This window comes from Rana temporaria, chromosome 1, assembly GCF_905171775.1.
Source record: "Rana temporaria chromosome 1, aRanTem1.1, whole genome shotgun sequence".
Taxonomy (NCBI): Eukaryota; Metazoa; Chordata; class Amphibia; order Anura; family Ranidae; genus Rana; species Rana temporaria.
In genome coordinates this window covers 538017677-538539794 of record NC_053489.1, presented here as the reverse complement: position 1 = coordinate 538539794, position 522118 = coordinate 538017677, and the positions used below count along the sequence as shown (strand labels likewise).

Genomic DNA, 522118 nt, shown 5'->3' with positions numbered 1-522118 from the left:
GTTTTGTGTGTATGTTTGGTGCTCTACTTAAGTACTAACAAACATATCTTTTAAAAAAAATGCTTTTACTTAGTAAACATCGTACCCCTACCCATTCACCTGGAGGAAAAAAAATGTAAAAAAAAACACACTACACAGATTTTTAAAGTAATTTATTAGTCAGCTCCGGGGGTCTTTTTCTGACTTCTCTGCTATTTCGGGGACATTCTGCCGGGCCCCCGCTTTCTTCTTTAAGCTCTTTTACAAGCGGGGGCCCCGGTCTTCTTCACCGTCTTCTCTGTTCTTTTCTGTCGGGGGGGCCCGGTCTTCACAGCTGTCTTCTCTGTTCACTTCTGCCAGGGGGGCGGTCTTCACCGCCGTCTTGTTCTGTTCTGCCGGGGCCCCCGCTTTCTTCTTTAATCTCTTTTACAAGCGGGGGCCCCTGTCTTCTTCGCTGTCTTCTCTGTTCTCCTTTTTCCTTCTGCCGGACTTCTCCGCTGTCCTCTTGCAGCTCTAATGCTGGATTTATATAGGCCTCTTATGACGTCACAGTCCCATCATGCTCCGGGTGGTGACGACATAATGGGGGCGTTTATCACCCAGTGACCCCGCCCCCTTATGTCGTCACCACCCAGAGCATGATGGGACTGTGACGTCTTAAGAGGTCTATATAAATCGGTGTGAGCTGCGCACCCTGCATTACAGCGGGAGGAAGCGACGTGTCAACATCGAAGAAGAGAAGAGGGAAGAAGACGACAGAAGACAGGGCCCCGCTAGTAAAAGAGCTGCAAGAAGACAGCGGAGAAGCCCGTCAGAAGGGAAAAGGAGAAGAGGAGAGAAGACGACAGTAGACCGGAACCCCCCGCTTGTAAAAGAGCTTAAAGAAGAAAGCGGGTCCCCGGCAGAACAGAACAAGATGGCGGAAAAACTGGGCCCCCCCGGCAGAAGCGCACAGAGAAGACGGTGATGAAGACCAGGCCCCCCCACCGGCAGAAGAGAACAGAGAAAATGGCGAAGAAAACCGGGCCCCCACTTGTAAAAGAGCTTAAAGAAGAAAGCGGGGCCCCCCGGCAGAACGCCCCCCCAAAAGAGCGGAGATGTTGGAAGAAGCCCCCCCGGAGCTGACTAATAAATTACTTTAAAAACCTGTGACCTGTGTAATGTGTTTTTTTGAATTTTTATTCCTCAAGGTGAATGGGTAGGGATACTCATTCACCTAGGGTGGGGGGGCCGGGATCTGGGGGCCCCCTTATTAAAGGGGGCTCCCAGATTCTGATAAGCTCCCCACCCGCAGACCCCGACAACCACCGGCTAGGGTTGTCAGGAAGAGAGAACATCAACATGGGGACAGGGTGCCCCCCTGCCCCAAAGCACCTACTCCCCCTATGTTAAAGGCATGCGGCCTAGTTTGGTTAAGGAGGGGGGGCGCTCGCTCATCCCCACCCCCTTTCCTGACCAGGCAGGCTGCATGCTCGGATAAGGGTCTGGTATGGATTTTGGGGGGACCCCATGAAGTTTTTTTGGCGTACATGGTTCCCCTTAAAATTCAAAGCAGACCCAAGGGCCTGGTATGCTCTTGGAGGGGGACCCCATGCCGGTTTTTTATTTGAAATTTGACGTGGGGCTCCCCCTCAAGATTCATACCAAACGCAGCTGACACTGCGATTACCTGCGGTTATGTGCCGATAGCTGTGCCAGATCGCACCTGGACGCATTCAATTCAATTTTTTCTATTCGCACAAAACCGCAGGTAACAAAACCACAGGTACCGCAGTGTGTATAGGGTGTCATAGGAAAGCATTGTGTGCTGCTAGCTGCGGTAAAATCCGCAGCTGAAAGCACCATTCTATCTGTCCATGTGAAAGGGGCCTTACGCTTGTGAAATCTGCAGCTTTATAAGCATATCTCTTTGCTTATTGTGACTTTGACTTATAAACTGACTTCATCTGTCTATTGATTTTGTAATTTGCTGGGGGGCCCCATTACAGAGATTGGACTATTTACTGATTGTACTTCTATCTACAGTTCTACTAATGCTCTCCAATATTTATGCTGCTTACCTTAGCTCCTGATCATGTTCCTGTTGCTTATCTGACACCATATCCTACACTATGACCATTTGAACTATACATTTATAAAACCAAACCAGTAGGTATTCTCAGAGTCATCCCTACATCTGTGCTATATCTATAGCTGGGCTGACCACCCATAGGCCCCACGATACCTCTTGTGATTTGCTAAACCAGGTAGAAAGCTTTCACAGCATTGTAATAGTATTATTGTTTTGTGATGCATAGAAAAAAAAGTTACCAACATTTAAAAGTATGTCTAAAATTAAATCCAAGGTTTATTAACACACTGAAGCCTGAGTTTTAAATCTCACACTAATCTTTCCTCTTCCATAAGAGCGTTTCACTTCTAGGCAGCTCCATTTCCTTGTAAATTAAATTAGGTGTTAATTTTGACTGTGCTGTTCTTTTTTAATTTTTTTGCAAATATAATAAATGTATATATTTATCAAAACTAATTATACAAATATAACAACAAATATATCCAACTACAACAACACAGCAGGAATCTACATATACAAATATAATTAAACAACACCTGTCCTTATTGATTAGTTGAGTATATACAGCGCAGGATATAATAGATAAGGACCAATTCACAAAGTTTTACCCCAATGAAGAAATCTTTTCCCCAGATTTTTCAACAAAATCAATAGGAACGCACGTGTTGCTCTTTCTTGATGTGCTTTGCACTGAACGTCAATGTCCCATGACTTGATGCCGATGCGCATGGCCGCAATGGGGATCTGTCTGTTTACACTGTGGCAGTGTCAGTTATACAGTAATCTGTGGCTATTTATAGCACTGATCGCTGTAAAAATGTCAATAGTCATATAAAGTGTCAAAAGTGTCTGATCTGTCTGCCACAATTTCACAGTCCTGCTAAAAATCACTGATCACCACCATTACTAGTAAAAAAATAAAATAATACTAAAAATTCCATAAATATATCCCCTATTTTGTAGATGCTATAACTTTTAACTTTAAACCAATCATTATACTCTTATTGCAATTTTATTTTTACCAAAAACATGTAGAAGAATACATATTGGCCTAAACTGATGAAGAATTTTTTTTTTCCCCCAGATATATTCCTGTGAAGTAGTTAAAGCAGGAATAGGTTATAAAAAAATATCCCAAGCTTTAAACATCTCACAGAGCACAGTCCAAATTCATCATCCAAAAATGGAAAAAGTATGGCAGAACTGCAAACTTACCAAGACATGGCCGTCCACCTAAACTGACAGGCCAGGCAAGGACAGCATTAATCCGAGAAGCAGCCAAGAGGCACATGGTAACTCTGAAGGAGCTGCAGAGATCGGCAGCTCAGGAGGGAGAATCTGTCCACAGGGAATCTATAAGGCAGCGTACACACGGTCGTTCCAAACCGATGAGAATGGTCCAAAGGGCCATTTCCATCGGTTCACTGCTGAAGTGGCCTGATGGTCTGATGTACGTACACACCATCGTTCCAAAAAACGATCGGGTCAGAACGCGGTGACGTCAAACACACAACGTGCTGAATAAAATGAAGTTCAATGCTTCCAAGCATGCGTCGACTTGATTCTGAGCATGCGCGGGTTTTGAACCGATGCTTTCTGTACTAACCATCGGTTTGGACCGATCGGGCAGCAGTCCATCGGTTCGATTTTGAAGCATATTATAAAATTTTGGACCGAAGGGCTATACACACGGTCGGTTTGGACCGATGAAACTGAACCTCGGTCTATTCTCATCGGTTTTGTCCGACCGTGTGTACGCGGCCTTAGTTGTGCACTCCACAAATCTGGCCTTTATGGAAGAGTGGCAAGAAGAAACTCATTGTTGGAAGACAGCCATAAGAGGTACTATTTGCAGTTTGTGAGAAGCCATGTGGGGGACACAGCAAACATGTGGAAGAATGTGCTTGTAAAGACTCTGCTGATCTTGGAGTTTTGTTTATAAGTTTGGATCTCAGCTGCGGAGGCTTCTCAGCTCTCAACCACCGGTTCACTCTCAATATTACACAGAGAGTTTGGGGTTAGGTCATCACAACCTCCAGTGAGAACAAAATATATAATTGAGATAGCTTATTACTTCATAAGCAAAGGTGCCCAGTAACACATACAGATTCTCTTCAATTTGTAATTGGCTGCTCTGTAAACAAGAGGTATTATAATTGAATAAGCTGTTGTTGTTTTACTACAGGTTCACTCCTCTATATTAGTGTTTGCAACTGACAGGCAGAGTTCATGTCAAGTAACCTAGACTTAGTATGTAAAGCGGTGAGGCAAAGAATCACAGTCCCATCTAGGTGTCAGCAGTGACTATAATCAATACATATTGTTATAGATTTGGTATGGTACTTGCGGTTTAAGTTGTAACAGCAGGTGGTTGGTTTCAGGAGGTTCTTATTTGGAGTGGCCTGGGTAGCAATAGAGCAGGTGGAAGCTGAAGGTCCAGTCTGAGGTCCGGTGTCAGACAGAGGGGTACTTCAGGTACTGGTAGTGGATAAGCATAAAGGTATTAGTCCCAGAAGCAGTGGAGAGACGTGGTCTCCTAAAGTGACAGGGTCCAGGAAGGAGAGGGTCCTCAGCACACGGTTCCAGGTCCCAGGTGGCGGCAGGTGTCCAACAAGAATAACGGAACACCCTGCCGCTGAACCTGGTGGTTTAAATAGGCCGGCTGTGATGAGGAGAGGCCAGGGCACGCCGGGACGCGCTTCCGCGTTCCAGCGTGGAGCGCAAACGTCCGCGCACCGGAAGTGACGCGGACGTCTTACAGAACGGAGCGCAGCTGATTAGGAAAGGTACAGCTGTGCTCGTTCCACTAGCAGTAACGACAGTGGCGTTACAGTGCTCTGGTCAGAACTTTTTGGCCTAAAAGCAAAATACTATGTGTGGCGAAAAATAACACTGCACATCACCCTGAACCCACCATCCCCACTGTGAAACATGGTGGTGGCAGAATTATGTTGTGGGGATGCTTTTCTTCAGCAGGGACAGGGAAGCTGGCCAGAGTTGATGGGAAGATCGATAGAGCCAAATACAGGACAATCTTAGAAGAAAACCTAGTCTGTAAAAGACTTGAGAATGGGGCAGAGGTTCACCATTCAGCAGGACAATGACCCTAAATATACAGCCAGAGCTATAATGGAAGGGTTTAGATAACAGCATATTCATGTGTTAAAGTGTCCCAGTCAAGGTCCAGACATAAATCCAATTGAGACTCTGTGGCAAGACTTTCTGTTCACAGATACTCTCCATCCAATCGGACAGAGCTTGAGCTATTTTGAAAAAAAGAAGAATGGGCAAAAATGTCACTCTAGATGTGCAAAGCTGATAGAGACATATCCAAAAAGACTTGCAGCTGTAATTACATCAAAAGGTGGTTCTACAAAGTATTGATCTAAGGGGGGGGGGGGGGCTGAATAGAAATGCCCATCACACGTTTCAGGTATTTATTTGTAAAACATTTTGAAGACCATTTATCATTTTCCTTCCACTTCACAATTATGTGCCACTTTGTGTCGGTCTATCACATAAAATCCCATTAAAATACATTTACGTTTTTGGTTATAACATGACAAAATTTGGAAAATTTCAAGATGTATGAATATATTTTCAAGTCACTTTATGTGACTTTAGTCTATGGTGTTTGTTTACTAAAACTTGAAAGAAAATGTTTCCCAGAGCTTAGTGAATGAGGTAATGCTCTATCCTCCATCATCCAAATATGTGCAAGAAAAAAATGCATTTTTTTTTCATTATTTTTGCACATGATTGGGTATTTATCTTAGCTCTCACTAACTTTCATACTTTCTATTAAACCATTGTCAGTGACCCCTCCCTCTCCCTCTCTCTCTCTCTCTCTCTCTCTCTCTCTCTCTCTCTCTCTCCTCTCCTCTCCTCTCCTCTCCTCTCTATCTCTCTCCTCTCTATCTCTCTCCCCCTCTCTCTCTCTCTCTCTTCTTTTGGATGTCTCTTAAGCCATATCCTATTAACAAGTGCACAGAATAAACCTCTATTTTTCCTGCATTTTCAATCTGCATATGCAATTTCGCTATTAAAAATGATCTATGATATATGAATATGTTATAGAAAGGAAGATTGTCATATCAGCATTATAAGAAATATAGAGCCGATGTGCCATTGCTACAGGAGACACATTTATCATAAACATGCCCTTGGGTTTTTGAGCATGCATTAAAAGATGATAATATATGATAGCAGAATAAAAGATGTAATGATTTTTATCAAGAGTAATTCCCTTTAAAAATAAAAAAGATTATTTATTTATTTATTTATTTATTTATTTATTTATGTTTTATGCAACTGAGCATTGAGCTTGTTCTTAACTAATAGGAGGTAACTATAAAATGCCATCTGGAAGTCCAACCTTTAATAAAACAGTATGCCAGAGGATAGCTCAAATTAATTTAGCTGATCCTGGAGACAGCCAAAAGTACAAGTCTTGGCTTATAGCTAAATACGTTGAATATATGAACTGTCTTACACACAGGTTTGTAATTCTGGTCAGCCAATAATTTATTTCCATCCCCCTACCAAAATACATAGCTAGGAATTTGATGCACCTGTATCCACTGTTGGTGTCATCGGTTTGCTAATTGGACAGTTGAGCACACCAGTTCAGTTCTGCAGAAAAGCCTGTTATAATTCTTTTGTCACACAATACATTTGTTTTATATCTCCTCACCAATCAAATTCCAGAACATAATAATTTTTACATCAGACCAGATGTTACAAACAAAAACATTTGAACAAATATGCTTACTACTTGGTTAGGACACACATTTGTGTCCCTAGAATTATCTGATTCACTGTAGATATCTTATTCTACTACAGGAGATAAAGCACAATTACATCTAAGTAATAGGAATTCCACACTGACAAAGATTTAAAAGATCACTTTATTTTAACAATACCCTTGATGTTTCCTTGCTTTTAAAGTGGATGGTTAAAAGCCATCAGAGGCGAAATTATCAGCATTTGGTCAGCTGGAAATAGAAACAAACCTTTTTAATCTAAGTCTAAACTTTTTCAATCAATCAAATGCTGTTGCAGCTTGTTCCCTAGATATTTCTAAAATCAGAAAACTCTGAACCTCAGAACAGCTTTCTCATGTTTAAAAAAAAAGCAATGATAGTGTTGCTATTATTAAAGCTAATGTTCTATTCTATTTACAGGAAAAACATATAAGAAACCTAACAAGTAAAACAGAATAAGCCCAAAAAGAAACCATCGTCAGGTCAAAAAATATTATTATCAGACTACAAACATTCATACAATAGTATTGAAAAATTTCAAGCAAAAAATTTTGATGATGTCATATTTGAAGAGGAGATTCCTATTCTATTAATTTGTTAAAATCAGTAGTCACAATTCATGAAATGAGAACATTTCTGGGTTTCCTCTCCATGCATTTATTAATATTTATGTGCCCATTTTAGGTGTCTATCTTCTGTACTATAGTGTTCCACCCTTTCTTTGCTTCATTAATGCCTATGTTATGACATGCTGGTTTATGTCAATGCCTTCCCCCCTTTTTTCAGGGTTGGGTTGTACGTGAGTGAGAAACTTATATACGTGGGGTCCTTCCCTTTAATTCGCCACTCGGCGTACTGATCCGCAACTGCTGGCTTGTTGCCTGTATGGAGCAGCCTATTGCCATGCTGTGGCAGGTGAAGGGTTATTTCACAACCCAGGAATTTCTTGACTCCCCTGCTTGCTTTCCAGTATGGCCCACAGGTGGGCGGGAAAAATGTGTGACATTGTCACTCTGACGGCACACAATGACATTGCATCTCAGCTTGGCCAGGTGGATGATTTGTTGCCCAACATGTTCAGGCCCTCCCCATGTGTGAATTGGTGGCATTTCAATCCAGTTGAGCATATATAAGGAGTCATCAGCATTTTCAGATCCTCTGTCGTCCAAACAGGATGTGTGCACCATTGCATGTCAGGACCAGGTATTTGTGCTTTTCACTGGAGGGAAGCTTTACTTATAGGGTGATACTCTTGAACCTTTTAAACTTCATAAGTGATTCTCTTTTATTTATTTTTTAGAGATCTCTTTCCCACCACATTTCTCACTTCTTTGGAATCAACTTTAAAAATCCGGTTCTGTAATCTTTCTTTACCAACAGGGCATGTAAGTGCTTCTTTCATATGTCTTTTCATATGACTTTTTTGCATTTAAAAATATTTTTGAGACAAGATATTAAAAGAAAATGTTCTTTTTAGCTACTACATGGAGGCCCCAGTGGCAAATGACTTGGAGGTTCCCTGACTTTTTCAAATGCTGCTGTGAATTAATGGGTGAACATTGACATTGTTTTTAAGGATGTTTTTAACCGTGGCTATATACATTTTGTATATGCACATTACGGTTAGTAATGACTCTTGTGTAAAAACCTTATGGACGCCGCACACAGGACTCGGGAGCGTGCCCGCAAGCCAACCCCCTTAGGGAGAGCGCTTCCCAGAGGGGTTTGCTGATGCAGGAAGGAGCCGAGATAGCTGCTGAGGGACCCAAGAAGACAAGGATCGGGGCCACTCTGTGCAAAAGGAGCTGCACAGTGGAGTATGACATGTTTGTTGTTTTTTTAAAGTTAAGCTTTACAACCACTTTAAGTGCATGTCAATGATCTTTATTGGATGTCTGCGTATGGCATCCCCCTGACAAAACGGAACATAACATTTTCATCTTATGGATCCATAACATTTTAGATCTTGATATTTCCCTCACCAGAGAACTACCCCTCCAGTGAGGGGCGATATTTGTCTATTCCCAAAAAAATTGTTCCCGAGGGGTCCCTATCATGAACTACTCAGTAATATTTAGAGACAGAATGTTTCAATTTTTTTTATATCGGTGATGTGTTTGTTTAATCTAACTTGGAGGGGGTGTTTAGACCTGCCCACATACTGGAGCCCACACGGGCACTGGAGCAGGCGCAGAACCCCCTCCATCGAACATGTAATGAAGTGTTTTATCTCAAATTCAGTAGAGGTGCTGGTTGAAGTTAAACGTTGAGTTCTTCTATGTGTGCATCCACTTTGGGAGCACACCCCGCATCGCCTACATTGGTAAAAACCTGTGAGATCTTGAAAAAAAAACGTTTCTAATTGGTGGAGATGTTAGGGGCCACTCTATTTCTAAGGGATGGAGCCCCCCTATAGACAACTTGAGGCTTATCTGGCAGCATGGTATTTAGTATCTGGTCATATGTTGCCCTGAAAAGGTGGTAATGAAGGGGACCATTGAGGTGGACATAATACCCTCTTGCGGGAGTTTCTCTATAAGCAATTCCTTTCTATCAATAAGTGTGACTTCATCAAGAGTGTTTCTTAAGGAGTCACTGGAATAACCCTTCTCTATAAACCTCCTGGTAAGTATATCTAAAATGTATTTAACCTACGTGTAGGTGCATATTTGAGTCCTTTATCTAACATTTTCTGTGTATGACATTACCGTAGTGCTCAAGTTAAATATCCCTGTCCCAACTAAGTATTTTTTCTCTTTTGATCGTATTTGCCATCCCCCTCTGACTCCTCTCTTTGGTCTCATGACCTCTTGACACCCTGATTGGGCTGGTGAAAACCCCAATTTTGTTGGTTAATCCCATATACAGGGGATTATTAACTGTCATATGGTCAGAGGGGGCATTTCTATGATCATACTCTGCATCAGCACTCTCCCTGTCCCGTAAAGGAAAGAAACTGTTCTGTGTGTTAACATTATATTCATACTCATTCTCTCCTCCCACAAAAGGACCCCCTCCTCCACCATTACCTTGTTTTTCCTGAGAACGTCCATGAGGTAAAAGCCCCTGGTCATAACAGGAATGGGGGTGGGGATTACCACGACCCTGTCCCCCTCCTGCATGTTGGCCTGATCTTTGGGGACGATGTACTGGACATAGGGCACAGTTAGATTGAGGACCCCCCTTCCATTATTCCCTGCCCTATAAGGGGACTGGTATGATCCCTGCTGGCCTTCTCTGGAATTATGTGGGGTCATCTGTGACCCCACTATTCCATTCCCACTTCCTGTGTCTATATGTGGCAATACTTCCATTGTGGCATTAACGTCATTGGACTGTTCAGCTAGGATTTTTTCTGCCAATCAAAAACACCCCCTTGGTAGTCTACTAGATCCATATTATACATTTTCTTTTTCTTAACCCTCTGTTCTCTGTCTTCCTTTTGTAGCAATTTCAACAAGGACTGTGACTTCTCCTTGTAATCATTACTATCTTTTGTTGGACAAAGTTTCTCTTTCGCCTTAATTTCCTCATGTAACCATGGACGCTTTTGACTCTTCCTCTCTACTAAAAACCAGGATGACAATGAGCTGTTTGAGATAACCGGACCAAACGGGAGACACCTGGTGTGTTCAAGGCTTTTGAATTGCATCCTTACGGTGAGTGTGAACCCCTAGGGGAGTGTGTTTCACATAAAGTAGAATCCTTCACCTATCAATTGTACTGTCTCATCACCTATCAACATACTACTGATTTTGTTTTGTCATCACGATGATGCTCTCTGTTGAAGTCGTGATGATGAAACGTGTCAAGGCATGACCTTACGGTGACCAGGAAGCTTACGGTGACCAGGAAGTGAAGTGTGTTTGTCACTACCAGGAAGGAACAGCCAAATACAGTGGGGATCGAAAGTTTGGGCACCCCAAGGAAAAATTTGTATTAATGTGCATAACGAAGCCAAGGAAAGATGGAAAAATCTCCAAAATGCATCAAATTACAGTTTAGACATTCTTATAATATGTAAAAAAAGTTAGATTTTATTTCCATCATTTACACTTTCAAAATTACAGAAAACAAAAAAATGGCATCTGCAAAAGTTTGGGCACCCTGCAGAGTTAATATCTTGTACTGCCCCCTTTGGCAAGTATCACAGCTTGTAAACTCTTTTTGTAGCCAGCAAGAGTCTTTCAATTCTTGTTTGAGGTATCTTTGCCCATTCTTCCTTACAAAAGTCTTCCAGTTCTTAGAGATTTTTTAGGCTGTCTGTCACGCACTGCTCTTTTAAGGTCTATCCATAGATTTTCAATTATGTTGAGGTCAGGAGATTGTGAAGGCCATGGCAAAACCTCCAGTTTACGCCTCTTGATGTAATCCCCCGTGGATTTTGAGGTGTGTTTAGGATCATTATCCATTTGTAGAAGCCATCCTCTCTTTAACTTTTTCACAGATGGCATCAAGTTTCCATCCAAAATTTGCTGAAATTTTATTGAATCCATTTTTCCTTCTACTCGTGAAATGTTCCCTGTGCCACTGGCTGCAATACAACCCCAAAACATTATTGATCCACCCCCCATGCTTAACAGTTGGACAGAGGTTCTTTTCATTAAATGATGTGCCCTTTCTTCTCCAAACGTAACTTTGCTCATTCGGCCAAAAAGTTATATTTTAACCTCATCGCTCCACAGAACTTGTTTCCAAAATGCATCAGGCTTGTCTATATGTTAATTTGCAAAGTTCAAACACTGATTTTTGTGGTGAGGATGTAGAAGAGGTTTTCTTCTGATGACTCTTCCATGAAGACTATATTTGTACAAGTATCTCTTTATAGTGGAATAGTGTACCACAACTCCAGTGTCTGCCAGATCTTTCTGGAGGGATCATGCAGTCAAACGTGGGTTTTGAACTGCTGTTCTCACAATCCTGTGAGCTGTTCTGTCTGATATTTTTCTTGGTCTTCCAGATCTTGCTTTAACTTCCACTGTTCCTGATGACTGCCATTTCTTAATTACATTCCGAGCAGAGCATATTGACATCTGAAAATGCTTTGCTATCTTCTTATAGCCTTCTCCAGCTTTGTGAGCGTCAACTATTTTCAGTTTCAGTTTTCTAGACAACTGCTTAGGAGAACCAATGGTGCTGATTGTTGGGGCAAGGTCAGATGAGTCTGGGCATTTAAAACCTTTGAGATTGACATCAACTGGTCTTCCCAGACGATAATTGAGAACAATCCATGACACTGGCAGGTCTCAGCTTTGCAAAGGGGGCAGTGCGTGCTATAAATTCTGCAGGGTGCCCAAACTTTTGCAGATGCCATTTTTTTGTTTTCTGTAATTTTGAAAGTGTAAATGATGGAAATAAAATCTAACTTTTTTTTTACATAAAATGTCTAATCTGTAATTTGATGCCTTTTGGAGATTTTTCCATCTTTCCTTGGCTTCGTTATGCACATTAATACAAATTTTTACCTGGGGTGCCCAAACTTTCAAACCCCACTGTACATTCAGTGCAGTGGATGGCAGATGGCATTTCATACTGATTGGTGATAACACACAGTTTGATTATATAACTAATGCCTGTTACAATTTATGTTGTGTAATGTAAAATGTAATATTTATAAAAATGTTACTACTAAAAATGTAATACTTATATACCATTATATGCGGGGAATCTATAAGTGCATAGAGGCTTATATTAAGTACATAGAAGGCTTATATTATAATTATAATGCAGCTGTCTGCTAATGGTCACCTGTGTTGCATTATGTATTATTTAATAGATAAAACGTGGTGTTTTATGTATAAAATATTAAAATATTAAAAATAAAAAATGGTAGAAAATTCTAAAATATATAAAAATATATATTTTCCAAAAAAATACATATATATATTAAAAAATATATAAAAATATATAAAAAATTCATATTTTTTAAAATATATTTTTTTATATATTTTTTAATTTTCTACCATTTAAATTTTTTAATATTTCAATATTTTTACATAAAACACCACTTTTTATCTATTAAAAAATACATAATGCAACACAGGTGACCATTAGCAGACAGCTGCATTATAATATAAGCCTTCTATGTACTTATAGATTCCCTGCATGTAATCATTTAAGATGCGTTTTATAACCCATAATTAGTGGAGTCCGTTTTCAGAGTTCTCCTTTCTGCGATATAAGTAAATACCAGTTGTAATTTAAATTTTTGGGGATACAGTGTTATGTTTTATATATGTTTTATATGCCCTCGTAAGTTGTAAATGATTCACATTGCGTCCGCACTAAGCACTAAGAGTTAATATATGACGGGGATCATATTGGTCTTCAGTCTGCAAAGTCTCATCAAAAATGACCCTCGTCAATAGGCATCCAAGTGGGAGGACTTCGGTCCTCATAACTACAGGGAAGATGGCGGCCGCAGCTACGACGCAATGTGATAATAAAAAAGTTAGTGTGTGTGACGGTCCGCACGCTCCAGATGACGTCAATCCGACAAAACTGGTAGAGCGGACAGACGCAGTCAACACACACTTCCGTGGATATATATTTTTTACACCGCTTGTTCTATATTGCCAAATTGTGAGTACCTAGTGTTTTGATAATTAAGTTGAATATTTTTGGTAACGGTATCACACTATTGGGATCATTCTTCTCTTTGTATATGAGCCTTAAGCTGGATATTGAAAGAGTCACACAGGAGAATGAGGAATTGCCAGAGTGCAGCACAGGGCACACACTGTGAATGCTTTCCACCCCAGGAGGGGGATATGATCTGGTGAGTGCGGGCCACATCAGAGCACAGAAGAAGGGGGCACAGTGTGGAACACGGCTATAGTGTTTGAAATTGGCACAAAACACTTTGTATGAAATATTAAGCACTTTCTGAATTCAGCACGAAGCACTTCTATGCAACACTCAGCACTTTAAAATTGCACATTGACTATTTATATATATTTTTTATATTTTTTATATTCATTTTATTTTGTGATATATACAGCACCATCACGTGCACTTTCAGTAGTTTTGTTTTTATCCTGTATCACTATTTACTATTGATGGCATTTATGTAGCATTTCCTATGTCACAGGATAGCACAGAATAGCACATATTTATTTCACATATAGTTTGTCAGGCAGGCGCCAGCACCTACTAATTTTTCTATTCCATTCATATCCCACCTAGGTGGGATAAATACGTAGGGGCAGCCACCTAATTCTTCTAATATAATATATTGTCATAAACTAGGCATACTAGGATATTTTTTGCTGCATATATTTATAACATTTTTTCTGTTGCGCAGATTTATTTTTCATCTTCATAACACACAGTTTACCCTCTATTTTCAGGGTAAAAAGGTGAGTGTTATACGCCAATAAATACAGTATTTTTTTAATATTTTAAGGTATACTGTGTGAATGGGAACAATTAGGAAATGTTTTCGAATGTGACTGCAAGTGGAAATTTGGTTTATGATTGGACCATTCTGTTTTTTCCATCACAGAGAAAAACCACTGCACCATGTGGATCTGCTCTCATTTTGTAGTTAAAATGGGTACTTTTATATACAACATTAAAGATTACAGAAATTAATTTGGTTTTGGCTATGCCACCAATAGCTAGACATACTCCAGTAACTGTTTAGGTGGTTCTTTTAGGACTCTAACTGCTGTAAATCAAAGCTTTCAAGGACCAATTGCACGAGTCCTAATTTCACTTGTCCTAGAGATCCCTTATTGGCCTTTTCTGACAAATGTGCAAGTCATCCTATAAAGGTCCATCTTGTTAAATGTGGAATTTGTAATTCATGGAGTGGGGGGAGCAGGTTCTTCCTTTTTTTAACACAATTGGGTATTTAATTCACCTTGTTAGCCAACATCTGTTTTGCAAAATGAACATTAACTTTTTTAAGTAAACAACCTCTACTTCTTTTAAAAAAAAAACAATCTGTATTATGTCTACATCTAAATAGATATTTTTTCTGTAAATTAATTTGAAAGCTTATGATAGTTTTCATTTCACAGATGACTTCTGGCTGGTTTGTTTTGATAAGTCTAAAAGGCAAGATCACGCTAATATTGACATTCTGTTGTGCAATTTTTAGCACGTCCTGATGGATTTCAAGCCAATTATTTTCAGATTTTTAGATGGAATAAATTCATAGGATTATTTATTATTGTCTTATCCATGCCTAGTTTTGACAAGCCCATCTTGTATTTCCTCATTAGGTTATTTGGATGTCTATGCAAACAATGACCCAGAATTTTAAAGCGTGGTATTTCAGAGGACAAGAGGTCTATAACTGGCAAAGGCTGTGAAGTTCTTACCAACTGTTACAATTAGATTTATAAAATAATTATCCTAAAGTGTGGGTAAACCCAAACAATAAACCTCTTGTATTTTCTCTCTTTTGGTGTGTAAACGCTATCATTTAAAGTGTTTTTTTTTTTAAATCTGATATGTGCAATAAATACCAGTTGATCCATACGTAATTCCAGTGAGCTGGTAACTTCCAGTAGACTCTGCCGGTGCTGCACTGCTATCAATTGTTAGTATTATCAGTTCTCAATGTAGATTAAAATAACCTTTCCCACTATGTTTTGTGGATGAGGAGGGGGAGGTGTTCTGTAGTCCACACAAACTTTCTGTCCTAGGCAATGCTGCCATTGCTAGCCAATACACCAGTGATGGGGCTTTTTTTTTTACTCCCACACTACATAAAGTGACAATCACTTTATTGGAATGACTACAAGTGTTCTTTTTGATATCTTTAATTTATCCCTTATAACTAATTTTGATGTTGATAACTAAGATATGGTGTTTAAGCTCCTATACCTCAGGCACATTGATATGTTAAAGGGGTGTTCCAGGCATTTTTTGTGTTTATTAAAAGTCAGCAGCTACAAAAAGTGTAGCTGCTGGCTTTTAATAAACACACACTCACCTGCTCCACGTTCCAGCGACGCGCCGGCCAGGGGTCCGCTCCTCTCCCCCCCTCCCCGGCCGGCGTCTTCATCCTAAGTGACAGCTTTTGGCTTCACGGCCGGGCACCCACTGCGCATGCGCGAGCGACGCTGCGCTCTCTCATTGGACAGGCGATCGCATGGGACCTGTCATGTGTCCCAGACGATCGCCTACAGGGAGGGGCTGCAGTAAGGCGATTAAGCTATTCGCCTTACAGGAACTTCCACTCCTCCTGAAGCCCCCACTGCCCCCCCCAAAAAAATTACATGCCAAATGTGGCATGTAAGGGGGGCGAAGAGTCGGTTAAGCGGAAGTTCCAATTTTGGGTGGAACTCCGATTTAAGTTTAGTATCTATGCATAAAGTTGTAAATGAAAATAGAGGTAGTTGCACGCTAATATGGTATGCAATGTGAAACTTAGAAAAACATATATTATTGATAACTTTTTACTGCAGCTGTCACTAATGTGCTCCCACATAAATAAATAAAAACACTGATATTGCAATAGTATGAAAAAAGTCCAAAAACATAAAATTAATGTATCCACGTTGTGCAAAAAAAACACAAAACAAAAACAAGCTTGTGTGATGTCTTCAGACAACCTCCATGAACAGAGTGCTCCCACCACCTTATGCAATGCTCGCTCACCTCCTTTAAACGACCCTGCAAGGGGTCAAACACGCCTTGCACCCTGTGCAAACATTCCCTCACAGGGATCGTCTGAGAATCTTGGTGGCTCAAAGGATGAAAGTAATCAAAAGCAGGTAGGTACACCTTCCACTGTAAGAAAGGTGAGAAAAATGCACCTACTAAGTGCAGTATGTCAAACAATGATGAATTTATTTAATGGCAACTCACAAAACAGTGGTAAATGTACGCATCTAGAATGAAGTTATAGGGTCACTCTGTAGACATCACACTGTCACCCGAGGGTCTGTGCAGTATTGTACCTCCTCCGGTGTGGAACTGTTCGTGCCGTGATGGGGGGAGCATGGTGGAGCTCGATGGATGTCTGCAGAGCCGGAACTAACCCCACAGCGGAATGCGTTGCAGCCTGGAGCACAAACGGCTATCGGCAACAGGAAGTGACGTCAGACTGGGCTCGGGTTAATGATGCATTTCAATGCTTACACATTTTCTTCTTGGAAGGGGTTAGTTCCGGCTCTGAGGACATCCATCGAGCTCCACCACGCTCCCCCTATCACGTCACGGACAGTTCTACACCGGAGGAGGTACAATACAGCACGGAGCCTCGGCTGACAGTGTGATGTCTACAGAGTGACCCCATAACTTCATTCTACATGCGTACATTTACCACTGTTTTGTGAGTAGCCATTTGGCTGTCTTTTACCAATAAATTCATCTTTGTTTTACATACTGCACTTAGTAGGCACATTTTTCTCACCTTTCTTGCCATTTCAGAGTTTTGCTTCACTCCTAAAGTGCTGCCAACTGTGCCTATGTTATTTTGAACTCCATTACATATATGGACTTTATTCCCTTACAAAATTTGGACATTTACCATCATTGTCAGTATTATTATTATTTTCATTGCTATTTCCATTGTGTGTCAGCCACACATTCTAACTCTATTTAGTTTACAGTACTGTGTTTCTGGCCTTCCTCTCGCTTCAAACTTAAAGAGGATATTCAACTCAGAAAGGAAAAAAAAAATCAACAACTACAAACACTGCCTCCAGCACTGGCATGTTTAGTGTGGGACGCAGGCTGTGACCCCTTGTGGCTTCACAACCGGCTTCATGCTGCACTATTTGAATAGTACCCCAACCTTCTAGGCTAGGCCTAGGCAATTCAGGCAGACGTGGGAGTGGGTACCTGTAAAAGCCAGGTACCCACTGCCCAAAAGAAAGTGCCAAAAGTTGAGGAGAAGGGGGGAAGGAGACAGAAATTTGGAATTTCCCTTTTTTGGTGAAGTTTAGCTTTAATGCTGTGGCTGTCCACCAGATATTTCTTCTCTCACCCTAGTTTGCATAACATTGAAAACATTTTTGATTGTATAGAAGGGTATTAGGTACACCACTGCCAATAAAATAACAACAACAAAAATACTTCAAAGGGGGCTCAGCAGCTAAACTACCGTTGCTGACACACATAAAAAGATAGTCCTAAAAACATCTTTTAGGTCTCTGAATTGTGAACATGGGAAAGGGGTACACAAGAATAAATAGTCCAAAACTCGGCAAACTACACTAATTTAGTACAATATAACACAGTATATAACCATATAGCAGCTAACTCTCTCTACTCAGACTGACATATTTCCTTAAATTACTCTAAGGGCTAGTTTACACTTGCTTCAAAACATGGCTTTGGACATGCTTTGTTAAAGCCCTCTGAACGCAGGTCAAAGCTCCTGTCACTAAATAAAATGGTTAGCTTACAGTCCTGTTTAACCTTCCTGGCGGTGTTCCCGAGACTGACTCGGGGTTAGATTTTCCTGCTACGATCGGTAACCCCGAGTCAGTCTCGGGCTTGCCTCGCTAGATCCACAGGCACTTTTTACTTACCTTGTCCCTGGATCCAGCGATGCCACCGCGCTGTGTGAGCGAGCGGGACCTCGCTCGATTCACATAGTGCCTCCGTGTGACGCCGATCTCCGTTCCCTGCGACGTTACGACGCACGGGGACGGAGAACGGCGCCAAATTCAAAAACGTAAACAAACACCTTACATACAGTATACTGTAATCTTATAGATTACAGTACTGTATGTAAAAAAAACACACCCCCCCTGTCCCTAGTGGTCTGTCCTGTGTCATGCATGTCATTTTATATAATAAAAACGTTTCTTTCTCCCTGCAAACTGTAGATTGTCCATAGCAACCAAAAGTGTCCCTTTATGTCAAAAATAGTTTTAGATCAGCTAAAAAACAGCGATAATAAATTATAATCACTTGCAGAATTGTGCGATAGCGATTTGTGGGGAAATTCGTCATAAAAAAAAAAAATAATGACAGCAACAATTCTGCAACTGAGCAAATTTCAGTGATTTTAATTTGATTACATTATTGAATAATTTTATTATAATTATATTATTATTTGTTATAATTATTTATAATTATTTATTATATTATAATTTATAATTTTGTTTTTAAAAAAATGTCATACCCGGGATGCCTATTAGAATCTTGTTTGGTCAGATTTAAGTGAGTTATTTCTAAAAATTACAGACCTACAATATAAAACGCCAAATTTCCTTGCAAATAATGGTACCGCTTTCAGCATGTTTTTTCTGAAAGAATCATACCGCCAGGGAGGTTAAACCTTGCTTTTGCTTGGTGCTTCAATGAGGCTTCGATGAGAGTTCCATGAGGCTTTGGTGGGGCTTCCATGAGGCTTTGGTGCAGCTTTGATCGGGCTTCAGTGAGGCTTTGGTGATGCTTCGTGGGGCTTCAAGTGAGATTTGCCATAGACTTCTATGGGGGCTTTGAAGATGCTTTGAAGCACCACTAAAGCTACATGGGGTATAATTTTTGAAGCAAAGCCAAAGCAAAGCAAAAGCAGGTGTAAACAAGACTGTAAGCTAACCATTGACAGGGGCTTTGACTAGCATTCAGGGAGCTTTAAAAAAGCCTGCCCGAAGCCATGATTTGAAGCAAGTGTAAACTAGTTGGTAATATGTGTTGAAGCCGAAGCAAGTGTAAATGAGCCCACACACACACACACTGAAAAATGTTTTTTGGAAACCCACCCTTTAATAGTGAGGGGGCTGGCACATAACAAAGACACGATAATTTACTATAGTAAACCCTACTGACCACAGTTCATAGTTCATAGGTTATGAAGTGCATAATGCTTACAAAGAACTTGGACTGATGTATTTCCATATCAACTAATTATTTCAACCCTACTGGATTTACCACAAACCCTTTTGTAGTGGCCAACCTAGTCCTTATTCCTATAGAAGACAGGAATGGCCGGCACAGACAGAGTGCACGTCTCAGTACCAACACATGCACAGGTACTAGTGACAGCAGAGCTGCAGTATAACCACAAACACAACATACAAGGCAAAAGTGTAGTCAAACTGAAAAATTGCTCTGGTGGGTGAAATACACCAGACTTGAGACATCAAAGAGGAAAGCTTAACTAGACTCGAGTTTAATATATTTTCTTTTACATTTTCCTGACTCTCCCTGACCTATTTTCTCAAACACTGTAATAATACTTAGCTTTCTTGAGTTCCATGAAACATTTCTGGTTTAAGAAAGTTTTTAAACCTGATTTTATTTCATATGCAGTAGTACTTCTATTATGATAAATAAGGTATTCTTCTCTAGCTCTGAATTGAATGCATTTTATGTCATGATTAGTGGTTGTATTTTCCTTTAACATAGTGTTTTGTTTTCATGCTCTAAAAATAATGTGACCAGAGTATGTGGTATTGTCATTCTTAATTGTAATAACTTCTTTAGGAAGTAACTGCTAGACAAATAAATAGTCAACTCTTGAATATGAATTATAGACAGTAGAAATAAAGTATAATCTCTTGTATCTAAATGAAACACATTAAATATTAAGCCTATAATTTGTCGCTAATCTTATCTGGGGATGCTTTTAGACAATAGCAATTTATTTAATGAGATTGAACATGTTAGATGCATTAGAGTAAAGACGCTATCCATACAATGGGAGTTCCAAGTGAAAAGTGTTCCTAGCAAGAGTGAGTTTTATTTTTCTAAGCAATATGAACCTAGCCTGGTCATCTTCAAAGACTATCTATAGCCACATGTCCCCCTGCGTTTCTGTGTTTTCTTCTTGTTTCCTTTTTTATAAGAAGATTTATTAGGTTTTCAATAAACATTACAGTAGATAACTCAGCGTGTGTATAATTGATCCATGGTACTGTACTCAAGGAAAGTGAGGATCCGCATGAAAACATGTAAAGGAAAAAAAAAAGGGAGAGGGATGGAGGTGTGTGGGGGAGTGAACCCAGGTCGAGTGTGTATCGTCTGAGCTACCGGGAAGCTCAGATAGTCCAACATAGGGATTTAGAACATGGAATGGGATTTAAAACATGGCAGTTTGAGTGCCGAAAGTAAGACCCAGAGCCTTGGTACTTGTGTCCTTCAGAGAAGTACTGTGTTTTTATGGTTGTTGGATATCCATAGTTCATAAAATTTATTTTATAATTTGAAGGCCTTATTTTCTATGCATAATAATACAAGAAAAAACTGTGCTAACCAGAAAAATTAATAATCAGGTGTAAAAACCAGAAGGCTGCAATTACATGGTACAAACACAAATACAAATAGAGAAAAGAGAAAACTGCGCCAACTAATACATATACTCAGCAAGCAAGGCTGGTATAAATATGACAGTATGAACAAAGTCCAAATGAATGTTGAATATTGAATGGACGCCTCAGATAGTGAAAATCAGGATGAAAAACACCCAGGTGCACTTGACATCTATGGAAACCACCACCACATGGAGAGCAGCTTACCAGATTGCAGATAAAAAACAGCGATGTATGATAATCCAACAGCAAATGAAACCAAGGTATAACAGAGCCACAGTAGAGTTGTCCTCAGAATATGGAGACTCCGATCCGTATCAGGCGACTGATCTCATCGAAGAAAACTTTTGATGTCTGACCCGTAACGGCTTTCAGCGGCTTCTCAGAACTTTTCCAAGTCCTTCCAAAGAAATGGTGGTAAGGAAAATCAAACAGAGACAGTCGGACCTGATACTGAGTGTCTGCATTTCCCTCTGAGGGTCCCTTTGTCGCAAAAAGCCTGTGTCCCCTCGTCGTGTCCCCCGCAGCCGCTGTCATCCAGATGGAGCCAGGTCCAGTGTCTCTGTCTGCCGATTTTCCTTACCACCATTTCTTTGGAATGACTTGGAAAAGTTCGGAGAAGCCGCTGAAAGCCGTTACGGGTCAGACATCAAAAGTTTTCTTCAATGAGATCAGTCGCCTGATACGGATCTGAGTTTTCATATTCTGAGGACAACCCTACTGTGGCTCTGTTATACCTTGGTTTCATTTGCTGTTGGATTATCATACATTATCATACGCTGTTTTTTATCTGCAATCTGGTAAGCTGCTCTCCATGTGGTGGTGGTTTCCACGGATGTCAAGTGCACCTGGGTGTTGTTCGTCCTGATTTTCACTATCTGAGCCGTCCATTCAATATTCAATATTCATTTGGACTTTGTTCATACTGTCATATTTATACCAGCCTTGCTTGCTGAGTATATGTATTAGTTGGCGCAGTTTTCTCTTTTATTTATTTTCTATGCAATTCATACTGTAGAAGTAAAATCAGGGCCACTTTATGGATGTGTTTAAAGCCTTCAATTAATAGCGGAAACAGTTTATTTTAAATTTGTCTTTATTAATATTTTCAACAAGTGTACAAGAAATATATTCGTTACAACACATCAGATGTCCCGACCGGAGCAAAATGAACCTGAGAGTAGAAAATAGGCAGACTAAACACAAACAGTTAGTCAGTTCTAACTAAACAGAAATAAGTCCTGCCTTGCTCACAACCAATATAAGCTCCAGACGGGGGGGGGGGTAGTTAGGGGGGGGGGGCACCAGCTGGGTAGGCATTGCAACTGTGCAGAGGAGTGAGGGAGATTAGAGAGGTCAGCAAGAAAAGGAGAGAGATGAAGAGTCGAAGACTGGAGGGAGAGTATCAGACAGTTACAGTACATTTTGGGTGAGCGAGCCAGGGTGACCACCTATACAGAAACTTATCCATATTAAAGTTTTTTCTAGCGACTAGTCTCTCCATGTCACATTGGAGGTTTAGGTCTGTGATAGTGTTAGAGATGGACGGGCAGTCTGAAGTTTTCCAGAGTTTGGTGATGTTCCGTTTTGCTGCTAGGAGCAGGTGTACTATTACCACTCGCGACCTGGGGGGGAATTTGTCTATCCCAAGATGAAGAATCGCTAATGAAGGATTGGGGGTGGTTGGAATCAGCGATAATGTGGAAATCAAAGCAAATATTAGTTTCCAGAACGAACTTATGGACAAAACCATAGGATGTGTGATATGGTTCCAGTACTTCCGCATGACCTCCAACATGTGGAGGGGTGTCCTGGGAAGAATTTGGATAGGCGGTAGGGAGTGAGGTACCATCTGTGTATGGTCTTCTGGTACGACTCCCAGTGATTGGAGCAGTGGGAGGCCGTACAGGTTAGTCTAAAGGCACGCGTCCACGCATCAGGGGTGGTAGTAATGTTTAGTTCTTCTGTCCATTTAGAGAGAGAAGAGATTTGGGAGTAGGGTCTGTTGTCGCTAATTGCAGAGTACATAGTAGATATACCATGTTTTGGGTAAGGTGTGTTTGTGTAGAAGTTATGTATTGGTTCAGGTATTTTGACTGCAGTGGGGAGTTTAGATTTCCGAATGAAGTGTGAAATCCTCGCATAGGTAAAGGCTTCAGATTGGGGGATGTTGTAGCAAGTTCGGAGTTCTGCAAAGGACTGTAGGGTGTCAGAAGCATACAGGTCAGATATGTAGCTAAGCTGATGTTCTTGCCAGTTCCGCAGCTTAAGGTTTTGCAGATGAACCATTAGCGTACTGAGAGGAATCGGCAGAACGTGGGACGGGTGCGTCGTAGATGGTGTCTGGGTGAATCTCTTCCAGACTGTTAGTGAGGCCGCAATGGAAGGTGGAATATCTGGTGCGACAGGGGGAAATCCAGCTGACGTGCTCAGTAGTACGTCACGCAGTGTATTAGGTTTGAAGTAGGACGATTCCATGATCGACCAGGTCTTGGTGGGAGTCGGGTGCCACCAGTAGTATAGCTGGTCCAGAATGGAAGCGTAATAGTAGTTTTGAACATGGGGAAGACTTACACCCCCTTTGGAGTGATGCCTGGTTAGAATGTAGTGTGCGCATCTCGGTGGTTTGGATTCCCAAACACATCTCGAAATGAGCTTCTGAATGGAGGCAAAGAAGGAATGGGGTATAGGTACAATTACTGTGCGGAATAAATATAGCAGTTTGGGGAGGATTAGCATTTTAAAGGAAGCAATCCTTCCAATTTTAGATAAGCCGGCAGTACGCAGTTGGAGCAATAGTTGGGGGAGTATTTTCTGGAATGCATGGAAATTTAGGTCGTAGAGGTGAGGCAGTGAAGGGGCTAACTTTATCCCAAGGTACGGAATAAAGTGTCTCGCCCAAGAGTAAGGAAGAGAGCCCTCCAGGAGGGACTTCATTTTGTCAGTGAGATTAAACGGGAGGATCAGGGATTTAGAGTAGTTAAGTTTATAGAAAGAGGCTAAGCTAAATTGAGTAAGGTTATCATGAATTGCAGGCAGGGATTGGACCGGATTTGTGACCATAAGAATGACATCATCGGCAAAGAGGCTTATTTTATGTTCTATGCCATTATGTACGATGCCCGATATGCGCTCGTCTCCTCTAATCCTTGCTGCCAGGGGCTCCATAATTAGAGCAAAGATGAGAGGGGAGAGCGGGCACCCCTAGCGAGTGCCATTGGTGATCCCAAAAGGATTAGACAGGGATCCATCAGTTAAAACTCTAGCTGAGGGATTTGAGTAAAGTGACAGTATCGTGGATTGGAACCAACCCGTGATTCCAAACTTCACTAATACAGCTTTCAAAAAGCCCCAATGCACCCTGTCGAATGCCTTCTCTGCATCCAAAGACAGGAGCAGAGAAGGCGTGCAAGATCGGGAGGCCCGGTGAACCAGATTAATGACTCTCCTAGTTGCATCTGGAGCTTGTCTATCCGGCATAAAGCCGACTTGGTCAGAGTGCACCAGTGAGGGAAGACATTTCAGCAGCCTAGCCACTAGGACTTTGGCAAATATTTTTACGTCCGTGTTAAGGAGCGATATAGGCCTGTAGTTGGCCGTGGAGGTAGGATCCTTCTCAGGCTTGGGGATGGTGGTGATAATCGAACGTAGCATGTCAAGTGGCAGAGAACCAGAGGTGGCGGCAGAGTTGAAGAGGGCCGTGAGGTGAGGGGTGACAAGTTTGGCGAATGTCTTGTAAAATTCATTTGTGTAGCCATCTTCTCCCGGGGATTTATGGAGAGGGAGATTACGGATGGCTGCAAGGACTTCAGCATCCGAAAAAGGTTGTGAGAGCTCTGCTGCTTGAACAGGGGTTATAGATGGGAGATCAACTAGCGATAGAAAATTTTGCACAGATTGGTCTGTTGGTTGAGGGATAGACGCGTCGTTTGTTAAGTTATAGAGGGAGGAATAATAGTCACTGAAGGCATTAGCTATATCCTGAGGGTTCGCCAGGAGTTTATCAGTGGTAGGGTGGTGGAGGGAGGCTATTTTAGATTTAACACGTTGAGTTTTGACCTGCCGAGCTAACAAGGCACCAGCCTTATTACCTAGGGCATAGTAGTTGGCCTTTTCAAACAGGACACAGGCAGAAACAAAAATGCTATTTTCGAATTTGTACAATAAAAGCAAGCAGAGCTTTTGTCGTAGGTCCAGAAGTTCGCTGGCTAATTTGTGGGAGGGATTTAGTTTATTTTGGTTCTCTAGTTGGGAAATTTTGGATAGGACCTCATCGAGTTGCCCAGACCTCTGGTTCTTAGCATGACTGTGAAGTTTAATAATGAGTCCACGCATGTAGGCTTTATATGCCGACCAAAGTACAAACCTATTAGTGTCCGGTAGATCGTTGGATTCAAAGTAGGAATGGTGCTCTGCAGTCAGTTTGTGAACAGCGTTCTGGTCCGAGAGGATAGAAGCATCAAGTCTCCATAGGTGAGTGGTTCTGGGTCTACAGTTTCCTACGGTGATGGAGATAGGTGCATGGTCCGACCATGCGATGGTTCCGGTCGTTGATTGTGTCACATCTTGGAGGGTGAGTTTGTCAACCAGGAAGAAGTCTATGCGGGAGTATGATAGTTGAGAAGAGGAGAAATACGAGTAATTTCGCTCATTGCCGTGATGGCACCGCCACGGATCGAAGAGATCATTCGTTTGAAGAAAGGGGTATAGTGCCGGTCGATGTTTATTCGCTGAAGATGTAGTGTCCATTTTCGGGTCAGAAATTATATTGAAGTCGCCTCCCATAATAAGTCTTCCTTGTCGGATTCGGGTAACCTTCTTGTATAGTCGTTTGTGGAATCGCAGTTGTTGCTTATTTGGTCCATACACGTTGACCAGTGTGTAGGTGACCTGATTAATGTCACATATGAGAATTAGGAAACGCCCTTGGGGGTCAGCTACAGATTGGTGTAGCTTAAATTGTAATGAGTTCTTTATGGCCGTGAGGACTCAATTTTTCTTCTTTTGACCTGAGGCCAAAAAAACTAGATCATAGTTCTTTAAAGTGAACTTGGGAGTTTTAGCGGAAGCAAAGTGAGTCTCCTGCGCTAAGAGGATATCAGGTCTTTGACTGGTGGCTTCCTTGAAAAGTGCAGACCTCTTTTGTGGGTAGTTAAGGCCTCTGGCGTTAATGGAAACCAGTTTGAACGCCATCTTGGGAGGATGAGGGTAGGATAGACTGTCCCCAGGTGAGGGTGGTAATGGGTAGGACTAGGAAGGGTCGGTGAGCTGACACTCTGACGTGTGGGCAGAATGAGATAGTGCTCGTCCAATGAAGAAGGGTCAGGGAATAGTTCAGGTGAACGATATGTGGTTGCCGGCTGGTGCCTAGGACAGGTGAAGGGTCCGGGTTAAAAAAGGTGAGCCCTGTAACAATGGGGCTCAATGTGCAGAAACTACTGCAAACAATCGGTGGGGGGTAGTGGTCCTCTGTCAACTACCAGGGACAGGGATCACTAAACAGGCAGGCAGGTATCGGAGGGGAGCACTGCAGTATCACAGCCACATGATGCGCACAGAGAAGGAGATGAGTCACAAAATTCAGCCATCAGAGGTTGCAGCCCCGGTTTCCATGCGCGTTGGAGGTTGGTCAGAAGGGTTCAGCATTTCTTCCGGGAGTATGTGCCAGTCCCGTAACATCTTAAGACCCGAAGAGAGAGTACGCACTGCGTGGGTCTTGTTTTGGTGCGTAATGAGCAGTTTAGTAGGGAAGCCCCACTTATACGGTATTTTGTGATTTTGAAGCGCTTTGGTGATAGTCGCCAGTTGTCTGCGATTTTCCATAGTTGCTTTGGATAAATCAGCATACAGTGCTATGTTAGAAAAAGGCTCAGGGAGTCTCGTAGCACATTTCGCTGCAAACATGACTCTGTCTTTGACTGTAAAAAAGTGAATACGAGCTAAAACATCTCTGGGAGTGGAGGGAGGAAGATGAGATGGTTTGGGAAGCCTGTGTGCCCTGTCAATCTCCAGGTCGCGGGCTGTCAGGTCAGGTATGAGGGTCCGCATCAGGGATTGTAAAAATTGTACCAGTTCCGGTTGTTGGACCGACTCCGGGACGTTGCGGAATTTAATGTTATTGTGCCTGGAGCGGTCCTCCAGGTCTGCGAGTTTCAAATTAATCAATTGGAGTTCATCCTCATGGTCTGCAAACCCATCAACAAGCTCATTGTGAGCAGAGAGTAAGTCTCCCATTTTAGCTTCAATATGGGCGATAGTATGATCATGCTGATATACAGTGGTTGAGAGTGAGGAGACAGCAGTGGATAGATCACTGTATAGAGTTTGCCTCAGAGAGAGCAGCATATTCTTCATAGTGTTTTCTGACAAAGGCTGGTCAGATGCAGGGAAGGCTGGACTTGTGGGAGAGTTGGGAGGAGATGACTCACCCTGTGGGTCTGAAGAGCGGGGGAACCCCTGAGAAATCGATGGGTTCGGACAGGCGTGTGAAGGGGAGATCCACGCCGACATGTCACGGCTGCCGCCGGCGCCATCTTGGCTGCTTGCCAGGTCTGCTGAGGGATAGTAATCCGTGAGCCGCCTGGGGAGAGATGCATTCTTCCGTCGTTTCAGCATGATCAGCCGGCTTCACAGGGCGATGAGGCTGTCGGGTAAGCAGTTTTTTCTTCTCTAGAGCCGCTTAATTCATCGCTCTGGCCGTTATTACTGCGGAGCTGTGGATCTAGTCAGCCATCCGCACGAGCCGTCAAGCCACGCCCCATCCAGCGGAAACAGTTTAATATGTATATAAGCCCAATACTTTTTTCAAGCTTTGGATAGAGCAGAGGATGGTCAAGCACTTAGCAAGCATTTTTGTTTCTGCCTGTGTCCTGTTTGTGATTTGGGTTTCAGTACATGTCCATTGCAGGTGTATGAATGGTTGGTGCCAGACTGGAGCTGGTGACTTGCAAAATATCTTCCCAGAGCGCTCCTCACATTAGATTTTATATCAAATTTCTGTGGATATATATACAGGTATTACCAAAGAATACTCTCTAGGTAGAGAAGCCATTCCTCGTTATTATCCAAAGGCTTTCACCCTTGCAGGAAATGCAAGGTATGCCTTGAGAATATTCATGGGAGAAAGAAAAGCATCTCTTTCCGGTCTAGTGTCACTCAGATGGACTATCCCATGAAGCAATTTTCCACCTGTGCTTCCACATATATAGTTTATCTGATCACCTGCCCTTGTGGAAAACAATATGTGGGCCGTACCATCCGCAGTTTTTCCACAAGGGTAGGTGAACATGTTGCAAAAATCAAGAAAGGCAACGATAAACACACAGTGCCCAGACACTATTTACAGGTTCACAACAAATCATTGACAGGTACCTCCTTTTTGATTATCGACAAATTTGTTCCTCACTGGAGGGGTGAACCGGGTACCAGAGGGGTCTCGAAGTTAGAAGTATATTGGATTTATACCCTCAAGAGTTACGCCCCATTTGGACTCAACGTTGAATGGGACGTGAATGCTTTTATTAATCAGTCCTAATTTTATAATTTAATCGATTCTCAGGATCACTTGCTTTGTCATACCTAATTTTGTTTCTTCTGATTCGGCAATTTTTTGTGGTTCAGAGACAATAAGTTAATAAGTTTTTTTGAGGTTCTAAAGATGATTTTTTTTATATGTGCATGTCTCTTTAATTATTACATTTCTAAGTGGGGCCTTTAGTTCACCTCCTTGATTGCTTGCTTTTATCTGATCCATATATAGTATTTATATACTGACTATATTTGTTCTTTGTAAAGTCCAACTAGATTGGGGTGACTTAGGGTGACCTCGGATAACCCCGGTGGGTTCTTTGCCACCTTTGGGCTGATACATGACGCTGTGTGTCCTGGAGCGTCTGTGTGTTGACACTGACGTCTGCCTGTGACATGCCTGGAGCGCATCGTGGAACGCGGCGTACGGCGCTGACGTCATGACGCTGCGGAAGGGCTGCTGATTAATGCCCATTGGTCGGCTGACTACCACACCTCCTGCCTGTCATGGAGGAGGATGGGGGGAGTGACTGAGTCATCCTGGATGTCCTGACGTTAAGCACGTCTGGACGCTGGCGTTTTGACGCTAAGCCCCGCCCCACTACTTCCGGCTTTTGGAACGCAGACGACGTTTCCGGTTCCTTGCGATGGAACGCACGCCGGTTAGACATGGACGAACAGATGTCAGCAATCAGGGACCTGGATGTAAGGTATTTAATGCAATGGGGGGAGCAGAGGAGGACCAGATACCCCAGTAGAAGTCCGTTAGCGACGAAACCGGTCGGGTGATTACTCCACTGCATCCCCATTGCACTCTCAACTTTGTTGGAACACTCCCCACACCTTTATCCAAGGTGGGAGTTTGCTGCTATATTTTTATTTTTACTTTTGCTATTTTTTCATTTGATTACTAGCTGAGTGATCTATTTTCTCGTGTGGCTATTTAAAGTTTTTCATATTTTTACTGCATTCTTTGCCACGTGTGTGTATTTGCAATGCTTTTTTTATTAAATGTTTTTACACTATGAGGAGCACCTCTATATTTTTCCTTTTTTACCACTTTGGGTGTTTTGAGCTACTATCGATCAACCAACCTTGGCTATCTATCTTGGAAGAACAAGTGCTTCAGTAACCATTTCTGGATTGGACACGCAGAGTGAGGACCACTGGACCCAGACAATCGGTCTATACAAGCCTTGATGACCCTCCCACCGTATGGTGGTTGAGAGGGTCCACCAGTTCTGGTAAGGGTACCCACCCATTTATCTATTTACGTGTCCAGCACTGAAGATTTTTGGTATTGAAGATATTTGCTCCACCCAACATTGGAAATTTATATGCACAATTTTAGACTCCACATTTCCTAGCAGACTTCTTGATATTTGCAGGATTGGGTTTACGCCTTTAATACTAAGGCACACTTGATCAACAGTGGAACGTTGGCCTTGGAGGACTGTCCTTTTCACTGCCTTTTTTCACTTTGTTGTATATAATATTTTTTTACACATGTATGGTGATCACACCATTGTTATTTCACATACGTATTTTTGCCTGTTGATTCTTTATAGCACAGATTTGTATGTAAGTTTGCTATATAGGAGCAGTTTTTCACATCACAGCTCCCAATATCCACCTCACAATTTCACCATTGTGTATTAAGAGGTACCAGACTTAGATATTAAGTCATTTACCTTCAGGGTACACACCATATTCACCCTTTTTTAGGGGTCTATTTATATTTTTGGGCGCTACATTTTCTTTTTCACATTTTTCACCTTACATCCATATGGTATGTTGGCAGCCTGATCTACGTTAAATATTTGGTTTGCGCATCATTATATATACACATTCCTCGTTATTACACATGCTTCTTTGCTTCTTTTTATGTGGGTTTCTACATTTCAGAGAGTGTGATAATACCAGTTTTATTGTATCAATCTTGTTTTTTGTATCAATATTGCTTTACTGCAGTTTGCCTACACACTATATTTTACTGACGATCTCTGGATCTAGAATATTGGGCCAGAGAATAAAAACATATAAATTCATTGTACCTTGTTAGAAAAGTTGTTTCTGATTGGATTGGATTGACATTTGGGCAACTCTAGACCTAGCTTTAATGAAAACCATAAAGATTTCTCTCATGATAGATCTACTATATACAGTGGCGAATGTAGATCTACCTTTGAAGCTTAAAATTGACATAAGTCAAGCTCATAGAGAGTGTTAGATGCACTAGTTCATGGTTCTATGATTTCTGAAAACATTGTCAAGCAATGCCCCCGTGCCTATCACATCTCCACAGCCTGCTGCTCCTTCTGTCAATTTTAATATGTTCTCAGAACAGTGTACAAACCATTAAATCTTACAGCCCTCAATCAAATTGAGCACATACAAAAAGTATTTTTGTCCACAAGCATTGTTAGCCTGGCCCCCCCCACTGCCATTCCGACTTAGGCCAGAATGACATATGCCTGGTCCTGGCTTGCAGGGGGTCCAAAGGGCAGGTTTGGTGTGTCATGGGAGCTAGCTACCTACAACCGGAGAAGGCAGACAGTTTAAGAGGACTAATAGGACCTGCTCTGTGGCACCCTAAAAGTGAATCACAGAAGGATAACGCTAGATTTGCTGTACAAATGAATATGTGCTTTGAAGAGCACTACAGGTAAGTGGTAAAAAAATTGGGAGTGGGGGGGGTGTATTACTGCTTTAGGTGCTGAGCCATTAAAAAGCTGTGAAGCTTAAATAGGGTGGCTCAAGCCATGGTCCATGCTACAGTCAAAGCAGTATTACAAGACTGAGTTGCTAAATATGCTAAAATCTGTCAGCCATGGGTAGATCAATACCGTCCCTCACACTTTAAAGCAGTATTGCTACTTTCAAGCTGATGACATCATATGCTTGACTCTGCGCTATACCTCTGTCTTGAGGGCCACGTACCTGAGGTGAGACCGAAGGAGTGGGGAGGCCTCTCTTGCACCTTGGGTCCTTGAAGACTCTAGAGATGGAGACAGAGACTTGGTGGACACCGAGTGGCACCGTGCAAGCCTTAGTCCGAGATCCGAACCGAGGTCAAGTCCACTCTGGCAAAGAAGTACAGAAGGGTTAATCAGAAGAAGAATGGTCGAGATCCAAGCCGGAGTCGTTTCCAATCTGGCACCTGAGTATAAAAGGGGCAAAGAAGTGGAACGGTCAAGGTGGGCATTTTCCCGCCTTTTTTCCATCAGGTTGAGGTCACTCCTGGGTATTTTCCTGCCTTTTTCTATCAGGTTGAGATCACTTCCTGTGTGCCTCCTGGGCATTTTCTTGCCCTTTTCCATCAGGTCTTTTGCGCAGGTGTGGGTTGGCGCACGTAGGCGTTTTTGGCACATGCTCAGTTGGCACGGATTTCCCCCATTGGTGAATGCGTAGTAAGCCCTGGACTCTTATACCCTCATAACTTTGCCACCCAGCAGACCACCCAAATCCTTTATTTTCCCTCTTTTTCCCCTTATCCCTTTTTCCTTTTCTTCTGTATTTGTTTTCCCCCCTAAATCATGATTTGCCTAAGCCCAGGTGGCCTGGGTTCCCTAATTAGAGGCTTATTTGGTCTCCAACACTTGGATGTCTCTTGTGTTATTACTCACCTCAGCAGGACACATTCTGAGATTATATATGCTCATTGATGTTGATTTGAGTTCCCTTTCTTAATTTGCTGTTTACATACACTCCTCTACTCTGTTGTGCCCTGCCTGGTTGTTATATGCACAGCTTGCTAGCTGGAACTTCTGTTTATTGTTCATATTGTATTCCAAGTGTTTTATCTTTACTGTGCAACAATAAAAATATTGAACAAGAAAAGAGTTGTGAAGTCTTTACAAGAAATTAAAAACCTAACCTAACCTAACCTAGGGTTGGAAAAATAAATAGTTACCAGGAGGTGATAAGAAGCAGCAGAAAGAGCCACCAGAAATTACTACGGCAGAAGGCAGAAGTAGTTAAAGTGAATAACAAACGTATATATGATCCTACTGTAACTATTTTTTTTATATGTCTTAAGCTTAGCACCAGGTTCCATTCCCCTATGACAAACATTCTTTCAGTGATCCCAACACACATTAAACACTAGGGATGGGACAAACCCCCCTGTTCAGAACACTTCAAACAGGCAAAAAGTTCTTGCTAAAATGCAAACCCAACTAAAATCTATGGGACACGAACATGAAAAATCAAAAGTCATAGTTTTAAAGGCTTATTATTAAAGTTATTACCATACAAAGTGTATGGAAACCCGGGTACTGCCCTGGGGGACATGTATCAATGCAAAGAAAAGTTTTGAAAACAATAATTTTTTCAGGAGCAGTGATTTTAATAATGCTTAAAGTGAAACTATAAAAATGTTATATTCCTTTGCATATCATGCCTGGGGGTTCCCTTGGTCTGCCTGTAAAGTGGTGCATCTGTGCAATGTGTAGAACAGTGCAGCAGCAATAATGACATTTCTAAAGGAAAAAAATAAAATTTAAACTTGCTCGTGGCTATAATGTATTTCTGGCTCCCGGCAATAGAGATGAAAAACAGCCTAGGGTTCTCCCATGCAGTCCATACCAGGCCCTTCGGGTCTGGTATGGATAATAAGGGGAACTCCACACCAAAATCAAAGAAAAAGTTGGAGTGTGGTCCCCCCAAAATCTGCACAAGCCCCTTAGAGCACGCACTGAACTGGATGGACTTTTGTCTTTTTTCAACCTGACTAACTATGTAACTATGTAGCCTTGAGGTCAGGATAGGGGCAGGACGAGCGAGTGCCCCCCCTCCTGAACCATACAAGGCCACATGCCCTCAACATGGAGGGGTGGATGCTTTGGGGCAGGGGGCTCTGTGCCCCCCACCCCAAAGCACTCTGTCCCCATGTTGATGGGGATAAGAGCCTCTTCCCGAAAACCCTTGCCATTGGTTGTTGGGGCTGTGGGCGGGGTGCTTATCGGAATATGGAAGCCCCCTTTAACAAGAGTGCCCTCAGATCCCACCCCCCCTATGTGAATGGGTGTCGGGTACATTGTACCCCTACCCATTCACCAAAAAATTTGTCAAAAAGTAAAAACCACAAAAGACAGAAAAAAGTGTCCTGCAATGTACATCCATTGTCAATCACGCTGCCCGACGAACCCGAAAAATAAAGAAAACTTTAAAATTAAAAGCTCTGTTTCTCCAAGGTAGGCCTCCTGGAAACTGCTATCTCTTGGCTTTTACAGCTCTTATATAGGCAAGGGCGGAGCCACCCGCTGACATAACCGGATGACCCCGCTGATGTCACATGACATCTGAAGGGTAGTGGGGTCACTTGGTTATGTCATTGGGTGGCCCCGCCCTTGCCTATATAACAGCTGTCAAAGCCAAGAGATAGCAGTTGCTGGGAGGCCCCCCATGGAGGAATGGAGCTTTATATTTTTTTTCTATTTTTGGGTCCATAGGGCAGCGTGATTCAAGATGGATGAACAGCAGGACACTTGTTTTTTTTTCCCTTTTTTCTTTTTTAACCACTTCATTACTGGACACTTAAACCCCCTTTGTGCCCAGACCAATTTTCAGCTTTCAGCGCTGACGCATTTTGAATGACAATTGCACGGTCATACAACACTGTACCCAAATTATATTTTTATCATTTTTTTTCCCATAAATTGCTTTCTTTTGGTGGTATTTGATCATCTCTGTGATTTTTATTTTTTGTGCTATAAACAAAATAAGACAGAAAATTTTGAAAAAAAAACACAATATTTTTTACTTTTTGTTATAATAATATCCCATTTTTTTTTTTTAAATAAACATTTCCCTCAGATTAGGCCAAAACGTATTCTTCTACACATTTTTGTTAAAAAAATCGCAATAAGCGTATATTGATTGGTTTGCGCAAAAGTTAGAGCGCCTACAAAATAGGGGATAGATTTATGATTTTTTTTTTTGGACTGGCTGTTTATACACAGAGCTCCTCGTCCCTGCTGTCACCGCCGATCGCAGGTACCTAGTGGAAATCGCGGTCACCAGGCACACGCATCGGCTCCCGAGCGATGCGCCGGGCACGTTGTTTCCCCGCTGCGCGCCCCCAGCGGCGCGCACAGGGAATGTAAACAAGCAGGACGTCCAAATACGTCCACTCTGCACTTGGGAGCCGCGCTGTGGACGTCTTTCGTCCATAGCGCAGATCCCAAGTGGTTAATAAAGGAATTGTCAAAAACTGTCTCTTGTGGTTTTTACTTTTTGACACTTTTTTTAGTGAATAAGTAGAGGTACAAAGTACCTGATACCCATTCACATGGGGAGGGGGGATGGGGATCTGGGGCTCCTTCCAGATTCCAATTAACCCCCACCCACAGACCCCAACAACCACTGGCCAGGGTTGTCAGGAAGAGGCCCTTGCCCCCATCAACAGACCCTTGTCCCCTTGTTCCCATCAGCTCAGATATGGGTCTGGTATGGATTTTGGGGGGGACCCTACGCTGTTTTTAAAAAAAAATTGGTATGGAGTTTCTCTTAAAATCTATACCAGACCCAAAGGGCACTATATAAACTGCAGTGTGTTATATATACTACACTATAAATACAAAATTGATCTTGCACTAAAAAGTGATATCACAAAAAAGTAATGTCCTGTAAATGGAAAGAATCGTGCACCGAAAGTCCAAAATTATAATAAATGGTGGGTGAGCAGCAGTCAATATAAATGTCCCATAACTATATGTATAAAAAAGACTCTGCAATAGCTGTATCAGCTATATGGATGGACAAGCGATCCAGGAGTATTAAATCCAATAAATTGTGAGTTTTGGGAGACCACAATGGTCTCCCAAAACTCTCACCTTAAGAAGTCCCCTGAAGAAGTCACAAAGTGTGACGTAACCACGTAGGGAGTGCAAGAGGCTGACGCAGACCAGGAAGTGACGTACGGAAGCGCTGGAAACGCCACGATTTTTAAGATTTTGTTGTTTTTAAAGTGTTTACATGTAAGAGTCCACCCATTAAGCGTTTAATAAAGCTGCCACCTTTTATACATACTACACCATTGGAGGTATTTTCTCTCTCCTTCCCCCTTACTATGCCCCACATTGTGCAGCGGAACAGCGGTTTCTTACAGCTACATTCACTGTGGAGTTGGATAGAATAGAAGGGAGGACTGGGAGACCATTTAACCCGAGGCTGGACCATACTTAATCCATGCACATTTATAACTACACTGAGGTGAGAGTTTTGGGAGACCACTGTGTGGAGCACCCATCTTTAATTTCCTATATAAGGGATATTTTATAAGGGACCAATTTATTGTATTTATTACTCCTGGATCACTTGTCCATCCCTAGCTGATACAGCTATTGCAGAGTCTTTTTTTTATACATATAGTTATGGGACATTGATATTGACTGCTGCTCACCCAACATTTATTATCATTTTGGACTTTCGTTGCACGATTTTTTCCTTTACAGGACGTTACTTTTTTGTGATATCACTTTTTAGCGCAAGATCACTTTTGTATTTATATTTTATTTTGTGTTTGGTGAACACGGTTAGTTTTTGCTGCTTTTGAGTTTTTATAATTTTTCTGTTATTTTCACTTTTACTATTTATTCATAGTAGCGCGAAAAACACATTCATTACTTTATATATATACTACACTGACTGCATTATATATTCTCTCCTGTAATATATATATACTACACTGACTGCACTATATACTCTGCAATGTATTATACCCTGTATATACTACACGGACTGCACTATATACTCTGAACTGTATTATACAGTATATACTACACGGACTGCACTATATACTCTGAACTGTATTATATATGTAGCAGTAAGCTGCTAAGTGTTGTGGCCCACCTTTCACCCTGCCCAGCCCAGCATTCAAGTCCTCATTCACTCCAAGGCAATAAACAGTCCATTAGCTTTGTTCTTTTGTTTTATTGAGGGGATTGAACTTGGATGGGGTATAGCATACCTCCCAACTTTTGAACTTCAGAATGAGGGACACTTGAGGAAGAAAGTGACCTTGGCAAATGTGGGCATGGTCGAACTCTAGACAGTGGGAGGAGCTTAAGGGGTGTCAATAAACACAATTTGGGCTTCCTTTTACCTATAAAAAATGTTGTTTTTACTGTTCCACAAGCAAAAGTCTCATGAATACATACAAACCCCAACACATTAATTTAAAAAAATATATAAAAGGTTGCAGGGTTTTGGAGTGCATTATGTACAGAGTGCAGGGTTCTGGAATGAGCTATATATGGGGTGCAGGGTTCTGAGATGAGCTATATACAGAGTGCAGGGTTCTGGGGTGAGTTATATTTTTGGTTGCAGGGTTATGAAATTAACTATATACATGGTGGAGGGTTCTCGGGTAAGCTACATACTGGGTGCAGGGTTCTGAGATGAGCTGCCTACAGAGTATACTAGGTACAGTGTCCATCCATCCACATGCTATTACTACACCCCTCCTCAGCAATAACCTCTGCACCCCCCAAACACAACTCCTCTGCTCTGCCCTAATCTTTAGCCCACCTACCCTCCCCAAAGCTCCACCATCGTCCCCATGGTTACCTTTCTGGCTCTTCCATCCACTGCAGCAAAATCTTCCTTTTCAGTGCACGAATTGTCAACTCCAGAGCTATCCCGACCAGGTAGAAGAATGGAAATCACGCTGTAGCTCATCAAGCACTTCTCTCCCCCTCTCCTGTCCTTAAACATGCTGCACTCTGCCAGCACTTGTCCCCTGTGCAGAGCAGGCAGGCTGCTGTAGGAGGCACGGGAGAGGTTTTACTTTCACTTCATAACACAGAAGTCGGGCTTCTGTATCTTAACGTGAAAGTGCTCAACTGTGAGCACACAGCTAATGGAGGCTGCAAACAATGATGCGGGAAATACTTCCTACACAGTGGAACCGCGGGACAAAGGTGAAGATGTGGGAATGTCCCGCCCAATCCGGGACTGTTGGGAGGTATGGTATAGGAAGCATGGGATGCCCAGTACATTTTAGAACAATCCATTGGGACAACTTTGAGGACAAAGAATTGGAACAACTTATATACACTCCGGTATTTACAGATCCCTCTTCCTCCAGAACAACTCTTACTGCAGACCATTACTTCTCAGCTCCTTCAGCACTCTACTTGCTTGAGCTCCCTAGCACAGCCTACAACCGCATGGTTAGGCTTGAAACAGGCTAAGCCAGGCCTTAGCAACTTCCTTTTTCAGGCAGGGACCACAGGCCCCTTTTTAGTGTGGTAATGAACTGTATTATATATACTATACGAACTGCACTATATACTCTGAACTGTATTACTGTATATATACTATATGGACTGCCCTATATACTCTGAACTGTATTATATATACTACACTGACTGCAGTATATACTCTGAACTGTATTATATATACTACACTATATACGATGAATTTTATTATATATACTAAACTGACTGCACTATATACTCTGAACTGTATTATATATACTACACGGACTGCACTATATACTTTTCACTGTATTATATATATTATACAGACTGCACTATATACACTGAACTGTATTATTTATACTACACGGACTGCACTATATACTCTGAACTGTATTATATATACTACACGAACTGCACTATATATTCTGAACTGTAATATACAGTATATACTACACTGACTGATTGCACAGTACACTAACTACCTGCCTTATCTCAATTAATTCACTACATACGGCCGTCGTGTAAGCAACAGTCTTATATAGGGTGGGGCGTGGCCTTAGCCCCTGAGCCATGAATGGCCAAAGGCACCCTGCCTTTGGTCAATTATGTCTTTCACAGTACATCGCGCTGTGATTGGGCAAAGCATGCAGGTCATGTTCATGCTTTGGCCAATCAGCAGCCATCATGCGATCTCACAGGGCATTATGGGACGCTCCAGGGCGGACAACTTACCTCAAGCGCACCATTTATTAGTGTGTTCTACAAACAAACAAACATCAAGCCCATCCCTATCCAACACATGCGGATATATGTTTTCACAGGTGCTTGAGATGCAGCTTAAAGGAGAATTATGGGTTTGGCTTCTATCCCATATTCATACTTACCAAGGTGGATGCAGCATCTGTCCAGCGTCTCTGCACTGAGAACCGAGCTATCGGACACCGCCGATGGCTCAGTTCTCTCAGCACCCTGAGAGGAGAGCTGCTGACTGTCAATCAGCAGCTTTCCTGCTCTTCTCCTCCGCACTCACTGGAGCGCTGAGCTGTGAAAGGGCAGGGAGCGTCCGTTTCAGTGGCTCGCTGAGACTGCCATCAGTCCAGGCACCTGGTGGATCCATACTCCCGGGATTACGTGGTGTCTGGACTGATCTTGGTGACATCAGCAGAGAGCCGACTTTAGACTGCTCTCTGCTGAAAACAGATCACAGGAGTGCAAAACGAATTGCACTGCTGTAACACTTAGGAGAAGCCCAGCCAAACAAGCCCACATTTTTAAACGACTTCTTTCTTACCATGATCTGTAACTAAACAGCAGCCAACCCTGATTACCAGTCTGAAACATTAAACATCTCTCTTTCTCTTAAAGGGGTTGTAAAGGTTTGTTTTTTATTTTCTAAATAGGTTCCTTTAACCTAGTGCATTGTTGGTTCACTTTTCCTTCGATTTCCCTTCTAAATGTTTTTTTTTTCTTTGTTTTCTTTGTCTGAATTTCTCACTCCCTGTTCCTCCTCAGTAAGCTGTTCAGTAAGCTGTTCTGGCTGACTACATTTGTAGATAAAAAAACAGCAATTACCCCGAGAAGAAGTGATCTTGTCACGAAACGCGTCGGGTGGAGTGAGTGACGTGTGGACGCCATCCCCTTCATTTCTCCAAACGAGTGGCAGTTGTTCCTGGACACGTCCGGCCGGCGTTACAGGCCAATTGCTGGTTTTTTATCTACAAATGTGAGTTGTATATTCATATTCATTTTATGCTGTTTTAAATAAATCACCCGGATTTTATGCCATGTGGAGCTCTGTCTTGTTGTTTTCTATATCCATCGCTGGATACGGCTGGGTTCTAGTGCAAGTGGAGGATCTACTACTGCCATAAATCTCTGGTTGAGAGATATGTTGATAGTGGTCCGGCAGGACCTTGATTTCTGGTAAGCAGCTGCACGATTGGTGGTGGACTCACATCTGGTGCTTAGTTACAGCATTCCTGGAATTTCACGGGTGTTTTCATTGCCAAATGGACTTCTCATCTATCTAATTTTTCAATTTTGGACTTTATGGACTTTTTCACAAAATATTAATTCTGTGGTTTATCAATTTCTAGCAAATATTGCTATCACGGTTTTAGTATTTGTGTTATATTGTTTAAGTTATTGCACTTTGGGCTCATACCCACCACTGCTTAGGAGGGACGGGCAACCACGGCCCCCTGACTCTGCTATAGCAATTATTGTAGTCACGATTTACACATCCCAGTGTTATTTGATCACTGGGTCTACACATACTAGTGTTCAGTAGGAACAGGTGGCCACGCCCCCCTGATTCCATGGATGAATCTATACCTCCAGTTTAGATTCACCTGTTACACACACACTTGGTCACATGTTTATTTGATACAGGTGCACAATTGAGTTTAGCGCAATTATCCCCCCTTTTTTCACTTGTTCTTAATTTGTTTATACACAATTTAATTGCTGCTTATCAATCTCAACCCATCATCTTAGCGCAGTTGTTCCCAAAAAAAAAAGTTTACTAAGGAGAAACAGGAAGTGAGAAATTCAGACTAAGAAAAAACATTTAGAAGGGAAATCAAAGGATAAGGTAAGTGAACCAACAATGCACTAGCTTAAAGTGGAGTTCCGGCCACAATTTCTCTTTTTAAATATAAATACCCCTGTAATACACAAGCTTAACCACTTCAGATCCGTAGGACGTCCTGGGACGTCATGGACTTTGAGCGGTGATATCTGAATGATGCCTGCAGCTGCAGGCATCATTCAGATATCTCTGTCTTCAGCCGGCGATTCTGTGCACCAGAAGAACGATCAAAGCGGCGGTTCCGCCGCTCAATCGTTCTTCTAGGCAGCGGGAGGGGACGTCCCCCCACTCCTGCCGCCATCCGGTGCTTCTCCGGGCTCTCCCGTGCCATCGGGGGCCCGGAGAGCGAATCGGCCGGCGCGCGTTGCTGAACCATAGAGATGACTGGTGACCAGACGGTCACAGTCATCTCTATGACCGTCAGAGGGCCGGGCGCGACGTTATGATGTCACGCCCGGTACCCGGAAGTAAACAAAGCCGCAATCGCGGCTGTCGGCATGTAATCGGTGAAATGTTTTTCACCGATTTCATGCTTGTAAGCCTGTAGGAGAGATGTGGGGTCTTATTGACCCCACATCTCTCCATAAAGAGGACCTGTCACAGTGATTCCTATTACAAGGGATGTGTACATTCCTTGTAATAGGAATAAAAGTGATCAAAAAAAAAAAAAGTCAAAAAAAGTGTAAAAATAAAAAAATGAAGTAAAAAAATAAAATAAAATAATAAAAAAAATGTTTTAAAACGCCCCTGTCCCGGTCGCTCACGTGCAGAAGCGAACGCGCATGCAAGTCCCGCCCACATATGTAAACACCGTTCAAACCCCACATGTGAGGTATCATTGCGTGCGTTAGAGCGTGTGCAACAATTCTATCACTAGAGCTACTCTGTAACTCAAAAAAAGTAACCTGTAAAAAAATTTAAAGTGTCGCCTATGGAGATTTTTAAGTACCGAAGTTTGGCGCCATTCCATGAGTGTGCGCAATTTTAAAGCGTGACATGTTAGGTATCTATTTACTCGGCGTAACATCGTCTTTCACATTATACAAAAAAATTGGGCTAACTTTACTGTTTTGTTATTTTTTAATTCATGAAACAGTTTTTTTCCCTAAAAAAAGGCGTTTGAAAAATTATTGCGCAAATACCGTGCGAGAAAAAAAGTTGCAATGACCGCCATTTTATTCCCTAGGGTGTCTGCTAAAAAAAATATATAATGTTTGGGGGTTCTGATTAATTTTCTAGCAAAAAAATTGTGATTTTTACATAAAGGAGAACAGTGCCAAAATAGGCCCGGTAACGAAGTGGTTAATGTATTCTAGTAAAGTTAGTCTGTAAACTAAGGTCCGTTTTGTTAGGTTGTTGCAGCATTTAGACACTTTATAAAATAGAAATTGACTGGGGCCATCTTAAGTGTGGGCATCATGAAGCCAGACTGTATGACTTCCTGGATTTCAGCCTTGCAGATCTCGCACATGCTCAGTGCTGCACAAGCAGTGTAATAGGTTTCAGATCAGGTTTCAGCACCTGTACTGTCCAAGTCACATGATTCTTCGAGACTGGGGAGTGCACAGACTCCTGGAAAGTTACACCCACTACATTCCCAGGAGTCTGTGCTGTGTATGTTAGGAAGCTTAAGCACCTAGGTGCAGGAAGAGGGAATATTAACTATTCTGCCTAGCAACAACAATGACATTTTTTTTAAAACTACTGATGTAATGTTATATTTATGGGTGGAACTCCACTTTAAAGGAACCTATATAGAAAATAAAAAACAAACCTTTACAGCCCCTTTAACTAAGGTAAGTTGTCCACACTATGGTGTCCACCCTAAGTTGTCCACCCTCAGTTTTAAAATTTCACTTGGTATATGGGAGTGAGGGATAAATTGTTATAAACAAATCCTACACATACTGTAATTTTGAGTAGAAAATATGAAACATTTACTGTATATGGATAAAAGTAAAAGCATGGGTTGTTTTTGTTGTTTGAATGTTGTGTGATTTCCTTAATGTGAAATAATGACAACATACAACACACAATAAATTATCACAGCATTTTATTCATATTAAGTAACACTAAAACCACAAAGTAAATGTTGTCAGAATGGCAAAGCTCTGCATATGTAGTATGCAAAAATTAAAAGAATCAAAATCATTAAAGGACAACTATTATGCCAGACGTTCTAATGATTCTGCAAGCAATGCACTGTTTGACATAACACTTGCACAATATTATTCTGTTTTAGAAAAAATAATATTAGAAAAAAACTATTTAAAATGGTTGCAAATTCAAAGCTAATATCTCTTTTCTGCAAACACATTTATATTAATCAATAAACACTGACGTAAATGAGTTTCCTGTACAATGTCTTAAAACCTATTAAATAAACCTTTACTTACATGTGATGCATCATTTTATAGTTAATTACATTAATAAATGTAATTCATAGAAAACATAATTTAAATTAAAGCATACATAGTTACCGAGTAAATAAAATGTAAAAGGAACAAAACAAGTATTGTACATACTGAATGTCATTTTTACACTAGTAAAAAGAATAGAAAATGACCTCATGGAGATCATATGCCACACTGTAAACTTGTCTGCAAATATACATTTTATGCTATGATAACATTAGTTGAGTTAGTGGTTAAGTAGTAGATATTTATACTAGCACATGGCTAAGTTTCAATCCAGTTCAACTTGTGTCTAACTCTGTAGATATTTCTTTGCATCTTTGTTTTACAGCAAATAAAATAACAGCTGGATTCCAGCCTATGATATATGGAAACACTGGATGAGAGACATCAAATCTGCCTTTATACCATCATTTAAAAATCCATAGAGTATGGGATTTAGACAACATGAGACCATACCAAGCAAGTGACAGATGCAATAAACTAATTTGAAATGTCGATTGGAAATTAGGTTGGCATTAAAATCAGTTACAAGGTGAAAAAGGTGAAGTGGCATCCAACTGACAGCAAAAGCCAAGATCAATACTGTCAGCCTGCAGAAAACACGCCTAGACCTTTTTTTTATTCGGGTTATGGATTTTGAGACAGAATTCATGTTGCTTAATTCAGAGTTCTCTTCTGGCTTCATTTCAAAACATATGGGTACTCCAGGTAAATAAACACTGGAAGGTAACGTGTGAAGACTAGAGGGCAAAGTATGACTCCTTTCTGTGGTTGATGTTTCTGGGATATCTCCAGTATTACTCTCTTGGTGTCTTCTCAGAATTGCTGGGACAACACTTGCTGATTTTTTGCTGTAGCGCTTTCGGTGTTTGCGTACACAGGAGTAGCTCCACCTACGACTACTACTACAGATTTCCACAACAGACCTGTTAGTTTTAGGATGCTGAAGGGTCAGATTAATCATCTCATTTTCTTCAACCTTAACTTCTCTGTTTGGTAACCTTGAACTTATGCTTCTGCAAACACTTGTATGACTTATGGTTAAACAGGACAGTGGCAATATGTACTGTACCAGCAATAACGATATGGTGAAAGCTATTCGGTATGAATCAGAGGGCCATGACTCAATGCATAGGTAACTATTCATCAGGGGCTCTAAGTTGAATGCTTCCCTCAAATTTATGATTTTATGAAAAACTGGCAAAGGAGAACATATGGTGAAGCCTAGAGTCCAGACAGTAGCGATCAAAAAGTACCCATGGTTGGCAGTTAAATTGGTAGATAGTGGATTTTTAATCATATGGTATCTTACCAAGGCAATTGACATAAGCATTAGTGTGGAAATGAGAACAGAAACACATTGGAGAAAAGGCACAACATGACACATAACTTCACCGAAGATCCATTGGTCAAGTAAGACGCATGTCAATGTAAAGGGAGAACAAAAGAGTACAACAAGAATATCTGAAAAGGCCAGGTTTCCAATGAGGTAGTTGATTATTGTCTTTTGTTTGCGCTTTCTGAAAATAGCCAAGAGAATAAGGAGATTCCCCATAAATCCAAGCAGGCTTACAAAGGTGTACAGCCCAATTAGAAAGTATCGTATGTCGTCCACGCTACTGTTATAATCCTCCCATGCAGGAAAATTGGTGGTTGTTATATCCAATGTGCTGTTTTCTTCTTTTGTGTCTGTTCTGTTATTAAAGTCTTTCAGGTTAAAATCCATTTCACAGCTCTGCTTTGAGATACAAAGAAAAGCAATTAGTAAACCTGTGTAAAAGTAGCAACATTCTAAAAGCTTAGCTTAGCTGCTGATGCCAAAATAACAGTATATTTTTTGCTTAACATACAAAAATATACACTTATGTACACAAAAAAACACTATATTTATTTTAAAGCATCACTGGCATTCTTCCATTCAATAAATAGGGAAGTATTGTGTTGTGTGATATTTTTTTGATGGAAAGAAAATTAATTTAAATAATAACAAGAAAACTAGTATTGCTGTGGCAGATAAAAGAAAGGAAGGTTGAAAAGCAAGAATTCTCAGCATTATTCATAAGAACTGGACCTTTACTGACTCAGTTACATTATGACTTTGTAAAAGATGTTGAACTTGACTGCTCACTGTAAATTAACCATGGATAGGTTTTTACAGGAAGAACAGAGCCAGCACAGGACCCTAAATTAAGATTGCCTATTTGATTACTGGTAATACTTTATGAATAACTACAGTGAATGGTGTGGTTATATGTGTGGGGGGTACCTAGGTCAGAAGTGAACAGACTATACACTCTGAGATTCACATAAAGCTCTGAGATATCCCTGCATGCTGTACTGGATATTGGGGAGGAGATTTACTAATACTGGAGCACTCCAAATCTGGTGCAGCTGTTCATAGTAGCCAATCAGCTTCTAATTTCAACTTGTTCAATTAAGCTTTGACAATGAAACCTGGAAGCTGATCGGTTTCTATGCAGGGCTGAACCAGATTTTGTATGCTCCAGTTTAAGTTAAGTCCAGCCCCCCAAGATGTGTGCAAGTGTCCTAAAGCATAAGTCACTTGTGTTTTTAGAGGCATGGCTGGCTGGACTTCAGTCATAGAGAAATGTTTCTGCATCTTTATTGTGCAGGATTACTATTTATGCCCAAGAATTTGTTAAAATTAATTATTAATCTCAATGGGCCATGATGATCCCATTAGGAGGTTCATTGTTACAAACTGGGTTGGAAAATGTTTCCTTACTTTCTCTGATGTGAATACTATAGATATATGCTGGCAACCATGCTGTACTTACGCAGTCATTTTTAGTGAGGAGAGAACTTCTAATGCCGCGTACACGCGATCATTTTTCGGCATGAAAAAAGACAACGTTTTTCGGCATGTAGAAAAAACAAAGTTTTTCCAACTTCATCATTAAAACGACGTTGCCCACACACCATCGTTATAATAAATAAAAATAAAAAATCGTTTTTAAAAAATGCTCTAGCAAGCGCGGTGACAAACAACACGTACGACAGCACTATAAAGGGGAAGTTCCATGCGGATGACGCCACCCTTGGGGCTGCTTTAGCTGATTACGTGTTAGTAAAAAACGATTTGCGCTTTTCTGTCTGTTACAGCGTGATGAATGTGCTTACTCCATTATGAATGGTAGTTTTACCAGAACAAGCGCTCCCGTCTCATAACTTGCTTCTGAGCATGCGCAGGTTTTTAACGTCCTTTTAGCCCACACACGATCATTTTTTACAACCCAAAAAATGAAATAGTTTAAAACGTCGTTAAAAAATGCAGCATGTTCGAATTTTTTTTGTTTTTGTTTTTCAGAACCTGTACGCGGCATAAGTGTCTGGTTATATTCCCTTTCATATGATTGGTTTAAATCCTTTACATTATTGAACCCTGAAAGTTGTAAACTTGTTTACAATTTTTTCCAATACCATGCCATGTTGTAATTTATTTGTAGGTCTGGTTAAATATACATTGTCCTTTTTATGACAGCAGGCTCATCAGTGCCCATCAGTCCAGACTTATCAGTACCCATCTGTGCTGAAACTGGTGCAATATTTTAAAGGCTAAGTTCCCCTTTTCAGGCAGAACTTCACGTTTTATACTAAATAGAAGCTTTTTCTAATGTCTTTCTAATGTATTTTCAGCCCAATCCTTCCCAATGTGCTTATCTCTCATGTATCTAGTCCATGGCAGCTTTGAATCTGCAGATCTCTGTTAAACATTTCTGAGCCCATCACTTTCTGTAGGATCGTGTGACCTTCCAGGAAATGTTATATCACATCATGCACTACCCTATTGCAACACAGAATAGGGTGTGTTTTACCTTTCTGGACCAAACCTCCCTCATTACTATACTACTTCTTTTTTATATCCACCCACGTTCTTACTTTTTTCTTTAAAGTATACACGGTACAATCTGATTGTACAATATCCTGTAGATCTATCATCAACTATGTGGTGCAAGGGCCTGTCTGATTTGATGCAAATTGAATGCAATGTTCAGGTCGGTCCACCTATTCCATAGTTTTGGAAAATATAACAGAATAGGGCGGAGATACTCAGCTGTCATTGTTCTTGTGTCAACACACCAATTTCACTTTCAGGCTCCATTCCTTAACAGGATTAAGGTACCCCCCCCTCTATTCCCACAGACTTTAGTGGGATTCATGTCCAAGTTGAGGTTAACCTTGGTCAATTGAACTCAAACAGATAAGCCAATTACCCCAAACCCTCTAGTATTTTTCTTACCTATCTAATACTAACTTTAGCCTGCTTGTATGGTTGTAGCCATATTTTCAGACTGGATAATCTGGTGCATAAGAATGTGATACCTGAGCACGTTTTAATGGTATAAAGTTGGCCCAAATGCTTGAGACCAAAAGTGAAGATTTCTGCAGCAGAAATTCAGTCTTGACAATAGGCAGAGCTTTGCAATATCTGAACACTTGAATACTCTTCAAAGTAAAGATTGTTGGGACAGGAATGAAGGGGTTTATTAATTATAGGAACAGTTTAAAGCCTGTGGGCAGACTGCTGGTTAAGGCTCTGTAGTGAAATCCTGCACAGGTACAGTAGTTTTTTGGTGCATAGTTCACATACATTTTTTTTACAGTGCCAATTTTACTTGGTTGCTGCAAAAAATGTATTGGTAGTACAGGACAAGATCAAGCAGCATTTGAAAGGTACTGCCTCACTAAAAGCCCATGATCTGGACCTAAACATCAAAGTATAAATGATAATCAGCACAACAAATCTACAAGAACTTAGGGCCAGATTCACAAAAGAGATACAACGGCGTATCTCCTGATACGCTGTCGTATCTCTGTTTCTATCTATACGACTGATTCATAGAATCAGTTACGCATAGATATCCATAAGATCCGACAGGTGTAATTGTTTTGCACTGTCGGATCTTAGGATGCAGTACCACGGCCGCCGCTGGGGGGAGTTCGCGTCGTAAACCAGCGTGGGGTATGCAAATTAGGAGTTACGGCGATCCACGACAGATTTTCGCGTTCGCTACGTCGCCGCTAGTCTAGTTTCCCGTCGCAAAGTTAGTCGTCGTTTTTGGTGCCTTAACCTTACACAGCAATCGTATTGCTGTATAAAGTATGGCTGTCGTTCCCGCGTCGAAATTTAAAAATGAACGTCATTTGCGTAAGCCGTCCGGGAATACGGAATTACGCTATGCGCGTCGCCGTTCGAAAAAATGACGTCACTGCACGCAAAGCACAACGGGAATTGCGAAACGAGCATGCGCAGTAGGTCCGGCGCGAGAGCGAGCCTAATTTAAATGGCACACGCCCATTTGAATTGGCCCGCCTTGTGCCGGACGTATTTACGATACACCGCCGCAAGTTTCCAGGTAAGTGCTTTGTGGATCGGGCACTAAAACTGGTAACTTGCGGCGGTGTAACGTAAACGGGTTACGTTACACGGCCGCAAATGTATGTGAATCTGGCCCTTAATAAGAAAAAAAAAGATTTGTTCTGCACATTGTTTGGTTTTGAAGCATTCAGCACTTCGGGTAAAAGTTCAATCTCACATAAAAGCAAACCTTTTCTGGTATATAGTGCAGTAGGACTCAGTCTTATTGATCTCATTTTATGAGACGATAGTATGGTACCAGTAAATGTCCAAGGACTTTTTTCTCACTGCATCTTGCTGTGGAGAAATAAGCACAGCGAACCATGGTTTTTATAATGTACTGTATTAATACTCTGTAAATGCCTGGAGAAAAAAATAAAGTACAGAGGAGCAAAACATGAAATTGTTTGTCAAACCACAGTCTGGTTTATGTTCTTCTTCAAAGCAAGCTGAAGAGAGAGACAGAAATCACAACATTCTGTATTTGTTGCTTTGTATTTAGGGCTGTATATTTTTTTAAATGGACACTGTGAAAATAATTGTGTTATAATTCCTCTAATATTTAATTTCATGTTTCTAAGTGTCATTTATTTAAATTCATTTACATTATTTTTATGTTTTTTGTATATTTAAGTAATTTTTTTCCTGATCGTTTTGCAACAGAAGGCAGCTATCAAATGCTGCAATTATCGTCCTTTTAGATAACACTGAGGTACCATGATATGAAGATCAGGAAATTATTTTGAGGGTTCTCTGAGAGGTCAAGTTTCTTTTTAAGGGTTCTTCCAGGGTAAAAAGGTTGAGAAAGGCTGTTCTAGAGCGAGAGACATGAGAGCAAAGGACTGTACACCACGCCAGTGCTTGTATTGTTTTCCATGTTATGGCGTTACTTTAAGGACATATTGGTTGTTCACTTTGCAAGGGATTTTTCACTTAGCTTAGTGAATGTTATGAAAAGTCACTTCGTCAAGTATACCCAATCACATTCATGGAAAATATATATATTTTTTTATTGTACAATTGGATGGTTGGGGTTGGTAGAGTGTCATCTTGTTTCCTAAGGAAAATTTACCTTGAAAAGTGTACAGCCTATTTTCATTTAGTAAATCAACCCCAATGTGTAGCCTTAGCTCAGTGAGATGCCCACCTTTTTAGAAGCTGCTATTTCTGACTTGCCAATGAAAATGTTTAGCTGACTTTAATAATGACCAACCACTGGCCAGGGTTGTGGGGAAGAAGCCCTTGTCCCCATCAACACTAGGGCAAGGTGCTTTGGGGGGGGCAGAGCCACATTCCCTCAACATGGGGGGGTGCTTTGGGGGGGCAGAGCCCCCTTTTCTGGCCTGCTGGGCTGCATGCTTGGATAAGGGTCTGGTATGGATTTTGGGGGGCATGCCATTTTTTTTTATTGTAATTGGGTTTACCTCAAGATTCGAATCAGACTCAAAAGGCCTGGTATGGATTGGGGGGGACCCACGCCATTTTTTTTTTTTACATTCAGCTAACATTCACAAAATGCATGTAAAAATGTATACTTTTTAAAATGACTGCAGTGCGTTTCTGCAAAATGCATAGGTGTGAACCTAGCAGGCTGTTGTTTCAAACCACCATTCCCTCCCTATCATTTTAGTTTTGGGTAGGGCTGTTCTTAGTGGCAGATTAGGAAAAATAAAAAAATATTCAGGTATAATCTGGTCAACTGTAGAGAAATACTCTGTTAAACAGATGATTGATTTTATGCCTGAGTTACAATAGCCAATAGCTATCCTCACTGACCATTATTATTTTATTAACAGACAAATACGGTTCCATTGATGTTTTTTTAGAGCTCACTGTGATTTAAGTTTGGAGATCAGGAACCGAATAGAATGTATTCCCTGTAGACGTTTGTTTTTTTTAATCATCATGCCTAAAAGCTGTAAGAGCAGCTTAAATTGATGGGACTAAAATCTAGACATACAGTGCCTTGAAAATGTATTCATAACCCTTGAAAGTTTCCACATTGTGTCATGTTACAACTAAAAATATAAATGTATTTAATTGGGAATTAATGTGATAGACCAACACAAAGTGGCACATAATTGTGAAGTGGAAAGAAAATGATAAATGGTTTTCAAACTTTTTTACAAATCGATATATGAAAAGTGTGGCGTGCATTTGTATTCAGCCCCTTTGAGTCAATACTTTGTAGAACCACCTTTTGCTGTAATTACAGCTGCAAGTCTTTTTGGGGATGTCTCTACCAGCTTTGCACATCTAGAGAGTGACATTTTTGCCAATTCTTCTTTGCAAAATAGCTCAAGCTCTGTCAGATTGGATTGAGAGTGTCTGTGAACAGCAATTTTCAAGTCTTACCACATATTCTCAATTGGATTTAGGTCTGGACTTTGACTGTACCATTCTAACACATGAATATACTTTGATCTAACCATTCCATTGTAGCTCTGGCTGTATGCCTAGGGTTGTTGTCCTGCTGGAAGGTGAACCTCTGCCCCATTCTCAAGTCTTTTGCATGCGCTAACAGGTTTTCTTCTAAGAGTGCCCTGTATTTGGCTCTATCCATCTTCCCATTAACTCTGACCAGCTTCTCTGTCCCTGTTGAAGAAAAGCATCCCTAAAACACAATGCTGTCACCACCATGTTTCACAGTGAGAATGGTGTGTTCAGGTTAATTTGCAGTGCTTTCACACATATGGTTTTGCTTTTAGGCCAAAAAGTTAAATTGTAGTCCCATTTGACCAGAGCACCTTCTTCCACATGTTTGCTGTGTCCCCCACATGGCTTCTCGCAAACTGTAAACTGGACTTCTTATGTCTTTCTTTCAACAATGACTTTCTTCTTGCCATTCTTCCATAAAAGCCAGATTTGTGGAGTGCGCAACTAATAGTTGTCCTGAGGACAGATTCTCCTACCTGAGCTTTGGATCTCTGCAGCTCCTCCAGAGTTATCATGGGCCTCTTGGCTGCTTCTATGATTAATACTCTCCTTGCCCAGCCTGTCAGTTTAGGTGAATGGTCATGTCTTGGTAGGTTTGTAGTTGTGCCATACTCTTTCCATTATCAGATGATGGATTGAATAATGATCTGTGAGATGTTCAAAGCTTGGGATATTTTTTTATAGTGTAACCCTGATTTAAACTTCTCCACAAGTTGATCCCTGACTTGTCTGGTATGTTCCTTGGCCTTTGTGATGCTGTTTGTTCACTAGAGTTCTCTAACAAACCCCTGAGGGTTTCACAGAACAGCTGTATTTATACTATTGAATTGTACACAGGTGAACTCTATTTACTAATTAGGTAACTTCTGAAGGCGATTTGATCCACTAGATTTTAGTTGGGGGTATCAGAGTAAAGGGGGCTGAATACAAATGCACACCACACTTTTCAGATCTTTATTTGTAAAAAAATTGAAAACCATTTATCATTTTCCTTTCATCTCACAATTATGTGTCACTTTGTGTCTATCACATAAATGTACTTTACTCAATAAAGTACATTTACGCTTTTGGTTATAACATGATCAAATGTGAAAAATTTCAAAGGGTATGAATACTTTTTCAAGGCACTGTACATGGGCTATATGGTCAATGTATTTTACTAGGTAATATAGGCAACATTTGAAATATAGCAAATTAAAAAATATTTAAAGGGAATGTAAAGCCATTTATTTAGTTTTGGATAAAGTGGGTAATGTGAGTTTCTTTTATTTGCTGTTTGTGTCCTGTTGGGGAGATTTCCCTCCACTTTCTGTCCCAAAGACACAAATAAGTATGTCAGTTGTCATAAGAACAGGTGTTGGAAGACTTCCCCTTACTTCCAGTTCTTTGGGAAACTCTAAAATATATTTCTCATCCTTATTTGCACCAAAGCCAATGGTCATCAGGACAAATAGAGAGGGTGAATTTCCACAGTGGAAAGAATTTAACACTACTTCACATTCTTCTTTACATAAAACAAAAAAGGTTTTGGCTTTACTTATACTTTAAAGCCAAATTCCAGCTTTACACAGTTGTACGGGCTCCTCTATTACTACTAAAATTGCTTACTCTGATTTCACTGCACACTGTGAGCTCCTGAAAGTGAACATTAGAAGCTGCAACAAGTTAGATAAAGCCTTCCTCATTTCTGCAATGGAGGGTGTCCATCATTATCTAGCTTCTTTATCCCTAGCCTTTCTGTCCCTGTACTGCCCCTTTCACTCACTAGATTAAAGTTCTGTCAATGGAGGCTCAGCATCATACGCTCTGCCTAGGAATTCCCACTCTTCCAGACTAACACCCATACATTAGGCATGTTAATATTTTCATAACACCTGCCAAGAGCCAACTTACTTCTTGCACCAGGGCTGAGTAAGCTTGAGTTAAGTACTGAGGCAGTGTTCTAAAGATTTCAGGAAGTTGTATAGTACTCTGGTAGCCCCCCACCACCAACCACAATCTTCCGACATTACATACACAAGAGTAAAGACCCAGTAATGATGTCTCTAGGACTAAAAAAAAGGTATTATTAAAAACAGTTTATTTATTTAAAACTTTTATTAGGTTGCTAAAGAGGAAACTTCGCTTGTTTGTCTCCTCCCCCCTCCGCTGCCATATTTGGCACCTTTCGGGGGGATTGGGTACCTGGTTTTGACAGGTACCTGCTCCCACTTCTGGGTGAGCTTGCAGTGGAAAACTCAACTGGAAGTTTGGCCCCCTCCTCCTTCCCCCGCTGCCAGGCCATTCATAAAGTGTAGCACGCTTCACGTATGCGCAGTAGGGAACCGGCTGTGAAGCTACAAGGCTTCACAGCCGGCTTCCCTTACCCAAGATGGTGGCGGCAGCACCCGAGAGTTGATTGAAAAATTGGCTGGGATAAAGACACCGCTGGATTCGTAGACAGGTAAGTGTTCTGATATTAAAAGTCAGCAGCTACAGTAGTTGTAGCTGCTAACTTAATTTTTTTTTAAGGAGTCTGGAGCTCCACTTTTATGAGCAAAAAAGGCAGAATGGGGGGAAGCATCCTAAATGTACAACAGTTTTTTAAGGTTTTGGATGGAGTAGAGGATTATTGACCATCTTGCCATCTGTGTCACATTGGGGAGAAATACCTTCACTTCCTGTCCTGTAGAAAACAACAAGAAGTAAAAGGAAATCTTGCTGAAATAGGGGAAATCCCCTTCTTTTTTTATAATTTATTGAAAGAAGTAATACTACACAGTCATGGTAGAAGTGACAAGGCAGTGTCCCTGTCACCTGGAATAAAGATTTTCACTGAGTACAGCTTACAAGAAAAATATGCATTTATATGAATTTTTCTATCAGAGGGCCAAGAAGTACTCATGGGTATACAGGGTACTTTACGCTGATGAGTGGTTAAGGCATAGGACAATTTGTTGCACCCTGGTCTTCTTTAACTACTTAACCCCCGGACCATATTGCTGCCCAAAGACCAGAGTACTTTTTGCGATTCGGGACAGCGTCGCTTTAACAGACAATTGCGTGGTCGTGCGACGTGGCTCCCAAACAAAATTGGCGTCCTTTTTTCCCCACAAATAGAGCTTTCTTTTGGTGGTATTTGATCACCTCTGCGTTTTTTATTTTTTGCGCTATAAACAAAAATAGAGAGACAATTTTGAAAAAAATGAATATTTTTTACTTTTTGCTATAATAAATATCCCCCAAAAATATATAAAAAAACATTTTTTTTCCTCAGTTTAGGCCGATACGTATTCTTCTACCTATTTTTCGTAAAAAAAAAAATCGCAATAAGCGTTTATTGATTGGTTTGCGCAAAAGTTATAGCGTTTACAAAATAGGGGGTATTTTTATGTCATTTTTATTAATATATTTTTTTTACTAGTAATGGCGGCGATCAGCGATTTTTTTTGGTATTGCGACATTATGGCGGACACTTCGGACACTTTTGACACATTTTTGGGACCATTGGCATTTTTATAGCGATCAGTGCTATAAAAATGCATTGGATTACTATAAAAATGCCACTGGCAGTGAAGGGGTTAACACTAGGGGGCGGGGAAGGGGTTAAGTATGTCCCTTGTGTGTTCTTACTGTGGGGGGGGGTGGCCTCACTAGGGGAAACACTGATCCTCTGTTCATACATTGTATGAACAGAAGATCAGCGTTTCCCCCGCTGACAGGACCGGGAGCTGGGTGTTTACACACACAGCTCCCGGTCCCCACTCTGTAACGAGCGATCGCGTGTGCCCGGCGGCGATCGCGCCCGCCGGGCACACGCACGGGAGTCGGGGGCGAGCGCGCGCCTACGGCGGCGCGCGGGCGCCCCTAGTGGCGGCTGAGAGAGAGGACATTATACTACGTGCTCTCGCCCAGCAGAGCCAACTTGCCGACGTAGAACGGCGGTGCGCGGTCGGCAAGTGGTTAACTGGAGGGGAGTAAAAGAACATATGCAGAGCATAATGAGTAAACTATGGACAGAAAAAGGCTTGATAGATCTACTGTAAGATGATGTTAAACACATCACACTGTTTACTTTTTCTTTCTTTTACATTTTGAGGCATTGCATTGTGACGTGCTGTGGTTCAGTGACACGCAACATCACAACCTACTTCAAGACAGCATTTAGTGGGAACAGAAGAAAACAATTACTTTTTATGTGCTCTTTCTTTGAGCCTGTGTTGATTTATGCTGCTCATACACTGTGACCATGCCCTAGACGTGATTATTTCTCCTATGGCTTCGCACCCTCCCTGCCCAAACAAAATATTGCTCAATTACAGTTCCTTTTATCAAAAGAAACAAACAACCAGTATTCATACGCTTTGACCTAAAGTACAGCCAGTATTGATGGTCGTTATACAGACAAAATCGCAATAGTGCCAAAAAAAGCTCTACTCGTTGGTGCACCTGCTGTGCATGGTAGCCAATCAGCTTCTAACTTCAGCTTGATCAACTAAAGGCCGATACACACGGTCTGACTTTTTGCCAACAAACTTCAAAATGAGCAAGTTTTCCAAAAAATTCGACCGTGTGTACGCTCCATCGGACAAACTTTTTTGTTTTTCATCTGACAAAATTTCACTCTGCAAACGGACAAACTTTTTGGCAACAAAAGTTCGATGGTGCCTAGTCCGACCGTGTGTACAGCAAGCCATCTGACTTTTGTCAGATGGCTTGCTTGTTAGGCTTGTCGAGAATCTTGACAAGCTTTCTTTGCGTACACACTGTCAAGACAAAATCTCGTCGTTCTCAAACGCGGTGACGTAAAACACGTATGACGGCACTATAAAGGGGAACTTTGCTTCCACTGGCGCCACCCTTCTGAACATGTGCGTGTTTCTAAGCATACACACGAACGTGTTTCTCGTCAAAAACCAGCCCGACGAGGAACACGACGAGGAAATTGAGACTCCCGACGAGGAAAAAGAGAACTTGTTCTCTTTTTTCTCATCGAGTTCCACAACAGTTTTCTCAATGAAAATCATACACACGACCGTTTTCTTCGGCAAAAAAGCTCTGCCACCAAGTTTCTTGATAGATTCTTTCGAGGAAAACGGTTGTGTGTATGAGACCTCAGACTATCTTGCAACTTTATTAGAGAAAATATTCAGGGTAAAATAATTCAATTTAATTCCCTTCACTTTCTTGATTTCTGAACAATAAAGTAAGATGATAACAGAATTTGACAAGAGTCTGTGTTGAATATCATGTCAAGTAATGAATCAGTTGATTGGCAGGTGACTCTATCAGTTGCTCGAAATTAACAATGTATCAGAGCTAAACAGTCCTAAAAAAATCTGCATTTAATCCAGATGGGATTTACCCAGGCATTGTGAATTTGCTATGAAAAATAGAAATTCAATTAGGTAATTATTGTGTAAATGGCTCCGGAATAAATTTCTTGCAATAATTACCATATATTATTTGAATTGCTGTTATTGTTTGGGTTTTGGCTTGAAAGCTGCACCATTATCTCACCACCTTGTGTTCATATAATGTTTTCTCAAGCATTGCTTTGATGTTATTCCAGTTTTGGGTATAGTTATTTCAGTATTTGTTATAGTTGGCACTTTGTGCTACGTTCTAAAGGACTTAGAGTCCCTAGACCTTAATGAGATTTAGCATTTTTATCTTAAGAGACTGTCAGTCTCCGGAAAGAGGACAGTTCAAGACCTTGTACATAGGCAGGAAGTTATTCCTGGTTTTTGTTCCTTAAATCAAGTTGGATATCCCTTCACCCCATCCAAGTTGTTACCCCTTATAAAACATTAGGACAAACCCAAGGGACTGACTTCCTGTGTTTGGATGCAAGCAGAGAATGCATGTTGCCTGGCTGTGCAGGAGTAGGGAAACTACCCGCTGCGGGGTAGTGCTACATATGCTTAGGAGTGCCTTAACAGTATAATTAAAGGTATATAAAACAGATTCCAATACACAGACTCTATGGCTACTGTGTTTTTAGAAATCATTAAATATATGTGAACATAAAATAGTAAAAGGACCCATATATGCAACCAATTTATAACAGAGTGTGGACAGCGATGTACTGTTGTCTGTGATTTGCAAACCTATTAAAAAAAACAGTGGTCCTGGTATTGAGCATGCAGCAACCCATGGAGTTCTCTCTGCCTAAAGTGATCCACCAGGTCACTTGTAAAGAAAGCCCAGCCTGTAACAGAAGAGGCAAACTTTTTGGTAGTCTGTCCTGAAATGCTATCACTTTGTTGCTCTTGACCACTGCAGGTATTTAACACTCCTGAGTGTGTTCAATACCTGCTCATCTCAAATTCATGCTATAGTTTTTTTGCAGGCTCAAAGGTTTTTCAGTATGCTTACAGGTGAGGAGAGCAGAGGTATGACCTCTACAGTGTACATCTTCTCTTTTATTAGTCAACAACAGGGTTGTGACCAAGCTGTAATACTTTTTTTTATCATTCAAGGTTTATCAAAGTGCAACGATGTTACAGAGTGTGTTTAATCATGTATAGAAATCAGATACAGAGCAAATGGCATAACAATTAGATACTGAGTTTGGTGGTAGTGGTATCACATATAAGTATCTCAAGTGCGAGAAAAGGGCTGTACAACAACAATAGCAACACAATGGCATGTAAGCTCATATTATACCTATTTAGCCATAGCCAGATTCAGGTAGAGTTACACCGGCGTATCAGTAGATACGCCGTCGTAACTCTGAATCTGCGCCGTCGTATATTTAAGTGTATTCTCAAATTGAGATCCCCTTAAATCTAGCTAAGATACGACCGCCGGCGCGGTCGTATCCTAGCTGTCTATTTCGGCCGGCCGCTAGGGGCGTGTACGCTGATTTACGCCTAGAATGCGTAAATTAGCGAGATACGCCTATTCACAAACGTACGCTTGACCCTCGCAGTAAAGATACGCCTTTTACATAAGGCGTTTTCAGGCCTAAAGATATTCCACCAAAAAGATGGCGCAGACAATGTTAAGTATGGACGTCGGAACCGCGTTGAATTTTGACATTTTTACGTTGTTTGCGTAAGTCGTCCGTGAATGGGGCTGGGGTGTAATTTACGTTCACGTCGAAACCAATAAGTCTTTGCGGGGTACGTTGGAGCATGCGCACTGGGATACGTCCTCGTTCAAAACGTCATTTACGTGGGGTCATGCTTTATTTACATAAAACACGCCCACCTCTTCACAATTTGAATTAGGCGCGCTTACGCCGGCACATTTACGCTACGCCGCCGTAACTTAGGACGCAAGTGCTTTGTGAATACGCTACGCCTGCCTAACGTTAGGCTCGGATATCTGAATCCAGCTAATTATCAGGGTGAGCCAATAGTTAAGTCAACTCTAGACTTTATAGTTTATCTGTTTGCAGAAGTACTCTTTTTATTACTCTTGAGATGTTCTATACAGAATACTAGAAGGAAATGACTAGACAGTGGTAAAAGAATATAGAGATAAAAGGTTAGAATAATGGGAGGGGGAGTTTTAATTGGTTTCAAAGGGTGGATATGGAGTTGCCATTGTGTCCCATCTAATGAAGCTTGGTATTCTTATCCTGGAAGCGGAGAACCCTAGGGCTGGCTGGGGTGCGAATAGGTGTACTCTAGCTTATCTGCTCTATGATTATGTGGTTGAAAGTATAATTTACCTGCCTGCTTTCAGTTCTTGGTAGCCATCAGAGTAGCAGAATTATAAAAAAGGTGACCAAGTTTTGTGGTATCTGTCCACCCTATTGGTGGCTTATGCTAGTGTATCTTCCATTTCACATATCTCAGCTACCCGAGCCAGCCACTCCGATACAGAAGGCACGCATGTAGTTCTACAGAGGGGTGGTATCAACGCCTTAGCTGCATTCAGCAGGTGTTTGGTCAGAGAGTTTTTGTAGTGTTTGAGTCAAAGTTTGTGATGTGTAGAAAATAACCGTCTCTGTAATGTGTTTGATCGGTTCCCTGACCTGATGCCAAAATGAGGCCAGGGGGCAGTGCCACCAAATGTGCACAAGTGTGCCAGTGTCATTCAGACATCTCCAGCATGTGCTTGGGGTCTGAGTGTTCCATACCTGGAGTTTTGCTGGTGTGGCATCCCAGTTAGTCAGTAATTTGTACAATGTTTCCTGTGTCTTAGTGCTAATTGAGAACTTATGTGTGAGTATGCAGGCCTTTCTCCATTGATTGTCTGTTATGGTTATTCCAAGAGCTTTAGACCAGTGATTCCTGAATCTGTCCTTGGCCTTGTGAGTTTGTGTACTGTAGCCATGTGTATGCCGTCAAAGTCACCTCAGCACAGATCAGTTCTAGTTCTGTCAACTGTCTGGTGTAATTGCCTTGTTTAGCTGTTCTGGTCATATAGCTACCTAATTGGAAGTATGTCCATAGTGGTCTATTAGGGCGTCCACTGTCCCTTTTTAGTGCTACATTATCCTTAATCTTTTCTTTGTGGAAACATTCACCTGCTAGTAGGAGCTTGTTAGTTGTCTGTTGGTGGAGTAGGCTGTTCTTGATCCCAGGGGAAAGTCTGGGTTGTCATATGTTGGTGTTAGGGGGCTAAGTAAGGAGGCTACCTTTGGATATTTTGCAGCTTCTCTACAGGCCAACAATGTGGTTTTCATCAGTGGGTGTAGTTGTAATAACTGTGTCTGAGTCCTGGGTTCCATGGTGAGAAAAGCAGTGGGAAGGGGCTCAGACCAGTCTCTAGGGTCACCCAGTCTTTTGTGTCCCTGTGACAGTCCCAATCTACTATTCTTGTTATGTGTGAGGCCAGGCAGTACTTTTTAAATCAGGAAGTCCCATCCCTTCCATTTCCTGGTCATTAGGGCAAACCTGATCCTAGGCCTTTTGTGTGTCCACAAGAATTGCAGGAGGATTTAGTGTAGTTATTTGAAAAATCTTTGAAGGATTTTACCGGTGGAGCGTGTAGTAGGTATAACAGCCTGGATAGAATGACCATTTTCAGGATAGCAGCCCTCCCGAACCAGGAAAAAAGTATTGTTCTATCATCTGGAGTAGCGGTGGGAAGTTTGAGTCGTAGATCAGGGGTTTATATTAGGGGTAAGCCACACTCCTAGATTCTTAAGTGCTGAGCTCTCCCATTTGAAGGGGAAGTTTTTTTTGTATGTTAGCTAGGTTTGCTGCATATAAATTGATGTTCATACTGTAGCCTCAGATTTAGATACATTTATCTTGAGATTGGAGACAAAGCCATAATTGGCAAAGGCTTTCATGAGATTGGGTAGTGTGATGTGTGGTTCTATCACAAAGAATAGAAGGTCATCTGCATAGGCTGAGGTCTTGAACATCTTATTGAGGAGGGAGATGCCATTTACTGAACTGTTGACTGTTCTAATGAAGGGTTCCAATGAGAGGATGAAAAGCAATGGAGACAATGGACAGCCTTGTCTCGTACCATTCAAAATTTCTATTCGGTCTGACAGGGTACCATTAATCTTTATTCTGGCTGTTGGGTCTTCGATAGGGTGCACTGATCCATGCCATCATTTGGGTGTTTAGTCCGATGTGGTTACAGGTTGCGAACATGAAGTCCCATGCTACTCTATCAAAAGCCTTCTCCACATCTGTGAATAGCAGAAGACTTTCGATGTTCTGAGTCCGGAAGGTATGTGTTAAGATAAGGGCTTTAATGATGTCTTTCGCTTCTCGGCCAGGCATTAAGCCGACTTGTTCTGGGCCTATTATGATGTTTAGGAGTGTACGCAGCCTGTTTTCTAAGATTGTAGCTAACAGCTTCAGGTCTATGTTCAATAATGAAATAGGCTGGTAGCTGGAGCAGTTGTTGGAACCTTGTTGGGTTTAGGTAAAACCATGATATGTGCTGTACCGTCAAGCTGTATTACTTAACTAAACAAAAAAGAAACGTCTCCAGCTTAACCATTCTGTCAAGCAGGGGTGTCAAGATCATGAGTCGATAAACAGAATTACAATATTTTGGCAGGTAAACAGTTCACATTAATGTATTCAACCATTTATGTTTTTCAACTGTCTGCCTGGAGTTCAGATTTCAAATAGGGAACAATCTGCTAGTTGAATGCACAATAATGTATTTGCTAAATTTAAAGAACATTTCTCCATTTGCAGTCAGCTCTCAGGTCACTACCACTATATGCTATGGTGCACAGGCTGTAGCCTCCCACTATCAGTCCAAAAGGTTCTCTGTTTACTGGTAGGCGCTGAAATATGGTCTTTCTAGTCTTTGTAGTAGTGATGAAAATTCCAACTTATAATACTACATATGATGTTGGAAGTATCCTAAATTTGTATCTGTTGTTCTATGGGAGGTATGTTCAAATGACATAATATAGAACAAGTGCTGATAAACTGTTTAAAATCACTGTCTGTATGCATAATACATTCAAAATGTTAGCACCCTTTTTAATTCACGCTTTTATTGACTTCATTTATCTGTTGTAAGCTTCTGATCATACCATTTGAATGGGGTTACTTGCCTGGCCCTTTATTTTCATGGTTAGGTAACTGCCCTGGCCATCTTGCTTTATGTGGCCATAGTCTCATAACGGTCGGACAAAACCAATGAGAATGGTCCGACGGACCCTTTTCATCGGTTCACCTCTGAAGTGGGCGTACGGCCTGATGTGTGTACACACCATCAGTTCAAAATCCGATCGGGTCAGAACGCGGTGACGTAAAACACACAACGTGTTGAATAAAACGAAGTTCAATGCTTCCAAGCATGCGTCGACTTGATTCTGAGCATGCGCGGGTTTTGAACCGATGCTTTTCTGTACTAACCATCGGTTTGGTCCGATGGGGCAGCACTCCATCGGTTCGGTTTTGAAGCATGTTTAGAAATTTTGGACCGAAGGAAAACAGACCGATAGCCTATACACGCGGTCGGTTTGGTCCGATGAAAATGAACTTAGGTTCATTCTCATCGGACAAAACCGACCGTGTGTATGGGGCCTTAGGTGTGCACACATGGTGTGCCAGGTGTGCCTAGGCACACCCTAATCACCCTGTGCTAGGCAGATTCCCCCTGCTGCTTGGCTGCAGAGAAAGTGACTGTGGAATCTATGTTCTCAGTCTCTTTCTCTGTCTCAAAAGTAAGAAGTAAGATGTCTGGGGTCTAGACCCCTGATATTTTAACCAAGCCACCCAACGGGGGGTCCTAAAATTGTAAAACAACAATAAAAAAATAATAATACAATTGTATAATACAATTGTATAAAATAATTAAAAACAAAATGAAAAAAAATAATACAATTGTAAAAATAATAATAATAAATAAATATAAAAAAGAAACGACTGACACCAATCTCTGCCCTACTGACATTGTCCACTGCTCTACCGACACTGTCCATTGCCCATTGCCCTACTGGTATATATATATATATATATATATATACATACACACACAGGTTTGAGGTTTGGGATGCACACCCTATTGCAATAGGCTGTGCACAACTAAGCTTGTAACACTACTACTCACTGGCAGATTAAAAGTGTACTTGTGATATTGCCAAAGCAAGCATAAGCTAAAAACTACTCCTATGACACTGAAATACATAGCTGTTAACATTGTGATTTTACTGGTGTAGTGGGAGAAAGTAATTGGGCCTCTCATTGCTTACACATCTTCAATGCAGGTGAAGAGGCCCATCACCTATCTGTCAGAAACAGATTAAGGCAAAAATGGTCTCTAGGCAAGGGACTTTACTAGCATCTACCATTTTCATTGCTAAAAAATGTGCAGGCAAATTTCCCTCATCCCTTCGACTGACATTATTAATGATTACAGTAGGCACAGGGAAGTTGCCTCATTTGCATTGCCTGTACTACTATGGTCTGTACCATCAGGTGGCTTGTAAATACTTGCACCAGTCTCTGAAAAGTGATTTGTGGTGAATTACTTTTCAGAGAGCAGAACAGGAGTGACTGATAGGCATTCAGGAGGTTCATGCTATTTTGTCGGGTTAAGGGAGACAATGGGAGGCAGAAAAACAAATGTCTCAACCCCCAATTTTTACTCCCCTCTGACTGCAAGTGTTATAGAGACCGAAAAATATATTTTCCTCTGTGAAGTGACAGGCAGGTACATAGATTTGAGAGAGTAGCTCTAAGGGCCCTTTCACACGGGGCGGATCAGTAATGATCCACCTCTGTGTGTCCGTAAGCTCAGCGGGGATCACTCTGTAAAATCCCTACTGAGCCGTCGGCTGACAGGGTGGTCCCCGCACACTGTGCAGGGACCACCCTGTATTTTCTCCGCTCTCCCCTATGGGTGGATTGGATGAACACAGACCGTGTGTCCGTGTTCATCCGATCCGCAGACGGAAGAAAAAATAGGATTTTCTTCCGTCCGCAAAATCGGATCTTTGCGGAGGCGGGCGATTTCGGGTGTCAGCGGATCATCCGCTGACACCCGCAATCACATAGAGACCAATGTATGTCCCGTTTTCATCTGCAAACGGATGGATGAAAATGCGGACATACGGTCTGCACATGTGAAAGGGGCCTAAGTTACAGTTTACTAAACAGGAACAATGTTAGAATCAATAATGCAAAACAGGTCCAGAAAAGCAAAGAGCATGTATACAGTGCAAAATAATACAAAACAAATAATGAAAGCTGCACAAACATGGACCCTCTTTGCAATGTCTTGTGGCTCGATCAAGGTAAAAGGGTAATATATGGTTGCATAGCATTGTGTCTTTTAAGATTCTATAGCAAAAAAGGTCCAGATTTCTGTTTTTATTACAGTTATAGAGTAAAACATACTTTCCATAGTAACAGTTATGAAAAAAATATTATTATTTTTTTGAAAGGCTAATTAAAGTGGTTGTAAAGGCAGAAGTTTTTTTTATTTTAATGCATTCTATGCATTAAGATAAAAATCCTTCTGTGTGCATTCAGCGATGTCCACAAGTGCCTCGGCCATCCGGGACTCTCCCTCCTGATTGGCCGAGACACAGCAGCGGTGCCACTGGCAGTTAGCCAATCAGGATAGAGAGGGGGTGTGGCAAAACCGCAGCTCTGTGTCTGAATGAATACACAGAGTAGCAGCTCGGCTCAGGTGCCCCTATAGCAAGCTGCTTGTTGTGTAGGTACTCAACAGGAGGGAGGGGCCAGGAGCTCCAGCCAGGGACATGAGAAGAGGAGGATCTGGGCTGCCCTGTGCAAAACCACTGCACAGGGCAGGTACGTATAACATGTTTGTTATTTTTATAGAAAAAAGTCACTTTAAACTTTGTAAAATGTAGGAGGGGAGACATTTGACAACGTGTCATGTGTTATGTCAGTAGTGTCTTCTCTTCCCAGGCGCTTCGTTTTCAATATTCAAGACTTATGCTGGCCATACACTCCATGAAAAATCGTCCGAATGAACTTTTGAAAAACAAACGTTCGGTCGTGAGTGCAAACGATAGTGCCATCATGTAATGACCGATAAATCGTTCAGTGGACATAAATAAACTTGTCCTTCGTTTTTTCGGCTCAAAAACGTCCCGGCGATTATCGATTTTGTGCCCATTAACTGTTCAAAAAACGAACAAACTGTCTGAACGACTGATTTTCGCCCGATTTTTCGTATAGTGTATGGCCAGCATTAGGCTTCCTTCCAGCAGGGTCGGGTGAGCCCCAAGTTCCTAGCTATCTACTCAAACCACATGGATTCTTATACTGTTCTTAAAGCCAAGATAAGCATTTTTACATTTAGCATCGCTCCAAGGAAGGTGATGATGCTACTGTCACAAACGTAACACCCACTTGTGTATATTAAGTAACATAACTCCACCCATTGTCTTGACGTAGAACTTCAAAAATACATGTAACCTACAACAGATGACCTTTCTCTTGTTCTTAACAACCCTCAAAATTAACATGTTTTCAATAGAGATGTCAGAAACTTGTATCACTTAAAATAGTAATAAATTCAAAATCTAACAATTCCCCTTCAATGCACTATAATTAACAAATAAAATAAGTGCATTCATCTTAAATAATAAATGTTTCTGATCCTCTTTTTTACAATACAAACAATAGAATTTAGCATTTCAGATATTGTACATAAGCTTTTTCCAAAACTCTGGGATATTCCTGTGAAATATTTAACCATTTTATTCCATCAATAAACTATAAATTATTATATTATTTATTAATCTCTATCTAAATTATGTAATATTAAAATTTCTCTTCCTTTGCCTCCATACATTTTTACTTCTTATAACTTCAACCATATCATATAACTATTTTAACAAAGAAGAAATAAATATATTTGATGTATCAAATTATATTACTCTATGATATAAATTATTAATTAATAAATACAATTTCTTTCATTCTTTTGAAATTTCAATAACCAAATAATTTCTACAGTATAAGTTTTTTATACATCATCCTTGAACAATTATAAACATAATCTACTTGTCTGTGGATACATAAAAACATAACTTTCCTATTATTTGATTGTCGTATCTTTATATATTCTATCTTTCTATTTATTTTTCTATCTATTTATCTATTCAATTTATTTATCTATCTGTCCATTTAATGTGTTTATCTATCCATGACCAGCAAGCAACTCTTTCTTTTATTATTTTTTCAACGTTCCATATTATTTAATTCAACAATACGTTTTTTCCATATTTCGAAACTTCCTATATTAATTAGAATTACATCCCAACTCCCCCTCACATAATGATCGACCAATCAATATGTCGCTTTTGATGTAAGTCCATATGAATAAATCATTGAAGTTCATCCAAAAATGATAATCCTTGATAACATAATCAAAAAATAATTTTGAAAAAAACAAGTAGTAGTAGAAAATAGAAGTTTAGTTGTGCTTGTTTTATGGTCATGGAAGAATCCAAAAAATAATAAAATAACCTTCCCAATTGAAATTCCAATTTATATTTTAGTTGGCATTTCTATTGGCATCCCTGGTACCTTCAGATCTATAATACTTAACCATAACTTTAGCTACTGGAATAAATTATGAAACATACTCATAAGAAGTAGAACATTCAAAACATAATATCTATTTAAATTTAGCAAAGGCCTAGCCATGTTTTGTGAACAAACTTCTGAAATTCCTATACCTGTACTTTGTCGTATACAACAGATTGCAAATAACTATGTATGCTAATCTCAAAAGACATAGAATAACAGACATTCTTCATCTTGTCATTAACTAAAAAAATTAACAAACCCTATGTTTAGAAAAGTTTTTAATCTAAAAATATAAAAGGTATATTAATCACCAAATATTTACCTTTTGTTGAATCATCTTACCCTATTTAGACTTTAAAATACTATTGATTCGTTCTACTATATCTGGGCACTAAAGATGATAAGAAACATAAAAACTTTATCAAATAACTAAAATTGCATACATGTCCTTCATCACCTGTCCTATAAAATGAAAAAAAAAATCATTATTTGATTCCATGGTTTGAAATCCAACCCCCAATGGAATATGACAAAGTTCACAACTTAGCTTTCGTTAAAAATATATACATTTTTCTAGAATTACCTCAATTAATTTATAAAAAAAAAATAACTAAAGGAAAAAACATCCTTGTATCCTTCTTTAGCAGGTGAAAAATCTAATATAATCAATCTACATAGATTGCCAAATCTCTCAATACTTTGTAGTATCAGGTAACTCTTTCCATTTTGAATTGCTCTATAAACAAATAAAACAATATTCAGAAGTTTGATGACAAAATACTCTAATAATGAGTAGTTCAGAATTTCTTTCATTAGCTTAACCACTTTAAAACCGCACGCTGTCATATGACGTCCAAAAAGGGGATCTGTTATCCCGGGTGGACGTCATATGACGTGCAGGGATATCTGAATGATGCCTGCACCTAGAGGCATCATTCAGATATCATTTTCTTCCGGTGGCGATCCTGCGCACTGTAAAAATGATCATAGTGGCGGATCCACCGCCTGATTGTTCTTATAGGTGGCGGGAGGGGACATACCCCCCTTCCCGCCGCCATCCGGTGCTTCTCCGGGCTCTCCCGTCCCGTCAGGGGCCCAGAGAGATGATCGCCGTCCGCCGGATGTGCAGCATAGAGATGACTGGTGAACAGATAGTCACCAGTCATCTCTTTGACCGTCGGAGGCCCAGGCGCGATGTGATGATGTCACGTCCGGGTACCCGTAAGTAAACAAACCGCAATTGCGGCTAGTAAGAATGAGATCTGTGAATTTTTTTTCACAATCTCATTCTTTCCAGCCTGGAGGAGAGATGTGGGGTCTTATTGACCCTGCATCTCTCCTTAAAGAGGACCTGTCATACACTATTTATATTACAAGGGATGTTTACATTCCTTGTAATAGGAATAAAAGCGATCGTAAAAAAAATGTAAAAAAAAGTGAAAAAAATAAATAAATACGTAAAATATAGCGCTGCGCAAACTGTTGGCGCTATATAAATCCTGTATAATAATAAAATAAAAAATAAATAAATAAAATTATAATGCCCCTGTCCCCGGTAGCTCGTGCTCAGAAGCGAACGCACACGTAAGTCCTGCCCATGTATGTAAACGTCGTTCAAACCACACATGTGAGGTGTCGCCGCGTGCGTTAGTGCGTGTGCAACAATTCTAGCACTAGACCTCCTCTGTAACTCTAAACTGGTAACCTGTAAACATTTTAAAGCGTCGCCTATGGAGATTTTTAAGTAACAACGTTTGGCGCCATTCCATGAGTGTGCACAATTTTAAAGCATGACATGTTAGGTATCTATTACCTCGGCGTAACATCATCTTTCATATTTTACAAAAAAATTGGGCTAACTTTACTGTTTTTGTTATTTTTTTAATTCATAAAAACATTTTTTTTTTTTTTAAAAAGGCGTTTGAAAAATTATTGCGCAAATTCCGTGCAAGATAAAAAGTTGCAATGACCGCCATTTTATTCCCCAGCATGTCTGCTAAAAAAAACATATCGAATGTTTGGGGGTTCTGAGTAATTTTCTAGCAAAAGAATGATGATTTGTACATGTAGGAGAAAAGTGCCAGAATAGGCATGGTATGGAGGTGGGTTTTAAAGCCATGTATTGAAGTGGTTAAACAAAAAATCAATTAATCAATTTGTCAGTCAATCTGTCAGGTACCTGGATATGCAAAAATAAAAATGTTCATTTAAAAATAATTCTATCCATTATTTTTTTGGATTCAATTATTTTTACAATGAATTTTATCTCCATTATCAGTCTGTACTGATTCTAACTAAGACACATTTTTCATCGTCCCCCTCTTATTCTGTGACTAATTAAATTTTGTAAAAGTAATAATCTTACTAGATTATTGTATTTTTCTTTTACTACACTTTCAATTTTAACTGCTTTAATTTTGCAAAAGAACATTAATTTAGGTTAGGCTTTCCTAAATATTTTGGGCCGGATTCATAAAGAAGATACGACGGCGTATCTCCTGATACGCCGTCGTATCTCTGAGTCCGGCCGGTTGTATCTATGCGCCTGATTCATAGAATCAGGTTACGCATAGATCTCCCTAAGATCCGACAGGTGTAAGTGACTTACACCGTCGGATCTTAGGCTGCAATTCTAGGACGGCCGCTAGGTGGCGATTCCATTGCGGTCGGCGTAGAATATGCAAATGAGTCGTTACGCCGATTCACAAACGTACGCTTGCCCGTCGCAGTAAATTTACACCGTTTCCGTAAGAGATATGCGGCGTAAAGATAAAGCTGCCCCCTAGGTGGTCTAGCCAATGTTAAGTATGGCCGTCGTTCCCGCGTCGAAATTTGAAATTTAACGTCGTTTGCGTAAGTCGTCCATGAATGGCGCTGGACGCCATTTACGTTAACGTCGAAACCAATGACGTCCTTGCGACGTCATTTAGCGCAATGCACGTCGGGAAATTTTAGGGACGGAGCATGCGCAGTACGTTCGGCGCCGGAACGCGCCTAATTTAAATGATCCACGCCCCATTTGAATTAGGCGGGCTTGCGCCGGGCGGATTTACACTACACCGCCGCGACTTTACAGGCAAGTGCTTTGTGAATCAAGCACTTACGCTGAAAACTTGCGGTAAAAAACTTGTGTAATGTAAATGGGATACGTTACACCGCCGCAGCGTAGGGCAATTCTATGTGAATCTGGCCCTGAGATCTTAAAGGAACACTAAAGGTTCGTTTTTTATTAGATCAATTGATTGCTGTAAGCTAGAGCATTTAAATATTACTTACCTCGTTTTTCCTTTTGACCCCCAAAATACAGTAATCCAGGTTTGAAAATGCCATTTCCTGTCTCTCCTCTTCTTGCTTTCCATCAGCATCTGAGCCGTTTTGCATGGTGGAAAGCAGAATGTGCTCACCCCCTCCCTATGACTACAGCCCTGCGTGAAGATGCTCTCTTATCCCTCACAGGCATGGAGGCTAAGCCTAATGGGAACTGTAGTTCCCATTAGGCCGTGATGTAGCAAGAATGAATGCGCACCGCAAACCAGGAAGTCAGTGAGAATAAGGATTCAGGAGTGCTGGAGGTGAATAAAACAGCTCAATTTCAACAGGTATCAAACTAATTATAATGCAAAACATTACTTTTTACTTTATCAGCTACTGTCAGACTTTAATTTAAGAGGAAAATATTGTTGACTTTACAACCCCTTTAACCATCCCATGTTATATACTTATATAAACAAAGATATTTACCCCTTGTTTAGAATGATTGTCCTGTGTACCCATATGGAAGAAAAATATATTTCCAATATATTTATTAAAAAAAATTATATATTTTAAATATATTTACAATATATTGGCCTACGCAAATATATTTTTACATCTATTCCAAAAATGTAAATTAAAATATATTTTCCAAAGGCATATATTTGAAAATATATTTTTTTTAATATATTTGCCAGATATTTTTGAGCATCTAAAAAATGCATTTAAACATATATTTTTAAATATACTTGTAAAGGCATTCCAAAATATAATTTAAATGCATTTTCCAAAGACATATATTGGAAAATATATTTTTAAAATATATTCTTCAGATTTTTTTAAACACATAAAAAAAGTAATGTCAACATATATTTTTACATATATTTGTAAATGTATTCCAAAAATATAATTTTAATATATTTTCCAAAGGCATATATGTAAAAATATATGTTTGTAAATATATGTTTCAGATATTTTTGAACATATAAAAAAAATGCATTTGAACATATATCTTTAAATATACTTGTAAATGCATTCCAAAAATATAATTTAAATGTATTTTCCAAAGATATATATTAGAAAATATATTTTTAAAATATGTTTTTCTGAAAATATTTAGGGGCAGATTCACAAAGCGAGTACGCCGGCGTATCTACTGATACGCCGGCGTACTTTCAAATTTCCTGCGTCGTATCCTCAAAACAAGATACGACGGCATCTGGGTTAGATCCGACAGGAGTACGTCTTCGTACGCCTTCGGATCTAAGATGCAATTCTTCAGCGTCCGCTGGGTGGCGTTCACGTCGTTTTCTGCGGCGAGTATGCAAATTAGCTATTTCCGACAATCCACGAACGTACGAGCGGCCGTCGCATTCTTTTACGTCGTCTCTAGTCGGCTTTTTTCGGCGTATAGTTAAAGCTGCTATTTGGTGGCGTATAGTTAAACCTGCTATGTTAAGTATGGCCGTCGTTCCCGCGTTTGATTTGAATTTTTTTTTTACGTTTGCGCAAGTCGTCCGTGAATCGGGATGGACGTAATTTACGTCCACGTCAAAACAATGACATCCTTGCGACATCATTTAGCGCAATGCACGGCGGGAAATTTAGGAACGGAGCATGCACAGTTCGTTTAGCACGGGGACGCACTTCATTTAAATGAAACACGCCCCCTACTCGCCGCATTTGAATTCAGCGCCGTTACGCCGCTTGAGATACACTACGCCGCCGTAACTTACGGCGCGAAATCTTTAAGGATTCGAACCAAAGCCAGGTAAGGTACGGCGGCGTAGCGTATCTCAGATACGATGCACCGGGGCAGATCCTTGTGGATCTGCCCCTTAATGTCTAATAAAGACATTTCAACATATATTTTTTTCTGACATTTTTGTAACTATGACATAGATAACATTCTGAATACATTTATAAGAGAGCCACTCCCATTTTAAAATGGTTTGTTTTACTCCTTTAAAATAAAAAAATAAAATAAAAACCAAAAGATTCAAATAAAATATTATTTTTTTTTTTTATAAGATTTTAAGCACATAATCCATTTAATACAAAGCAGATAAACCTCTCGCATCCACTTTCCATTCCCAAAGAATGTCATTCTGAATTGAGAACGCTTGTCGGCGGACCAGCAAAACGTCTTAAAATACAGCAAGTCCAGTTAGTTGGATTTATTGATTGACCTGAATGAATGAGAACCTTCACAGACATCCACCTCCACAGTACAAGGATCTTGTCTGCTTACAGGGTACCGAGATAATCTCAATGTTCTGTTTAATCCATGAATCAGTAGTTGCACTATTATTACCAAACTCCCTCATCCATGTCTTTATGGACCTTGCTTTGTGCACTGGTGTGCAGTCATGTTGGAACAGGAAGGGGCTGTCCCCAAACTCTTCCCACAAAGTTGGGGGCATGAAATTATCCAAAATGTCTTGGTATGCTGACGCTTTAAGAGTTCCCTTCACTGGAACTAAGGAGCCAAGCCCAACCCCTGAAAAACATCCCCCACACCATAATCCCCCATCCTCCAAATGATTTGGACCAGTGCACAAAGCAAGGTCCATAAAGACATAGATGAGCGAGTTTGGGGTGGAGGAACTTGACTGGCCTGCACAGAGTCCTGACCTCAACCTGATAGAACACCTTTGGGATGAATGTGCTTCTGGAAGAATGGTCAAACATTCCCATAGGACAGCCTTCCCAGAGGAATTGAATCTGTTATAGACTGGGATGCCATTAAAGTTCATGTGCGTGTAAAGGCAGGTGTCCTAATACTTTTGGTAATATAGTATATATACTGTATATTATTTTTATACTAAGTCCAGTCCATTGTTTGGACTTAGTACCTGCCGAAGGGTAATTCCAGCAGCCAAATAAAAGAATTGGGATATAAAGTTCTCCCCAGCACAAAATTAAACTCAGCAGCTACACAATGGGGTTATTTACTAAAGGCAAATCCACGTTGCACTACAAGTGCAAACTACAAATGCAAAGTGCACTTAAAATTGCAAGGAAAGTGCACTTGGAAGTGCAGTCGCTGTAGATCCGAGGGGAGAGAAGGAAAATAAAAAAAACAGCATTTTAGCTTGCACATGATTGGATGATAAAATCAGCAGAGCTTCCCCTCATTTCAGATCTACCCCTCATTTCAGATCTACCCCTCAGATTTACAGCACCTGCACTTACAAGTGCACTTGTAGTGCAAAGTGGATTTGGCTTTAGTAAATAACCCCCATACTGTACACATACTGCAGCTGCTGACTTAAAGCGGGGGTTCACCCTTAGAGGGCACTTTTCCCCCTTAGATTCCTGCTCGTTATTACTAGGGGAATCGGCTATTTATTTTAAAATATGTGCAGTACTTACCCGTTTACGAGATGCATCCTCTCCGTCGCTTACGGGTATGGGCTTCGGGAATGGGCGTTCCTTCTTGATTGACAGGTTTCCGAGAGGCTTCGACGGTCGCATCCATCGCGTCACGATTTTCCGAAAGAAGCCGAACGTCGGTGCGCAGGCGCAGTATAGAGCCGCACCGACGTTCGGCTTCTTTCGGCTACGAGTGACGCGATGGATGCGACCGTCGGAAGCCTCTCGAAGAATGTCAATCAAGAAGGAACGCCCGCTCCCGAAGACCCATACCCGGAAGCGACGGAAGAAGATGCAGCTCGGAAAACGGGTAAGTACTGCACATATTTTAATATAAATAGCCGATTCCCCTAGACCGAACGAGCAGGAAGCTAAGGGGAGATTTTTTTTTTTTTTTTAAATGGGTGAACTCCCGCTTTAATATTAGGACACTTACCTGTCCTGGAATCCAGCAATGTTGGTACCCCAGCCAATGCTTCCATTGGCTCTCGGGGTGCTGCTGCTGCCATTCCCTATAGGGGCCAATTCACACCACATGCAGTCCAGTGTGTTTTTTTTTTGTCTGCATGGAAAGTAGGTTATATGGTTTTCAATGGCATAATTCACACCAGTGCTTGCAGTTCCAGAAAAAAAGTAGAGCATGCTGCATTTTTCCTGCACTGGACTGTAATGGAACACTGTAAAGCACATCAAAAACGCACTAGAATGCACTGGAACACACATGTCCTTATCTAAGGTTAAGAAAAAAAGGAGGAAAATGCACTGGAATGCTTTAAAAACACACCAAACATGCCCTGGAATGCATCAAAAACACGCATGCAGAAAAGCATCGGAAACGCATCTGCCGCAGCGAGATCTCTCGAAAGTAGGGACAGGTACCTGTCAAAAACAGGAACCTGCTCCCCTCCCCCGAAAGGTGGCAAATGTGGCAAAGTAGGGGGGGGAGGCAAATAAGTGGAGCTTCCACTTTTGGGTGGAACTTCGCTTTAAATGTCATATCCCTGCCCAAGCTGCACTGTTGTCATGTGCCAATACTAGGCTGGGCTGGAAGATATATATGTAAGTGATGAGAGCTGCATTCTTGTGTGTGTATATACACACAGTATATATGTGTATATGTGTGTGTATATAATTATATATATATATATACATACATACATACATACACACACACACACACACACACACACACACACACACACACACACACACACATAGAGTATATCTGATATATATATATATATATATATATTATATATATATATATATATATATATATATATTATATATATACACACACATATAGCAGAATGAAGATACAGTGTTATATATCTAGAATGCCTCTCCCATCAATTACATGTATAAATATTTTTTCTCATTTCTTCTTTTTTCATTCCTTTTATTGGGATGTGGGTCTGTGATTTCTGCGCCTTCAATCTTCTAATATGTAAATCCTGCCCTGGGAAAAACTCTTCAAACAGACAGACTTCTATCATAATACAGGAAGACAGGAAGTGAGCTGGGTGGGAACATGAGAGGTGAACCTTCAACTCTCACTTCCTGTAAGGCCTAGTCTGAAAAGGAAAGCATGGCATGGTGGAGACTCTCTGTATTCTGCTGGATGGATTCTCCTGGATTAAAGGTATGTCTTCTATCAAATAATATTAGAATTGTGACAGTTTGGTGCATGAGTTAAGTTGTATTTGTCTATTTCCTGCTGAATAGTTATCATTCTGTGTGCATTCACCTTCCCAGTTACCATGCAGCATGTGAACAGTAATGTAATATTATAGAGCTCCTGTGTGGCTTCCATGTTATATCCAGTAACTGTGTAGCATACTTTCAGTGCACATTGCTGCATATAATATTATACGGCTTCCATTCTATATCCACTCATCATGCAGCATAGGGGTTGATTTACTGAAGGCAAATCCATTTTGCACTACAAGTGCACTTGGAAATGCAGTCGTTGTAGATCTGAGGGGAAGATCTGAAATGAGGGGAAGCTCTGCTGATTTTATCATCCAATCATGTACAAGCAAAAATGCTTTTTTTTTTTCATATCCCCTTCAGATCTACAGCGACTGCACTTCCAAGTGCACTTGTAGTGCAAAGTGGATTTGCCTTTAGTAAATATACCCCATTATAATGTCAGGGCACAGTGCTACCAATGTTTTATGTCTCCCTCCCCTTTTGCATATTATTATCTGCCCTGCTACTAGGTGCCAACAGATATGGATTTTTCCATACAGATACCAATTATGGGCCACCTTTCAGGCCGATAACAATATGAGGTACTGATATTCTGTTTACATCCAGCTGCCCCAGAAGTAGCCTGATGTCAGTTGACACCTAGGCCTTTTTTTTGTATTCTAACAGCCACTGGCCACTGTCAGAATACAGGAAAAAAGAGCAGATAGCAGGGGAATCAATAGCCAGGTTGCTATTGACTATTTTAAATTGCAGTAGCCAATAGCTAGGGGGCTATTACACCCGCCCACTGCCTGTTGTCAATCAGCAAAGGAGAGGATTTGAAGGAGAACATTCTTCTTCAGGTCTTCCTCTGCTGATTGACAGCAGGCATTGGGAACAGGGCGCAATAGTCAGCCTAATTTTAAAATTGAAACAGCCAATGGCAGTCTGGCTATGGTTCCCCCACTACCTGCTGTTTACATTCAGCTGCCATCAAATAAATTGTGCAGAAAGAGGTTAGCGGTGTCTGTGGTGTGTGTGTGTGTGTGTGGGGGGGGGGGGGGTGTGGAGGTGGAAAGCTAATTTTTTTTTTTTTTTTGGGGGGATTCTGACAGATGGGCCGCTGTCAAAGCACCTGACCAAGACTGACAACTGGTGAATGGAAAACCGGAATAAGCACTTGGAAGAAGAAAACCGACAACTGAGACAACTTGCCTTTGGTAAGCGGACAACTTAATTACGATGGTGGGCACCTTCCGTTTTTTTTTTATATCACCGCACTCAACTGGCACTGTACCTGATCATCATATCTGCATCATCCTTCATTATTCATTTGGTCATCAGTGTTTAAATTTTGTGGTGATATCATTAAGAACTTTTGAGGTTTGGTTTGCCAATTGTGTGCTGTTGGCATACAATTTTGGGATCACCGATTTGGCGTATTAACCTCTCATTGGCCCGGATTCAGTAAGATTTGCGCATAAATTACGGAGGCACAGGGCAACGATTTTGCCCTGTGCCCCCGCAAATTTGCGCCGCTGCCCTCGATTCACGAAGCAGTAGCTCCGTAAATTGCGAGGGCGCGCCGGCAAAATTGCTCGGCGTAAGCGCACGCAATTTAAATGATCCCGCAGGGGGCGGGAATCATTTAAATTAGGCGTGTTCCCGCGCCGATCGTAAAGCGCATGCGCTGTTGGGAAACTTTCCCGACGTGCATTGCGGCAAATGATGTCGCAAGGACGTCATTTGCTTCAAAGTGAACGTGAATGGCGTCCAGCACCATTCACGAATCACTTACGCAAACGACGTGAAATTCAAATTTCACGACGCGGGAACGGCGGGTATACTTTAGCATTGGCTGCCCCTACTATTAGAAGGGGCAGCCTTACGCTAGACGACGTGCGGAAACTCCGTAACTTGCGTACGCAGGGCCCGCGCAACATTGTGAATCGGCGTAAGTATGCAATTTGCATACTATACACTGAGCACAATGGGAGCGCCCCCTAGCGGTCATCGCAAGAATGCAGCCTAAAATCTGTGTGGCATAAGAGCCTTATGCCACGCAGATTTTAGGCTGCAGTCGGCGTTACGATGTTCCTGAATCAGGAGCATTCGTAACGCCGGAGCAAGTAAGCAATTGCGCTGCGTAACTATGGTTACGCAGGCGCAATTGCTCTCTGAATCCGGGCCATTGTTTATATATATATAATTGGACATTCATATTGTGAATTTATATACAAATTTTTCTGTGCACTCTGATTTTTTGTTTTTGTTAATTATTGTGCACCGTTTTTGGCATATCAGCCCCTGGATGCCAATCTTTCAATGTGAATTGGTATTGGTAAAATTGTTTTATTTTAATTAATTTTTTATCTATTTATTGTGTGTTATTCCACCAGTACTGCTGCCTTTTGTTATTTTTATTTTTTTTTATCTTTATTTTCTGTTTGACCAATCATTTTCCCTTTCATTCTACAGTATTTTAAGGCAGAGTTAGGCAACCTTAGAGAGGTGGAAATCTACCTGAACAACATGGGAGAAGTCAAAGATCACAGGGCACAGTGTCTTCCAATGTTGCCTCCTCACACCTGACTAAAACCTATAATTGCCGTACTACCGCGCTGCAATCACTTGCCTTTCACTGCAATTACTGGTGTAAACATTTTGCCTCCTCACCACCTTGCATAATTTCTCAGAGGCGCATTGGAGCATTGCATACCGCACTTGTGAATGAGCCCTTAGTTGCATTTGGCAATAGCACTTTTAAGGCTCATTCACATGTGAATTTGGGGTGGTAAAACCCTGCCCCCAAGCCCTACCCCCTTTAGCTGCTAAGTGGGAGGGGGTCCGGGTGCCATGGGAGATGGGTGCTTGAGAGTTACTATTAGCTCTCAAGCAACCAGAAACAACAGTACCAATGGGGATCGTTGGGTAACTGGGAGTTCACTGTACTACATTCATTATAGTATCAGTGAGTGCACTGAGGTAACTACATACTATATGCACAAGTAGGATTTTTGTTTTGTGGAACATCTTTACTTTTACCTTGGGTGAAACCCTCCTGGAATATTTTTGATCTAGTGGGGGGGGGGGGGGGGTCAGCAGCAGACTGGAGGAAACCCTCTAATCATGTAAAAGTACATTTTTCCACAAGTCATCAATTTCTAACACATGAAATGAATGGCTATAGTGAGGCCATTATGTTACTTAAAAGTTTTTATGCATTTCCATAGATTTGCCTGGCATAATGGATACTTTGAAAACCACAAGAGCGCAGCTAATAGTACTGAAGAATGATGGTGGAAGTTCATCCTGTGTGGGTGTATCGTGTGCATCACCTTCTGTCCCGTCTGAAGAGTTGAACTCATCTCCTTGTCAAGTGTCGTACTCAAGGCCTAAACAGGTAGGTTTTTCTTTTGGTACCGAAAGATTAAAACGTTGTCTTTTTTTTTAAATATCAAACATGTCCTACTCCTATTTACCTGCTCTGTGTAAAGGTTTTTGTACAGAGCAGCTCAGATCCTTCTCTTCTCAGGTCCCATGCCGGTGCTCCTGAACCAGAGCTCTGTGTGTCCAATCACACACTGAGCCTTGCCTTGGCCCCATCTCCTAATTAGCTCACTGGCTGTGATTGACAGCACCGGGAGCCAATAGCTCCCACCGCTACAGAAAGCCAATCAGCAGTGCAAGTCCCTGGAGAGACAAGGCTCTCGTGGACATCGCTGGATCGAGAGGGGACTCATGTAAGTATAGGGGGGCTGCTGCGCACAGAAGTTTTTTTTTTACCTTCATACATAGAATACATGAAGGTAAAAACCCTTGTGTCTTTACAACCACTTCACTAAAAAGTAACTTTAAGGCCGGATTCACACCTATGCGAATTGAGTGCGGCTTAAACCGCATCCAATACGCAGAACATTTCTAAATTCATTGTTTTCAATGAGGCTGGTTCACATATGTGCGATGCATTGCAGAAAAACGTGTGCGTATTTTAGGCATTGCGGTGCGGCTCAGGTGCGAATTCAGGCCCATTATCTTCTATGGGTGCGCAGCTGATTTGCAGATGTGTTAATTTCTCTTCAGGATTTGTCTCATTCAGCTCAATACACCTTCCCCTCTCCCAGGTCTCCTAATCTGCAGCTAAAACGCAATGGATCTGCTGAACACTTCTCTTATCTCTCTGCAGAGATAAGAGAGCTGAAATTTGCACCGCACTAGTGTGAATCCGGCCTTAAGGCGGTGCCTCCAAGCGGCTGACAGATGGAGAGAAGCGGGTACAGTTAGACCCTATGAAAACATCAGCTTTGACTTGTAGACTGTAAGCCAATTTGACTGTTGTGTCAAAATGAGATATCTTGCTCAGTCTGGTAGTAGTCTGAACTAATAAGGCAAGTTGTAGGCAAGATGTTGATTTTTATACTGATTTTTGAAAAGTCTACAATATTTTGATGTTTTTATACATGCTTAATTTTGTTAGTTTTATTTACTCAGCTGCATCTGTTAAACTCCTTTCACACTGAGGCAGTTTTCAGACGTTTTAGCGCTAGAAATAGCCTCTAAAAAGCTCATGAAACTGCATCCCTTTCAGTGCAATGAGAAATTTCACACTGGGGCGATGCGCTTGCGCAACATTAGAAAAAGTACTGCAAGCAGCATCTGGGGCGGGTTGGGAGCGCTCCAAAATCGCACCTGCCTATTGAAATTAATGGGCAGTGCTTCCAAAGCACCCTAAAAGCGCATTAAAACTGGACTTTTTCCCTTTAAAAAAAAAAACGCCTAAAGTGCTACAAAAACACTGCAAAACCGCCGGAGCTTTAGCATCGCTGCAGTGTGAAAAGGGTCTTATATGGCTTTTGATTCACAGGGAAAATCTAATAAGTCTAATATTTTCCATTTACTTTTTAAAGCTGCTACTTTGGCAAAGTTTCCTGGGACTTCATAAGCTGTGATCAGTGACGCTGTTACGAGAAATATTGCTGCGTTGAAATATCACCTGAAGGGAAACATCAGGAACCTCAGCAGAATACCACAAACTTTTATGTCATTAATGCCATTTACCACTTTCTATTCCCTGTGTTGAAGTTTTTGTATATTTACATGATAATAAAGTTGTGTGTATTGTACTGTGTTATTGTTTTTTTTTTTAAATGTTTGCTAGTTTTATAGGCCTACAATATATAAAATACAATATATAAATACACAGCATTTCAAAATGTAATAGGAATGTATTTTTTTAAATTTTGCATTCAGAAGTACATTTACATTTATATTTAAAATATATTTTAAAAAAACATTCTTAATATATTTTTCCGAAATATATTGCCATATATTTGAAATGCTACAATTTTGGCCAGATTCAATATATTTCAAAAATATATTTCAATATATTTCGGAATGCATTGTGAAATATGTTGCAAATATATTCATAAATATATGTTAAATGTACTTCTGAATGCATTTAGCAATATATTTTTGCAGCCATAAATATATTGCAAAGTGCATTTTGGAATGCATTGTGAATATATCCATAAATATATGTGAAATGTACTTCTGAATGCATTTAGCAATATATTTCTGAATATATTCACAATGCATTCCAAAATGCACATTGCAATATATTTATGGTTGCATAAATATATTGCTAAATGCATTCAGAAGTACATTTAACATATATTTATGAATATATTTGCAACATATTTCACAATGCATTCCAAAATATATTCACAAATATATTGAAATATATTTTTGAAATATATTGAATCTGGCCAAAATTGTAGCATTTCAAATATATGGCAATATATTTGAGAAAAATATATTAAGAATGTTTTTTTAAAATATATTTAAAATATATTTTACTTCCACATGGGTACACTTAAAAAAACAAGAGATGAACAATGTCCTTTAACTTTGTTGTTAGTTTCTTTCGTTCGTTAGTTTTGTCTTTGTTCGTTGCTTTTATTTGTTGCTTTTATTCGTTGCTTTTTCTTGGAAGAATATTGTCCTTATCAGTTTTCTTTGAAGAATAGTTTTCTTGTAGCTCTTGCCTTGTTCCTTGACTCGTGTTCATGTTCATGTAATGTTTAGGTAGGCTGTAAATAGGCCTCAAGTAAACAAAATGTAAAGATGCATGCGTAAAAATGTCTTTCTCCTTTTTATGTATGCAAAAGGAATGTATAATGTATAGTGTATTCTTGGACCGTCCAAAACATCAAAATCCGACTTTCATATTAGCTCACCCAAAGAGTACATCTGCCTGGTGTATCTTCAATGGTAGCCTTTATACAGTAGGTGTTTGTGATATTGTGCTTTTAGCACGACAGCGTCGCGCTGATACTCGGCGACGTGGTGCCGAGATCTCGCCGACATCTTGCACTCACTGGAATAGTGACAGCACATCCCAGCAAGCGCGTCATAGAAGCGACGGGAGATCCGACTTGGATTCCCGCCAATTCTACACGTGTGCGGCGTTTGTTATGAATCCTGAGGGGGAAGTCCCCGCCGGATTTTAAATAAAAATCCGGCATGGGTCCCCCCCTCAGGAGCATACCGGGCCCTTAGGTCTGTTATGGGTTGTAAGGAGAGCCCCCCTACGCCGAAAAAACCGGCGTAGGGGGTCCCCCTACGATCCATACCAGACCCGTATCCAAAGCACGCTACCCGGCCAGCCAGGAAGGGAGTGGGGACGAGCGAGCGCCCCCCCCCCCTCCTGAGCCGTACCAGGCTGCATGCCCTCAACATGGGGGGGTTGGGTGCTCTGGGGCAGGGGGGCGCACTGCGGCCCCCCCACCTCAGAGCACCCTGTCCCCATGTTGATGAGGACAGGGCCCCTTCCCGACAACCCTGGCCGTTGGTTGTCGGGGTATGCGGGCGGGAGGCTTATCGGAATCTGGGAGCCCCCTTTAATAAGGGGGCCCCCAGATACCGGCCCCCCACCCTAAGTGAATGAGTATGGGGTACATCGTACCCCTACCCATTCACCTGCAAGAAAAGTGGTAAAAACACAAATAAACCACACAGTGTATTAAAATATTTTATTAGTCTGCTCCGGAGGCCGCCCCCTGTCTTCTTTATTAGCTCTTTTACATCATGCTCTGTACCTACCCATGTGATACCTACCACGTGGTAGGTATCACATGGGTAGGTACAGAGCATGATGGGACTGTGAGGCCTATATAGGTCCGATGCAAGGCGCGCATCCGTCATTTCAGCGAGGAGGACCGGCGAGTCAACATCGGGAGAAGAAGAGAAGTGAAGAACATGACGTCACAGCGCGGAAGAAGACGTACAGCACGGAAGAAGGGACCGGACTGCGAGACGAAGAACCGGGGTGCGACGAGTCAACAGCGGAGAGCGGCGAGACCCCCCGGATAGCGGAGAAGACCCGTCGGGATAGCGGAAGAAGAAGAGCCCCGCCGAAGACGCCGGAGGAAACCCGCCGGGGGGGTGGGGGCTTTTTTAAAAGCCACCCCCCCCGGCGGTGGAAGAGAACCAGACGGCGGCCCCCACCCACCCGAAGACGTCAAAGAAGAAGCCCCCCCTGGTAAAAGAGCTAATAAAGAAGACAGGGGGCGGCCTCCGGAGCAGACTAATAAAATATTTTAATACACTGTATGCTCGCTCGTCCCCACTCCCTTCCTGGCTGGCCGGGTAGCGTGCTTTGGATACGGGTCTGGTATGGATCGTAGGGGGACCCCCTACGCCGGTTTTTTCGGCGTAGGGGGGCTCTCCTTACAACTCATAACAGACCTAAGGGCCCGGTATGCTCCTGAGGGGGGGACCCATGCCGGATTTTTATTTAAAATCCGGCGGGGACTTCCCCCTCAGGATTCATAACAAACGCCGCACACGTGTAGAATTGGCGGGAATCCAAGTCGGATCTCCCGTCGCTTCTATGACGGCTCTGTCTCCATCGCGGCAAGCCAGCTCGGCGCTGGCTCCCGCGATGGGGCTCGTAGGTGCTCAATCTCGCCGAGAAAGAGAGCGAGATTGACACAAAATCGGGTTCACCTACTGTAAATAACGTGAAGCCTTAGTTCCTGTTTCAACACTTCTGTGAGACATTCTCACCTTTTTAAGGAACTTCTCTTGGCATAATCTTCACGTATGTAAATATTTATGCTTTTTCACCACAACCAGAAAGTCCTCGCTGGATTTTCCACGATATCTTGAAGCATTCTGTCCAGATGGCTGGTCAATCGACCTCGTAAGCTTTGTGAGTCTTTGTTTTTTTTTCTTTTCTGCTTGCAAGTTTCACAAGCGATCTACAGGTGAGAAAACAGACTGCGTAAAACTCACCCTTGTGTTTTTGAGCCTTCTGTCGTCTGATGGAACACAAACGCCTCTTTGTTCTAGGTTCTTTGATCGTTTTTTTCCCAAGACTTGATCAATCATGAACGTTTTCATCTCGTCTCTTCATCTCCCCCTGTTGTCAAGGTGTCAGGGGAAAAAAATGACCAATGTGTCTGGCTTTGGCAATGTAAAATGCAGGAGGGGAGACATTTGACAACGTGTCATGTGTTATGTCAGTAGTGTCTTCTCTTCCCAGGCGCTTCGTTCCCAATATTTAAGACTTATGCTTCCTTCAAAAATGTGAAGTTTATTCTTCAAGATAGACAAGCAAATGCTTACATAATGACAGCTGGTAACACATGATAAGATGATTATTTCAGAAGGAGGAATCAGATGGTATGATGGTATGATGGTACATCTTTCTGCTGGGTGGGGTCCCTTCCAGCAGGTTCGGGTGACCCCCAAGTTCCTAGCTAGCTACTCAAACCACATGGATTCTTATACTGTTCTTAAAGCCAAGCTAAGCATTTTAACATTTAGCATCGCTCCAAGGAAGGTGATGATGCTACTGTCACAAACATAACACCCACTTGTGTATATTAAGTAATATAACTCCACCCATTGTCTTGATGTAGAACTTCAAAAATACATGTAACCTACAACAGATGACCTTTCTCTTGTCCTCAACAACCCTCAAAATTAACATGTTTTCAATAGAGATGTCAGAAACTTTTATCACTTAAAATAGTAATAAATTCAAAACCTAACAAACTTGCACGTAGGTAAAAAATTAAAACCTTGAAATATGTATAGCAGATACAGCCTTAAAATCCAATCTAGGTATTTCTATATTTGTCTAATGTATTCTTAATTAGTTCCTCACACAAAATAAAGATTTAAAGCACATAACTGTGACGAAAAGCGCAGTTCTGTAACAACACATCCTTGTCTGCCAGTAATAAAGAAGAAGCAAACCAAAATCACTAACATCTTAAATAATCTTTAACCACTTAACCACCAGCCGCCGTCTACAAACGGCGGCAAGGTGGTTGCTTAACTGGGGGTCGCCGTTCTGAAACGGCGCCCACCAGAAGCAGTAATGCGCGCCGCCTCGGGCGCGCACACAGAAAATTCTGTGCGCGCCGGGTCTATGAGACCCGGCGCTACACAGATCACGGTAACTGACCGGCAACGCCGGTCTTTTACCATGTGATCGCGCCGTCCAATGACGGCGCGACCACAGGTAAACAAACCGGCGTCATCTGATGACGCCGGTTCCTCCCTCCTCTCGCTGTACCGATCGGTACAGTGTGAGAGGAGAGCGCGGATGGCAGCAGCAGTGTGGGATGGATCTGTGACTATTGCAGTCACAGATCCATCCATCCCTGCTCAGCCATCCCTGCATTAACCCCTGCAATACTCTGCCTTCCCTGCGCAATACTCTGCAATGCTCTGCCTTCCCTGCAATACCCCCGCGCAATACTCTGCAAAACACCCGCGCAATACTCTGCAAAACACCCGCGCAATACTCTGCAAAACACCCGCGCAATACTCTGCAAAACACCCGCGCAATACTCTGCAAAACACCCGCGCAATACTCTGCAAAACACCCGCGCAATACTCTGCAATACCCCCGCGCAATACTCTGCAAAACACCCGCGCAATACTCTGCAAAACCCCCGCGCATTACTCTGCAATACCCCCGCGCATTACTCTGCAATACCCCCGCGCAATACTCTGCAAAACACCCGCGCAATACTCTGCAAAACACCCGCGCAATACTCTGCAAAACACCCGCGCAATACTCTGCAATACCCCCGCGCAATACTCTGCAATACCCCCGCGCAATACTCTGCAATACCCCCGCGCAATACTCTGCAATACCCCTTGCGCAATACTCTGCAATACCCCTTGCGCAATACTCTGCAATACCCCCGCACCAATACTCTGCAATACCCCCGCACCAATACTCTGCAATACCCCCGCACCAATACTCTGCAATACCCCCGCACAATACTCTGCAATACCCCCCACACAATACTCTGCAATACCCCCCACACAATACTCTGCAATACCCCACGCACAATACTCTGCAATACCCCCGCACCATACTCTGCAATACCCCCACACAATACTCTGCAATACCCCCGCACCAATACTCTGCAATACCCCCGCACCAATACTCTGCAATACCCCCGCACCATACTCTGCAATACCCCCGCACCATACTCTGCAATACCCCCGCACCAATACTCTGCAATACCCCCGCACCATACTCTGCAATACCCCCGCACCATACTCTGCAATACCCCCACACCAATACTTTGCAATACCCCGGCCAATACTTTGCAATACCCAGAAAATACTCTGGGGAAAAAAATGTGTTTTAACCACTTCCCGCCCACGTCATATGAGGTCCTTGACTTTGTGCAGGGATATCTAAATGATGCCTGCAGCTACAGGCATCATTCAGATATCATTTTTTTCAGCCGGCGATTCTCTACACCATAAGAACGATCATGGCGGCTGTTCCGCCTCTTGATCGTTCTTACGGGAGGCAAAAAGGGACGTCCCCACTCCCTTCGCCCTCCGGTGCTTCTTCTGACTCACCGCTGCGATCGAAGCCAGGATCGTTTTTTTTCTTGTTTTTTTCTTGTTTTTTTCCAAGCTTCCCAGCCTAGAGGTGAGATGTGGGGTCTTATTGACCCCATATCTCACTGTAAAGAGGACCTGTCATGCTATATTCCTATTACAAGGGATGTTTACATTCCTTGTAATTGGAATAAAAGTGATCAAAACATTTATTTTTGGGGAAAAACGTGTCAAACTAAAATAAATTAAGTAAAATGAACAATAAAAATAAAAAATAAATATTTAAAGCGCCCCTGTTCCCGCGTGCTCGTATACAGAAGCGAATGTGTACGTAAGTCCCGCCCACATATGAAAACTGAGTTCAAACCACACATGTGGGGTATCGCTGAGAACGTTAGAGCGAGAGCAATCATTTTGGCCCCAGACCTCCTCTGTAACTAAAAACATGTAACCAGTAAAAACATTTAAAACGTCACCTATGGGGATTTTTAAGTAGCGAAGTTTGGCGCCATTCCACAAGCGTGTGCAATATTGAAGGGTGACATGTTGGGTATCTATTTACTCGGCGTAACTTCGTCTTTCATATTATGCAAAAACATTGGGCTAACTTTAATGTTTTTTTTTTTAAAAAGCACAAAACTGTTTTATTTCCCAAAAAAATGCGTTCGAAAAATTGCTGTGCAAATACCATGCGCGATAAAAAGTTGCAACGACCGCCATTGTATTCTCTAGGGTCTTTGCTAAAAAAGCATATATAATGTTTTGGGGTTCTATGTAATTTTCTAGCAAATAAATGATGATTTTTACATGTAGGAGAGGAATGTCAGAATTGGTCTGGGTGTTCCAGAACGCCTGATGGTGCTCCCTGCATGTCGGGCCTCTGTATGTGGCCACGCTGTGTAAAAGTCTCACACATGTGGTATCGCCATACTCGGGAGGAATAGCAGAATGTGTTTTGGGGTGTAATTTGTGGTATGCATATGCTGTGTGTGAGAAATAACCTGCTAATATGAAACTTTTGTGGAAAAAAAACAAAAAAAAAAAAAACCTTGATTTTGCAAAGAATTGTGGGAAAAAATGACAACTTCAAAAAACTCACCATGCCTCTTTCTAAATACCTTGGAATGTCTTCTTTCCAAAAAGGGGTCATTTAGGGGGTATTTGTACTTTTCTGGCATGTTAGGGTCTCAAGAAATGAGATAGGCCGTCAGTACTTCAGATGTGATCAAATTGATCAATTTTCAGTAATTGGTACCATAGCTTGTAGACCCTATAACTTTCACCCAGACTAAATAATATCCAAATTTTTTTTTTTTTTTTTACCAAAGATATGTAGCAGTATACATTTTAGGCCAAATTTATGAAGAAAAATTCATTTTTTGCAAAATCTTATAATAGAAATGAAGAAAAATTCATTTTTTTACAAAATTTTCGTTCTTTTTTCATTTATAGCGAAAAAAATAAAAACCGCAGAGGTGATCAAATACCACCAAAAGAAAGCTCTATTTGTGGGAAAAAAAGGACAAAAATTTCATTTGGTTACAGTGTTGTATGACTGAGTTATTGTCATTCAAAATGTGAGAGCACCGAAAGCTGAAAATTGGTCTGGTTATTAAGGGTGTTTAAGTGCCCAGTTGTCAAGTGGTTAAGATTTTAAAATAACTCAAACAATATAAAGTAGTTTTGATTCTTTTTTAAATCTGCAGCTTCCAATAAAATAATTAATGAAAATCCTGCCGTGCTCAGGCACCTCATGTTAAGGAGTGACAACACTCCTGTCTCCATATTGCTCACTCCATTGTCACCCTTTGATATGCACAACTCTTATGCCCTGTACACACACTTGGTTTTCCCAGCGGTAAACATTCCACCAAGAAAACCGAAGGGAAAGCTGAGAACCCAGCAGGGAAACTGCCATGAGAGCTTTGGCCAGGAATCCTGGCCATGTGCATGCTCTATCGGCACTGCCTCGCAGTGTTTCCCATAAGAAAGTATTAGTAAATCTGGCGGAAGAAAAAAGCCAGGAATCACAACGGGAAAATAGAAAGTAGGTTCTCTATTTTCCCGCTGGAATTCCCGGCTGTTTTCCTGTCGGGAAAACTGCGAGGAAGCATACACATGTCTGGTTTTCCCGGCCAAAAGCTCTCTTGGCAATTTTCCTGGCTATAGGCTGGGTTCACACAAGTGCAAATTGCATGCAGGTTTCCCTACTTCCAATTCGCGAGTCAGGAGATTGTGACTGGCTCTCTAAGGAGGCATTCACACATCTCTGGAGTGGCTCCGGTGCAAATTGCACAGGAGTCCTGTGCATTTTCTGGTCCATTTCGGGTCTGAATTCAGCTTAAAATTTGGGCTGAAATCAGACTAGAAACGTTGAATGGAGAAGTACTGACCCCCTGCTGTGACTAGCTTTGTTCCCTCAGTGTGAACTCAGCCTAAAGCCGGCCATAGATGGTTTGAATCCAAGTCAGTTCAGCAGGAACTGGCTGAGATTTTAACCACGTATTGGCAGGCTAATTGTACCCAAGTTGATCGATTGACCAACTTGGATACAACCAGCCTGTTAGATTTTTTATTGGATTATTGCCAGCGGTCATAGCTGGTAGCAATAATTACCATGTGTTCCCCCAGCAGGGACTGCTCCATGCGCCTATCTCTCTCTCACCTCACCTCTGTCTCTCTCTGGCAGAACACAATAGCTCTGTGAGAGGGATTGAGCGATTTTCTTTCCTGCAAACCATGTTTGCAGGAAAGAAAGTTGCATCTTCTATGGCCAGCTTAAGAAGACACACAGAAGCTCATTGCTCTGGCATGTTCAACTATTGTTGCTTTAGGAAGCCCGCCCTGAGCAACAATATGTGGCCGCAAAAATTAGTGCAAGTACACAGGAAGTGACTTCAAACAGGATGGTGAAGATCACCAGCACTGAAGTGCCAAGAAAATGTATTCAGTTGGGCATCCATCTATTTTAAGGGCTCGGTTGCACTAGAAGTGTTTGTCATTCTACATTTTCCAGCACACACCATATGCATAGTCAAGAGAAAATTCTTTGGGCCAGATTCACAGAAGAAATACGCCGGAATATCTACTGATACTCCGGCGTATTTTCAAATTTGCCGCGTCGTATCTTAATTTGTGATTCACAAACAAGATACGATGGCTTTTGGCTAAGATCCGACAGGCTTACGGCTTCGTACACCTTCGGATCTTAGGCTGCAATACTTCGGCCGCCGCTGGGTGGAGTTTGCGTCGTTTTCCAGCGTCGGGTATGCAAATTAGCTTTTAGGGCGATCCACAAAGGTTTTCGCGTTCGTTACGTCGTCGCTAGTCGTTTCCCGTCGCAAAGTTACGGCTGCTTTAACATGGCTTAAATTTAGACGAGCCATGTTAAAGTATGGCCGTCGTTCCCACGTCGAATTTCAATTCTTTCTTTTTTGCATTAGATGTCCGGGAATACGAAAGTACGTTACGCACGTCGCCGTTCAAAAAAATGACGTCACTTCGTGCAAAGCACGGCGGGAATTTCAAAACGGAGCATGCGCAGTACGTCCGGCGCAGGAGCGCGCCTAATTTAAATGGTACACGCCCCATTTGAATAAGGCAGGCCTGCGTCGGATGCCTTTACATTACACCATCGTAAGTTTACACGCAAGTGCTTGGTGATTTAGGCACTTGCGCTGAAAACTTGCGGCGGTGTAACGTATAGACGATACGTTACGCCGCCGCAGTTATATGTGAATCTGGCCCTTTGTTCCCAACAGAACCAGTTCACATAAATAAATTATGTTTCAGAGCACTGGAAACAAATCTTGCATTTCGTGTTCCTCAATTTTTCCATTCTGGATGTGCAGATACATGTGGACAGCTGTGGATCCTGCCACTGATTTGCACAGGCTGAGTGGTTGCAGTTCTTCACACATGACACCGGTGATTTCAGCTGCAGGAATCCATTTATTCTTTCCACTAGATTAGAATGTACTGACTGCCCTATTCGCAGGTGTATATTTAGCACTTTCCAGTGTTTGTTAGTATTTGAGTTAAGTTGATTTACTTGTTTCTGGGATTTGTTGAGTATACTTTGCCTAGTAATAAAACTGGCAGACACATGAGAGTATGATGCTAAGGATTTATGGGAAGTGGGTTTAGAAAACATCTGGACTCCTGTGACTTTTCAAACCACAATTCACAAGAGAGCATGTTGAAAATCTAGTAAGAGTAAACATGTGTTTTTTTTTTTATAGCTTTGTCTTCCTTTCTTTTAGTTTTCATTTGTAAAAGATAAAAGCACCATTAACCACTTGAATACCGGCCGCATGTAAAATGACGGCTTCACAGTGGCTCTGGAAACTCAACAGGACGTCAATTGACGTCCTGGATTCCTCCGGCCACTGGGGACGCCAATTTTGTTTGGGAGCCACGTCGCACGACCGCGCAATTGTCAGTTAAAGCGACGCAGTGCCGGAAGCTGAAATTTCACCTGGTCAGGAGGGGGGTATATGTGCCCGGTATGGAAGTGGTTAAAAGGCTCACTGACAGTAAAGACAGGCAAGAGATTCTATCTGACAGACTCAAGAGAGTTTGAAGGTTGCACATTTTTGTATCACCTGAATATTTTTTTCATGCAGATTTGTCTAAAATACTGATGAATAATATATTCAGAAATCCAGCGACAACTAAGATACATAAACTGCATGATTGTACAGTATGCAAATTGGACGGGTCTGCATATTCAGACAAATTTAGGCAAGATTTGCAAATCGCTTTGTTCGTCCACAAACTCTGAACCAACCTCGATGCTGATTGCTCCAGTAACCAAGGCCATTGCAGACACAAGGGGCAGTGTCCCTGTTTGCCCACCTTTACTTACATGTCACATCTGAAGATCATTTCCTCTGATAAAAAAGCAGCTCAGCCCCAGTAGTGTATTTAGGTTTTGTGCTACCCTAGGCCTGACTAAACTCGTGCACCCCCTAATTTAAATATGACCCACCCTTTCCTGTCAAGGCCACAGCCCTTTCTGTAGAAGACCTGCCCTGAAATTTTTGAGTGGGGACACTAGTTCTGAGGGCCTGAGGGGAATTGGATTCCCTTAATTTGCATAGATTTCCTCTCACTTAATGTTTGGCTATGGTGCAGGAAGTGAAGGGAAATCTCTGCAATGGGACAGGGATGGTAACAAATAAACTGGCAGGGGCTATAACCCTCCCTTACTCTATCCAGAATGAAAAAAATAATGTGTTGCCTATAGTTCTACTTTAAGCAAAAACTTCTGATAATTTTATGGCGAGGACTAAGAAGATATAACCATGCCAATGGTGCAGCAGAAAACATATAGCACAGTGAGGAAGGTTTGTGGTCTAGGATGATGGGACAGTCAAAATTAGAAGCAGCTTGTGTTACACTAAAAGTGTAGCGCAAGCCGGCGGGGACTATTTTTCTGGGCTTCCCCCCTGCTGCCCTAGGCCTGGGCCTTGTTGTTCCTAGGCCAGAATACAGCATTGCTCAGTCCACCTGTTAAAATGTCACCTGGTGTCTACCATAACAAGGCCTTTAACTTTACAAATTATGTTCTTTTGGAAAATACCCTCTAGAGAATTGAGAAGAAGTTACGCAAAAGAAGAATATGTTCCTTGTGGTTTATATTTAGCTTATATCTGGTATTCTCAAGAATATTTCTAGCATTGCTAAATAAAACCCTTGTTAAAGTGTTGGCTAAGCTGAATTCTCTAAGTGCTGAATGTGCCAATAGCTCAACAAAAGTCCAGATGAACATCTTTTATATTGCACAGAGTTATTTCATGTGTCTATAATTTCATAGTTACATAGTTGATAAGACTGAATAAAGACACCATTCCAACCAGTTCAACCTATATGTGTGTGTGTAATTTATGTCACTAGCATTTCCCATATCCCTGTATATTGCATTCGCTGAGATGCTGTAAAGTCAAAAGCTTTTTTTAAATTATCCACACTCCCTGCTGACACCACCAACTGTGGAAGGGAGTTCCAAATGCTTACTGCTCCAACAGTAAAGCACCCCCTACTCAGTTTAGGGTTTAACTGCTTTTCATCCAACTATACTGAGTGGTCATGTGTCTTTTTAAGTGATCTTAGGCTAAATAATTTACTACCTATGTTAGAATCACCTTTTAGATACAGTGGGGCAGATCCACAAAGAAATTACGCCAGCGTATCTATTGATATGCCAGCGTAATTTCAAAATTCCTGCGTTGTATCTTTGTTTTTAATCCTCAAAACAAGATACGACGGCATCTCGGCTTGATCCGACAGGCGTACGTCTTCGTACGCCTTCGGATCTTAGATGCAATTTTTCGGCGGCCGCTAGGTGACGTTTCTGTCGAAATCCGCGCCGAGTATGCAAATTAGCTATTTACGGCGATCCACGAACGTACGTTGGCCTGGCGCATTTTTTCCGTCGTTTGCGTTCGCCTTTTTCCGGCGTATAGTTAAAGCTGCTGTTCTGAGGCGTACTCAATGTTAAGTATGGCCGTCCTTCCCGCGTACAATATAGAATTTTTTGCGCCGTTTGTGTAAGTCGTTCGCGAATAGGAATTTGCGTAGAATGACGTTACCTTCGTAAGCATTGGCTGGTTCCGGTTTAATTTCGAGCATGCGCACTGGGATACCCCCGGGGACGGCGCATGCGCAGTTCCAAAAAAACGTTGTTTCAGTCGGGTCACGACGTATTAACATAAAACACGCCCCCATCACTTCCATTTGAATTCCGCGCCCTTACGCCGCAACAGATACACTACACCGTCGTAACTTACGGCACAAATTCGTTGAGGATTCAAACTAGGGTTGTCCAGATACCGATACCAGTATCGGTATCGGGACCGATACCGAGTATTTGCGGGAGTACTCGTACTCGCGCAAATACCCCCGATACCTAAATAGAATACTTTCCCCCCCCTTTCCCCCTCCACCGCTGCCGCCGCATCGAGGGACATGGCTAGAGGGACATTGCTGCATATGTGAGGGACATGGCTAGAGGGACATGGCTGCATATGTGAGGGACATGGCTGCATATGTGAGGGACATGGCTAGAGGGACATTGCTGCATATGTGAGGGACATGGCTAGAGGGACATTGCTGCATATGTGAGGGACATGGCTAGAGGGACATGGCTGCATATGTGAGGGACATGGCTAGAGGGACATGGCTGCATATGTGAGGGACATGGCTGCATATGTGAGGGACATGGCTGCATATGTGAGGGACATGGCTAGAGGGACATGGCTGCATATGTGAGGGACATGGCTGCATATGTGAGGGACATGGCTAGAGGGACATGGCTGCATATGTGAGGGACATGGCTAGAGGGACATGGCTGCATCTGTGGGGGGACATGGCTGCATATGGGGGGGACATGGCTGCATTTGGGGACACATTTAAAAAAAGTATCGGTATTCGGTATCGGCGACTACTTGAAAAAAAGTATCGGTACTTGTACTCGGTCCTAAAAAAGTGGTATCGGGACAACCCTAATTCAAACCAAACAAAAGTAAGTTACAGCGGCGTAGCGTATCTTAGATACGCTGCGCCCGGCGCAGATGTATGTGGATCTGCCCCAGTATGTGTATATTATCATAACTCTGCTCAACCATCTCTTTTCCAAGGAAAATAAGTTTAATGTTTGCAGTCAGGCTTCATAACTGAGGTCTTTCAGCCCGCTTTTTAGTTTTGTTGCTCTTACCTGGACTCTCTCCAGTTTCAACACATCCTTCTTGAGGATTGGTGACCAGAAATGGATGGTATACTTAAAGGGATTGTAAAGTCTCAAGGTATAGAATGCATTAAGGTGAAAAACCTTCTTTGCTGCAGCTCCCCCCCAGACCCCCCTTTTTTTTAACTGAGACCATAGGTTCCAGTGATGTGCACAAGCCCAGCGGCTCCAGATGATGTCTCTCGCCTCATTGGATAGATTGATAGCAGCAGGAGCCATTAGCTCCTGCTGCTGTCAATAAAATCCAGTGACAAGGGAATGGGGGGGGGCGGGGCAGAGTCCCGCTGTCCGTGTCAATGGATGTAGCAGCGGGGCTCAAGAGCACACCTGCATTGGTGACCCCATGGGGGCACCCAATAAAGGGGAGGAGCCAGGAGTGCCGGCAGGGCACCCCAGAAGAGGAGGATCGGGACTGCTCTGTGCAAAACCCTTGCACAGAGCAGGTAAAGTATAACATGTTTGTTATTTTTATAAAACATTTTTTTTACCTTTACAACCCTTTTAAGATGTGGCACAACCAGAATTTTGTAAAGTGGTAGAATCATAATTTTATCTCTTGAGTAAATACTGTTTTGAATACATGCTAATAGCCTGCTAACTTTACTTGCTGCAGCTTGGTATTAAATGCTATTGCTGAAACTGTGATTCACCAGGACCCCCAGATCCTTTTCCAATGTTCTCCTCTAAGTAAATAACTTGCATTCATATTTTAACCCCCAAGTGTAATACTTAAAATTTTTCAATATTAAACCTCATTTGTCATGTAGTAGCCCACCCCTTTAATTTATCGAGGTCTTCATATAGTCCAACGAATACACACGCACTCAACAGGAAGCTGTATTGTAGGGGTATAAAGAAAACAAACAATTACACCCCCCCTTCTTCATGATATGTCTCATGGCATTTGGCCTTAGTTCTACCTCATTACCCACAATGCTACATTTTGAGCCTTATTTTTATAGGCCAGTTCAGCCAATAACTGCTCTTCAGGTTCCATTCTGTAGCTTTCTCTATAACCAGTGTTTCTATGATCTGCTTTATCAAAATTTAATAGCATTACATACTCTTCTTTTCAATTGCAATAAAAAATATCAAATGTTCCATTCCTAAGCATCAGGGATGCTTTCCTCCTGCTGGGAGCCAATTGTTAGACATGAAATAAAGAACATTAAAAGTGAGACACACATTTATAACCAACATCTGATAGGAAGCAAAGTGGCCAGATCCTCACTTTCGAGAGATGATTCTATTATGCAGGAAGAATGATTTGTCCTCAGTAACACAAAACTGCAAACAGGAAAAAGAAGCATATCCATCCATTCTAACGGGAGAGAAATATTTTATTTAGGATGAAAATGTGTGACAGACAATACTGTATTTATTATGGGCCAACAAATGGGGGATTCCATGGGATCACAACTTGATTATACCAATGATTGTGATCCGTGCAGAAACTTGACATTTTATAACGTCTAGCACAGACAAGAAAATATCGGAATAAAGCAATAATAAGCCCTCTGTGTTTTTCATTTGAATTAATTGAATATAACAATTCTGATCCCTGCACGAAAAAGGTGGCTCAATACGATGCTGCAATAGAAATACAGGGAACTTAGGGTACTGATTATGGCATTATAATCAGTGCGATACTAAAAATAACAAACTGAAAAAAAATGGCTTTGCACAGAGCAGCCCCTCGATCCTCCTCTTCTTAGGTCCCCCACTGGTGCTCCTGGCAGCTCCACCCTCTTGCCAAGTGCCCCCACAGCAAACGGCATTCTATGAGGGCACCCAAACAAAGTGCTGCTCTACATGTTCATTTTGACACAAAGCTGTGGCACGGCCCGCCCCCTCTCTCTTCTAATTGTCTCACTGACTGTGATTGACAACATCGGGACCCAATGGCTCCTGTCGTTGTCTCAGCCAATGAGGAGGGAGAGTCCATAGAGAGCTAAGACTTTTGTGAACATTGCTGGATCGCGATGGGGCACATATAAGTATTAGGGGGTGGGGGGCTGGGGGGGCTGCTGCACATAGAATGCACGAGGGTAACAAACCTTGAGCCTTTAGAACCACTTTAAACTGGAACATAGGCAAGGATTAAAAGATAAAGACACTGCATTTTTCAGTAAGTGATTTAATTAGCTGCTGTGCTTAAAAACTGAGGATTTAATAATACATTTCATCATCAGTTATAATAGGAAATCATTTGTTGTTTATTTTCTGCTTTAAGTTAACTGGTAAACAGATAATCTTGAAACCTTTACCAGAGCTACAGTATCTCACAAATGTGAGTACACCCCTCACATTTTTGTATATATTTTATTCTATCTTTTCATGAGACAACACTGATGAAATTACACTTTGCTACAATGTAAAGTAGTGAGTGTACAGCTTGTATAACAGTGTACATTTACTGTCCCCTAAAAATAACTCAACACACAGCCATTAATGTCTTAACTGCAGGCAACAAAAGTAAGTACCCACGCTGTGACTGGGACAGAGCGACTGCAAGGACAGTGCAAGTCGCGGTGTGTCGTCACAGGCAACCAAGAGTGAGTGGACATCTGTTCGGAGGAACCATTGTTGCTGTGTCGCTGGGTCGCTGGGATAGGTGAGAGGCCCTTGCGGCCATTATCTGTGACTGTGACTATTTGCTGCTGTCATCAGAGTCTGAGCCACTGGGATCTACACAGTCAGTCACATATTATCTCTAACACCTTAGAGACTGCTTCAAAGAGCTCTGTCTTAGCCGGCCGAAGAGTCAGGATCAAGGAATGCCCCTAACCCTTTGTCCATATACTTTGTTTTAGGCCTCATGCACACTGGAAGTTAAAATAACATTATAAAAACGCCAGTAGATTTGCAGTGAGTTTTTCAACTTTTTTCAACATTTTTGCAATAGTGTTTTCTAGCGTTTAATAGCGTTTTTAGTGATTTTCAGCGTTAGGGTTTTTTTTGTGTTTTCTTTTTTTAAGAAAGTTATTATTATTTTTTAAAGAAAAGAAGAGGTACAGCGCAAATTCTAGTGTATAGAAATTCTGATGTGATACCAAAAAATTCCTGGCGTGACACAAATAAGTAAGGTGACACAAAATCGTAAGGTCAATTGCTATGCATCACTGAAACTAAACAATCGACTATAAATAAAAATGCACGTGAAAAACAAAAATAACTTGTAAATGAAAACAATATATGAATGTGTATAAAGTCTGTGAATGAATGAGATTGTGCAAGCAAAAAAGACTACAGGTGAGGTATTAGTCCATATGCTCCCAGATATCTTAAAGAAAACTTCTTTAAAAGAGTGAACTTCACAGCGAATGTCTTCAGAGAAAAGGATAGTACAGGGCTGACACAACCTTCCACCAAGGCACACCTGAGTGACAAAACAATGCCCTTACCAGATGTGGAGACCACAACAGTGGTCAGACTGGACCCGGGTATATTTAGAGTCACCCAAATGACTGTATGTAGCACACTGGATCTGCTTCAAGCTATTTCCCATCGGTCAGAACGGATGAATGGCTCAGATGCAAAATGATCAAAGTAAAATATTGCACTTACAGATAGGTGGAGAATCATAAGCCCAATAAGGTGCACAAAGTGCGGTTTCAAAAGCTGGATCTCGGCGTCCTCTATGGCTTCCCCTTCCTGGGTCAGTTCAGGTTAGCGTGAAAAACGTCAGAATGCAGGCCACGCCTATGCATTTTGTCATACGTGACGTCGTCTGGGACTGGCTGCTGCAGCACTTTGTGCACCTTATTGGGCTTATGATTCTCCACCTATCTGTAAGTGCAATATTTTACTTTGATCATTAAATTGTTTTGCAAAGTTGCACTATGGGCCCTTTTCTTTTCTTTTTGCATCTGAGCCATTCATCCGTTCTGACCGATGGGAAATAGCTTGAAGCAGATCCAGTGTGCTACATACAGTCATTTGGGTGACTCTAAATATACCCGGGTCCAGTCTGACCACCGTTGTGGTCTCCACATCTGGTCAGGGCATTGTTTTGTCACTCAGGTGTGCCTTGGTGGAAGGTTGTGTCAGCCCTGTACTATCCTTTTCTCTGGAGACATTCACTGTGAAGTTCACTCTTTTAAAGAAGTTTTCTTTAAGATATCTGGGAGCATATGGACTAATACCTCACCTGTAGTCTTTTTTGCTTGCACAATCTCATTCATTCACAGACTTTATACACATTCATATATTGTTTTCATTTACAAGTTATTTTTGTTTTTCACGTGCATTTTTATTTATAGTCAATTGTTTAGTTTCAGTGATGCATAGCAATTGACCTTACGATTTTGTGTCACCTTCACTTATTTGTGTCACGCCAGGAATTTTTTGGTATCACATCAGAATTTCTATACACTAGAATTTGCGCTGTACCTCTTCTTTTCTTTATTTTGCTTAAATATTTGTATCTATATTTTTGGTACTAGCAGCATTTTCAATTTTTTGTTTAGCGCAGTGTTTTTCCCGTTTTTTTTACTATTATTATTTTTTATTTTCAATGGATCAAAAGCATGAACAACTGGTGAGTGACGTTTTTAAGTGTTTATCGACATTTATCAGCGTTTATCAGCTTACAGCATTTTTACAGCTGAAAAATGTCTCTCAGAACCCACTAGTTGTTTTATTTTATTTTTTTACTGCTCAAAAACGCCACTGCCCAAAACTGCTTATAACAGCCTATATGTGCATGGACACATAGGATAACATGATGGAGAGTTTAATGACTGTAAAAAAAAATGTCTACTGCCAAAAACAGCTGCTGTAAAAACGTCCAAAAATGTCCAGTGTGCATGAGGCCCCCCATTTTATTTAGAGTGCACTCTAAGACAGTGTAGTTATTTATACGTTGTGCTGTTCATAAAGGTTATTCACGTTACTTATTGCCATTTTACTCATATTTAAAATCAGAGAACTGATTACTCTTTACTTGGGTATAGTGAAATTCTGTATAGCTGACTATGTTTAACTTACTTGGGTGAGCCAATGTTATCTCAGACTGTCTTTACTTAAAGTGGTTTCAATAAACCAACCTGCTTATCACTTAACGAGTGTGTGTGTATTTACCATAATAACATACAGCCAGGTGCAAGGTATTTACCAATTGTGTCTATATGTGTGGTTGCAGAGGTCTCTCCATTTAACCAGGCGTGTCAGAGGGGCTGACTTTGTTTTTGGAGTCAAGGAGGAAGACAGGGGACCCAAAATGTAACCAGCAGCTCCTTCGGGGGTAGTGCTACCTATGTCACCATGCTGTGATTGCCCTCACTTAAAGTGGCTGTACAACCACTTTCACCTACAGGTAAGCCTAGATTAAGGATTACCTGTAGGTGCTGGAAATATCTCCTAAACCTACACGGTTTAGGAGATATTTACTATTTCCCTTACGATCATTTCTTCTACGCATGCACCATTGTATTTGGTGCATGCGCACTTTAGAAAGGGCACACTGTGCCATTTCTTGCTGGGGTCATGCCGTGACTTGGGGCTCCCGCGCACATCTGCGGCACTGATGTCAAGCAACTCTGGCCAGTCACAGAGGCGGAGTCCGGGCCCCAGAAGGAAGAGGGCTGAAGATGGACGCTTCCAGCAGGGACATCGGGGACATCGCAGGCTTCGGTTTCAGGTAAGTGACACATAATCGGCTACTATGCGATGCATAGTAGCCCATTATGCTTTACCTTTGCAGGGAAATAAAAATTAAGTAAAACCCATAAGGGTTTACTTCCTCCTTAAACTGCAGAATTAAACTGGTAAAGTATCCATAGCCAGAAGATCTACAAATAATCTATCCATGAAACTGATAATCGGGCTAGACAGCAGCAAAACAAATCTGTCCAGTTCGAGCCATTACTAGAAAAATCATCGGTGAAGCAAATTTAGACAGATCTGACTAAATCAAAAGATCACAATTTGCTCTGCCACTATCCAAAAAACTATACGCTGGGCCCTAAGGAGATTGATATTTTATGAGGAGTGAAGAAAAACTGATCACTTTTGAAATTGCAAGAGTAATTCTCACGTCTCACTGTGTAAAAATTCTGGAGGTATACAGTTCTGGCAAATAGTGTGTTAAAAACAGACACCTGAGCAATAGGAAATAATATTTATAATAGACAAAAAAATAAAGCAATTACACTTGTCAATCTGCCAGAATACTCAAAGTGATATACGAACCTCACAACTACTGTAATAAATAAAGAACACAACAAATTGCTTCTTTACCACTTTATGCCTTTTCAGGTATCTATCTATCTATCTATCTATCTATCTATCTATCTATCTATCTATCTATCTGTCTGTCTGTCTGTCTGTCTGTCTATCTATCTATCTATCTATCTATCTATTTGTCTATCTAACTATCTATCTATTTATATATGTGTGTGTAGCCTGTTAATCTCTTCTGCTAGCAATCAGGCAATAAAACTTGCAGTATGGTGTAAGTGTTAACTAGTGTTCTTGATATCTAATATTTCACAGAAAGCCACAGGAGTGTTTGCCAGAGGGAGCAGGTTAACAAGCATCAGCTTTGTTGCCCAGTAACTGTCATTTTACAATGCTGGTAAGCAGTGAAAAGCAATGGTACTATGAGGACTAGATTGAGTTTTGGTGATTTAAAATGATCTTGGAATGTACATGTATGAACACATTTTAATGACTGACAGTATTTCTAGCAGCAAAGCCGCAGTGTTACACCCTCTTACTACCTCATAATTGATTCTGAACTCCACAAGGATCCTACCTATCGGTAGCCACCACCTTAGAGTAGAACTATAGGCAAAACTTTATTTTTCTGGCTAGAGTAAGGGAGGGTTATATCCCCTGTCAGTTTATTTGTTGCCATCTATGGCCCATTGGATAAGTTTGCCTTCACTTCCTGTGCCACAGACAAAATAAGAAGTGACTGGAAATACCTGCAAATTAAAGCATAAGTTCACCTTTGTTCACTTTTTTTTTCTAAATTCCAGCTCCGCTATGTACCAATATAGCATTCATGCACTTTTTTTAGCAAAAATATCAATGCTTTTCATTAACCACTTTAGTGCTAAAAATACTGTAGAAATGTCACTGGCAGGGAAGGGGTTAAACACTAGGGGGCAATCAAATGGTTAAATGTGTTCCCTCAGCGTACTCTAACTGTAGGGGGGATGGGCTACCACTGACATGACAGAGATCACTGTTCCCGATGACAGGGAACAGAAGATCTCTGTGATGTCACTAGGCAGAACAAGGAAATTCCTTGTTTACATTTCCCTGCTCTGCCTCTCCTCGCCGCGATCGCAGGCCGCCGGCCGCCGGCAGACATCTTGACTGAAATGCAATCAATCAGTGATCACCCTTCTCACTAAATACACAATACATAATCAGATTGCATAGTGTATGGCCATCTTTATACAAGTACATATAAGGGAGTGGACAGAAAACACTCAGCTGTCACGCCCCATTCACATCTCTGCACAGCAGGAACTCTCATTTTCGCATGCTTTTTTTTAAGCGGAGAGGAGGGAGTTTGGAGCATTTTAACTTATTACACATACTGCAGCTCATCCACGTGAATGGCCTGCCCTAAACACAGCAATCCCCCCAAAGAAGCTTCAGAACTTTTTTTAATAGCAGAGCTTGGTGTGTTTTTTACTGCAATTTTTGATGCAGCGCATTTCTGAAATTCAAGGAAACGCACATATGTGAATGGAGCCTCATTGTTCTTGTGTTAACGCAACAATTTCACTTTTAACATTTAACATACAGTATGTGTGAACCTATTGTTGTATTCATTAAATTTATTAAAGCCCAGCAAGATACATACAAATTTTCCCTTGGGACTGTCCTCACACTGCAAGGGTCAACTGTTCATTTAGGCCAAAGGGCCAGGAAGAGTAGACTTTACTTACGGTCCTACACTCCTCTACACTACCAAACTGGCCCCGATAGCTTCTACGCCTCCATGCCCTGGTGGTCTAAGGTCTTGACATCATCATGACTGGTGAGGGACATTCCACCTCTGGAGCATTGGGGTGCACCATTTGCTGGAGGAGTGGATGATCAGGTAAGCAAAAGTGCTTTCACTCTCCCCTAGAATAAACAAGCAGTTTCGTAGGTTTCTTGGACTTGGCCTTTTAAGAAATTATTCTTTGTTTTACAGTACATTCCTTTCTGCGCCTCAAGCTGAACAGTGTCATGCCCATGCCTCTTTTACAGCAATAAACACAATTCCAGTGAGAGATATGTGCTTAAAAAAAACTACTTGTGTCTTGATGAGCTAAAGGGGTTGCTATATTGCTTATTTAAAGAGCCACTTTTACAATGTAAAAAATGTAAACTAACTCACCTATTAAATAATGTTTATATTACTTACTATCTCTAATGTATGTAGCCTGTCACAGCTACCTTGCAGAGCTGGAAGTGGCAGTAAAATTATTCCAGGTGTGTTTGATGTCTGTATCCCCCCGAGTGTACTATAGCTGGCCATTGTGTCACTTGTGTTCCTTCAGAGCTGTAATGACACAATAGTGACACAGTGGCCTAGGCAGGGAGAGTGACAATGCACATCCGAGATGAAGTATCCATCTTGGAAGTATCAGATGATGAAGATGATGAAGATTCTACGGGTGCTTCTAGCTCTGCAAGAGAGTGAAAATCATCTCCCATGAAGTCTGTAGTGGTAAGTTTTATAAATGCATTTTAAAATAAAATGTTAGTTGACTTTTTTTATTTTGCAGAACTGTCTTTTTAAACAATCTGCAGAATGACTATATTACTGTGTGAATGATTTTTTTTTTTTTTTGTAATGATTCTTTCCTGCCAAAATGCTGTGGACTCATTTCCAATTACTTACTGTACAGTCTTTTTATGGCATGTTATCACATTGTTTTTTTTACAGAATTTCATGTCAGAATTTATTGATGAATTAAGTGCTGCAATTCATGTAGTTTTCTGTCAAGTTCATAAAACAATACTAATTGCAAATCCACCCACATTATAATAACGATACACTTAAACCATTTCAACTGAGGCCCCGTACACACGACCAGTTTCCTCGGCAGAATTCAGCTTCCGACCGAGTTTCTGGCTGAATTCTGCCGAGAAACCCAGCCGTGTGTACACTTTCGGCCGAGGAAGCCGACGAGGAGCTCGGCGAGGAAATAGAGAACATGTTCTCTATTTCCTCGTTGTTCTATGGGAGCTCTCGCCCCGCCGAGCTCCTCGGCGGCTTCAGTGCTGAACTGGCCGAGGAACTCGATGTGTTTGGCACGTCGAGTTCCTCGGCCGTGTGTACGAGGCCTTAGTCTATCACATATGAAACAGGAGTGGGGTATTAGAGAGCGGGCTGAGACAATGAAAATTTGATGGTATTTTAAAAGACACCTGTCATGTCAGTCAAAACAATTTCCTACAAATATGTGATTTAAAGGGTGTCCAATAGTGCAGTACATGTACCATACTGTTGAAATTCATAAATTTATTGTAAAATCATTAAAACACACGGCAAGTTTTCTCCAACACTTTTTTTTATGTATACAAACATATAATATGTGGAAATTTTCTTACATACAACCATGCGATACATAAAGATTCTTCACATCTGTTTCATGGCGTATCATTATTTATCCCCTTCCACTTAACATAGCTTGACTCCTAGATAGGGTCTGGTCTGTGGGAGTGATACAATTAATCATAACACATTTAATGGGTTTCCAATCTCACTTCTTCAAGTTCTGTTGAACTATAAATATCAATCAATATACAGTAATTTCAAGATTGGGTGATCAGGACCACCATCTGCACCCTGCCTCCCCTAGCCTCTCTCTCCCTCTGCCTCTCTCTCTCTCTCTCTCTCTCTCTCTCTCTCTCTCTCTCTCTATAAATAAAATAAAAATCTTTATTATTCAAATTAAAATAATCAAGTCATTATAAAGTAAGGATAGGATGGAACTTCCAAGCAACCAGATTACACCTACCAAATACAACCCACAAAACATGTGGTAATTTATCGTATGGCTTCCCCCAACCAGACCCCAGCTTACATCAAAGAGTCAAGCTATGTTAAGTGGAAGGGCATAAATAATGATACGATGTCAAACATACTGTATTTGAAGAATCTTTATGTATTACATGGTTGTATATACTGAATGCAAATTTTCATCATATTATATGTTTGTATATGTAGCGGGGTATCACTCTTTTGATGTGATATAAAAGACTACCATTGCTGATTGTGAATGATCTCAGCTCCCTCTTGTGGCCGAGATGGGTTAGAGCCACCTGTTGTTTACATTTTGTTCTGGTACCACAGAGGACTTTTGGGAATTGAGTTCAGGAGGAGAAAAGACTTCATTTGCTCTGGCCTCTAATAAACTACATTACCCAGAGACCAGCTGGATAACCCCAAGATGCTTTGCCTTCCGCGCCGCCTGCTGGGGGAGGTAATTTAAGGGAGTGGACGTGTTTGGTGCGCTCTCTCGGGACCGCCTCTTCAACCCAGGAGGACACTGCCAGAAGTGTCTCCATGGGGAGGAGGCCTACATACGCCCGGGCAGAGCGCCTTTGTAGAAGAAGAGACGGAACCTCCGTCGGAGTGATCGGATGGGCTTCCAGTATCCCTGCGACCTGTCTGAGAACCGGAGGCTGCCGGCTAACAGGACTGTGACTGAAGATCGGGGGCGGGGTGCCACAGAAGGACAAGGCCTGAACCGGTTGGGTGAGACGGCCACTTGCCTGAGAGTACTGACTGTCTTGCGGGAGGGCAGATTGCTGATATCCATATTTGCAGTTTGACTGTTCAGGGAATTTTCACCAGTTTACTATTTCCCTTTTGGATTATAAATTGCTCTTTGCACGCCAACGCATGCCAACGCACAAGTGCACGAACTGTTAGTATAAAGTTGTATTGAGGTTAGGCCTGGGACGCCAGGCCATATTGATTAGCTATAGCTATAATACTTAAGGACTATCAATTTAGTGTTACATACTGTTAATATTCATTGTATTGCTCGTTGATCGAGTAATTGGTTCTATTACATTGTACAGTATTGTAGAGGGACAGAGAGCTGTGTGAGGCTTGGCAAGGGGGGCATTTCAATGTGTATGTTTTGTTGGAAGAGTTCCCCTTGCTGTGTGCTTACACAGGTCTGTATGACATTGTAGTCTAGCTCACACCTATGCATTATTTTTGTTGCTGATCCTGCAGGGCGCTGCAAATAATTTATCACTGTTTTACTCATGTTCCTTTGTTTCCATTTCAAGTAAAGTAATACTTTGGTTATCTTGAAGTTTGTGTGCAGCCTGGCTTTCATACTGCAGGATCGCTCCCATTTAAGGTACTCCTTTAATTTGCATAATCTGTTGTAGTGTAACAGATATTGTGCTTCCCCACAAGTTACTGGGATCCACAACTCCCATATTACCAGTTGTGTCAAGGGAGGGTTTTGAGCCACTTTAAGGGGTTGATCACAGAGCGTAGACCCAAAACAACCAGCAGCTCCTCCGGGGGTAGTGCTACATATACATAAAACAAAAGTGTCATAGGTTTTAATTAGGGTTTCACTGATACTGATTTTAAACCGGTGAGTATGGGTACCAATACTTTTGGTCAAATCATTGCCAATACTGAGTACCGATACCTCTGCGGTGCAATTTGAGCCCATACAAAATGAAATTTTAACAGGAATTTGGTGTGATTTGTTGTCTATCCAAGCAAACCTGGCAACATATATATGTAAGGTACATGGTACATGTCATGACAGAACCATGTAGGCTGCCATTTTTGCCATTTCTCCTTCCAAAAATTGTAATTGCTTGGCTGTCATACCAATGCTTTTTATTCAAGGTTATCTGCAGCCACATGTATTGGTTTTAGAGTGGGAAAAGGAAAAATTTCTTCCAGGTCTTTATTGCTTACGTTCTGTCTCTGTGATGTTCAGACAAGATGAAGGTGTATGGTTGTCCATGGCACATGAAGACAGAGACAGCAATAAAAATATTGTCAAATGTTCTAACCCTTCCTCACTACACTAAAACAGTTTTTTTTTGGTTGTGACCCCAGTGGAGAGATTTAACATTTCCAAAAGGGAGGGGCACATGCTCTAAAAGACAGAGGTTCCATTCCTTTTATGCTCACGTTTCTGACTTTTGGCAGACGTTAATCTTTCAATACTTTGATTTTCTAAACAAAAAACAGTGCAGCGCTAATCACATAAATAAGAAAATTCATATATGTGCAATAAATGTGACTTTTGAGTGCTCACAAATATTAAAAAACAGTGTAATGATACATATAAAGAAGAAAAATAGTGACATGTGAATTGTAAAACACAAAAGTGGTGGATATCTATAACATAAACAGGATATGTGAGCAGAAAAATTACAGTCCAAAATAAAAGTATAGTGAACAAATCCAATAAAGCGTGTATGTTAAATTGTCAAAATGGTAATACAAGATATGATGAATAAGTCTCAAGGTTAAAGAATCACCACAGTGAAGGGGTCTGCCACCAATGAGATATGAGGGGGCTTACCAGGACATGTGGACCCAATTAGCTTATACCAAATAGGTTTATACAGGCAGTGGTGTTAAACACCTGGTAAGAAATCGCCACTCCACTCGTCTCCGGACGAACTTTGAACAGCTGGGGGGATTATCAACTTTCAACGTAATTGATGCAGCAAAGATGCACACTGCTATGCAGGACCATCAAAGTCAATTTCAGAGGTGGGATCATCAAACCATCACTCATTGATCATATAAATCCAAGGAGGGAAGACAGAAGACTTCACATAGTGTAAAACCATAGGCAGGAGTTTTTTTTTTTTTTTTTAAAACACTCACATTTCAGCAGATATGAAAGCGCATGTTGAAAAATTTCTTGTAGATAGTAGACAAGATGTAATGGCATAGACAGGACTGTAGATCCGACGAGTTTTGCCTTAAACAGACATCATCTGGGGTATCAGACTGTCTCTGCCATTGCGTTTAAATTAGAAATAGGACCACAAAGTAGAAAACCAGCCCGTGACATGACATGCATGAGTTCCTAATTCACTTTCTGGATGCTAGCAAAATGGCGCAGATGCGTGCGGGTCAAGCCTCACTCTGGTACTGAGGCAGGACAACACGCAAAGGCTACATCATGTGTGCCGGTCAAACCTCGTCCTGAGATCGAAGCAAATAACCGGCTCCCAATATGTCATGTATGCGGATCAAGCTTCGCTATGATATTGGGGCAAACAACCCACTACCTCTACGACATTGCCACAATCTTAAAGCTATAACGATTAGAGCGGGTGCAATTGGCAGTTTAAGTTTAAGACTTATTTTAAACCAACTGACTGTGGATTTATCCCTGTCGACGGTTACCATCATAAATCGTGGCTGTGGTCCATTCCTCGCAGTCAATTTTTATGTCTGTGACAATATTATACTAAAACACATGATTTTAGACATCAGGCCTCTGTACTTAGACAGAGATTTTTGTCTACATCTTGTTTAGTATCTACAGGAAATTTTTCAACATGTGCTTTCATCTCATTTCAATCGCCCCAACTGTTCAAAATTCGTCCGGTGACGAGTGGAGTGGATTTCTTATTTTTTTTATTTACTAGCCTGACACAAGTATGCAAGTAAGTTTGTATTGACCTTCCTACTGCATTCTAATGACTTATAAAGCATTAAAGCAACTCAGTAGCATTAAAGTACACAGTAGTGATGTGGAGGTCAGCGGTAGAAAACACTAATCGCTGCAGGCGACACAGGAGAACAACATTACCAGAATTGTGGTTTCTGAGAAAACTTTGTGAGACAATTTTCCCTCATTAAAGCAGCATTCAGCATTGTGGGCAGAAGAAAATGTAACTATTTACAGTCTTCTCTGCAGATAAAACTTTTGTTAGAACTTTAATTCAATAGTCAGAGTCACTTTAAAACTGTTGGGTCAGCATAACAGTTAAAAAAATTGGCAATGTCAGCCCCTTTGATTCCCTTATGTCGATTTTACTGCTGCTACAGTACAGTCAAATTATCAGTAGTGGAATGTCATCTGGATGGGCACCTTTTCCTAAATTCTTTATAGAAAACTGCACAGAATCTACATAGTAGCTGTCCGAGTCAGGCTGTTCTTTCCTTGGAGACTGCAGAATTATTCAACATAGCTTAATAATTCAAAAATACTAGTTCAGATACTGACAGATTTGGGATAAAATATGTGACATTATTTAATTAGTGAGCTACCTAAGCACTCTTTCTTGATGTCATTGTCTCTTTAAATAATTTGACTATATAAATAAATTAACAATCATAGTGGTCAATTAAACAGTTCAAGAGAAGAGTCTATGGAGTTGATTCTACTAAAGACAAATAGGCTGTTTATTTTGCAAGGCTCTTTTTTCTCAGCTTAGTGAATGAAGTGGAGCTTTGATGCCTTCCACCATCAAATCACGTGCATGCAAAAATACTGTTTTATTTATTATCTTTGCATATGATTAGGTATTTTTTGCAAAACAAATTCACATTCAGTAAGCTAAGAGAAAATTTCCTTGCAAAATAAAGTCATTGCAAAGTAAACAGTACATTGCCTTTTACCATATCAACTGCTATTAGTTATAGGTTTCTTCTACTAATAACTTGTTGATCCTGGCAGTTCTCCTGTGTCACTCTAATTTCCTTTTATGTAGTGACAACACTACCACCGGCTCCCAATGCAGTGGTAGCCTTGTCACCCTCTTTTGCACACTCTGCTGCTGATGGACAGCATGCATTTTAGTTTACCAGATGTCAACCTAATGTCCCTAATCCCACACCCCCTGCACCACCCCTCTTTGCCTGACTTACAGGCTGATGAGTGATGCCTTTCTCAATTTTCAATGGCCAAGCCTACAGAGAGTGAGAGTAACTGTGGTCATGTGAATGTTGAACCTCAAATAAAATGTAATAACAAAGATTTGTTCTTAGTGCAACATACACCCTGTGTATAACAGGGACGTGCGTTGAGGTCAGTGACTGGTGAGGCACTGGCTAGTATCAGGGTATCAGATACACACAGGTTACATACGCCACAATCGTTAGAGCGAGAGCAATAATTCTAGCACTAGACCTCTGTAACTCTAAACATGTAACCTGTAAAAATGTTTAAAGCGTCACCTATGGAGATTTATAAGTACCGAAGTTTGGCGCCATTCTACAAGTGTGCGCAATTTTAAAGTGTGACATGTTAGGTATCTATTTACTCAGCGTAACATATTCTTTCACATTATACAAAAAAATTGGGCTAATGTTAGTGTTTTTTTATTCATGAAACCGTTTTTTCCCCTTAATAAAATGCATTTAAAAAAATTGCTGCACAAATACCGTGCGACATAGACGTTGCAAAAACCACCATTGTATTCCCTAGGGTGTCTGCTAAAACAATATATATAATGTTTGGGGGTTCAGAGAAATTCTCTAGCAAGTAGGAGAGAAGTGTCAGAATTGATCAGGGTGACAAAGGGTAAATTATCGTAAGTAATATAATAATAATTATTATATGTTGTTTTTAAGGTAATTTACTATATTTCAAAATCTTTTCTCAAGCAGGTGGCTAAACAGACACATTACTGAATTTTGAAGTTATAACTTTCAACCAGTAATTTCACAGTAAATAGATAAATAATAAATTTTTTGAACAGATTCAGTTTCTTCCTCTCAACTGTGTGATAAAATCATGGGATTGTGGGTAAATATTATACACATAAACACATGGTTTTTCCTTGTAGTTAAGAGGGCTGGGCTGGAAGGGAGCGTTTGTCTTTTAGAAACATGTCCCTTCTATGACACTGCGATGAGAGGCGTGCCTCCACTGCATCATTTTTATTGCACAGCTGGGACCAATGGTGCTCCCCCCTCCCCCCTGAAAGGTGCCAAATGTGACACTGGATGGGGGGGGGGGGGACAGCGGAAGTTACATTTTTTGGTGGAACTCCACTTTAAGACAGGAAGGGTGAGATTAAAAAAACATCCAATTCACAATAGTGTAAACCCAGCCTTAATACTCCAAACAGGGGTTATAACCTCTCAGTCAAAACTAAAAAAAAGCTTTGCATTTAGTTATATTTTAAGGCTGACCATACATTATGCAATTTTCTGGTACAAATTTTCTTTAGATTTACAAAAAAACATATAATATGAGGTCAAACCTAAACACTTTCAATTTGTATGCAATCAAGCAAATCCCTTGCTCTACATAGTTGAAGGTAAATGTAAAGGAAATTGAACAAGAAAGTTGTACATTGTATGACCAGCTTAATTCAGATATATACTATGTATATGTGATATGGTTAAAGCACAAAATTACATAAAAAGAAAAACTATAAAAGACCAATATCTCCTGCATATATGAAAAAGAGGAGCGGTGCATGACTGATTCTCTCCACACACATCAAATAAATGCTAAACCTGCCTATCTCACATTCATATTCAGTGTGCAAAAAGCTGTGAAATGTCTCAACTCGGTTCTCACTAGACATTTAGAGAAAAGGGATAATTTCTTTCAGAATAATGACACTACACATTAAAGTATATAGAGTGTTTCTGTTGTAAACACAGACATAAAATGTCCATAAAAATGTAAAAATGATATGGACACAAACATAAGAAAAGTCAAACTGTAATTTTTCATTGAGCTAAGCTAGCAACAAAAATAACTATAATAATGTAACATGTTAAACCTATAATATGCATAATAGCAGTGCAGAATGTTTCAATACATTTTCACAATGTTAATTTTTGCCACGTTATAATTACTAGCTGTTCTGTAAATTGTATACTTGCTAATGCATACACAGTAATTATTGTATACAGTCTACCGAAACACTTATCAAATGGTCAGTCACATCATTTTAAAAACGTTACTCAGAAGTACCACATACAGTCAAAATCTTACAGGTTTTTAATTTAAACATTATTAAAGCATTTATGCTCCTTATTAATGCAACCCCCCCCCCCCCAAATCTCACTTCTGAACGTGTTTTAACTGATGTCCATGTCTTACAAGATCTCAAATTTAAATCTAAACCTTTGCAAATCTGTGGTTCTCTCCCATCAAAATTACCTCCCCTGCTTGGACATCAGACTAAAGCTGGCCATAGACGGTTCAAACCATGCATGGTCAGGCTGAATGTACCCAAGTTGATCAAACAAATTGGGTGCAGCCAGCCTGTTGGATTTTACATGCGATTATTGACCGGCCACCTGCACCTCCCTGATTCCCCGATCTGACAGCCAGCGGGGATCTTCCCCCCCCCCCCCCGCTAGCTGTCACAATAAAAACAAAACATAGCCAACCTACATACCCCAGTAATTAAAGCAGTATTAAAAATGTAATATATTGCAGCTTACTAAACCTTAGATTTTGTGGCTCCATAAGTTTTATTTTTTTAGCCTTTTAATTCTTTATATAAACTGGTGGATCAAACCAGTAACACACTTCCTGTCTTAAGCCTCGTACACACGCTCGGTTTACTCGGCAAGAACCAGCAAGAAAACTACTGGAAGAGCGCTCTTGCCGAGTATACCGAGCGTGTGTACGAGGCTTTCAGGTTTCTCGACAAGAATCTAGATGAGAAAAATAGAGAACATGTTCTCTATTTTTCTCGTTTTCCTGCTGAGAAACCCGAGAGTGTGTATACTTACCTGTCGCCGTGGAAACCCGTGCATGCTCGAAATGACTTTGACGCATGCACGGTAGCTTCCTAGGCATAGGTAGGGTGCAGCAAGATGGCGGCGACAGCATCGAATGTGACGAGCGCATGCTCATCGTATGCAATGACGTCACTGTCATTGACGATGCAATGACGTCACTGTGTTCTTGCCTTTCACGAGAACCGCGGTTCTTTTGAAAGGAGAGTCTGTACACTCGGACGGCAAGAGATTCTTGCCAAGAATCTCGTCGGGAAAAACAACTTTTTTTCCTGACGAGATTCTTGCCCGTGTGTACAGGGCTTCAGGGTATCTGCATTCTGGATAAAGAAGTAAAGCAGACACCTTTGGACAACAGCATTGTCAGTCTGAGAAGAGAATAGTGTTGGGCTAGCAAATTTAGATGGATGTGACTAATGCCCTGTACACACGATCGGTTCGTCTGATGAAAACGGACCGATGGACCGTTTTCATCGGACGAACCGATCGTGTGTGGGCCCCCTCAGTTTTTTTCCCTTCAGTAAAAAAAAAAAAGGAACCTGTTTTAAAATTTTCGTATGGTTAAAAAACCCGATAGAAAAAAACAATCGTCTGTGGGGAAATCCATCAGTTAAAAATCCACGCATGCTCAGAATCAAGCATTGAACTTCATTTTTCTCTGCACGTCATTGTGTTTTACATCATTGTTTTGGACACGATTGGATTTTTATCCGATGGTGTGTAGGCAAGACTGATGAAAGTCAGCTTCATCGGATATCTAATGAAAAAATCCATTGTTTCCATCAGACGAACCGATCATGTGTACAGGGCATAACAGATTTAAGCTTAACTTCAACTTAATAAGCAGCTACAGCAAAAAAAAAAAAAAAAATCTTTTGAAATAAAGATTTACATAAAAAATAATAAAGTTTGATAATTGTAAGCACCTCTAGCAGCAGTAAAATGGTTTGTCTCAATCGTCTAACTGCTATTTTGTCTGGACAGCATGTTTTTTTAAAGTAAAAAAATAACAGACTAAAGCCTTATGCACATATATTTTGCAAACTCTCCTAGAAGCCTTTCCTTCTGGCAGGAGAGTTTTGGCAGAAAAAAACCTGACACTTGTAAAAGTGTCTAAAGATTTTACAAGCATTTAGGTGCATTTACAGTCATCAAGAGCTAAAGCGTTAATTGATTTCATTGGCCATAATAGTAGCTTATTCTGGGCATGGAAAGCGCTAAACACGCCTACTGTAAACATTTAGACACATCTGGCAGCATTTAGCAGCATCAAGCATTTTTTCTGCCAAAACTGTGCTGCTCCTGTATGCACTGGCAGAGGTTTTTTTTTCCTGCCTCTAAAAGCCCCTGCCACTAAACGCTGCTAAAAGCCTATGGGCTAGATTCAGCAAGAATTTACGCCAGCGTATCTATAGAAACGCCGCGTAAATTCAAAGCTGCACCGGTGTATCTTCTTTCTGTATTCAGAAAGCAAGATACGCCGAAATTAGGCTAAGATCCGACTGGCGTAAGTCTCTTACGCCGTCGTATCTTAGGGTGCATATTTACGATGGCCGCTAGGTGGCGCTTCCGTCGTTTTTGGCGTAGAATATGCAAATGACCTAGATACGCCGATTCACAAACGTATGTGCGCCCGGCGGAATTTTTTACGTCGTTTGCATAAGGCTTTTTCCGGCGTAAGGTTGCTCCTGCTGATATGAGGCGTACGCAATGATAAGTATCGACGTCGTTCCCGCGTCGAATTTTGAAATTTTTACGTCGTTTGCGTAAGTCGTTTGAGAATAGGGCTGTACGTAAGTTACGTTCACGTCTAAAGCATTGACGATTTGCATGCGCCGTTCGTAAAAAACGTAAAATACGTGGGGTCACACAAAATTTATATAAAACACACCCACATCATCCAAATTTGAATTAGGCGGGCTTACGCCGGAGCACATACGTTACGCCGCCGTAACTTGGGGCGCAAGTTCTTTCAGAATATGGAACTTGCGCCCTAATTTACGGTGGCGTAACGTATCGGAGATACGTTACGCCCGCACAAGATTACGCAGGGCTACCTGAATCTAGCCCCATGTGTGCATGGACACGTAGGCTAACGTGCAGGGAGTTTAGAGGCAGGAAAAAAAAAGCCTGTCACCCCTAGAAGCAGCAGTAAAACTGTCTAGTGTGCGTGAGGTCTTACTGGCTGGATCCCCAGGTAAAAATAAAGCAAAAAAGCCTAAAAAATAAATAAAAAATACAGCCACAGATAGCTAATAATTGGTAAGCTTCAATTTAATACAGTTTAATTTGGGGTTTAATACTTTTTAATACCGCATTAAGTTACTACTATTACAGAGTTGAATGTTTCTTTCTTTCTAATCTTCTTAAGTACCAGGAATCTGTGCAGCTGACATAAATGGATTCTATTAATGTTGACAAAACAGAGTCTCTCTGAAATCATACTTGATTTATATGGACCAAAAGCCCTAATATGCAGCACTTTTACATTATTCTCACAATTAAGTCCAATTTCTCTGACAACTCCTTACCCTTTACGCTTATAACACTTCCAATTACATCTGTCAAAACCATACCCTATATCTGATTTTTTTTGTAGACAAAACGGTTACTTTCTTAACCACATCCCACCCGGCCACTGTACATAGTACATGCTGTACATGCTTCCTCCTTCTGAGTGGACATTCAGGAACATCCCTCAGAAGGAAGGGGATTGTGTGCTTGTGTGCCCTTTACAGCGGCACGATTCCGATGCGCTCATGTCACCCGAACATGGCGCATCTCCAATCGGCAGGAGGGCTATATGATTGGGCCTCCTGATCACATGACGGCTGTGTCCAATCACAGCCGTCATGTGACGTAAATAGAGAGCCAGTTGCTAGGTGATCGGCTCTCCTCTCCTCATGCGGAAGTTGTTAGTGAGAAGAGGAGAGCGGATCACTGTAGCCTGCGGTGATCAGTGAGTATGAGCTGTTTTTTACAGCTTTTTACACACTGATCACCAGCCTAATGTAAAACACACAAAGTCCCCAAAATAGTGTCCCCAAAACACATGTCCCCACACAGTAAAAACACCTGTACCTCACATATGTAACAGTAAAATCACATGTCCCAATGATCATCTGCACACATATGTCTGTGATCACCTGCGTACATCTGTACATGATCATCTGCGTACAAATGTCCGTAATTACACAAACTAATTATTATACAGGATTTTTTTTACCAAAGACATGTAGCAGAATACATTTTGGCTTAAATTTATGACAAAAATCGATTTTAATTGGATTTCTTTTAAACAGAAAGAAGAAAAAAATGTTTTTTTCCAAGTTTCCGCTCTTTTTTCGCTTACATTGCAGAAAAAAAAACAGAGCCGTGAATAAATACCACTAAAAGAAAGCTCTATTTGTGTGAATAAAATGATAAAAAATTGTATTTGGGTACTGCGTAGCATGACAGTGCAATTGTCATTGAAAGTGCGAGAGCGCAGAAAGCTGAAAACTGGTCTGGGAAGGAAGGGGGCGAAAGTGCCCAGTGTTGAAGCTTATATTTAATTTTTTGGGCACTTTGCACACTGGTCCAGATCATTTGGTGGAGGGGGATTATGGTGGGGGGTTGTTTTTCCAGGTGTGGGGCTTGGCCCCTTAGTTCCAGTGAAACAAACTCTTAAGACATCAGCACACCACGACATTTTGGACAATTTCATGCCCCCAACTTTATGGCAACAGTTTGAGGATGGCTCCTTCCTGTTCCAACATGTCTGCACACCAGTACACAAAGCAAGGTCCATAAAGACATGGATGAGAGAGATTGGGTGGAGGAACTTGACTGGCCTGCACAGAGTCCTGACCTCAACCCAATAGAACACGTTTGGGATGAATTAAAGCAGAGACTGGGAGCCGGGCCTTCATCAGTGCCTGACCTCACAAATGTGCTTCTGAAGAATGGTCAAACATTCCCATAGGCACACTCCTAAACTTGTGGACAGCCTTCCCAGAAGAGTTGAAGCTGTTATAGCTGCAAAGGGTGGGCCAACTCAATACTGAACCTTATGGACAAAGACTGGGATGCCATTAAAGTTACTGTGTGTGTAAAGGCAGGCATCCCAATACTTTTTGACAATATAGTGTATGCTTTAGTGATTTAACTTCTGAAAAAAGTAGCACAGTCATTACAGTTAAAGGGGTCGTAAAGGTACAATATTTTTTTCCTAAAAAGCTTCCTTTACCTTAGTGCAGTCCTCCTTCACTTACCTCATCCTTTGATTTTGCTTTTAAATGTCCTTATTTCTTCTGAGAAATCCTCACTTCCTGTTCTTCTGTCTGTAACTACACACAGTAATGTATGGCTTTCTCCATGGTGTGGAGTGTCAAGCTCGCCCCCTCCCTTGGACTACAGGAGAGTCAGGACACTCTCTACGTTGCAGATAGAGAAAGGAGCTGTGCGTTAGTGGGCGTCCTGACTCTCCTGTAGTCCAAGGGAGGGGGCGAGCACAACACTCCACACCAGGGAGAAAGCCTTGCATTACTGTGTGGAGTTACAGACAGAAGAACAGGAAGTGAGGATTTCTCAGAAGAAATAAGGACATTTAAAAGCAAAATGGAAGGATGAGGTAAGTGAAGGAGGACTGCACTAAAGTAAAGGAAGCTATTTAGAAAAAAAAATGTGTACCTTTACAACACCTTTAAACATCTAGAGGAATAAGGAAGGGCGAAAGAAGGAAGTAAAACTTCTTTGAAGTTAATTTCAGTAATTGAAAACTAATCTATACCCCTACTAGTGCTTCAGACAGGTATACATGTGAATGTGACCATCTCTGGTGCAGAATAATACTGTAGGTTGAGGATTCAGAACATTCACAATACACACCTGTGGAATATATCCTTCGAAGGATGCTGCTATACTGCAGCTCTTTGTCACCCACTGATTGCAACTAGAATTGTAGAGTGTTTTTAAATAAAAATTACAGCATACAAATATGTAAACTTCCATTACTGGCTTATTTTTGAGGCTCTGACCTTATTCGTCCTTCAGAAAGTGGCAATTTATAAACCATCAATTCACTTTTTCATATAAGGTCAGGACAGCATTCAGAACATCTAATATATATTGTGGCATTTGACGTACCAAGAAGAGGAACATAAATAAGGATGGCAGCCTCAAAACCTGTATCTCCAAAAACAACTCAGTAATAGCAGGTTTCAAATGCTGACAAGTGTGCATGTGGATGTTTTTCTAAATTTGGTGCTTTCTAATTTCTTATTTTCTGAACTAGGATGTTTAGTGCAGTGGGAATGGTTGTCAAGAAATACATTGTGAAGCTGTGATCTGAGCATTACCGTGTTGCTGCCAAGATTTCCTATTTTAGCTTTGAACATAGAAATAAAAAATAGAAAAACAAAAATAAAAAGATCATTACATTTTCTATTGTATTCTAAGATTTTTCTTACAACAGCTCCTCACAAACATTCTTACAGTCTCCTATTTTGGGTAATTTTGATATTATATTAATATATATGAAGCATAGCCTCTTATCTTCTGTTAGTAGCTGGGTTTAGGGCTTCTTTCACCGCTTCTGTATTTTGTTGTAAGACTAAAGTGAGAGAAAATTGGAAGGAAGTATTTTCTACTACTCTGAGGCCCCGTACACACGACCAGTTTCCTCGGCAGAATTCAGCTTCCGACCGAGTTTCTGGCTGAATTCTGCCGAGGAAACTGGTCGTGTGTACACTTTCGGCCGAGGAAGCCGACGAGGAGCTCGACGAGGAAATAGAGAACATGTTCTCTATTTCCTCGTTGTTCTATGGGAGCTCTCGTCCCGCCGAGCTCCTCGGCGGCTTCAGTGCTGAACTGGCCGAGGAACTCGATGTGTTTGGCACGTCGAGTTCCTCGGCCGTGTGTACGAGGCCTTAGAGGGTCAACCGCTGGATTTGCCAAATTGAGATGAAGCCTAAAATCTTTGTAGAGTGCATCTTCCAAATGTGTTGTTTAGAAATAATAACACATTGTAATATTTTAAATTATTCTTTGCTCATACTTATGAGTCCATAGAAATAAAAAGGAGTGGACATTGCGGCCGCCAGGCACGCGCACCGGCATCTCAGTGAAGCGGTGGGCACGCGTGCGCCGCCGTCAGCGGCGCTCGTGCGCCCCCCAGTGGCTGGAGGCCAGAGGCCATATAGAGACGGCCTTCCGGCAATTGGCATCCACACTGCGGCCGTACAAAGTCGTACGGCCGGCAGGAAGTGGTTAAGCTGCATACAAACGGTAGAGTTTGTGTACCTTTTTTCTGTTTATTTAATTGAGCTCTAATGCTAGTGTATAACATAGCTTTCCCACTAGCAGGGTAAAGACAAAGGCCATTGAGCTCTGCTGTATGAACACAGTGGACTATCTCCACTGTAGACAGACTACTGTGCTTACACAGATTGAAGTGGTCTTTTTCTTCAGCCTTTTGCAGCCCTTTGCAGAGGAGATGAAGTAAGGCATTTAATATCTTCTGCTTTTATGCATCTTTCATTTATCCTGTATGGGTAGCCTTGTAAGCGATTGGGCTTTAATGCCAGCACCACCAGCTGCTTATTCTTATTTTTGTTGTAGTAGAAACAATTACTGTCCGTGATACTTTTTTTATGTTTGCACTAACATAACAAATTTCAAGACAAGGTTTTTGTCCCCTTCTTCAAGGTCCGAGAAGTACTACTTTGTTATAGTTATTATTCTCCAACGCCAGGAATGGCGCTAGACTATCAGCGCTCAACCACTCATGGGAAATATAATATAAATATAAAAAATAATCCATTAAATGAACAAAGAAAATTGATACAGACCAAAATGGGGGGGGGGCTTTATGAGCGAGTAGCCCTTATAGCTAGAAAAAAGAAACTGACGACATGGAGGCGCTGCTGTCAAAATGGAGGTGGCACTCCATCTGTAAAACAAAGAGAGAGGAAAGGGGGGGGAGACAGCGCGACCACTCTGGTGTAGTAAGTTTTAAGAAGGTTTAATTACAAAGAAAAGTTAAAAAATTATTTATTATAGTACAACTCATTTAGTACAGCAAAGTTTTCAAAGATAAACCTTTAAATCGTTGCAGCACATCTCAGGAAACAACACAGGTGAGCATAGGGACAGCTGCTTAGATGCAGTAGAGCAAACATCCTCCCATTAGGAAAAACATACTGTAAGATTGGGGTGATCAGACTCCAGAGGTAGGTGCGTTTTTTAGTGAGTACGCCAGTCCAGAACTGAATTTTTAAGGGCTTGGTAGCCCACTTTTATTAAAAAACACAAAAAGTTCACAAATACATCAGTAGCCCTCGCAGGGGGGTTCCACCATTACTGTATCTTGCATACTCAACAGTCAACACTCCTAGCTTTCATTCTTGCCATCCGGCTGTTTCAGGCCTTTAGCCTAGGCCTAAGTTCTGTTCCTCAGAACAAACAGAGTTTCCTAGAGATAAGCTCACTCCTCGCTTACTCCTGGTCAGTGCCTTGCTGCTCAATCACCAATGACATCTGCCTCCTGCAGACATGCATACTCTAGCTGCACCTATGCAGCGTCTCTGACTCCTCTCAGAGGGATGGGAGTCCACCTGACATCCAGCACAGACTTCATGTCTGTGGAGTGGGGCTCTGAGCCATAGTCAGGTCAGAATTAAATAGCTGAACACTAGTGTTGAGCAGAATATGCCATATTCGATTTCGCGATATATCTCGAATATATATTCGAATATTCGAGATATATTCGCTAAATTCGAATATTCGTGATATTTTATCGAAATTAATTGATTGCGATTTTTCGCTATTGCGAATGCGAAAATAATTGCGATTTTTTTAATAACTGCGGTAGGAGCGCTCTGATTGGCTTAGAATATTCGTGATATTTTATCGAAATATCGCAACATGCGAATGCGATATTTATTGCGGAATTTCGAGATATGCTGGAGGAGCGCTCTGATTGGCTCAGAATATTCGTGATATTTTATCGAAATATCGCAACATGCGAATGCGATATTTATTGCGGAATTTCGAGATATGCTGGAGGAGCGCTCTGATTGGCTCAGAATATTCGTGATATTTTATCGAAATATCGCAACATGCGAATGCGATATTTATTGCGCAATTTCGAGATATGCTGGAGGAGCGCTCTGATTGGCTCAGAATATTCCTGATATTTTATCGAAATATCGCAACATGCGAATGCGAAATTGATTGCAGATATTTCGAAAACTGCTGTAGCAGCACTCTGAAATCGAATATGTATGATATTTTAACCAAAATACATATTGCGATTGCGATTTTTCGATCGCGCATGCGCAATTGCGCGAACAACACGCGACCATTTCCTGGAGCCTTGCCAGTTTCCAACTTATGATCGCAGCGCAATCACACAGCAACATGGTTGGAAGCAATTTCACTAAGTCTGAGGAAAAGTTGCTGATTTGTGTAAGTATTTTGACCACTGTTATTTCATCATCTTCAACTGCATTTTAGTCTAGTTTAAAAGTTAGTATATATGATCAGATATTAGTATTTCACAAAAAATGTGTCTCCTGCTTTTACAAAACTACAAGTCCCAGCATGCCTGGACAGCTGCAGACACCCTGGTTGGCAAATGTGTATTTAGGCACTTTTCCTTGTTATTTAGCATAATGAATTTAACATTTTTTTGGACATAGGACGTATGCGAACGTCCTGACTTCAGTGTCCTCAAGGCCCAAGGACGTTCGAATACATATTGCCCTAGATGTTGCAGAACTACAACTTCCAGCATGCCTGGGAATGCTGGCACTTCTAGTATTGTAAGTTCTGCAGGCCCCCGTTTTTCAGGCCTTTATGCACGGGTCTCTAAACTGTGGCACCCTAGATGCAGCAAAAGTAAAATTCTTAGCATGCACTGACAGACCGTGGCTGATGGGAGTAGTAGTTTTGCAACAGCTGGAGGTGGACTGGTCTTGAAACCCAGAGTTAGGTAACAAACCCGTAGTGTTTTGCAACCATCCTGCCTCCAGCTGTTTTTTTCCTGTTGAAAAGCCTGTGGCGTGCAAAACACAACCCAAAAACTCCACCCGGTGCAAGGAAAAATTTGCACACACCTAAAGAGTGACATCACAAAAAACTGTGGCGGTTGCATACGTCAGTGGTCCTCCGAAAAGGTCCCGTCTCTGACCCCCCGGGGCGTTAGGCTCCTGACAGGGAAAAGAGTTACTGTGGTCCATACAGCCGAAGCCATATGGACCCATCTCGGTCCAAGCAGCGCAATCAACACGCGAACAACACGCGACCATTTCCTGGACCCTTGCCAGTTTCCAACTTTTTGATCGCAACGCAATCGCAGAGCAAGATGGTTGGAAGTAATTTCACTGTATCTGAGGAAAATTTGCTGATTTGTGTAAGTATTTCGACCACTGTTATTTCATTATCTTCAACTGCATTTTAGTCTAGTTTAAAAGTTAGTATATATGATCAGATATTAGTATTTCACAAAAAATGTGTCTCCTGCTTTTACAAAACTACAAGTCCCAGCATGCCTGGACAGCTGCAGACACCCTGGTTGGCAAATGTGTATTTAGGCACTTTTCCTTGTTATTTAGCATAATGAATTTAAAATTTTTTTGGACATAGGACGTATGCGAACGTCCTGACTTCAGTGTCCTCAAGGCCCAAGGACGTTCGAATACATATTGCCCTAGATGTTGCAGAACTACAACTTCCAGCATGCCTGGGAATGCTGGCACTTCTAGTATTGTAAGTTCTGCAGGCCCCCGTTTTTCAGGCCTTTATGCACGGGTCTCTAAACTGTGGCACCCTAGATGCAGCAAAAGTAAAATTCTTAGCATGCACTGACAGACCGTGGCTGATGGGAGTAGTAGTTTTGCAACAGCTGGAGGTGGACTGGTCTTGAAACCCAGAGTTAGGTAACAAACCCGTAGTGTTTTGCAACCATCCTGCCTCCAGCTGTTTTTTTCCTGTTGAAAAGCCTGTGGCGTGCAAAACACAACCCAAAAACTCCACCCGGTGCAAGGAAAAATTTGCACACACCTAAAGAGTGACATCACAAAAAACTGCGGCGGTTGCATACGTCAGTGGTCCTCCGAAAAGGTCCCGTCTCTGACCCCCCGGGGCGTTAGGCTCCTGACAGGGAAAAGAGTTACTGTGGTCCATACAGCCGAAGCCATATGGACCCATCTCGGTCCAAGCAGCGCAATCAACACGCGAACAACACGCGACCATTTCCTGGACCCTTGCCAGTTTCCAACTTTTTGATCGCAACGCAATCGCAGAGCAAGATGGTTGGAAGTAATTTCACTGTATCTGAGGAAAATTTGCTGATTTGTGTAAGTATTTCGACCACTGTTATTTCATTATCTTCAACTGCATTTTAGTCTAGTTTAAAAGTTAGTATATATGATCAGATATTAGTATTTCACAAAAAATGTGTCTCCTGCTTTTACAAAACTACAAGTCCCAGCATGCCTGGACAGCTGCAGACACCCTGGTTGGCAAATGTGTATTTAGGCACTTTTCCTTGTTATTTAGCATAATGAATTTAAAAATTTTTTGGACATAGGACGTATGCGAACGTCCTGACTTCAGTGTCCTCAAGGCCCAAGGACGTTCGAATACATATTGCCCTTTAGATGTTGCAGAACTACAACTTCCAGCATGCCTGGGAATGCTGGCACTTCTAGTATTGTAAGTTCTGCAGGCCCCCATTTTTCAGGCCTTTATGCACGGGTCTCTAAACTGTGGCACCCTAGATGCAGCAAAAGTAAAATTCTTAGCATGCACTGACAGACCGTGGCTGATGGGAGTAGTAGTTTTGCAACAGCTGGAGGTGGACTGGTCTTGAAACCCAGAGTTAGGTAACAAACCCGTAGTGTTTTGCAACCATTCTGCCTCCAGCTGTTTTTTTCCTGTTGAAAAGCCTGTGGCGTGCAAAACACAACCCAAAAACTCCACCCGGATGCAGTGAAAAATGTGCACACACCTAAAGAGTGACATCACAAAAAACTGCGACGGGTACATACGTCAGTGGCCCTCCGAAAAGGTCCCGTCTCTGACCCCCGGGGCGTTAGGCTCCTGACAGGGAAAAGAGTTAGCAACGCATATCTCCCCTATACGTGTATCCTGTGTTGTTAATAATATATTCATAATTATGCAAATGATAATGGCTGCTATATTTATGCAAAAAAGGTGGCGACCGAAATGGCAGGATATAAAATCTGTCATGTTACCCCTGTCATTGATTAATAAGGCGAGAATGCTTCCAATTGTTGAATAGCATACATTTACGTCATATATCCATAAGGCTGTCAACAGAAGTATTACAATATACTTTGTTCTTCATCTTGCAGAAGTTCCTGGAAACAGGATACGATAAGCTGCGGAGGCAGCCAGAGAAAAGGGCTGTGGTCAGCGCCCTAATCGCTGACTTTGGCGGCCAACACGACCACAATGCAATTGTGAAGAAGTGGTCTGACCTGAAGAGGCGCCAAATGGATGAGGTCAGACGTCTTCTGGCTAAATATCATCCAGGTAAGTTATTGTTGACAGTTATGTTTTTTTTTTAAAAAGTGTATTTTGTGTGTGAACTCGAAAGAGAGAGGAGCCGGCCTGCAGGAGTTGGGAGGCCTCCCCCAGAGGCAATCTGCCACCTTTCTCCATGCCCCGGTTGGCAATGGCGGGTGTGAGGGGGTCCTCCCAACCCAACCTCGCATAGCACACCCACCAGGGGTGGGGCTGAGACCACCAAACTCAATTCACAGGTAGCCGAGAGCGGGATCCGAACCCCTAGCTGCAGAGGTGAATCACTTGTCAGTGCAGTGGCAATCGCGTGGAGCCACCGCAGCTCCTTTGGTGACAGTTATGTAAGGTCATATGTAATTCATGTAAGGTCAGATGTTGTTAACCAAGATGCCATGTTGTGCTAACATATATCACCACCAGCCAAGGTATTCATAGTACTGTTGAAAAAAGACATGGGACAGCAGACAGGAACACAGAAGTTATGTGGGAACATAATTTTCCCATTGCTTTGCATGGGACTTTAAAGAAAAACCCCGACCATGGCAAGTGGGGGTGGGTAAGGTTTAAACCACCTATCCTATGTTTGTGGCTGACATATAAGTAACCTGTGTGCCAAGTTTCATATAAATATCTTTAGCCGTTTGTACGTGATGCTGGAACATACATACATACATACATACATACATACATTTATGCACACACACACGTTGAGTTTTATATATATAGATTACCACTAAATTCCTGTGTTAGGAGTGGGGTTGTTATAGTAATCCCGTGTGCTCCATCAGGCCCTTTTTTTAACATGAGATGGTCTGAACAAAACAAAGGAGACAAAAACAGCTCATTTTAACATGGTTGCATCCCAGCTCACGCTCAGTCCCCTGTAGTGCCCACAAGACCCTTTAATATAACATTGTCCCATTGGTTAACTGTCTATATAAATCAATTTGTATTCATATACAATACAGCAGAGTACACAGAATTTGCATACGTCATTAGAAAACATTTTTATAATATATGAACATTGTGTTATTATAGGAGCTCCAATGCCAGTTGTCCGCGCCAAGCGCAGAAGGCGCCAGGCCGATGAGGAGGAGGAGGAGGATGCGGCAGAGGAGGATGCGGCAGAGGAGGAGATGCATGAGGAGGAGCAGCCAGGGCCCTCCCACTCCCCAACCCCAGCTCCTGTTGAGGAGCAAGCTGAGGAGCTTCCCCCCCCCACCACCCCAACTTCTCAAGCAGAAGAGCAGGAGGAAGAGAGCGGTCCTGTGAGCCTCATTCAGGAAGGTAAATATGTGCACAATGATTAATAACATTTCAACAACAAAATGTAGATATAAAAATGGACAACATATAAAGCGCACCTGTCAGATTGTAGAACCATAATATGGTATTGATGCTAGAAGTATACAGGTAGTGCATAATTATTAGGCAAGTTGTATTTTTTGCGGATTCATTTTATTATTGAACAACAACCATGTTCTCAATGAACCCCAAAAACTCATTAATATCAAAGCTGAATTTTTTTGGTTTGTTTTTAGTTTGTTTTTAGTGTTAGTTATTTTCGGGGGATATCTGTGTGTGCAGGTGACTACTATTACTGTGCAGAATTATTAGGCAACTTAACCAAAAAATAAATAGATAGCCATTTCAATGATTTATTTTTAACAGTGAAACCAATATAACATCTCAACATTCACAAATACACATTTCTGACATTTAAAAACAAAACAAAAACAAATCAGTGACCAATATAGCCACCTTTCTTTGCAAGGACACTCAAAAGCCTGACATCCATGGATTCTGTCAGTGTTTTGATCTGTTCACCATCAACATTGCGTGCAGCAGTAACCACAGCCTCCCAGACACTGTTCAGAGAGGTGTACTGTTTTCCCTCCTTGTAAATCCCACATTTGATGATGGACCACAGGTTCTCAATGGGGTTCAGATCAGGTGAACAAGGAGGCCATGTCATTACTTTTTTTTATTTAATACCCTTTCTTGCCAGCCACGCTGTGGAGTACTTTGACACGTGTGATGGAGCATTGTCCTGCATGAAAATCATGTTTTTCTTGAAGGATGGTGACTTTTTCCTGTACCACTGCTTGAAGAAGGTCTCTTCCATAATCTGGCAGTAGGACTGGGAGTTGAGCTTGACTCCATCCTCAATCCGAAAAGGCCCCACAAGCTCATCTTTGATGATACCAGCCCAAACCAGTACTCCACCACCACCTTGCTGGCGTCTGAGTTGGACTGGAGCTCCCTGCCCTTTACCAATCCAGCCACGGGCTCTTCCATCTGGCCCATCAAGACTCACTCTCATTTCAGCAGTCCATAAAACCTTAGAAAAATCTTTCTTGAGATATTTATTGGCACAGTCTTGACGTTGCAGCTTGTGTGTCTTGTTCAGTGGTCATCGTCTTTCAGCCTTTCTTACCTTGGCCATGTCTCTGGGTATTGCACACCTTGTGCTTTTGGGCACCCCAGTGATGTTGCAGCTCTGAAATATGGCCAATCTTGTGGCAAGTGGCATCTTGGCAGCTGCACGCTTAACTTTTCTCAGTTCATGGGCAGTTATTTTGCACCTTTGTTTTTCCACACGCTTCTTTTGTTTGATGATCACGCTTCAGAAGCTTTGCAACTTTAAGAGTGCTGCATCCCTCTGCTAGATATCTCTCTATTTTGGACTTTTCAGAGTCTGTCAAATCCTTCTTTTGGCCCATTTTGCCAAAGAAAAGGAAATTGACTAATAATTATGCACACCTGATATAGAGTGTTGATGTCATTAGACCACACACCTTCTCATTACAGAGATGTACATTACCTAATATGCCTAATCTGTAGTAGGCTTTCGAGCCTATACAGCTTGCAGTAAGACAACATGCATAAAGAGGATGATGTGGTCCAAATACTCATTTGCCTAATAATTCTGCACTCCCGGGATGTGTTAGACACATAACAAGTGTATACACATGATAATGATTGATTAATAAGCAAAAAAAATATTTATTTATTTGGTAACGTTATTTGAAATCCAAATGTTTTTTTATTATATCCTAAAAGCATCAAGAGATATGAGGAGGCAGAACAGACTCATCGAAAAGACCCACCAGAGGATCCTGCAAAACCAGCGGAAGATGAGCTACCTCACCCAACAAAATGCTCTGCTAGAGCAGCAGCTATCGGGTCAGATTGCGGAACTGCACCGCATTCAGAAACGCATTGATAGCTATATTTAAATTTATTTTTGTATTAAAAAATCTTATTTTTTGGAAATGTTTCATTTCTTTTTGAGATAGAGTTGTAGGTTTTTCAACACATCTAACTTCACATCAAACAAATCAACATCAACACATTTAACTTCATAATAAGCAAAAACATTTTATACTATTATTTTATTTAACATTAACCTAGGACAAACTAAAGCACACGACACAGACACGACGAACACAAAATAAACTGTTGAAAAATGAACATAACAAAAGCAACAATATATATATATATATACAAAGAGAGAGAGAGGGAGAGCAAGAAAGAGAGAGAATGCAGATGAGCTCTTGCAGACAGCCCAATGGTTGCAGTATAAATGCCGCAAAACAGGGTTTAACATAAGGTTCATTGTTATAGTTACACTTGCTGTTTAGATCCGGTCTGGTAGTCCGGTCTGGTAGCTTGTAGCGGAGGCTGTTGGTGGATCCGCTGTGCCAGAGAGGTCATGAAGCTTTACTCAGCATGGAGGCAGCAGCAGGAGTATTAAAATATGATATAACTAGACAATGCATTTCCTGAGGAAAATGCGAGTGGGAATGCTGAATAGCTTAATTGGTGAGCCCCTTGCCAAAGACATTCACCATAACCACTACACTATCTTTAGGACACACAGCTTCTTTCTCTATCTGCAAAGTATAGAGTATGCTGACTTCCTGGTTGCCCCTCCCCCCTCAATAGGTTTCCCCTCCCCCCCAGGTCAGTGAGGAGGAATATTGCACTGAGGTCAGGAAAGTTATTTATGGAAAGAAATAACATTACAAACGCTTTTAATTCACAGATCTAATACATGATTTAAGCCTCCAAACAAAGCTTAATAAATCCTCAAACGTACATGCAATTGATACAACGACTACACCGTTTGAAATACACGGCCCTTGTAAACGCATCGATATGAAATTTATGTAGATAAACTTAAAAATGTGGCCATGTCTGCGATTTAGAAAAGAGCGTCTTTGTGAGTTCTGCAGCAACATTTTTTAGATAATTTCACATGAGAGTCTATGAGACATAATTTCTGGCAGTTGCTCCAATAACTAAAACTAAAATACGTATCGCAGAATTGGTCACATTGCCATAAACCAGACAAGCATAGCTACGTTTTGATATAAAAATTGTGTATGAAAAGTAGATCTTGTGGGCGTGAGACCAATTTGTTTCCCCTTTTTGTAAAGATATTTTTAATTACAAAGATCTCCAATGTTAAGGTCACATGACAGACTATAAATCCCCTCCATAGGATTACATTATAACCTATTGCATTTTTGTGAAAAATTCGCAAAACGTAAATTGCGTTTTCACCAAAAAATTGTAAACGATAACGATCTGAAAAGTCATAGCCGGATAGCTAAATATTTTGTGACCGCTTTAAAGTTTTTTCAGTGTCTGTAAGTGAAAGTATGAAGTAGCTAAAACTTTTGGCAGGGCATGTGAATTCAAAGGGGAAAAGGATGTTCTCATTGACTTCAATGTTAAAAAAAAGGGTCTAAAAGCTTAAAATTTATAAAAGTGTAAAAAGTAGAAAAAAACTTGAAGAAGTCCCATCATTAGCTGAACGAGACGAACATTTTTACAGTTGAATGGTCTCAATAGCTGAAAGTATGCCGAAGTTACGCAGAACCAAAAAACGTAAGGAATAATAAGATTACTAAATTTACGGATATCAATACTGGAAATGTTTATTAAAGCATTCACACTAATTAAGATTAATACATTTACGGGTATCCATACTGGGAATGCTTATTAAAGCATTCCCACTAAGTATCACACAGGCATGATTTACAAGCAGTAGTGGTAATAGTAATACATAGCATAAAAACACTTGGGGAATACTTTACAGCATCAGTAGTGGTCATAGTAGTCAATAGTGTACCAAAAAATTGGGACACAGGTGTCTTGACTGAGCTGTAATAGTAGTAGTAGACATTGACAATACAGTGTCAAATCACTCGGGCAAGAGGTGCCATGATGAACAGCAGTCTTAATAAGAGTATATAGGGTGTGAAATAACTGCTGACATAGGTGTCTTGACTGGGCAGCAGAAGCAGCAGTAGTAGTATTAACAGTAGTAGTTGATACAGAGTCATATCACATGGGCAGGAGGTGCCATGATGAACAGCAGTAGGAATAGGAGTATATAGAGTGTCAAATAACTGCTGACATAGGTGTCTTGACTGGGCAGCAGCAGCAGCAGAAGCAGCAGTAGTAGTATTAACAGTAGTAGTTGATACAGAGTCATATCACATGGGCAGGAGGTGCCATGATGAACAGCAGTAGGAATAGGAGTATATAGAGTGTCAAATAACTGCTGACATAGGTGTCTTGACTGGGCAGCAGAAGCAGCAGTAGTAGTATTAACAGTAGTAGTTGATACAGAGTCATATCACATGGGCAGGAGGTGCCATGATGAACAGCAGTAGGAATAGGAGTATATAGAGTGTCAAATAACTGCTGACATAGGTGTCTTGACTGGGCAGCAGCAGCAGCAGAAGCAGCAGTAGTAGTATTAACAGTAGTAGTTGATACAGAGTCATATCACATGGGCAGGAGGTGCCATGATGAACAGCAGTAGGAATAGGAGTATATAGAGTGTCAAATAACTGCTGACATAGGTGTCTTGACTGGGCAGCAGCAGCAGCAGAAGCAGCAGTAGTAGTATTAACAGTAGTAGTTGATACAGAGTCATATCACATGGGCAGGAGGTGCCATGATGAACAGCAGTAGGAATAGGAGTATATAGAGTGTCAAATAACTGCTGACATAGGTGTCTTGACTGGGCAGCAGCAGCAGCAGTAGTAGTATTAACAGTAGTAGTTGATACAGAGTCATATCACATGGGCAGGAGGTGCCATGATGAACAGCAGTAGGAATATGAGTATATAGAGTGTCAAATAACTGCTGACATAGGTGTCTTGACTGGGCAGCAGCAGCAGCAGAAGCAGCAGTAGTAGTATTAACAGTAGTAGTTGATACAGAGTCATATCACATGGGCAGGAGGTGCCATGATGAACAGCAGTAGGAATAGGAGTATATAGAGTGTCAAATAACTGCTGACATAGGTGTCTTGACTGGGCAGCAGCAGCAGCAGAAGCAGCAGTAGTAGTATTAACAGTAGTAGTTGATACAGAGTCATATCACATGGGCAGGAGGTGCCATCATGAACAGCAGTAGGAATAGGAGTATATAGAGTGTCAAATAACTGCTGACATAGGTGTCTTGACTGGGCAGCAGCAGCAGCAGCAGAAGCAGCAGTAGTAGTATTAACAGTAGTAGTTGACACAGAGTCATATCACTTGGGCAGGAGGTGCCATGATGTACAGCAGTCTTAATAAGAGTATATAGGGTGTGAAATAACTGCTGACATAGGTGTCTTGACTGGGCAGCAGAAGCAGCAGTAGTAGTATTAACAGTAGTAGTTGATACAGAGTCATATCACATGGGCAGGAGGTGCCATGATGAACAGCAGTAGGAATAAGAGTATATAGAGTGTGAAACAACTGCTGACATAGGTGTATTGACTGGGCGGCAGCAGCAGCAGCAGAAGCAGCAGTAGTAGTATTAACAGTAGTAGTTGATACAGAGTCATATCACATGGGCAGGAGGTGCCATGATGAACAGCAGTAGGAATAAGAGTATATAGAGTGTGAAACAACTGCTGACATAGGTGTATTGACTGGGCGGCAGCAGCAGCAGAAGCAGCAGTAGTAGTATTAACAGTAGTAGTTGATACAGAGTCATATCACATGGGCAGGAGGTGCCATGATGAACAGCAGTAGGAATAGGAGTATATAGAGTGTCAAATAACTGCTGACATAGGTGTATTGACTGGGCGGCAGCAGCAGCAGCAGAAGCAGCAGTAGTAGTATTAACAGTAGTAGTTGATACAGAGTCATATCACATGGGCAGGAGGTGCCATGATGAACAGCAGTAGGAATAGGAGTATATAGAGTGTCAAATAACTGCTGACATAGGTGTATTGACTGGGCGGCAGCAGCAGCAGCAGAAGCAGCAGTAGTAGTATTAACAGTAGTAGTTGATACAGAGTCATATCACATGGGCAGGAGGTGCCATGATGAACAGCAGTATTAATAAGAGTATATAGGGTGTGAAATAACTGCTGACATAATTGTCTTGACTGATCCAGAGGAGTCATGGGAGAAAATCATGTGGTCAGATGAGACTATAATATAACTTTTTGATCATAATTTCACTAACCGTGTTCGGAGGAAGAATAATGATGAGTACCATGCCAAGAACGCCATCCCTAATGTGAAGCATGGGGGTGGTAGCATCATGCTTTGGTGGTGTTTTTCTGCACATGGGACAGGGTGACTGCACTGTATTAAGGAGAGGATGACCGTGGCCATGTATTGCGAGATTTTGGGCAACAACCTCCTTCCCTGAGTTAGAGCTTTGAAGATGGGTCGAGGCTGGGTCTTCCAACATGACAATGACCCAAAGCACACAGCCAGGATAACCAAGGATTGGCTCTGTAAGGAGCATATCAAGGTTCTGGCGTGGCCTAGCCAGTCTCCAGACCTAAACCCAATAGAGAATCTTTGGAGGGAGCTCAAACTCCATGTTTCTCAGCGAGAGCCCAGAAACATGACTGATGTAGAGAAGATCTGTGTGGAGGAGTGGGCCAAAATCCCTCCTCCAGTGTGTGCAAAGCTGGTGTAAAACTACAAGAAAGGTTTGACCGCTGTAATTGCAAAGAAAGCCTACTGTACCAAATATTAACATTGATTTTCTCTGATGTTAAAATAGTTATATTCAGCACTGTAAATACATCAGGTCCGGGGCTTTATCAGGGAATGCATGACAAGGGACCCTTCAGCGCCCTGAACCGACGACGGGTGCCAGAAAGTCACCGCCGATCCAGAACTCATTCATCTTTATGAATGTGAGTCTGTCCACGGAGTCTGTGGACAGACGGGTCCTCTTGTCCGTGACCACCCCACCTGCCGCGCTGAATGTCCGCTCAGATAGTACGCTGGAGGGGGGGCAAGACAATAACTCCAGCGCATACTGAGCGAGCTCGCGGCAGGTGTCCAATCTGGCAACCCAGTACTCCATGGGGTCGTCGGTGCTCATACTGTCAGAAGCACCGACGGACGCCATGTAGTCTGCCACCATGTGGGCCAGCCGCTGGTGGTGACTGCTGCTGCTGCTGGTGCTGGTACTGGGTCGCTCGGTTTGGAAGAACATCCTCATCTCTTCCATTAGGTCCCCTGCTCGGCTGCAGCTGGGTGCAGCCACCTGCTGGGTGAGATGAGGGGGGACAACTGGAGGCCGGGGAGTTGCCTGCTCCAACCGTCTGACAATGCCTGCCTGCAGTTCCTCCATCCGGTGCTGCCTCCGGCTGGCTGGGATGAACTGCTCCAGTTTCCCCTTGCACCTGGGATCCAAAAGGGTGGCCATCCAGAAATCATCCCTCGTCTTGATGGTCTTAACCCGGGGGTCCCTCCTGAGGCATCTCAGCATGTGGGCAGCCATGGGGAAGAGCACAGCCCGCTGTGACTCCTCAATGCTGGCCAGGTGAATGAGGTGCGACTCTTCATCCCTGAGGCGCTGCTGGTCAAACTCAGACATGCCCAACCCCCGGACTATCGGTGCCCCCAACACCGGCTCTCCCTCCTGACCAGGCCCTGACTCCGGGACGACACCAGCAACCACCTCCTCCTCCTCTTCATCATCATCCTCCTCCTCCTCGTCCTGGCCCTGGTCTCGGTGGAGCATTGCTGACTCCTCCTGCTCCACCAAGGCACTCTCCCCAGCCTCGAGCAGGCGATCTAGTGTCCTCTCCAGCATGAACACTATTGGCAGCACGCTATTGAGGCCGATTTGCTCACTGCTGACCATCTTGGTCGCCTGCTCGAAGGAGGACAACACTTGGCAGACCTGGTTTATCTGCCCCCACTCCGCACAGGCGATGAAAGGGAGTTGTGGTGAAGTCCTCTCAGTGCCTAGTTCCATCAGGTACTCCCTCACCGCCCTTTGCTGCTCCCACAACCTCTTCAGCATGTGGAGGGTGGAGTTCCACCGCGTCACACTGTCCACAATCAGCCTGTGAAGGGGCAGATTGTACTCCCGCTGCAACTTGGACAGGGACGCGGTAGCGGTTGGGGAGCGCCTGAAGTGGCTGGCAATCCTACGCGCCTTTGCCACAATGTCACTCAACCCTGGATAAGTGCGCAGGAACTTCTGCACCACCAGGTTGAGGACATGTGCCAGACAGGGCACGTGGGTCAGACTGCCAGCACTAAGGGCGGCGAGTAGGTTGCTGCCGTTATCGCAGACAACCATACCTGCCTGGAGCCTTCGGGGTGTCAGCCACTTCTGGACCTGAGCCTGAAGTGCTTTCAGCACTTCTTCTCCAGTGTGTCTCCGGTCCCCTAAACTAACAAGCTGGAGCACGGCCTGACAGCGCACGTGCCCCACACTTGAGTAGCTACGGGGGCGCTTGCTGGGAGGCTCAGCAGCTGCGGAGACAGTGGCTTGAGGGAGACCAGCAGTTCTCCCCTGGACACCCCGGGGCGGCACCACAAGATCGGTTGCCGCCGATCCCTCACCGACGCCTCGGTGGGAAACCCAATGGGCCGTGAAGCTGATGTAGCGCCCCTGCCCATGCCTGCTGGTCCAGCCATCCATTGTCAGATGAACCCTGTCGCTGACAGCGTGATCCAGCGACAGGGTTACATTCTGCACAATGTGCTGGTGTAGGGCAGGGACACCAGTCCTGGCAAAGAAATGGCGGCTGGGGACACGCCATTGGGGTTGGGCCTGCTCCAACATCTGCCTGAAGGGGTTGCTGTCAACTATGTTGAAGGGCAGCAGATGTTGGGCAATAACCCTTGCCAGGAGCCCATTGAGGGAATGCACACGTCGGTCTCCAGGGGGGAAGGGAGTGGTGCGGTCAAAGGCGTCTGAAATCGACGCCTGGCGCCGGACGGCAGTGCGGGACACAGACGTGGAGGGTGCTGTGGAAGTAGAGGTCTGGCTGCCGGTACCAGTACCTCTACTAGAGGGAGCGGGGGGGCATGACCTGCTGGAAAGAGATGAAGATGTGGCAGGGGCTGCTGTACCCTGCTCACTTGTGGTGGTGGCGCTGCTACCACCACCACGCTTCATCTCGTCATACACCGCCCAGTGGTTTATCCTCAGGTGCTGGTTCAGGGCTGTGGTACCCACCCGAGCCAAACACTTCCCTCTCTTCACCCTCACTTTACAAATCCGGCAGATGGCCACGGTAGGGTTGTCTGCCACCAGGGTAAAGTAATTCCAGACAGGTGACTTCAGCACCGCCCTCCTGTCAGATGGGGTGACGCTTACTTGCACCTGCTGGGACTCGGTGCGCACAGGTGGAGCTGCCTGCTGCTGCTGCTGCTGCTGCTGCTCCTCCTCCTGACACCTCCTGCTGCCATCACCAGTGGAGACCCTGACGATGGTCTCCCTGGTGGTGACCTGGCGCACCGTTTCACCAGGGTGCCTACCTTCCCCGTCGTCACTGACGTAGTGAGCCGACGCGTCAGATGGCAACCATGATGGGTCACCCTCTTCGCCCCCAGAGATGTCAGACCAAGGGCTGAAATGTGTTGGTCTGAGGGAACCACCTGACATGGAGCCTCTAGCCTGGCTCCGCTGTCCCCTCACCCACGCCTGGGTCTGACTAGGTGCTGCTGTTTCCTGCACCAAAACAGCAGCACCAGTTTGAAGGGATGTCTCTGGGATACTGCCAGCAGGTATCCCATCCTCCTCATCCATCCCTTCAAAAAGGTCCTGACCATCAGGACAGAGCTGGAGGTCTGCCTGATGCATGGCCTCCCCCAAGATATCCCTATCACTGTCGCTGTCGAACAGTAAGATGCTGGACTCTTGGGGGCTGGGGGGGGGTAGTACAGGCACCGGAGTAATGGTGGTACTACTGTGAGTCGGGACCGACGACTCAGTGGCACTGCTGTGCCCCATGTAGTCCACCACTACTTCAGCCTGAGATGGCAATATCGGGCGGCTGCCCGATGGGAAGAACTCCCGGATCAGGCGTACTCCCCTTGCACCCGATCCTCTACCACTAGTAGGGGCACGAGAGGTACCCCGTGCTGGCAGCGATCCAGCACTGGGAGTAACTCCCCTACCCCTGCTGCCACGGCCACGGATGCCGCTCATTATTGCTGATATGTGTGTGGGGGGGGGTAAACTTTATTGGGGGGGGGAAATGTGAACAAAATGTGTTTTTGTGTATTTTTTACAAGACAGGCACGCAGACAAAGACGTACACAGACAGCTACTAAACTATAAGAAAAGTAGTACACCAGACAAGGACTACAAAATTAAAGAAAAAAAAAAAGCACTAAACAAACACTAACTTTTATTTTTTTTTTTTTTTAAACACAAAACACAGACACTAAACACACACTAAGCTAAGCTAGATGAAATAAATGTACACTAACAGTGTGTACACTTACTACACAAAATTTAACTAAACTGAACACAAAACTTAGCTTTTATAAAAGCTCTTTAGGAAAAACTAACCAAAATGTGAACTGAGATGCCTAGCAAATATCACTGAACAGCGAACCTGCAAGATCTAACAGTAACACAAGATGAACAAAACTTAGCTTTTAGAAAAGCTCTTTTAGAAAGCTCAGCAAAATGTGTTCTGAAATCTCTAGCAAATATCACTGAACAGCGAGGATTGCAGGATCAAACAGTAACACAAATGAACAAAACAGCACAAAACAGCACAAAACGTAGCTTTGAAAAAAGCTCTTGGGTCTATTGCTTTGAAAAAAGCAGTTGATATACTGGAAAAGATCCACTGGAATCACTAAATAGCAATGCTGGTGATGATCTAAATCAATCAGGAACAAAGACACAGGAAAACAGGAACACAGAAACAGCCTCCACACTCTCTAGCCAGCTTCTGAATCTGCAATGAAATGGTGCTGGGAGTGAGCTTATATAATGTCCATGCAGGCAGGTTCCTATTGGTTGCTAACCTCTGACGAGTGTGGAAGGAGAACTCTGATTGGCTCTGATGCAAAAGGGCGGAGCAAATAATCGCGCAATATTCCTATTGCCGAATATTCGCATTGCGAATATTCGGCAATATAAAATGATCGCTTCAGCTACTCGGCCCAATGGCTCTAATCATACCAGCAATGCTTTTAGACGTCTATGGAGATCACTAGGATGTGATCTGTTTTAAAAATGAAACTGTAAAAATCGCTCTGATGCGGAAGATCGGGGCGAGGAAAGTAATCGCGCGATATTGCGTTTGCCGAATAATCGCATTGCGATCTTTCTGGAAAATTCAATGAACGCTTCAGCTACTCGGCCCAGGGTCTCTAATGATACCAGCAATGCTTTTAGACGTCGATGGAGATATCTAGGATGTGATCTGTTTTAAAAAAAAAATTGTAAAAAATCGAATATTCAGAATTGCGAATATTCACCGCGAATTTCGAAATATAGCGCGATTTCTCGAATATGCTATATTCGAGTCGAATATTCGCAATGCGAATATTCGTGAGCAACACTACTGAACACACAGCTGTGAAATTAGTGCGTCTTTCTCTCCAAAATCTGGCGTAAACCAGCAATCTTTCAGATAGCACAGAGTCCCACCACCACAATACGTTAATAATGTAAGGCTTTGATGGGCAGCAGTGTTCCTGAAAATGCTAACCCCAGAGGAGCCCAACAACACACTGAATAACCAGTGATTGAAAAATCTATATAAATATATTAGTCTACTTACTCCTGAGGTAAGATTGATGAGGTGCAGACACATACTTGCACCAGGCTCCCAAACTTTCTGATAATGGCCTACTTGCAAGTAGTGTTGGAAATTGCTTTTTTGGCATGTTGTTATTATAGGCATCGTCATTGGCAAATAGAAATTTGCAGTAGGTAGAAAAGTACGGAAAAGCTTCTACCTTGTCAGGAAGTGCTGAAGCTTTGCCTGTCAGAATGACATGGCATTAGCTGCAAGAAAATGGTTTCGAAAATTGTTTCAGGTACAGTACCTGCACATAATGTCTGCAGTTTGGTCCCTTTCCTTCCAGCATCCAGAATCTCTTTATATGAGTTTTTTTAATATTTCCCATGTACAACTCTATACAGTATTCCTCTTTGGCAACTTGATTACTGGTCTTGTTAGAGCCCAACTTCGGCTGAAGTCACTCAGCTGGTCCAAACTCTAGACAGATCCTGGCTTTATTGTTAGAATCCACCCAGATGCCTGGCCAGCAGCTGGCTCAGCCTCTCAGTGAGCTGCTGAAAGCCTGAGCTAGCTGCTCCCACCCCATCCACAGCCCAGCACTTAGACGACTTTGATAACTTGGTTCTAGGTCTAAGAATTACAACAAATTGATGCTGCCTCCAAATAGGTGAGTATGTGGGTTTGTTATTTTCAAACCCCATACTTTTCTTTTTCATGTAAGTAGTTAAAGGGGGGGAAGTTAGTGGGGTGTTTTTTTTTTACCTTAAAGGGTAACTCCACTTTTTATGGGGAAATTAAATAGAAAAAAAAATATATAGCATATACAATTGCAACTCAAGTCATATTATAATTAAATGTTATTAAAATTACAGCCACTGTAATTTTCTGAAAATGAAATGCAATATGGCTAGCTGGAGTTGTTCTGTACACAGAATGTGTACTGAACACCCCAAGAAACATAATTACCTGCTTATGTGATTGGCTCACTAATTTTCCCAGGAGTCTACCTAAGATACTAGTCAGATTTCAGGCATCCCCTGCAACAAAATTTTAATTTTTGGTGAGATACTCCCAATATGAAATCACGTCTAAGGCCCTGTACACATGATCAGACATGTCCGATGAAAACGGTCCGTGGACCGTTTTCATCGGACATGTCTGCTGGGAGCTTTTGGCCTGATGTGTGTACACACCATCAGACCAAATTCCCCGCGGACAGAAAACACGGTGACGTGGCGGCGACGTGGCGGCGACGATGACGCGGCGACGTGCGCGAACCAGGAAGTTCAATGCTTCCACGCATGCGTCGAATCACTTCGACGCATGCGGGGGATTTCGGTCCGATGGTTAGGAGTACTAACCATCGGACATGTCCGACGGACAGGTTTCCACCGGACAAGTTTCTTAGCATGCTAAGAAACTTTTGTCCGCTGGAAACCTGTCCGCTAGGCCCTACACACGGTCGGACATGTCCGCGGTCGTGTGTACAAGGCCTAAAGGGATGCAGGCTCAGCAGTTTTCCTCATTAGTGCTCTGCAGGTGCACAGCTGATTGATAATTATGAAACCACTCCCATTAGACCCACTCGACACAGGGGCACAGAGGAACAAACAGTGATTTCTTCAAAAGGTAGGAATCTGCAACAATGTTTGTTAAAAATCCCTGCAATATACATAGATCATCCAAATGGGAAGGTTTTTTTTCTCAACAAAATGCAGGAAAAAAAGGCTTTAAAACCAATTTAATGTACATTCTTATATATTATATTTGAACCGATAGCATTTACCTTCAATGTTTCTTTTACTAGTGAAGCCTGACAAGAATTCTTATATTAAAAGGCTCATATAATAGTTCTCAATTGACTAGCTGTAGACAATGCTTTGAAATTCTTTGTATGACATTTCTGTTAGGCAAATCAAAATCATGAAATGCTGTTCTTGAAAACATTTTTTTTTTCTTTTTTTTAACTGAGTGATACAATTATGCTGGAGAATTAGTATAATTTGTCAATGCATTTTACAGATTGTTAATGGAACAATCTATATTAAGTGAGATTAACAAAAGTTCAGGCAAATGAAACTTTTCTTATAGAAAAGAGAGGCTTCAATAACAGATGTCTGAGATTTGGCCTATTGTATAAGATACGAAATTGCATAGCAATTATTTGGGTGTGTTATATGATTACAGTAATTCTGAATACTACTTGCAAAATGAACACAGAATTATATTTCTCAATAAATCTACAGATATGCCAACTGAAATAAAAAGTAGGTAAAAGAAAAACCATGCCAATAAACAGAAATAACATATGAATAATATGTCTGCTTTGCAAATGACTTTCATGTTTACTAGACAGTAAATTTATTGGAGTCACCTTTTATAAATAATATTGCTTAAGCAAGTACTGTATAGCAATGATATTTGTATATATTTACTGTATGTTTATTGTCTGTGAATTTTCTTATAGATTGCTGACATATTAACTTTAGTTTGACACAAAATCTAGCAATATACAGTATCTGGTAACAGTTCTAAAGCAAGTGTCTGCAAGTCACAAAAAAGTTACTTAAAATATATGTTGTCATGCTGGCCTACACCTTTTTATACACTAATATTAGGTAGCTGTTAAAAATGTTTGTGATTTTTAGAGACTAGCATAGATAGTGCATCATTTTGCATATTGCTTTTTTTGTAGATTGAGTTTATGACTATGTACTGTGTGTGAATAATAATGTATGTGACCATGTATGTATGTATGTATCTATGTGAAGTGTATACTCGATACGGATATATATTTATGTTTTACTTATGTACCCCCAACCTCTTTAACTTTCTTAACAAGTAAGATCTATAGCAATCACATAGAAAGAGTGCAATGTTTTCAGTTTTTGTGTATTTAAGTACTAGAGCTGCAGTATAGCAACACTTATCACTCCCAACCAGGAAAGGTAGGTTTGAGGTCTAAGAACCATCTGGTTTTACTTTCAAGGTCCCCCACAAGGAGATTTTGGTATTGATATTTTGTTACCAAGTCATCAAAGCATCCCAGCAAACAGGAATTTTACATTTGGTATACAGTTAATACTGGTTTAAAGCTCAACTCCAGGTTGCCCTGTGATTCAGGGAGGCACTGCATAGTTAACTGGTTCCTGACCGGTTCACGTGGATATACTGCGGCAGAATGGCTCTCCTGGGTGAAATCCCGTACATATACGGTTTTACCCAGGAGGGCCACCAGAGGATGCACGATCACCACCGGCCACACGCGATCACGTTCACATGCGGCAGCACAGGGGTTTGTGTGTGTAAACACACAAATCGCTGTGCTGTCAGGGGAGAGAAGACAGATTGTGTGTTTCTACAAAGTAACAGCGATCTGTCATCTCTCCTAGTTAATCCCTCCCACCACAGTTAAAACACACACATAGGGAACACAATTAACTCCTTGATCGCCCCCCTAGTGTTAACCCCTTCCCTGCCAGTTACATTTACATAGTAATCAGTACATATTTATAGCACTGATCACTCTGTAAATGTCAATGGTCCCAAAAATGTGTCAAAAGTGTCAGACCTGTCCGCCACAATGTCGCAATACTGCTAAAAATCGCAGATCACCACCATTACTACTAAAAAATAAAAAAATACAGTTCTTATACACTATAACTTTTGCGCAAACCAATCAATATACGCTTATTGCGATTTTTTTTACCAATGTAGAAGAATACATATCGGCCTAAACTAAGGTAAAAATAGTATTTTTATTTTTTTTTAAATTGGATATTTACTAAAAAGTAAAATATTTTGTGTTTTTTTCGAAATTGTCTCTCTTTTTTTGTTTATAGCGCAAAAAATAAAAACCGTAGAGGTGATCAAATACCACCAAAAGAAAGCTCTATTTGTGGGAAAATAAGGACATAAATTGTATTAGGATACAACATCGCACGACCGCGCAATTTTCAGTTAAATCAATGCAATGCCGTATCGTATTTTGGGAAAAAAATAGGTAACACCTACCAACTCTGCTCTAGCCCTATTTAATTTGGGTGGTAACAAGTTACCAATCATGTACCGTGGTATAGTGGCCAACCTCCTATTATCTTCCAAACTATCTATTACCAGGCACTGGAAACAAGACCTGACCCCTAACCTATCCAAAATGATTAATACCACCCACCAACACTTCCTATGGGACAAACATTCTTTGACCTTATATGGAAAGCTTGGTCCCTATGGAACCCCGCATAGGTTCTTAGAACCTTGAACCTAACTGAGGTAACCATATCACTACAACCTATGTCTTAACCTGACACAAACACCCTTCTCTGATATTAGATTTGTTAGTGCTTTGTACTACCTTCTATATCAATGCCTGTATTCTCTATGTATCTGTATTTTCTATATTTGGAATAATTCGTAATATTAGTAAGAATTTACCACTATAATCATTGTTACCACGTTTCCATTCATATTATTACCTATGTTGATATTATTATTATCGAGGCAGCTACCGAATTGTTATTGATGTACTTGTTTACCTTTGAAAACCGAATAAACATATTAAAAAAAAAAAATATGGGATATTTGTATTTATTTTTTGTATTACATTTTTTACTAGTAATGGTGGCATCTAGTGACTTATTGCAGGACTGCGATATTGCAGCTGATAAATCGGACACCTAACTGACACTTTTGACACTTTTTGTGGACCAATGACACTAATACAGGGATCAGTGTTAAATAATATTAAAAAAAATATGCACTGTACTAATGACACTGGCAGGGAAGGGGTTAACACCAGGGGCTATCAACGGGTTAAATGTATGCTTAGATTGTACTTACTCACTGTGGGGGGGGTGCTTTGACTATGGGAAGGCCAAGTGACCCTGATCTATTATTTTGTGCTGCTATCTGTCCATGTCCACATATTACTAAACTGTTACAATAGTAGATGCTTATACATCCCTCACATTCTCTTACAGTTGGTAGGTAACACATTCATGTGCCTGCTAGGGTGTGCAAAATTCGATAGAAAAAAAGAAAAGATATTGGGATTTAGAAAAGCCACTTGAACTAAAAGCTTGACACATGCCATATGAGGTCACTATTTCTTATGACAAAGTTCCAAAATAAACTTTTTGCTTCCAATATATTGTTACTTTTCTTTTCTTTGTAGCAAAGTTTAAATGTGTTTGGATAGTGTGAGGAAGGGTTAAAACAGCTTTCAGGTCATTGTTGCCATCTGCTCCCCTATTGGGAAATATATTAAGTAGCGTGGGAAATTGTTAGTATTTCTGACAATAATTTTACTACTGGGGATACCACCCAAATCATCCTCTTCACTTCCCCAAGACATCTGGCTCTCAAGCTCCCTTGTAATCTCCTCCCAGACTCACCTCCAGTACTTTTGCCAGAACCCCTCCCATCCTCTGGAACTCCTTATCTCAGTATATCAGTATGTCCTGTCTAGTCATCTCCTACCCTGTCCGCCTTTAGGCGATTCCTAAAAACTCACCTGTTGAGGGAAGCCTACCACACATCAACCTAAGAACTGTACTTGAGTTACCTACATCAGATCATCCCCTGCAGCTATTAACTTTTGTATCACCTCCCCCTCCCTTTAGATTGTAAGCTCAATGAGCAGGGCCCTCCTATTTCTTCTGTATTGAAATGTATTGTATTTGTACTTGCAAACACTATGTAAAATGTTGGTGCTATATGAATCCTGTATAGTAATAATTACTGTCAATACCTTAATGTCCCGATGGCAACCACACCCTATGTTTCTTGTTCAGGTATCACAAGGACAGAAAGCGAGAGTTGATCTCTACAATCGGGCTCACAAACCAGTATAAAAACCTGACATGTTTTAAAGCGGATCTCCACCCTAAAGTGAAGTCGCGCTGATCGGCACCCTCCCCCCTCCGGTGTCACATTTGACACCTTTCAGGGGGGAGGGGGGTGCAGATACCTGTCTACAGACAGGTATTTGCACCCACTTCCGGCCACACGACACGGGCAAAAGACAGGTTTTTTCCTGGCATCCCGTCCGTCCCCCGTTGTATGCTGGGAATACTCGGCTCCCAGCACACAGCGGGAGCCAATCGGCGGGCGCAGCACGACTCGCGCATGCGCCGTAGGGAACCGGGCAGTGAAGCCGCAGCGCTATATTTTTTTAGTGGCACATCCGCTTTAAACTCTTCCCTACTCTATCCAAAGCAAACAAACAAAAAAGTTAGGCTGGAACTAAGCTTTGAGCATATACTATTATCCATTATTAATCTATGCCATAGACATACAATGGGCCCTTATCCCGTTGACTATATATAATCTCCTCAATATAATAATGTTTTCCATTAGGCTTTTAAGCCCATACATTTAAGTGTAAAACAAACAGTGATAATGCAGCTTATTAATATGGAAATATTGTCTGCTTAGCTGTGGGGTTTTCTGCCAGGTATTTTTTGAAAAATTCACGTGGATTTTTGACATTCCGTCTCCTTCTTGGTGCTCCCAGATCTGAAGATGATCTGTTAGCCGGCCATACATAAATAAAAATGTGTCCAGTTTAGCAAAAGACTGGCCAAGATTCTATCCATGTATGGGCAGGCTGATTGTACCCAAGTTAATCCATCAGCCTGTCCGACTTTCTACATTTGCTTACTGCTGGCGGCTATAGCTCATAGCAGATAATGATTGTGTTTTTCCTCCCTGGAAGGTTTCCCATGGCTTCGGGAGGCAATCACAGTCAGTGTTGATGAGGGAATTGAGCAATTTTCATGGAGGAAGGAGAGAAACTTGAGTCATCTATGGGCTGCTTTACTGCCCCCCTATTATATTACAACTTCCTAATTTCACACAGAAGACTTTCTGTGTGCTGCACCTTTACCCCACAAAATTCTACCACATTTGATAAAATGGTCAGCTAATTCTAAATAGTCCAAGCTCTCCCTTAAAATAAATCTTCTTGAAAAAGTCACTTAAAGTGGAGTTCCACCCATAAATATAACATTACATCAGTAGTTTTAAAAAAATTTCATTAGTCCTTTACAATTTTTTTTTTTTTTAGATGCCTTCAAAGTGTTGTTGCTAGGCAGAATAGTTAATCTTCCCACGTCCTGCACCTAGGTGCTTAATGCTTCCTAACCTACAGACTCCTGGGAATGTAGTGGGTGTAACTTTCCAGGAGTCTGTGCACTCCCCAGACTCAAAGAATTATGTGACTTGGATAGCACAGGTGCTGAAACCTGATCTGACACTGCTTGTGCAGCACTGAGCATGTGCGAGATTTGCAAGGCTGAAATCCAGGAAGTCATACAGTCTGGCTTCATGATGCACACACTTCAGATGGCCCCAGTCAATTTCTATTTTATAAAGTGTCTAAATGCTGTAACAACCTAACAAAACGGACCTTAGTTTACAGACTAACTTTACTAGAATACATTAAGCTTGTGTATTACAGGGGTATTTATATTTAAAAAGTGAAATTGTGGCCGGAACTCCGCTTTAATATTCAATAGCAAGGGAAAGGATATATTTCCAATTTGAAGAAAATCCCATCTTAGACAGTTGTTATGGGGAACAAGTATTTTACATAGGAAAAATTCCCCTCTATTTATGTCATAAGGAATCAAAGTGAAAGCAAATCTAAAATTTTGGATTTGTTCTCACTTTGATTCCTTATGACATAAATACCCTCATGTTAGACACAGAAAGCAATACAAAAGTTAGAAATACAGAAAGTAGCGCCAGACCAAAATCGTATAAAAAAAGTGCAAGATAAGTTTAACTGAAAGTAATTGTAAAATTAGACGTATCTTTTTTTTATATCTATGGTTTGATCTACTGTTGAGTTCCCATCAAGAAAAGCCTTGCTGTGTGGGCTGCTTTGCCGGAGCTGCTACTTACACATTTCTTCTATGCCCATAACTTTTTATTCAGAATCATTTAGTAATATTTTACATTGCCAGAAGCTTTAACCAGAACTAGACTAAACTCAAATATGGCCATAGGCAAGGTAGCATCTTTGAGCCCCCTTGGGGACATGTCATACAAGTGATCCTATCAATGTTGGCTAGCCAACAGCAGTAGGATCACCAAAATAAATATTCAGGAATATCCCACTGATTAGGATGTATACTGCAATAATAACTTGACTGAGGTTCTAAACCTTCACCCTTCATGCAAAACAAAAAATAATAATTGGCTAGAGTTACACTTTAAAATATTTTGTATAAAGGACACTTAGCTTTACATTAAAAAAGTATTTAAAAAAATACGCCCTTTTAAACAATAGATGAAAATCATTGTTATCCAACAAATGCAGGTTGCCTCTCCTCATTGTTATTTTATTTTAATTTGTTTATTGTGCAGTACAGTCTTTGCTGGATTACGAGCTCAAGAGAAGAAGCATGTCATTGCTGTTTTACTACATTTTGATTTGGTCTCCAGTACTTGGGGTACATTGTTTGAAGAGTAAATTACCACAGATAGTGGTAGAATACAATATTGCTTTTTTGTCTTTTCAGTCCATCATAATAAATCAAATGTATTTCAATGCAACAAACATAAAGGACATACTGTATAATTTCTGCTGGGTGCTCTAATGTTATTATACAGGAAAGCCCATTTACAGTGTTGGTTGAACGCCAAGCACTACACTTGAGTAAAAATGTGTACCAAGGAAAAGGTAAGTTCAGGCGAATGCCTCTATCTACATTTATCTATCTATCTACCCTAATATCTACCTACCAAGAGTAATTTAGTCACATCTCTAAATTTAATAAGGCAGTAAAATGTGCAAGTAATTTGGAATGTGCAGCAATCCAGAGCAACGTACTACTGCTCTGATTACAGTAAACTGAGATCGATCACATTGACAATGGATCTCCAGGGAATAATGCAATTTTAAATATTGTCATTGTACTTTGAATTGCTTTACTGAGTAAGGACACCTCTAGCATATATTGAATGGAAGAACCCTCAAGGGTTTTTTTTTCGCAGCGAGATTATGTTTGAAAGGAGTAACAATTAATTTCCATAATTGTTAAATTAATTGTTACTCCTTTCGAACATAATCGTGCTACTAAAAAACCCTTAAGGGATCTCCCATTAAACTTAACAAATCGGGGTGTGCAGCACCAACAACTCACAATTATTTTTTATTACAAGTTATGTAAAGATAGCAAAGTTTGTGCCTGTTGAATACCACCAAGTTGTTTTAAAGAAAGTGGGGAAAATCCATAGCCCCAGTTGCCCATAAGATCTTATTACATACCAGTTGTAATTTTATGGTGTATGTTGGAAAATTAAATCATTCATGATTTGATTCTGAAATTAACATGTCTGTTTTTGCTACAATTTGTATGCTCTTTCCCAAAAGTGCTTTAATTAAAACGAAAAGCAGTATTCTGTGACCCATAAAAGCCAACATAGAGTAAACTTACAGTAGTAGCACTTTACTGAACTGGTGAAAACTGGTTTCTTTATTTATTTGAACTCAAAATATACTAAAATATATTATATTCTTTGCACTTCTGCTTTTGGTGCTAATTCATTAAATAGGCTATCAAGTCTAATTGCTTATTAATATAAAATTAGCTTTATAGAGTTGATAAATTACTATTTGTTTGACTAATAATTCACCCTATTCATCGCTTTAAAAAAAACAATAATGGCCTGTGTAAATCTAAATCTAAGTAACTACAGTAAGTAATCACATTATCATTATAAACTGCCTGCCTCTAGCATCTTGGACAGTTCAGTTCATTACACAACATGACAAAAGGAAAACTCTAGGCTAGAGAAAAGAGAGGATATGTACCTTCATGACTTAGTTACATAGTTACATACAGTAGTTGGTAAGGTTGAATAAAGACACCAGTCCATCCAATTCAGCCTGTGGATATGTGTGCATGTGTGTGTGTTTATGTCAATATATAATGAATTCACTAATATTCCCATCTAAAAGCCTTTTGATACTATTGGCACTTCCTGCTGACACAACCGTTCATGGAAGAAAGATCCACATCCTTACCGCTCTGACAGTAAAGAACCTCTTATGCAGTTTAAAGTTAAACCACTTCTCCTCCAATTTAATTGAGCAGTCACATCTCTCCTAAGCTTCCTGAAGCAAATAGTTGTTTTCCTCTTCTAGAATCACCCCGTAGGTATTTGTATATCGCTATTATATCACCTCTCAAGCCTCTCTTCTACAAGGAGAATACTTTTAACCACTTAAGGACCGTCTCCTGCACATTTACGTTGGCAGAATGGCACGGCTGGACACATGCACGTACAGGTACGTCCTGTGCTAGTGCCCAGCCGCGGACCCGATCGCCGCTGGAGTCCCGTGATCGGTCCCTGGAGCTGAAGAACGGGGAGAGCTGTGTGTAAACACAGCTTCCCCGTTCTTCACTGTGGCGGCGTCATCGATCGTGTGATCCCTTTTATAGGGATACACAATCGATGACGTCACACCTACAGCCACACCCCCCTACAGTTGTAAACACACATGAGGTCACACATAACCCCATCAGCACCCCCTGTGGTTAACTCCCAAACTGCAACTGTCATTTTCACAGTAAACAATGCATTTTAAATGCATTTTTTGCTGTGAAAATGACAATGGTCCTAAAAATGTGTCAAAATTGTCCGAAGTGTCCGCCATAATGTCGCAGTCACAAAAAAAATCACTGATCGCCGCCATTAGTAGTAAAAAAATTTAAAATATATAAAAATGCAATAAAACTATCCCCTATTTTGTAAACACTATAAATTTTGCGCAAACCAACCGATAAACGCTTATTGTGATTTTTTTTACCAAAAATAGGTAGAAGAATACGTATCGGCCTAAACTGAGGAAAACATTTTTTTTATATATTTTTGGGGGATATTTATTATAGCAAAAAGTAAAAAATATTGAATTTTTTTCAAAATTGTCGCTCTATTTTTGTTTATAGCGCAAAAAATAAAAACCGCAGAGGTGATCAAATACCACCAAAAGAAAGCTCTATTTGTGGGGAAAAAAGGACACTAATTTTGTTTGGGAGCCAAGTCGCACGACTGCGCAATTGTCTGTTAAAGCGGCGCAGCGCCGAATCGCAAAACCTGGCAGGGTCCTTTAGCTGCCTAAAGGTCCGGGTCTTAAGTGGTTAATGCTTTTAATTGTTTCTCATACCTGAGGTCCTTCAGTCCCCTTTTTAGTTTTGTTGCCCTTCTCTGGACTCTCTCCAGTTCCAGCATATTCTTCCTGAGAACTGGTTATTAGAACTGGAAGGCATACTCAAGATGCAGCCACACCAGTGCTAAAATTATAGTTTTGTCTCTTGAGTAAATTCCCATTTTTAGCGTATGCTAATATTCTGCTTGATTGCTTGCTGCATTTTGGCATTGCATGCCATTTCTGAGCCTGTGATATACTAGGACCCCCGAATCTTGTTCCATCTTGGATTCCTCCAGAGGTTCTCCCCCCTTGCTAGTAACTTGCATTTATATTTTTAAGGTCTTCTTGTAAAGTTTCTATATCATGCTATGAAGTTATTGCCCTGCTTAGCTTTATATAATCAGTGAATTCTGTGATTGAGTTATTTATTTCAACCTCTATAACATTTAAGAATAAATTAAACAGAATTGGTCCCAGGACAGATCATTGGGGCACCACACTTACCACTCCAGACCATTCTGAGTGCACACTATCACCACCCTTTGATTGCACCCCCTGTAACCAGGTACATACTCTAAGGTCCATGCCAACAGATCTCAAGTTATAATTTAAGTGTTCATGGGGAACTGTATCAAATGCTTTTGCCAAATCCAGATACACCACATCCACATGCCTTCCTTTGTCCTTTGTCTAGATGGCAGCTTGCTTCATCGTAGAACGTTAACAGATTGGTCTGTCAAAAAGGATCTTTCATAAATCCACCCTGATTACTACTAAAGATACTGTTTTCATAAGTAAATTCTTGGATATATTCCCTTTATCATCCCCTCCAATAGTTTGCATACGTTTGATGTTAGACTGAATGGCCTGTCGTTTCCAGATCTATATCTCTGCCCTTTTTTTAAATATTGGTACCACCCTGGCTTTTAGCCAATCGGCTTCTACCATTCCATTTACTAATCTGCCCATAAAAAGTAGAAATAATAGTCTGGCGAAGTTATTTGAAGATACTTGGGTGTAAGCAAGCCATATGGTCCCGGTGATTTATTTGCGTTAAGTTTTTCAAGTCTATTTCAGACACAGACTTTTGTTAGCCACAAAGGTACATTCAGTGATGTGTACATATATACATTCTTTATTACTATAATCCTCCTCTTCCTGAGAATAATTAATACTGTTCATTTAGTACAGTTGCCTTCCCCCTGTCAGTGGATACCAACTTCCCCTGATCATCCTTTATGCGGCTAATATGCTCTGACTTTGCTTTCTTACTATTAATATATTTAAACATTTTGGGGGGATGATTTTCCTCTCCTACACTATGTGTCTCTCATGGTTTATTTTATCTGCCTTAATTGTACTCCTACATTTATTATTGCATTCCTTGCAGTGTTTGTACATTGTAATATTTTTAAACATAAAAAACAAAAACAAAAATATTACTAGTAAATGCTTCTTTATGGCAGTCTAAATAAATACCAACTCCAGTTACAATATGATACCAAAGTCTCATAAAGTAAACAAAAAAACATTTTACCACCCTGTCTAAGCCAAACACGCCATTTTATGTTTTACTTTCTCCCCCTCCCAGACACTGCAGCTCGCCCTCGGGAGGGTTCCAGCAACAGAGACCGTGCTTTCAATACAGAAAGCCATGGGCAGGGCTATATGTGGCCAACTGCTGAATGACAAGCTGCAGACTTGTGAATCAGTAGTGACAATACTGATAGCCACGTCTCCTGGAACATTTTTTCAACCCACTGTAGTGCAAGCAGGCAAAGTCTACATCAGAGTGACAACTCTGCTCTGAATTCAAGAACAGTGTAGCATCTTTGCCACACCAACACAGAAAACTACATTTGGTGGACTTCACTGGACAAATCAACAGGTGTTTGTGGGAGTTTGCATCTGTACTTACAGCTTTCTCTTATGCTGGCCATACACGGGTCGAATTTCCAAAGAACTTTCTTTTGAAAATCTTATCTAATATTTCACACCATTAGTGGGCTGCAACAACAGCCGATTTTCCTGCGGCCAACTAATTTTAATAATTGGACATGTTGGACATTTTTTAAATAAAACAAATGGTGTTCTAATCAATGATGGGAGAATCGTGCGAGAAATGTATTTTAAAAAGAAATGCGCATGTGCAAGAAAAGAAAATTCCCAGACATGAACATTCTTTTCTGTAGGAACATGAGGTGAAATTGAAGGTTTGGTTGGTCGAATTTCGAAATCAATGGTGGCAGCATCGGATCACAAAACGCAAACATTTTCTGATTTTCAACAGAAAGTTCTTTCGAAATTCGACCCGTGTATGGCCAGCATAAGTCACTCTGCAAATATAATTATGTTTATTTTTTCAGTGGGAGGCCATTGTTCTACTTTAAGTGATATGTGCTCTACTGCACACATGCTAAACATTAAATACCATACCACGAATATTATAGACCCAAGAGGGTATAAGTATAAAGCTAAATTATTTAAAACTTCAGTTCAGCTGGATTGTAATTTTTTTAGTCATTTGTCAAACATTAAAGCAGCATGAAAGAAAAATTCAGAAAACACAGATACAGCAGATAAAAAAGATGAGCTAGCATAACCCCTATGTCTCTACCTGTCAACCTAACAATAAAATACAAATTATTTACATATTAGTGTTATCTTCAGTATAATCCTTTTAAGAATCATGTACCCCCCACCTGCATAGGCTCCTGCTGCTGTCAGTCAAACTCCTATGAGGGGGAAGTGGGGGCATGGCTTACTAGTGCTGTGTGTGTGTGTCTATGGACACAAACAGTCCAGCTCGGGAGCGTGCACACACAAGTGCCCCCTTAGCACCTGGCTGGCCAAGGAGGAACCTGGTACAGGGAGAAGTGGACAGTGCTGGCTGGGGACTGCCAAAAGGGAGTTAAGCAGGCAAGAAACTACTCTGTCTAACATCATTGCATGCAGCAAGTAAAACATTTATTTTATGTGAAGACAAAAATAAAATAGACCAAAGCTGAACTACATATTTAAGATAAACCCAAACTATTGTGGTGTTACAGGGTAGAATTACCAATTTATCTCTTGAATGTATGCCTTTTTTTATTTCATGAGATTTTTCTGCTAGCTTTGTTAGCTATAGCCTGACATTGCATGCTATTGCCAGGTATGAGCTACAATCCCCCCCAGATCCTTTTTCATCACTGATTCTTCCAATGAAGCCCTTCTAATGTATATTTTTGACACCTGCATAAGTGCATAACTTTACATTACTCAATATTGAACCTTATTTGCAAACTCCTTAGTTTATCAACTCCCTACATTAAAAATATTGATAATATTTTGTGTGATGTTAAAGGGGTTGTAAAGGTAAAAAAAAAAAAATCCCAAAATTAAATGTCCTTATTTCTTCTGAGAAATCCTCACTTCCTGTTCTTCTGTCGGTAACTACACACAGTAATGCAAGGCTTTCTCCCTGCTGTAGAGAAAGCCTCTTGATGGGGCGAGCAGGAGTGTCAGGATGCCCACTAACACACAGCTCCTTTCTCTATCTGCAAAGTATAGAGAGCGCCTGACCCTCCTGCTCGCCCCCTCAAGAGGCTTTCTCCACACCAGGGAGAAAGCCTTGCATTACTGTGAGTAGTTACAGACAGAAGAACAGGAAGTGAGTATTTCTCAGAAGAAATAAGGACATTTAAAAGTAAAATCGAAGGATGAGGTAAGTGAAGGAGGACTGCACTAAGGTAAAGGAAGCTATTTAGGGACATTTTTTTTTTACCTTTACAACCCCTTTAATGCTAATGTGGAGTGCAGGACCTTTAATATCACAATACAACAATACAATGTATAATAAAAAAGTGGAGCTTCCCCTGGGGTCTGCATATTCCAGCCTCTGGCCAGTGAGTAATTGGAAAAACATGCCACATGAATGTCATCTAAGTATATTTCTTCTACTTTTGGTGCATGTTAATCATACGTTCCAATGAAAGTGGTATGTTTTGTGGAAATTATTCTTGTAAACCATCTTTCTTGCAAACTGGGCCCAAAATGTTGCTCAATTGACACCCTTGGAGATCCTGAAGGACTATCTTCATTGGCCAGTAAGAGTCACTTAAGCTGCATTTAGAAAACGAGAGACTATCATCATGTAGCAGGAAGGAAATGCCTCTGTTCCCAGGTTCAGTATAGCTAACCTGAGGAGGGATGAATAAAAATACCAGTCTTTCTGCTAAAAGTGCTAAAGTAATATCCCTTTCTATTCTAATGAGAAAGGGTCATAAATAGGGGTTGAATTTTGCTGATAAGTATGGGGTTCCATTCAACTATAGAAGATTTTTTTTTATATAGTTCTCTAGGGCTCATACACTTGGTGGGAGTTTATGGCATCTTAATTGTGTGCCGCCATTGGTCTTCAGAGAAGGTAGATTTCACTACAGGGGCACCTTAAATTACAAGCCAAAATTCAAGCAAATCTATCCACGAAGTGTAAAAAATTATTATACGCTTTTCCAGATGTTTCACAGGTATACGACTCAAATATCTACAGATTATGGATATCACTTCCATAAAACCCTTTTCAGCTTAATTTAGATACATTTTGTTTCCTTAGCAATGTAATTTGAAAAGGCAGTAACTGTGTTATATTATGCAACTAAATAACACAGATTTATAAAGTATGAAATGATGTGATGCAGCTGTACAGATCATTTAGCCAGGTGCTACAGATACAATTTTAAATAGTTCATTTACTTCTAAATAAATTAACTACAACTTTCCCAAATAGATATTCCAGCTTCTTTACCAATAAGCTGAAACTACACCATGATTTATATGAAAAAAATAATTACAAACACTGGCAGATGTATATGTAAAAGCTTTAGGCACTTACTAGAACAAAAACTATTTGCAGTAAGACTGTTAACATGATTAATATCACCATACATTGAATGCATGCAGTAAGCGATAAGCCTCATTTAATCTACAATGCCTAATATTGTAACATAGACTGTAAAGAAAATGACAATAATGTATTTCATATTGCAGTTGATAAGAACTTTGTAGTGCTTATCAACAAATATTTTAGCCTTTACTAAATGAGGGCACATTGGTGGGAATGGTCAATGCCAGCCTTGCCCAACATAAATGCCAAGAATGCCCTTCTGTACCCATCAAAACATCTGAGTTCTGAGTGTTGCTAGCTTTGAAATACGAATGAAATTAAAATGAAATTTTAGTAATGTATTTTAATGTTACTCTACTATGGAATCTGGCATGTTCTGTAAAGGTCTTTCCAGTGTATACGAGCATCACTATTTTCAAATAACAAGTGTGCCATTTCCATTTAGTGACAAGGCTGTCTGGTGTGGGGGTGCAGTAAAAAATGTCAGGGGGGCAGAGTATTGTAGGTCAGCAGGGCAGAAGATTAAGTCAGCAGTTTTTGGGAAGTGTGGAGAGGCCATTAGTTTGTAGGTCAGTGTACAGGGGTTAGCATGGCAGAGGGCAGGGGTCAGCAGGTTAGAGGACAGGGTTCAGAAGGGCAGTGTATGGGGTCAGCAGAGTGCAGGACAGGGGTCAGAAGGGCAGTATACAGGGTCAGCAGAAGGGAAGTGTACAGGGTCAGCAGGGCAAAGGACAGGGGTCAGAAGTATGGTGTACAAGGTCTACGGCGCGAAGACAAGGGTTAGCAGGTTAATGTACAGGGTCTGCAGGGCAGGGGGGAATGGTCAACAGGGTAATAATCAGGGATCAGCAGGGCAGATCACAGTGGTCAGCAGGACAGGGTAGAGGGGTCAGAAGGGCAGTGTACAGGGTCAGCAGAAGTGAGGATAGGAGTCATCAGGGTGGAGGACAGGAGGCAGCAGGGAGGAAAGGGGTCAGAAGGGCGGTGTACAGGGTCTACAGGGTGGAGGAGAGGGGTCAGCAGGGAGGAGGACAGGGGTCACTGCTGAGAGGGAAGAGGACAGGGGTCAGAGGGCAATGTACTGTATGGGGTCTACTGAAAAATAAAGTGTTGTGGCAAATATTGGGTGTTGCTTTTATTGCACTGACTGCAGGGATTCATTGATAAAGGATGCAAAGGTTCAGTAGTTGACAGGAAGGACATGCCAGCAGACAAGATGGCTCTTCTGGATACATGAAGGAAATGTGCAAGTGTTCAAACATGTGAGCATGCACATATTCGCTGCTTGCTTTGGCGCCAAGTGGGTTACTTAAAACAAGCATGTGCTATGCTTCAGTGCCATCTTGTTTACAGCGTTTCTGTGCATATTGTACCTGCAACCTATTACTTTGAATTTGACTACTGTTACTGACCCAGCTTGTCTTGACTACTCCTGAGCCCCACCTGCACTGACCATGGCATGCCTCTGACCTCACTTCTGCCTGTGCTTCTTACTGCAAATCCACAGAACTGTTACCAACTTGGTCTGTATCCTGACTTTGCTCCTGTCTGCCTGTGTATGACCTGGTTCATCTTACTCTGCCTCTGTCTCCATCACTGCAGGACTGCCTCCTTTAAGCCTTTTCCTAAATTCCTCTGGCGCCTGCCTGTCTGCTGTTGCCAGTACCAGCCTACTCCTGCTCACTGGCATCCATTGGGCACTCCTGCTTTGCTGGGGTTTTCTGATGGTCTTCCCCTGCTCGATCCAGAGGGTCCATCTAGCCCTGCTACTAACAAGATCAATAGGCACTTGTGCCACTCTGTACTCCTGCACCGTCTGTCTGTTCTATCAGGGGCACTGAGTCAAAGGTATAAGAGAGGCCTTCTTCTTTATGTCAGGCTCTTCTGCCAGGTACATGACAATAGTAAGTGAGGCAAAGTTCAGGGGTCAGTATTAAATGAGACAAAGTTTAGTGGGTAATTAGTAGGCAAGGCAGAGTTCAGGAGTCAGTCATAGGTGAGGCAGAGTTCAGAGGTTAGTAATAGATGAGGCAGAGTTCAGGGGCCAGTAGTAAGTGAGGCAGAGTTCGGAGGTCAGTAGTAGTTGAGGCATAGTTCAGAGATCAGTCAGAGTTTTGCCTAACAGTAGGAAGGGCTCCCAGCATAAATCCCTCTACCACCCAACACCTGTTTCTAGTCACATCCACTTACACCGCCTCCACTTCCCAAACTCCCCTCCAATCACAGATCCTATCCACTGATACCCAAATTCTGTCCCAACCCCATTTAGCGCAAATGCTGCAAAAAATCCTCCTACTCCCTCCTACAAGCATGGACCCTATCCTCCTTACCCCCTTTATATACTGTACAAATGCTACCATAATTCCTCCTATTCCCCTTCCCCCAAATCTTACGTCTGCATACACTCTCATTTTACTCTTTAACTCTTCTCTTCTTCAATGATCCTTCTCTATAAATGCATACTCTCCACCCTGAACATCCTGTTTTACCTATATCCTTTCCACTCCCTTGTCTTATTCATTCTCCTTCACTTCTATCCACCTCCATTTTCCTCACTTTATAATTATTTTCTATCCAGGCTTACTCTACCGCTTTCTATGATCATTCTTCTCCATGCCTATCCATGCCTTTTCTCCTTTATGGACTGTCTTTTCTCATCAATCCAACTTCACTGTCTTTTCCTCCATACGCTGATCTCAGACTGTATACAGCGCAGCAAAAGATGTTCCTCCTCCCATGCTTCTCCTCGTGTTCTCTCATAAGAGCCAAGGAGGAGCTTAGGGGAAGATTCCCTGGCTTTGTTTGACTAGTGTGACAGGCTGGAAGAGATGATGCAGGTGCCAACAATCACAGCGGGGCAGTACCCAGATGCCCAGTGCTAGCAACGTTACTGGCATCAACCCCTTATAACATTTTCCTGGCCTTGGAAGAAAGATTTAAGAGGCACAGTGTCTGGGATTTAGTCTGGAGGAGGTGTGGTTAACTTATCAGAGCCCACCCCAGCACCCCGATAGATCTGGCCATGTTAAATTGAAGTTCCACCCATAAATGGAACTTCCACTTTTTGGAACCCTCCCGTCCTCCGGTGTCACCTTTGGCACCTTTCAGGGGGAGGGGGGAGCAGATACCTGTCTAATACAGGTATTTGCTCCCACTTCGTGGCATAGATCACCTCAGTGATCTACTCCACCTCCGATGCCTACTCTGTTCCCCCAGCTGTGTTCTGGGAGACACACAGCTCCCAGAACACATCGGGACCACTGAAGACACGCAGAGCAACTCGTGTATACGCAGTAGGGAACCGGGAAGAGAAGCCGCAATGCTTCACTTCCTGATTCCCTTACCGAGTATGTTGGCGGCAGCAGCCGATCCACGAGTGGCAGATCGGCTTCGGCTGCCGACATTGCAGGCGACCTGGACAGGTAAGAGTCCATATATTAAAAGTCAGCAGCTGCTGTATTTGTAGCTGCTGGCTTTTAATATATTTTTTTTGTGGGAACTCCGCTTTAAGTGATGAAAAGTATCATTTTAAAAATTAGACACAAACAAGCTTTTAGACAAACAAGGTTACATCAATATATCTCTATTGAGAGTACTGATGAACAGGCAACACCAGGAATGGCTGTTAATATCATGTATGAAATGGGGGTGTATGGAGGTGGAGTTTACATTTACTTGAGTGTGCAAAAGCTAGGGTATAAGCAACTCAACACATGTACTGGTATGCAACAACTTCAGCTGTACATACAGTATGGTACACATACATTTTTTTAGAATCAGGTTTAATTTTCAGGAGGAAATCTCTACATTAAACTGCTTATTGGTAATGATATTTTAATTTGGATGGGACCTTTAGTATGAAATTCATTTTCATTAAATAATTATGAACATAAAAAAAGTCCCATAAACTGCTATGTATTCTTAAAAGGTCACAACTATTTAAATAGGAAAGATTATCTGGTATCTGTTTATCTTTATGAATGTACCCGGAAGTAGTAAGCTACACTGCCAGATATTGTATTCAGACTGCTGTGCACCCATGAATACCTAAACAGTAATTGCATTTAATAAATTGCAGTCACTGTTTGGTCCAAAATGTTTTACCCAGCAGGGTGATGCTTGTAGGACCAACTATGCTGTGAATTTTAAATGAGTCAGCAGGAATTAGTCTAGTCCTACCTTTTTGACAGATATTAAAGGAAAAGCATAAGTACTGCTTTTATTTGACAGTAAATTGCCATAAATTGAGCAATGAATTTGAGACCAATCTTTCAAATTGTTCTTGTAACCACCAATACAATATCATGGGACAGCAGCAGAAGCTGGATTGCAGCTTATCAACTTAAAGAGTTAGGCCTCGTACACACGACCGAGGAACTCGTCGTAAATGAAACATCGTTTACCTCGACAAGTTCCTTGTTAGGCTTGTCGAGAAACTTGACAAGCTTTCTTTGCGTACACACTGTCAAGACCAAATCTCGTCGTTCTCAAACGCGGTGACGTTCAACACGTACGACAGCAGGGGAAGTTCGATTCCACTGGCACAACCCTTGGGGCTGCTTTTGCTAATCTCATGTTACTGCGTGTTAAGTAAAAGTTTGGTAAGAGATGATTTGCACTTTTCAGTCTGTTACAGCGTGACAAATGTGCTATCTCTATTGCAAACGCTACTTTTACCGAAGGTGCGCTCCCGTCTCATACTTTATTCTGAGCATGCGCAGGTTTCTAAGCATACAATACACACGAACGTGTTTCTCAACGAGGAACACGACGAGGAAATTTAGACTACCGTTGAGGAAAAAGAGAACTTGTTCTCTTTTTTTCTCGTCGAGTTCCTCGACAGTTTTCTCGATGAAAAACATACACACAACTGTTTTCCTCAGCAAAAAAGCTCTGCCACCAAGTTTCTTGATGGATTCTGTTGAGGAAAACGGTTGTGTGTACGAGGCCTAACTCCACTTTTATTGGGAAAAAATATCCCCCTCTGAGTGATCTATGTACATTGCAAGGATTTTAACAAACTCACCAAACTCACAAAATGTTAACATATTGAAGTATTTCACCAAAAATTTAATTTTTGTTTGCAGGGGATGCATGAAATCTGACTTGTATCTTAGTGCAGAATTCTGGGAAAATCAGTAAGCCAATCACACAAGCAGGAACTGATATTTCTGGGGGGCGTTCTGTTCACATTTGGTGTACAGAACACCTCCAGGTAGCCAGAAAATGACAGCGCTGTAGATTAAAAAGGAAAGGTAATTTTTAATAACATTCAATTACAATATGACTTCTTTCCCCCACGAAAGTGGAGTTACCCTTTAAGGCAATAAAGGAGTGGATTTAAAATTGTGCTAATCTTCTCCTAGGGGCCCTTAATTATACATTATGCATGTTTTATCTGTATCATGTAGCAACACCAATTAAAGAGGATTTATGAGTGATACGGATTGCCCTTTGCCTTAGAGCAGATTTATCAAGCTTCCACTGCCCCTTTCCAATGTAAATTTGCTGCTAATGGTGATTTTTTTTCCAAGTTAATTTATTAACATGACTTCACCACGGAAATGTATGTTCTGAATAGACTTGTTGCTTTTTATGACTCCATTATTATCACTGTATTGCACAGATTTCGGTGTTTTTTTTTATACAGCTGAATATGATGGGAACCTTGAAATATAATTCCCCAGAAAAATTCTGTCAGATTTAGTTGTCAGATACTGAGGAGGAAGTCACTTAACTTTTTTAGCAGATTGGGGAAGGGTTAGCACCTTTGTTAGGGGGGAGCTGTGGTGGCACTACGCGATTGGCACTGCGCTGACAAGCCATTCACCTCTGCAGCTACAGTTTCGGATCCCGGTCTCATCTACATGTGAATTGAGTTTGGTGGTCTCAGCCCGGCTCCCGGTGGGTGTGCTATGCGAGGTAAGCTTGCGCTTAGCACGCCCACCCCCCTCCCACAAAAACCACCACACTTACACGCCTTCGAAATTGGGTTAACATGCACGCACTTTGACCACGCGGTCTCTAAAAAGAGAGGTGAAGGACTAACGGGGCTGGTTGAGCAGGCTAGATCCTCTCACTCCCTTATAGGGAGTCCCTCTGCCCCGTTGGGCTTCAAAGCGGAGCAGGTAGGGCGGGCTGTGTGGGAGGACCCCCTCACACACCCACCATTGGGGCATGGAGAAAGGTGGCAAATTGCCTCTGGGGGAGGCCTGCCTACTCCCAACTCCTGCAGTATGGCTCCTCTCTCGAGTACACAAACAAAATACACTTAAAAAAATAAATAAATAAACAACCAAGTAGAACCTTTGTTAGGTTTTATTTTTGCCTGTGCGTCATTTGGGAGATTACTCTTACTTTCTTTTCCAGATCATAGTGAAGACAAGTTCTCCTCATAAGGGCCGCTGCCTACTTCCGGGTTTAGGGTGTGCGCATGCGCCCCCTGGCCGACACCTGCTGTGGTTGTACACAGTGGAAGCCTGACAGCAATTCCCAGCATGATTCATGGCCTGATGATTCACTGTGTACAATCAAAGCCCAGAGCTCTGTGTTGACAGTCACCACAGTGCTCTGTACAGAGCGAATGATCTCTCTACAAAGCAGGGATGAGAAACTTAGTAGTAAAAGCAGCACACTTTACACACATTACATTATAGTTAGGCACACATCTAACCCCTTGATTGACCTAGATGTTTAACCCTTCCCAGCCAGTATCATTAGTACAGTGACAGTCAGTGGTGGCCTCTTCATTAGGAGCACAGGGGCGCGGCCCCCTGTTTTTTTTTTTAAGCACATGATTAGAGCCTGAGGCTCTAATTGGCTTAAAAAAGGGTGGGCTTGGGGTGAAGAGCACTGTGCCTTGAGCCCACACAGTTGTGTGACAATAGTTGGTGGTGGTGGTGGTATGTGCAAGTGAGGGGGGCAGGTTTGTTTGCCACCCCCCCCCCCAAATATTGAGCACCAGCTGCCACTGGTGACAGTGAATGAAATCATCACTGTATTAATGTCACTGGAGATGTCAATGGAAGTTATTCAGTTCCCCCCAGCATCAGCTAGTGTCAGATTTCCCACCGCACTCACAGTCCCACAGTCCCATTATAAGTCGCTGATCACCAACATTAGTTAGTAAAAAAAATCCAGTATATATACACCATAGTTTGTGAAAGTCTATAACGTTCACACAAACCAATCAATTTACACTTATTCTGATTTTTTTTTTTCCCAATAGATTTTTATTGAAAATATTTAATTAACAATACATATTGTCATTGTCACGTTTAGTCATTTGTAACCAACTTAGTTACACTGGTTCATCCAGTTGTTATCAAAATAATACAATATTTGATAGTCTATACCAGCCTACCTCTAATGGGTTCAAACTAGGCATGGGCAGGCCACCAATTGAGTTAACTCGTTGAATAGAGAAAATTAAAAACTAAAACAAAACTTGCTTTGTAGTTTAATAAGATTGGCCCAGGGTGGTTTACTACATCTGTGGTATGTACCTATATGGTTTAAGTGTACTTCAAACTTGTCAAAAGATTACAGCTTACACTCTTTTAAGTATTTGCATACTTTGGGATGGGATAGCCAGGTATCCCATTTCTTTCTGAATGTGATGGTAGAGTAGTTTTTATAAGCAAGCATTAGTTCATACTGAGCTTGTGTACTGATTCTGGTTATAACCGTCGATAAGTTGGGTGCATCCCTGGATTTCCAGAGGCTAGTTATAGTGAGTCTTGCCACTATTAATGTGTGGAATACTATTGTTCCAAATTCTTTACGATATATATATCCAAATTGAGACCTAGTAAAGCTGTGGCTGGGTTGAGTTTATTATTGGAATTTTTTTTATTAAAGACAAGTAGCAGAACACATTTTGGCCAAAATTTATAAAGAAATTATATTTTTAAATTTTTTTATTGGTTGTTTTTTTTTATTAGCAGAAAGTAAAAGAATATATATTTTTTTGTTGTTGGTTTTTTTTTAAAGACCTGATAGACAGCCCAATGGGCAAATGAAGAACTACACACATGGCATGCTGACAATATTGTGTCTGTCTTATGATAATAATCATAAGACAGTGGCTTAGCATTATCGGACTGCAATAGAAAATTCTGTTGCAATTATACATACAACCTTTGTGTAGTGTATACAGTATATGTACTGTATAGTCAGGGCTGAATTTTCCATTGGGCAGGGTCCTGGGGTGGCACTTTGTCTGCCTTATATGTCTCTTGGATCTAGTAGCAAACATTGTCAGTACATCACAGCTTCCAGCTTCATCCACCCCCAGCATTACAATGCTGCTACCAGATTTATGTGGTAGTGAGCCCTTCTAGTAAGTCAACCCCAGGTTCCCCAGGGATTGAATTCTAATCCCCAGTCTGCTTCTTCACTAGGACCCCTGGTGGTGGTGATAGACTTGCAGCAAGCTGGAACCAGGTCACAGCTCACAGGTATGTTTAGCTGAGGATGCAGAGACCACTTGTGTGTGCAAAGTACAGATGGCAGGAGACAAAAGAGAACAAGCTGAGGTCAGGGCAGGTGGCAGACAAGGACAAACAAAAGATGAAGCTGAGATGGGTACATGGGAATTTAGACACTGAATACATGAAAAACTTGGCAAACAGGAGCTCATAGAACTAGGAATTTGCTCAGGCAACCCTGGCCACACAAAGCATGTCTTATATAGGGAAACAATCTAGGAGGCAGGCCAGGAAGTGATAGAAGGAAAGGGAATAAAAACCCACAGCATGGCAGATGATGCCCATAGGTAAGCACAGAAACCAAACAACACACGTGAAAAGAATCATAGGTCCAGTAGAACCACTGCAGCAAGTAGGTAAGAATACACAGGCTAAACTATGACAACTTTTAGTAAATTCAAACTGTTGGCACTTTGTTATGATGCTCCTGCACAATGTTGTCACTTTACTCTCCTGCCAGAGGGTACATCATCTGTTGTTCTTATATTCAGGGGATATCGTTTATATATGGCTAGGTAGGAGAGGTCCAGAAGGTGTATATGGCTAAAAAGATTAATTCGCCTTTTATCCTTTTTTCATAGTGAAAAGCATATATGTTGTAATGTAATATTTTAATACCCCAATCAGTAACTGGCACCACTGTGATCTTGGAACCACTTGTTTTAGGCATGAGGATCAGTTGTTTTCTGTTCTGGCCTTAGCAAAGGTTTGGCTGATATATAGTGACCAGTAGGTGTTTAGTGTCCAATAACATAGCAAACAGCATACCACTGCATATGCAGGCAGGCAACACACAATGATGTGTCACATGCTAAGATTTTTTTTTCCTGGTAAAGCTTTGCAAAAGAGCAAAGATCAGAGGGGTGTTGGGACAGATACAGTGGGGCAAAAAAGTATTTAGTCCCCACCAATTGTGCAAGTTCTCCCACTTAAAAAGATGAGAGAGGCCTGTAATTGCCATCATAGGTATACCTCAACTATGAGAGACAAAATGTTGAAACAAATCCAGACAATCACATTGTCTGATTTAGAAAGAATTTATTTGCAAATTATGGTGGAAAATAAGTATTTGGTCACCAACAAACAAGCAAGATTTCTGGCTCTCACAGACCTGTAACTTCTTCTTTAAGAGGCTCCTCTGTCCTCCACTCATTACCTGTATTAATGGCACCTGTTTGAACTTGTTATCAGTATAAAAGACACCTGTCCACAACCTCAAACAGTCACACTCCAAACTCCACTATGGTGAAGACCAAAGAGCTGTCAAAGGACACCAGAAACAAAATTGTAGACCTGCACCAGGCCGGTAAGACTGAATCTGCAATAGGCAAGCAGCTTGGTGTTAAGAAAACAACTGTGGGAGCAATAATTAGAAAATGGAAGACAAACAAGACCACCGATAATCTCCCTCGATTTGGGGCTCCATGCAAGATCTCACCCCGTGGGGTCAAAATGATCACAAGAACGGTAAGCAAAAATCCCAGAACCACACAGGGGGACCTAGTGAATGACCTGCAGAGAGCTGGGACCAACGTAACAAAAGCTACCATCAGTAACACACTACGCCACCAGGGACTCAGATCCTGCAGTGCCAGATGTGTCCCCCTGCTTAAGCCAGTACATGTCCGGGCCCGTCTGAGGTTTGCTAGAGAGCATTTGGATGATCCAGAAGAGGATTGGGAGAATGTCATATGGTCAGATGAAACAAAAGTAGAACTGGTTGGTAGAAACACAACTCGTCGTGTTTGGAAGAGAGAGAATGCTGAGTTGCAACCAAAGAACACCATACCTACTGTGAAGCATGGCGGTGGCAACATCATGATTTGGGGCTGTTTCTCTGCAAAGGAGACTTATCCGTGTACATGAAAGAATGAATGGGGCCACGTATCGTGAGATTTTGAGTGCAAACCTCCTCCCATCAGCATGGGCATTAAAGATGAAACGTGGCTGGGTCTTTCAGCATGACAATGATCGCAAACACACCACCCGGGCAATGAAGGAGTGGCTTCGTAAGAAGCATTTCAAGGTCCTGGAGTGGCCTAGCCAGTATCCAGATCTCAACCCCATAGAAAACCTTTGGAGGGAGTTGAAAGTCTGTGTTGCCCAGCGACAGCCCCAAAACATCACTGCTCTAGAGGAGATCTGCATGGAGGAATGGGCCAATATAACAGTGTGTGACAACCTTGTGAAGACTTACAGAAAACCTTTGACCTCTGTCATTGCCAACAAACGATATATAACAAAGTATTGAGATGAACTTTTGATATTAACCAAATACTTATTTTCTACCAAAATTTTCAAATACATTCTTTCCAAATCAGACTGTGATTGTCTGGATTTTTTTCCACATTTTGCCTCTCATAGTTGAGGTATACCTATGATGACAATTACAGGCCTCTCTCATCTTTTTAAGTGGGAGAACTTGCACAATTGGTGGCTGACTAAATACTTTTTTGCCCCACTGTAAGTATGTGTTCTCTACTTTTGCAGAATTGCACTTTTTTGCAACAAGGATGTTTTAATTAGTTACTGATACTCCACAGAAGTGAAGCCTTGATGAAACAAACTATAGCTGTGATTTTCATTATGCTTGATAAACGGGGTCCTTGAGAGCTGCCCCTGAAATCAAACACTGACCACGAGTAAGTACATTGGCACTACTAGCTGTAAAAGTCACAAGACAGGCTTCAGGTTTGGCATCACAGGGCTGTAGGGTAATCTTTTTATTATTTATTATACAAATACAAAATAAAATAATAAATCAAAATGAGAAGTTATTTATATTTTACCATATATACTCATCAATGAATTAAATTAAAAATGACATAATTTTAATGCCTAGCTAGATAAAAGAAACTGCTAGTAAACATAGCTGCTGAAACCAAAGTATTAGGCCCCGTACACACGACCAAGTTTCTCGGCAGAATTCAGCCAGAAACTCGATCGGAGCTGTATTCTGCCGAGAAACCCGGCCGTGTGTACACTTTCAGCCGAGGAAACCGACGAGGGTCTTGTCGGGCCAAATAGAGAACATGTTCTCTATTTCCTCGTTAGTCAACGGGAAAACTTGGCTCGCCGAGATCCTTGGCGGCTACACAAGGAACTCGACGAGCAAAACGACGTGTTTTGCTCGTCGAGTTTCTCGGCCGTGTGTATGGGGCCTGAGTCTGTAATAAAAAGTAATTATTTTCTGATAAAAAAAATAAAAAAACATTCACTTCCTCATCATTTCAGTCTCTTGCTCCATATTTCCATATTTCCACATTTCTAAACCAAAGCCAGAGACATCCCCATTGCTTTACCCTGTGAAGTGACAGCAATACTTTGCTTGTAAGCCACACCCACTAGTTATTGCCTGGTGTACCTTTTAGGACATACTTAATTTCACCCCATGTTCATCATACAAATTCTATCATCTTTTTTCAAATTTCAGTCAGATATCGGGGAAACCATGGCTAACCCTATTAATAATGCATCAAACCACAGTCAATCACTTATCAAATGTCACAGCTAGGTTTCTTTACTCAGTCTCCCCCTCCTTTGTTCTGCCCCTCCCCTTTTTCCCATGTCCCCTTAAAATGGCTTATTACAGGTCATCAAACCTCTACAGTTGAATAAATCATAGTGAAAAACACCAACATTCCCAATAAATGTATAAATAACATAGGCGTGTGCAAGGGGTGTGCCAGGTGTGCCTGGGCACACCCTAATCCTGGGATTGGCAACCTATCAATGATGGGCAGGTAACAGGTAAACCCCAATCCTTCCCTACCCACCCTCAGAACCTGGACAGGAGAAGTGGCGGGGGGTGGAATTTAGTGGAACCGATCTGTATCTGTAGCTAAAAGTAAGCTTCTCCTCCTCCTCTCTTTTGTCAACATTCAGCTGCTAAAGGAGGAAAATACAGGGGATCAGTACTAATATATGCCACCCCTCCTTTCCCTGTTACTCTTCCTTCTGTTGCCTGGGTCCCCCATGTGCTCCCTTGCCCCCCCTTCATCCCATTATTTCAGGTTGGAGATCGGTGAAGAGGCCGGTAAATATTTCAAATGCATATGTGTTGGAGCTTTGGGGTGCACACCCTAATGCAATAGGCTGCGCACAAGATATATACCTTGTATTTTTGAACATGCAGCTTCATGCTGCAAAGTCTCCAATTAATGCCATTTAGTTCATCCAAATATTCCAAAATTCCCAAAATTCATGTCCTTCATCCCCTATTTTGGTAAAGATTGATGGACAGTATTGATATTGAGACTTGTGGGCATAATCCAATATATCAAGTAACCAATAGCCACTTTATTTTAAGCCTTGTGTGCCAATATGGCATGATGCTACCCACCACTTGATATCAAGGCTTTTTGAGCTTTAAACAATTTGCCAGGCTTCCACATGCCACTTCAATAAGATCCTAAAGGAGCATTTTATAATCATCATAGACAATATGCTAAGTCCATGAAAAAAAATGTTTACATCTCAATGTACAAATACAGTAGCAAAATGGGGCAAAGCCTAATTTCAGAGATCTGTAAGGACCCTTTCACCTGTGCGGACCGTATTTCAGCTTTTTCAACCATCCGTTTGCGGATGAAAAAGGGACATACATTGGTCCCTATGAGATTGCGGGTGTCAGCGGATGAACCGATCTCGTCCGCCTCCGCAATGATCCGATTCTGCAGACGGAAGAAAACCCTATTTTTCCTTCCGTCTGCGGATCGGATCGGATGAACACGGACATACGGTCCGTGTTCATCCGATCCCCTCATCGGGGAGAGCGGAGAAAAGACAGGGCAGTCCCTGCACAGTGTGCGGGGACCACCCTGTCATCCGCCGGCTCAGCGGGGATCAACGGAGCGATCCCCGCTGAGCATAAGGAGCATACGGAGGCAGACCATTACTGATCCGCCCCGTGTGAAAGGGGCCTTATTGTGAATGATTATATATCCTTAAAGAATCTATCTATTTCTAATCCATGATATGGTTCAGTCTTTTTTTATTTATTATTATTTAAATATAATATAAAAAATACCATACACTGTCAAAACAGCTTTTTTTTTTTTTTTTTTCATAGTGCTGTTACTATTTTATTGCTCTGCAGATCCTAGTCTTGTAAATTCTAAATTCTTTCCTTTAAGTGACTCTTCTAAATAGTTGACATTTTGCAGGCACACTGACAAGCTGAGGTTATCATAAAATGTAGTAGCCTATTGATGTACCACTGTAATGCCAAAGCACAGATCTTGAAGTCTTTCCTTTAGTGGGATACAGTATATGATATGGGTTACTTATCCTTCCTGCTCCTTGCCTGCCTCATTAAATATGCCTGATGGCTGTGATGCATGATGTTTGCAAAGATGCCTATTTTGTTCCCTGGAACCACATCATTCCTCCGAAAAGCTCTTTGCCATGAGTTGTGTGCGCTCTACAAGAATTAATAAGTAGCTGACAGCTCCGGCACTGCTTCAGCTGTATTTTTGCTGCTGTTGAATTTACCATGCAATCAGATCAAATTAGACAAAGAAGGATTGTGGATCTTAATGCCAACTGAAAGGGCTACTGCTAAAGCCACACTGGACATTTCCGGGACTCAGGAGATTGTAGTTCAAGTGGATGATAGCAAGGAACTAGCTTTAAAGTGGTCTTAAACCCCAAAAATGTAATATATTGCAGCTTACCAGTCATTAAAGCGGTTCTCCACCCTAAAGTGAAGTCCCGCTGATCGGAACCCTCCCCCCCTCCGGTGTCACATTTGACACCTTTCAGGGGGGAGGGGGGTGCAGATACCTGTCTAAAGACAAGTATTTGCACCCACTTCCGGCCCGGCGGGCATTGCGTCACATCCCGTCGCCCCCCCCCCCCCTTGTGTGCTGGGAACACTCGGCTCCCAGCACACAGCGGGAGCCAATCGGCGGGCGCGGCGCGGCTCGCGCATGCGCCGTAGGGAACCGGGCAGTGAAGCCGCAGCGCATCACTTCCTGGTTCCCTCAGTGTAGATGGAGGGGGGAGCAGCAGGGTGACGAGCGATCGCTCGTGCTCTGCTGCGGACGGCGCTGGACTCCAGGACAGGTAAGTGTCCTAATATTAAAAGTCAGCAGCTGCAGTATTTGTAGCTGCTGGCTTTTAATATTTTAATATTTTGGGGTGGAACATCCGCTTTAAATGTGATGGCTGCATGCGTTTTATTTTTTAGGTATTTTTCCTTCTGTTTTCACCTGGTGATCTGGGGACACACCTCCTGGATGAAGGAGTAACAGCAGTATTGACAGTTTTTAGGGGAGGGGAGTGTTATGCTTTGTACACACGATCTGAATTTCCGATGAAAAAAGACAGACAGAATTTTTTCAATCGGATATTCCGACCGTGTGTGGGGCCCATCTGACTTTTTTCCATCCGAGTTTAGATATAGAACATGTTTTATTTTTTTCCGATGGAAAATATCCCATCGGAAATTCCGATCGTCTGTGTGGAACTACGACAAAGAAAAAAACATGCATGCTCAGAATCAAGTCGACGCATGCTCGGAAGCATTGAACTTTATTTTTCTCAGCTCGTCGTAGTGTTTTACGTCACCGCATTATGGACGGTCGGAATTTGGTCTGACAGTGTGTATGCAAGACAGCTTGAACATAATTCCGCCGGAAAATTCCATCAGATTTTGACCCATCGGAAATTCCGATCATGTGTGCAGGGCATTAGATGTACTAGCAGATTTGAATGCACTAACAAATTGAAGCCAAACTGCAGGTGGCACTTTATAAAAAGTTACAGCAGTTTTTTCCCCCCTTTTGGGATACAGCTTTCAACCCTCTAACTTTTACATCTGAGGCCTCGTACACACGACAGAGATTCTCGGCAGAATTCGCCGAGAAACTCGGTCAAAACCCGGATTCTGCCGAGAATCTCTGTCGTCTGTACAGTTTTGGCTCGATGGAGCCGCCGAGGAGCTCGACGAGAAAATAGAGAACATGTTCTCTATTTTCTCGTTGGCCGCGTTGTTCTATAGGAGAAGGCGGCCCGCCGAGCTCTTCGGCGGCTTCATCCCAAAACGAGACGAGGAACTCGACGTGCCAAGCACGTCGAGTTTCTCTGTCGTGTGTACGAGGCCTGAGAGACATCTTGCTCTGTTGAAGAACTACCGACTTAATGACTTGATCACCGGGTGAGGAAAAAAAGTAAAAGCAAGCCTAAAAAAAGAAAACAAATTTAACCATTACATCTAAGAATTGGTAAGTTGCAATATAATACATGTTTATTTTTGGATTTAATAACTACTTTCATTTTAATTTAATACACAATTTAAAATCCAAAAGTTTGGAGGAAAAGAAAAAGAAACAATGCAGGGGGGCGTGGCCTGGCTATAACTAGACATGTAAACAAATGTTCTTTTTTAACCACTAGCCACCCGACAGCTGACTATTTACGGCCACAAGGTGGCTCTAATCTGCCGGGAGGCAGTCTTTATATACGGCCTCCGACCGCGCGCCACTGGGGGCCGGTGCAGATACGCGTGCCTGGCGGCCGTGATGTCCGCCAAGCACCAGCGATCGTCAGTCACAGAGCCAGGAACGTGGATCTCTGTGTGTAAACACAGAGATCCACGTCCTGTTAGGGAGAGGAGACAGATGGTGTGTCGCTTGTACATAGGGACAACCATCAGTCACCTCCCCCAGTCAGTCCCCTCCCCCCACAGTAAGAATCACTCCCAGGGTACACATATAACCCCTTCCTCGCCCCCTAGTGTTAACCCCTTTCCTGCCAGTCACATGTATACAGTAATCAGTGCATATTTATAGCACTGTTTGCTGTATAAATGTGAATGGTCCCAAAAATGTGACAAAAGTGTCCGATGTGTCTGCCGTAATATCAAAAATCGCAGATCACCGCCATTACTAGTAAAAAAAAAAAAATTAATAATTATATCCCCTATTTTGTAGGTGTTATAACGTTTGCGCAAACCAATTACTATACGCTTATTGCAATTTTTTTACCAAAAATATGTAGAAGAATACGTTTTGGACTAAACTGAAAAAAAATATGTTTTTTTTTTTTTTTTAAATGGGATATTTATTATAGCAAAAAGTAAAAAACGTGTTTTTTTTTCGAAATTGTCGCTCTATTTTTGTTTATAGTGCAAAATAATAAAAACCGCACAGGTGATCAAATACCACCAAAAGAAAGTTCTATTTGTGGGAAAAAAAGGACGTCACTTTTGTTTGGGAGCCACGTCGCACGACCGCGCAATTGTCATTCAAAGAGTGACAGTGCCGAAAGCTGAAATTTCGCCTGGGCAGGAAGGGGGTATATGTGCCCAGTAAGCAAGTGGTTAAAGGAGAACTCCACTTTCATAAATCAAAAATAATATAATATAGAATATACTGTAAATTTTCTACACAAGTCATTTTGTTATTTAATGCTATTAAAAAGTACCTTTCCATTTTATTTGGTTGCTGCATTTGTCTAGAAGAAATGGTTTTGGGAATTGAGTGTATCAAACTGCCAACATCCTATATATACAAGTTTCTGCAACTTTCTAAAAATTCTCAAAAATGCAATGCAATATGGAAAACTGCAGGTGTTGTGTACACACTGGTATACAGAATATTCATTCCCATAATTGCCATTTTCTGCTTGTGTGATTGGCTCACTTATTTTCTCAAATGTCTGCACTAAGATATAAGTAAAATGTAGGCATACCATGCGATAGGAATTATATTTTTGGTAAGGGTTAGTTTACACAAGTGTTAGACCTCTGAAGAGTGACCCATGGTGTATTACTCTTCAGAGGATGTTAGTCAATGAGGAGGCATTGTGTCGCCCCATTGTGTCTCCCCACCGGTTTTAGTCCCTAAAATTCACTTGAAAGGGTCACGTTTGGCAAGCGATGCTGCCCAAGGAAAGCAACAGAGGACTTAATTCGTGCTGCAGCAGCCATGAGTTGCATGCATACATCCACTTCCACTGCCTTTGCAGCTTAAAGGGGAGAGGGATAAAAATGTGGATCAATCACATGTATTTTTCTACCCCTCTCCAACTGCAAATGTAAATGAGCCCTAGAGGGTAACTACTTCTAAAAGGATGCAGACACTGCAGCTTTCCTCATTAGAACAGTGCACCGGGTAGTTATAATAAACACAGACCCTCCCATTCAGGAATCAGTCTGGAAAGAACATGGTGAACAAAATGACTTTTTCTTCAAAACAGAAAAAGGATACTACTGAGTGTGTCAAAATCCCTGCAGTGGTTAACATAATCATGGCACTTTTAAATACCATCATTTCTGAATCATTTAAATGACATATAATTATCCAGCAAAGTTAGATTGTTAGGTATAATTATGTCATATTTACATCTTTCATTAAACCTCACAAAAGTTCTGTAAAATGCACTAGGTATCCCTGGCTGACCAATCTGTGAGGAAATAGCTATCGGTCCGGGGGGTGTTTGTCTGATAGTTCTGGTTTTACCCAAGACAGAACCAGAGGTGCAAGAGAGCTTGCTTTTGTATAGAAATACAGTAAAACCTTGGTTTGAGAGTAACTTGGTTTAAGAGCGTTTTGCAAGACAAGCAAAATGTTTTAATAAATTTTGCCTTGATATACAAGCGATGTCTTGATATAAGAGTAACATCATGTCACAACTGAGTATAAAAAAGAAGAGAGGAGCCTCAAGTGTAGCAATTTAATGAAGGTACAACATTTAGCAACATATTGCTACACTTAGAGGTGCCTCTCTTCTGTTTTATACCTTGTAAAATGCTTTGATATACAAGTGCTTTGGATTACAAGCATGTTTCTGGGACAAATTATTGTATATTATTGTATCTTTAAAATTAAAAATCTTTTGGAGGTCATATAACACTCCCTCTGAGTTCCATAGCCAGGAGCATGTTAGACCTTAGACTTGGTTTACTTTAGAAACATGACTGTATTTTTAAGGTTCCCTTGAATCTGATTGGCTGGAAGGAGTACTCCTTTATTAAAGTGCATGGGTGCCTGCCGGCCAAACATTGATTGACAAAAGCCAATATTTTCCTCTAAATTATGGTAATCCTGTTTCATTTAACAATCACTACTGTGCTATTATCCACATAATTTATCTGATTTGAATATCACAGATTTGAATGTTGGATTTCTTGGTTATGTTAAATATTTTCAAATCATTGTGATGCTAGAATAAGTATTTGTTTTATCTATCCTATTATTATTCGGAGTAGAGTGTTCAACTTTTCACATATACCCTGTTATATAAGCATGTGTACCTTTATACCAGGATTTTAGTGTATTTACGCTAGGTAATTCACTTTATAGCGCCCTCTTTCACACCATATCCACATTGATTGACAAAAGCCAATATTTTCCTCTAAATGATGGTAATCCTGGTCAGACAAAAGTGCCGATTACAAGATTCTAGATAGAAGTTATATGTACTAGATAAATCTAATACAAGATATTCGATATACTGAGACTGTGACACTACTACTCACATACAGTATAAAAAGTAAACACAACACCCAGTCCCACTACACATCCTAAAGATATATGATTTGGGAGTCAGTACATTGCTGTGTCTTCAGGCACTTATGGACATGACTCTGTCCTGGAGACATCTCATATACCTTCCTACAAGAAGTCAGCAAGGTGCAAACACATGTCATTCCATAAAAGCCAATGAGACAATAAGATAAAAATCAGAAAGGGGAAACAAACATCCATGAAATGTTACTATACCTTGCTTAGATGTCAGTTACAGCTCCTGGTGCAGATAATACTGAGAGATGGACAATACATGTGGGTGAGGAGAAAGAGGATGGGGCAGAAATCCAGTTATTTCTGTCACTGACCCTGAAAAGATTGTGGAAGATGGAGATACTCCCCTTAAAGCTGAACTCCACTTCATATTCCCATCACAGTCTGCTCTGACAACTCATATACAGCAAGGACAGCATGCATCCAGAACCATGGCTTTTACATTACCTGCTGGAGGTGTGTGCTTACCAATGCGGCTGGGAGATGTGAATGCACAGGGACACCCACAGGGACATCCAAAGGGGCATCCACAGGGACCTACACAGGGACCTACACAGGGACCTACACTGGGACATACACAGGGACCTACACTGGGACCTACACTGGGACATACATACGGCTTCAGCTGGCAGCAGCTCTGTAGAGTGAAGTTTAAATTGCCAAGCGCTGTATAAGGTCCCTGTAGTATGTGAGAGGGTCACTGCCACCTGGTGGACACATGCGGTCATCGTTTTCATCTGGAAACTTGCATACAGATACAGCTTGTTTCCTTGTGTGATCCATAACTGCAAATGATCGTGAGCCTGCAGATATCACTTACCAACAGCTATGACCATATAGCACAGCATGTCTGTCTGTCTGTCTATCTATCTATTCATCTATCTATATGTATGTAATGAATTTTATTATACTCCCTTGATATGGGTAGATATGTATATAATTTACCAACAGCATGGTCATATAGCACATCATGTCTGTCTATCTATCTATCTATCTATCTATCTATCTATCTATCCATCCATATATCTATCTATATGTATGTAATGTATTTTACTATACTCCTTTGATATAGGTAGATATGTATATAATTTACCAACAGCATGGTCATATAGCACAGCATGTCTGTCTATCTATCTATCTATCTATCTATCTATCTATCTATCTATCTATCTATCTATATGTATGTAATGTATTTTACTAGACTCCGTTGATATAGGTACATACTGTATGTATATAATTTACCAACAGCATGATCATATAGCATAACATGCCTGTCTATCTATCTATCTATCTATCTATCTATCTATCTATATATCTAATTAATTTTACTAGACTCCCTTGATATAGGTAGATATTTATATAATTTACCAACAGCATGATCATATAGCATGTCTGTCTGTCTGTCTGTCTGTCTGTCTGACTGTCTGTCTGTCTATCTATCTATCTATCTATCTATCTATCTATCTATCTATCTATCTATATCTGTAATACATTTTTCTAGACTCCCTTGATATAGGTAGATATTTATTTACCAAAAGCATGATCATATAGCATGTCTATCTATCTATCTATCTATCTATCTATCTATCTATCTATCTATCTATCTATCTATCTATCTATCTATCTATCTAAAATCTGTGTAATGATTTTCAATGGGGTCCATCGAGTAGCATTATCCCCCAGCAGAAATTATACTCCCACCCTGACTGTGGCATGCCTGGCAGCACAAAGGCAAACATGGCATTTTTATTGTGTGGAAGGTTTAGTGGTGTAGATCAGACAATGAATCTGCTCTCAGATCCTCCCTCACATATTTTTAGAACTAAAAAAATATATAGAGATATATAAAATATGTGTCAAGATTTTCAATGGGCTCCCCTGAGATGCATCATTCCCCAGTAGAAATCATACTGTCACCCTGACTGTAAAAGCCAGCATCAGATTAAGATGTGGCATGCCTGGCAGCACAAAGGCAAGCATGGCATTGTTATTGTGTGGAAGGTTTAGTGGTGTAGATCAGACAATGAATCTGCTCTCAGAATCCTCCCTTACTCGTTATTAGAACTGAATAAATAACGGGCAACCCATCCTTATTCTTCTCTAATGATTCTGACAGCTTCTAATCATTTGATGGATGGGCTCTGCTATGAGACTAGAGAGGGAGGGATAAGGAAAATTGGCAATCATACTTCGAGATTCCTGGAATTCATGTCCAAATATTGTCTTCTATTAAAAAACTAAACACAAAAGAAAAACTCATTCTTGAGGATTTCTGCATACTTGTGGATAATAGGAATGTGTCAGGCGTGGTGCTTTAGAATGAGGAAAGCATTAAACAGAACATACTGAAATAAGTAAGTATAAAAAGAGATCGATTATCATGAAGATCAATACGTTTATTAGATCCAGCAGAATAGTTTGCAGAGATTTAGGGGTGGAATAAGATTTATTTATTTTGTGTTATTTGTGTTCCCCTGCTACATCAGACATCTGTGGTTTAATTGTTGCTTTCATGGAAAGGGGTGATTGAATAGTAATTATGTAGTAGACTATACTGGGAGATCTGTGAACTAGATGATTATGTGACAGTTGATGATGGTCCGTCCGGCAATGACAGCAGAGGCTTGTTATCAGCACATCGTGATATCTACACACTGCAATGGACAGCGCTGTCCAAGGTGCTGAAGGTAGATAACCCGGCTGGGCTGAGATCTTATCGCTGCTCCTCACCAATCCCAGTATAAATGTGTTGCTCCCAACCAATCCCAGTATAAATGTGTTGCTCCTCACCAATCCCAGTATAAATGTGTTGCTCCTCACCAATCCCAGTATAAATGTGTTGCTCCTCACCAATCCTAGTATAAATGTGTTGCTCCTCACCAATCCCAGTATAAATGTGTTGCTCCTCACCAATCCCAGTATAAATGTGTTGCTCCTCACCAATCCCAGCATGAAATGTGTTGCTCCTCACCAATCCCAGTATAAATGTGATGCTCCTCACCAATCCCAGTATCAATGTGTTGCTCCTCACCAATCCCAGCATGAAATGTGTTGCTCCTCACCAATCCCAGTATAAATGTGATGCTCCTCACCAATCCCAGTATCAATGTGTTGCTCCTCACCAATCCCAGTATAAATGTGATGCTCCTCACCAATCCCAGTATCAATGTGTTGCTCCTCACCAATCCCAGTATAAATGTGTTGCTCCTCACCAATCCCAGCATGAAATGTGTTGCTCCTCACCAATCCCAGTATAAATGTGTTGCTCCTCACCAATCCCAGTATAAATGTGTTGCTCCTCACCAATCCCAGTATAAATGTGTTGCTCCTCACCAATCCCAGTATAAATGTGTTGCTCCTCACCAATCCTAGTATAAATGTGTTGCTCCTCACCAATCCCAGTATAAATGTGTTGCTCCTCACCAATCCCAGTATAAATGTGTTGCTCCTCACCAATCCCAGCATGAAATGTGTTGCTCCTCACCAATCCCAGTATAAATGTGATGCTCCTCACCAATCCCAGTATCAATGTGTTGCCCCTCACCAATCTCAGTATAAATGTGTTGCCCCTCACCAATCCCAGAATAAATGTAATGCTCCTCACCAATCCCAGAATAAATATGTTGCCCCTCACCAATCCCAGAATAAATATGTTTCCCCTCACCAATCCCAGAATAAATGTAATGCTCCTCACCAATCCCAGAATAAATATGTTGCCCCTCACCAATCCCAGAATAAATATGTTGCCCCTCACCAATCCCAGTATAAATGTGATGCTCCTCACCAATCCCAGTATAAATGTGTTGCTTCTCACCAATCCCAGTATAAATGTGCTGCTCCTCACCAATCCCAGTATAAATGTGCTGCTCCTCACCAATCCCAGTATAAATGTGCTGCTCCTCACCAATCCCAGTAAAAATGTGTTGCTCCTCACCAATCCCAGTATACATGTGTTGCTCCTCACCAATCCCAGTATAAATGTGTTGCTCCTCACCAATCCCAGTATACATGTGTTGCTCCTCACCAATCCCAGTATAAATGTGTTGCTCCTCACCAATCCCAGTATAAATGTGTTGCTTCTCACCAATCCCAGTATAAATGTGTTGCTTCTCACCAATCCCAGTATAAATGTGCTGCTCCTCACCAATCCCAGTATAAATGTGCTGCTCCTCACCAATCCCATTATAAATGTGTTGCTCCTCACCAATCCCAGTATAAATGTGTTGCCCCTCACCAATCCCAGAATAAATATGTTGCCCCTCACCAATCCCAGTATAAATGTGTTGCTCCTCACCAATCCCAGTATAAATGTGTTGCCCCTCACCAATCCCAGAATAAATATGTTGCCCCTCACCAATCCCAGTATACATGTGTTGCTCCTCACCAATCCCAGTATAAATGTGTTGCTCCTCACCAATCCCAGTATAAATGTGTTGCTTCTCACCAATCCCAGTATAAATGTGTTGCTTCTCACCAATCCCAGTATAAATGTGCTGCTCCTCACCAATCCCAGTATAAATGTGCTGCTCCTCACCAATCCCAGTATAAATGTGTTGCTCCTCACCAATCCCAGTATAAATGTGTTGCCCCTCACCAATCCCAGAATAAATATGTTGCCCCTCACCAATCCCAGAATAAATGTAATGCTCCTCACCAATCCCAGTATAAATGTGATGCTCCTCACCAATCCCAGTATAAATGTGTTGCTCCTCACCAATCCCAGTATAAATGTGTTGTCACACCTATGGACAGCATACTGGTCACAACATTTTGCTTTTTACATCTGAACTCAGATCACTATGGATTTCAAGTCACCTCAATGGATAGCAAATGCTGTAAACTCAGATTAAATGCATGCACATAGAGCCCAGCACATGATAAATATCGCTTGTACAGGATCGCAGACCAGAGCAGCTCCTGACTTTTAAATCGTTGTCATCTGATGTGAAAACAATAATTGCATGTCTCCACCAGGTGGCAGTGACCTGCAAACATATTGTAAGGACCTATATCCAGCTTGGCAATCCAAACTTCCACACACTTCAAAGCTGTTGTCAGCTCAAGCAGCTTTTTTTTTTCTCTGGTTTTCTATCTAATTGCATTTCTCTCAGGATTACTAAGCAACACCCCCCCAGATGGGTAATGTGAAGGTGATGGGGTTTTTGTAGCCAGAATTGCAAGATGTGAAGCTTTGCACATTAGCATGTGATGTGAGAGTAAGGTGGAGCTGACAGCTAAGGGGGCGTCGCTGAATCTTCTACAATCTTTACAGTCTCAAGCAAAGAAAAAAAAAAAAACTGTAGCTATGCCCCATTCCCATTTTCTGTCTCTACGTTCTGTATCCATTTCCATGTGCAGGAAGAAGATGCAGAATCCATAGGAAGGTACAGTACAGTAGTTGTTTTTTTATTGTGATGCATTTGTGGATTTGCAACTCTGGCATGTAGTATGTTAAAGCATTAGGTAAAATGGAAAAGACAGTAGTAATGTGTCAGTAGTGTGTCAGTTAGCTGCTTGCCTTGCTAAACATACACACAGGAAAATCTATAATACAGCCAGCTATGTGTTTTGCTGCTGAATTCTAACATCTGCAAATGTAAGCATATTTCTAGGTGTCTTGGTGATTTACTCTAGCCTTCATATGGCAGCTAGACTTTGCTTGTTTTAGTATAGATATCCTAGCAATAATTATCCTAGTAATTGTCATAGTTATAGTTAGTCTGGCTGAAAAAAAAAAAAAAAAAAGACACAAGTCTATCTAGTTTAACCAATAAAAGTAAAAAAAAAAAGAAAAATGTGTATGTATGTATATATATATATATATATATATATATATATATATATATATATATATATATATATATATATATATATATATATATATATATATATATATATAATTTTTTATATATATATATATATATATATATATATATATATATATATATATATATATATATATATATATATATATATATATATATAAAAATCATTATTATTTTATTTGTATATATATATATATTATTTATATTTGTATATTTTATTATTATTTATATATATATATTTTTTATATATATATATATATATATATATATATATATATATATATATATATATATATATATATATATATATATATATATATATATATATATAATTTAATATATATATAGTGCTTCTCAGTTTCCATATAAGCTGTGAGCTCCACACTCTGATTACTATCTCTTATATAATGACTTACTGAAACCTTCTCACCTGTTCACTCGTAGGGACATTTAGGAGAGCATTCTTGTACACCTATTTGCTATTCATTTTCAAGAATCAGGATGACCTGCCTAACACATTGTTGATCTTTACAGTTTAGGTTGCTGAACTAAGTTCAGATAGAATGGTGACTCGGTAATGTGTACATCAGGCTCACCATACACATTAAACACTGACCATACATTTTCATACAATCAAATTTAGATATAAAAAAAATAGGTAATCTGATGACCTACCTGACATATCAAGTCAATTTGTATCCAACCAAGGAGATCTTTGCACTACATACTTGTTGGTAGATCTAAAGAAGTACAATCAGATTGCATATTGTAAAATGGTGAGCCTAACACTTCAGCCTGGTGGGCTATATAAGATACGATTGTGGTGACAACCAAAAAGGGGTATGGCATTTTTTTTTGTAAACAGTAACATCATTTATACACAGTGTCACTTGTCATTGCTACTCATGATGACCAGCCTTGGCAGGTGGCTGTGTAGTATCAAAGACAGAAGTTCATTTGACAACAGGGTCCATGTATGTGATTATTAATACACATACATTTAAACATAATGACAATATAGCTCCAGACATGGTAATGTGGTTATGTTGACATTAACCAGGTAGCTTTTTATTAGCTATAGATATTTATGACTCAGCCAGTTTATACATGTTTATATAAGCTAACATGCAAACCAACTTTTTAGCAATGCAAATGTAATTTATATGCATATTTTATTGTTCCTTTTCATTACCTTCAACTTGATCATTCCATTCCAGCTCAAGCTTTTTTTTCTAGCATTTGTTCTTTTGCTCTTATCGTCAATGCTGTAATTAAGGACAAGGCTGTTTTAATACTCAGTCCATTGTTTATTAGTTCATTATGGATAAATGATAGGGAGAAGATAGCACTGGATGAAATGGGTCTTAATAGAATTAAACATTTTCTGCTCAGTAGAGTCAAGCATAATTGACTTACATTGCCTCCATTTAATTTGCTATCTATACCTATTTTAGTAGAGAGTTTACATAAAGCTGTAGTTGTTTGCAGTCACCTTATACATTATGTTGGTTTTAACATGTGGATATGTTCTCAACATCTCACTTTGTAAAGGAAAGATATAATTTACCTTAAATAAAAAAATGTAATAGGGAAGATGTAGCCTAGATAAAATCTTGGAATGTTAAGTGATATTTTGTATATTACCATTACCAAATATTTATGCAGACTGGCTATCTCCTGTTCCATTAAAAATAAATATATTGTAAAATGAATTTGTACATTGTCTTGCTTTTATGTATGTCACTTTAAAGGGACACATTTATTTATAGATAGGATATAATTTGTTTAAAATCTGTATAGTTTTACTTATAGCAGGTTATGTAGCTTCTAAACTCTTATGTTTATATTGTTAAAGGGAGCTGCAATAAAATAAAGCATTAATGAAACAGCGCCCCTGGTGGAAAATGTGTTGTTAACATCTGTGGGACAAACTTCTGAATATTTCATTGATCTTGCTTAGGTTAATATGAATGCCTTGAGAAATCTGTTCTAGAGCTAATTAAAGTGTCTTTGATTTATTAGTTTATATTTTAAATGAGTATCCTGTGTGAGAGTATGCACTTTGGGCCAGATTCTCGTACCTGCGGCGCAGCATAACGTAACCCGTTTACGTTACACCGCCGCAAGTTTTCAGTCTAAGTGCCCGATCCACAAAGCACTTACCTGTAAGCTTGCTGCGGTGTATCGTAAACACGTCCGGCGCAAGGCGGCCCAATTCAAATGGGGCGGGTACCATTTAAATGGTACTGCGCATGCTCCGTTCGCAAATTTCCCGACGTGCTTTGCGCGAAATTACGATGTGCCGACGTGTTGAGACTCGTGACGTGCGTAACGTACTTACGCCGGGAAAACAAAAAAATTCAATAGCGACGCGGGAAAGACGGGCATACTTTAACATGGTGGAGTAATTTTACACCATGTTAAAGTACCCCTATCTTTGCGACGGGAATCTAAAACTTGCGACGACGTAACGACGGGAAGAACCTTTGTGGATCGCCGTAACTGCTAATTTGCATACCCGACGCTGGTTTACGACGTGAACTCCCCCCAGCGGCGGCCGAAGTATTGCATCCTAGGATCCGACGGTGTAATTCAATTACACTTGTCGGATCTTAGGGCTAGCTATGCGTAACTGATTCTATGAATTAGTCGCATAGTTAGAACGGCCCTGAAACAGAGATACGACGGTGTATCAGGAGATACGCCGTCGTATCTCTTTTGTGAATCTGGCCCCTTGTTACTAGTTGCTGTTATGTATTCAGAGTTGAATGGTAACCAAGCAAGGTTTTAACTGAATGGTTAATTTGCAAGGTATTTATATATTAACATATAATCCACATACCAGTCATGTATTTTATATTTATTTTTGGTCTGTTTTAGTGTGAAAATAGATTAACCTCCCTGGCGGTATGATTCTGTCTGGAATTACGTACCGAAAGCGGTACAATTATTTGCAAGGAAATTTGGCATTTAATACTGTAGGCCTGTAATTCTTAGGAATAACTCACTTAAATCTGACCAAACAAGAGTCTAGTAGGCATCCCGGGTATGACATTTTTTTAAAAACAAAATTATAAATTATAATATAATAAATAATTATAAATAATTATATCAAATAATAATATAATTCTAATAAAAATTATTCAATAATGTAATCAAATCAAAATCACTGAAATTTTCTCAGTTGCAAAATTGTCGCTGTCATTATTATTTTTTTTTATGACAAATTTCCCCACAAATCACTATCGCACAATTCTGCAAGTGATTATAATTTATTATCGCTGTTTTCTAGCTGCTCTAAAACCATTTTTGACATAAAGGGACACTTTTGGTTGCTATGGACAATCTACAGTTTGCAGAAAGAAAGAACAGTTTTTATTATATAAAAGTGCATGTAGGGCACTGGGCAGACCACTAGGGACAAGGGGTGTGTGTATTTTTTACATACAGTACTGTAATCTATAAGATTACAGTATACTGTATGTATTGTGTTTGTTTACGTTTTTGAATTTGGCGCCGATCTCCGCTCCCGTGCGTCGTAACGTCGCAGGGAACGGAAATCGGCGGCACAGGAGGACGCTGTGTGAATCGAGCGAGGTCCCGCTCGCTCACACAGCGCGGTGGCATCGCTGGATCCAGGACAAGGTAAGCCAGCGCACGCTGCAGGCTCTGCATATCTACCCCGAGCGTGACTCGGGGATACCGATCGCAGCAGAAAAAATCCACCCCGAGTCACGCTCGGGAATACCGCCAGGGGGGTTAAGCAAACCCACATTTTTGTAAAAGGTAGCCTGTTAGTGCTATTGACCCACTTCCCAAAAGTAAGGAATTTAAGGCACAGATAATTGTTGTTAGATTGTATTGTCAATGTTGTGATTGCTTATGAACTTAGTACCTAGCAGTACTGTAGAGTGCTCTATTTTTTACTAACAGAATTTCTACTTCCATTGGGAATCTCCTCTTAGCCATTGTGGGCTTGAAGGCGTGGACAGGGAAGCACCTATCACTATACCTACTCAACACTTACTCAATACATTATAGATACAGCCTGTTGTGTAATTGTGCACTATATGGGAGGACAGATTGTATATGAGATTTTTACCTTCTGTCAAGATATTCTAGGCTAAATGTAGGAAATATTTTTTGCTCAACCCCAGCCACATTATAATCTGCCCAATATACCATAGGTATTCCATAATATGCCGACTATACCTCAACCAAGGCAAAATTCACCCAGCATACTTCAATCATGGTATAACCTGCCTAGTATACCTCAAATATTATATAATCATACCATCATACCAAAATACATTAAAAACAAGCACATCTGCACAGTATACCTCAACTACAGCATAACCTGCCCATTATAGCTCGACCACAGTATAATCTGCCATCATACCTCTAACATAAAATAATCTTTCCATTATACCTCAACTACAATCTCCACTCAACACAGCTCAACAACAGTATAATCTGCCCAGTATACTTCTTCCATGGCATACTCTGTTCAGCATACATGACCTACAGCATCATATGGCCATCATAACCCAGCCACAACATAATCTGTACACCAGACTTCAATCACAACATAATCTGGCCAATAAAACACAACCATGGCATTATGTGCCTGCCATATACAGTATCAGCCATAATATCATCTGTCCAGCAAACATCGACCATGGCATTATTTGACTACAGAAACATGACATTATCTGACCAATATTCCCATAGTTAAAATAGCTATTCTAAAATAGGTTACATTTAAAACAACACTCAAAATTAGAATACAAATGAATAGCCAATGAAAAGATTAACAAAAAAATCTGCTTTTGCTGCAGTATTTTCTTCAGAAGCACCTTTTTTTCCATTAAAAGTCCTCAATCTGATCAGCAACTTCATTGAATCCACTTCTTCATAGCACCCATCTCAGCCTGTGATTGAACAGTGACAAAAGAAGCAGCACAGTAATGAGCTCATCAATTTATCACTTTGCTTACTCTTCCTAGTAGTTTGCTTCCTGTCAACACATGAACCAACTGGTTATTTTTTACAGATTCTGGTCCAGATTCTCAAAGGGCTTACAATGGGGCAGCGCCATGTACGCCGTCGTAAGTCCTAATCTGGGCCGTCGTATCTATGCGACTGATTCTTAGAATCAGTTACGCATAGATATCCATTAGATCCGACAGGCGTAAGTCTCTTACGCTGTCGGATCTTAACTGCAATTTTTTTTTGGCCCGCTAGGTGGCGCTTCCGTCGATTTCCCAGTCGAGTATGCAAATTAGCTAGATACGCAAATTACCGAACTTACGCGCGGCCGACGCAGTAAAGTTACGACATTTACGTTAGGCTTTTCCCGGCGTAAAGTTGCCCCTGGGTCTATGAGGCGCAACCAATGTTAAGTATGGCCATCGTTCCCGCGTCGAAATTTGAAAAGTTACGTCGTTTGCGTAAGTCGTCTGTGAATGGGGCTGGACGCCATTTACGTTCACGTCGAAACCAATGACATCCTTGCGACGTCATTTGGAGCAATGCACCCTGGGATATTTTACGGACGGCGCATGCGCAGTTCGTTCGGCGCGGGAACGCGCTTCATTTAAATGCTACACTCCCCCTACCCGCCGAATTTGAATTCCGCCGGGTGATTTACGTTACACCACCGCAACTTTACACGCAAGTGCTTTGTGAATAAAGCACTTGCCTGAAAAACTTGCGGCGGCGTAACGTAAATCAGATACATTACGCCCATTTTTACGCCGATCTACGAGAATCTGGGCCTCTTTCTCTTACACTTCAGGTCTTCTATATAGGGACTGCAAAAAGCTGATACCAGGTCAAGTGCAGGTATTTACACTACTTGCTTCAAGCTAAATTCATGTAAATATGTTATAAGGGTTACAGAGCTGCATTAATTACCTGGAGATGTTTGCATAATCATATGACTGTGGCTACCATACAGTATTTCTATTTTATTCCAGATAGAAAACCAAAGTTTAAAGATATGTGTGTACACTATTTCACTTCCACTGATTGCATATAGCAAAGTATTAAAATGACACACAATACCGAAACTGAAAATCTCACATTTCTATGCAGAGATGAGAATATTTTAAATGACAAAAATAACAGCTAACTAAAAAGCTTGGCATTGTGTTAAAAACAGAATTCAAATTAAAATTGTTTGGGTAACTGAATCTTTGCTTTTGTTTCAAGAAAATAATACTATTGTCAGAGAATAGGTAAGAATGGGAATAGGAGAATAGGTAAAGGAACTCACCTCCCGCTAAACACCCCTCCCCCCAGGAAGAGCATGCCACATTAAATGGTATGGGTGGCCAAATTGCACAGTGGTCTTATATGGCTGTTAAATATCAGGAGTGCAATACTTACAGAGTTAGGAGTTCACTAGTATGGTATGTACAGACAGCAGAGTTCAGGAGTACACCACATACAGAGTTCAATGTTCAGGAGTGTAGAGTTCAGGAGTGCACTATGTAGACAGTGCAGAGTTCAGGAATGCAGAGTTCAGGAGTGTGCTATGTACAGAGTGCAGGGTTCAGGAGTGCACCACATACATACTGTAGGATTCAGGAGTGCACTACATATAGAGTCCAGGGTTCAGGAGGGGACTACTTACAGAGCACAGGGTTCTCAGAAGTGCACTACATGTAGACAGTGCAGAGCTAAGGAATGCAGAGTTCAGGAGTGTGCTATGTACAGAGTTCGGGGTTCAGGAGTGCATTGCATACATACTTTAGGATTCAGGAGCAGAGCAGAGTGCAGAGCTAAGGAATGCAGAGTTCAGGAGTGCACTACACACAGTGTACAGGGTTTAGAAGTGGACTGCTTACAGAGTACAGGGTTCAGAAGTGCACTACATACAGAGTGCACAGTTCAGGAGTGCACAATTCAGGAGCGTGTTTTGTACAGACAGCAGGGTTCAGGAGTGTACTACATAGAGAGTTCAGGAGATATATAGAGAGCTCAGGATTACACTGTACTGGGTGCAGGGTTCAGGGGGGCACTACCTACAGAGTGCCGGGTTCAGGACGTCGCTGCTTACAGTGTGCAGGGCTAAGGAGTGCACTGCTTACAAAGTACAGGATTCAGAAGTGCACTACGTACAGAGTGCAGAGTTCAAGGTTGCACTACATACAGAGTGAAGAGTTAAAAAGGGAACTAAATACAGAGTGTAGAGTTCAGAGTGTACTGTCTACAGAGTGCAGGGTTCAGGAGTGCCCTGCATACAGAGTACAGGGTTCAGGAGTGCATATCTCACTGGCCACTTTACAACCAAAAATGACTCCCCCACCCCCAAATTCCCTTTCTCTCCCCGTACAGAGCTCTACTCCTACCCCCATATCTCCCCCATGGCAGTACCTGATACGGAACAGCTGCTGCAGAAAAGCAGGATCAGCTTACCTCAGTAGAAGAGTACAGGCTGCTGGGTGGGCACAGGCTTCAGGTGCTGCTACAACTAGAATAGCACAGCTGAGTGCATGGAGGGTTCAGTGGAGCCACCATATTCTGCCTGGAAAAAGTCCTGTGTGTGTGTGTTTGTATAACTATGCAAAAGTTTTAAGCAGGTGTGAAGAAATGCCATAAAGTAAGGTTGTTTCCAAAAATTATATTTTAATTGTTTATTTTTATCAGTTTACAAAATGCAGTGAGTGAACAGAACAAAAATCTAAATCAAATCAATATTTGGTGTGACTAACTCTTGGCTTCAAACCATGATCAGTTCTTACACTTGCACACTTTGTATGCTTGCACAAAGAAAAGGATTTTGTAGGATTAGAGTCAGGCGTATGAATAATCAGTTATAACAAGAAGGAGCTAATGATCATCAATTTTATATATAGGTTAAAACACAGTCAATAACTGAAACAGCTGTGTAGGAGGTTAAAAACTGGGTGAGGAACATTCAAATGCTGCCATTAAGATGGGGTTGTAGAAGACAGTTCATGTCACAAGTCATACACCATGGCACCAGGGCTCAAGTCCTGCGGGAAAGTGCGGGAATGGAGTTCCTGCACTTTTTTCACAGCAGGAACTCAGTTCCCTTTGCAGGACTAGAGCAGCTGAGAGCAGCCGAGCCGCCCGAGCCAATCCTTCACTAAGCGGCGATGCCCAGCTCGAGTCACTGTCAGGGGCAGGTGAACCTTAGTAATACTTTGTTACTGCCCGCTTCCTGTATATGGATTCATTGGGTAGTGTGCGGGTATTCCATCACTTTCTCGATGCCGCAATGTCTCCTGGGAGCTTTTGTCATTGTTCCCAGGAGACATTGCGGAGGTCTCCTGGTAACAATGACAAAAGCTCCCAGGAGACATTGCGGCATCGAGGAAGTGACGGAATACCCGCACACTACCCCATGAATCCATATACAGGAAGTGGCCAGTACCATAAAGGATTACTAAGGTACAGTGGATCGGAAAAAAAACATGCGGCTTAGTAATTATGCATATGAGCGTATCATTTTATTTGTTTTGGTGGGGGAGTGGATCTTGGGTGGGAGTTCCCACATTTTTTTCCCCAGGACTTGACCCCTGCATGGCACCAGTAACAAAACACAAGGTAGTTATACCGTATCAGCGAGGTCTCTCCCAGGCAAAGATTTCAAAGCAGATTGGGATCTCAAGAAGTGCTGTTCAGGCTCTTTTTGAAGAAGCACAAAGAAACGTTGAGGACTGTAGACACAGTGGTCAGCCATGGAAACTTAATGCAGCAGATGAAAGACACATGCTTGCTTTTCATGGACATCAGAAGATGTCCAGCAAGGCCATCAACACAGGACTGATAAAAGTCTTTCCGAAGAAGTCTGTCCAGAAGTGGTCTTAATGGAAGAATTGTGGCCAAAAAGCCATACCTCTGATGTGGAAGCAAGGCTAAGCGACTCAACTACTGTATGGATGTAAACTTAGAATGGCATTCAGAAAAAGGGGAGCAGGCGCTCTGGATTGCTCAGTCAAAATTTGAAAAAACAGCGAAGCATAGTGGAGGTTCTCTGCAAGTTTAAGACTGCATTTCTGCAAATGGAGTATGCAGTTTGGTATGGATCAATGGTGTCCTCAATGCTGACAAATACAGGCAGATATTTATCCATCATGCCATACCATCAGGGAGATGTGTGATTGGCCCCAAATGTATTCTGCGGCAGGACAATGACCCCCAAGTATACAGCCAATGTCATTAGGAGCTATCTTCAGCGTAAAGAAGAACCAGGAGTCCTGGAATTGATGATGTGGCCCCCACAGAGCCCAAATCTCAAAATCATTGAGTTTGTCTAGGATTACATGAAGAGACAGAATGATTTGAGGCAGCCTACATCCACAGAAGATCTATGGTTACCTTTGAGAAAGTCACATGATGAAACGCGTCAGTTGACCAGACAACACAGTCGTCTTACGTCCCATCTGGTTCAGGGCATTGCAGTGGTGGAGAACACGCAGCCATCACCTTGCATCCCCAGTGCGGAAGGATCTATTTTATTTTGTTTTTATCAATACCTTGCATGGTATTCAGTCCATTGAGACCTCTTTTTTATATTAAATACATTTTACTTTTAAACAATAATACACTATATGAGCATTTGTTTTTTTATTTGTGGTCTGCCTAAGTGTAACGCCAGCACCAGGAGCAACAACTATTCAGATCTGAGCGGTGGAGGAGCAGGAGACCAACCGAGAGGATCAACTCACCCATCCCACTCTCTTTATGATCACAACCCCTGCAGGGGGATACAGCTCTGGTGAGTGAGGACCTACAGGGGGAGCACGCAAGTCACCTTACCAGGAATTTTGATGCCCAGTCACATTATAACAATATTGGGTGGAAATATTGACACAGTTTGCGGCTTCTATTTTTTATGGGTTTTTTATTTTGATCACTTATCTATGAGCATGAGGAGTTTAAGGTTCAGGGATCATTGATCAAACACATCTTCAAAACACAGCTGCCCTTTTTCTGTGACACAGCATCATTACCCACTAAAGGCTGTGAAATTTAAGGACTTTTTTCCTTATGTTGTGAGGACTCTATTTTGTATATTATATATTGCACATTTATTGCACAGCAGGCACAGAGGCCTGTAGTTTTTCCATTCTCCCTTTAGGAGACTCAGTTTTCTTGTTTGGTTGTTTCCCCGCAGTTTATTTACTCACATTTACTTCACATACCGGTAATTATCACTTACCCCTAGGAGGAGGGGCACTACAGTATTAGCGCACTTACTCACAGAGTGGCTTACATTAAGAACACACACCACGGGAAGAGTGATCCACCAATGTATATATATATATATATATATATATATATATATATATATATATATATATATATATATATATATATATATATATATATACAGTATATATATGCAGTGGGTACAGAAAGTAGTCAGACCCCCTTACATTTTTCACTCTTTGTTATATTGCAGCCATTTGCTAAAATCATTATTTTTTTTTATTTATTCTTTCTTTTATTTTTATCAAAAGAACACTGATACAAAACATACATTTACGTAGGTAATAGAACAACAATACACCCTTTTTCAACACTTGTATCTGAATTTTCCAGCCAGAGGTCCCCAGCCCTCCCTCCCTCCACCCCTCCGTCCACCCCCCTACCCCCAGTCCGCCCCCCACCACCTCTTAACTTTATACAACTTTTTTTTTATATTTAAATTTACTCTCGCAGTGGGAGGATTTCCTCTATCTATGGACTAAGCACCTCAACATATCTACTTGTCTTTTTAAACGCTTTCCAACTCTCCCATTTGTGAGTGAGTAACTTATATAGCGCTACAAATGCGAATTAAATCGCTTCAAGGCACTATAACCAATGTGGTCGTCCAGCCATGCTTCAGAATAGATGGGTCTTAAGTTTTTTTCTGAAGGCCCGATGATTTTCCTCCATCCGAATGTCTGAGGATAGAGCGTTCCATAACCAAGGTCCTTGGACAGCGAATATTCGTTCTCCTTTCGTTTTGTAGCAAGATTTGGGGATGTGGAGGAGGTTCTAATTAGTTGATCGGAGGACCCGATTTGGGGTGTAGTGTTTTATTTTCTCATATAGGTATTGCGGCGCGTTTCCTTGCATGCATTTGTGGGTGAGGCAGAGGGTGTTGAATGTCACCCGGTTCTTTACGGCTAGCCAGTGGAGGGTCTTAATGGATGGGGAGATTGGTTCCCACGTTTTTTTACCCGCTACCAGTCTATCTGCAGTGTTCTGGACAACTTGTAGAACAGCAATCTGGTATTTCAGTAGTCCCAGATAGAGGGAATTTGCGTAGTCGAGTCTGGAATTGATTAGTGTTCCAACTACTACTGCTGTGTCTTCTTTCAGGATTAAGGTCTACGGAACAATTTGTCTATTAACGCTACATATTCTTCTTCTAGGCTCTGCCTCAGGCATTCCAGCCTATATGTTTCCTCTACTCTATTTAACCACTCTTGAATTGAGGGAGCTTCTACTTCTTGCCACTTTTTAGGAATGAGTCTTTTCGTGGCATTCAACATCTGTAGGATTACTGAATCTTTATATTGTTTTACTGAGCCTTCCACCCCATGTAGCAAGACTATCCACGGGACTTCCGATATTTCCTTTTTAGTGATTTATTTTATTAACTGCAAGATCCCTCTCCAATATTTTTTAATTTTTGGGCAGACCCACCACAAATGGGCCATTGTTCCTACTACCTTACATCCTCGCCAACACTCCGCAGATTTTCCCAGTTGGGACCTACTGATTTTGGTCGTTGCGTACCACATTGATAAACTTTTATAATTCATTTTGACCATTCTGATGTCTACTGCCGAGCTTTGGGTTAGATTCAGGATTTTGCTAATAGTTACTTTATCTATATGTGACCCCAATTCCCTTTCCCATTTAGCCATGAATGGCGGGATCTCCGGCCGCTCCACTGCCAACAATATTTTGTAAATTCGGGATATACTACCTCTTGTGTTTTCTGCGGAACAAAGCCGCTCGAGTAGTGTTAAATCCATCTCTGATCTTATTAGCTGGGGTAAATGCTCAACAAAGTGCTTCAACTGGAGATATCGCTACTCATTTATCGCCCTAAATTCCAGTTTGTGCTCCAACTCTTGAAATTATATAATTTTGCCCTTCTAAGGCCGGGTACACACGAACAAACATGTATGGTGAAAGCGGTCCGTCGGACCGTTTTCACCATACATGTCTGCCAGAGGGCTTCTGTACGATGGTTGTACACACCATCGTACAGAAGTCCGCGCGTAAACAATACGCGGGGCGTGTCCGCGGTGTCGCCGCGTCGATGACGCGGTGTCGCCGCGACAATGACGCAGCGACGTGGGCGGCCCGCCTTTAAAATGCTTCCACGCATGCGTCGAAGTCATTCGACGCATGCGAGGGACGGCGGGCGCCTGGACATGTACGGTAGGTCTGTACTGACGACCGTACATGTCCGAGCGGGCAGGATTCCAGCGGACTGTTTTAAAACAAGTCCAGGAATATTTGTCTGCTGGGAAAAGGCCCGGCGGGCAAATGTTTGCTGGAATTCGGCCCGCTCGCGCCCACACACGACCGAACATGTCTGCTGAAACTGGCCCGCGGACCAGTTTCAGCAGACATGTTTGGTCGTGAGTATGGGGCCTAACTATATCTCTTAATTGTGGATTCTTGATTATTATTCAACTTCCTAAAATCATTTAAGTATTTTTTTTTTCCTCGGTAATGTACACACAGCACCCAATATTGACAGAACAACACAGAATTGTTGACATTTTTGCAGATTTATTAACCACTTCCTTACTGGGCACATATACCCCTTCCTGACCAGGTGAAATTTCAGCTTGTGGCACTGCGTCACTTTAACTGACAATTGCGCGGTCGTGCGACGTGGCTCCCAAACAAAATTGACGTCCTTTTTTCCCCACAAATAGAGCTTTCTTTTGGTGGTATTTGATTGCCTCTGCGGTTTTTATTTTTTGCGCTATAAACAAAAATAGAGCGACAATTTAAAAAAAAAAACAATATTTTTTACTTGTTGCTATAATAAATAGCCCAATTTTAAAAAAAAAAACATTTTTTTTCTCAGTCTAGGCGATACGTATTCTTCTACATATTTTTGGGGAAAAAAAAAAATGGCAAGAAGCGTCTGGTTTGCGCAAAAGTTATTGCGCTTACAAAATAGGGGACAGAATTATTATTATTTTTTATTATTTTTTTTTACTACTAATGGCGGCGATCAGCATTTTTTTCGTGACTGCGACGTTATGGCCGACACATCGGACACTTTTGACACATTTTTGGCGCCATTCACATTTATACAGCGATCAATGCTATAAATATGCACTAATTACTGTATAAATGTGACTGGCATTGAAGGGGTTAACACTAGGGGGTGAGGAAGGGGTTAAATGTGTACCCTAAATTGTGTTCTAACTGTAGGTGGATGGGGGTGACTGGGGGAGGTGACCGATCTATGTCCCTATGTACAAGGGACACAGATCGGTCTCCTCTCTCCCCTGACAGGACATGGATCTCTGTGTTTACACACAGAGCTCCACATCTTGTCCCTGTAGCCGCCGATCGCGAGTCCCTGGCGGACATCACGGCCGCCAGGCACTCGCATCGGCATCTCAGCGATGCGGCGAGCACGCCCGCGCCGCTGTCGGACGCGCGCGCCTGCGCCGCTAGATGCGCGTGCAGGCCGTGTTTTTACGGCCTGGTAGAGATTGAGAACCACCCCGCGGCCGTATAAAGTCGTACGGCCGTCGGGTAGTGGTTAAAAAAGAAAAACTGAACTATCACATGGTCCTAAGTATTCAGACCCTTTGTTGTGACACTCATATATTTAACTCAGGTGCTGTCCATTTCTTCTGATCATCCTTGAGATGGTTCTACACCTTCCATTTGAGTCCATCTGTGTTTGATCATACTGATTGGACTTGATTAGGAAAGCCACACACCTGTCTATATAAGACCTTACAGCTCACAGTGCATGTCAGAGCAAATGAGAATCATGAGGTCAAAGGAACTGCCTGAAGAGCTCAGAGACAGAATTGTGGCAAGACACAGATCTGGCCATGGTTACAAAAAAATTGCTGCTGCACTTAAGGTTCCTACGAGCACAGTGGCTTCCATAATCCTTAAATGGAAGACATTTGGGACGACCATAACCCTTCCTAGAGCCTTGGTGAGAGAGGTAAAGAAGAACCCAAAGATCATTGTGGCTGAGCTCCAGAGATGCAGTCGGGAGATGGGAGAAAGTTGTAGAAAGTCAACCATCACTGCAGCCCTCCACCAGGTCCGATGGAAGCAAATGGCTGCAATATAACAAAGAGTGAAAAATTTAAGGGGTCTGAATATTTTCCGTACCCACTGTATATATATATATATATATATATAGGTCAGGCACTTATGTGGATGAGAAGGCCTGGCTCGTGGTCTCTGTTCTAACTCATCCCAAAGGTGTTCTATCGGATTAAGGTCAGGACTCGGTGCAGGCCAGCTAATTTCCTCCACCCCAAACTCGTTCATCCATGTATTTATGGATCTTGCTTTGTGCACTGGTCCAAGTCATTTGGTGGAGGGGGGATTATGGTGTGGGCTTGTTTTTCAGGGGTAGGGGTTGGGCTTGGTCCCTTAGTTCCAGTGAAGGGACCTTTTAAGGCATCAGCTTACCAAGACATTTTGGACAATTTCATGCTCCCAACTTTGTGGGAACAGTTTGGGAATGGCCCCTTCTTGTTCCAACATGACTGCACACCAGTGCACAAAGCAAGGTCCATAAAGACACGGATGAGCGAGTTTGGGGTGGAGATACTTGACTGGCCTGCACAGAGTCCTAACCTCAACACAATAGAACACCTTTAGGAGGAATTAGAGCGAGACTGCAAGCCAGGCCTTCTTGTCCACATCAGTGTCTGACCTCACAAATGCGTTTCTGGTAGAATGGTCAAACATTCCCATAGACACACTCCTAAACCTTGTGGACAGCCTTCCCAGAAGAGTTGAAGCTGTTATAGCTGTAAAGGGTGGGCCAACTCAATATTTCTGTATATTTGTGTATATACTGTATATCCCAGTGTCAATCGTTCCTTATATTTGTACTACAAATGGGGTGACCTTAAAAATACCTAGCCAATTTGATCTATTAATGCAACAAGTTTGTTTTTCTTATTAAAGGATCACTAAAGGGGCGGGGCTGGACGTGTGACGTCATTTATCGCCTTTTCCAATATCAGGGAACAGACAATCAATGACAGCGCCACAGTGAAGAACAGGGAAGGTGTGTTTACACACACCTCTCCCCATTCTTCAGCTCCAGGAACCGATCGATGCTTAGGTAAGTAAAACTGGGAGCTGGGGGGGCCGTCATTGCCAGTTTTTTTTTCACCTAAGATGCATTAAGGTGAAAAAAAAAACGACCCTTTACAACCCCTTTAACCACTTGCTTACTGGGCACATATACCCCCTTCCTGCCCACCTAAGATGCATTAAGGTGAAAAAAAAAAACAACCCTTTACAACCCCTTTAACCACTTGCTTACTGGGCACATATACCCCCTTCCTGCCCAGATGAAATTTCAGCTTTCAGCACTGTCACGCTTTGAATGACAATTGCGCGGTCGTGCGACGTGGCTCCCCAACAAAATTGACATCCTTTTTTCCCCACAAATAGAGCAATCTTTTGGTGGTATTTGATCACCTCTGCGTTTTTTATTTTTTGAGCTATAAACAAAAATAAAGCGACAATTTTGAAAAAAAAACACAATTTTTTACTTGTTGCTATAATAAATATCCAATAAAAAAAATTACCAATATTTTTGGTAAAAATAAAAATCGCAATAAGCGTATAGTGATTGGTTTGCGCAAACGTTAAAGCATCTATAAAATAGGGGATAGAATTATGAATTTTTTTTTGTATTATATTTTTTTTACTTGTAATGGCGGCGATCTGCGATTTTTGTCAGGACTGCGATATTGCGGCGGACACATCGGACACTTTTGACACATTTTTGGGACCATTCACATTTATACAGCGAACAATGATATAAATATGCACTGATTACTGTATAAATGTGATTGGCAGGGAAAGGGTTAACACTAGGGGGCGAGGAAGGGGTTAGTGTATTCCCTAATTAGTGATTCTTACTGTGGGGGGTGACTGGGGGAGGTGACCGATGGTTGTCCCTATATACAAGGGACACACCATCAGTCTCCTCTCCCTGACAGGACGTGGAGCTCTGTGTTTACACACAGAGCTCCACGTCCCTGTCTCCGTGACCGCCGATCGCGGGTGCCTGGTGGACATCGCGGCCGCCAGGCACACGCATCGGCACCTGACTGACGCGGCGCCCCCCAGTGGCCTGGAGGCCGGAGGCCATATATAGATGGCCTCCCGGCAAATAAGAGCCGCATTGTGGCCGTAAAAACCCGCCGTGCGGGAAGAGGTTAAAGAAGAAGTTTGTGCTGCAACCGCCGGGCGGGAAGAGGTTAAAGAAGAAGTTTGTGCTGCAACCGCCGGGCGGGAAGAGGTTAAAGAAGAAGCTTGTGCTGCAACCGATCTACATTTTTCCTTTAAGCATTGTGGAATTGTTGCACTGTTCTCTATTGTAAGCACTACAATTTTAGGTGTGTTTTCTATCTTCCTTTCTATTAGCAAACGCATATATACAGTATAAATAATTTCTTATACTTGTAGTACAAATGGCGGTCATCTTAAGAATACCTTTTAGGAAGAAACCTGTTAATATTCTGTACTGAGCATATAGCTAAATATATAGCTGTAAAAAAAAAAATACATAAAAGCTAAAACTTTCGCTCAATTCTTATTTCACCATCATTCCCAACACATTGTCGGCCAATGAACAATTAAATGGTGGTGTTCTTTGCATTCCATTTGTCTCTCCCATTAAAGCAGAATGAATCATTCATTAAAAAGCCAGGCTTTTTCACATCCCGGTGGATTGTACTGTACAGACGTTTTGTTTCTCCAAATCAGCAGGAGGCTGGTTAGTATAGATGTTTTGGATTAAACAGTAAAGAGATTATAAAAGCTTCCAGCGGAAGATTCAGATGGAAATGATGGTCACAGTAGACACACACACACACGCACTTGCCAAGTTAGATTGCTAACGTTTGTTCAGCTGACACTAACATAGAGATTCAGAAAAGAACCAAAAGCTCAGGTTATATCATAACCTATATTATATCACTTACTTTTCCGAGCGAGTGCATGTAAAATGTGTTTCCTGCTGAAAGTAACTGACAGCACTTGTACTTGAAAGGGAAAGTCCAATTACATTTTACTTGCTTTGATCACTCTCCATAGGCCTTCTTGGAATAATCATTTCCAATCTTCCAGTCCTCTAGAAAAATTAATTTGCAGTGTTACATAAATTAATTATTTGCATTGTAGTACTATACACACTTGCCTTGCTTGGCAGAGCAAATCAAATGCCTAGCAAATATATTTCATGAATTGTAATCTGTAATAGAAAAATTAAATTAAACATACGAATCTTTCCTAAGTGTGACTAGAAACTGATAAATTAAATTAAAGCACAAAAATGGAACCTCCGCTTTTCGGAACCCTCCCCCCCTCCGGTGTCACATTTGGCACCTTTCAGGGGGGAGAGGGTGCAGATACCTGTATAATACAGGTATTTGCGGGGACCAGTGAGGACGTGCAGCGCGACGCGCGCATGCGCAGTAGGGAACCAGGAAGTGAAGCCGCAACGCTTCACTTCCTGATTCCCTCACCAAAGATGGCGGCCGAGAGCCGAGCGATTGATTGGCTTCGGCTGACGACATCGCGGGCACCCTGGACAGGTAACTGTCCATATATTAAAAGTCAGCAGCTGCAGTATTTGTAGCTGCTGGCTTTTAATATATATATATTTTTAGGGAGACCTTTAATGATTTTGGAACGTTGGCAGTTGACAAAGGGCTTGTAATGTTACTTGGATATTGGCATGGCATTCATTGGGGATCGAAGGAGGTTTGAAAGTGTTGTCAGCTGTTTTTCTCTGTATATCGAGCATAAATAGGCCACTATTCTACTGCTGATCCTGTTGAAGCAATAGATTGCCAATCATGCACAGAATGGGGAGTGTACAAAACAGGTGCAACAGGTAAAACCACTTACAAAAAATATGGGTTTAATTAATGCCCATATTGGTCATTGGCGCAACTATACCCATAGCAGCACATTCAGCTTCTATGGGGGCCTGGGGGTTAGATGGAGGCCCTATTAGGGAGGTTGTTGGTGCATGTTTAACATACAAAATGTATCTCCATCTAAAATTAAAACAGATCTAATTGCTTCTCATTAAGGGTTGAAGAAGCTACTGTTGATGTTGGCACTGACTGCTATGAAATGTCCAGTCTAGAAGAGCTGATATGTGGTGCACAGGAGAAGTTTTCAGGATCATTGCCAGTCACAGGTTCCTCTTTCTTTTAGTGCAGTAATCAGCTATTGTTTAGATGTCTTAGCAGTGTCAATTGTTTTAGTCCTCAGAACTTCTGTTGCAAACCCTGACCCTCTGAAACTGTAGTATGGCTTCTTTGAATGGAGCAGCTGGGTGAAAAGGGTAGGCATAGACATTTCTTGATGAGAGCATGTGACAGCCCCTTAGCTGTATTAACCAAAAGATTACAGCATTGAGGCTGGGAGGCATGGATGTAGGGGAATTTTAACTAAAATAAGAGGCATCAGCACAAGGGACACATCTTAATGCCGCGTACACACCATCGTTTTCTGCGATGGAAAAAAACGTCATTTTCAAAAACGTCAATTTAATTGACCGTGTGTGGGCAAAAACTTCGTTTTCTGTCTTCTAAAAAACGACAGAAAAAAATTGAAGCATGCTTCAATTTTATGTGTCGTTTTTGGCCGACGTCGTTTTCTGTGTTCTAAACATTGACCGTGTGTACGTAAAAACGTCGATTTAAGCCCGCGCATGCTCAGAAGCAAGTTAGGAGACGGCAGCGCTCATTCATGTAAAACGACTGTTCAGAATGGAATCAGCACATTCGTTAAGGTGTTTTTCAGCTTATAGACAAGAAAAGAAAGCGCTTCTTTAACCCCTGCTTTTAACTGCTACCCAGAAATGGACGTTTGTTGCGGCTGATCTTGTTGCATAGTTATGACAAGCTTTTAATTAGTTTCTTTCTTGTTTGATAATGTTTATGTTTGTGTTCTGTTATTTAGTTGTATCTTCCATCTTAAACATTTTAAATATATATATTGGTCCACCTTTTATTTATTTTTAAAATTTTGGTCACCAATTTGATTAGTAATCTCTATTTGGTTTTTATTTAGGAGTGTGTGAAGTGTCTGCAACAACCTAATTTTTTAGTTTACTCACCCACAAGCATGTTTTTTTACCTTGTTAATGTTTGCATAATTTTTTTTTTAATGGGTCTGCCCACTCAATACTGATCTCTCAAATCTACAATAAAGAAACATGTTGAAATTTGGCTGAAAAATTAATTTTTATTTTAGTCTTCATAAAAATTTTGAAAAAAAAAAAGTGGCAACCCAAAAACACAACATAATAAAAACAAAGATGCCAGGGTAGGCAGCACTTTAGAGCATGCTTGTTTTTTTCTGAAAACAAGGGTCCCCGAAGCCACAAATACAGCCTGTGAGTCCACATAAAAATTCCATCAGGGGCACCGTATTATTTCTTCGCCCTTTTCTTCCCAGCAGCCTTCCCTGCAGTCTTCCCTGCAGCCTTCCCGGTAGCCCGAGTCCTTGGGGGCTGGGTTCCTGGAGGAGATGAGGTGGCAGGAGCCATAGCAGCCTCATGAGGTGGAGAAGCAGGAGCAGGTGGAGGAGCAGGAGCAGGTGCAGGAGCAGGAGCAGGAGCAGGAGCAGGAGCAGGAGGAGCAGCAAGGACAGGAGGAGCAATCCGCACAATGTGGGTGTCGTCATCGAGCTGCCCCAGGGATGCCATGGTTATGGCTTCGAACATGAGGAGTTCGCAGCGCACACGCTGGCTCTGCTCCAGATTGTACAGCTTTGCTGCAATGAGCGCTGCGAACCCCTCAACTTCACTGGGTGGCTCTCGGATGGCTGCAGTAGCTTGGCGAAGCAGGCCCTGGGTCTCCTCCTCCATCTGTCGCATACTCCTGAGCCGTTTATTTGGATTGCGGAATGGAGGGATCCGGGAGATGGTATCCCGCCGGCGTGCCTCCTGGGTCCCACTGGGGCCTGCCACCTCCTGGCTCCCAGTGGGCTCTGCCACCTCCTGCCTTGCAGTTGGCCCTGGCTCCTCCTGGCTCCCTGTGGGCCCTGTCTCTTCCTGGCTCCCTGTTGGCCCTGGCTGTTCCTGGCTTGGGTCTGCCTGTGTATGAAAAAAAGGAACATATGTTATTTGTGTTTGTCATTAATCACACACATTTTTACAATCATGAGTGATGCAAATTGAATGTCAATATATATTACACACAGGGTCGCCATCCTTAATTATGTGGCCCCTTAAACACCTTCAGACATGGTCCCCCTGGAATTATGTGGGTTGTTGCATGCCTAATTTAGTAAATAAGTGGCCTTTTCCCCAAAAAGTAATTTAATCAATTTAGTGTCAACTAGATAGTACTAAAAAAGGGTGTCTTCCATCTGGGACCCCTTGCAGGTGTATTGCGTTACTCCCCCCCTACTGGCCTATCTGAAAATGCCACCCACTCCTTCATCAACATTATTAATTTGCCCATTTTGACCCCATCATGTTTTCCCACTACTGACTATTGATCCTATCCCTAAACTTACGAGATTCACATAGAATTTAGAACAATAGTAACATACATTTACCATTATTACTATACTTGTCATATACTAACTAAATTCAAACAAAAAACACATACCATTCTCCACGGCTCACAATTGGGGTCCTCCAGGAACTCTTCCTCTTCCTCCGAGCTTGTCTGCTCTTGTCTGCAGGGAAGACTGGAGGATTGGCTGCTGGGAAGCTGGGAGCTACCTCTTGGGGGAAGGGTAGACATGGATGTCCTGGTCTCAATGTGGTCGTCCAGGAACTGCAGCTGACTATAGTACCACAGGGTTGGTTTGTATATGGAGTCAGCTGCAGCCCCAGACCTCATTGAGGCCAGGACTTGGACCCGTTGGGCCCTGTAGGTGCCCCTGATGGAATTGATTTTATTTTTCACAGTGGCTGTTGTGGCGTTGGGGACCCTTGTTTTCACAAAAACAAGCATGCTCTGTCTAGCTTTCTCCCTGGCATCTTTGTTTTTATTTAGTGTGCTTTTGGTTTGCCACAGAACTGGATGTTCCTTCCATTTTTGGATGAAGTCTGTGAGGAAGTCCGCATCCTTGAAGGCATCCATTCTTTCTGCACATGAAACAGAAGCCAAAACATAATGTAATTAAAGGCACTAGCTTACTTCCCCTAACTAGCCCACAAACTCATTCCCTATTCACTATAATAAAGTCGGAATTAAAAACTTACGTCTCGTCGTTATTAGGAAAGATCGGGAATTACGACTTCTTCCACAGACTATGCAGGCCGTTTCCAAACACGTCCCATCCCTTTTACACTACGCACGCATGACGCTCCGCACGACACCCCGCCCCTGACGTTCGGTATCGTCCTTTCCACGCCCCTTCTCTGTCGTTTGGTGAGGGAGAAAAGATGGACAACATGGAGGTGTATTCCAGCTCAAGCCAGGAGGCAGGCCAGGCCCAACCACGCCGCAGATTCCGCTGCAGAGCCTCCAACATGTCATTTAATGAAATGGTGGAGATGGTCACCATATTGAGGAGGGAGGACTATGATGCCAAGCATGGCCCCTACATGCATCCCAATAAAGTAAAAGCACAAATTATGGAGAAGGTCATCCGTAGGCTCCAGCGGAAGTTTGGGAAAACCAGGAGCAGAGAGCACCTGCGCAAAAGGTGGTCGGATTTGAAAAAAAGGGAACCCCACCAACTTTACCGAATTAATAAGGTGATTCGAAGAAGAAGTAAGTTTTTTCCATGTGTATTTAATTATTTTTGTGTGTTCTTTGTGCCATTTTTTTTTTTGTGCCAGGTTGACCATAAAATGAATATTATGAATGTGGACGCATGATGCAGTCGTCGTAGTCGTCGTTCATTCGGTGACTTTCAATAATCCAATACCATATTAACGAGAAATGGCATCATGCCTAGTTGGCATGTGCAAAGGGGAGTTGAAGCACTGTATCTGAACAAAAATCGTAAATTGAGGAATTGTGGGCGAATGAACGACGACTCCTATGACCAATTAGTCGACACAAATATGAAAGTTGTGACATTTTTGGGGCTTAAAAAAAAGGTGTATTCAATTCTGGAATAGATGGAAATGTGTTTCAGCTTATTTTAGAAGAAACGTAAATACCTTGAGATTCACAAAAAGGAGCGTTTGCTACTCCTTTTTTTATTGAACATGTGTACTCAGTAGCACAATTGTTTGTCACAATCACAACCTATGTTGGGTCACACACAGGGGTGAGCAGATCCAGGGGAGACTTGTTTAGCTTACATATCTAAACGTAAAAATTGTGTTAACTGATTTGAGATTACTTTGTGAATGGATTAAATATTGGTCTATTTTATTGATAATTGTTTAAAAATCAACAATAGTGACCTTTTGTTTAGCATTTATTAATTTTTGGGTGTCATTTCAGGCCGCTCGTAATGGTTGAACCTCATGTTTTCCCTTTCTTCAATCTTGTAGGGCACAATGAAGCACAAAGGCAGGAGGCACAAGCCAATCAAGCCACACCCCCGAGGGATGTAGAGGAAGAGGAACCTGCCTCAACATCCGGTAAAGTAACATCTACCACATTTTCTGTGAATATAGATATAGGCATACAATCTTTTAACACATGTTTTGGTTCCACATTTCAGGAGGAAATCGGGCTGGTCAGGGACTGGACACGTATAGTGCCCAGCTCCTCATCGGCGAGGTTCTCACCTGCAGGGCCCAAGTTGAGGACATACGTCTGGCCTGCCGTGAAATACGTCACAAAGCAAAGACGCTGGAACGGCAGCTTAAAAATTTTATTAATGTTTTGGGGAGGGTTTAATTTTTTGTGTATTTTCTTTTTTCCTTGAATTAAAAAAAAAAAAAAAAAATTATATTTTGTAATAATCAAAAAAGACCAAAAAAATAAATAAAATATATTATATTTTGTAATAATCAAAAAAGACCAAAAAAATAAAAAAAAAATTATATTTTGTAATAATCAAAAAAGACCAAAAAAAGAAAAAATTTTTTTTATATTTTCTAATAATCAAAAAAGACCAAAAAAATAAATAAAATATATTATATTTTGTAATAATCAAAAAAGACCAAAAAAAATAAAAAAAAAATTATATTTTGTAATAATCAAAAAAGACCAAAAAAAGAAAAATTTTTTTTTATATTTTCTAATAATCAAAAAAGACCAAAAAAATAAAAATATTGATTTGTTGTACTAATCAAAAGTAAAAAAGTAACAAATAAATAACATTTTGGACTCCAAACAATTTGTGTGTAGTTATTGGTATCAATGCAGACTCATTCAATTACTCAGGCATATTTGTAGAGTTATTAAGATTTAACACTCATGGGAATTTATTACATCCCAAACACATGGCTGGATGAGAACCTACGAAAAATAAACATTACCCCCCAAAACTTACAAATAACTAAAATCAAACAAATAAACACTGTTTCATCAAACAAAAAGAAAATTTATTTTTTTAATCAAGATCAGGCATTGCAATGGCCCCCCTCCCCATAAAATAGTCCACATAGGATTGACGCACTGCACGTGCGGTTTGGGGGGCCAAGCCTCTATGGCTAGCCTGATGTCCCGGCTCCGGAGCCACAAGATCAGCCTCATCAGGCAATACCGTCAGGTACGTTTGAGAATTTCTTTTCAAAAAATTGTGCAAAATGCAACAAGATAGTATAATATAATTCCACTTGTATTCCGCCATGTTTATTGCTGTTAAAAACAATCTGAATCGGCTGGCCATGATTCCAAAGGCATTCTCTACCACACGTCTTGCTCTGGCCAGCCGATAATTAAAAACCCTCCTCTCATGGGTGAGGGTGCGTACGGGAAATGGCCTCATGAGGTGGGGACCCAAACCAAAAGCCTCATCTGCTACAAACACGAAGGGCAGACCCTCTTCGTTCTCCTCCGCAGGTGGCAATCCTAGGTCCTCCAACCGAAGCCGTTGTGCGAACTCCGTCTCCGCAAAGACACCGCCGTCCGACATCCGGCCATTTTTCCCAACATCCACGTACAAAAACTCATAATTTGCTGAGACCACCGCCATCAAAACAACGCTGTGGAACCCCTTGTAATTGAAGAAATGGGATCCACTATGGGGTGGGGGCACAATGCGGATGTGCTTGCCATCAATGGCTCCTCCACAGTTCGGAAAGTTCCAACGCTGGGAGAAGTCCGCTGCCACAGTCTGCCATTCCTGTGGCGTGGTGGGGAACTGGATAGAAAGAAAAAATAAAAAACATTAGAACAAAGATTTTAAACAGAATATAGCTAAAATTACAAGGGATCCCACCAACAATTCAACAAAAAAGGTTAGTATTAAAAAAAAAATTGTGAACAATTAAGCATATTAATCACCCCCCCTCTGATGTTGAAAAAATATATTTAGGGGGAGTGGGGCTCAAGATGAGATGAGAAACAACCCCCCAAAAAATATCTAAATAAGAAAAATAATTATTAGTATGTATTTCAAAAATCTAGGGGGGGGGGTTTGGACAATGGAGGCCACAAATAAACGGGGATATAGGGACACACAAAATGCAGCACTACAATGGAGGCCACAAATAAACGGGGATATAGGGACACACAAAATGCAGCACTACAATGGAGGCCACAAATAAACGGGAATATAGGGACTATGCTAGGTGGGTTTGCCCACAACATAGAATGATGGACAGGTTGGCTAAATTAAAGAAACATGTAGGGCTTTACTAATTGTGTAGAACAGCATACATAGAGACAAAGTGAGCATTCTGAGCATATTAGAATTTTTTTTTTTTTTTTTTTTTTTTTGGAATTAGTTTGACCATTGAAAGAACACCACTTACCTTAACATAGTCCTCCTGAAGAACCTGAATGATGGCCGAACAGGTCTCAGGGATTATGAGGCCCAGAGCCTGGGGGGAGATGCCCGTCGAGAACTTCAAGTCCTGCAGACTTCTCCCTGTTGCAAGGTAGCGCAACGTAGCAACTAGCCTCTGCTCAGCAGTGATGGCTTCCCGCATAACGGTGTCCTGCCTGGTGATATATGGCGACACCAAAGCCAAAAGCTGCTGAAATACGGGGTCAGACATCCTAAGAAAATTCCTGAAATCATCAGGGTTATTTTCTCGGATCTCCCGCAGCAGAGGCATATGAGAGAACTGGTCCCTGCGTAGCAACCAGTTCTTGGTCCACAACCTCCTCCTCACCCTGTTCATGGACCGTCGCTGGGATGCAGCACACATCCTAACAACAAGCACAGCACGATCTCGGCGACGAGTTCGTACCCGCAACATGGCTAGAAAACGGTCGTCAAATCAGATCAGACTAAAAATTACGCCCTGAAGTAAAGAATGGCCTTTGAAGAACGACCTGCTAAACAGCACCGTGCACACCAAACGTAATGCCTAAACAAATACGTCCTTAGTACAAGCACTGTATCACAGATCCGACAACAAATAGACAAACTGTACGACAGAAAACGAAATTTAAAGCACAGTCACTGAAAATCACGAATCGTATCTCACCAAACTTTTACTAACACGCAGCAACACGATATCAGCAAAAGAGGCCGTCTTCCGCATGGAAACGACCCTTTATAGTGACGTCGTGCGTGATTGACGGAACTGCGCTGTGCTAGAGCGTTGTGAAAAAGCGATGGTGTGTATGCTACGTCGTTGTTCAAATTGAAGTTTGAAAAATGACGTTTTTTTAAAGCACATAAAGCGTCGCATTTTTCCATCGCAGAAAACGATGGTGTGTACGCGGCATTACTGTCTGTAAGTTATAGCCCTTGTGATGATTTTTCTGTTTTTATTTTAGGTTTTAAAAATATGTTAACCATGTTAACTGCTAACATAGTGGGTGGATTGTGAGTTAAAAGGGTCACTAAAGGAAAAACAAATTCCTTTAGTGATCCTTTAATATAATAAAGTTAATATAAAGTCTACCTGGTTTCAACTAATTTAATGGAATTAAAATATTTTTTTTTCTGGCGGTGGGCAAACAGACAAAACTGATAGGATTTGTTTGCTTGCTATGTAATGAGACCGTTTAATTACTCTACTATTATTACAAGTCTAAAGGGTTAATCTGGGTGTTAAGAGCATCCAATTTAAAACATAATGCTTATTCTTAAAAAAAAAAAAAGAAGAAAGAAAAGAAAAAGAAAACGATTTTCACTAGGAACATTATCCTGGTTATTGTCAGGGACATTTTTCCTCCTCCACCATCTGCAGTAGATCATTTGTATTCTACATTTAGCAGTTCATCCTGTAGTCTGGATATCATCGTGAAGTACTTGCTGTTGCTCAAAAGAGTCATTACAGAATACTGATGTTCCCACAGCAGCTTGCTGAGATTTTTACAAAATAAAGTTGTATCTGTAATAACTGTATACCAGGCATGTATATCTATGTTGATGTCCACATCCGCTATTCCATGGAGACATTAGGGACACGTAAGAGGTGAAGTAATGTCTCCTGTTAGGATAACACATAAAATCTAATTTCAAGAGGCTTCTAGAAAAACACTTATTAAACGTACCAATTCTGATTCTATACTGCTTTCATACAAAGAAACTTAATTTTTTGCTAGAAAAACTGTTTGGATCTTCTTGTTAGTCATGAAAAAGACTGGTTTGTAATCTTGGTGGCAATTTGTAATATAACACTACCAGGTTTCACTTATGTAGTTATAAACCTATTATATCTTGCTCTGGACATTCACCTCACTATGAGAAATACATTGTAAAACATCTACACTTGATTGGGAGGGTTGGACCAGGGGCGGACTGACCATTGTGGCACTCGGGCACTGCCCGAGGGCCCCATGCCACTAGGGGGCCCCATCAGGGTTGCCAGCCTCAGTAAAACCAGGGACAGTATGTAAAAATCTGTGTTTAAAAAAAAAAATCCCAAGATTATAGCTGCCCTGCCTCTCCAGAACCTTTTCAGTGTGTGCATACTGTGTGTGTATACTGTGTGTGTATATTGTGTATGTATACTGTATGTGTGTGTGGATACTGTGTGGCCCCATAATCTATTGCCCTGGCTCCGTAATCTCCTATTGCCCGGGGGCCCCATGAGTTGTCAGTCCGCCCCTGGGTTGGACTTACCATCAGTCAGCTGCTTTACCCGTAGCTCAGACTCTATTATCAATTAGACATGTGCATTCGTTTTCGTCCGAATGCATTTTCGTTAGAATTTCAGGTATTTTCGTTATCGTTTTAACAAACGATAACAAAAGCACAGAAAACAAAAACTGAAAGATCCTACATAAACAAATGCTTTATTTTCGTTTTCGTTACGGTCGAATGTGCCTAACCTTAACTCTATTAGTCCAATATTATTCTACATAAAGAGAAAAGATTCGACATAGAGAGAAAAGATTTGAAATTATAGAGACATAAAGAAGATTCGACATTATAGAGACATGAAGAAGATTCAACATTATAGAGACATGAAGAAGATTCAACATAGAGAGAAAAGATTCGACATACAGAGACATGATGATTCGACATAGAGAGACATAAAGATTCGACATAGAGAGACAGTTTCCTTGCTCCGTCAAATCTTATTTTTTTTTTTTTAAGATTCTGTCGAATCTTTTTTTTTTTTTTTTTCTTAGAACATTCGACTGACACCATAAGCCTTCAATGACAGATTCGACCTTAATTCATTTGGATTTTCGGACGAATGCATTTTTTTTACGAAAAACCAAATAAATAAAAACAAATTTCGGGAGTAACTAAATTAATTTATTTTTCGGACGAAAACGAAATTACGAAACAAAATATTTCAGTGTGCACATGTCTATTATCAATTAACAATACTGATCATCTTGCTTTCCACCATGGGTGCTCAACCTGTGGCCCTTCAGCTGTTGAGAAACTACAATTCCCATCATGACTCTGCCTCATGGGGCTTGTAGTTCTGCAACAGCTAGAGGGCCACAGGTTGAGCACCCATGCTTTACAGGTTAGGAAGAGCTGCAGCTTTGGAACTCTATGGAAGCCTACCTACAACTACTCTGCTGATCAGTTCAGCAGAAGTGGGACAAATGATGAGATTTTTTTTTTTTTACCTAAAAGATTAAAAAATCATTAAGCTTTTCAGTTTATACAAGGGATGTAGAATATCTGCCAAATACTTCAGTTTTTAATCTAGGTAAAGCTCTCTGGGACATTGCACTATTCACATTTGAGTTGTAGCCAGTAATCTAGTATTCTAGGAACATCAGAACAGAGTGTTTGAATTGTGGTGATTAGTGTTAAAAAAAAAAAAATTAAATGCATTTAAATGAAAAAAAATACAGCAAAAGAACAAAAAATGAAATGGCTGTTTGTTAACTATGTGGCAGAGAGAGCAGTCTCAATTTTCTTGCCTGGGAATAAGTGTTCACAGGTAATTGCAGTATCTAACATGATCTTCCTATTGCCAAGTTTGATGGGTTTATGAATTATGAATATTGTTTTTTCATAGAGACTCTCACTGTTCCTATTGTGTTAGTTGATGTTAAACCTTGTAGTAATACTAGAACTTTTGCTTTTAATCTTTCATTATACTCAAAACATTAATGATTGATCAGCATTGTCTGTGGATTACCAATTAATGAGTCATAAAATGCATGTACATAAGTAATCTTAATGTATATTTAAACAGTGATCAGAGCTAAAAACTTAGGGGTGGGGCAGGGGAGGTGTTGGTTGGGGCAACTGGTGGCGAGTAACTCTTAAGGCCTGGCTAGTGGCTCAGGACTTGAAATTTTGAGCCCTGCCCTAGGGAATAAAATGGCGGTCATTGCAACTTTTCATCTTGCACGGTATTTGCGCAATCATTTTTCAAACGCCTTTTTTGGAAAAAAAAAAGGTTTTATGAATTAAAAAATAACAAAACAGTAAAGTTAGCCCAATTTTGTTGTATAATGTGAAAGATTATGTTACGCCGAGTAAATAGATACCTAACATGTCATACTTTAAAATTGTGCACACTCATGGAATGGCACCAAACTTTAGCACTTAAAAATCTCCATAGGCGACGCTTACATTTTTTTTACAGGTTACCAGTTTAGAGTCAGGCCTCGTACAGACGACCGAACATGTCTGCTGAAACTGGTCCGCTGACCAGTTTCAGCAGACATGTTCGGTCGTGTGTATAGCCGACCGGACAGGTTTCCAGCGGACATTTGTCCACCCGACCGTTTTCGAGCGGACACATGTTTCTTAGCATGCTAAGAAACATGTCCGCTGGAATCCTGTCCGTCGGACATGTTCGGTCGTCTGTACAGACTCACCGTACATGTCCGAGCGGCCGCCATCCCTCGCATGCGTCGAATCACTTCGACGCATGCGTGGAAGCATTGACCTTCCAGCGTCACGCACGTCGCCGCGTCATCGTCGTGGCGTGGACACGTCACCGCGCTGTCTGTTCGCGCAGATTTCTGTCTGATGGTGTGTACAACCATCAGACAGAAATCTCCAAGGGGACATGTCCGCTGAAAACGGTCCGGCGGACCGTTTTCAGCGGACTGTCCCCTCGTCTGTACGAGGCCTTACAGGTCTAGTGCTAGAATTGTTGCTGGCACTCTAATGTACGCGGCGATACCTCACATGTGTGGTTTAAACAGCGTTTACATATATGTGTGGGACGTGTGTGTTTGCTTCTGAGCGCCAGCGTGAGCTACTGGGGACAGGGGCGTTTAAAAAAAATATTTATGTTATTTTTTTTTTTTTTTACTTAATTTTTTTTTTTTTACACTTTTATTTTACATTTTATTTTATCACTTTTATTCTTATTACAAGGAATGTAAACATACCTTGTAATAGGAATGGTGTGTGACAGGTACTCTTTATGGCGAGACCCCACATCTCTTCTCCAGGCTGGAAAGCATGAGATCGTGAAAAAAATTTTTTCCCAATCTCATGCCCACAGCCGCAATTGTGGCTTTGTTTAACATCGTGCCCGGGCCTCTGACGGTCATAGAGATGACCGGTGACCATCTGGTCACCGGTCATCTCTATGCTTCCCATCCGGCGCCGGCAGATCGTTTCTCTGGGACCCGATGGCACTGGAGAGCCCAGAGAAGCACCGGATGGTGGCAGGAGGGGGGGATGTCCCCTCCCGTTGCCTATAAGAACGATCAAGTGGCATAACTGCCGCTATGATCATTCTTATGGTGCACAGAATCGCTGGCTCAAAAGATGCAGATACAGGCATCATTCAGATATCCCCACTGAAAGTCCAGGACGTCATATGATGTACCTTGTTCGCAAAGTGGTTAAGATTAGAAAAAACAGACCAATATCACCATTACAATTTTAACCAAACAGACCAATATCACCATTAAAATTGTAACCAAACCACCTGCTCAATGTCTTTTAGGCATTGAGCACCAAGTAACTGTACAAACCACCAGGTACCACCATAAACATTGCCCACCCACACTTGCAGGGTGACATTAGCCCACTCAGTCTTTTAGAACTCGAGCACCAAGTATCCGTAGTCATAAACTGTGTTACACAAGGCTAGTTTTTCTATAGTATGGCATGCAGGTACCGCTGCACGATTTAGCCCAATGTGGGTGAAACATGTTCAAGGCATGTAGTTGAAGCCTGTCTTTCATTTACCTTACATTGAAGTTAAATACAGTATGTGGCAGTACCTGCATCCCATATAAAAAAAAAAATTTGAGCGAGATGTGCTCTATTTCTGCCAGCACCTGAATACAAAGTGTTAACCTGGGAGACTGATACTGCAGGCTCGGAGCAGAGCGGATCTGTTATGGTATTTTCTATTTTTCTATGCTTGATATACTCTTTGTCTGTGCTGGGGTAGGCTATCAGCAGACAAAGACAGGTATCAGTCATCAGACGGGCTTCCTCCTGTGGAATTTTTGTTCGGTAAGGCTTTGTGGTGTGTTTGGTGATGAAGCGTGCATGTGTCGGCTTGTTTGTTACACAGAGTGCACAGACACATACTGCAGAGCCAACTACAGATGGACAACTGTTCCACTTGATGCTTTTTTTTTTTTTATAAAACTCTTATGAGATTCCACAGAATTTATGCTACAGCATTATTATTTTAAATGTATTGAACTGTAGCAGAGAGAATAAAGCCATAGTTGGCTCCACTGTAAAATAAAATGGGTCCCTCATTTTACCAGTGCATATTTTGTGGAGCAAAACGATTTTAGAACACTGCTTGACCTGATAAAGACGCCAGGTTACATTTTAAAAAAATCCTGAAAAATGTGCTTGCATAATGCAAAAAATTTTACATTGAGAGTTAACAAATACATTACACAGCTTTTATTTTCTTAATTTAAAAACCATACAAAGTTTATCCAGCTAAAATATTGAACACTGTTAAAATATTCAGATTTTTATACTGAGTTAAATAAAAGAAAAACAATTTAAGAAAAAATGTAAGGCTGAGAGATTGTCTGTGAACTGCTGTTTCTTTCTTTTTTTTTTTGTAATGTCCTAGTTTTCACTCAATTTCTTACTATAATTGAATTTTCACCCTTCTCTTCTGCCTGTGCCGGAAAAATTAGCTCCTTGAAATCTGAGCTTTTAGTTCTGAGAACATCACAAATATTCACAATACAGCCAGATATATAATTGGGTCCAGGAAAAAATTTAATGATTGAATGAATGTTTCTTTGTCTGCACTGGGCTAATAAAAGAAAATGATCCTTTACTTTTATGTCATTCTGGGGAATGTTCTGTTTTACATGACAATTCTGGGATATGAACTGAACTCTAGTTGTCTGTCTTTACCATTCCATCTATTTATATGCCATTATAGTATAACTAAATGATATATTTTTTATTTATTAATATTGGATAGAATGGATCAGGGACGTGCTGTGAGGTCAGTGGCTGATGAGGCACTGGCTAGTATCAGAGCCAGATACACACAAGTTACATGCACCGCAATCATTAGAGCGAGAGCAATAATTCTAGCACTAGACTTCCCTAGTAACTCTAAACATGTAATCTGTAAAAAAATTAAAGCGTCTCCTATGAACATTTTTAAGTACTTAACTTTGGCACCGTTCCACGAGTGGGTTCAATTTTAAAGCGTGACATGTTAGGTATCTACTAACTTGGCGTAACATCATATTTCACATTATACAAAAAAATTGGGTTATCTTTAGGCCCGGATTCACAAAGCACTTACGCCGACGTATTTCGAGATACGCCGCGTAAGTCTATCTATGCGTCGTCGTATCTATGTGCCGTGCCCGAAATCTGAGATACGCCTGAAAATAGGCTGCATATGACCGACGTAACTTTCCTACGCCGGCGTATCGTGGGCGCATATTTACGCTAGCCGCAAGGGGCGCTCCCATTGATTTTCTATGCACATATGCAAATGAGGGAGATACGCTGATTCACAAACTTACTTGCACCCGGCGCATAATATACGCGGTTTGCGTAAGGCGTACATCCGGCGTAAAGTTATTCCACATATAGGAGGCGAAACTCATGCAAAGGTATGGACCAGGGAACAGAGCTGTCATATTTTACATCGTTTACGTAGTACGTGAATAGGGCTGGGCGTAGGTTACGTTCACTTCGTAGGCAGTGATCCAGCGTATCTTAGGGAGTAGTTCCGACGTGATTCTGCGCATGCGCACTGGGTTGCGTCCACCGGGAGACGCATGCACCGTACGTTATTCGTATCTTTATGACTCTCAGTCCATCATTTACATGTGGTCACGCTTTATTACCTTTGCTCAAGCCCACTTCCAGCTATGCTGGCTTACGCTGAGGAAACCCAGCGTAGATTTGGGGGCGAGTGCTTTGTGAATCCAGTGCTTGCATCTGTGCGCTGCGTCGGCGTAGCGTATATTAGATACGCTACGCCCGCATAAATATGCGCCAATGTATGTGAAAAAAAAGTTAAAAAAATTGTTGCACAAATACTGTGTAACATAAAAAGTTGCAATGACCACCATTTTATTCTCTAGGGTGTCTGATAAAAATATATATATATAATGTTTGTGGGTTCTGAGTAATTTTCTAGCAAAAAAATTATGATTATTACATAAACGTGATCCGCCACCACATGGACTGAGGCTTACCAAAAGGTAACCAAATAACAGCGTTATTTTAGGTCACAGCAGGATACTCCAGAGTATGGGGACACAGCTTAAGATAAACCAGGAATGTAAACAGACCACAACTCATAGGAAATCCTCGGCGGGATACAGCAAGATCTATTGTGAAGTACTCCTCCTCGAATCGTCTCATACAGCCCAGTCGATATTAGACATGCAGGGAAGGAGACCGCACATAGGGTAGTAGGTACCAACAATTTTATTAAAAGTTTAAAAAACTACATACAAACGTAGAGCAAATACAAGCGTAAAAACAAATGCCGGCCGGCATATAGCAGAAGCCCTGCATGTCTAATATCGACTGGGCTGTATGAGACGATTCGAGGAGGAGTACTTCACAATAGATCTTGCTGTATCCCGCCGAGGATTTCCTATGAGTTGTGGTCTGTTTACATTCCTGGTTCATCTTAAGCTGTGTCCCCATACTCTGGAGTATCCTGCTGTGACCTAAAATAACGCTGTTATTTGGTTACCTTTTGGTAAGCCTCAGTCAATGTGGTGGCGGATCACGTTTATGTTATTATCTTCACACTGGGTGCTGTTTGTCCTGGATTTCACCGTTTTGGACTCTAATATTGCTTATGTGCATATATTAAGGACCTATTTGCACTTATATTGGTGCGATTTTTTCTTCCTTTTTAATTTGATTATTTATTTGTGGATACACAAAGGACTTTATTGTTTATTACTTGGTTGGCGCAACTTTTTCTTTTTCTTCAGTTTTTTTTGTTAGGTCACGCTATTGCTGCCTCCGTATTTATTCACTTAACTGATTCATTGTTTTGTTAGCGCAATTTTTTCTTTTCCATGATTATTACATGTAGGAGAAAAGTGTCAGACTTGACAGCAAGGGGTTAATTGCCATAAGTAATATACAAATAATTATTATATATTGTTTTTAAGGTAATTTACTATATTTTCAAAAACTGTACTCAAGCAGATGACTTAACAGAAAAATTACTGAAGTTTGAAGTTATAACTCAAACCAGTAATTTCACAGTAAAATAATTATTATGTTATAACATATAGCATAATAATATATGATTTAGCTTGATTATAACAGTACCTTTTCAACAGCAGCAGATTCTCATTCTCCCTCCTAGCTTTTGACAGGTTGCGCAAGGAGACGCATATCTCTGGACCATAGGTTTTATGTTCTGCCTCACCTGCCTTCCCTGACTGCACGTCCCTGGAGTGGATAGGGATTAGAACACCTGTCAGGTATATTTTGCTGTCTGTGCCCCTGCTAGGGAGACTCATCCTCTCTATTAGTCCTGTTTACCAGTGTCAACCAATGTGAATGTAAAAGGAAATCCTGCATTTTGGGTTGTCCCCAAAACAGGAATAGTGGGGTTACCTTCCAATAGGGACACTCTTTCTTGCGACCTGGTGACAACCAGGGATTTCAGTACTCTCACTTTCTGTTTTGACAATGAGACAGGAGGTGAAGGAAAATCTCCCCAGTCGGATACATATTGCAAAAATAAACCTTACAGGGGTGATAACCCTACTATACTCTAATCTAACATGAACAAATAAAACATGTTGCCTTTAGTTCTGTTTTAAGGCTTTTAATATGTGTATTAATAAAATAGTAGAAACCAACTAATGCTTTAAATGCAACATGTAATATGCAATATGTAACCTTTTTGCTGCACCCCACTTAAGACCTCAAGTGGCATGACAATAAACAGTTCTCTTTTTTAAATAGTAAAAGTTTATCAAACATTTTTAAGTACAAAATGCAGAATAGATGCCAATTGGAGTGTACTACAGGACATAATAAAAAGAAAGCACAGTCACTAAAAGAAAAACAGAGGGGTGGGTGAAAAGTTTCCCAAGTCGAATAGCAGTGACTCACAATCCCAACATTAGATACATATAAAACAAGAGCACGTATAAGGGAGAGAAGAGTTCTCTTCCAAATATAGGGATTTTAGGGACACCTCACTCAAAAATCCCTATATTTGGAAGAGAACTCTTCTCTCCCTTATACGTGCTCTTGTTTCACAGTCACTAAAAGGAGACATTATCAATCACGTAAGTCAGGGCAAGGCAAGTATTGCAAGGCGATCAGAAGAGGGGTTAAAGTAAAAAATAGGATAAAGAAAAATAATAAAACAGATAGTTGGCATGCATAAAAAGGTAAAAGAGAGGGGTAAGGGAGGGTAAAAGAGGGCAGAATAGATCCTGGGATGAGTAGCCTCCAAGCTCAGTCCATCGAGTAATACGATTTCAGTGTTCAAACCCAAAAATAAACAAATGTTTTTTTTCCCACCCATACAATTCTAACACTATCCATTGCTGCCTCCATTATTCACACAGTTCCTCACTCCATGCCTACTGATCCCACCCAGTCTGCCTCCATACCTGCTGATTCAATATAATTTGCCTCCATGCCTGCTAATCCAGTCCAATCTGTCTATATGCCTGCTGATCTGGCCCAGTCCACCTCCATGCCTTCCGATCTGGCTCAGTCCACCTCCATACCTTCTGATCTGGTCAAGTCTACCGCCATGCCCTCTGATCCAAACCCAGTCCCCTTCCATGTCTCCTGATCTGGCCCAGTCCCCCTCCATGCCTTGTGAGTCAGTCCATTTCCCCTTCATCTCCTTCAAGCTTGTTGATCCAGTACAATCTGCCTCCATGACTACTAATTCAGCCCATTCTGCCTAGATGACTGCTGATCCAGCCCAGTCCACCCCCATACCTTCAGATTCAGTTCAGTCTGCCTCCATGCCTGCTGATCCAGTACAGTCTGCCTCCACACTAATTGACCGGTCCAGCCTGCATCATTGCCCCTTGCTCCAGTCCAGCCAATGTCAATCATGCCTGCCAAGTCCATGCCAACTACTCTAGTCTTGCCTTCCGCTGCAGCAACTATGGGCCAGCCTACTCCTGACTCTGCCTCAGTGCTGACTTGCCCTTTCATAATAAAGAACTCTAAATGCCGTAGACTTACTCTACCAAAATTACATTTACTCAAGCCTGTCTAAAAACTTTCTCAAAGCCACTATGCATTAAGCCCATATTCCAGTCTCTCAGTGTGACTTATTTTTGACCTGCTACCCAGTTTATCCTTGCTGATATAACTTATTTTATCCAGTCTGATGCCGCTGATTCCCTACTTACTGTACAGTTTGACTTCACAGATCCTCTGCCTGACTTCACTGATCCTCTGTTGGCTGCCAAGCCTGCCTCTGGCAGTTTCATGCCTACTGCCCAGCCTGATGATTCCATGCCTGCTGCACAACCTAATAATCTGGTGCTCACTGCCCAGCCCACCTATAATGGTTTGCTGGCTGATGTCCAGCCTGCCTCTGATGGTCCACTGCCCAATGTTTAGCCTGCCTATGATGGTCTTGTGCCAAATGCCCAGCCAGTCTTTGGTACCAGGGGTAGAATCTCTTCAGCTGGTCTAATACAATGTTATCTTCATGTCTGTTGAATGCCTGACATGGGTTCCTGGTTTGGTCTTATAAGCTTCCTATTGTTGTCTGTCCTGAGTTCCTTTGGAAGCCATTTGCTTCTGTTGCACTAAGGCCTGGTTGTCCAGATACCAACTCTGAATGTGAGAGCTGTACTGACTATTACAGCCCCGGTAGTAGGGGTCTTCTGGGGATAGGTAGAGTTCTATTTTAACCTTGTCCAGGGTAACCAATCCCTTGGTTAGACCTACGTGGCTGTTAAAATACAAAGCAGTTTCTAGCAATCAGGATGTGGAAGATCCAGTTGGGGTGGGACACCCTGGGGTCAGGGTACCTATATAGGCCAAGGACTCTGGTATTAGGCCATTATCGGGGCATTTTTTGCATTAGGGAATTGTAAGCTCCAAGTGTTGACCTGTAGGGAACCCAGCCAGCTTTCGGACCTCAGTGGCAAGGCACCCAGACAAATTTCATATTGGCAGGGCACATAGCCAGTCACCAGACCCAGGAGACATGTCACCCAGCGAGTTGAAGGACTCTGGCCTGAGAAAATCGAGAGAGTTTCCAGACATTGGTAATGGGAAACCTTTTTTGACTTATCTGGTGCTTACACAGACTTTTGGGTTTCATGCCAAGACTTATATTCCCTACTGGAGGCACTCTTGTTCCCAGAGCAGTTCTGGGGCGCCCAGCAGCCAGCTTATTTTAGTAATTAGGCTCCATCTGGTACTGGCTGCTGGGAAGGTATATAATCCCTCTCTTAATTGAGAACTATACCTCAGTGTTCTTCCTGTGAGCTGTGTCCCTGCCTGATCCAGTATCCCCTGCCTTGTATCCTGTGACCTTCTTCCAGTACCCTGTATCCTGCATTTAGTATCATGTATCCTGTGTTTAGTACTCTGTACCCTGCTCTGCTCCCCTTGTTCCCAGTCCTGATCATGCCCAATAATGTGAGCTCCTTCCATTTTTGTACATAGCATGTGTTAGGTTGTTATTCTGGGTTTGCTACACTGTCATGGTTATTTCTCACTTTTACATTGTTTATGGTTTGTTGGAGTTGGAAGGGTTTCATTTATAATAATAAACTTTATTTAATCATACTTGGTCTGGCTCCTGATTCTTTGAGGTGTAGTCCACTGATATTGTCATAGTTGCTGGATTTGTGGGATTTGCCCACATTTGGTATCTTAAACCCTTGAAATGTATCAGGGTAGCTGGCAGGAAATCCTAACTCAGGTGATCAAATGCTTTCTTGGCATCAATAGACAAGAGACACAGAAGGGCTGATTGTGTTTGATGGCATACTCGATGAGAAAGATTGTATGGATTGTGTTATGGTGAGCCTTTAGAAAGGGGGCGAAGCCCACTTGCCCTCTGTGGTTTAAGGAGGGAAAATAAGGCTGAAGTCTATTATCAATGAGTTTAATAAACTCCTTGGGGTCTACATTTATAAAGGATATTGGATGTTATTCAGGGCAGATGATGACATCTTTCCCTTCCTGTGTTGGAGAGCAACAAGTGTCCTATAAATCATTGAAGGTAGTTTCAGGTATATGTGAGAGGATATCCATAGATTATTTGTAGAATTTGTCTGCAAAGTCATTAAGGCTTGTGAGTCACCGATCACAGCTATTCAGGGATTAGGAGACCCTTCTGCCATAACTTCAGGATTTCTGAAGTGATCATGAGCTTATAGCAGAAGAAAATGCAGCGAACGCAAGGCTTATTAAGCTGGCCTATTGAACATGGTCCTATTACAGTGTAAGCCTTACATCCCTGGCAGCATAATGGTTAATATTTGAATAAGGTTGCTGCACTATTGAAAATACCAACCTTTAGATTGTGTGCGAACTTATATCTATATTATGTCTTAAAGTGGAAGTAAACCCACCTATCATTTTCAGCCAAGGAAGCTGCCATCTTGGCCTCTGTTTAATCTTCAACTGCCATGATGCTGCACATGTGATAAGTTATGACACCAGCCATTGGATGGTGTGACAGTTTGGTTGAGAGCACAGCCAATGAGACAGTTAGCATTTCCGGCATGGCGGGAATGTAACTGTCTTTGGAAACTATTAAAATCATTGGGTTTACTTACGCTTTAATCTACTTTATGTTCTCTTTTGTGGTGCTAGAAGGCACACACATGTGTGTGGGGTGAGGTGAGGTGAAATGTTGTATATCTAACTATGTCATGCAAGACTAGACCATTACTGATTTTAATTTAGGACATGAGGGATGGCAAGCAATTTATGCATTATTCTGGAAGTAACATCCATCTAAAATTCTTACATTACTGTCTGTAACATCTAAATAGCTCACGCTACAATTTGGAGTGTTACATAATTCACTATTTGCAGGGAAAGGCTAATTTAACATTTAAAATGTATTGCTGGTGGTTGCTACATAGTAAATAACACAAAGGGCCTAATGGTAAAATCAGTTAAGTTCCAAGCTGTGCTTAATGGCAGCACAAACCATAAGGTTCCAAACAGTTCATAAGCCATATACAGAGAGCAATGCAAGTCAGAGATAACAGAGTCCAGAGGGCAAAGGCAAGATAAGAGGCACGTACGGCATACCTATATGAGGGGTGTCCTAGAGTCCAACATCCCCACTGTGGAATGCAAGTAGTCCCAACATCCACAAGCCCTCAAGCTTCCCTTCTAATGGAAAGATGAACAATTTCATTTTTCGCACCTACATGCTGGCCTGTACTTGACCATCTAAAAGGAAAACCAGTAATCACTCTCTTCATTGCAACCAACTCAGTTAACTCTTAATTTTCCAAATAAAACCTTATCCAAGGTGTCCCTCTGCCAACAGGGGCAAGGCTGACACTTAACCCAAACAGGTTAAAAGATAAATCTCACTCTCCACCTATGAGGCATCTAATAGCCAACTGAAGGATAAGACAGAGGCCACATCCATGCCCTGCTCTACAATGTCCCCCACAAAAAAGAAACCTTCAATATTACAGGCCATACAGCTGCACTTCCAATAATGTGGTGTGTGTTGATCAATGTAGAAAAATTCTCAGGAAAGCAAAACTTTTTAAACTACTGTAGGTGTGACAATTCTTTTTGACACAAGTAATAATTGACTTAAAGAGGAGTTCCACCCCCCATGAAAAATTAGGTCAGCAGCTACAAATACTGCAGCTGCTGATTTTTAATATATCAACACTTTCCTGTCCAGGGAGCCCGCAATGTCACCACCCCAGCGGATCTTTGGATTGGCTGTCATGTGCAGCTGCCACCATTTCTGGTAAGGTGAAGCCTTTCAGTTCCCTACTGCACATGCACGAAGAGCGCTGCACTTTTTAATTGGCACGGTGGTGGAGAAAGGAGGAGGGGACAAAACAGTACCAGTCAAAAAACAGGTACCTGTTCCCCCCTCAACCCTGAAAGGTGCAAAATGTGGCACCAGAGGGGGGGGGGGGGGGACGGATAATCGGAATTTCCTCCCTTGAGCTTTAATGTACCTCAGTTTTCTAAATCATGATCAAACATTTTTATGACGAGTCTCTCCTCTATGACACTTTTCCCTCCCCCACATTCCACAGTACCCTTCTCTACTCCTTATATGTAAGGTTCTTACTTTTGTTACCCTGTGTCTGTGTGTATCTTTTTTCAGAAGATTGCTGAATTTCAGATTTCTTCTTAACATTTTGTGAAACCTATGTGTGTCAGTACTGCTTTAAAGAACTTTAAAGAAGTGGGTAGGCCCCAAATGTTTGTCCTAAAAAAATAACAGTAAGTGCAAATAAAAAAAGATCATAGACTGTACTGAACTGTGTTGTTGTTAAAGGGGAGTTCCACCCACAATTTCACTTTTTAATTATAAATACCCCTGTAATACACAAGCTTAATGTATTCTAGTAAAGTTAGTCTGTAAACTAAGGTCCGTTCTGTTAGGTTGTTACAGCATTTAGATAGTTTATAATCTAGAAATAGACCGTGCCCATCTCAAGTGTGGGCATCATGAAGCCAGACTGTATGACTTCCTGGATTTCAGCTTTGCATATCTCACACATGCTCAGTGCTGCACAAGCAATGTAATAGGTTTCAGTCAGGTTTCAGTCAGGTTTGCAAGGACTACTGGGAAACATGATGCCTATCCCAGAAACCCTTGCAAATAGCCTTGTGACTTAATAGCCTAGGCTAATAAGGAGGAGGAAGTAATGAAGGATTACAAAATAAAGGTATTTACAAGCAACTAATTAAATAAAAATTGTCCATTCTGAACACTATGAGATTAGGGCATGCAGCACAGACAAACATAAAAAAATGGGTGGAACTCCACTTTAACTAATCACTTAAATGAGTTGAATGAAATTTAGTGTAAATACCTGAATCTGAATTGAATTCACCTTTATATCAGCACAGGTAAACTAGAAAGGGTTGGACAGATCTGCCAGCTAATCAGGTATGGTGTGTGCAGATGTGCTGACAAGAAACATGTTGATTGGAGGTGAGTAAGCAAAGTAAGCAGACAGATGATTTCATTAGGCCAATTTAACACTGAGGCACTTTACAGGCGCTATAGCACTAAAAATAGTGCATGCAAAGTGCCTGTAAAGCGCCTCTCCTGTCACTACAGTGTTAAAGCCCGAGGGGATTAACGGGGTTAAAAGCACCCGGCTAGTGGATGAAAAGCGTCACTAAATCAACGGTAAAGCGCCGCTAAAAGTAACTTACTGTAACTTTTCTTCACAGTACTCAGTCTGTCAGTCCCGACTTCAGTGCGACATCGGCATCAAAGTCAGTGCCCTCTGCTCCTGCATTACGCACGCTTTACGCAACGGCGCTACCCAGTACCACCTGCTGTGTGAGTGTGTCTGTATGAGACAACAAGGAGAGGAGGAGGAGGGAGGGGAACAATGTCTGACACTTCGGCGCGACGGCGCCCCCCCTCTGCAGTGACCCAGCCGCCCCTGCCTGTGATGAATGATGATCATTCATCATGTTAAACTGACTGCAAGTCTGTGAGCTGTGACGGCCGCATGGCGCCCCTGTTGCACATGGCGCCCTGTACGGCCGCACAGCCCGCACACCCCAAAGGCCGGCCCTATACCTGACTATGGTTTGGTTTCAACAGAACATCATTTTCCCTTTCCTGTTTTATACAGTTCAACTAACTTTTCCCACAGATTCTGTATACACTGCTCCTCCACCGCCCCTACCCATTGAAATGATTGGGCACCGCTGCCGAAACGTCTGCAAAGCACTTTGGCAGCAGTGCTACACGGCACATTTAACACTTTATTCGGTCGCTAGCGGGGGGTTAAAAGTGCCCGAATAGCGCTGCTAAAACGACGGTAAAGCACCGGTAAAACTAGCAGCGTTTTACCATCAACGCTCACCCTACCGAATGGGAAAGCAGCCACAGTTATTCCTATGTATTGTATACATTAATTTCTGTTTGTGAAATGACACATAAGGACACATCACATATTTCAGGATAAAATTGGGAAAGGCAGATGAACAGGTTTTATGTTTGTTTGTACTGTTCAAGCTATGCTGTAGTTGACAATTTTAAACACAAGATATTGTTCTATGATTTACAAGATTACCTGTTTTTTTTAATGCAAATAGCAGTGCCTAGGTCTGCAACATGCATACAAAATGATGGAGTTGGTAAAAAAATAATTAAGTTAATATTTTTTTTTGCAGGATTTTGGCAACAGGGAATCTTTATTCTTTCCTCAATTGTGTTCCTTATTGAGAAAAAGCATTATGCACAGTGTTTTACATGATAGACCTGATGCTTTGGGGAGCCAGCTAAAAGATATAGAGATGGCAATGCCAACTAAGAGATATAGTGCTAGAGATATATTCTACATACACATATATTAAAAATAAATATTTTGTGAAAATGCACCTATGTCATACCTGAAAAGTACCAGTATATACATATTCAAGAATTTTACATTCACATTCATCATACCTGTCCTGCCGACGTACAGGACAAGTTTACAGCACAGATTTGTACAGTGTGGAAGGTAGAACAATTGTGACTCACAGGAGAATAATGTAGTCTGCCATCCGTCCTGTTATCTTGGCGTGGGGGGAGCTCTGGTGACTGCTTTATGGGTAGCAAGTCAGGTAAAGATCGAGTTTGCCCTTTCTGGACATTCCTCTGAGGTACACACGACCGAGTTTCTCGGCAGAATTCAGCCAGAAACTCGGTCGGAGCTGGATTCTGCAGAGAAACTCTGCAGGTCGTGTGTACACTTTTCAGCGAGGAAGCCGACGAGGAACTCGTCGGGCCGAATAGAGAACATGTTCTCTATTTCCTCGTTGTTCAATGAGGAAAGTTGGCCCGCCGAGATCCTCGGCGGCTTCAACACTGAACTCGACGAGGAACTCGATGTGTTTGGCACGTTGAGTTCCTCGGACGTGTGTACGGGGCCTGAATCTTCAAACCCGCTCCTCCCTTGTTCATGGACCGAGGGGTGTCTTATCTGAGCAGTGACAATGTCGAGGCTCCTGGGGTGCCACGCTGCTCCTCGCTCAGCCCTGTGACAGCTCAGTGTCCAATATGCGCTAGTTGTCAGCTCTGACATTTCCCATCCTTCCTCCAGACAGCTCCTCTCCTGCTCAGGACTTAGAATTGGGGCCAAAAATTCAGCTTCTCTGGAGACAAAGGGAGAGGAGTGGTGTGGATTGAAGGCCGACCCCCCCCCCCCCATCAAAAATTAGCAGATAGCGATATATCTCTTCTATTTACACACAGAAACAGCACCACTGCTGTGGGCTATGGGCCACAGAATTGGGGCTATAGCTCCAGTAGCCACCTCCTAGCGACACCACTGATCCTAAGGTAAGTTTGACATAATGTGCTAGCATCCGACGCATACTAGTACATTAAGGGCTCGTACAGACGGATGGACTGTCCGCTCAAAACGGTCCGCCGGACCGTTTTGAGCGGACATGTCCGCCCGGAGATTTTGTCTGATGGTTGTACACACCATCAGACAGAAATCCCTGCGTACACGATACGCGGGGGCGTGGCCGCGACGATGATGCGGCGACGTGCGCGGCCCTGGAAGTTCAATGCTTCCACGCATGCGTCGAAGTGATTCGACGCATGCGAGGGATGGCGGCCGCTCGGACATGTACGGTGAGTCTGTACAGACGACCGAACATGTCCGACGGACAGGATTCCATCGGACATGTTTCTTAGCATGCTAAGAAACATTTGTCCGCTCGAAAACGGTCGGGTGGACAAATGTCCGCTGGAAACCTGTCCGGTCGGCCGTACACACGACCGAACATGTCTGCTGAAACTGGTCAGCGGACAAGTTTCAGCAGACATGTTCAGTCGTCTGTACGAGGCCTAAGGCTGTACCTTGCAGGTTGCAGGCTTTACGTTATAAAAGCTCACTGGAAGTGTTTTTTTTTTCTGATTGAGGTTCTCATTTAACATATTTAATTCAATGTTGTATTGATTTTAAGCATGCCTTATTTTTGCTTAAAGTGGACTTCAATTCAAAAAAGATTTTTTAAGTTATTGGGAACATTTAGAAATTTTAATTGTGCCTAAACAGTTCCCTGAAAAATATACCCTTTGCTTAGAGTTCTCTTGAAGAATCGCAGAGCACCTCCTCTACTAATGCTAGGGCCACTAATAAGGCAGTACAGACAGCCTTCCTGTCCTGGGCTTGAGCCACGTCAGTTAAAACGGGGGGCCCAGGCACCTGCTCAGCAGACACAGATCCTCTTCTGTTTTCCACTACAGCGCTGACAGTTTCTCCTCCTCTCCCTCCCCTCGACTGCATTGCAAGGGATTGGTTCTAGCACATGAGCCCCTTCTAGCTTATGTCTGGGCCCCTCTGCATCTTCCCCCTCTCCCGCTGACAGCTGCTGCAGGCACATGGGGGATGTCATTTACTGGCCCCTTTCTTTCCTTAAAGAGCACAGTGAGTGTTCAGTACCAATCACTCATGTGTCCATTCATTGCCAAAGCATAGTAAACTGTGTTTATTGTGCTTCAGTTTGTGAATGAGCAGGAAGTCTCAGAGTGTTTTCTATTCATTTATCTGTGCAGCTAAAGGCTGTAGAGAAAGGGACTGATAAATCTATGGCCTCTGTCACTTTCAGCTGGTGGTGCCTGTCAGGCAGGCTGTATGGGGCCCTGTGATTTCTAACAGCAGCCTTTACAAATGCCCTTGTGTGCCTAGAACCTCACAGCTGTGTATCGGCAGTGTGAGATCATGTCTTGCAAGATCTGAAGTGATATTTGATGTTGCTATTGTGCTTCTTACCGTTTTTCTTGTTGGAGAGAAAGCTGCAGTGCAAGTATCTCCCTACTTCTTAATTTATTCTGTGGATATATGATTTATACAATTCTTTTGCTACTTCTTGATCAATACCCCACCAGCAATTAGATCACAACTTTTCAGGGGATAGCATTGACATTAGGATCTACCATCTACTAAGTTGTCCTTCCCAAAACAGGGACATAATGCACAACAAGGCATTGTAAGTCAGTAATGAGGAAAATATCAGATTCAGGGAGATCACAGGCAATACGGTAACTAACCCTTTGCTTGCCCTTTTGGGACACACCTTCCACAGTACAAGTCCTCTTCATTGTGCATAAAGTTCAATCATAATTAATAAAGATTTATAAAACTTTCTTTAATAAAATTAAAATTTTGACTTCTTCAAGATCTAGACAATTGAAATTGTTAATTGGCCTAATTACAACAACATTATTTATAAACAAAGAGAAAACAATACATAGTGGGCTGGATTCAGATAGAATGGTCTATCTGTCCGTCCCGGCGTAACGTATCTCAGATACGTTACGCCGCCGTAATTTAGGGCGCAAGTTCTGTATTCAGAAACAACTTGCGCCCTTAGTTACGGCGGCGTAACGTATGTGTTGCGGCGTAAGCCCGCCTAATTCAAATGGGGATGTTGGGGGCGTGTTTTATTTAAACTTGACTTGACCCTGCGTTTTTTATGTTTTTTGTGAACATGCGCCGTTCGTAAAAAAATCCCAGTGCGCATGCTCGAAATTACGCCGCAAAGTAACTTAAGCAAAGCCCTATTCGCGAACGACTTACGCAAAGGACGTAAAATTTTCAAAATTCGACGCGGGAACGACAGCCATACTTAACATAGGATACGCCGCACATACCCCTCATATAGCAGGGGTAACTTTACGCCGGAAAAAGCCGAACGCAAATGACGTAAAAAAAAAACGCCGGGCGGTCGTTTATTTCTGGATCGGCGTAAATACTAATTTGCATATTCCTCACGTAACAGTACGGAAGCTCCACCTAATGGCCAGCGGGATTATGCAGCCTAAGATACGACGGTGTAAGACACTTACACCAGTCGGATCTTAGGGATATCTATGCGTAACTGATTCTCTGAATCAGGCGCATAGATACGACGGCCGGCACTCAGAGATACGATGGCGTATCAGGAGATACGCCGTCGTATCTCCTATCTGAATCCGGCCCACTGATTGTGCAATTGTGCAACTCCTGTGCAATTGTACTTTCACTATTTAGTAATTAATAAATATCTATAGTTTTAGAAACCCCAAGCACTTTGCTACAGATTTTGAATATTGCTGGAAGGATTTGTACAGATGGAATAATACACTGCTAAGGCTGGCTGCTTGGGTTGAATATTATTTACAGTTACTTCATCCACAGTATAGTCATTAAGGCTCAAGGCTTTTCTTGATACATTTAGGTTCAAGTATTTCTTGTGGGAGTAAATCTTGAAGGAGAGAAAAGACAGAAAACAACTTATTGACGTGTTAACATGTCGCATATAAACATGTCAGCTGTAAACATAAATTTTACAGCATTTAATCATTTATCAACTGGACAATTGATTTAAAGTGGCAGCTCATAACACTCTGAAATTCTGCAAAGAGTAAACATGCACAACAAATAGTCCATGTATAAGGTATTCAGCAAGCCAGTGAAAAGAACCGTGGTGGTCCCGGCACCAGCATATTACTTTATCAGATCTGAGCAGAAAACGTTTACGCATATCCCCTTCCCCGCACATAGACATTAGGTCAAAGTGCTGTAAATAAAATATAACAGAGACGATGAAAGGATTCAGCTGTGCTAGCACAGTGGAAAGGGAATGGATTTGACCTTTGTCAAGCTACTACTTCCCTGTGCTTTATCTTATCAAATTAATAAATTGTAAGCTCTCCAAGGAAACTGCTTTGTGATTTCCTTTCTGCAATGCTAACTAGATTCTAAGAATTAAAAAAAAAACCTTGTCATTTATTATGTAGATATGCTATTCAATTTTAATGAAAACGGAATTGATTCTACTGTGATGCATAATATATAATGGTTGTATATTTTATATTTATCCAATTTTCCACAATGTTGTAATAGCAGCATTTTAATAACTCTGTTATATATTAATTCCTACTCATTTTTTTTGTGATAGTCAATGCTTGGGCAGTTATCACACAGAACAGTGCTGCACAACATCCAGCACTCTACTCACTGGCCACTTTATTAGGTACACCTGTTCAATTGCTTGGTAACACAAGTTGCTAATCAGCCAATCATATGGCAGCAACTCAAGGCATTTAGGCATCTAAACGTGGTCAAGACGACTTGCTGAAGTTCAAACTGAGCATCAGAAAGGGAATTTAAAGCGGGGTTCCAACCACAATTAGCATTTTTTAAATGTATGTCCTTTCATCATGCGTTTTTATAATATAAATCCGCTCACTTACTATTTTACAATCTGCCGCCGCTCCGCATAGATATTCAAAAAAGATAGTTTATAAAACTATGTCCACACCGTTGTCATTTTGCGTGTGGGCATTGCAAAGCCCACAAGCACTTAGGGCCTGATCCACAAAGAGCGGCCGTAACTTACATTTTCCTATTTAAGTTACACCGCCGCAAAATCTCTACCTAAGTGCCCGATCCACAAAGCACTTACCTAGAAATTTTGAGCGGCGTAACTTAAATCCGTCCGGCGCAAGGCGTTCCTAATCTAATGGGGCGAGTTCCATTTAAATTAGGCGCACTCCCACGCCGGACGTACTGCGCATGCCCCCGACACGATTTTCCCGACGTGCATTGCGCGAAATTACGTTACGCCGAGTTTTGTGAATCGCGCCGGGTAAAAAAAGTTGCGTCGGGAAAAAAAAGAGATGCGGCGGGAAAAAAAAAATAAAAAAAAAAAAATTGACAGCGTCGCGGGAAAGAAGGGTCTACTTTTACATGGTGTACTAACTTTACACTTTGTAAAAGCAGCCCTAATTTTGCGACGGCAAACTAATACTTACGGAGAAAAAACGAGGATCTCCGTAAGTGCTAATTTGCATACCCGTGATGAAACACATTTCCCAGGAGCATTAGAGGGAGATGATGTCAGAATCCTAGGTGATTCCAAAGGCAGATTTTGTGGGACCGCATAGCAACAGGCATTTCCAGATGAGTAAAAACATTTTTTTTTTTGTTTTTGTTTATTTTTTTGAGCACAATAATAAAAAAAAAATTGGGGATGGAAACTCCACTTTAAGTGGCTTTGAACGTGCCGTGGTTGTTATGCCGCATACACACCATCACTTTATGTGATGAAAAAAAACGACACTTTCTGTGAAGTAAAGAATGACATTTTTGAAACTTCAATTTTCAAAGACGAAGTTGCCTACACACCATCGTTTTCTCACAATGTTCTTGCAAAGTAAGGTTACGTTCCACCACGTTTTACCATTGAAGCTTGCTTCATAAGTAGCTTCTGGGCATGCGTGGATGAAAAAACGTCTTAGAAAACAACGTTTTTTGCTACACACGGTCAATTTCTGTGAAGTAAAAAGTGCACTTTTGAAAAACGACACATAAAATTGAAGCATGCTTCAATTTTTTTTGGTCGTTTTTTACAAGACATAAAACGACGTTTTCCCCCACACACAGTCAATTAAAGTGACGTTTTTAAAAACGTCATTTTTTTTCATCACATAAAGTGATGGTGTGTACGGGGCATTAGTGCCAGACGGGCTGGTATTTCAAAAACTGCTGATTCACTGGAATTTTTCATGTACAACCATCTCTAGGGTTTACAGAGAATGTCAGAAAAAGAGAAAGGACCAGATCCACGTACCTCGGCGCATATCTAAGCCCGGCGTAGCGTATCTCAGATACACTACGCCGCCGTAACTTACAGCGTATTTTCCGTATCCACAAATAATTTGCGCCGTAAGTTACGGCGGCGTAGTGTAACTGTGTCGGCGTAAGGGCGCGCAATTCAAATAGATAAGATGGGGGCGTGTTTTATGGTAATTCATCTTGAACGTAAATTACATTTTTTTTGAACGGCACATGCGCCGTCCGTGGGGGTATCCCAGTTTGCATGCTCGAAATCACGTTGCAAATAGTCAATGCTTTCGACGTGAACGTAATTTACGCAAAGCCCTATTCGCAACCGTTTTACGCAAACGATGTACACGACGGAAAATTTGACGCTGGCCCGACGTCCATACTTAACATTGCGTACGCCTCATAGAGCAGGGGTAACGTTATGCCGAAAAAAGCCTTACGTAAATGACGTAAAAAAATGCGCCGGGCGGACATACATTTGTGGATCGCCGTATCTAGCTCATTTGCATACTCTACACGGAAATCAACGGAAGCACCACCTAGCGGCCAGCGTAAATATGCACCTAAGATCCGACGGTGTACTAAGACGTACGCCAGTCGGATTGAGCCCACATTCAGTCGTATCTTGATACTTTGGGGGAAAAGACTCTGCTCACTATGCTCTACGGCCATTTTCTGATTTCCTGGCTTTATATTTAAAACATTTTTTCAATCTACAAAAAGAACATTTTAAAACTATAGACTTGATGATGCCACTGGTTAAGTCAATGCCAGGCGCACATCATCTGATCCATTTCATCTGTTTTTAACTATGCATTTTTATTCAAGTTGTTTTATTACTACAGGGTCAGTATAGAAAAACTTACACTGTATTCTTATCTGTGTGATACATTTGGTGTTATCACTCTCACTCTCTCATGCTGATCACTGGAGGCTTAAAATGGCACCTCATGACAAATAATTCTCTGAGGATCTGAAAAAAGTTGAATTGTTGCTCTATATAAAGATGGCTTAGGCTATAAGAAAATTGCCAATACCCTGAAACTGAGCTGCAGCACAGTGGCCAAGACCACACAGCAATTTAACAGGACAGGCTCCACTAAGAACTGGCCTTGGTTGACCAAAGAAGTTGAGTGCACGTGCTCAGCATCATATTCAGAGGTTGTCTTTGGGAAATATGAGTGCTGCCAGCATTGCTGCAATGGTTGAAGGGGTGCAGGGTCAGCCTGTCAGTGCTCAGACCATACACCGCACACTGCATCAAATTGGTCTGTATGGCTGTTGTCCCAGAAGGAAGCCTCTTCTAAAGATGATGCACAAGAAAGCCCGCAAACAGTTTACTGAAGACAAGCAGACTAAGAACATGGATTACTAGAACCATGTCCGGTGGTCTGATGAGACCAAGATAAACGTATTTGGTTCAGATGGTGTGAAGTGCGTGTGGCAGCAACCAGATGAGGAGTACAAAGACAAGTGTGTCTTGCCTACAGTCAATAATGGTGCTGGGAGTGTCATGGTCTGGGGCTGCGAGGACTGGGGAGATACAGTTATTTGGGGGAACCATGAATGCCAACATGTACTGTGACATATTGAAGCAGAGCATTATCCCCTCCCTCCCTAGGTGATTGGGTTGCAGGGCAGTATTCCAACATGACCCCAAACACACCTCCAAGACGACCACTGCCTTGCTGAAGAAGCTGAGCTAAACGCTATTGAGCATCTGTGGGGCATCCTCAAATGAAAGGTGGAGTAGGCTAAAGGCTCTCCTCATTTAATTTAAAGGGGGAGGGGGAGATTTGGAAACATGTATAGTTTAGAAGGATACATGACAACTAGAAATAAGAAGACACATATAAAGATAACACATTTTTTTTCTCCTCTCAAGTTAAGTTAAGGGAGGTAAATCTGAATCACGTGTAAACAAGCAGAAGAAGACACATAAGATACACAATAAAAGTCACATTATTAAAGCACTTAAATATATATATATTAATATATCCTTTATAATCACAACACTCCCCCTTACCCTCCCTCCCCTTTTTTTTAGGAATCAAAGAAACCACCATTTAGTAAAGAAAGTTATTAGGGAGGTGTTTTTAAGTGTTCAAGAAATGTCAAATATTATATGGAATTGGAAAATTTAATAAAGAGAAATTAAACAAAAAAAATTGAAGGTGGAGGAGCGCAAAGTGGAAGAGGACTCCAGTGGCAACCTGTGAAGCTCTGGTGAACTCCATGCCCAAGTGGGTTAAGGCAGTTCTGGAAAATATTAGTGGCCACACAAAATATTTACACTTTGGGACAAATTTGGACATTTTCACTTAGGGGTGTACTCACTTTTGTTGCCAGCGGTTAAGACATTAATGGCTGTGTGTTGAGTTATTTTGAGGGGACAGCAAATTTACACTGTTATACAAGCTGTACACTCACTACTTTACATTGTAGCAAAGTGTAATTTATTCAGTATTGTCACATGAAAAGATATAATAAAATATTTACAAAAATGTGAGGGGTGTACTTTTGTGAGGTACTGTGTATTCTATGTAGTTACCTGGTTGTCCTGCATTCCTCCCCTATCCCTAGGCCCAACAGATTAAAAGCAACTATGTCTTGGACAGCATCTAAAGCCAGCTTTTACACACTTTATTTTATTTAATGGAGTTGTTGGATACATTCAGCCCACTTGTGTTCATAGTTAAAATAAATGTCTAGGCAACATGTTTTTATGTGTTTTGAATATGGTGGGGGAAGGGTTAAATCCCTTTAAGTTTTTATTGTTATCTGCTTTCCTGTTAGCTAGATTTATTGTATTATACTTGTCCTGGTGGCAGATTACACCAAGACAGAAGTGATGGGAAATCCAGCATTTTACAGTTATCAAAAGGTGGGGGGGGGGGGGGGAAACCTTACAATTGGGGCTTTTGTTCCAGTTACAACTGAAACTGTCAGCATTTTCTTCTCATTTCCAATTGCGTGGTGGAATGGGAAGTAAAGATAAATCTCCCAAAGAGGATACAGACAGCAAAACATAAACTGACAGTCATTTAAAGGGTAACCCCACCTTTATGGGGGAAGAAAATAGCAAATAAAAAAAAAATAATGTAGCATATACAATTGCAACACAAGTCATATTGTAATTGAATGTTATTAAAAATGACCTTTCCTTTTCAATATTCAGCTCTGTGTTTTTCTGTAAAATGCAATGCAATATGGCTACCTGGAGGTGTTCTTTACACAGACTGTGTACAGTACGTCCCAGATTTGCCATTTCCTGCTTGTGTGATTGGCTCACTGATTTTCCCAGAAGTCTGCACTAAGATAGACGTCAGATTTCAGTCATCCCCTGCAACAGAAATGTCATTTTTGATGTGATACTCCCAAAAGGAAATATCTAAAGGGATGCTGACCATGCAGTTTTAGGGCTCTTTCACACGGAGCGGATCCGTATTGATCCGCCCCGTGTGTGTCCGTCTGCTCAGCGGGGATCATCCGTAAAATCGCTGAGCTGTCGGCGGACAGGGCGGTCCCCGCACACTGTGCAGAGACCGCCCTGTCTTTCCTCTGCTCTCCCCTATGGGGAATCGGATGAATACGGACCGTGTGTCCGTATTCATCCGATCCTTTCCGCCAGACGGAAGAAAAATAGGGTTTTCTTACGTCTGAAAAAGCGGATCTTTGCGGAGGCGGATCATCCGCATCATCCGCTAACATCTGCAATCCCATAGGGAAGCATTACAAGTCGGACTTGTAAAAAACGGACCGTTCGTCCGCCCGTGTGAAAGGGCCCTAACTCATTAGAGGCCTGTAGGTGCAATAGACTTGTAAAAAATGGACCGTCGGTCCGCCCGTGTGAAAGGGCCCTAACTCATTAGAGGCCTGTAGGTGCAACAGACTTGTAAAAAATGGACCGTTCGTCCGCCCGTGTGAAAGGGCCCTAACTCATTAGAGGCCTGCAGGTGCAATAATGCTGTACATAGATTTATTAGAGGGGAATGTTTTTTTTCTCAACAAAAGTGGAGTTACTGTTTAACCCTTCTCTACTCTTTCCAAAACTAACAAAAAAAAGTTTTGGCTTTTTTTGCATAGACATTAAACCACCACAATATACTGTAGCAAAGACTTTTCTGGTGCTGCACACTGCATCCCATCAAAAACCTTGTTCTATTATACCTTTAAATAAAAATAGTGGGCCAAATTCTCAAAAAGTCTGCCTAACTTAAATTTCAGCAGTTAAGTTACACTGACTTAAAATTTCTACCTAAGTGCCCGATCGTCAAAGCACTTAGGTAGAAATTTCAGGCCGTGTAACTTAAGTGCCGCCGTCGTAAGGCGGTCCTCCTCTCCTGGGGGCGTTTAAAATTTAAATGAGGCGCGCTCCCGCGCCGGCCGTACTGCGCATGCGTGTGACGTAATTTTCCCGACGTGCAGCGCGCAAACGTAATTAACGCCGGGCGGCTTTGAGAATTTCGACGGGACACTAAAGTTGCGACGGGTGAAAAAAAAAGACGCGCCGGGAAAACAAATAATTATAAAAAAAAATGACAGCGTCGCTCAGCATGCATTCCTGAGAGGGAGAACTCCATGCCAATTTTCAAAGAAAAAAACGGCATGGGTTCCCCCCCCAGGAGCATACCAGGCCCTTAGGTCTGGTATGGGTTGTAAGGAGACCCCCCCACGCCGAAAAATTGACGTAGGGGGTCCCCCTACAATCCATACCAGACCCGTATCCAAAGCACGCTACCCGGCCGGTCAGGAATGGGAGTGGGGACGAGCGAGCGTCCCCCCCCTCCTGAGCCGTGCCAGGCCGCATGCCCTCAACATGGGGGGGTTGGGTGCTCTGGGGCAGGGGGGCGCACTGCGGGCCCCCCCACCCCAGAGCACCCTGTCCCCATGTTGATGAGGACAGGACCTCTTCCCGACAACCCTTGCCATTGGTTGTCGGGGTCTGCGGGCGGGGGCTTATCGGAATCTGGGAGTCCCCTTTAATAAGGGGGCCCCCAGATACCGGCCCCCCACCCTAAGTGAATGGATATGGGGTACATCGTACCCCTATCCATTCACCTGGAGGCAAAAAGTAAAAGTTAGTAAACACACAACACAAGGCTTTTTAAAATAATTTATTATTCTGCTCCGGATGCCCCCCCTGTCTTCTTTATTAGCTCAATTACCAGGGGGGGCTTCTTCTTCCACTCTCCGGGGGTCTTCTCCGCTCTCCGGGGGGGGTTTCTTCTTCCGCTCTCCGGGGGGGGGCTTCTCCGGACTCCGGGGGGCTTCTTCCATCTTCTCCCCTCTTCCGCTGTTGACTCGGCGAACCCCGGTTCTTCTGCAGCTCTCCGGTGCCTTCTTCTTCAGCGCTGGCTGCCTGCTATGTTTGTGTGTTAGCTCAATTAGTAACAGGCAGCCGGCGCGGTCTTCTGTGACGTCAGGTTCTTCTGTTCTTCTCCCCTCTTCCGATGTTGACTCGTCGCCTGTTGTCGCTGTAATGATGGAAGCGCGCCTTGCATCACATTTATATAGGCATCACCGTCCCATCATGCTCCGGTAGGTACCCACGTGGTGGGTGCCTACCCACGTGCACCCACCACGTGGGTACCTGCCGGAGCATGATGGGACGGTGATGCCTATATAAATGTGATGCAAGGCGCGCTTCCATCATTACAGCGACAACAGGCGACGAGTCAACATCGGAAGAGGGGAGAAGAACAGAAGAACCTGACGTCACAGAAGACCGCGCCGGCTGCCTGTTACTAATTGAGCTAACACACAAACATAGCAGGCAGCCAGCGCTGAAGAAGAAGGCACCGGAGAGCTGCAGAAGAACCGGGGTTCGCCGAGTCAACAGCGGAAGAGGGGAGAAGATGGAAGAAGCCCCCCGGAGTCCGGAGAAGCCCCCCCCGGAGAGCGGAAGAAGAAACCCCCCCGGAGAGCGGAGAAGACCCCCGGAGAGTGGAAGAAGAAGCCCCCCCTGGTAATTGAGCTAATAACGAAGACAGGGGGGGCATCCGGAGCAGAATAATAAATTATTTTAAAAAGCCTTGTGTTGTGTGTTTACTAACTTTTACTTTTTGCCTCCAGGTGAATGGATAGGGGTACGATGTACCCCATATCCATTCACTTAGGGTGGGGGGCCGGTATCTGGGGGCCCCCTTATTAAAGGGGACTCCTAGATTCCGATAAGCCCCCGCCCGCAGACCCCGACAACCAATGGCAAGGGTTGTCGGGAAGAGGTCCTGTCCTCATCGACATGGGGACAGGGTGCTCTGGGGTGGGGGGGCCCGCAGTGCGCCCCCCTGCCCCAGAGCACCCAACCCCCCCATGTTGAGGGCATGCGGCCTGGCACGGCTCAGGAGGGGGGGACGCTCGCTCGTCCCCACTCCATTCCTGGCCGGCCGGGTAGCGTGCTTTGGATACGGGTCTGGTATGGATTGTAGGGGGACCCCCTACGTCGAATTTTCGGCGGAGGGGGGTCTCCTTACAACCCATACCAGACCTAAGGGCCTGGTATGCTCCTGGGGGGAACCCATGCCGGTTTTGAATTTAAAAATTGCCGTGGAGTTCTCCCTCAGGAATGCATACCAAATGCCGTCGCTGGAATGGGCCTTTACAATGTGTGACTAACTTTCCACATTATAAAACCAGCCCTAGTTTTGCGCAGGCAAATTCGGAACTTACGCAGAAATCACAGTGCTGAAATGCTTTGAAAATCTGCTTAAGTCCTCATTTGCATACGCAAAGCTGCATTTCAATGAGAAATGCCCCCAGTGGCGGATGCGGTACTGCATCCTAAAATCTGACCGTGTAAGTGTCTTACACATGTCAGATTTTCTGCCTAACTTTGGAAAAAGCCTTTTGAGAATCGTTTCCAAAGTTAGGCACAGGGATACGCAGGCTGAACAGCAGTTAAGTCTGCGTATCTCTTTTGAGAATCAGACCCAGTGTTTTTCTACAGTTGCTCATTGTAATTTTTCATCCTCTAAAAAATAGGATGCTAATTTCTAAGGGCAGTGCTCTGTACCGACCTAAATCAGAATTCACTCAGCTAAAGTCATACTAGTACCAGATGGAATCCAATGCATATACAATTTACCACTTAAAGCGGAGTTCCAGCCACAATTTCACTTTTTAAATATAAATACCCCTGTAATACACAAGCTTAATGTATTCTAGTAAAGTTAGTCTGTAAACTAAGGTCCGTTTTGTTAGGTTGTTACAGCATTTAGACACTTTATAAAATAGAAATTGACTGGGGCCATCTTAAGTGTGGGCATCATGAAGCCAGACTGTATGACTTCCTGGATTTCAGCCTTGCAGACCTCGCACATGCTCAGTGCTGCACAAGCAGTGTCAGATCAGGTTTCACCACCTGTGCTGTCCAAGTCACATGATTCTTTGAGACTGGGGAGTGCACAGACTCCTGGAAAGTTACACCCACTACATTCCCAGGAGTCTGTGCGGTGTAGGTTAGGAAGCATTAAGCACCTAGGTGCAGGAAGTGGGAAGATTAACTATTCTGCCTAGCAACAACACTTTAAAGGCATCTAAAAAAAAAAAAATTTCGTAAAGGACTAATGACATTTTTTTAAAACTACTGATGTAATGTTATATTTATGGGTGGAACTCCACTTTAAAAGAAACCTAATGCCTCAGTTTGTGGCATTCATATTTTGTTACTTACCTGGAAGTAGCATACAGCTTAGAAATTAAATTCAGAACACATTATCCCTATACTTGCTATATGGCATGTCTCAAAAAGCCACTTAAAGCCATGGCTATATTATATATATTTTTTTATACAAAATATATTTATTTGTTTTTTATTTTCTATTTTTATTTTTCATGTTCAATATATTTATGGAATTTTACAAAGTAATAATTGTAAGTGAAAATTAATCAGAGGTTAAGAATAACACACATATTTTGAAGATCAACAATGAACGCTGCTCAGACTGTTATTTGGGTAGGGAAGTGAAACTAGGGTTAGTGAAAATATATACTGTAGCTGAAATCACAATTTACAACTTATGGTGACAGGGACACAGGGGCAACTTCCATGGAATGGATAAAGGGGAAAAATAAAAAGAAGGTGGAAGGGATCATGAAAAGAGCCCCCTTTCTCCCCAATTAGACTTCTAGAAGACTATGGTTAAAAAAAGGAAGGAAGGAAGGAATTAAGAGTTCCAGGGTTGACAGATGGCCAGGAATTTAATAATGCGGTCTGTCAATTTGGCTTCAATTTTCTCATGGAACTTGACTGAGTTAATTCAATTGTTTAGGGAGAGAGTGGGTGATTTCAAGGCTTTTGGAATTGTTTGCTTAGCTATGTCAGAATGTGGAGGAGAAGTTTAAAGTCGGATGTGTAAGGTTTAGCAGAGCATGTTGGGTCAAGAAGGGAATCAAGGAGTCCAAAAGATCAGAGATCAGTTGAAACTCCTGTAACCAAACTTTTCTATCTACAGGACACAGCCACCATGTATAGAGAAAACTTCCCAGTGGTCCACACCCTTTCTACAGAGAAACAATTAAAAAATACCACAAAAGATTCCCAAAACACTGTGGGTTTTCTTAATTAGAGCACAGCAGTAATTATCCCTTTCAGTCAAATTGTTTCTTAGTGACACTTCAGACAGAGACGTTCAGAGGGAGGGGAAGAAATGGGACTTAGGTTATGTTATAACTTATTCTGTGTGTAATTGTAGCTTGAGATATGGTGTTTATTTGCTATAGGCAAATAGGATATATTGCAAAGGAAGTTACACTTTGTAAGGACATTTTCCTCAGAGTTTAATAAAAGTGCAATTTCACTTTGCAGAGAATACCCAATCATATGCAATTAAAAAACAGCATTTTTCTTGACCATGATTGAATGATCAAAGTCAATAGAGCTTCACCTCATCCAAGTTCCAGGGAACAGTTATTGTGCCTTTAGCAAGTCAACCCCATAGACCCCTGAAAACAACTGGCAAGTTTCAGCAGGAAGCAAAAAAATACAGGATGTAAAAAGAAGCCTAAAGTTCAATCTACTGGCTTTAATTAAGAATACAAAATATTAACAAGGTTATTCAAAAATATATACATTTTTACATACTGACCATAAAAAATGCAGTGTTCATGATTAATACACATTTCCCTAAAGAAAAATAACTATTGAATTAAGACAAGTACCGTATTTATCGGGCTATAACGAGCCCCGCCGTATAGCGCGCACCCCCGAACTTGAAGGAAGATTCCTGCAAAAAAATAAAAATACTTACAGTTTGGATGCCCCTCGTCGGTGTCTTGCCCGTCGTCCATCGCATCCTGCCTTTCGTCCATCGCGTCCATCGGCGGCCTCGTCCGGTCCGGCGTCCTTCTGCAGCCATCGTGGTGTCCTCCCCGGTCGATCCCCGCTTCCCGCACTGTGTTCGAACCACTGTGCCGACATATACCGAGCGGAGTACACTCAGGTATAGTCGGGCGGGCTCGGCTCTTCTCGCGTAAAGGACGTACAGGACATGACCGCGAGAGGAGCCGAGCCTGCCCGACTATACCCCTGTGTACTGCGCTCGGTATATGTCGGCGCAGTGGTTCGAACAAAGCGCGGGAAGCAGGTATCGGCGTATATCGCGCACCCACGATTTTGCCCTGATTTTCAGGGCAAAAAAGTGTGCGGTATACGCCGATAAATATGGTAACTGTATCTGGCAAATCTGTGAAATGCATTTTACTGTGATTAGTTCATGGGGTGGTCAATGGCCTTTGCTTCTTGAGTGTACAAACATAATGAAGACTTAGAACTAATAGGGCATGTTTTGCAAAATAGTTGTGATTTGTATGTGTATTGCATGGTTTCTGTTAAAGCCTAACTCCATATTTAAGTACTTGACATCCGCGGCATGCTCTGTGATCGCCAAGTCCCGACAGCTGATCACAGAAGTAAGCAGTTACCAGCTTTTTTTCTTCACGCTGTCAGCGCAAAGAAAAGAATAAAGCCGGTAACTGGCTTATGTTAGTGGAACATCGGTCCCTTAAGTGCCAACCAGTGCTGCTAATTAGTGTCCTCCAGTGCCATCTATCAGTGCCCATCAGTACTGGTAATAAGTGGATAACAAATGTGTAGCACTGAAAAAAATCACATGTTGCCAACATGATTCAAAAATAATTATAACAAAAATAGTGTCCAATAAAGGTGAATGAAGTTCATATGAAAGATGTAATCCTGTGTTACTCCAATGTTATTCCAAAATATGTGAAGACCCACCACCAGTGAATGTAAGAGGAGGCTTATCAGCTAGCCTGTGACCGCCCTTCTCAGGGGGGTCAATACAGGCTCTGCAGAGATACAGATGATCGTGAATGGTGTCCTGTGGAGACCTCCAGGAATGATCCTTTTTCTATCCCCTCTGTAGTGATGGTCAGTGCAATCACTCAGGTGCTCCAGTGCAGGTGTTCCAGCACAAGAGAAGCAATGGTGATCCAGCTTTTGAAAATTTAGTGAAGCCAAATGGTATAGGAAAAAAGAGAGAAGGCTTCCAATAGTGCAGACGTTATAAAAATGTATTGTAAAATGCACAATAGCAGCTAAAAAAACACTCTATAAAGAGTTGCAGACAATTTCCTTGCAAGGATGTATAAAAAAGAAGCTCCATTCGTGTCAGTACACGGGTTGCAAAAAAACGTGACGCCCTACAGCCGTTTCGTCATAAACTGACATCATCAGGGGCATGCCCACGCCACTGCGCACACGCTATAAATAGACATGAAGCACCAAAGAGAGGCGCTGCTATTGGTGTAGCCGGTGACTGACTTTGGAGCTAAAAACAAGCTCATGGTGTGTTATGAACACACCAGGAACTGACGACATAGGCAATGAGAACTCATGAGTGACATCTAGTGGACATTTATAAAAATGCACTGAAATAAACAATTAAAAGGTGATCCACATAGGCTGTATTATCAAACCCTGCCACCAAATGCATAATAATAAAATTGCATTTATTAGAAGCTAAAGACCATGATATATAAACAGCCTGATTGATGAAATACAGTTTAAATATTGTTAATCTAAAAATTCATATCCAATGCTGTCAGATATATGATTAAATATATCAAATATATTTTAAAATATACTTATAAATGATAACTCTGACAGTACTATTAATATACCAAAGGAAGAGGGTGTATTGTTCCAAAATTGCAAAAAAGGTGCAAAAAACAAACAAAAACCTGATGCATAGAAGACTGGGGTGGGACATCAACCATTATTGATAAAACAGTTGATGTCCCACTCCACATTAAGACCTCCAGGGTCATGGCAGCCGAGCCTATTTATCCAGCTGGGTTCGGATCTGGAAATGGTCCTTTTGCCATTGCCACCACGCCAGTGTGGAACATATTTTTCTAGGGCCATAAAAGTGGTACCCTTAGGGTCCCTGTTATGCTTAAGATCATAATGTTTCGATACATGTGTTTATCAAAGCCTGCCTTAATGTTTGTAATATGTTCACCCAGTCTAACTGGGAGTTGCTGGATAGTGCGCCCGACCCGCATGGGCACCTGAGAAGGTAAACCACACATTTGGTTGTGCAGGTAATGAAGGACTTAATTGGATAGGTATTGCCAGTCCCAGACAAAGTAAAGCTTGTGAATCTTCTATCTTAGAGGACATTTATCCTACAGGCCCTACATTTCCTGCAAAGATAAAAGCCTTTTAAATCTCTGAAGAAAACTGGACGAGTGGGAGGGTCAGGAACATTTGGTGCCAAAGAGTGTCTCATATTGGGAGCGCCCCTGAATAGAACCATGGGGTTAGCTGATAAAAGAGGCCCCAGGATTCTGCCATTCATCAGTACTGCCCAATGTTTCTTGATGATTCTCTTAATGGCCCAATGTTGACTCGAATATGTGGTCAAAAAGGCTAAACCAAAATCTTCCCTATTCTCTAAAGCTGGTGGTCTATTACTAAGCAGAGTAGAACGATCTCTACTGCCCACTTCCTCAATAGTAGAATCTAGGGATGTGCCATCATATCCTTTGTCAATAAATCTGGATTTGAAAATTTGAGCCTCCCTATAGAATTCATCGGGGTCAGTACAATTGCGTTTTAATTGCAAAAGTTGGCCCTTAGGTACAGCCGACAGCCAGGATGGCTGATGACACGAATCTAATGGTAAATATCCGTTCCTGTCTGTCGGCTTGAAGAAGGTGGATGTGACAATCACACCATCCTCTATAGAGATATTAAGATCCAGGAAGTGTATTTTTATAGGGATCATCTCATGGCTCAAAACAATCCCTCTGTCATTATTATTCAAGAGGGACACAAATGCGCCAGCCGAATCGGCATCCCCATCCCAGATGCACAAGACATCATCTATGAATCGTTTCCAAAAGATGAGTTTAGGTGGTCTGTTGTGGAGCACACTATCTTCCTCCCATTTGGACATAAAATGGTTGGCCATACTGTGGGCAAACTTTGCCCCCATGGCCACACCCTTCACTTGAAGATAGTGTGTGCCATTATGCCAAAAATGATTATGTTCCATCGCAAAGTCCAACAGCTCCATCACGTAATTGCATTGCGTCATGGAGATTTCAGAGTCACGATAGAGGAAATGTCGTACCGCTTCGTGTCCAAGTTGGTGAGAAATGGCAGTATAGAGCGATGCAACATCAGCTGTTAATAGCATGTAAGTGGCTTTCCACTCTATTTCTTTGAGTAGGTTGATCACATGCTTGGTGTCTTTGAGAAAGGAAGGAGTTTCCACCACCAGTGGCTGCAGGTAATGGTCAATATATTTACCTACACGTGAATTAACCAAATCTATGCCACTGATGATGGGCCTTCCTGGAGGATTAATCAAAGTTTTATGTACCGTATTTATCGGCGTATAATGCGCACCGGCGTATAACACGCACCCTAATTTTAGGAGGGAAGTTTTAGGAAAAAAACTTTCAACAGCCCCTTTTATATTCCAAAGCCCCCTGCACATTACATACAGATCCCAGCACATTACACATAGATCACATTACACATAGATCACATGACAGCACATTACACATAGATCACATCCCAGCACATTACATATAGATCACATCCCAGCACTTAGATCACATCCCAGCACATTACATATAGATCACATCCCAGCACTTAGATCACATCCCAGCACATTACATATAGATCACATCCCAGCACTTAGATCACATCCCAGCACATTACATATAGATCACATCCCAGCACTTAGATCACATCCCAGCACATTACATATAGATCACATCCCAGCACTTAGATCACATCCCAGCACATTACATATAGATCACATCCCAGCACTTAGATCACATCCCAGCACATTACACATTTTCAAACTGCCTGTGAGTGCTGTATGGGTGGGGGGGGGGGATACTCTGCCCTCCTACCTGCTTCTCCTGTCACAGCATGAGCCGCTCCACTCACCCAGCTTCAGCTTCGGCGTCAGCGTCTGTAGTCCCGACGGATCAGGTCTCCGGGTGTTGATACCCGTTCCGTGTTGATCTCCGGGTGTTGGTACAGCGCCGCATTGGGTCCCCACGGATGCCCGCAAAGCCGATCAGGTCGGCATCTAAAAACCACAGTCTCCCGCTCAAACCACACAGTCTCCTCCTCCTCCTCTCCTCCTCCAATCTGAAGCTATACTCGGAGGGGGAGGAGGAGCAAGAAGAGGAGAGAAGAGACTTTTTTAATCTTCTTAGTACGCCGTCGGCTGTCCCATGCGAGGTGGGACGGCCGGCACGACACTCCCGCCCAATCCCCGCCCCCCCCATTGTAAACGATAATGACATCGGCGTATAACGCGCACCCACGATTTCCCCCTGATTTTAAGGGGGGAAAAAGTGCGCGTTATACGCCGATAAATACGGTATTTTTGGCAAAATGTACATTACTGGCAATTGAGGTGCCAGAGGAACCAGATGTTCCTTTTCCTTTGAGTTCAGAATGCCCATATCATGGCCTTTCTCAACCAAATCCTTTAACTCTCGTTTAAACTGATTAAGTAGGGTCCGATGTCAAAATAGAATAGGTGACGGAATCTGATAAAATCCTAGTAATTTCTTCAAAATAGGAAACCTTGTCTAAAATGACAATGGCCCGCCCCTCCTTTGTCGGCTGGGCACACAACAATGTCCTTCCTATTGCATAAGGACTCCATACCTGGCTTCAAATCCTGTGCAGATTCGTTTTTTTAATGTTAAATTATCCATATCTTTTAGTACCAAATCTCAAAAGACATTTATGTTGGGGGCTTGGTTCCCAGGAGGGTTAAAGAGGGAAGCATTCACCATTCCAGAATGGGTAACGGCGGATGCCTCTCTAGCCAACTGTCTATTGGGATTGCTCAAAATGTACCTTTTAACATTGAGTTTTCGAGTTTATTTTTGAACGTCTATAAAGGTCTGGAATTTATTAATGTTCCGGGTGGAACAAACTTCAGTCCTTTATTGAGGGTGATCAATTCCTCATTAGACAGTTGTTTAGTGCTGAGATTGATGATCCCACTGGTATCTAAAATCTCCTTCTTTTTGGGGTGAAGTTTCCTCCCCCTTCTGCACCCTTTCTTGCTTCTCCATTCCATTTGTTTCTGTTCCGGCCGGCCAAACGAAAATCCCCCCACGGATGATTATCTACAAATTGACCCTGAGAGGATCGAGGAGCTCCTTGGTTTCCATTGGAGCCAGGTGCCATCTCCCCAATATAATTTAACAGTGGAGCAAACCTATTTTTAGTGGCACCACCAAATTGGCTTCCGACACTGGCTCCAGAGTCCCGAGGATCGCCCCGATGCTGGTGATCAAAATGTCCACCCCGATGCTGCCAAGGGGGAGGAGATTGAAAATGAGGGCGAGGGTGAGAATTCCTCAAATCACCCCTCCCTCTTCCATTGTTGGAATGTTGCTGTACATTCCTCCTGCCTATCCAAGAATTGGGGTGGCAAGGAGAAGGATGGCGTATGTCAGGAGTATCAGGATGACTATCATAATCCCTACCAAATTCACCATTCCTTTGAGCACTAGACTGCTGTTGAGAGCCCACTATGGTCTCGCTGGAGAGGGGATTAGGGGGAGGTATTACCTGCCATTTGAAAACAACATTTTCCCTGTAATCCTTCACATCCCTATTATATTTTTTATTTTTTTTTATTTTTTGTTCAGTTTTTTCCTTCGTAAGGACTGTTTTTAAAGCTTCTGACCTGTGCAAATAGTCAGGTTCAGATCTAAAAGGGACTAGTTTATTCTTGATAATGGTAATTTCACAGTCCAACATAGTCAAGTTACACTTTTTTTTAGCAATCAAAAATTGCAGGAAGTTGACCCCTGCTTCATTAAAGTATTTAAACCATTCAACCAGCTCACTATCATTTTTCTGGGGATTGACATCCCACCTGAGACTTCTAGGTACCATATCTGCTTTCATATATTCTTCCAGGTAAGCTATGTCCCATTTAGTGTGAATTTCAGTGATAGTGAGATTTTTTAATCCAAGAAAGCAACCTGCTAGGTCATCTCTGGAATCATCAGTTCCATAAAAAACTCCCACAGTGTTAATAACCAATTGTGACCTATAGTCAAAAATATCCATGATGGACACACCAGCTGCAAATACAATGTATCAAACTTGAATGGGTAAAATGAAGGAAAAATTTGCGCTAGGTGAATAAAGGAAAATAAGTGCCTCCCAGTGCTACTTATCAGTGCTACCAATCAGTGTCAATCAATGCCTCATCATCAGTGCCTCCTGTTCAGTGCCCATCAGTGTCACCTATCAGTGCCCATCAGTGCCACCTATCAGTGCCTATCAATGCCTTATAGTGCCACTGATCATTGCCCACCAGTGCCACCCATTAGTGCAGCCTCATCAGTGCCTCCTGATCAGTGCCTACAAGTGCTGCATCATCAGTGTCAATCAGTGCCACCTATCAGTGCCCATCAGTGCTGCATCATCAGTGCCCACCAGTGCAGCCTATCAGTGGCCATCAGTGAAGGAGAAAAATTACCTGTTTGCTAAATTTTAAACAAAATATGAAAAAAAAATCCCCAAATTTTCTCTTTTTTTGTTTATTTAGCAAAAAAATAAAAAATGTGATGATTAAATACCACCAAAAGAAAGCTCTATTTGTGTAAAAAAAATATAAAAATGTAACTTGAATACATGACTGCGCAATTGTGAGAGCGCTGAAAGCTGGAAATTGGCCTGGGCAGGAAGGGGGTAAAAGTGCACAGTAAGCACGTGGTTAATATAGCTGGCCTGAAAAAACAATTGATTGTGCTAACAGGAGCAATTGCTGGGTGCGTTGTATTACCTGTATGTTGCCTTTAGCTACATACAGTATACAATGATGTGTTCCGGCAGTGGGATGGGGACTTCCTGTCCACTCCTAACTAACAACACTCCTAACCATGCCTAATTTGTCTATATAAGCATTTATCATATGCCTATTGTAAATGATCAGGAAATTCAGATTGCACTGGGGTGGAGGAGGCCTATGCTTCCATGCAATAACCAGCGTTAGCTTACAGCTGTAATTAATTATCGTGTTAATCTTTATTCTTCTTTTCAGCATACTGTGAGATATGTACATTTGTCTGACAGGATAAACAAAGGTATATTTAAAGAAAACATTGAAACTGCATGCCAAACCTTGCTTTTCAACTGTTATTTAATCAAACATATTTAAAGCCGAAGACAGATATGGAAGCCTTTGAATAAAAGAAAGGTCACAAGTTGCTCACAGCTGAAAAGAAGTTCACATGTCCTAATGGAAGTTACATATTGTAAATGAAAAATGCTCAGCAAATGTAGTATAAACATTAGTGAAAATTAAACATGACATGTAGGTGATAGGGCACAGCAAACATATATTTTGTTATTGTACCATAAAAAGAACGCTCTTTTAGATTGCATGATTCATCTCATGAAAAGTGTAGTATGTTCGAGCAACAAACCTATTATTTTGTATACAAAATTAAATCATTTCTCCCCTTCATGACATTGTGTGTTTACGTTTCCACTCACTCACTCTTGCAAATCAATATTAGTTGATACGGAAAATAAAGATAGCCAGAAGCTTGTTATTGATTCTAGCCTATAAACAATACAAGTGCAATTAGTCTTAATATAGAACAAGTTTAAATATGCTTTACTTATTATATTTATAGCAAACACAATTTACTGTTGGGTACTGTTGACAGATAAAGCGGTGCAATACTGGACATTGAAAAACACCAAGGAAGCACACAACTAACTTGTATTCCAGTGATATATTGCATTGCCAAATTTCTAAATTAATTTGTGGTTTTAACGTTGGGAGCCAGCCAGATGATCCTGGAACCAATATTAGCAAAGAAAAAATAGTACAGATACTGTCATGGCTAGATTCAATCGTTTTTTATTTTTTACTTTAAATGGAAAAACATGCGCTGGTAAAAATAAATTATGGCTAAGGGCCTATTTATAGCTATGACTTCTATGCTTAATAAAACTTCACATTTCGACCTGTAATTGACTGCCCATTCATAAAATGCAGACTTCCATGTGGTATGTGGTATCAGTAGAGTTGAGCGGACACCTGGATGTTCGGGTTCGGGTCCGAGCCCGAACTTTAAATAAAAAGTTCGGGTTCGGGAACCCGAACCCGAACTCCATTGTAGTCAATGGGACACGGACTTTTAGAAAAAAAAATGTGCGGAGGTCTCCGCAAATTAAATAACCAGACCCTTTAGGTCTGGTATGGATATTAAGGGGAACCCTGCCGTCAATTTAAAAAGAAAATGACGTGCGGTTCCCCCTAAATATCCATAACCAGACCCTTCAGGTCTGGTATGGATATTAAGGGGAACCCCGCTGTCAATTAAAAAAAAAAATGACATGCGGTTCCCCCTAAATATTCATAACCAGACCCGTTATCCGAGCACGTTGACCTGGCCGGCCGCAGAAAAGAGGGGGGGACAGAGTGCGGCCCCCCCTCTCCTGAACCGCACCAGGCCACATGCCCTCAACATGGGGAGGATGTCCCCATGTTGATGGGGACAAGGGTCTCATCCCCACAACCCTTGCCCGGTGGTTGTGGGGGTATGCGGGCGGGAGGCTTATCAGAATCTGGAAGACCCCTTTAACAAAGGGGACCCCCAGATCCTGACCCCCCCTGTGTGAAATGGTAATGGGGTACACTGTACCCCTACCATTTCATGAATGAAGTGTAAATTCTTGTAAAAAAAACACACACCGTAGAATAAAGTCCTTTATTAATAAAAAAAAAGAAAAAAACTCCAGCGGTGATAATCCACTCGTTCCCGGCTTCCTGCTCCAATATTGTCCTGATCCAGCAACGGGTGCGGGTGATCTCCAGCGATGAGAAGATCCAGCGACGGATGCGGGTGATCTCCAGCGATGAGAAGATCCATCCATCCAGAGCGCAGCATCGCCGACCTCCACTCACCGATGGACACAGCCCAGCGAATTACGCGCTGAAGCTGTGACATTACTTATATAGGGGAGGCAGGGCCACCTGTCACGTGACCCTGCACCCTCTGACGTACCCTCTGCTACGTCACTGGGGAAGCCCAGAGTCTTCCCTCTTCCTGGGCTTCCCCAGTGACGTGAGGGTGCGGGGGTCACGTGACGGGTGGCCCTGCCTCCCCTATATAAGTAATGTCACAGCTTCAGCGCGTCATTCGCTGGGCTGTGTCCAGCGGTGAGAGGAGGTCGGCGATGCTGCTCTCTGGATGGATGGATCTTCTCATCGCTGGAGTTCACCCGCATCCGTCGCTGGATCTTCTCATCGCTGGAGATCACCCGTCGCTGGATCAGGACAACGTTGGAGCAGGAAGCCGGGAACGAGTGGATTATCACCGCTGGGGTTTTTCTTCTTTTTTTTTATTAATAAAGGACTTTATTCTACGGTGTGTGTGTTTTTTTTTACAAGAATTTACACTTCCTTCGTGAAATGGTAGGGGTACAGTGTACCCCATTACCATTTCACATAGGGGGGGTCAGGATCTGGGGGTCCCCTTTGTTAAAGGGGTCTTCCAGATTCTGATAAGCCTCCCGCCCGCATACCCCCACAACCACCGGGCAAGGGTTGTGGGGATGAGACCCTTGTCCCCATCAACATGGGGACATCCTCCCCATGTTGAGGGCATGTGGCCTGGTGAGGTTCAGGAGAGAGGGAGGCCGCACTCTGTCCCCCCCTCTTTTCTGCGGCCGGCCAGGTCAACATGCTCGGATAACGCGTCTGGATATGGATATTTAGGGGGAACCGCACGTAATTTTTTTTTTAAATTGACGGCGGGGTTCCCCTTAATATCCATAACAGACCTGAAGGGTCTGGTTATGGATATTTAGGGGGAACCGCATGTCATTTTTTTTTTAAATTGACGGCGGGGTTCCCCTTAATATCCATACCAGACCTAAAGGGTCTGGTAATTGAATTTGCGGGGACCTCCGCGCATTTTTTTTCCCGAACTCCGGACCCGGACCCAAACTTTTTCTAATTATTCGGGTCCGGGAAAAACCCAAAGTCCGTACCGAACCCGAACTTTGTTTGGGTTCGCTCAACTCTAGTGGTATGTCAGGGAGCTCTATCCATTTAATCCAGCAAAGAGAACTCTGTGATTAGGTGAAAAGTCAGTCACATGACTTTATCATGTCATGTGACTATGATCTCCTCCCTTTTCTTGCTGTTCTGTTTATTTATTTGCATTGCACTGTGCTTGCTTCAAATGTGGGGCCTATTTGTAGCGCTATCTGCACTCTGAACTATTCCTTTACATTGTAGCATGCCCACTCATAAAATACATACTGCTGTGTAAAGGCCGTGGTTTGTAAACAAGGTCTGTCTGCTTAATGCAGCAAAGATAATTCCTTGCTTAGAGAAAAAGCCTTTGACAAGGCACATTAATGTGCTCTCCTCCCATTTGTTTTGTTAACTTTGTTCATTTTTGTTGTGTTGTGTTGGCTTCAAATCAACGAATAATTGTAAGTTGAAGGGCTCTTTTACCCACAGCACACCCTAGTACAATGTAGCATAAGCAATGGCTTGTATATGTTGATTTCCATCCATTTTGAATGACATTCCAATGCTGGTCACCTATAAACGCATACAGGTGAAACTCGAAATATTAGAATATCATGCAAAAGTTCATTTATTTCACTAATGCAACTTAAAAGGTGAAACTGATATATGAGATTGACTCATTACATGCAAAGCAAGATAGTTCAAGCCATGATTTGTCATAATTGTGATGACTATGACAATTCTCTCCAGGTTGTGGTCATCCCTGCTGCTTGTGCACCTTTTTCTTCCACACTTTCTCTTCCACATACCTTTCTATTAATGTGCTTTGATACAGAACTTTGGGAACATCCAACTTCTTTTACAATTACCTTTTGAGGCTTTCCCTCCTTATGGAGGGTGTCAATGATGGTTTTCTGCACAACTGTCAGGTCAGCAGTCTTTCCTTTGATTGTGATTCCTACTGAACCAGACTGAGAGACCATTTAAATGCTCAGGAACCCTTTGTAGGTGTTATGGCTTAATTAGCTGATTAGAGTGGGACACTTTGAGCCTAGAATATTGCACTTTTTCACAATATTCAAATTTTCTGAGATTGTGGATTTGGGGTTTTCATGAGCTGTAAGCCATAATCATCACAATTATGACAAATCATAGCTTGAACTATCTTGCTTTTCATTTAATTAGTCTATCTCATATATTAGTTTCACCTTAATAGTGAAATAAATTAACTTGTGCACAATATTCAGATTTTTAGAGTTTCACCTGTATATGCGGCCGCACAGCATTGGGCTCACCCACCAAGAGGCCACATATATGCATGCAGCTGGTAGGAAGTGGCTAATGAGAGATAGTTCAGTGCGTTCCCAGTGGGGACAGAGACACTGTGAGATTGTCCAGAAATGTTTGTCCAGAAATGTCCCTCAGAAGCATCTGGCAAGAAATATTTATATTTTTTAACCACTTGACTTTGATGGCTTATACTGGGATTATGCTTAAAGCCTGGTATCCTTGTGGCTAAATAGCTGCTGAATTGCTTTTACAAGAGGCAGAAGGGTTCTCCCCACTCGTCGCCTTCTGCACCTCCTGTCCCATTCGGGAATCCGGGATTGCAGCCAGTGGTTCCACCGGCTGACCATAGAGCTGATTGGGGACTGGAATGGTCCAATCATCCCTATGGTCTAAGAAGCTGGAAGCGATGATTATTTAGTCACTTCCATTTTCACTGGTTGTAAACAAACGATTACAAACAAACCGATCTTGATCTGATCCAAAGCTTTTAAAGACACAGGGCCTAATTTAGGTAGGGAGCGCGTATTTGTGTGCGGGCGTAGCATATCCTATTTACGCTACGCCTCCGCAACTTTAACAGGCAAGTGCAGTATTCACAAAGCACTTTCTCCGTAACTTGCGGCAGGCGTAGCGTAAATAGGCGGGCGTAAGCCCGCCTAATTCAAATGTGGAAGATGTGGGCGTGTTTTATGTAAATTGATTGTGACCCCGCGTAAATTACGCTTTTTCCGAACGGCGCACACGCCGTCTGTGAAAGTAGCTCAGCGCGCATGCTCCAAATGATGCCGCAAAGACTGGTTTGGTTTCGACGTGAATGTAACTTACGCCCAGCCCCATTCACTGACGACTTACGCAAATGACGTAAAACGTGAAAAATTTGACGTGGTCCCGACGTCCATACTTAACATTGGCTGCGCCTCCTATAGCAGGGGTAACTATACGCCGGAAAAAGCCTAACGTAAACGACGTAAAAAAATGCGCCGGGCAAACGTACATTTCTGAATCGGCGTATCTACCTAATTTGCATATTCGACACAGAAATATACGGAAGCGCCACCTAGCGGCCAGTGTAAAATTGCAACTAAGATACAACGGCGTCGGATCTTAGTCAAATCTATGCGTAACTGATTCTAAGAATCAGGCGCATAGATACGACGCCACACACTCAGAGATACGACGGCGTATCTGGAGATATCTCCTACCTGAATCTGGCCCAAAGAAGACACCTGGGGCCTAATAGACCCAGGGTCGCTCAGCAAAGAGAACCTGTCACTGCCTATTGCTATTACAAGGGATGTGCACCATGTAAAACTAAAAACAAATGTAAAAAAAATATATATATTTTTTTAAAGAGCCCCTATTTCTTTCTTGCTTGTACACAAAGGCGAACTCACGCGTTGGTCCCATGTTTTTAAGTAAACAGCAATTGCACAAGATGTATGAGGTATCACATCAGAGCGAAAGCAATAATTCTAGCGCAAGACCTCTTGTGTAAACTTAAAGTGGTAACCTGTAAAGGCTTTTAAAGTGTTGTCTATAATTAAATTGACATAGTTTGTCATTGTTGCTTGTGTGCAATTTTAAAGCGTGACATGTTTGGTATCTATTGGGCACCAGCATTAATGGCTAACAGGCACGCTAATATTGCCGGGCACCTGCAGGAGCACCTCTGCGCATGCGTATCTGCCTCAGACTAGGAGCTTCAGCTGTACTATGGCCAGCACGTCCCTGACTCATAGGGGTTAATTTACTAAAACTTGAGAGTGATCAGCTTTCAGGTTTTATTGTCAAAGCTTAATTGAACAAGCTGAAGTTAGAAGCTGATTGTCTACCATGCATAGCTGCACCAGATTTTGCACTCTCCAGTTTTAGTAAATCAAACCCATAGACAGTGGGGTAGATTCAGGTAGCAATTGCATCTGCGTAACCATAGTTACGCAGCGCAATTGCTTACTTGCGCCGGCGTTTCGAATGCTCCTGATTCAGGAACCTCGTTACGCCGACTGCAGCCTAAGATATGACTAGCATAAGGCTCTTATGCCAGTCATATCGTAGGCTGCATTCTTACGATGGCCGCTAGGGGGCGTTCCCGTAGTGGTCAGCGTATAGTATGCAAATTGCATACTAACGCCGATTCACAACCCTACACGAGCCCTGCGTACGCAGTTTACGTCGTTTGCGTACGTCGGTTTTTTGCGTAAGGCTGCCCCTGCTATTAGCAGGGGCAGCCAATGCTACGTATACCCGTCGTTCCCGCGACGCGTTTTTGAAAAATTACGTCGTTTGCGTAAGTGAATCGTGAATGGCGCTGGATGCCATTCACGTTCACTTTGAAGCAAATGACGTCCTTGCGACGTCATTTACCGCAATGCACGTCAGGAAAGTTTCCCGACGGAGCATGCGCACTACGCTCGGCGCGGGAACGCGCCTAATTTAAATGATCCACGCCCCCTACGGGATCATTTAAATTACGCCGGGCAGTTTTCCGGAGCGCACACGCAATTTACGGAGCTACTGCTCCGTGAATCAAGCGTAGCGCAGGAAATTTACGGAGGCGCAGCGGCAAAACGGTGCGGTGCGCCTCCGTAAGAAATGGGCAAAGCTACCTGAATCTACCCCATTGTTAACTGACTAGCAGCCTGATTTTCATCTAAGTTTATCACAAATTTTCTTGATAAATGTTCCTCATCGTGAATTGCTGTGCTCTGCGTGAGAAGAAACTATAAAGCAGGAGTTCTCCTGTGTTGGGACCCATTCAAACTGGGCAGTGGAAACACAGCACATTGCAAAACAGAATATAACATGTTGCAGCATAGTATAGTGTGAATGGGCTTTTATTTTAAGTAAATTTGCTGAGTTATTGATAAAAAATAAAACTTTATTGGTTTCAGCTAACATTAAGCTTGAACGAAAAAAAACAAAATGCGCAACTCTCCATCTGAAAAAAAGCTATCTGTCTGCTCTCAAGCTGATCTGCTTGCTTACTTTGACTGAAATATCTGGAATATGTTTGTACTGTAGATAGGGATGACTAAATCTTCTCTCACTTTATTATGCAATTTCTTATATTGCTCCTGCATTTGGTTAAGTTTCTATTTATTAGCATTGTGCAGAGAACCTTAGGTAAGAGCAAGACTGGATTCATCACTAGGCCCATTAGACAATGGTTTTGATGTTATTATTTTGGAGGAACTGTGGAGAAACTGGTTCTCTTTATCACATCTTAAGGCAATGTAAATCGCTTATGCCGCGTACACACGACCGTTTTTCATGACAAGAAAAATGCCATTTTTTAAACGGTCATGTGTAGGCTCCAGAGCATTTTTCTCGACGAGAAAAATGGCCGTCAAAAAATTAGAACCTGCTCTATTTTTTCTCATCGTTTTTCACGTCGTGAAAAACGGTCGTGTGTACGCTTTAACGAGGGGGGAAAAAACGTGCATGCTCAGAAGCAAGTTATGAGATGAGAAATTAGCATAAGCAGCCCAAAGGGTGGCACCATTCGAATGGAACTTCCCCTTTATGTACGTGTTGTACGTCACCGCACTTTGCTTGAGCATTTTTTTTTTTCACGATCGTGTGTATGCCAGGCAGGCTTGAGAGGAATCACGTCAAGAAAAACGTCGTTTTTTTTCCATGACATAAATAACGGTTGTGTGTACGCGGCATTAGACCCTATTGAAATAAAATGTTCCATATAGCGTCCAATATAACAGGAACCCTGATTAATCCCAACCCTGCACTTGCTTTACTGCACCTATAATTCATGACTTTCCACCTAATGCCAGAACTGTACTTATACAAATATTCCTAGCTGCAAAAGTCACTATCACTAGATTATGGAACACAGACCAAACTCCTTCTGTCATAGACTCCATTTCATCACTCAACCACCAGTGCAAATGCAGAAACTATTAGCAATCACCAACTTTACTGTCTTAAGATTTTATACCTCCTGGTCAATATGGCTTTCTGATGTGAGATGTTCTGTCAAATGTTGAGGATGTTTAAGATATGAATGTTTAAACAATACATCTGTATATTACACCTGTAAACCTATACCTATTCCCCTGAGATATGACTATATAGTTATGCATACTGGGTAGCCTGACTGGAGCTTATCTCTTTCCCTGCCCCTATCTTTATTCTTCTACTCCCACCCACTCCACCCTACCTTTTCTTCCCCCTTCCCCTACCATTCTCTACTCTACTTTGCTCTTTCTTTGTTTTCCTCTCAGGGTGCACATGCTACTTTTACATCCCCCCTGCCCCCCAACATAGGATTTTGCATTTGCATTACCTTTGGTTATGTTAATGTTTCTCACAAAACTAATTATGCAAGAGATGTAACTCCACCACCTACTTTTGTACTTACCTCTAACTTCTAATAAAAATCATTGGAAATAGATGTCATTATTCTTCTGCCCAATTATGTTGCTGTTACTAAAGCTGACCCTAAACAGTTTACTTTTTTTCTCATTCAACTAGCAGGCTGCACACATAAAACAGATAGATTTTTCCATCCACATGAGCTAGGTAGCTGGAGGTAACCCCCTTGCTGAAACATTAGCTGTCTAAGAAATGTATTCCACTTACTTTTTACAAAATTCTTCTCAACTTCTGTTGTGTCCCTGGGGCAAGAAGTGAAGGGAAAGGTCCCCTACAGGACATCGACAGCAAAAAAATAAACCACGACTAAGAAAAAAAACTGTTTAAAATAAAATTTTACTGTAAATCAGTACACTTATACCAGCAATGTAGTTTGTCTCATTACACAAAGCCATACAAATTAGTAAAATGGAAAAACAGACAGAGTTCCTTGTTGATATGGGTAGGTAAAGGAATTCAAATTCCAATTCCCCAGGCCTATTGACCCTAGTGATAACACAGGGAGGTAGGTAAAAATATGAACAACTGGAAAAAATGCATCCCGGTAACTGACTCTCATTAGACAGATTCAATCCAGCATGAGTGTGGTAAAACTGTTGATTTATCTGCATGGTGGTCTCTGCAGTTTGCCCATGGTACAAGTGATAGAGAAAATGGTTCTTCCATGTTGGAAAAAATAAATCAATGTACTAGATTGAAGGTACTGAACTTTCACTAAACTAAAGGTACTCTCTGGTTAGTAAACAAGCCTTGTTGTTTTTCAATAATTCCTGCAGCTTCTCTGCTTAATTTCTCACCAGCCTATCTTAGTGACTGCAAAATGTGATTTCCCTGCCTACACAATACCCAAGTGTGGGCTTGAATAATGCAGCCTAATGATTAACGCTACACCTAACAACACAACAAACTGTGTGATATGCTGAAACCACAAACCCTTTACACCACAGTTTTCTTTCCAGTAATCTTTTTAAAGGATTCAATACATTTATTTTTTTATTTTTTATTATACTAGGTTATTTAATTTTCCTTTTATTATATTTATTTTCTGAATGCATATAAAACATATTAATAACAAAAATTATAATGAATATTAAAAGAAGTTAATAGTTTTCAATAAAAAATTTTTTGCTGTCCAGTAATCCCACAACAACTTCACAGCCTAGACGGACCATCTAGGCTTTGAAGAAGGGGGTACGCCCCAGAAACGCGTCAGCCGTTCAGATGTCTGAAGTTCTACTGGCAGGTGCCGTGAGGTCCAGTCCAGCTGTCTGAAAAGCGCTTACTTTTAATTGTCTTGTGAGTAGGACCATTGATTTTTATTCTGTTTTAATAAAAAAAGTTAAGTGGTAATGCACAAGGTCGGTGCGCCCTCCTTTCTTTTCTTTTTATTTTAACCTCATAGAACAGTCAGATCAGAATGAAAACTCCTCCTACAAGCTTTAACCAGACACTCATAGAAGTGATAAGACTGATATATGCTGCTGATGAGAAAAAGTATTTAGCAGTTTATATTTACTAAAATAATTGCATTTCCTAGTTCTGTGTACTGTGGGAGACCAGATATAGTAAATGCTGGCTCCTGGCTTTAGTAACACTTTAAGCTTGCATGTGCCTTTTGCTAATGGACTAATTACCAATAATGCTTTCTTTCATACATAGTTGAAATACATACCGGACAAACTCTAAAATCCTTATACGTCACATTTTGGATGTATTACCAAAGATCTAACAAATCTCTTGGAAATCAGGACAGGTTCTGTAATGTATAAATTCACGAAAGACGTTTATTAGACTTTAGAGTGGGAATTACAAACTTTATTACTGAATATTTAAGGAAAATCTACTAGAAATATATTATTCTCCCTGTGTTTAATCAAGCTCAACAATAACAGTTAGATAGGAATGTTGAAAGAACAGTCAATTTTTCAACCTAATTTCTACAATATAAATTAAATATGTGCAGTAATTTTTCCTCATGACTGCTTGGGCTCATCTATTCTTTAGTTTGATGGCAGCGTTACAGTTGTTTAATTTAGTGACTGCAGTGCAATCAGTGAGGAATATTAAGGGTGCTGAATTAATCAGAAAGCTAGAAAATGTTTGGAAAAAAAAATGTCTTTTAATAAAAGTGCAAAGCAGAGTGAATCTATTACATGTTTTACATTTTTTTTTTGTCAGCTATAACTGTAGAACCTGAGGGGAAACTCCAGAAAAACAGTGGTTCAAGTTAGAAGGGGAGTATTACAAGGGTTCATAGGATCTGTGTCCCTGTCTTCCTACTAGGCTCCAATCCTATAGAGGACCAAGGACAAATAAATCTCTGATAAGTAAGGAAATGGAAACATGCACTGACCTGTCCAAGAAGTGCTCTGGTACATTTGTGCTCATAAGTTTACATACCCTGTCAGAATTTATGATTTCTTGGCCATTTTTCAGGGAATATGAATAATAACACAAAAACTTTTCTTTTACTCATGTTTAGTATTTGGCTGAAGCCATTTATTATCAGTCAACTGTATTTACTCTTTTTAAATCATAATAACAGAAACTGCCAAAATGACCCTGATCAAAAGTTTACATTACATACCCCAGTTCTTAATACCATGTATTGCCCCCTTAAACATCAATGACAGCTTGAAGTCTTTTGTGGTATTTGTGGGTGAGGCTCTTTATCTTCTCAGATGGTAAAGCTGCCCATTCCTCTTGGCAAAAAGCCTCCTACAGTTCCTGTAAATTCTTTGGTTGTCTTGCATGGACTGCACGTTTGAGATCTTCCCAGAGTGGCTCAATGATATTGAGGTCAGGAGACTGAGATGGCCACTCCAGAACCTTCACTTTATTCTGCTATAGCCAATGACAGGTTGACTTGGCCTTGTGTTTTGGATCATTGTCATGTTGGAATGTCCAAGTACGTCCCATGTGCAGCTTCCTGGCTGATGAATGCAAAATTTCCTCTAGTAGCATTTTTTGATAACATACTGCATTCATCTTGCCATCAATTTTGACCAAATTTTCTGTGCCTTTGTAGCTCACACATCCCCAAAACAGCGATCCACCTCTGTTTTTCACAGTAGGAATGGTGTACCTTTCATCATAAGCCTTGTTGACGCCTCTCCAAATGTAGCGTTTATGGTTGTGGCCAAAAAGCTAAATTTTGGTCTCATCACTCACTCATCAATGACTTTGTGGCAGAAGGTTTGAGGCTTGTCTCTGTGCTATTTGGTATCACAATTATATGCGTTATATTATTTTTTATTTATTTTCTATTTTTTCTCTGCGAAAGTGGAGTTACTCTTTAACAATTTTTTTTATCGTAATGGTGCAGTACAGTACAGGAGAATTTTTATATTTTAGTAACCTATTTGTTTTCGATATGAAGACTAGCAAAAAAAAAATAGGAAGATTATTCGTCCAATAATCTCATTGTGTGTTTTAGGCTTTAGGATCTCTTCCTAAATCTTCACAAAGATAAAGTGGTCTTATGTCCAAGATTCTCCTTCCCTCTAAAGTGGAATCAGCCTTCCACCTTAATGAAAAAAATGTCCATTCTTCATTGTGCCCCACCCCTAAGCATCCCAAAGAAGGATGTCCTCTTTTGTTTGGATGTAGACAGAGCTATCAGAGTCTATCTATTTGCCTTGCTATTAAGGTCTCAAAAAGTACACCTTAATTCCAAGTCCACTATTGCTAGATGGATAAGACAACTCAATGTAAGAGCTTACATTCTGAGGGATAAGATACCTCCAGTACTTTTATGTGCTCATGTCACCAGACTAGGATCTCTATGCCTCTGTGGGTGCAGCTTTTGACCACAAGCTTCTTTCATCCACACTCTTGAGTTGGGGCCTTCACTCTCGTCAGTTTTTTTGGGCCATTTGGAATATTTCTGTATGCCTTGTTGATTCCCAACCTTCTTATTTGCTTGGGGACATTCCAGGGTCTTTAAATATCCAGTCTGTCTCCTGTATGGTACCATTAAAATGAAAGAAATGTTGGCTTACCTGTAAATACCATATGTCAGAGTAAAATAAAGGACACAGGCCACCCTCCCTTCTGTTTTTGTGTTACTCTGCATTGCTTGCTTAAAAAAATAGGTCTTATGTAGAGTAGGGTTATAGAGGTACACCTGTGGGGTGTGTCCAAAAGCTTTGCCAGTGTCCAATCATGTATATCCAGCCTGTGTCCAAGATATATAATTTACAGGAAAGTCAAAAATCATTTTTTTCAACTTGAGTTCAAAGTGATTTGTCCACTTGTTGTACATGAAGTAATGCATGATTAAGCAGTTTGAGGAACATTGGAAATAATACTCAAAGCTGCCTCCTTTTTGCACCAGTCAAAAAATAATATTTTTTTTTCTCTGAACAATATAGGATCTAAAACTGAAAAGCAGAATAAAATGGAACTGCCTGCTTTTTGCTACAAACCCTTCAATTACTTACTTTCCTTAGATGCTCCACCATCTCATGAGAGCACTAAAAATGTTGTCCAACGATGACTAAAGTAGGTACTGGACATGCCTACTCATCTAGAGACTAAAAGGACAAAGCAAACATTTTCAAAATACAGTTGCAAGAAAAAGTATGCAAACCCCTTCGGAATTATATGGATTTCTGCACAACTTGGTCATAAAATGTGATCTGATCTTCATCTAAGTCACAACAATAGACAATCACAGTCTGTTTAAACTAATAACACACACATAATTAAATGTTACCATATTTTTATTGAACACACCATGTAAACATTCACAGTGCAGGTGGAAAAAGTATGTGAACCCTTGGATTTAATAACTGGTTGAACCTCCTTTGTCAGCAATAACTTCAACCAAACGTTTCCTGTAGTTGCAGATCAGACATGCACAATGGTCAGGAGTAATTCTTGACCATTCCTCTTTACAGAACTGTTTCAGTTCAACAATATTCTTGGGATATCTGGTGTGAATCGCTTTCTTGAGGTCATGCCACAGCATTTCAATCGGGTTGAGGTCAGGACTCTGACTGGGCCACTACAGAAGCCATATTTTCTTCTGTTTAAGCCATTCTGTTGTTGATTTCATCCATCTTCTGTTGAGCTTCAGCTGGTTGACAGATGGCCTTAAGTTCTCCTGCAAAATGTCTTGATAAACTTGGGAATTAATTTTTCCTTCGATGATAGCAATCCGTCCAGGCCCTGATGCAGCAAAGCAGCCCCAAAACATTATGCCCCCACCACCATACTTCACAGTTGGGATAAGGTTTTGATGTTAGTCTGCTGTGCCTCTTTTTCTCCACACATAGTATTGTGTGTTTCTTCCAAACAACTCAACTTTGGTTTCATCTGTCCACAGAATATTTTGCCAGTACTGCTATGGAACATCCAGGTGCTCTTGTGCAAACTGTAAACGTGCAGCAATGTTTTTGTGGACAGCAGTGGCTTCCTCTGTGGTATCCTCCCATGAAATCCATTCTTATTTAGTGTTTTACGTATCGTAGACTCGCCAACAGGCATGTTAGCATATGCCAGAGACTTTTGTAAGTCTTTAGCTACCTTTCTAGGTTTCTTCTTCACCTCATTGAGCAGTCTGCGCTGTGCTCTTGCAGTCATCTTTACAGGACGGCCACTCCTAGGGAAAGTAGCAGCAGTGCTGAACTTTCTTCATTTATAGACAATTTGTCTTACCATGGACTGATGAACAGCAAGGCTCTTGGAGATATTTTTATAACCCTTTCCAGCTTTATGCAAGTCAACAATTCTTAATCGTAGGTCTTCTGAGAGCTCTTTTGTGCAAGACATCATTCACATCAGGCAATACTTCTTGTGAAAAGCAAACCCAGAACTGGTGTGTGTTTTTTATAGGGCAGCTGTAACCAACACCTCCAATCTCATCTCAATAATTGGACTCCAGTTGGCTGACACCTCACTCCAATTAGCTCTTGGAGATGTCATTAGTCTAGGGGGTTCACATACTTTTTCCACCTGCACTGTGAATGTTTACATGGTGTGTTTAATAAAAACATGGTAACATTTAATTCTTTGTGTGTTATTAGTTTAACCACTTCCAAACCGCTGTACGACTTTATACGGCCTCACTTTAAAGATGGATATCTCGGTAACGGCAGCAGCTGCTGCCACAACCGAGGTATCCATCTTTAGTGTGAGCGGTTCTGTTAACGATAACAGCGGTCTCCGCGGCAGATTCGCCGCGAGATCTCCGTTATCGGCGGCGGGAGAGGGCCCCCCTCCCGCCGCTCTCCCGCGCCCTCTGCCGCTTACCGGAGCCATCGATAGTGGCAGAGGAGATCGAGTGTACTCGGCTGCTGACTGGGGAAGCGAGTGAGGGAGAAATCGCCCCCACCCGTCCCCATAGCTCTGCTGGGTGGAAGTGACGTCCAAACGTCAGTCCCACCCAGCGTCTTAAAGAAACATCTTTTTTTTTTTGCATTTGAGTCTAAATATGAGATCTGAGGTCTTTTTGACCCCAGATCTCATATTTAAGAGGACCTGTCATGCTTTATTCTATTACAAGGGATGTTTACATTCCTTGTAATAGGAATAAAAGTGATCATTTATTTATTTATTTATTTTCCAGTGTAAAAAATAATAAAATAAATAAAAAAAAATAAGAAAAAAAAAATAATTAAAGCGCCCCGTCCCGACGAGCTCACGCGCAGAAGCGAACGCATACGTGAGTAGCGCCTGCATATGAAAACGGTGTTCAAACCACACAAGTGAGGAATCGCCACGATCGTTAGAGCGAGACCAATAATTATAGCCCTAGACCTACTCTGTAGCTCAAAAAATGCAACCTATAGAATTTTTTAAACGTCGCCTATCGAGATTTTTAAGAGTAAAAGTTTGACGCCATGCCACGAGCGGGCGCAATTTGTAAGCGTGACATGTTGGGTATCATTTTACTCGGTGTAACATTATCTTTCACAATATATAAAAAATTGGGCCAAATTTATTGCTGTCTTATTTTTTAATTAAAAAAAGTGAATTTTTTCCAAAAATAGTGCGCTTGTAGGACCGCTGCGCAAATATGGTGTGACAAAAAGTATTGCAATGATCGCCATTTTATTCTCTAGGGTATTAGAAAAAATAAATATATAATGTTTGTGGGTTTTAAGTAATTTTCTAGCAAAAAAAAACTGTTTTAGTCTTGTAAACACCAAATCTGAAAAACACCCACGGTACTGAAGTGGTTAAGTAGACTGTCATTGTCTATTTTTGTGACTTAGATGAAGATCAGATCACATTTTAGGTCCAATTTGTGCAGAAATCCATATCATTCCACATACTTTTTCTTGCAACTGTAGAAACAGTTAGGAACGATGCATGATTTACACAATCATGCATCTTTCTTAATAGTTTCTTTGTGACAGTGTGACTCTAATGTTAAAGCAGCACAGAACCTCCCCTGACAATTAACACCTTAACCATGGTCTTAGCAATTAAAGTGGTTGTAAACCTCAGTCACGAAGTCTGAAAAAAACACATACTATATATCTGTAGTGTTTACTTATCTCTCTTATGCTTTAATTGTTGTTTCTCTCTGGTGCTAAGTTGCTCTATTATTAGCATGACTCACTTCTGAGAAGTTTATCTGAGTTTTCCCGACACATGAGATAAGATTGTGATGGGGAGGGAGCTCAGCACACAGCTTGTCTATTTAGAACACAGCTCTGCATCCTCATTAACTCCTGTTTGCTGTGTGGAGGTGTGTGTGCCTTTTCTCCAATCAGCTCTAATACACTATAAATGCAGCTCTCCACTCCCTCATCTGTGATACTAACAGATGGATAAGAATTTTAACATGATTCTGCCCTTTTGAAGGGGTATAGGGAAGAAAAGACTGCAGATAAACAAGTAAAACCTAGGATGATTTGTTTTAGCTTTGTTTATCACCTAAGGCTATTCACTTCCCTGGCTATATAATAGGGTTTACAACCACTGTAACTCCTAACTTGCAACCTGACCCTCTAAAACTTTACCCCACTCCCTCTCCAAAATCTAACCCTAATCTTAAAACCTAAATTAAACCATCAATCCCTAACCCTAAAATATAACCTAAGTAAACCCTGACACTAAAATAATGGCTTGTTCTGCATACTCAGCTGTACTTCTGTACCACAAGACACTACCTCATGACCCAAAGTAGCACTGCCGATAAGGCACCTAATTTTGATGATAAGGCCTTTATAGGTGTATTTGAAGACAGAATTCAGCACCACCTGGATAGTAATTGTATTTACCTTTTAATTACACTATGTCATTTTGTTGTATCAGACAAGTTTTATAAAATGCAGTTGAATAACTTAAGGATGTCATTACCTTTGCCTGTAAATAATCTAATAATTTTGTAAATAGCAGATTCTTTGGTTGCTGTGATAATGCAGAACTTGTTCCACATCAATGAATAATTTAATTGATTTTCTTTGTGTGTTTCAATATAAATGTGTAATTTATAAACATCTTTAGTGATTAATTCTAGGTGTCTTAATAAATGATAGCTATGAAATCACACGTACTACATCTTTATTTGAACAAACCTAGAGTATTACCTTGACAAGTGATAAAAGAAAATCTAAATGCATTTCAGATACAGTTTTTCTCCTTGCAAAAATTGTTTCATAAATTTAAAAAAGTGCTGAACTTTGTGCGCTTACCATATGCATCTCTTTTACCACTTAATGTTAAAGAAAACTTCTACAAGTCTGATACTCTCTTGGGCTTATTTAAAGTGAACATTCAGTGCTGAATAAATCAATATAAGTGACAGGCATGAAATGTAGGCACTGATCTTTTTTCTCAATATTAATAGATTTAGGGTATTTTTGTGTTTTTCAGCCACACTGTGTATGCCTTATCCTACATGTCTAGTGTGACTAGTACTACTCCTTTTACCTATGCCTGGTGTTAAGCGAAAAAAATTGGAACTTTGTGGTGCCCCAGTGATGTTCTGAGATGCAGAACAACATCTGAACCTGCTACCCTTAACCTTTCCATTTTCCAACCTTGCTACTTGGTAACTGGAAACCAACATGGAATCCCAGAGAATTAGAATAAATCCCTAATTTACTGAGCTATAACAATAGTCAGATGTCATAAACAGGGCTGCATTTATCATAAATGCACTTATGCTTTGGAGTCAGACAATGGGAAACAATCTTTTTTTCCTCTTGGTTAATGGTCTGTATAACTGAAAAATAAAGCCCAAGGCTTCCACTATGCCACATCCATGAATCTTTAAAGTGACAAATCATGACAGGAATCCCCCCTAGTCAAAAATAATTGGACTTTACTGGCACAACATGAGACATACCATACATTAATATAATGTATTATTTTTTATTACAGACAAATGATTTTAAAACTAATACAAAAAATAGACGATAAAAAGAGAAGGTAATTCCCTACTAGAGGGGGCTAAGTATACACTACCCCAAATGGATTTGGAAACAAAGCACCTAATATCAAATGATAATAATCAAACAGTAGTATGACGTAGATATGCTTGTCCAAATCCATAGGGCAATGCGTTTCGCACAAAGCATAGCTTCCTCAGGTCTGTGTAGTGTCAAGAGTAAAAAATAAAGAGTTTTGCTCCGCAAAACAAGTCTGCAGAGCACATGTTACACAGCCATACTAATGTAAGCATACAATCTTTGGGGGGCGTGGCTTAGCTGAGGATGTAGATGGTCATGTTCCCTATGAGCTCTGCTGAACATCTGCCTGTTTATCCTGATTTTGGGTCCCTGGTGGCTCCGCTTCGATACCGCAGCATACACTACCGTTCCTGGCTGCTCCATCCATCCTCTGCTTGTCTCAATCGGGTCGTGCAAGATGTCCCGATGCAGTTCTACAGGCCATACAGCTCCGGACCACGTGAGCCAAGATGGCGCCGCGGCCTCTCAGTCGGCTAAGGAGCGCTGAAGGGTGGTGGCTCAGAAGCTCTTATCCCCGATCAGTGCCCGTGATGTGCCGGAGGTCCCCAGGGAAAGTGAGGGGAATCACAGCGGCTCCCAATCAGACGCGGATGACACCCTACCGCTGGAGGATCCCTCTGCGCCTGTACTGCCATGGGACATAGTGAGTACTACCCCGGGGTCCCATGAGCAGGGGATGACTGCAGCCTCGGGCTCGGATGGGCCTGAACCCACACTAAGAGACATATTTAGGACGATTACAACCTGCAATGCCTCTGTGACTCATTTGGCTGCTGAAATTAAAAGAGTAAAGGCAGAAATGTCATTTATGCGTCAGGAAATGCAGAAGCTGAGGGATCGCACATCTGACGTGGAAGGGCGAGTTAGTGTGTTGGAGGATGATCTGGGCCCTATACAGCGGGAGTCTCATGACCAGCAATTGATGGTTGCTAAACACGCTGCGAAACTCGATGAACTTGAGAACAGGATGCGCCGCAATAATGTTAGAGCTATTGGTATCCCAGGGAGGATGGAGGGGAAGAACCCGGTTGCTTTCATAGAACAGTGGCTGACAGAGAAGTTTGGGAAGGAATCCTTTTCGCCTATGTTTGCGGTGGAGTGTGCACATCGTGTCCCTCTGAGATCTTTGCCCCCGGGTAACCCCCCCTAGAGCTTTTCTATTCAAGATGCTCAACTATAAAGACAGAGATGCTATTTTGTCTAAGGCACGTTCTATGGGGGACGTTCTAGTGATGGATAACTCCAAAATCTCTCTGTTCCCGGATTTCTCTGTGGAAGTGCAGAAACAGCATGCACAATTTAATGAAATAATGAAACGGCTAAGCTCTCTAGAGTTGCAATATGCTATGCTCTATCCTGCCCGTCTGCGGGTGGTGGCCAGGGACGAAGTCCATTTTTTTGATAAACCTACCCAGGCCATGCAGTGGCTGGATAGAGAGGAGCACTCCTTGCATGAAGATCAGGGAGACGACGGAGGAATGAGTGACTGTTGCTGGTCAAGTTTGTTCTTCACTATGCTGCCTGATCGCGGGATTGGAGGGTCTGATTGTTTCAAAGTCCTTCCAAGGCGGAACAGGAGATGTCTACATTGATCATTGACGATTTGTTAAAGTCCGGAAGAGGCCTGTTGCCTATTGGCTCTTTGATGCCGGCTAGTGTATTTAGCCCCCCGGTGATGAGTCCCTCATAGACAGTAAGGTTTCCTAAAAACATTTTTTTCTTCTTTTTTTTCTTTTTGTTTTTTTATTTTGAATGTGGTCCTGTTGGACCGTATGCCTGCAGTCTGCCTAACTTTTGCTTTTACAGGGTATGCCCACATTGCATGGACTTGGACATTAAGGGGTGCTTCTCTTTTACACGGTGCTCTTCTGGTCAATGCTGGTTGATGATGGTCTTTTATTTTTATATTTATATTTGAACAAAATTTTTACTTTTTTGTACTATGGCTGCAAGGCATGTGGTAACTAGTTGGAATGTGAGGGGCCTGGGAGACAGAGTGAAATGCCTGGCGGTGGGACATATGCTTCAGTGTCTGGGCTCTTCCGTGGTTTGCCTGCAGGAGACCCATATGTTACCTGGTCAGGTGTCCCCGTTCTCTTCTAGGGTTTATGGTACTCAGTTTCACTCTACCTTCTCGTCCTATTCCAGGAGGGTTAGTATACTCATTAGCACTAATCTAGCGTTTGTCCTCACCTCCTCTCTCATTGATCCGGGAGGCCGGTTTATTTTTTTATTTTGTATTTTGGATCATTTGCATTGTATTATAGCGAATGTGTATATCCAGCCCCCTTTTTCAGTGGAAGTCCTTAAAACTCTGGCCACTTTCCTGTCCCATCATCCGGGTATCCCTGCCCTTATTGTGGGGGATTTTAATAATTTTTTTGTGTGCAAGTCTTGACAAATTTTCTCCTGGGGCGTCGGCGGCTACCCCGATAGGAAGCCTGACGCCATTTGCTCGTTTTGTGCAGGAGCTGGGGCTTAGGGATGTTTGGAGGCTTAGCCACCCGCAGGAGAAACGTTATTCATGTAATTCGGCTTCGCATAGGGGCCTTTCTAGAATTAACCTTGGCCTGGGCAATAGTGAGATGCTCCCTCTGGTATCTTCCGCACGGTATGAGGCCAGAACTATTTCAGACCATTCTCCTCTATGTGTTATAGTCCTGACATCCAGACTTTCTAAACGTACCTGCTGGAGGCTCAATCCATTCTGGTTGTTACTGTTTCCCATTCCTGACCCCATTCAAGTCGACCTGGTTAGTTTTATTAGGGTCAATAAGCACTCTACGGGGCTGGGTATTTTTTGGGATGCACTTAAGGCTTATTTAAGGGGCCAGTTCATTAGATCCATTAATTCGATCAAAACTGGGAGCAATTTGTGTTGCGGGAGGTTGAGAGGGCTGAGTCAGCATTTGTTGATTCTCCCTCTGAACAGACTGAGAGGGCATGGACTGAAGCTCAAACTATAGCTAAGCAAGTAATCATAACCAAGGCGGAAAATAAACGTTTCTTTCTCCAACAAAAATACTTTGAGGAAGGGGAGGGTACAGGCCATATGCTAGCTATGATGGTGCGATCACAGAAGGGCTCTGCCCATATCGAGGCGATCACTATTCCTTCAGGGGCTCTGGTGTCATCTCATGCGGATATTTTATCCACATTTAGGGATTTTTATGCTGATGTGTATTCCTCTAAAGTGTCACCTACAGCAGGAGAGATTGCCTCCTTCTTGGACCAATGCCAACTCCCGCGTCTGTCGGCGTCGGACGTGGAGCAATTGAATGCTCCGCTCATGGCTGATGAGATGTTGGACGCGTTGGCGCTTTCCTCTCCTGGTAAGTCTCCGGGCTCGGATGGCTTGCCGGCAGAGGTATATAGGCGATACCCGGACGTACTAATTCCTCTTTTGAGGGAGGTGTTTGTGGATGCGCTTGAGAAGGGTACTCTGCCTAGGTCCATGAATGAAGCCATAATAGTGCTGCTATTGAAGCCTGGTAAAGAGGCCCACTCCCCGGACACTTATAGGCCCATTTCTTTCTTGACGACTGACGTTAAGATACTGGCTAGGGTGTTGGCCACTAGGCTAGCTAAGGTTATACATAAACTTGTTCACAGAGATCAGTCGGGGTTCATGCCCTACCGGTCGACAGCCCTTAACATCAGACGCCTTTTTCTAAATCCTCAGATACCTGCGGACAATGAGGGCCAGAGGGCGATTCTTTCATTGGACGCTGCCAAAGCATTTCACAGCGTCGAATGGCCCTATTTGTGGGAGGTCCTGGGTCGCCTTGGTCTAGGGGACACTTTTGTCAGGTGGGTGCATTTGTTATATGCTGCCCCCACAGGTAGGCTCAGTGTAAATGGGGATCTTACGGATCCTTTTCCTTTGTTTAGAGGCACAAGGCAGGGGTGTCCTTTATCACCCCTGTTTGCCTTAGCCCTTGAACCGTTGGCGGCCACAATGAGATCGTCCCCTTTGGTCACTGGCTTTAATAGAGGTCTGTGTGAGGAAAAGATTTCCCTTTACGCAGATGATACATTGCTGTACTTGGGGGATGTGGACATGTCCCTTACAACAGCTATGGAGTTGATTAAGCATTTTGGCTCGTTGTCAGGCTTTTCGATAAACTGGAGAAAATCTGTCCTTCTGCCTGTGGATGGCCCAATTGCTTTGTTGCCGGATGCTGCTGGGTCTCTGAAAGTGGTTTAATCTTTTAAGTATTTGGGGGTTCAGGTAGCGGCCAGCCCCCAGAAGTATTTAGAGGAAAATCTCCTACCCCTTTTCAAAAGATTACAAACGACCTGTAACACTTGGTGTAAACTCCCGCTATCTGTTATAGGTAGGATAAATTTGATTAAGATGGTGTGGGGCCCCCAAATGTTATACATCATGCATAACTCTCCTAAGTGGATACCCCGTAGATGGTTCACTCGGATAGATACCTTATTTAGATCATTAATTTGGAAGAAAAAAATTGCCCGCATCCGACTTTCTACATTACAATATAGTAAGGATCAGGGAGGAGCGGCATTTCCTAACCCCAAATTCTATTTCCTGGCCTCTCAATTACAGCATTTGTGTGGAATGGGGTGTATTGAGGAACGTGACTCCATTGATTCTTTGTTACGCATTGGATCTCTGGATGCCTCGGTTTTGGCGTGTTTGGAGGCGGGGCTTCCGCACCTGCCACAGGCGGCGCCTACCGTGGTTCTCCTTAGTAAACTCTGGTCCTTGGTGAAGTCTAATTTGAGCATTGCAGGTTTTCTTGCAGAGACTCCTCTGTGGCACAATCCAAATCTAGCGGAAGTCTATAAGCTGGATGGTTTCCTGCCTTGGACTTACAAAATGAATTTAATCTCCCTAGGCATCAGTTTTATAGATACTTGCAGCTCCGGCATGCCTTGCAGGCCCAGGGTCAGATTTCTGTTCTCCGATTGTCTAGTCATCGCTTGATAAGAGATATATTTTTTAGCAAGGGCTAGAAAGGCCTAATTTACCATGTATATTCAACCCTTTTATCGACTGTACAGGACTCAGCGACTTTACCGTGTAGGAGAGGATGGACGGAGGACCTGGGGGATATTAACGGTGAAACATGGGACATATGTTTACAAGCAGGACCTCTTACATCAGTTTCACAGTCTCATAGGCTGTCTCACCTGTTTCTGTTACATAGGGCATATCGCACACCTATCCAACTGTTCCGTTGGGGAAGAAGGGATTCTTCTCTGTGTCCCAAAAACTGCGGGGAGGAGGGTTCACTTATCCATCTGATGTGGCGCTGTCCCAAGCTGCACCGGTTCTGGGGTAATGTTACAGAGGTTATTTCCTCCGTTTTTCAAGTTAGGGTCCCTTTGGACCCCCTAATATGTATACTAGGTGCAGTAGATGAAGAGGTTTACCCTCATCCAGTTAATATTGCAGTGATCAGACTTCTGTACATAGCAAGAAAACTCATAGCTAGATTTTGGTTGTCCCTGCACGCTCGATCAAGAAACAATGGATTGAACAAGTTAATTTTATCCTTATAAGAGAGCACTATACATATCGGCATAGAAATGCTGCCAGAAAATGTAATTCCATCTGGCAGCCCTGGATGGAGACCCCGGGATTAGCACCTCCGAGACTGGTTATGTCTCGATTGTTGCAGGTTTGAGAAACATCTTTAATCTAGAGGTAAATGTGGGCTTTGTTGGTTCTGTATATTACACTTTGATTACTGGTGGGAATTGGTTTTAAATATGTGGGCAGACTGTGGGTTGCAAGGTTTCAGTTGTGGCCCGTTGGCCTCATGAGTGGTTGTGTTGGGGGGTGGGGCTGTATCTGCCTGCCCGACACGGTCTAATCTTTGTTATTGTCATTATGTGTCTTGTATACAATTTTGGTGCCTCCAATGTATCATATGGGATGTGTATGTTTCATCCTGTTATTTTCTGACTTTCTTTATGTGGGTCTGTATTTTATTTTGTTGGCCCAATAAACCATTTTTCTGATAAAAAAAAAAAAAAAAGCATACAATCTTTATGTTGGATATTAATGTGTGTCACTGCTATTTACTGTAGAATGTATTTTTTCTAATATATTTTACTCTTTATTTGTATAGTGTATAAAGGAATACTCTTGACATCCCACTGTCCTGAGAAAGCAAAGCTTTGTGTGAAATGTATTGACCTTTGTATTTGGACACCCACATCTACATTATATCACAGTTTGATTATTCTCATTTGATATTAGGTGCTTTGTTTCCAATTCCATATGGGGTAGTGAATACTTAGCTCCCTCTACTGGGGGAGGACCTTTACTTTTAATCTTCTATTTTTTGTATGTGTTTTTTAACCATTTGTCTGTAATAAAAACATGTATTTTATTATTGTGTGGTATGTCCCATGTTATGCCAGTAAAGTCAAAAACAATTTTTACTAGGGGAATCCCTGTCATCATTTGTCTCCAGAAGCTAATTTGCTGCCTGCTATGGCACATTAAAGAGGAAGTAAACCTTCTTAAAAAAAAAAAAAAACACCTTCAAGAGAAAGGCATAATGAGCTAGTATGCATAGCATACTAGCTCATTATGTGGCACTTACCTTAAATGGAAGCCCCCGACATGTTCCTCTGAGCTTCTTCCTATTATCGCCGGTCTGGCGCTGTGATTGGGCGAAACGGCGATGACGTCACTCCCGTGCATGCGCGCGGGACTGGCAGATCCCTGCGCATGCGCAGAAATACGGCATTAACCCCCGGATTGTCCCATTCACAAAAATGGCACACTCAGTGCGCCTACACCGTAGACATCGGTGCCCGTTTTATGTGAAAATATCTCCTTAACTGTGTAGGTTAAGGAGATATTTATTGCACCTAAAGGTAAGCTTTAATCTAGGCTTACCTGTAGGTGCAAGTTGTGTGGTTGGGTTTACAACCACTCTAAAGCAGTAAATAGATAGAAACAATCTCCTCTTCTCCGAGCCTAGTTACACCTACTCTGGTCTCTCCGCTGAATGCCGGTGAATCAGGGAGCTGGACAAGACACAAGGAGAGAGGCACCTCTGGGTGCAGATTTAGGACAAGTTTAATAACACTTAGTACAGTCAACTCACATTTTGAGAAGTCATGAGTATGTATAGGTAAATCTCAACATGGGGGTAGTCTGGTCATCAGTTCGTCAATCCGTTCCTGCGAGGTGAAGGCGCTCTGCTCGATATAACACCACTGGATGGTAAGAGGCCGGCAGCAGTGGAAAGTTCTCAGAACGAGGCTTGAGACGCAGCAGGTGTTCTAGCGAGGAGGGATGACATCACTGGAAAGCTTTCCAACAGATTGACAAACTGATGACCAGACTACCCTCATGTTGGGATTTACCTATGCCTACTCATGACTTCTCAAATGTGAGTTGCCTGTAGGACAGGAGTTGAGAACCACTGCCTTAGAATGAAGCTGTATCCTGGCCGAGGGAGCTGACATTCTGCCTTGGCTATTCTTCCGGGTTCTGAAGCTCTTATGCTGTGGGTGGCCAGAGCTGTGATGACGCCATAGTGAATGCATGCGGGAGTCTTCTTTCCAGCAAGGAACTCCGATTTTCCCACAGCATCCGCCGGACCATCAGAGTGCATGTCAGTGATGTCAGGGACTGCATGCAAGGTGAATATCTCCTAAACCGTACATGCTTATGAGATATTAATTTTACCTAACAGTAAGTCTTATTATAGGCTTACCTGTAGGTACAAATGTGCTAAAGGGGTATACAACGGCTTTAAGTTGTATCTTACATCACAAACTTTATCTTAACCCTATCTGACTTCACTTTGTGTACTTCCTTGAGAGGCTTTGCCACTGTAGATCGAAAGGGGGGGCACAATTTGCTCCACACTTCCTGAACATATTACAGATGATCCTAGAATCATTTGGTCTATACATTGGACTAATGGCTAAAGCATTGTTTTTTTTCTTCTAATTTAGACAGTGAAATTAAAAGAAAACAGATTTCTCCATCCACAAAAAGATTAGTGATTAAGTTATTGGGATTCTCGAGGCTCCATAAGTCATACAAAAACATAGATAATAAAATTCCTCCTAGAACTTACGCGGCGTATCAGAAGATACGTTGGCGTAAGTCGTACGTGAATCTGGGCCTGAGTTTCTAGAAAGCTAAATTGTAAAGGTCACAACCATCGTTAAAGCCTACACACGACCGTTTTTCACGACGAGAAAAACGACGGCGTGAAAAAAGACGAGAAAAAATAGAGCAGGTTCTAAATTTTTTATGCCCATTTTTCTCGTCGAGAAAAATGCTCTGGAGCCTACACATGATCGTTTTTAATGACCAATTTAAAAAAAATTGTTTTCTCGTTATGACGCAGCCTTAGGCTCACAGGGTTTAAATAAAAGTGTCAACAGAAGGTGTTGGATCACCAAAAAGATGCTTGCGGCTTAAAGTATTCCAACAAGAATATAACAAACTATACTGTAAATAAGGAGGGAACATATCCATCCAAATATACAGTATGTATAAGTCTCATCTCTCCATTAACTCCATGATCTCTACAGCATCCACAAGGAATAACTCCGGTCAGATACAATATTGATGAATAATCTATATTCTACATGATAGCCATGAGCCATATACAACATAAAAGTAATATACTCATGGACAATGTAAAGAGAAATTGGATAAACATTAATTTGAAATAAAAAAAAAATGCAAACAATCCCTCTTATGGAAAGTATAAATATTTAAATTGACTCTCTGATGAGCGATTATGGATGCTGCTAACCATTCCCTTTGAGAGTGCAAGTTTCCCTGGCTGTCACACTGATACAATATAGACATAAGGAATACTGAAACGTTTCTGAAACTCATTTAAAGTACATATATCATTTAAAGTAGAACCTAAAACATATGTAATCTCTAACTGAATGACATTAAGCACACAAAAGCAATTGTTTATCATAAGTAAATACTATGGGCCAGATTCACAGATATTTACACTTGCGCCACGTATCAGTGATACGCTACGCCGCCGTACCTTACCTGGCGGAATTTTGAATCCTCAGCGATTTCGCTCCGTAAGTTACGGTGGCGTAGTGTATTTCTGTCAGCGGAATTCAAATCGGCGGGTAGGAGGCGTGATTCATTTAAATGAAGCGCATCCCTGCGCCGAATGAACTGCACATGCTCCGTTTCGAAATTTCCCGCCGTGCTTTGCGCGAAATGACGTCGCACTGACGTCATTTTTTTAACTTAGACGTGAGTTACGTCCTTTCCTATTCACGGTCGACTTACGAAAAGCCGACTAGCGACGACGTAAGAGAATGCGACGGCCGTGCATACCTTCGTGGATCGACGGAAAAAGCTAATTAGCATACCCGACGCGGAAAACGACGCAAACTCCTCCCAGCGGGCGCCAAAGTATTGCACCTACGATCCGAAGGCGTACGAAGCCGTACGCCTGTCGGATCGAAGCCAGAAGCCGTCATATCTTGGCTTGAGGATTCAAACTAAAGATACGACGCGGCAAATTTGAAAGTACGCCGGCGTATCAGTAGATACGCCGGCGTACTCTCTTTCTGAATCTGGCCCTATGTTTTTTTTCAATAAAATACTTGCGATCAAGTTTTTTCCATCCTTTGCTGATCATGTTGTGCAGTCTACTCTAGAGATGGATGCACAGCATGTCTCAGCGCAGTTTTCCTTATGGTGACAACAGTAGGCCATGCCTGCAGAATGTGCATTGGAACAGCCACTTGTAGATTCTCTAAGATATCTGTGTGCCAGGGTGACAACACGTGAGAACAACTGGCAAACAGAGACATAGAATTGAAATCCTCTAACAGAATGAACTTGCACAAGGGCCTTCATGGTAGGATCACTAGGTATTACTATGAATTTTAATTATATTTAAAATATTAAAATTCATATGAGATTTTTGTAAATTAATGTATATACAGTATACTTTAAATTAGACACAGCCAGGCAACTAGCATAAGTGCATTGCTTACCTGAAGTGTGTATATCACTGTCTTCTCTTAACTTTGTTTAATAGGAATATGAATTTTTCGAGCTGGAAATCCACTAAATACATAATCAGCTTCTTTTGTGTTTATGAGTTTATTTGATGGTGTTGGTCATGAACGCATACAGCCTTGATCTATAATTAATGTTTCTAGGTAAATAATGTTGCCTTTTTTTCTGTCAAAATAATTTGATTCTGTATTAAATAATTTGAAGCCAGAATCCAAACCTCCCACATAGAATTGATCTTCATTAACAGTGGTCATTTTCAACATGGGCATTTATGGGTGGAAAATAAATAGTGATTGTTTTCAACAAAGCTACTTTCCTATTCAACCACAGGTAAAAATTGATAATGTGTGGTCTTTTAAAACCTTATGTATCTCATTAATTAAAGATGATTACACTCATGCTATGTCATTTGGTTTTCAATTTGTTCTGCCGATCAATCTTTCTTGTAGGGTAGTCTTGTTGCTATTCAAGCTGTAATAATTTGAAAAGCTTGTCTTACTAATTTTTCCATATTTATTTGCCAATAAGGTTTCAATGTTATAATCATGTTTTCTATCCTGCATGTTCACCATGTTAAATTAAATACTGAATATTATAACTAAAGTATATTTTATATACTAAAGTGAATAAGTTGTGACCTTTTAAGGCCTCAATTAATTTTTTTAATTATGAATTAACATGATATTATATAGTGTTTACATTGTAGTCCAGTTAGCTATTTTCAGAAATATGAAATCTCTTAAATGATCTACATTTGGCTATATTGAGTGTGGATACGTATCATCACAGGGTGGTACTGTAGATACGGATACTGATAGCAAAGTGCCATGTCCTGTTGGCCATAGAAATTCTACCTTTGAATATATTTGCTGTAAGAACTACTGCATATCTGATCTGTGATGAATAATTCAAGTCGCACAAGTCAACCTTAAATTCCATCTATCGTTTTTTTTTTCCACTTTTGAGTACAATGGAGAAAGGTTAGGACCTCTGCTGTCTATCTTAGGCCGCGTACACACAGCCGGTCAAAACCGATGGAAACGGACTGAAGGACCGTTTCATCGGTCCAAACCGATGGTGTATGGGCCCCATCGGTCAGTTATCCTTCGGTCAAAAATTTCAGAACTTGCTTTAAAATTGAACCGAAGGACGCTTAACCGATAGGTCAAAACCGACGGTTAGTATGCAAAAGCATCGGTTAAAAACCTGCGCATGCTCAGAATGAAGTCGACGCATGCTTGGAAGCATTGAACTTCATTTTTCTCAGCACGTCGTTGTGTTTTACGTCACCGCGTTGGACTTGGTCGGTTTTTTAACTGATGGTGTGTAGGCACATCAGACCATCAGTCAGCTTCATTCGTTCTCATCGGATGGACTGATCGTGTGTACAGGGCTTTACTCTCCTTCACAATTTTTTCTGGTGTCATTTATCACCAAGACAGAAAAAGATAAGTGATAAAAATGTAACTGTTGTCACCAGAACATGAGGTGAAGAGAAATGAGGTCACCTGTACTGGTATAAGTTGTTAGAAGTGGTATTTCCCCTAACTTTAAAGAGATTTTCACATTTTTCCTGTTGTCTCACCAACACTATAAGAACCTGATCAGGTTTTAACCTTCCCTACTCTATTCAAACCAGGAAAACTGGAGTTCAAGTTTATGACAGCTTAAATTATTGTTTTGAAATGTTGTGTTTTTGACTTATTAAAAGGACTAATTGATGTAAAAATGTAAGTGATGATTTGTTTTTGCTTTTAACCCTTACAGATTTTTCAGTCAGTGATGAAGTTTAGAAGAGCTCTCGGTTATCCCTTACAAAATGGATGCTAAACATGCAATTGATTTGCTTCATTGAAGTGTTCTCATTTTCATATCTAGAGGGTTGATTCATGGACAAGCCTGACAAGATGAATTTTTCAACAGATTTAAGTAATCAGTCTATTAATGACAACATGTCTACAATGCTGCCTTTAGATGAAGAATGTGCTTTGCCACTAGCAATTGTGTTTACTTTATCATTGGCCTATGGAATTGTAATGATACTTGGACTCTCTGGAAATTTGGCTCTCATCATCATTATTCTAAGGCAAAAGGAAATGCGCAATGTTACTAATATCCTCATCGTAAATTTGTCATTTTCTGACCTACTGGCAACAATAATGTGTCTCCCGTTTACTTTAGTTTACACCCTGATGGACCACTGGATTTTTGGAGTGGGTATGTGTAAACTAAATGAATATATACAGTGTGTTTCAGTGACAGTATCTATTTTCTCACTGGTTCTCATTGCCGTTGAGCGTCATCAGCTGATTATAAATCCTCGTGGATGGAGACCTAACAACAGACACGCTTGTGTTGGAATCACAGCAATATGGATGGTAGCCATGACTGCTTCTTTGCCATTCATGATGTACAGTTCCTTAACAGATGAACCATTCAAGAATATAAGCATTGATTTATACATTGGTAAATACGTGTGCCTTCAAGAATTTCCAGATGAAAAATTCAGACTTACATACACAACATTATTGTTTGTTGTACAATACCTTGCACCCCTATGCTTTATTTTCGTATGCTATACTAAGGTAACATTTTTAACTTTTCTATTTCATATTATTATAGATATTCAGAAATTATAGAAACTACAACTCATAATGCAATTTTTTTCCAGTCTCTGTATTATATCCTCTAGAAGCCAGTTCACACCTGAATTGCAAAGGAACACATTTCCCCTTCCTGTGCAACTCAGTGTGATGCAGTTTTCAGTCTTTTCTCTTGAATGGGCTGAAATAACACTGGATCACACCAAAAGTAGTGCATGCACTATTTTTCAGTAACACACTGCACCAGATCACATGGTACTGTGGTATCATGCGATCTGGTGCAGCCAAACACACCGTGCTTGCAGTCTGTGTTTGGGATGTTGTTAGGATTATATTGACACTCACAACAGATTGCACATCCAGTGCATTTTGAACATGGAGCAGGGAACACAAATGGAACTCAGGTTTTCCACACCATGTTCCTGTGTGAACCAGCCCTAAGGGAGTGCCAGTGCATACATTTCAGTGCATTTACATGCATTTTGCCACATTTCAGATACATTCCAGATTACAAAAATGCAGCAAATTCTATTTTTGTTGACTGCACTGGAACTGACCACACTAGGGACATTGGAATACATGGAAAATGTGTTATATCAGTTATGCAGTAGCACTGGAAAGCATCTACTATGACTCCGCAGAAGATACAGCTGATAGCAGTTCAGTTAAAGATCTTTAACTTTAATGTATTCATTTTGTATCTATTGTATTAGCAAACTGCTAATGATCTCTTAACTTACTAACACAAATGAATGACAGTATGGCAGTTGGATTGTGTTAATTACAACAAGGAAGTTTCAAAAATGTTCAAACCTCCAGTCATTTTCTTGAGCAATCAACGTTTTCCTTGGTACATGAGTTTCCAGTGTAGATATAAATGCTGGTATGTTTCTGACACTCATTTGAACTAAGGAAGCCACTTGAGGGAATGGTGAAATATATTAACTAATATCATTTTTAAAATAAGTCCAATTGAGTGTTACAAACCACTATTAGCTACACCAAGATCTGGTTAAATGCACACTTTTACAGACAACATATACAAACATGTCTGACTATAAGATTTCAATATATCATTATTTACTACTCCCACTCTTAGGTTGGCAAACTAACATTTCTATCTCAAGGTCTGGTCTGGTGTATCGGGGGAGAAAAAAAAGTTGTGGGTCAGTCACTTATTTTACCATGTGTTGCTGAATTAAATCTGGGAGAGAGATTTTATGGGTGAAGGATACCCATAAACAGCACAAAACAGATTAGGTATTATGAAAGTAGTTGCTTATTTAGGGCTAATTCTCTCATCCTCCGCGCAGAGCTGCTGGCAGATGTGTGTGCGTCCACTTCCGGGCTATGTACAGGAAGCCCATAGAAGTGGATGCATTTGGATCTGTGCACTCATTCCTGCACGCATGTCAAACTTTGACATGCAGTTATGTCTGTGCCAGCTCTGCATGTGAAATCTATTTCTCATGCAAAAAAATTGGCTTCAGCTGCTGATAAGTGTACTCTGACAGCAGAGAGTTCCCTTGTCAGACTAAAATTTCTCAGTGGGGAAGATTCATCTATCAACCTTGATCCACTTTTCATTCAGCTAGCTTTAGATAAATAAGTGTGTCAAATACAGTACTTAATTGTTCTTTATAGTTGATGATCTTCAACCCCCTTATTAATTTTATAGCCCATCTCTAAATTCTTTCTAATTCAAAATGCATGTTTCTTATTGTATGGTAAACGTAACTGAGCTGCATTATCAAGATGAAGCAGTGCTCTGTAAAGGGGTAAAAGTATTGATGTATCCCTCAAATAAATACCCTTTTGAGAGCTTTCTGATCACTTTGTTGGCTGTTACCTGGCACCACATGCTATTACTATGTCTGTGGTCTACAAGGACCCCCAAATATTGTTCCATCCTTAATTCCCCCATTATAATACCTCCTAATGAGTAATTTGCATGCAAATATTTAGAACTCAGGTCCATAACCTCAATTTTTTTTATTAATGAACCTCATTTTTTAAAGCAGTTTTAATGCGCTGATGTTCAAAAAGAAAAAAAAAAAAAAACTGCAAAACAATGGCATAATTTGTGTGCTAGTATGCATTGCCTTTGAACGAAAGCGCTGTAAAGTCACCTCTGAGAGAACTGACATGTTCCCCCTGTCTGTCTTCTGGGTTCACAAGCTCCGGCTATGTGACTGGCATGTTTTTGGCACAGGCTCTGAAAGGCTGGCCCTATAACTGTGCAAGTTTAGGAAATATTCACAGTACCTACAGGTAGGCCTTATTATAGGCTTATCTGTGGGTACAAGTGGTAGTACAGAGTTTACTACTACTTTAAGTAGACACTCATCACTGTTATATGAAGGCCTTCCTATAATGTGGCTATATCCTGTGCCAAGCCTTTTTCCTTTCATAACTTGATATCATCTGCAAATCCCAAAATTGAACTCCTAATTCTAACCTCAATGTAATTTTTAAACAGGTTAACAGCATTGGCTCCAAGACAGAACCCTGGGGCACACCACTCACAATTGCAAAATTGGCCCTAATTTGCACATCCATAATGAGTTCTGTATTATTTCAAATTAAAAGATCCAATGGACCCTGTTTGATGACCAAATGACCCATGGAATTGTCCAGAAATCCCTTTATTGTTTTTGAATAACAAAAGGTCTTGCTCATCCAATTTATGTGCCAAACTTCTAGCATTTGTGTACATGCCTTTCAATTTTGTCCTAGCGCCTACCATTATTTTATTGCTTGTTCTCTTACGGCAATTGTTTTTACAGACTTCCAGCTTTCGATTTAGGTAATATAATTATCTCACTTTCTAGTCTGTGTTCTAATATCTCCCCCTCCCTTTTCTATGTCTATATCCTGTATCTGAATTGGCTATTGCTCAGAAATTACTTTCAGATACCTCTGTAGCGCTACCCCCGGAGGAGCTGCTGGTTTAGATTTGGGCCTGCCTTTACCTTACTGTTCACCACCATGCTTGTCCTAGGGGTCCTTCTTGAAGAGATACAAATGTCCACATCAACACTTTGTCTCTTTTTCTTCAAGGGTTTTATTAAACAAGTTCTGTCAGAGGGGTGGAGGGGTAGGGAAGATTCAGGTACCTTGCTTTGTGGATCACAGGTATGATCTTGGATCCAAAGGACAAATTGTTTCCACACTGGATTCAGCAACCACCGGATAGGCCTCTCTCACTGACCTAGCAGCCGGTGCGAAGCTCGTTCAAAAGTCTCTGCCACGGGCTTGATGAGTGCCGTTGAGTCGTTACCCGGTCCTCTGCCACAGGATCATTTAACCACATACACACTTTGCAAAGTTCCAAAGAAATAACACAGCTCACGGGTGCCAGGATCTTTCAGCCAAACCGGCCGCACAGTGAGGTAAATTGGTCGGGATGCATCCTCCAATTGGATCCCCAATTGTTCGGCTTCTTCCCGCGGGCAAGACAGCACAGGACCACCCCTGGACTAGTAGGCCCCAGTAACTCCTGGGTCTACTCTCAGTAGCGAAGCCTCGGGCCAGCAGGCCCCGAGACCAAAAGGCTGCTAACACATCCCTGAGGCCAGGAGGACCATCATGTCAGGATCGGAAGCCCCCGCCAGAACGGTATCTGTCCCTTAAGTACCCCTCCCCAGAATGCACAGCGGCTGGGACCATGCCACTGGGCTGATTCTGGGCAAGAGGCAGCCCATTGCAATTCCAAACTTGACTCCTGGTGACAGCGACACCCACAGTCAGGTGGAAGATGTGCAATGCAGCTGAACTGGAACAGAGACCCATAAAATAAAATTCTGAGCTAAACTACAGCTCACATAACTAAATTCACAAATAGCGCCTACTCAACAGGAGCAGGGTGCTACACCTCCTTCCCTGGTTCTATTTTATTAGTTCTATTTTCTCCCAAATTTGCTTACATTTCCCCATTTAGGTAAAATACATTACTACAGTACTGGAGCAGACCAGCCCAATTTTTTTTATACCAGTTTCTCAGCCACTTGTTTAACTCCCTGAGCTCCCGCTGCCTCCTTTGTGGGATTCATGGCAAAGGAAACATTTTAAAAATTATCCCTTGGAGGTCCTTTTTTGTTTGTTTTTAGGATACTCCATCTCCCTTTACTTGTTTACCCCCTTGTGTCTAGCTTATATTTAGCTCTAGCTGGATATCCACAATTTTAGAGGTCTGTTTCAATAAGCAACAGGGGTTTAGACTAGTTTCCCCTAACTCTGATTTGTTCAGCATTTGTAATGTTAATACTATGTTGTGCCTGTTCTTACAGCCAGCTCCAGTGATACATTAATTAATGAGCTAGGAATCTTTCATGCAATTACCAGAAGTAACTTCTACCATCTTCTCTGCCACACTCTTCAGAAAAAAAATCCCTTTCATGTAAACTACCTCCAGATCATAGGCATGCGCACAGGGTGTGCCAGGTGTGCCTGGGCACACCCTAATCACCCCATGCAGCAAAGATTCCCTTTACTGCCCTGGCTTCCCCCTACCACCCGCAGCACTGCTGGCTTTCCTCTTCTTCTCTCCCACGGGCTGTTGCTGTGGGCACACACAGTGGGATGTTTTAGGATGAGCGATGGAAGGGGCCTGTAAATAAGTAATTTACTAGCCCCTTCCCTTTCTGAATGAACACAATGAGTGATCGATACTGTGTGTTTGAGCTTTGGAGTGCACACCCTAATGAAATAGGCTGCGCACACCTATGCTCCAGATATCCACCACAGCAAGAACTATAAGATTTTGGGCCACTGTCACATGCACCAGGTGTATATATTTTTTTCCTTCTGACCTTTTATAATGGCTCTTGCAACCAGGAATATCAGTGAGGCGCACTTAATTTTTTAGAAGGCTGTAGGGAGCTCATATGTGGGAGAAATGATTTGTAAAGGCTGTATATTCAGGAACAATCTCAGGAATCATATCCCCTGTCTCTGACACTTCCATTTTAAAACACAGTTAAAAAGGTGGAGTTGCGCTAAAACATGATGAATATGCCTTGGTAGGTCATATAAACAAATATGAAAAATAAAGGAACTAAATAAATGAATAAAGAGTCCAAAAGTGACAAAAAAATGTGAGTAAATTTAAATAAAGTCCAACAATCAATCAAGTCTGTGTAGTCGCGCACTACTACACAGGTGAAACATGATCTGGAATCGTGGCTCACTGATAATGCTGACCCTTACCAAAATGTAGGATCCTAATGGATCAATACGAGCAAGAAGCCAAACACCTGGGCCCCACAGGAGATCAGAATCTTGATGTAATTATCCCAGGAGTCCATCAGCAGAGCGACCAGAAAAAACAACAAAACTAAAATAGTGTGATACTGTATGATGGTGAATATAAAACACAGGACATCCCCCAGTGACTAGCAATGAACAGTGTGATGTGAAAACCACCACCTATACACACACTGACCCTTACCAGAGCCCTGGATCCCTTGAGGATCAGATATGGCAGAGGGGATGTAAGCAACACAGAGCAACGGATCTTCTCACAGACGTGGTCCTCAGATACACCAAACAGTCAGATAGTCATGGGGAAGAAAGCTCACAATAGCATGATACCTTTTAGAAGATTTAATAAAAAATAGTAGCACACTTACAATGTGGTAGATAAAATACAGCATGTAGTAAAAAGCCGGCCGGTAACAGAACAGATTCGTCCTCAATTTGCGGTGACGTCAGCACGTCTCCTCCCGACGTTTCGTCTAAGATAGACTTGATCACGGGGTATTAAAACACAGTTACAATAAGCACAATCAAATAACAAATCAGTCAAGTGGGGTCATAAAAAACATTGTCTTTCAAGAGGATTATGATGAAAACTGGTACAGCAATGCCACTATGAAGTACTAAAATTCTCTGCCAGAACTATTGTATTGTTAGGGAGTATATGATAGTGAGACAGAGAATGTAATTTTCATAATATTATATATACAGTATACTGTATTTACAAAAGTAAAATGTACTAATCATATATTAATATTTCAGATATTCCTCAGATTAAAACGAAGGAACAACATGATGGACAAGATGAGAGACAATAAGTACAGATCCAGTGAAACAAAGAGAATCAATATCATGCTTTTGTCCATTGTAGTTGGATTTGCTCTGTGCTGGCTGCCATTCTTCATCTTTAACTTGGTGTTTGATTGGGACCATGAGGCTGTTGCCACATGCCACCATAACTTGTTATTTTTGATCTGCCATCTAACAGCAATGATCTCGACATGTGTTAACCCAATTTTTTATGGTTTTCTCAACAAAAACTTTCAGAGGGACCTACAGTTCTTCTTTAATTTTTGTGATTTTAGAGCTAGAGAAGATGACTATGAAACTATAGCAATGTCTACCATGCACACTGATGTTTCTAAAACATCTTTGAAGCAAGCAAGCCCAATAGCATAAAAATGGAGAACCAATTGCCCGATTAGTGGCAGTTAGTGTGTCTATATCCAAAACAAGCACAAATCCATTGCATAAGACTTACTCATCATCACTCAGCATGTCAGAATTTGTGTTTTCACAACTGTGATCAGCATTATTGTATAGGGACTTTCCTATTTCAGAATCAGTTAGTGAATTCAACACATTTTGGAGCTTATGCTTTTGTACAATGGCATTTATTGCCATATTGTTTTACATTTTCAATCTATCGTGATTTATTCATATGGATAATTGTGTTTTTGGCACAGAGAACAACAAATACATTTCTCACCCAAAACTGTGAATGTTACACTCTTTTATACTATAACACTTGGTCTGTCCACCTGAAAAATAGCTATGGTATATTAGATGTGATATTTATTATAAATGTTACTTTTATACCTATTTTATTAGATTTTCATATAAAATGTATCTATATAGTATGTGTACAGTAAACTACACAAGAGTATTTTGCGTTGTATTATGGCGATATTGCATGATTCCAGTTCCTTGCTATCAATGTACAAACACTATAGCTGCATATGTATATTATTCTGGGTGGAAAACATTTTGGGGAAGTGTGCCTTAAGAGTTACAGAGACATTATACAATGCTTTTGTGTTCTTTTGTTGTATGTACAGGGTGGGCCATTTATATGGATCCACCTGGGAGGGCCATTTATATGGATACACTTTAATAAAATGGGAATGGTTGGTGATAATAACTTCCTGTTTGTGGCACATTAGTATATGTAAGGGGAGAAACTTTTCAAGATGGGTGGGGACCATGGCGGCCATTTTGAAGTTGGCCATTTTGAATCCAACTTTTGTTTTTGGTGTATCCATATAAATGGCCCACCCTGTACAATGGCAAAAATAATACCTCTTTCTTGCCAGTATATAAATGCAATGAAATGAAAATTCAATGAAATTCAATGACATTTTAATATATATTCTAATATATATGAGTTATAGCTGTTGTATAAAGTATGTTAAAAATGCCAATCATCTTAAAGAAGGATTTGGTGTTTAGCAGCTTATACATCTTATGTATTTATTTCGGTGATTCCTTGGGAGAAATCAACCAACAGCTAAACCTTATACTATTCTCCCTGATTCTGTCATTTGTTCTGTTGCAGATAAACAGGTTTGCAGGGGATTTTTGTGCTGTATTGCAGGAAATTAAGAAGCATTGACATGAGTGCTGGTTTTCTTTATTAATTTATATGCTAACAGGAGGATGTGGAATTCTCCATTCCACCTAATTTCTTCCTACAAACCACAGTTAGTGTTTTATGAACCACTGTATAAAACAATGAATTGTCATGGTTTTATTATGTTACCTTTCTTAGAGCAATACAAAGTAGTTAAGGATGTCATATAACACCAATTTCACTCTTTTCACATCTCTAGGTTAGAATATTTTTTTTTTTTTAACATTAAGAAGTTTATTGAAGATAATAGGCCAGTACAAGGTTAGAAAATTGTTATACATTCACCACAGTTTAATCTCGATTCACAAAATTCTAAAATCTGATTTTCTGTACCTTTATGGAAGAGGGCATACATTGCTCAGCCAGCCAAGTGTGTCTCTTGCTATCAACTTTCCAGCCACAGACAGCAAAATGTAGAAAGTAATGGGAAGACCTTTGTTCTTATGTACATATACAGACTAATGCAAAAACTAGCTGTGTAATATTGGATACTTGCCTGCTATCATTACAACAGGTGTATCTTTAAATAATTTAAAGTATGTATTATTTTAATTTATTGTTAGAAAATCACCTCTACCTCATTTGATTTGTCTAGGACTTCACATGCTGCAGATCACACTTTAAAATAATACAATAATGAAACTGGCAGGCCTTAAGGAGGGAGGACAGGGTTGTGACAGTCAGGAAAATGTTTGTATCTTTAGCTATAAAAAGCAGGTCATTGACAGCTCTGGAACCTGGTTATGTAACATCAGCTTGCCTTAGCAGCACACTGGGGTGCGGGCTTTGTTGAAGTCTTCAGTGAAGATCAATGCAGAACTTGTCTTGTGCAGATATATTTATGTGGCCTTTGATTCCCTTTCTGAGTAAAGAAACCCTTTATTTGAATTTTAGATGTGGGGTTGCTCCTTAGTAATACAGGTCCATTTCTTTATCGACTCCTAAATAAAAACTATTTTGCCCACATGTTAGTTTTAAAAACAAATTCAATTAATATATAACTATTCTTAATGTTTTAGTTTTTGTGGATAACATATTATAATTTCAGAAAATAACCTAGTGTCCTTTGTGTTTTATACTCTGATAGAACCTTCATCATTAAAGGCCATTATAAAACTATAAACATAGTGGACTCTGAAAACTGATACATGAAATCGCAATGTTCATTATATGAATTCCTTTTTAAATTGTCTTTATTTATACTTTACTTTGCAGGTTTGACTTACATGAAATTAGATTTTTTTATTTTTGAATTAAAAGGCTTAACACAAAAGGAAAACCACCACATGCATTTAAAGGAAATCTGTATTCTAGGTGAGTGACTAATCATACAGAATTCACTGAATCAGCATGATAGCTGAAATATTACTATTTTCAGTGGAAGAGATCAAGAACAGAAGCCACCACTCTTCCTCAGTACAGGTTTCCTTTGAAGCGACAATGCAAAAGTAGAGTGTAACAGTTTACATTTTCTGCAGAAATGCTGCTGAATACCAATCAGTACAAATGAGCTCAAGGTTCAGTCTGAACAGAAGTTTGGATCGATCAGACGCCTGAACATATACCTATTTGATGGGAGCCAAACATCATGCATATGATATGCAGTAGTGGTATTACTTCCGCTATTAGGCTTGACAGCCCTTAATAACCACCGATGTCTCTGACCCTATTTACTTACATGGCCGGGAATCCCCAGCCCGACCCCCCTTCAACCCACTGAATAGAAAAAAAAAAAAAGACGATGCTGTCTAGTACGTTCACTTGTTTATTTATTTTTTATTATTATTATTGCTGTATAATGTGCTACAGCAGAAATGACACTTACAAATTAAAATATATACAGTTTAAATTGATTGAAAATGACAAAGGTCACCAAAAATATATAGCAGACCCTTGTAGAGCTCGATGTGCCAGGAGTTGGCAATGGAATGGCATTTGCTGGCAATTTAAAACATGACCTCCAGGAATGTTATTTAAAGTGGTTGTAAACTCTTACATATACCCAGTAAAGTGACTGGCCCCAGGTAATACACAGAGATTAAACAAATCCTCCTACATAAGCTGTATATAGCTATCTGCAGTATTCTCTTTTCTACATCCATTCAAAGTGCAGAATTAATAAAGCTCGTCTGAGCATTCAGAAATGGGCCAGAGAGTTGAAGTCACACTCTGTCACAGAGGAAAACTTGTCAGATGTGATTCATGCTGATTGCAGTGGAACAAAGTAGCAGACAGAAATTATACTTAGTGCTCCTAAATGAGACAATTAGACACTATGGGCCAGATTCACAAAGGTTAGCGGATCTTTAGATCCGTGTAACCTATGTGTTTTAAGATCCGCCCTCGCAAGTTTGTGAGGAAAGTGTCAAATTCACAATACACTTACCTCCAAACTTGCGACGGCGGATCCTAACTCCCCCAGCGGAATTCAAATTCCGTGGCTAGGGGAGTGTCATATTTAAATCAGGCGCGCTCCCGCGCCGATTTAAATACGCATGCGTCGTCCGGGGAATTTCCCGGCGTGCATTGCTCCCACTGACGTCAATAGGACGTCAGTGGTTGCGACGTGAGCGGGACTTGCGACGCGCGTGTTCGTGAATCGGCGTACGCAAACGACGTAGGAAATTTCAAAATCGACGCGGGAACGACGGCCATACTTAACAATACTTACCCCTGCTTTTAGCAGGGGTAAGTATACGACGGGTACCGCGCTACGGAAACGACGTAAGAACACTGCGTCGGGTCCGCGTACGTTCGTGAATTTCGCGTATCTCGCTGATTTACATATTATTCAGTGTAAATCAGCGGGAACGCCCCCCGCGCCATTTTTAAATAAAAAAAAAGATCCGACAGTGTAACACAGTGTGACACTGTCGGATCTCAGCCCTATCTATGCGTATCTGGTTCTATGAATCAGGTGCATAGATAGGACCAGTAAAAATCAGAGATACGATGGTGTATCTGAGATACTCCATCGTATCTCTTTTGTGAATCTGGCCCTATAGAGGGATATGTTCATACTTCATATCTGAGGTTTATATCCACTTTAAAGGAAATGGGCACATTTAATCTTTAATTTTAAGTATTTAAAAATCACTGTTCCTGTCTGAAATGATCCCCAGGAAATATGAACCCCTGTGCTATTTTTGACAACCTGTTGTCTATTAGCCCAGGAAATTGGCATTTTTCATTTGACAGATTCACCTCTCATTGATGAGGTTTGGCACCTGAAGTTCTATGAAGTTCATCAAACCCTGCTCGAATTCTACCCATGGTAGTTCAGGTCATTTCTACTGGTGAGTAGAAATGGTCTTCTGAAAACCACAGGGGAAACCAACCATTCTGGGGGGTGTTGATTTCCTGGGTTCCCTGGCGCTCTCATTGGTTCCTCCTAGTGAACTCTGCGTATTTACAGGGTACAGTTGTGACATGATGGTTAGCCCAGAAACCAGGGAAAGCTGTTTGGGATGCAGGAGATCAACAGTGCCAAAAAGTTTTGTTTTCCCAGGAAATCTTGGGGGGCAAGATAAGAGCAGTATTCAGCAACACAATTACCAGGAGATGTAAGTACCAATATGTACACTCTTCTTTTACAGGGTTTTGTTTTGGAAGATTTAAAAACTTTAAGTGGTGATAGATCTAAAAAGATGTACTAATAATACTAGATTATGCGCCTTAAAATGTAGAGAAGAGTTTGTAAAAAAAAATATATTAAGAACAATGTGCATTGTTTGTTTGTTTTTACTAATAGTGCAAGACAGAGATGTAATAATTCCATAGCTAATATGATGATTATTCAAGCATATTTGTTAAAATCTTTAAATATATTTGTGATAATTCAAGAAAAAAAAGTATTCTAAATGGCTTAAAGCTATTCAATTTTTAGGTTCTTTCAAAAACAGTGTCATGTAGTAATATTGAGTAATAGAAGTGCTTGTTATTATATTCAACATTGAAAATGTCCTTGATTGTTCAGTCTTTTCAAGATACTCTATAGGAATCACAAGGTTTCCTCTGGTGTCCATGAGTTGGCTCAATGTAGGGAAAAAAATAATGGTGGTTCTTGGAGATGCAATGATCCAGAAAAGCATGGACCAACGGTCACTTTTCTTACCACTATTTTTTATTTTATTTTAGTAAGATATCTGACTATGACCACCAAAACAAGGAAAGGACAGGTTTACCCAGATTGACTAAAATATGAGTTGTGTTTTACTACTGATGTGTGTTTGTGAAGCATTTTTAAAGAATTTGTCATGCATTACTTACAGTACATTTTGAATTGTATCACATGGAGAGGTTTTCACTTGCGTTTATTGTTGCTTTTGCTATGCATAATTTGTATTTCTTTATATACAGTAAGTCCATGGGTATGTAATTAGAACAGGGAAATGCATATTAAACACAAGCCATTAAACTTGTGTTAGACTTCCCGCTGAATCTGATGACTATGTACACTAAAAATACCATTTCTTTCTGGTAGTTGTATCCTACTGTATATTTCTGTTATAGCTCGAAAGTAGCTCATACTGTCTGTCTCATTGGTGGCTTTGCACTGACTGTTAATGCATTGCACTGTATGATGCGCACATGAAAAATGAATAGTAATTAAAGTAATAAAATAAGATTAGCAAATTTATTACTGAACATACACAATTATGTGTTTAATATATGCCAAAATAAAGATTTACAAGCAGTTGGGTAAAACTATTATAATTTCCCATGGCTGGTATTATTCCTTCGAGAAAATATGTGATGTGATTATCGGACTAATGACTATGGCCTTAAGATGAGTAAGTAAAAAAAAATAAAGCAATTTTTTTTTCTCTGAATGTGAATGTTATCAACTCACATGCTTGTTTTATAAAAGTCTAAGTTCTGATGGAGCAGAGACTCTCAAGCAAAAACACTGCTAATATCTTCTCTATGTACATATCAATGTGTTGTTTTGCAAACACTTAATATTATATACTGTATATAGTGATTATATTTATATTCTTTTTTGAAAAATGTACATTAGACAGAAATGAATGCGTTGCTTCTTTTATTCAGATTGCCTATCATAGAGCGGGAATTCCAGTAGGAATTCTTCTCCCGTGTTTGTCAAATGCAAATTCTGGTTATAGCACACATTATGAATTTATTAATAAAGGGGTATTTCCATAGCCATACAAAGTAGCTCTCTGATCCACAATCTTCTGTCCTCATGCAAAGGAATACACTGACTATAGTACACCCAAAATCTTCTGGCTTGAACTGTTGTATTATATTGTGCTTCTTCTAAACCTGATATGATTGATATTGTAAGGTCATAGTCTGGCACAGACTAGGCATGTTTTCAAATATTGTTAATGATAATTGGATAAATCTATATACAGTGCCTTGAAAAAGTATGCATACCCCTTGACATTTTTCACATTTTGTCATGTTACAACCAAAAACGTAAATGTACTTTATTGGGATTTTATGTGATAGACCAAAACAAATTGGCACATATTTGTGAAGTGGGAAAAAAATGATAAATGGTTTTCCAAATGTTTTACAAATACATATCTAAAAAAGTGTGGCCCCCATGATGCAATACTTTGTAGAATCACCTTTCACTGCAATTACAGCTGAAAGTCTTTTTGGGTAGGTCTCCACAAGCTTTGCACATCTAGATAGTGACATTTTTGCCAATTCTTCTTAGCAAAATAGCTCAAGCTCTGTCAGATTGGATGGAGAGTGTCTGATAACAGCAATTTTCAAGTCTTGCCACTGATTCTCAATTGGATTTAGGTCTGGACTTTGACCGGGCCATTCTAACACATGAATATGCTTTGATCTAAACCATTTCATTGTAGCTCTGGATGTATGTTTAGGGTTGTTGTCCTGCTTGTTGGAAGGTGAACCTCCACCCCAGTCTCAAGTCTCTTGCAGACTTTAAAAGGTTTTATTCTAAAATTGCCCTGTATTTGGCTCCATCCATCTTCCATCAACCCCTACCAGCTTCCCGGTCCTTTCCGAAGAAAAGCATACCCACAACATAAAGGTGCCAACACAGTGGGGATGGTGTGTTCAGGGTGATGTGCAGTTTTAGTTTTTCACCAAATGTAGCATTTTGCTTTTAGGCCAAAAAGTAACATTTTGGTCTCATCTGACCAGAGGGCCTTCTTCTACATGTTTGATGTGTCCCCCACATGGCTTCTTGCAAACTGGAAACAGGACTTCTTATGTTTTTCTTTCAACAATGACTTTCTTCTTGCCACTCTTCCATAAAGACCAGATTTGAAGAGTGCACGACTAATAGTTGTCCTGTGGACAGATTCTCCCACCTGAGCTGTGAATCTCTGCAGCTTTTCGAGAGTTACCATGGGTTCCTTGGCTGCTTCTCTAATTAATGCTCTCCTTGCCGGCCTGTCATTATAGTTGGACGGCCATGTCTTGGTAGGTTTACAGTTGTACCATACTCCTTCCATTTTCGGATGATGGATTGAACAGTGCCCCATGAGATTTTCAAAGTTGGAATATTTTTTTCTAACCTAATCCTGCTTTAAACCTCTCCACGACTTTATCCCTGACCTGTCTGGTGTATTCCTTGGCATTCATGATGCTGTTTGTTCACTAAGGTTCCCTAACACGCCTCTGAGGGCTTCACAGAACAGCTGTATTTATACTAAGATTCAATTACTTTTTACTAATTAGGTGACTTCTGAAGGCAATTGGTTCCACTAGATTTTAGTTAGGCGCATCAGAGTAAAAATGCACAACATACTTTTTAGATATTTATTTGTATAAAAAAATTGAAAAACATTTATAATTTTCCTTCCATTTTACAATTATTGTTCCACTTTGTGTTGGTCTATCACAATAAATTCCCAATTGAATACATTTACGTTTCTGGTTGTAACATAATAAAATGTAGAACATTTTAAGGGGTATGAATACTTTTTCAAGGCACTTTAAAGAACATAACCGAACACAGAGCTATAAACACTGCACCATGGAACATTTCTTAAGCCAATAATTGAATTACTATAATTTCCAAGAAAAAAAAAGCTTTTATTGCAATAGTTAATGTAGCCTGAGCTGGCAGGAAAAGTTGTGACAGGATCCAGTGTCATTATACTGCAATGCCATGCAAGGCCATCCAACCTTTAGTATTAGATGTTTCCATTCATATTCTTAAGCTAAGTATTCCTGACAGACTTTAGTTTATTAAAAAATATTGTACAGTTAGCATTTATGTTACACAGCATATAAACACTTGCTTCAGAATTAATGCAACAATATATAATACTATGTACACCTGAGATTTTACTGTTATGTTTTTCTGAGCTCTTTGTTTTTTAACACATTAGGAGAAAGGAAATGGCATATGGCAAAGGGGCTGGAGGGGAAGCAAAACTGAAGTTACCATTGCTTATTGTCCTTGCAGCCCTAACCCTTAAGGAAGTATGAGCTATACGTTTATAAACATATTCATCATAATATTAAAATTAAAGGCAGTCTTATGCCTTTACAATTCTGTTCAGAACATTATACATTTGTATAGAAGTTCTAAAATACTGTGTGCAAGACACTGATGAATAAACCACAGAAATCTCCGATATACCAGCCATCCAACCATGCTTTGCACTAGCTTACAGGATCTAGTCTGACAGCTGAACATGAAAGGAAACAATATAAAAATATGTGTTTTATCCTTCTTCACACTGACACAACAAATTTAAAGATTGAAAATTTGACATATGTACATAGGGCTATGAAATTACAGCAGAATTCCAACCACTAATCATTAAAATAATAAATATTGATATTTATTTATTTGATATATAATTATTATATTAATATTGGTATTATGTTTTGTAATAATAATAATAAAAATATTATTATTCTTATATAATCAAAATATACTTACCCAGATAGCAAACAATTTGAAAATGACTTGCTAAGCTATTGTTAGAATTGTCAGGCTTCACGAGTATGTTGCAAAATTGCAGCAAGTCTGAATTGCGTGACTCCAGATCAATTCTTGCAGACTTGCAAGTCTGCTGCAAGTTTTGGTTCAGTTATGTTGTGCAATAGTCATCCCACCATAGGGGTCGCTGTGGCTTAATTTTCATGCTGTAGACTTGCAGAGCTCTTGCTGTAGACTCACCACTGCAACTTTGCTCTTGCTAGAGACTTGCCACACAGATTTTCTACAAATCAGAAAAATATCAACTAGAACTTGTGCTTCAAGTGCTCTGCAAGTGTATAACTTGCCAGTGAAAATGTGCAGCAAGTTAAGAGGCTTACAATTTAACACTGCCACAAATATGTGGCAAGTTATTCTTGCTATCTGGGTATATATTTAACATGTTATTATTGTTGAAATAATGATAATTAAAAATACACTAACCATTTACCTGACAAAAATATTTGTATTTCTGTTCAGACAGTCATGATTCACATACTTTATGCTTTATTGCATAGCAAGAATGTGGAAAACTATTCACTGTTGCAGATCTGTAGTTTCCTATCTATCATGACTGCTCACTGAACTATGAAGGAGACACACCACGGTAGTAGGAAAGAAGCAGCACCACACCCATGGGGAGTGATCAGCATACCATCTATGTGGAAGTAACAGCAACACAACCTTGAGAAACGAACATCACACCCATGTGGAACGAGCAGCATCACAACCATGAGGAACGAGCAGCATCACACCCATGGGTCCATGCTGTGCTGTGCTCTCCTCCACCTTTAGACTGTTGATTAACCTCCCTGGCAGTATGATTCTGTCAGAAAAAACATGCTAAAAGCGGTACCATTATTTGCAAGGAAATTTGGCGTTTTATATTGTAGGTCTGTAATTTTTAGAAATAACTCACTTAAATCTGACCAAACAAGCTTCTAATAGGCATCCCGGGTATGACATTTTTTTAAAAACAAAATTATAAATTATAATATAATAAATAATTATAAATAATTATAACAAATAATAATATAATTATAATAAAAATTATTCAATAATGTAATCAAATCAAAATCACTGAAATTTGCTCAGTTGCAGAATTGTTGCTGTCATTATTTTTTTTTTTTTATGACGAATTTCCCCACAAATCGCTATCGCACAATTCTGCAAGTGATTATAATTTATTATCGCTGTTTTTTAGCTGATCTAAAACTATTTTTGACATAAAGGGACACTTTTGGTTGCTATGGACAATCTACAGTTTGCAGGGAGAAAGAAACGTTTTTATTATATAAAATGACATGCATGACACAGGACAGACCACTAGGGACAGGGGGGGTGTGTTTTATTTACATACAGTACTGTAATCTATAAGATTACAGTATACTGTATGTAAGGTGTTTGTTTACTTTTTTTAATTTGGCGCCGTTCTCCGTCCCCGTGCGTCGTAACGTCGCAGGGAACGGAGATCGGCGTCACACGGAGGCACTGTGTGAATCGAGCGAGGTCCCACTCGCTCACACAGCGCGGTGGCATCGCTGGATCCAGGGACAAGGTAAGTAACTTGTGCCTGTGGATCTAGCGAGGCAAGCCCGTGACTGACACGGGGTTACCGCTCGCAGCAGGAAAATCTAACCCCGTGTCAGACTCGGGAAGACCGCCAGGCAGGTTAAGGGCTGGTTTACACTGCTGTGAATTCTATTGCAAATTTGATCTGTTGTGATTGCTCAAATTCGCAAGTCATTTTACTAACATAGTTTTTTATGAGTGCCGTTCACATCAATGCGTTGTGAATCTAAGCTGCATTAAAAAAGGGTCCTGTGCGAATTTGATCTGTGTGCAATGCGAATTCAGCTCTATAGACTGGCATTCCCTGAAATCGCGGGCGTGAATTGTGGAAAAAATCGCGGCCACGAATTGCAGCAAAATCGTGGCCGTGAAATCGCAGTAAAAGCATCCAATTTTGAAGACGCAGTAGTGTGAACTGGCCCTAACTCCCCCTGAAACTTGTCAGATTGTGCTTCACAGAAGAATTTGTTTGGTTCACAGCGTAAAACTTTCTATGCAGCCTGTATTTTGCTGTGCAATGGATTGTTGGGAAATAATATAAAAATATTTTTTTTTGGGAGAACTTTAAAATAACACCCCCTTTAAGGGCGCTTTGATGCAGCGCACAGGTGCACTGCACTGTGCCTGCGGTGCAGGAAGACCATGCTACAGCAATGGGAAAGCACCCTAAGGCTGGGTTCACACCTAGTGCAGACACGACTCACAGCAAGGGTCCGGTGCATCCCTGTTCTCCATTTCAGGGACTAATCAGGCTAGAATTTTTGCTTGAATTAAGACCAAAGACGCACAGGACTTCTGCACAATCCACTCTGCAGCCTCCCCGGAGATATGTGAACCAGCTTAGAGAGCTTAGAGAGCTGGGCACACTCTCCTGTCATGCAAATTGGATGCGGGCAAACCTGCATCCAATTCACACTTGTGTGAACCCAGCCTAAGGCGAAGTGATAGTGTTTTTCCCAAACATTTTTGATTTATGTTTATAAATTAAAATTTTATAGCAAGATGTTTTTTTTATTCAAATTTACAAATAAACATAAGACACATAAACATAATACAGGCTACAAATCACGTACAACATGCTGGAATTAATAATAAGAAAGACAAACCCTATTCTACTATACATCATTCAGCTGGCAGATATTAGATCTTAAGCTGGGTAAATACACAACACAAACAATGTTGATGCAAGGATCTCTCCAGTAGGGATGAGCTTCGTGTTCGAGTCGAACCCATGTTCGACTCGAACATCGTATGTTCGATTGTTCGTCAAAAGACGAACGTTACGGGCCGTTCGCACCAAATTCGAGTGACGCGTCACGGTCCATAATTCACTGCGGCATTGCTGGCTGATGATTGGCCAAGCATGCACTATGACCCGCATGCTTGGCCAATCACAGCACACAAAAAATGGAGAGCCATAATTGGCCAAAGCCAGGGTGGCTTTGGCCAATTATGGCTCAGGGCTTTAGTACACGCCCCACACTATAAAAGGCCGCCTGCAGGGCGACCTTGTGTAGTGTGTTGCGGCACTGGTTAGAGATCTGTCAGAGAGAGTGTCTTTTTTTCTAGCTAGATAGGCAGGCTAGTCAGTTAAAGTTACAGTGTGTAGAGGATATATATACATCCCAGGTGTTGTACATATATTTATACACTGTATAGTTTAGCTAGATCAGTTCTTCCTAATTTACTGTCAGGCAGTTGATTGTGCTAGCTGCAGTATTCTCACGTGGTGCCCGTGTGCTCTGTAGTTTGCACCTAAAGCTACTTAGTGTGTACTGCACTTGTGCTCTGTAGTTTGCACCTAAACATACTTGGTGTGTACTGCACGTGTGCTCTGTAGTTTGCACCTAAAGCTACGTGGTGTGTGTACTGTCTGTGTCTGCGCTATTTTTCTCAATGATTTTCATTCCTATTGCAGGGACCAGACATTACATTAAAGCCGCAAGCAGTTTTAAATTACTTTTTTCTTATAGTAATCTCATTTTGTGCAGGGACAGTTCTAAACATGTGCCATTTCAGAGGCATACTAGAGACACCCAGCAGGTACAATATTTAAAGGAATTTTTCATTTTTTTATTTGTATTTAAGCATCATTTAAATCACTGCTTCAGAAAAAATGACTGTTTTTAAAACTTTTTTTCCATTGATACATGTTCCCTGGGGCAAGACCCGGGTTCTCAAAGACATTTTACAACAATAACTTGCATATTAGGCTTTAAAATGAGCACTTTTGAATTCAAATGTTCGAGTCTCATTGACATCAATGGGGTTCTAAATGTTAGCGCGAATGTTCAGTCCGTTCGAAGGTTCTGGTGCGAACCGAATGGGGGGGTGTTCGGCTCATCCCTACTCTCCAGATGAAACATTGTATTGTGAAACCCCCCCCAGCATACTAATACATGTTTGCAACAATTGTCTGCAAGTGCTGATTGAATGCTGTATTTTTTTTTTTTTTTACAAAAGCCATTCAACTGACTATTGTACAGACAGCTGTACACAAGGAAAAAAAGTTAACGGATTCCTGCCTGCTCTGTCCATGTGGTCACAGCACAACAGGGAATCAGGTATTTAAAATGTGTGATCCCAACCAATATGAAAAGGCTGGATTTTTTTATGAACTCAGGTCACAATTCTGATCTTCACAGTCAATTTATTACCAATTCAGATTTCCAAATCAGAGTTGGGTGCAGCTAGTAGTCCTGTAGGCTGCAGTTGTAGTTGCTACCCAGGTCAAATTCAATTTAGGTTTACCCTGGCTAATTTCCACTTCCTATTATTACTTCAGCTTTTTTCTTTCACTTCAGCTCTCAGAGACACCCACAGTGTGGGTGCTAATAGATCATACTGTAACTACAAAGAAAGGTAAGTATTATGATGCGTACACACAATTTCTGACAAGAAAAATTTGATCTTTTGGTTGGAAATTCCGACTGTGTGTAGGCCCCAACTGACTTTTTCTGTTGGAATTTCGGACAGCAAATATTTGAGAGCTGGTTCTCAATTTTTCCGACGGGAAAAGTTCTTTGTCAGAAATTCCGATCATCTGTATGCAATTCCGACGAGCAAAAAAAACATGCATGCTCGGAATCAAGTCAACCCAAGCATTGAACTTAATTTTTCTCGGCCTGTCGTAGTGTTGTATGTCACCGCATTCTTGACGGTCTGAATTTTGTGTGACCGTGTGTATGCAACACAAGTTTGAACCAAATTTCCGTCTGAAAAAATCCATGGTTTTCTTGTCATAATTTCCGATCGTGTGTACGTGGCATTAGACAATTATTTCAGGAACTGCAGCCTTAGTGCAAACACACATTTTTTTATGGGACTAAGGGAGGCTTCACACTGCACTGCTGCACCTTGAGCAAAGTGCAGTTAACCCACGATTTTAATGCAAGTTATGATATGTTAGAATGTTAAAGCAGACATTTTAGTATTAGCAGCTTCACACTGCCCCACTGTGCTTTGGGCAAAGTATCGCTAACCCATGGTTTTTTTTGCAGGTTAGGTGTGCTTTTTCATAGACTGCATGCAAAGGCTTTGGTGTGCTTTTTGAAAGTGCACCAAAGCCACGGGACATAGAAGTCTATAGGAAAACCCAGCTAACCTGCACAAAATCAGTGAGTTAGCTGCACTTTGCCATAAGCGCAGTGGGGCAGTGTGAAGCCGCCATTACTAATATTTCTGCTTTAAAATCTAACATATCATAATTATTATAAATCATATACAGTTCTGCACCTTAAACCATGTCTATCTATCTATCTATCTATCTATCTATCTATCTATCTATCTATCTATCTATCTATATATCTATCTATCTGTCTATCTATCTTTCTATCACATTTTTATAAAAGCAAAATGCAAACCTCCAATTAAAGTTTGCATTGACCTTCGTGAATCATTTTGACACAATGCATAAAAATAGCTGTTGCATGTGAATTTAAAAACCTCCACATAGAGAAAATATCATCCTATATGTCTTATTTCTCTACAGTACACTTGTATGGCCACTGACTCCATGGTAACAAGTTACCATGGAAGTAAGTAAAGGAAAAGAGAAAAAAAATTGTACGTTACATTTTTTTTGAAACGGTTGTATTTATGTAAGGCACTTAACTCTCAAGTCAGGAGAGATTCTAATAAATTAAATCTGAAATGATGCTGCTAATGTCACTTAATTCTAGAAAAATTACAGATACTGTTATATACAGTATAAACAGCATTTAGAGAGGACATTAAGACGTATGTGGTCATTTTGCTTACCGTATGTATTGTATGTACATTTTCTTTGTATCGGTAATAATATATATTATAACTAGATTAACCCTTGATTTTAAATAGTATGTATAAAAAAAAAATATGATCTTTAGGGTTATGCCTATGCTGAAATAATCATTAGATCCCCTTTTGTTCTGTTTAAGGAGAACGCTGCGTACATGATCTATAATATTCAGAATGCCTAAAATCACTTCTGAATCTTATGTCTGCTGAAGAATCTTCCTAGAGTATCACATGTCACATTATATGCAAATTTAAATATCAAAGTTCCACAGCAGTTGAATAATTGAAATAATTTGTAGTATTTGAAAGACATGGGAGAATTTTGATTAAAGCGGAGTTCTGCCAAAAAAAAAAATATTAAAAGTCAGCAGCTGCAAAGAAAAGCAGAAGTTACATTTTTGGGTGGAACTTCGCTTTAAGAAGAAACAAATCCCAGTGTTGTCACAATAAATATTCATGTTCAAGTGTATTATTTTGCACAGCTATTTTTTTTTAACCAACAAAAGATGTAATTTGTATTGTTTATACAGTATGAACTCATGCATTTGTTAGTATAATGTTTTTCATGTGTATTTACATGGTTATCCAAAAAATGAGCCATAGTGTGGAAAATACAGTAACTCATAGAATGCACAGCCTGAAATAATATCTTAAAGCCCAGCTCCATCCAAAACATTTTATTTTCCTTTGTATAGAACTAGAGCTGGAAAGGGTTAGAAACTCTTGGATTTTTTTTTCTGCTGACTGTGTCTGTATTGGGGTATCAGAGCAGGAAGGAATTATCTATCTCTCCAATAGTGTCAGAAATAAAAAAAAGGGATGTAAATTTTAACTTCTCCCACTGTATTTCAAAACTAAAAGAAAACCAGAGCTAAGCTTTAACGCATTTTATTGCAATAAGTCAAAATGTTGTTTATTGCTTTGGCTTACTGTGCTTTGTACATCATTGCTGTACATTGACTGCTGTACAAATATATATATATATATATATATATATATATATATATATATATATATATATATACACACTATTGGTCTAAAGTTTAGGAACACCCTCATTTTCCAGTTTTTGTTGAAATGTATGCAGTTTAATGTCTCAATGTACCCTGAAAATAAAGCATAGAATAAAACAAAAAAACAGGTATAAAGATATCATGGAATCATTTTCGTTAACAAAATGTAATCTACATTTTTTACTCATTAAAGGAGACACTTTTTCTGATATAACATCCAAACACACTCTTGGCATTCTTTCTATATTGGAAATCAAATATTGTTCAGAAAGTTCTTCCTAACACTGTTGCAGACGTTCACAAAATGTGTAGCTTTGCTTTCACCCATATGTCCAGTTCATCCCAAACCAACTCAATTGGGGTTAAGTCTGGAGACTGTGCTGGCCATTCCATGATTTGGCTGTCTTGTTCTTTTCTTCTAAGGCAGTTCTGACACAACTTGAAGGTATGTATTGGCTTATTATCTTGTAGGATGAATCCCAGACCAACTAGGCATAATCAAGAGGGTATTGCACGTTGCTTAAAACCATTGTGGTAGTAGTTGTGCTTCAGTGTGCCACTCACTCTGTGCAAGTCACCAACAGCAAGAGAGCCCCAGACCATCACACTTCCTCTTCCATGTTTGACAGCTGGTGTCACACACCAAGGAACTATCTTTTTACCTACTCTGCAGTGTAAAAAAAACCTGTGTAATTAACTGATCTCTAATGATCTCCATCTGTCCATCTTCCAGTCTTCAGTAGTCCACTGGTGTCCTCTGGTGGTGTTTCATGGTGCAGGAAAGCCTCTTTTTCTTATTTTGCCATCTTAGCAATTGCTTTCTTACAGTCACTCAACCTGTCAAAACTGAAGCTCAAAGTCTTCTTTTTGGTTGAAACTGAGACTTGCTTACTTCGATCAACGTTAAAGGAGAAGTCCAGCCTGAGCTTTTTAGGCTGGGCTTCTCCTATGTGTCACAGGAGTGCAATTCGTTTTGCACTCCTGTAACCCATTTTCAGCAGAGTGCAGTCTGAAGTCCGCTCTCTGCTGACATCACTGCCATCAGTCGGGGCAGCGTGTCATCCCAACTTCCAAGTGTGGATCCGCCAGCTACCCTGATTGATGGCAGTCTCAGCATTTCAGCGAGCTGCTGTGACGCTGAGACAGCCGTCTTCCGCCCCTCTACGTCTCAGCACTCCAATGACACTGAGAAGTACTGTAGAGCAGAAGCGATGCTGACTGATAGTCAGCATTACTCTGCTCAGGGAGGAGTGAGAACTGAGCCATTGGCAGTGTTCGGTGGCTCGGTTCTCAGTGCAGAGATGCTGGGGGACAGATGCAGCATTAGTCTAATGTCAAAAAAACATACTTCTCTTTTAAGCTTTGCTTGAAGCTGTTGTCCTGTGAGCCACTTGTTATGCAAGTTGTTGACTGTCAGAAACATGTCTTCTGATTCTGTTGTGGTTTTGAATCTGCCAGACCCCTCCTCAGAGTTTCCTCCAGTTTCCAAGTGACTTTTGATAGTGTAGGAAATTGTACTCACTGACACCTTAGATTTCTTTGCAATTTCTTTAAAGGAAAGACCTACACTTTTAAGGATTATAATGGTTTGTCTGTCTTCCTTTGTTGATTGTCTTTTTCTCACCACTTTAAGAACGATATATTACTTCCAGCAGTATAATACTGTCCAAATATTGCTTAAGAGGGTGTAGTAATACAGTCTGTTTCAACACTGCTTTTTTTATAGACAGAAAGCTTGTATGTAATCCAAAAAGTTGGAATTGTTAGCATACACTTTCAAGGCTTAACAAGATTGTAAAACTATTTTTGGTGAGTTGTTTGGAAGAAACACACAACACTATGTGTGGAGAAAAAGAGGCACAGCACACCAACATCAAAACCTCATCCCAACTGTGAAGTATGGTGGTGGGGGCATCATGATTTGGGGCTGCTTTGCTGCGTCAGGGCCTGGACAGATTGCTATCATCAAAGGAAAAATGTATTCCCAAGTTAATCAAGACATTTTCCAGGAGAACTTAAGAACTTAAGGCCATCTGTCCACCAGCTGAAGCTCAACAGAAGATGGGTGTTGCAACAGGACAACGACCCAAAGCATAGAAGTAAATCAACAACAGAATGGCTTAAACAGAAGAAAATACGCCTTCTGGAGTGGCCCAGTCAGAGTCCTGACCTCAACCTGATTGAGATGCTGTGGCATGACCTCAAGAAAGCGATTCACACCAGACATCCCAAGAATATTGCTGAACTGAAACAGTTCTGTAAAGAGAAATGGTCAAGAATTACTCCTGACCGTTGTGCACGTCTGATCTGCAACTACAGGAAATGTTTGGTTGAAGTTATTGCTGCCAAAGGAGGTTCAACCAGTTATTAAATCCAAGGGTTCACATACTTTTTCCACCTGCACTGTGAATGTTTACATAGTGTGTTCAATAAAAACATGGTAACATTTAATTATTTGTGTGTTATTAGTTTAAGCAGACTGTGATTGTCTATTGTTGTGACTTAAATGAAGATCAGATCACATTTTATGATTAATTTGTGCAGAAATCCATATAATTCCAAAAGGGTTCACATACTTTTTGTGGCAACTGTATATATCTATATATATATATATTTTTTTTTTTGGTGATATGAGAAGATGCAATGATTTTTTGAGAAGCAATTTTAGGAATGACAGAAAAACAAAGGCCCGGATTCACGTACAGCGGCGCATCTTTAGACCGGCGTAGCGCATCTCATATGCGCTACGCCAACGTAAATCAGTGAGGCAAGAACAGTATTCACAAAGCACTCACTCCCAAACTTGTGCCGGCGTAACGTAAATTGGCCGGCGTAAGCCCGCCTAATTTTTTTTAATACAGATTTTATTTTTGATACACATAGAGACTAGGGGGGAACTTTTTACTGGGCCAGAATGCTGCAGTTTTTTGCATTGGATTAAATCTAAAGTACAGAAAGGCGAACTAGATTGGACAATAGAAGTGTAAACCACATTTGCAAGTACACACCATGTAATAAAATATAATAAAATACATTAAAATACAAATATTAAAACCCTATTAAAAAACAAAACAAAAAAACCCTGTAAGACAAAGGCATAATGAGCATCATAAAATAGCTCATTATGAAATACTTACCTTAGAATGAAGCTCTCTCAGCAGGGTCTACACACCGCTGAGATGGCTGACATTTTCCCCAGTGTTGCTTCTTGGTTCACGGCCTCCAGCGCTGTGATTGTCCGGAGCCACCAGTCATAGTACAGGGCCCTGAAGAAACGGCACGGGTGGCCATTCCTTCAGAGCGCATGCCCTGATGACGGCAGTGGCAGCGTATATAGTAAATATCTTCTAAATGGTGCAAGTTTAGGAGGTATTTACAGTACCTACAGGTAAGACTTATTATAGGCTTACCTGTAGATACAATTAAAAGGGAAGACTTTACTTCCTCTATAAATACCTTTTAGAAATTCCAAGAAAAAAATGTAATTTTTGACCATTCCTGGCAAGTTAAATGGGGAGTGTGGCCAGATATCTTGGTTGAGCATATAGATCACCATTTAAATAATTTGTTCTCGTTGTCACTGTTACTTTTAGCACATCACTCAAGCCTGCTGCATGCCCTACCTGCATGTAAAACATGTTGATAGTGATTAGCATGCCTTTACAGCAGTGGGGAGAGGGTTTCCAGTTTAAAAGGGCCATAAAAACATTTGGATGCACCCTGAATTGATATTTGTTGTGCCAACTTTGATGTGTCAAGAAAAGGTATGCCTCCAACAACATGATATACAAGAATGTCCTTGCATGGGAACCATATTAAAATAATATAGCTTTTACTAGATGTAAATTTTCTGCTACATTAAATCACCGCTCGGTATAACACAGTATGCCTATATTTGATGTCATCAATATGACAGAAACAAGTCAATGTAGAAAAAGATGCCAGGAATGTATCATTTTGAACAATGAAAAACAAAAGTGATTCATGTTACTAATGTGTTCATAAAATGAAAGGACATACAGCCACAGCTTAGCCGAACTGTACACCGAAAAAAGACAATCGTTTGATATATTATTCCTGTATACCTTTCATCATTATACACATCTATGCTTTTGTGCTGCTGTAAATAATGTGAAAATACGGTAATGTGTTTGTTTTACAACTCTGGAAATTTTATGTTACGTGTGTAAATGATGGACATTGTACAATAACATATATGGGTTTTTGATCATGCACTAGTTTTCATGCTTTTCATAGCTTTAAAGTATGTTCTGATTTATTATACCATGTTATGGCTTTGAAAAACAAGCTGTCTATTACAGGACAATAATATTAAATATGGTTGCTGAAATATTGAAATATGATATATAACGTTAACCTGAACCACATGAAATATTATATAACCAGAAAGTTTTCATGTACATGACTAATTGAAAATTTATGCTTTGCTTGGTTATTTGTAAAACAAAAAATATTTATCTCTATACCCTTTTAAATAAATTGAAATATTTTAGCCATCCTAATATGACTTGATGTATGGAAATTCACTGCTTTTTAACACTACAATTTTGTTTGATAGATATTCAGAGATAATTATCAGTGGAGAGTTAGTGGCAGAATAATAATTTTCCTGGTAAAAGTTGTATTCCTGGAAAAAGGGCTTTTTTTATGTTAAAGTCCACTAATTGTTAGTGGTAGAACACCTAATTCCTGTAAAACCAATCACATATAAATTACAAAGTTCGCTGGTTGATTAAAGTGGTAATTAGATTCTCTCAGTACTTTACCTGCACTTAATTAGCAACAGAGCTTGTGTAATTTATATGTGTCTGGTTTAAAAGAGATGAGGTGGCAACCCTATCTCACCCTATTCAGTGCTGCAGAGGCTAATAGACATTGACATTGATTCAGAATAGGTCCACCCAGGGAGCTACTGAAATGCTGAAATCACACTATAGATAAATAGATACACCGCTATAAGACTGTATACACAGGAGTGTCTATGCACACTAACATACCAAAACGTGCACTGATATTTTTTTAAAGGAATTACAGGGAAAAATCTAACTTTCAGGGTGCTGATAAGGCACAATTGACATTGTTAGATATTCAATATAATAAAGTAAATCAATTAAAGAACATCAATGTAAGGGCAAGCCAGGTGCATACAAGTAGGTGTTGTTTGAATTTTATGATCACTTACCCTTGTACCAAAATATTCTCTGATTGAGTTCTCTTGTAAACCATGCCTTGGTAATAAACATAAAGTTAAAAGACAATTAATTTATCATGTTTCCAAAAATATTTACAAGATAATTTGTTGTTACATACTATCTTTGGGTATCAATTTTGTCTTTCAGTTTCAAATATTCAAATTGCCTCACTAATAGTTGTGGTTGCATCATGATAATCTTTGATTTATGAATTTTCAGTTAAAGATTCACCCTTTTAAATAATTAATACCAGATAAAAAAATATGTGGTGCAATGTCAGGCTCCTGCAGGCCCTGCCTATGGCTTTCTGCTTGTACCTCTTTGTGGACTTTTTGTTTGAATGCTGTAGGAAGGGTCAATGAACTATGAGAGAGCTCACCAGCACCCCCACAGTTCGTTGAGAGCTAGCAGCTGTCTTTCACAGATTCCCGTGAATTTATGACATGGCTGCGTGCGTTGAGCCCCACACAGTCATGCTGTTTTTTTAATTGTAACAGTCAGTGAAGGTGAATTCAGCCTTTAAGCTTATTATTTTGTTTAGGTAATGTTGCTAACTTGATCAACCAGAAAACCTCAAACACCCAAGGAGATGCAAGAGTGAGCAATTCATTCCAGATGTCCAGCTGGACTACGTGTAAAGTAAAGTAATAATACCATACAGATATGGATTACTTGGTATGGCACTAAACTTTTTAGTACATATTTAGGATTTTAAAAGGGTGGATTAAAGAAACTTGAAGAAAAGGCTAGGTCAATTTTACTTACTTTATGCCCCTATCAACAAGAATTGTTTTCCATTTTTTTAGGTTTTGAATAGATTAAAGCAAAAAAGTAACACAATTTTACAAAGATCAAAGTGAGTACAATCATCATAGGGTGCTTCTTAATATGATACAACACAGAATGGCAAATTGAGTTTACTACAAATTATTAAGAAAAACATACCATCCTTAGCATACAGTAAGTTCAACAGTTTAGCATCAACAAAAAAGCTAGCCATTGTTGTAATAAAACTACAAGTAAGAACCACAGAAGCAATATTTTCCTAAACAGGATGGAGAGCCATACGCTAAATAACATCTTCCCTCCTCTTCGCCCTTTGCTTCTTTGGCTTCCTTGTTTTCTGGTGTTTGGGGGAGAGGTGGGTCTGGATGTTGAGGTTTTTATCGCTGCGGGTTTGTTTTTTTTCCCACAGCTCCTTCCACAAAAAAAAATTCCTGTTCTAGGGAATTGTAGGTTGCATCATCTTTTCCAGATCCTAGGGGGATATTTATTCTAGGCATTAGAGAGGGCTCAAAGTGTTTCCTGGACATATCCTGGTGGGGGAGTAATGTTGTTTGTGGGTCAGTTAACTCTTCACATGATAAGGTCCCTCTAGATGTACAAGAGTACCTTCATGTGAATGTTGATTTGGGATCTTCATGCCCCCTTGATTTGGCAAGTTCCATGGATCTCTACCACTATTAACTAGAGGGCCCCTTAGTTCACTTATGGGCGGAAAATCATCTTGGATCCTAGATTGGTGTGTATCTCCATATACAGATATTCATATTTGTTTTGGTACTTATTGGTATTTATATTTCCATGTTTATACGTATTCTGGTGTTGATTGCGTGATTTATTATGTTGGTTTGGATATGTTGTGGTTTTCTTAGGGCTTCTCAGTTGGTTATCTCCCGATGTGCCATGTTTGTCTATGGGAAATGTGGATGGTTTGCCCTTTTTCCATATGAACTCACACCCCAGAGAGTAGTCCTGCCTATCTCTCTCAAACTTCCCAGATTTTTTCAGGTTGGCCTCAAATTCTGCCATCTGTTTGTGATGTTAGTGTCCCACTAAAATCCCACCATATCTGTGAAAGCTGCTAATTCATCCTGAATATTTGTAAATTATGTCTTGATATTAACTATATTCCTTTCCATATAATGTCCCACCATTGGGTAATTTTATTTTCCAATAGATGTTTTAGTTTATAAAAGGCAGATACCATCCTATCCTCTCTACTTGATGCATCGAAATTGTTACTAATAGTGTCTGGTCCATCTGATTGCTGTTCATAAGTGTCAATGCTGTTTAGAAATTCGTTTGCCAAACAGGCTCTTCTCAATTGTCTTTCTTCTATAGACAGCACCATATTGGTTATGTTTCATACAATTGCACTTGGCATTACAATGACTTTACTCCCAGCTGCTGGAGTCCCCAAATTAACAATCCAAAAATCACAAAACAGTTCTCCTGCGCTTTGGTGGTAGGTCTGGGGATGTGTAGTGCAGTCAACTCTTTTTATATAATGTCACTCACCTAGTGCATTATCAAAAATATTTTAAATCCAAGTAAAAACAGCAATGGTTGTACTCACATACAAACATGGTAAATAAGTATATCATGGCAAGAGCAATAACGAACATTCTCTCTCAGATCTGTTGTAGGAACCGGTGAAGCCGGAATACCAGATGATATTTGTGGGGTGGCTAATGCATTTCGAGGAAAAACCCTCTTCCTCGGAGCCAAAGCAATGAATGAGTGACCTCTTCTTACTGCTTATATATACACACACACACACACACACACACACACACACATATGTACATATGGCCACATAATGGCATGTCACACTATACCCACCCTCATAGACTCCACCTGCACTGTGGATAGGGGGGAGGAGGGTGTACACCACTGCCAGGCATCTCAGGTTCACCATTCTCATGTTAACAGTTTATGCATAAGGTACAATAGTAAAACCTCATAGTGCACTCATATGGTCCCTATGTGGGTATTAAGATATATGCTTGTAGCTTTAAAATGGGGCAATGAGGTACAGTAGCATAGGCAGAACCTGAGGTCAGGAACAGGTGGACAGAGGTACAAGCAGAATTCCAGATCAGGTCAGTGACAAGTGGGGTCATCAACGGAAGTCAGATACAGGATACACTTAGGTCACAGGGAAAGCTGAAGATCAGTCAGCACTGACAGTGAGCAAGAGCATGCCGTAAATGGCCTGTCCAACGGCATAAACTGTGAGCACGCTCCTGAGTGCGTGCCCACGCATGCACATTTGTATGAGCGATACTATGTGCATGTCTATACTGGAATTCCCTTACAATACAACAAAAGGTTTTGACAATTAGAAAAATGTATTAAATTTTCCCCGCTATAGATTTATCATCAATCACAATGCCTGCCGCCACTGCCAACCTGGAAAAAAAAACTCTGGTCCCGATGAAGGCACCACTGTTTACCAGCTACGCCGTTTGAATGTTCCTAAATAGCTAAGGGATGGGGCCAACCAGTGGATCCATGCCCCCTTGTGACATCATTGACACGAGGGGTGGGGTCACCTGAAGACATCATTGGGTGACCCTGCCCCTTAGTTGTTTCAGAAATGACAGACAGCGGAGCAGGCAGACGACAAGAGCCTTTGACGAGACTGCAGGATTTTTTATTTTTTCGGGTCCAGCGATGTGGTGTGCATCATGATTGATGATGGATCTACACCAGGGGACATTTATTTTTTATTTTGTAATAATGGACTTGTCAAAAATTTGTGTTTTGTCTTTACTCACTTTTTTTGTGAATGGGTAGAGATATTATGTACCCCATACTCATTCCCATGAGGAGGCAAGGATCTGAGGGCCCCCTTGTTAAAGGGGGCTTCCATATTTTGATATGCTTCCTGCCCGCAGACCCCCACAACCACCGGTCAGGGTTGTGGGGAAGAGGTGGTATATGCAAAGTCTGTCTAATACTTTCTTCACAAGCATTTGATGCAAATGTAATGAGTTGGAAAATATAAGAATGTCAAGTAGGCAATGATAAAGTCAAGATACAGAAAATATCATTTACAAAATGCTGAAATGTTGCTGGGGCGTTGCAGAGGCTAAATAGAATGACCACATAGTGGCTGAAGTGTGTATGCCCCTCTTAGATAGAGTTTAGAAAACACACATGTTCCCCACAACCTCTGGAAGAGTTCAGTGATCAAGAGAAAGGGTATAGTGATTCTGGACCGTAATTTTGTTTAAGTCTCGATAGTTTACACATAGGCCAAATAAATCCTTTCTAGACTCTCATCAATATAATTATGAAGGGCTTCCAGTTCCAATTCAGAAAGGGGATAAATACGGCCAAACTGAATCTTGGCTCCTGGCAACAGTTCGATGGGACAATCGTATGTCTGGTGAGGTGGTAGAATGTCAGAATTTTTCTTATTAAACACATTTAGACAACTGGAACCAGTTTAATCAAGTTTGGGTCAGGCTGAATACTCAGAAGAGGCGTAGCTGTCAAAGGGTTTATTTGGAGTACAGGGGGAACATGGGGGATGTATTGACATCCAAACGCAGAAACTCTTGATGATTGCATGATATACAACAGAGAATTGGTGCAGTCTCTTGGGTAACAGGCCCAGACCTAATACCGGAGCCATTGGCCAAATGGAAAAAGTTGAAGGGCAAATGCAGTGTCCACAAAGCAGTTGCAGGCTCCAGAGTCGATGATTGCTGGAACAGAAACGGTCTCTTTGGAGACCTGCAAGAACAACAGGAGAGTGAGATCTGCTTGCTTAATTCCCTCCTGGAGGACATATTATGGAGAACCAGTTAGGTGTAGGCTTGCAAGGCTTCACCGGACAGGTCTGTATGAAGTGACTAGCATCTCTGCAGTAGAAGCAGAGGCTAGAATGTCACTGTTTAAGATATTCGACAGAGGACAGAGGTGGTCTCAAGAAACTTCTCTGTGGATGACCACTATGCTTATCTTTAACCTCCCTGGCGGTATGATTCTTTCAGAAAAAACATGCTGAAAGCGGTACCATTATTTGCAAGGAAATTTGGCGTTTTATATTGTAGGTCTGTAATTTTTAGAAATAACTCACTTAAATCTGACCAAACAAGATTCTAATAGGCATCCCGGGTATGACATTTTTTTTAAAACTAAATTATAATATAATAAATAATTATAAATAATTATAACAAATAATAATATAATTATAATAAAAATTATTCAATAATGTAATCAAATTAAAATCACTGAAATTTGCTCAGTTGCAGAATTGTTGCTGTCATTATTTTTTTTTTTTTATGACGAATTTCCCCACAAATCGCTATCGCACAATTCTGCAAGTGATTATAATTTATTATCGCTGTTTTTTAGCTGATCTAAAACTATTTTTGACATAAAGGGACACTTTTGGTTGCTATGGACAATCTACAGTTTGCAGGGAGAAAGAAACGTTTTTATTATATAAAATGACATGCATGACACAGGACAGACCACTAGGGACAGGGGGGGTGTGTTTTTTTTACATACAGTACTGTAATCTATAAGATTACAGTATACTGTATGTAAGGTGTTTGTTTACGTTTTTGAATTTGGCGCCGTTCTCCGTCCCCGTGCGTCGTAACGTCGCAGGGAACGGAGATCGGCGTCACACGGAGGCACTATGTGAATCGAGCGAGGTCCCGCTCGCTCACACAGCGCGGTGGCATCGCTGGATCCAGGGACAAGGTAAGTAAAAAGTGCCTGTGGATCTAGCGAGGCAAGCCCGAGTCTGACTCGGTGTTACCGATCGTAGCAGGAAAATCTAACCCCGAGTCAGTCTCGGGAACACCGCCAGGCAGGTTAATGAAGGGAGCACTGGACATGGTAGTGACAGGTGTTGAGGCAGGCACTTCAGGACTTAGGTGTGTGCAAGCTTTCTCGGATTGTCTCTCCCACAAGCGATGATTAATCTGAATGGCAAGGTTCATCAGATTTTCCAAAGATGAGGGTACCCCAACTCTGGCAAGTTCATCTTTTAAAGCAGCAGATATTCCAAGGCGGAACTGATGACAAAGTGCTGGATCATTGCACTTGGTGTCTGTACCCCATACATGGAAATCAGCCACATAGTCCTTCACAGGACTGCAGCTTACAAAGAGTTGTTTCAGTGGTCTGATGCATAAAAGGGTCAGTGTACAATTGAGACATTGCTAAGAAAAATTAGCTCATGGTAGCCAGAGCAGGATCGAGTTGTTCCCGAAGATGATGAGCCCAGGATTGGGGTTCATCCAGAAAGAGTGAATTAATAAACCACACAGTAGTAGCTTCTGATGAAACGGTTTAAGGTAACAAAGTAAAGTACAGTTCACAGGATTTCTGAACAGGCTGAATTTTTTTGCAGTTTCCAGAAAAGTGTTTGGGTATAGGTACCCTGGGTTCAGGTGGAGGGAGATCCACACTGAAAAAGCAGCACTCCATGTGAACAGAAGAGTCTGTGACTGCAGGAGAAGCCAATGCCATGGTAATCAATTTTCCATGCATTGAAAGCCCCCTGCCCCAAAACAGCCCCGCCATGAGAACCACTCACTCCACCACCCCTTTCCTTGCCTGACGGGCTGCAAGCTCGCATAAGGGTCTGGTATAGATTTTGGGGTGGGGGCTCCACAACATTTTTATTTTGTTTGGATCTGGGGTTTCTCTTAAAATCCATACCAGACCTAAAGGGCCTGGTAAAGATTGGGGGGGGGGCAGGCAATCTCCAGGCAATCCATTGTGACAACCCACATCCTCCTCACACACCAGGTGATTGACAGCCAAAGGTGTGCATATGTCCCTATGAGACTGTATAGAGGGGGTATGTCCATTACACTCAGCTCTCTGCTCTCTGCTCTGTGCTGTGCAGTGTGTGAACTCATTATCCCCATTCCCTGTCTCCTAAGAAATACCATCTAATCTGTACTTTTGATGGCTGTTTGAAAGAGAGGGCTGCAGATAAAAAAGGTACAGATTATGTTGGAGGAATTGCTTCATCACTGTGAATATCACCTGAGGCTAGTCACTTCAGTGTACTTACGTAGAGGTTTATTATCACTTTGGGTTAAGGGTTTGGGTACATTTTATTTCAGTTGTTTAGTTATAAGTTTAAAACTTTTGTTTTAAATCCACATGGTTTAGGAGTGCGTCTAGGGGAATGTTTGACCATTCTTCCAGAAGCACATTTGTCAGGTCAGGCACTGATGTTGGCTGAGAAGGCCTTGCTCGCAATCTCTGCTCCAATACATTCCAAAGGAATTCTATCGGCACTCTGTGCAGGCCAGTCAAGATCCTCCACCCCAAACTCACTCACCCATGTCTTTATGTACTTTGCTTTGTGTACTGGTGCGCAGTCATGTTGGAACAGGAAGGGACCACCCCCAAACTGTTCCCACAAAGTTGGGAGCATGAAATTGTCCTAAATATCTCGGTATGCTGACACCTTAAAACAGGGGTGTCAAACTCAATTTCATTGTGGGCCGCATCAAAAGGGCCTGTTGTATCTGTAAGATTAGATGTCCAGCACATCCCCTCCCCCCTACATTAGATGTTAAGAGCCACCCCACCATCAGAAGTTGAGTCCCCTACTCTCCCTTACATCACAGTGTACCCCTTTGCTTTATGCTGCTGCTGTGAAGAAGCTGAATGCATTGCTTGAAAGCAGAAAGTAAGGGGCTGTAGGAGGACCAGAGGAGGGCTGGAGTTTTCTTTCAGCTGCAGGAGAGGTGCAATGGCCACATGAAATGGCCTGGAGGGACGGATTCAGCCCGCGGGCCTTGTGTTTGACACCTGTGCCTTAAAAGTTCCCTTCACTGGAACTAAGGGGCTAAGCCAAACCCCTAAAAAACAACCCCACACAATAATCCCCCCTCCACCAATTGATCTGGACCAGTGCTCAAAGCAAGGTGCATAAAGACATGGATGAGCGAGTTTGGGTTGGAGGGACTTGACTAGGCTGAACACCTTTGGGGTAAATAAGAGCGGAGACTGTGAACCAGGCCTTTTCATTCACATCAGTGTCTGACCTTACAAATGCGCTTCTGGAAGAATGGTCAAACATTCTCCTAGACACACTCCTAAACCTTGTGGACAGCCTTCCCAGAAGATTTAAAGCTGTTATAGCTGCAAGGGGTGGGCCAACTCAATATTGAACACTATGGACTAAAACTGGGATGACATGTGCGTGTAAAGGTAGGCATCACAACACCTTTGGCAATATAATGTACCTTGCTTTGCAGATCCCTTTTCCAAATTAATATTGCCTACTGAGCCCTTTAATTGTGGGTGAGTCACTGACATGAGGATTTATTCAATATCTTTAAATAATCGGCCTTGTTTACAGCAGAGATGGATTCAAGTGCTTTGCTTCTCTTCATGTTATGCATGTAACTAGTGATTTCAAGGACCCAGTAAACTAAAATTGCTAATATTATAACGTAGTATGTATGTAAAAGTTATTCTATCTGTGCAATGTATGAAATATCTAAGCTAGCACTTAACTGTGTACTGTTACCAATTTTAGGCTAAAACAGGCTAAGTATTAAAAAGCAGAAGTATTTGCAGATTTGACAACTAACAGTGCATAAGCTATGCATATGAAAATATTTTGTTTATACAATATCATGTTATTTTATTAAACATCCTTAGATCAATAGCTCTTCTTAAATATCACCATACAGTACTTAACAATTAATCATTTTGAAACCAATTACAAATCACATATGAAGACTAAACCTGTCGATGAATAAATGCAGCAGAGAGACAGGAGATATGCGGAAGGTCATTATGAGATTGGAACAATACTTTACCATGCAATAAGAGCTAAGAGTTTGTTCAGATAGATGGTTTAATTTGATCCAGGATTTTATCCAGTGAAAGACAGTATGCAAATATTGCATGCATATATGTATGTCTTTTTGAGATGAACTTATTTAAATCAGACCTAGAAAATGCTGATTGTAAAAAAAAAACAACAATAACCAAATGTCTTGGTTGCTAAGCAATAACCTCGAGGCACATATTGAGAAACATTTTATTCACTTTATAACACCATGAGGATTATTTTTAAGACTTGTGAAATTCACAGTTTGATCTTGAAGAGTGAGATGATATACTTAAAGCAAAGTTATTTTTTACAGGGTTGGATTCATTTTGGTGCAGTATTCTTTGCTAAATGGGTTTCTTTTGTATGCTTCTGTTATTTCCATCCCTTAAATCTATATTGTACATGTCATGAGTGTCAAGATATCCAACAAACCACATTATCTTAATCTTTGACAATTGCTCAAAAACAAAATGAGTCAAAATACTTTTTATTAGAAAAATAAAAAATACATTTGCACATATTTCCTAGGGTCACCAACCTGCTGTCTGTGGGTACCATGTGCCAAACAAAATCGTTATTTAAAAAAGAAGTATGGGATAGGTAAATAATTAGCACATCATCACAAATCAGGTTTTGTTTTTCCAGCATGGGCACTGTAATGGCCTATTTTGTTTTTAAAAGTTTAGAGGAGGTGGATACAACCTTAGGAATCCACCCTCTCTCTCTGTCCCTCCACTTGCATGTGCACACTGGGTTTTACAGAGAGCCTTGATCTGTAGACCGTAGAGCTGACTGGTATTCTGCTTAGATGTTCTGATCTGGGAGCTACAGCAAGAATTGCGGGCAGCTTTACAGTCTACAGATGGAGACTCTGTGTAAAAAGAGTGTGCACGTGAAGGATCTCTGTATAAACAGTGGGCAGATTGAGGCTTTGTCTGTGCAAACGTGTCTCCTGTATGATTTAAAATAATATCCCCTTTCAGAGAATTGGATTCCTCTAGTAAAGTTGTACATTTGCGGGGTCTAATAGTACTCTGGTGTTCAGTGAGACCAGTTCAATAGTCATGACATTTAAGGAGAATGCGTGGGGTAGCCTAGGTGAGAAAAATATAATTCAATACTGGAAAGTAGCCTCAGATAATCAGGGTTTTCGGGAAAAGCGGAAGTGGAGACTGGCTGAAATGTAATTCAATAAGAGAAGAAAAGTAGCAAAAACAAAAACATATAAAAACAATCTGGGGAAAATCCCATAAATAATGGGAAGCTTAGGCTATTGAGAAATCAGTGTGGAGAATTGCTTAAATACTTGAACTATGTGTACTTAGATTAGTAGTGCAGCAATGGCTCCATTGAGATGGCCTGTTTCAATAATGGCAGCAGAGTTTTCCTAGTTTGGAAAAAACATAAAAGTCTTTTCAATTCCATTCTGGCTGGAGTTTGCTGAGCTTTCTTTGTCATACAAGAGGGCATCAGCTACAGTAATCGAAGGCCTGCTTAAAGTGATTGTATGACGACGGTGGGACTCTGTGAAAGGAAATTTGGTTTCAGAATGTTGTGTGATCCATTGAATATGAGCTTATGTCCTACAGAATCTGTTGCTAGCTCAGCCAGCTGCTGTTGCAGAAACGTATGCATGTATGCTTGAATTATTGTTTCAAAGATGTCCCTGAATTTAATATTGTTGCATCCTGATCTTTCCTCTAGGCCAGCCAGTTTAGATTGGATCAGTATAAAGAGCACTCATCTTTTTCTTAATGTGCATGCTTGTCTTTTACACACCTGTGTTGATTTTTGCAATTACGTTTTCCATATCTAGGTAGAGAGAGTCTTTAAAGCAGCCCATAGATATATCAGTTTTTTTCATTCAACCAGAAGATTGAACAAAAAAATTGACTTGATTACCCCATCAAAACACTAGATGTTGATGGGGAATACTCTTCACTGAACTATTGTATTCTGAAAGCAGGGAGACTTGCATGGCTAGCTTTAGTGGGATTAGCATATCTTCCATATCAGATACTAAAACAGGTTGGGAGGAAGCTGGATAATTCTGTAACTGAGTCTGCTGCATAAAGTATGGTGAACAAGTGGATGAGGGGCTTATAAATGGCCCTGTGTCCTGCTCTCTTTTAGGCTTTTTGGTTTTAGTTGAGCTGTGTGAAGTTGGGCTGCCAGAGGAAGAAGATTTAACAGTAGTCCGCTGCAAGTCAAGTCTGATGGTTGTGTGCTGAAAGGAGGTGGCTTTTCTCTGGAAAGGATGTGGCTGAGAGCACATGAGTGCAGTTTCACCATGTTGGTGATCCCTGACCCTCAAAGGGGGGTCTTTTAGATTCTGCAGGCAAGAGTGTGGGTTGCCTCCCTTCAGCATGCTGAAAGATCCCCACGGAGGGGAGAGTGGTGGTTGTGAAGGGGTTGAGGTGGGTTGCTGAGGTGTGTCCTGCACCTTCTTTAGAGCATCTCTACATGATTAGTGTGCAGCAGTGTTTTGAAAACGTATTTTTAGTCAAGGCACCGTTTAGAATTGTGCACAATCCCAGAGCACACCAGTTTGAGGGCTCATTCACACCAGGAGGTGTATCCAAGCACACACACTTTTTGCACATTCCTACACGTTTTACTTTTTTAATGAGTTGCTCTATGCGTGTGAAACATGCAAAAGAGTGCTGACATGATTTTTAAAATGACACAGCACCAAAACATGGTACTACATGGCATTTGCTAGATGCAAGGATGTGTCATTTAGAATTAATGGCACCCACGTGTGTCTGCTAAAGGCAGAACATTTTTGTGCAGTATGGGAAAACACGCGACTTTGCACCTTTTACCGCACTGCACTTGGTGTGAACAAGCCTTAAAATGTACTCTGTGAAGCAGAGTTCAGTGGTCTGTAGGTTGTAACCCCCCCTCAAATCCTCCCTCTTAGCACAACTCCCCCAGCACAAGACCTCCCAAATCCCCCCTCCTAGCACAACCCCCCCCCCCAAATTCCCCTTGCTAGCACAACCCCGAACCAAATCCACCATCCTAGCACAACCCCCCAATCACCATCCCTGCACAAACCCCCCAAACCCCCCCTCCAAGCACAACCCCCCCACCCAATTCCCCCTCACAGCACAACCTTTCCAAATCCCCCCTCCTAGAACGACCCCCCAAATCACCTTCCCAGCACAAACCCCCCAAATCCCCCCTCCTAGAACAACTCCCCCACTCAAATCCCCATCACAGCACAACCTCCCCAAATCCCCCCTCCTAGCACAACCCCCACCCAATCCCAAATCCCCCCTAGCACAACCCCCTCATAAATCCCCCCCTTCCTGAAAATTCTGTCCATTTAGTTGTGGCAACAGCAGAGAGGATCTGAGCAATCCTCTGTTACCTGTTCACTGCTGTGCTACAGGCGGAAGAGAGCTCTGATAACTCCTGTGTACAGAGAAGGCAGAGAGCTCAGCACGCACCCCCCCCCCCCCACTTCCCCAACTCCTCTTTGTACTCTTTCTGGCAAGTTCTTAGCAACCAATGATGTAATCGGTTGGTAGGACTTGGTTGGGTAGCCAGCTCAGCTTTCTGTTTTTCCAGCAAGAATACAGAGAGGAACAGAGAGGGACATGGAAGCGTTAACCGTGCTCTCTCCCTCCAGTAGCACAGGAGCTAACAGATGATTTCTCAGCTTGGGCTGTTGCTGTGGTACTCCTGAGGCCTCCTCATGGCACCCTGTTTAAAAAACACTGGTCTACAGTCATAACAGGCTGTCTGCCATTGTTTTTTTTTCACAGCCTGTCCCTGTGTTCCCATGCAGTTCAAAGTTAATTGGCTGCATGTGTATTTTCACATGGAATATTTCCTAATTGTTTCTGGCTGCAATCTTTTTAAAGGCATTTTCTGTAAATAGAAATTATTCTGTAAGTTTTTTCTTTTGGGAGGGTGATTTTGTTGGCAGGATATTGTTGAAGACATGGGCAATGGGTTATCATTCTATGACAAATAGAACCCAAATAAGAGCCTTTATATCAGTATCACCAGCTGTTAACCACTTGCTTACTGGGCACATATACCCCCCTCCTGCCCAGTTGAAATTTCAGCTTCCGGCACTGCGTCGCTTTAACTAACAATTGCACAAAATTGACGTCCTTTTTTCCCCACAAATAGAGCTTTCTTTTGGTGGTATTTGATCGCCTGTGCGGTTTTTATTTTTTGCGCTATAAACAAAAAAGAGCGACAATTTTGAAAAAAATACAATATTTTTTACTTGTTGCTATAATAAATATCCCAATTTAAAAAAAAAACAAATTTTTTTCTCAGTTTAGGCTGATACGTATTCTTCTACATATTTTTGGTAAAAAAAAAAAAAAAATTGCAATAAGCGACTGGTTTGCGCAAAAGTTAGAGCGCCTACAAAATAGGGGACAGAATTATTATTTTTTATTATTTTTTTTTTTTACTAGAAATGGCGGCGATCTACGATTTTTATTGGGACTGCGACGTTATGGCGGACACATCGGACACTTTTGACAAATATTTGGCGCCATTCACATTTATACTGCGATCAGTGCTATAAATATGCACTAATTACAGTATAAATGTGACTGGCATTGAAGGGGTTAACACTAGGGGATGAGGAAGGGGTTAAATGTATCCCTGCATTGTGTTCTAAACACAACACAGAGTTTCCCCGCTGCGCGCTCTGGAGCGCGCGCGGGGAACGCCCAAAGGGGAGGACGTCAATTGACATCCACTTGGATTTTGGGATCCGCGCTGTAGCCGTCATTTGACTATAGCGCGGGTCCCAGGAGGTTAAAGCTTATATCACAGTTTAGTGATTGGGTTTACATCAACAAACTATGTTTGAGTTCTTTGAATTTCAGTGCTGGGGTACATTTGCCTATTATGGGCTAACTGTTTACAGATTCGTACACCCAAAATAATTTTAAGGACCAATATCTGTCCACAACAACTACCAGCGTTTTCTGTTTGTTTCATTTTCATTTATTAATTTAGTCTTTTCTCTTGACTTTTTTTTAGATTATAACATTACGATTGAGGTGAATAAAACACATCAGGCGGATGTTGCTTACAGGCTGTTTCACAGCTTCCTATTTTTTACATTGTTGGAAAGAACAACACAAAATTAAGTACATATTACATCATTCACAGCACCCCCACCACCACCCCATGGATAAATAACAAGTTAGGCATGAGTAAAACTGTCCTGCCATTAGCCAGTTTTCACTGCTGTATCCTCTACAGTATAGTATCTTCTTTTTTAATTATGCCATTACTAATGAGTAAAACCTAAACAGTAAGTATGACTTAGCAGAACAAGATGGAAAATTGTGTTATTTATAAACCATTCATAAAATCAGTAAGTTACTCAAGAGCTGCCTGAACACATTTAGGCCTTACACAGTGAGCTGTATACACAAAAAAACTTTTCCTTTCTTTTTCAAAAATTAAATTGATTCTGCCACAAGATTTGGGTTGGTTGAGCAAAGTCAGCTAGTGCATTCTCATCAAATGCTTCATCTTTGTCAAGAAATGGTGCATGTCTACTTTGGCAATCAGAGAATATTTATGAGCTTTGATCTTCATGACATCAATGCAATTGCCACAACAAAGTAAAACCTCCTGATTTGGCATCCATATCAATCCCCTTTAGCTCAAGAGTGTCATTTGGTTTGAGATGAATATCTTTGATACCGATGCAGAATCATGGCAAGATCATTCAACAGGTATACACAACTGTGTCAGCAGAAATAGACAATCCGGCCTTAAATTCAGAAGATGTGATCACTAGTGTTGAGCAGAATATGCCATATTCGATTTCGCGATATATCTCGAATATATATTCGAATATTCGAGATATATTCGCTAAATTCGAATATTCGTGATATTTTATCGAAATTAATTGATTGCGATTTTTCGCTATTGCGAATGCGAAAATAATTGCGATTTTTTAATAACTACGGTAGGAGCGCTCTGATTGGCTTAGAATATTCGTGATATTTTATCGAAATATCGCAACATGCGAATGCGATATTTATTGCGGAATTTCGAGATATGCTGGAGGAGCGCTCTGATTGGCTTAGAATATTCGTGATATTTTATCGAAATATCGCAACATGCGAATGCGATATTTATTGCGGAATTTCGAGATATGCTTGAGGAGTTCTCTGATTGGCTCAGAATATTCGTGATATTTTATCGAAATATCGCAACATGCGAATGCGATATTTATTGCGGAATTTCGAGATATGCTTGAGGAGTTCTCTGATTGGCTTAGAATATTCGTGATATTTTATCGAAATATCGCAACATGCGAATGCGATATTTATTGCGCAATTTCGAGATATGCTGGAGGAGCGCTCTGATTGGCTCAGAATATTCCTGATATTTTATCGAAATATCGCAACATGCGAATGCGAAATTGATTGCAGATATTTCGAAAACTGCTGTAGCAGCACTCTGAAATCGAATATGTATGATATTTTAACCGAAATACATATTGCGATTGCGATTTTTCGATCGCGCATGCGCAATTGCGCGAACAACACGCGACCATTTCCTGGAGCCTTGCCAGTTTCCAACTTATGATCGCAGCGCAATATTACAGCAACATGGTTGGAAGCAATTTCACTAAGTCTGAGGAAAAGTTGCTGATTTGTGTAAGTATTTTGACCACTGTTATTTCATCATCTTCAACTGCATTTAAGTCTAGTTTAAAAGTTAGTATATATGATCAGATATTAGTATTTAACCAAAAATGTGTCTCCTGCTTTTACAAAACTACAAGTCCCAGCCCAGCCCAGCATTTTAGTCTAGTTTAAAAGTTAGTATATATGATCATATATTAGTATTTCACAAAAAATGTGTCTCCTGCTTTTACAAAACTACAAGTCCCAGCCCAGCCCAGCATTTTAGTCTAGTTTAAAAGTTAGTATATATGATCATATATTAGTATTTCACAAAAAATGTGTCTCCTGCTTTTACAAAACTACAAGTCCCAGCATGCCTGGACAGCTGCAGACACCCTGGTTGGCAAATGTGTATTTAGGCACTTTTCCTTGTTATTTAGCATAATGAATTTAAAAATTTTTGGACATAGGACGTATGCGAATGTCCTGACTTCAGTGTCCTCAAGGCCCAAGGACGTTCGAATACATATTGCCCTTTAGATGTTGCAGAACTACAACTTCCAGCATGCCTGGGAATGCTGGCACTTCTAGTATTGTAAGTTCTGCAGGCCCCCATTTTTCAGGCCTTTATGCACGGGTCTCTAAACTGTGGCACCCTAGATGCAGCAAAAGTAAAATTCTTAGCATGCACTGACAGACCGTGGCTGATGGGAGTAGTAGTTTTGCAACAGCTGGAGGTGGACTGGTCTTGAAACCCAGAGTTAGGTAACAAACCCGTAGTGTTTTGCAACCATTCTGCCTCCAGCTGGTTATTTTCTGTTGAAAAGCCTGTGGCGTGCAAAACACAACCCAAAAACTCCACCCGGTGCAAGGAAAAATTTGCACACACCTAAAGAGTGACATCACAAAAAACTGCGACGGTTGCATACGTCAGTGGTCCTCCGAAAAGGTCCCGTCTCTGACCCCCCGGGGCGTTAGGCTCCTAGGCTCCTGACAGGGAAAAGAGTTACTGTGGTCCATACAGCCGAAGCCATATGGACCCATCTCGGTCCAAGCAGCGCAATCAACACGCGAACAACACGCGACCATTTCCTGGAGCCTTGCCAGTTTCCAACTTATGATCGCAGCGCAATCACACAGCAACATGGTTGGAAGCAATTTCACTAAGTCTGAGGAAAAGTTGCTGATTTGTGTAAGTATTTTGACCACTGTTATTTCATCATCTTCAACTGCATTTAAGTCTAGTTTAAAAGTTAGTATATATGATCAGATATTAGTATTTAACCAAAAATGTGTCTCCTGCTTTTACAAAACTACAAGTCCCAGCCCAGCCCAGCATTTTAGTCTAGTTTAAAAGTTAGTATATATGATCATATATTAGTATTTCACAAAAAATGTGTCTCCTGCTTTTACAAAACTACAAGTCCCAGCCCAGCCCAGCATTTTAGTCTAGTTTAAAAGTTAGTATATATGATCATATATTAGTATTTCACAAAAAATGTGTCTCCTGCTTTTACAAAACTACAAGTCCCAGCATGCCTGGACAGCTGCAGACACCCTGGTTGGCAAATGTGTATTTAGGCACTTTTCCTTGTTATTTAGCATAATGAATTTAAAAAATTTTTGGACATAGGACGTATGCGAATGTCCTGACTTCAGTGTCCTCAAGGCCCAAGGACGTTCGAATACATATTGCCCTTTAGATGTTGCAGAACTACAACTTCCAGCATGCCTGGGAATGCTGGCACTTCTAGTATTGTAAGTTCTGCAGGCCCCCATTTTTCAGGCCTTTATGCACGGGTCTCTAAACTGTGGCACCCTAGATGCAGCAAAAGTAAAATTCTTAGCATGCACTGACAGACCGTGGCTGATGGGAGTAGTAGTTTTGCAACAGCTGGAGGTGGACTGGTCTTGAAACCCAGAGTTAGGTAACAAACCCGTAGTGTTTTGCAACCATTCTGCCTCCAGCTGGTTATTTTCTGTTGAAAAGCCTGTGGCGTGCAAAACACAACCCAAAAACTCCACCCGGTGCAAGGAAAAATTTGCACACACCTAAAGAGTGACATCACAAAAAACTGCAACGGTTGCATACGTCAGTGGTCCTCCGAAAAGGTCCCGTCTCTGACCCCCCGGGGCGTTAGGCTCCTAGGCTCCTGACAGGGAAAAGAGTTACTGTGGTCCATACAGCCGAAGCCATATGGACCCATCTCGGTCCAAGCAGCGCAATCAACACGCGAACAACACGCGACCATTTCCTGGAGCCTTGCCAGTTTCCAACTTATGATCGCAGCGCAATCACACAGCAACATGGTTGGAAGCAATTTCACTAAGTCTGAGGAAAAGTTGCTGATTTGTGTAAGTATTTTGACCACTGTTATTTCATCATCTTCAACTGCATTTAAGTCTAGTTTAAAAGTTAGTATATATGATCAGATATTAGTATTTAACCAAAAATGTGTCTCCTGCTTTTACAAAACTACAAGTCCCAGCCCAGCCCAGCATTTTAGTCTAGTTTAAAAGTTAGTATATATGATCATATATTAGTATTTCACAAAAAATGTGTCTCCTGCTTTTACAAAACTACAAGTCCCAGCATGCCTGGACAGCTGCAGACACCCTGGTTGGCAAATGTGTATTTAGGCACTTTTCCTTTTTATTTAGCATAATGAATTTAAAAAATTTTTGGACATAGGACGTATGCGAACGTCCTGACTTCAGTGTCCTCAAGGCCCAAGGACGTTCGAATACATATTGCCCTTTAGATGTTGCAGAACTACAACTTCCAGCATGCCTGGGAATGCTGGCACTTCTAGTATTGTAAGTTCTGCAGGCCCCCATTTTTCAGGCCTTTATGCACGGGTCTCTAAACTGTGGCACCCTAGATGCAGCAAAAGTAAAATTCTTAGCATGCACTGACAGACCGTGGCTGATGGGAGTAGTAGTTTTGCAACAGCTGGAGGTGGACTGGTCTTGAAACCCAGAGTTAAGTAACAAACACGTAGTGTTTTGCAACCATTCTGCCTCCAGCTGTTTTTTTCCTGTTGAAAAGCCTGTGGCGTGCAAAACACAACCCAAAAACTCCACCCGGATGCAGTGAAAAATGTGCACACACCTAAAGAGTGACATCACAAAAAACTGCGACGGGTACATACGTCAGTGGTCCTCCGAAAAAGGTCCCGTCTCTGACCCCCCGGGGCGTTAGGCTCCTGACAGGGAAAAGAGTTAGCAACGCATATCTCCCCTATACGTGTATCCTGTGTTGTTAATAATATATTCATAATTATGCAAATGATAATGGCTGCTATATTTATGCAAAAAAGGTGGCGACCGAAATGGCAGGATATAAAATCTTTCATGTTACCCCTGTCATTGATTAATAAGGCGAGAATGCTTCCAATTGTTGAATAGCATACATTTACGTCATATATCCATAAGGCTGTCAACAGAAGTATTACAATATACTTTGTTCTTCATCTTGCAGAAGTTCCTGGAAACAGGATACGATGAGCTGCGGAGGCAGCCAGAGAAAAGGGCTGTGGTCAGCGCCCTAATCGCTGACTTTGGCGGCCAACATGACCACAAGGCAATTGTTAAGAAGTGGTCTGACCTGAAGAGGCGCCAAATGGTTCAGGTCAGACGTCTTCGGGCTAAATATCATCCAGGTAAGTTATTGTTGACAGTTATGTTTTTTTTTTAAAAAGTGTATTTTGTGCGTGAACTCGAAAGAGAGAGGAGCCGGCCTGCAGGAGTTGGGAGGCCTCCCCCAGAGGCAATCTGCCACCTTTCTCCATGCCCCGGTTGGCAATGGCGGGTGTGAGGGGGTCCTCCCAACCCAACCTCGCATAGCACACCCACCAGGGGCGGGGCTGAGACCACCAAACTCAATTCACAGGTAGCCGAGAGCGGGATCCGAACCCCTAGCTGCAGAGGTGAATCACTTGTCAGTGCAGTGGCAATCGTGTGGAGCCACCGCAGCTCCTTTGGTGACAGTTATGTAAGGTCATATGTAATTCATGTAAGGTCAGATGTTGTTAACCAAGATGCCATGTTGTGCTAACATATATCACCACCGGCCAAGGTATTCATAGTACTGTTGAAAAAAGACATGGGACAGCAGACAGGAACACAGAAGTTATGTGGGAACATAATTTTCCCATTGCTTTGCATGGGACTTTAAAGAAAAACCCCGACCATGGCAAGTGGGGGTGGGTAAGGTTTAAACCACCTATCCTATGTTTGTGGCTGACATATAAGTAACCTGTGTGCCAAGTTTCATATAAATATCTTTAGCCGTTTGTACGTGATGCTGGAACATACATACATACATACATACATACATACATACATTTATGCACACACACACGTTGAGTTTTATATATATAGATTACCACTAAATTCCTGTGTTAGGAGTGGGGTTGTTATAGTAATCCCGTGTGCTCCATCAGGCCCTTTTTTTAACATGAGATGGTCTGAACAAAACAAAGGAGACAAAAACAGCTCATTTTAACATGGTTGCATCCCAGCTCACGCTCAGTCCCCTGTAGTGCCCACAAGACCCTTTAATATAACATTGTCCCATTGGTTAACTGTCTATATAAATCAATTTGTATTCATATACAATACAGCAGAGTACACAGAATTTGCATACGTCATTAGAAAACATTTTTATAATATATGAACATTGTGTTATTATAGGAGCTCCAATGCCAGTTATCCGCGCCAAGCGCAGAAGGCGCCAGGCCGATGAGGAGGAGGAGGAGGATGCGGCAGAGGAGGATGCGGCAGAGGAGGAGATGGATGAAGAGGAGCAGCCAGGGCCCTCCCACTCCCCAACCCCAGCTCCTGCTGAGGAGCAAGCTGAGGAGCTTCCCCCCCCCACCACCCCAACTTCTCAAGCAGAAGAGCAGGAGGAAGAGAGCGGTCCTGTGAGCCTCGTTCAGGAAGGTAAATATGTGCACAATGATTAATAACATTTCAACAATAAAATGTAGATATAAAAATGGACAACATATAAAGCGCACCTGTCAGATTGTAGAACCATAATATGGTATTGATGCTAGAAGTATACAGGTAGTGCATAATTATTAGGCAAGTTGTATTTTTGAGGATTCATTTTATTATTGAACAACAACCATGTTCTCAATGAACCCCAAAAACTCATTAATATCAAAGCTGAATTTTTTTGGAAGTATTTTTTAGTTTGTTTTTAGTGTTAGTTATTTTCGGGGGATATCTGTGTGTGCAGGTGACTACTATTACTGTGCAGAATTTTTAGGCAACTTAACCAAAAAATAAATATATACCCATTTCAATGATTTATTTTTAAAAGTGAAACCAATATAACATCTCAACATTCACAAATACACATTTCTGACATTTAAAAACAAAACTAAAACAAATCAGTGACCAATATAGCCACCTTTCTTTGCAAGGACACTCGAAAGCCTGACATCCATGGATTCTGTCAGTGTTTTGATCTGTTCACCATCAACATTGCGTGCAGCAGCAACCACAGCCTCCCAGACACTGTTCAGAGAGGTGTACTGTTTTCCCTCCTTGTAAATCCCACATTTGATGATGGACCACAGGTTCTCAATGGGGTTCAGATCAGGTGAACAAGGAGGCCATGTCATTACTTTTTTTTATTTAATACCCTTTCTTGCCAGCCACGCTGTGGAGTACTTTGACACGTGTGATGGAGCATTGTCCTGCATGAAAATCATGTTTTTCTTGAAGGATGGTGACTTTTTCCTGTACCACTGCTTGAAGAAGGTCTCTTCCATAATCTGGCAGTAGGACTGGGAATTGAGCTTGACTCCATCCTCAATCCGAAAAGGCCCCACAAGCTCATCTTTGATGATACCAGCCCAAACCAGTACTCCACCACCACCTTGCTGGCGTCTGAGTCGGACTGGAGCTCCCTGCACTTTACCAATCCAGCCACGGGCTCTTCCATCTGGCCCATCAAGACTCACTCTCATTTCAGCAGTCCATAAAACCTTAGAAAAATCTTTCTTGAGATATTTATTGGCACAGTCTTGACGTTGCAGCTTGTGTGTCTTGTTCAGTGGTCATCGTCTTTCAGCCTTTCTTACCTTGGCCATGTCTCTGGGTATTGCACACCTTGTGCTTTTGGGCACCCCAGTGATGTTGCAGCTCTGAAATATGGCCAATCTTGTGGCAAGTGGCATCTTGGCAGCTGCACGCTTAACTTTTCTCAGTTCATGGGCAGTTATTTTGCACCTTTGTTTTTCCACACGCTTCTTTTGTTTGATGATCACGCTTCAGAAGCTTTGCAACTTTAAGAGTGCTGCATCCCTCTGCTAGATATCTCTCTATTTTGGACTTTTCAGAGTCTGTCAAATCCTTTTTTGGCCCATTTTGACAAAGAAAAGGAAATTGACTAATAATTATGCACACCTGATATAGAGTGTTGATGTCATTAGACCACACACCTTCTCATTACAGAGTTGTACATTACCTAATATGCCTAATCTGTAGTAGGCTTTCGAGCCTATACAACTTGGAGTAAGACAACATGCATAAAGAGGGTGATGTGGTCCAAATACTCATTTGCCTTATAATTCTGCACTCCCGGGATGTGTTAGACACATAACAAGTGTATACACATGATAATGATTGATTAATAAGCAAAAAAAAATTTTTATTTATTTGGTAACGTTATTTTAAATCCAAATTTTTTTTTTATTATATCCTAACAGTATCAGGAAAGATGAGGAGGCAGACCGCGCTCATAAAGACAACCCACCAGAGGATCCAGGCAAATCAGCGCCAGATCCGCTACCTTATTCAGCAAAATGTGCTGCTGGAGCAGCAGCAATTAAAAAATATAGAGAAGCTGGAGCGCCTTCAGAAGCTCAATCAGAGTTATATCTGAAATTATGTTTTTATTAATAAATATTATTTTTTGGAAATGTTTAATTTCTTTTTGAGATATATTTGTAGGTTTTTCAACACATCTAACTTAACATCAAACAAATCAACATCAACACATTTAACTTCATAATAAGCAAAAACATTTTATACTATTATTTTATTTAACAGTAACCTAGGACAAACTAAAGCACACGACACAGACACGACGAACACAAAATAAACAGTTGAAAAATGAACATAACAAAAGCAACAATATATATATATATACAAAGAGAGAGAGAGGGAGAGCAAGAAAGAGAGAGAATGCAGATGAGCTCTTGCAGACAGCCCAATGGTTGCAGTATAAATGCCGCAAAACAGTGTTTAACATAAGGTTCATTGTTATAGTTACACTTGCTGTTTAGATCCGGTCTGGTAGCTTGTAGCGGAGGCTGTTGGTGGATCCGCTGTGCCAGAGAGGTCATGAAGCTTTACTCAGCATGGAGGCAGCAGCAGGAGTATTAAAATATAATATAACTAGACAATGCATTTCCTGAGGAAAATGCGAGTGGGAATGCTGAATAGCTTAATTGGTGAGCCCCTTGCCAAAGACATTCACCATAACCACTACACTATCTTTAGGACACACAGCTTCTTTCTCTATCTGCAAAGTATAGCGTATGCTGACTTCCTGGTCGCCCCTCCCCCCTCAATAGGTTTCCCCTCCCCCCCAGGTCAGTGAGGAGGAATATTGCACTGAGGTCAGGAAAGTGATTTATAGAAAGAAATAACATTACAAACGCTTTTAATTCACAGATCTAATACATGATTTAAGCCTCCAAACAAAGCTTAATAAATCCTCAAACGTACATGCAATTGATACAACGACTACACCGTTTGAAATACACGGCCCTTGTAAACGCATCGATATGAAATTTATGTAGATAAACTTAAAAATGTGGCCATGTCTGCGATTTAGAAAAGAGCGTCTTTGTGAGTTCTGCAGCAACATTTTTTAGATAATTTAACATGAGAGTCTATGAGACATAATTTCTGGCTGTTGCTCCAATAACTAAAACTAAAATACGTATCGCAGACTTGATCACATTGCCATAAACCAGACAAGCATAGCTACGTTTTGATATAAAAATTGTGTATGAAAAGTAGATCTTGTGGGCGTGAGAACAATTTGTTTCCCCTTTTTGTAAAGATATTTTTAATTACAAAGATCTAGAATGTTAAGGTCACATGACAGACTCTAAATCCCCTCCATAGGATTACATTATAACCTATCGCATTTTTGTGAAAAATTCGCAAAACGTAAATTGCGTTTTCACCAAAAAATTGTAAACGATAACGATCTGAAAAGTCATAGCCGGATAGCTAAATATTTTGTGACCGCTTTACAGTTTTTTCAGTGTCTGTAAGTGAAAGTATGAAGTAGCTGAAACTTTTGGCAGGGCATGTGAATTCAAAGGGGAAAAGGATGTTCTCATTGACTTCATTGTTAAAAAAACGGTCTTAAAAGCAAAAAATTTATAAAAGTGTAAAAAGTAGGAAAAAACTTGAACAAGTCCCATCATTTGCTGAAAGAGACGAACATTTTTACAGTTGAATGGTCTCAATAGCTGAAAGTATGCCGAAGTTACGCAGAACCAAAAAACGTAAGGAATAATAAGATTACTAAATTTACGGATATCAATACTGGAAATGTTTATTAAAGCATTCACACTAATTAAGATTAATACATTTACGGGTATCCATACTAGGAATGCTTATTAAAGCATTCCCACTAAGTATCACACAGGCATGATTTACAAGCAGTAGTGGTAATAGTAATACATAGCATAAAAACACTTGGGGAATACTTTACAGCATCAGTAGTGGTCATAGTAGTCAATAGTGTACCAAAAAATTGGGACACAGGTGTCTTGACTGAGCTGTAATAGTAGTAGTAGACATTGACAATACAGTGTCAAATCACTCGGGCAAGAGGTGCCATGATGAACAGCAGTCTTAATAAGAGTATATAGGGTGTGAAATAACTGCTGACATAGGTGTCTTGACTGGGCAGCAGAAGCAGCAGTAGTAGTATTAACAGTAGTAGTTGATACAGAGTCATATCACATGGGCAGGAGGTGCCATGATGAACAGCAGTAGGAATAGGAGTATATAGAGTGTCAAATAACTGCTGACATAGGTGTCTTGACTGGGCAGCAGCAGCAGAAGCAGCAGTAGTATTAACAGTAGTAGTTGATACAGAGTCATATCACATGGGCAGGAGGTGCCATGATGAACAGCAGTAGGAATAGGAGTATATAGAGTGTCAAATAACTGCTGACATAGGTGTCTTGACTGGGCAGCAGCAGCAGCAGAAGCAGCAGCAGTAGTATTAACAGTAGTAGTTGATACAGAGTCATATCACATGGGCAGGAGGTGCCATGATGAACAGCAGTAGGAATAAGAGTATATAGAGTGTCAAATAACTGCTGACATAGGTGTCTTGACTGGGCAGCAGCAGCAGAAGCAGCAGTAGTATTAACAGTAGTAGTTGATACAGAGTCATATCACATGGGCAGGAGGTGCCATGATGAACAGCAGTAGGAATAAGAGTATATAGAGTGTTAAACAACTGCTGACATAGGTGTATTGACTGGGCGGCAGCAGCAGCTGAAGCAGCAGTAGTAATATTAACAGTAGTAGTTGATACAGAGTCATATCACATGGGCAGGAGTTGCCATGAAGTACAGCAGTCTTAATAAGAGTATATAGAGTGTTAAACAACTGCTGACATAGGTGTATTGACTGGGCGGCAGCAGCAGCAGAAGCAGCAGTAGTAGTATTAACAGTAGTAGTTGATACAGAGTCATATCACATGGGCAGGAGTTGCCATGAAGTACAGCAGTCTTAATAAGAGTATATAGAGTGTTAAACAACTGCTGACATAGGTGTATTGACTGGGCGGCAGCAGCAGCTGAAGCAGCAGTAGTAGTATTAACAGTAGTAGTTCATACAGAGTCATATCACATGGGCAGGAGTTGCCATGATGTACAGCAGTCTTAATAAGAGTATATAGAGTGTGAAATAACTGCTGACATAGGTGTATTGACTGGGCGGCAGCAGCAGCAGAAGCAGCAGTAGTAGTATTAACAGTAGTAGTTGATACAGAGTCATATCACATGGGCAGGAGGTGCCATGATGAACAGCAGTAGGAATAAGAGTATATAGAGTGTTAAACAACTGCTGACATAGGTGTATTGACTGGGCGGCAGCAGCAGCTGAAGCAGCAGTAGTAGTATTAACAGTAGTAGTTGATACAGAGTCATATCACATGGGCAGGAGTTGCCATGAAGTACAGCAGTCTTAATAAGAGTATATAGAGTGTTAAACAACTGCTGACATAGGTGTATTGACTGGGCGGCAGCAGCAGCAGAAGCAGCAGTAGTAGTATTAACAGTAGTAGTTGATACAGAGTCATATCACATGGGCTGGAGTTGCCATGATGTACAGCAGTCTTAATAAGAGTATATAGAGTGTGAAATAACTGCTGACATAGGTGTATTGACTGGGCGGCAGCAGCAGCAGAAGCAGCAGTAGTAGTATTAACAGTAGTAGTTGATACAGAGTCATATCACATGGGCAGGAGGTGCCATGATGAACAGCAGTAGGAATAAGAGTATATAGAGTGTTAAACAACTGCTGACATAGGTGTATTGACTGGGCGGCAGCAGCAGCTGAAGCAGCAGTAGTAGTATTAACAGTAGTAGTTGATACAGAGTCATATCACATGGGCAGGAGTTGCCATGAAGTACAGCAGTCTTAATAAGAGTATATAGAGTGTGAAATAACTGCTGACATAGGTGTATTGACTGGGCGGCAGCAGCAGCAGAAGCAGCAGTAGTAGTATTAACAGTAGTAGTTGATACAGAGTCATATCACATGGGCAGGAGGTGCCATCATGAACAGCAGTAGGAATAGGAGTATATAGAGTGTCAAATAACTGCTGACATAGGTGTCTTGACTGGGCAGCAGCAGCAGAAGCAGCAGTAGTATTAACAGTAGTAGTTGATACAGAGTCATATCACATGGGCAGGAGGTGCCATCATGAACAGCAGTAGGAATAGGAGTATATAGAGTGTCAAATAACTGCTGACATAGGTGTCTTGACTGGGCAGCAGCAGCAGAAGCAGCAGTAGTATTAACAGTAGTAGTTGATACAGAGTCATATCACATGGGCAGGAGGTGCCATGATGAACAGCAGTAGGAATAAGAGTATATAGAGTGTTAAACAACTGCTGACATAGGTGTATTGACTGGGCGGCAGCAGCAGCTGAAGCAGCAGTAGTAGTATTAACAGTAGTAGTTGATACAGAGTCATATCACATGGGCAGGAGTTGCCATGAAGTACAGCAGTCTTAATAAGAGTATATAGAGTGTTAAACAACTGCTGACATAGGTGTATTGACTGGGCGGCAGCAGCAGCTGAAGCAGCAGTAGTAGTATTAACAGTAGTAGTTGATACAGAGTCATATCACATGGGCAGGAGTTGCCATGATGTACAGCAGTCTTAATAAGAGTATATAGGGTGTGAAATAACTTCTGACATAATTGTCTTGACTGATCCAAAGGAGTCATGGGAGAAAATCATGTGGTCAGATGAGACTATAATATAATTTTTTGATCATAATTTCACTAACCGTGTTCGGAGGAAGAATAATGATGAGTACCATGCCAAGAACGCCATCCCTAATGTGAAGCATGGGGATGGTAGCATCATGCTTTGGTGGTGTTTTTCTGCACATGGGACAGGGTGACTGCACTGTATTAAGGAGAGGATGACCGGGGCCATGTATTGCAAGATTTTGGGCAACAACCTCCTTCCCTGAGTTAGAGCTTTGAAGATGGGTCGAGGCTGGGTCTTCCAACATGAGAATGACCCAAAGCACACAGCCAGGATAACCAAGGATTGGCTCTGTAAGGAGCATATCAAGGTTCTGGCGTGGCCTAGCCAGTCTCCAGACCTAAACCCAATAGAGAATCTTTGGAGGGAGCTCAAACTCCGTGTTTCTCAGCGATAGCCCAGAAACATGACTGATGTAGAGAAGATCTGTGTGGAGGAGTGGGCCAAAATCCCTCCTCCAGTGTGTGCAAAGCTGGTGTAAAACTACAAGAAATGTTTGACCGCTGTAATTGCAAAGAAAGCCTACTGTACCAAATATTAACATTGATTTTCTCTGATGTTGAAATAGTTATATTCAGCACTGTAAATACATCAGGTCCGGGGCTTCATCAGGGAATGCATGGCAAGGGACCCTTCAGCGCCCTGAACCGACGACGGGTGCCAGAAAGTCACCGCCGATCCAGGACTCATTCATCTTTATGAATGTGAGTCTGTCCACGGAGTCTGTGGACAGACGGGTCCTCTTGTCCGTGACCACCCCACCTGCCGCGCTGAATGTCCGCTCAGATAGTACGCTGGAGGGGGGGCAAGACAATAACTCCAGCGCATACTGAGCGAGCTCGCGGCAGGTGTCCAATCTGGCAACCCAGTACTCCATGGGGTCGTCGGTGCTCATACTGTCAGAAGCACCGACGGACGCCATGTAGTCTGCCACCATGTGGGCCAGCCGCTGGTGGTGACTGCTGCTGCTGCTGCTGGTGGTGGTACTGGGTCGCTCGGTTTGGAAGAACATCCTCATCTCTTCCATTAGGTCCCCTGCTCGGCTGCAGCTGGGTGCAGCCACCTGCTGGGTGAGATGAGGGGGGACAACTGGAGGCCGGGGAGTTGCCTGCTCCAACCGTCTGACAATGGCTGCCTGCAGTTCCTCCATCCGGTGCTGCCTCCGGCTGGCTGGGATGAACTGCTCCAGTTTCCCCTTGCACCTGGGATCCAAAAGGGTGGCCATCCAGAAATCATCCCTCGTCTTGATGGTCTTAACCCGGGGGTCCCTCCTGAGGCATCTCAGCATGTGGGCAGCCATGGGGAAGAGCACAGCCCGCTGTGACTCCTCAATGCTGGCCAGGTGAATGAGGTGCGACTCTTCATCCCTGAGGCGCTGCTGGTCAAACTCAGACATGCCCAACCCCCGGACTATCGGTGCCCCCAACACCGGCTCTCCCTCCTGACCAGGCCCTGACTCCGGGACGACACCAGCAACCACCTCCTCCTCCTCTTCATCATCATCCTCCTCCTCCTCCTCCTCCTCCTGGTCCTGGCCCTGGTCTCGGTGGAGCATTGCTGACTCCTCCTGCTCCACCAAGGCACTCTCCCCAGCCTCGAGCAGGCGATCTAGTGTCCTCTCCAGCATGAACAGTATTGGCAGCACGCTATTGAGGCCAATTTGCTCACTGCTGACCATCTTGGTCGCCTGCTCGAAGGAGGACAACACTTGGCAGACCTGGTTTATCTGCCCCCACTGCGCACAGGCGATGAAAGGGAGTTGTGGTGAAGCCCTCTCAGTGCCTAGTTCCATCAGGTACTCCCTCACCGCCCTTTGCTGCTCCCACAACCTCTTCAGCATGTGGAGGGTGGAGTTCCACCGCGTCACACTGTCCACAATCAGCCTGTGAAGGGGCAGATTGTACTTCCGCTGCAATTTGGACAGGGACGCGGTAGCGGTTGGGGAGCGCCTGAAGTGGCTGGCAATCCTACGCGCCTTTGCCACAATGTCACTCAACCCTGGATAAGTGCGCAGGAACTTCTGCACCACCAGGTTGAGGACATGTGCCAGACAGGGCACGTGCGTCAGACTGCCAGCATGGAGGGCGGCGAGTAGGTTGCTGCCGTTATCGCAGACAACCATACCTGGCTGGAGCCTTCGGGGTGTCAGCCACTTCTGGACCTGAGCTTGAAGTGCTTTCAGCACTTCTTCTGCAGTGTGTCTCCGGTCCCCTAAACTAACAAGCTGGAGCACGGCCTGACAGCGCACGTGCCCCACACTTGAGTAGCTACGGGGGCGCTTGCTGGGAGGCTCAGCAGCTGCGGAGACAGTGGCTTGAGGGAGACCAGCAGTTCTCCCCTGGACACCCCGGGGCGGCACCACAAGATCGGTTGCCGACGATCCCTCACCGACGCCTCGGAGGGAAACCCAATGGGCCGTGAAGCTGATGTAGCGTCCCTGCCCATGCCTGCTGGTCCAGCCATCCATTGTCAGATGAACCCTGTCGCTGACAGCGTGATCCAGCGACAGGGTTACATTCTGCACAATGTGCTGGTGTAGGGCAGGGACACCAGTCCTGGCAAAGAAATGGCGGCTGGGGACACGCCATTGGGGTTGGGCCTGCTCCAACATCTGCCTGAAGGGGTTGCTGTCAACTATGTTGAAGGGCAGCAGATGTTGGGCAATAACCCTTGCCAGGAGCCCATTGAGGGAACGCACACGTCGGTCTCCAGGGGGGAAGGGAGTGGTGCGGTCAAAGGCGTCTGAAATCGACGCCTGGCGCCGGACGGCAGTGCGGGACACAGACGTGGAGGGTGCTGTGGAAGTAGAGGTCTGGCTGCCGGTACCAGTACCTCTACTAGAGGGAGCGGGGGGGCATGACCTGCTGGAAACAGATGAAGATGTGGCAGGGGCTGCTGTACCCTGCTCACTTGTGGTGGTGGCGCTGCTACCACCACCACGCTTCATCTCGTCATACAACGCCCAGTGGTTTATCCTCAGGTGCTGGTTCAGGGCTGTGGTACCCACCCGAGCCAAACACTTCCCTCTCTTCACCCTCACTTTACAAATCCGGCAGATGGCCACGGTAGGGTTGTCTGCCACCAGGGTAAAGAAATTCCAGACAGGTGACTTCAGCACCGCCCTCCTGTCAGATGGGGTGACGCTTACTTGCACCTGCTGGGATTCGGTGCGCACAGGTGGAGCTGCCTGCTGCTGCTGCTGCTGCTGCTGCTCCTCCTCCTGACACCTCCTGCTGCCATCACCAGTGGAGACCCTGACGATGGTCTCCCTGGTGGTGACCTGGCGCACCGTTTCACCAGGGTGCCTACCTTCCCCGTCGTCACTGACGTAGTGAGCCGACGCGTCAGATGGCAACCATGATGGGTCACCCTCTTCGCCCCCAGAGATGTCAGACCAAGGGCTGAGATGTGTTGGTCTGAGGGAACCACGTGACATGGAGCCTCTAGCCTGGCTCCGCTGTCCCCTCACCCACGCCTGGGTCTGACTAGGTGCTGCTGTTTCCTGCACCAAAACAGCAGCACCAGTTTGAAGGGATGTCTCTGGGATACTGCCAGCAGGTATCCCATCCTCCTCATCCATCCCTTCAAAAAGGTCCTGACCATCAGGACAGAGCTGGAGGTCTGCCTGATGCATGGCCTCCCCCAAGAGATCCCTATCACTGTCGCTGTCGAACAGTAAGATGCTGGACTCTTGGGGGCTGGGGGGGGGTAGTACAGGCAACGGTGTAATGGTGGTACTACTGTGAGTCGGGACCGACGACTCAGTGGCACTGCTGTGCCCCATGTAGTCCACCACTACTTGAGCCTGAGATGGCAATATCGGGCGGCTGCCCGATGGGAAGAACTCCCGGATCAGGCGTACTCCCCTTGCACCCGATCCTCTACCACTAGTAGGGGCACGAGAGGTACCCCGTGCTGGCAGCGATCCAGCACTGGGAGTAACTCCCCTACCCCTGCTGCCACGGCCACGGATGCTGCTCATTATTGCTGATATGTGTGTGGGGGGGGTAAACTTTATTGGGGGGGGAAAATGTGAACAAAATGTGTTTTTGTGTTTTTTTTACAAGACAGGCACGCAAACAAAGACGTACACAGACAGCTACTAAACTATAAGAAAAGTAGTACACCAGACAAGGACTACAAAATTAAAGAAAAAAAAAAAAGCACTAAACAAACACTAACTTTTTTTTTTTTTTTTTTTTTTAAACACAAAACACAGACACTAAACACACACTAAGCTAAGCTAGATGAAATAAATGTACACTAACAGTGTGTACACTTACTACACAAAATTTAACTAAACTGAACACAAAACTTAGCTTTTATAAAAGCTCTTTAGGGAAAACTAAACAAAATTTGAACTGAGATGCCTATCAAATATCACTGAACAGCGAACCTGCAAGATCTAACAGTAACACAAGATGAACAAAACTTAGCTTTTAGAAAAGCTCTTTTATAAAGCTCAGCAAAATGTGTTCTGAAATCTCTTGCAAATATAACTGAACAGGGAGGATTGCAGGATCAAACAGTAACACAAATGAAAAAAACAGCACAAAACAGCACAAAACGTAGCTTTGAAAAAAGCTCTTGGGTCTATTGCTTTGAAAAAAGCAGTTGATATACTGGAAAAGATCCACTGGAATCACTAAATAGCAATGCTGGTGATGATCTAAATCAATCAAGAACAAAGACACAGGAAACCAGGAACACAGAAACAGCCTCCACACTCTATAGCCAGCTTCTGAATCTGCAATGAAATGGTGCTGGGAGTGAGCTTATATAATGTCCATGCAGGCAGGTTCCTATTGGTTGCTAACCTGTGACGAGTGTGGAAGGAGAACTCTGATTGGCTCTGATGCAAAAGGGCGGAGCAAATAATCGCGCAATATTCCTATTGCCGAATATTCGCTTTGCGAATATTCGGCAATATAAAATGATCGCTTCAGCTACTCGGCCCAATGGCTCTAATCATACCAGCAATGCTTTCAGACGTCTATGGAGATCACTAGGATGTGATCTGTTTTAAAAATGAAACTGTAAAAATCGCTCTGATGCGGAAGATCGGGGCGAGGAAAATAATCGCGCGATATTGCGTTTGCCGAATAATCGCATTGCGATCTTTCTGGAAAATTCAATGAACGCTTCAGCTACTCGGCCCAGGGTCTCTAATGATACCAGCAATGCTTTTAGACGTCGATGGAGATATCTAGGATGTGATCTGATTAAAAAAAAAAATTGTAAAAAATCGAATATTCGGAATTGCGAATATTCACCGCGAATTTCGAAATATAGCGCGATTTCTCGAATATGCTATATTCGAGTCGAATATTCGCAATGCGAATATTCGTGAGCAACACTAGTGATCACCTGTAAGCATTGTAATTAGTCTTTCCATCCCTGTCCACTTTGGCTTTTTTGACTGGGGCAAGCATTGGCTTATGAGGAATATTAATAATTAAAAAAAATGTAAGTAATAAATTACAAATTTTAAAATGTTTGTCATTCCGCACCAAAAGGTTGGGTCTTGCTATGTAGACAAAGATTATTCACTAGACTTCACTAAACTGCCTAAATTACATAAAATCTGACAATGGTGGTGTTCTAAGACTTTTGACTGATAGCATATAAATGTTATCACATATCTGTTAAACAGGGATGTGTGTATTATTTTCTTTTAAAGCCCAACTTAAGGTTGGGTCACCCCCTCAGCTAGCAGATAGACAGTAGTTACTCTTTATGGCAAGGTTTACTTCAAGTATCTTTAACGGCATGAATTATAATGCTTTCTGAGAAAATCTTAGTATAGCAATTGACTTATTGCTACACCATGTACATTCAAAATACACATATTCAAAAGTTCAGTGTTTTAAGTAGAAAAAATTATTCCAATGTGATTTGTGATTCAGGGGGGCATTTCTTTGTAGCAGCTGTACTATAAAACAATTAGAATTACCTACTTGTATGAAGAGCAGGGCAAAATTATGATGGTCACAGGTGTTTTAAAATGCACATCCCTTTCTCATTATGTCAGAGCTTCTTAACACTGGCAGTGAGAGGTGGGTGGCCAATAACTTACTCCTATTTGCACCCCTTTCACATTTAGTCAGAGGTGGGAGGCCTACTGTATTTACCATTCCTTTTGTAACCTCTTTACCCCTGAGGTGGCATACTTCTCAATTTTCAGTGATGAAAAGGTATGCAGACAAATGACATACCCCTGCCACACCTCGAGTTACATGTTCTACAAGTTATAATTAACAATTATTGGTTGTTATTATTACTAGTGGTTCAACCAACAATTACTTGTTTCCCCAACTTTCATTTCTGCTGACTTTTCAAAAATTAAATAATGTATAGGATGGATGACAATTTAGTGTAGAAAAACATTTTCTGTGGTTATGTAGAAAATACCTTTTATAGAGTTCTATACATTATACCAAAAAGGGGACAACTGAAGAGGAAAAAGGGACAGTGGTATTTGGTTCCAAAGAATGCATGGTCCTTTCAAATGAGGGACAGATGTGGAGGACAGAGGTAAGTTGCCTATAATACTCCACTATTTACACCTCTTTCATATTTAGTCAGGGTTTGGAGACCTATTAAACTATTGGAGTTCAGTGGTGGGAGGCCTATATTGCAGTCATATACAGTACATACCTAACTCTGGTGGGCACTTTCTTTTAGGAAACCTAAATTGATTAATCCACACTGTCGACAGGGCTACTCAGACAATCCCATCTCCCGACTTCGTATTTGACAGATGTCAGAGAAAAATGTCATAGTCTTCTGGCATCTTCCCCAACTCTCTAAAACATGCACTTGTCAGGCCCATACTTAAAAGCCCTCACTGGACCCATCCAATCTTAACAAACTATGTCCCATCTCCTTTCTCTCTTTTTTATCCAAACTCCTTGAAAGTCTAGTCTACAACCGACTGAGCGTCCACCATTGCTGATAATAGCCTTCTTGATCTCCTTCAGTCTGGATTTCGTCCTCAACACTCCACAGAAACTGCTCTCCTAAAACTAACAAACGATCTACTAACGGCCAAAACTAAGGGACACTTCTCTGTACTCCTACTCCTGGACCTCTCTGCTGCCTTTGATATGGTTGACCACCCTCTCAAGGTTCTGTTCTTAGACTTCTCCAATTTAAATCTACTCCTCCTCCCTGGGTCAGCTCAAATTTTTCTACCCCTCAACTCACTCTTTAAGTCTCCTCACATATCACTAATTTACTATCAGATATATTAGTCTGGATGTTGCACCACTTTCTCAAATCTAATTTATCCAAAACCGAACTTATAATGTTTCCTCCCCCATGTGCCTCTTCCACTGACCTCTCTGTCAAAATCGATTGGCACAACTATCAGCCAATCCCCACATGCCAAGGTCCTAGGAGTAGTCGTGGACTCTGAACTCACCTTTAAGCCCACGTCCAATCACTGCCCAAATATTGCCACCTCAACCTCTGCAACATCTCCAAAATATGCCCCTTTCTAACCAATGGCACAACAAAGCTCTTAATTCACTCCATGGTCATCTCTCGCCTCGATTACTGCAACTCCCTCCTCATTGGCTTACCTCTACATACTTTATACCCCTTCAATCCATCATAAATGCTGATGCCAGACTCATCCACCTTACCAATCTCTCTGTGTCTGCTACTCCTCTCTGTCAATCCCTCCACTGGCTTCCGCTTGCCCAACAAATTAAATTCAACTACATACAAAGCCATCCACAACTCTTCTTCCAGCTACATCACTGACCTAGTCACAGAATACCAAACTAATCGTTCTCTTCGTTCTTCTCAAGACCTCTTGCTCTCTAGCTCTCTCATCACCTCCTCCCATGCTAGCCTCCAGGACTTTTCCAGAGCCTCTCCAAACCTATGGAACTCCTTACCCAAATCTGTCTGTTTATCTCCTACTCTATTAGCTTTTAGTCAATCTCTGAAAACCCTCCTCTTCAAAGAAGCCTATCCTACATACACCTAACAACTGTATTTTAATTGTGTCCATCTAATTATCCCCCACAGCTAATACCCTTTGTTCCACTTGACCCTCCCTTCTAGATTGTAAACTCTAATGAGCAGGGCCCTCTGATCATTCCTGTATTGAATTGTATTGTAACTGTACTGTCTTCCCCAATATTGTAAAGTGTTGTGCACACTGTTGGCACTGTATAAATCCTGTATAATAATAATAATAATAATAATAATAATAGTAAACAGAAAGTAAGAAATCCCTAAACAAGGACACAAACAGCAATGGATACACTGTTTCTTTTAGAATACAGAAAGTTTGATTATTGAATATAATTGTATTACTTTATCTCGACTGATTAAGGAAATATACTCAAGTATACAAATGTGCTGGCCATTTCTTGAACGAGTATTTAAAAAAAAAAATACTGATAAAATTGATATTCATGCAACTGTATTATACATTTAATATATACCTCCCCAAAAAACAGACTACAAGGGTCTATGTGTTGAGGTGGATAAAAATCATAAAAAAAAACATCAGAGGCCTGCTGAGCAGTGATATTAAGGGATGAATGTTTGGGGGTCATTAGCACATTAACAAGCATAACCACACTGGGGGTATTTACTGATCACACTTCCAGTATTGCTTCACTCTTGCAGGGACCAAAAAATGATGGTCGTACTTCCATCCTGTGTAATTGCCTGCATTAAATTAAATTTAGAGCTTGGGACAAAAGACAATGATGCATGCCCTCCAAGACTGGACAGAGGTATTTGTGTGTGAAAGTTATGGTAAAAACTACTGTGACAGCCTAGGAAGTAGACTATTTTTCCCTCTCCCAGTCAATGATCCTCTCAACCTAATTTTTCCTACCTTGTAATTAGAATTTATGTATACCCCATTTCATAAATAAACCAAACCCTTATATTAAGATCTAGTTGTCCTTTATTTAAATCAAGGCACTCTAAATAGAGCACATTCTACATACTGACAGAAATTCAAACCATTTTCCGTTCCGAAGGTCTGGATGTAACTGGACGTTAAAGTGATGCAGCATAAGAAAGCTGGGAATGTGCATGCTTTTTCACATGACTAACCAAGAAACTGTAAATACAAGATGAAGCTTGAGAAAGATTGTTTGTGTGATATGTCAAACGTGACAGGAGTAACACTGTAATTTCTGTCACACTAAGTAATTTTCCAAGCTAAGCTCCTGTCAGCCATGTATTATAAAGTGAAGAGTAGTTTAGTATTTTACATTTTAAACAGTAAGAACACATCTCATTTATGCACTTCATATTGAAAAATGCTAAAGAATATAAGCAAAAAAATGATGTATAAAATAAGAATTTGAAAGAAGCAAAGGTTACGAGTTTCTTTTTTATGTATTATAGGCTATGTAGGGTTGCTTGATCTCAAGTCACATTTTAGAATTTGTCCCAAGAATTTTGGTCCTTGAAATATCTTTTTTTTTTCACATATTAGCCATGATTCCGGTAAATGTATCCAGATATTGATATTGATATTGAAACACTGAAAAAGATGAATACTACATTATAATCAGGTTCAGTAAACATGATGGGCCAGATCCACGTACCTTGGCACATCTATACGTCCGGCGTAGCGTATCTCAGATACACTACGCCGCCTTAACTTGCAGCGTATTTTCCGTATCCTCAAAGAATTTGCGCCGTAAGTTACAGCGTAACTGTGTCGGCGTAAGGGCGCGCAATTCAAATGGATGAGATGGGGGCGTGTTTTATGGTAATTCCTATTGACCCCACGTAATCTACGGTTTTTTTTAATGGCGCATGCGCCATCCGTGGGGGTATCCCAGTGCGCATGCTCGAAATTAACCCGCAACAAGCCAATGCTTTCGACGTGAACGTAATTCTACGCAAAGCCCTATTCGCGAACGTTTTATGTACACGGCGGAAAATTTGACGCTGGCTCAACGTCCATACTTAACATTGCGTACGCCTCATAGAGCAGAGGTAACGTTACTCCGAAAAAAGCCTTACGTAAACGACGTAAAAAAAAGCCCCGGGCGGACGTAAAAATGCACGGCTGCTTAGGAGCAGCCTCATTGCAACCTCATGCACTGGAGACCACAGCACAGTTTCCCACTTTTTCTACCCTGATTCCTTTCACATATGTGGTCCCCAACATTTTCTGGAGGTACAGCAGCCAATTAAAAAAACGGCTGCTGCCCCCAAGCAAACACAGCTGCTGGAAACTGCATAGATGTGACCCAGGCCTTAGAACACACTTCTTTAAAGTATCACAGAATCTACAATCTTCCTTGCACACTACCTAGTTACCTAGCCCTTTGATTATTTAATATATATATATTATGGCCTACAATACACCACTCCACGCCAAAGGAAGTTGATACTATTCCTAAAAATGCCCAAATGGTACCCAGAAATGCAAATAATGTTAAGAACACCCAGATATTTTGGCAAACAAACCGGGAGTAGATATTATCTAAGCAGCAGTTTAACCACTTGATCACCGGGCCTATTTTTGGACTTTTCTCCTTCATGTAAAAATCAAATTTTTTTTGCTAGAAAATTTATCAGAACCCCCAAACATTATAGATTTTTTTTAGCAGACACCCTAGGGAATAAAATGGTGGTCATTGCAACTTTTTTTCTTGCACGGTATTTGCGCAATCATTTTTCAAACACCTGTTTTTAGGAAAAAAAACTGTTTCATGAATTAAAAAATAATAAAACAGTAAAGTTGCCCAATTTTTTTGTATAATGTGAAAGATGATGTTACGCCGAATAAATAGATACCTAACATGTCATGCTTTAAAATTGCGCACACTCATGGAATGGCGCCAAACTTTGGTACTTAAAAATCTCCATAGGCGACGCTTAAATTTTTTTTACAGGTTACTATTTTCGAGTTACAGAGGAGGTCCAGTGCTAGAATTGTTGCACACGACGATACCTCACATGTGGGGTTTGAACGGTGTTTACATAAGTGGGCGGGACTTGCATGCGTGTTCGCTTCTGCACGCTAGCTACTGGGACAGGGGCGTTTTAAACATTTTTTTTTATATTTTTTCGTTTTTTTTTACTTATTTTTTTTATTTTTACACTTTTTTTTACATATTTTTTTTATCACTTTTATTCCTATTACAAGGAATGTAAACATCCCTTGTAATAGGAATCACTGTGACAGGTCCTCTTTATGGAGAGATGTGGGGTCAATAAGACCCCACATCTCTCCTCCAGGCTTACAAGCATGAAATCGGTGAAAAAAAATCACAGATCACATGCCGACAGCCGCGATTGCGGCTTTGTTTACTTCCGGTCATCTGGTCACCAGTCATCTCTATGCTTCCCAGCAGCGCCAGCCGATTCGCTCTCCGGGCCCCCGATGGCACGGGAGAGCCCAAAGAAGCACCGGATGGCGGCGGGAGGGGGGCGTCCCATCCTGCTGCCTATAAGAACGATCAAGCGGTGGAACTGCCGCTTTGATCATCCTTATTGTGCACAGAATCGGCGGCTGAAGACGGCGATATCTGAATGATGCCTGTAGCTGCAGGCATCATTCCGATATCACCGCACAAAGCCGAGGACGTTCCAGGAACGTCCTTGCTGATTAAGTGGTTAAAAAACATGCAAAATATAAAAAAAGTGTATATATAAACATAAACAGTCCAGAAACTGTAACAGTCGGATACTAAAAAACAGCGTTAAATGTTGAGCAATAGTGGCATGTGGCCAACTTCACAATAAAGTCTTTAAGAACAGTGATGAACGATATAGTAGTTGAAAATAATGTCCACAGGTGAAAATATGGACAAAAAAGTGCAGCGCTCTGATACAACCAATTATAACACTAAAGTCATAATATACATAATCGCTGTATGAATATAATTGTACATGGAAGGGGAAACCACCACATAAATGAATGAAAAAGAAATGAATACATAAAACCTATAAAAAGTAAAAAAAGAGAGTCCAAATGGGTGCTGAGTAATAGGAGAGTATCCCAAAGTCCAATAAAACTCAAACTCAATGAAAATAAATACAACGGTGACTCCAAATGGTGAATAGGTGTAAGTGGAATTGAAGTTCCAAGTGTGAAAAGAGATCCCACCACCGATAAAGATGCAGGCTTACCAGAGTAAGTGGACTCTGTGAAAAGTATATTTCCAGAGTCAAACAGACTTGATAAAAAACCTTGGTGTAGAATTTCGTCAAAGTGGAGATTGGTTATGGCAAATGGCGGTGAAGCTAGATTTCTGTAACCTGGAACAGGCTGAAGGCTCGCTCACTCAGGTGGTACAGGCATCGGACATCCGTATTTAGAAATCCCACATGGATGTAAAGAAGAGAAGAGGGGACGCCATAGTGTAACACCGTAAAAATCAATTAAAATTTAATAGAAAATTGCACTTACATATTGGATGAGAATACAGCGCATATTCAAAAAAAACAATGGCTACAATGAGGTCATCCCTGATGCATTTCGTGTCAACACACGTTTACCCCAATGGGGCATTGTGAAGCCTACAAGCACTTAGGGGCAGATCCCGAAAGAAATACATTGGCGCAGCGTATCAGAGATACACTACGCCGCCGTACCTTACCTGGCGCATTTTCGAATCCTCAGCAAGTTACGGCGGCGTAGTGTATTTCTGGCGCCGTATTTCAAATTGGGCGGGTTGGGGGCGGGTTTCATTTAAATGAAGCGCGTCCCCGCGCTGAATGAAATGCACATGCGTCATTCCTAAATTTCCCGCCATGCATTGCGCTAAATGACGTCGCAACAACGTCATTTTTTGAACTTAGACGTGACTTACGTCCATCCCTATTCACGGACGACTTACGCAAAAAAAAAATTCAAATTTTGACGCGGGAACGACAGCCATACTTTAACATGGCAAGTCTATCTATATGCTGCAAAATAGCAGCTTTAACTATACGCCAGAAAAAGCCGACTAGAGACAACGTAAGAGAATGCGACGGCCGCGCATACGTTCGTGGATCGTCAGAAAAAGCTAATTTGCATACCCGACGCGGAAAACGACGCAAACTCCACCTAGCGGACGCCAAAGTATTGCATCTGTGATCCGAAGGCGTACGAAGCCGTACGCCTGTCGGATCGAACCCAGATGCCGTCATATCTTACTGTAGTTTGAGGATTCAAACTAAAGATACGAAGCGGGAAATTTGAAAGTACGCCGGCATATCAGTAGATACGCCGGCGTACTTGCTCTTTGGATCTACCCCTAACTTCCTGGAAGTCTTGGATGGGGAGTGATAATTGTACAGCGCACTGCATCCTGGGAATTGATGACACACATTTCCCAGGAGCATTAGATGGAGATGATGTCAGAATCCTAGGTGATTTCAAAGGCAGATTTTGTGGGACCGCATAGCAACACGCATTTCCAGATGAGTAAAAAAAAAACATTGTTTTTTTTTTTTTTTACTTTTTTAGGTCTAATGAGCACAATAATGAAAAAAAAATTGGGGATGGAAACGCCACTTTAACCCCCCGAGGGAAGTGTGTATCACGTGGTGGAATTTGAGTGACCAGTGGAAGGTATCTCTAGGCGCACCTGTGGACATTATTTTAAACTGCTGTACCGTTCATCACTGTTCTTGAAGACTTTATTGTGAAGTTGGCCACATGCCACTATTGCTCAACATTTAGTGCTGTTTTTTAGTATCTGATTGATACAGTTTCTGGACTGTTTATGTTTTTATATACAAATGTTTGATATACATAGCATACAGCATACATTGTACAAGCCCATACCTATGAAATATTTACTATATGCGCTAACCAGACCATACTTAAGAAGGCTGAAACTGTTTAAGAAGTGAAGTTGTAGGCAATTTTGGTAGCTACTGAAAGTGCTGGTGTGGGGGACAGATGCACATAAGGAAGAGTGTACTTAAAATAAAGTATATTGGTTATTTTCCAACATGTTTTCTAAACATATATATATATATATATATATATATATATATATATATATATATATATATATATATATATATATATATATATATATATAATTATTTTTTGTGAAAATTTAGAAAAAAATAAAATAATAAGGATAGTCATTTGTATTTATAATTTATGACTGCATGCACTCATATTCCAGATGAACTTGTTTATGCAAATGTATGCAATTAGATTATGCTTACTTGATTACCACCTGTTATGCAGTAATTATTCAAATAAATGTATTAGTCACATGAAATGGCATATTTTGCATTGCTTATCAAAGGGACTGTAATCATTTATTTTGCTTTGCATAAAAATAGAGAAAGTCTCATGTTCAAGTTATAAAATGATACAAAAATATACAATACATAATTTGATATTGGACATGTGTAATTTGTAGTTATCAGCATACACAAAGGTGCATTATTGGATCTAACTACATTGTGTGCAAAAACGTAATTCTCCATTTTACACTCAATAGTTAGTGGCAATGAGAGAGGGTTTTGGAGATTTTATTTGCTAAGACATTCTGTAATGCCGCGTACACACGATCGGTCAAACTGATGAGAGCGGTCTGATGGATCGTTTTCATTGGACCAAACCGATCGTGTGTGGGCCCCATCGGTTATTTATCCATAGGTTAAAAAAAAGCAATCTTGTTTTAAATTTAACCGATGGATACCTAACCGATAGAAAAAAACGATCGTTTGTAGGCACGTCCATCGGTTAAAAATCCACGCATGCTCGACACATGCTTGGAAGCATTGAACTTGTTGTGTTTTACGTCACCGCGTTCTGACACGATCGTTTTTTTAACCGATGGTGTGTAGGCACGACTGACCATCAGTCAGCTTCATCGGTTAACCGATGAAAACGGTCCATCAGACCGTTTTCATCGGATGGACCGATCGTGTGTACAGGGCTTAAGATCTACTGCATTTTTCCTTTTTCCTGCGCCATTGGTATCTCATTTGAAATATTTCCCTTCACTTCCTGTAGACTAACCAGGTGGTGAAAACGTTGATTTCCACGTGAGGGAGATTCCTTCTTAAACTTTGATCAGGTCAGTTAGAGTCGAGATAGAAAATCTCCTTAAAGGGGACACAGACAACACTAACAAGTTGACAGGGGTTCTCCCCCCCACACACTACTTTATCAGTCTTTTAGGGCTCGTACAGACGGACGGACTGTCCGCCCGGAGATTTCTGTCTGACGGTTGTACACACCATCAGACAGAAATCCCCGCGTACACAATACGCGGGGACGTGGCCGCACCGTCGCCGCGACGATGACGCGGCGGCGTGCGCGGCCCTGGAAGTTCAATGCTTCCACGCATGCGTCAAAGTGATTTGACGCATGTGAGGGATGGCGGCCACTCGGACATGTACGGTGAGTCTGTACAGACGACCGAACATGTCCGACGGACAGGATTCCAGCGGACATGTTTCTTAGCATGCTAAGAAACATTTGTCCGCTCGAAAACGGTCGGGTGGACAAATGTCCGCTGGAAACCTGTCCGGTCGGCCGTACACAAGACCAAACATGTCTGCTGAAACTGGTCAGCGGACATGTTCGGTCGTCTGTACGAGGCCTAAGAATATAAAGCATTGCCAGTTGTGTTCCTAAAATTTACTTGTAAACCCTTAGATATACTGTACTTACGCGTCAGGCGATACAAAGAAATTAAGCAGATCATCTCTCTTTTCTACAGCCTCTAAAATACACAGATCAAAAGCTATTTCTCAGTTACAGAAAGCAGGGTCTGAGATCCAATGTCATACACAGCATAGAGAGGAGAGCGTAATTTGAGACCCGAGCAAAGGAAAAAGACTCAACCCCCTCTACACAGTCTTACTGGGAAACATACACAGCTGAGGTTGCCAATCACTTTTTGTGTGCTAAAGAGGGGCAGGACCCACTCCTAAGTTTATGTGGTGTCAGGATAATCCTTCAGAAGTGACTAGGGATGAGCCTGATGTTCAAGTCAAACGTAACCACGAACATTATGCGGTGTTTGCAGCAAATTCGAAAGCCACGGAACACCGTTTAATAGTCTATGGGAGATTAACATAAAAAATCAAAAGTGCTTATTTTAAAGGCTTATATGCATGGTATTGTCATAAAATGTGTTTGGGGACCTGGGTACTGACCCAGGGGACATGTATCAATGCAAAAAAAGTTTTAAAAACTGAAGGTTTTTCGGGACTAGTGATTTTAACCACTTGCATACCAGGCACTCTTCCCCCTTCCTGCCCAAGACAAGACACTTCCTGGTTCACGTGATGATCAGCTGTGATTGGTCACAGCTGATCACGTGGTATGAAGAGTTGCTGGGTGTCACACTGACACACAGCATCTCCGATCGCCACTCTGCATGCTCCCGCGGGCATGCGCCGGCTGTGATATCCTGATCACGTCATATGACGTCCGATCAGGATATCACAACCACTTTGCCATTGTCATTCTGCTATATGGCGGGCGGCAAGTGGTTAATAATGCTTAAAGTGAAACAATAAAAGTGAAATATTCCTTTAAATTTCGTGCCTGGGGGGGTGGCTATAGTAGGGCACATTTTTCAGTCCTGCAGCAAAATGACATTTCTAAAAGAAAAAAAGTCAGCACCCCGGTACCAATTGAAATAGGGGGGGCCATGTTGAGGGCATAACCTGGCATGTGGCCTGGTACAGTTCAGAAGGGCGGGTGTTCTCTCGTCCCCCCTCTTTTCCTGTGGTCTGCCAGGTTGCGTGCTTGGATAAGGGTCTGGTATGGGTTTTTGGGGGGACCCCTACACCATTTTTCTTTATTTTGGCATAGGGTTCCCCTTAAAATCCATACCAGACCTGAAGGGTCTGGTATGGATTTTGAGGGGGGCCCTACACCATTTTTTTTTAAATAGCTCAGGGTTTCCCTTAATATCCATACCAGACTTGACCATGCCAGACCTGACCATACCAGACCTGAAGGGCCTGGTATGGAATTTTGGGGGACCCCCACACATTTTTTTTTATTTTGGTTCCGGGAAGGGGAACCCATGCCGTTTTTTTCAAAGAGTTTTATCTGTATTGCTGAGACCCAAAAATTCATTACATCCGTGAGTAGTTTTAACCACTTGCCGACCGTCTGACGATGATATACGTCGGCAGAATGGCATGGCTGCACAACATTGCTTTGAATTTGCCGCCATGCGCGCCGCTGGGTGCTCTGTGACCATGCCCGCGGGACCAGTGTCCGCCGGTGTCACGGAGCTGCAGAACAGGGAGATGCCTATGTAAACAAGGCATTTCCCTGTTCTGCCTAGAGACATGACAGTGATCTACTGCTCCCTGTCATCGGGAGCAGCGATCACTATTGTGTCACTTGTAGCCCAGCCCAACACAGTTAAAATCACTCCCTAGGACACACTTAACCCCTTAATTGCCCCCTAGTATTTAACCCCTTCCCTGCCAGTGTCATTTATACAGTAATCAGTGCATTTTAATAGCACTGATTACTGTATAAATGACAATGGTCCCAAAATAGTATCAAAAGTGTCCGATATGTCTGCCATAATGTCACAGTCACAATAAAAATCACTGATAAAAAAAAATAATAATAATAATAAAAATGCCATAAAACTATAACTTGCGCAAACCAATTAATATATGCTTATAGCAATTATTTTACCAAAAATATGTAGAAGAATACATATCGGCCTAAACTGAGGAAAACATTCGTTTTTTTTATATATTTTTGGGGATATTTATTATAGCAAAAAGTAAAAAATATTGCTTCTTTTTCAAAATTGTCACAATTGTTTTGTTTGTAGCACAAAAAATAAAAACCGCAGAGGTGATAAAATACCACCAAAAGAAATCTCTATTTTTGGGGAAAAAAAGGACGTCACTTTTGTTTGGGTGCAATGTCGCACGACCGCACAATTGTCAGTTAAACGACGCAGTACCGAATCGCAAAAAGTGCTCTGGTCAGGAAGGGGGTAAATTCTTTCAGGGCTGAAGTGGTTAAATTACTTTTTTTCCTTTAGAAATGTCATTTTGCTGCAGGACTGTTCTAAACACGGGAAAAATGTACAGGCATACTACACCTCCCAGACACAACATTTTAAGTAATGTTTCACTTTTATGGTTTCCCTTTAAGCATTATTAAAATCACTGCTCACAAAAAAACGGCAATTTAAAACAAAAAAATTTGCATTGACACATTTCCCCTTTAATGGTGTTTGCGTGTTCGAACACATTTTTTGCCTGTTCGCAAGTTCTGGTGCGAACCGAACCAGTGTTTGGCTCATCCTTAGAAGTGACTAATGTAGCTAGCAAAGGGAAGAAAGAGGAGACAGATATTGCACTCAGTGCTATAGCTTGAGACTTCAGACAGTTATTTCCCAATAAAAAAGCTTGCTAAGCTGACATTAGAACACGTAAACTCCAAACTATTGTTAAACAACCACAAAAGGTTAACGCTGAGCTTAACCACTTTCCCACGGCTGGACGTCTAAAGACGTCCTCGGCTTTGTGGGGCTATATCTGAATGAAGCCTACAGGCATCATTCAGATATTGCTGTTTTCAGCCAGCGATTCCCTACACCGTACGAATGATCATAGCTCCTGTTCTGCTGCTTGATCGTTCGTATGGGCGGTGAGAGGGGATTTCACCCCCCTCCCGCCTCCCTCCGGTGCTTCTACCGACTCACCTGAGGGATCGGCGAGTCGGAGAACGGTTCTGCCGGCCCCGGTTCTTGACCATAGAGATGGTCACCAGAGTCTCTATGATTGTCAGAGGCCGGGCGCGATGTTATGACGTCACGCCCAGTCTCTGCATTCAAAAAAACGGCACCGGCTTCGGCTAGGAAGCAGTGATCCTTTTTTATTTTTTGTCTGCAATTACCACATGCAACACCTCACTGAATGGGAAAATTAGATCGTGGAGGACTGGACATAGGTCTCCTTAGGCAAGACATGCAGAATATAAGGGAGCATGTCACTGAAACAGAGAGCCGCATCTCTACATTGGAGGATGATTTCTCCCCCTTCCCCAGCTGAGTGTCTGATGCGGAGAAGCAAATATCCTTCTGGTGTCAGAAAGCTGATGTTTCATAAAATAGACTGAGGTGCAACTTTAGGATTGTGCGCTTACCAGAGTGGGCGGAAGGCCAGAACCCTGGGTATTTCCTGATGCTCCCTTCTCATCTGCTTTTGCTGTGGAGAGAGCACATAGGGTTCCAGCCAAACCTCCTTTACCTGGTGCTGCACCTAGGCCTCTTCTAATTCACCTATTGAATTGTAAGGATCGGGACCTAAGCCTCCGTAAAGCAAGACAGAAAGGCCCTATTGAATACGAGAATACACGTGTAATTTTTTCCCGATTTCTCGGTTGATTTGCAAAAGAACAGAGCAACATTTACCGACATTAACAATAAATTGTGGGGCCGCAATATCGTCTATTCAATTACCTATCTGGCCTATCTGATGACAGGGTGTCTTTGGCCAATCGTGGCTCAGGGGGAAAAAGTCAACACCCCAGACTAAATAAGGCTGCTTTCATAGTGGCCGTGTATAGTGTGTGGACGGAGATTAAGCCAGATTAGGCAGGTTAGTTAGTGGCAGTGTATTTGATACATATATATATATATAAATCCGTTCATACTGTGCATTTAGTTTAGACTAGATATTCAGTGTAGACTCTATATTCAGTCAATGCAGGCAGTATGGTTTATATAACACAGTGTATTGGAGTGGTTAAGGGGAATGTGAAGCATATGCTTCAGTGTAATTCTCCCTGCTTGTTTTAGTTATATTGTGTGTGTTAGAGGTAAAAAGGGTTCATGTGTTACAGGCTGATTGATATGTTAATGACCCTTCCTCAGCCAGCTCCCTATTTCAAAGAGTTAATTGACTCTCTTGTGTGTATTGTTCTAAATGTTAATTGATAAAGGAATGTGTCTGATCAGGTTAAACATAGCGGAGCCGAACCGGCTAGATACTGATTAGTTCAATGAGATATCCTTATTTCAAAGGATCTGTATTGAAGACCCCCCACTGTGTGAGGGGGGGTGGAGATTGTCATTGTAACAGTTGTAACCACATATAAACTATGTGTTATACCATTAAAAGTCTGTCTTGTTCCAGCAGTAAGCTTGTCTCATGTGTGGCTTTTTGGGCGATCCCAGGAATATTCCTCCTCGTGGAATATTGGGGTGATTTTCATTATGGGAAGAAGGGAACGTTGACGGAGATATCATTGTAATACCGTCACAATTGGTTGGCAGCAGCGGGATTTTCCCTTCTACTCTCCTTTACACCCGGATTCCAAGCAGACACTGGAAGAACTACTGGAAGTTCGTGGAAGGATTGCTAGCAACAAAACCAAGCGGGTCATCATAGCAGAATTAATGGAGCTAGACCAGGAGAACGTGGTTTCAGCAAAGCCAGCAGTACAAGAGATGGAGACACCAGTGATTCAGGAAGAGGAATCGCCAGCCAACAAGCTAATGAGAGAGAAGCTAGCATGGTTCGGTCCGAACCCAACGGCGGATGTGGTGCTGAAAGTGATGGACCTGTTAGTAAACGCAGAGCTACAGAAGGCTAAACAAATAAGAGATGCAGAACTACAGAAGGCTAAACAAATAAGAGATGCAGAACTACAGTTAAAACTGGCAGCAGTCCAACAAGCAGCCGCACATCCTCCAAGCAGTGAGTACAGCACAGCAGACGCAAGGAAGATTCCGTTTAGCGCTTTTAAAGCTTTTGATGAAAAGGACTGTGAGATTGATAACTACCTGGCAGATTTTGAGCGACAATGTAACCTGCACCGAATAGCTAGAGGAGAGTGGGTTGCAATATTGTCAGGCAAACTGTCAGGCAAAGCTTCTGATGCTTTCCGGACCATGCCAGATCAGGATATCCATAGCTACGCCCGGGTTAAAGAAGCGCTTCTGGCTCGTTATGCAGTAACCCCAGAGTCCCACCGACAGAAGTTCAGGGACTCACGCAAAACCACGAAAGACTCTTACGCGGAATGGGCATGCCAGTTATCCCTGTCGGCCTCTAACTGGGTTAACAGCAGCCAGGCCACCACCACACAGTACATTTTGCAACTGATGCTCCTGGAGCAATTTTACAATCACATCCAGACGGATGTCAAAGATTGGGTGAGAGATCGCAGGCCCATGACTCTACCAGAGGCCGCAAAGTTGGCGGATGAATATGCGGATACTCGCAAGACAAACCAGGTCACACCACGGGTACAACCTCCACGACCAACGGCGCCCTCACACCGACCAGCCGCTAGATACCAACCTCCTAACAGACCGGTGACATCTAGCCCTCGCTATCCACGCCAGGAGGACAACGAACAACGCTGCTTCCGGTGCAAACAGCTGGGTCACTTCAAGCAGAATTGCCCCCTGAATGACAACACCAGGTCAAATTGGTCTCAACCTGGGTACCGCCCACCAGCAGCAGCCCATTGTGTAGACTCGGCTTGGGATCCCCAGGAGCTGGGTCCGGAAGAACCATTGGACACCCTTTACAAAGTCCTCACGGTACAATCTGTTATTACGGACAACAGGGAACACCATTGTCAGCTGGTCATGGGCGACAGCCATGAGCCGGAGGGGCCCTGGAGGGAGCTAGGCAGAAAGAGGCACCGCCGGCTACCCCCCAAGAAGAAGAGGTCCTGGAAGCCGTATAACAAGCTGACTTGGGAGGAGAAGAAGCGACTGGAGGAGAGGGAGTCGCAGCGGGCGTCCCAGATGCGGGCCGGGATGTTCGCCAAGGGCCCACCGGTGGCCCCTTACACCACCACCCAGTTCCTGATGATGAAGGACCACGTGGGGAGCCTGCAGGACATGAGCAAGCAGGAGCTGATCCGTGAGTACATAGAGCTGGAGGAGTGCATAAGCCGCATGGAGGAGGAGAACAACCACCTGAGGTCACAGCAGGCTGACCCCCCCAGGCTCCATGAACTGGAGATGGAGCTGGAGAAGCTCAAAGAGGAGAACCGGCGGCTGCGGAGGGAGCAGAGGGTGGCTGACCCTATGGGGCACTGATTCCCCCCCCCCGGACTCTGAGCACCAGTGCTACAGCATTTCAACAAATATAACTTTTTCTTTTTTTATGAATCTCCTGTGATTGTCACTTCAGAGCCATAACCTGCCCCCTCCCATAGCGGGACACCTAGACGGCGGCGCACAGACCCATTCGCCGTCTTCACACTGACTTCTGGTGACTCTGCAAATCGCACAAAGACTTGGGGACTGAACGGCGTGTGATCTGACGACCCGGTGACATACCTGAGTCTGAAACAGTTGCCAAGGGAGGTTAGTTACGCCAAACGGAGTTAACCTCGGACTAAAAGCTCTGAACCCGTCAACCCTACTGGACCAGGGAAGGTCCAACCGGGTTTGCCGGAGCAGGGAGAAAAAGGGGGGCCATTGTGAAGCATATGCTTCAGTGAAATTCTCCCTGCTTGTTTTAGTTATATGGGGCCAAATTCTCAAAAGAGATACGCAGACTTAACTCCATTTTTCTAAATTTACACGGCGCGTATATTTGCGCACGATCGTCAAAACGACTTAAGCAAACATTTCCGTATTTTCAGCCGTACTTAAATTAGTTACACCTGCGCATTCCCGGGCACAAATTACGCTAGGCTCGCCGCTGTTTTTGATAGGCAAAGATGCAAATGAGGGAGTTAGGGCGATTCTCAGAATTAAGTGTGTGTGCCGTATTTTCCGCCCTGTGCGCACCTGTTAGTTTTTCTGACTAAATTTCCACATTATAAAACCAGCCCTAATTTTACACATGCTGTGGAAGGGTTTGCTGAAGGTAGTGACTAGAGGTTAGAGCTCTAGTTGTGAAGGTTATTTGTTGAAAAATGCCAGGACCAGCGATGATTCTGACGACACTTGCTGCCTTACAGGCACAAAGGAGGAGGAGGGCACAGAGGAGGAGGATGAGGGCACAGGCGCGAGTTTATCGTCCACGGCGTGATATTTGGCAAATGCCAGCTTATGAGGTGATTGGCAACTACCGTTTTGATAGGGAGGCCATCCTGGAGATCACCCAACTCCTTCATGAGGATCTAATCGCCCCAACCCTACGTTCCCATGCCCTGACACCTCTCGAAAAAGTGATGGCAACCCTCCATTTTTTAGCGAGTGGCTCATTCCAGCGTGCATCTGGAGGTGTGGCTGGGATGGTGCAGTCATCAATGAGCAAATGTGTCCATCAGGTGGTCCCTGCCATACTGCGGCGCATGAGCAACCAGTTTGTCATGCCCACCCAGGAGGACCAGCGTGTGCAAGCCATGACAGACTTTTATAACATTGCTGGCTTTCCAAGGACCATCGGGGCGATAGACTGCACCCATGTGGCACTACAGCCCCCCCATGATACTGAACACCTGTTCAGAAATAGGAAAGGCTGGCATTCGATAAACGTACAGGTTATCGTAGATGCACATGGCCTCATCTGGCACGTTTGTGCCAAGTTTCCAGGCTCGTGTCACGATAGTTACATCCTACGGCAGACCAAGATCTACAGAGACTTGGAGATGAACGTTTATGGAGACAGCTGGCTGATTGGTGAGTGACATTGGTGTCAGGTATGCCCCCCCCATGATGCAGACGTCACAAGGGGCACATGCATGACTAATATCCTCCTGTCTTTTCCCTTACAGGTGACTCAGGATATGCGTTGGGACCCCACCTGATGACCCCCTTTAGGAACCCCCAAACACCCGGAGAACGGAAATTCAATGAGGTGCACATCCAGACCCGGGCAATAGTAGAGCGGACTTTTGGCCTTCTCAAGTCCAGATTTAGATGCCTTGACAAGACTGGGGGTACACTATTGTATTCCCCAGACTTTGTCTGCCAAATTATTGGGGCATGTTGCATCCTGCACAATTTTGCTTTGAGAAGGGGCCTGCATGTGGAGATATGTCCTGACCTAACCCCCCACCCAGGCAATCCCCCCCCCAAACCCCTCTACCCGGTCTGCTGAGGGCCAGGCAATAAGGAGACAACTGTCTGAAGGCATCTTTGCCCAGTAAATGGATCCTAATTATCTTTTTGTTTTTGCTTTGCCCAGAACAAATCACAGAGATTATGTGACCTTTAAATATTTTCTTTGCAAATTAAATGCACATTACTTATATGCCAATGAGAATGTTTTTTTTTGTTACAAAACACACATTAATTATCTCACAATGAGAATGCATGAATGCACGTCACTGTGGTCCCTAGCACAGACACATCACATGCACATCGAATTGGATTAGATCCAAGTACCCCCCCCCCCCTTTGGTACTTGGGAGCAGTAACGCCCCGCCACGGCTCCAATTATGTCACTGTGCATTCATACACCATTCAGGAACCTAGGATGACTTCTCCCTGGTCCTGGGGATCCATACTCCACCAAAACTGAGGGTGACACCCTTATGATTTCAGGAATGCCACCCCCCCACATTCACACATCATTCACACACATAAACCAAATCATAAGTACAGTAGCAAAAAAAAAAAAAAAAAAATCAAAAGTACCCATGCAAATTAAGGATGTTGCCGAGTGCTCCTTCTGGGCTGCCCACGGCCACGGGCATGGGCACGGCCACGGGGACGGCCACGGCCGACTGGGGGATCTTCACGGGGGGGTCTGTGCAGGGGAGGGAGTATTTTCAGGGGGGGGGGACTGTGCAGGGGAGGGAGTATTTTCAGGGGGGGGGGACTGTGCAGGGGAGGGAGTATTTTCAGGGGGGGGGGTCTGTGCAGGGGAAGAAGCAGCCTCCCCTGGTGTCTGTCCTCCTGCTGGCCTTCCCTCCAAGGCAACGGCTATCCTTGTCAGACAGGAAGTAATGTCAGCCGTATTGGCCTGCACAGCCCGGGTATTGGCCTGCACAGCCTGGGTGAGGGCAGTCACCTCCTGGGCCACACCTGTTGTGGCGTTCCTCAGGTCCCACAAACAGGTGATGACCCCCACGGAGTTGGTGGCCACGTCACCCACTGACTCCCTCATTGCACCCAGGCTGCGCGCTCCACCTTGGTCATTGTTTTTTGTATTGCAGACAGACTGCGGGTCTGCCGGACATTGTCCCTCAACAGACTGACCGGCAGACGCACCAACCCCCCCCTGTTTTCCGGGGTCGGCCTCCTACTTGCCCCTGAGGCTTGTGGCCTTGGAGGAGGAGTTGGAGTGAGCCATGGGTGCTGCTGCATGTTGGAGGAGGGTTGGAAGGGGCGACCCATGATGGTGGCCTGACTGCTGGGCGCCTGTGGGGTTCCCTCAGGGGATGATTCAAAGGTCATATCTTGGCCCATCATTATTTCCTGCCCAATCAGAATATTGTCATCTTCCTCCCCCTCATCCTCCTCCCACTCAACATCCAAATTAGGGGAGTTGTGGGCACTCCCCTCCCATGGCGAATCCTGCCCTTCTTGGGACTCTGCATGAGCCTGTCTTGGGGGTGGTGCAGCAGCCTGCCCTGATGGGCCAGCAACCTCCTGCCCTGATGGGCCAGCAACCTCCTGACCTGATTGGGCTGCCACCTCCTGGGCTGATTGGGCTGCCACCTCCTGGGCTGATGGGGCTGCCACCTCCTGGGCTGATGGGGCTGCCACCTCCTGGGCTGATGGGGCTGCCACCTCCTGGGCTGATGGGGCTGCAACCTCCTGGCCATCTGGGGAGGACACAAAACAATCACAGGTTGTTAGATCCACACACTTGGCACATCTTCCCTTCCCCCACCCACACATGCTAATTACCAGATAGAAATTCCAAAAAATGACCTGTCCTCATAAGAGGATCATTGTCAAAGCCAGGCAGGCCCACCACCTGCTGTGGGTGGAAACACTGGGCCACTGCCCATTCCTCCTCACTCATCCTGACTGGGCAGGGTCCCCCTCCTCCAGTGCCCCTGGTATGGGCATGCAGCGTTGCCAGCTTGTTCCGGGACACGCTCCTCAAGTCATTAATTTTTTTTTGAACTCCAGCTATGGTCCTGGTCTCCCCCCCCCCGCCGCATTGATCCGATCGGTGATCTTTTGAAGGATCTCCTTCCTCCTGGCTGGGGTGGTGTTGTGGCTCCCAGGGCCATGGAGAAATCGCCCAAATTTAATGACGCCCTGAGCAAGTATATGCTTCTCTGCCAGGGTAAAATTAAGCTTCCTGCGCTTGGGAGCCATGACAGACAACACCCAGCAACAGGGAACTCACCCAAAAAACAAACACTTATCAAAAACAATCAGGCAAAAAAGGAAAACAAAAAACAAACACTTATCAAAAACAAACAGGCAAAAAAGGAAAACAAAAAACAATCACACACCAAAAAACAAACACTTATCAAAAACAAACACCAACTATACCCTCCAACTCCACAAACACTTTTCTCACAAAAAAATCTTACCAACAAACACTGACAAACGTTCAAAGCAGAAGCAACTTGCTTTAGGAAGGGAACACAGGGAAATACTTTTGCAATTGAAGTCTGTTTGACTGGGGCTATTTAGACACAGGGCGATCTTCAAACTAAGTACGCTTGGCCTTTTACCTATCTCACTGATTGCGCTGACCAAAGTTCTGCACATGCGCAGTGAGGTCCAGATTCGTGCGCGCATGCGCAGTACGGCCGGCACTTCATTTGCATGGGGTCACAGCTCATTACAATGAAGCACGCCCACTTCATTCCCACTTGCCATAACCACGCCTTACGCATTGAAACTTAAGTTAAGGATGGCGCAATTTTGTGCGCAAATGCACTGAGAATACGGTACTTACGACACCAACTTAGGGCGCCGTAACTTAAATGACATAAGTTAGATAATCCTAAATTTACACATGTTTTTGAGAATTTGGCCCATTGTGTGTGTTAGAGGGAAAAAGGGTTCATGTGTTACAGGCTGATTGATATGTTAATGACCCTTCCTCAGCCAGCTCCCTATTTCAAAGAGTTAATTGACTCTCTTGTGTGTATTGTTCTAAATGTTAATTGATAAAGGAATGTGTCTGATCAGGTTAAACATAGCGGAGCCGAACCGGCTAGATACTGATTAGTTCAATGAGATATCCTTATTTCAAAGGATCTGTATTGAAGACCCCCCACTGTGTGAGGGGGGGGCGGAGATTGTCATTGTAACAGTTGTAACCACATATAAACTCTGTGTTATACCATTAAAAGTCTGTCTTGTTCCAGCAGTAAGCTTGTCTCATGTGTGGCTTTTTGGGCGATCCCAGGAATATTCCTCCTCGTGGAATATTGGGGTGATTTTCATTATGGGAAGAAGGGAACGTTGACGGGGATATCATTGTAATACCGTCACAGGGAACCCTGCACCAAAATCTTTCTTTTAAATGGCGTGCCCCCCCTCCAAAATCCAAACCATATTGATGGGGACAAGGGCCTCATCTCCACAACCCTTGCCCGGTGGTTGTGGGGGTCTGCAGGCGGGGGGCTTGTCGGCATCTGGAAGCTCCCTTTAACAAGAGGGCCCCCAGATCCTGCCCCCCATGTGAATGGGTATGGGGTAAATTATACCCCTACCCATTTACCAAAGAAGTATCAAAAAAGTAAAAATGACAGCAGACAGTTTTTGACAATTCCTTTATTTAAAAAAGTGTCCCTCAATGTAAATCCATCAGCAATCACTGCGCAGACAGTCCCGGAAAAGAAACGAACGGAAAAACTCCACCTGACGTTATGACGTCAAGTGACGTCAGAGTGGGCAGGGTAACCTATTTACGTTACCGGGTGGCCCTGCCCTTGGCTACATTACAGGTTTCAAAGCAAAAAGATGTCAGTCAGTGGAGCGCCTCCGATGGAGGCAGAGTTTTTCTGTTTTTTGTTCTCTGGACAGTCGGCGATGTGATTGAAGATGGATTTACATCATAGGGAACTTTAAAAAAATCAAAATTGTTAAAGGGGGCTTCCAAATTCCGATAAGCCCCCCGCTTGCAGACCCTCACAACCACGAGCAAGGGTTGTGAGGATGAGGCCCTTGTCCCCATCAACATGATAAGGGAATGTGGCCTGGTGCGCTCTCTCACCCCATAAATGTTTTTTTATGTATATCCGGCAATACATTACAGCCATGAGCAATTTCAACCACCTGCTGCCCACCTTATAGCAAAATGACAGCAGTAAAGTGGTTCTGTTATCTTAATCGGACATCATATGACGTGATCAGTATAACTAGCCGGCGCGCCTGCAGGAGGCACACATCGTACTGATCGGTGGTGCAGTGTGTCTGTCTGACACACCGCAACTCCAATCTAGGTAAAGAGTCTCTGATGGAGACTCTTTACCACGTGATCAGCCCTGTCCAACCACTGCTGATCACAGTGTAAACAGGAAAAGGAGTGTATCGGCTTTTCCTCGCTTGCGTCTGTCAGACGTGAGTAGAGGAGAGCTGATCAGCTGCTCCTCTGACAGGGGGGTTTGTGCTGATTGATTATCAGTGCAGCCCCCCCCCCAAGGATGCCCACACTGGACCACCAGGGACGCCACCAGTACCACCACTTGTGACCACCAGGTATGCCACCCATGGCCACCAGGGATGCCAATCAGTGCCGGAAACATCAGTGCCACCCATCAGTGTCCATCTGTGCCACCTATCTGTTCCCATCCATGCCCATGAGTGCCGCCTTTCAGTGTCCATCAGTGCCGCCTTTCGGTGCCCATCAGTTCCACCTATGTGTGCCCATCAGTGCTGCATATCAGTGCCACTTATCAGTGCCCATAAGTTCTGCCTATCAGTGCCCATCAGTGCCGCATATTAGTGCAAATCACCAGTGCCCATCAATGCCACCTCATCAGTGCCACCTCATTGGTGCCACTTCATCAGAGCCCATCAGTGCTGCCTTATCAGTGCCCGTCAGTGCAGCCCCATCACTGGCCATCAGTGAAGGAAAAAACGTAATTATTTATAAAGTTTTGTAACAGAAACGGAAAAAAAATATATAATTTCAGGCATTTTTTTATTTGTTTAGCAGAAATTAAAAATCCCAGAGGTGATCAAACACCACCAAAAAATATCTCTATTTGTGGGAGCAAAATGATAAAAATGTTGTTTGGGTACAATGTAGCATGACCATGCAATTGTCATTCAAATTGCAACAGCGATGAAAGCTGAAAATTGTCCTGGGCAGGAAGGGGCGAAGTGCCCTGCATTGAAGTGGTTAAATGTTTTCCTTTAGAAATTTAATTTTGCTGTGGTACGGTCATAATCATGGGAAAATACGTAACTTTACAGACAGACTAAGGGGACCCCCCAGGCACAATATTTGAAGGAATATTTAATATTTATTGTTTCACTTTAAGCGTTATTAAAATCACTGCTCCTGAATAGTGTTGCTTACGAATATTCGTATTGCGAATATTCGGCTCGAATATGGCATATTCGAGTATTCGCGATATATTTCGAATTTCGCGGTGAATATTCGCAATTCCGAATATTTGCATTTTTTCAATTTTATTTTTAAAACAGATCACATCCTATCGACGTCTAAAAGCATTGCTGGTATGATTAGAGACCCTGGGCCGAGTAGCTAAGCTGAGGCGATCCTTTTATGTTGCCGAATTGAAAAAAAAAAAATTGCGAATTTTCGCTAATGCGAATGCGAAAATGAATTTTCGATAACTGTGGTAGGAGAACTCTGATTGTCTCTGATGCAAAAGGGGGGGGCTTTGTGTATGTTTCTGTTATGAATATTTGTATGTTTGATATTATTTTTTTTTGTAAGAAGGAAAAAATTGCGCATACCTTAAAAAAAGGGGAGAATACAGCAGCAACTCAAAAATGTTATACAACATAAATTAATACAAGACAGAAAATGGAGTCGCTCTACAAGAATAAAAAATATGTCTAGTGACAAGACATGTGGGCAAATTATAAAATAAGCAAGCGCAAATAACTTGTGAAATACACAGTGAAACAAATATATAAAGAAATATAGTCCAAATAATAGAAAAATAATCTTTCATAGGAAAAAGAACCAACTCACATATGATAGCATGTAGTTGCCATCATCCCATAGTACTACAAATATATCGAAAATACCTCATGAAGTGGGATTGTATAGGCAACGAATGAAATTTTCAAAAATATATATGAAAAAATAACAATTTATTACAAAAATAGTTACAACATGTACAAAAATATCTCGAGCATTATAGGAATATACATAGTACAAAAACAAAACATGGATGATGCAGATACTGTCCGGCATACGGTACCATCACCATAAGGGAGGTGAAGTTGTAGCTGAAAGGCCGACGCGTTTCGAATGCTACGCATCCTTCATCAAGGCATAAAACAAGTATTGCATCTAGAGTAGAGCAAAAAATATTTTAAATACATTCACATTAAATCATTGTATTCTCTCCATTGAAGTGCAAAAGCACATACACATCCTCTTCCTCGAGTAGGGAAAAGGCATAATTCACAATGAAGAGGACTCACCTATTGCTTAAAAAGCTCCACGCCCAGGAGTGTGGGGCAGAAGGCCCCCGGGTGTTCAGGGACGCCGATGTCTCCTATGGCAGGTTGCACCATTTAAAACAAATCCCCATTTGAATGTCACTCATAGAGTGGATAGAACCAATTGGTTCAATTTGGGTGGTGTTTTTGCAGTCCTATATAAAGGAGATATATCAAAGACTTGTGTCAAAAATAATAACCCAGCATTTGAGCCTCAAAAAACTGGTTGGGAATTGTATTCCAAACCGTTCATGGAAAACTCACCACCAGTAGTTTGAAGTCTTTGTATCCAAAGAAGGGGAGAGCCGGGTGCAGGTAAATCCTGAAAAGATTTGGGTTGCCCAGACAGATTCCCCTTGGAGAGGAAAGACAGCTCCTTGTTCTCCTACATATGGAGAGGGAATGACACCACCCAACCCTCTTGGCCCTCCTTAAGTACTTACCTTAACTGTATTCAGGTGCTGTAGTCCTCCCCCTCATCACCCATCAATTGAAACATGTTATTCCTGAGAAGCCATGTGTGGCTCCTTATTGTTTTCAAGCAAACCGCCGCTGTTACAAGGCGCATTGTAGCGCCGTCATTCAGTGTATACCGATCCGCGTCATTTCCGGGACCGGAAGTATCGCCGCGGCCATTTTGGTAGTGGGATTCGAGTGCCAATCGATTCACCGTTGTGAATTGCCATTCGATTGCCACTCGAATGCCACCCCAATGGGATTAAGTTGTCACTCGACTCGCCATCGCGAATTGCCATTCAATTGCAATTCGATTGCCATACAATTCGCCCCCGTAGCCATTTTATTGGTTGGTTAAATCAGGGATATCTGAAAACCTCTCAGCCGGATCCGGAAGTTCCCCGGCGGCCATTTTACAAAAGGGCATAGACCTGAATTGGACGTTTGATTGTATGTCTTGTTAGAGAGTAGCAACTTGATTGAAAAGGGTGCAACTATAAGGGGTGATAGTAGGAGGATAAAAACGTTCAAAAGATGACCTTGATCACAGTTTGAAACAGTCATCATAAGGGCAAAATCGAGCCCAAGTTTGTGTGTGTTATGGTAGGCACTATTCTCCTGTAGTTCTTGAATGAACCACTGGGAGACCTTTGGGAGAAAAAAGCCACAGCTGCCTTCTATATCTACCCAAGGGGATATGACTATCCCCCTTTTCGGTAAATTTGATGACATTTGGGTACAAAGCCCAAAGTCTCCCCTGGCAGCTGATGAGTCAAACAAATTGAGGAAAAATGGAAAACAACCTGCATAATAGCCATAGAGACACCGATGTCCACTCGACCGGGGTGGTTGGCCCGTGACCCACACCTCCGAGCTATAGAACCAAGAGAGCAAATTTAGGTTAAGTGCAAGAAAGAAAAACAAATATCAAAATCTCAATTATGACAAAGAATCCCTTCAAATCAGTCCGCATAAATACGGTGGAAGGGAAACATCGAGTCAAACAACATATCAATTATAATAAAGATAAGCGAAAAATAAAAAAAGAACAAAACAACCCTCCCTATTTCTAAGTGTCATATATGTGCTGGGCCCTAACCTGAAAATGTCTATTGCGTTCACAGTGAAGGGGAAAGGGGGAAAGATTTGGAAAATGTGGGCAAAGTCATCCAGGAAATCAAAATCGGGGACGACATTCTTCATCCCCGCTTGAGATCCTAATCTGTTTTGCCAGAAGAAAAACCCTCCAAAAAAGGCCTAAAACTCTCACTTTCGTTGAGGCCGGGAGGTGTAGTGGCCTTTAAATATCTAATCCAACGCATTTCGCGCTGCAGTAGAGTTTTGTTCCAATCACCCCCCCGTAGGGGAATGTGAATGCGGTCCAACACAGTGAAATTTAGGTTAGGCATATGATAGCCGTGATGCTTGGCTATATGTCGACCCAATGGGAGATAGAGATTGCAAATGCGCATAGAATGCATATGTTTCTCTATTCGCTTGTGTAGTTCCTGTTTGGTTTTACCCACATAGAAAGAACCACACTGACACTGCATGAGGTATACCACTCCCCGTGTTCTGCAATTTGCAAAATGTTTCAGGGAGAAGGTATCCCCATTTGGCAGTGTCAGTGTGGTTCTCCTCCCTATGACGGGACATTGAGCACACGTCCCGCAGGGGTAGGTGCCAAATGTTTTACAAGGATCCTTTTTGTTTATACCCTTGTACTCACTTTTGACCAAAAGTGTACCCAAGGAGGGTGCTTTCTTAAAAGTTATTTGTGGCTGGTTTGTGATTAGATTCTTTAAAATAGGGTCTTCTGTCAGGATAGGCCAGAACTTGGAGATCGTCTTTCGGATTTTTTGATGTTCATTGGAGAAATTTATGATAACCCTAGTGTTGGATTCTTCCTTCTTACTGGTATTTTTGGGTTTAAAGATGAGAGATCGTCTATTTGTATCTCTCACTCTGTTGAAAGCCTTCTTTAGGCTGGTTTTTGTGTAGCCTCTTATCAAGAGGCGTTCAGTTAGCAGGTCGCTTTCCCTTTGAAAGTCAAAATCCGTGGAGCAGTTCCTCCTAAGCCGAAGGAACTGACTATATGGGATAGATTTCTTAAGTACTTCCGGATGAAAACTCTCCGCGTGAAGCAGAGTGTTTCCCGCCGTTTCCTTTCTGAATAAGGATGTGCCAAGTGCACCATCCAATTCTTTAAAGATACGTATGTCCAAAAAGCTGACCTCCTTGTCGTTGTATGACATGGTAAAAAAAAGATTGAAGCTGTTGATGTTCATCAGCCTCAACATCTCTTGAAGTTCATTCTCCAGACCGTCCCAAACAATAAAAATGTCGTCTATGTAGCGCTGCCAAACAAGAATGTTAGCAGCGCACATAGACGCACTTTCACCCAACAAAAATTCCCGCTCCCACTCCCCCAGGTACAGGTTTGCATATGAGGGTGCACAGCACGTCCCCATAGCAACACCCTGTACCTGGAGGTAGTGGGAGCCCTGGAAGAGAAAAGTGTTATGCTGGAGGATGAAATCCAGCATAGTCAAAATGAAATGATTAAACTTCCAATCTGTGGTTGGTCTTTGTTTGAGTACCCGCTTGATGGCTTCTAAGCCCAGTTGGTGCGGAATACTATTGTAGAGTGATTCTACATCTATAGTTACTAGGATAGCATCTGGAGGTATGGTTAAATCCTCCAACACCTGCAGAAGATGAATTGTATCCTTAGTATAGGATGGTAGGTCAAGTACATGGGGTCGGAGGTATTGGTCAATTACTTGACTAACACATTCCGAAATTGATCCATTGCCAGATATGATTGGACGTCCCGGCGGGTCTTGCAAGTTTTTGTGCACCTTTGGTAGAGAATACATAGTCGGTTGTCGTGGGTGCTGTGTTCTAATAAAGTCCCAGACATCTTTGATGATGCTGCCATTATTGTAAAAACTATCAACGAGCTCATAAAATTCTCCATTGAACCTGTCCACAGTTGCTGCTGTGATTTTCCTATAACATTGTTTATTGTTTAATATTTTTAGGCACATTTTCTCATAGTCTATATTGTTCATCAGAACTACATTACCGCCTTTATCTGATGCTTTAATGATCAGATTTGGGCTATTTTTTAGGGTTTTAAGTGCATGTTGCTGCTCAATGGTCAGATTTCTATGGTTTGTGTCCTTTTTTAAGGTTTCCAATTCTTTGGAAACTTGTTTCACAAATAAAGAAATTGCTGGATTCAAACTCAGGACAGGAAATTTGTTAGATTTCCTTTTGAATTTCCTGATTTTGAAAAAATTGCCTTCTTCGATTTCCTCATCCGCTTCCTCATTTAGATCTTCTTCCCATGCGTCACCAAGTGAGGCATTCTCCTGTAGGAGGAGATTTAAGTCTCTTAAGGCTCTGAAATCAGCCGCTTTGAGGTTTGGGGCCACTTCCTCTTCTTGTTTTTTATGTTTGTAGTAGAGACCTTTATAAAAGAGTCTCCGTGCAAATAGGTTGATATCCTTAATCGTCTCAAATGAATCAGTGTTATTAGTGGGGCAGAAGGAGAGTCCCAAACATAAAACTTCCTGCTCTACTGTTGTTAAAGTATGGGAGGATAGGTTTATGATATTATTATATTCTCCTCTGGCGGTATCTCCACCGCCAGATCCATGGTCATCTGTGTTTGAAAGAGTGGGGGCGTTGAGGACACCCCCTTCTTCTCCAAAAAATTATCTAGGGGGGTGCGTGAAGTCTTTGAAATTGCCCCCATATCTTTCCGGGAGAAAAGTTTACCTCTATTTGAGGGAGACCCCCTGGAGTTTCCACCCGAGGCTCTCCTTGTCAAGCTAGCTCCCCTTTCATTTTGTGAAAATGACACCTGGGAATCCGTGATGGGTTTTTTGCTAGTTTGTTGGACTTCTCCTTCTGTCCCATGTTTAGAGAAGGGGCCCTTTCTCTTGGCCGATGTCCGACTGGTATGTGAGGAAGCTGATGAGGAAGAATTCGAAGGTACATCAGACAGATAGTCATTTGATTGAACATTGGGTTTTTTGGAATTTTTGTTACTAAATTTTTTATTTTTATCTTTATTCCATTTGTATGCCCTTCCTTCACAGAAGGCATTCTTATCTCTCCAGTATTTCTTTTCTTTTTTAATAAGAATCTGTTTGCTGAAATTTTCTAAATGTTCTTTAAGTTTGTTTTCCTGTCCTGTATACTCTTCCATAGTTTTTAAAGGTGTAAGGCGCATGTATATTAATTCAATTTCTTTATCAAGGACCTGTAGTTGCAATCTGTATTCCTTTTGCAGCAATTGCATTAAATTTTTGGAACATTCGTTCAGGCTGCTCTCCCAATTAACTTTTAAATCTTTACTGATATTCTCAAGTATTGGAAAGATTTGTATTCTTAATCCAATTGGGTTTATGTGTTCATTTATGTATCTCTCCATAGATTGGATATGCCAATGTAAGGCTGATTTTTTCTCCAATAGTTTGGTGAGATTAAAGAAAAGGGAGAGCAAGTCTGAATCTAATTGTTCCTTTCCCTGGTAATTACGCTCAATTTGAGTCATAAGTTCCTCCCATTGTCCCCCTTGAAGATCCCCCATAGTGTGAACAGGCATAGACAACCCCAAAGGAAAGACCAAAACAAATATAATGAAAAAAACACTATGTTCAACCCCAAATTGGGGTTAACAACAAATCTCTTTAGATCCTGAATCCTTCTCCCCTGGAGGTGGTACCTCCTGAGGACATGGAAAGAGTTTGGAAGGATCAAAAAAAGAAACCTATATCAAAAAATTAGAGGGCCATGCCAACATATGTGAGCTGTGGTGAGGTAATTGGGTGTATTATCCACCCTATAATATAGGAAAAAGAACCAACTCACATATGATAGCATGTAGTTGCCATCATCCCATAGTACTACAAATATATCGAAAATACCTCATGAAGTGGGATTGTATAGGCAACGAATGAAATTTTCAAAAATATATATGAAAAAATAACAATTTATTACAAAAATAGTTACAACATGTACAAAAATATCTCGAGCATTATAGGAATATACATAGTACAAAAACAAAACATGGATGATGCAGATACTGTCCGGCATACGGTACCATCACCATAAGGGAGGTGAAGTTGTAGCTGAAAGGCCGACGCGTTTCGAATGCTACGCATCCTTCATCAAGGCATAAAACAAGTATTGCATCTAGAGTAGAGCAAAAAATATTTTAAATACATTCACATTAAATCATTGTATTCTCTCCATTGAAGTGCAAAAGCACATACACATCCTCTTCCTCGAGTAGGGAAAAGGCATAATTCACAATGAAGAGGACTCACCTATTGCTTAAAAAGCTCCACGCCCAGGAGTGTGGGGCAGAAGGCCCCCGGGTGTTCAGGGACGCCGATGTCTCCTATGGCAGGTTGCACCATTTAAAACAAATCCCCATTTGAATGTCACTCATAGAGTGGATAGAACCAATTGGTTCAATTTGGGTGGTGTTTTTGCAGTCCTAGGCTCTGCACTGAGGCTACTGTGCGTGTATCGATTGTATCGAATGTGGCAAAGAGCGGGTCCGCGTGTGTATCTGTAGGTGGCGTGCGTTCCAGCTCTCCCAACAGGACCCGGAAGTAGCGTGCGTCAGCGTAACCAGTATGCGCCTCAAAAATAATCTTTCATAAAAATGTCTTTGATATGTGAAGTGAAAAAAAGTCCAAAGCATGCAGCATGAACGTGTTCAATCTTCAAGGTGTTTGATTGACAAACGGCTGTGACAGATGGATAGAGTAAAGAATCACCACCAATGCAAAACACTTTTTATTTTCTATTGTAAAATATCAAGAATATTCTGAGCCAATCAGAGTGCTCCTTCCGCATTTGCCGAATATTCGCAATTATTTTGTATTGTAAAATATCAAGAATATTCTGAGCCAATCAGAGTGCTCCTTCCTCATTTGCCGAATATTCGCAATTATTTTGTATTGTAAAATATCACGAATATTCTGAGCCAATCAGAGTGCTCCTACAGCATTTGTCGAAATTGCGCAGTAAATATCGCATTCGCATTTTGCGAAATTTCGAAAAAATATCAAGAATATTCTGAGCCAATCAGAGTGCTCCTACCGCAGTTATCGAAATTTCGCAATTATTTTCGCATTCGCAATAGCGAAAATTCGCAATCATTTCATTTCGATAAAATATCGCGAAATCGAATATGGTGTATTCTGCTCAACACTACTCCTGAAAAACCGTCCGTTTTAAAAACTTTTTGTTGCATTGATACATGTCCCCTGGGGCAGTATCCGGGTCCCCAAACACTTTTTATGGCAATAACTTGCATATAAGCCTTTAAAATGAGCACTTTTGGTTTTTCACGTTTGCTCCATAGAATTTGCATGCTCGCACTCATTTTTTATCTGTTTGCATGTTCTGGTGCGAACCAAACTGGGGGGTGTTCGGCTCATCCCTACTCCTAACTAGACATGTGCAGACTGGAATATTTCGTTTCGTTTTTTCGTTTTCGTTTGGAAAATAAATTTATTTAGTTACTCCCGAAAATCGTTTTGATTCATTTCGTTTTTCGTTGGGGAATAGCTTTCGTCCGAAAATCCAATAATACTTGGTTTCTCTCGAATGGTCAAAAGAACGTCGAATCTTTACGCCGAGTCGTACATTTCAGTTCGAATATTCCGCCTACAAGAATTCTAATGTTGTATGACTAGTAATAATGTCGAATCTATTCTCTATAATGTCAAATCTATTTTCTCATAAATCGAAATCTATTCTCTGTAATGTCGAATCTATTATTTCTATGGTGTCGAATCTTTTCTCTATAATGTTGAATATTTTCCCTATAATGTCGAATCTCTCTATATCGAATTTTTACCGCAACGAAAACGAAAATAAAGCATTTTTTATGTCGGATCTTTCGGTTTTAGTTTCTTGCACTTTCGTTATTGTTTGTTAAAACGATAACGAAAAAAACAGATTTTCGGACGAAAATGCATTCTAACGAAAACAAATGCACATGTCTACTCCTAACCAACTTACGTTGATATGGTTCATAGACGTGGACTAAGGTGTACTTATTGTTATAACCTGCATGTACCCAGGATTTGTGGCCTTGCTTCCCAATGGTACTATTAACCTCTGTAACATCATGAACCTGCTCAACACATTCTGAAACTGCATACCGATCCAAGCAATTCAATGTAATTTATCACCAAGTTTTTCTCTAGCTGATCCCTGCTACATTGCCCTTATGTTTAATAGGGAGACTGAAAGGCAGCTCTACCCACGCATTGCCTCCACATATGTGGCTACTGTGTGCAGGAAATTCCCCATTGAATATTGTTTTTTCTTTTAATGTGAGAGTTGATATGTTTCAATGTACTTGTAGCACTAATGGCTACCTCCAGTAATTTTCTGTCCTGTGAATGTCAGGGGCCTGGGTACTCCACATAAGCGTTCCCAAGTATTCACTACCATATTATGCTCTAAAGTGCAAATTATCTGTCTCCAAGAGGTGCACAAACAAAGGTTTGTTTGCCGTGAACACAGCGTCTCCCCGCAGGGATGTAGTCCCAAGGGAGGGATCGAGCACGCTGACTAACCCCCAGCCAGAACTTCTCGGATGATGGGGGCAAGCTTACTGAGGAGGAACAGGAAGTGAGAAATTCAGACAAAGAAAAAAACATTTAGAAGGGAAATTGAAGGAATAGGTAAGTGAACCAACAATGCACAAGCTTAAAGGAACTTATTTAGAAAATAAAAAAACAAACCTTTATACCCCCTTTAATAAAAGATGACTTGGATTATCTTCATAACCCCAGCTACAATGATCTTTGCATTTAATACATGCCATACCACTTACTCTAGGGGAGTCTCCGTTTTGATACACCGCTCAATCCCATTGAAATGCTGCCAAGTAAAAACTGACCCAAATAAGGCGATATGTGTTTGTACACGCACAGATACATGCTTTGCCATTTGTTATTTTGGGGGTTTATAACTCCACCCCAGCTACCCTGCAAATTGTCAAGGAGGCTTTGGTGTTACGGCCTCATACCCAGAGACTAATGTACTGTGTATGGGAAATTTTAACATTTTGTTGGACCCGGACATGGATAGGCATGGTAATCCTCTCTCTGCTACCCCACAATGCCCCTCTGCATTAGCTTTGCTGGTGGAGGAATATTGTTGGCAAGATTTATGGCGTAGCCTTAATCTACACATGCAGGCTTACTTGTGGGCTATCCCAGGCAGAGGGAATCTATCTAGAATTGATCTAGCCCTGGGTAATGATAAAACTAAAGTAACCATCATATCCTAACTTACCCGAGGCATCTTGGACCATTCCACTGTGTGCTCAGTGAGTGAAGTATCTGCTGCAGCCAGAGGAACACACCCAAGCTCATCACAGCTGACAAGGCTTAGCTGAATAATCAGTCAGTGTCAGTTCAGTGAGGGAGTAGGACGCTTCCCGACGAGTCTGCTCTCTCCAGGGACCAGACAGATAGCCAGCTAGACACCGCAGACAGGCAGGCTCCTACAATCTTTGCTGCATGAATCAACTTGCAGCCCATAGGACCGGCTCCTTCCTTCCTCTCTTCAGGTAAGACCCTGTCTTTCAGGGCCATCTTTCCACCCCCAGGAATCGCTAGTGACCGTCCTTTTCAGGACAGCCACTCCAGCGATCCAAATTGCGGCTGTTTACCTTCTCTTAGAGCCGCATGCACCCCAATCAGTCACCCATAATCACCCAGGCCACCCGCCGCGCATAGCAGCGCTTTTTTCTGGCGATCTGCGGCTCTTTCCCGCATCCGCGCCAGACCAGGCCTTATTCGCAGCCGCCGCAATTAGGAAAGACCGTGGCTTCAGCCGCGGCCTAGCGGTGCGCCGCAAAAAGGAGCACTGACAGCCTCGAAATTTTCCTGGAATTGTCAGGGATCATCCCCCTATCCCTGGAGGATCCCATCCTCCCCTGGATTAACAACCAGCTCATACCCACCAAGCCAAACAGCCCCCAAACCTGAGGCCTGTGGCCCGATCGGCGGCCATCTTGGTACTCCTCAGCTACAGTGACACCCTTCCCCCCATTCCAAACAGTACTTGATCCAGGGTTTCGTCCGATCGCCTTTCAGGGATCAGGAAGGAATTTTTTTCCCTGCGGCAGCAAATTGGCTTAGCACTGCCAGGGTTTTTTGCCTTCCTCTGGACCAAGGCCAAGCGAGAGGATTCAGCGAATCTTCCCTCTATTGCAATTAATCCCCCCCCCCCCCCCGGTGACTGGCAACAATGGTTAAACTGCGATACTCTGCAGAAACGATTTGGGGTCTGAGACAATTCGCAACAGTATTACCAGCCGTCACCAAAAAGGCCTTAAAAATAGACCAACTTTTGAGATTCGATCAACGATCGACCATCAAAAATTTCAACCATTTAACCCAGCTCAAGCACATATCATGTGCTTTGATCAACACAAGATCGGCAGTAAAACACCGATCAGAAATCCACGATTTCTTACTACAAAACGATCTAGACTGCCTCTTTATCACAGAAAGCTGGCTTTCAGACGACTGCAACACCATTCTTGGAGAATTGGTGCCAGAAAATTATCGAATTATAACGGAAAACAGAATAGGGCAAAGAGGAGGAGGCCTGGCGGTGATCCATAAGTTTCATATTGCAATTACTAAGCCGGTCCTTCAAAATCCTCTTCCATTTATGGAAACCCTTACTCTTCAACTTCAAACTAACCCCCAGGAGACTGTTCACATTCTCCTCTGCTATAGGCCACCTGGGCCAAAATCGCAGCTTCTACCATCATTAACGGAGTTCATATCCACTTATACCCTTAACAGCAAACATCTTTTGCTGCTCGGGGACTTCAATCTGTGGGCCAACTCCTCACAGGATCCCATTGCGGATGCCTGCATCGATCACCTGGAAGGATTAGGACTACAGCAACTTATATGCGGTCCCACGCATGCTTCAGGTCACACACTCGACCTAATTTTCAGACAAAATCTGAAAATAAACATTTTGGGAAATGAACCTTTGCCATGGACAGACCACCATGCAATTAGTTTCATAATTTCCAAAATTCCACCAGTTATAAAAGCACCCAAGCCGGTGACAATACACTGGGCTAGATCTCAGAAGAAGCTCCATTCAGAACTCTTCAAATCTACCTTGGGAAACCGAATCGAAACTATTCATCCTCAGTTAACAGCCTCAGATACACTGGATGCCATAAATGCAGCTCTGCTACAATCAGCCGACTTAGTAGCACCGAAACGCAAAGTCCGCATCCGGAAAAAAAAGTCCGGCTGGTTCAACAACCAGCTGTCCCTACTGAAGCAAGAGCGCAGAAGGGCGGAAGCCGCCTGGAAAAGAAGCCCTTCAGAAGATCACCTCATCATCTACAAGGCAATAACAACACAATATCATAAAGAAATCTTCAAAGCAAAGAAACATCATTTTTCTATGACGATTAACAGCGCCATGAACCGCCCCCGAGAACTATTCAAAATGGTCACCCAGACCATGAATCCGGGATGTCTTGAAGTCCCCAATTCAGACACCCAAGAGTTCTGTAATGAACTATCGGATTTCTTCATCGACAAAATCGAAAGAATCCGGGTAAGTATTCTGCAAAATAATACCCCCCTCAGCCCCCTCTTCAATCAACTACAAAACACCAACAGAAACCTTCTACAATCAACTAAGTTCACTCTGGAACCCATCTCCATCGATACCACCAAAAATATCATTGGTGCGTTGCGGAACAGCACAGCACCCAATGACATCATTCCCACCAAGCTGCTGAAGGAATGCGCCGACATTCTGGCGCCTCCCATCACACAGCTTATAAATCAGTCATTTAAGGAAGGCATAGTGCCATCCCTGCTGAAAGAGGGCACAATCCAGCCCATCCTGAAAAAACCTAACTTGGATCCCAAGGACCCAACTCACCGCCGCCCCATAACAGGCCTAAATATTCTCTCCAAGATAATGGAGAAAATAGTGGTACAACAGCTGCAACAGCATCTGGATACCCACAATCTACTCGATCCATTTCAATCAGGTTTCCGTCCCGGACACGGGACAGAAACGGCCTTACTCAAAATATGGGACGATGCCCTCGAGGCCGCAGACGAGGGAGAATCCTGTCTCCTGGTTCTGCTGGACCTAAGCGCAGCCTTTGACACAGTAGACCACAAAATGTTACTGATGCGACTGGCCGAGGTAGCCAGAATCGCAGAAGGTGATTTACCATGGTTTTCCTCCTTTCTTGAAAACCGATCACAAACAGTGAAACTGGGATCTTTCACGTCGGAAAAACGCACGGTGACATGTGGAGTCCCCCAAGGATCACCCCTGTCACCGGTACTGTTCAACATCTATCTTCGCCCTCTCTTTGATATTATCAGTAGCCAAGAACTACTTTATCACTCTTATGCAGACGATACGCAATTGTATTTTCGCATCTGCAACAAAAAGGATCATCATCTCAGTTTAGAGAAATGTCTCTCTTCGATAGAAAATTGGATGACTAAGAGTTATCTTAAACTCAACAGTTCCAAAACAGAACTTCTTATGTTTCACGCCAGCCGCAAGAGTCAACTGGCAACAACCTGGACACCGCCGCCCATTCTGGGCCAAAGCATCACCCCTAGCTCCAAAGTCAAAAGTCTAGGAGTAATTTTTGACACCTTCATGACAATGGACGCACAAATAGGGTCAGTAGTCAGCGGATCGCACCATTTGTTGCGCCTACTACGCAGACTTATTCCATTTATCCCCAAAGAAGACGTAGCAGTCGTGGTGGGAACAATCGTGAATTCCAGACTGGACTATGCAAATGCCCTTTACCTCGGGCTCCCAAAGTACCAAATCGCTCGTCTGCAAGTCGTACAGAATACGGCCGCCAGACTAGTGACTGGGAAAAGGACATGGGAATCAATCTCACCTTCGCTGAGAACCCTTCACTGGTTGCCAGTAAAAGACAGAATTGCATTTAAAGCACTCTGCCTGACACATAAGTGCATCCATGGGAAGGCTCCGCAATATCTTTGCGACAAGATAGAACCTCACAATTCTAATCGCGTTCTGCGATCCAGCGACCAAAATCTGGTCAAGGTGCCAAAAACCAAATACAAGTCCAAAGGAGAAAGAAGGTTTGCTTTTCAAGGTCCGAGACTATGGAACGCTTTACCAACCAGCGTTCGGTTGGAGGAAAACCACCTGACTTTCAGAAGACAGATTAAAACTCTGCTCTTTTGATGTCATGAGACACGAAACATCAAGCGCCCAGAGGCGATTCAGTTCGCATGTGCCGCGCTATATAAGTTTTTCATTCATTCATTCATTCATTCATTCATTCATTCCCCATTATTTCTTACCCTTAAAATGGGCAATCCTGGAAAACACTCTCTGGTGGGAATCACCTTGGGTAACAGGACAGATAAGGTTGGACTATATTCTTATTATTTAATTCTCTACCTAAATGATGCACAAGTCTCCCTATGTTTAGCTATGCATACCATGAAGACTTTTGGCTCCTACTCAGGTTTTAAGATCAACTGGCAGAAATCTGCCCTCATGAATCTACATCCACATACACTCCCTTCAGAAATTATGCAGAGTCCTCTTAGAGTGGTCTCCTCTTTAAAATATTTAGGCATCATTATAACAGAAGTGCCCTTTGTAGCCTTAAAAGGCAATCTGGATCCACTCTTAAAAAAAAATTAAAACTACAGTAAGCTGAATACATGGGCTAAGCTTCCTCTGTCTGTGGCTGGACAAATCAATTTAATTAAAATGGCTTCTGCCAAAGTGTCTTTATATTATTGTTTATTATTGTTTATTGCTTATTGCTTGTATAGCGTAGAATCACCCGAAGGTATCGAAACGCTTCCAGACATTAACAATTCACAGCAAGACCGAGTGTTACAAGCATAAATTAACATAGTAACAATATAAAATATGTACCACAATTAACATCAACTAATAAAACAACAATATAACACCATAAAACCAAAACAGTACAAAAACCATAGAAATGACATAAGACCAAAGGAGAGACAACACACAATTCCCCACACAAACAGATCTAACAGTGCTTCCCTCTAGAATGACCCTAACCTCACTCTTCCTATCAATCTGCCTCTGCCCACAGATAGGTTTTTAGATCCCTCCTGAATGTGGGTAGGTCAGGACTCTGTCTAAGACTTAGGGGAAGTAGATTCCATTCTCTCGGGCCAAGGACAGAAAAAGCCCTGCCCCCCCATTTTTTCAGCCGACTCTTTGGCTGTTCCAAACGGAATTGGCAGCTCCATCTAAGGGAGCGGCCAGCAACATGTCTATTCAATTTCTCACATAGATAGGCAGGGCCTAGCCCGTGAAACGCTTTAAAAACAAGTATTAGAATTTTAAAACGCACCCTCTGACCAACTGGCAGCCAATGCAGGGCAGCCTGATGTCTCGCGGTGGGGAAGTGGCCTCTGAGATTTAATGCAAGCCTTACCGCCTGATTCTGGACTTTTTGAAGTCTCCTAATCTGGACTTGAGGCAGTCCAGCCAGGAGACCATTTATGTCACACATGCTGACTCAAGTCCCTAAATCGCTTTTTAAAACCATTGAGGCTTTATTTACCTGCTTTATATGGGGAAACAGTAGAGGCCCAACGCAAAGGCTGGTATGGTATTGCCTAATTTGTACCTATGCTATCTTGCTGGCCAATGTCAACATCTGATTAATTGGGTTGCCCCTACTAGACCAATAGAGGTGGAATCCCATCTGGCATATATACTGAAAATGTACCTTTTTAATAGCCTTGGAGGCACCTGTATCTCAGCTGCCTCAGAGGAACATACCAATATTGACCCTGGCTCGCGCAGTGTGGAGGGGGACTAAACAAATAGATCAGTTTGTGAATATAAATTTGGACCTTCCACTGTGGAGGAATCCAATGTTCCCACGCTTGACTCAATAGACAGACTACCGCTTCTGGGAGCGCAAGGCTGTACATACCTTAGCTTATGTGTATGTAAACAATGTTATGTATTAATTTGTAGATATGCAAGGTAAATATGAGCTGTCTCGTACAAACGGTTATAGATACCTCCAGCTCCGTCATGCGCTGCCTGCACAATTTGGTAGTATGAGAAGTAACATCTCTAACTACCTAATGATAGGAATTTTGAGGTCCCAGGGCTTGAAGGTCTTTTTTTTTTTACTCAATAAATTTTTATTGAAAAGTATTGTAACATACATACATATATGTTTGTATAGTCAGATAACATTTTCTGTATTTTGTTTAACACTTGCTAATAAAAAGTTTTCAACAATTTCCAGAGATCTATTGCTTAATGATAGATCTAGTAAGAGGAATTCAACAAAACCAACATTTCTCAGTGTTGCCTCTACTAGTGTTTATGTGGAAACTTTCGGTACATGTAATGAATTGGTGGCTAGAGTGCTGGGTATAAGTGTCAGGATGTCAATTGAGCTACGCAGAGCCCTTGGTTAGTGGTAGGTTGTTGCTAGCGGGTTTCCTGAGGTTGAGGAGAAGGGTCCCCACCCTGAGCACCCCTTTCGGGAGCCATTCTGTGCCCAGGGTAGGTATCTCCCCCCCTCCCTCCATCTAATCCCAAGGCTCAAAAAATAAAAGAACACAAAAAAACTGGGTCAAAGGGGTAAACTGTGGGTATGTCCCTGAGCCGCGTCATTCGTCACTGAAAGGAGTCAGTCATAGAGAAGAGGTGAGCGTGCTTTCTAAGCCCGAGGATCTTGTCCAGTCCGTCCAAAGTTGCCATTTCTTAAGGTTTTGTGTTTTATTACCGTGGCGCAAAGCCAGTGTTGTTTCGTAAGTAAAGTGAGTATGTGTGGTGTGAACAACATCACTAATAGTGGGAGGGTCAGGGTCCTTCCACTTCCTAGTAATACTGAGTCGGGCAGCCAAGAGTATGTGAGTGATAATCATCCTCACCGGGTTGGGGAAGCGACTAATATTTAGTGATAGAAGTGCCAGAGATGGTTGTTTGTCTATAGTAACCTTCGTTACATCACAGAGGAGTTGAAACACTAATTGCCAATAATTGGTGAGTTTCGGGCAGTTCCAAAGGGTGTGTAGTAAGTCCCCTTTCGCGCCGCAGTTCCTCCAACATGTATTGTTGAGCGAGGCGCTGAACCTGGATATTCTATCAGGGGTTAGGTACCAGCGGTATGTTATTTTAAACGCAAGTTCCCACAGGGTGGAGCAGCATGTGGCTTTGTACGTGGAGTGGCAGGCTTTTTCCCATTGGTCTACAGTGAATTCCTGTCCCAGGTCCTTTTCCCATCTAGCTATTGCAGGGGAGCTGGTAAATGTAGTTTTGGAGCCTATTATGTTATAAAACATCGAGATCCCTTTTTTCAGGGCCGTGGGAGATCTAAAGTAGAGCCACGCTTTTTGTGGGAGTGCACATGACCACGAGTTTCGTGAGAGAAGACAGTGTCGGGTGCGTTGGTATAGGAATAGGTCAGAGTCTGGAAGGTGGTATTGTGTTTGAAGTTCTGGGAATGTTTTAAGGGTATCTCCCTTAAACAGGTCGGAGATGTGTGTCAGCCCTTTTGTTTTCCATCGGGTGTAGGGTGTGGAGACCATTAGAATTTGCAAAGTTTCTACAGGGATAGGCAGTGTAGACCGTATGTCATGAGTTATGGGCATCTGTGCAAAGTGGGCCCAGACCTTGAGGGTTGCAAGTATAGTCGGGGATGCATGAGAGGGAGCTTTCGCCCCTATCATTGTCGCGAAAAGCCATGCGGATAGGTTATTGTGTGGGACTAATGATTTTTCTATTCTGCCCCATATTGTACTGGGATGACAGGGCAAGAGCCATTCTTTTGTTTGCGTCAGAATAGCGGCTATGTAATAGTCCCGAAAATTGATGTAACCTACCCCTCCTGCCGAGCGATTTTTTACCAACCTGTTATGGCTGCATCTGGCTTTTTTACCCTTCCATATGTAATGGGAGAGTATCGATTGTAGTGATGTGAAGTATTTATTAGGGATAGGTATGGGGATCGTCCGAAAGAGGTACAATAGTTGGGGAAGGTGGAACATCTTAAATGCTGCTAGACGTCCCAGCCACGAGAACTCAAAGGACGCCAGCCTGGTGAGATCCGCTTGCAATTTAGAGCGTATCAGTAGATAGTTAGAGGCAAATAATGCCGTAGTAGAGGGAGTGAGCTGGATCCCAAGATAGGATATGCTATGTTTTGCCCAGGTATAGGGAAAGTTGAGTGTAATCCGATTTTTAGTAGCTTCGTCCAAGCCCAGGTTGAGCATGTAGGATTTCGCTTCGTTCGCTTTGTAGTAAGAGATATTACTGAACCAGGCAAGCGTCCTCTGGATCTCGGGGAGGGAGTGGTCAGGGTCGGTGACCATGAGAATCACATCATCCGCGAATAAGCTGATTTTGTGTTCCTCTTTTGCTATACGTATACCGGAGATGTGTGGGTTAGACCTTATAGTTTCCGCGAGTGGTTCCATTGCTAGGTTGAATATAAGGGGTGAGAGGGGACATCCCTGTCTTGTCCCGTTCGAGATCTGGAAGGGTGTGGAGAGGGTATCTGCCGAGTATACTCGGGCCGAGGGGTTGGAGTACAGAGCCATAATGGTATCATGGATGTGGCCGACGAAACCAAATTTGGTCAAGACCGCTGATATGTACCCCCAGTTGACCCTATCGAACGCCTTCTCTGCGTCCAAAGATAGAAGCAGAGAAGGCGTTCTGGAGACCTCAACGTGGTGTATGATGTCAATCATTCTACGTGTGGCATCAGAGGCTTGGCGCCCTTTGGTGAATCCGGACTGGTCTGGGGAGATAAGAGAAGGGAGAATGTCTTCCAGTCGATTGGCTATAAGTTTGGCATAAATTTTTAGGTCCACATTTAAAAGGGAGATAGGGCGGAAGTTTTTCGGGGAGTTGGGGTCCTTGCCTGGTTTGGGTAGAGTTACCACCATGGCAGAGAGCATTTCAGCAGGGAAGGAGGCTGCACTAGCTGCTAGATTAAAGGTGTGTCGCATAGCTGGGGCCAAGATGTGTTGAAATTGTCGGTAGTATTCCCCAGTGAATCCATCCGGGCCTGGAGATTTGCAGGATGGGAGGTTGTTAATTGCTTTAAGTATTTCTGCTGTTGTAAATGGGTCATTGAGTGTGGCAAGTTGTGTGGGTGTGACAGATGGGAGGTTGACGCTATCTAGGAATGATTGTATCGTGGCGGGAGAGGGTTGGGTTGTGGAGGGGTCGTTCTTGAGGTTGTACAGGTCCTCGTAGTACGTGCTAAAGGCATTTGCTATGGATTGGGGTTTAAGGAGCTTTTCATTGGAATGGGGGTGGAGTAAGTAAGGGATTTTTGTTTTGGTCCTATGTCCTTTGACTCTGAGGGACATGGCTTTACTCGCCTTGTTTCCCGTGGAGTATGAGGTGGCTCTGAGCACTTTATATGCTTTTTCATGCTTCTCGAGAAGTATGGCTCGCAGGTCATGTCGCAAGGTAAATATTTTGGACATTAGGGACGTGGAGGGGCTGGTCTTGTTAAGGTTCTCTGCAGCGGTCAGAGTCTTGGTAATGTCATCTATCATGTGGGTTCTGTGTTTTTTCGCCCTAGCGCCCATTTGGAGGAAAACCCCCCTTACTACAGCTTTGTGGGCATTCCACACCACCAGCGGGTCAGATACAGAGGATTGGTTGATGGAGAAGTATTCTTCCAAGCTGCTTTTAATGGGATCGGAGTAGCGCGGGGTGTTGAGGAGGTAATTGTTGGCTCTCCAAATGTAGGTTTGGGAATGAGAGGGATTGTCAGAAATTGTGAGGCTAATTGGGGCATGGTCTGACCAGGTGGTGGTGTGGATGTCAGAGCTGGAGATTCTCTGTAACAACCAGCGATCAGCTAAAAACAAATCAATTCGCGAGTAGGTGTTGTGACGGGGCGACAAGAATGTAAAATCCCTTTCGCTCGCATGACAACACCTCCACACATCATACATATCATGGGAAGAAATGAAAGTGTCCAGAGTTGAGGCACGCCTCTGGGGTCCAGCTGTGGAGTCCAGTGCATTGTTCGGGACCTTATTAAAGTCCCCGCAGACAAGTAGGTGTCCTGTTTGAAATTTACGGATATCTTTCCACGTTTTTCTGAGATAGGTCATTTGACCCTGATTCGGGACATATAGGGACGTTAAGGTGTATGGCACCTTGTTGATCTCACAGTTCAAAAAAATGTATCTCCCTTCTGGGTCTGTGGTACAATTCTTCAAGTGGAACTGGACAGAGTCTCTGATGGCGATCATCACACCCCGCTGCTTCTTGGAGAAGCGGGCGTGGAATATGTGTGGGAATTGCTTATGGGTGCATTTAGGGGATGAATTCAGGGCGAAATGGGTCTCCTGGACACATAGAATGTCACAATTGTGGGCCAATGCTGATTTCCATAAGGATGCCCTTTTCACAGGGTGATTCAGGCCCTTGGCGTTCAGGGAGAGAATCTTGACCCCCATGTTGCGTGGTGAGAGAGTGTGTAAAAACGGAAAGTACTTACAGTTGCCGATGGGTTCAGTTCAGATCCGAAAAAGTGGGCGGTAAGGACGGAGAGGGTGGAGTTCGAGCTGGTCGGTTTGTAGGGCAGTGACAAAGTGCTAGAGGTTAGGAGATAAAGGCAGAGGTGAATACCCACAGTTATATAAACAAAGCAGTCTGTGCTTCTGGTGCTGGCAGCAACGGTCACCAGCTTCAGTAGTGACTTTGCTGTGCGTTGTTGACTGTACCGAAAAAAAAAGAAAATAACAGTTATCTGTATTAAACGAGAAAAACAAAAATGCAGATAAGTCTATAGAAAAGAAAAAAGTAACGTGCGCCCTCCAGAAGGGCTCAATAGTGAGGTCAGCAGCAAACAGCTCTTATCGAGCAGCTGACTAAGGCAGGGGAAAGTTCAGTGAGCAGTTGGAGAATCGCATGTCCAGACCGGACCGGAGTGTTGCTCAGTGTTGCTGGTTCGGGTTGTTCCTAGTGGATTTCCCGTTGTCCATTCCAAAGGTGAACGGGTTGGGGACCCGGGTATGCCCTGGTGCATTGCTAGGGGGTTCAGGCAGGATTCCCCACGCGTGGAGAAGTTTCATTCCTCCTTCCATGGTAGAGATGGCATGGGGTATGCCGTTATGAGTGACCAGAATAGTCGCCGGGTGACGCCATTTGTAGATGAGCTTGTGGTTATGCAGGGCCTTCGTGATGGTTTTAAGTTGCCTCCTCATCTGGAGCGTGTACTGGGACAGATCTGCATATAGCTGGACGTCCGAATATGGGGCCGGGAGGGGGGAGAGCTCTCTCACCTTCATCAGGATTTGTTCCTTGGCTTGGAAAAAATGGACCCTGAGGAGAACGTCCCGGGGGATATCTGCCTCAAGATGGCGGGGCTTAGGGAGCCTGTGGATACGGTCAATAGTGAGTTCAATAGGTGTGAGCTCCGGGAGCATACTAGAAAACAGGGTGCTGGCGTATGAGTGCAGCTCCTTGGGCTGGACGGACTCAGGGACCCCGCGCATTTTAAGATTATTACGTCTAGAACGGTCCTCAAGGTCCGCGAGCTTTGCTTTAATCCACAGGTTGTCATCTTTTTGCTCAGCATATGCATCTACTAGTTCATTGACCGTTTCAGTGCAATCCGCCATTTTGTGTTCTATGAACTGTACTCTGTTATCCATATGCTTCATTTCTAGGGAGAATGTATTAATCAGTGATGATAGATTGGACATTAGGGAGGACTGTAGGGTCATGAGCATGTCCTTCATTGTGGTGTCTAGCACCGGTTGGCCCGTAGTTGGGAACTGAGCTATGGAGGACTGCAGAGAGGATATGGCTGTGTCATTGTGTAGGCCTGTACTCACTGTGACTGAGGCCTGTGAGGAGTGATCCATCCTCATTTTCGATTTAGCTGGACTCTGTGTTCCCGGTGTGGCAGGTGAGGAGTCAGGAGGGAATTGGTGTTGCTGCACGAGGCCCAGCTCTTGTGGATGTGCTGCGGGGAGGTCTGTGTAGGCCAGCATCTGCCGCGCAGAGCCTCCGTCGGCGCCATCTTGGGTCTTCCGACGGGGCTGGAAGGAGAAGGATTCTAGCCTCCGTGGGCCGCGTTCCTGCGACCGCTTGCGGGTCATCGTGGTGGCGGGGCTCGGATTGTACGGATCCGTGTCAGCGGTGCCGGTAGCAGCGGTGGATTCGCCCGATTGGTCGCTTATTGTCCGGTCTGGATGGCGGAGCTCACTGCTCAAGCGTCCATTCACATGCACGCGCAAGCCACGCCCCCAGGGCTTGAAGGTCTTGATCTCTGACATTTACTCTAACCTGCTTTATGGTACACTGAAGGTCTCCTCGCTAGAGGTGCGCACTAAGTGGCAAATGCTTTATCCTCAGTCTTTCTGCCAAAGACTGGGATGAAGCATGCTCCTCCCATCTGTACGCTTCCCCTGCTGTTAAAAAATAAACTGACTACCCAACTATACATAATTCATCAGTCTTACTTGGTCTTTAGTTAAATTACATGCAATGCATCGTATACCTTTCTCAAACTGTATGAGATGTATATGTCCTAATTCAAACTTCATACATGTTATCTGGATATGCCCAGTGATTGCCCATTACTGGCAGAGGGTTACAGATATTAGAGTGAATAAATTCAGTTCCTCTAATCTTTCCTCATAGCTGAGTTCCTCCATGCCTCTTATCAGTTTGGTTACCCTTTTTTTGCACTTTCTCCATTTGTTATATGTATTACATTTGTTAAATATTTACTCAAACAGTGTGCTGCATATTCATATTATCATGGATTACATATGATTCAATATTGCCAATTGCCAAACAAAGCAAACCTTTTAAAAATATGTTCATGTGAATCCAGTAGCCTGTCTAGTTATAGATTGTTTTTGCAAAATTAAAGTGCCTGAGGGTACTGATTTTAGTCATGAATTGTTATTTCTCAAAAAGAATGTAATACAACATGCATATTGGAGTTAGGTACCTAAGGGGGAATGTGGCTGCCAGAACCAATTAATCCTTACAATGAATTAAGTGTAGCCATTCATGACCTAATATGTTCACAGTAATCTTATACGAGCAACAGGTGTCTCATAAAAAAATCTTGAAAAGATAACCATACCTAATACAAATATTCAAGAACTGATATACTGGTCTTGGGAAAATACCTTACTCACCGCCATATCTATCCATGAGCACACTGGGACATACCTAGGAAACATATATCCAGTAGGTATAAAAAAAATAAATCAATATCAGTATGGGTCACAAAATAAGGGGTAGCTTGACTCAATAGGAAAAAAATATGCACTGGTAGTAATGAAGGAGACTGACTCTGCTTAACAAACAATTCAAAAGATTCACAAAACAAAGCAACTCATATGGAACATGCATAGAAAAAACATAAATAATGTGATTATGAATATAATAAATAATTGGTTGTTGGGCATTTAAAGTATTAGTGAAGGAAAAATCATCCTGAAGGAATATGTACAGTACATTAGTGGAAAAGTATAGTCTGTGATTACAGTATATTCCCAAAAGGGAAGGGGGGTGTCAATTAAAAAAAGCTATGATCAAAGTTCCAGAGGCAATCCTTGAATATTTAAGATACAAAATGGTAGCAAAAACAACCATTGTAGGTATACCTAATAATACAGGCCCGGATTCAGATACAATGGTGTATCCATCGGCGGGTGTAACGTAACGTTAAAGTTCCGTATTCAGAAAGAACTTGCACCCTAAGTTACGGTGGCGTAACGTATGTGGTCCGGCGTAAGCCCGCCTAATTCAAATGTGGATGATGTGGGCGTGTTTTATTTAAATTAATTGTGACCCCACGTATTTGACGTTTTTTACGAAAGGCGCATGCGCCATTAGTGAAAGAATCCCAGTGTGCATGCTCGAAATTACGCCGCAAATCGTCAATGCTTTAGACGTGAATGTAACTTACGTACAGCCCTATTCGCGAATGACTTACGCAAACGACGTAAAATTTTAAAAATTTGCCGCGGGAATGACGTCCATACTTAACATAGGATACGCCTCATATAGCAGGGGTAACTTTACGCCGGAAAAAGCCTAACGTAAACAACGTAAAAAAATGCGCCGGGCCGGACATACGTTTCTGAATCGGCGTATCTACCTAATTTGCATATTCCTCGCGTAAATCTACGGAAGCGCCACCTAGCGGCCAGCGTAAATATGCAGCCTAAGATACGACGGTGTAAGACACTTACGCCGGTCGGATCTTAGGTAAATCTATGCGTAACTGATTCTATGAATCCGGGCCACAGTGTACGCACAATATACTGGCCAAGAAAGTCATAATATATTCAAATATATAATATATATATACATATATATATATACATATATATATATATATATATATATATATATATATATATATATATATATATATATATATATGTATATAGGCCATATATATTCCCGTGATGATGGGTATTAGGCTCCATTCACACCAATGCATTTTTTTCATGCTTTATGCTTTTTGCTGAAATTCAGGCCATTTTTTAACATGGGTTCCTATGGAACACGCTCACATCAATACATTTTTGTGCCTCTGCGTCTTCGGACTGGATTTTGGCGCATTTTTATGCGCTACATGCACGTTCCTTATGCAGTGTTTTTGAGCTTAGGCATTTTTTTTATTAGTCAATAGAGAAAAATATCATCTGTTGCATCATTTGTTGCTAGGTATTTCAGCTTTTTTATTATTATGATTATTATTCATTTATTATTTTATTTTTTTGTTAGGATAAGGGTTATGATTAGGAGATGGGGTTAGGGTGTCAGGTATCTTGGTTGGAGGCAGAGTTAATGAGAGGGCTTCCCTTGTGGCTTTGGTCTGAGTACCCCTGAATGTGGTGACAGAGGTACAAGGCTAAAAAAAGCACGGGTGCCTGTAGCTTGATAGCTTGATAGCGGGTGACTGCCACAGTCAGAGACGTAGTCAAGGTGTGTCAGGGTCATATACAGTAAGACAAGGTCAGGAGGCACCTAGTAATTAGTGCACACTGGATATTAGCCTGAGCTCTAGAATTACCTGTCTGGGAATGAGCAGTAGAAGAATTAACATTAGCTGCAGAAGATTTAGCATTGGCTGTATGAGAATTGTAAATTGTAATGGTAATGAAAATAACCCTAACATAGGATTATTTATTTATTTATTGATAGGGTTAGGGTGTTAATCCTATTGATAATAATAACAAAAAAAATAATAAATAAATGTAAAATAAATACACAAAAATAATCACATAAATAATTAATACATTTAATAAATGAATACTAAGTAATAGTAAATAATTAATTAACCCCTGACCTTAACCCCTAACCCTAACACAAAAAAATAATAATAATAAATAACTAAACACCCTAACCCTAACACAAAATAAATAATTTAGGCTAGGGGTTAATTATTATTTATTTATGTATTATTACATATTAATTTATTATATTTATTTATGATAATTCTTAGTTATTTGTGTATTATTTGTTACAATTGTCGGCCGATAAATCGTGGCAAAATCACACCGTAATCGGGGTGCCATTGGAAGTCACGGGGCTCACATGGGCATCTCGCGATTAGACGCTATTTCAAATTTGCGCGCAGAATCACGGTGATTCGCGATGCCAAGATGTGAATGGAGCCTAAGGCCCCGTACACACGAGGAGACATGTCCGATGAAAACAGTCCGTGGACCGTTTTCATCGAACATGTCTACTGGGAGCTTTTGGTCTGATGTGTATACACACCATCAGACCAAAATCCCCGCGGACAGAGAACGCGGTGACGTAGAAGACACCGACGTTCTCAAACACGGAAGTGCAATGCTTCCACGCATGCGTCGAATCAATTCAACGCATGCGCGGGATTTCGGGACGCTGGTTACACGTCATAACCAGCGGACATGTCCGATTAGGTGTACTAACCATCGGACATGTCCGACAGACATGTTTCCAGCGGACAAGTTTCTTAGCTTGCTAAGAAACTTTTGTCCACTGGAAACCTGTCCGCTAGGCCGTACACACGGTCGGACATGTCTGCGGAAACTGGTCCGCGGACCAGTTTCAGCGGACATGTTCGACCGTGTGTACCCGGCCTTAGAGTAAACACAACTAAACTGATAAAGTGGCATATTTTAGTTATAAAACATGTTTTTGGTGTTAAGTACTTAATACATCCCCTGTCCAAATTAAAAATAAGGACTTGAACCCATTCCTATAACATCAACACACGTCATTATGGGTGCCATTTGAACAGTCGATTGAACTTTTTCTCTTTTATAAACCAGCTTATTATCCTCCATGATGATGAGGACCTAGGACCAGGCTCCAGAGGAATGAAAAGTGACTCCTTTCCCTGCATGGAGACAGAGGTAGTCTCCACAGGTGTACTCTGAAGGTTGTGTCAAACATCACTTGGCCTTTTGCAATCTCACCAAATGTAAGTTAGTTTCCTTCTAACTACTTTAATTTATATACATTTCTTAATAATACCATCCACATAGTACACTAAAAGGGCTATCCTTCCTCTCCCCTTTTTTTGTGGGTGAACCCTTTGTAGCTTGGCTTTCTCCTTACTTGAAATGTTTGCAGTCTCCTCGACAAAGTAAAACATTCCACAGTCCTAGCTTAACTTACACCTCAACGTGTCAATATTATGGTGCTGGTGGAAACCCACATGACTGGTCAGCTACAACTAGTGTTCAATCAACCCTGGATTGGCTGTGCCTACCATGCCTCTTACATGACCATCTCTCATCGGGTTTAAATTCTGATAGCAAAAATTGGTAAATTTTTAACTGCTGCCAGTATCCTCAGGACAGATATGTGTTTTCAAACACCCTTAGCTTTGGTTGACCAACTCTTATATTAGCATGCTACATTCCTCCTCATACAAATCTCCAGTGTTTATTAAAGAGTTCTCCTACTTGGCTTAATATCCCATGACACCTGTTATTTGGCTGGGTCACTCCAATTGGTATTCAACCAGCTTGGATTGAGCAGGCCCTTGCAACTATCTGAACTTGCTCTGTGGAAGAGGTGATACCTCGAAATGTGTCAGCCAGTTTTCTGTGGGACTTTTCATCTGCAATGTGATACCATGGACAAAAATCTGCTATTAATTTGGTATGCTGTATTCAAGCACATATTTGTGAGTATAATTTTTTGTTTTTATACAATAAAGTAACTTATTGAGGATAATGCACTAGTCCAGTGCCCCTCGTTTACTTCTTAATTTCCAATTCCCTGCAACTATCTGACCTGCTCTTTACCATGATACTATATTTATTTAGTATACTTACAGATTTTATAACCCGACATTTAAAGATTTTATCTGATCACATAAAAAGCTCAAAGTTCCGAAAACGAATGCGCAGAATACAAAAACCAAAATATCAGACATAAACAAATGCTTTATTTTCATTTTCGTTGCAACAACAGTTTGATATAGATAGGAGTTTCGACATGACGCTGACAATAACAATCTGTGTCTATCGAACCTGTGATCGAATGTGCCCAACCTTAACTCTATTAGTCCAAGATTATTCTACATAGAGAGAAAAGATTTGACATAGAGAGAAAAGATACGACATTATAGAGCATAAAGATTTGACATTATAGAGAGAAAAGATTCAACATAGAGAGAAACGATTGCTGCTGGAATTGGGTGGAGGAAGTAAAATAAAAATAATGATGATGATGAATGTTATTGGCTGATTGTAACCAAATAAGAGGAGCAGTAAAATACCTAGAACTAACTTGATAATTCAACATGAACGACGAAGATTCGACAAAGCATCGAATAACGTACAAACGTTGAATCTGTCATTGAAGGCTGTCTGTCGGAAGTTCTAAGAAGATTCGACGGAGCAGCTAAACTGTACGACGCTGCAATCGTACATTTCTGGTCAAATGCTCGGCCCATAGGCTATAGAAAATTTTGAATGTTGGTTGACTAGTAATAATAATTAATAAATATAATTATTACTAGTCATACAACATTAGAATTCTACTATTGGAAATGTATGATCGCGGCGTCGTACAGTTTCGCTGCTCCGTCGAATCTTCTTTGAATATTCGACAGACACCATAAGCCTTCAATGACAGATTCGACCTTAATTCATTCAGATTTTCGGACGAATGCAATTTCTAACGAAAAACAAAATAAGTAAAAACAAATTTCGGGAGTAACTAAATACATTTATTTTTCGGACGGAAACGAAATTCCGAAAGGAAATATTTCAGTGTGCACATGTCTAGGAAACAATGGGTGGATGTTGAATCTCTTGCAGGTCAAAACTTTTCACTTTAGATTGAAAAGTTGCACTATAAAAGTTACACTGGCCCTCACTATAGCTCCGCCTCCTACTACTGTAACAGCCGACTCCCCTTTTCAGCAGGGCTTAGACCCCTCGACCTACCCCTCTTCCATGCACACTAATAAAGTAATTTTAAGCTCCTTGCCTGGTAGCACAGAGGCACAGTTTGATGGTACTTTTAAATCTCTCCATTGTGCTGAAGGTGTGAACTTGGACACTCTTCTCCATATCTGGTGGAAATATTTCATAATAAAATCTGTGTACAGATTAATAATGTGATCATTTTGCTTTCAATGGGGTTTGCTGCCCTCAGCTAATTGCAGGGAACACCTACTGTGTGTTTGCAGCAGCTCCTGTCAGCCTGACATCAGCTTGAGTCAGAGCTGATTCCTGTGCCGAATCCCGGTTCTCCCCCCTCTCCCCCGCTCCGGCGCTCCTGGTCCCCCTCCTCAGTGGCATCCATCCACAGCCCCCTCTGGGATCACCTTGCCCTCCTCTCGCCGCCGAGCACCCCCTCCAGCCGAGCTCCGTGGGACCTAGGACCAGTGTTCCCCCGTCCAGCACTCGCTACCCCCTCCTACGGAGCCCCCCCTCGGATCAACCAGGTGACATCCCCTGCTGAGGACACTCAGCGGCACACTCGGTCCCTCCGTCCACAGCTCTGGCCCTACTCACCAGCTCTCCTGCCCCTCCGCAGCCGCCGCCTTCTGACTGTGGCCTCCCAGGCGTCCTCGGGCGTAGAGCCGCAGAAGAGACCGTGGCTGCGGCCCAGCCCCCGCCATCCGCACCAGATCTCTTGGTCTCCTTCCTCCACAGCTTCTCCTCCAGCCAGACAGGGTTCTCCCCGACCCAGAAACACCCTCGAAGCCCGCATCTCGGCTGGAGAGTGTAGGAGAGGCCCCGGCTCGGGCCTAGCTTCGGTTCCGGTGGCCATCTTGGTACACCCAGCCGTGGCCAAGAACCCCTCACCATCCTCAGGCACTGACCAACATTCACGGGGTCCACAGACTATACACAGCTGGAAGAGTAGCACAGGGCTAGAAACCCGGTAAGTAAGGGCCATCCTTGGTCCCCCTCTCCATTTTTTTCCACCCCCTTGCCACTTTCCTTCCCCAGCTCACCCATCACAGCTCAGCCTACATCGGCCAGGTAAGTCTAATCCGGGGTCCATCTAGCAGCTTGATCCAGGGTTCTCCGATCGCCTCTGGGGTCAGGAAGGAATTTTTTTCCCTTGTTGCAGCAATTGGCCGCTAGGCTAGGGTTTTTTGCCTTCCTCTGGATCAACTGAGGGGGGCGGTTTAGGCCGGGCCACCATCTTTTTTTGCAGCAACTTCACCGATCCGCATCACTGGCACTGAGCGAATTCAAATAAACCTCCCGGGAACATCACCCCCCCCTGATCACCATCCTCATCACCGTTGGATCAACAAGATCACTTTATCAGCACATAACCAACAAGTCATCTCCCACCATGCTCATCATCAAGTACGCAGCGGACACCCTCCGCAACTTAAGGAAGGCGGCCGCACCGCTACCAACCTCCACTCAAAAAACACTACGGAAAGAACAACTACTAAGAATCTACCGCCAACCAAACCCAAAAAACGAAAAGCCACCGCAGCGACTACAAAACTTAGAATGCGCTCTGAACAACACAAGATCTGCAGTCAAGCACAGAAAGGAAATCCACAACTTCATCGTCCAACACAACACAGATTGCCTCTTTATCACAGAAAGTTGGCTAACACCCGACTGTAATCCCATCCTAGCAGAATTGGTGCCTGAGAATTATTGCATCCTAACCAAGCATAGAACAGGTCAAAGAGGAGGAGGCCTTGCAGTGATCTACAAATCCCACCTCGCTCTCACCAAACCTTCCCTACAGAACTCACTGCCCTTTATGGAAACACTCACCCTGCAACTTCAAGCTACACCCGAGGAAACCGTCCACATACTACTATGCTACAGACCACCCGGACCAAAGACGCATCTCCTCACACCCTTCACCGAATCCTTCTCTACATACACCCTAAAAACCAAAAACCTGCTGTTACTTGGGGATTTCAACCTCTGGGCTAACTCAACTCAGGATCCCATCGCTCCTGCCTGCATCGACCAACTTGAAGAACGCGGTCTGCAGCAACTGATAAAGACTTCAACGCATACGTCAGGTCACACTTTGGACCTCATCTTCAAACAAAACGTGAATATCAACAAACTGGACAACAGACCTTTATCATGGACGGACCACCACGCCATCAAATTTATATTAACCACCGATACCATCCTTCAAAAACCCAAACCCCCTACAACTATACACTGGAAAAGATCACAGAAGAAACTACACTTCAAAACCACACTAGCGACAAAAATAGAATTACCAAATCTGAACCACTCAACGGAACAAACACTTAATGCTTTAAACAAAGCGTTACTACAAACAGCAGACACAGTCGCTCCGAAACGCAGAGCTCTCAGCCGGAAAAATAACTCAGGCTGGTTTAACGACACTCTCACCCTACTGAAACAGGATCTCAGAAGAGCTGAAGGAGCCTGGAGGAGGAACCCATCAAAAGAAAACCTCACAAAGTACAAAACCCTCACCAAGAATTACCACAAAGCGATCTTTAAAGCTAAAAAATACCATTTCGCAAACACCATCTTCAAAGCCCTAAACCGTCCGCGGGAACTTTTTAAACTAGTCGCTAAGGCTATGAACCTCTCCTGCTTGGAGCCCCCTGCAAGTGAGACACAGGAATTCTGTAATGAACTATCTGACTTTTTTATCGACAAAATCGAAAAGATACGGGCATCAGTTCAACAGAAAAAAAACACCAACCCCACTCAGATACAGCAAGAAGAAGCAATCAACACAAATAGTCTACGATCTACGAATTTCGAGCTGATCCCAATTACCATCGACACCACAAAAAAACATCATTAGAAGCCTCCGAGACAACACATCACCTAATGACATCATTCCTACAAAACTTTTGAAAGAATGCACGGACATCTTGGCACCCATCATAACGCACATCATAAACCAATCATTCAGGGAAGGGATTGTTCCGAAACAACCTCAAGCAAGGCATAATAAAACCCCTCTTAAAGAAACCCAACCTCGACCCGAAAGACCCAAACCAGCGCAGGCCGATAACAAGCCTCAACACGATCTCCAAGATCATGGAGAAAGCAGTAGTACAATAGCTTCAGCCCCACCTGGACGATCACAAACTCCTAGATCCTCTACAATCAGGTTTTCGCCCAGGCCACGGCACAGAAACGGCTCTTCTCAAGATATGGGATGACGCCCTCGAAGCAGCAGATGACGGAGAATCCTGTCTCCTAGTGCTGCTGGACCTTAGTGCAGCCTTCGACCCGGTAGACCACAACATACTGATCACAAGACTCAAAGAAGTAGCAGGAGTCTCTAACGCGGCCCTACAGTGGTTTGCATCTTTCCTAGAAAATTGCACTCAGACCGTGAAACTTGGAGGTTTTACATCAGAAACACGGACCATTACATGAGGATCGCCTCTCTCACTTGTACTCTTCAACATTTACATCCGCCTGCTCCTCAAAATCATCAGCAAACAGGACCTGCGCTACCACTCCTATGCGGATGACACGCAGCTTTACCTTCGAATCACCAAAAAAAATGACCAATTTCATAAACTTGAAAAGTGCCTTACACTGATTGACAATTGGATGACCGAAAGCTCCCTCAAACTTAACGGATCCAAAACAGAACTACTCACCCTTCACGCAAATAGGAAATCCATTTCTAGGACCACAGGGACACCACCCACCATCCTCGGAGAAATTATCGCGCCAAGCAATAAAGCCAAAAGTCTCGGAGTCATCTTTGACTCAGACATGACGATGGATGCACAAATAGGATCAGTCGTCAGCGGTTCTCATCATCTGCTCCGCATGCTACGTAGACTCATCCCTTTCATCCCGGAAGAGGACACGGCAGTAGTGGTGGGAACGATCATCAACTCACGACTCGACTATGCAAATTCCCTCTATTTAGGACTACCAAAATACCAGATTTCACGTCTACAAGTTGTCCAGAACACGGCAGCCAGACTGGTAACAGGTAAAAAGCCGTAGGAATCAGTCTCCCCGGTCTTGAGGTCCCTCCACTGGCTGCCCGTACAGGATCGGGTGACATTCAAGACACTCTGCCTCACCCACAAATGTATACAGGGGAACGCTCCCCAATACTTAAGCGAGAAAATAAAACCCTACGTCACCAAGCGCGTTCTCCGGTCAACCGATCAAAACCTTCTCCAAATTCCAAAATCCCGCTACAAATCAAAGGGAGAACGTAGATTTTCGGTCCAAGGACCACGGCTCTGGAATGCTCTACCCACTACCATCCGCTTGGAGGAAAACCATCAGGCCTTTAGGAAAAAACTTAAGACCCACCTCTTCTGAAGGACCGGGACGACTCTGGACGGAAAGCGCCTTGAGGCGATTAAGTTCGCATTTGTTGCGCTATACAATTTACTCACTCACTCATGAATATTCCACAGAACCTATGGGTTTTATCATTCATCAATATACCCATGTCTGTCTCCAAATACAATAAATCAATAATAAATCACCTCATAAATGCAGCTAAGAGAATATTTCCTGTACCCAAAATATTAGCAGACTTCTAGATTACCTCCTGTGGTTGAATGGATATTGCAAGTAAACAAAATGCACCTAATGGAAGAATTTACCATCTAAAGAAATCTGTTCTATAAAACCTATCACAAAACTTGGGCTTGATGATTACATCTAAAACTGAGATTCCTGTAGATAATTAATACAAAATAAGTAAACAGTGCGTCAGCATTGTGTAAAATCCTTTATACATTTTGGTGTAAGTGTTTGTAACACAAAATCCATGCAAGTAGAAATATTCTCAAACCAATAGGCACAGATGTCGAACTGTCAAACCACTATAGCAAAATGTGATTGCTGCCTCCAACGTGCATAATGGCTTACTCCCCTTGAATAGCAATAACATTGCCTTTAAATAGTCCTTTGCTGACCCATGCTAAACCACACCCCTCTAACCACTCCCCTCAAATTTTCAGTAAAATACACCATATCTTACCTAATTAAAATCATAACTATCAAATTAAGAACATTTGATCAGATAGAAACCACCCCTAATAAATAATATAAGATGCATACTGTATAACATTTACATAGTTCATGAATAATTCAAGTAAAAGCTGTGTATGCAAGGATAATATCATTTAGATTTCCAGGATAATGTACTTGTTACAATGACTGTGTATCATTTCTGGAAATAGTCTCAGATCTTCTCCTACAGTAAAATATGTCTCCTGAAACAACTACCTTCTCCACAAGAGCCATAATATAACAGATGACTCAAGTTGTTAAACAAAGATTAACACCCACCCTACATGTGTATTTTCTATCTTATAGCCAGATTCACATACAACGGCGTATGTTTAAGCGGGCGTAGCGCAGCTCATTTGAACTACGCCAACGTAAAATAGAGAGGCAAGGTAAATGGCCTGGCGTAACCTCGCCTAATTCAAATAAGACAGGTAGTGGGCGTGCTACATGTAAAGTAACCGTGACCCCATGTAAATGAGGGCCATTGGTACGGCGCAAGCGCGCGCATGCTCAGAATTACGTTGCAAATACTCAATGCTTTAGACGTGAACGTAACCTACGCCCAGCCCCATTCACGTACGCTTACGCAAACAACGTAAAATATGACGGCTGTTCCGTCGTCCATACCTTGCATGGGCTGCGCCACCTAGAGAGGTGTTTTATCTTTACACCGGTGTATGTCTTACGTAAACGGCGTAGCTTACTGCGACAGGCATACGTACGTTCGTGAATCGGCGTATCTTGCTCATTTACATATTCGACGCGTAAATCAACGTACACGCCCCTAGCGGCCAGCGTAAATAGGCAGCCAAGATACGACGGCGTAAGAGACTTACGTTGGTCATATCTTAGCCAAATTCAGGCGTATCTGGTTTCCAGAATACGCCTAAAGATACAACGGCGCACATTCGGACTTACGACGGCGTATCTACTGATACTCCAGCGTAAGTCTACGTGAATCTGGCTATTAGTGTTTATGTGTGTTTCACTTGTTTAGGTATATTGGGCCAGATTCACGTAGAGCGGCGCAAATTTAGTTTGTCCTAACGTATGTCAGTTAAGTTAAGGCGGCTGAATTTTGTGACGTAAGTGCCGTATCCACAGAGCATTTGCGCCCAAATTTGCGCCAGCGCGACGTAAATACCGAGGCGTAAGGCGGGGTTATTGCAAGTGGGAAGGAAGTGGGCGTGCTCCATTGAAATGAGCCGTGACCCCATGCAAATGAAGGGCCGGCCGTACTGCGCATGCGTGCACGAATCTGCACCTCACTGGGCATGTGCAGAACTCGGCTCGGCGCAATCAGTGAGATAGGAAAAAGGCCAAGCATACTTAGTGTGAGAATCGCCCTGTGCTTAAATAGCCCCAGACAAACGCACTTCCATTGCAAAAGTACATCCCTGTGTTTCCCTTCCTAAAGTAAGGTGCTTTTGTTCTGTTGTTTGTGGCTGTTTGTTGGTTAGTGTAGTATTGTTGGAATAAAGATTTATTGTAGTAGGAGGTTGTAGTAGGTGTGTGTATTTTCTGAGTGTTTTTTGTGTCTGTTTCTTCTGTGTTTTTTGTCTGAATTTGTATTAGCTGTCTGCTTGTGTTTTTTCTTTTTTGGTGTTTGGTTTTTGCTGTCTGATTTTTGTGTCTGATTTTTGTGTGTTTGTTCTGTGTGTTTTTGTGTTTGTTCTGTGTATTTTTGTTGGTTTGTTCTGTGTGTTTCTGTGTTTTTTTGTTCTGTTTGAATTTAGTGTCTGTTTGTTGCTGAGTGCTGTGTGGTGAGATGGCACCTAAGAGAAGGAAGCTAAACTTCTCAGTGCGTGAGAAGCACTTACTGACCAGGGCTATCACCCAATTTGGGCAATTTTTGCATGGCCCTGACAGCCGGGACATCACCCCGACCAGGAAGAGGGCAATAATCCAAGAGATTACTGATCAGATCAATGCGGAGGGGGGGGAGAGACAAGGACCCCCAGTGGGATTTCCAAGAAGATCAACGATCTTAGGAGCCTGGTCCAGGATAAGCTGGCCAAGCAAACAGCCCATGCCAGGGGCACTGGAGGAGGTCCACCTTGCACCGTAAGGTGGACTGAGGAGGAACTTGCGGTGGCCCGTTGCTTCCACAGCCAGCAAGTGGTGGGCCTGCCTGGCTTTGAATCTGATGATCCTTTGAGGACAGGTACGTTTTTTTTTATTTCCATCTGGTGAGTAGCATGTGTGGATGGGGGAAGGGAATATGTGCCAAGTGTGTGGATCCTCCAACCTGTGTATGTTTTGTGTCCTCCACAGATGGCCAGGAGGTTGCTGGGCCATCAGGCCAGGAGGTTGCTGGGCCATCAGGCCAGGCTGCACCACCCCCAGGACAACAGGCTGCTGAGGAGCCCCCAGAAAGGCCGGAGTCCCCAGGGCAGGGGAGTGGCCACAACTCCCCTCATGAGGAGGTTTAGGGGGAGGAGAATGAGGGGGGGAGGTTGTGGATGACCAGATGGAGATTGCCCGAGAAGTGATGTTGTGTTGGGATCAGGATTCCCTTGTGGCTGACAGCAGTCAGGCCACCATTAGGGGTAGTCCCTCCCACTCCTCCCCTAACAGCCCCCACCCAGGGGGCTGCCCTGCTTCCAGGCCACAAGACTCAACTGCAGGCAGGAAGGCCACCCAGAAGACCAGGGGGGTGGCCGAGTTCCTGACTGCAAATCTGCAGAGGGACCAGGCCCGTCAGACACAACATCTGGGTCAGGTCAGCCGGACTTTGGCCCAGATGGAGGAGAGCCTGGCCTCCATCAAGGAGTCAGTCAGTGACGTGGGCACAAATACTGTCGCACTTATAAATTGTTTTTGTGAGCTGCAGGCCGCCACAACAGGCGTGGCCCTTGAGGTGACTGCCCTGACCCAGGCTGTCCAGGACAACACCCAGGCTCTCCAGGCCAATACGGCAGCCCTCACTCTGGGCCTGAGCAGGATCGCCGTGGCCTTGGAGGGCAGGCCAGTAGGTGGGCAGCCACCCAGGGAGGCTCCTCCTTCCCCTGCTTCCCCCCCATGAGGCTCCTCCTTCCCCTGCTTCCCCCCCATGAGTCTCCCCTGAGGGCCCGTGGCCGGCCCAGGCGTAGCTCATGCCGACATTGATATGTTGGGTTGTTCTTTTGGTATTTTTTTTTATATATATGATTTTCTAGTGTGATTATGATTTTTTTTATGTGTGTGAATGATGTGTGAATGTGGGGGTGACATTCCTGGTGAAAAAGGGTGTCACCCTCATTTTTGGTGGAGTAGGGATCCCCAGGACCAGGGAGAAGTGATCCCAGGTCCATGTGAAAGGTGTATGAATGCACAGTGACATAATTGGAGCCGTGGCGTGGCGTTGCTGCTCCCTAATACCATTTGGTTTACTTGGGTCTAATCCAATTCGATGTGCATGTGGGGTGTGTGTGCTAGGGACCACAGTGGGTGTGCATGCATGCATTCTCATTGTGTCATGATTAATGTGTGTGTTTAACGTGCAAAGATGTCTTCTGTGAGGCATCTCCTGGCTGCTCTTCCCTCAGAAGAGGGGGTACCCTGGGTTAGGGGGGGAATGTCTGGTTCAGGGGTCAGGTCATCACATATGTCAATCTGCAGGCCCCTTTTCACTGCAAAGTTGTGCAGCATGCAACATGCACCGATGATCTGGCACACAACGTCTGGGGAATACAACAGGGTACCCCCAGACTTATCCAGGCATCGGAAACGTGACTTCAGGAGGCCAAAGTTTCGTTCCACCACTGCACAGGTAAGTATGTGTGCAGCTTTGTATCTTTCCTCTCCTGGGGTTTGGGGGTTCCGGAATGGAGTCATGAGATGGGGTCCCAGTGCATATGCAGAGTCACCTGGAAGGGAAAAGACAGGAGGATGTTAGTCATGCATGTGCCCCTCGTGATGTCTGCATCATGGGGGGGGACAGTCATACCTGACACTCATGTCACTCACCAACCAGCCAGCTGTCCCCATACACGTTCTGTTCAAATTCTCTGGAGATGTTGCTCTGACGGTATATGAAGCTGTCATGGCTGGATCCTGGGTGTTTGGCACGGACATGCCATATAAGGCATTGGGCATCCACTATCACCTGGACATTGATTGAATGCCAATGCTTCCTATTGTGGTACATGTGCTCTGTCTCACGGGGGGGCTGTAGTGCCACATGGGTGCAATCAATGGCCCCGATGGTGCGTGGGAATCTGGCAATTTTGTAAAAATCTGTCATTGTGTTCATTCGCTGGACCTCCTGGGTGGGTTTGATGATTTGGTTGGCCATGCGTCTCAGGATTGCAGGGACAACCTGGTGCACAGATCTTCTAATGGAGGATTGTGACATCCCAGCCACACCTCCACTTGTGCGCTGAAAAGAGCCAGTGGCAAGGACATGGAGTGTTGCCAGTACCTTGATCAGTGGCTCCACTGCATGTGAGCGGTGTGTTGGGCTGGTGAGATCATCCTGCAGGATTGTGGTTAATTCCATGATGGCTTCACGGCTGAATCTGAAGTTGCGATACACCTCAGAAGCAGTCATGCCAAAGACATCTAGGCGTCTGCGGTATACCCTCTCCTGTGCCCTCTTCCTCCTCCTCCTCCGTTCCCTCCTCCTTCTTTGCGCCTCTAAATTCACTAGTATAGTTATGAGCATGGATGCCCCTGGCATGTTGGCAGACAGATTGTAGTCCGGCAAGTGTGTGTGCTCAGCTCTTCCTTAATGGTGTTGCTTTAGCTGACCTTTACACGGCTGGAGCAAAGTTAAGGCACCTTTTATAAAGTGTAACTTCCCGCCGGGAAACTAACAGATGCGCACAGGGCGTAGTCTACGCCGCACACACTTAATTTTGTGGATCGCCTTATCTCCCTCATTTGCATCTTTGCCTATCAAAACAATGGCGTGTCTAGCGTATTTTGCGCTCTAAGATGTGGCGGTGTAATCATTTTAGGTAGGATGGAAAAAAATGGTTTTCAGGCGTATTTCGTTTTGAGGATCAGGCGCAAAAATACGCGCAGCGCATTTTTCAATTACGCCGCGCATCTCTAGATACGTCGGCGTAAGTGCTTTGTGAATCTGGCCCATTGTTTTTGGTGTATGAAAAAAATGTAATATGCTTTTAATCCTATATTTCCCACTGTGAAACCACACTGTTTTTGACACACCTTTCTGTACTAGAAATAACATCAATAAAACTTTATTAACCATTTGCCGCACGGCTCACGCCGATATATGTTGGCTAAGTGGCACGTTCCCACAAAACGACAAATGGGTGCGTCGTCCTCTTTAAGAAGCCGCCGGAGGCGCACGTGCCCACTCCCCGATGCGTGTGGCTGGCAGGCGCGATCACTGGCAGCCACCCGTGATCGCGGGCACAAGAGCCAGAATGGGGATTTGTGTGGGTAAACACACAAATCTCTGCTCTGTCAGGGGAGAGGAGACAGATTGTTTGTTCCTAGTAAGTAGGAACAGCAAAATGTCTCCTCCGCCAGTCAGTACCCATCACCCCACAGTAAGAAACACTAAATAGGGAACACATTTAACCCCTTGATTACCCCTAGTGTTAACCCCTTCCCTATCAGTGACATTTACACAGTAATCAGTGCATTTTTCTAGCACTGATCACTGTATAAATGTCAATGGTCCAAAAAATGTGTCAAAAGTGTCCGATCTGTCCGCCACAATGTCACAGTGCCGCTAAAAATCACAGATCAACGCCATCACTAATACATTTTATTTTTTTTGCCATAAAAATTCCATACATTTTTCCCATAGTTTGTAAACGCTATACTTTTTGCGCAAACCAATCAATATACGCTTATTGCGATTTTTTTACAAAAAAATTATAGAAGAATATATATTGGCCTAAACTGATGAAGAAATGTGTTTTTTAAAAACATTTCTGGGGCTATTTATTATAGCAAAAAAAAAAATTTCTTTCAAAATTGTCACTTATATGTTTATAGCGCAATAAATTTAAACTTCAGAGATGATCAATTATCACCAAAAGAAAGAAAAAAAAGTACATAAAATTTGTTTGGATACAACGTCGCACGACCGCACCCTTGTCAGTTATTGACGCAGTGCCGTATCGCAAAAAAATGGCCTTGTCATTAAGCAGGGAAATCTTCTGGTGTGTAAGTGTTTAAGAAATAAAAAAACATTTGATAATGTCCTAAATTGTGTAAATCGCAGAGAATTTTTTTTTGGCATTTGTTCCATTGCTTAGGCTCCCAAAAGAAGCCAGATTAGAAGTAATTTGTGGTTTCCATATATATTTCATCTCCTCGGCCACTAAAAAGTGAGCTATTATGTATTCTACTGGGACTTTATCTATATGTGTAAGAACAGGTTTAACATTCAATCCATTTTATTATTTTTATTTACTAATCTGTTCTGTGATGCAGAACTAGTTTCACTAAGTGGAATATTATTTCTTAATCTTACTTTATACATTCACATTTGAATAAAGTCTTTAAGGAAAACACAAATGAGGTTTCAGTGAAGGACTTGCAATATATAACAATGAACCTCAGATGATATGTTTAACTTTCAATGTATTATCTTAGGAATACATTATATATTAATAAGTACATCAATTATTCTGAATGCTTCAGTGCGTGATTAGACATAAGTACTGCCACTTCATGGGAAGATTGCAATTTGAGGAAGAAATGAAATCTATCTTTTGTACATGTTAACATGTGAGTCATATGCCCATATGCCTACATTAAGATGTTTATACAAATAATAAAAATAAGACTTATGCAGCCTATGTACTCTTTAAATAATCATGAAAACTTGACAGCTGAATTATTATTGCTTTTAGCATCTTTCTGTAATCATGTGTCACATGAACACTGTTGTTATTGGGAATACTGCCAATGAGGAGCAATGAAATGTGTGCTGTTTTGTGAGTTTATAGGGAGGTACTAAACTAATTGCTGGGCAAGACTTGATTATTTTGCACCTTAATTGCTTTAACTGCTACAGTGCTCCAACCGATAACCTGCTCAATCTTCCACAGACTTTTAAATTATTAACTAATCCTCCAGCATAAATAAAGGACGCATTCATATACTAATCCTTCGTCAAGTATTTATTCTAGGGCTGTGCTCAGTTTTGCAGCTATAAACAAAAAATCAACATGAAATGCACCATACCTGTACCTGTATTTAAAAGAGACCTTAGCTGCAATTTACATAATTGGCACCATTAGCTTTGGAATTGCTTCAAATAATTTGTTTTAGAATGTAACCTCTGCTTCTGTTGTTGTGATTTAATGCCTTATAAATTCGTTGAACTTACAATTATTTTCATGGGGCATTTTTACCCTATATGTTTCATAAATTTTATATGTGATCTACAAATGGTAAGACACAATGATGTACAAATGATCTTGTTATTTATAGACTCAATGTGATCAGAATATTCAGACTGAATTTATGTGATGACACAGTTATTGTGGAATAAAGATCTGTGACGTTTTACAGATGGTGGCTGGATGGCTAGCTGTAGTTTTAGGTTAAAGGACAGCTCCAGAAAAACAGACCTCCACAGGACCTAATTCTAGCTAACTCAGTAAAATCGTTTCTTGTACTGACTCATTTGCTTAGCAATCCACCAGAACCCATTTTCTTACAAGTTCAATAATGCCCTGCATTATTTGACCCAGTTCCTATCAGCCCAGTGTAGAGTGGCAGCATGTCATTATGGAATTATACTCTCTGCAGCATGTAAAATCTTTGCACCACCAGAGAAAGAACAGGGTTGAAAATTACCTGTGATATCACCAAACCAAAGAGACCTGAAAAATGTGTGTATTCTGTTTTTGTGTGAAGAAGCTTCAGAAAAGCTAAAATGGATGGGTGGGGTACTTATACTTTATGGCTAGAGCTAGATGGGCAATATAGATCTCTTAATATTTATAAATGTAAACAATTTGCTTATTATCTCCTTATTAGGCCTCCTGCACACAGATGGTTTGAGGCTTAAAATATGCTCTGGACTAAAATTTGAAAACATGTTCCCACCTGGGTAGGGATGAGCTTCGTATTCAAGTCGAACTCATGTCCGACTCGAACATTTTATGTTCGATCGTTCGTCGAAATATGAACAAAACGGGTCGTTCGCGCCAAATTCGTGTTACGTTTCACAGACCATAATTCACTGCGGCATCGCTGGCTGATGATTGGCCAAGCATGCACTATGACCCGCATACTTGGCCAATCACAGCTTGCAAAAAACGGAGACCCATAATTGGCCAAAGCCAGGGTGGCTTTGGCCAATTATGGCTCGGGGGGTTTAGTACAAGCCCCACACTATAAAAGGCCGCCTGCAGGTCGGCCTTGTGTAGTGTCTTGCGGTGGTTGAGAGGACAGAGAGAGTGTCATTTTTTGCAGGTAGGCAGGCAGGCTAGTCAGTTAATGTTACAGTGTGTAGAGGATATATATGCATCCCAGGTGTTGCACATATATTTATACACTGTATAGTTTAGCTAGATCAGTTCTTCCTAATTTACTGGCAGGCAGGTGATTGTGCTAGCTGCAGTACGTGGTTTATTGCCTGTGTCCTCTGTAGTTTGCACCTAAAGCTACTTGGTGTGTACTGGCCGTGTGCTCTGTAGTTTGCACCTAAAGATTCAGGAGCAGTGATTTTAATGATGCTTAAGGAGTCCTGAAAAAAACAACCGTTTTTAAAACTTTTTTTCCATTGATACATGTTCCCTGGGTCAAGACCCGGGTTCTCAAAGACGTTTTCACAGGCATACTACTGTAGACACCCAGCAGGTACAAAATTGAAAGGAATTTTTCATTTTTTTTTTTCATTTAAGCATCATTAAAATCACTGCTCCTGAAAAAAACAACCGTTCTTAAAACTTTTTTTCCATTGATACATGTTCCCTAGGGCAAGACCCGGGTTCTCAAAGACGTTTTACGGCAATGACTTGCATATTAGGCTTTAAAATTAGCACTTTTGAATTCGAACGTTCGAGTCCCATAGACGTCAATGGGGTTCTAAATGTTCGCGCGAACGTTCGGTCCGTTTGAAGGTTCTGGTGCAAACCGAACGGGGGGTTGTTCGGCTCATCCCTACACCTGGGGAGCCACAGGTAGTGCATTAAGCTGGTCATAGAATTGAATTGTTGTATATGACTTTTATATTGCTGTACTTGGGGATACACTGATGCTTTTATGTATAGATATAAATATGTTCATGCATGTAAGTAGAAATTCTGAATTCAGGAAATATATGTTAGGGGTTATGCACAATGCACAAAAGCATTGGTATATACTCGAGTACAGCTAAATACAACCATTCACTTCTATGGCTGGCTGTACATGCCACCTGTGGCTCCCTGGGAGGGGGCAATACTGGGAGTTTAAACTAGATATTATTTTAACTTTCAAACCTTCAATGTGCATGAGGCCTTATCAGGGCCGGCCCTACCATGGGACCCGATGGTACCATTGTACCAGGCGGCACTTTGCCGCCCGCCATCCCGTTCCGTCGGCTCCACTGAGCCAGAAAATTGCCGCCCGCCCGCATCGCCTGCTCCACTGATACAAAGTGACAGCCGCCCGGCCCCGCCCGCATCTCCCGCTCTGCCTGCTCCACTGATATGAATTGACAGCCGCCTGGCCCCACCCGGATCGCCTGCTCCACTGATACAAAGTGACAGCCGCCCGGCCCCGCCCGTATCTCCCACTCCACTGATACGAAGTGACAGCTGTCCGACCCCACCCGCATCTCCCCCTCCACTGATACAAAGTGACAGGTGCCCCTGCCCGCATCGCTCACTCCATTGTACAAAGTGACAGCCGCCTGCCCGTATCGCCCGCTCCACCTGTTCTGCCCCTTTCACCTCCATTCAGAACAGGGGAACATTCAGCGGGCGGAACAATTGGCATGTGAGTGGGCTTGCTGGCCAATCAGTGGGCTGGGGAGCAGAGAGATGACATCATCTCTCACTGCCTGCCCTGCATCACGGGTTCCGCCCACACTGTGCGGTCAGCAGAGAGATTACATTATCTCTCTGCTGCCTGCCTTGACAATCTGCAATGTGTGACAGGTGACATTGTGGCAAGTGACAATCCGCAATGTGTGGCAGGTGACGTGGCAAGTGACAATCCGAACTGTTTGGCAGGTGATGTGGCAAGTGACAATCCGCAATGTGTGGCAGGTGATGTGGCAAGTGACAATCTGCTACATGTGGCAGGTGATGTCGTGGCAAGTGACAATCCGCTACGTGCTGCAGGTGACGTGGCAAGTGACAATCCGCTACGTGTTGCAGGTGATGTGGCAAGTGACAATCTGCAATGTGTGGCAGGAACAATTAGGTGGTCCCTATGAGTCGTACATCTAGGTGTCCTGGAGTTGTGAGTAGAGTGGCAACCACAGCCTGGACTCCAACAAGGCCACGCCACCAATGCGATTTACTCTAGGTTGAGGTTGCCACTCTGTTCAACACACCAGGACACCTAGGTGTACAACTCTTAGGGGCCACCTCATTATCTAACAGTTTGCATTAAAAAGGTTTAGTTTGCACACATTTTCAAATACATGTGTAAGCTGCAAAGTCAGTATTATCTGCAGTCCTAACATTATAAATTTGTGAGAGCCTCCATAGTAGAAGCACATGAATAATAATGGATATATAGAGGGCAGGTAAGCCTGGAGGGAGCCAACCCCTCCTTGAAGGCACAGGGGTGCACTGGACACCCAGCATATAACATAATGGCAGCAAAGGTGTCCAGTGCATCCCCTTACCAGTATTCCAACAGTAAAAATAAATGGCCACTGCCCCATCCTTTAACTGGCCTTCACAGCAAGGAGCAGATGGAAGGGGCGACGAATGTCAAACAAAACCCAAGATAATCTCAGGTCAATATAGTAACACTGTATTGCCCTGGTCTCAGAATGTAAAAAAATTGTACAAAAAAATGTATATATATTTTTTTTATATACTGTCACCAGTCAGTGTCCCTGGTCACCACCACAACAGTTATCTGATGATACTGCACTACACTGGTGACAGTATGTAAAAAAAAAAAAAATTGTGACTGAAAGAAAGAAAATTGCATAGTGTTTGCTTTTAATCTACAAAAACCCCTTACCTGTATAGGAAGTTTTTTTGTAAAGGTGAACTAACCCTTTAAACACTGATTGTGTTGGTGATGATTATTACTATGCACTCCTTTTTTCTAATCACATTTTGCTCTTAGAGCACAAACTACAGTATGTACTTTGGGCTGCTATCAGACTATGTTATAATTACTTTAGCTTACATAGCCACCTCCAGAGATATCTGATCAAGTCTCATTAAAACAGGATTAGACACACAGCGAGGGGAATGGTTAACACAACTGCTCATTTTAGAATTTGTGTTTTAAATTGCAAAACATTAAATTAAGCTTGTGCTGTGCCGTGAATCATGTGGTGCTAAAGATTATGGGCCAGATTCAGGTAGGAGATACGCCGTCGTATCTCTGAGTGTGCGGCATCGTATCTATGCGCCTGATTCTTAGAATCAGTTACGCATAGATTTGACTAAGATCCGACCGGCGTAAGTCTCTTACGCCGTCGTATCTTAGTTGCAATTTTACGCTGGCTGCTAGGTGGCGCTTCCGTATATTTACGTGTTGAATATGCAAATTAGGTAGATACGCCGATTCAGAAACGTACGTTTGTCCGGCGCATTTTTTTATATGGCAAAGAAAGCATCTGTTCCATATATGCAAATATGATAGAGTTTGGGTCAAGCATCGGTTTTAGGTAAACTCAGTTTTTTCTGAAATTGCACACCCAGCAAAATAATCACGTTGTTCCCTGCTATAGCAACCAATTGTCCACAATGCACTTATTTGTCTTTGAATTGTGGCTAGGTGGCTTAGAAGGACCAGTAATATACCAGTACCCCTACTAAAAAAAGGCTGTACTGTGCTATATTACTGTAAATTGCAGTGTGGTGGGCTACATACTGTATTAATGAGTAACCCCTATGTTCACAGTGTATACACCCAACAGTCCTTCCTAGAATTACCTTTTGTTTGTGTCAATAATTTAAGTAGCTCAGGCTGCACCACTGGCCAAAGCTTGTGCAATACATACTTGAGATTATGGCTTGCCCTGTGGCCAGGGTGTTGTCTGAGACCACATTTAGCACAGCAGGGGGTGTTCTTGAAAGTAGTAAAGCGCCAAATGTGGATGAATTTGACTCACAGCTAGAGTTAAGCGAACCCGAACTGTAAAGTTCGGGTTCGTACCTAATTTTGTTTTTTTTTGGACCCGAACCCGAATAATTTGCTGAAAGTTCGGGTTCGGGTTTGGGGGTTTGGCTATGTAATGGCACTGCACAAAGTGTCATTTCTGAAAGGAAAGAAAAGTCATTTAAAACCGGCTTTGCGGCTATAATGAATTGTCGGCTTTGCGGCTATAATGAATTGTCGGCTTCGTCAATTCAGAGAGGATTCATTCATAAAAAATAAAAAAAATAGTGTGGGGGTTCCCCCAAAATCAATTACCAGGCCCTTCAGGTCTGGAATGGATATTAAGGGGAACCCCACCGTCAATTTAAAAAAAAAATGATGCAGGGTTCCCCCCAAATATCCATTCCAGACCCTTCAGGTCTGGTGTGGATTTTAAGGGGAACTCCACCCAAATAAAAAAAAAATGGCATGGAGTTCCCCCCAAAAGCCACACCAGACCCTTATCCGAGCACGTTAACCTGGCCGGCCGCAGAAAAGAGGGGGGACAGAGTGCGGCCCCCCTCTCCTGAACCGTACCAGGCCACATCCCCTCAACATGGGGAGGATGTCCCCATGTTGATGGGGACAAGGGCCTCATCCCCACAACCCTTGCCCGGTGGTTTTGGGGGTCTGCGGGCGGGGGGCTTATCAGAATCTGGAAGACCCCTTTAACAAAGGGGACCCCCAGATCCTGGCCCCCCCTATGTGAATTGGTAATGGTAACACACAGACACCGTAGAAAAAAGTCCTTTATTAATTTAAAAAAAGGAAAAATACTCCAGCGGTGATAATCCACTCGTTCCCGGCTTCCTGCTCCAACGTTGTCCTGATCCAGCGACGGGTGTGGGTGATCTCCAGCGATGAGAAGATCCAGCGGCGGGTGCAGGTGATCCAGCGACGGGTGCGGGTGATCTCCAGCGATGAGTGTACCCCATTACCAATTCACATAGGGGAGGGCCAGGATATGGGGGTCCCCTTTGTTAAAGGGATCTTCCAGATTCTGATAAGCCCCCCGCCCGCAGACCCCCACAACCACCGGGCAAGGGTTGTGGGGATGAGGCCCTTGTCCCTATCAACATGGGGACATCCTCCCCATGTTGATGGCATGTGGCCTGGTACGGTTCAGGAGAGGGGGGGCCGCACTCTGTCCCCCCCTCTTTTCTGCGGCCGGCCAGGTTAACATGCTCGGATAAGGGTCTGGTGTGAATTTTGGGGGGAACTCCACGCCATTTTTTTTTTAAATTTGGGGTGGAGTTCCCCTTAAAATCCACACCAGACCTGAAGGGTCTGGAATGGATATTTGGGGGGAACCCTGTGTAATTTTTTTTTTAAATTGACGGCGGGGGTTCCCCTTAATATCCATTCCAGACCTGAAGGGCATGGTAATTGAATTTGGGGGAACCCCCACGCAATTTTTTTTATTTTTTATGAATGAATCCTCTCTGAATTGCCGAAGCTGACAATTCATTATAGCCGCAAAGCCGGTTTTAATTACTTTTTTTCCTTTCAGAAATGACACTTTGCGCAGGGACAGTTCTAAGTTTATTTTTATGTGGTTCGGGTTCGGGTCAAGTTCTGGTCCCGAACCCGGACTTTTTTCCGAAGTTCGGCCGAACCCGCCGAACCCGAACATCCAGGTGTCCGCTCAACTCTACTCACAGCACATTAGCTGAACTGATGATAACGTTTTAAAAAGGTTAATCGAAACCCCATTGAAGTTTATATTGTACAATTTCTGAAATTAACCACTTCCATACAGGGCACGTATACACCTTCCCGCCCAAGCCAATTTTCAGCTTTCAGCACTGTCGCACTTTGAATGGCAATTGCGCGGTCATGCTACACTGTACCCAAACAAAATTGGCGTCCTTTTTTCCCCACAAATAGAGCTTTCTTTTGGTGGTATTTGATCACCTCTGCGATTTTTTTTTTTTGCGCAACAACTAAAAAAAGACTGAAAATTTTGAAAAAAAATATGTTTTTATTTTTTTCTGTTAATTTTTTTGTAAATAAGTAAGTTTTCTCTTTCAATTACGGGCACTGATATGGCGGCACTGATGGGCACCGATGAGATGGCACTGATGGACATCGATGAGGTAGTACTGACGGGCACAGATGAGGTGGCACTGATTGGCGGCGCTTGTATGCGGCACTGATGGGCACACATAGGCGGCACTGATGGGCACACATAGGCGGCACTGATGGGCACACATAGGCGGCACTGATGGGCACACATAGGCGGCACTGATGGGCACTCATGGGCGGCACTGATGGGCACTCATAGGCGGCACTTATGGGTGGCACTGATGGCTAGTTATGGGTGGCACAGATGGGCACTGATAGGTGGGCACTGTAGGGTGGCACTGATGGACACTGTAGGGTGGCACTGATGGACACTGTAGGGTGGCACTGATGGACAATGTGGGGTGGCACTGATGGACAATGTGGCGGCACTGATTTACCTAAGTTGCCAGTCAGTGCCCATTTGTGGGCACTGATTGGCATCTTTTTTTTTTAATGTTTTTTTTTTTTTTTTTTCAGACTTTTTTTTTTTACAGTTTTTTTTTTTTTTTTTTTACAGACTTTTTTTTTTTTATATGCCCTTCCCTGGTGGTCCAGGGTGGGCTTCCCTGGTGGTCCATGTGGCGATCCGAGGGGGGGCTGCGCTGATAAACGATCAGCGCGAACCCCCCCTGTCAGGAGAGCCGCCGATAGGCTCTCCTCTACTCGCGTCTGTCAGACGCAAGGGAGGAAGAGCCATCGACGGCTCTTCCTGTTTACATCGTGATCAGCCGTGATTCGACACGGCTGATCACGTGGTAAAGAGTCTCCGTGAGAGACTCTTTACCGAGATCGGTGTTGCGGGGTGTCAGACTGACACCCCGCAACAACGATCGCCGCTATGCGCGCCCCCGGGGGCGCGCAGCGGCTCAGAATCGTCCGGTCAGGATTCTACAACCACTTTGCCGCCGTCAATCTGTCATTGGCGGGCGGCAAGTGGTAAATTTTGCCCATTTTCAAGGCTAAAATGTATAGCATTGGCAAACAAAGGGCATGAGGAGCTGGGCAGTGCTACTGGGGACATGCATCAGTATGTATGTATTAGCAATACAGTATGTAGCAATTAAAGGACACAATTGAGCGATGAAAGTATCTGACAGACACAAAAGATATAAACAATTTTAAATCTATCAACTTCATAAATATTGATAAACCGTGGCAAAACATGTTTCATTATATAGCCTGTGATCTTGTATTCAGTACCACGCCATGCAATGCTCTGTACTAAACTGTATCAGAGTGCCATATCCAGAAAAAATAACCACACATATAGCACAGTGGCTGGAGAGTATGTAAGCAGCTTGCTTGAACAGCAATGTAATAGGGAGAGATGAGAAATAACAATTATAGTGTCTTATTTAGAAGACAGCAGAGAGAAATATTGTACAGAAATGCTGCATATTATGTAAGCAGTTTTATTTGCCTGCTATGTTGAAAGGAGAGATTAAGTTTTTGGGAGAAAAAAAATTACAATTCATTATGTCAGTCAAGAACCAGAAATCTTGCACTGACCATGTGAGCATTTTTACTAAAAGAGGAAAAAAACTGTTTATAACCAGAAATATGATACAGATTCTATGCATAGTATTTAAGGCTTTTTAATAGGCCATAATTTATAGGAAAAGACCAGGCAGGTTTCTTAAAAAGAATAAAGGGGCAGATCCACAGAGAGAGTACGCCGGTGTATCTACAGATACGCCAGCGTACTTTCAAATTTCCCGCGTCGTATCTTTGTTTTGAATCCTCAAAACAAGATACGACGGCATGTGGGTTAGATCCGATAGGCGTGCGTCTTCGTACGCCTTCGGATCTAAGATGCAATTCTTCGGCGTCCGCTGGGTGGCGTTCCTGTCGTTTTCCGCGTGGCGTAACGGCGTAATTCAAATCGGCGAGTAGGGGGCGTGTTTCATTTAAATGAAGCGCGTCCCCGCGCCGAATGAGCTGCGCATGCTCCGTTTCTAAATGTCCCGCCGTGCATTGCGCTAAATGACATCGATTACGTCCATCCCGATTCACCGACAACTTACGCAAACGAAAAAAAAAATTATAATTAAACGCGGGAACGACGGCCATACTTAACATAGCAGGTTTAACTATACGCGACGAAATACCAGCTTTAACTACACGCCGAAAAAAGCCGACTAGAGACGCCGTAAAAAAAATGCGACGGCCGCTCGTACTTGGAAAACGACGTGAACGCCACCCAGCGGACACCAAAGAATTGCATCTTAGATCCAAAGGCGTACGAAGACACACGCCTATCGGATCTAACCCAGATGCCGTCGTATCTTGTTTTGAGGATTCAAAACAGAGATACGATGCGGGTAATTTGAAAGTACGCCGGCGTACTCGCTCTGTGGATCTGCCCCTATATTTTTATATATAAATATATTTTGAAATATAAATAAATGTGCATCAGGTTTAACACATAAAAATACATCAACATTACAATGAATGATGTTAGCAAATAAACGTACAAAGTCATAATCAAAATTAGAGTATAGTCAACAAGGGTGAGCTGTAGGCCCTGCCCCTGGTCCCAGTTTGTGTCTGCATACATACAGGAGAGGATGGGGTGGACTTGTGATGGCTCTATGAGTGGCCAGATGTAAATGGACTTGTGTCCATTTACATCAGACTACACCTGATCTGTCACATGTAGGTCTGGAAAAAAATGAAAATGATACAGTCCATTTCCATATTTTTTTCTGGACCTAAATGGACAAAAAGATAGGCGTCCACATGAAAACTGACAGGCAGCCCTAATTGGAAAGATTGGGAGTGTCACATGCCTGCTCGGTGCTGACTTTGTAATGGCTGTGCTGTGCTACAGTCTGTAACACACAGTACAGCCAGAAATAAGCAAAGTCAGCACCCAACAGACATGTGACACAACACACAGAGCCATAGATCTCCTGCTGTGCTGTGTGATTATCCTAATGCTGATGATCATAAGACAGTGAGGATTCTGTCAACTCTATCCAGATATTACTGTGTCACTCACTGTGTGCTGCACTGCCGCCACACCCAGGGCCATCTTTAATAAGGTTTGGGCCCTGGGCAAACATTTTTTTTGGGCCCCCCTCCAGCTTATTTTGGGCCAGGCTGGTTCACATGTATGTGTTTTGGCGGCCCTCATTTGTGCAGGCACAGCAGCCCATTGATTTGAATGGGCTGCCATGCCTTCGTATATATAAAAGTAATAAAGAAATATATAAAAAAAGTTTTTTTTTTATATATAAAAAAAGGGGGGTTGTCATCCGGGGCCCTGGGGAACTACGGGCCCCTGGGGACCTCCAGACCTCTAAAAAAAAATTGGCCCTTTAATAAAAAATAAAATAAAAATATATTAAAAAATATATACTTTTTTTATTTAAAAAAAAAAAAAGGGGAGTTGCCATCTGGGGCCCTGGGGACCTTCGGACCCCCCCCCCCCCAACAAAAAAAAAAGTATTTTTTTGTTTTTTTCAAAGGGGGTTGCTTTGGGCCCCCAACAGTGACAGGACCCTGGGCAGCTGCCCCTGTTTGTCCTATGGTAAAGGACGGCCCTGGCCACACCACCCACTGCTGCCGGGATGAGTACTGATTCTCCCTGTCAGTGTCAGCTCCTCACATTAGTCATGGCACCTGTCCTGAGGTAGTGGAGCATGTACAAAGCAGATCACTCTGCCAGGGAAGGCAGCCGACATGAACTATAATTGAGCAGCACAGCTTGCAGTGTGGGATTTTGTACCTGCGTCTGATTGATTAAAAAGTCCCTGCAATGCTCCCACCTTCTGGGCCCCTCTGTTGGTCTGATGGGGCCCAGAGAAATATATTTTATTAAGCTCTTTTCCTTTATTTGGCAGAAATTATCGCTATAACTGCCCGAGGCCCCCTGTTAAGCTTCTGAGGCCCATGCCCGATACAACAGGACCGACTGTACTGCTTTATTAGTGGCCCTGCTCATAAAGGGAAAGTCTTAATATTCCAAAAAGACTAAAGGCCAGATTCTCGTACATTTGCGGTGGCGCAACATAATCCGTTTACGTTACACTGCCGCAAGTTTTCAGTGTAAGTGCCTGATCCACAAAGCACTTACCTGTAAACTTGCGGCGGTGTATCGTAAACACGTCCGGCGCAAGCCCGCCCAATTCAAATGGGGCGTCTACCATTTAAATTAGGCGCGCTCCCGCGCCGGACGTACTGTGCATGCTCGGTTTAGAAATTCCCGCCGTGCTTTGCGTGATGTGACGTCATTTTTTAGAACGGTGACGTACGCCAAAAAAAAAAAAAAAAAATTCGACCCGGGAACGACGGCCATACTTTAACATGGCTCGACTAAAGTTAAGCCATGTTAAAGCAGGTGTAAATTTGCGATGGGAAAAAAATACTAGCGACGACGTAACGACAGGAAAAACCTTTGTGGATCGCCGTAACTGCTAATTTGCATACCCGACGCTGGAATACGACGCAAACTCCCCCCAGCGGCAGCCGAAGTATTGCATTCTAAGATCCGACGGTGTAAGTCAATTACACCTGTCGGATCTTAGGGCTATCTATGCGGAACTGATTCTATGAATCAGCCGCATAGATAGGACAGGAGATACGACGGTGTATCAGGAGATACGCCGTCGTATCTCCTCTGTGAATCTGGCCCTAAGTGAATATATACCGTATTTATCGGCGTATACCGCGCAGTATTCAAACTCGGTGCGGGAAACGAGTGGGGTGGACGCGAGGACAACGCAGAAGGACGCCGGACCCAACGAAGAGGACACCCGAAGCCCGCAGACGGACCCCGGACCCGACGAAGAGGACACCCGAAGCCCGCAGACGGACCCCGGACCCGACGAAGAGGACACCCGAAGCCGCAGAAGGACGCCGGACCCGACGAAGAGGACACCCGAAGCCGCAGACGGACTCCGGACCCGACGAGGCCGCCGATGGACGCCGTGCAAGACACCAAAACTGTAAGTACAAAAAAATATTTTTTTCCACAGGATTCGGGGCCACTTTAGGGGTGCGTGTCATACGCGGGAGCGCGTTATACCGCGATAAATACAGTAGTTATATTTGGTGGATCTCTCAAATTAGGGTTGTCCCGATACCGATACCAGTATCGGTATCGGGACCGATACCGAGTATTTGCGCTAGTACTCGTACTCGTGCAAATACTCCCGATACCAAAATAGAATACTTTTTTTTTTGTGACACCGAGCAGTGCATAGAGGCAGGGCCGGATTAACCGTGGGGCTGATGGAGCTGCAGCTCCAGGCCCCCATCATAATATAGGCCCAAACTTAATTCTCTCACCAGGGCCCGGCCATTGGATGGCACTGATAGGTGGCACTGGCATTGATTGAATGGCACTCATAAATAGATGGCACTGATAGGTGGCACTGGCATTGATTGGGTGGCACTGATGAGATGCACTAATAAGCTGCCTCCCTGCACTGATGCACTAATGGTCACTGATCTGCACTGATAGGTGGCACTGGCTAGCTGCACTTTTGGGCACTGGCACCGATGACCTGCACTGATAGGTGGCACTGGCAGTGATCACTCCTTCAAAGATATGTAGTTTTCCAGTACCGTATGCTAAAAAACAGCCCCACACCATGATGTACCAGTTCTTCATAATTCTAAAGAAAATATCCTTAGTCTGTATTGTGGTTTGAAAACGGTCACATGACATTTAAAAAAAGTATCGGTATTCGGTATCGGCGACTACTTGAAAAAAAGTATCGGTACTTGTACTCGGTCCTAAAAAAGTGGTATCGGGACAACCCTATCTCAAATCTCCAGACAGGGTACTATAAATTTTAATCAGAAATATATGTCCACCATATCCATATAGATCCACCAAATATGAGTGACGTGCACTTGTATTCAGCCCCCAGAGTCAATACTTTGTTGAACCACCTTTCACTGCAATTACAGTTGTAAGTCTTTTTGAATATGTCTCTACCAGCTTTGCACATCTACAGAGTGACATTTTTGCCCATTCTTCTTTGAAAAATAGCTCAAGCTCTGTCAGAATGGATAGAGAGCATCTGTGAACAGCAATTTTCAAGTCTTGTCACAGATTCTCAATTGGTTTTAGGTCTGGACTTTGACTGGGCCATTCTAAAATATGAATATTCTATGATCTAAACCATTCCATTGTAGCTCCGGCTGTATGTTTGGGGTCATTGTCCTGGTGGAAGGTGAACATCTGCCCCAGTCTCAAGTCTTTTGCAGACTCTAAGGCCCCGTACACACGAGAGAATTTATTCGCGAATACGGTCCAGCGGACCGTTTCCGCGGATAAATCCTCTCGAGGATTTCGGCGGATTTTCATGCGATGGAGTGTACACACCATCGCATTGAAATCCGCGCCGAAAATCCTCTGGCGATGACGTGTCGCGCCGTCGCCGCGATTATGACGTGGCGACGTGCGCGACGCTGTCATATAAGGAATTCCACGCATGCGTCGAATCATTACGACGCATGCGGGGGATCCCTTCGGACGGATGGATCCGGTGAGTCTATACAGACCAGCGGATCCATTCGTTGGGATGGATTCCAGCAGATGGATTTGCTTGGCATGTCAGCAAATATTTGATCTGCTGGAATCCATCCCAGGGGAAAAATATCCGCGGAAACAGATCAGCTGGAGTGTACACACCATAGGATCTATCCGCTGAAACCCATTTGCTGGGATTTTTCAGCGGATGTATTCTATGGTGTGTACGGGGCCTAACAGCTTTTCTTGTAAGAATGCCCTGTATTTGGCTCCATCCATCTTCCCATCAACTCTGGCCAGCTTCCTTGTCCCTGCTGAGGAAAAGCATCCCCACAACATGATGCTGCCAGCACCATGATTCACGGTGGGAATGGTGTGTTTTCTGCCACACCTAGCGTTTTGCTTTTAGGCCAAAAAGTTCAATTTTGGTCTCATATGAAATGAGTATCTTCTTCCACGTGTTTTCTCTGTCCCCCACATGTCTTCTTGCAAACTGCAAACAGGACTTCTTATGTCTTTCTTTCAACAATAACATTAACATTTTTCATTCATCCTGTAAAAATATTCTCCCACCAGTTGGGGATTTCTGCAGCTCCTCCAGAGTTACCATAGTCCTCTTGGCTGCTTCTCTGATTAATGCCCTCTTTGCCCAGCCTGTCAGTTTAGGTGGACGGCCATATCTTGGTAGGTTTGCAGTTGTGCCATATTCTTTCCATTTTCCATTGTTCGAAGCTTGTGTAGCGCCCACTAATAAGGTTCTCTAAACCCCTGAGGGCTTCAAAGAACAGCTGCATGTATACTGAGATTAAATTACACACAGGTGGACTTTATTTACAAACTAGGTGTCTTCTGAAGGCAATTTGTTTCACTAGATTTTAGTTAGGGGTATCAGAGTAAAGGGGGCTGAATACAAATGCACGCCACACTTTTCATATATTTATTTGTAAGAAATTTTAAAAACCGTTTATAATTTTCCTTCCATTTCACAATTATGTGCCACTTTGTGTAGGTCTATCACATAAAATCCCAATAAAACACATTTACATTTTTGGTTGTAACATGACAAAATGCGGAAATTTGCAAGGGGTATGAATACTGGTATAGGAAACAGGGTTTTTACCTACAGAAACTCATTTAAATGTACTAGATGCTATATATGACTTCTCTTGTAACGTTACAAATATGCATGATCACAGTAGTGGGTGAAAAAATCCTGCTTTCATACAATTAAATCAGAAAAAATGTAAACTCAAGAATAGGACAATCAAGAAAGCATTTTCATAAAAACACGCTTAAAGGGGGTTGCAACTGAATGCATAATTTTAGCTTTTGATTTGAAGTGGTACTACAGGAAAATAAAGTTGAAGTATATATATATATATATATATATATATATATATATATATATATATATATATATACACACACACATACTAATTTGTAATGTTGTTTACTGCCAGTCTTATTATCCAGGTACTTATTGGTAACAAGTAGCTGGGAGAATAATATAGGCTGAAAAGTCCAGTGGTGATTGCATACTTTATAAACATAACAGAAGGGTTGGTGGGAGTTTTACTGTATATTAACAGTCAATACAGTATGTTGTTGTGTTTATATGAGTGCTGAGATTGATTCATGATAATTTGTTCTGTCAGCCTGAAATTTCTCTTGACTTCAGTACTTGTTTTGACAAAAAAAGATTGTACAGTCATACATATCATTAACTATTTGCAGCATCATGACTGGCAATGTACTGGTACATCACTGCCTGCTTCCAGGTTTAGGCCATGCGTCCCTGTCGACACCCGCTGTTATTGTACACAGCGGTAGTCTGTCAGCAAGTTCTGGCCAATGATTTATGTCCAATCACAGTCCAGAGCCCTATGTTGACAATCAACCAGGGCTGGTGCTACCACTAGGAAAACTAGGCAGCCACATAGGGCGCACTGCTGCCTAGGGCACCCAGCCACTGTTGTTCCTACTCTATTCTCTCTGCAGCAAGCAACTAAGTCTCAGCATCAGCAGGCAGCCACTGCTCCATTCACACATAGTGTCGGAAGCGAGGTGGCAGCGGAGGACTGTGTCTGTGTCCTGACTCCCAAATGAATGTAAGCAAGCAAACATTCATTGATGGGCACTGGTAGGCTGCACTGATGGGCACTGGTATTCCGCATTGATGGGCACTAGTAGGCTGTATGTGATGGGCGCTGGTGAGGCTGCATTTGATGGGTGCTGGCGATGCTGCATTGATGGGTGCTGGTAGGCTACATTGATGGGAGCTGGGGAGGCTTCATTTAATGGGTGCTGATGAGGGTGCATTGATGGGCGCTGGTAGGCTGCATTGATGGGCGCTGGGGAGGCTGCATTTGATGGGTGCTGGTGAGGCGGCATTTGATTGACTCTTCATTAAAAAGGTGGGGTATACAAGGGCAGGGCAAAGGGTGTGGAGTCAGGGGTGGCGGCAAAATGAGGTTTCGCCTAGGGTGTCAAAAACCCTTGCACCAGCCCTGCAATCAACACAGGGCTCTGTACAGAGACATTACAAACATTACACACATTTCACATTGTTAGGCACACATTTAACCCTTTGATTGCCCTAGATTGCCCTAGATGTTAACACTTTTGCTGCCAGTGGCATTTGTACAATGACAGTGTGTAGTTTTATCACTGATCACTGTATCAATATCACTGGTGATGTCAGTGGCAGTTGGGCAGTTCCCCTCCAGCATCAGTTAGGCCGCGTACACACGGTTGTTCCAAACCGATGAGAATGGTCTGACGGGCCATTTCCATCGGTTCACCGCTGAAGTGGCCTGATGGTCTGAAGTGCGTACACACCATTGTTCCAAAAACCGATCAGGTCAAAACGCGGTGACGTCAAACACACGACCTGCTGAATAAAACGAAGTTCAATGCTTCCAAGCATGCGTCGACTTGATTCTGAGCATGCTTTCTGTACTAACCATCGGTTTGGACCGATCGGGCAGCGGGCCATCGGTTCGATTTTGAAGCATGTTTTAACATTTTGGACCGAAGGACAACAGACCGATGGGCTATACACACGGTCGGTTTGGACCGATGAAACTGAACCTCGGTCCATTCTCGTCGGTTTTGTCCGACCGTGTGTACGCGGCCTTAGTGTCAGATTGTCCGCTTTAATCTCATTATAAGTTGCTGATCCCTGCTAATAGTAGTGTAAAAAACAAATAATATATATGTAATATAATATATATATATATATATATATATATATATATATATACCATAGTTTGTAGAGACTATAACTCTCAATTTATGAAGAAATTTGATTTTTGTTAATTTTTTTATTTGATATGTTTTATAGCAGAACGTAAACAATATTGGTGTCAAAATTTCTGGGTTTTTTCCATTCATATTGCAAAAAATAAAAAAAAAACATTGGAGATCAAATACCACCAAGAGAAATCTCTATTTGTGTGAGAAAAAATATATTAAGTTTGTGTACAGTATTGCATGACCACACAATTGCCAGTTAAAGTAGTGCAGTACTAAATAGCAAAAAATGGCCTGGTTATGAAGAGGGTAAAACCTTCCAGAGCTGAAGTGGTTAACTATGTCAAAAGTACAACATTTCTCGTAATTTTGGTACTCGATAAAGGTGTTTTGAAAAAAAAAAAAGCCTACTTGCTACATCATAACTGGAGTTGAAACTTTACTAATGAATTGTTTAATGCCCCGTACACACCATCACTTTATGTGATGAAAAAAAATGACGTTTTTAAAAACGTCACTTTAATTGACCGTGTGTGGGGGAAAACATAGTTTTATGTCTTCTAAAAAACGGCCAAAAAAAATTGAAGCATGCTTCAATTTTATGTGTCGTTTTTCAAAACGTCAACTTTTACTTCACAGAAATTGACCGTGTGTAGTAAAAAACGTCGTTTAAAACGACGTTTTTTCACCCGCGCATGCCCAGAAGCGAGCTTCAATGGAAAAAGTGGTGAGAACGTAACCTCGCTTTGCTAGAACATTGTGAGAAAAACGATGGTGTGTAGGCAACTTCGTCTTTGAAAGTTGAAGTTTCAAAAACGTCATTTTTTACTTTACAGAAAATGTCGTTTTTTTTCATCACATAAAGTGATGGTGTGTACGGGGCATTAGAATTTTGGTCATGGATTCAGCCAACTGCAGTATGGACTTTCTATAGTTTAATGACAAGACAACCATACAAGGTTAAACTTAGCTGACTATTCAGGGTATGCCCATGATTGCATTACTCACCGGGGGCCACTGTGGAAAAGTGTCAATCTCTGTTTTTTATACTACAGCCAAGCAAAAAGATGAAAAGACAAAGTTATAGTAATAAATTTATTACAAGCAGTCAGAAAGCAGGCCAAGCATCAGTCAGTCAGCAAGCAGGCCAAGCATCTGTCAGTCAGCAAGCAGGCCAAGCATCTGTCAGTCAGCAAGCAGGGCAAGAGCTTACGGAGAGCCAAATGTCAATGTCAGCACGTTCTACCTCTGCGACACCTGTGGGAGATGAGGAGACAACACCACCCATTTGTCCTCATGTACCTGAAAGAGCTAACATACATGCAACAAGAAGGAGGGCTCCTGAACCAGATTTTTTTTTTTTTTTTTTTAAATCTTTATTGATAAAAGAGATGAAGTGATGCACAATAGCTTTAAAGGTAATGATTATAATTCCTGAACCGGATTTTAACCGCATGCTGGACATTATGGCCAGTATGTCGGAAAGAATGAACACCAACAGGTCTCATGTGCAGGTTTCTGCAAGGTGTCTGGAAGGTCTGATGGAGAAGGTACTATTAGAACTCCAAGAAGACATGTTGGCAGGTTCCATCCGATACAAGCCTCTTTTATTTCGCCAACCACCACACATAGGTTCTCAAAACCTCCACCACAAAGTCTGAGCTGAATTCATTCAGGAGCCCAGTGTACATGCAAAGTTTTGGCTGGGCTATAAAATGAGCTGTATGTCACCTTCAGAAGCACCATTTTGACGGTCACAGCTTATGAGAGGAGAGGGAGGATTTGTGCATATGTAGTGAGGATCACTAAACCTTTATGTTGGCAATCCAAGAGCCTCATGCTAACCTGCATCTGGCGGTAAATTCTGTCAGCACAAAAGTCATTCTGAGCTGTGGCCATTGTAAAAGTGTGGTCCCTATTCAAGTCTCCCCCCGCCCCCTCTACCAACACCACATTCTTTACCCCTTCCTCAGTTGCCATCACCACATTCTGCCACCCATCTTCCTCTGCCAACACCACCACCTTCTAATTGGCAGAATGTTCATCAGAAACCCTCTACCTGGTCACATTATGGCCATGCCATAAATGTGCTGATGTCACCTAATGACGCCTACCAAACCTTCCATCACCTCTAAAGTTTTTTTACGTTAGCTCTATTTATTTATTTATTGTGGAGCTTGTTGGAGCTTTTTGTTTTGTCTTATTTGTTATCTATATGGTATCTTATCTAGATATATATGTGAAGAGAAAAAAAATGTTTTTCAAGAATATTTAATATTTGAAAAAAAGTAAAGTTTTGTATTACTTTAAAAACGTGTGTTTGGTGTTTATTTTATGCTTGGCCCGAACTCATGCTCGGGCCGTACCGTTTGCCCAACTCCAGTCATAGCAAAGGTCAAGTCCACAGTAAGGATATAAGAGGAGAAGCTGACAGCTGTTCTTCTATTTGGACCCATAGTTTCCTATAGGAATTATGAAACCAATCCAAGATATAAGTAAGGGCCCGGATTCAAGAAGCAATTGCGTCTGCGTAACCATAGTTACACAGCGCAATTGCTTACTTGCCCCGGCGTAACAAGTTCTCCTGATTCAGAGAGCTCGTTATGCCGACTACAGCCTAAGATATGCGTGACATAAGCCTCCTTATGCCTTCATATCTTAGGCTGCATTCTTGCGTTGGCCGCTAGGGGACGTTCCCATTGTGGTCAGCGTATAGTATGCAAATTGCATACTAACGCCGATTCACAACGTTACGCGAGCCCTGCGTACGCAATTTACGTCGTTTCCGTACGGCGTGTTTAGCGTAAGGCTGCCCCTTCTAATAGCTGGGGCAGCCAATGCTAAAGTATACCCGTCGTTCCCGCGTCGCGACGTTTGAATTTTACGTAATTTGCGTAAGTGATTCGTGAATGGCGCTGGACGCCATTCACGTTCACTTTGAAGCAAATGACGTCCTTGTGACGTCATTTGCCGCAATGCACGTCGGGAAAGTTTCCCGACGGAGCATGCGCTCTACGCTCGGCGCTGGAGCGCGCCTAATTTAAATGATTCCCGCCCCCTATGGGATCATTTACATTAAGCGCCCTTATGCAGGGCAAGTTTACACAGCGCACACGCAATTTACGGAGCTACTGCTCCGTGAATCGCGGGTAGCGCAGGAAATTTGCGGGGGCGCAGGGCAAAAACGCTGCCCTGCGCCTCCGTAACAAAGGGGCAAATCTACCTGAATCCGGGCCAAGGTGTATTGCCTTGTGATAGTAACCCAGATGTGCTAAGCTTGCCCCACCCAAAGATATGGACATGGTTAGTACAGTATATTGTATCTGATACTGGCTTGTGAATCAGCCCATGTATATTGCAAAGTTAAAGATTTTTTAAAAAGCTAAAAAAGTCAGTGGAGGATCTACGGGGACAGTTTGAAAAACAAAGAATTTGTAGTAAAATATACATTTTTAACAATGCCATCCGTTTAAGCACTGGTATAGGTGTGCTACTTGCTGTGCACTGCAGTATATAGGTGTCTAAGGCCCCATACACACGATAGAATCCATCCGCTGAAAAATCCCAGCGAATGGGTTTCAGCGGATAGATCCTATGGTGTGTACACTCCAGCGGATCTTTTTCCGCGGATATTTATCCCCTGGGATGGATTCCAGCAGATAAATATTTGCTGACATGCTAAACAAATCTATCCGCTGGAATCCATCCCAACGGATGGATCCGCTGGTCTGTATACACTCACCGGATCCATCCGTCCGAAGGGATCCCCCGCATGCGTCGTAATGATTCGACGCATGCGTGGAATTCCTTATATGACAGCGTCGCGCACGTCGCCGCGTCATAATCGCGGCAACGGCGCGACACGTCATCGCCAGAGGATTTCAGCGCGGATTTCAATGCGATGGTGAGTACACTCCATCGCATGGAAATCCGCACAAATCCTCGAGAGGATTTATCCGCGGAAACGGTCCGCTGGACCGTATTCACGGATAAATCCTCTCGTGTGTATGGGGCCGAATACATTCATATACTTTTTGTCAGTTTAGGGAGAGGGTGCTGTTTGGAGCAGGGACAGAGTTTAGCGACACAAATCGCTACCTAACAGGTCCACTAAAGTCCTTTCAAGCACTGGTATAGGTGTGCTACTTGATGTGCACTGCAGTATATAGGTGTAATATACACTTATAATATACTTTCGAATATAGAAAGCATATTATGGTGGATTTGTATTGTGCAGCATTGTGACTGGCGGTGTATTTGGTTACTGCTGGATTTTTGCCTCTTTCGCTGTGTTTCCTCTTTAAAATAAATTCCTAAAAAAAAGTTTTATAACTGGTGAAATAAACCAGTGGCCCCCCAAAACGACAGATTTTGTTATATAAGCATTTAAGGGGAAGAGAGGGGGAAGGGGTAGGGAAAGAGGCAAGTCTGATTGAATAAGTGGTGGACATGTGTAGGATCACTCATCAATGATGGAAGTGGGGCCGTAACCATAGCATATATCAAAAATTGGCAGTTAAAAAGGATCAGGGGTAAGAGAGGATGAAAATTGACCTTAGATAAGGTCATGGGAAGAAAAAAGGGGTTACTGTAGGCTGCACTTGAATGATCCTGATCCTAATAATGATAAACTCAGGAGATAGTATCAAAGAGTTTATTCTGGTGATTAATTAATCAGTAGGATCACATTGAATATCACAACACAATTAAAAAAGCATGGTATTAGGTACGTCTGACCATGAGCACACATAACATACAGGACATACAGTAGACAAACATTAACACACGACGCTGTCCGGACTCTGTCGGGGTCAATCATTGGTTTTAATTACTATATGCAATTATTTTGGATAATAGGGTGTGTAGTGTTCAATAAAAATTGACACAGAACTTCCAATTGTGGCCCTAATAATTTGCTAGCCAATGACTGAGCCCTGAGGAAAGGGAGGAAGGGATGGAGGTGGAAGAGGGAGACGGGGAGGGGGTGTGGAGACTGAGGCGTTGATGCTGCAGCAGGTATCACTAGACTTGAGAATTAGATAGTGAACTATTAATAAGTTCACCTATTGATGAGGGAGTAACTTCCTCACGTGAAGGATGCAGTGGTGCATTTAGTCTCAAAGTTCTCACTCTGTATTAGGTGGAAATAAGTCAATGATCATTCGAATGAATAGAAATTCACTTGGTCTGGAATAAGGATGTACACTGTATGACCTTGGCAGTCTGGATAATTATTCAGTAATTTGAATAACATTAGTGCAGTACGCAGTAGGCTATCAGTTAAAAGGGCATTCAGTATCTGGAGATGCACAGATATATTGATTTAAATAGTGTAAGTAATGGGGGTGTATATAAGTCACACACCACAATTCTGAATTTAGTTACCCTTATAGGCAAAGCCGTAACAATACTGTTGCGTGTAAGGCCCCATACACACGATAGAATCCATCCGCAGATAAATCCCAGCAAATGGGTTTCTGCGGATAGATCCTATGGTGTGTACACGCCAGCGGATCCGTTTCCGCGGAGAAATCTCCTCTGGGATGGATTCCAGCAGATCGGATATTTGCTGACATGCACAACAAATCCATCTGCTGCAATCCATTCCAACGGATGGATCCGCTCGTCTGTACAGACTTACCGGATCCATCCGTCCAAAGGGATTCCCCGCACGCGTCGTAATGATTTGACGCATGCGTGGAATTCCTTATATGACAGCGTCGCGCCCGTCGCCGCGTCATAATAGCGGCGACGGCGCGACACGTCATCGCCAGAGGATTTCAGCGCGGATTTCAATGCGATGGTGTGTACACGCCATCGCATAGAAATCTTCTGAAATCCTCGAGAGGATTTATCCGCGGATACGGTCCGCTGGACCGTATCTGCGGATAAATCCTCTCGTGTGTATGGGGCCTTAGGATGGGATAGTTAGGTCAGAATGTACATGAGTATAACACAATTTCCAGGAATCATATGAGTTGTATTGCTTTCCGGATTAGAGCAGCTGTGTCCCCAGAAATATATGACGACAGCATGTTGGATGTTTGTAGTGGTTTCAAAGGATGTGGTCATCCAAGTGACTCCAAATAATAATGTTCAAAATGAAAATTGGTTACAGACCTTTGGTTGAGATTCATTCATTCTATGGAGTGATCAGAGTGATATTAGGTCCTGTATATGCAGTCCTCTGGTTGGTTGTCCCAGGTTGTATGCCCGAGAGTACAAGTCGCTCGGTTGGGATAGGAGTTAAGTTACCCCGTATCCGGAGCGTGGGCTGAATAGCCCGGTGTGGCGCCTCGATCGCCGTCTCCGTGTACACGTTCCTCCGTATTCCTTCCTGGTTTGAATTAGGTCACATGGGCAGGTCACGTGGGCAGCGTCTGGTGATGACGTCGACGCGTTTCACCGTAGCCAATGGCGTAGCTTCTTCCTGGACGTAATGGGATGTCAGCTGCTGGATGTTTTATATACGCAGTCCACAGCTGATACTGACACCAAAGCAGTGCGTGCTGACGTTGAACTACTTCATGGAATACCCGGCGCTACGGTGGTCATGGAGGTTAAGCAAAATAGATTACTTTGAATTTCCCAAGAAAGGGATTTATTTACATGCTCGTTTTCTTTCTTCATTTGGTATGGCTTATTTTGAACAGCGGTGTTCAATTTTGGAAATAAGAACACAGTGGGGGAAAGAAAGGGAGTGCACGGCAGGGAAGAAGGTGAGGAAAAAGGGAGAAGGGGGGACGAATATTTATTGGCTGAACAAATAACAGTTGTTACCGGAATTATTTATGTCGTACCTAGTACTATAATAATGATTTCCTCATGTAGCATTCAGTATTTAAATCGCTTCATCTAGATCTATTACAGTAAGAATCACTGACTTCTGAGAGCGAATGGGAACGATTATACATGTGGATGATGTTATAAATTTAAGTATAGTTTGAACGACATGGGTAACCTAATCAGTCATTAATACTTCACTAACAATAATAAAAAGTGTTTATTTTGGGCATTTGACAATGATGTGTCAGAGGTGTTATGAATGTAAGAGGTGGGAATAGTTAGAATAAACTTTAATAGTGTGCAAGATGTCCCAAGGTGCATCACAGTTTATATATTGTGGGGTGAAGGAAGACATGATCAAGGCTATCCTATGAATTTAGAAAGACTTGTAAGTTTAATTCAGTGTTAAAGCCAACAGGTACAAGTGATTTGAGACGATACACCCACCACTTCTCTTTTTGTTGGAGGATACGGTCAAAGTCACCTCGTCTGCCTGGTAATTTAAGGGCATAAATTCCCTTCACTGTCATGCCCTTAGAGCATCTATTGTGATGTTCAGCAAAATGCTTGGCGAGTGGCTTTTCGGGGGTTTTTTGTTTTTCGTTGATTTCACGTAGGTGCTCACCTATCCGAACTTTCAGGGCGCGTTTCATTTTTCCCACGTATATTTTGGGACAGGGGCAGGTGATTAAATAAATCACTCTAGTTGTCGAACAATTTATCAAGTCCCTTATCTCAAAATTACATTGTCCATGGGCATCCTGAAAGGAGGATGTACGGTCGACGTAGGGGCATATCTGGCATTTATTACAGGGGAACATGCCCAGGGATCTTGGATAGTCAGACAGCCACGTGGCGTTGGGTTCTTTCACAAATTCCGATTTAATTAGGATATCTCCAAGGCTGTGAGCACGTCGTGCCACCAATTTAGGTACAGCACTGACTATTTTGGAGAGGCCTGGAGCATTGGTTAGAATTCCCCAGTGTTTCTCCAGGGTAGTTCGAACCGAGTTCCACTGCGAGCCAAATGGAGTTATTATTCTAATGGGCTCATTTGAATTCGTGCCATGTTGGTCCAATGATCTCTTTTTGGTCAACAGGTCCACGCGATCTCTGATGGCCGCACATATTCTGGCCTTTTTAATTTGACCATGCGAGTAGCCACGCTCGCGAAATCGAGTGTACAGGTCATGGCTTTCGCGACGGTAATCAGAGATGTTGGAGCAATTGCGTTTTATGCGCATAAACTGGCCTACCGGGATACCATTTTTGAGCCAATGTGGGTGATGGCTAGTGGCATATAGGAGGGTGTTAGCCGCGGTGTTCTTGCGAAAGGTGCAGGTACTCAGTTTGCCCTCTTTAAGGGTGATTAGTAAATCAAGGAAGGATAGATGTTCTGGATTGACGGTGTAAGTTAAATGGATATTACGCCCGTTCTGGTTGAGCTCGGTCATAAACCGATGCAGTGATTCGATGTCTCCTTTCCATATCATTAAAACATCATCTATGTACCGCCACCAGGAAAGTACATGGTGGCTGTACATAGACGAGGTATAAACATCTTCTTCTTCCCAGAGGCCTAAGTGTAGGCAGGCATAGGCCGGTGCCCAGGCCGCGCCCATCGAAGTACCTCGTATTTGCCGGTAGAAGTTTCCCGTGAATTGGAAATAGTTGTTCATAAGAGCAAACTCCAATAGATCAATGATGAACTCGTTTTGTGGTCCTGAGAGGGGGTAGGTTATATACCTTCTTCCACATATACTGCGCTTCTCTAGAGACTTTTGTCACAGGGGCCCATATTCTCGTAGATTGGCGCATATTTAGTGTGGCATAGCGGATCTCAGATGCGCACCGCCGGCTTAACTTGGCGAGAGCCGGACCATATTCCTGGACCACATGCGTCCTACGCAGCGCTCGCGTAACTTAAATGTGTCGGCGTAAGTAGGCGCAAGTGATGGTAGGAGGGATGTGGGCGTGAAGCATGCTAATGAACCGTGACCCCATGCAAATGATGTCCAGACCGAACGGCGCATGCGCCGGACGTGCCCCGCCCTCTGCGCATGCGCACAATGACAATAGGCGTAAATCCCTGCTAAATTGGGCCGGCCCAGTGTATAAAAGCCTCAGCACATCCGCCCAGCTAGTGCAAAGTGACTCCCTTGGATTTCGATTTTTGGAGTTTACATTTTGCTGCTGCTATGCCAGGCCCAAGGAAAGACAGGAGAAAAAAAAAACTTCACCCATGCTGAGAGGGCAGTTATTGTCTCAGCAATGGAGCGCTTTGATGCCAGGCTCCATGGTGCTGAGAGTGGCAACACGAGCAAAATAAAAAAGGAGGAGATTTTAAGAAGAGTGACGGCACAGGTCAATGCCCTTGGCCATGAGGTGAGGACCCCCCAGGACATACAAAAGAAAATGAATGACCTGCGGGGTGTGGTCCGAAATAAAATGGCCACCATTGCCAAACATGCCAGGGGCACTGGAGGTGGGCCACCCTGTCCGATCCGCCTTACAGAGGAGGAGGAAGTGATAGCCCGATGCCTGCGGAGGGAGCAGGTGGAGGGCCTGGAGGGCCATGACTCCAGTGAGCCGCCCATGAGGACAGGTAAGTGTGTTTTATCTTCTATCTGGTGTGTAGCATGTTTGGGGGGGGGGAACATGTGACAAGTGTGCGGGTCCACCAACATGTGAATTTTTTGTGTCATCCACAGGTGTGCAGGAGGGAGCTGGGCCGTCTACTGCTGGCAGTGTCCGTCCAACACCATCCCCCCAGCAGCCTGCTTCAGTGGCTGACCCCCTGGGAAGCCAACAGGCTTTGTTGGAGGGGAGTGGGCAGTCGTCCGCGCAGGAGGTGGTTGAGGAGGAGATTGCCCATGAGGAGGTGGTGGGCAATGAAGAGGAGGTGGTCCAGAGCGAGCAGGAGGTCTTTTTATTTATAGAGGACTCGCATGAGGTGGTCGGACCATCACAACGCCACCACATTTCCAGCCCCTCAGGGTCTTCCAACACCCTCTCCAGCCCCTCCCGCCCCATGCCCCTCACCACCAGCCCCTCACGGCCCTCCCCCTATTCAAGGGCCCCAGGCACCCCTGTCCCCAGGAAGGCCACTCATAAGACCAGGGGTGTGGCAGGAGTCCTGCAGGAAAAGCTGGCCAGGCAGCAGGACCAGCAGAGCCGCCATATGGGGGACATTGTGGAGGAGTTGAGGCGGCTGAATAATAGCCTGTCCTCCTCTGGAGCAGTGCCCGATGCTCTCCAGGATGTGGCTGGAAACTCTGCAGCCACAATCACCAGCCTGGGTGAGCTGCATACCACCACAGCCGAACTTGTGGGGGAGGTCAGGTGCCTGCGGAAGGCTGTTCAGGCCCAGACTGCTTGCCAGGAGGCCCTGCTCACCCGCATAGCAGTGGCTCTAGAGGGCAGACAGTCAGCCAGGGAGGCACCTGGGGATGCTCCTCCACCTGATGCCCCACCCCCCCCCCAAATGAGGCTCCCCCCAGGCAAGTGAGGGCCAGGAACCTGGGCACCAGGCGCAGTCCGCGCCGGGGCCAGTGATTTTTTTTTTATTTATGCTCTGAGTAAGAGCTTTTTTGTATTATTTATGCTCTGAGTAAGAGCTTTTTTGTATTATTTATGCTCTGAGTAAGAGCTTTTTTGTATTATTTATGCTCTGAGTAAGAGCTTTTTTTTTTTTGGGTGCTGCACAAAGTAGTGCATAGTACAGTGTGAATGGTGTGTGAATGTGGGGGGGTGACACTCCTGCCAGTAAGGGGTGTCACCCTCGGTCGCTGGGGATAAGTTCTCCCCAGGTCCGTGTGAAAGGTGTATGAATGGACAGCAACATCATTGGAGCCTTGACGCGGCGTTGCTGCTCCTTAGTACCGTGCGATGTACTTCGGTCTAATCCAATGGGATGTGCATGTGGGGAGTGTGTGCTGGGGACCACAGTGGTGTGCATGCGTGCATTCTCATTGTGCAATGTTTAATGTGTATTTTTAACGTTCAAAGATTCGTTCCACGAGACATCTCCTGATTGCTGATCCCTCAGAAGACGGGGTACCCTCGGTTAGGGGGGTAATGTCTGGTTGGGGGGTCAGGTCATCACGTAGCTCAATCTCCAGGCCCTTTCTCACAGCAAAGTTGTGCAGCACGCAACATGCAGCGATGATCTGGCACACGAAGTTTGGGGAATACAGCAGGGTACCCCCAGTCTTATCCAGGCATCGGAAACGTGACTTCAGGATGCCAAATGTGCCCTCAACCACTCCACGGGTACGTGCATGTGCTTTATTGTAGTTTTCCTCTCCTGGGGTTTGTGGGTTCTGGAATGGGGTCATCAGGTGGGGTCCCAGGGCATATGCAGAGTCACCTGTAAGGGAAAAGACAGGAGGATGTTAGTCATGCATGTGCCCCTCGTGATGTCTGCATCATGGGGGGGACAGTCATACCTGACACCCATGTCACTCACCAGCCAACCAGCCAGCTGTCCCCATACATGTTCTCTTCAAATTGTCTTGGGATGTCGCTTTGACGGTATATGAAGCTGTCATGGCTGGATCCTGGGTGTTTGGCACGGACATGCCATATGAGGCCATGGGCATCCACGATCACCTGGACATTGATGGAATGCCAGTGCTTCCTATTCACATAAATGTGCTGTGTCTCATGGGGGGGCTGTATTGCCACATGGGTGCAATCAATGGCCCCGACAGTGCGTGGGAATCCTTCAATTTCGCAGAACTCACGCATTGCCTTCAGCCGCTGGACCTCCTGGGTGGGTCTGATGATGTGGTGGGACATGCGTCTTAGGATTGCAGGGACAACCTGGTGCACACATCTGCTCATGCTGGTTTGTGATATCCCAATCACGTCTCCACTTGAAAAGAACCAGTGGCCAGGAAATGCAATGTTGCCAGGACCTTCACCAGTGGCTGCACTGCATGTGAGCGTTGTGTTGGGCTGGTGATGTCATCCTGCAGGGCTCTGGTAATTTCCAGGATGGCATCAGGGCTGAATCTGAAACGGCGATACACCTCAACATCAGCAATGCCAAAGAGGCTAATGCGCTGTGGGTATATCCTCTCACGTGCCCTCCTACGTGCCCTCCTCCTTCTACGCGCCTCTGCCTCTTCCTCTTCCTCTGCCTCTGCATACACTAGTAGTGCTAAGACCTCGCCTGCCCCTGGCATGTTGGCATACGAATGTGTTGTCCAAGAAGTTTGGTTGCTCAGCTCGTCCGGGATGGTGCTGCTGTATTGGCTTTCAAGCTGACTTACTCAGCTCTGGAGCAAAGTTATCTGAGCTTTATGAGGAGTAACTTTCAGCCGGACATTCGTCTTACGCGCACAGCGCGTAGCCTACGCCGATCGCGCGTAGGTTCGGGAATCTGCTTATGTACATCATTTGCATATTTGAATACTAATTCTATGGCCGAGTAGGATGCCTTCAGCGGAAATATGTGCCTACGCCGCGCAAACTTAAACGAGCTAGGATGGACGGGAGCAGCCTTGTTTCTGGCGGATCTGGTTCTGTGACTGCGGCGCTTAGATAGGACGGCGCATCTTTACACTTACGCCGCGCATCTCCATATACGCCCGCGGAACTTCTTTAAGAATATGGGCCAGGGTCATTTAAAAAATGACAGGCAGAGGAAGAGGCAGGCCCTTCCGCAGGGGTGGTAGGGGTAGGGCAGGAGCACCAGGCCGGAGCCAAAGTGGTAAGTGACTCAATTTTCATTCGATTACGTCAAAGGACGCACCAGACTTGGTTGAGTGGCTCGCCACCAACACCACCACCACCACCACCATATACCCTCTGCCTGAGTCACAGGAATTATTTTCCGATCCATCAGAAGACATTTCGGATGCGCAGTCATTCTTGCCATTGGATCAGGAATAGGAGGTAGCAACAGCCGGCACTCAGCAGTCTGACGACAGTACTCAGATCAGCGCAAGGAGGTTGGTGCCCGTTGTTGCTGCCTACTCCGAGATCTCTACTGTTAGTGATGGGAAGGTGACGTCGATGATGATGTGTCTACAGACGTCACGTGGGTGCCCACAAGAGAGGAAGAGGAGGGGAGTTCAGAGGGAGAGATGGACCAGCAGATAGGGAGGAGAAACAGGCCGAACTTACATTGCACAGGAGGGACAAAGCAGACTCCTAATGTATCAGGAGTGAGCCATCAACCATGTACGGTCACATCTGGCGCTCCCAGGACGCCGACCCATGGCTCCGCAGTGTGGCCTTTTTTTAACGTGCCCGCTGCAGACAATAGTGTTGCCATCTGCAGCCTTTGCAGTCAACGCATAAGTCGCGGTAAGCACAACACTCACCTAGGGACGACCGCCTTAAGAAGGCACCTGGCCTCCCATCACCGAGGCCAGTGGGAGCAATGTCATCAGAACCCACAAAGCCACACTCCAGGCTCTCAGTGTCCAGCCTCTTCTCCTTCTCCTTCCCCTCTATGCTCACAATTGTCCTCCACTCCACCTTCCATCATGCCTTCCTCACATTTTTCTGCAAAAAGGCAGGCTTCCGTGGCCCAAATCGTAAAAAAACGATGACGCCGGATAACCCTCTTGCACAACGATTGACCGCTGGCTTGTCGGAACTGATAGCCCACCAACTACTGCCATATAAACTGGTGGAGTCGGAGGCCTTTCGAAAATTTGTGGCCATTGGAACACCACAATGGAAGGTCCCAGGAAGGAATTTTTTTCCACAGAAGGGCATCCCAGAGGCCATGATCAGTGGCAAGTGAATGTATCTCTGTCGGTGCCAAGATACATCTGACCACAGACACTTGGTCTAGCAAACATGGGCAGGGAAGGTATATAACTTTCACTGCCCACTGGGTGAACCTTCTGACGGCTGTCAAGCATGTAACCCATGGCACCCATGTAGATTTGGTTTTACCGCCACGGATTACATGCAGGCCTGCCTCTTCTTATCCTCCTACTCCATGCTACCGTCTCTTCCGCTGCGCCGCCCAAGATCCCCATAACCTATTTGACATGCCAGGTGAGACGTTGCCATGCTTTGTTGCGTCTGTTGTGCCTGGAAGACAAGAGCCACACTGGCCCTGCACTCCTTTCAGCTTTTCATTCACAGGCAGATCAGTGGCTAACACCGCTCAATTTGACAGTTGGTAAAGTGGTGTGCGACAACGGTGCCAATCTGCTGAGCATGCTGAAACAGGGCAAAATTACACAAGTGCCATGCATGGCACACGTCTTGAACTTGGTCGCGCAGCGATTCGTTGCCAAATACCCTGGGCTCCAGGACGTCTTGCGGCAGGTCAGGAAAATCTCGGCCCATTTCTGAAGATCTTACACGGCCATGGCTCGCCTTGCTGACATTCAGCGACGACACAACGTCAGACGTCTTATTTGTGACTGCCCGACGCGAAGGAACTCAACATTGTATATGCTTGATAGGCTGCTCCAGCAGAAACGTGCAGTTAACGACTACCTGTACGAACTCTGCGGCAGGACAGGTTCTGGGAGCTTGGTTTTTTTGCACCGCACCAGTGGCTGCTCATGAGCGACTCATTCAGACTTCTGCGGCCATTTGATGAGATCACCAAACTGGTCAGTCGCAGCCAGGGCACCATCAGTGACATCGTACCTTACGCCTTCTTTCTGAAGCGTGCATTGCGTTGTGTCATTGATCAAGCCATCAAGGAGCAGGAAGATGAGGAAGTCGCAATGCTGGATTAATTCCCAGGGGGGCTACTCCACCTGAGACAATTCAACAATGGGAGTCGGAAGAGGAGTCAGATTAGGATGGTCCTGGGCGGAGGAGGAGGAGCAAGAAGAGCATGCTTTAAACCTTTCTGGGATCCCTGGTGTTGTCCGTGGATGGGGGGAGGAGAAAGAGGACGACATTATCCTGGATGACGAGAAGGAGCCAGGCCAGTACAGCACTTCCAGGTTAGTGCAAATGGGGGCCTTCATGCTCCAGTGTTTTAAGAGGGACCCCGTATAAAAAGCATAAAGGACAAGGACCAGTACTGAGTGGCAACGCACTTAGACCCCCGGTAAAAACAAAACATGGCGGAAATTTTACCACCATCACAGAGGGCTATCAGAATGCAGCACTTCCAGGCCTTGCTTCGAGAAATGCTGCATTCTGCTTTTGCGTCTGCTGGCAGAGGAATTTCCACTCACAGAGAAACAGTTTTGGGTACCAATCCAACAGCGTCTGCAAGAAGAGGGCGGTTTGAATATGTCTTAGTCACTAATGATATGAGATCATTCTTTCAGCCGACCCATCGACAGCTGTCCTCCGGATCCAGCATCAGGGAACGCCTAGACCGAGAGGTGTCCGACTACATCGGGTTAACGGCCGATGTGGACGCACTGAGAAGTGATGAACCCCTGGACTACTGGGTGGGCAGGCTTGACCTCTGGCCAGAGTTTGCACAATTTGCAATGGAACTGTTGGCTTGCACCTCATCCAGTGTCCTGTCCGAAAGGATGTTCAGTGCAGCAGGGGGGGTCGTGACCGATAAGCACACTCGCCTAGCTCACAACAGTGTTGACTACCTCACATTTATAAAAATGAATGAAGCATGGATCTCAGAGGAATTCAACACATGTGACCAGAAGACCATGTTTCATTCAAATTCCGGTGAATGACTAATATACCACCAGCCACAGAATACAAAGTTGTTTGCTGCTCGGTGAACGCCTGTGGCCGTGAGCTAATTTTTGAGGCCTGTAATGGCCGACACTTACTTATGTATCCGGTGAATGTCTAATGTAACACCAGCCACAGAATACAAAGTTGTTTGCTGTCCGGTGAACGCCTGTGGCCGTGCGCTAATTTTTGGGGCCTGTAATGGCCGACACTTACTTCTGTATCCGGTGAATGGCTTAATGTACCTCCAGCCACAGAATACAAAGTTGTTTGCTGTCAGGTGAACGCCTGTCGGCGAATTTTTGGGGCTTGTAATGGCCGTCACTTACTTATGTATCCGGTTTTTCACTTAATACTTCTGGTAGGTCAGTGTCCATGTTGTGGGACTATTTGTGCACAGCTAGTAAGTATTTTGTGGCTGCAAATATGACCTGAAGGTTTTTAATATTTGCCTGCCATTAAAGTCAATGGGGCCCACCGCAAACTTGCAGTTCGCTGACATTTGCGATTGTTTGCGGTTAGGGTTTGCGAACCGTCCCGTCGGATGTTCGTCCATCACTAATCTTGACCCGATCCTGATCCAGCGACGTGCATGCAGGTCTCTCCTTTCTCATTGACTGAGACACAGCAGTGGGAACCATTGGCTCCTGCTGCTTTCAATCACAGCCAGTGAGGAGGGATTGGGGCTGAGCTATGCTCTGTTTGTCCCATAGAGACAGCTGGTGAGCAAGCATGCACAAGTGCCCCCACAGCAAGCTGCAGCAGGGGGGAAAGGGGCAGGAGCGCCAGCAGAGGCTGCAATCCCACATGTTTCCTTGTTGTCATTTTTCAAACAACCAGCATACTACTTAGCCCGCATAACCCCCTCATGTAAAAAAAATTGTGAAAAACCCCATCTACCTTATTTCTCTACTTTTGCCTTTTTTCTTTCCAATGACCTCTTGAATGATACAATCTATGTAAATCTATTTGGAGCATAATGGCTGATTTCTCCCAGATGTTCTGGGGATAATTGTTCTTCTTGATTTTATTGTTTATCCTTGTTTCCAATTATCATCCGTGTGATATTTAACGTATGATAACCATATTCTACAAAACAGAAAATGTAATCGCTGTAAAAAAAGTGCGCTTTTTTTTTTCGTTTGCCTTTGTTGGCTGTACTTTTGTATGTGTACACTACTTACTTGTACTAATATACATTTTGAACAAGACAAATACAAAATCAGAATTCTCTGAACTAATGTCAGACCCGAACAAAATGGATTTTGATTATAAAGTATGTTGCTTCTTTAATGGTTTTCTTCTATAAGCTCTATAAATCAAGGTGTAAACAGTAAAAACTATCTGTACTGTTCTATAACAACCAAGCTAATTTTGGCCTGCTGTTTATCAGTGCATATACTACTTTAATTGGTAGCTGTGGAACAGTGTATACAATTCTATTAACTGACACTTTGGCACATGTCAATGTTATTATGTAAGCCCAACTGATTTGGATCTATTACAAGCATTTTAAGGAAATGCAAGTCATTATAAATTAGAAATAAAAAGGTCAGAGAACATGTCTAATAGGTTGAGGAACATTACAGTTGTATGTGTGACATATGACTACTTGAGGGCTTAATCAGAAACTTGAGATTATTTATTCAGCCTCCTGGTAATAACCTGTCAGAGCCATTTTCAGACATCAGTTTTAGTGTTACCATCTTTTATGTATATTTTTTGACCTTTTAATCCTTAATCTATTGTGACTGTGAAGAGCATCTTTACCTTCAACAAGTGTTTTGAATTGCTGTATGATGGGTATAAATTTGACTTTTGTATAAGTGTTGAAATTAAAGCTGTCATCGTTTGCCTTGATATAATCATATATGATATGACACCTTGTAAAGAGTCTGCAAACTATGATGTGGGAAGAAATTGACATCATTTGCTTATGGACAATGCAATAGTGTAATGGTTTAATTGCACATTTTTGTTAATGTGCTATGTAATATTTGGTGATGTCTATTAACTTTGATCACTTAATCTAACTTTACACCATACCAAATCATAGAGCAAAGTTCAGGACAAGCTGCAAATAATAGCTGAAAAACAAGCAGAAGGTCAGAATAGGTGGTAGGCAGAAATCAGAGACTGAAAACAGTCAGTGTCGTAAAGAAAGGCTACCAAAAGTATACGTAGCACCAGTGGCGTCACTAGGGGGTGGCTATTGGGGCCATAGCCCCGAATCTGGGTCCCATAGCCCAGAGTCTCTTGCTGCAGAGTCACTGTCTAACCAGCGGCGGGCGGACTGCATGGGAGGCGGATGAGAGGAGAGAAGTGGGATGTGTTCTGGATGCCGAGCAGTATTGCGGTGAAAAACCCGGCTCTCTGAATTTCAGCCCACCGATTCTGTCTGTCCCAAGGAGGAGGAGATCCCTGCACACCAGCAGATCATGCCTCCTCCACTCCTCCCACAGACTCCTTCACTCACTGGCTGATCCCACAGCTGAAGGAGGAAGAGACAAAGACACAGCAACCAGAGAGTCTTCATCTCCAGGCATGCTGTAAGTTACTGCACTGCTGCATATGTTACTACATAGAGTCCTAACCTGGCAACATACCACCCCAGCCTGCCCTATTCCATTGCAACCTGCCCTATGCCACCCCAGCCTGCCTTATTCCACTGCAACCTGCCCTATGCCATCACGACCTGCCCTATGCCACTCCAGCCTGCCCTATACCACGCAACCTGCCCTATGCCACTCCAGCCTGCCCTATATCACCCCAACCTGCCTTATACCACTGAAACCTGCCCTATACCAGGCCAACCTGCCATATACCACCTCAACCTTCCCTATACCACCCCAGCCTGCCCTATACCATCACAATATTCCCTATACCACCCCAGCCTGCCCTATATCACCCCAGCCTGTCCTATACCACCGCAACCTGCCCTATACCACCCCAGTCTGCCCTATACAACCCCAGCCTGCCCTGTACCACCCCAACCTGCCCTATATCACCCCAACCTACCCTATACCATACCGGCCCTATACCACCTAAAACCTCCCTATACCACCCCAGCCTGTCCTATATCACCCCAACCTGCCCTACACACCCCAACCTTCCCTATACCACCACAAACGGACCTTTTTTTTTTAATCAAGAAAAGGTTTATTGAAGCAAAAAAGATAATCATACAGTACTGTAGGATGCGTACAAAAAAAAAAAAACAACTTACATGTGTTCACAACTGGGCGAATGCCCATCCAAATAAAACATTTAAGGATATACAATAACATTAGTCCGTACAGTATTGCTTGTACATGGAACCAGCACCCTTGAGGACACCAACCTTACGTAGTGGAGGTCAGCACCTCAATGCACTGGACTCCAGGCTCTATTCCGTCTTCCCAACTATTCCAATATACCCGAATCCCTCCACATATATCACCCCATGCCTCACGGCGTAGGCACTCAACGGACCTGTTTTATGTGCCATTACCCTGTAAACTCGTGAAAAGACAATGATCCAAGGATCCCTACCACACCACAACCTGTCGCACGAGACACACCTGGATATCTCACTACCTGTCCTGACACCAGCCCACCCTTGCCCAACCTTCAATTATCCCCTTACCCTTGCAGTAGTCTCTCCATGATCAATTGGGTGGGGCCCAATCCCGGTACATCTAACCAGGGTTGCCATAGTGAGTAAAACTTCTTAAGTGATTTCCTATGTTGGTAAGTGATCTTTTCTCTTATTAGCAGGCTATTTACCATCTTTACCCATTGTCCCTCTGACGGTACTCTGGGGGTGATCCACAATCTAGCTATGGCCTTTCGTGCCACATACAGCAGCCTCAGTACGGCTGTATGACCATTAGGAGAAAGTGATGGTACCTCGAGGGCACCTAAAAGGCATATCACTGGGTCATGTGACAACGAAAAGCCATATGCCTGGGATATAGTGGTAATGACATATTTCCAGTAACGGAATAATTTCGGACACTTCCATAGCATGTGTAGTAAATCTCCCTCCTCCACATTACATTTGGGACAGATTGGGGAGTCTCGTATTCCCCATTTGTAGAGTCGGGCGGGGGTTCTGTACACTCTATGGAGGAGGTACAAATGCGAGAGTCTATGTTGCGCTGAGACTGAGACCAAAGGAGCAGAGGTCACGCACATCTCCCATGTATCCCTGTCAATGGGGCCTAGATCAGTTTCCCACCCCTTCCTACATGGCAATTCGGACGCGTCGTGAGTGACACTCAGCAGCCTGGAGTAGACTTGTGAAATCATGCCCTTTTTGTCCTTATTGAAAAGCACATCACTATGGAGGGGGTGCCTCACTATACTTATAGGGAAAAGTCTGGCTTCTTTCTGGGCTGCATGCCGTAGTTGAAGATATTTATAGAATTGAGTTCTGCCCAACCCAAACTCCTCTTGTAGATCTGTAAATGACTTAAGGATTAAACCATCAAACAGTTGTGTAATGTATTGGATCCCTGCATTGCCCCACGGCCTGAAGCCTTCGAGTTTAAGGAGCTCCCTGAAGTAAGAATTTTTCCAAATTGGGGTGAAAGGGCATACCCCTCTGACACCAAGACTGGACCGGACATATTTCCAGAGCGTATTGAGCAGTATCACCGTGGGTAATGTCTGGTCTAAATGCGTGAACCCCGCTTCTAGGTGTGACACCGCAGGGAGCGTTGACCCCTGCGGAATCAGCGGCGCGCGTACCGGGTCCCCGTGGTCTATCTCCCCCCAATTTCCTACATGTTGAATTTGCGAAGCAATAAAGTAATAACGAGCATGAGGGACCGCTAGACCACCTTGGTCCTTGGCAAGTTGTAGTGTACTAAGTTTTATGCGCGCAGTCTTACCACCCCATATCAGATCCCTAAACTGAGCATCAATCTGAGAAAACCATCTATGTGGTATCCAGGTCGGGGCGTTATGAAAAATGTATAAGAGTTGGGGGGCCCACACCATTTTAACAAGGTTTGCTCTGCCTGTGACAGATAGAGGGAGTTTTTTCCAGGACGCACACTTCTGTCTGAATTTAAGTAACAGTGGTGTCAGATTCTTGGCCAAGTATTGGGTAGGATCGGGGGTGATTTGAATACCCAAATATTTAAATTCATTTACCACCACTATATCCCTGGCGCAGTTTGGGAGACTGTTTGTCATGGGATCCAGTGGCATGAGTACCGACTTGTTCCAGTTGATGCTGAAGCCAGACAGATCCCCAAAATCGGCTATCAAAGACATCACATTACTCAAAGACTCCCGTGTATCACCTAAATATAATAGCGTGTCGTCTGCAAATAGAGAGATAACATCCCGCCCCGTTCCCCTGACAAAACCTGCGACCCCTGGAGATGCTCTCACGTGAATCGCCAGGGGCTCCAGTGCCAGGGCAAACAGCAGGGGCGACAGTGGGCACCCCTGCCGTGTGCCCCGATAGAGTCGAAACGACTCGGATACCTCCCCGTTGACTCTCATCCTCGCTGTTGGGGAGCTATACAACAATTGCACCCATTTCAAAAAAGAGGGTCCCACCCCAAACCGCTGCAGCGCCTCCCAAAGGTATGGCCATTCCACGCTATCGAATGCTTTGGCTGCATCGAGAGAGAGTATGGCCCTATTGCCTGGATTGTCTACTGGGACCTGAATATTTAGGAACAGCCTACGTAGATTTTGTGCCGTGGATCTCGTGGGAATGAAGCCTGATTGGTCCCTATGCACCACATTGTGAATGCACTTGGACAGTCTGGTTGCCAGGACTCTAGCCAGAAGCTTGACATCGAATGTCAGGAGGGAAATGGGTCTGTATGAATCTGGGGAGAGCGGATCCTTCCCAGGCTTCAACAGAACTATAATCAGGGCCTCGTTCATAGATGGGGGCAGCACTCCAGTTTCAAAGGCCGTGTTATATATTTTCAAAAGGATGGGGATGATCTGTTCTGAATACCTGCAATAGACCTCTGATGGAAGGCCATCGGCTCCTGGCGCACGGCCATTGTGTGCCTGCGCCAGTGCCTCTAGGAGTTCCTCTCGGGTAAGGGGCGCATTAAGCATGGTAACCTCAGACTTAGAAAACATCGGTAACCGGTACTTGTCCAAGAATGAGTGTATTTGTTCCTTAGTGGGGCTAACCTTAGATGAGTATACATTTTGGAAAAATTCCTTAAAGCATTCTAAAATGGATTGCGTGGAATGACACATCGCACCCCCCGCATCAGTAACCGCTGCAATATAGGAATGGGGCTGCTGTGACCTAGCTAGAATCGCCAGCATATGACCTGTGCTTTCCCCCTCTTCAAAATGCTTCTGCTGCAGGAAGAACCTCTTGTTCTCAGCTTTTTGAAAAGAGAGGTCCTTAAGCATGTTCTGTGAGGCTAACCATTTCCGCTTTGCGTTTTCGTCAGAGGGATCTGCCACATAGTCTGCCTCAGAGCGACTCGCTTCGTCTAACACCCGTGTCTCCCACTCCTTAGTGTCGGTTTTGATATGGTTGATGATTTTAATAAATTGACCGCGCATATAGGCCTTAGCCGCATCCCACACAACTTGGATGTCAGCCGTTCCCAAATTATCCTTAAAAAAATCCGTTAAGAGTCGTGGCATTGGATCCTGCTCTGGAATAAGGGACAACCAAAACGGATTGAGTTTCCATAGGCTCTTACCCCTCTGTACCCCTAGGCCTAAATCGACCGTGAACGGAGAGTGGTCTGAGGTGTGTCTCGGGTGATATGCAGAGTCTTTCACCATGGGGAGCAAGAGGACATTGCCAAAGCCCATATCTATCCTAGACAATCCTCCCACTGAAGCTGACCTACAGGAATACACTTTGGCATCTGGGTTACGGATCCTCCAGACATCCGTCAAACCCAACTCCCCCATCAATCTAGAAAAAGGTGTGGGGCCCCTTCTCACATGTCCCCCTATCCCTATATTATGCTTCAGTTTGTCTTTCTCATATTCCATCAGGTTGTTGAAGTCCCCGAGGACCAGCACTGGGATACCAGGAAGACAAGACATGAAATCAGCAAGTAGTTTCAATACAGTAGAGGAGAATGGTGGAGGAATGTACACTCCAGCCAACACACACTTAATCCCATACAAAGAACAATATATGAAGACATATCTACCCTCAGGATCTATTTTAGTAGCCATATTTGAGTATTGGGTGCTTCGACGGATCAGGACACTCACTCCCCTCGAGTAGACCGTATGCGTGGAGTGGTATTGGTGGCAAAACTGCCCGGTCGCTAACCTCGGAGTGGAGCCCGAGGGGAAGTGAGTCTCCTGCAAACATACCACCTCAGCACCCAGTCTCTTGATTGTGCGCAGCACCTCCAACCGTTTCACAGAGCCATTCAGACCTCTTACATTCCAGGATAGGCATCTAGTTATATTAGACATTGTATTAGATTCATATTAGTGACAGGAGAATGTCCTCGTATAAGACCTAGGTAAATATCGCTGTGATCAAGTGTAGCTAGCAAACCAGTAGTAAAGCCAAGTCTTAGGTATAATGCGACAAAAAGCATATAGGTAGGGCAACATTGCAGCAGCATGTGTGGGACAAACGGACAAATGTAAAAGCCTTGATTGGGCCTATCTCTCAAAAGTAGGATTGGGAGGTACGTCGACAAAGGTGTCTTGGAACAGGAGAAGTTTCGGAACAGGCATGGTGGTACTCGAGATATATGGTTGTAAGTCAACAGCAGCACAGGTGTGTATTGGTAGTTACTGGTGAAGTTCATGTGGCAGTTCGTGGCGGGATTCCTTAGTATTGAAAATAGTTGTAGCATGGCCAAGATGGCCTGAATAACCACCGGTTGTGGTGCTGTATAGGGCTCAACATAGCCCTTCTGGGGGCAACAGTGGAAGCGTACCATAGTGTCTTTAAAAAGCTTCTCAACAGCCAACTATTAGCCCTTAGCAATCAAAGCGAACAAAAACCGCCTAGCAACGGATAGTGCGGAGGATGCTGCCTGAAACCCCGGATGACTTGGCAAGTCCTTTACTCAGTCTGCGGGACGTCTGCCCCTTGAGTCCCGGATCGATTGTTCTTCTCGATCTAACCATTGTGCGGCAGCAGACGGGGAATCGAAAAACTGTACAGAACCAAATACTTCCACTCGCAATCTGGCGGGGTATAACATCGCATATTTAAGCTCCAGGTTTCTCAGGCGGCGCTTAACATCCAGAAATTTGCCCCTTTTCTTTTGCAGTTCAGCCGAGAAGTCTGGGAATAGGGAGATTTTTGTGTTGTCTACTTTTAAGGCTGATGGATTAATTCTCGCATTATGCAGGATAGCGTCTCTGTCCCGGTAGTGCAGGAGTTTAAACAAAAAAGGTCTCGGTGGTGCACCAGGTGGTAGGGGTCTGGATGGCACTCTATGGGCACGTTCAACCGAGAACATAGGGGAGAAAACTTCTCTCCCAAATGCAGTAACCAGCCATTTCTCAATAAATTCGACGGGGTTCTTCCCCTCCATTTTTTCCGGGAGGCCTATGGCCCTAATATTACTTCTCCTCATCCTGTTCTCTAATTCCTCTAATCTAGAGGAATGCTGGTCAATCAAGTGATTATTATATGCGAGATCCCTCTGCATGGGCCCCAGGTCATCCTCGATGGTGCTCACCCTCTCTTCCAATGCGGAGGTTCTTTCCCTCATCTTTTGGGCATCCTGCCTGAGAAAAGAGATCTCGGACTTCATACCCTTAACTTCCGTGGTTAGGGCAGTTATGGACAGATTGCATGAGGTCACTGCCGCAAATATGTCCCGCAGAGTAGGTTCCCCCTCCGTTGTAGGACTCACTGGGGATTGGGGCCTATTGGACTCGGGGTTAGGAGTACTCACTGTGGCCCACACGAGTCCCGCCTGTACCGGGTCTTCTAGCGGTACGGTGTCATCCGCTTCGGATCCACCACCTGGAGAGCCCTCCGGTGTACTTGGTGTGGCCACCTGATCCTTTGGCTGGGACTTGGAGAACAGTTTTTCCGCCGCCTCTCGTTGTTTCTCCTTTGCTGTGCGGCCTGCATGTGCGCCATTTTGAAACATGTGCTCCGCCGGTCTATTCACCAGCTGCTTCTTGCTGAGCGACATCGCGGGACCGGAGCGCCGAGAAAGGTATGCCCGTGCTCACGGGATAGCGAGGGGCACGAAAATGTGCTTTTGGTCGGTGTGCGGTTTCTTCCTCAGGATGATAGCTAGGATACACGGCGGAGCTCACTTCGATCGCGTCCGGCTACATCCGCTGCCTGGCCACGCCCCCCACAAACGGCCCTTTACCACCCCAACCGGCCCTGTACCATCCCAGCCTGCCCTATGCCACAGAAAACTGCGCTATACCACCCCAACCTGCCCTATGCCAGCCCAGCCTGCCCTATACTACCCCATGCTGCCCTATATCACCCCAGCCTGCCCAATACCACCTTATACTTTAACTTACAGGGGCCATTTGGAGGTGAGCTCTGTGACTGTGCACTGCTTGCAGGGCGCTGGGCAGGATAGACAGGAGTTGGGTGACACCATGTTTTTCTGCACCAGGTGACACCAACCCTAGTGATGCCACTGGCCGCCGCCTCACAGATTTCTTCATGAAGCACACAGCAGTCCAAGATGGCTCTGCAGAGAACGTCCACCCTGCCTCACCACAACCACTGCCCAGAGACTTTTTCACCCACACATTGACATGGACAAGTCCACAGCTGAAGCCTCCCTCTCCTCCTCATCTGACAGAGGTAAGAGAGCTGCAAATATAAAAATAGATTCACGCTAAAAACTCAGCATAATCATAGCTCAGCAGTCCATAAAAATATAGGCCCAGATTCACAAAGCACTTGCGCTGATGTATCTCGAGATACGCCGCGTAAGTGCAAATATGCGCCGTCGTATCTGTGTGCCGTGCCCCAAAACTAGATACGCCTAAAAATAGGCTTCATCCGACCGACATAACTTGCCTACACCGGCGTAGCGTGGACGCATATTTACGCTGGACGCATGTGTCGCTCCCATTGATTTTTTATTCAAATATGCAAATGAGGGAGATACGGTGATTCACGAACGTACTTGCGCCTGGCGCAGGCTACGCGCGGTGCGTGTAAGTTGTACGTCTGCAGCATCACCGTAACGGACGAGCTGAGCAACCACACTTGCAGGACAACACATCTGTATGCCAACATGCCAGGCAGGGCTGCCATCAGGAATTATGGGGCCCCTTACACAGCTTCAGGCATGGGCCTGGGGGGGGGGGGGTGCTGCCGCGAATTGAGAAGAATTGAGAAAGAAGAAATAAAGAAAAATATATATAAAAAAAGGGGGGTAGCCATCCGGGACCTCTGGGCCCTTTACTAAAAAATATGGCACAGATTCACGTAGAGCGGCACATCTTTAGAACGGCGTAGTGCATCTCATATGCGCTACGCCAACGTAAATCAGTGAGGCAAGAACAGTATTCACAAAGCACTCGCTCCCAAACTTGCGCCGGCCCAACGTAAATTGGCCGGCGTAAGCCCACCTAATTCAAAGTAGGAAGGAAGTGGGCGTGATCCATTTAAATGAAGCTTGACCCCATGCAAATGATGGGCCGAACGAACGACGCATGCGTGCGCATGCTCAGAATCACGTTGCATATACTCCCTAAGATATGACGGCTCAATGCCTACGACGTGACCGTAACCTACGCCCTGCCCCATTCACGTACGACTTACGTAAACGACGTAAGATACGACGGCTGTTCCCTGGTCCATAACCTAACTTGACTCACCCCTGCTTTACGAGGCTTAACTTTACGCCGGACGTATGCCTTACGTAAACGGCGTAGATTACAGCGACGGGCGCAAGTACGTTCGTGAATCGGCGTATGTCGGTCATTTGCATATTCAACGCATAAATCAATGGAAGGACCCTTGCGGCCAGCTTGAATATGCGCCCAAGATACGACGGCGTAGGAGACTTACGTCGGTCGGATGGAGCCAAAATTCAGGCGTATCTAGCTTTAAGAATCAGGCGCATAGATACGACGGCGCATCAGTGCACGCGGGCCTATATATATATATATATATATATATATATATATATATATATATATATACATATACACTATGGCCCATATTCTCTTACATTTTCGGCGGGCGGCGCGTAAGCCATTTACACTCCGCCGCCCCAACCTACAGGAGCAAGTGCTGTATTCCCCAAACACTTGCTCCGTAGTTTGGGGCGGCGTAGTGTATTTGGCCCGGCGTATTCCCGCGTAAATCCAAGGGGGGCGGCTTATATTTAAATTAAGCGCGCCCCCGATTCTAACGAACTGCGCATGCGCCGGGCTTAAAATAGCCCAGTGCGCATGATACAGTTCTCGGCGTAAAACGTCAATGACGCCGATGTGTGCGTCATTGACGTAAAGTCGTATACAAGAACGACTTAGTAAAATGACGTACCCGACGGGAAAACACGACGCGGACCCGACGCCATACTTAACATGGCCTACGTGGGACTGGCGTAAGGTTACCCCTCATATAGCAGGGGTAACCTTACGCCTACGCAAACGACGTAAGCGACAGTTACGCGACGCAAATTCGTTCGGGAATCGGTGTATCAGGCTCATTTGCATAAACAAATGAGACCTGAACGTAATTACATTTAAGATCCGACAGTGTAAGTGACTTACACATGTCGGATCTTCAGCGTATCTATGCGAAAATTATTCTAAGAATCACTCGCATAAATACACTGGCCAAAAAAGAGAGATACGACGGAGTATCCTAAGATACTCCGTCGTAACTTTACTCAGAATATGGCCCACTATATATATATATATATATATATATATATATATATATATATATATATATATAAGAACTAAAAAGAAAAAAGAAATAAAATCTAAAAATATTTTTTTTTTTTTGCGATTCGGCACTGCGTCGTTTTAACAGACAATTGCGCGGTCGTGCAAAGTGGCTCCCAAACAGAAATTGACATACTTTTTTTTACCACAAATAGAGCTTTCTTTTGGTGGTATTTGATCACCTCTGCGGTTTTTATTTTTTGCGCTAAAAAAAAAATAAAGCGACAGTTTTGAAAAAAATGCAATATTTTAAACTTTTTTCTATAATAAATATCTACCTCAAAAATATATATAAAACATTTATTTTTCCTCAGTTTAGGCCGATACGTATTCTTCTACATATTTTTGGTAAAAAAAATCGCAATAAACGTTTATCAGTTGGTTTGCGCAAAATGTATAGTGTTTACAAAATAGGGGATAGTTTTATTGCATTTTTATTAATTTTTTTTTTACTACTAATGGCGGCGATCAGCTGCAGTTTGGGAGTTAACCACAGGGGGCGCTGAAGGAGTTATGTTTCACCTAGTGTGTGTTTACAACTGTAGGGGGTGTGGCTGTAGGTCTGACGTCATCAATTGTGTCTCCCTATAAAAGGGATGACACATTCGATGCAGCCGCCACAGTGAAGCACGGGGAAGACGTGTTTACATACGGCTCTCCCCATTCTTCAGCTCCAGGGAGCGATCGCAAGGGGGTGGCTAGAAACGAATAGCCATAGCCGCCCCCTCATCCCGGATCACTCCCAGACGATTTCCGACCGCCGCATGTACCAGGGGGGGGTCCCGATCGGACCCCCGACCCACGCCTAGGCAGGGACATACGGGTACGCCCATCTGCCTGTACGTGCCATTCTGTGGACGTATATGTACATGCGGCGGTCGTTAAGTGGTTAAAGGGGGTTGACATCCAGGCCTCTTACAGGTGTACTGCCTGTACCCCCCTGATGGCGGCCCTGATGCCATCCTGGAATTAGCCACAGCCCTGCATAATAAATTCACCAGCCAGACAGAACACTCACATGCAGTGCAGCCACTAGTCAAGGTACTGGCAACACTGCATTTCCTCGCCAGTGGATCTTTCCAACGTACAAGTGGAGTCATGTCTGGGATGTCACAATCCTGACCCTGTTGTATTCCCCAAACTTTGTGTGCCAGATCATCGGTGCATGTTGCGTGCTGCACAACAACGCCATAAGAAAGGACCTGGAGTTTGACATATGTGATGACCTGACCCCCGAACCACACAGTCCCCCCCTGCCCGAGGCTACCCCATCTGCTGAGGGAACAGCAGTCAGGAGTTCCCTCGTGGAACGTATCTTTGCACGTTAAACACACACATTCAGCATGGCACACGGACAATGCACGCATGCACACCACTGTGGTCCCTAGCTCACACACACCACATCCACCTCACATTGGTTTAGCCCAAGTCCACCGTGTAGGTCTTGGGAGCAGCAACGCCACACCAAGGCCCCAATGATGTTGCTGTCCATTCATACCACATTAACACGGTCGTGGGGATAAACTCTCCCTGACGAACCAAGGTGACACGCCTTGCTGGCAGGAATGTTACCCACACATACACTCACACAACAGTCACACTGTAGCAGCACCGGGCAAACCCTGCCCCTGCAAACGGGTGTCCGGGCACTACTTCTGCACTCCTCACCGTGTGCAGTAAAAAAAAAAAAAAAAAAAATAGGGATCATGCCCTTACCGGAGGACGGCACATACCTTTGTGCACGTCCAACAAAACAAAAATAATAAAGCTCATAATCTGAGCACAAAAAAAAAGAGCAGTCATTTGCCCTCTCGTGGGTCAGGCCTGGTGCCACGGGTACGGCTCCTCAATTGTCTGGGGGGAGCCTCGGGTGAGGGGGTGGGGCATCAGGAGGAGGTTCATCCCCTAGTCTGTCACTCCTGGCAGATGTTGGCTGCATGCCCTCCAACGCGACGGCAATGCGGGTGAGGACAGAGTTCGTAGCCGCCTGCATCCGCAGCTGGCGGGTGGTGGTCTGCCGCTGGTGGCGCCTATTCTGCCTTCCCTCCGCCTCGATGGCAGCAGTGTTGGCCTGTACAGCCACTCCCAGGCTCTTCATCTCTGCCACGAGGCCTGCTGTTGTGGCCTGCAGCTCCCCAATTGCCCGGGTATGCAGCTCCAGGCTGGCCTGCACATTAGAGCCCTGGTCACTAGGTGGTGAGGGACCCCCTGCCACCATGTGGTGATGCATGGCCTCCAGGGTCTGGGCTTGGTAACCCATGCATGTCAGCATGGCAGCGCAGTTTGCGCTCACATCCTGCAGGCACTCAGAGATTGAGCTGCTCTGCTCAGCCTGCTGTGTGAGGCACTGATGCATAGTGGCTGCAATGCCCTGCACAGCCACTGTGTAATCAGCCTGGGACTTGGCTGAGGAGGCCAGGCTGTCTGCCACACGGTGCAGGTCACAGGCTAGAGCATGTGGCGTGTCTGCCTTGCCTGCTCCCTTGCTAGCCCTTCTTGAAGGGATTCGGGTACACTCCTGGTCTTTCTCAATGCCTTTCTGGGGGATGGAGAGGCATCTGTCCGTCTGGACTGGGTAGCCTGGGAGGGGGTTCCCCTGGATGGGGTAGCCCTAGATGGGGTTCCCCTGGATGGGGTAGCCCTGGATGGGGTTCCCCTGGATGGTGTATGTCATGGACGACCTTCCGTTGTCAGGAGAATCCGTTCCCGGGGCGTGCGCATTGGTGCGCGCTTGCCCGCGCATGCGCGCGTTGGAGCGCACTTGCGCGCATACGCGCAAGTGTGCGCGCGCACGTACGTTGACAGTGTTTGGCGCCAAGGATTCCCTATATAAACAACCTGATCCCTCACCAACTTGCTGTCCTGTCTACAGCGTTTCCCTGAATAACCTGCACCTGTGTATTTACTGTTCCTGATTACCTGACCCGGCTTCCTCTGACCTCTCTGTTTGCAACCTGCCTCTGACCCCGGCTACGTCTGACCTCCGCACCTGCTTAACCCCTGGCTCTGTCTTTGCCCGCCTGTTATACCGACCCGGCCTGAACCTTGACTACCCCTTTGGACTTTGCTTTGGCTCTGATCTGCTCATCTGTGTTGACCAGGCTTGCCTGACCTGTTGCTTCCTGCTCCACAAGTGCCTCCGTTGCTTCCAGCCTGCTGCCAGCTTCCTGCCAGGACCTCAGTGCTTCTTCCTGCTTCTGCTTCCAGAAAACTACCCAGCCTACTACCAGGCACTTGTGCCCCTCTGTACACTGGATCCCCTGTCCACTCTATCAGGGGCTCCTGAGTCGGAGGCTTACGAGAGGCCGCTCCCTGCACATCAGGCTCCCATCACCAGGTACGTGACAGGGTAACCCTGGATGGGGTTCCCCTGGATGGAGTGGAGGTCTGTGAGGGTCCGGGGAAGGTGGAAGCCTCCTTAAAATAGAGGCATTCCTCAAGATCCACCGGCTCCTCCTCTACTACCTCTAGAGGAGAGGTGTGGGCACTCCCCTCCACCGCTGTCTCAGGGGGTCTGGCTGAGGCAGATGTTTCGGGGATGGCGTGGGTCGGACACCGGCAGATGATGGCCCAGCTCCCTCCAGCACATCTGTGGATGACACAAAGCATTCACATGTTGGTGGACCCACACACTTGTCACATATTTCCTTCCACCCCCTCACATGCTACACACCGGATGGGGGATAAAACACACTTACCTGTCCTCAAGTCCTGGTCACTGGAGTCAAAGCTCTCCAGGCCCTCCACCTGCTCCTGCTCCAGACACATAGCAATGACCTCCTCCTCCGGGGGCAACCTCACAGCAGATGGTGGTCCGCCCCCATGCCCCTGTGGTGCCTTCTGATGGTGGCCAGTTTCTCCTGGACACGCCGACGCATGTCATTAATTTTTTTGCCAATGTCCCTAGAGGTCTGGGATTCATGACCAAGGGCATTGACATCCAGGGTGATCTTCTCCAGGATCTCTTGCTTCCTGGCCCTGCTGGTCCTGGCACTCTGTGCCCCATGGAGGAACACATCAAATTTTGAGATGGCTGATGTGAGGATAGCCCTCTCATCTGCTGAGAATTTTTTTTGTTCTCCTGTCCCTCTCAGTCTTAACATCAGACATGGCTCCGTGCAAAAGTACTCTGCTCCAGGGGGAAGAGAAGAAAGCTGGTGTACTTTTGCACAGGACGGGCGTATGGCTGGACGTATTTATGCGCTCGGCGTAAGCCGGTGGGCCGCCATATCTAAGGAAGTTGCGCCGGCGTAGTTGTGAGCATGCGCATAGGGGTGCTGACCATACGTCCATGTCACGGCGCATGCACTGTTCATGATACGCCAGGTGTAAAACACTGCACCACGCTCAGACCATCATTTGCATGGGGTCACACCCACTTCCACCTATGCCGGCTTATGCCTACGAAATATACGCCATGCTGGTGCAACGTTGGGAGCATTGGCTTGCTGAATTCCATGCTTGCCTCTCTGCACTACACCGGCGTAGCGTAAAGGAGATACGCTACGGTGGCATAAATATGCGCCAGTGTCTGTGCATCCGGGCCAAAGAGTCCACCAGTGTTGATAACTAAGGGCTTATTCTTATGATCCATCCACCAACTCCGCGAGTGAGTTCCACCACCACAGAGGGTCATAGCATGCCCGTAACAGCTCTTAATCTTTACCCGAAATCAAGCAATGCATTCAGCGTCCAGTAAGCTCATAGCCATTGACTCCACTCGAACCAGTGTATGGGTAATATTCATAAAAGAGAAATGCTCCATATAGTGTAAAACCTTCAATAATTTTATGAAGCTAAAAAAAGATTGCACTTACAGCATCCGAAAAAACAAACAGCCTTAAGTCTAGTGTGTCGGCCGCGCACATCCAGACAGACCCGTCCTTCCAGGGAACGATGGCGATACAGTACGAGGTGATGTTAGTGTGTCGCTCTACCCTACGCGTTTCGTGATAATTCACATCGTCCAGCTGCAGTCACCCCAGTCTCATCACCCTGCAGCAGATGTCCCACACACAGAGACTACTTCAAGGATACTGCAACACTGTGGCAGGGGGACATCGACTGTAAAGCGGCACTTTACCGTAGTTTAAGCGGTGCTTTTCAGACACTAGCGGGAACACTTTTGAATCAGAACTCCTGTGTATACAGAGGGGGTTGTTTCAGCTGCTTTGCTGTTAATTGAAATTAGCAACAGGTGCACTAGATGGGCAACAATGAGACAACCTCCAAAACAGGAATGTTTTTTCAGGTGCAGGTGTCTGACATTTTTTTCACCTACTCATCTTTTCTGACTGATTTTCACTAGTTTTGCATTTGGTTAGGGTCAGAGTCACTACTGGTAGCACAAGGCAATACTTGGACCCTATAAAGGTTGCACAGGCAGTCCAACTCCTCCAGGATGGCACATCAATACATGTCATTGCCATGAGGTCTCAAGAGCATGGAGGAGATTCCAGGAGAGCTGGACAGAGCTGTAGAAGGTCCTTAACCCATCAGCAGGACCGGTATCTGCTCCTTTGTGCAAGGAGCACTGCCAGAGCCTTACAAAATGACCTCCAGCAGGCCACTGGTGTGAATGTCTCTGACCAAACAATTAGAAACAGAATTCATGGGGGTGGCCTGAGGGCCCAATATCCTCTAGTGTGCTCTGTGCTCACTGCTGGACACTGTGGAGCTCGATTGGCATTTTCCATTGAACACTAGAATTGGCAGGTCCGCCTCTGGTGCCCCATACTTTTCACAGGTGAGCGCAGGTTCACCCTGAGCATATGTGACAGATGTGAAAGGGTCTGGAGAAGCCGTGAAGAACTTCATGCTGCCTGTAACATCATTCAGCATGACCGGTTTGGTGGTGGGTCAGTGATGGTCTGGGGAGGCATATCCATGGAGGGACACACAGACCTCTCCAGGCTACACAATGGCACCCTGACTGCCATTAGGTATCGGGATGAAATCCTTGGACCCATTGTCAGACTCTACGCTGGTGCAGTGGGTCCTGGGTTCTCCTGGTGCACGACAATGCCCGGTCTCATGTGGCGAGAGCATGCAGCCAGTTCCTGGAGGATAAAGAAATTGAGCCCCCATGCTCACCTGACCTAAATCCAAAAGAACACCTCTGGGACATTATGTTTCGGTCCATCTGATGCTGCCAGGTTGCACCTCAGTCTGTTCAGGACCTCAGTGATGCTCTGGTCCAGATCTAGGAGGAAATACCCTAGGACACCATCTGTTGTCTCATTAGGAGCATGCCCTGATGTTGTCAGGCATGCATACAAGCATTGGGGGCCATACAACTGAGGACCATTTTGAGTTGTTGCAATAAAATTTCAGCAAAAGGGACTAGCTTGCTGCATAATTTTTTCACTTTGATTTTCGGGGGGTCTTTGAATTCAGCCCTCTGTAGGTGGATAATTTTAATTTCCATCAAATGATGTGCCACCATTTCATTCCAACACATTACCCAGTCCATATCAGTATAGATATCCAGCATGAGATTTTTGCCCGTTGAGATCTAATATGTTTTCAAAGTGTTCCTTTAATTTTTTTGAGCAGTGTGTATACACACTGTATAGATACACATTATACAGTGTACATTCATCAGCAAGTTATTAGGTACACCTGTTCAATTGCTTCATAACACAAATTGCTAATCAGCAAATCACATGGCACCAACTCAATGCATTTAGGCATCTAGACGTGGTGAAGATCACTTGCTGAAGTTCAAACCGAGCATCAGAATGGGTAAGAAAGGGGATTTAAGTGACTTTGAATGTGGCATGATTGTTAATGCCAGTCAGGCTGGTCTGAGTATTGTTGATACTGCTCATCTACTGGGATTTTGATGCACAACTATCTCTAAGGCCCCGTACACACGACCGAACATGTTTGCTGAAACTGGTCCGTGGACCAGTTTCAGCAGACATGTTCGGTCGTCTGTACAGCCGAGCGGACAGGATTCCAGCGTACATTTGCCCGCCAGACCGTTTTCGAGCGGGCAAATGTTTCTAAACTTGCTTAGAAACATGCCCGCTGGAATCCTGTCCGTCGGACATGTTCGGTCGTCTGTACAGACTTACCGTACATGTCCGAGCGGCCGCCATCCCTCGCATGCGTCGAATGACTTTGACACATGCGTGGAAGCATTGAACTGCCAGGGCCGCGCACGTCGCCGCGTCATCGTCGCGGTGACGGCGCGGCCTCGTCGCCGCGTATCGTGTACGTGCGGATTTCTGTATGATGGTGTGTACAGCCATCATACAGAAATCTCCGGGCGGGCATGTACGCTGAAAACGGTCCGGCGGACCGTTTTCATCATACATGTTTGCCCGTCTGTACGAGGCATAAGATTTACAGAGAATGGTCTAAAAAAGAGACAATATCCATTGAGCAGAAGTTGTGTGAAGTTAGAGGAGAATGGGAAGACTGGTTGAAGATGATATAAAGGCAACAGTAGCTCAAATAACCACTCATTACAGCCAAGGTATGCAGAATACCATCTCTGAACACACAATACATTGAACATTGAAGCAGATTGTCTAAAGAGGCAGAAGACCACACCAGGTACCACTCCTGTCATGGTATGGTATGGTAAGAACAGAAAATTGAGGCTACAATTTGCACAGGCTCACCAAAATTGGACAATGGAAGATTGGAAAAACATTGCCTGGTCTGATGAGTCTCGCTTTCAGCTGCGACATTCAGATGGTAGGGTCAGAATTTGGCATAAACAACATGAAAGCTTGGATCCATCCTGCCTTGTATCAATGATTCAGGCTGGTAGTGTAATGGTGTGGGGGATATTTTACTGGCCCACTTGGGACCTACTAGTACCAATTGAGCATTGTTGAAATGCCACGGCCTACCTGAGTATTGTTGTTGACCATGTCCATCCCTTTATGACTACAGTGTAATCATCTTCTGATTGCTACTTCCAGCAGGATAATGCACCATGTCACAAAGTTCAAATCATCTCACCACTGGTTTCTTGAACATGACACTGTACTCCAATGGCCTCCACAGTCACCAGATCTCAATCCAATAGAGCAGTGGTTCTAAACCTCAGTCCTTAAGTACTCCAACAGGCCATGTTTTGGGAATTTCTCTTAGGCCGGGTACACACGGGCAAACATGTACGATGAAACCGGTCCGTCGGACCGTTTTCACCGTACATATCTGCCCGGGGACTTCTGTACGATGGCTGTACTAACCATCGTACAGAAGTCCGCGCGTAAACAATACGCGGGGCGTGTCCACGGCGACGTGGGCGGGTCTGCCTTTTAAATGCTTCCACGCATGCGTCAAAGTCATTCGACGCATGCGAGGGACGGCGGGCGCTCGGACATGTACGGTAGGTCTGTACAGACGACCATACATGTCCGAGCGGGCAGGATTCCAGCGGACAGTTTTAAAACAAGTCCAGGAATATTTGCCCGCTGGGAAAAGGCCCGGCGGGCAAATGTTTGCTGGAATTCTGCCCGCTCGCACCTACACACGACCGAACATGTATGCTGAAACTGGTCCGCGGACCAGTTTCAGCATACATGTTTGGTCGTGTGTATGGGGCCTTAGATAAAATAGCTGTCCAATATACCAAGTCATTGACTCTGATTTAAAGCACCTGTGCAAGATAAAGGAAAACCTGAAAACATGGCCTGTTGGGAGTACTGAGGCTGAGAACCACTGCAATAGAGCACCTTTGGGATATGGTGGAATCGGAGATTCACATCACTGATGTGCAGCCAACAAATCTGCAGCAACTGTGTGATGCTATGTGGACCCTATAGAGCCTGATGAAGAAGCACGCATGCTTCGAACGTGTGCACCCCCCCCCCCCGCGATTTGTACCAGGAAGTGACGTTACTCCACCGCTGTGCTCCACCGAACGCCATCCTCCATCTCCCCTCATCGTGAGTGTGTGGTTCCCTCACTGCTGCGGATAGAGGCAAGGACCAACAGCGATTCCAGCCTGCAGTACTCCAGGCTTACAGAGCAATACCTATCCGGGCACAGAGCGGATGAAAGAAACCTACAGATAAGCCCCATGTTTTTAGCTCCTTTGTGAGTGGTACTTTTATATGATTATCTTCTCCAATAAATAATCAAATTACTACGCTTAGAAGGCGCTGTTTTTTCCTTTTTTTGTCACTGTTTCAGATCCTTCTTCAATCTGCAAGCTGACAGCCTTCCCTGTGCTAGTATAGTCTATCATCTTTTATATGGACTTGCTATAATGGACTAACATATGCAGTTCCGATTTTTTTTCCCCCTTACCCTTAAACACCCCAAACCCCCCCCCCTCCCCCTTTTTATTGTATCAGTCTTTTGCAACCTCGCGCTCGATTAACCCTTGGTTTTTCCGTGTTTTGTTTGTGAAATTTTCCAATTGAGCAGCCACCGGATTAAGTTGTTACAACCTGTCAACCTTATACTCATTAAGAATCACAATTGTTTGTCATATCCTTGTATATTCACCTGCCTTCTAGTAGTAGTTCTACTTTTGTCTAAGCCGTTACAGTATGGAAATTATACTTGAAATAGAATCAGCTAAATATGATATCCTTGATGAGATATATGCCATGTTTCCTGATAATTTTTTTAAATCTACTACATCTATCTCCAGGTCCATCTATAAAATAACATGTGCTAAATTCCGTAGAATAGAAGACACGATTATAGCAGCAAACCAACAGTGGTGGGATAAGTTTTTTCTACAACAATATTCTAAATACAAAATCTCCCCTAGAGGGCTGAGAAACACCAAGACATCATTCCTGTGTGCAGACCTAACCCATGAATGGGCTAACATCTCTGAGTTCTGGACTCAGAAATGGATAGAAATAGTCGCTAAACAAAGGGACATCCAATACCAGTCCCTTCTTTCCAAAATAACAGATCTCATCTCATCCCTTCAAATACAAACTCCATCCCTACCTATATCATGGTTGAAGAAATTAAAATTAAACACCAAGTTTCAAGAGGATACTCTCCTTGGAACAAAATTACATAAAATCCAGAGAGATTTCGATTATAATACTGATAGAGTATTTTGTTGGAAAAAACGTTGTTTTTCCAACCCTAATGTATCCAATTCTAATGATGCTTCCCCTGGAATGGTTGGCCGAACTCCCCTTATGGAGTGTGTCCCCAGGCCCACAATTGGACCCCATACCAACACTATACGTCCCCTCATGAACAATCATGTACACCATCTCTCGTTCACCAGATCCAAAGCACGTTTGGCTCAGACTGGTGATAATATTTTAACCCCCCAAGTTTCTGTTGAAGACTCTACCTCTGACCGTTTAATATCTTCGAATCACCATACAATACAGCCTCCTCCAACACCCATTCCAATCCTTACATTGCAAACTAATATCGCCCCTTTGGGTGCAACTTTTGTTTCCTGTTCTCTGTCTCCTAATTCGGATCAATCCAAGACTGATTCCAAGTCTATGGAGTTGTCGAATGGCCCCACGACTGGGTCCGTCACCCCAGTCCAAGTTTCTGATTCCCCTCTACCATCTGCAATTATCGCTGTGGGAACACATTCAGATAGACCAGCATCCTCTGGTTCTACACCTCCCGCTCCTTCTTTTTTAGTGGTTGCCCCCCTGTTCTACCCAAAAAGAAAGCTTGTCTTAAAGGCAGAAGAGGGGGATGACGTAGACACGGAAAGGAGAGGGAAAACTGTAAAAATCTTTAACATATCCGATCATATATTAACTAAACCTGAGGAGTCGTTACTCGCCCGAGGTCTCACCTTTGCCCCTACAGCTCCTCCTAATCCATTCACCCTGTTTTTATACTTAAATGGATTTATTAGAAATATTACTGTTAAACGTTTTTTTTAACATGAAAACCACAAAGAATAAAAATTCCAATGTTCCAATCTTGAAGAGGACCCAATAGAGAGGCCTCTGGATATTTGTCCGCCAACTGATTATTGCAGTGCCCCAGAAATAATGGCTCTAGATCACCTGGAACTTCTCTATACTGAAGATTCAGATGATTATGTTGAATTACTCACTCAGCATTTGTCTACATCTCCACCTATCCAACAGACTAAATTCCGACCCAAGTCTGTCTTTTATCCTACCTTCTCTAAAGGGCCCTATATACAAAGTTTCTACCAAGTAGTTTATACAGAGATTTAACGCATGTGTCAACAAACATCCATACATAAATCCTCATCTAACCTTTCCACAGCTGAAAACACTGCCCTTAAACAGTTAACAGAAAATAGACAATTAGTTATTCGATCAGCAGATAAAGGGGGAGGGATAGTGATCCAAAATCTGATAGATTATCAGACAGAAAGCTCCCGCCTCCTTTCGGATAGTACCACATATCAAAAACTTAATAGTGACCCACTATCCAAGTTCTCTAAGGAAGCTCATGACCTCGTAAATGCAGCTAAAGCAGAGGAACTAGTTACAAAAACAGAGGTCGCTTTTCTTTTACATGACTTCTATAAGAGACCGTATTTTTATCATCTTCCAAAAATTCATAAAAATCCGCTCAATCCACCAGGAAGACCTATAGTGGTGGCTATGGAGTGTGTCACTAGCTACTTTTCCATTTATATTGATCATTTTTTTACAGCCCTTAGTCACTAATCTCCCATCATACATTAAAGACAGTATACAACTACTTAAGATGCTACAACAATATCAATGGGAAGCCACATATCGTTGGCTTTCGTTGGATGTTGTGTCCCTCTACACGTCTCTACCCCACCAAGTAGGCCTACCTTACTTTAATCAGGACCCCTTGCTCAACCCTCGGTAGGTACATTTTTTGTTAGACATGTTGAAGTTTTATTTAACACACAATTTTTTTTAAACTAATGGTGAGTTTTTTATTCAAATTCAGGGAACTGCTATGGGGGTTAATTTTGCCCCAGTTATGCCAATCTCACCATAGGATATTGGGAACAGTTCCACATCTGGCATAACAACCCCTTTGCATCCCATCTTGTTTTATTTGATCGTTACATAGACAACATAGTTATCATTTGGGATGGTCCTGAAACCCTAATTTCACAGTTTTTGCAACACTGCAACTCAAATACTCAAATACCATGGGTCTATCATTTACGGCAGTAACAGACGAAAACACACTCGCCTTTTTGGATCTAGAGCTATTCCATGATGAAACAACTATATGTGCCCAAAACTACACCAAGCCCACTGCAGGCAACTCCTTCCTACAGTTTGAGAGTTGCCATCACCCACGTACAGAAGAGCTAAAAATATCAAGGCCCAAATATCCCCGAGCAAAATCAAAACTCTAGGGTCCAGGGCCAGTCCTTCCCTAACATTCTTCAATTTGAGGGAAACGCTGCATTATATACATATTTTAAATATCATTGTAGCTATCATTGTAACTACTTAGTGTATTCAGTAAAATGTTGTTGTTTTTTTAGAATAAATTGTTCCTTCATTTGGTGGTAAAGGGTAATGCATATCTCATGTTTTATTATCAAAGGAAAATTTGCTCAAAAGTACTAAAACTAGATACTTTAAGGTTTTAACTGTATATACTGTATATTTTACCTTTTAGATAAGGTAAAAAAAATATTTACCTTATCTAAGACATACTAACCCTTACCTTTTGGCCTTGACCTTTTATTCTGACCCTGTCCTTTGACAAACACTTGAACAATCAGGAACTGAAGCTGCCACAATTACACTTGCCTGCAAGCATATAATCATGTTGTTCATGTATACTACTTGGAGGATGCATTAATCGTACCCCTCCCTCACCCCCTACTTTTCTGAACTTGAAATTCAATAAAATCAGATTAAACAAAAACAATTATAAACTCCAGCAATCCAAAACCAATTTTTATAATCATATTTTTATTCATTCTTCAGTTTTTCTGCCAAAAATATAACTTTGTTTTAAAATTTTTCCAAGAAATTGAAATAAATTATATTTGATACCCAGCTTATATTAAAGATGTGCATTCTTTCAGTAATGTGCAATTTACTTTTGTATATGTAATTTGATTTTGGCCTCAGAGTAAAAAAAATATGGTGTACCTTTCATTAAAAAGCCAGGTTTCCTAATAAACACAAATCCCACAAAAACATTAAACTAAATTCAAAGAGTAACAATTTTGAACGTCTTTCAGTATTCTGTATTTTTCTAATAATATCTGCATGTTCACATATAGCACATTCCAGAGGTTAAACAGATCAGCATTCAGCGGGATAAAGAGCTGTCCATTTGTTCTTTCTATTACTTTAGAACATTTTGAGGGTTGAAAATTATTATAACCATTATGATTCAAAAGTATCAAATGCCTTAGGTAACTCCTAATGCTAATAAGGATTTCCCCTAAGTATTAATATAATGCTTAATACCTTACTGACATTGTCTAAAACACATGGATAAATCCTGTCTGATGAAGAATATATTTTACATAAATGGTTTTATTCTACCTAATCATTTTACCTGTAATGGTTATAGCTAAATGTAATACTGATAATGACAATTTTCAAATATAAGCCAAGACTTTGGGGAATATTAAGGCATTTGAAACAAGAAATGATTTCAGATCAAAGACTAAAGAGTTTAATATGTAAAGCAGAACTATATACCCATATCTTTTATAATGCAGAAAATCTATTGGTGTTAAGGTTGGTGTTTTGGAAACCTTATTAAAGCTTTAATTTCTTCTGGTCAATAAATTGTTAGATGGCCATTATCACAAGGGAATTAACATGAATGTTCATTTGTGGCTGACCTAATAAATCTATGTTGTAGTAACCAACCACTTGTTGGATTAATTTAGTTTGTAGCTTTTTGTGATCTTAATATTTGCCAGGTCTTCCATGTCTAGTAAATTTAGCAGCTAGAATTTTAGAATGTTCAAAGTATCTAAGCAATGAAATTTATGATTTGTCAATTACAGCTTTTGTTAGATGGTTTATTTATTCTTCTCTATCTTTCACATATGATACAGAGAAGTACAACCAAGTGTGGTGTTGTCAAGGGTGCAAAGTTCTATTAGGAGCAAGACTTAAAGGAGGAAGACAAGCATTTGTTGCTGGAACTTTATTTGGTCTACTGACTAACATCACGGTATGATATATTCTCCCTGATAGTTACTAAGGGTGATCCAAACCTAAGTTTTGATTTTGGCTGTTTGAACATTTAACCACTTAAAGCAGTAGTAAACCGCTGCCCCCCCCCCAAAAAAAAAAAACAACCTGCATGACAATAGCATAATGTGCTTGTATGCATCCCATACTTACCTTAGAACGAAGCCCCCGCAGCGGCGTCCGGTCACCGCTGGGGGAGCTGACATGTTAACCCGGTGTTAACCGTGTAGGTTTAGGAGATATTAAATGTACCTACAGGTAAGCCTTATTATAGGCTTACCTTTAGGTAAAAATGACAAAGCGGGGTATACAACCGCTTTAAGGACCAAGTCTATTTTGACACTTTTTGTTTACAAGTAAAAATCTGTATTTTTTGGGCTAGAAAATTATTTAAAAACATTATATATTTTTTCTATCACAGGTCCTAGAGAATAAAATGGAGGCCATTTTGAAAAAAATACGCTTTAAAACATTTTTTTTTAATTAATAACCCAATTTTTTTGTAAGATATGAAAGATGATGTTACACCAAGTAAATAGATACCTAGCATGTCATGCTTGTGGAATGGCGCCACATAACAATTTTCTACAGGTTACCATTTTAGAGTTAAAGAGCAGTGCTAGAATGATTGCTCTCGCTATAACGTTCACGGGGATATAGTGCGTTGAAAAAACACTCATACCCCTGAAAGTTTCCAAATTTTGTCATGTTACAAACCAAAAATGTAAATGTATTTTATTGGGATTTTATGTGATAGACCAACACAAAGTGGCACATAAATGTGTAGTTTGAGAAGGTGTGGGGTAGTTGGCTGGCCAGGTTTGTCACCGCTTGATTTAGTTCTGGATAGACTTTTATGATCCTCTATGTGTACTTTATGAATGACAGTACAATTTAATAAGGTAAGTATTGCTTGCATTTGAATATTACAAGTGGTTAGGTATGATGGTCTTGATTGCGCTGTTGGAACTACCTTTGCTATATTTTGTATATTTTAGTGCATGCAGACATGTTGCTTGCGCTCCATTATTGATTAGGCTGTTACTTTTTTATTTTAAGCTCTGGGAACTTGTACATGCTTTCTACATCTGTTTGTTCTCCTGCTTTTTCTCTGATTAATAAACTTTTTACTGATTTAAAAAAAAAAAACTTTATAAGGACAAGCTACAGTTTCTAAGAAACTGAGTGAGCATATTGCTGCAATTTCTGAGAAATCAACATTAAGTGACTTGATTTAGAGACTAAAAAAAGGAAAATTTTACAGTTGAGTACTACAACTATTAAGTCTTTTTGGACAGATCACAATTTCTTAGGGACTTATCAGGCATATTGCATTTAGAAGAAAATTTGAAAGAAAAAATGCACAAATTTGCTGCACACCTCTTAAAGAGGAGCTCCAGGTTACCCTCAAAAAAGTCAGCAGCTACAAAAAATGTAGCTGCAGTTTTTTAAAATAAGGACAATTACCTGACTGGGTATCCCTAGATGTCCTCACCCTTCATTCTGCAATTGGCTTCAGGTGCAGGCGCCAGCATCTGCAAGTGAGGAAAACAGGAAGTGAAGCCTTGTGGCTTCACAGCTGCTTTCCTACTGTGAATGCATGAGTGAATGGTTCTATAGTCTTCTGGGACCTGTGATGTGTCCAGAAGACTGCGGGGAAGGAGCAGGGGGCCGAACTGTCAAAACCAGGTAACCGCTCCCCTATGAAAAATGCAAAATGTGGCAAGAGAGGGGGGGGGGAGGATGCAAAAAAGCAGAGCAGAACAGAGTTTTGCAGAACATAGTATCATCCATTTCAATATAAGGCACATTTGGAGGCAGTGGGAAACAATTTGTGAGACAGGGAGATGGTATATGTCAGCCATAAATACTAAATTAATGGAGTTGTAAAGGTACAATTTTTTTTCCTAAATAGCTTCCTTTACCTTAGTGCAGTCCTCCTTCACTTACCTCATCCTTCCATTTTGCTTTTAAATGTCCCTATTTCTTTGGAGAAATCCTCACTTCCTGTTCTTCTGTCTGTAACTCCACACAGTAATGTGAGGCTTTCTCCCTGGTGTGGAGTGTCATGCTCGCCCCCTCCCTTGGACTACAGGAGAGTCAGGGTGCCCACTAACACACAGCTCCTTTCTCTATCTGCAACGTAGAGAGTGTCTTGACTTTCCTGTAGTCCAAGGGAGGGGGCGAGCACGTCACTCCACACCAGGGAGAAAGCCTTGCATTACTGTGTGGAGTTACAGACAGAAGAACAGGAAGTGAGGATTTCTCAGAAGAAATAAGGACATTTAAAAGCAAAAATCGAAGGATGAGGTAAGTGAAGGAGGACTGCACTAAGGTAAAGGAAGCTATTTAGGGGGAAAAAATTGTACCTTTACAACCCCTTTAAACTGAATTGTTCAGAAATAAACAGTTTTAATTAAATTCAAAGTGGTTGTAGCTATTATAGTGCACTTGCAACAAAATTCCCCTGAAGGCTTGTCCTGAAAATGTTGTTAGTATAAGGCAGAGCTCATGTGCCCCTTGTGTTAAAATTATATTAAAGGTTCATTTTTTTTTAAATAACAAACGTCATACTTACCTCCACTGAGCAGTTTGTTTTGCACAGAGTGGCTCCGATCCTCCTGTTCTGGGGTCCCTCAGCAGTTCTCGCAGCGCCTCCCCATAATAGATTACTCTCTCTGGGAAGTACTATCCCGAGGGGGTTACCTTGCGGTCGTTCTTCCGTGTCATACAATCGGCGTCCATAGGCACCAAGTGTATGCCTCGCCCCACCCACGGTGGCCATGTCATTGGATTTGATTGACAGCAGCGGGGGCCAATGGCTGCTGTCAAATTGGGGGCTCAGGTAAGTAAAACTGGGGCTCAGGGGGGCCGGACACAGCAAGGTGTTTTTTCATCTTAATGCATAGGATGTGAGGTGGAAAAACACGAGGGTTTATAACCCCTTTAACATTATATTAACTCCAGATGGAAAATGTGCCTGCTAAAATGGAAGCTTTTTTGAAGGCTTACTGTGAAACTGACATTGGTAAATTGACCACATTCACTTGGCACATATTTACTCTGAAAAATGTGGGCATGAAAAGCCAAGCGAAGGCAGCTCCCTCCTATACTTTAGACTTCCTGTTTTGGTGTCCCCGCAAATCCAGACCCTCGATCTTGTCCCCTACATTGTCTCAGTCTCTGATCCTGTGGGATTGATTGAGGCAATGTCCCTCCCTAATCAATCTAATATTGAACCTTTAGCTCATATTTTCCACAATCCACTATTTGGCTCAGGAATGGACATAAAATCTTTTCAATGGTGGCTGGATAAATGGATGTACAGAATAGGACACTTTTTCTCCTCCTCGGGCCCCATTTCTCTTCAATACTGTCAAGATAAGTTGGGTCTGCCAGATTCTGAAAAATTTTGACACCTCCAAATTTATCACTTTCTTTCGTCCCTTTGGAAGAATAAAGCGAAACCTCCAGGGTTAACGCCCTATGAGCAATGGTGTGGGCAGGGAATATAGAGGGGGCATTTCTATTATATATCTGTCTTTGAAGGAACCCTTAACCAAGTTCCCCTTTATGGAAGCATGGGAGGCGGACATGGGACCTGGGATCTACAGGATTGGCACAAAGTTATAATGAGAGCTTCTAAAGGTATTGTGAATGTTAAGTTGATTGAAGCTAACATAAAAGTCTTAATGAGGTGGTATCTGGTCCCCACCAGGCTTGCAATGATGTTTCTGTCCACATCTTCGGATTGTTTTAGGGGGTGTCAGGCTCAGGGTTCCATGTGGCACATCTGGTGGGAATGCCCAAAAATTAGGAGCTTCTGGAATAGGTTGTTCTGCCTTATAAGGAAAGTTACGGGTACTCCTGTACAACAATCCCCCCAAATAGCTTTATTAAATGCTGATATTCCAAAGGTCTCCAAACATAACCGTAAATTGATAACTTTTATGCTCCTAGGGGCAAAAATTACCTTAGCTAAAGCTTGGAAGCATCCAAAAGTGTCTCTGGCAGCTGCCAAGAGAAAGATCTCATTGATAATGACACAGGAGAAATTGGTAAGCTATATTTTGAAGACCACTACAGCTTTTGAAGCAACATGGGAACCCTGGGCCTCTCATATGGGAATTTCTTTGTTCCAGGAGTGAATGGGAGGTGATTTAAATTTTTGTTTTGGTTTTGCTGGCTGGCAGCTTTGTCTTTCTTCTTTTTCCTTCTTCTTTCTATCCCCTTTTTTAAGTTTGGTTCTGGAAGATGTGTATTTTTATCTGATTGTACCATAATATCTTATATATGGTATCTTCACCTCCCCCATTGGAAAATTTGTTTTCTTTTTTTTTTGGGGGGGGGGGGGCTTCCTCGAAAAAAAATATTTAGTCCTTTTTTTTTTACGATGCTATGTAGGGTCCTTTGTTTTGTTTTCCTACCGTTGGTTTTGATTCTGGGTTGTTTGCTGGGCTCGGGAGGCCTTTGTTATTCCTGAGTCTAGGGAGCGACCCCAATAAGAGTGGAGTGTTTAGTCTGAGGAGCAACTTAGCCGGTTCCAGGCTGTGTTTGCACCCATCTGGGGCGCTTGGTCCGGTGATTTTTGTTTGCTTGCTCCACCAAGCTCTTGTTTTGGTCTGTCAAGTCCCTTCTTGATTGCAGAGGAAGCAGATTTTTTAATTTTTGGTTTAGGGATGTGATTGTATATAAAAAATTGACATCTTTATTGTACTATGTTTTTTTTTGTCAAAATACGGTGCCTCGCTAGAGGCTTTATATTGTAATGTTTTGATCTCCAATAAACTTCCTTTTGAAAAAAAAAAAAAAAGAAAAGCCAAGCGAATGCAGTTGAATTAAATTGTATACATACAGTATATATCATTTAACATTCCTGCAAATCACTAATAAATATACACCTGTATTACTGTGAATATTTTATTCTATTGCTTCCCTGCTTTGTTATATCTAGCTCCATATTTTTTCTTTCCTTCCTTGCAAACTGTTTTATTCACCCACTTAAATTTCAGGATACATATTGTCCAAAATATGTCAGCTGGACTGCTCTTGGATGCTGTACACCTAATAAAGACTACAGATTTGTTAGAAAGTTGCTGGTGTAGTATTTCATGAATTCATTTTACATTTAGCTACAATGCAAATGTTAAAAGAATATGGAATAAACTCCACCAACATTAAATAATGTAGTACTTTCATACAATATATGAAAAATGTATGATTGTTTCAAGAAAGGTAGGTAGATGTTTAAAAGTCATATTCTGGGAGTGATGGTTACACAATAAAAATTTTGGTTTTGGACAGAGAACAAAAATGGAAATATTCCCTGCTAGCAGAGCAACAGTTTAAAAGAAAAAAAAATGTATTAAAGGTAAACACCTAACCCATTTTTGAGTAAATATTTTTTTCCCCTAATGTAATGCTTTATCTTTTGATGTTATTATAGTTTGCTAAACCACTTTAAGCAAATTGTGATAATGTAAAAGGCCTAAGAAGGCTTTTTATTTTGTTATTGTTAAAATCTGTCAAGTCCGCAGAGGATATTTATATTTTATGATTCTTGGCAGAGAATGGAGCCATCCGGATTGTTCTGGAGAATGAATGTTGACACAGACTGGGAGAAAGGAAGAAAAAAAATAAAACTGTAATTTGACTGACAGATATAAAGTGAAATTCTAATTATAAGGGCTGCCTCCAAATCTACGATGAATAAGAAGATGCTAAGTGACTTCACTTAGCATCTGCGCAATGCTTCTACGACCAGCTAATCATCTCATCATTTAAATGGATTTCTCAAATATGAAAGAACAAAAATGCAGGCTCTCTAGTGCAAATGTCATTTTTACAGTCTTTTTTTTTTTTTTTTTTTTTACAGACTAAAATAAAGTCAATTGGATAGGAATTTCTCCATTTAGAACTGGGATGTCTGCCACCCCTTAATAAGTTGCAACCCTAGCCCAGGGTAATATATTTACACAGTACTATGTGCAAAATGTTGGGACATTTTTAGAACTAGTTACTTCTAAAAATAAGGCAATATTGTAGAGAAAAATGCCGCGTACACGCGAATAAAATCCGACGGAATTTTCCGTCGGAAATCCGATGAAGCTGACTTTCATCAGTCTTGCATACACACTGTCAGACCAAATTCCGACCGTCCAAAGCGCAGTGACGTAAAACACTACGACGAGCCGAGAAAAATGAAGTTCAATGCTTCTGAGCATGCGTCGACTTGATTCTGAGCATGCCTTTTTTTTCTCCGTCTGAGTTGCACACAGACGATTGGAATTACCAATCGTTTTTTTTTTCCATCGGACATGTTCTATTTCTACAAAGTGGCAAGATGCTCTTTATATCATTCATCTAATATACTCATATGGCCATGTTAGATCAAAGTAATTCACATGTGTGGGCCTGACAGGGCCAGTGGGGATGTGATAAACTCACACAGGTTCTGCCAAACTGGGTTTGGACAATTTTAAACTTAACCCAGCTCATACCCAAGTGATAAAAAGCATGCACCAAAAAGCAACGCACATTCACCCCCCCCCCCCATTACATCTACATAGTTTAAATAACAGCTAGGAAATCACTCACATATAAAAACAACAATCAGACCTAAAAGGAGAGGCAAAGGTGCCACACATGGAGACAGTAGGGTAGATGCAATTCCTTCAGAACAAAGTGGTGGTAACACAGAAAAAAATAACTAACCAACCAATTCAGTCACAGCAAGTACAGTTCTGCATTTGGACCTGTTTCCATTTATACAAAACTGTCTTGTGCTGGACAATTTCTACCAAAATCAAACTGGCATCAAAATTGTTGTGCTATTGGTAACCACATAACCCTCATCCCCTTTGTTGTACTTTAATATATATATATATATATATATATATATATATATATATATATATATATATATATATATATATATATATACACAGTGCCTTGAAAATGTATTCATACCTCCTTAAAATATTCCACATTTTTGCATGTTACAACCAAAAATTTAAATGTGATAGACCAACACAAAGTGGCACATAATTGTAAAGTGGAAGGAAAATTACAAATGGTTTGAATTTATTTTTACAAATACATATCTAAAACTTGTGGCATGCATTTGTATTCTGCCCCCTTTACTCTGATACCCCTAACTAAAATCTAGTGGAACCAATTGCCTTCAGAAGTCACCTAATTAGTAAATAGAGTCCACATGTGTGTAATTTAATCCCAGTATAAATACAGCTGTACTGTGAAGCCCTCAGAGGTTTGTTAGAGAACCTTAGTGAACAAACAGCATTATGAAGGCCAAGGAACACACTAAACAGGTCAGGGATAAAGTTGTGGAGAAGTTTAATGCAGGGTTGGGTTATAAAATAATATCCCAAGCTTTGAACATCTCACGGAGCACTGTTCAATCCATCATCCAATAATGAAAATAGTATGGCACAGCTGCAAATCTACCAAGACATGGCAGTCCACCTACATTGACAGGCCGAGCAAGGAGAGCATTAATAAGAGAAGCAGCCAAGAGGCCCATGATAATGCTGGAGGAGCTGTAGAGATCCACAGTTCAGGTGGAGGAATCTGTCCACAGGACAACTATTAGTTGTGCCCTCCACAGATATTTTAAAATGTAATATCTTGTGCTTACCCAAAGAATAGTGTAAATTAATTGGTTTAAATAAAAAAATGAAAATAAGAGTGGGACTACCTGTGGGAGTGTATCCGCAGGTTTGGCTTCGGCCCAAAATGTGTCAAATGGCTTCAACTTCTTTACCAGGCCCCCACTGCCAGAATCCAAGTAAACGGTTGGATATTTGACTCATTTGTGCTATCTTGAGGTACATGCCAAAGGTTGCCCTATATCCCCCTTATTGTATGCCCTAGCCATGGAACCCCATGTCATTGCCATCAGGGCACACCCCCACATTAAAGGCCTCCGCATAGGACTGGTGACCGAGGTTCTCAGTCTCTATGGAGACGACATGCTCTTATACCTAGAAGACGCTGGCCCTTCCCTTGTGGTGGCTCTACAAGAGAATATTCTGGACTGCAGATCAACTGGTCTAAATCCCAAATTCTCCCACTGGATATAGATGTCCCTACGGCAGATCAAGCGGTACTTCCCCTGATCAAAGCAAGCCGGATCAAGTATCTGAGCATGTAATGCTTAAGCACCCCCACGAACTACATAGGCCTAAACTTAGAGCTCCTCTTTGACCGTCTTAAAACCAAGACCCAGGTCTGGTCCCAACTTCCCCTTGGAATTATGGGCCGTATTCATTTAGTAAAAATGATTCTCCTTCCTAAGTTGCTCTACCTGTTCTGGCATGCCCCTTTATACATTCCCTCCCGTGTCTTCAAGTTTATCCTTAATACATTTGTATAGGGCTCCTTCCATCATAAGCTTTTGTGGCAAACTCTGAAGTCCCCTGTCACCCTGGGCGGTACTGCCCTTCCTGACCTTGCCATCAATTATATTGCCTCACAGCTGTCCATCTTTTCATACTATAATCAACTAGATAGAGATTGTTACTCTACTCTGTATGCTCCTCTGTTACGAACTTGGTTAACCATCCATTTCAGGTTCTAATGACGGGCACCCACGGGTCCCCACATGTGGGCACTGGAAGGCATATGGCGTTCCACCACTACAAGATATGGCAGCTTGCCATGGACATCGCCAAGGCCCCTGCACTCCACACCCATACACCATTGTGGGACAATTCCCAACTGCCTGAACTGCTTACCATCCCTGGCCATAATCTTTGGATTGCCAAGGGGATCTTGTTTCTCTCACAGGTCCTGGACAAGGGCACATGTAGGTCATTCCAAGCCATCAAAGTTGATTTTGATCTGCTCCGTCATGCTCTTAATTCCCAATTTGGAGACTCCATTCCCAAACTGGAGTCAATATTCCTGGTGGATGTGGTTCTTGGACAGGACCCTAAGAAGCTGATCTCTTCTTTCTATAACCACCTCATGTTACCTATGGCCACTTCACACGCTTACCAACTGAAATACAAATGGGAGACGGATCTGGGGGTTGTGGAAGACGAAGACTGGGAGGATGCGCTGGCTTCCTGCAAGATGGTGTCCCCCAAACTGTCAGACAGATCCCCTCACCTCTATATCCTTCATAGGTCTTACCTTATCCCGATTCACCTCTCTAAATATAAACTTGCCTACAGCCCAGCCTGTTCAAAGTGCGAGGACCCCAGGGGTACATTTTATCACCTAATATGGACTTGCCCTCATCTTCAGGAATATTGGTCGCAGGTGGTTAATTTCCTCCATGATCACATGGGCTCCCCCTTAACCCTGTGCCCTGTCAGAGTAGTATTAAAAAATTTCCAAATCCACCAGTGGGTCAGCTTAATGATCTCCAGCATATGTGAAATTTAAAGAAGGAAAACCTTCATGGTGCAGTAGAAAACAAATGTTTTAATTCTAAAATAGCATTGCACTTCACAAAATCAAATAAAGAAAATCCATATAGACACAGCCGTTGAACTTGCCCTGCAGGCTGGTGCGTGGTGACCTCACTGATAGTCACTGATACTTGCTCCACTGCTCCACCCAACGTGCTTCCCTGTAAGAAACATCAACTGGGAACGGAGATGATCATGAGATGTAACTCACCATGCACTTTATACCAGAAAAGGCACCGGAAGTTGTCATCCAAATGCCAAATATTACATTCTCAGCATAAACTTTTATAATAAATATCTGGTATATACAGTGAAAGATGATACAGTAGATTTCCTCTGATATTAAAACCATTCATTTTAACTTTACTATATTTACTATATTTAAAAAAATATCAAAATTAATAAAAATACATATATAAAAAATAATACACAAATAATTCATACTAATTCATATTTAAAAGGGTTTATAAACACCTATGAGAGAGATAAAACAATCAGTACCAAAAAGTTACAGAATTATTGGTACCAAACTTCCAGATAAACCCAGTGTCATTTTTAGAAAGAGTAACACACTTAAAGATACCTTGACACCAAATTATGCATCAAATTTATTGACATACAACTACTTATACAACTACCCATACAGTACAATCATATGCAAATTACATTCATATAAATATGGAAGACCCTTTTATTAAAAACAAATCATTTATTCTAAATATAAATGGGATTTAATACCAATACCCTCAAAGAATTGCTTAATTATCTTTAATTATTGTTAATATAACAGTTAATGTCCCATTCAACATTAAGCCCTAAGGAACTATATGATTGGAGGTCAAAAATCCATTGCCTTTCTCTCCGTGTCCAGAAGCCCCACAGGGGGTCACAATTCTCATAAAAATTTGCCTACCATTGACTTTAAGTGTTCACAGCAGAATCTGTGGTTCACAATTTTTTTTATGTATTTGCTATGTCAATGGTGCATCAAACATTAGGACATTTGCTTATCCTGGTAAACAAGTCTCACTTTCAACTGTGAAAAGAACACTTCAAACTGCAGGTTTGATGGTCAAGTGTCAGCAAGATAGTCAATGCTGCATCAGGAATCAATGCCTGTGGATCACTGAAGCTGGAAGAAGATTGTATGGTCCAGTGAAACAACATTTAAAATAATAAGTTCAATGCATAGGATTTTGAATTCCATCAGGTAGACTAAAGGAGGGTTATTTTGTTCCTTTGTTCCTATGGCACCATATGGAAGAAAGTAAGGCTGGACCCCAGAAAAGGCATACTGACGGACTTTGCAACTTCATGCAATATCCTCTACTTTATGTCTAGTTGGTCCGAAGTTTATCCTGCAAAATAATAATGACCCAAAGTATTTCTCCAGGGTATGTCAGCAACTAGCTTCAAGCTGGGAAATAAGCAGCACAGTATCCAGACGCTATCTCCAATAGATTATATGGTATTTCAGAACTGATATATCAAAGCATATCAATTTCAATAAAAGGTGGAAAATGTTTTTGTTCTAAAACGTTTGACTGGTAGTATGCTTTATATATGCAATAAAATAAACATAGATGTGTGTGCAGTATAATGTTAAAGGTCACAAAGAAAATCATATTTTGCAACTTTGGCCATGAAAAGAAAAAACAATATGTCATATCATAGTTGAAAGATGTTAATTGTTGAGATTGGCATTCTAAAGGATGTGTCAATAGCACTGAAACACATTGTACTATTTATCCTGTATGTATTTCTTTTGTGCCCTATAAAAGAAAGACTTTCTTTTGTACTCATGGTGAATGTGATGTATCTGTGACAACTCTCAGAACTGAGAGAAGATTACACAGCATGAATCTTCTATATGGATACACTAAGATGTATTGCTCAGCGCTTAGTTTTTTTGTTATTACAGAACTTTATAATTGTATATATTTATTTCCAAATACCTTAAAAAGTAATGATTAAAACATTGATTTCTATGTTTCTGCAGGAACTGATAGGAAAGGTTAATACAAGGCATTTATCCATCTCCATAGTGGCTTGTACATACATATGATTTACAACCCAGCTTATAGACACAGTTTAAGCCAATGGAACAAGTAAAAAGTATCCTTAGTTAAAAAAAAACTATTGGTTGATAGTTGTTTGGTCACTGTGTAAATATTAAGTAGGGTACACATATACTGTGGGTTTATTTACTAGAACGGATGTCAGGACCTGGATCACCTAATGGTGGAACTGTGCTCCCCAGAGTGGAAAGTTGTAGTTCCAGTGTCCACCAGCGGGTGTCTCCCAGCATCCAGCAGATCCCAGTAATCAATTTTCACCTGGTACTAGCTGCTGGGTGGGTATTTAGTTCCTCCTTTACATTTCCCTTGTCTTTGCTTTAAGCTACTACTAGCCATTTATCCTGTTCCTGCTTTTGATCGTGCTCTTTGCCTTGTACCTATACCCTGAATCCGGTTGCCTTGTTCCTACTCCAGTCTTAGTACTCCGTTTCTTGTATCTCCAGCTTTACCCCGATATCTATGTTGGTCATCTTGTATAAATTGTGTTATGGTTAGATTGTTAGATATTTTGTCACTCTCAATTGCTATTCAAGTGGAGCTCTGAGGGGATCCAGTACCTGGGCATTACCCTCACAGCCACCGCTAAATCCTTAGTCTCATCCAATTACAAACCTTTGATCTCTAAGTGTAAGGTACCTGTGGTAGTTAGTGTCTGAAGTCGAACTTGTGTGCTGAGGATTCAGGTCAAAACATAGTCAGGCAGGTCAGGTCGACAACAAATAAGGCAAAGCAGTACACGATCGAAATCCAGAGAGTGGTCAGGCAGGCAGAGGTCATACATGAGCTGGCGGTGATGTACAAAATCAGCAGGCTAGAGAGTATTCAGGAATTTAGGCAGAAATTCATACACGGTGATCAAAGTCACAAAGCAGTCACAACACCCAGGGTGCTAGTCCACACAAACGGGCACTCAGAGATAGGAAGTGCTGCTATTTATGGGCTGCTTTAATTGAACATTGTCCACAACTGGCAGCAGGTGGGGCTAGTGACTAACTCTAGAGCTTCTCCGTGGCACAACAGGTTAAACTGCAGCTGTGGGACCAGGATTGTCCCGGTTCAAGCACACCCAGGTACATGACACTAAGGTCAAGAAACAGCTCAAACAACTAGCACAATTTTAGATGTCATTGTATGACAGGTTAGCTGCTCTGAACATTACAAATTGGCTACAGGGGCAGGTCCAAAGGGTGGTGATAATTAGCGAGTACTCTGAATGGTCCGGTGTAGTAAGTGGGGTACTCAAAAGATCCGACATGGCTCCCAAACAAAATTGGCGTCCTTTTTTCCCCACAAATAGAGCTTTCTTTTGGTGGTATTTGATCACCTCTGCGGTAAACAAAAATAGAGCGACAATTTTGAAAAAAATGCAATGTTTTTTACTTTTTGCTATAATAAATATCCCCAAAAAATATATAAAAACATTTTTTTTCCTCAATTTAGAACATATTCTTCTACTTAATTTTGGTAAAAAAAAATTGCAATAAGCTAATCAAAGTTTTTTGATTGGTTTGCGCAAAAGCTATAGCGTTTACAAAATAGGGAATAGTTTTATGGCATTTTTATTAATAATTTTTTTTTTTACTAGTAATGGCGGCGATCAGCGATTTTTTCCGTGACTGCTACATTATGGCGGACACATTGGACACTTGACACATTTTTGGGACCATTGTCATTTTCACAGCGAAAAGTGCTATAAAAACGCACTGATTACTGTGAAAATGACAATGGCAGTAAAGGGGTTAACCACTAGGGGGCGCTAAGGGGTTAAGTGTGCCCTAAGGGAGTGATTCTTACTTTAGGGGGGCGTGGCTGTAGGTGTGACATCACTGATCGTCGTTCCCTATAACAGGGAACAGACGATCTGCCACACAGAAGAATGGGGAAGGTGTGTTTACACACACCTCTCCACGTTCTTCAGCTCCTGTGACCAATCGCGGGACACCGGCGGCGATCAGGTCCCGCGGGCGCGGTCACGAAGCTTCGGATCGGGTCGCGCGTGTGCCATTTTGCCGACGTATATCGGCATTAGGCGGTCCTTAAGTGGTTAAAGCCACTCATTGTACCAACCACGCTGAACTAGCATTAAAAATCTCCAATAGACGGTATTATACCGCTGCCAGAGAGGAAAGTTTCTCACCTTTCCTATCCATCCTATCCTGGCACAATTTTGAACAAGTAGGCAACCTTGTACATGTCCTCTGGGGTTGCCCTAACCTCACCAGTTTCCGGAGACAAGTCTCTCAGCTACTTGCTAAGTGCACCTGGTTTTAAAAAAAAACTGACTGTACCTTGGCCCTATTATAGATTCATACCCATCTGTGTTCCACTCTGTGGTCATCCATAAATTGCTTGCAGCCCGCTTGGTTGTGGTACAGAACTGTAAATCTAATCTGGCTCCAAACCTCTCTGGCGTGGTAAGGCTGGTGGAAAACTATGCTTTTGAGCGTCTATTGGCAGTTGATGCCTTATGGTACACCACGTTTGCCAAGTCATGGAGCATATGGAAAGGGAATAATGTGGTGACTTCACATCTGGTTACCTAATTAATACTGTTTTACTTTTACTTTGTAACACAATGTATGTTATGAACACCTCTGTTTCTGTGCTTTACTGGAACTATTGTATCATCTGTTTGTTTTTTCTCCTTACTTATTGTTAAACCAATAAATATTGATTGAAACAAAAAAATACACACCTTGCTGGACCCAAAGCAGCATGGCTTTACTGAGGGCAGATCATGTCAGACTAATCTGATTGTTTTTTTTTACTATATTACCAATATTTTGGACCAGGGTGGTGCTGTTGTCATAGCATTACTTGATTTCAGCAAGGCATTTGATACAGTTCCACATAATGATCTAATACAAAAGTTGTACAAGCTAGGACCCTTGGGTGGTTTAGTGGATATGCAGTTGGCTAAAGGATAGATATCGAAGTGTGGTTGGAAATTAGGTTCACCCAGATCAGAGACCAATCACTAGTAGTGTAACACAAAGCTCTATCCTAGGTCATGTTCTTATTAATCTCTATGTAAGTGATATAACTAAAGATGTGTTGGGCACGGTATGTATTTTTACTGATGATACAAAGGTGTGTAATAGGGTTGATATCCCTGGAGGTGTCTGTAATATGGAACATGATTTGGCATTGCTGAAAGAGTGGTCAAAGCAGTGGAAACTGCAGTTCAATTTTCTAAATGTAAAATAATGCAACTAGGGAAACAGAATCCCTGGAGACAGTACAACCTTGTGGGTACAGTGTTGGTCAGCACTACAGAGGAAAAAGATTTGGGAGTACTTATTTCAGATGATTGCAAAATGAGCAAACAGTGTGACCAGGGAGTGGGAAAAGTGAATAGAATTCTCAGATGCATCACTAGATGGATCACCAGCAGGAGGAAGGAGGTTTCCGATTTCCCTATACAAAGCCTTAAGCCTCGTACACTCGCACGGTTTTCTTGGCAAGAACCAGCAAGAAAACTGCTGGCAGAGCTTTCTTGCCGAGTAAACTGAGCGTGTGTACGAGGCTTCTCGTCAAGAAAACTGCCCAGAATCTAGACGAGAAAAATAGAGAACCTGTTCTCTATTTTCTCGTCGAGAAACCCAAGCGTGTGTATGTGTGTGTATACGTACCTCTCCATGGAAACCCGCGCATGCTCGAAATGACTTTGACGCATGCGCGGTAGCTTCCAAAGCATAGGTGGGGTGAAGCAATATGACGGCATCGAATGTGACGAGCGCATGCTTGTCGTAGTCAATGACGTCACCGCGTTTGTGCCGGTTCTTTTGAATGGTGTGTGTGTACACTCGGCCGACAAGAGGTTCTTGCCAGGAATCTCGTCAGGAAAAACAACGTTTTTTTCCTGACGAGAATCTGGGCCATGTGTACAGGGCTTAAGTAAGACCGCATTTAGAATACTGGGCCATATTCTTAAAGAAAGTAGGCGGGCGGCGCGTAAGCCATTTACACTCCGCCGCCCCAACCTACAGGAGCAAGTGCTGTATTCCCCAAACACTTGCTCTGTAGTTTGGGGCAGCGGAGTGTAATTGGCCTGGCGTATCCCCGCGTATATCCAAGGGGGCGGCTTCTATTTAAATTAAGCGCGCCCCCGATTCTAACGAACTGCGCATGCGCCGGGCTTAAAATAGCCCAGTGCGCATGCTCCAGTTCTCGGCATAAAACGTCAATGCCGACGTGTGTGTCATTGACGTAAAGTCGTATTCAAGAACGACTTAGTAAAACAACGTACCCGACGGGAAAACACGACGCGGACCCGACGCCATACTTAACATGGCCTACGTGGGACTGGCGTAAGGTTACCCCTCATATAGCAGGGGTAACCTTACGCCTACGCAAACGACGTAAGCGACGGTTACGCGACGCAAATTCGTTTGGGAATTGGCGTATCAGGCTCATTTGCATAAACAAATGAGACCTGAACGTAAACGCCACCTAGCGGCCGGCGGAGTAATTACATTTAAGATCCGACAGTGTAAGTGACTTACACATGTCGGATCTTCAGCGTATCTATGCGAAAATGATTCTAAGAATCACTCGCATAGATACACTGGCCAAAAAAGAGAGATACGATGGAGTATCCTGAGATACTCCATCGTAACTTTACTCAGAATATGGCCCATAGTTTCCATTTCTGGAGGCCTTACTTACAAAAAAAAAATATAATAAGATAGAGACGGGTAACAAAAATGGTGAAAGGTCTGGGGGATAAAACATATCCAGAGCGAATTCAGAAACTTAATATGTACAGTCTGGAGGAAAGAAGGGAAAGAGTAAAAGTGCATTTGCAAGTACAGTCGCTGTAGATCCGACATGCAAGGAAAATAAAAAATAGCATTTTAGCTTGCACATGATTGGATAGTAAAATCAGCAGAGCTTCCCCTCATTTCAGATCTACCCCCCAGATTTACAGCGACTGCACTTCCAAGTGCACTTTCACTGCAATTTCAAGTGCACTTTGCACGTGTAGTTTGCACTAGTAGTGCAAAGTGGATTTGCCTTCAGTAAATAACCCCCAATGTGTCATCATGTACACTGCTGCTGGTAAACGGACGTTTAGAAGCAGTGGGTACTTTTTTCAGCTGCCCATGAACTCCCCTCTATGTTATCTTATCAGTATATGCAGCCCTCAAAAATTGCACTCTTTGCTCGCAAAATGCGAGTGGAATTTAGTCCAGGGCGAGTGAGGAGCGGGGGTGAATCAGGCTGACAGTTTCCTGGCTGAAGCGATCAGCCAGGAAACTGTCAGCCGAATGACACAGCGAGCGGCAGGGCTGGACTGCCCTGGCGCTGCTTTGAACCATGGATGCAGCTCTCTCATTCTCCTCCTCTCATATCACAGACACACAGCGCGTCCGCTGTGTGTCATGGAGCTGGGTCTGTGTCTGAGAAAACATTAAAGTCTCTGAGGCACCCAGGTAACCAGAGCTGCGGTCAGGACAACTCGCAGCCATTCTAAGCATGAATGACTGCTCAGAAACCTCTGGACTGCACTCTCCGCCCCCCTGTACCTCCCCCAGCAGCATTTCAGCCTCTCTCCTGCAGGCTGCTGCTTGAGTGGGCGGGATGGGGATGTGCCTTTCTCCCAGAGAAGACGCTCGTCTGAAAGAGGAAGATGTGTGCACTTTGCAGCTGAGCTGAACAGAGGGAAGCCATGTGAAAGTTCCTGCAGGTGAGCTCTGCTGCTTGCACTACAGTGTGGATTTGTTTACAGGCACCACTATGCTGAGTTACTGCAACCTAGCATAGAGGTGCTGTTAGCTGACAAAACAGATCTTCATTCATGAGAAGTGAGAAATGTAACTCAATTAAAGGATTATGACTTCCCCCCCAGTGTTTACTCTCCTGATCCCCCCCTCCCCTCAGTGTATACTCTCCTGATCCCCCTCCCTTCAGTGTATACTCTCCTGTTCCCTCCCTTCCAGTGTATACTCTCCTGATCTCCTCTCAGTGTATACTCTCCTGTTCCCTCCCTTCCAGTGTATACTCTCCTGTTCCCTCCCTTCCAGTGTATACTCTCCTGATCTCCCCTCAGTGTATACTCTCCTGTTTTCTCCCTTCCAGTGTATACTCTCCTGATCCCCCACTCCCTTCAGTGTATACTCTCCTGTTTTCTCCCTTCCAGTGTATACTCCCCTGATCCTCCCTTCAGTGTATACTCTCCTGTTCCCTCCCTTCCAGTGTATACTCTCCTGATCTCCTCTCAGTGTATACTCTCCTGTTCCCTCCCTTCCAGTGTATACTCTCCTGATCTCCCCTCAGTGTATACTCTCCTGTTTTCTCCCTTCCAGTGTATACTCTCCTGATCCCCCCCTCCCTTCAGTGTATACTCTCCTGTTTTCTCCCTTCCAGTGTATACTCCCCTGATCCCCCCCCTCCCTTCAGTGTATACTCTCCTGTTCCCTCCCTTCCAGTGTATACTCTCCTGTTCCCTCCCTTCCAGTGTATACTCTCCTGATCCCCCCTCCCCTCAGTGTATACTCTCCTGACCCCCCCTCCCCTCAGTGTATACTCTCCTGATCCCCCCCCTCCCCTCAGTGTATACTCACCTGTTCCCTCCCTTCCAGTGTATACTCTCCTGATCCCCCCCTCCCTTCAGTGTATACTCTCCTGTTCCCTCCCTTCCAGTGTATACTCTCCTGATCTCCCCTCAGTGTATACTCTCCTGTTTTCTCCCTTCCAGTGTATACTCTCCTGATCCCCCCCTCCCTTCAGTGTATACTCTCCTGTTTTCTCCCTTCCAGTGTATACTCCCCTGATCCCCCCCCCCCCTTCAGTGTATACTCTCCTGTTCCCTCCCTTCCAGTGTATACTCTCCTGTTCCCTCCCTTCCAGTGTATACTCTCCTGATCCCCCCTCCCCTCAGTGTATACTCTCCTGACCCCCCCCTCCCCTCAGTGTATACTCTCCTGATCCCCCCCCCTCCCCTCAGTGTATACTCACCTGTTCCCTCCCTTCCAGTGTATACTCTCCTGATCCCCCCCTCCCTTCAGTGTATACTCTCCTGTTCCCTCCCTTCCAGTGTATACTCTCCTGATCTCCCCTCAGTGTATACTCTCCTGTTTTCTCCCTTCCAGTGTATACTCTCCTGATCCCCCCCTCCCTTCAGTGTATACTCTCCTGTTTTCTCCCTTCCAGTGTATACTCCCCTGATCCCCCCCCTCCCTTCAGTGTATACTCTCCTGTTCCCTCCCTTCCAGTGTATACTCTCCTGTTCCCTCCCTTCCAGTGTATACTCTCCTGATCCCCCCTCCCCTCAGTGTATACTCTCCTGACCCCCCCTCCCCTCAGTGTATACTCTCCTGATCCCCCCCCCTCCCCTCAGTGTATACTCACCTGTTCCCTCCCTTCCAGTGTATACTCTCCTGATCCCCCCCTCCCTTCAGTGTATACTCTCCTGTTCCCTCCCTTCCAGTGTATACTCTCCTGATCTCCCCTCAGTGTATACTCTCCTGTTTTCTCCCTTCCAGTGTATACTCTCCTGATCCCCCCCTCCCTTCAGTGTATACTCTCCTGTTTTCTCCCTTCCAGTGTATACTCCCCTGATCCCCCCCCCCCCCTCCGTGTATACTCTCCTGTTCCCTCCCTTCCAGTGTATACTCTCCTGTTCCCTCCCTTCCAGTGTATACTCTCCTGATCCCCCCTCCCCTCAGTGTATACTCTCCTGACCCCCCCTCCCCTCAGTGTATACTCTCCTGATCCCCCTCCCCTCAGTGTATACTCACCTGTTCCCTCCCTTCCAGTGTATACTCTCCTGATCCCCCCCTCCCTTCAGTGTATACTCTCCTGTTCCCTCCCTTCCAGTGTATACTCTCCTGATCTCCCCTCAGTGTATACTCTCCTGTTTTCTCCCTTCCAGTGTATACTCTCCTGATCCCCCCCTCCCTTCAGTGTATACTCTCCTGTTTTCTCCCTTCCAGTGTATACTCCCCTGATCCCCCCCCTCCCTTCAGTGTATACTCTCCTGTTCCCTCCCTTCCAGTGTATACTCTCCTGTTCCCTCCCTTCCAGTGTATACTCTCCTGATCCCCCCTCCCCTCAGTGTATACTCTCCTGATCCCCCCCCCTCCCCTCAGTGTATACTCTCCTGATCCCCCCCCCCCTCCCCTCAGTGTATACTCACCTGTTCCCTCCCTTCCAGTGTATACTCTCCTGATCCCCCCCTCCCTTCAGTGTATACTCTCCTGTTCCCTCCCTTCCAGTGTATACTCTCCTGATCCCCCCTCCCCTCAGTGTATACTCTCCTGACCCCCCCTCCCCTCAGTGTATACTCTCCTGATCAGTGTCTTGTCACAGGTAGCCTAGTCCCCACACAGTTAGAATCACTTCCTAGTACACACTTAACCCCTTCCTTGCCCCCTAGTGGTTAACCCCTTCCCTGCCATTGTCATTTACACAGTAATCAGTGCATTTTTATAGCACTGATCGCTGTATAAATGACAATGGTCCCAAAATAGCATCAAAAGTGTTCGATGTGTCCGCCATAATGTAGCAATCATGATAGAAGATCGCAGATCGCAACCATAACTAGTAAAAAAAATCATAATAAAAATGCCATAAACTACCCCCTATTTTGTAGACGCTATAACTTTTGCGCAAACCAATCAATATAGGCTTATTGCAATTTTATTTACCAAAAATATGTGAAAGAATACATATCGGCCTAAACTGAGAAAGAAATGTGTTTATATATATATATATTGGGAAAATTTATTAGAACAAAAAGTAAAAAATATTGCTTTTTTTTTAAATTACGCTTTTTTTGCTTATAGCACAAAAAAATAAAAACTGCAGAGGTGATAAAAATCCAACAAAATAAGTCTCTATTTGTGGAAAAAAAGGATGTCAATATTGTTTGGGAGCCACGTCGCACGACCGTGCAATTATCAGTGCCGAATCGCAAAAAATGGCCCGGTCATTGGGCTGTCAAATCCTCCGGGCCTGAAGTGGTTAAAGAGTGTTTGAAAACCGCTGCGCAAATGATGTGTGACATAAAAAATTGCAACAATTGTCATTTTATTCTCTAGGGTCTCTGCTAAAAAATATATAGAATGTTTGGGGGGTTCTAAGTAATTTCCTAGCAAAAAATACTGATTTTTACTTGTAACCAAAACGTGCCAGGAAAGGCGTGGTCGGCAAGTGGATAATCTGTTTTAAACAGGTTAAAATTAAGCAAAGGCATTGCTTATGCTGTATGCATTTCATATACCATATACAGAACTGTATTGCAGATTCTATCGCATGCAATGTATTTGTGACCGTTAAAATTGTTTTTTAATGACCATGCTCCCCAAGCAGTATTGCGAGGACAAAATTGCTTTTCTTTGCGTTTTGGCGCTTGAATTGTAGTCAATAAAAGGTCTGTGTAGTGGTGATTATAACAATTTGTAGAACTAAACCTGAATGACTGATTTGAGGTCAAGCTACAGTAACTACTGATATAATACAGAGGAGTTGATGATGCTCTTAACACCCTGGTGATTTGTAACTGCACAGAACATGTTGTAGCTAGCTAAAGCAACAAGCCTGGATCTAGCTGTAAATCCAAGAGTAAATAAGTAGCCAGATGTGTAGTTGGTAAAGATTTAGGCTACAATGTTGCTGTTGTGACATAGGCCTTAGCATGCACGATATCCTCGCTGTTTGCTGTTTTTCTTCCTTTAAAAAAAAAGGTTGTATAACAACATTAGTGAGATGCACAATTTAGTGGTGTTTAGAATGGACAAGGTTTAAATAAGAACAGTGAGCGGAGCTGTGGTGGCTCAATGCGATTGGCACTGCGCTGATAAGCCATCCACCTCTGCAGCTAGGGGTTCGGATCCCGGTCTCGGCTACATGTGAATTGAGTTTGGTGGTCTCAGCCCGGCTCCCGGTGGGTGTGCTATGCGAGGTAAGCCTGCGCTTAGTACGCCCACCCCCCTCCCACAAAAACCACCACACATACACGCACTCGAAATTGGGTTAACGCACGCACTTTGACCACGCGGTCTATAAAAAGAGAGGCAAAGGACTAACCGGGCTGGTTGAGCGGGCAAATCCTCTCACTCCCTTATAGGGAGTCCCTCTGCGCCGTTGGGCTTCAAAGCAGAGCAGGTAGGGTGGGCTGTGTGGGAGGACCCCCTCACACACCCACCATTGCCACCCGGGGCATGGAGAAAGGTGGCAGATTGCCTCTGGGGGAGGCCTCCCAACTCCTGCAGTCCGGCTCCTCTCTGGAGTACACGCACAAAATACACTTAAAAAAAAAAAAAAAATTAAATAAGAACAGTGTAAGGGGGGGAGGGGGGCGTGGCCATCAAGCAGTGAGGATGGCTGCATAGCTAGAGAGTTCTCATACACAGTGGCATCCCGGAGCATTTACCAGCCACACAAAACAATGTAACTCAGACCAGATACCCTGCATAGCTTCAACAACACTTGGGCAACATGTCAAGGAAGAGGAATAAGAGCAGCCGCCTGGGTAAGATGACGAATTTCTTTCAGCAGCCGCTGCGGCCAAGATGGCACCTGCAGCATACAGAAAAAACTCACAGGGACAGAAAGAGGTAAGCCAGTATGCCTCACACCATAATGGCTGCTCTGCTCAACATAACAGCTTCTCCTCACACTTCTCATCCCTCAGCTCAAAGCTAAACAAATACCCTGCCATAATACAAAGCCTGAAAGAGAGAGATATCTATGATGTGAAAGACAGGGTAACACATATTGAAAACACCTCAGTCACCTCTGTCAGCCAGCAGCTCTCTGCTCTGCCCCCTCCTCGCTCACTAGAGTGCTGGGCTGTGGAGGAGCTGGGAGAGGCCGACTCAGGCTCTCAGCAGCTTGCTGAGAGGCTGAGCTGGGTGCCGGTCCGGTACGCTCAGCTATTTCAGCACTATGCACTACTCCCTCTGCCTTTGTTTATGTTGAAGGCATGTTCAACAATTTTATTATTTCCAATGGAACTAGGCAAGGGTGTCCCTTTCTCCACCTATTGAACCTCTAGCTGAAAAAATTAGGACCCATCCATTTATACATTTAAATGTATAAGCAGACATAATCACTGAGGACAATCCTTATCAGATAGCTTGAACTCACCAATACCGATTCTATTCACAGAAGTTGCTTTAATCCAAAACATCAGAATACAGCAGATGAACAGGTTGTAGAATTGTGCGGTCAAAAAATTATACTGTCTGAAGCTTACTTATGCAGAATGCATGTGGCCATGTTACATGAGGCCTGTTAAAGTGGTTGTAAACCCTGTTAAACTTTTCTTTTTTTAAATAAAAAACCTGCAAGACAAAGCCATAATGAGCTAGTATGACTAGCATAGTAGCTCATTATGCAAGGCCGTCCTCATGTCCCCCTCCGCTGCATCCATCGCTCCCAGAGGCTACTTCCGGGTATCACCGCTCCAGCGCTGTGATTGGCTGGAGCGGTGATGACGTCATGCTGCGCATGCGTGCGGGAGCCGTCAAACACGGCATTGCCGTGTTTAGGATGGCTATTGTTAGTGCGCCGTTGTCCACGGCGCATGCGCCGTAGACAGCGGTGCCTGCCATTGGCGAATATCTCCTAAACCGTGCAGGTTTAGGAGATATTGCTAACACCTACATGTAAGCCTTAATGTAGGCTTACCTGTAGGTGTAAATTACAAAAGTGGGTTTACAACCACTTTAAGCTGTTCTCCATTAGACAGGAAATACAAACTCAGGACGAAGGGTGGAGCATTACACAGAAAGGAAGTGTGTCATAGATCAGACAAAAGAAATACATTAAACTGTGCATTACCTTAAAAGGTCACTAGATGGCAGCATGTAAACAAAACATAACATCCATAGAAAATAGTTAAGAAATACAGTATTATATATAACAAATCTATGCCCATTGGGCGGCACATAATTGCTAAATTCACCAAATCCAATCTTTGTTGGAGAGGCTGCGGACAGGTAGGCACCTTAAGCCACATGACTTGGGCCTGTCTACACCTCCACAGTTTCTAGAGAGCAGTCTTTCGTTTTATCCCCACTGTTATGGGTAACATTGTCAAAGAGAATATAGAACCGGCAATTCTTACAATAAATACAGTAAAAGTTCCATCTCAGCTACGTCTTAAAACTATGCATATACAGTACTCTTTGCAGCACATTTATATTTGATGATAAAATGGAAATCCCCTGAAACTCCAACTTTGAGGCCCCATACACACAAGAGGATTTATCCGCAGATACGGTCCAGCGGACCGTATCCGCGGATAAATCCTCTCAAAGATTTCAGAGGATTTCTATGCGATGGCGTGTACACACCATCGCATTGAAATCCGCGCTGAAATCCTCTGCCGATGACGTGTCGCGCCGTCGCCGCTATTATGACGCGGCGACGGGCGCGACGCTGTCATATAAGGAATTCCACGCATGCGTCAAGTCATTACGACGCGTGCGGGGAATCCCTTTAGACGGATGGATCCGGTAAGTCTGTACAGACGAGCGGATCCATCCGTTGGAATGGATTCCAGCAGATGGATTTGTTGAGCATGTCAGCAAATATCCATCTGCTGGAAATCCATCCCAGGGGAGATTTATCTGCGGATAAATATCCCACGGAGTGTACACACCATAGAATCTATCCGCTGAAACCCGTTTGCACGGATTTATCTGCGGATAGATTCTATGGTGTGTATGGGGCCTGAGAGAGGGTATTGCACACATTGATGTAATCTGTGGCTATGAACAAGTTATGGGCCGGCTTATAAAGAAGGTAAAGCAGTGCAATTTTATAAAAACTGGGATTTATGGCATCTTTATAGAAACAAGGACATTTAAACTGTTCTTTGCATCTGACTGTTTATGCTACATTTGATTTATTTTTTTTGATGATCTGTATTTTATTTACAGTACTGACATGTTTGTTCTGTTTTTTTTTAATGTAAACTTTTTGTTGCATCGTTTTTTCTTTTTACCCTGCAGCATTTTACTTGGTGATTTTTGCCTTCTATGCACTGGTGTATTTTTACAGCTTTCCTCAAAAAACATCACTTAAGCCCCATACACACAATAGTTTTTTTACGTCGGAATAAACGCAGACGGGTTTCTCAGACGGTATTCCGCTCAAGCTGTCTTGCATACACACGGACACACCAAATTCCAACCGTCCAAAATGCGGTGATGTACAACACTACGAAGAGCCTAGAAAAATTAAATTCAATGCTTCCGAGCATGCGTCGACTTGTTTCCGAACATACATGTTTTTTTCTCCGTCGGAGTTCCATATAGACAAATGGAATTTTCGACGGAAAAAGTCCGATGGGGCATACACATGGTTGGAATATCCGATGAAAAAATTTCGTCTGACTTTTTTCATCGTAAATTCCGATCGTGTGTACGAGGCATTAGGCTTTTTGCACACTAGATTAAAAGAATGCTCCTAGAAGCAGCTTGTGGGTGTTTTTAATTTTCTGCTTCTAGAAGCGAATAGTGTTATCCTATGTGTCAATGCAAACTATTTTAGTCTGAAGGCATTTTTTTAAGCTTCAGCTTAATTTTTTAGAAGTAATTTTTCAGCAGACATTTTTTAGAAGCTCCTAAATGCTGCTATCTGCTCTTAGTCGGTTTCCAGTGTTTTTTTTTTCTTAGTGGGTGGTTTCCCAGTGTCCTTAACAACCAGTGTATAGCTGGCTATTAAGGAGCGGGCCAGCAAGCTGGCCACTGCGCCATTATCATCAGCTGCCAACGACTTTAAACAAAACTATTGCAATAAAAACTGAGAAAAGTAAAAAAAATGGCTTGGGGCCCCCTAAAACCATACCACACCCATAGATCTGGTATGGATTTTGAGGGGAACCCCACACCAAATAAAAAAAACATGGCACGGGGTCCCCTCAAAAATCCATACCATATGTGTTAAAGGGGGCTTCCAGATTCTGATAAATCACCACTCGCACTCCCGGGCCAGGGTTGTGGGGAAGAGGCACTTGTTCTCATTAACATGGGAACAAGGTGCTTTGGGGGAGCCACCCTACTCCAAAGCACCCCTCATTGTGAGGGCATGTGGCCTGGTATGATTCAGAAGGGGGGATCGCTCCCCCATCCACCCTTTCCTGGGCTGCCAGGCTGCATGCTCGGATAGGGGCCTGGTATGGGTTTTGGGGAGAACCCCACGCTGTTTTCTGTTCAAATTTTAGCACATTTTCCCCTTAAAATCCATATCAGACCCAAAGGTCCTAATAAGGATTAGGGGGATCCCCCACATTTTTTTTCTAAAATGTTAATTGCCAGTAATTCTTTTGTTTACATCAGCTGTCAGTGAGAAAACGCTGGCACACAAAAGGGAAAGACACCGGGAAAAAAGCTCATATTGAGTGTTTTTTATACAGTGGTTTTCCAGTGATTCTTTTCAGCTCCTAGTGTGCATAGAGCCTTAAAGAGGTTGTAACACTAAAAAAAACGAGATACTGTTCCCTTATAGCAGATTGAACAGCATGTGCTGTCTAATCTGTTTGTTCCTCTCTAAGCTGTAAAATAACTGGTCCCCCATTAGTATGATGACCACAGTAATCACGGCTGCTAATCCATAATTACCGTGGTCAGGTTACGTGTCTCCTTCATCCTGCTGCTCTCCTCTCTTCCCCTCTCCCCCTCCCTCACTGCCTGTCAGCTCCTGTGTGTGTGAGCCATCTCCGCTCCCCCTCCTGACACTATTAACAGCTGGCAGTAAAGGTAAATAAATATTACTTCCAGCCCCTCTGTTTGATCAATCCATTGTAAATTGTTATAAATAAAAAGTTTGTATAAAATGATGCCTGTAAATACCTTATCTCAGATATTTTATGGCCGGCACATGACCTCCGGCTGCTCTCCTCCCCCATTTAAGGGCTACAAAGGGGCTGAGAGGCCAGCACAGCAGTCATGTGACCTCCCCAGGTGACGTCAGAGGGGGTTCTCTGCCCCTCTCACTGTAGCCCTTAGATCAGGAGAGAAGAGAAGCTGGAGGTCACTTGACCGGCCATAAAAGATCAGAGATAAGGTCTTTACAGGTATAGATTTATACAAACATTTACACAGTGTAGGATGGATTGATAGAACAGAGAGGCTGGCAGTAATATTTCATTACCCTTACAACCACTTTAAACATAAACAGTTTGTATTTAAAGTCTGTCAGAGACATGCCTGACATGAAAAGCCCCCCTGGGGGTTCCATTTCCACTCCAACTGAGTGATAGAGAGGATGGTCACAGTTTCACAGTCTGTGTTTTATGAGAAGTTCTTCTTTTATTGCCCAGGTGTCACACAAGTTGTGACAGAGAGTGATGGTTTAATTTCAGTGTCGGCAGTGATCTTCAACATGGCACTTGTCAGGTCTCTGGAAATTATGTATTCCGGGTTCCAGAAATGAGATATTTCAGGACTGGAGGTGACAGAACCACACATGGCAGTAATGTATGTGCGGTAATTGGAACGCCAGAGACCACCAAGCAGACGCCATTTTTCCAATCCATGACAGTTTCGGGAATCTGCATCCCCTCCTCCCACCAAGATCACCACTTTGGGGAGGAGGAAAGTAACCTGATGCCAATCAACATGATTAAACTGTATGTGTATATATATATATATATATATATATATATATATATATAAGGCCCATGAGGGGTGGACGTTTAATCCAACATTGGAAACTGTTGTAGATGAAATATCTTGATGTTTTATTAATCCTTCTTTTTAAAAAAAATATTACTCCTAAGTTTAACTCTTTTTCACTTTCCTTCCCTTATTTAACCTCCCTGGCGGTATGATTATGTCAGATTTTAGGTGCTGAAAGCGGTACCATTATTTTGCATGGAAATTCAGGGCCAGATTCACAGAAGAAATACGACGGCGTATCTCCTGATACGCCGTCGTATCTCTGAGAGTATCTATGCGGCTGATTCATAGAATCAGTTACGCATAGATAGCCCTAAGATCCGACAGGTGTAATTGACTTACACCGTCGGATCTTAGGATACAATACTTCAGCCGCCGCTGGGTGGAGTTTGCGTCGTTTTCCAGCGTCGGGTATGCAAATGAGCTTTTACGGCGATCCACAAAGGTTTTCGCGTTCGTTACGTCGTCGCTAGTCGTTTTTTCCCGTCGCAAAGTTAAGCCTGCTTTAACATGGCTTAACTTTAGACGAGCCATGTTAAAGTATGGCCGTCGTTCCTGGGTCGAATTTCAATTTTATCTTTTTTTTTGCGTAAGACGTCCGGGAATACGAAAGTACGTTACGCACATCGCCGTTCAAAAAAATGATGTCACTTCGCGCAAAGCACGGCGGGAATTTTAAAACGGAGCATGCGCAGTACGTCCGGCGCGGGAGCGCGCCCAATTTAAATGGTACACGCCCCATTTGAATTAGGCGGGCTTGCGCCGGACGCCTTTACGTTACACCGCCGTAAGTTTACACGCAAGTGCTTGGTGAATCAGGCACTTGCGCTGAAAACTTGCGGCGGTGTAACGTATAGACGATACGTTACGCCGCCGCACTTATATGTGAATCTGGTCCTCAGTGTTTTATATTGTAGGCCTGTATTTCTTAGGAATAACTCACTTAAATCTGTCCAAACAAGAGTCTAGTAGACATCCCGAGTATGCTACAGTTTGAAAATAATAATGTAAATCTAAAAAAAAAAAAAAAATATTCAATAATTTAATCAAATCAAAAACACAGAAATTTGCTCAGTTGCAGAATTGTCGCTGTCATTACTTTTATTGTTTGATGACGAGTTTCCCCACAAATTGCTATCGCTCAATTCTGCAAGTGATTCTAATTTATTATCGCTGTTTTCTAGCTGTCTAAAACCACTTTTGACATAAAGGAACACTTTTTGGTTGCTATGGGCAATCTACAGTTTCCAGGCAGAAAGAATAGCATTTATAATATAAAAGTGCATGTAGGACACTGGGCAGACCACTAGGGACAAAGGGTGTGTATTTATTTCATACAGTATTGTAATCTATAAGATTGCAGTATACTGTATGTGTACTATGTATTTTCTTTTTTGAATTTGGTGCCGATCTCCGCCCCTGTGCGTCATAACGTTGCAGGGAACGGAGCTCGGCGGCACTCGGCACTGTGTGAATCGAGCGAGGACACAGATCACACATCGGGGAGGCATCGCAGGATCCAGGGACAAGGTAAGTAACCTCTGCCTGTGGATACTGAGATGCGATCCCAAGTCTGACTCGGGGATACCGCTATTGGTGCTGAAATTCCACCACAAGCCCGACTCGGGAATACTGCTCAGGGGGTTAAGGGCAAGTGAATCTTGGAGGCATGCTGTGAGACAAGAATGGTAGTCTCCAGCATCCCCCCTAAAAGAATATAGTATTTTACACAGTAGAACCTTGCTCCGAGGATAGACCTTGGGGGACTATTACCTTGTTGTGTATGTTTTCAGCAGTTGATAACACATGCAAATGTTTGTCTCTGCATATCTCAATGGCAGTCCTGACAATCTGAAATAGCTTTTATCCTATATGGATTGGAACATCCTTTCTCAATACAAAAATGATACAGTGTAGCTATGTAAGTTTTCTTGATGTACTGCCATTGTTCAGATCAAAAAAAGCAGAGGTTTTGAGGCAACTTTGGACTTTCATGGTACGGCAAAGACTCACATAGACAATGTGTACAAAAATATACAATTTGAAAACAAGAGAAGATACAAATGTATGCCTTCGAAGCAAAGATACAATGGTACATCATCTCTGAAAATTGGAACTGTATACACAGACATGAATCCATCAGTGTTGAAGGGAGTGCGATGTTGTTCCCTTAACAGTTTCACCTCTACATGTTTCGTGGAATGACTGCTTCTTCAGGAATGTATTTTCAAAGTATGTATGGATATCTATATAATAAACAAACATATAAACATAAATACATGTGTTTAAACATATAGAAAAAACACAGATAAAAAAAAAAAATACAAATTAAGATTTCAGACCATTATATAGGGCCTCAGTCTGTCTGCCACAGCTGTGGACCAGGTCGCAGAAATTAGCTTCATACAGTGCAATCTATAGTAACAATCAGACCACTTATATGTATCCATTCTGTGAATTGAGGGAGGAGCTTATCCGCAGGACGACGGTACATTATCTTTTTTCTTATATTTTATAATGATTGTAATACATTGGATGGTAACATACTATTTATATTCCGGAATGGTATCTTATCCCTGAGAAAGAACATTTTCTAAAATGTTTTCTAAACGCATTGGAATCCCCAGGCTAAGTGGGCCAACAATCATGTCTCATTGGTGCGGGTTGACAATCAGTTTTGGGGGATACCATTGGATTTGTATCTTGTGATGTTTCAATCTGTATGTTTTACATATGATTTATATAATGTGATGCCAATATATGTGAAGAGGTTTTTAAACAGCAAAAATAAATATTGATAATTTAACTTGTTTTCGATCATAAGTTGCCTTCAAAGTCCCAATAAGAGTAACTTTGGCTTTTTGGATACAAAACAAAGGGATGGTGGCAACCACACTCAGAGTCACACAAATTTATTATGTAGAGACATAAACCACTGGATTCGTATTCGTCTTGTATACCTGGTTTGTATACTAGCTAAAGTGACATCTTGCTGTAGAGAAACAAATGGCATTTGTGAGCTGCAAGGTGCATTACTGATGTTTGTAGATAGAGCACTGACATTTTTGAAATGCTTTATTTTTCTTAAGTCTGTCAACATTTCATAGCACTTCCACATTATAACTCTACATATACAGTTGTATAAATTCTAGAAAACCAAGCTCATTTAGCAGTAAAATGGGGCAAAGTGCACCAAAAAGAAAATTACATATAACATCCCTTATATAAATTTTAAATGCAATCGTGATAGAATTTAACTGGTATTTGGTAGCATTTCCTAAGCTTTCCTATAACAGTATTAGTTAGGGGCTTACAGGTTATTTTATCTTTATTTTACCATGGGCTGGAAAATTGATTATGCCATTATCTAACAGTCAAAGATCCAACACTTGTCAAAGCTTGTCTCCCACTTTCCGGCTTCCTGTACATTTATATTGACCAGTGAGGCAACCCAACACATTAGGAAAACATAGGCAAGTAGCGGGAGAGAATGGCATGCTTTTACATTAGCAGATAGTATTGGAGAAATATATAGTATTGAGAAACAGTGAGGATTCTATTTCACTACTTTCCTACTGAAAAAAAAACTCAGCACAGGCAGAACTGAATATAAAATAGCCACAGACTAATAGGTATGTGTTTTTTAAAACTATGGAAAAACACATGCACAAAAGGAGTGAGCAAGATGATAAAAATGTTAATTTTAATTTGTCAGTCACTTCAAAAGAGTGACCCCGCAAAAGTGAGGTTCATAAAAAAGACAAAGGTTTATTATGTTAATAAAAGCTCTACACTAGGCATGATAATTTCAGAGTTGTAGTGTCTTGAAATTAAAATGTACTTTTAATTTCAATTCTACTATTTTGTTTATGTAATACATTTCAGTAATGATTAATTTACATGTATCAGATTGTAATGGTTTACTACGTTTCCAGCAATAACTGAAAAAAATAATGGAAGCACCTAAGCAAATAATTTAAAACATACTGAAAGAAAGTGCTTCTTCAGTAAGCAGATTCTGCGTTTAATAGATATTTCTCTGATGGAGTAAACTTAGCAAGAGCTACACAAAAAAATAGAATGACTGCTTTATTTATATAGGGGGTGAAGAAAATTGACATTGTAATTCTGGATAGCAAGATTAGGAAAATGTTATCAAAATGCTGTTAGATTAGCTAAGAAATATTACTTTTTGAACATGATATGTGCAAATTGTCATAAATCATTGCCTATCAGAATGTCTATCAGAATGAGTAATTTGTGCATAAATATGTTATTATACCTAACAAAACGATTGTTTAACTTTACCTTTTATATTTGCGCCTTACAAATATTAAGTCATCATTTGAAAATGATTTTGGTAAATGACAGTGTAATGCCACACACGATCGGAATTTCCGACAAGAAAAGTTTTCTGTCGGAATGTATGACAGCAAAAATTTGAGAGCTGGTTCTAAAATTTTCAGACGGGAAAAGTTGTTGTCGGAAATTCTGATCGTCTGTATGCAATTACGACGCACAAAAAAATCCTAAGCATGCTCGGAATCATTGAACTTAATTTTTCTCGGCTTGCATTGTCTTGTACGCCACGCATTCTTGATGTTTGGAATTTCCGACAACATGTGTATGCAACACAAGTTTGAGATAACATTCCATCTGAAAAAAATACACAGTTTTCTTGTCGGAAATTCCGATAGTGTGTACGCGGCATAAGACTCACTCCCCATCCAATACCCAGTTCATTTTCTGTTCTCTTCATATCCCTTGTGTAAGATTTTAAAATAACACATATGAAGTAATTTTTGCAGTAACTTGTTTTTAACTTTGCAAAGTTGGTCTAGTTTGTCTAGGTATTAAAGGGTCCTAAAAACATTTGCAACCCTAGTACACAAACCTCAAACCACATAGGCCTCACTAGAAGTTTTCATTTCGGGCCTTTGGTTTTGTTTTTCTAAGGGCAAGCTCCACACAAACAGAGACTCTAGTAAGCTACATAATAAAATATGTAGGGGTATATGACTAGGGGTAACACTGCACTGCTCTAGTGACAGTATGCAAGAGAAATGTAAACAAAAAAATGGCATATTCTCACCAGTCAATACTCCTAATCACCCCCACATCAGTCACAGTGCTTTTAAACCAGTAGTGTATTTAGGTTTTGTGCTTCCCTAGGCCTGACTAAACTTGTGCATCCCTAATTTAAATATGGCCACACCCCTTGCTGCAAGACCCGCCCTGAAATTTCTTGAGTGGGGACACTAGTTCTGAGGGCCTGGGGGGGATTAATTCCCTTAATTTGCATAGATCTTCTCTCACTTCCTGTTTGGCTATGGGGCAGGAAGTGAAGTGAAATCTCTGCAATGGGACAGGGATGGTAAAAAAATAAACTGGCAGGGGCTATAACCCTTCCTTACTCTATCCAAAATGAAAAAAAAAAGTGTTGCCTATAGTTCTACTTTAAGCACAAATTTCAGATAATTTTATGAAGAGGACTAAGAAGCCAAAACCATGCCAATGGTACAGCAGAAAACATATAGCACAGTGAGGAATGTTTGTGGTCCAGGATGATAGGACAGTCAAAATTGGAAGCGGCACCCCCCCCCCACCCCCCAAACAGTTGCGGAATGCTGGCCACTCTCATACCGGAAGCAGTGGGGCCGCTAGAATAATTTGCCCAGCAGCCCAGTCCGCCCCATAAGACTGCCGTTACACTAAGGCCTCGTACACACGACAGAGTTTCTCGGCAGAATTCGGCGAGAAACTCGGTCAGAGCCTGATTCTGCCGAGAAACTCTGTCGTCTGTACACTTTCGGCCCGATGGAGCTGCCGAGGAACTCGCCGAGGAAATAGAGAACATGTTCTCTATTTCCTCGTTGTTCTATGGGAGCTCTCGGCCCGCCGAGCTCCTCGGCGGCTTCAGGACTGAACTGGCCGAGGAACTCGATGTGTTTGGCACGTCGAGTTCCTCGGCCATGTGTACGGGGCCTAACAGTGTAGCGCAAGCCGGCAGGGAATCTTTCCGTGCTGCCCCTCTGGCAAAGTGCTGCCCTAGGCCTGGGCCTTGTTGGCCTAGGCCAGGATACAGCATTGCTTTAAACACTGCCACACCAGCCATATTGTTGCTAATTACTGCCAAACTAGTTACAATGTCTCTTGTTACTGCTACACCAGTTACAGTGTCCCTGATTACCGCCACACCAGTTATAGCATCCCTGAACACTACCACACCATTCCCACTGCTCCTGATCACCGCCACACCAGTCTCAGTGTCCCTTCTCACCGCCACATCAGTCATTCTGTTCCTGATCACCACCATACCAGTTGCAGTGTCCCTGATCACAGCCACATCAGTCCCAGTGATCCCTGATCATTATTAGATAGTTCTTTATGCCCTAGATAGGCTGTAGGTGCTCCTTGGATTTTGGGCCTCTCTATGTGGCTAGGCTATGAAAAAGTCTCATGTACAATATCATCATACTCAGAAGGAGTAGCAAAATGTGTTTTGGGGTGTTTTCTAAGTATGCCTATGCTGTGTATCATAAAAATATTATTAATTGCCAACTTTGTGTAAAAAATAAATACATTTTCTTTCCTGCATTTTCCAAAAACTTGAGGTAAAATATATACTTTCAAAATGCTCACTATGCCTTTCAGAAAATACATTGGAGTGTTTGCTTTCAAAAATGGGCAAATTTGTTGTGTGTTTCTACCATCCTGGTGCTCCAAGGCCTCCAAAATGTAATAGGTAGTCAAAAAATGTGATGCATAATCAATGCCACTAGAACGCCTAAAAGGATGCTCCTTGTGTTTTGGATCCTTCTATGCGGCTAGGCTATGAAAAAGTCTCACACAAATGGTATCCCAATACTCGGGAGGAGTAGCAAAATGTGTTTTGGGGTGTAATTTTAACCACTTGCCGACCTGCCGCCGTCATTAGGAGAGGAGATGCAGATAGTGAGTTCCTACAAGCTGGGAACCACGATATGTCATCTACTATAGTGAGTCCCCTCCCCCCACAGTTAGAACACACACTAGGGAACACAGTTAACCCTTTGATCACCCCCTAGTGTTAACCCCTTCCCTACCAGTGACATTTACACAGTAATCAGTGCATTTTTATAGCACTAATCGCTGTATAAATGCCAATGGTCCCAAAAAATGTGTCAAAAGTGTCCGATGTGTCTGCCATAATGTTGCAGTACCGATAAAAAACGCAGATCGCCGCCATTACTAGTAAAAAATAATAATAAAAAAAATGCCATAAATATATCCCCTATTTTGTAGACGCTATAACTTTTGCGCAAACCAATCAATTTACGCTTATTGCAATGTTTATTACCAAAAATATGTAGTAGAATACATATCAGCCTAAACTGAGAAAAAATAAGCTTTTTTTAAAAAAAATTGGGATATTTATTATAGCAAAAAGTACAAAATATTGAGTTTTTTTTCAAAATAGTCGCTCTTATTTTTGTTTATAGTGCAAAAAATAAAAACCGCAGAGGTGATCAAATACCACCAAAAGAAGACTCTATTTGTGGGGAAAAAACAACGTCAATTTTGTTTGGGTACAAAGTTGCATGACCGCGCAATTGCCAGTTTAAGCGATGCAGTGTTGTTTCACAAAAAATTGCCTGGTCATTGTGCAGCTAAAAAAAATTTCAGAATAGTTGTGACAAAAAAGCGACGTCTTTTAAAAACGTACAATGCCTCTTAATATATAGGATTGTCTACTTTCCAAAAAGCGACTTGTCTTTGTATTCCTCACCTGGTTGCTGCCACACACGCTTGACACCATCTGAACCAAATAGGTTTATCTTATCTTATCAGACCACAGGACATGGTTCCAGTAATCCATGTCCTTATTCTGTTTGTCTTCAGCAAACTGTGGGCTTTCTTGTGCATCATTTTAGAAGAGGCTTCCTTCTGGGATCACAGCCATGCAGACCAATTTGATGCAGTGTGTGGCGTATGGTCTGAGCACTTACATGCTGATCCCCCACCCCTTTAACCTCTGCAGCAATGCTGACAGCACATCAATTTCCCAGAGACACCCTCTGTATGTGACGCTATGCATGTGCACTCAACGTCTTTGGTCAACCATGGGGAGGCCTGTTCTGAGTGGCACCTGTCCTGTTAAACCTCTAGGTCACCGTGCTGCAGCTCAGTTTCAGGGTCTTGGCAATCTTCTTATAGTCTAGGCCATCTTTATGTAGAGCAACAATTCTTTTTTTAAGATCCTCAGAGAGTTCTTTGCCATAAAGTACCATGTTGAACGTCCAGTGACCAGTATGAGAGCGTGAGAGCGATAACACCAAATTTAACACACCTGCACCCCATCCACACCAGGGCATACTCACTTTTATTGCCAGCAGTTTAGATATTAATGGGTGTAACAGGAGTGACTTTAGGGGCACAGGGTGAATGAGAACCCCACTATGGTCTGTGCTAGTCACATTTAATGCGGTCAGATATTGTATATATTGTATATATATATATTGTGTGTTGGCTGATGTATACTAGTAAGCTTGCTGTGATGAAAGGGGTGGGGTGTGATTGCATTCCATTGTCTATTGTGGTAATTAAGTCTGCTATGTGGATTGGAGCTTGGTAGGCAGTCTGCATACCTATTATGGGATGTTAAAGTGTCTTGCTGTGAGGAAAGAGGGGGAATCACTCCAGCAACCCCCCCCCCTGCTAAGACTGTTTACTGAAGGAGAAGTTTGAACACACCTGACCTGTATCACCATTGTCATTGGACAATTTAACCCACCCTGTTTCCCAAGGGTGGGAGGGATGTATTTTGAAGAGGAATGTGTTACCATGTGCAGATAATAAAGAGTCATTCCCTGTGTTGAACCTCAAACAAGAGCTGTGTGTCTCGTTTCTGGGGGGGATTATCATCGGTCGTGTTCGTTTGCCTGATTGTGGAGTGTCGATAAGCTGTCTTGGGTGGAATGGAATATCATGAACGGATTTAACCCCTGTCCCATTTGGGGTTCCGTTACAATTGTTGGCAAGCAGTGAGATGATCCCACAGCCTTAAAGGACAGCTACAAGGGCACAGGACAATGGAGTCTCAGTATGCACGGCTGAAGCGCTCCACCCTCAAGGACTTACTGGAGAGCCAGGGCAGACCGGCCAGCAACCGTAAAAAGATGGACATGATCACAGAACTTGTCCAAATGGATGGAGCGGAAAGACCCAACATAACGGAAAGGCCCAGCGTAACAGACAGGACCCCGGAGGAGGCAAGCTTTGATCGGGCTGTCAAACTAAGACTGGCACACTATGGTCCTAACCCTCCACCGGAGATCATAGACCGGGTTATAGCTGCTGTGGATGCAAATTGGCTACGGCAAAGAGGTTCCGCAGCAGCAGAAGTCACAGCAGCACCAGCTGAAAGGAGAAAGATACATTTTGCTGCTTTTAAGAACTTCATTGAAACTGAAGGGGAGATTGATGGGTACCTTGCTGATTTTGAACGGCAATGTGCCCTACACCGGGTGCCCACAGAGGAATGGGTTACCATTTTGACTGGGAAATTGTCCGGCCGGGCCAGTGAAGCGTTCAGGGCCATCCCAGACAAGGATATTATGAACTATGGACTGGTAAAAGAAGCACTTTTGGCCAGGTATGCCGTCACACCGGAGGCATACCGGAGGCGGTTCCGAGAGACGAGCAAGCAGACTGGAGACTCATATACCGAGTGGGCATGCCGCCTACACCGCACAGCATCCCACTGGGTCGATGGATGCCAAGCAGAATCCGGGGAAGAGGTGCTGCAGGTGTTCCTGCTGGAGCACTTCTTTGACAAACTGTCCCAGGAAGTCAGAGAATGGGTCCGGGACAGAAACCCTTTCTCCTTGTCTGAAGCAGCTCGCCTGGCGGACGAATACACAGACGCCCGCAAACTGGACAACTCTGTGGTCAAGACCACAGCTCGGGTGGATTATCTATCAGCGGCACCCCCGCCGGCTATTGGCTACAAACCCCAGTCGGACCGTCCTACAACACCACCTCCAGCGGCCACTTATCCTCAGAAGCCTAGGTTCAACTCCCAGGACAACTCACAGTCCATCAGGTGTTTTGGGTGTAAACAGCTAGGACACAGAAAGCTAGACTGTCCATTGAATCCACCCAGGCAGTCACAGTCATGGAGACAGCCAGAAAGGGGGAACCCCCGTACATCCATGCCTGCGGCCCACTGCATTGAGGAGGAAGAACATTGGGGCATTCTGCACGAGGCAGATCCGATACAAGCAGCTAACCAGGACAACAGGCAGCAACATAGGCAGACTGTCTGGGTCAATGGAAAGGTAGCCAATGGACTACGCGATTCTGGGGCCACCATGTCCCTGCTACAGAAGAAACTCATCCCAGAGAGCCAGCACACCGGAGACATCGTAGCCGTAAGAGTAGCGGGAGGCACCGTCTTCCGGCTGCCCGTTGCCCGGGTTCACCTGGATTGGGGGGTTGGTTCGGGACATGTGAATGTGGGGGTGATGAAGGATTTGCCAGCAGATGTACTACTGGGGAATGATTTGGCCCCCCTTGTTTCTGCGTACGCCCCGATGTGCCCCGCTGAAGCCCACACAGTGACTACCTGTGCCCAGACCCGCGTTGCTGGAACCAACTCGCTTGCTGCTGAGACCCGGGTAAGACTACCTTCCCCGAAATGTACTGTAGATCCGGCACAATATCACAGTCTAAAATGGGAATGTGACAAGTTGGCCCGTGAGAAATCAGAGATGCAACGACACTATGTCATGTATTATGAGATGTCCCGTGGCTTGAACATTGAAATGCACAAACAGGCTGAAATTGTCAAAAGATTAAATGGGATTTGCATCCAGGTGGTGCCTTATCTGTCCCAAGAGCATCAGCAACAGGTTTTGGGAGCCATTGAGAGAGCAAAGCAAGTGACTGTTCCAGAACTGAATTCCATTATTCACCTTCACCATCAGCTACAGACCTGGTAAGCCAAATGGCAATGCTGATGGGTTATCCCGGCAAACAGACGTCATCCCGGCCTCCTAGTTCCGGACATCCCCAAGTTGACCCGAAAAGGATCAAGCTGGGTCTGCCAGAGTGTTCCACAAGGAGGGAGCCATGTAACAGGAGTGACTTTAGGGGCACAGGGTGAATGAGAACCCCACTATGGTCTGTGCTAGTCACATTTAATGCGGTCAGATATTGTATATATTGTATATATATATATTGCGTGTTGGCTGATGTATACTAGTAAGCTTGCTGTGATGAAAGGGGTGGGGTGTGATTGCATTCCATTGTCTATTGTGGTAATTAAGTCTGCTATGTGGATTGGAGCTTGGTAGGCAGTCTGCATACCTATTATGGGATGTTAAAGTGTCTTGCTGTGAGGAAAGGGGGGAATCACTCCAGCAACCCCCCCCCCTGCTAAGACTGTTTACTGAAGGAGAAGTTTGAACACACCTGACCTGTATCACCATTGTCATTGGACAATTTAACCCACCCTGTTTCCCAAGGGTGGGAGGGATGTATTTTCAAGAGGAATGTGTTACCATGTGCAGGTAATAAAGAGTCATTCCCTGTGTTGAACCTCAAACAAGAGCTGTGTGTCTCGTTTCTGGGGGGGATTATCATCGGTCGTGTTCGTTTGCCTGATTGTGGAGTGTCGATAAGCTGTCTTGGGTGGAATTGAATATCCTGAACGGATTTAACCCCTGTCCCATTTGGGGTTCCGTTACAATGGGTATGTGTTGAGTTATTTTTAGGGAACAGCATATTTACACTGTTATACAAGCTGTACACTCACTACTTTACATTGTAGCAAAGTGTAATTTCTTCAGTGTTGTCACATATAAAAGATATAATAAAATATATACAAAAATGTGTATATGTGTGTGTGTGTATATATATATATATATATATATATATATATATATATATATATATATATATATATATGTGTGTGTCTCTTTGTTATTTTTACTTTATTATTATTATTATTATCATTATTATTATTATTATTAGTGTCATTATCTTTATTATTGTTAGTATTGTAGTAGTAGTATAGTAAAGAAAATTATATAAATAAACCATATGTATAGCCAGCAAAGCTAGTTTCTGGAAAATGTGTATCTTATCTCCTTATGCCCATGGCACACAAAAGTAATAGTAAAAGAGGTAGTCAAATAGTTGATTTAACCATAAATTGAGAGAAGCAGTAGCTTGATAAGCTTTCACATCCTTTTCAGCTTCTTTAACAGTTTTACTCTCCACAATAAAATACACAATTTATAGACAGACTTGGATGAAAGTAAAAAAAAAACACACTAGAGATCATGATCTATTTCTCAATGCTACTAATATTTATAGCTGTACAGCATGTATAGCTTGTAGATAAACAAGCTCTTGAGTCAAGCTAACATGTAAATATGTGCCACTCATGTCAGCTGTAATAAATGATAGGGTGCTCTGAAAGAACATAAAAACTTAGTTAGTGGAAATTTACATTTGTAGCTACAAAAATAAGGCAATAGTTATATACTAAGAAGTGGGTTGGATGTTGAAGCTCTTTTTGAAATGGAAGCTCTCCAAGAGTGTGAAGAATACCAGTGGGGGCTGCATGGTACTGGAGCTCATTCTCCCAATATTTTGGGTGCCAAGCCTTCTAGGGAGGCAGCAGTGAGTCTGGGTGATCCTCGTCTCCTGCATGTGTTGGAGGCCAGGCCAAAGGTCATTTTTTTTTGCACTTTTTTTTTTTAGGTGTTTGTAGGCAATATGACTTTGGAGGATGGGGCGATTTCAGTAAAGCAGATCTTCCATGTTCATGGAAGTTCCAATACAAAGTAAATTTCCACTTTTGGTAAGCCTTAATTCCTCAGCCCCCTCTTTAACAATGCATGCATACAAGGAGAACATGTCAGTTTTGGACTTTTCAGATAAGAGCAAGTAAAATGCAAGTAGCAAATTTTTAAAAACCTTTCCTTTAAGTTATGCCATATGGATGAGAACATGTAATAAATATATAGTAGGTGTTATTTCAATTCAGCTGTAAAAGTGAAAATACCATTTAGGCACGTGCTATTACCTTGAGCTTTCCATCCAACCAATTCTGCTTTCTTATCATAAAGTCTCCTACAGCATGGTTTGTGCCCCATACCACACAAATTCAAACCTTAGGTAGCAAATAATGGGCATTTTTTTCTGCATACAAACAGGAAAATGGCAGTTGTTTTGTCGATTTATATGGATAGTACACAATGAGAAGGGTATTCACCAAGTATAAAAACTCCAGAAAAAAATCTGTAGTGTATGACCTACCAGTCATTAAAGAGGGCTTCTATTTCTGGGGCTAGATTCAGATAGGTTACACAGATCTAAAGATCCGCTAAGCTATCTGATTTACGTTACGCCGCGGCAATTTTTTGAGGCAAGTGCTTTATTCAGAAAGCACTTGCCTCTAAAGTTGCGGCGGCGTATCGTAAATCCCCGTCGGAATTCAAATTCTGCGGCTAGGGGGCGTGTACAATTTAAAACAGGCACGTCCCCGCGCCGATCTCGAACAGCGCATGCGCCGTCCACAATTTTTTGTAACCGGCGTGCATTGCTCCAAATGACGTCGCAAGGACGTCATTGGTTTAGACGGTTAACGTAAAATTACGTCGGCCCGTATTCGCGAACGACTTACGCAAACGACGTGAAAAATTCAAAACTCGGCGTGGGAACGACGGCCATCTTACATAGGATACGCGCACTTACCCCTCCTATAGCAGGGGTAACTTTCCTCCGGAAAAAGCCAAACGCAAACAACGTAAAAAAAAAAAAGCCGGGGCGGTCGTTCGTTTCTGAATCGGCGTGAAATGCTCATTTGCATATTCGATGCGTAAAAGATATGGAAGCGCCACCTAGCGGCCGGCCTGGAACTTGCAGCCTAAGATCCGATGGTGTAAGTCACTTACACCTGTCGGATCTTAGGCATATCTATGCGTAAACCTGATTCTATGAATCAGGCACATAGATACGACGGCCGGACTCAGAGATACGACGGCGTATCAGGAGATACGCCGTCATATCTTCTTTCTGAATCCGGCCCTAAAGTAGAGGTCCTAGTTTGAACATATTTTTAAATATAAGTGTTAAGCCCCATACACGATTGGATTTTTCCGACGGGAATTGTGTGATGATAGGCTGTTGGCAGAAAATCATACCGTTTGTATGCTCCATCGGACAATTGTTGGATTTTCCGCGGACAAATGTTGGATGCAGGCTTTCAAATTTCCGCGAACAACGGTCTGTTGTCAGGTTTTGCGAGCGTGTGTACACAAGTCCGTCGGACAAAGTCAAAAGTACAAACACACGTGCTCGGAAGCAAGGATGAGCCGGAAGTGGTCGGTCTTGTAAAACTAGCAAATTATGAAATGCAGCGCACATTCTCTTCTTCTTTATAATGAGATAATAATGAAGCTGCTTTGCTGGTGATACTGACGGAGTTCTGCCAAACATATTTAAAAGGCTTTTTTTTTCTAGTGATATCAAGAATAATATATATTTAAATTTTTTGGGGTCAAGCTACCACAACACCATATCCCGTAGTTTTTAAGATCAAAGATACAACTATGTTGGTGTCCCTTGTTAATTTTACATTGTATTTTAAAATGTACCTGCCTACTCCCAAATTGTAATTTAAGTAAAAACACATAGACAAGTATTTTTGCAAATACCTTTTTGTTTTTTTTAATAGGGAGCACAAGAAGGTCATATAAAAATCAAGAGAAAGGCACATTTTTGTACATTCTTAAAAAAAAACGAAATAAAATAAATTAAACATGTTATCTATCATCCAAATCAAAATTAGATAACTGAAACAAAAAGTTCATTCTTACGTATACAAAAAGAGAAATAAAGTATAACAACTAAAATCATAATTAAAAAAATAACACAAAATGAAAATTAGAATTGTAGGACTGAAAAATTCCCAGGCCAGCTTGTTGGGGGTTCTTGGGCTGGATTGCCACTGTCTGCCATGCTGCTGTGGTGGGTGGGGATGCTGTGGTGTTGTGGAGGTAGTATAGGTGGGGCATCCAATCACAGATATGTGTTTTGGAGGAAATGTGTCCCCTCCTCCACTTGTTGAGTAGCTGCAGGATTAGTTCCTCGCACATACTCCTTTGCTCCTCATCCATATCTCTTTCCTGTGTATGAAAATGGGACATAATTAGTTATTTTTTTGGTCATCAATCACACACAATTTTGAGCTCATGACCTGTTGCAGAATTGAATGTGGAGAAATAGAAAACACTCTCATTCTGACTCCAGCATTTTTCATCTTGTCCAAATCATTTTTGGCACTACTGTCTATTGATATGGAAACCACTTTGTTAAGGCAGACATTTCTGACCAATAACATCTAGTTAACATCATTGTATTTTTAGATACAAATATGTTCAACAATGCTATACCTGGGTCAAGCTGGGCTCCTCCACATCTCATCTTTGTATAGAAGGACCAGGGTGGAGCTCAGGAGCTGTTGCCTCAGGCGATGTGGAAGGAAACGTTGAGAGTGATGGGCGTGGTTTGGTTTGGTCAGACAAAAAACGCAGGCTGTGGTAGTATCACAACCTGGGGACATAGATATCATCAGGTGATGCTCCCAATCTCTGGGATTCCAGGACCTTATTGCGCTCCCTATTATATGTACTACAAAGGCTACCAATTTTGGTCTTCAAAAACTGATGTCTGCCCTGGGGTACAGAGGCTTTACCAATTCCAAGAGTTTCTCCATCGCTGCCTTCATCTCGATTTTATTAGAATAATCCCTACTCTTTACCTTCCATAGTCAGAGCAGCTCCCAGTACTGCTCTATAAATTTAGGCAAAAAGTCTGGCGCAATAAATGTATCCACCATGATCAATTAGCAGATGCCTGCAAGACAGAACACAAGACAAACCATAATGTCAGGCTTAACTCATAATCTGGTCCCAATAAAAGCTTCAATCGAACCAGTACAGGCCACTAACCACCGATGCCCCAATTTACAATTGTACCTTTGTTTTATGGCTCCTTTTGGCGATGGTGATCGTTCATCCTCCACTCACAGATCGTTCCTATGGCCGTTACATCGATCGCGCGTTATGGATTTATATACACTGCACATGTGTGAAACTCCGCCCCTGTCCTTCTTTCTAGTGTTTTCCCCGTCCATTCTCTTTCGAGGCAGTGGGAGAGCAAATGGCGGCGAGGCAGTTGGTGTGTGGTGAGAGTAGCAATGTTGAATACTCAGAAAAAATGACTTCCAGATCCAGGAGGAGCTATAAGGCCACAAATATGTCCTTTGAAGAAATGGTGGAGATGGTGGACATCTTAGTGAGGACAGACTATGATGGGAAGCATGGACCTTACAGAAACCCAAATGCCAGAAAGGCAAAGATCATGGATAAAGTTGTAAGAAGTCTGCACAGGAATTTTGGGGTAGAAGAAACAAGGATCAGTTGAGAAAACGCTGGTCAGACCTTAAATTGAGAGAGGAAGATCAGTACAGAAAGATCCAGAAAGTGCTGCAAAAAAGTAAGTGTTTGTCCTGTGTTCCTATTACTTTCATGTTAGTCCATGTTCTTTTCTTTACTGTTCTAGTGATCGACCACTAACACTTTGTTCTTGGGAGATGCACGTTAAATGCATTTGTTTTGACCTATTTGGATGTAACATAAGTTCATTAGATTGTTGTCTAGATGTGTTCATAACTACTGAAATGTCAACTTTATTTAGAGTCAGTAGAGGACACTCAGCAGCTGTTACGCAGCTGGACGCAGGTGCTCCAGTGGATACTATGGGTATCTCCATGTGTGAAACTTGCACAAAACAGATACGTATTCCTGCTTTTTGAAAGGTAAAAATACATGTATTCAGCTTGGATCGCTGCCAAAACAGACAATTGAAAGACACGTCAAAACAATGTTACATATTATTATTTCTAGCCTAAGATATCTGTCAGCTAAGTATACCTTTTTGGATTCACATAGGGGAGAAAAGAAGAGAAACATTTGAGCTGTGTGTGGACACCAGTAACCCAGCACCTCCTGATGATCCAGAAAGTCAACTCACCAGAAGATGTTGATGCTGATGTGCAGGAAGTACTGAGATTCATCAGGCTACCAATGCCTTAAAACCAGGGAAAAGCCCAGACCCTGACGACTATACTGCCATTTATTACAAGACCTTTATAAACATACTGATGGAACCACTACGGAAAGCCTTTAACTCAATGGCCAAACCCTGCACGGTAATGCAGGACTTCCTTGCCGCACATATCACGGTTTTACCTAAACCCAATAAGATACCACAAACTGCTCCAGCTACCGGCCTATTTCATTATTGAACATAGACCTGAAGCTGTTAAAATATTAGCAAACAGGCTGCGTCCACTCCTAAACATTATTATAGGCCCAGAACAAGTCGGCTTCATGTCTGGCTGAGAAGCGAAAGACAACATCATTAAAGCACTTATCTTAACACATACCCCCTGGACTCAGCACATTGAAAGACGACGTGTTTGAAACTCCATATCCACCTTTTGAAACCGATCCAAACTCCCCCTCCCATTATTCTAACCTTTTATCTCTATATTCTTTTACCACTGTCTAGTCCTTTCCTTCTAGTATTTTGTATAGAACATCTCAAGAGTAATGAAAACAATACTTCTGCAAACAGATAAACTATTTAGTCTAGAGTTGATTTAACTATTGGCTCACACTGATAATAGGTATAATATGAGCTTACATACCATTGTGTTGCTATTGTTGTGGTACGGCCCTTTTCTCGCACTTGAGATTCTTATACGTGATATCACTACCACCAAACACAGTATCTAATTGTTAGTCCATTTACTCTGTATGTGAATTCTATACATGATTGTACACACTCTGTAACATTGTTGAACTTCAATAGACCTTGAATGATGAAAAAAATATATAGAAAACATGGCCTGGGAATGCATCTGGAGAAGGAGAGTTGGGAAACACAGACCTAAGTAATGTTAATTGTAATCTTTATGTGTTTTTAAGAATCACAAAGCCAATAATTGAAGATGCACATAAATTGTGCCAAAACATTCTTATTTTCCTCATGATCACATGCCTAAAATGTGTGTCTTTCCCTAAATCTAGTTTGCTAAAGCCCCAAAACACACAGTGTGTCAATGTGTGCTAGCTCCCATCAAGGGGTATCAATGGATGCATTTTGGGGATGCACCCCCAAAATGCATACATTGATATCCCGTGATGGAAGTCAGCACGTTAGCAATGGACGCGTTTTGGGGGCAACCCCTTCCACTCTACTTTAGTTAGGAGGAAGGGGTTGCACCCCCAAAACTTACACATTGATATCCCATGATGGGAGATAGCACATGTTGACACACTGTGTGTTTTGGGGCTTTAGAAACTAACCTGTTTGTACCTACACACATTTTTGGCAGGGGAACATAAGGGTAATTTAACAGTTATGCCTCTATGTGTACGTGGCTTCAAATTTTGGCTCTTAGAGGGGTGAGATCACCCCATCTGAGGAAGGCAACATCAACACAGTCTTGGGATACTAATGTTTCATATGGCCTTCACTTTACCAAACGCAAACTTTGTAAGTTCCTGAGTTGGGGATGTGTATCTTATGTTTTCAAACATGCCTGTTTAGGCAAAATAATTAGAAACATACATGTTATACACGAAGATGGTTTGTTCTAAACCCTTAAAACGCACATGTGAATGTGCTTTCAGTAAAATGATTTTTACTAAACAATGTGTGGCTTTTTTTTTTCAATGCTCAATACCAGTGTATTTGTTAAGTTGGTGTAGTTACAGTGGCAATGTGCTCTAAAATGTGGCCAACTCAGACAATTTGATGGCCTCAAAGAAATTAATTAGAGGAGTTGAAAAGGCATAATGTTTTTTTAATTAATGCATTAGATACATTAAGAATAAAAACATTGTGTGTGTGTGTGTGTGTGTGTGTGTGTGTGTGTGTGTGTGTGTGTGTGTGTGTAGCAGACCCACAGCACAACATAATAGTTAGCTGAAGAAGAGATTGTCACCTCATGTAGCAAATAAAATTGCCAAAATAAAGGCCATTTGAGAACCTAGTATACAGATAAGAAACACAGACAACAGTGTTCAAATGAAATAGGAGTTTATGATCAAATAAAACATTTATTCGTGATCAACTACAGTTTGCTGCCAAGCCACTGCCCCTCTACCCATAAAATAGTCCATGTATTTTTGCCGGATATCTCGGGCATTTTGGGAGGGCAACCCAGCACAGGCAGTTTCAAGAGCCGTCATCATGCCCACTGAAGGATGAGCTGCAGCCTCTTTAGCAGGGCCTGACATTGTGGGGTCCACATCAGTAGGCAACGTAGCTGCTAGCATTCCTTCATACAAAATTGTGAAGGATGCAGCGGCACAATACCACATGGTTGATTTTATATTGTGCCAGGTTAATAGATGTTAAAAACAGCCTGAAGTGACTGGAGAGGATGCCAAAGGCATTTTTAACCACCCTTCTGGCACAGTCGAGTCTATAATTACATATTCTCTGCTCTGGGGTGAGATTCCTCATAGGAAAGTGCTTCATAAGATCCCCCAGAGAAAAGGCCTCATCTGCCACAAAAAACAAATTGAGGCCCTCAACATTGTCCTCAGCAGGTGGCAAATTTAAGGTGCCATTCTGGAGCAAATGTTAGAACTCTGTCTGCATAATGACACCTTCATTCGAGTTGCGGTCGTTCTTCCCAACATCCAAAAACAGGAACTCATATGTTGCAGACACTACAGCTAGCAGGACTATGCTGCAAAAGCCCTTGTAGTTAAAAAAAGATTAGCCTGAGTTGGGTGGCGGGACAATCATGACACAATAGCCATCAATAACACCACCACAGTTGGGAAAATCCCACTGATTCTGGAACTGGGCTTTGCTGTGGGTTGGAAGGAAACGGTGGAGTCAAAAAAGAAAAAAAATACTACTTCTGCACATAACATTGCAAGAAGATTTGACACAAACATTCTTGGCCAACATAAGTATAACATTTAAATGAGTATTTAAAGACAAAAGTGTAAGGTCAACTTATCAGATTCCTCACCCCCTCTGGTGGCCTTTTCTAAAAATGTTTTGGAAAAGTAACCCTCTCCACTTCCATGAGAGCTGAATGCATAAATACTGTGTGATACTTTAGCCAGCCAATCCTAACTTATACTATTGGCAGCCCAGTGGACAGATAAGAAGTGTCATAATCCAAAAAAATGGATACACACTGTCCAAATTGAAGCACATTTTGACATTCATAAATTACCTATCAAGATAATAGGAGACAAAAACGTTCAACATTAAAATATGAAGGTAATCAGGCAGGCCTTTGCACTACATGCTTTGGTAAATTCATCCAGAAATATGACCACAAAATAGGTATCGTGTGTATGGGTTTTGCAAAGTCAGCAGATAGAGTATTTGTATCGGTTGACTTAGCATTTTGGGAGGGAGGGTTCCAAATGAGTTTGTACACCAAAAAATTAACTCTTGCATCCTGCCTGAATTTGAGGACAACAATAACATTTGGACACATTTTAGGGGGTGTTTAGGGTAAACACAAAAATGTAGCTGACAAAAAAATTGTTAAGTTAATAGGCTAGGTGTGTATGGGCCCAGGATAGCATGCTGGGGAGGTTAGTGAAGGAAAATATGCATGTAGGCCAAAAAAAGAATCAGAAAAAGCTTACAGCATGCATGAGGACAAAGAGGACATTCACAGCATATTACAATAATGGTAATTATGGAATCAGGAAAGTAATACAATACAAGTAGCACAGTCTATTTTGAATTAGGCGGGCTTACGCCGGCCAATTAAAGCTACGCCGCCGCAACTTACGGAGCAAGTGCTTTGTGAATACTGCACTTGCCTGTCCAAGTTGTGGAGGCGTGGCGTAAATAGGATACGCTACGCTCGCACAAAGATACGGCCAGATACGTGAATCTGGCCCATAGTCATTTGTTAAGTCACAACCATACCATACCAGTGGGACATACTACAATTTGGTCCTGCCTTTCACATATTATATTGCACAAAAATAGCAGTTGTTTAAAAATGCTTTGCTTTGCATTGCATTCCTACATGTGAACAAATATGTATATGTTGGTATTTTCATTTGCTGGCGATATTAGTAATTGCTGACCTTATGTTCCCAGCGTGTTTCTGAAATAGCTTAACCATCTGGAAATTTAACATTTTTGAATATGAGCCTAGTTTTCAGTTTGTATAAATAACATCATGATATTTTATCATGCAAAAAAATGCAAGTGACTTATTTGGAACATCCTAGGCTGTGAAATGGATAAACAGTTCTCTTGAATGTTTTGTTTCTAACCCTTTAAATAGAAAGCAAAATAATATAAGCAGGTGCACCCAGTGTATGCGACACCCCAATGCTGCTTATAGATCTTGCAGACGAGGGAAAAATGTAGCTATGTGCTTCTCCTGCTGGTGTTTATGATTATCTGCCTGATGATAATGTTCTCTAAAGTCAATTTCAGCTATATTTGGTGTGAGTATTGAGAGACTTATCATTTAGGGCTCGGTTAACTAGAATGCAATTTGGCATTGATTTTTTTACAGTGTTCAAAATGAAGCTAAAATGTTTATCTGTAATTTGAATTGGATAAAAAAAATGCATGCACAGTCACTGTCCATCTTCAAATACTGTATACATTTGTTAGTTGGACATTTTATGGATGAAGATTAAAGGGAAAAAGAGCATGATATTCTGTGAATAGGCAGTGATGTAATGGCAAAGGTCCATGTTACCAGATTATGATGGAATAAAAGGGCTTGGGCTACAACTTACCTTTTTGGCTCCACTTCCAGATTCCCCTGAAGGCACTGGTGATATAGCTCTGGCACACAAATGCCTCCTCGGAAGGCATCACCAATGGTGCCTTCAGGAAGACTCTGTACCTAAGCTTTGAGACCTAGCAAGATCTTGCAATACTGCATATGTACAAGCTAAAGTACATGACATCATGTACAGCATTAAAACCATTTATTATTTAACCCCTTCAGCCCCGGATGGATTTACCCAATTCCTGACTCAATGCCATTCTTTTGCGATACGGCACTGCGGTACTTTAACTGACAATTGCATGGTCGTGCGACCCTGTACCCAAATAGAACTTTTCATTTGGTGGTATTTGATCACCTTTGCGTTTTATTTTTTTTTTTTTTTTCAAAAAAAAAAAAAAAAAGACTGATAATTCTGAAAAAAAAAAACAACAATATTTTTTTACTTTCTGCTATAAAACATATCCAGTAAAAATAAATTAAAAAACAATATTTTTCATATATTTAGAGCAATTATTCTGCTACATATTTTGGTAAAAAAAGTTAGACCAATTTATTCTGGTACATATTTTTGGTAAAAAAAAAACAAAAAAACAACAAGGCTACATGCACACGGGCTTAAAAAATGTTGGCTTGTGTGATCCAATGTGTCCATGCACATTGTGAGGTTAGGAGGCATGTTTTGAGCTCAACGCTTTAGACGCAGGAAAAAAAAAAAACTTCTGGTTTTGCGTTTCTGATTAGAGCTTGGAGACAGAAAAAACATAAAACTCTCCTAAACTCATCTAAACTTTCTACAAAGAATGCTCTTATATGAGCGTTTTTTAGTCCTGAGAGAACAGGCGTTTTTTTAAGCCCAGTGTGCATGGAGCCTGAGCTTATATTGATTGGTTTGCGCAAACAGCGCTGGACAGATCGGACACCTAGCTGACAATTTTTTACACTTTTTTTGGGGAACCAGTAACATTATTACAGTGAATAGTGCTAAAAATATGCACTGACATTGTACTAATGACACTGGCAGGGAAGGGGTTAAAATCAGGGAGCGATCAAGGGGTTAAATGTGTTCCCTCAGTGTGTTTCTAACTGTGTGGGGGAAATGGGCTGCTTGGAACAACACACAGATCCGTTTTCCTGCATAGCATAAAGACAGCATCTGTGTGTGATCCCCTGTCAGAACAGAGATCTGCCTCATTTACTATGGCAGATCCCATTCTGTCACTGCAGGGAAACGATTGTGGGTGGCCAGCAGACATTGAGTCCGCTGGACCCGCTGATTGGCTCAACCATGCCCACAGATTGCACATGTAGGAGCCCCAACGTTCACCTACAAACTGAGCCAACCTGGCCAAGTATAACTGCGGCGCTGGTCGGCAAGCGGTTTAAAAAAATCCTTCTTCCCGAGATTTTACAGATCTTGGAGGAAGGCATGTTTTTTTAAAAACAGATGAATGTAAATGTTGTACGGCGGCATGAGCAGGATGATGCACATTACGTCATGTGTTCCATCTTAGTGCATGTGTAGGACGACATACATTTTTAAAATATTGGCGTGGGAGCAAGGACATCAGCTGCACAGAGCCAGCCTGAAATTCGATCCAAAAAATGAAACAAACCTTGGGTATAGGTGAGTGTACTTGTTTATATACAATTTATTATATATTACTGATGTATTATATATTACTGCCTTTTACTTGAGGGGGGAGGGTTCTTTTTAAAATTGTATTATAACCAATTCTACCAGCTTAAAGTGTATCTAAAGCCAAAAACAAAAATGTGATGTGCTGCAGTTTAACAGTCCTTATATTAAGTGGCTGCATTTGTTTTCTTTTTTTGGGCATTATTCCCATTATTTTCACCAGGTGATCAGGCAAGTAACATACTCCCAGTCCTAAGGTGACAATGCTGACTCTTCTGTATATATGGAGGAGCAGAATTGTTAGCCTTGGCTGCTCACCTGATTTTGTTGACATACTGTATAAAGAGGTAACCTTGTATAGAGAATTCACAGGGGGGCTAATATAGAGGTGGGTTGGTTTAAAAAAAAAATGTTTCAATAAAATGAATGCATTTTAATATGGCAGTCTTCCTCCTGCCCCCTTTCAATAAGGAAAATGACACATGTTAATATATGCAACACATGTGATAACATGGCAATACACAGAGCAGTTTTCATCAAAAACAGGAGGTGCTAGGATCACGGCTAGTAAGATGACATTCTTACCCAAGCTGCTGTACCTTTTTAGGGCCCTTCCAGTGGGTTGTATCAACAACTTTTCTCCTGAAACTACAGTCTCATTTGAACAAATTTATTGGAACAACAAGCCTTCCAGGTTTTCACTAGACCAAGTGCTTTATAGACCATACAGGATGGGGGGTCTGGGAGTCCCTCAGCTTTGGTTGTAATTCATGGCTAGCAGGCTTTTCAAAGTGGAACATCAGACGCCCTAGAGTCCCCTGGGTTCGTTTCGAGGCTGACCTCAGTTAAACCTTTTCATTTACCCAGCATTTTGTGGTCCTCAAAGTCTTATTCTGCGTCAATAAAGGATAAAAAAACCAAATTGTCTCTCAGGAGCTGGGGGTTGTGGAGGAAGTTTGGCTCCCGTCTGGCCCTTATTTCTAGGTTCCCTCCTGGGGCATCCTTTTTGGGGGATCCTAGATTTCCCCTGGCCTTTCACTCACCCTCTAGTTTCGAGATGGTGGTTTAGCTGTGATCTCACTACTTTGGCGGACCTGCAACATGATGGTGGATTCATTTCCTTCTCTAATCTTAGGGAGTTGAAAGATATTCCCTTGAGGGAGTTCTATAGGTATTTGCAGGTCCGTCATTTTTTCAAACACATTATGCAGCTGTACCCTCTGACGCTAACACGGTGTTTGAGACGCTATGTTCAACCTCCCCTAGACAGAAGGGTCTTATCTCGGTGCTGTACCGCTCTATGGGGGGGTGGGGATGGTGATTTGGTTTTGAAACACATGGCCCAGTGGGATCAGGAGTTGGGCCTCAATTATGTTTACAAGGACTGGGAGGCTTGCTGGCAGAACATGAGGAAATGTTCTGTCTCTCTTTCAGTTAGGGAGACAGCAGTGAAATTGTTCACACGATGGTACCTCACCCCTCTCCGTTTGAGTAAAATTTTTCCTCAGAGTTCCCCCTTATGCTTTCGCGGATGTCCCCATCAGGGTTCTTTCTTACATTTGTTTTGGGAATGTGAAAAGTTGCGCCCAACTTGGGGGGAGGTCTTGGTTTTGATGGATAAGTTGGCGGGGGGTGGCATGGCTCTGACACACACTCACTGTTTGCTGTTCGAGAGTATCCCTGATACTCCTAAACCCCTGATGCGTCTGCTACACACCATCTGTGTGGCAGTTCAGTGGACAATTGCGCTCCACTGGAAGTCCAGTGTGGTTCCTCTGGCACAGATAGTAGCTAGGTGGATCAGATTATGCTCACAGAGAAGATTCATCATACTCTTATGCCGCGTACACACCATCACTTTATGTGATGAAAAAAAATGACGTATTTTAAAAACGTCACTTTAAATTGACTGTGTGTGGGGGAAAACGTCGTTTTATGTCTTGTAAAAAACGACCAAAAAAAATTGAAGCATGCTTCAATTTTATGTGTCGTTTTTCAAAAGTGCACTTTTTACTTCACAGAAATTGACCGTGTGTAGCAAAAAACGTCGTTTTCTAAGACGTTTTTTCATCCACGCATGCCCAGAAGCTACTTATGAAGCAAGCTTCAATGGTAAAAACGTGGTGGAACGTAACCTCACTTTGCAAGATCATTGTGAGAAAACGATGGTGTGTAGGCAACTTCGTCTTTGAAAATTGAAGTTTCAAAACGTCATTTTTTACTTCACAGAAAGTGTCGTTTTTTTTCATCACATAAAGTGATGGTGTGTACGCGGCATTAGAGACACTATGCATCTTCATGATGCTAAATGGAGCCCTTGGTTCTCACATCGTATAATAGAACAGTCATAGACTAATTTGAGTACATGGTTTATTAGAGAAGAACTCTTTCGATCTCGTTCAGCTGATAAGAATTCTTGTGATTTGTTATGATTTTTTTGTCTTTTATTTTTGTCATCTTTTTTTTTTCGCTTTTCCCTGTTTACTTGGTTGATTCTTTGCTAAAGGCTATCCTTATGGTACTTATGACAGATGATGGTTACGAGTTTAAATAAGCTGTCTTTGTGGATAAGATGTCTCTGTTCTAATTGATGATCACAGAGGTCCTTTCCTCTGACTGTTTTACGTTGTGATATGCCTTATCTGACTGTTCATGCTTATAACCAACCTTGTTGGATGTATTTTGTATTTTGTCTTTTTCAAAATAAAGAACTTTTCAGTAAAAAAAAAAAAAACAGGAGGTGCTCACTTTATGAAATTACTGAGTAGCTGGTGATGTATAGGGCACTACAGCGAGAAGGATTCATAAGGTGCATAAGTATTGCAATACAAAAGTTAAAAAAAATATATATATTTTGCAATACATTATTTTTTATGTTGCAAGTACAGAAAAATGTTTAGCAGACCAAATAGGAGCAAATAAGAGACTTTTATTATTTGGGTTTATATGCACTTTTTAATTAAAGTTTCTATTGCTGATATAATTCCAGTATCTTATTCTAGAGCATGGAACATTACAGATGGCAGAGACTTTCTGGAAATCACTGTGTGGGTTATTTACTAAAACTGAAGAGGCCACAATCTGGTGCAACTCTGCATGGAAACCAAAGCTTAAGGGTCCTTTCACACGTTTTTCATCGTCCATTTAACGGATGAAAAACGGACTACAACTGCTTTCACTATGGGATAGCCGGACGTTAGCGGATGACCTATCCGCTAACGTCCGTTTACATCCATCTCCGTCAAGCCCTATTTTTCTATCCCGTCAATAAAAAACGGAACGGAACGAAAAAAACGGATGTTAGCGGACGATCCGTTTAACATCCGATCCGCTAACATCCGTTTTTCTCCTCAAATATTAAAAAATGACAGAATTCAATAAACTTTAATCATATGCATGCTATATGCATACATTGCAATACCCTTTGACCCAGGAAGTGTTTATTAAGCACATGCTGGCTAGTGCCTGGGTGATAAGAAAATATAGTGAAGAACTGGAGAGAAGACCCCCAACAATGGCAAAAGACGTGTCACAGGAGCACCTCATACAGCTGGTGCATGATCGGCCTGCATTGTGGGACAAAAGATGTGCAGAGTATAGCGACAAACACATCTGCAGTCTCAAATGGGAAGAAGTATATGAGGCAGTGACACCAGAATGGCTGACACTCAGCACCAAGAGGCACAGGATACGTGGTAAGCAGTATGTGGGATGGGGTGGGTTGGCATGATAAAACCTGTAGTACATCCATATGTCAGCATCCATATGCCTGCCACAAGTTGTGGACTGTCCACTGGCCATGTCACTGTCCACGTAACTTGCCACGTCACCTGCCACAAGTTGTGGACTGTCCACTGGCCACGTCACCTGCCACGTCACCTGCCACAAGTTGTGGACTGTCCACTGGCCACATCACCTGCCACGTAACTTGCCACGTCACCTGCCCCCTCACCTGCCACAAGTTGTGGACTGTCCACTGGCCACGTCACCTGCCACGTAACTTGCCACATCACCAGCCACAAGTTGTGGACTGTCCACTGGCCACGTCACCTGCCACGTAACTTGCCACGTCACCTGCCACGTCACCAGCCACAAGTTGTGGACTGTCCACTGGCCACGTCACCTGCCACGTCACCTGCCACAAGTTATGGACTGTCCACTGGCCACATTACCTGCCACGTCACCTGCCACAAGTTGTGGACTGTCCACTGGCCACGTCACCTGCCACATCACCTGCCACGTCACCTGCCAGGACACAACTGTATTCCAAATATGTGTTTCAAAAAGTATATGTATATTTTGGAGTTCTATCAGTTCATTGTGTCTACTGTTCCTTTGCAGGAGAGCAAATCACCACAAGATGGTGGTCACTTCGCGATCGTTTCAGGCGGGACCTGAAGGAGGACGTTGACTGCAGAAGCGGAGCTGGAGCATCCAAGAAAAAGCATGGCCCTTTCTATGAAATGCTGGATTTCTTAAGAAATGTTATGGATGTAAGAAGGTAACTAAATGAATTGGTTATCCCGTATATTAAATTAGTTGGCCTAGTAAACTCCAAATCGGAAGTAAACTTTTTCCCCAAAAAACAAACCCTACAAGACAAAGGCCTAATGAGCTAGTATGCAGAGCATACTAGCTCATTAAGAATTACTTACCCGAGATCAAAGCCCCCACAGTGGTCTTCTTTCCCCTCCGTTATCGCCGCGATCACTCCTTGTGTGACTTGTGGGTATTGCGGCTCCATGGCTGTGATTGGCCTAGCCGTGATGATGTCATGCGTGTGGGAGTCACCAGTCACGACACGATCGCCTTCAAAAATGGCACGAGTCAGGCACCGTTGTCTACGTATTTTCTGCAAATATCTCCTAAACCGTGTAGGTTTAGGAGATATTTCTTGCACCTACAGATAAGCCTTTTAATCTAGGCGCAATTGTAGGTAAAAGTGGTCTGTAGGGTTTAACACAACAGTAATCATACACATAGATCTATGTATTGTAATAACTATTCTGTATTGATCATTTATCCATCTATCAACGCATATTTTACAGTACTGCCAGCAACATCTCAGGTATGGAAGTAGAGGAGATGGATGCAGAGGCTGAACATCAGGAGCCTGAGGGGGATGAGGGGGTAGCAGAGACCCAGGCAAGCCCTGCTGCTAACCGTTCTCCAGCCACCCAAAACACACCACGTGTGCCTGTAAGTATCCTATATCCAATGACTCCTGTTGAAATCATGACTAAATAAAATGTACTAATAAATGTTCCACCCCTCAGATACGTTCTGTGCCTGCATCCAAAGGCAAACGGCACAACAAGAAGAAACCAGATATGGATGGAGCCATGATTGCATTCATGGAGGAGATGAAGGGAATGCGTAGGGCTGAGAATGACAGAAAGGATCCTTTTTCAGATCCTACCAACGAGGATGCAAATTTTCTGCGCAGTAACTACTACTACCTCCAAAAAATACCCGAGGCAAGAAAAATGGAGGTGCATCTTACAATTGGGAGCTTTACTGGGGCGTGTGTTAGAGCTGCTCTGGCTGGTGAACCATGCCAGTATTTAGTAGCCCTCTCCAACGCCCATACCAACCGGAGCAAGCTCCCCAACCACCACATGTTTATCCACAGTACCACCAAGCCTTTATCCCCCATCACCACCGTGCCCCAGCCACCACTGCACAAAATTTGGTACCCCCACCGCAAGAAGCCACCCATGACTCCTCCACTTCCCAGGCCACTTCATCCCAATCTTATAATCCCTATCCCACTTCCCCCCAGACCTTTTTATCAGCAATTTCAGTAGTCACACTTTTAAGTTGTCCCTTTTGAATCCCCATTTCCAGTTGCCCCTTTTCAAATTTTATAAAATTCCCATTTCTCCTCTGTTTTTTTTATGTTTATCCTCCATTTTGTACTCTATTTTGTGTTCTGTATGTTGCGGTCACCTTAATGACATACAAATAAAGACTATTGACTGCCTGAAAAAGTATTTTTTTTATTGTACTCTATATAAACCAAATGCAACTGATACAAAAGAATGTGATGGTCATAGGGTCAGTGATGATGACACTAGGAGAATGGAAATTCTCAGCTTTTAAACATACACTGATAGAAGTCACCATTATCATTTTCAGTGGACAACAAAGATCATGCAGGTTAGCATCAAGGGGGTCAAAAATGGTTCATAGCAAGGTGCACATAATATAGTGCCTCGTGGGTGTTTTTACACATGCTGATACTGCCACGGAACCTCTCCATCTGGGGACATAAAAAAAATTGCAAATTGATCACGCATGGTAATGGCAGAATTGTTGGGTCGCAGTCCGGAAAGCGTACAGAAGGTAAGTCGATCTCGTCCTCTTCCTCAACAGTAATCCCTTATTTCTCACAGATTATATTATGGAGGACACAGCATGCTTGGATTGCTAGTTGGGCATTCTCCACGCTCAGTTGTATTGTAGTGTGAAATATGCGCCACTTGCTGCTCAAAATGCCAAAGGTGCATTCAATAAGGCGCCTTGCACGACCTCAACCGATAATTGAAATTTTTTTGGGGGGTTGTTAAATTGTGCCTGGCATAAGGCCTTAGAAAGATGCTGGGAAAGTCCAAATGCCTCATCAGCTACAAGCATGTGTGGCATATCTGGCCTACAGTTCCTGGAAGTGGTTTATCTGATGGAAAATGAAAGTGGCCCTCAAGTAGTCTTCTCCCCATTTGCAATGCTGAAAAGACTCTTGCGTCTGCATTTGATCCATACGCCCCGTTATCGACAGCTACAAACTTGTAATTACTGTCACAGATTGCCATTAGCACAAGGGAGGAAGTATTTTTTGTAATTGTAAAATTGAGAGCCAGATCCAGGTGGCATCTGAATTTGGATGTGTTTCCCATCCAGGGCTCCAACACAATTAGGAAATTGAGTTTTCTTCCAGAAAGCTTTGGCAATTTCCTGCCACATGCATGTATCAGGAACAGGCATTGCACTAGACCGAAGCTCCTCCATATAGCTTGACAGGTGTCATGTACAATTCCAGAAATTGTTGAGGTTCCCAACAAAAAGAAATGGCTTAGGGACGTATAAGATACTCCAGATGCAAGAAACCTAGGAAGAGTAGAAGAAATTATGAAAGGAATCCAACATTACACTGGACATAATCAAGCAGAAAGGCTGGCTGGCTTACCTGAGGGTAAGGAGAAGTCGCTCCTCTGGAGGCACAGAACGTCTCATATCTGTGTTCATCCTGTCTAAACGGGGATGCAACTTTTCCAGCAGAAATTGAAAGGTTGGAACAGTCATTCTTGTAAAAAAAATTTTTTTTTGAGGGAACCGTCGCAAATCTGCATAGTGTAGAGCAAAAAAACCCTCAGTTGGCCTCTTGAGCAGCATGGGATGTGTCCAGTACCTGCGTCTCCTCGCAGACATCTTCCTGGTCCTGCTTTTTTGTCTCCTCAAATAGTAGAGCTTGACAAATGATGTCACATGCTCATAATATCTCCCCAAATCCATTGTAATAAGCACTACAGTACAGCAATGTATCAGAAAGCCTGCTGTTAACACAAAGCAAGATAGAAAGCACAATGCACGCTGGGGAAAACAAAGAATCATGGGAAAATTCTTGAAAAGCTGATTAAATAAAGTTCTAAAACCCCCCCCAAAAAAAAACGGATGAAAAACGGATGAAAAAACGGATGAAAAAAACGGATGAAAAATGGGCGTTAACGGATGAAAAAACGGATCAACTGATGAAAAAAAAACGTATCTAAAAAACGGTCCGCACGTGTGAAAGAGTTGTAACTGAAAAAGCTGATGTTAGAAGCTGATTGGCTACCATGCACAGCTGCACAAGACTCTGTGTGCACCAGTTTTAGTAAATCTACCGCATGAATGGTATATGAAAAGCATTATTCTATATCACAGGGAAAGATACATATAAACGATCAGTGTTTCTAGAAAAAGTCAGTCCTTGAAGGACTATATATGCCAGGTCAAACAAATGGGTTAAGGGCTCTTTCACACGGGACGGATCCATGATGATTTGCCCCCGTGAACCCCCATCGCTTGCTCAGCGGGATCGCTCCGCTGATCCCCGCTGAGCCGGGCGGATGACAGGGCGGTCCCCGAACACTGTGCAGGGACTGCCCTGTCAGATCTCTGCTCTCCCCTATGGGGGGATCGGATGAACACGGACCGTCTGTTCCGTGTTCACAACCGACCTGCAGACGGATGGAAAAATAGGGTTTTCCCTCCGTCTGCAGAATCGGAGGATTGCGGACCCGGATAAGATCTGGCGTCAGCGGATGTTCATCCGCTGACACCCGCAATCTCATAGGGATGTTTATCCACCAATAAGGGGCCATAGATGGTTGCCAATCCCGGTATGTATACAAGAAGAAAAAACAAGTATCCCCACAACAGGAATTGTGGGATTTTTTAGGCAAGCCAAATAAAGAAAATCTAAGCGATAAAGTATAATTTAATGACAATGAAAGAATATAGATATACAAATGTGTAGATGGTGTAGGAAACACCAACAATAAGGTTATCAAAACAATATACAGTAATACGATGATGAGCCGATGATTGTAGTCATTGATTCACCCAACGTTTTTTGGGACCTATAAGTGGTCCCTTTATCAGGGGTATATCCGGATGGTATGACCATAGCAAATTCTACAAAACAAACAGAAAATACATACATAATAGAAACCATATATAAAGAGAAAAGAAAATTTACATACACATCTACATTACAACAAAAGAAATACAAAAGATAAATCACAGTGAAAAACAACCACAGCAATAGAGTGTTCACCATGAACAGGGGCAGCAGAGGGGAGAATCGTTGAGGGCAAAATTATGGATGGCAACCTACCGACTCGAAATTGAATTTTGAGTCGGTAGGTTGCCATCCATAGTTTTGCCCTCAATGATTCTCCCCTCTGCTGCGCCTGTTCATGTGAACACTCTATTGCTGTGGTTTGTTTTTCCACTGTGATTTATCTTTTGTATTTCTTTTGTTGTAATGTAGATGTATATGTCAATTTTCTTTTCTCTTTATATATGGTTTCTATTATATATGTATTTTCTGTTTGTTTAGTAGAATTTGCTATGGTCATACCACCTGGATATACCCCTGATAAAGGGACCACTTATATATCCCGAAACGCATTGGGTAGATCAATGACTACAATCATCGGCTCATCATCACATTACTGTATATTGATTTGATAACCTTATTGTTGGTGTTTGCTACACCATCTACATATTTGTATATCTATATTCTTTCATTGTCATTAAATTATACTTTTTAACTATATCGCTTAGATTTTCTTTATTTGCTTTGCCTAAAAAATCCCACAATTCCTGTTTTGGGGATACTTGTTTTTTCCTTTAGGGATCAATGTATGTCTCTTTTTCATCCGTAAATGGATGGATGAAAAAGCAGACATACGGTCCGCCCGTGTGATAGAGCCCTAACACTGAAAAATCAGTAAAAGAGCATTAATAATAATGCCCATTAATTTAAATGCATGCACATCTATCCAGATTTTTTTTTTTTTACAAAGTTATTTGTATAATAGTTACACACCAGACAAAAAAACTTTTTTTGTATCTGTTTTAAAACAAAAACATGTTTTATAGTCTCACATAGCAAGTCCTGATTTTGTCAACTCAATAATATGTGGCATGAGAGGTGCTCTCTGCTGGTGGGATGCAAATAGTGCAGGGTGATGTCCCAATGTAGTTATAACTAAAAAAGTCACTGAAGGAACTGGTTCCCATACAGCAAACTAAACACCCACGCAGGAGGGGAGTCTATACATATATTTATAAAGGGTGCTTCTTGCTGTAGCGCACTATACAGTGTGGCTCAACAATTTGATAAGGTGAGCACCTCATGCTTTGGATGCTAAACTGCTCTGTGTATTGGCATGTGATATGTTTAGATGATCCACTTGTTTTTATAGGACTCTTACATAGAGAAGAGGGATTGTGTAGTTCACAAAAGATAGAAAAGACGATAACATTGATAAACAAAATGCAGTCAATACATCTGTATACTTGTGAGCTGTAATATATGAACTTGTTGTTCTTCAGTTTAAATATACTTTATAAAACACAAGAAATTGTGCGCTGAGTGCAAAAGAAGTGATGCAGCAGCCTATATCCTAGACATAAGGAAATACAAAAAAAAAATTCTAAAAGGTGCTCAAAACTAACATCTCTGTAGTGATCAATACACAGTTATTGTATATGTTTTAAAAAATAAAATTAGTTCATATTAAACCTTAATAATTGACCTATACTTCCACTTTATGTCAGGCATCATACTCACAAAAGGAACACTGACTGGAGGTAGAGAAAGATAGGTTGAAATGGAACGCATGCTGATTCTGGGCCAGTACTTCGGGATCTGATGACTAGAAGAGTAGGAAAGGTACCCCCCCTAATCTGATAACATTTGTTTTAGTTGTACAGGTCCACCAGTACTTCGAGATCTGATGACTAGAAGAATAGGAAAGGTACCACCCTAATATGATAACATTTGTTTTAGTTGTACAGGTCCACCAGTACTTCTGGATCTGATGACTAGAAGAGTAGGAAAGGTACCACCCTAATCTGATAACATTTGTTTTAGTTGTACAGGTCCAGGGTGGAGGATCTATAAGTACATCATTCTAACAACAAAAACCCGGAAGGAGCAACTCCATAGGTCTAACTGGCATGGTGGCAGTCTAGCACGTTTTATGATACCTGGGAATGTGTTACTGACTGCCAGCCATATGAGGTGTGGAATGGTTGTGTGCTGCCCTTGGTATCTCTTTCACACTCTTGTCAGAGTCTATGTGTCAGGAAAGGCACATTCCTGTCCTCAGAAGATTGGTCTGTAGTCAATTCACAGGTGTGCATGTGCGTGTGCGAACGGGTACACGAGCATGCACGGGTGCGGATGCACGCAAAATGCCAGGCAAACTATTTAACCTGCACTAGGGCCTTGGATCCTTGCTGTTTGGTCTTCTAGATTTCCTGAATACCCACTACCTGTTCCTGTGTTGACTCTCTGCCACTGACTTGATCTGTTCCTGACTCGCTGCCCATACCAACCCTTGGCATGTCTTTGGATTTTGTCTCTACCTGCTCCTTCTGCTTATCTGCCCATCTGCTTTCTGTTACCGACTCTGGCCTGACTTTGATTACTCCTCTGCCAGCCTGGCCCTGTTACCTGCATCTGAATTTGCTGATCTGTGCCTATCACATGTTTTTCAGTCTTGCAGCCTGTACACCTGGCTCTTCAGCAACACACAGCCTGGACTTTAGCAACTCACAGCTCGCTCTTCAGTAATGCACAGCCTCCTCTTCAGAATGCACTGCTCTTTAGGAACCTGCAACCAGAGGCGTATCTAGTGAAAATAGCGCCTAAGACTGCGCCCCCTGTCGAAACATTTGAAACCCATCTTTCAGATAACCTTAACAAAAAAAAAAACAGCTAACAAAACTAGTGATATTTATCATCCCTTGTGATACCTTGGGTAGTGGCATATACTCTTTATGGAGAAATCTGGGGTTTATTAGACCCCTGATCCCTCCTCTGCCCTCCAAGGCCAGGTAAATGCAGAACCAATACTGGAAGTGGTGAAATCTTCATCACTTAAGACCTCAGTTTTCGCAGATGAGAGGGAGAAACTGATGTTCCTCCTTCTTTGTGTGCTGCCAATCTGACGAGATGGAATGGGAGAGCCTGGGAAAACAGAGGAGGGCTGTGGCTGAACGCAGCAGGGATAGCGCTGCCATTGTCTATTAGCAAAGGTGCTGAAAAGGAGATCCTGCCTATGCTCGGGAGGAGGGAAGAAGAGACCCTCAGACCCTGGTAAGTGCCTTGCTGCCCAGCCACTTAACGGCGCCCCCTTCATATGGTGCCCATGGCACTTGCCATGGCTGCCATACCCTAGATACGCCACTGCCTGCAACAACTCTGCTCAGGCGCTTCTGTTACTTTACCAGGGTTCCTGAACCAGAGGTGTAAGAGAAGTCTACCTCTACACATCAGGCTCTGCCACCAGGTATGTTACGCTATATTTGCTGTGCAGAAATCTAGCCCTGCAAAAACAGAGACTTCAACATAGCAAAGAAGTACAATATAACAAAGAGAGACCAAAGAGTTTAACATTTACAATTCTGTGGGAACAGATGATCTGAGGTTAGAGTTTGTAATACAGCAATAGCAGGATGACCATGGTCGCAGTAAAAAGCTTATAGTGTTGTTATAGTGTAATTGCCACTTAGATATTATCAAGCATTATGGTTTGAATATACAAATGTGGAGTTTATTATATACTTTGGCATCAATATAAAGTACTCACAGTATAGTTGTCAGGGCTGGGCTCTCAGCCCTCCCTTCTCAGTGCTCAGGTTGCTGAGCTGTCGGTAAATTGCCAGCACTCATCGTTCCATAGTGGCTCACCTATTGAGCATTTTCTGCTCGTCAGTCCAGCCTACAGCCAGCCCCTTCTGGCTATTTAAACTGCCTGGTTCATTCATTCTGTGCCTTTGCCTTGGTCAAACATATCTGGAGACTCTCTGCTGTGTTCCTGTTGAAGACTCGCCTGGCTGAAGTCCCTTCTGGTTCCCAATCCTGTCTGCTGTCTCCAACTATGCTGATCTCTGGCTTCTTGATTTACTGGCTTGTTTTGACCAGTGGTGGCGGGGGGTAATTTTTTTTGGGGTGTGGCAAACAGTACCCCACTACCCCGGTCAGTCTGGTCTGGTGCACCTACCTCTTTTAGGGCTTCACCAGCAGCTTCCCTTGCTCAACAGCGACAGCTTTCCCTTTCCCTGCTCTCCATGGGCATCGTGGAGACTTCCGTTTTTTCCCTCCTCCTCGGTGGCCAATTGGGACTCTTCTCCTTTTGTCTAATTGGAAAATGGGTCTCAGACCTGCTTCTGATTGGCTGGATTGAGGATCAGTGTTTCAATAGCGAGTATTCATTCACTGTTGTAACACCTGGATGGGCTCATAGCGTAATGCTCTGTGCCACAAGCCCACCCTATTTTGAAGATTATTAGAGATTCTGACCCTAATCAGGTGCTTCAAAAAACACCCCTGCCACTGTAATTCATGCACTGGTGTCTTGAAAGGGGCCAGATGCATGAATAGGAGGTGGTGGCCGTGGATAGAGCATGAGGGGGCATTCGTAAATTGAGTAGAGAATGGGGGTGACGGCCATGGATAGAGGGGGTGGCACTCGGGCGCCCGTAAAGGATGGGCCACCACTGGTTCTGACTATCCGCTTTGGCTACCGTACCCTGGCTATGTTTTTACTACTTTACTATTTGTACCATTTTTACTATTATGTTAAAAGGTGTGATTTTTCCAGCATTTTCTATCTCCGGCTGATTCATGGTTCCTGGCAATAATTTGCAAAGCCCTGATTGATTTGATTTTTGTTTAAAGTCTCATTTACATTTTTGCTTCAAGAGTGTATGCATCATTAAAATCTAAACCCCCCAAAAATTATAGTATTGCAGCGTACCAGCCTTAGATGTGGTAGCTGCATTTGTTTTGTTTTTCACACTTTTATCCTTTATTTTAAGCTGGTAATCTTCCCATTAATCCATTTCCTATCCTAGGGTGCAATCCGTATTGAGCAACATTGTCACCATACAACAGGAAGTGGGTTAGGAATACATATTGCTGTGTTAGAAATGCACAGAGCTTTTTTTCTCAGGAAATAGGTGCAGGAACTCAACCACGACTCCGTTCAGATTTCAAAAACAGTAGAAGGGTCTTAAAGGGGCATTAAATACCAGGATTGCATTACATACAGAGTGCAGATTTTAGGGGGTTACACACAGAGTGCAGAGCTGTCACTTGTAAACACAGAAACCAGACTTCTGTGTTTACAAGTGATTGTGGTGAGCAGGCACCAAAGGGTCTGAGCCAGAGGTGGTGGAACTGAGTTCCCCCAAGTTCCCCCTGAAAAAAAAGCCCTGGAAATGCATAACAGCTCCCTATCTTCTTCATAAAAGAGGAAGATGGTTTGTAGTCCACAGAGATAGCAAGGAACAATACTAGCTGAGAATAGTCCAGAGGCAAAAGGTACAGGAAGTTATCAGCCCACAAGATTTTTAGCTAAATGAACAACTATTTTTTGAAAGTGTACTATATGTATCCTCATATACTGTACAGTATATAAACTGTTGCAAGGAATAAATGGCACAGTGACCTTACCTTTTTTGCCTTTTAATGTGCTACACTGCCTACCTGTGAATCGAAAACAATTGATTAATCCATACATTACATTTTCTTTCTGAAGAAAATGTATAGAAATGACAATAAATATAGTTATTGTTTCATATAAAACAACTCAGAGGATATATATTAACTGTCCTGAAATCCTGCATTGGGAAACACATGATTTTCTAATTACTACCACACACAATGTTTTTTAACTCATAATGACCCCCTAAGGTCATGGGAACACGTTTTAAGAATCAGATGTGAATCTAAATGTTAGAAATAGGAAAGAGTACTCACACGTAGAACTTTGCAAATCTGGAAAATTAAATTGCAATGGGACTTCTAAATACACAGTAAACATATTTTGCCTTCAAATGTCTCTTTTCATTATGTAGAACTTAAAAAAACTTTCATAGAGCACAATAAAATAACAGTATCTAGTAAACGCAAAAATGTAAGTTGTATTTATGCATTTATATTTATTTAAAAAAAACTGGAACATTAGAAAAAAAACGTTTATGATTCCTACTATTAACAGTAAAAAAAAAAAGGTTATATTTATTTAATATATTTAATTAATACTGTACGTAAAAAGAGGAACATCTATGCCTTTTTAAATTTTCACATGTTTTTGTTACACACCATAACCATGTACATTTTAAATCAGCTAAATTAATTATAGGTACATCTAAACAAAAGAAAATAGCCAAATCCTTACAAGAACAGCCTGTCAGATAAGACCCTTGCTTTTGGTTTGAGAAGCAATGGCATCCCTGTAGTGGTCCAATGCAATCAACAAAGCTCATGCTCCCTGTTGATAGATTGCAGAGGTCTAGCAGGGGAATGACAAACCTATGATAAGAGACCACTGTTTCCACAATGAGAGAAATGCCGCCTACACGCGATCGGTCAAACCGATGAGAACGGTCTGATGGACCGTTTTCATCGGTTAACCGATGAAGCTGACTGATGGTCCGTCGTGCCCACACACCATCGGTTAAAAAAACGATTGTGTCAGAAGGCGGTGACGTAAAACACAGCGACGTGCTGAAAAAAACGAAGTTCAATGCTTCCAAGCATGCGTCGACTTGATTCTGAGCATGCCTGGATTTTTAACCGATAGACGTGCCTACAAATGATCGGTTTTGTTCTATCGGTTAGGTATCCATCGGTTAAATTTAAAACAAGATTGTTTTTTTTTAACCTATGGATAAATAACTGATGGGGCCCACACACGATTGGTTTGGTCCGATGAAAACAGTCCATCAGACCGTTCTCATCGGTTTGACCGATCGTGTGTACGCGGCAAAAGAGTCCTTCTCTGCTGCATGCTGGCAGACAGCAGAATTTTCTACTCAGGCTGTGGCTTCTTTATAAATCATTTTTGTATCCCCCATGGGTACCATTCTAATCAATGTTGCGAAAAAGAGAGAGAAAAAATACATTTTTTTTTTCTATTTGTCCATGCTGTAGCTCCACTCCAGGCTAAAGTCCAATTGTTGAGTATTACCATGGAGGAGTCACAGCCAGCGCTGAACCCGCACCCCCTCTTCTGTGCTGTGCGTTACCTGTTCTGATTAATGTGCCTAGGATTGTTCTGGGATACATTATTCTGGATTACATTGTGCCTGTAAGGCCCCTTTCACACGGGGTGGATCCGCTCAGCGGACTCTGCTAGCTCAGCAGGAGATCGCTCCATTGATCTCTGCTGAGCCAGCAGACAATGGGTCCATCTCTGCTCACTGAGCGGTGAGGGGCCTGTCAGAGCGCCGCTGATTCCTATGGGGAGATAGGACGAAAATTGACAGCATGTCCGTTTTTATCAGATTCCATCCCATGCAGAAAAAACTGCATTTTTGCTTGTACATGATTGGATGATAAAATCAGCAGAGCTTCCCCTCATTTCAGATCTTCCCCTCAGATCTAAAGCAAAAGCACTTCCAAGTGCACTTGTATTGCAAAGTGGATTTGCCTTTAGTAAATCAACTCCACAATGGCTACAAGCTTAGAAAATTCAGATTGTAAATGAATAGAAAACTGGCCAAAAGATTGTATTCAGAGACATAAGTGTGCGCAGCCTATTGTATTAGGGTGTGCACCCCAAAGCTCAAACACAATAACGCCACCTGATGTCACAGGGAGGAGGCTCTGATAGTGGGAGACAGTTGATTGGCAGCATATTACGTTACACCCCAAGTATAGGTGTAATGTGTTCCTACAGTAAATATAATAGGGGCATTTGCACTGGCCACTGGCACCCCAACCACCCACCTGGTGCCACCCCTGGTTAATGCTAATGCACATGGGGTGATTAGGGTGTGCCCAGGCACACCCGGCACACCCTGTGTGCATGCCTATGTTCAGAGAGTAGTGATTAAAATCCACACTCTGAATGGTTTAAGGTTATTAGTGGTGTGCCCCAAGGCTCAGTAATGGTATCCTTACTTTTTACCTAGTTTGTGGTGTGTAGTACTTCCAAAGAGTAAACCGTTAAGCCAGTGTCAGCCTGTAAAGGAGGGGAGCAGGGGAGATGCGAGTGACCTGACTGTGAGGGGGGGGGGGGGGGTTCTGTGGGTGTGTCGCTTGCCGCCCCCTCAAAAAAATATACCACCAACTGATGGCTGCAGTAGTACTGTACTAAATAAATCTGGAAATGAAAATGCTTTTGTCATGTTTTTTTTCAAATTTTCCATTCCCTGGTCGGTACAACCAGGGGAACATCAAGCCTAAAAAGATCTGTGCTCAGTTGTATGCTGTGAAGGACAGGGAAGACATTGGAGTCTATTAGACCCCTGATGTCCCCAAAAGAGTACAAGTCACCTGCCCAAAGCATACAGGTTTATTAACCCCTCTGTGATAGCAATAAAGATAAAATAAATAAATACAATTTAACCACTTAACCCACCAGCCGCCGTCCACAAACGGCGGCAAGGTGGTTGCTTAACTGGGGGTCGCCGTTTCTGAAACGGCGCCCACCAGAAGCAGTAATGCGCGCCGCCTCGGCGCGCACACAGAAAATTCTGTGCGCGCCGGGTCTATGAGACCCGGCGCTACACAGATCACGGTAACTGACGGCAACGGCGGTCTTTTACCATGTGATCGCGCCGTCCAATGACGGCGCGATCACAGGT

The 522118-nt window shown here is 42.5% G+C and overlaps 2 protein-coding genes across 4 annotated transcripts; one reads left to right on the top strand and one right to left on the bottom strand.

Annotated features, from left to right (window-relative positions):
• Positions 1 to 42394: 42394 nt before the first annotated feature.
• On the bottom strand, positions 42395 to 170548 carry NPY5R (neuropeptide Y receptor Y5). Of its 2 annotated transcripts, none has more exons than XM_040332685.1 (2): positions 169940 to 170548; positions 42395 to 44510 (listed from the first exon to the last, which is right to left on the bottom strand). In XM_040332685.1, exon 2 carries the CDS (start codon positions 44499 to 44501, stop codon positions 43131 to 43133), a length of 1371 nt encoding a protein of 456 aa, XP_040188619.1. In that variant the 5' UTR covers positions 44502 to 44510; positions 169940 to 170548; the 3' UTR covers positions 42395 to 43130. The 2 variants fall into 2 exon arrangements, with proteins under 2 accessions (XP_040188619.1, XP_040188629.1); XM_040332695.1 differs by having other exon boundaries at positions 170186 to 170548.
• Positions 170549 to 173976: 3428 nt separating this feature from the next.
• Positions 173977 to 278876, top strand: NPY1R (neuropeptide Y receptor Y1). Of its 2 annotated transcripts, XM_040332674.1 has the most exons (4): positions 173977 to 175122; positions 216740 to 216829; positions 270878 to 271695; positions 277732 to 278876. In XM_040332674.1, exons 3-4 carry the CDS (start codon positions 271000 to 271002, stop codon positions 278146 to 278148), a joined length of 1113 nt encoding a protein of 370 aa, XP_040188608.1. In that variant the 5' UTR covers positions 173977 to 175122; positions 216740 to 216829; positions 270878 to 270999; the 3' UTR covers positions 278149 to 278876. The 2 variants fall into 2 exon arrangements, with proteins under 2 accessions (XP_040188608.1, XP_040188600.1); XM_040332666.1 differs by lacking the exon at positions 216740 to 216829.
• Positions 278877 to 522118: the final 243242 nt, after the last annotated feature.

What these genes read in the sequence shown, in the direction of transcription:
- NPY5R (XM_040332685.1), bottom strand. Translation starts at nt 44,501, where the DNA reads ATGGATTTTAACCTGAAAGACTTTAATAACAGAACAGACACAAAAGAA.
- NPY1R (XM_040332666.1), top strand. Translation starts at nt 271,000, where the DNA reads ATGGACAAGCCTGACAAGATGAATTTTTCAACAGATTTAAGTAATCAG. An exon ending in TTTTCGTATGCTATACTAAG is followed by an intron (nt 271,696 to 277,731) that starts GTAACATTTTTA and finishes TTAATATTTCAG; the next exon opens with ATATTCCTCAGATTAAAACG.